Genomic DNA, 576,716 nt, shown 5'->3' with positions numbered 1-576,716 from the left:
AGACAAGCTTCAACAGTAGGATGAAGCATCAACTACTCCCAACTTCTGTCTGAGATATTCAAAAGTTTCCCTGGGCAGTGGTTTGGTGAGTATATCAGCAACTTGTTCCTTAGAAGGAACATACTCCAACTTGACTTTTTTCTCAAGCACTTGTTCCCGAAGAAAGTGATATTTGATAGGTATGTGCTTGGTCTTTGAATGCATGACAAGATTCTTTTAAATGCTTATTGCACTCGTATTATCACATAATATAGAGACAGGTGGAGTACAAGTGATTTGAAAATCCTACAAGGTTTGCATCATCCAAAGAAGTTGAGTGCAACAAGATGCAGCAACCACATATTCCGCTTCAGCTGTATATAAAGCAATCGAACTTTGTTTCTTGTTGAACCAAGATACTAATCTGGAACCCATAAAGAATGCACCACCACTTGTGCTCTTCCTGTCATCCACGCTTCCGGTCCAATCTGCATCTGTGTAAGCATGAAGTGTGAGATCTGTATCTCTAGGATACCATAAGCCATAGTTTTGAGTTCCTTGAAGGTACTTGAAGATTCTCTTGACTGCCTGAAGATGAGTTTCCTTTGGATTTGCCTGAAATCATCCAACTATTCCCACTACATGCATGATGTCTGGTCAGGTACCTGTCAAATAAAGTAGACTTCCAATCATAGATCTATAGGTTGGTTGATGTACTGCTGCTGATTCATCATTTGCACTGAGACTTCATCCTGTAACCATAGGGGTACATACTCGTTTTGAATCTTCCATGCCATATTTCTTCAGAATCTGCTTGAGGTACTTGGTTTGCAACAAGAAGATACGCCCTCATTGTTGGATTTGCAATCCAAGAAAGTATGTCAGTTCTCCAAGCAAAGACATTTCGAATTCTTTCTGCATCACTAAGGTAAAGCTTTGACTCATAGCTTCTTCGTTGCTGCCAAAGATAATATCATCTACATACACAACAAGTATTAGCAATTTGTCATTTTCAATTTTTACATAAAGATTGCTATCTGTTGATCCTTTTGAAAAACCTTGTTGATGAAGGTATTTGTCCAAGCGGTAGTACCAAGCCCTTGGAGCTTGTTTAAGCCCATAGAGAGCCTTTTTAAGTCTGCATACAAGATTTGGATCATTCCCAAGGATAAAGCCATCTGGTTGCTCTATCTACACTTCTTCTTCTAAGTCTCCATTCAGAAAGGCTTATTTTACGTCCATTTGAAATACTTTGAACTTCTGGAAGCTAGAGAGAGCAAGGAACATTCTGATGGCCTCAAGTCTAGCAACGGGAGAAAACGTTTCTTCAAAGTCTATTCCTTCCTGTTGAGCATACCCTTTACAAACAAGTCTGGCCTTGTTTCTAATCACTTCCCCATTTTCATTCAACTTATTTTTGAAGATCCATTTTGTTCCTATGACATTTTTGTCTTTTGGTCTAGGAACCAACTCCCAAGTGTTATTCTTTTCGATCTACTCAAGTTCTTCATCCATTTCCTTGACCCAACATTCATCTTTGCACGCCACTTTTACATTTTGTGGTTCAGTGGAGGAGAGTAATGCCAAATAGCTTGAGGCTTCTACAATTGTTCTTCTAGTTTGTACACCTGCTTCTTTCTGCCCCAAAATCTGAGATTCTGGATGATTCTTCTGAACGTACCTGGATGGAGTCTTCTCTTCTATCCTTATCTGTTCCTCTGGTGCCTCTTGGGGTTGTCTGATTTGGAGAGTAGTCTTCATCCTCATCGATATTTTCATGATTCACTTGCCTAGGGATGTACCCTTTTTCATCAACCACTACATCAATGCTGTCAACAATTCTTCCAAGTCTTTTATTGTAACACTTATATGCTTTGCTGTAGGGAGAATAACCAAGGAGAATGCCTTCATTTTCTCTAGGTTCAAGTTTGCCAAGTTGCTCATCAGTATTCTTAATATAGCATTTGCTCCCAAAAATTTTGAAATGCTTTATAGAAGGAGTCTCACCATACCAGAGCTCATGAGGAGTTTGAGTGTTGTTCACTCGGACATTTGTTTTGTTGAGAATAACAATCGCAGCATATGCAGATTCACCCAGAAGGTTGCGGGAGTTCCAGACTCATCAAGCATAGCACGAGCCATTTGTTGGACTGTTTTGTTCATCCTTTCCGCCACTCCATTTTGCTGAGGAGTCCTAGTTGTAGAGAATTACCTTCTTATTCCTTGTTCTTCACTAAAATCAAAAAATACTTTTGAGGTAAATTCCCCACCTCTGTCGGACCTGAGGCACTTAATTTTGTAATCTGATTCATTTTTAGCCAAGGCTTTGAAGGATTTGAATTTTTCGAATGCTTCGTCTTTGTGCTTCATAAGTCCTAACCAAAGAAACCTGGAGAAATCGTCAATGAATAATATAAGGTATTCTTCTCCTCGAGGTGACCTTGTCCTAAATGGACCACATACATCTGTATGGACTAGCTCAAGAGGCCTGCTAGCTGATCCTTCCTTCTCAGGAAAGTTAGTTCTGGTTTGCTTACCAAACTGACATGATTTGCATATGGTGTTGTCTGGAATTTTGATATCTGGAAGACCACGAACTGCCTGGTATTTCCATGCTTTCCTTATTTGATAAAAGCTTAGATGCCCCAACCTCCAGTGCCATAACTAGTGTTCATCATCCTTGCTTAAATAGCATTGTTGTTGTCCTTCTTCAAATATGTATAGATTATTTGGAGTTCTTCTGCCTTTGATCACTGTTTCTCCTGTATCAAGATCACGAACACTACATCCATTTGATCGAAATATTACCTCGGTTCCTTGATCGCACATCTGACTAACACTCAGTAGATTATGCTTCAAGCCATCAACATACAAAACATTTCCAACCTTGACCTTTTCTTTCAACTAAGGAGTGCCTTTTCCTTTTATGGCTGCAGGGGTATCGTTTCCAAAAGAAACCTTCTTTCCCTTTTCTAATTCAGTATATGATTCAAGTTTTTCTTTATCACCTGTCATATGCTTCGAACATCCGTTGTCGATATACCATAGATTTTCTTGTCCTTTTGCATAAAAGGCTATCCCACATCTTTCTGGTTGTGGTTCCTTCATTCTCCATGTTCTGGCACTTGAGGTTTGTTCCTTCTGAGTTGTTTTCCAAAACCTGCTCCTGCATTCAGAATATTCATGACCAAAGTTATTACAAATAGAACATTCAACTTCATTTTCAAGGGCTGAAAAGTTATTATAAGTCCTTTTCGTGATCCCAGTCATATTCCTTTGTTTTTGAGCTTCTCTAGTCATGATTGTCTTATAGGCAACACATTGGGCTGCTTTGTGACCAAAGTTATGGCAAGAGAAGCATTGGCCATTGAAGAGACTCCTGCGATTATTAAATCTATCATCCAACCGATTGTAGTTTCTACTGACATCCATTCTTGAGGCAAATTGGGAAGATTTACCTGAGGCTGATTGTAGCTTCTATTTGTCCTTAAGGTAGCTTGCGCCCGATTTTCTTGATAGTCTTTGTTCCCTCTTGAGGTAAATTGTCCCTCATATACCTGATGATTTCTATTAGGCCTTTGCTCGCTCCTCCTTTTGCATCAAGATAACTTTTGGAGGTGGATGCTTGAGATGTTTCTTCATTATATCCCAGACCTGTCTTAATTAGTGGAGAACGCTGCACATTGATAATCTCATCCAGAGTTTCAGATCCTTTAACAAATTTAAGATTAATAGCTTTTGTTTTCTCAATCTCCTTTCTAAGACCAACAATTTCACATTCCAAATTTTCAAGATGTTTTTCCCTTTCAGCCAGTTGACATTGCAAAGAATCAATAATCGCATTTTTCTCTTCTAAGAAAATTTTGAGATTAGATATCTCTTCATAATAACCTTCTACATCTATAGCATCCATGTAATCATCATCTTCAAAAGCCATCAAAAGTTTATACTTATTACCTTGTTCATCTTTGTCACTATTTGAAAGTTCATCACTATATTACCTTGTTCATCTTTGTCACTATTTGAAAGTCCATCACTATCTTCATGAGTGTAATAGATTTTCTTATTTGCATTCTGTTTCTTGTTCCATCTAACAGGTTCCTTCCCTTTGTCAATCTTATCCTTGTGAGGACATTTGGCAGCATAGTGACCGACTCTTCCACAAGCAAAGCATTTGAAAGGTAACTTACCTCGGAACCGCCCAGTACCCCGTTGAAGATTTCTGACAAAATGTGATTCTTCTTCTTCTTTTGACACGTGTCCTCACTCATAGTACTCGCCTTTGCCTGAAGCCTTGAAGGCAGCTTCTCTCTTGTTTGATGGACCTCCTTTCCTCATTTCATAAGCAGTTAGAATTCCGTGCAGCTGTGACATTTTAAGGCTTTGTAGATTCTCATTTTCTTCTATTGCAGAAACTTTAGATTCAAACCTAGGGGACAAAGATCTTAGAACTTTTTCAACCACAACAGCCTCTTTTATTTCTTCACCCAAAATTTTCATACAATTAACAATCTCATCTACACGAAGAAAATAGTTAGCCACACTTTCATCATTATACATCCTGAGATTTTCATATTGAATCCTGAGGGTTTGAAGTTTTGCTCGTTTTACCTGATCATCTCCTTCATAGATCAGAACAATCTTGTCCCATATCTCTTTTGCAAATTGAAATTGCATTACCTTGACAAATTCTGATTGAGATAGGCATCCTAATAGAGTATTGACCACCTTTGCATTTGTTTCATATTTCTTCTGTTCAGCCGAATCTGTAGGAGTTGCTGATGGAAAAGTATACCCTGTATCTATGATATCCCAGACTTCCATACCAAGATATTGAAGATAGGCAGTAACTCTTACCTTCCAATAAACAAAGTTTGTCCCATCAAAAATCGGTGGCCTGATTGATGCTTCGCTCTCGTAGTTGCTCATGATGAATGATCTTCGTTCAAGCGATCAAGCTTCTTCTGAAGGACCTGCTCTGATACCAATTGTTGGAAATAATACTGAGAGGGGGGGGGGTGAATCAATATTATTAAGTCAACAATTCCTTTTCAAAATCAAATGCTATACGCTACTTCAGTTAATTAAACCCGCGTATATACGCAACTATGCAGAAGAAAACCCGCGTATATAATGCAAACTTTTAATTTACTTTATCTTTCTGATGTTGATTGATAATCTGTGATTCAGAAGCAAATAACCAGTAACCAGAAACAGTAAAACAGACCGGAAAGACAATCGCACATAAGAACACAAGATATAAGGTGGAAACCAAATGTGGGTGAAAACCACCTGCTATAATTCGTCTCTATCTTTTCTTTAATTAGAAACTTCTTTTTACAAATGTACTGGTGTTGTCCTTTACCAGTATGCAGGCTGCAACTTGCAGAGAGCTACAACTCTCTCTCATTTTCCAGCTTCTCCTGGAAGGGAGCTACAACCCCCTTAGCTCTTGCACTAGCCAAGATACTAGTACGTAGGTGTTGGCCTGCAGAAGGCTACAACCCTCTCTTTCTTTCAGGGACCACGTTTCATAAATTTTCAGACTGGATCCACAAATAACATCAATCAACCATCAAGAATTTCTGCATCAACCAATCACCTTTTCACCAATCAAAACTGAATCAACATAAACACTTCTCTAACGACTGTACCCAGATCACAATACCACACACCAAAACTGAACCCAGAACACTGTAGCAATAAACAGAAGCAACAAAAACACAACTCAAAATGTATACGCTACTTTAATGGCCTGAAACCTGTGTGCATACGCTTTTGTGTATGGAACAACCTGCGTATACGTTGTTTTCCTTCACTTAACCTGTGTATATATGCGCCTTAGCTGAACTGAACCTGCGTACAGATCTACAAAAAAATAATTCACTCTTTCAAGTATTTAGGCACTGATTAACCCAGATTATCAGATTTATAGATCACGCATGCGCCAGATATAATAGATCAAAAGCATGTAAAGATATTATCATTCAAGCCAAGAGATTATGACCCATCAATAGAACTTATCCTTCTTTTCGCTAAGATTCCTCCTTCATTCAGATCCAGATCTGCTCCACAATGCTAATCACCAATATTTCAGATCTCGAACATTATCAGATATTCAATAATAATTCAGATGATTCCTTGTCACATGATCTCCTTCCTCTTTTATAGTTTTAGGCCTTCCACAATACCATGGTCCAAAACCATAATAAACCAATACCAAGGGCCCAAAACTGGGGTCAACACTTCTGACGAGATACCATGGTACAAAACCATAGGTTCAAATTCCAAGGACTAACAACCATGGACCAAAAATAAGTTTCCCACCATGTACGCACTTTTCTGTTCATAAGAGTGCGTGTATACGCATACGCGACTTCTGAATGTATAACCCGCGTGTATATGCGTCTTCGGCAAGGCGAACCTGCGTATACAAGATTTCCTTCATTCTGAGCCCCTGAACTAAGGTCTGACACCAAAGTGAGTTGCCATGAAGGACAACACCTGTACCATAGGGCCACACCTGTGCCAAAATGCCAACACCCTTAACAACAAAGGCATCCCCTTGAGGCCAAAACAACTCCGATACCAAATGTAGGTTTTAACCCCATACATAAATTACTTGCATACAATTCCAGAACATAGAAAATAAACAATACGGAGAATAACACATAAAACACATATACACAGATATTTTCTCCTGGATCCCAAAACTCGGACTACCAGCTTTATTTTTCATTATGTTCCTTTCAATGTTACAATACATATTTATACATGCCGAAGCATACAAAACCATGGACCGGAAACCATCACGTCCAAAACCATGTGCAAAAAATATGCACAAAACAATAGGTAGGTCCACCCAATCTAATATAGGTCCAAAAAACAAAATTTTCTGGGGCGCTACCCTGGACCCCATAGAGGGGGGTTACGTGCACCCCTCAAACCCCCTGTGACCCCCCTGCTATGCAATCCGTGCAATGAAGGGGGGGCTCTGCCTCCCTCTAACCCCCTGGTTAACTACGTGGGCTAGTCATGGAAATAATATAACACAACCCAACAAATGATAGAGATTTCAGGTTGTAGCCCGATGAATAGAAGGTGGTAGCTTAACCTCCCCTCCGGTGGTAAATTATTCTTCTTCTAGATTCAAGAATATTCAACATATGAGCAGGAACAATCGAGAGATAAGAAGGAATTAGTAAGAGATGTACATTGATGATCCGAGATGATGAGATACTTTAGATGGGATGTATCTCATGTTGATCAACGGTCAGATATTGGGAGATGGAATTCTACCTAGTTGAGATGGAGTGTTAAAATATGAAAATATGGTCAAATTCTACTTTGGAATACTCATTTGATGGATATGATGATGGAATCAGATTCATCCCTTCGAGAGGACCAAATCGACCTAACGATCACCTCATTTGGATAAGCATAAGTTGAGTTATGAATTATTTTATTTATACATATATTTTGGATTAGGTCGGCCTTATGCACATGTACCAATGGACAGGTCAAGTGGACCCTCATGGAAGTCTATAAATATAATAGACCTCAAGCTCATTTGGACACACATCAAGCTCTCTTCTCCTCTTCTATATTGTCTTGGTCCACACAGGTCTGACGGAGGAAACTCACTCAAGGGTCCGAAACTTCAGGATGAAACTTGCACTGAACTAGGGTTTCTTGATTCAAAGTTGTTGGCACAGAGTGGTCATGAGAACGATTTTTGGTCCTTGGTCAGTGGCACAGAGTGGTCATGAGAGCGACTTGGATCCTTTGGTCACTAGCATAAAGTCTTCATGAGAGAAACTGAGAGTCTGGGTTAGTTTAGTCCCCGGTCACTTGCAAAGAATGGTACGGGAGCAACCAAGCTGCCATACTCATTGTCATGCAGTTCACATAGAGTGACATTGTCCATTATAGTCTCTCACACAACTCCTCCTCCATGCGGCTGTGACTCCAAGATGAGATTTCAGTATTTTGAAGATTTCTCTTAGTGATAGAAGTGTTCGGAAGCAGGCTACAGGAAGTGACAATACTTTACAATTATCTGAATCAAAGTTTTGATGTTTAGATGCATTTCATGGATATTCTATTTGTTGTGAAGATATGGATCATTATACTCTCTTTTTCTGAATCATTTGATGACAATATATTAGAATAAGATTTGAAAGGGTTTTCCCCATAGTGGGTTTTTCCCTGGTCTCTAACCAATCCTGGTGTCTCTATGTGTCCATGCTTTTCTTCTATTGTTCCTTTATGTTCCGCTACATTAATGATGATGTTATTTTTCTTTATACAAAGTTGCATATGCTGATGAATAATCATGTAAATATGTACAATTTTATGATGTTATGGGGTGAACTTAATGTGTTAATGGAGAAATGCAACTATCAAAGAAAAGAACAATATAGCCCTATGAAAAATTAACCAAAACTACATATGGTGATGCAATGTGGTTTTCTAATTAAGATATTACGTTAATATAATTCAAGAAATATCATCCTATCAAAGAAAAAGTAATCTATCCTAGAAGATGGATCACACCTCAAATAATTCCTAAACTACATTTGAAAATTACCTTCAAAACAACGAAGCTCCTAGATGATCAGGGTTTTGAACAAGGCTGAGTGAAGGTATTGAGAGGCATGGTTTCTTCCCACAACCATCACTTATAGGGTGGTTTTACCTACAAAAATGGCTAGCATATATGGTTACCTTTGTCCACTATGGGTGAGAGAATATTACATTTTGGGTGTCAACTTTAGACTTGGATTCTCGACCAAGAGTTGGGAGCCTTAAGGGGAACTTCCAACATCCACAGTCTAAGCCTTACCCCCTTCATGATATTTTTCTATGCACAAGTTTTTTCTATTGGATGGTGAAGTATTTTAAGCTCCCTATTGGGTGTCCACTTTAGACTTGGATTCTCGACCAAGATTTGGGAGCCTCAAGGGGAACTGCCAACATTCGTAGTCTAAGGCTTACCCCCTTCATGAGTTTTTCTAAGCACCGATTTTTTCTACTAGATGGTGAAGGATTTTAAGCTCCCTATTAGACAACCAATTAAGTCTCAATGTATAATGATCAATGGGTGTTATTTTTATGCCCACTAATTCTAACCCAACTAATAGATTTTTTTTTATGCCCAAGTGGACTCAATGAATGTGTATCAAGTTAGGGTTGATTTTAGAAGCTCAGCTTGGGGTCTTGACCCAAGCATTTTTTAATCAGTGGTGTGTAGGTGTGTTCAATTGTATATGTGATATAAATTGAAGGTAAATGATTTTTCACTAAAATAGCAAGCAATAAATTACATATAACAATAAATATATTGCTGCAATAAAATAGAAATCACTGATTCACTGAAAACAATTTAGTACCCACTCATTTGGAGTATTTAGTACAAAGAGGGAGAGGCTAAAAAATGGGAAAAAAGGAGGCTTTAAAGGGATACAAACAAATCAAGGATAAAAGTGAAATATGATATGTTTTGTTACAACCAACCACATGTAGATTATAACAAAGGAATAGGGGTTTTAGGGCTACAAAAGATCATAAATAGAGGCACCAAAGATGGAGGTTTAAGAGAGCTAAATAATGGGAGAGAAATACTAGGAAACAATGGGTTTTCTTGAACTAAAGATCTAATAAGGAAACATGTTCTTAGATATGTAACAATAATGGTGACATAGGGGTTTTTTAGCTTATGAGAGTAAACTCCCAATTCATCCCCCTAGCCCAATTTGGTGGAGAATTACTAGAAACCCTCAAGGGGTTTATTTATTTCTCTTAGGGTTAAAAAGGTGAATAGATCAAGTTTTACTAAGTGGCTATAAACAAGATGGAACCTAGAACCATATAGTCAATAAAAAGACAAAAAAATAGGAAGCAATTGTAAATTTTGAATTTTTCCCAATGAAAAAATGTACTGGGCAGTGTGTTGTCCAATGTAGATCTTGGGGTATAGCTGTTGTGGGGAAAAGTATCCGACTCGGATGACCCTATCCCTACTCTAAAGGTGACAGTCTTTAGCAACAACTGAAAGTAAAGCTTTGATATTTTCCTTTATGAAAGTACAGAGAGAAGGAAGAAAAGATTAACCAACCTGGTGTCTTTCGCTTAGTCGATCCTTATCCCCTCTCTTTGTCTCTTGTTCCCAGCTCCTTGCTCTCTTTGCCGGTCCAGCTACACACAGATCCTGCACAGAACAAGAGAGGAAACTACAAGATACATGTACTCATAACTGATGCATGGATTAGAGTGAATCAAATATACAAGTAAATACAATACATCAATGCAATACAAGTATATAGGAGAACATGCAAAACTTTATTGATAGAAGTAACAGGGTTCTGAGAAGGTTACAACCATTGATGGCTCCAATCCAGCAGCACCTCCCCAGCAGCAAGAACTCTCCTCTTCACCTCTAGTAAAACAATCACCCAATAGCTCTAACTGTAAACCAATAGCACCTCCTTGCTTTACACAAACTTCCAGCCCCCTTAGACCTCATAGAAGAGCTCTATATATAGGAGAGAAGAAGAGAGGATGAGTCAGCTTGAGGCTGGCATAGAGCTGACTAGTGTCCTCTCCCTCTTCAGTTAATCTTCAGTTCTTGAGTCCACTTGGAGATCCTTGCTTACACATGGTGATCAAGTACCTCTTACTCATCACAGGGCGAATCTCATGAACCAAGTGTCAGTTTGGAAGCTTCCTGGGCAGTTGACACCTTGCAGAATGACTGTGCCACTTGGCCAATCTCGCCCAGCGCAGGTAGCCTTCATTAGATTTGACTTCCAGCGCAGGTACAAGGAGGAGCAGTTGCATTCCAGCGCAGATGCTCAGTGGAGCAGCTGACATGATCCAAAAATAGCCTGTTTTGAAGTGTTTTCAGGTGGAGAACTGATTGGAAGTGCTGTGGTTTGATGACCTTGTTCTTTTAGGGGTAAGAACAACATGTTTAGGGACTGAGGATCCCTGTATTTATTGACATTTCATGCTCCATGTTGCGAGGCACAAAAATGTCTATAACAGTTGCCCCCTAAAGTATGAGGCCGTTTATCGGGTGAAATGCTTTATCTAGAGGGTCTGAAGTTCATTCCAGTGCTGAGGAGGCGCCCTGTAATACAATACAATACAATACATTATTTTTCATTCTGTTTTCCTGATCTAGCTGAGGCGGGCATTCCCATGCTCAGCTTTTATAAATACATTTTGGTACATATGACAGACGATCGTCTGAAGGTAGACTGATAATTTTCTGCTGAAATTATCATCCTTTGAATAGGATGATCATCTGCTTCAATGATGTACATGGCAAATGCTTTTATATTTCCTGAATATATATCGCAGCCCGGATGGATGAAACTAGATCCGGGGTCTTCAAACTCGTTCGATCTTCACTCTAAGTACAAGTCGATCCATGTGAGAATTTCGCTGAAGTCGAACATGGAAAGACATCGCTTGATTACCGGTCAATAATGAAAACCGTTAACAAGCGCGAGAGGAATCACCAATAATGACGATGACCCTCAAGGTACTGCAGTACAATTCACGTGGCGTGAATAGAGGACTTGGCGTCGAACGCCACGCAAAATCTTCTGGTCGAAGGTCATTGATGTATACCTGTCGCCGGAAGTGAGAAGCTTGCCATTGAGGCATGCAAGTTTCAAAGTACTGATGGGGGTGTTCCTAGATCAACTTCTTGGATAATGAGCTGAAGTCGACAAGAAGCGATTCGTCAAAGGAGGGCCTTAATGAATCCCACATCAATGACACGGAACGGAGCTAATGATTTTAGTGGAGGTGAAAACAAACTGTGACATATGATTCAGGGTGGCGATCATGAATGGATGAAGGATAATGTATGGCAGTGGATAGGACACGGTTGACACTTTCAGAATGACCCCTCTTGAACATATAACGACACTGATGCGATGGATCGGTAGCATTACCCCAAGTGTGGATGGTTTGGCGAGGACCATGGCGATGAGACCGGTGAATGAAACAACCCAACCCGATGTGGTACGGAGGAAAAGTGTCATGTTCAAGAGTGACTTGTTACCATTAAACTTTGATGTTCTCCCAATTTTTCCCCAGTCATTTCTGACCAGTACCTCTTTATTTTTGTCAAGCTTGAGGAGGATAACATATGCTTGTTCTATAACCTGCCCTTCGGGCAAGCCCATTGCTATGATTTAACGAGCTTAGCGATAGGGAAACTCGTTCTCGTCTAAAGACAAGTTTGTCGCTATTTAATCATTTTAACGAGTCTAACGACAAGGAAAACTCGGTCCTTTTCATTTTTAGAGAGTCTGAAAAGGTACAGAAAGTTAACTCCAAAATTCCTTTTTCGTCATCTAATCCCTTAAGTCCGAAAAAGTATAAAACAATACAGAAGGGATGAGTGTTCAGTACTTTTAATGAGCCGAACAAGACAAGCGCTCGATCTTTTTGTGCAATAATCCCTCAGGTCCAAAAAAGATTAAAATCTAGAGGAGGGATAGCTCTTCTGGTCGTTTAACGAGCTGGAAGGCCAAAACTCGGCAAACTTTTCATATTTTACGAGTCAGATGAAAAGAGCTTAAAGAAGACTCGTCTTTTGAGGAACGAGTGATAAACAGGGATAGCAGCAGATTCCAGGTACAGGTTGGAATTCTCCAATCACGGCAGTGTCACAAGGATGGCTAGGTGAAATCACTCTTCGCAGCTGTTTCTCAAAAGAGGTAAACACACAAATGGAGGTGAATGATCGGCCAAATGAAAAGTGGAGGTGACGGTGCACAAACACGACCAAGGCTTTTATGGCTGATGGATTTACGATCTCAAAAGGTTATTTACCGGGATAGGTTCTTTTTTTAGATAAAAATGAGCTTAAACTCTGGAGGAACATTGCTCACTGCTTTTATTTATTTTTTAACGAGCATGAAGACCGCGTTAAAACTGCTCGGATCTTGCGTTTATTTTTTAACGAGCATGAACTATGTGCTAAAACTGCTCGATGATAAGTTTGCATGCCCCCAGCATAATAATGAAAATCGAGGTGCATGCCCCCCAAGCTTCATTGCATTCAACTCGGTGGTTGGAATGAAGGTTTACCTTTGAGATTTGGAAAGGGGATTTGTTTCATTTTTTAACGAGGTTGACATGAGATAGGAACTATCCTCGACTCCTTGTTTCATTTTTTAACGAGGTTGACACGAGATAAGAACCGTCCTCGGAGCCCACTGTATTTACAGTATTTCCATTAGGGCGATGATCCATGCTGACAAAATGTTTAGGAATCTTCCGAATCCATTAGATATAGAAGATTTCATATTGTAGGTTTCCACTGTGGCCACTTCCGCCAGATTTCTTGCAGGCGGTAGGGCAAAAGTACCCATTAAGGCAGGGTCTTTTAGGAGACCTACTCCAATATTTTGAAGCGAATGATCGCTTCCATGGATCATTGGAATGCTTCCCGTAACTTGTGAACTGTCGGGGAGGAAAGTTTGTTGGTCGATGACTGTAATCCCTCCTTGAAAGGGAAATGCAATCTTCCTGAAGTAGGTCGACACGACTGCTGCCATGGCATACATCCAGGGCCTTCCCAGTAGGATGTTGTAATCGAGGTTTCCATCAATTACTTCAACATCAATTCCTACTGTTTTGCCCCCTAGTTCAACTTGCAAGTTACTTAAAATCCCGTATGGAGTGTATGATCGTCCATCAAATGCTTTTAACGTTGTCGATGATTTCGACAAGGGTGGTGAACCTAAATTTTTCCAGCAACTCATCGACATAAGACATGTAGATGCCCCCTCATCAATAATTGTTCGATGAACAGTTTTGTTGAGGGCTTTCACTTGAATAAGGAAAGCTAGTTGAGCTGGTAACTTAGGGTCATATCCTTTATGATCAAAGGCCACAAGATTGGAATCCATTGGGCCAATCCCACCTATTGCTGATAATGAAGTTTTCTCTTGGGAGGGGGAATTTTGCGGTACCTCAAGTGTCGACATAGCGGACGGCGATTGGGCCAGGTCCTCTATTATATTATAATTCTGTGCTATTTTGGCACGAGGATTAAATGTCGATTTGTGTACTACTCCCTTTGGCAACTTTATCATTGGTTCAGGAATGATGGGTGGCACAACTTTGGTCAAAGCTGTCGTCGAACTACTAGGTTGTTCATTAGCCTTGTTATTCGACAGCCATGGATTCCCGTAATCTTTATTCTTTGTCAAAGCATTATTCTGCTGCTTTGAGGTAGACAACATAAGCACTTGGGATCGGGAAGCATTTTGATTAGCAACCAGATTTTGACCAGGATTAGGAAACGGATCAGTCAACACAGCTGAGGTTTTCGGAGTCTTAAAGAATCTTTTAAGCTCAGCTTTGCATGGACAATCTGTTGTCCAATGATCCTCATCGCATATATGACACCCCGAAGGGGGTTTCCCTTTTCTCCCTTTCTTTTTCTTCTTGTCTCCTGGTTGCTTCAGTTGTTTGCCCTTGTCGTCCGACACGGCACTTACTTCCGAGGCAAGAAGTTCTTCATTTGCATTTTGATTCGAAGTCTTACGGGTTTTCTTAGACGAATCCCGTGTTGACTTTGCGTTTGCAGTGCCAATCACACCATCGCCGGCATGAGAGTCACTATTTGATCCAGGGGGGGGAGGAATTGAAAATTCCGGTCTAGGGGCGTCAGGTATCTTGTCATAGAGCGTGCCAGACTGAGTATATACTAAGTCTAAATACTGGGCACGAGCAATAACTTGCTCCTCTGTTACGACGCCTCCCTTGGCCACATCTTCTGTTATAGCAGGAAGAAGCGACTTTATAAACCACTCAGCTAAAAGCTGATCTGGAACATAAGTCTTTACCATTCTGCGACGACGACGCCACTCATGTATATGATCTGATATATGTGTGGCCGTTGTCTGCTTGAAATAGGTTAAGATCTCTGTTCCAGTTTCGTACCTTATAGGTAACTGAAAGTGTGTTAAGAAAGTCGTGGCTAGGGAACTAAAATTGTCGAAAGAGGCTCTAGGTAATTCAATATACCATTTAGCCGCCGGACCAGTCAATGTCCTTTGGAAAAGGCGAAGCCTTATCGAATCATCATTCAAGGTATTCGACGAACACCACAGATGGAAAGTCATCACATGATTCGACGGGTCTTCGCCAGGATTTCCATTGAATTTAGGAATGTCCGAAGGAAGTTTGTGAGGAATCGCTGGCCACCAATGGGCATAGGCGATTGGATCATTCGTCAATCGATGTAAATCTGGTAATTCTAGAGTTGCCACGAATGGCAACTGCTGATTCAGGTTTGGCGAGGCGTACCCAGGATACGATGGAATCGCCTGAGCAGTAGGCCTTTGCATACCAGCATAATGCAACTGATGTTGATAGGACTGATATGGCTGGTGGGCTTGGCCACTGTAAAGTGGTTGATTTAACCCGTTCTGAATATAGGGTTGCCCACTATTTGCAAAGATCTGTTGCTCAGATCCCTGGTACACCTGTTGAAACTGAGGTTGTTGGTATTGCACCATCCATGGCTGCGAAGCCATGTTTTGCTGTGCGATACTAACCGACGGACCAAGATGCGGGGTTACGGTTCCCGTTTGTATCTGTGTCGTCCCGGCAGTTGGCGATTGTGGTTGTGTTGCAGGGTCAAGGGGCTGTTGCATTACAACTTGGGGTTGACATACAACAGGCATCGATTGAACTTGCGACACGGTTACAATTGCTGGCGTCGTCGGGACGCTAGACATAGGTACACATTGTTGCATGGAATATACAACTCTCGGTTGTTGGGGTAACATAGGTACCCAACCACTCGTCGTTACTTCAGTCAAACCTGAATGTTGTTGAAAACTGCCGTATGGGTATCCTCCTGGAGGGGGAAGTGAAAGGGCATATTGCCCCCCATACGGTAACAATTCGGAGCTCAAGGGTATAGATTGCCTTTGAGGACTGGATGGTCCAAACTGATTTCCAAAGGGATCAATTTGTCTAGTTTCAACATAAGAATTACCGGGTATTATACCGGAAGAACAAACTGGAACAGACCAAGTTGTCGTAATAGTCCCTGGGCGGACTCCTTCTAGCTGTTGAGAGCTAGTCGGGACAGCTGGTATGCCGGCAAACATCGTCGGAGTGACAGCAGGAGCTTCTGCTGTCGCTGTGTCATTTGGCACAGTCCTAGATGTCGACGGTTGCTCAGACATTTTAAGTCTATCCAATAAACTGCCTAACGATTCTACAGGAACTTCCACTGGCGATGGACAAACTTCTGATGCAGAAGGAAAAAGAGTGATGCCTACTCCAAAATGAGTTGGAGTATTTGCTTGCTGGTCCTCTACGATTTCCTCTATTGCAATCAGACCAGGAGGAAGAGGAAGACCGTCAGGTCCGTAAAAGATTTCTGGTGCCGAAGAAGGGGCTGCTTCGACAGCGACAGTTGTTTGAGCAACAAGACTCTGTGGACCGGTTTCAGATGGAACTGGTTCAGTTATGCAAGTACTTGTTCTCAGACTAGGATCAGTACAACTGTCCCTCTGTCGCTGTTGAACTTCTTCAATAGAGGCAGGGATTCCAGAAATATTAGGAGTGACCAGAATCTCAGATGTAGTTGGAACTGTTGTTCTAACTTTAATGGGAGATTTTGACCCGGTCAAGCGAGTTTGCTTCGTCCGTACTACTCTCGATTCCGGAGACAAAGATGGTTGACTCGCGAGTCTCCTCGAACGACGGAGTTCTAATTGACTTTCCTCCACGGTTGCGGATTACTCGATCAACTAAAATACAAAAAAAAGGGGAATTATGTTTCCGTATTGAATGAATTTTATTAGACGCTTTTAGACACAACTTTGCTTTTTCATGTTTTAAGAGTCGAGAAAAAGCTAAAGATGACTCTAGTCGCCTTCGATGTATTAACGAGCCCGAAGTGACAAATGCTCGGTTGGACTTTTTCAGTTATAGAGTTTGAAAAAGGCCAAAAGAAACTGCTCTGGAGATCTAGGCAGAGGGTGTGCCAAACCTTTCGCGAAACCACAGAATACGTTTTACGGTACGGGTGGTCGATCTTCGTGAATGCTGTGTTCACTGCATCGCGATCAGTAGGGCGGTCGACACGGCTTCCTAAGGATAAAGGATAAATGCCTATAGGGGTCTCCCAATATACGCGACGGTACGCGGGAGCACAAGTCCGTATTAGTGTTATCGTCCCTCAGGAGGAATCACCCACCTTCGTAGAGATCGACAGTCACTACGTTTAACGACGCCGGAACACGTCTCTACCTAGACCTCTATTGTGAGCGTTATGTTACAAAGCGTTTTTAGATTCATTCAATATATTTTAAGTTGATCTTGTTTAGCCGTTTGTCTTTCAGGATCACCACGAGATGTATTGGTACAAATTCCTAAATGCAGCTAAAATGATAAGCAAGCTTTACAATCTTTTTAGCTTTGAAAATCCTAACTACTGAGGGGAGAGAAAAACATTATCTTTCCACACAGAGCACAAAGCACAAACTAATGCACTTTCCCCTAGATCAATCACGCAAACTTATCAAAAAATGCAAATGTAAGATGCATGTATTTCTTTTCTTTTCCCTTAATGTTGATGTAGACAAAAGGAAACTGTCGTATAATTTTCGAATTCAATTTGAAGCGTAAACAAACAAGTTTTGTCTAAAATCAAAAGACGCCTTACAGGTACTTGTTTCGACACTAAAAATGTATGAATTCAAACCATAAAATGAAAAACAAACAAACTCAAACAGCCATGAACAGTAATAAAACTAGCTCTTAAGATCACGACGACACTTTTACAGTTCAGGATCTAAGAGGCCACAGCTATACTGGTTCGCTTTTCACAATGGGAAACTGTAACTGAAACAAGAAATACTGAAAGAACATTCACAGTTTCATCACACAACTGAGGCGGAATAATGTCAAGGAGAAGTGGTTTACAGCAAGTACAATGACCAGCAAGCAATCAGCAAAAATCAGTGAAAACAGGGCCAAGACACAATGGGAAAACTGAGCAAGACAATGGCTAACTGGACCAGCGCAGGCTCTGGTCTGTCAGTTTGACTCTCAGCGCAGTTCCCGAAGGGAGCACCTGCGCTGTAATGCAGACTGCCTGTGGACAGCCTGCTCTGGGACACGAGAGTTGCGTCTACAAAGTTTTCCGGGTCATAAAAAGCTCAAAAATGCACTGTTTTTGCTGAAATAAAAAGCTATAGGTCAAGTACAGGCTAAGGGATGATCAAGAGGATGAAGATCTATCACAAAGAGTAAAGAGTCTTTCATAGATAAGCTCTTCAAATCTTGAATTTGCTCAGCAAATGAGCAAGAGTAACAGTCCCTCTACTTCGCTTTTGATATAGTCAAAAGCTTTTCGATTTGGTACTCTTTTCTTCAAGAAATGAATAGCAAAATACTACAAACACCAACAAGATACTAGGCTCCCCAGTGGAGTCGCCAGTTTGTTGTGGGGAAAAGTATCCGACTCGGATGACCCTATCCCTACTCTAAAGGTGACAGTCTTTAGCAACAACTGAAAGTAAAGCTTTGATATTTTCCTTTATGAAAGTACAGAGAGAAGGAAGAAAAGATTAACCAACCTGGTGTCTTTCGCTTAGTCGATCCTTATCCCCTCTCTTTGTCTCTTGTTCCCAGCTCCTTGCTCTCTTTGCCGGTCCAGCTACACACAGATCCTGCACAGAACAAGAGAGGAAACTACAAGATACATGTACTCATAACTGATGCATGGATTAGAGTGAATCAAATATACAAGTAAATACAATACATCGATGCAATACAAGTATATAGGAGAACATGCAAAAATTTATTGATAGAAGTAACAGGGTTCTGAGAAGGTTACAACCATTGATGGCTCCAATCCAGCAGCACCTCCCCAGCAGCAAGAACTCTCCTCTTCACCTCTAGTAAAACAATCACCCAATAGCTCTAACTGTAAACCAACAGCACCTCCTTGCTTTACACAAAATTCCAGCCCCCTTAGACCTCATAGAAGAGCTCTATATATAGGAGAGAAGAAGAGAGGATGAGTCAGCTTGAGGCTGGCATAGAGCTGACTAGTGTCCTCTCCCTCTTCAGTTAATCTTCAGTTCTTGAGTCCACTTGGAGATCCTTGCTTACACATGGTGATCAAGTACCTCTTACTCATCACAGGGCGAATCTCATGAACCAAGTGTCAGTTTGGAAGCTTCCTGGGCAGTTGACACCTTGCAGAATGACTGTGCCACTTGGCCAATCTCGCCCAGCGCAGGTAGCCTTCATTAGATTTGACTTCCAGTGCAGGTACAAGGAGGAGCAGTTGCATTCCAGCGCAGATGCTCAGTGGAGCAGCTGACATGATCCAAAAATAGCCTGTTTTGAAGTGTTTTCAGGTGGAGAACTGATTGGAAGTGCTGTGGTTTGATGACCTTGTTCTTTTAGGGGTAAGAACAACATGTTTAGGGACTGAGGATCCCTGTATTTATTGACATTTCATGCTCCATGTTGCGAGGCACAAAAATGTCTATAACAATAGCGTGTTTCCCAACATAGTTACTAGAGTAAATAGTGCATTGAACAACTTAGGTTTGGGTCTAAAACTTGCATTGACTTCCTAGGGTTTATATTTTTGGGGTATGCTTATTTTTTTCCATCTTTTGCACCGCTGAGATTTGTGACTTGAAAAAAATAGAAATTGACACAAAAAATCATATATTTTTTTTTACCACAAATATAAATTTTCTAGATATATAAAGGGGAAGAAATAACTTACAGAAATCCACCGGGAATTGAAGTGGTCATCTCCCTAGTATGCTCACTATTTGTTAGAGTTTTTCTTTCTCAAGGGTTAGCAAAGAAAACTTTTCCTATGGTGGTTAATAGGCTAACAAAAATTATGGTGGTTAATAGGCTAACAAAAATTATGAGGGTTTGAAGCCCTAGAACTAGTATTCATTCATATGATGTAATCAGATTTGCATAAAAAGATAAAAGTAATAGAGACTAGGCATTAAATAGTAGATCTAAAATTTATAATGACTACAGGACTTCAGTGCCCAAAGAAAATAAAGATTTTTACTAAGCAATATTACTTGTGAATAAGCTCCTTGTAGAATGGATAAAGGGGCCTCCTCCTTGGGAGGGTTCTTTAGAATCCTTGGCCTACATCTATGATTTCTTCCTCTCTCCAGAAGTTTTTTTGGCAATCAATAGACACAAAAGAAAAAATAAAAAGATATAGTGAGGTTCTAATGGAGAAAACTCAAATGTCATAGGATCAGAAGTTACGCTGATAATGGTCATGTGTAATGAGGAGAGAAAACCTCTCTATTTATAATAAAATGCTAGGTTAGATTTGATGTAGTCAAATAATAAAATATTAGTTGCACCAAATCAAGATCTAACCATTTTGGGTATTTTTTTATTATTTGTATGAGGAAAAGGTCAAAGAAATGGTCCTTAACCTTTATTTAGATAACTAACTAAAAAATACGATTTATTGAATTAATCAATAAAAATGGATAAAATGATAAGAAATAATTAACAAAACAAATGGGTTTATTAAAATGTCTCTAGGTGAAATGGTAAAACAGGGTAGAAATAATTTATAAATAATTATTTAATAAATTATTCCTATGAAAATATTTAAAGGCTTAAGGGATAATCAATAAATAAATGATTTATTGAATTATTCCCATGAAATGGAAAATGTGAGGGAAACATTTTGAATTATTCTCACTTTAATGGATAAAAATGTGAGAATGACATAAAATCAATGAATCTATGGGTTATTATCATGTGGGTACATTAATTAATGGAAATGACGTGGGAAAAATGGTACCTTAGGCTATTTCTTGAGGTGAGAGTTATTTTTAATGTGTGAAAACCCATAGTAAATGGTGTATTTCAATCCATGTAATCAATTATGGCTACATGGTCACATTTTATGTGGTAAGAATCCCTAACCCCTATTCAATGTGTGGCCAAACCAGATCTCACATCCCATGGTTGGATGGTTTTTTTTGGATTGTATGTTGCCATTGATGACAACTGATGTTATTGATGTCAAAGGATGTACATAAGAAAACGTGTTTCGATTCTTTATGAAATTCAATAATCATAGGCCTAGTCACTTGAATGAAAAATTAGCAAGCCACGAAGGGCCATGCATTCAATTGATTTCCCAAGAATTTAATTTAGGTAAGTGGTTAATTGATCAAGGTCTTGGCATCCACCAATCATTGGTCAAATGTTGTTATGGTCATTTACTATGGATTTAGGTCAGCCCAACATGCATTATGAACTCTAAACAACTTAGGCTGATGAATATAAATGTGTGCATATGCCTTTTTAAATATTTGATGAGGATAGTGGAAATTACCACACCCCTGGATCAATAAATCCATTGGTTGACCATGCCCCTAGTAAATTGATTTACCATGTAAGCACCCCTGATAAAACCAATGGTCTTTGGGCCGGCTTCTATCAAATTTTAAACTATGAAGAACTATATGTATGTTATTTAATTGGGATCAAATGTGTGCAAGAAGCCATAGATTTCTAATCCAATTCTAAGGGCATAGAGATTTGGTGCACTAGTAATTTAGCATAAGGCATATATAGCAATGCATAGGTTCTAGCTGTTCGATTGTGAGTATATTCTCATAGATCGCAAGTAATGTGCGGAATAATTCATTCTCATGATGTAAGGCACATATTTCCTAATGATGACGAATCACTAAATCTATATGTAAGGCACATATTTTCTAATGATGACGAATCACTAAATCTATCGGTGTTGGTGAAGCCTTGAATTGGTGTAACAATAATAAGTATGATGGTCTTTGTATGAAATAAATGGTGATATAGTTTTCATATGCAATAATCATGGTATGTTCTATGATGGGCACAATGTACTAAATATAAAATGCTAAATAATACGATGGGCATAATGTATCTATCTGCGAATTTGAATGATTGCAGCAAGTCTGCAATGAATACTACAAATGAGCTATGCAATGGTTTGTAGAATGATGAGCCCATGATCTAAGTCAGTGTGATGATGAAGCTCTAGATATGATTGTGAATCGATGCAATAAACTAGATGTGAATCAGTGCAATATCCAATTGGTTCAAGGTGTAGATCAACTAATGGCTACTATGGAAAGAGCATAAGGTTGGATTGGAGTCAAGTCTTCCTTTTTTATTTGTTTGATATAATTTGATATATTGAATTAACCCATCGATAATCATTCATGCAACTACATTTTTTTTACATCTCTACAATTACTCACTTTCATATCCTCTTGACGTTTCCTATCGTGTTGTCTAGTGTGGTGTTATTAGTGTGATTGGATCGCTTCATATTTTTAGCTTTTTAATGTCTTATATGTATTGGGGTTACTATGTTTTGAATTCATGGGATGTGTAATGTTAAGTGTGATGGTATGTAATGGGTAGTATCTGTTTGATTGACGTGTAATAAAATTCATTCTTAAAGCACCATTGTACGATGGAGTAACCTCGAGCTCATTGTGGTAGGCCAAAATTTTAAAAGTCATAATTGTCATGTATAGTGCCAAAGTTTGATCAATGTGCAAACAAATTCCAAATTTAGTTAGCTCAATTCATATACACGTATATAGTGTGTTGAATGGAATTTTGAACAAAAACCTATGATAATGTAAAGAAATAACCAGCATTGAGATAATATCAATGCCTTTTCTTGATTTTTTTGAAGTTTCCTTGCAAGGACAAATCTCATTCAAGACTTAGCTATATCTTCATTACACAAGGTTGAGCAACATTTGTGTTCAAGGTCTAATTGATTACTATCCATGTTTTTATTTTAGAGCGCAACTTGCTTATTATGGCAGGGTTGAAGCTTATATCTTAAGAGGAGTAGTTCACTAAGAATTGTAGCCTATGAAGTTTAATTTTGTTTGAATGATGTCTTCTACCATGAACATGAAGTTTGCTGAGTTCTCCAAGACACTTCCCTATTTTCATTTCTAATACCAAATCTTGTGACAAGTTTGCAGTTGTTCTAACTATTGTATAACTAGTTTTCGTTTATGTGATACAAAGTGAAGGATATGCATAGTGACCTATTTTATGCTTTTATAAGTATGGTATTCATGGAGTGCTAAGTAATGAAATATGCCAAGTGTGTCATCCATAAAGTATTTGTTTCTATCATGAGTAATGAAGTTCTTGATGTTGAAGTACTAAGTATCATGGCTCTTATGTAGCCGTTTGAAATCAAGGATTAGAGTATTGATGTTGCAGGATGTGTTTTTGAAGACAATTGTTTTGAATGAAAGAGTTAGTGTTTTGCTTAGCAGAGAGGAAATTTCAAATAATGAAAAGGGTGAAATTTGTTTTGAAGTTTATATTGAATCTTGTAGATCCAGTTTGAAAATTATATGAAAGGGAGGTCCACGGTGATTTTTGGGGTTGATTCCTGTAAATCGATATTTGGGGTTGGTTCCTCCAATAGGTTAGAGGTTGCAAAATAATTTTAGGGATTGGTGCCTCCAGCATGTTGGAGCCCACAAACTATTTTTTGAGGTTTGTGCCTCTAGTAGATTTGAGCCTGCACACTAATATGGGGGTTGGTTCTGTTATGCTCCTATACTAATAGGTGTCATATTTCATGATTGACTTGATGGGCTATGTAATATATTCATACCTTGTTGCAAAGGTTTTCCATATTGTAAAAAAATCAAAAAATTTAAAAAATGTAAAGAGGGTATACCCTAAAAGAAAAATAAAAGGGTGAAAAGAATAAAATGGTCAAAAAAGTGAAAGAAAATGAACCCCACCAGAAGAAAGACCAAGAAAAGTGTGCAAGTCTAAATGCCACTACTTTTTACTCTTATGTAATAAACAAATTCTGTGCAACTTGTAACTTATGCCACAATTGATGAACGGTCAAACAAATTAAGCTTGACTAGTTCATATTTGAATTTCATGTTTTAGAGATAGAGAATAAAATCTGACCAAACTATTTAATCTTGGCAGATAAGTAGATAGGTAGAGTGAATAAAAGGAGCTCAAAAATTTAATCTAAGCCCCTGGATGTAATAAGGTTAGATTTAGATAGATTTCTACATGTAAAAGAAAAGAAAATGTGATCAGGGTTTGCCAGTCTAAGTGCACCCTAATAAAGAAGAAAAAGTGTTAGCTTAAAGTAGGTAGGGTAGGTAGATGATGTTGTAGAATTACATGTGATGGATAATCACTCTAAATGTGTTAATTTTCACTTTCATCCCAAGTGCAAGGAAGACATCACACTGGAGGCATTTCAAGCAAGGCAAGGTCAAATTATTAACTCCCCTTCTCACATTTCCCTAAAATTTTCACTAATTCCCCCTAAATACTAAGGCATTTGAAAATTAGAGGGTCTCAGAGCATTTCTTTGACTTCTGGAGGGACTGGACCCTCAGCCCAATAATTCAAAAGCTTAAGTACTTAAAATCATCCATAAAGTCATTCATTTACTTTCATAAGTCTTTTCCTAAGTAAAATCATATTTTACTTAGGTAAAATTGAAATAAATATTCATTAAAACCTTCATTTCTCACTTATCCTAAGTTTCAAATATATACATGAAATGTTTAAAATTAGCGCTTTTTCCATTCATTTGATCATATTAACTTTTAATTTTTATTATATAATTCCCAAATAAAAGAAAATTACCCTTTTCCCGTATTATTTAAATATATTAAAAAACCACAAATTATTATATATCCTACACTGATGGTTAATTATAACCATAGTACGTTTTAAACTGGGATTAATTAACTAACCCGTAGTTAATTAAGAACCCGACCCCGCCATTGTTTAATGAGGATTAATTAGTCACTAGGACTAATTAATAACTCTCCACGACCTATCATATTGCCCTCGATATAATTAACTAATACCTAATTATGTTGGGCTCGCCGCTGTTAAAACACGCCATATCGCACCTCCCATCAACCGTTCGATCATGCTCTTCAGATATGACGGCTTTAATCAATATCACGCACCCCTTAGTGACCGCGTGTTAGCGCGCGATCACTAAGTGGTTTTCTCTCCTACCTCCGCCACGTGTTAAGCGATCTATGGAATTGCTGGCTCCCGACTAAATATCGCCCGTCCCCAAAAGCGGTGCGATGAAACCACTTACCACTTTCCATATATGACAAAACGTCAATTCTTTCCTGGCACACATCATCTGCTCGAAAACCAAAAAAACCCCGCCAACCTTGACTTTGCTAATAAAACAAGTGAATGTCATTTTCATTGTTTTTTACTGTATACTACTATTCCCATGCAAAGAACGTTGAGGTCAATTGTAAAAGATTTCCAACTGCCACCTTGCCAAGAAATTTGCAGCTGAACCGGTCCAGAACCTGTCAGCTATTTCCTGTACCTGTTTATGAACTGTTCACTTCCCGAACACAGGTATTTATCTAATTTCCACCAAAACCCTACAAATTCATGTTTTACACTGTAATTCCACATAAAATACCAAAATTCACATCAAATTCAATATTTGTTTTACCATACAAGTTCCCAGACCTGTGAATTTGCCCATTTTTCACTGAAAACCCAAATTCCTTTCTGAATCCACAAGAACCAAAAATGGAAACCCCTGTGTCTTTGTCTGTTGCACCCATGAATGCCCCTCATAAAGATTTAGATTATCTGCCTCTTACGGATAAAGACTTTTAGATAAAAGACTTATCCACTGATAAAAACCACCTTAAAGTATTTTGCCAAAGTAGGGATAACTATTTGAATGGCTCTGACATCCTAATACTGTGGGAATCCAACCTTCCAATGTATTTTCTCCCCATCAGTCCATGTTTTTCCTGATATAATCCACCAATGCCAGGGCAATTATGACCCTGACCTCAGAGAAGTTATGTCCCCAAGCCAAACAATCCTCTTTCCAATAACTACTCAACCCATCAACGAAATGTTACAATTCCACTCTAGTCAAGCTCTCACCCCCATTTCCATGGGATATTTACTTGAGAAATCCACTCAGTTGTCTCAGTCAGAACTGAAACGCATCTGCCAAACTTTTATGTCACCAAAGCATCAGCCTGATGGCCCACCTCCTTACATGCATACTTTCTTCACAGATATGGGCCAACTCATAATTGATATGATATCTTTGATCACGGGATTCAACACTAGTGAGTATGTTGATGAGATAACCCTAGTGTTGTTGTTAATTTTCACTCCTGGACAACCCCCTGCTGTTAAGTATGACTATGCCTCCTATATTTCTAATAAAATTCATGACCAGTTTTTAAGACTGGACAATGAAGGAGTTTTCAAATACACCACTTTCATATATCATCTTATGCTATATTATCAGTCAAAGAGCTTCTCTTTCCTAGTCATGAAACTTGACACCAGAGGAAATCCAAGATCTGTAATCTTCTAGTCTGTAGTCTTCCATAGTTCCTTTGAACCCCTTACGCCTACAATGAATTCATTGACTTATTTGTTCACCTAGCAACCACCTTGTTGGCAGGAGTTTCCCCTCCTAGGATCAATGGTGATATGAAGAAGATCCTCCAGCTCTCCAAGCAGTACAAAATAAGTGATCGGTACCTATACAAGAACCATATAGAAATTAGAATATATGGGTGTGAGATCTTCCCTTTTAAGCTACCAAAGTATGTTCCAATGAGGCTCTTTCCCTTGGAATGTTTCAGGAAAATGATAAATTCAGACCTGGTCAATTTTTATAATGCCAAGAAGAAATCTCATCTTAGAATCAAGAATCAGTTAGGCCCTTTTGTCTGTAACACTAGGGATGCATGGAAAGAGAAAAAAGAATTTTAGAAGATCATCTTAAGTTGCAAAAGAGATTTGGGTGGGTACCATATGATCCTAACAGTTTTATATGTGATAGAAGAATGAAGAACAGATTGTCACCATACATTCATGATAAGATTCCAGAGAATGAACAATTTGCGAATATGGATGAATGGGTGGAAGGGGCCCTAATAGAAAAAGATAGTGAACAGGTCAATATTGAAAATGTTATGAGATATCTTGAAAAAACACTTGACGTGGATTCTTTTGGGCATGTACAAAGATCAGGGAATGGTCCCTCTACAACTGGAACCTCTCAGCAACATTCATAGGAAACCAGCACACCAGCCACAGGAACATCCAAAGGCAAGGAACCAGAAACCAATACATAGGCCACAGAGTAGTCTACAATGTCTAAGCAGCCTGAAACTTCCAAGGAGAAGGCCCAAATGCACACTCCTCCCCCTCAGGACAATGTGGGAGAACCTCCAATCCTGCAAACTCCTCTAAATGAGGAAAGAAATAAAAAGAGAGACAGAGGAACAGCCACCCCTGCCAGTAGACCTTCAGAACAACCTGGTACCAAAAGGAAATGACTAAATCCCCTCCCAGAAGAAGAATATGTTGAAGAGACTACTGATAGTTAGAGGAGAGAAGGAGGAGATAGCCAACAAACTTTCCCAATAGGTGTGACATCTACTAGCTCACAAAGAAAGGAGCTAGAGAGGCAAAAAAGTGCAAAGGTATCCTCTTTCAGGCCACCAGTGAAGGACACTTGGGATATTAAAAGACATTTATAGACATAAAAGCCAGAAATGATCCATTGAGACTTTAGGTCTACAATCAATATCTGAAAATGGCTCCTAGTAATCAAAACAGATTGATGTCAGCCTATGACATCAAGGAAGGAAAAATGATCATGAGCTATTTCAAGCCTAAAGTGCAGCAACCTCAAACAGCAGCGGACTACCTTAGGACCAATTTTGAAGTCATGGAAAAGGATATTCGTCTTTTGGATCAGATTGAGCTGCACAAACAAATTGGAGAAATGATTTATTCCACATTGACTAGTAAGGCTATGATGGCCCAAAGGCTAGAAAACTCTTTAGATAACACAGCTGCCCAACCACATTTGGAGAAAGCTTCCTCCTAGGCCAAAGATAACCGAATAAAGTCTTTAGAAGAAATAATTATTGGATTGGGCCATGATCCCAAAGATATTAAGGCTACAGAAGCCTTAATCAAGAAAAAAGATGAAGATATTGCTGCCCTGAGGAAGCAACTAAAGCTGCCACCTTCAAGGCATCCACAGATTGCTAAGATTATAAAGCAAAAAATGAAGAAGAGCTGATGGATTTGCTCTTAAAACTTAATGAATGACTGAATGATACTGAGTAAGAACTTGAAAAAGCATTGAAGGACAAGTAGGGAGAGTCGACCTCCCAGCCTCCCAATGTGATACCAGTAGTCTCAACTGCAGTCCCTTCAACTCTTAGAGCAGCTATGACACCAAACATTCTAGTAGCCATAGCAGAGGTGGTCATAGGTACAACAACAACAGGAGCAGCAGGAGTAGCACAAGATAGTACTGTCAAATTGAGCACAGAGGAACTAATAAAATCAATGGAGGACATGAAATTGCAAGTTTCAAAGCTTAAAAAGGTACAAGAACAGTATGCCAACTTAAACAGAGGTATGATCTCTCAAAGATAAATGTTTCAAAAAAGACAAGAGAGATAAAAGGATTAGAAAACCTCGTCAAATCATTAGAAAAGGATCTCACATTTGAGAAACCTTTGATAGAAGTTAAGAAAATTCTTTGGGCCAATATCACTCAATCAATAAATGATGTTTGGCCATCAATTCAAATAATTTTTGAGCAAATTGATTTAGTGAAACTAGCTCAAGAAGAAGTTCAAAAGGCAAGGAAAGAGTTAGGAAATATGCTTGAGGAAGCTAGCCGGCTCATACAGTTTTTGAATACCAAGAATAAGTACCAGCTTGAAGAGCTGGGCATTCAAGATAGAATAGGGACAATTTTGGAAGTCAAAAGGGTTTTTACTAAAAGAACTCTGATGCAAAACTTAGAAAGAAGGTGCCATGACATGCAGGAAGAGATCAATGCCTTCATGAAGAGATTTGATATTTTGTAGAGCAAAGGGTTGCCAAGTCCTTTAGTTATTCATGATAAACTAATGAGTCATAAAGACTATGTGGAGAAATTGAATCAGTATGCAAGAAACCAGGCAAGTCCATCAACAAATGTATCAACAACAAAATCATTGCCTACAGGCAGAGTTCTCTATGACAAGCTAGAGAACTTGTTTTATGTCGAGCATGAGATAAAGCACTTGTTTCCAATTCAGCCTACCTTTTTCAGGTACACATAAATTGATGAGACCCTGAGAAAGCTTCAAAGAACTAGAATACCAGAAGCACAATGGTGGGAAGAAATGTTAGAAATTTTGTAAAATTATCCTTGGGTAAATTTTGGTTATTTACTGCAGTAAGTAATGGTAAAGAGGATAAACAGAGATAAAACAGGTTGAAGTGTATCAAAACAGGTAAAGAGTATCAGTAAAAACAGGGAAGCTAGCACAGAGTTACCAAAGAAGACAGCAACAGGCCAAATCATAGGGCCTGCCTCCAGCACACTCACAAGAATAGGAACAACACAACCTTAGTTTATCTTTTCTCCTATCTACGAGACCGTTTGTCTCTATTTTTTTGTAACTTATTCATAGTCATCCTAGAATATATCTCACTCTGTTAGGAGATATTTTTTGTAAAATTTTTGTATAAATACTCCCTCAATTGGAGTATTGAGGGTGGATTCTTAGACATTGCTGTAAGACTGATCATTTTGGAATAAAGTGCTATTGGACAAAATTTTGTATGGCTAGCTAGATAAAGAATTGATGCAAAGGACTTTTCACAGATTTCTTGAGTCAGACACCAGATCAATAAGTCTTCTATATCTCATGTTTTAAAGTTTTCCTTGTTTATTATATCATTTGTGTTTCATATCTGAATGATAAACGAAAAAGAATAATTCGGAAAGTGCTTAAGTACAATCTGTTTTCAATCGTTGTTATTCTTAATGTTTTCCTCTGAATTAGGATAAATAGTGAATTCTTAATTGCTCCTGTTTCCCATATTTATTCACTTTGATTATTTAGTAAAGAATTCTTAACTGCTCTTTATTAGTAATCATTCAAGTTCCCTCTTTCGAATGTGTTGAAGGATTCTTAACTGCCCTTCACCCATTTTGAGTCCATTCCATCTATTTTAAGTCTTTATTTGTTCCCTGTTTGACTACCTTGCCCTGTGAAACCATCCCTTGTTAAGAAACCAAATCCAGTTAAGCCATCTTCTTTGACTCCATTAGCCCAATGGCCTAAACTACTCAGTCCTACCCCTCTGCTATTGAATTTCACCACCCAAACTCAACCAAAACTCCTAAACTTCATAACTAGCCTAATATCTTTCAAAACAAAGCTAAAACTTAAAGAGAGAGCCCTCTCTGGATACAAATTGGCTAGATTCTGTATCTAAAAGTTGGTTTGTGGTTACCTTAGACCCCTTTCCTCTTCCCAACAACTTCAAGGAAAATCTGAGTGATAACAAGTTCCTCTAGCAATTGGGTGCTTCGATCAGGTTGAAGCCTATAGTGAGTTGGTTCTTGCATATTTCAAGGGATCAAAATCTCCTACTAGTTGGTGCCAATTAAATATTTCAAACAAATATTGAAGATGAAGAAGATAAGATGAATTACAGTTTTCTCCCTTTATGGATCTCCATGTACATCTAGCATTCTTATGTGTTGATGTGATGATTTTCATATGCAGTGTTATGATTTCAAGTTGCAATGTAAGATTGGTTAAATTGGTCATTATACTAATTTACCCCCCTCTCAGTATAATCATAATTCCTAAAAATTGGCATCATATCAAGTTCCTTTGGGTTTAGTCTAATACCTGGAAGGTAGATCCAAGAAATTGTGGCCAATAAAAGGAACAATAAGAAGACGACAACTATACCATGTTGAGAAACCAAGTGTAATTATTTTAATCACTTAATTCCTCTTCTTCATAATTACTTGTGTGATCCAGGTGGATATTGGTGTCCACCCACCTATTCCACTTGGACCCCCACCGTTGTTTCTTTCAATTTCCTTAATTGTAGCAAAAATAACTATTTTTGTCAGTTTTTCGGGTCCTAAACTTCTGAAGTCATTTTGAGGGCCTAAATGACGTTTTTTTGGGAAAATAGAGAGACTAGAAAAGTGCAAGGGTAGTTCACTCATCTATTTTTGGTCTCCTCTTGGAGATATTCGAAATGAGGTATTATGATAGCCAAACGAAGATTGTATGCCAAAGTTACAAACTCGAGAAGTTGACTTTCCAACTAACCCCAATGGGGCCAACAAGCTTTTGGCGCTTTATCTCCTAGGGTTAGGTTTTTGGATGAGGGTTTCCCATCCTTTGTTAATGATAAAATAGCCTCCAAGCCTCATTGTAATATAGTTCAAAAGGCATGTAGCTGCCACATATCTTCTCAGAGATAAGCTATAATCGCTTGAGCTAGTTTATTTCCATTTTGCATGTAACAATTTTCATTACTTTTTTATTAATGAATTTAAGTTTTGTTTTCATTTCATCTCTATGTTTTTTTTCATACTATATTACATTTCATTCCTTCATAAATCTTAATCAGTGATATTAGATTAGTTTGCTCTTTCTCTATTTTTCTGTGCATTTCCCCCAACGAGGTCAGGGTAGAAGGAGTTAGTAGGGCTTGAACTGATTGAACTTTTGCAAGGATGACCTCCACAAACTCCCATGGTGAAAGAAAAGAAAGATAAGGGAGAAGGAGATCCTTTCAAAATATTGCTCAAAGAATCCCTCGAGTGATAGAGGAACACAATGATTTAAAAATTTTCCGAGATCCTTCGACGGATGCCCATTGGTGACATATCTTCATCTAGAAGTCACTTTGGAGGCGCTTCCCCCTTCAAGGTACAAGTAAACTTTGATATCTACATTAAAAGGTCAAATAGATGTAAATGTTGAAGATAAATGGTTGAATATCTTGGAAGGTTACTTTTTGGTTCATAGTTTCTCAAATAGGGAGAATATTACTTTTTCACTACTTAAAGATGATTCAAAGACTAGTGGGAAACATACTTTGAGGAAAGGACCTTGGAACCCTCTCTATTTAAAGTTGCCCCCTCTTGGAACTCTTTCTGAGATGATGTCAAGGAACAATATTACCCTGTGGTAAGATATGAGGATAAGTACACATAATGGAGCACACTACAACATCAAAGGGACCAAGATGTGCATGAGCTCACAAATATTTTTCATATTCTATGCACAAAGTTGGGTATCAAATACTCTAAGTGAGATTTGTTGCTCAAGTACCATGATTGTCTGCAAAAATACATTCAGGAAGAAATGGAGTTCTTGGACATCTCCTCACTTGGTGCAACACACTGATATGCTACCAAGATTGAACAAAACTTTAAACAAAATAAGTGCAAGTTTGGACATGCAAATCAAAAGTAGGTGAATAGTGTCCACAAACCACAGAACAAAGGACAAATCCAAGGTAGGATGACCGAGGACAACCCGTTGAAGGTGCAAGAAAAAAAACAAGACGAAGATAAGGAAGGACACGGGAAAGTGGTGCGAGTTCCATAAGAGCCCCAATCACAACACAAGTGAGTGTCAAGCCAAGTAGTCACTGGTGGACAAGATGAAGGCTTTAGAGTCAGATGCATATTTCAACTCTGAGTTAGAACCCGACAAGGGAAGTGACAAAGGAAAGAAAATTATTGATGTGGAACCCAACACCACCATTGCCACCCCCAAGATCTAAAATATTGAGCTCGATGATCCAGAGGAAAGGGAGCATCTCTTCCACTCGGTAGCGGGAGACAAAAGAACCTCATCTCAGCAAAGGCCATGAAGCAGTTGGGACTACCGGCCACACCACACTTGCATTTTTACACCATCTAGTGGCTTTTGTTAAATTATGCAACTACAATAAAATTAAACTTTGGACAACTTATTTGATAGAGATGATGATTACATTGAATTCCGCTTTTTGAGAGTACCAAAATTGACCTAAATATCATCAAAGTTTGACAAGGGAAAGTGTACTTATGAAGAAAAGCCCACATATGCACATTTGGAAAAGGTCAGCCCTAAATCAAATTGGTAATGATGGAAGCCTATAAATTTAAGTGACCTCAAGCTCATTTGTAAACCACCAAGCATATTCTTCTTCTCTTATTCATTGATTGGCTCAGACAGGTCTGAGATAGGGACGACAACATAAATTCACAAAGGTATGCAATTACAAGGTTCTAGGCTAACATTTGTTTCTGGGTTACAATCACTGGGAAAATTTGACCATGGTCAATGGCTTGCAAGAATCAAGGCTGTCACTAGAATCCTCCCGTCACTCGCACAAATCCTCTTGCATGCGACTAGGAAGTTTGACTCAGATTTTACCAAAGTTGACTGCATAAAGGAAAAGTTGTCTCCGATATATTTTGATATTTGAAACTTATTTCTGAATTTTGTTGGGTTGTTTTGCTGATGATATTTTATTGGGTTCATTGTACTCTCTACTGAACATTTTATGAAAATATAATAGAAGAGTAATTTCAAATGGTTTTCCTCTTATTGAGCTCATTGTATTCTCTACTGAACATTTTATGAAAATATAATAGAAGAAGAATTTCAAAGGGTTTTCCCCCTACTGGGGTTTTTCCCTAGTCTTTGGCCAAACAAGGTGTCTCATGTTGATGTGTTTATTGTCTACTTTGTCATTGCAATTTTTTTTCTATCTTCAATTATTGTTGATGAATGCAAAAACTGTTTGTAACTAGAAATATTTCTAATTGAAGTATGGAATTGGGCTAAAGTAATTGATACAACATAGAACAATATGAAAATTTAACATGATATAAAAGCTAAGGTGAAGGACAAGCTCAAGAGGAGACAAGAATTGAAGCAATAATAATTGGAAACTTGAAAGAGCCGATCTAGCCAAGTCAAGGTGACTTCCTTCATCAAAGAAAATGAGAAGTTTGGCGACTCATCCAATTTTGTTTCATGGAAAGTTAGTTTGGAGATCATAGATGATAATAATGATGTTTTAGACTATATTTAAGGAAACGTACCTTGGACTCCAGAGGATGCTTTCATTGTTGTAAAGAATAAGCAAAATAAAGATGAGTTAAAATCAAAGCAAATGATAGCTGATGGTTTACAAGATGATTTACTTGCATATGTCAAAAACTTAAGAAGCTCTAAGGACATGTATGATAAGGTAGCTGGAAAGTATCAAGTCAACAATTTGAGTGAAATCATCTCCTTGAAATATCAACTCAAAGACATAAAGAAGAACAAAGGATAGTTAGTGCAATCCTATATAATGAGGATATATTGTTTAATAGATCAATTAAAAAGAGTTGGGAAATCTATGCCTGACAAGGAATTGGTGATCGTGACTCTAAGAGGTCTCCCTCCTATTTTGGAAACCTTTATTATTACTATAAGCAACAAGAATGTCCTCCCATCATTTGATGAAATTGTTGGAAAACTCACTCAAGAAGAATTAGGGATGATATCAAGAGGAAGGATTCAAAATCATGAAGAAAGAGATCTCACTGCATTCATCACTCATGACAAGAAGAAGAAGAAAGGGAAAGGAGGTCCATAAAATTCTAGAAAGCCTCCCCCTCGAAATCCAAATAGAAGGAGGGAATTTAGGCACATCAAAGGTTATAATTGTCATAAGAAAGGATACTATGCTTGAGATTTCCCCAAGAAGAACAATGGACCACGCTACGATAATAGAAGAAACAACAATAGGTTCAATGATCAAATAAGGAGATGTTGAGAAATGGCAACAAGAAATTCCAATTTAATTTGTCCTTGAATTAAACTGTGAATTAAATTTGAATTCTATTCTCATAGCAACTTAAAATAGTTAAATTAAGTTTATTAAACTTACTTAAATTAGGAAATTCAAGTCGGAAGTCTTTTGGAAGTCATGTATATGTTCTCCCTACTTTGTAGGAGTCTAGTGTGAGTTAATTGTGAGTTGTAAAATAGAAGACTAAGTTTCATCAGACATTTCAGTTAAATTAGTTCTCAAATTGATTGAGAGAACTAATAGTGAGTTAGTAGCCAATGGTGACACTAATGAACTCCACCAGTACTACTCTAGTTAACTGAATATATACTCATCAAAAACTCATGCATGTTGATTCTAATAAAGACCTAGTTGAGACTAGAGTACAGGGACAATGTACTATTTGTTTTAGATTTTTCTGAGTTGCACTGATAGTGCATGCATTCAAGAACTGATCCTTGAGGATTGCGCTATTTTTAGAGTCTTTATTTCCCTTTAAATACAAGCTATCCTTCATAAGAATTACACATTGGAATAGAGACTTGGAGAGCTTGTGAAGAGGCTAATATTTGGCCTTGAGATTTCTTATGAGTTGGTGTTAAAATTGGCAACTAGGGCCAAACTTCATGTGGGCCATCTTATTCATGGCTGAAAATATTTTTATTAGATTCCTCTAATCGAGAGGTGTAAGATTGATCTAAATATCATCCGATTCCGATAAGTATTCATGGAGATATGAATTTATTTTTATTATGGAATTATTATCAAGTTGACCTACAACTTATGTAGGCTCAAGAAGCCCAAATGTCATGTCTATTCAACCTCTACGTTTTATTATAAATAGAAGAGGACTTCAAGTCATTTCTACACACACTTGGATTTCTTCCTCTCTCTACTTGTCTTTGGGTTTTAGTAGGAGAGATCCTAAGTTGATGCTGATGATTCCAGTGAAGTTAATGATGTCGGTGAAGTCGGTGACACCGGTGAAGCCGATGATGCCGATAATGCCAGTAAAGCTGATGATGCCGGTGAAGCCGATGATGTCGGTGATGCTGATGACGATGATGTCGGTAATGCCGATGATATTGTTGATGTCGGTGAAGCTGATGATGTCGGTGAAGCCGATGATGCCGGTGAAGCTGATGATTCTGGTGAAGCCGATGATGCCGGTGAAGTCGATGATGTTGGTGAAGCTGATGATGTTGGTGATGCCGATGATGATGATGCTGGTGAAGTCGATGATGTCGATGAAGCTGATGATGCCGATGATGTTGATGCTGGTGATGTTGGTGATGTCAATGATGCTGGTGATGCCAATGATGATGATGTCAGCTGATGTCGATGATACTGATGCCTTTGATGCCGATAATGCTGATGCCACTAATCTACGGTTTGCTGCTGCTGATGTAAATCAGATTTATGTACTATTTCTCTTTGTTGAATTATTGAAGATAAAAGAATATTTGATCAAAGGGTTTCCCCATATTGGGGTTTGTCCCTGGCTAGCAACCACATCTTGTGTCTCTTGTCTTGGCTTGTTTTCTATTGGTTGTTTAATGTTCTATCTGCGCTTTACTTATGTACATGTGATTTCTAATCTATGGATAATAATAAGAAAGATAAGTAAATTGCTCTAAGCATAGAACATACCATAAAATTAACATGGTATCGGAGCTGAGGTGAAGACAATGCCCAAGCAAGAGTGAAAGAGAAATCACCGACAATAGTTGGGACATGACAAAAGGATCAATGGGTTCAAATTCACTGAGGGTGAAGTGGAAGTAGAGAATATTATCAAAATGGTGCAACAAAAGTTTTTGATGGCCTACTTAAAGATCACTTCATTGGGAAGTTCAGATCTAAGGGTGTAGGGAATGTTACCCCTCAATTTAATGAAGATAACTCGATTAATTTATAAAATCTATTTTATGTACCTGATCGCAAGAAGAACCTGGTGTCCATTTCAGTAATGGAAGTCAAAGGTTACAAGGTGGCACTCATCGATGGAAAGGTAAATGTTTGAAAATATATTTTTTCAAAGATGTTTTTGAGTTCAGGGTTGTATCAAGTTGCAGGAAGTCCACTGGGGACCATGTCCATTGACACAACACCGGAGTTCTGTGAGTTAGATGGTGATAGGGATGCCTGAATTCAAAAAGAGCATGAAGGTACATGTCTGAGATGTACCGAAGGAAAATCTTACAGGGGGACCATTCCCCTCATGTAGCAGGTCCACAGGTTTGGAACAACCTGTGGAGTTTGAGATTCATGAACGAGAATATCATGTATATAGGTGGAAGAAAGCCCTCTATGGATTGAAGCAAATCACTCGAAGTGTAGTATGAGAGGATTGATAGCTGTTTGATGAAGCTGAGATTCAATATGAGTGAAACCGATCCAAACCATTACCCGAAGGTTGTGGATGATAGACCTCTCATACTGGCACCTCATAAGGATGACCTATTTCTGATAGGTGCAAACCCTCTCATTAAAGAAGTAAGAGGGAGTCGGATTCCGAATGTGGAATGATAAATTGCAAGCCTGTGACTACCTCAAGGATATTAACTTTCAGAAGTTATATGGTAGTGATGTTGGACCAAATTTGGGAAATGCCTCTGAGTTTCATAAACTCAATCATGTTGATGTTCTTAGTAAACTTATGTCCGGACATATGTTTTGCAGTTATCATGGTGAGCTTATATTTGGCTGAGCCTCACTGGATTGGTGCCAAGAATCCTCTGAGATAGCTTCGGGGCATAATCTCTCACAGATTGAGATACACTGCTAGAAATACGAAAACTGCATGATTATTTGAATGTTGACTGGGCAGGCATTATGGAGGATCACTAGAGCACTTCTTAGTGCTGGTTCTCTTTGGATTCTGCTTCGATATCATGGATGAGCAGGATGCATAAATCGGTTGTTATAAGTACTGCTGAGACTGGATACATAACTACGAGTGTGACCTTGTATGAAGTTGCCTGGTTGTGGAAACCCTTCAGTGAGTACACATGATGAATACCACCGTGATTCTCTGTGACAACCAGAGGTGGGATTTGATTATTGAGGAATCCCGTATTCAATGATTGCTCTAGCAGATAGACATTAGACACTGCCTTATTTGGGATATGGTAAGTCAATGAGCAAGGAGGCTCCCTCGCACTGAGATGATGTATAGGTCAAATCCCCGGGGAAAGATCAAATTTGTAATTTTCCCGAACGACTTGGAGTCATTGAGAGACCCTTGTAAAAGGGTCCTGCATGTTGCATACATTGAGCTCTGGGAGCTCTGGGGGCTTGCGGTTTTTACTAGAGCAACATACGACCACAGGGTGACTCACCCTCTCCTAGTGGTGCACACTGTGAACAAGATGATTCTCTCTCTTGTGGAACAAGATGATTCGCTCTCCTGTGTAGTAGGATGATTAGTTCTCTTGTGAGGTCTAGATGATGTGTTCTCCATGACTATTGTGTAGCAGGATGATTAGTTCTCCTGTGAGGTCTGGATGACGTGTTCTCCATGACAACTATGTAGCATGATGATTAGTTCTCCTATGAGATTCGGATGATGTGTTCTCCATGACGATTATGTAGCAAGATGATTAGCTCTCCTATGAGGCCTGGATGATGTGTTCTCCATGGTGATTGCGTAGCAGGATGATTAGTTCTCCTGTGAGGATAGGATTGATTAAGTTCTCCTGTCAAGGCATGTGACCCATGCAGTCTAGGACTCATGGGAAGTACCTCTCATCTGATCAATGCCTAGGGAAACGAGGATAGGGACCATAGTAGTACTGATGGATGCATCACTGTATCTATTATACTCCCTAGCTACGATCACCTTCATTGATCTAGGACCAGTGGTACATACTCTAAGACTGACCTCTGGTCAGTACAGTACTGGTCTGGGACCAGTGAGAGTGGTACATACTATGACACTGACTTCAAGTCGGTTGAGACTAGTCTGGGACCAGTGGTACACACTCTCAGACTATGATACTGGTTTGGGACCAGTGGTAGGAGTGTACCTACTATGACGCTGACTTCAGGTCGGTTGAGAATGGTCTGGGACTAGTGGTACATACTCTCAAACTCACCTTTGGTCAGTGCAGTACTGGTTTGGGACCAGTGAGAGTGGTACATACTATGACGCTGACTTCGGGTTGGTTGAGACTAGTCTGGGACTAGTGGTACACTCTCTGAGATTGAAATATTGGTCGGGGACCAATGGTAGGAGTTGTACCCACTATGACGCTGACTTCGGGTCGGTTGAGACTGGTTTGGGACTAGAGGCACATACTCTGACACTGACCTCTGTTCAGTGCAGTACTGGTCTAAGACCAATGAGAGTGGTACATACTATGACGCTGACTTCGGGTCTATTGAGACTGGTCTAGGACTAGTGGTACACTCTCTAAGACTGCGACACTGGTCTGGGACCAGTGGTAGGAGTGGTACCTACTATGACGCTAACTTCGGGTTGGTTGAGACTGGTCTGGGACTAGTGGTACACACTCTGAGACTGACTTTGAGTCAGTGGAGGATGATACTAGTCTGGGACCAGTGGTAGGAGTTGTACTCACTATGACGTTGACTTCGGGTTGGTTGAGACTGGTCTAGGACCAATGGTATGCACTCTGAGACTGTATTGAGTCAGTGTTGGATGATACTGGTCTAGGACCAGTGGTAGGAGTTGTACTCACTATGACGCTAACTTCGGGTTGGTTGAGACTAGTTTGGGACCAGTGGTACATACTTTGAGACTGAATTTTAGTTAGTATGATACATCCTCAATCATTTCTTCTTCTTCATAATTTGGACAAAAGCAGAGCAGAACAAAACAAAGTAGAGCAGAGAAGATCATAGCAGAGCAGTACAGATCAATACAGGGCAGAACAAGACAAAGTAGAACAGGTAGAATAGAGCAGAGTAGGGCAAGGGTTGGGCTGTACAGGGCAATGCATTTGATGGATGAATAGTAGCGATTGACAAACAGATTGCAGATGAAGTTCTCCCTAGTTGAGAGGGAGTGTTAAAATTGGCAACTAAGGCCAAACTTCATGTGGGTCATCTTATTCATCGCTGATAATATTTTTTATTAGATTCCTCTCATCGAGAGGTGTAGGATTGATTTAAAGATAATCCAATTCGATAAGTATTCATGGAGATATGAATTTATTTTGATTATGGAATTATTATCAAGCTGACTTACAACTTATGTAGGCTCAAGAAGCCCAAACATTATGTCTATTCAACCTCTACGTTTTAGTATAAATAGAAGAGGACTTCAAGTCATTTTTACACACACTTGGATCTCTTCCTCTCTCTACTTATCTTTGGGTTTTAGTAGGTGGAGAGATATTAAGTTGATGCTGATGATGTCGGTGAAGCCGATGATGTTAGTGAAGCCGATGATGCCAGTGAAGCCGATGATGCCGGTGATGTCAATGATGCTGGTGAAGCCGATGATGCTGGTGAAGCTGATGATGCTGGTGATGCCGATGATGCCAGTGAAGTCGATGATGCCGGTGAAGTTGATGATGCCAGTGAAGCCGATGATGTCGATGACGATGATGTCGGTGATGCCGGTGAAGCTGATGATGCCAGTGAAGCCGATGATGCTAGTGAAGCCAATGATGCTAGTGAAGCCGATGATGCTAGTGAAACTGATGATGCCAGTCATGCCAATGATGCTGGTGAAGTCGATGATGCTGGTGAAGCCAATGATGCCGGTGAAGCCAATGATGCAGGTGAAGTCAATGATGCTGGTGAAGCCGATGATGTCGGTGATGCCGATGATGATGATGCCGGTGAAGTCGATGATGCTGGCGAAGCCAATGATGATGGTGAAGTTGATGATGTCGGTGAAGGCAATGATGCCGATGATGCCGATGCCAATGATGACGGTGATGTCGATGATGCCGATGATGATGATGCCGGCTGATGCCGATGATACTGATGTCGCTGATGCCGATAATGCTGATGTCGCTGATCTAGGGTTTGTTGCTACTGATGTAAATCAAATTTATGTATTATTTCTTTCTGTTGAATTGTTGAAGATAAAAGAAGATTTGATCAAATGGTTTCCCAATTTTGGGGTTTGTCCCTGGCTAGCCGCCACATCTTGTGTCTCTTGTCTTGGCTTGTTTTCTGTTGATCGTTTAATGTTCTATCTACACGTTACTTATGTACATGTGATTGCTAATCTATGGATAATAATAAGAAAGATAAGTAAACTACTCTAAGCATAGAACATACCATAAAATTAACAGTTGGAGATTGAATTTGTTGAGTGATGGGATTGTTCTAGAGAGAACAAGCATTGTAATTTCATCTTGATTTTCTGAATTAATACAAAACAAATAGTGGGGTGTTGAGTTGTGGCTTTCCCCAGATATTTATTATGCTATGTGCCTTTGACTCTCTTCCTCTATTGATTATTGTTTGCTCAATGTTTATGAGCTTCCGCTGTAAAGAGTAGAAGTAGATTCTTGTCTCTCTCTTTAGCAAATTACATTATCTTGTGAATCTATAGGATTTTCTACATGGTATCAGAGCAAGATTGTTTTTTGGGTCGAGATTTTGTAGAGAAGATTTGAAAATTTATGTGCAAAATTTTCAGAAAAAATGACAAATATGGATTCCTTGGGAAAAGATACCCAAATTCAAAAAAAAAAATCAGGCGAATCTATGTTCGGATGAGGGAGATATTGTTGAGTTAAAATCAGCTCTCTAGAGGAGATTTCAAAGTTTTGAGTTTCTGGGTTACAGGTGAAAGTTGAATTTGCATACATACTTCAAGATCGAAAGATGGTGTTCCATGTGTTAAGGTTTGAGCATGTCTGGGAAGGAAGCTCGAATTTCATAGCCTAGAGGGACAAGATGGAGGCTGTGCTAGAGGACAATGGCTTGAAGGAATTTGTTGAACAAGCAATTCCTAAGCCAAAAACAACTGATGCATAGAACTTGGCTGGGTGGAAGAAGTGTGTGGCAAAGGCAAGCCGGATAATCCTTGAGGGAGTTTGAGATAATATTGTCTTGAGTCTCCTTGGAAAGGAAACCCCGCATGCTATGTGGAAACCATTGACGAAATTGTATCATAATAAAAATGATCAAAGGAAGTTGGCACCGAAGGATAAACTTCGTAAAATCAAGATGGAGAAAGGCGAGATGATTCCAAAGTACTTGACCAATTTCACTCAATGTTGAGATGAACTTGGAAGTGTTGGAATCACGGTTGCCGAGGAGGATATGGTGAGCCTTGCTCTTCTTGGACTCCCAAAGAGTTGGAATAGTTATCAGGACTCTGTCAATGGTTGGGAGAAGCTGCTAGATTGGGAATGACTATGGTTGGATTTGATGAAGGATGAGATTAGGAGGAACACCAGGGATGGCTCTTCATCGAAGACTGATGATGAAGAGAACTGTGCCTTATCGACTAAGGCGAGGAAGGGGAAAGGTAAAATTTCTCATTCGAAATCAGATTCTTATCATGGAGGTAAGAAGAAGGACATGACAAAAGTTAAATGATTTCGTTGTCACAAGATGGGTCACTTTGCTACAAATTGTCCATTGAAGAAGTCCAAGGAGAAGTCCTTAGGAGGAGTGAAGGGTGAGGCTTTGGCCTCCCAATTTGAATTGGACTTTTCCCTAATTGCATGCATGGTGTCTTCAATGATGGGAAGTGGCTGGTACTTAGACAATGGAGCTGCATTCCACATTACTGGCAACAAATAGTTATTCAATGAACTGGAGGAAAAATATCTCAAGATGCATATCGAGATGGGTGATCATGGTAAGTATAGTGTTACTGGTGTGGGCACTATTACTTTTTCAGAGGGAGCATGTGGCTACACTCACCTTGAAGAATGTTATGCATGCACCTGTACTGACGAAGAACTTTGTATCCATTTCCATGCTTGAGGATAGAGGCTATGATGTGATATTTTCAAAAGGAAAGGCATTCCTTCGACACATATCCACGGGTCAAGTAAAGAAGATAGGGATTTGAGTTCAGAATATCTATAAGATAGAGGTAGAGGATTGTGCTACTTTGAGTTCAAAAGCAGAAAATATGTTGAGCTGAGACGTTGGCGAGTTGTGGCACAGGTGATTGGGCCACTTTCATCATGGGGCTTTGAAGATATTGCAACAAATCCCTACCAGTATTCCCAAAGGTACGCTTGAGTAAGTTGATACATGTAAGGGTTGTACTTTGGGAAAATACACCAAGTCTTCCTTTGGAGACAGAGACAGTCAAGCAGAGTCTATTCTAGGGAGAGTTCATTCAGATGTGTGTGGACCATTCTCAACATAATCCATGACCAAACACAGGTATAATGTTATATTTGTTGATGACTATTCTCGTAAATGTTGGGTATTTTTTATGCAAAAAAAGGATCAAACTTTCACAAAGTTTGTGAGTTCAAAGCATTGGTAGAGAAAGAGTTTGGAAAGAACGTTAAAGCTCTACGAAGTGATAATGATGGTGAGTATGTCTCCAATGATTTTAAGAACTTCTGTGTTGTAGAAGGGATTAAACGAGAGTTGACGACACCCCATAACCCTCAACATAATGGGGTTGCCGAGAGGAAGAAGATGAGCATAGTAGGGGTAGCAAGGGTGATGTTGCATGATCAGGGCCTACCACTACACTTGTGGGTTGAGGCATGCAACATATGGTTTATGTTTAGAACCATAGGCCACATTAGATACCTGAGATGAAGACACCAAAGGAAGCTTATTCCAGTAAGAGGTGAGATGTTGGTCACTTCAGGATTTTTGGGTCATCAGTTTATTTCCATGTGAACAAAGATGCATGGAATAAGCTTAAGCTAAAAACATAGTTGGGGATCTTTGTGGGTACACTGGTACACCCCACAACTATTGGGTGTACATGCCAACCAGTCGGATGACATTGGTCGTAGGGATATTAGTTTCGATGAGGAGAAGGCCATGCAATTATCCCTTGAGAGGGAGCTTGAGCTACATATGGATAAGGAGATTTTAGCTCCTAAGGTTGAGGGGAATCAGATTGATGTGGAGAAGTCACATGCAAAGGTTCCATGAGTGGAGATATCCACTCAGGCAGAGTCTTCCAAAGAGGGAAGAAAGCACACTAGAGAGGTTGACAACTTGTTTGATGATGCACAAGAGAATGTGGGATCACCCTCTTCTCAGCATAAACAAAGGAGGTCACCAGAGAGGTACACTTGATACATGACACTTATGGGTGCATGTGTTGTGATAGAGCCATCTTCCTTTTAGGAAGTAGTGCAGTAGCCGGTTTGGGTTGATGCGATGGTGGAGGAGTATGACTCCATAGTTCAAAACAGTGTTTGGGATGTGGTCCTGAGACCAGAGGACAAGTCAGTTGTGAGCTCCTATTGGCTTTATAAGGTAAAGAAAGCTACAAATGGTAGTGTGGAGAAGCATAAGGCCAGATTTGTGGCTCGTGGCTTTTCACAGGTAGAGGGGATTGACTATGATGAGACCTTTGCTCCTGTTGCAAGGTACTCATCAATCAGATTTATTTTGGCACTATCAGCACATATGGGTTGGAAGATCCATCAAATGGATGTGAAGACTGCCTTCCTCAATGGCATGATTGAGGAAGAGGTGTACATAGAGCAACCTGAAGGTTTTGAAACCTTGGACCGTGAGTTGCATGTGTGCCAACTCAAGGGAGCATTGTATGGGCTGAAGCAAGCACCTTGTACTTAGTACACTAGGATAGATAGCTACTTCACTAGGTTGGACTTCATGAAGAGTGAAGCAGATGAAAACCTGTATCACATAGTGGTGGAAGGTAAGTTGTTTATCATTGTACTTTATGTAGATGATCTTATACTAACAGGTGATGAGAAGCTCATCAAATCTTGCAAGGAGGACCTTGCAAGAGAGTTTGAGATGAAGGACATGGGGCTCATGCATTAATTTCTTGGCATGGAGGTATGGCAGGGAGATGGGAATTTTTTTGTATCTCAGGGAAAGTATGCCAATGAGATACTCAGGAGATTTCGCATGGAGAACAATAAACCCATGGAGACTCCTCTAGCTGGTAACTGGAGGAAGGAGGATGCTACTTCAGGGGAAGTAGTGGAAGCTACTGTTTACAGGCAGCTTGTGGGTTCACTCATGTACTTGGTGAACACACGATTGAATATGTTCTATGCAGTTAACCAACTTATTCAAGTGATGGTTAGGCCTACCAAGCTCTATTGGAAGGAGACAAAACATGTATTGAGATACCTCAAAGGCACTACTCATTTTGGGTTATGGTACAGAGGGAGTGAAGCTTCAAGGCTTAACCGATGCAGATTGGGCAGGGAGTCCATCCGACAGGAAGGGAACATCACTAGGGATCTTTATTATTGGGTCATCGACAGTTTCTTGGTACAGTAGGAAACAAAGGTCGGTTGCACTTAGTCCAGAAGAGGCAGAGTACATGGCTGCAAGTCAGGAAACATGTGAGGCTATCTGTATGAGAAAGATCCTGGTTGGTTTTTTTGGTCAGCAGATGGATCCGAGAGTGATTTATTGTGATAATCATAATTATATCAAACTCTCTGAAAATCAAGTCTTTCATGATTGGTCCAAGAATATTGATATCCAGTATCATCATCTCAGAGATTGTGTATTAAGGTAGATCATGTTGTTATATTACGTTCCAACGGAGGAGCAAGATGCTGACATCTTGACAAAAGCATTGTCAATATGTAAATTCTAGTTTCACAGAGACAGGATCGGGGTAGTTGATAATACCTTTCTTGTTGAGAGGTAGTGTTGAGAAATGGCAACAAGAGAATCTAGTTTAATTTTTCCCTGAATTAAACTGTGAATTAAATTCGAATTCTATTCTCATAGCAACTTAAAATAGTTAAATTACGTTTATTAAACTTACTTAGCTTAGGAAATTCAAGTTGGAAGTCTTTTGGAAGCCATGTATATGTTCTCCCTACTTTGTAGGAGTCTGGTGTGAGTTAATTGCGAGTTGTAAAATAGAAGACTTAGTTTCATGTGTCAGTTCAGTTAAATTAATTCTGAAATTGACTGAGAGAACTAATAGTGAGTTAGCAGTTACTAGTGACACTAATGAACTCCACTAGTGCTACTCTAGTTAACTGAATATTTACTCATCAAAAACTCATGCATGTCAATTCTGAGAAAGACCTAGTTGAGACTAGAGTGTAGGGATAATGTACTATTTGTTTTAGATTTTTCTGAGTTGCACTGATAGTGCATGCATTATGGAACTGATCCTTGAGGGATTACACTATTTTTAGAGTCTTTATTTCCCTTTAAATACAGGCTTTCCTTCATAGGAATTACACATTGGAATAGAGACTTGGAGAGATTGTGAAGAGGATATGATTTGGACTTGAGCTTGCTTATGAGTTGGAGATTGAATTTTCCAAGTGTTGGGATTGTTCTAGAGAGAACAAGCATTTTAATTTCATCTTGATTTTCCGGATTAATACAAAATAGATAGTGGGGTTTTGAGCTATGGTTTTTCTCAAATATTTATTGTGCTATGTGTCTTTGATTATATTCCTCTATTTATTATTGTTTTCTCGAGGTTTATGGGCTTCCACTGTAAAGAGTAGAAGTAGATTCTTGTATCTTTCTTTAGAAAATTGCATTAGCTTGTGAATCTATAAGATTTTCTACAGGAGAGATGACCGAATCAATGATCACAATGGAAGAGATGAAAGAAGAAGAAGAGATGCTCCAAGTGATCATGAATAAGATCATAATCCTAGATTCATGGGATATTTGGTTGGTTAATAGTGGGGATACTCATCACTTCTATGGTTATTAGGAAGTTCTCTCTAATTTGGTAGAGAGGGAGTCAAATTTGAAAATCATTCTTGGAGACAACTCCACTCATCTCGTTAAAGGTTTTGGGTCCATCAAATTTCATTTAAATTTTGGGAAATTTATTTTTCTCCATGATGTGATGTATGTGTCAAGATTGAAGAAGAATTTGGTATCAATATGCACTTTGGAAGAAATAGGGATGAGGGTTTCCTTAATTAGGGGTAAGGTTCTTACTTGGACTGTTGGATCACCTATGAGAGATGCATTCACATTGGGATCAAGATATGAAGGAATCTACAGGGTTACTAAAATACCACTTCTAGAATTGTTCCATGATACTAATCATCTAAGTAAGCTATGGCACCAAAGACTGACCCATCTACATTATGATGCTCTTCAAAAATTGTAGAAATTGGTCTTAGGGATTCCTAAGGTTCATACCCATCATGAGGGAGTATGTCCAGGTTGTGCTAGTGGAAAGAAGACAAGGGGACCATTCCCCTCTAGTGAAAATAAGACAAATGACATCCTCCATCTCATCCATTCTGACATATGTGGTCTGATGCCCATGCATTCTATTGGTGGCCATCTATGCTATATTAACTTAATTTATGGCTTCTTAAGAAAGACATTGGTATATTAATTAAAGAATAAGGATGAAGCCTTTGAAATGTTCAAGGATTTCAAAGCTTTGATCGAAAATCAAATAGGGATGAAAATTAAAATATTCATGTCCAAAAATGGTGGAGAGTACACATCAAAAGAGTTCATTGATTTTTACAAGAAGGAAGGTATAAAGAAAGATACAATTGTGCCCTATACTCCTGAACAAAATGGAGTGGCTGAAAGAAATAATATTTCCATTATAGAAGTTTCTCGTGCCATGCTCCATGATAAAAAATTTCTAAAGTTCCTTGGGGATAAGAAACAAATGCCATCATATATGCTCAAAACAGGGTACCTCATTAAGCATTGGACAACAATATCCCCGAAGAAGTATTCATAGGCATCAATCCCAATGTTGGCCATATTCATATCTTTGGCTGCCCCATATACTTTCATGTGCCAAAGGACTAAAGGAACAAGTTGGAAGCCTTGGGAAGAAAAGGTATGTTTGTTGGATATTGTGAAAATTCTAAATCATTTATAATATATATTCTTGGTCAAAGGAAGGCTAAAATTAGTAGGAATGTTACTTTCGATGAAGATTCTGCCCTTGGAAAAGTAAGGGCCTTCCTCTACCTCCTCCTACGAAGAATGATGATATGGATATTTTAGATGGTGCTTTTGTTCCCTAATCTAAGACATATATTGTTGATGATCCCATGGAGCCCATGGATCCCTTAGATCCTCCTCCATTTGATCCTCTTGTCAGGAAGAGGCCACTTTAGCTTTGAGACACATTAGAAGATGTTGAGATAAGTGTTCCTGTTCGAAGATCATTTAGAGAAAGGAAAAAGCCATCCGGGTACAAGGGATTTGTTTCATCCATGAGCACTGTAATTCAAGCCAAACCTCCCACATTCGAAGAATCCATGAAGGAACAAGTTTGGAAAGATACTATGACAAAGGAATATGAATTGATTATGAAGAATGATGTATGGGATGTTGTGCCAAGACCAAAATGGAAATCTGTGGTGACTTCAAAGTGCCTATTCAAGATCAATCATGAAATTGATGGTAGCGTTGAGAAATACAAGGAAAGGTTCATGGCTCGAGGATTCTCCCAAAAAGAGGGAGAAGATTATGATGATATATTTGCACTTGTGGCTCGATTCATTCGATAACTTCCCTTGTCGCAAGTCAAGAATGGACCCTCCATTAGATGGACATGAAGATTGCATTCCTCCATGGCCTGTTATAAGAAGAAGTGTACGTTGAGAAACCATAGGGATTTGAATTAGAGTATTGAAAGACACATGTTTGTAGGTTGAAGAATACATTGTATGGTTTGAAGCAAGCCCTCAGAGCATGGTACGCCTACATAGATAATTATTTGGCGGAGTTGGGATTCACATGAAGAAATGTCGATCCCAACCTAAACTTCAAAGTAGTCCAAGTTATGTTATTGATTTTGGCTTTATATGTTGATGATTTATTCTTGACATGTGGTGAACCCCTGATGATCAAGTGTAAGAGGGAGCTAGCATCTAAATTTGAGATGAAGGAACTTGGACTCATGCACTACTTTCTAGGCCTTGAGGTGTGGAAAAGGCCCAGTGAGATTTTCCTTTCATAAGGAAAACATGTTGTGAAGTTGTTCGAAATATTTGGAATGTCAGAATACAAGCCTCTACCTACACTGATGGAAATGAACTTCAAGAAATTATGTGGAGAAGCTACAAGACCCGATTTGGCGAATCCATCCAAGTATAGATAGTTGATTGGGGCTCTGATTTTCCTAGTGAACACCCATCCAAACATATGACATGCAGTGAATACATTGAGTCAATTCATGACTGAGCCTCTCCATGCACACTGGATCGCTGCCATATACATTTTAAGATATTTGCATGGGACGATCACTCTTGGTTTGAGATATTCTTTCGGAGATGTTCGACTTCATGGATACACTGATGCTGACTGGGAAGGAAATATTGTCAATAATAAGAGTACGTCTAGATGTTGTTTTAGCCTTGGATCTACCATGATATATTGGATGAGTAGGAAGTAGAAGTCGGTAGCATTGAGTACCACTGATCAAAGAATATTTCCGCTAGCATAGATAACTATGAAGCAGTTTGGTAGACAAAGCTCTTTGGAGAGATATTTTATCAGGTCCTAGATACTACAGTGATATATTGCAAAAACAAGAGTGGGATACATTTGGAAGAGAATCCTATATTTCATGACAAGTATTTGGAGATCTATTTTAGTAGGTCCTAGATACTACAGTGATATATTGCAAAAACAAGAGTGGGATCCAATTGGCAGAGAATCCTATATTTCATGACAAGTCTAAGAAAAAAGAGATTCAATATCACTTCATTCGAGATGTGGTGCAGAGAGGAGCCATTAGACTCCATCACTTATCAACAGATGAGAAAATTGTAGATATTCTCACCAAGGATTTTTTGATAGTGAAGTTATTGATATTTAGAGAGTAGCTGGGATTGATGGATGTGACCCCTCCTGATAAGGGGCATCACTAATTGAGGACATTGAGCCAAATCTTCCCTCTTGTTTGAGATTCCAGGGTGTGGAATTGAGATAATGGGATCCTAGGGTTGAGGGATCTCTGGAAAATAGGGTATCACCCCTATCTATTACCCATAGGGTTATATATGTTTCTCCCCAATCTTGGTCTTTGCAGACTTACCCTAGTTAGCATTATACCCATAAGTCGGGCTTGTTGGGATTGTCCCTCTCCATCTCCCAACAGGTTGAGGAGGTTTAGGGGTGTGTGATCCTTAGCTTTTGGTAAGTCAGGTATCTTTCCCAAGATTGGATTATGATGTAGGTGTTCTACCACATGAATATTGAGGCTCATTGTTGGGAATATTGATAGTAAATAGGATGGTTTGAGATGTTATCCCCTATATCACATATTGCTTGATATGGGGTTAGAGATATTTAGCTTCACCATGAGATTCTGGGTTGAGATGTACTCCCCAACGAGGTTTCATATTGAGATATCCTCTCTGAAGATATAGAGGGTGGTAGCATTAGTTCCTCAATGATTCTTCTTCTTTAGATTCGACAATTTTTCAACAGATAGAGTTGAGAAGATTGATCGATAGTTAGGTATGGATAGGTGGAATTCTTGCTAGTTGAGAGGGAGTGTTAAATTATGAAAATACAGTCAAATTCAACTTTGGATAGCTTATTTTTTGGAGATGATGATCGCATTGAATTCCTATTTTTGAGAGGACCAAAATCAACCTAAATATCATCAAATTTGGATAAGGGAAAGTGTACTTATGAAGAAAATCCCACATATGCAGATTTGGACAAGGTGAACCCTAAAGCAAATTGGTCACCCATGGAAGCCTATAAATGCAAGTGACCTCAAGATAATTTGGACACCACCAAGAATATTCTTCCTTTATTCTTCATTGATTGGCTCGCAGAGGTCTGAGGCAGGGATGACAACATAAGTTCGCAAAGGTTCTAAATTACAAGGTTTGAGGCTTGCATTTGTTTTAGGATTTTTGGATTATAGTCGTAGGCCCGCAAAAGAAAAAATCAGCCATAGTCATTAGATAATAGGGATCAAGGGTGTGACTGGAAGCCTCCATTCTCTCGCATAGCTCCTCCTACATGTGACCGAGAAGTCTGAGTCAAATTTGACTGAAGACCAAAGTTGACCACAAAAAGGAAAAGTTGTCTTTGATATATTCTTATACTAGAAACTTATTTTTGAATGTTGTTGGGTTTTTTTTCTGATGATATTATATTGGACTCATTGTAATCTTCACTGAACATTTTATGACAATATAATAGAAGAAACAATTCAAAGGGTTTTCCCACTAGTAGGGTTTTTCTGTGGTCTTGGACCAAACATGGTGTCTCGTGTTGATGTGTTGATTGTCTACTTTGTCATTGCATTTATTTTTCTATATTCAATTACTATTTATGAATGGGAAGACTAATTGTAATTATCAATATTTCTAATTGAAGTATTGAATTGGGCTAAAGTAATTGATACAAAATAGAACAATCTGAAAATTTAACAACTTCACCAAGGACGAGATCTTCGCATCAACCAACAATGTTGCCTTCCCTACAACATCAAGCCATTCACAGATGAGGTACTGTGTGATGTTGATACTCTTGAAGTTTGTGATGTATTATTAGTGCAATCATACTTGTGGAAGAGTCATGTTGTGTATGAGTCGAGGCATCACACTGTTACTATTACTTTGGGTAGTAAGTTATACAAAATACCGGAGGTAGCCCACCTACTACCATATCTTTGATCTCTACTAATTAATGCAGTAAGATCATCTCCTAGACTAGGAAATTTGTTTTCTTTTTATTCATTCTCAAAGTAAGGGGAAGATCATGGCCACATCCATGGTTGTCACGAAAGGTTCCACCACGCAATAGAAGCAGGTGGATAAGGTTGTGGAAAAATACATGGACATCTTCTTCTCACCTAGAGGGGTACTGTTACACTGTCAGGTCAAGCATTCGATTGATATGACTCCCGTAGCACCTCTACCCAATGGGCCGATATACCACCACTCCATTTTTGAAAATGAAGATCTCAAGTGGAAGATCTAGGAGTTGCTACAAAAAGGGCACATCAGACTAAGTTCGTCACCTTTTGGGATCTCGATTGTACTTGTACAGAATAATGATGGGAGTTGGAGGCTCTACATTGATTACTGGGAACTAAACAAAATCATTGTCAGGAATAGGTATGCAATCCCACAGATTGATGACCTTCTAGACCAACTCAAGGGGACCAAGTATTTCAACAAGATCAATTTGAAGTTTGGATATCACCTTGATCCAATAGATCCTACAAATATATGGAAGATCACCTTCAATTCCAAGGAAGGCCTTTTTGAATGGTTGGTCATGCCTTTCGAGTTGAAAAATACCCTTGCTAATTTTATGAGGTTGAGGGATGACATGTTGCAACCCTTCACCAACTTGTTCGTGATTTCTTACCTGGACAACATCATCATATTCAACAAGAGTTAGGAAGAGCACTTGCAACATATACAGAAGATCCTTCAAACCCTACGAAAGCTAAAACTATGTGCCAGCTTGGAGAATGCACCTTTGGAAAGAGATAGGACCAATATATACGTTACATCATAGATGAGAAAAACGTGCATGTGGATCCAGCTAATATACAAGTCATTCAAGATTGGCCATCCCCAAACACTCTAACAAAGTTTCATATCTTTTTTGTTCTTGCCAATTTTTATCGGAGGTTCATGTTGGGATTCTCCCATATCACTTGGCCTTTGAGTCAGATTACCAAGGGTGGAGAAAAAGAAAAGTTTTCTAGGTCTGAGTCACAATAGAAGGAATTCGTTGTGCTAAACCACCGCCTCTGCTCTGCACCTATATTCACATTGCCATACCTAAAACAACCCTTTGAAATTGAGATAGACGCATTCGACTATGCTATTAGTGAAGTCCTCATCCAACATAGACATCTAGTGGCCTATCATAGTGAGACCCAGTAGTACCCCACATATGACAATGATATGTATTCTATCATGCAAGATTGTCGATAATGGAATCATTACATTCTGGGGAAGGAGATGGTCATCCACATAGATCAATAACCTCTTCAGTTTATAAAAACATAAGGGAAGTTGTAGAATGATCACCATCAAAAGTGGTCTACATATCTGCAACAATTTCACTTGAACATTAAATACAAAAAAAGCCACACCAATCGTGTTACAAATTGCCTCAGTCGACCCCCAGTTATAGCACTGACTATTGTTCTCAACTCTTGCGACCACGATACCTCTATATGGCCGCAACTATAAAAATATGATCCAGATTTATCAACCACATACTAGATGCTAGTGGATGGCAAGCAAGTTCCATATTTCCACCTCTAGGATGCATTATTATGCTACTTGGGCCACCTGTTTGTCCCTTCAAGCAAGCATGTTGAGATGATTTGGGAGGCGCACTACAGTCGGGTCACGTGACACTTTGGTGTGGAGAAAATTGTGATTGTACTACAAAAGTATTTTTATTGGCCAAAACTCTTATAGGATGTTGGAAAATATATCATATCTTACACTGCTTGTGCCATCACTAATCCAACCATCAAGAATCAAGGAATTTACACTCCTTTGCCTACTCCCAGCCATCCCTGGGAATCCATATCCATGGACTATATGTTTGACCTCCCTTCTACCAAGCATGGTAATAATGTGTATTTGTGGTTGTGGATAATTTTTCTACGATGGATATATTGGTAGCCTACAAGAAGAGTATCAAGTAGAGGACACTGTCCAAATCTTCTTTGAACGAGTATGGGTACAATTTAGGATTTGCAGACCATTATATTAGATTGGGGTAATAGGTTCCTGAGCACATTTTGGTCAAGCCTTTGGGCACTATTGGACACAAATCTCACCAAGCTGACTACATTCCATCCCGAGATTGATGGCCAGACAAAGGTCATCAACAGGATGATAGTGCACATACTTCACATCTAAAACTCCAAGCATCCACAAACCTGGGATGAGATCCTTCCCTATGTGAAACATAGCTATAACAAAGTAATCCATATCTCGACTGGTCATAGTCCCTTTCAAGTGGGCATGGGATTTGAACCATTCTGACTGATTTATGTTGCCATGCTTCATGCGACTACACAGAAAAAGTCCACACATTTATAGGTCAGGGCTGATAAAGAAACTAGATTTATTGAACACATCCAACACATTCGCCAGTAAGTTCATGACATCTTGGATAAGTCCAATTCCAAGTACAAGAAACGACATGATCAACATCGAGTGCCACATAAGTTTAAGGTGGGCGAAAAAGCTTGGTTGCATTTTCAGAAAGAACTCCTTGTCAGAGCCCATCGAAAGATCTGACCACTCTATTATGGACCTTACACCATCACCAAGGCTATGGCTGACAATGATTTTGACCTCAACATTCCCCCCATTCCTTGGCCTACACCTAGTGTTCAATGTGGACCACCTTCCGCCATACTTTCCACCATTGGTGGACACATCAGACATTGCAAAATAGATAACACCAACATATCTCAACCTAGACTACATGGATCAAGCCACAAATGATCGGATTATGGACACACAGATCAATACCACTTTCCAACAGAAGATCCAACTGTATCGGGCTATCAAATTTGGCCAACTCCTGCACCAAGGAAAGTGGCTCACCAGGGACCAAGTTCAACATAAGTTTCCCCGTCTCATGTAGGCACTCAATGCAATGGGGACCATTGTTTCCTAAGGGTGGAGTAGTTATCCGAGTGAATATTGGATGCCCCCTGCTTATTCCACTTGGAACCCCACTATTGTCTCTTTCGTTTTCCTTAATTGTAGCATAATTTACTATTTTTGGTAGTTTTTTGGGTCCTAAACTTCTAAAGTCGTTTTGAGGGCCTAAATGACATTTTTTTGGGAAAATAGAGAGACTGGAAAAGTTCAAGCCTAGTTCACCTATCTGTTTTTGGCCTCCTCTTGGAGATATTCAAAACATGGTATTATGATATCCAAATTGAGATCTATGTGAAAGTTACAACCTCGGGAAGTTGACGTTCCAACTAACCCCAACGAGGTCCACAAGCTTTTGGTGCTTCATCTCTTAGGGTTAGGTTTTTGGATGTTTAGGGTTTCCCATTCTTTCTTAGTGATAAAAAGGGCCTCCAAGCCTCATTCTAACACAATTTAGAAGGCATGTATTTGCCACATATCTTCTTAAAGATAAGCTACCATCGCTTGAGCTAGTTTATTTCCATTCTAAATGTAACAATTTTAAGTACTTTGTTATTAATGAATTGAAGCTTTTTTTTTCACTGTATCTCTGTGCTTATGTTCATATCTATATTTCATTTCATTCCTTCACAAATCTGGATCATTGTGAATATTATATGTCTTCGTATTACTTCTTATGTCTTCTTCATGAAGAAATTATACAATTGTTCAAATATCCAAGAAAAATGGAGATCACAATGAGACAAGAGACACCAAAAATTAGGCTAGTAGCCAGGGCAAAACCCATAAGGGGAAAACCAAAACATCCTTTCCATATAGAAATATATCAAAATGAGAGATATCCAAGCTAATACCAAGACCAAATTTCCACCAAGATACCAAGTCAAATCCTCCTTTAAGTCACCTACAAATTCAAAGTCAACGCTTGGTCAAATTGCTCCAAAACTGGTTAGAATTCAAAATATTCATTCAATGATGCTAGATTCTTCTTGTCTCTAACTTGTCTTTCTCCCTTTTTTGACTAAGATATCTTTCTCCTTCGTTAGGTGTAGAAGGTTCTTGATTTGATGAGTGAATTTGTTCTCCAAGAGGTTGAACTATCTCTTATATATAACTGTCCAAGAGGGTTGATAGGTGTCACTTTGGAGGGCTATACCAACTTGTTCATCTTGTGGTTTTATGACTAAAACTAAAACTAAAAATTTCTTTCTTTTAAATGTTCAAATGGGACATGACTCAAATAATTTATCTTTTGACTCAAAATGAATTTATTTTGAATCTAGCATGAAGAACATGTTTGAAAATATAAATATCTATCTATCTATATATATATATATATATATATATATATATATATATATATATATATATATATATATATATACATATAGATAAATTATGAATACTGAACCTAATTACATCTTGAACACTCCCAATTAACTAGGGAGGTATTTGTAATGACTCATCAAGACGATCTCAGGTTGAAATATTCATATAAGAAAGGATCCAGATTGATAAGCATCATTGATGATAACATCATCATAACCAACACTGTGAAAATACCAAGGCCTTGACAAGTAAACTATATCTCTCCACTAGATCAGAGCACAATGCTCAGAGGAATTCAATAAAAAACCCCATTGCCTCAAGGCACACACTCCACCCAGGTTCACCATAGTATATCCTCCACGAGACCATTTCCTACTTGTCACAAGGAAATTTTAGTCCACCAGACCATTCTTTAACCAAGTCCATGTACTTTACTTAGGGTGTTAAATCTATTCGACCACAATACATGACTCAATAATTTCTTCCCAAGATGTTTATCTAATACACCATTATCCATTTTTGTGCTCATGTACTTGACTTACGACTGCTAGTTCTAGTCATAGTAGGCACATGGAGAACTAGGCTTCCATCCTCACTCAATCTCAAACTGGGAGGAGTAATCCATCAGCCCAAGCTTGTCTCAAAAGTACTAATAATTCCTTTACATCATGTACCTGTTCATCTATGGAGAAGTTGTTGTAGCCTCTTGAGTCTCATCTGCATCACATCTTGAATAATAATGTACTTTTCAACCTTACATGAAAATCTAGGTTCTCTAATAATCGTCATATAGTAAAGTATCACAATCGAATTCAATATATCATAAAAAAGTCCATCAAATATTTTATGGAGCCAAACTATTTAATTGCAAAAAATTCCATACATTTTTCTGCCTCAGTTCAACAAGGTTTTGCTTCATTCTTTTCCAAGAAACCATAGTGAATCTCAAGAAGAAACAACCATTAGTAGTACATGTTTCTATTAAATTTTCTTAGGGATATATTTTTCTTTGTTGTTGATAATTTCATTTTAAACTTTTCATCATTTTCATATTGCATTCACCCTAGAACATCTTAAAATAATTAGCAATTGTGTAGAAAGAACAATAAAATCAACATTGCAGTGGAACATAAAGGAACAACAAAAGAAAAGCATGCACAAAAGGGACACCAATATTTTTTGGTTAGAGATCAGGGAAAAACCATATAAGGGGGAAAATCCATCCAAATTCTTCTTCTATTAGATACTCATCAACTGTTTAGCTGAGATACAAAGTACATCCACAAAGAGATACATCATTACATAAGGCCTCCTAGCGCCAATATACGTTAGTTCACAACTTCATTTATGAACTGAACAACATAGAGAGTTGTTGCCATATCATACATTAGAGATACAATGCCTGTCTCTAACATCCACAAGGTTTTTTCTGTTGAAAATGCACCAAGATGATGGAGCTTAGTGAAAAGAAGTCGCCTTCACTAAGTGGGCCCGCAAGCTATTTTTGGTGCAAAGTCTATTTTTAGACTATGTCTATTTTTAGACATATGGATCATGGTCTATGAGTTTCAGGATGCTATTTATGGTTGATTGGTCATGTTGGTAAAAATAGATGGACCTCTATTTTTAGACATATGGGCGGAGTCTATTTTTAGACTGCTAGTCAAAAAATAGAACAGTCGAATATTATTAGCTCTTAATAATATTTGGATTATAAACATTATATTATCCTCTTGCAGCACTTCAGTTCGAGCTACGGATGTGGCACGTGCAACTGCCAGAAGGAAATACACTTTTCCTATGGGTTAGTTGATTTATTGCATGATGGACTTCAGTTAGAACTCAAGTGATTGAGTTTGGTGGAGTTGATTGAGGAGTTGATGGAGTTGTGTTCAGTTTGACTTAGTTGAACTAGTTGTATTTATTCTAACTGCCAAATACACTAGTAATGAGTGATGTGAATTAATTATTAATTAATTCACTAATTATTAACTCATAAATCAACTAAAGAATACATCAGTTAACTCAGTGCATGGACAGTTCAGTGGAGACAAGTGTTAGAGGTGGGTGAAAGGGTGAGACTACTATCAGTTGTGACTATAGTTGTGCATGAGATTTGCACAATCATTGATTGAGATTTCCAATGAGGATTGCGCAGTACAAGCCAAGGGAATTCGAACTTGGATTTGATCTATTCTCAACTTGGATTGTGTAGAAGAGGCAGACAAACAGTGGAGGAGATTTGAGCCTGTGACTTGTTCAGATTTGAGCTAGTTTGTATGTAGCATGTGGAGATAGTACTGAGTACCTGTGAGGAGTATTGTACTATGTATTGTTACATGTTCTCTATCATTATAATTTACAGATAGTTGGGGGTTTTTAGCTGTATGCTTTCCCCATTACATACTGTGTTGATATGTGTGATTGATGTTTCAATGTGCGCATGCGATTGTTTTTTAATTCCGCAGATTGATGATAAATGGTAGAGGAGGTTATGTATTATGCACGCATTCCGCAAATAGTGTAAAATTAGGATAATCTTTGTGAATAAGCGTTATATTATTCAAATTCTACATGGTATCAAAGCGAAGTTGATCATCAGATCTATTATTTAGAAAGTGATTACATTTTATTTCTTTAGGCAGAGTTTGTAATCAGGCCAGGTAGCCTCTGGATTCATCCTTCTTTTGGAAGGTGAGATATTTGGTAAATTCCCATACAGTAAATCTTTGTATGAGAAATACTTTGTTCTCACGAATTTTAGATCAGAAGCGGTTGAGTTTTGAGCTGGTGGAATTCAAATTTGCAGCAATGTTTTCTTGGTGTCGAAGTTGAAATGTCTTTCAACGGATTGCGATTGGAGTATGCCCTTGAAGGCAGCTCGAATTATATTGCATGTAAAGACAGGATGGAGGTGGTGTTAGATGACAATGGGTTGAAGGAGTTCATAGATGCTGAGGTCCCAAAGCCTACTGATGCTGCTCAAGTTGAGGCTTGGAAAAAGAAGACAACAAAGTGTCGAAGGATTCTGTTGGAGGGCGTGAAGGATCACATTATATCCAGCCTGCATGGAAAGGCTTCTCCATACTTGATGTGGAAAGCGTTGATAGATTTATTCCAAAGCAAGAGCGACCAGAGGAAGTTGGCACTCAAGGATAAACTTAGAAACATTAAATGTGAGAAAGGAAATAGTATGCCCAAGTATCTCACGAAGTTCACCCAATGTCGGGATGAGCTGGGAAGTGTGGGGGTGACTGTTGATGATGAGGACTTGGTGAGCTTGGCTCTCCTTGGTCTTTTGAAGAGTTTGCATTCCTATCAGGACTCTGTCAATGGTCGAAAGAAATTGCCAGGATGGGAGATACTTTGGTCTAATCTTGTGCAAGAGGAGATCAGGCAGAATACCAGGGACGGATCTTCATCAAAGGCATCTGATGAAGAAAATTGCGCTTTGGCTGCCAAAGCAAAGAAGGGGAAGAACAAGAAAGCTTCTCATTCTGGTGCAAAAGGCAAGAAGCAGGACATGTCCAAGGTGAAGTGCTTTCACTGTCACCAACATGGACATTATGCCACAAATTGTCCGCAGAAGAAGAAAAATAAGAAAGCTGCTGGATCTGTAGCGGGAGAGGCCTTAGCCTCGCAGTTTGAGCTGGATTTTTTGCTGATCGCATGCGTGGTATCAAGTGTGATGGGATCGGTATGGTTCTTGGACAGTGGTGATTCTTTTCACATGACAGGAGATCGAGATTTTTTTTTCTGATTTGGATGAGAAAGATCTTGGAGTGCACATCGAGATGGGCGATGATGGTAGATACAGTGCGACCAGTATCGGTACCATTTCCTTTGAGAGGGATTCTAGTAAACCCTTCGTATTGAAGGAAGTGATGCATGTTCCAGGATTGAAGAAGAATCTTATCTCTGTGAAGATGTTAGAAGACAAGGGATATGATGTTGTCTTCAGCAAGGGAAAGGCTTTCCTGCACAGTAAGACAACTGGAGAAACCCGGAAGATAGGGGTTCAAGTCAAGAACCTTTATCAATTGCATGTAGATGGCTGTGTAGTAATGGCATGGAAGGTAGAAGGATTGGTGAGTCGGGATGATGGCGAGCTATGGCACCGGAGATTGGGCCACCTTCACCGTGGAGCCTTGAAGATACTGCAGCAGATTTCTACTGGGCTTCCTAAAGGCACTCTTGCGCAGTCAGAACAATGCAAGGGGTGTACTTTGGGAAAATTTGTGAAAGCCACCTTTCACAAGAAGGATAGTCGTGCCATGACGATCCTTGAGAGAATTCACACAGACATGTGTGGACCTTTCTCAGTAGCTTCAACAACAAAGAATAAGTACTATGTGATCTTTGTTGATGATTTCTCTCGAACGTGCTGGATCTTCTTCATGCAGAAGAAGAGCGAGACATACTCAAAGTTCTGTGAGTTCAAAGCACTGGTCGAGAAGGAATCGGGGAAGAAGGTGAAGGCTATTAGGAGTGATAATGTTGGTGAATTCATCTCTGGTGAGTTCAAGGACTTCTGCAACACAGAAGGGATTCGAAGAGAGCTCATAGCTTCCCATAACCCACAGCAGAACGGGGTTGCTGAGTTGAAGAACAGAATGATCGTGGGTGTTGCATGGGTGATGTTGCATGATTAGGGACTACCCCTTCACTTGTGGGCAGAGGCATGCAATACTGCAGTATATGTGCATAACCGTTGTCCTCACAAGATACTTGGCATGAGTACACCTGAGGAGGCTTATTCTGGTAAGAGGCCTGATATTTCCCATTTGAGGATTTTTGGTTCTCCTATTTACATGCATGTGATGAAGGATGCCAGGAAGAAGCTAGAGCCGACCGCAGAGGTTGGGATATTTGTGGGGTACACTGATACGCCCCACAACTATCGTGTGTATTTTCCAGACAGTTGCAAGATTGTTGTGCAACGGGATATCAAATTTCAGGAGGAGAAAGCCATGAAGTGTTTTCTTGAGAGGGAGCCACACTTGCATGCAGATGAGGAGTTATTAGTTCCTACGGATGAGCTTCAGGATGTGGATCAGCCACAAGATGAAGCTCATGGAGTGGAAGAGACCACTCATGCCGCGCCAACCATCAGAGGGCGAAAGCGCACTACAGAAGCTGAGCGACTGGCTCAAGATGCAGAGAAGGTTGTAGGACCACCTACAACACAACATAGATAGAGATAGTCACCTGATCAGTACACTGGATATATGGCTCTTGTGAGAAAATGTGTCATGACTGAGCCATCCTCTTTCGAGGAAGCTGTGGAGGATCCCGCATGGGTATATGCCATGGTGGAAGAGTATGATTCGATTGTCAGAAACAGTGCATGGGAGATTGTCCCAAGACCGGGGGGGAAATCAGTGGTGGGTTAGATATGGATCTACAAAGTGAAGCAGGCAGCTGACGGGAGTGTGGAGAAGTACAAGGCAAGATTTGTTTCCCGAGGCTTCTCACAGATAGAGGGGATCGATTATGAGGAGACCTTTGCACCTATCTGTTATAGACATTTTTGGGCACTGCAACCCCAAGCATAAAATGTCCATAAACCAAGGGCTCCTAAGTCCCTAAAAGTGTTGTTCCAACCCCTAAAATAACAAGGTCAACTGTTTACAGCTTCTCCCAGAAGTTCTCCATGAAAAACTACTCAGAACTTGTCAAAACTGGATCATTTCACCTGCTCCATAGGCAAAGTGCGTTGCATCTCACCTAAATACACACAGTGGGTGCGTTGCATTTCAAAAATACCTTCTATGGGGTGAAATGGGTGAGAAGGGACAAATGGCAGTGTCAATCCGTGAGGTGGAGAAGCATGGAATCTTCCAGAAACTTCTCCTATGACACTTGCCTCTCTGAATTCGACCAGGGATGAGTAAGAGATCATCAATCTCCAAGTGGAAGCAAGAACTATCAGAGGGAAGACACTAATCAAATCACAAACTGACTCATCTCCCTTACAGACATCTATATATGGATCCCTCATCCCAGAGATCCAGGAGGCTGGAATTTTGCATCTTGTAAGGAATTGTTGTTGGTTTCTTGAGGCAACGTCATAGTGTTGGGTGATCTAAGCTTTTCATGAGGTGAAGAAGGGCTTACTTGCTGAGAGGATGATGCTGGGTCAGAACAACTGGTTGTAACTCTCTTGGCTCTTTCTTGATTATCAATAAAGCTATTCAAGTTTTCCTCCATACTCTTGTGTAATTTATGTTTCATGCATTTGTATGGTCAATTTATATCTGATCCTAAATTGTTTATGATAATAGATCCATGTTCTTGTATAGTGTTATGTTGCTTTGATTCTGTTAGTGTCAGTCTTTCCAGCCTTCCTCCAGTGATCAAATATGCTCTTACAAAGTGGTCTCAGAGTGTCCAGGTCAAATTTTGTCATTTCAAAAAGTTTTCAAGCAAAATTTGGTCACTAGGCATTAGGTGTAGGGTTTTCTTTCACTCCTTCTAAAGTTGTCCAAATGTCGGTCCATGTCATAATTCTACTGAGTCTATCATCATTCATAGGGTTTTCATTATCATGTCAGTGTCTAATGAGTCATTTTACACCTTGTTCATGCTTCAGTTGCGCCTAGGTAAGGTCATTTCCCTCTCCTAGGGTTTTGAAGGCAATTTCTCTTGGACGGTCAAATCATCGGCAAAACTTGTATCCTGATGTTCATACACCTTCCCTTATCCTTAAAGTACCTTATCAAATGCTTCCCATCACTGAGATTCCCAAAATTCCTCATTTTTCCACAAACCCTAGTTTCTTGCTACAACCTGGCAATTTTCTAGGTTGGGCCTGTGTTTTGCCCTTTTGGACCCCTTCTCCTCACTCGATCTCCGCGATTCCACTTTCCCTTGCTTCCTAACATCCCTCCCTACTTGCAAAAATTTCCCCAAGAATTTAGAAGCCTCTTGTCCCCTTCATTTTGCTTCATTTCGACAAAATCCCTTATTCCACACAGCGGGATAAGTTTCACTCAAATGATGTTTCAGAGGAATAAAAGATGAATTTTGGAAAAATGAGAGACATTTTTGTCCACAACATGCCAAAGAAGAAAAACCTCCTTCACTTTTTACACAGGTGTCATGGTTTTAGAGAAATGTCAAAATACCATTGCCTTAAGAGAATCGAATGCACCTCTGAAGTGACCTTGGGAAAATCAAGTTTTCTCCTAGCTTGGTTGGCCAAATGACTTTTTTGATGCATCAGATGATAACTAGACACAAAGAGCTTTCCAATGAGCTATCATGAGCTCAATTTGGAGTTGCGAAAGGCATTCAAAAGTTGACTGCAATAGCACTCTGCCTTGAGGCAGCGTCATTTGGCACATTTTGACTAGTCTTGGGAGATTTGATTTTCGACAGAGCAAATGAACTCCAACATGAAAAATTCTAGTTGTGTTGGAAGTTAGACTCAAAGACCTTTCCAACGAGCTATACTGCACCCGATTTTGACACTAGGAAGGCCTCCAAAATCCTCCTTCAAAATGCACTACGCACCAGGGGCGCGCTACGCATCAGGCCACAATTTGCAGTGTTATTTTGCATGGGTGAGGCGCATCAGGAGCGCGCAGCGCGTTGGGTGAGGCGCGCTACACGTTGGATTTTATGCCCAGAAATTTGCCTAAAACACATTCAAATGCCTCCTCTCCTCACAAAATTGCAGGTAGGCTCACATCCACCACTTGTGCTTGGCTTTTGAAAGATAAATGTAATGGGTTCATGATATGTTCGCCTTACAAATCCAAGTGGAAAGCCCTCATTTATCAATGAAATGGCTGTAGGGTTTGAATGCAAAAAAAAAAGTGTTGTAGGGTTTCAAAAACAGAGTGTAACCAAGGTTGTCATTATTTCCCCATTTCCCTTTGTTTCCCATTCCCAAATTCACCCTTATTTTTCCCCATTAATTCCCTCCTTCATCCTACACTATAATCCCTCAAATCCTAGTCCCTCACCTCTATTACCAAAACACATTATCCTTACCTAACATCCCAAAACCCTAAAATCCATGATTTTCATTTCCCTTCTCTAAATCCCTTGTTTTTATTTCCAAATTCCCTAATTCCCTAATGTTTCCCCTTTCCTAATATTCCCTTGTGCATTTGTGTCCCCTTGGTCACAACATTGTTAGAGCAAAAAAGCAGTTCACATTCAATTGCACACCACAGTTTCATTCAAGGGAGTTTGTATATCAGCAGTCATTTCATCTGGTCACTCATCTGAATATGAGGCAGAGACCAAAAGTGATTCTCCCTTGAGAGAACAGGAATCCCGGAGGCCTCGGAAAAGTGGCAAACATGTCAGGGAAGAACCAATCAACCTTAGAGAATTGCATGCTTGTCCTCTTGCTATGCAGTGTTTTGAGCATCACGAGACCAGGCCTATTTTCATTACATATCAGAGAGGCACTAGACCTTTGTTCGCAGCAGCAAAGCGAGTATTATCTCCACATCATGTGGAAAGGGTCTCGCTTTCTTCTCCACCACAGGTACAGGATAAGGGCAAGAAGCCCAAGCATGAGGAGAGGTTTTCAGGTGAGCCATCGGGATTTGTTATCATTCATGATGATGAGACAACTTCATATATCAGGTATCTAGAGCAGCGCAATAAACAGTTAGAGGACGAGCACACACTTATAGAGCTACAACGAATCCGTGAAGACCGTAGGTTGGCCCGTAAAAGACCGGGTGACTTGACACCTGTGGCGCGGAAATTTGTGCTTGAGAAGGTCAACCAACACTTGGAGGGGTTGTTGGCGAAAGCCAATAGAGACAAAGACTTGCTTCGTCACATGAAGAATCATTACTGGGCCCGCATGCATGTTTGCAAAGCAAAAATTAAGATCCTTAAGAGGCGATTGAGCAAGGCACTAAAACGGCGGAAAAGGCCCGATCCACTCCAAATTTTGGCCGAAGCCTCTTTGACTGAGCATAGTACTTGATTGGGGACCCCCAGCCCAAATTTCAAGAAATTTGGGGAAAATTTTGTCAATTTTGAAATTTTTATGTAAAAAACAGGTTTTTGGGCTCAACGCGTAGCGCGCCGCGCGCTACCCTGAAGATTGGGAGGTCCAATTCACGAAAGGTTTGCATTTTTGGATTTTTCATGATGAAATACATCTGCTCAGCCACTACCAAGGCATTTCATCAAGGTTTGGGTCCCCAAAAGGTCAAAAAACATGCAAAAAATGACCTCACTGCCCCTTTTTGGACACACAGGTAGCAGCCTTGGGAGAATGCACTTTTGGAGGGGCAAATGGACATCAAATTGGAAAATTCCACTTGGGTTGGAAAGTAGACATCTAGGGCTTTCCAACAAACCAATATAAGCTCAATTTGGATGCCGGAAAGTTCCCCAAAAGTAGGTGGAAAGGCGCGCTACGCGTAGGGCTCAGGCGCGCTATGCATCAGGATTTTTTGCACATTTTTCACCTTCCAGCTCAGGAATTCGCCCAGTTTTGACCAGTTTTGACTTGTGATGGGATTTTTCACCCTCCTTGATGTAATTAATGTAATTTTATGTTGACTTGACACTTATTTACCTATTCTAGATGATTCATTCATAAAATAGCAAACATTTAATGTATGAATTGGTTTCCTAGCTTATAGAGGCAAGTTGTTTTGACTGCCTAGATTATAGTGCTTTGATTAGAATTAGTTGAAACAGCTCCTAGGATGATGAGCTCGACCCCTAGAGGCAAGGGAATGTGTTAGCTTGCCTATATTATGTATTTTCTTAGTCATTTTCAGGGTTGAACTCTTTGGGAAGAGGCTTTGAGACTTTATTGTACACTTTACTTCAGCATTTTGGCAAAGGGAAGACCAGGGATTTGCAGCACTATTTGGAATTCTTATGGCCTTATGTCTTGATGGTGTGCTTCTTTCAGTACTTGTAAGTTTTTTATGTGTATCATTTTCCCTCTCTCATTTTCTGCAATTGAACAAATGAAGTGTTAAGGTAGAATCCATAAATTTGCTATGCTCTGCCTTTAAATTTGTTTAATTTTCCATGTTTTCTTCAGTTTAAGGAGAACCCTTGCGCTTTCTTGCTCTCCTTAGCTCCTCACCTATCTGATCTATTCACCTCATCACTTTAAAAGCATTAAAACAATTGCCTACCTTGCTCCAAGCAGACCTCTGCAGAAACTGTGTCTCATCCCCGCACCCAAAATTTCTTTTTCCTTTGATTCAACAAAAATCCCAAAAAATCACCTTTAAATCTCTGCACTTAATATCTAGCCTAAGATCAGTATTCCTTATTGGTCATCTCAGCCCCTTTGAAAACCTTTTGCCGAGATAGACCCGGAGAGAGCCCTCTCCTGTCCTCGTAGGGCTAGCTACGAGGCTGAGCGTGGTATGATGTTGCCTCGAGTTTTGCCTTCCTCAGCCTGAGGCAAATTTGAGCGCTAACAGATTCTATAGGTACTCTGTGAAGCTGGGTATACGAGAAAGAAAGTAGCAAAGGACTATCAGAAGAGAGAGGAATCGAGGAAGGAACCAAGCGCAAGACAGAGGTTGGTCTCCTTTATTCTTCTCTCATCTATCTTTCATAAAGGAAAACAAAAGTAGTTTTACTTTGTTTGTTTCTAAGGTAGCTACCAGCCTTAGTGGGATTAGCAGTTCTGCATAGACACTTTTCCCTGTAACAAAATGGTGACTCCATGGGTAATTTTTCCCTACCGCCTCAAAGTAATCTGGCGGAAGTGACCACAGTGGAAACCTACAATATGAAATATTCTATATCTAATGGATTCGGAAGATTCCTAAACATTTTGTCAGCATGGATCATCGCCATTTTAGAAATATTGTAGCAATCAATTTTCTTGGCTTGGGGGGCAAACCCAAATCAATGCTCATCGAGTGTTTGGATAGATAGGTCTAAGGAATATGGCACCTCTTCAGATCCTTGGTCGCATGTACATTCTACAGACGAAGGAATCATTCAATCAATGATGATAGGAGAGGCACCATGGGAATATTACCACCATCGCTCCCATCTTCCGGATTACCATGAAGATTATTCCAGCAACCTTAATCATCCATCAGTTTTTGATTTTCTATCAAATACTATAAATACGGTGGATTTCGAGGATGGTTCTTATCTCGTGTCGACCTCGTTAAAAAATGAAACAAGGAGTCATGAGGATAGTTCTTTTACTGTGTCAACCTCATTAAAAAATGAAACAAATCCCCTTTCCAAATCTCAAAGGTAAACCTTCATTCCAACCACCGAGTTGAATGCAATGAAGCTTGGGGGGCATGCACCTCGATTTGCATTATTATTCTGGGGGCATGCAAAATTATCATGAGCAGTGTCACTGCAGGGTTAAAGCTCGTTAAAAATAAACCCGCCACGAGTAGTGTTACTACAGGGTTCAAGATCGTTAAAAAATAAACCTGCATCGAGCAGTTTTAACGCAGACTTCAAGCTCGTTAAAAAAAATAAACATAAGCAATGAGCAAGTGTTTCCATAAAAAATGAACTAATTTCCGGTAAATAACCATCGTGAATGTAGTACTTCAGCCTTTGAAGCCTTGGTCGTGTTCTCATCATCACCTCCACTCTGTATTGGCCGATCATTCACCTCCACTTGATTGTTTACCCCTTTTGAGGAACAGGTGCGAAGAGTGATCTTGTTAGCCATCCTTGTGACACTGCCATGATTGGAAAATTCCAAACCTTACCTGGAATCAACTGCTACCCAAATTTATCACTCGTTCCTCAAAAACGAGTCTCCTTTAAGCTCTTTTCAACTGACTCGTAAAATATGAAAATATTGCCGAGCTATTGGCCTCTCCAGCTCGTTAAAGTGACCAGAAGTGCTATCCCTCCTTTAGATTTTAATATTTTTGGACCTGAGGGATTATTACACAAAAAGATCAAGCGCTTGTCTTGTTCAGCTCGTTAAAAGTATCGAAAATTCATCCCTTCTGTATTGTTTTATACTTTTTCGGACTTAAGGGATTAGATGACGAAAAAGGATTTTTGGAGTTTCCTTTACGTCCCCTTTTTGGACTCCCTAAAATTGAAAAGGACCGAGTTATCTTTGTCGCTAAACTCGTTAAAACCTAATAGTGACAAACTTGTCCATAACAGACAAGAACGAGTTTCACTATCGCTAGGCTCGTTAAAACATAGCGATGGGTTTGCCCGAAGGGCAAATTATAGAACAAGCATATGTTATCCTCCTCAAGATTGACAAAAATAAAGAGGTACTAGTCAGCAATGATTGGGGAAAAATTGGGAAGAAAACTTGAAGAAACTTTGTTGGTAGCAAGTCGCTCTTGAACATGACACTTTCACTCCACATCCAAGTCGGGTTGGGTTGTTTCATTCACTGGTCACATCACCATGGTCACATCACACCATCCACATTTGGGGTTAATGCTACCAATCCATCATGTCAGTGTCACCGATATGTTCAAGAGAAGTCACTCAGAGAATTCACCTGTGTCTCACCTGCTGCAATACATTTACGCTCATTTTTTCATGACCGCCACCCTGAACCTTATATCACCAGACCGATTTCACCTCCATTAAAATCATTTGCTCCATTCAATGTCATTGATGTGGGATTCATTAAGGCCCTCCTATGATGGATCGCTTCTTGTCGACATTAGCTCATTATCCAAGAAGTCAATCTAGGAACACCCATTGCAGTACTTTGAAACTTGCGTGCCTCAATGGCAAGTTTCTCACTTTCGGCGACAGGTTTACATCAACGGCCTTCGACCGAAAGATTTTGCATGGTGTTCGACGCCAAGTCCCTTATTCACACCACGTGAATTGTACTGCAGTACCTTGAGGATCATTATCATTATCGGTGATTCCTCTCGCACCTGTTAACAGCTTACATCATTGGCTGGTAATCAGGCGATGTCTTTCCATGTTCGACTCTGGAACATCTCTCACATGGATCGACTTGTACTTTGAGTGAAGATCGAATGAGATTGAAGACCCCGGATCTAGTTTCATCCATCTGGGTTGCGATATATATTCAGGAAATAAAGACATCAAATGTACATTGTTGCTGCACAGATAATCATCCAATCTAAGGGATGATGGCTCTACTAAAATCATCAATCTACACTCAGACGATTGTCTGTCCTATGTACATGAAAATGAATTTATAAAGTTGAGCATGGGAATGCCCACCTCAGCTAGATCATGAAAATATTATGAAGATAATTTATTGTATTGTATCTTATTACAGGTCTCCTTCCAGCTTGAAAGAACTTTGGATCCTCATGATAAATCATTTCACCCGACATCAAAAAGATTAATGACCTCATGCTTTAGGGGGGCAACTGTTATAGACATTTTTGGGCACTACAACCCCAAGCATAAAATGTCCATAAACCAAGGGCTCCTAAGTCCCTAAAAGTGTTGTTCCAATCCCTAAAAGAACAAGGTCAATTGATTACAGCTTCTCCCAGAAGTTCTCCATGAAAAACTACTCAGAACTGGTCAAAACTGGATCATTTCACCTGCTCCATAGGCAAAGTGCGTTGCATCTCACCTAAATACACACAGTGGGTGCGTTGAATTTCAAAAGCCCTTCTATGGGGTGCGATGGGCGAGAAGGGACAAATGGCAGTGTCAATCCACGAGGTGGAGAAGGATGTAATCTTCCAGAAACTTCTCCTGTGACACTTGCCTCTCTGAATTCGACTAGGGATGAGTAAGAGATCATCAATCTCCAAGTGGAAGCAAGAAATATTAGAGGGAATACACTAATCAAATCACAAGCTGACTCATCTCCCTTACAGACATCTATATATGGATCCCTCATCCCAAAGATCCAGGAGGTTGGAATTTTTCATCTTGTAAGGAATTGCTGTTGGTTTCTTGAGGCAACATCATAGTGTTGGGTGATCTAAGCTTTTCATGAGGTGAAGAAGGGCTTACTTGCCGAGAGGATGATGTTGGGTCAGAACAATTGGTTGTAACTCTCTTGGCTCTTTCTTGATTATCAATAAAGCTATTCAAGTTTTCCTCCATACTCTTGTGTAATTTATGTTTCATGCATTTGTATGGTCAATTTACATCTGATCCTAGATTGTTTATGATAATAGATCCATGTTCTTGTATAGTGTTATGCTGCTTTGATTCTATAGGTACTCTGTGAAGCTGGGTATACGAGAAAGCAAGTAGCAAAGGACTATCAGAAGAGAGAGGAATCGATCAAGGAACCAAGTGCAAGACAGAGGTTGGTCTCCTTTATTCTTCTCTCATCTATCTTTCATAAAGGAAAACGAAAGTAGTCTTACTTTGTTTGTTTCTAAGGTAGCTACCAGCCTTAGTGGGATTAGCAGTTCTGCATAGACACTTTTCCCTGTAACACTATCGCAAGGTATTCTTCCATACAGATGATTCTTTCTCTCTCAGCGCAGATGGGGTGGCACATCCATCAGATGGATGTGAAGACTACGTTCCTCAATGGAGTCATTGAGGAGGTGTACATAGAGTAGCCCGAAGGTTTCGAGATCTTCAACAGCGAGTCGCATGTGTGCAAGCTCAAGAGAACGCTATATGGGTTGAAACAAGCACCTCATGCTTGGTACACGCGGATAGACAGTTATTTCACCGGACTTGGATTCTCCAAGAGTGAGGTGGATCCTAACCTATACCAGATTGTGGTGGAGGGTAAGTTGCTGATCATTGTACTTTATGTAGATGATTTGATTTTGACGGGAGATGAGCTGTTGATACTTTCATGCAAGGAGGATCTTGCTAGAGAGTTTGAGATGAAGGACTTGGGCCTCCTTCATTATTTCCTGGGATTGGAAATTTGTCAGCGTAGTGATGGACTATTTATTTCTCAGGGTGAGTATGCTCGGGAGATACTGGAGAAGTTCAACATGCATGGTTGCAAGCTTGTTGATACTCCTCTTCCTGGAGGTTGGAGGAAGGAGGATGCTACTTTAGCAGAGGTAGTGGATGCCACTATTTATCAACAGTTGGTGGGGTCGCTTATGTATCTGGTCAATACACGACCCGATATTTGCTATGCTATTAACCAGCTTTCACAAGCTATGGTTAAGTCAATCAAGCTCTTCTGGAAGGCAGGCAAGCATGTATTGCGTTATCTCAGAGGCACATCAGGATATGGATTGTGGTACAGACAGGAGGATGAGGTGAAGCTATGTGGCTTCATGGATGCAAATTGGGCAGGGAGCCCAATGGATAGAAAGATCACATCTGGAGGGATCTTCAGTATCATGTCGACATCAGTTTCTTGGTACAGCAGGAAGTAGAGATCCGTGGCACTCAGTTTAGTAGAGGCCGAGTATATGGCAGCAAGTTTGGCTGCATGCGAGGCTATATGGATGAGGAAGATCCTGGTCAGGTTGTTCGGGTCACACTTGGAGCCTACTGTGATTTATTGTGATAACCATAGTTGCATTAAACTCTTGACTAATCTAGTATTTCAAGATAGATCCAAGCACATCGACATCAGGTACCATCATATCAGAGATTGTGTGCAGTGGAGAATCATGTTACTTTCATACATTCCCACGGAGGATCAGGATGTTGATATCTTTACGAAGGCACTCACCAGGAGAAAATTTGAATACCACAGAGGCAGGATAGGGGTTGCCGATAATCAATATCTTGTTGAGAGGGAGTGTTGAAAATGCAACAAGATGATGGAGCTTAGTGAAAAGAAGTTGCCTTCACTAAGTGGGCTCGCAGGCTATTTTTGGCGCAAAGTCTATTTTTAGACTATGTCTATTTTTAGACATATGGATCATGGTCTATGAGTTGCAGGATGCCATTTATGGTTGATTGGTCATGTTGGTAAAAATAGATGGACCTCTATTTTTAGACATATGGGCGGATTCTATTTTTAAACTGCCAGTCAAAATATAGAACAGTCGAATATTATTAGCTCTTAATAATATTTGGACTATAAACATTATCTTATCCTCTTGTAGCACTTCAGTTCAAGCTACGGATGTGGCACATGCAACTTCCAGAAGGAAATACGCTTTTCCTATGGGTTAGTTGAGCTATTGCATGATGGACTTCATTTAGAACTCAAGTGATTGAGTTTGGTGGAGTTGATTGAGGAGTTGATGGAGTTGTGTTTAGTTTGGCTTAGTTGAACTAGTTGTATTTAATCTAACTTCCAAATGCACTAGTGATGAGTGATGTGAATTAATTATTAATTAATTCACTAATTATTAACTCATAAATCAACTAAATAATAAATCAGTTAACTCAGTGCATGGATAGTTCAGTGGAGACAAGTGTTAGAGGTGGGTGAAAGGGTGAGGCTACTATCAGTTGTGACTATAGCTGTGCAGGAGATTTGCACAATCATTGATTGAGATTTCCAATGAGGATTGCGTAGTACAAGCCAAGGGAATTTGAACTTGGATCTGATATATTCTCAACTTGGATTGCGCAAAAGAGGCAAGAAAATAGTGGAGGAGATTTGAACCTGTGACTTGTTCAGATTTGAGCTAGTTTGTATGTAGCATGTGGAGATAGTACTGAGTACTTGTGAGGAGTATTGTATTATATATTGTTACATGTTCTCTATCATTATAATATATATATAGTTGGGGGTTTTCAGCTGTATTCTTTCCCCATTACATACTGTGTTGATATGTGTGATTGATGTTTCAATGTGCGCATGCGATTGTTTTTTAATTCCACAAATTGATGATCAATGGTAGAGGAGGTTATGTATTATGCATGCATTCTGCAAATAGTGTATAATCAGAATAATCTCTGTGAATAAGAGTTATATTATTCAAATTTCTACATTTTCCATATCTTTGTCATATATAATATCACATACATAGTCACATTTGTCATCCATAAAAAATAACATTGTTACTTCCACTATTAGCCATGTCAAGATCAATCTTTTTTCAATCATCAACAATCACTATCATAATACAAGTGTTGGGTTACTATACAAGATCACTACCATGTCTTCATGAAGGATCCTGCCATACAAATAGGTCATTGCCAAAGACATAGATCACTATCCAATATCAATTTTCATATAAGTCACTGATGTACAAACTGCCATGCCATACAAAATGGTAATTTTCATAACAAATATAACAATGTCCCATAGATCCCTTCCATATCTTAGAAGCATTATCATGAAGATCAATGGCACTGCCATATATAGATGTCGCTGATATATATATATATATATATATATATATCCATACCAAAGATAATTGTTATACCAAAGTCAATCAAAGATAACTGTAAAGGTTACTATCATAACTAAAAACTCACTATTATATGAGAGTAGGGTCATTGCCTCAATATACTTCATCTAAATCTCTATTATGACATGGTCATTACCATATAAATCATTTTCCTATTAATAAAAATAACTATTCTATATACGAAATTACCATATATCCATGAGTCACGCAAATAATATCATTCTACTATAGAGCGAATAAAAAAATAATATCATGACATTGGATACATGTGATGTCATACTATTGCAATATATATGATGTTGTATGGTGATACCTATAGAGCGATACTATCCTATCATTAGGACAATAGGCATGATACTACTTACCATAAAAGGTAAGGATTACAACTATCTTATTGTCTACTAATCTTTCCAACTTGATCCTTAAGAGCCAGTAGTAGAACACTTGCATCCCCTCACTTGGGAAGGATACTACTTACCATAAATGGTAAGGATCACATCTATCCCAAGTCTCCTAAACCCATTTTCCAAATGGGGAGGAAAATCCAAACAAGCCCAACTTATGGGTAGGATTCCAATTGGGGTATACTATGTTGCTCCCAATGGTGATAATAGGAAGGATACTACCTATTATGAAAAGTAAGGATCACAACTATCCTATTGTCAAGAAATAGGTAGGATACTACTTACTGTTAGAGGTAAGGATCACAAATATCCTATTGTACAGAGATCCCTCAACACCAATATCTCTCCGACTCAATTCCTTTCCCTATGAGCTCAAACAGGTGGGGAAGAGCATAGCTCAGTGTCCTCAATCAGTTGAGACCCTTACCCAAGAGTGTCACATCCATCATTCTAAGCTATTATTTAAAGGGCAGGAACTTCCCTTTCGGCAAATCCTTGGTAAGAATGTCAGTAACATGCTCATCTACGGAAGCCTCATTACTTCGATTCCACAACAAATGAATTTCAAAGCCTCATTTCTCCCTTTGTTCCATACCCTAGATGAAACAATATTTGATTTCACAAAGATTGGATTGATCATAAAACACAAGATTCTCTGAAAATCAGATGTCACTCACATTATCGTAGTATATCATAGTCATTCCTAACACATTCTCAAAAAACTCTCTAAATATCCTTCTCAATCACATTGCCTCACATCTAGCTATGCTAGCAACAAATGTTCTACCTTAGTCGTGTTCAAATAAGCATACTTCTTGTTTTCAACTCATTCAAGAAATCATGGAATACCCCAAGTTACTACAACACCCAAATGTGTTATTGTTATAAAAAACATTCCCAATTTCAGTTTGCATCAGTGTATCCATCAATTTTTCAGCAATGTGTCGTAGTCCATGTGGATATCCCAACACATATTCAATAACATCCCAATATACGTGTCTAGGCTCTATCTGACTTAGAGTACATGATATGAAACAAGTATCCAACTGGCTATCAACTCATCATCTGAATTCATCAATCTAAATATGAAGATGAATCTATCTCAACTACTTCAGTGTAAATCATCATGCCAAAGTCTCTGATAAAATAATTCCCTTAACAATCACGTCCTCATAATCTCTCCACTACACTGCTAATCTCAAGATGTTGGTTATTAGAACTTAGGGGTCAACTCCCTTTGGGATTGAACAAGGAGAAGATCTGATCCTGTCATAAGTAAATCGTCAACATATAAACCAAATATCAGAGACATACCTACAACCTTGAAGAGAGGTTGGTGTACGCATTAAGTGACCATCAATCTAAGTTTCTAAGACCAAAGAGCTTGCTCGAGTCTATATGGTACTTTATTCTATATATAATCATGGATATCATCTCATGTGCCTCAAAGCATTGAGGTAGATCCAAGTATGCTTCTTCCTTACATATATCATGGAGGAGACCAACTTAACATACATTTGATTAGTGCATATAGCAACATGACCTGCAATCCTCTCCCTCTGAGCACATATTCCTTATCACCGATTAATACTTCGAAAGCATCTGACATTATTGTATCTAGTAATTTAGAATGATCCTTGCACGAAGGACATATTTTCATCATCATCTCATCAGACTGCTGTATTGACCCTATCATTCAACTTCCTCTAAAAAGGAAGCTTATCCAATCACAGTTATCAACCAAGGATACTACAATCCTTCCTTCGAGGACTTGAGCTCTTGTCCAAGTCATGGGATGGCTCTACAATCTTCTTAATATCGTCATAGAGGACTTGGTCCTCACATCCTTCTAAAGTACCCGTTGATCCTAGAACAACAACAAGAGAAATCATGGAAAAATAAACATAATGAAAATGTACCTGGTGATGATATAGGAGTAGATTTATTTTTCTAGATATAAGAGTGCCTTCTTCATTATACCACACTAACTTCCTTCTGAAGTTTACTCTTCCAGCACTAACTCCTTATTTGAGCTTACTCTTCTTGCAATACTCTACAACTTGATGATCCTCAAGAAGGATCTCATATACTCATGAAATAATTTAGAGAAACAATCATTCAAATATTTGAGGAGGAAGAATAAATAATAGTCCAAAAGTGATAAATCTAAACAAGAGCACTGTCATAAACAAAATGACATAATCCTTGGAAATACTTGTATTTAATGTATGTTAGAGGAGGTTCACAACTCCCTCTTGATAATGTCTCCCTCTTATCCTGGATACATCATGATCCATTGATCATATGTAAATATTGTCTTTAGAAGAGATTAATCCTCATTAGTACTACCTATATCCTTTATCTTCTTTCATCAACAACCAAGACCAAACATCAATGATGACAATTGAATCTCCAACATACCCTTCTCCTAGGGTTTCTTTTGAATCATTTATGGGTTTCCGACCAATCGTGTCATATTATTATATATTTGAATTTGTTAGGTACTAGAATAACTGAATGGAATAACACAATTCATCTCATATCATGATCAGGGTATTTTTTAAGGATTTAAAATTTTTCCTATATATAGTATAGAAGGTGACTATTTTGGTTTGAAAATTCATACATATAGAATGTAGGCAAATATTCAACAAAAAACATGTAATTTACTATTAAAAATAGTATTTTTTTTGGTGAAGATCATCCATTTAATCATATGTATGTAAAAAATAGAAAAATTTTAACCAAATTGGTGAATATTTTTTCAAAAAAATCCAAAAAATACCCATTTGCGAAATTCTACACCTAAAATTTTTGTTATCATGATAATTCTGAATCCTACCAAGATTTTTTCATATAAAATCTACTCTTAGGGTTTCTCCCAAACCCTAGGTTATACTTGTAAGAAAAAAAAGGTCTCCCTAGGGTTTCCTTCAAACCCTAGCATTCTTTTAGGTTTCAACCATTTTCATATGCTTCCATCATTAGTGTCTTCAAGGGGTGTTGTCAATGACTTTTCTTTAGATGAAATCTGATTCCATGTTAAATTTTCTTAGGGCTAGGTTTTTCTTTGTTGTTGATAATTACATTTTAAACTTTTCATCATTTTCATATCACATTCACGACATATCGTCTTAACATCATTAGAAATTATGTAGAAATAGCAATAACATCAACCTTGCAATGGAACATAAAGGAACAAAAGAAGAAAAACATGCACAAAAGGGACACCAAATTTTTTGGTCAAAGACCAAGGAAAAATCCCACAAGGGGTAAAACCCATCTAAACTATTCTTCTATTATATATTCATTAATTGTTCAACTGAGATACAAAGCACATCCACAGAGAGATACATCATTGCATCAGGCCTCCTAGGGCCAATCTACATCATTTCACAAATTTGTTTATGAACTAAACAACATAGGGAGTTGCTTCCATATCATACATCAGAGATACAATGTCTGTCTCTATCATCCACAAGGTTTCTGCCATATCTTTTTCATATACAATATCCCATACACAATCACATTTTTCATCCATCAACAAGAACATTGTTACAACCACTATCATCCATGTCAATATCACTACTTTTTCAATCATCAATGAACACTGTCATAATGCAAGAGCTAGCTTATTGTAAAATATCACTACCATGTCTTCATCGAGGGTCCTTCCATACAACTAGGTGTCTGTCAAACACATAGATCAATATCTAGCATCAATTGTCATGTAATTCATTGATGTACAAATTGTTATGCCATACAACATGGTAATTGTCATAAAACATATAACAGTACCCTATAGATCCCTGTCATATATCAAAAGCACTATAATGGAGATCAAGGGCACGACCATTATTGAAAGTGTAACTAGTTTTGGCCTTCATAATGACATGTGATTGTGACTTTTGTAAAATTATGTAAAGAAGAAAATAAAATTATTTTGTAATTCTTGCTTTGTGGGTTTCACGAGAAAGGGATTTTATTTAGATGGATCTCATTAAGAGCCTTAGGATTTGTCGTTAAAGCCAAAGAGTCAATGTCATGTATGAAGAACCCTTCTTGGGGATAAAATAATGTATTCTAGTCTATAGGATTATAAAATAGCCCTCCAAAGACAAGCACAATCCTCCTCTTCAAGTTAGACTCCAAATGAAGTAAATGGCACATGTCAGCTCACCAAATTAGAGACACATCCCTTCGTTGAGGACATGTCAGCTTATATATATTGGAAGACCACTATATAGGTGCAAAAGGTATCCACATTTCCACAGTTCAGAAGCTCAAATTCTCTGAGGTTTGGATCACAGAAGACAAGCTCAAAGATGGTATTGAAGGGGCATCGAAGGTATTTCATGATAAAGGGAATGGAAGAAATTTTCAAGGGACAACAAGGAGGTACTACAAAATTTACAAGTTCAAATATATCTTTGAAATTCGGGTAAATGACTAGTTAAGATAACCTTACAGTCAAGGAGCTTGGATATCATCATAGTCAAGGAGTTTGATGTCATTACAGTTAGTAATTAGGATAACATTATAGTCATAAAGTTCAGATTTCTGTGCTATAAGGAAGTCCCATATTAGTGTTATAATGAAGTCATAGAGATTTGGTGTTCACAGTTCGGTGACATGACAATGATGAGTTTACTTGCCGCTTCAAGTGTGTCTACAATTCAATAGGAGATGATCTCAATTCATGTTATGAAGAAGGCCGAAATGGAAGAGGAGTCAAGTAGAAGGGTGACTGTCAAGAGAATTTGTGTCTTGGTCTTGGCATGGCTAATAGGTCAAGGGTCTTGGTCTTGGTATTCGTCAATTGGAATCTCTATAAAAAGAATTTGTGCGGGTTTTCCTCTCAAAGAGTGAGAGGTTTTGGCCCTGACTGATAGCCTATATTCTGTGTTTCTTGTCTATTTTATGTTCATGCATTGGTTATTGTTTGATGAAGAAGAAAACTAATAATATAAGAAGAAAATATTCTAATATAAGAAGCAAACAACATTCACAAGAATCTACTAATTGGAAGAGAAATCCCCTAATGCTAATTCCCTAGATTTGTCAACATGGTATCAGAGCTAAGGTGTCAAAGTCAAGAAAAGGGCATGCAATCAAAGGGACACTCAAGGATTGAATTTCAAGAAAGGCATCAAAGCAAGTTGAATGATATCAAAGTGAAGTTGAGATCTAAATTTAAGAATAAAGTCGACTTCAAAAAGAAGTCTTGGGATCATCAATCAAATCAAGACAACTAGAAGTCTACACCAGCAAAAGTGTTGGATCCTCTAGTCACCATCAAAAGACCACCAAGACGCTCATCAAGTTGAAGATATTTATAAAGAATGGTAGTCCAAATTATATACATTCAAGAGAAGCACTCCAAGGAAAAATATCACATCATCTTGGAGAAAGTCGAAACTTTAGAAGCATTTTTGATCTGCACTCATTAATCACCAAGGAAGTCAAAGTATTTTGAAGGCTAGTTATCAAAAGGAGGTTAAAAATGCATTGCCATCATCTTCAAAAGGTTCCAAGGTAGTCTCCCCTAATTTAAGCAAGTATCTCCTCCTTAGCATTAAAGAAGGCCATTCGAGGAAGCATCAAGAGATCCTCATCAAATCAACATCATCAAAGGAGAGCTAGATCAAAGGCGTTGTCATCATAAAAAGGGGAAATCTCCTTTTATTGAAGAAATGAGTTCATTTGGAAGAACATCATTAAAAAAGGGCACTAATACATCTTCATAAACCACCATCAAAAGGATCAAGTTGAATATTTCACCTTCACTTGTCAAGTAAGTATCTTTTATTCTATAATCTAATTTGGTAAAATGAATTCGTTTTGCAAGGAGATCTATAATCTAGTTGGGTCATCAAACTTCCTTGCATGGAAAAGGAGGATAGACATAGTCCTTGAAGAAAGTTAACTCATTGAACATATCAATGGAAAGGTCTCCTCTGAATACATGGAAAGGGATAAAAGGGCTCAAGGGATTCTTATGAAATCAGTCAAAGGTCCCCTCATATAGAAGTATAAGAAAGCTATTTCATATCAATGAAGTATATGAACTATCTTCTGTGAGGATACGAAAGCTATTCCATTCAACAACTTGTGATTTCTATGCAAGATAGAAGAAGAAAGGTTGAAAAGTATGCAGACATTTTTTGAAAGGAAAGAAGAACATAACTAAGATTCAATCCTATGAGCATTACAAGAAAGTTTGTCCTAAGCTTAAGAAGGGAAATAACAAGGAAGATAGAGAAGAAGCCTGTTTCACCGAAGAAGTGGAGGAAGCTGAAAGAGGAAAAGAATTATAAGAAAGAGCTTGTGACATTACCATAGGGAAACATGAAGGACAATTGGAACAAAATCTATGGCAGTCAACTGTGAAGGTTATAACTCTTGGGAACCTCATTAGAAAGAAGTCATCCAGGACAAGGCTCATCATATAAAGGTAACATCTACTAGATAGGGATATATAAGATCCTCAAGGTTCTCTGATGTAATCCTCATCAGAGGGTTCACCAATCTAATGTGGAAGAAAGTGTTTTCATTAGGAACTCCAAATTCATGGGATGATGGTGTGATGACATAAGAGATGAAGAAGATCAAGGGGTTGAAGCTCTTTTCAATCAAGAAATCTACTGAAAGAAGCCTAGATGACCCAAAGGTAAATGAGGTATGTATGCTTGTATTCAATATTATAAATTCATGTTATATGGTTGCAGGTAACATATATCACTGAACTATCTTGAAGAAGCATGATCAAAGGAAAGGATCTCCTCCTATAAAAGGATTCTGGAAGGCATGAGTCACACTAGATGAAGAAAACATAATATGTCCTAATATGAAGTATGAATTGGTTGACTACAATTGAGGAACTCTGATTGGAAGCTCCTAGGAATGAAATGAAATGTATGAAGAAAGGAAGGAAGAGATCATCATATATGCAACCATAGTAACAAAAATCAACATCTGAAAGAACAAGAAGATTTGACTAGGAAATCTCCTAGAAAGATATGAAGACTTTGATGGAAGTCAGAGAAACATGGAGACCCTTGATAATGGATATCATCGGGAGATATGCAAACATTTATGCATGATGTTGATGAAAAATGGAAGATGTGATGATGAAAGACCATCACAAAGGTAATTTTTATTTAAGTGTTCATTTCTTATTTTTGAACAAATATCTAGATGGTTTTATGCATGTCTTCCAAGGGAAGAACTATGGATGTCTTCCAAGATGACCATATAGAAGGATGTAAGATACTTTTAGAAAACATGACATGAAGCAAGGCCAGATGAAGACTAATGGAAAACTTTTTGATGAAAGTAACAATGACATGACTAACCCATGGATGAAAGTTATGAACGATTTGTGCCCTATGAAGAAGCCACAAAAGATGAAGACTCTGTGACAAAGAAATTCATGACATCGAAGGAAGGAGATATTCAAGTAGCTAGTTGAGGAGATGTTGTAGGTCCCTAATTAAGAGGGAGTCTAGAAAACAAGTTTCTTACTTGGAAAAAAGTTGGAAATTCCTAAGTCAAGAGAGAGCGTAAGTAGATTCCTTCCATATGAATGAGTAGATTTCATTATTGGAATTGATATGTCCTCCCTAATTGAGAGGGAGAGATAGACACATCATTATAGTCTTCACTTGGGAAGACATAATGAAGGATTGGGTAAACATATGGCATCCGATGCACTTTGAGAATGAGATAGGGAATCCAAGATAACAGTACTCATAGATGACTAGTATTATTTGAGGATTGGCTACCCAAGATACGAGTAGTCCAAAGTAGGTCATACTCTATGAACACCTGAGTGGAGTATGTACCTTGATAGAAAATGATTATGGTGTATGTGAATCATTGGTCTCGCCAACATTGTGCTCTAATCATGTGGATATTTTAATCAAGGCCATTCTATGTGACAATGCTGGTTGATATGATGCTATACAAATGGGTTACCAATCTGATTCTTCTTATGAGAAATTCTTCAGATTGAGAACGACCAAGTACCATTATGAATACCTCCCTAGTTAAGAGGGAGAGTTGAAAAGTGTAACTAGGTTCATTCTTCATAATGACATGTAATTGTGAATGACTACAGTGACTAGTTCAGATAACCTTACAGTCAAGGAGCTTAGATATCATCACAGTCAAGGAGTTCAATATAATTATGGTCAACAATTTAGATATCATTACATTCATGAAGTTCATATTTATGTGCTATAATGAATCCACATATATGTGTTATAATGAATTCACAAAGATTCTATGTTCATAGTTCGGTGACATGATAGCGATGAGTTTCCATGCCACTTCAAGTGTGTCTATAATTTGATAGGAGATGATTTGAATTCATGTTAATAAGCGAAGAAGGTTGAAGTGGAAGAGGAGTCAAGAAGAAGGGTGACTGTCAAGAGAACCTGTGTCTTGGTCTTGGAGTGGCTAATAGGTCAAGGGTATTGGTCTTGGTATTCTTCAATTGGAATATCTATAAGAATAATTTGTGCAGGTTTTCCTCTCAAAGAGTGAGAGGTTTTGGCCCTGGTTGATACTACATTCTATGTCTCTTATGTATTTTATGTTCATGCATTGGTTACTGTTTGATGAAGAAGAAAACTAATAGGGTAAGAAGAAAAGATTCAAAAATAAGAAGCAAAAATCATTCATAAGCAGTTAGTAATTGGAAGGGAAATCACCTAATGCTAATGCCCTAGATTTCTCAAAAACCATATATCGAGGTCGTTGTTATCTATATATATATATATATATATATATATATATATCCATACCAAAGATAATTGTTATGCCAAAGTAAATCAAAGATAATTGTCAAGGTTACTACCACAACAAAAAAGTCACTATTATATGAGATTAGGGTCACTGTCTCAATATCCTTCATTGAGGTCTCTATTATGACATGGTCATTACCATATAAATCATTGTCCTATTAATATAGAACATTATATATATATATATATATATATATATATATATATATATATATATATATATATATATATATATATAGATATAGATATAGATATATCATAGCGATATAATTGTTGGATCATAGTTTCATTACCATATATCCATGAGTCATGCAAAGTATATCGTGCTACTGTAGAGAAAATAAATAACAAATAGTGTGACACTGCAATACATACGATGTCATACTTCTACAATACATACACTATTTTAGGGTGATATCTTTATAGTGATATAGCATACACACCACTATAGAGTAATGTCTATAGAGATTTATAATATGTCACCATTGTAGAGCAATGTAATGTTTGTTACCACTTGTAGAGTGATGTGATGTCTGTCACCAATGTAGAGTGATGCTACCTCTATCAATTTACAAAACCTTTGTTCTTTAATTGCCAAGCCCCTGTTAAGATATATATATATATATATATATATATATATATATATATATATATATATATAATGCATCAGATATATGGTATGCCTCTTGTACTTCAAGCGATGTATTTGTAGTGATGATACTACTATAGTGATTTCACTAAAATAAGTTGAGTGATTCCATTGATATATTAAACAAAATTGTGCGAGCTAAAATTACATAATAAAGTGATGCCTCAAAAGATAAAAATTGTTTCATAGAGATAGATGTTGAACTACAAAAATTTCGAGATCTCAGAAATAAGTCAACACATTAATATTAAAGAATGTGATCCATATAAACTAATGTGAGCCAACATGAAGCTAATGTGAATCATAAAGTATCACAAAATTTGAGCCATTTTAGAATAGTGTATAAGAGACAATAAGATCATGTCATAATGAATGATAATTCCATAAGGTATAGTTCGAATCATGTTCCCGTCATACAGACAACGATAACTTTGAAATATATGAACTACATATCCTCATAGACATGCGATTCATGTTCTCTATATCCAAGAAGTCACTAATATTCTCTTTTTATATAATTCAACGGAGAGTCATTTGATGTAACCCTTGATGAGGCCGACTTTTAATTTTGGAGGGAGAATTCAAATTTCGTTATTTAAATATATATTCTTTAATGAAAAATTGTCACAATAATAATAATAATAGAAGTGCCCAATATATTAATATTTATTTTTATTTGTTTTATTTCTTCTTGTGGGGAAAGGTGGGCTTCTAATGGGGCAATTGGGTTTACCTTTAGGAAATTCATCTTGAAGTTGCCTAAATTTTAACACTTCTATTATCATAACTGTCAGCCCAATCAAGTAATCGAAAAGACATCAGGACACCAATCAACTACAAGTACAATGATGGATCAACAATATGAGAACTTCCTAAATTTGTTAATAGAATTTCCCATAGGTCTATAATCGATCATTCTAAATTTCTTGAGGATCTTGATCATAAGATTTCTATTACCAAGGAAGGCCTCATCCATTTTCTATTAAGTCCCAAGTGGTAAATCAATTCAAGATTCTTCATGTCACATTCTACTACTATTTAGAAAGAAATACCTTGTTCCTTCAACTTTGTATGTCCATTTTGAATCATCCAAAGTATGAGGTATTCTATAATCATGAGATTCCTATATCCTTGTCAAATCTGGAATAACCCTTCCAACTTAGGAAAATGTGAGCTACTTGATTTGAACGAGAGAATCTTCTCAAGTATTTCTTTCATGATGTCATCATGCTAGATTATGACCTATTTAATGAAAGCATACTTTAAAATTCTTGTTTTTCTCTATTTAGGAATATCCTCTATATCCTTGAAGATATTTGATCTATTTTTAAAGTATAGGTAATAATTACCATTGTCTTTACCAAGTTTTCTCCCTCTTTAAATTGAAACGCTATGCTATAGTCAACGTTGATGTATTCTAATATGTTAAAATAGATGTCTCTTCAAAAATCATCTTCTTATGAATGGAAGAATCTTCAATATTTGTTTTTGAATTCCTATCTTGCTGCAAACTAGAACCATACTTAAAAACAAATAGACCATAAACTTATTAACACGTTCTTTTCTTTGTTCTTATTCTATATACCTGTAATCCTTACCTTTTTGAGAGAAATGTTAGATTATTTTGAATCTTCATGATGAGATTCTCTTCTTTCTTGAAGACAAAAGAGTTTATATCATGCAATTGCTTAATCAATCGATATTTATACTAGACTTTTTAATAAGTCTACTTCAAATTTCTTTCTATAGATGACCAATAACTCCCTCTTAATTATAATCCCCTTGAATACTTCTACTTGCGAATCCAAAATATACTATCTCTCATAGGTTACTTAGCTTATCTTTATCCTTAATGAGTTCTATTTAGACCATGATCTTCTAAACATAAAAATGAAAAGTAAACTTTTACTTCAACCTGGTGCAGGAGTGGATGTATGATTATTTCTATGTGTACCAACCATATTCTTCATTATCTTCAATAGTAGATATCCTTGTGATTTTCTTCCTTAGAATTATTTGGAGCTTCTTCATATTCAACTATTGATGCTTCATGTCTTTACTTCCTCTTATTTTTTTTAGGGTTCGTAGGACAATATTTCTTGTAGTTCCCATATTCATGACATCCATAACATTGGATTTTGGACATATCTTTATTTCCTTGAGATTTGTTATTGGAATTTTTGTTTTGAAATCTAATTTTTTTTATTGATCTAGTTGTAACAACTTGAGAGTCTTGATTATGAGGTTGAGTGTTCTTTTCAACATTTATTCTTGATTCCTCTAGAGTGAAAGATGCCCATAACTCTTCAAAAGTAGGAGTTTCCTTTCTAGCATGAATTCCTCCAACAAAACCATCCCAATTTTTAGGTAAACCATTGATTACAATGGAAATCATTTATGAATCAAATATAATTTCACCAACCACTTGAATTTGGTATCTAATATTTGATATATTCATAAAATATGAACCTACATTATCCTCCTTTGTCATCCTTGTTCTATAGAGTTGATTTCTTAAATATATATTATGACTTGTTGTGTTGATAGAGTACAAGTTTATCAAAGTATCATAGAATTCCTTTGATGTATATAATTCTAAAACAAAGGTGATGAAATGATCTTCGATGGATTCAAAGAGAATCCTTTAAGCTTTGAATTCTCCCTTAGTATACTTGGCCACTTCTTGAGCATTGTTTTTATCTGGTGCTGGAACTTTTCCTTCAATAAATTGCATGACTTCATTTTTGATAAGGACTAGATCAATCCTCTTCTTACAAAATTTGAAATTGGATGCACCTTGAAGCTTGTTGCTCTCTTTAGAGATAGATGTCGTTTTATCACAAGTATTATACATAGAGAATAGACAATTACTTATTTGAAAGTGAGATAGAGAGAGATGCTACAAGAAAGTCTTCAAGTGAGAGAGAGATGCTACTACAATGATGTCTTCAAGAGTGTGATATTCAATAATTCTTCCTTCACCTTAGCTTTGATACCATGTTGAGAAACAAGTGTAATTAGTTTAATAAATTAATTCCTCTTCTTGATAATTACATGTGAATATTAGATTCCTTCTTATTGCTTCTTATGTCTTCTTCATCTAGAAATTATACAATTTTTCAAACATCCAAGAAAAATGGAGATCACAATGAGACAAGAGACACTAGAAATTAGGCTAGTATCCAAGGCAAAACCCACAAGGCAGAAACCTAACAATACTTTCCTTATAGAATAAAATCAAAATGAGAGATATCGAAGCTAAGACCAAGACCAAAATGCCACCAAGATACCAAGTCAAACCCTCCTCCAAGTCACCTCCAAAGTAAAAGTCAACACTTGGTCAAAATACAAAACTACTCAAACTTCAAAATTTTGGACTTGAAACTAGGGCCAAATTTTGGTTTTTGTTGATCTCAGAAATTTGGACCTCTTTTCACATAATTTGTCCTTCACTTGTGCGAGCTAGAAAAAGTCAAAAGAATTGATCAACGATTCTAGATTCTCCTTGTCTTTCTCTCTCTTTTTGACTTGGATACCATTCTCCTTTGTTAGGTGCATAATATAATTGATTTGATGAGTGAATATGTTCTCCAAGAGGTCAAACTATCTCTTATATATAGTTGTCTAAGAGGGTTGAATAAGTGTTACTTTGGAGGGCAAAACCAACTTATCCAAGGAGGGTCGACTTGGTCACCTTGTTGTCTTATGAATAAAAAAAAAATAAAAAAATAATTCTTTTAAATGTCCAAATGGGACATGACTCAAATAAATTTTCTTTTGACTCTAGCATGAAGAGCATGAAATATATATATATATATATATATATATATATATATATATATATATATATATATATATATATGATATATATAGATATATATATATATATATATATATATCTTATGAATACTGAACCTAGTTACATATTCAACATACTAAGGGATGTGATTGTACAAGCAATGTCCTAGATGTAGTAGAAGTTATAGGTGATGCCAATGAAGACAATATATTCTTGATCATGGATGGAGAAGAACAATAAGATGTAGCACAATCCACTCTATAAATTAGATCTCAAGAAACCATGGATGACTAAGTCAGATACACATCAAGTGGAGCACCATTATTGAATGGATCAAGGTATGCAACCTAGAAGTCAAGAATATAATTTTATCTAATGAATTTAATCTTTGATTCATGGAAATATGTAGTGAATGGAGAAAGGATAATAGGTATAATAAAAAGGACGTGAATATAATCATGAGTACACTACCAAAATCAAAACTTGACAAAGTAATTTACCGTGAGACTGCAAAAGAGATGATATATAAGCTTCAACATATCTATGAAGAAGATCACAAAGAGACAAAGACAATTGAATATCATGACCTTGACAATGAAGGAAATTCTCTTATATTTGATCATCATCAGAACAATCCATACTCAAAAGATAGAGAAGTGCAATAAAGTCCAACCTATCCTAATCATGGCAGTGAATATCATTATAATTTTAGATGTCCATATCCAATTAATAGTGATGAAGATGATACTCCTTTTATGATTGGGTCTAATCACTTAGAAGAATAGGTTATAAGAGAATATGAGATTACTATCACTTTAGAAGAAATAAAGAAGCTTTTAGAATAAAATGAAAGGCTAAAGGAGCTATTAAATAAATAAAAAAATTAGGATGAACAACCAACATTTATGGGGGTCAAACTAAAAGAAGGAAGGATGATGGAAGAAGTGTGGAAGAGAAACACGAGGAAAAATTGAAGGTCATTGTGAGGCTTTAGAAGTTGAGATTATCTCTTTGCGATAAGGGATAGAAAAATCCAATATTTAGCTAATGAGTGAAAGGAAAGAACAACTCTTGGAAAATAGGGATGATGATGATGATGATATTATGAGAAAAAAAATATACGAATATAAAATAATTGAAGATGCTTTGGTAAATAAACTAAAATAAAGGATGCAGGAATGTGGAAAACTCAAAGAGAAATTTTTCCCTACAAAGAAGAAATTGGAGGAAGCAAATTTGAATTTGAAGCTTAACAAAGGAACTATGGTTTTGGATACAATTCTCAGCAAGAAAAGATATACCCTCATTAAAATAGGTATGGTTTATGTTGGCGAGTCATCAAATGGAGAAAAATCAAGAGCCTTGTTGAACCATTTAGAGAACGTAACAACAGAGTTACCATCAAGCAAAGGAACAACACAAGCATTTTCAATTCAACAACAGAAATACCACTCAAGATCAAATAATTGGAATAAGAAATCAGGATAAGTTTGAAGGAGCTACCACTCTCAAAGGATCTGCAAGCAATCTCTTGGCCCAAAAGTCACACAAAGGGGGGGGGGGTGAATTAGCATGAGATCAAATTTACAATTTCACAACATTTCTTAATCATACATTCATATAAAAATGAATCATGAACATATATCATCAACTATAAAAATGCATCATCATATCAATAACATATGAAATAGCTATTAACAATGCAAGAATCCATCACATCATAAGGAGACATAACTGTTTAGGTGGAAACCCATAGAGGAGAAAATCACCAATCTTCTTCTTCTTAATCTTCAATTCATTACATCAATTTGCAGGCTCCTACTTGTTGGAGGAAACTACCCCCAAGATATGAAAGTTTCTACTTGTGGTAGGATACAACTTGATTTAGGCAAAAAACTCAAAATATGCAAACAAATTCTCAATAAGGGATACAACTTGATTGAGGGTCCAACCTCAAGAATGAGTAGGCTCCAACCTGATTGAGGCTCCAACCTCAGTGGAGACACCCACCTCCTTATGAAACTTCCTTGTGGATCTCTATTTTGTCTCATTTTCAAATTTGATCCACTGTCATCATATATCATTGAGTCATAAGGAATATCATAATCTACAATATGTTTTCATCATCACAATTTGTACCATCATCTCAAATTGCATACACTTTCACTTCCAAAATTACTACCATTGCAAATAAAAATCATTTCAATCACTATTGTTGGCCTTCATATATCTATCCATACTCTACTTCAACCAATTATTTAGACTGGTCATTCAAAGCCTTTCTCAGAACTTGTTTACTTCATGTATCCAAAACACCTGTAACATGGTCTTTGACCTTCAAAATAAACATAAATGATTATAGCCATCAAATAAGAGCCAAAATAGCATTAAACACCTATGATTTCATTCATCTCTAAACTCTGATCGTCCAATTTCTTCCAGAACTCAATTTGGATAAAATAATGGATCCAAAAACTCAAAATAATCACATGAAATTATATAATTAATTAAATATTATACAAAAAGAAATTTTATAGGTGCCCTTCAATAGTATTTCCAGATTTCAACACTAACCACTAGATAGTACAAAGTATGCATCATAAAGGAAAAATATATATATAAAAAATAACCCGACCAATTCACCATTGAGGATTGAACCCGTGACCACCAATACATTGTATGCATGACTTACCAGATCTTCTCCCTAGAGTGACTTTCAATACTATGCAATACAAATTGATTTATAGTAATATCAATACATAAAATAATCCACATAAATCTACTATGGAAAACTAATCCTCCTTAGTTCACTTGTATTCGTGGTCGTCAAAGTAGATTCTACGGAATTCATTGTGGCTTGTCTACTTAGAAAAACGAGAAATATATGAAAAGGAATTTCCTATTGATCTCCATTGAAAAGGATATAACTAACATGGCCTCACTTTAACAAAATGAGACCAAGCCATAACCCACATGAACAAACTCCAATTAGACCTATAACCTAAACAAATAAACCATGATATCCTCATGCTTGTTTTCTAGTCTTATTTCTTCATCTGTTTTGTTATTGTGTTCAATTTTATGGCAACGATGTACAAGGCACATAAATAGGTTATAAGTGGACCAAGATATGGTTGATTTGACTAGGAGATTTGTTGAATTGGGCATATTACTTGGAGTTAATAGACCATGTGATATTTGTGATTTTTCCATATGACAAATCCTTTGATCTGACCCTTTTGCTTTTGATTTGGCCCTGAAACGACCATGTGACAACCCTATGTGACTTAGGGGTCATTGGTTCTCCACATGATGATGTCATCATGATGTCATTATGCTATGTGGCTACTATGATGGTGCCACATGTGCCAAATCACCTTGCCATTCAAAATTTCTTCCATTCCAAATGTGCCAAATCACCTTGCCATGTGGCAACTGCTAGTGGTGCCACGTCAACCTACTAACATCAGCTTAGTAAATAATGTGTCTTGTTGACTATGCTAATGAGCCACATGTCAATTGCCAATATCCATTTCATTATCCTATAGAAATCTTCTACATGTTGTCATCTAGTTGTTCTAAAATGGATGTTTAACATCATTCAATTTCCCCTTCATCTGATCGTTGACGTTTTGGAGGTGCCATTGATCAACCCAAAACATGCATGTCATCTAATTGTGTTAAATGGTTCACATATTTGTGCACCTAAGGCCATTGATCTACTATGTCAATTGTTATCACAAAATCAAGCACTGAAGGGCTGTTGATCAGGTAGACTCTGTGCAACTATTTCAAACCAGACTTTTGACTCAGGCTTAGCTTCCTTAGCCTGAGAGGGCTCTCTCAAAAGGTTATTGATTTTGACTATTGATGAGATGGCTAACTCTTGCAAAGTAAATTTAACAAATATGTTGGCTAGACAGACATTACAAAGACTTCCATTGGGCTTATGAAGTTAATCATCCTTCAGTAAACTATAACACTACTCATTCATAGAAGTCAGGGCATGTAATGTTTAAATACTCAAAACACATCTCATAGAAACCTCAGCTTACAAATACACACAGGAAATCAGAGCAGCAAAGTGAATTCTGAGTGATTGTGTATCTATACAACTGTAAAAACATAAAGGATAAAATAAAACCACATATCTTGAGCATTTGAAACACTGAAAGAATCCTGAGAAGAAAAGCAGTCACTTGTATTACTGAAAATGAGTTTGTACACAAGCCAAAATAACACTCTGTTTTCTCAAATATCCAACCCTCATTACATAAAAGTTTCATCTATATATAGAAACATAACTTTAACTACTTTGAGCTTCCTCCTCCAGCATGAGGGGAGCTCGATGACTGCCACTAATTACCCCTATCCACTATTGAACTAACTCATTAAATACAATAAGTGCTAAACTGGAATTTTAAAGAGTCCTAATTTAACAATAACTCTAATTCTATCCTCCTCGTAGAATGATTCTTTCTTGTTCTTTGACACCTGTCTCCTTCTAGTTTGGCCGAGATGGCTGAGAAAAGGATTCAATGTCCCATACTAGCTTTGGATTCTGAATGCTTTGATGGTTCAGTGATGTTAGGAGAAAACCCCTGTTTTTCCGGTTCCAGTCTTCCACCACTTATTCGAAAATGCAGCAGCATGTCTCCAGCTCTTTAATATCCCAAAAATGTAGAGCACCACCATGTTTCCAGATGTGTTGGAGGCTTCGTTGATGGACAGGTGTGCAAGCCAAGTCTCCTCGTATGCAACTCCTTCCAAACCCTAATGATCGGTAATAAAGTGCCTTTATAATCAAAACTTTAACTTGAGCCAAAACATTACACTTTTACAAAGGTACACCTGTCATCATTTGAATGGCTATGCTATCTTCATTTGGTCTCCTAAATGTCCCTCAGATGTTTCCTTTGAAAATTTCTGATCATCCTATCAAACTGTTGGTCTGCGTTGAAAAACAACACTTACAGCAGTTTCGTAGCGCGCTACAAAATTGCTGAATTTGCTAAAACAGTGTGTATTTGCTCTGAGGTATTTACTGCTTGGACCTTTAATTTTTTAAACCTCCTTTACATGTGGCAGAGATCTATATGTCCTCAAAATAATGAAACTAAGCAAAATTTTACAAAACTTAGAACAACACCTTTCTCAACATCAGTTAGCAGCTATTTGACCTAGCTGTGCCTTTAAGTCTGCAACCTCCTTCCTCAAGGCTTTGTTTTCAGCTCTTAAATGCATGTTTATTTTTCTAATGGATTTGGCCTATTTGAGAGCTGGAACAGTCCATGTGTAAACATCAGCTACTGAATCCACCTGGCTTACTAGGTTTTTACTTCCTCTCAAAACAGCTTTTCGATAATTTGCATACCTGACTGCAGACTCCCTAGTGGCACTCTTCACCTTGGCAATTACATTTTTTGCTGCCTCCAACTGGTTCTTTATAGCTATAATGTTACCTCCTTGGGAAATAATGATTGTTCTATTCTTGTCTTTTTGCTTAATTTTCTCTGCCTCCTCTGTTCTGGATAATTCCTCTACTACCTCTGTTCTGGGCAATTTTTCAACTTCCTCTGTTCTATGCAGTTTCTCAGCTTCCCTTACTTGTTTTCTTGTAACAGGTCTTCTTGGTTTGAAGATAAATTCATCACCTGGTTCATCAAACCTCAGTCTTTTTGAAGCTTTAGATTTCTTAGTGCTTTCTGGTGATGATTGAGTCAAATCAATGTGCATTGGTTCAATATGCACCGGTTCAACCTGCTCAAACTCAATGGCCTCAAGCAAATCACTCAAGCTGGCCTTAGATATCGGGCTTTCCTCAACAGTTAATGCTTTGCCTTTTTCTTTGCTTATTTGACTCCTTGTCCTAACTCTTGACACTGTTTCAGATCCACTTGGTCCAGGTACAACTTTCTTATGCTTAGCTTCTTCTTTTGATGATGGCTGAGGTTGCTCTTTAATGATCAGTGGCTTCACTGATTTTCTCAACTGTGACTTGGCCTTCTTTTTATCTTTTGCCTCCTTTCGAAGCTCAGCTATCGTGGGTTCTTCAACTGATTTTTCTTTTTCTCTAACCGGCTGTGGAGTAAGACCTGTTTTACTCTGGAAACCAGCCATGAAGATGAAGGAGTTCCAATCCCTACCTATTTTCTGAAGACCATCCAAAACCAACAATTTAACCAAACCATGGTGAAATAACGATGTTTCACAGTCATCCTTCCTTAATTGCACTTTGTCACACATTTTGCTTAGACTGCGAAACAAGTAAAAGGGAATATCTATGGATGCTTTACCAGTAAAATGTAACAGCAACTTGAAGTGATAGGAATAGACCTTATTGTATCTTCCCTCACAGGTTAAGTACTTCTAAATACAGGTGAGAAGAATGGCATAGTGCTCCTTAACATAGTTTCTAGGCACTGCTTTTGTTAGGTCTTCATTCACATAGGCCTCTTTTAAAAACTCTTTGCAGGGGTTCATATCAAATTTAAAGTTCTTAAACCATTCTTGCCCCCCTCTTGGAATCTCAGTTACAGCAGCAATTGCCTCCGGAGACACTTGAACTTCTAACATAGCTATTTTAGAATTCAAACCCGTGAAGTTTAAAGCAAAATCCTTTGTTACCTGAGCATGTCCACCCTGCAGCTTCTTACAGAAATTCCAACAGCCGGCATCCTTGAAGGCTTTCTTCACGCCTTCATCTCTTAATGCAAGGTCCAAACCTTTTGGCTCTATTCTCTGACATTTTCCAGACCTATGCTCTTTCCTCTCCATTTCGCTTTTGAAATTTTCACACAGAGAATGGCCAATAGCTTCAACTCAAATGGTAATTCAATTCTTTTTAACGCGGGCTCGCTTGTAATCAGGCTCACTTGAAAAACTCGGGCTCGCTTGCAAACTCAAATATCTCATCACACAGGTTGGTCATTTATGCATCATCTACAATCATCATAAAAAATCCTTGCACGGTAAAACCCATTTGAATAATATTTATGTGCATGCCTACAAATCTATTGGTGGAGTGATGGTTAATGAGTGTTTGGGAGGTACGCCCACTGACATGAACGGACGGAAGTGGTGACTCATCAACAGACTTGACCCTTTGAGGAATATACGCTGCAAAACGCACGAATCTGCGATTTCGTAGCGCAGTTAGTTATGAATTGGCATAATGCGCTGCGAAACGGCTTGATGCTGACGCGCTGCGAAATGGCTAAACAATGATTACGCTGCAAAACTAGCCAATGAGACTGCGCTGCGAAATTACGGAAAGGATCGGTGACATGGATAAGACAAGACATGGCTTTAGCGATCATGATGGAGGATGACCAATAGGATTAGAGAACGATTTACATCAAACACCTTTAAAACTTCAACCCTAAGTAAGAAACATAGGACAAAAACCATTTGACACCAACTTTTGACATTTAACTTGGACAAAGGATTATATACATATGTTTATAGTTCTAAGTGATAACATTAATGGTGGATTTTCTCCAAACTTGTGCATTGGTTAGCATATTAAGGTTTTTGAGTTCATGCCCTATATTGTTGAACCCTTAATTAATATTTAATCTTCAAACAACCATAACTTCTCATCCTAGAGGAGTTTCTCTAAGAACGATATACCATTGGAAAGGTATTGACGATCTCTACACAACCATGCTATTTATAGTATATTTTTAGCATCATAGCTTCATCAAAATATCAAATAAATTCAAGCACCACATCTTCATGTGATGACCCAAGAAGTAGCAAGACTCTTTATGAAGTGATGTGACAAATTAATCTATTGTATGACACATCCCTTCTGAAATCAATGACATATGGTTTTCATCAATGACAACGCTATGTGCAACAATATTACCCTTTTCCATTGATGGAAACACCCCTATACATTGATGTTCATTTGATGTCAAACAAATTGAGAACTCATCTTGTGTAAGTGTAATGTATACAATATCTCCTAGTTCAAATGGCTTCATCGATCAATGGTAATGTACACATCAATGTCTACAATCTCTCCCCCTTTGACACCAATGTAAAATGGTCACATATATCTATGGAAAAAGTACCATGTTGATGATCTTGTATGAGTATCTGTTCCTGGATGATCATGTGAACTAGACTAAAATAAGCTTGCTTCTTGTCGATATACTATCTCCTCTTGAGACCATGCCACTAATGTTGTTGTAATTCCCCTGAGATCATGCTCTTCATCCACTCTTATTGAAATTTGGGAGTAGGTATTGGATGAATTTCTCAAAGAGAAACCATCTTGCCCTAAATAGAATTTAAGTTTTGTTAAGGAAATTATTATTTGGCTCTCCTCTAATTATTATTTAATGGCACAAATTTATTTGGGTGATTAATCACTAAGGAATTTGTTAGATATATTTAAATATTATTTGAATTGGACTTTTCTCTCCAAAGTTACTAGTTGGCCTACCCCAATGGATGTGTCCCTTCGCAACAAAAATCAACTATAAATAGGAATATATCGTCCATTCGGCACATGGAACTCACTCATCTAAGGTATATCTTCTGAGGTACCATAGGGCTAAAGTCGTCAAGTTAAAGAAGACAAAAGGACAAGTTTTCTTGTCTTATTTCTTGATTTGGATCAGGTCAAAGATTAGGAGTTACCTTGGACAAGGTTTTGGGCATGTAAATGATGTTATATCTTTGTGACAAGATGTAGTATAATTCTGGGCATAAAGGCATGTTGAAACCCTCTTTTCTATGTACAGTATTAGATGGTAAGGCTAACATAAGGTACTGGAATGAGGTTTGAGTTCCTCTACTATATGCTTAGGAAGTTTGAGATCTCAAAGGGAAGAAAATCACAGGATTCTTGCTAGTCTAACATGGCCAAGTTAGGGAATCTCTGATGAAGTCACAAAATCCCTAAAAGAGGGAAACATTTTTTAGTTGGTTAAGTGTAGAATGTCAATATTTCTAGGACTTTATGGAGAGTCTTGTAAGGGTTGTGACTGGGTATGATTACAAACATGGTTTCCTGGTAGATGAGTGTTCTACATGGAAGTTTGTACAAAAAGTATGCAATCCCTAAGATCTATGAATAAAATAATTTCCACTCAAGGTATGTTGTTTACTTTCTTTATATGATGTTTTGTAAGGTGGAATAGGGTCTGGTTGGTCATATTATATGGTAGCATGCATTCAATGGGGATTGGGCTATTAGAGAAACACCTAATTTTGTGGATAGATAAGAAAGATGATATTGTGTGTGGGAAGCCTTTGAAGGAGCCAATAGGAAGTTATATTTAGTGACACTTGTGCATGTAATGGTAATAACATTCATATTTATGTAAGTTTAGTTATTCTAATGCTCATGGTGATAATGTGTCAGTGACCTAATGACAATGACATGACAATCATGTATTCCTGTAATGTGACATTGGTTTATGGAAACAACATAAATTACAATGACATATCACATATCCTTATGAAAAATATATGTGATTGTATGATAGTGATTTATGTCTCATATGACTTTGATATATGGAAAATATTCTTGTCCCTACATTGCATGAAACTTGTTCCTAATGACAATATTGTTTGAGCAAATATTTAGTGCTAGCGACAATGATGTTTGGGAAGCGATTCTAGTTGACATTAATGTATGACAGTCATAATGGTAGTATGATGTTGATGTATGGCAGTGTCCTTATGACAATGTTGACAATTTTACTTGAGATAGTGATCTATGCTTGCTACAGTGATTTGGGGGCAACCCTATTAAAAGTCTTGAGATTGCCTCTTTGAGGACCATGTATGATCCTAGGTTGGCCATATGAGCCCTAATGTGATTGATAATGAAAGACATATGTATCATTCTTATTGTACTTTGTATCTCAATTGAACATTTGATGAATATCTAATAGAAGAAAAAGAATTGATTATGGGTTTTCCCCCTCATGGGGTTTTCCCCTCGTCTTTGACCAAAATCTCGGTATCTCTATTGTGTATGCTTTTCTTTTGTTGTTACTTACTATTTAGGTGTTTTTTTTATTCATTGGTCTCTCTATATGGTTGATATGGGGGGAACGTAATGTGAAAATTGCTGAAAAAGTCTATAAAATCAATTATCTACAACAAAAAACAATCTAGCCCTAAAATTTAACATGGTATCAAAGTTAGGTTGAAGAAAATTCATTGAGATCACCCCGATGTAGACATATATGATGTATTTCATGATGAACATGTTGGATACCTAAAATAACGTTAGGGTTTGGAGGAAACCCTAGGGAGCCCTTGTTCTTACAATAGTTGTTGGGAATTGAGAGAAATCCTATGAGTGGCCTTGATATGGAAAGTACATGGGTTCAATAGATTTAGAACCCTAGTATGATTCATAATTTCTTTATGATATGATATGATCAGTGAGAATCCATTCATTTAGTTAAGTACCTATGACATATTCAACGTAACCGTAGATGGGACGCTGTCCCAATAGGAGATGGTATGATGTAGATCATGTGGTCATCTTGTACATTGATTTCTAGGCTTGGAAGGATCCAAAATGAGAATACAAGTGGTGCTCAAGAGGATGCATTTCTTATGAGTAAGACATTATCATATGATTGATGAAAAATAGTGACTCATGGAGGTATAATAAAGAGGGAGCTGATAGCTTCCTACAATTCTCATTAAATATAAGTACTTTCATGACCTATGTTATTTCTTTGTGACACTTTTCTTGTTAATTTATCCTTTTATATTATTGTTTATTCTTCCTGCATGAGTAATTAGCTAACTAAATTATTCTTTCCCTAACTTCTTGAAAGAGAGTGTGATCAAGGAAAGAATATCCATCTTGAGTGCCATCAAGATGTGGAGTAATATAGGAATATTTAGCTCCAAGAGGGAGTTGGACCGGGAAAATGAAAGAGCCACTCTCATATCTAGAAAAGAAAGGTAGTTCTGCCTCATCATAAAGTACATGAGATGGATGTAAGGACCTATTCCTCAATATCGAGAATGTGGAGGATATAGAGCCATCCTATGATTAATGGAAATAGACAAGAGCCAATACCTTGGAGGAAGGATTGCATCTTCCCAGATTAATAACTATGATTAATAGAGGCTTCCAATTCAGAGTGAGTAGAATTTCATGTAACAATTAGATGAGATGTTCTAAGGTAAGGAAATTTTGAGAGATATATGTCCTTCATGATAGGAGCATTCTAGATGACAAATATATAGCAATGACGAAGAATTCAACAATGATATGCTCTCTAAGAGAGAGTACTATGTTGAGATCCTAGTGTTAAATTTTAGGGCTAGATTGTTCTCTAATGTACATAACTGCATTTATGAACTTTTCATTAATTTCATATTAAATTTTTCCATATAAAACTCGCCCCATATAAATTCATCATTAGAAATTATGTAGAGAAAACAATAAACATCATCAATGCAACAAAACAATAAACAAACAACATAAGAAAATCATGCACAGTAGAGACTAAGATTTTCAGGTTAGAGATTAAGAAAAAACCCCACAAGGGGGAAATCCCATCCAAATTATTATTCTATTATATATTCATCAAATGTTCAACTGATATACAAAGTTCAATGAGAATGATATACAACAATCATATCATGCATCTTAGGGCGAATCCAAGTTAGTTCACAACTTTGTTTGTGAATTGATTTCTAATAAAAATAATGGTAATTAAAGTTTGGGCCTCTATGGAAATTTGAATTAATTTGTTGGGTGTGTGTTATATTCTTTCCACGACTACCCCACGTGACCCCTTATACATTACATCAGGTGCAGAAGGGGGGATGGCATCCCCCCTTATCGGGGGGTTTGTAGAGGGTTGTTAGCCCCCCTGCACAGGGTCTGGGGTAGCGCCCAGGAGATGTTTCTTTTGGACCCTATATTAGGTGGGCAAACCTACCTATGGTTTTGTTCATGGATTTCACACATAGTTTTGGTCATGATGGTTTTTTTCCATGGTATTTTGTAAATCCACTCAAGGGAACTACGATTATGTTCTAATCCGGGGTTAATGGATTAGGGTTTATGGATGCTTCGACATGTATATATATGTATTGTAACATTGAAAGGAATATAATGAAAATTCAATCTGGTAGTCCAGGTTTTGAGATCTAGGGGAAAATATCTATGTATATATGTTTTATGTTTTATGTTCTTGTCATTGTTTATTTTATGTTTTTTTTTAGAATTCGTATGCAGGTAATTTTTGTATGGGGTTAAAACCTACATAACTTACCTAAGAAAAGAACATGTTAAGCCAAAATTAACATGGTATCAGAGCTAAGGTGATGGCAAGCCTAAGCAAGGAAGAAAGTAATCACAAGAAATTTTTTGACAATTCTGACCTCCTTCGTCTTCAAATATCAGTCACCATGAAGCACTGAAACTCATACTGTAAAATGCTAGGCTGTAGATCCCATAAATGAAATGAGATCAGGGCCTGGTCAATCAAGCACCTCTAGGACATATCTCTTTGTCAAATTTCTGGTCAAATGAACTATATCTAAGGCCTTATGTCATGACTACGGCGAGGAAGGTTTTGTTACTTTAGGGTCAAATCTTCTATTATGAAATCACCCTTGAATTGAATTTGTTTTGGATATGGTGTATCACTCAGAATGTTTTCTCTGTTGCAGGTTTATATGAAGTCATATATGAAGCTATAAATTTCCTAGCATCTAATTTGATATCTATAATATTATCCTTGAGCTCATTGACATTTCTTTGTCCTTGTATTAGGGCTTTGTATGTCTCAAAGAGAAGTATAAAAGACTACAAAAGTGAAGTCTCATAGGCCCTTGTGGCATCAATAAAGAGGGTTTGAAAAGGAGTAGTGATTAGGGTTTTTCCATTGGACGAATTCTTATTGAAGGTAAAGGATCAACCTATGTGCATCTATACGATTATGGTATCAAAGGAAAGGGGGTTCATGACAAATAAAGATCATTCTTGGAATCTTAGACACAACATTCTAAAATCTCAGGAGTGATTAAGGGAACATCAACAATTACAACAGATTTGTTGCACTTTGTAATGCTTGAAGAGATAGGATGGATAAAAAAAGACAAACAAGTACATATGGATCCTTCCGACCCCCATCAACATTACAAGTAGAATATTAAGGTGATTATTTGATGCATCAAGCTATATCTGGTTGAAATTATCTGAGACAAGCGAAATTTTCTGGTTCTTCTTTCAAAACAACAAAATCTGATAGGCAATTATTCTAGCCTCAAATCGTTTGTAGTAAGTCCAAGTCTTGAATTAATACTACCATGTAGATGTATCATATCTACAACCTGCAAATATCATAAAAAATTTGGCCCTATATCTTGGTTCATACATTTGTATGGCAATATATGGTATGTACTCAATTCACAGTATGCTCGTTAGTCATCATATGTAACTCAAGTATGGATGAATTTAAAGAATTGGTATAGCAGTAAGGCAAATTTACATTGGCACAAAATCATAGTATGACACCATTTGTATTTTGCAAAATGTTGCTAATGAATTAAAAAATAGTAATAGGTACAAGATTGCATAGGATTGCTAAAACTTTCATGGTATTTTGGATATATGGCACATGAATCTATATACCATGACGCCAATATCCTGTAGCATTTTTTGAGATATATGCTGAAATCTCATCTCCAGTGAAATCCTAATGGCTGTAAGACATCTTATGCTTGACAAAAGTATTGAAAGCATTGATAATAAAGATAACATCTGCCTTAGTTGTTTCATTCAGTTCACAAATATAATTTTGAACTAACTTATATTTAGTATTTACTCAAGGAGGCCTATTGGTATATCTCATTCTACATTCTATCCTAGAAAATTAAGGTAGGGTTTGTTCAAACTTGAGGTATAGAAGATATAAGGGCAGTCTCCAAGATTGATTTGGCAATTAGTTTCACAAGCTTTTTGATAAAATCAAATCTTCTATAGTAAAGGGTTCTGTTGAAGAAAACTCTCAACAATCAAAGGATTAATTCATGTAGAAGTCATGTTCAACAATAAGAAGATTGTGCTTTATCTAGCAATAATTCCATTACGTTCATAATTTCTCCAATGTTGCAGTGTTATGGTGGAAGGATGACTTGATTCAATTTTGGTAATAAAGGTTATCTTTGATATGATTGGAGATGTTTGGAACAATACTAATAAAGGCTAGTCACCTTGGTTTAATCAGAATTGGAGCAAATCATTCCAAAGAAATCTCAAATCAAGCCTCCTGGAATCTCCATGCAGTCAGAGTACCTATAATATTGAGGTACTATCAATACAACATATTAATATCTCATACTAAAGAAGAGGAGAAAATTTTAATGTCCAACTTAGGTAAGACCTTAGAGGGAGCTATAAAATCCTTGTCAGAATGGACAACTTTGTCACTTGGTACAATTGAATACAAACTTGATATCTATGCTTCAAGTAAGATCATTTGTCTCGAGACTTAGTGGGAGCCATACTCTAAGATTCAGAAGATGATCCTCTCCAGAGGGAGTTTTTTTTTTTTTTTTTTTTTTTAAGGATCATGAAAAACACATCTGATGAAATGAAGAAGTTGTTATCCAAATATAAACAACTTGAGAAGATCCTGGAAGACTCCCCGATTTCCCACATCAAAAGGATAGGACCATGAAAGCATCCTCTCTTGCATTATTGACTTATGATTATTATAAATATCCTTGGAAGCTCCCTTAGGAATTTGAAGAAAATGAATAAGCCACCAATGATTACATATTGAGTCTCAAAGATCCCGTTGACCCTTCCCACCAAAGGACATTCTCGTATATGGAAGAAAAATGCCTAAATTATGACATGTTTGATTGCATCAAATAATTATCTACAAAATGGATGGATCTCATGATGAATGGGCTTCCAAATAGACACTTTGCACTCTGAAAATACAAGCTTAGACTTGTGGTCTCCCTAAGAAAGAGGGAGTAAGAATGTAAAAATACATTCCTCAACAAGATATGTAAAAAGCAAAGGATTACTAAGTTCTACCAAGATCTCTACTGCCATAATAGTTATAAGTTAGTATGTTAGTAGAATATGTGTGCACATCTATATGCTACTGGGTGGAGCTATGAGGATCCCATTAACGAACCATCAATATCATCTTCAAGAACTAGTCTTGAATTTCATAAAGCAGTTTGACATTATTACCTATATAAAGGGATCTTGGGGACTTTGGGTATTTCTTGAGATATGAGCAACCATAGGGTGAGTGGTTCACCTTCCCCCATGGATGCAGAGTGTACAGGGTGGGTGGTTCACCTTCCCCTATGATGGCTGACATGTGTGTAGGGTGAGTGGTTCAGCTTCCCTTATGATTGATGACACATGTGTGTAGCATGAGTGGTTCACCTTCACCTACGATTGATGAGATATGCATAGGATGAGTGGTTCACCTTCTCCTATGGCATACAATAAAGATGAGTGGTTCGCATTCTCCTACAGATACCCTAGTGAGAGATGCATATAGGCATCTTCTTTTTCATGGACATGTCAATGTGACATGGTTCATCCTTTCCCCACGTGTAGGGTGTTCATTCCCTATGATCTGTGGTTGACATGTCAGTGGGACATGGTTAATCCTTTCCCCACTTGTAGGATTTGTCCTATGATTGATAGTCGTGACTTGTGTTTGTAGGATGTGGTTTATCCTTTCCATACATGTTATTATGACTTGTGTTTCTAGGATGTGGTTTATCCTTTCCCTACATGTGATTATGACTTGTGTTTGTAGGATGTGGTTTATCCTTTCCCTACATGTGATTATGACTTGTGTTTGTAGGGTGTGGTTCGTACTTTCCCTACTCTCGGTGATTTTCATACCTGTAAGATGTGGTTCATCCTTTCCCTATGTGTGGTTGTGAGTTGGATGTGATATATTCTTTCCCTGCTATTGATTCTGTATCATCCTAACCATGTAGTATCGGACACATGGGAAGTACCGCTCATCTAGATAATGGGTTTTGAGAAGTGGATAGGGACCATAGCACTATCGATGAACACACCGTGCATTGTTGTACTCCCTATGTCTAGGATGTATGATGTTTCTAAAACTTGATCACTTGGGAACAATTCTGATTGGAGTTCACCGCATTGGTTATGTGGACTGACTTTTGTCAGTGGAGAGTGGAAAAGTCTTATGAATCACTCTTGACTTATTCTTATTTATTATTCATATAAGTGTTCAACAGAGCAGAGTAGACATGAGATACAAATGTGGCTTATGACGACAAGATGACATGATGATTGATGATGGATGGATTGGTAGGTGGAATTATCCCTAGTTGAGAGGGAGTGTTAAAGTTGGAAACTAGAGAAAAAAATCCACTTTGGAAAGTTCCATTGGGGAAGATAATAATGGCATTAAATTCCTCTTTTCTAGAGGACCAAAATCTCTATAACGATCATCTCATTTGGACAAGCGGAAGTGTGATTTTGAATTTTTTTTTTCTCACATGAAATTGTTAAGGTGAACCTCTCCTACATTTCAGCTCATCAAGCCCAATGGTCACATCCGTTGACCCCATTGAATAGTATATATAGAGGTGCTCTCTCATATCTCACACACATATTTTTCTATTTGAAATAACCATGGAAGGGAATTGTCTCTAGAGAAGAAGGGTAGGATTGTTTATTGTCATGGAAAGGTTGTTTGGTGGGCTGAGTCCCTTAGATAGGAGGCCGAGTCTCTTAGGAGGAATTTTGGTATTTCTTGTGAAGTGTTCTGGGCCTATTTCGCTTTTACTGTAGGTCCAAGTTCTTTTTTAGGTCAGCCGGAGGCATAATGAGTATTGGGGTGTGAAACTTTGGTATGGAAACTCTCTTCCTGGTGAGTCGAATTTCTAGGATACCCTTTCTTAGGTAGGTTACAGGCATTTTCTTTCTAAAAAAAGGACCATGAGGGTTATAGACTTGTTTTAATGAAGGTAGATTGGTATGGAGGAATTTTTTAAGCCCCGTCTTGTAAACAGATAGAGGGTTGAATACTTGGAGAAGAGCTGCAGTTGTAGAAGGAAGCTTGAGAAAATGTATAAGGGCTAAAGTAGTGTGCTACATGCCGTAACCAGAGCACATAGACAACAATATTTTTCAACCTTCGTGATCATAAGATATGATGTATTTCTATAGTCGTGAATGTCAGTTGGATGGTTAACTTGATTATAGTAGCTCCTAGATAAACTGAAAGTTTCTCTAACCTGTCCAAGCTTCTTCTGTGTATCTCATAATCTTAAGAATATAATTCTTGTCCGCTTTCGAATTACATTTATGATTAAGGACTGTGATTGTGGATATGCTCATTGGCATGCCAATATTTGTATTATTGTACTCTCTACTGAACATTTTATATTAATAATAAGAAGATTTGATCAAGGGTTTTCCCCATCTTGGGGTTTTTCCCTGACTTGAGCCAATTCCCGAGTTCTCTTATCTTGGCTTGTCTTCTACAAATTCCATTTATGTTCTTTCTTTAGTTATTGTCAATGTGGCAATGGTTTCTGTGATTGCTAATAAAAATAATGGTAATTAAAAATTGGGCGTCTATGGAACGTTGAAGTAATTGACATAAGAAAAGAACATGTTAATCCAAAATTAATAATACTTAAGGAAGAAGCATACTTGGAGCTACCTCAAAGCTTTTGAGGCACATGAGAAAGAGAATCATGATTACAAAATGAAGAAAGTCCCCTACAAACTCAAACAAGTCCCTTGGACTTTGCATGCTTGTATTGATGGACTTTTGATGTGGACTCCAACCTCTCTTGAAGGTTGAAGTGGTCAGTGCCAAAGGGATTTGACCTGTGAGCCGAAGGTGATCTGTGTATTAAGACTAGAAGAGTAATAGAGAGATAATGAGGAATTTATTGTCAAGGGGAGTATACTGATCGAGAATTAGAATAATGGATTTCAATGAAGCAGTTGAGATAGACTCCTATTTATATTTAGTTTTGATGGATCACATGATGAGCAGGAAACAATAAGGATCCTCACTTTGCAATGTGTTCCCTGAGTTAGATAAAGCTTGGAGCTAAATACAGCCTGAACATGTATATTGGAAGATGCAAAATTTTCATTGACATTGATTGTGATAATATTGTGACAAAAGAAATATGTTATGCCAAGTGAACTAGGATTGTTGTGAACAAGAAGAAAAAATTGAGGTGTTGCTTCAGTATGGGTCTTACTCCGATTTCTTGGATAAGCAAGTAGCAAAATTCCATTGCACTCAGTCCAATAGCGGCCAATCATATTGTGATAAATATGGCTTCAAAATTTATCCATAGGATTGTCATGTTGCCACCGAGGGGATGATGAGGCTCCAACTCAGAGGGAGAAGTGATGCTCAGGCAGTGAATTGTTGTTGAATTGTAGTGAGGCTTCAATAGATGAAAAATTGTAGACATTCCCTCCAAGCCATTCATATTCTTCAGAGAGAATATTGGATTGGTGGATGTGATCCTTTCAATAAGGGATCATGACTAATTGAGAAAAATGAGTTACGATCTTTCTCCTTGTCTTTTAACTTCCATTAATCTTTTTTGGGGGGGGGGGGGTGGGGGGAGATGGAGCGAAGAAGCTCCTGGAATTGAGGATGCTCCTTGTAAGCCATGGAAACTAGGATGTGTCTGATCCTTACAAGGAATGGAAAGTATGTGTATCCTCTATTCACGACATAGAGATGTGTATGATCCTTACCACTTTTGGTAAGTGTGTTCTCCCCCTACTGTCAAGTCCGATACTTGACCAAGTATACCCTAGTATGCATCCTATCCACATGTTGGGCTTGTTGGGATTTCCACCAATCTAACTAATGGGTGAGGAGACACAGAACATTTTTTATCCTTACCACTTGTGGTAAGTGTGTATCTTCCCCAAGTGATTGGATGTAGGTTTTCTAGATCTTGATTCTCGAGGATCCAAAGGGGAATATCAACAAACAATATGATGTGTTTGATCCTTACCAATCATGGTAAGTGTGTATCTCCCCTATTTTCATTATAGGGAATGTCTAATCCTTTCTAGTTGTGGAAAGTCTATATCTTTCCTTGCTATCAAGTCTAAGACTTGACCAAGTGGATCATTCTTCTTCTTTAGATCAAGACATTGATGAGACAAGATGATACAAGATATCCCTAAGTCTAGGATGCATGGTGTGACATGGGGTTTGGAGAATATTTACCCTAGTGGTAGATTGATCTCCCCTATTTTTGTGTGGACCATTCTTCTTCTTCTATGGATCAAGTCATCATTGTCAACTAAGATGAGGTCATGGAGCTTGACTTGGAGAGTCTACCATGGACTTGGTTGTGGAAAATTGACATCCCCTATCCATGGCTATGGATTATTCTTCTTATATGAGATGAGATGAGATAAGATGAGATTCTCTTATGACGAGTCATGTGAATTCGAGATGATAAACATGGTGCAACCAAAAACGCCTCCCTAGCTGAGAGGGAATGTTGAAATTTGGGGTAGCTATGGGATAAATTTCCCAAATAGAAACCATCTTGACCCAAATATAATTTAATTTGGGTTAAGGAAATTATTATTTAGCTCTCCTCTTATTATTATTATTCGATGGCACAAATTTATTTGGATGAGCAATCACTAAGACGTTTGTTAAATATATTTAAATATTATTCGAATTTGAATTTTCCCTCTAAAGTTACTAGTTAACCTCACCAATTGTCAATTCGTCTTTCCCCAATGGATGTGTCCCTTCATATGAATGATCAACTATAACTAGAAATCTATTCTCCTCCATTTGGCATACAGAACTCACTCATCTAAGCTCTATCTTCTGAGGTACCATAGGACTAAAGGAAACGACCTAAAGAAGATAAAAGGATGAGTTTGTTTGTCTTATTTCTTGATCTGGAGTAGGTTTAATATTAGGAGCTACTTTGGACAAGGTTCTGGACATGTAAATGATGTTATGTATTTGTGATAAGACACAATATAATTACGGGCATAAATATAGGACACAAACCTATTTTCTATGCACAAGATTAGGTTGTAAGGCTAACATAAGGTATTGGAAAGAGGGTCAAGTTCCTCTAGTGTATGCATAGGAGGTTTGAGATCACAAAGGAAAGAAAATTGTAGGATTCTTGGTGGTATGACATGGCTGAGTTACGCAATATCTGAAGCACCCATGGAAGCCCTAAAAGAGGGCCAAAAACTTTAGTGGGTTAAGTGCACAAGGCCGAAATTTCCTGGACTGTATGGAGAGTCTTGTAAGGGTTGTGATTGGGTATGATTGTAGGGATGGTTGCCTAGTAGATAATTGTTCTAAGTGGAAGCTTGTACAACAAGTATACAAGTACTGATATTTGTGGATAAAAGTCATGTCACTCAAGGTATGTTGTTTACTTTATTTGTTTGATTTTTGTAAGGGTATGTCCTTCTTGGTTATATTGTATGGTAGCATGATGGAAACATGTATTTAATGGTTATTGGGCTATTAGAGAAAAACCTAATTCCATGGACATATAAGAAAGATGATATTGTGTGTAGGAATCCTTTGAAGGAGTTAATATGTGACTATTGTTAGTGGCGGATGTGCATATAAAGGCAGTAACAATTGTATTTATGAAAATGTAGAAGAACAATAATTCTAGTGCTCATGACGATAATGTGAAAATGACCTAATGGAAATGATATGACAATCATGTCGTTCAGTGATGTGACATTTATCTATGACAACCCATATGATAGTGATTCATGGCATTATTGGCATTATGACTAAGATTTGACACAGGTGTTGTCCTTGATGGCAACTCACTCAAATGACGGATCACAGTTCAGCAGGTTAACATCTCAGAGTTACAGATCAGACTTCACAGAATGAAGAAAGAGAAGTATACGCAGGTTCACCTTGAAAAAGTAGCGTATACACATGGGTTAACAGACCAAAGTTGCATATACTGTACACACACAGTTTCACAGAAGGAAAGGTGCATACATGTTGGAAATCTAAGTTTTGGTCTGTGGTATTTGGTCCATGGTATTTTGATCCATGGTATTGTTCCTAAGTATGTGGTCCGAAGTATTGATCCCAGGCATTTGGTCCAAGGTATTGGTCTTAAGTGATTTTGGACCATGGTATTGAGAAACGCCTAACACTATATAAGGAGAAGAAGATCATTAGGTCAAGGGCACTCAAGTAATTGAATATCTGATGATGAGCAAGATCTAGTGTACAGGTTATTGGGTTATGGTGCATAGTTGGATCTGAACCAAGGGTGAACCTTAGCGCTTGATGAAGGATAAGATCTAATGATGGGTCAAGACCTTAAGGCTTGAAGTGAAGTATCTTTATGTGGTTTAATCATTTCTCTAAATAACGGGCGCATGTTGTGGTCTATAAAATTGATGATCTGGGTATAACTGAAGTCTGGAATTATTGTAATGTTTTAAATCATCATTTACAGATCTGTACGCAGGTTCACTTTACAAAAGGCATGTATACACGCTGGTTCTACATATCAAAATAGTGTGTACATCTAAAAATTTTATTTGCAGATCTGTACGCAGGTTAGCCCTGAGAAAAGTGCGTATATGCGCAGGTTCGACACAGGGAAGTAGCGTATACCTTGTAAAATATGTTTTAGCTACTTGTGTTTTCTGTTGCAGTATTCTAGGTTCTGGCTTGGGTTCTGTTTACTGTATTCTAGTTACAACATTCTGTAAGATCGGATTGAAGGATAGTCAAAGTGGTTATTGGTTCAATTGTGAAAAGGAGATTGGTTGATGCAGATATATTTGATGATTGAGTGATGGATCCATTTTGAAAATTTATGAAACGTGGTCCCTAGAAGAAAAGAGAAGGTTGTAGCCTTCTGTAGGCTGGCACCTACATACTGGTAAACATATCAGCGAGTACAAGAGATAAGGGGGTTGTATCTCCCTTCCAGGAGAAGGTGGAGAACGAGAGAAGGTTGTAGCCTTCTACAGGTAGAAGCCTACATACTAGTATAAGTCTGCACCAATACAAAAATTGTAAAAAGAAGTTTCTTATTATTAAAAAGAATATAGAGACGATTGCAGTAGGTGGTTTTCACCCACATTAGGTTTCCACCTTATATCTTGTGTACATGTGTGTGATTGTCTATTCTGTTTTACTGCACTTGGTTACTGTTTATATGGTTCTGATGCAATGATTAAAGATCAACATATGATGAATTAACTGAATCTTAAGTTTGCAGTATATACACTAGTTGGTTTAATCATAGTTGCATATACAAGTGTGTTCCACTAACTGAAGTAGCGTATATAAATCTGATTATGGAAATGAAAAATTATTGACTTGATAATATTGATTCATCCTCGCTCTCAGTATTATTTCCAACAATTGGTATCAGAGCAGGTCCTTCAGAAGAAGCTTGATCGATTGAAGGAAGATCAATCATCATGAGTAATCAAGAAAGAGAGGGATCCATCAGACCTCGAATATTTGATGGAAGTAACTTCGTTTATTGGAAGGTAAGAAACACAGCCTATCTTCAATCTCTTGGAACAGATGTTTGGGAAATTGTGGAAGGAGGATATACATTTCCATCAACAATTCCTACAGATACGGCAGGTAAAAAGCAATATGAAACCAATGCCAAGGTTGTCAATACATTATTGGGAAGTCTATCACAATTAGAATTTGTCAAAGTTATGCAACTCAAATCTTCCAAAGAAATATGGGAAAAAATCGTTCTAAGCTATGAAGGAGACACTTAGGTAAAATGTGCAAAACTGCAAACTCTCAGAATCCAATATGAAACTCTCAAAATGCACAATGATGAAAGTATAGCTAGTTACTTCTTAAGTATAGATGAGATTGTTAATTGCATGAAGAATTTGGGTGAAGAGATAAAAGAAGTTACTTTAGTTGAAAAGGTTTTAAGATCCTTGTCTACTAAGTTTGAATCAAAAGTATCTTCCATAGAAGAAAAGCAGGATCTTCAAACTATCACTATGACACAACTACATAGGATCTTAACTGATTTTGAGATGAGACAATGAGGTCCATCAAATATGAGAGAAGTCGCATTTAAAGCTTCAGGAAAAGAAGAACTTAATCAATCAGGACATATTTCAGAAGGAGAAGAAGAAGCAAACTTTGTCAAGAACCTGCAATGGGGTTCCGGAAGATTCATAGGTAAACTACCCTTCAAATGTTTTGCTTGTGGAAGAGTCGGTCATTATGCTACCAAATGTCCTCATAAAGATAATATTGATAAAGGTAAGGAATTTGCAAAATGGAACAGAAAACAAAATGTAAGTAAGAAGAGCTACTATACTCATGAAGATAGTGATGGTTTACCAAATAGTGATGAAAATGAAAATGGCAATGATTATAGACTTCTGATGGCTTACAAAGATGATGATTTTTTAGATGCTTTAGATGAAGATGAACTTTATGAAGAAATATCTAAACTCAAAACCTGTTTAGAAGAAAAGAGTATGATTATAGATACCTTGACATTCCAACTTGCTGAAAGAGAAAAATACAATGAAAAGCTAGAATGTGAAATTGTGGGTCTAAGAAAGGATCTTGAGAAGACAAAATCTCTTAATCTTAGATTTGCTAAAGGATCAGATACCTTAAATGAAATTATCAAAGTAAAATGCTCTCCTCTGATAAAGATAGGTCTTGGATACTCTAAAGAAACATCTCAATCACAGAAGCCGTCAACCTCCACTAAAAGTTATCATGATGCAGCAAAGAGTACCGAACAGTTCGACAATCATCAACAAAGGCATAAAGCAGATCACCAGGTGAATTAGGCTCAATTTAATTCAAGAATGAATAGAGGCCACTGTTATCACCCCAAGAAACTCTCCTAGGTTGTATCTTAGAGATGGTCGGGAACATTACAAACTCAACAAAAATGTTGGAAAATGGTGGATGAATGAAAGAAATGCTGTATATTCAAGCCAGATAACCACTTCTACTGTGCTTAACCCCAAACATGGGTGAACACCCCCTGACTACAAGGCTTTAGACCACCAATTACTCACAGTTTAAGGAAAATGTGATGATGGAGAATACTGATCACACCAGCAGATGCATAGGACCCTTTGATGGCCAGCTGCAACCAATTAAAAGGTCTGCAAATATGTTTCGTAATACATAGACAGGATGACAACTCTCTGGCATTAAAACAATAGAAACCTACATACACATTAAATAATACTAACTAGATTCTAACACAGAGGTGGGATGACAACCCCTTTAATGCTAAACATCAAGAGCAAATGAAAAGTGCATAACAGGCATAGCCTGGAACAAAGAAGAAGTGGAAAGTGAGCAATTAACATCAAAAGAAGCTTGCATTAGCTGAAAATGAAGACCAGACGCTATAGGTATCATAGTAGTTACAGTCTCTAGAAGTTGAACCTTACATCAAAATAACATTCATCATCCATCAACCCCTATTACATTCTGTCTTCTGGATATATATAGAAGTTGATTACAAAAACACTCTACTGTGTTATACGAGGAAGGATAATAATGGGCCAACAACCATATTAACTCTTTGGAATGGTCCTCTGCCATGATCTGTTGCTTTAATGGACAAATCAACCTTTCCTTGGTGTTCTGCAGTCCTTCTCTGAGCGGGTGGAGTGAACAATGGATGAAATTCGATGCCTGATAAATGCTCGTCACTGCTCGAGGTCGTCCTTTTTCTTCTTGGCCACACTTCTGGTTAATTGTAATTGTTGAAGCTTTATTGTGCAGGGTACAGGCAGCTAGCCTCCTTCCTCCCTCGGGTGCACTGAACAGGCTAAGGACATAGGCAACATGGCAGAGGCTTGACGGGGAAAGATCAATCGTTGATATACGTGAATCAACGGAAGAGAGTGTTTGATATAGAGTATCGGGAGGTACGAAATGATAGGAGCATCATGGGCCGTTGGATCACAGTCGCACAAATCCGACGGCTATCGGACGATAGAGAAGAGCGCATGATAACGAGTGGGGGAAGGCAATTTCGCGGGCGGACGGTATTCCCCGCACCGCCTTTGGGCCTAAGGCAATTTTCGTATATGGCCGCACGATCCAGTTAATGCGCAACACGTGGCTGAAGTGATGGGGGCGAAACCGCCGCGATCACGCGTTAACATGTGAGCACTTAACAAAAGTGGGAGGCACGATCACCATTAGATCAACCGGTTAAAGTAATCAATGACAGGGATACGAACTGGGTTTAACATGCGATAGAAGTAACAGAGACTATCGGATCGTAATGCAATTGACGGTGGGGGTCAGGCTGTTACACTAAAAAATGTCACCATGACTACTTACAGTTAGTATGGCTCAAATCAACAGTCATGCTACCCTCTTAGGCAAGTCTTATGCCTCTGCTATCCATCTCAAACTCAAAGAAGAGAGAAAGTCTTGTAAAAAATGTGTTTATCTCTGGGGTCGCAGGTTCTCTCTAGCCTTACCTGCGGGGACGCTCACAATGTTCACAAAAGTTGCGTCCATGGACGCTCTGTATGTTAAGGGACAGGTGCGTCCTTCTGTAAAAGGCAAAATGCGCGAGTTTCATCTTAAAAAAGTTACTTGTGGTTACTTCTAGAACTTTCTAGAGGTCGGTTTGATGAAATGGATGCGCCTCCAGTTGGTTAATGTATCCCTATTAAGGAGGAACTTATCCCATCAATAAGGGAGCTATCCCACCCAAAGAGGGGGATTATCCCATTGATGGTGGACCTGAATAACCTCTTTACAGCACTATAAATAAAGACATTGAGCCAGAGGGAGGAGAGGTTGGAGCTATACATTTTCTTTGGGTAAATGCTGCAGGAATTAGGACTCCCATTTAGAACCTTGTGAGGAGAGATTGTCTTTGCTTGATTCTACTTGGAAGTGGGTGAGCTTTGTCAAAGTAGAGGAAAACCCTTGATGGACCCTGGGAGGAACTTGCACAACACCAAGGCCAGGTTGTAAGAGTTTCTTTGTTTCGTTATTAATACAAACTGGTTTATTTTTCTCAATAGCTTGTGTTAATGAGTTATTTCATGTGTTCCTTGGTCTGCATGTTGAATATATGTTTTATTATATGAAATGCAAGTGCTTGGTAATTGTTTGATTGTTTGTGGTTGCAGGAATTGACGTGAAGGAGGAGCTCATCCGGATCGGCAAGGACGGACTACAACAACAGCGTTTTGGAATAAGGTAAGCCTAAACACTTGTAGTTTTCATGTTTTAAAAGGTATATTTAGAGAAAGATCACTCCATTTTGTCTTGTTTGTCGCTAGAGAGTTTAGACTCCTAGGGAGGTCAGTTGTGTCCGCACAAACGACTTTTTCCGCCACGACAAATTGGCGACTCCACTAGGGAATCCATTAATGAGAAAGTCTTTTCCTTTGTGTGAACTTTGCTCTGAGAAAATCATTTTTATTTTCTGGTTTTTGACTGTGAGAATTAGTATTTGGGTGGCTTAGCTTTAGATTTAGTTAGATTTGGTTTTTCTTAACTTTTCCAGAAGGACGCACCCTCTGAGTACTGCACAGTGCGTCTTTGGACGCGCTGTTGCCGTTTGCACAGAGCGGGCCCACACCTGTTATAACGGGTTGCCTGCGTCTTCCTGTAAAATTTAGGAAAATTCCATTTTTTGCTTTAATTGCTTTTAGATTTTGATTTTTCTTAGTGTTTTCTGCCCAGATCCTTTAGTACCCTGTCAAAAATTTTCACCTGAACTTGTTTTGTGAGCTTTGAGTGTTTTAGTGGATTTCAACGAAGTTTAGGCCTAGGGTTTGATTTTTGGATAGGTCCTGTAGTGACTTTGACGGTAGAAAGTTGTCCAGCCTTAGATCTCTCTGGTTAGTCAGCCTTCTTAGAAGTCGGGCCTGTCGTAAAGTCTCCTTGTGTGAGCAGCTTGCCATTTAAGTTGTTTTGGGTCAAATTTCGAATTACTTGTTTATAAAGTGTTGATTTCCATTTTACAAAAGAACAAAAAGATTAAAGTTTTGTTTTGGCTAGTTTTTGGTTCTGCAATAAGCTAGTCCTTGATTTGATTGTGATCAAGTAAAACACCTTAGAATAATCATTGTTGGTTTTGGCCTCGTTAAGATTGCTTAGAGTAAATTTACCTTTTAGTTTGCTTATGAGTGAATTTTCGTAGATTTTAATAAGTTGTTAAGATTGATTTTTGGTTATATTAGATTTATTTGCTTTATTAAAAGAAAAATACAAAAACATCTTCTTTAAAAGTCTTGTTTCAAGTAGCTTTTTGTTTTTGAAAGAGGAAAAGAGTTTTTTCGTGCATGTAAAGAGCGGTCATGTTTTTATGCTTGGAAAAGACAAACGAATTGTTTCTTTGATTGTCTTCAATTAAGAAGTTGCTTTTATAAAGATTGCATTCTCTCAACTTTTTAGTTAAGCAATTCATCGAAAAAGTAAAGTAGTGGGTAAATCATCCTAGGTGCATTTTGTAGTGGTTTCGAGTCGAGTCAACACACCACTGGTTTCACTTCCATCACCTTTTGACTTAAGAAACAACCTTAAAAGTAACGCTTAAATTAAAATCAATCTAGTAATTTTTATTTTTCTAGGGCTCTGAAACACCAACATAGCTTAGGCTAGGGTCTTGGAGTAGGTGAGTACTTAACTCTCCAAGACTACAAAACCAAACAGATAGTTTATCTTGAGTAGATTAAATCCAATTGTTTCAGTTACACTCTGGGAAAGCTCCTCTTAAAGGAGAAGCACGAGCTCGTGTCCAAACCAGTGAGGGGATCATTCCCCCCTCGTTGGGAACGACGCCAGACAGTACGTATTACAAACGGTAAACCTCGGATTAACCATTGTCGAGGAGCCAGGGGTCACTTATCGGTAAACCTTGGATTATTGTCAAGGAGCCGGTAAGGGGATTGAGCTTGTTACTCTGCCCTTGCGTGCTGTCGGAGTTTAGACTGTTCCCCCAGGTGTAATTGTTGTGATTGGTAACTTTAGTGACCATAATCTTTAGGGTTCTACCGAGGTGACGGTGGAGGGAAGGTCCCACTGTACCTGGAGCAGACGTCGGTTATACTCACTTGGATTTTCCGGGGGGTTCACTTCACTTCGAGACGGTTAAAGTGGAGGAACTTGTGCCGGTCTATTCATTAAGCAGGTTGCCGGGGTAACTGTTCCACCCGCCATTTCTGTACTGAATCCTGCGAGGTTGGGCCTAATCACCAACTAGCGCTTTTGGTCCGGAAGACTACTGTTTGTGTTTGGTTTGACGCTCTAGATTCTTTAGGCGTGTGCTTCAAATTTGTTTGCTTCTTTAGAAGACTTTAGGTGGTTTGATTTGAAATTTTTACTTTGTTTTCGTGTGTTGTAGTTAAAAATCTTTAATTGTGGCGGAATTACCGAGACAGTCCCGTCAACTTCGGGGCAAGTCTCCTGAGATTGTTACCGGAATAGATTTGTTAAGAAAACTCCGTAAATCGCGGGGTGAATCTCCTGAAGACATTCCGGGTCAGTACGAAGGGTTAAAGGTCCTTGTAACTCCTCCTAGTGACAGTAGAGTAGGTTCACCTGAAGAAGGAGAATCTTCCTTGGTAGTCCATCCAGATTACCAAAGTTTAGAAACAGGTTACAATCCCGAAACTGTTACAGTTTCCGAGCTTGCTGGTAGTTTTTCATCTGCCAGTGAAACAGGCGAAGAACCTGAAATTTCCGAACCTGTTACTCCAACTTCTAGTGTCCCTGATTCACCGAGAATAGAAAGAATTATCACCGAAAATCTACCTTCTGGTTTGATTGCTATAGAAGAACTTGCTCCAGAAGAAGATATAGGTGTCTCTCACCTTGAAGGTCAACTTACTATTGATCTAAGGGAGCGTGAATCCATCTTTTACAGTCCTCCTAGAAGTACTTCTTGGTACCTTGCGTTAACCAATTTTTAGACAACTCAGTAGGTTTTTCTACACCTCGTACTCCTTTTCCACCTGGAGGTGTTTATACTCCTGTAAATATGTCTGGTCAGTCGTCCGTGTTTACTCAAAGTCCTGAATCTTTTTTACACGGCGGTCCTTCTGTTCCCACTGGGTATCAGTCACTTTCTGGTACCTTTGCGGGGGCATCTCCTCAACCCGTTGATCATGGGTTATTTGCTGGAAACAGTGGTAATGTACCATTGGGTGTAGGAGACATTTACATGATGTCAGGTTCAGTTCCCGTTTCCCAACCTCAAGGTGGCCAATTACCGCCTGGGGGGCAACCGCAGTTAACGCCTGGGGGGCAACCTCAAGGTACACAAATCGTGTCTGGGGGGCAACCTCAAAGTCAGTATGTACCTATGGTGCAATACGTGCCTCAAGGTCAACCTCAGCCTCAATATGTACCCCAAGGTCAACCTCAGTATCAATATCAACCTCAAGGATGGCAACCCAAAGGATGGCAACCTCAAGGGTATCAACCCCAAGGTTATCAACCTCAAGGGTACCAACCTCAAGGTCAAGGTCAACCCCAGTATCAGTATTTACCTCAAGGTTATCAACCTCAAGGTCAATACTCAAGTCAAGGTTATCAACCGCCTCAAGGTCAGTCATATGTTCCAAGTATGGGAACTGCACCTTACAATTATCAATCCTACCCTCAATCTGGTTATGGATCTCAGTATCCTCAACCTGTTACGGGTCAGTACCCTGGAATGTTAGTGTGGGATCCATCACAGGGTCAACAGGTGTTGCAGCCAAGTGTACAGATGATTCCTCAAGCTGGACAACCCGTAGTTTCTGGTCCAACCCAGCAACCGCAACCTGTCCAGCCAAATGTTCAAACTTCTGTAGCTTCGGTAGTTACTCAGCCGTCAATTGCACCTAGTACTCCATCTCAAACGGCTGCTGCAACTACCGCTACATCTACCATACTTACTTCTGGAGTATCGACGGCTCCAGTTTCTACTGTCCCTGTTACCACACCTCAGACATCTTTACCGTATCTACGATTCAAACCACGGTCCAGATGCCTGTAGGTCAGCCTGGTATAAGTACGGTTGTCACTACTCAACCTCAATTTGTTCAACCTCCGTACCAGGGACAGTACCAACCTGGGCAAGCTGTCCAACAACCGTTTACCAGTATCAACCGTATCCTGGGTACACTTATCAACAACCTCAACAACCCCAGTACGGTCCGGTTAATCCTGGTTTTCCAGGAGGATATAATATCCCAAATGCGACTCCTGTTCCTAGTTATCCTGGATATCCTCCTCCTGGGGCTGGTATTGTGACCCAGAGTTTTAGAGATCCTAACCGGCAGTTACCGTTTATTGCAACTTTGGATTTACCCGACTTGACGCGCCTAACGAACGATCCAATTCAATATCTTCAGTTCTGGCCGCCAATGCCAAATAAGTTGCCCAGCGATATACCCAAGTTCGAAGGTAAGTCTGGAGAGGATCCGTCCAATCATGTGATGACTTACCACCTCTGGTGTGCTTCGAATTCTATCTCAGATGATTCCATCCGCTTACGTCTTTTCCAGCGTACACTCATTGGTCTCGCGGCCAAGTGGTACATTGAGTTACCACGGGCCTCTTTTTACAACTTTAGCCAGTTAGCTACCTCGTTCTTAACTCACTTTCAGTTGCCGGTCAGATACGATAACGGCACGGAGTTATTAACTTCACTAAAACAATCGACGTCCACGTATATTTCTGATCACATTCATGAGTGGAGACGTCGAAGGAGATTAGTGAAAGTTTTTATCCCGGACCAAATCTTAGCTGAATGGTTTGTCAAATCATTATTACCGAAGATTACTGAAGATGTAGCTAAGGCCGGAGTAGTTACTGAGGAGCAAGTCATTGCTCAGGCACAATACCTTGACTTAGTTTACACTCAGTCGGGTACGTTACACGAGAAGATTCCGGATCTTCCAAAGTCGAATCAAATCGCTGCTGCTCCTTCGGGATCTCATGCCGCTGATGGTATGATTGGTATCGTGACTACGAAGAGCAAGAAGAAGTCTTCCAAGGCTTCAACTACTCCAATTATCACTTTGCCTGATTCTCCGACAGGAGAGTCTTCTCCTGAACTCACCGCCGACATTCACGCTGTAGAGTCATCTACGGCCAAACCAAAAAACGGTGGAAAGAAGAAAGGAAAGAAGAAGGCTAAAGCAGACAAGGCTCCAAAGGAGAAAACTGAAAAGTCGGAAACCAATGACGAAAAACGCAAACCTCGATATCCTTGTCTTATTTGTGAAGAGGATCATTTTACGAGAGATTGCCCTCATCGGGCCGAGGTTGTAAAAATAGTCAAAGGTTCTCCCACTCCTGCTGTGTTAAAGAATCCATTTCCAGAGCAGGAGAATAAGATGATAGGTTCTTCTTCGAATGCCAGTGAAGAACCCATTTTGATGATGTCTCATGTGAGGATTGCGACTCGATCGCAAGATTATGGTAGTAAGGCTCCTGTTGATGGCAAGGAAGCAGAATCTTCTCACTCTAACCCATCAACCTCAGCTCCTGGTTCCGATCCACTACAGATCGAAAAACCTAACCCAGACTTAGTGATTAAGCCGCCCGCCAAGGGTGTACTTCGAAGGTCTGCTTTCAATCCACATGCGAGAGCAGCCCAGAATTACAACATTGTTGAGGACTTAGCTGTTTCACCTTCAGCAATGTCGGCACTCGAAGTGCTGCAATCATGCCCAGCACAACGGAAATTGCTTTTGTCGGCTATCGGAGCTGTCGATGTTCAGGACCCGAACCTAATGATCTTTGATCTAGAAAATAGTACGCCACGTCTCCCCCATCAAATGGCTTTCCAAATTCCAGTGATAGTCAAAAACAGGCCTATTCATCGGACTGTGATTGATGAGGGAGCTTCTACGTGTATTATGTCGATTCAATGTTGGAGATCGCTTGGTTCTCCTTCGTTGAACCAATCCCCCACCATCCTTAAGGCCTTTGATGGCCGTGGGTTCCGTCCGTTTGGTATTCTACAAGAATTGCCTATAGGGGTTGAAGGTAAAACCGTTAGTCTGGATGTGGAAGTGGTTGATGCCCCTCTAGACTACAACCTTCTTTTGGGTCGAAGTTGGTCATATGCTATGACAGCGGTCGTTTCATCGGTCTTCAGAGTAATTAAGTTTCCACATAACGGTAAGATCGTGACTATTGATCAGCTGACATACTTTTCATCCGACCCAGCCTCTTCAGAGAGTATCCAGCATGTTGGTAAGACGACAATCCCTTATAGGGACGTTGGTGTAGGTTTAGTTAAGGATTCCGGTTTACTGGGAACTTTTCCTCTCCCTCCACTCAGCGCAGATCCTTCGTTTGCAACCATTCATATGATTACATCAGAAAACATTATTTATGATGATCCTTGGTTCGTCCCATCTGACTCTGAGATAGACTCACTCGGTAATGCTATGCCTTTGAGTCCATATGAAATTGCTTATGAAGCTCTCATGTCTTTTACCGACTTTCATTCAACCGAAGTCGACCAAATGAATGTGGTCAGTGAAGAGTCACTTTTCACCTCACCCTTAGAACGGATAACGTTTCCCGAAGTCGTGTCATCTGACGAACAACTTCGCGAAATCCTAAGTGTAGATGATCTACCATGGGAGGATCTCCATCACAGATCTTCGTTTTTACCTAAGGATGATGCATTTGAAAATGATTTTTCATCTATCTTTACCGCTGAATATGTCAAAGACGCTCAGGATCCAACGAAACATTCTGATTCAGAGTTGAATTTAGGGAATATTTCTCGTACTATTCCCATTGATATTTCAGTGAAGCCCGGAATCGAGGAAAACATTCATATAGGTGCCGCATGTACTGAAGAAGAAATCCAAACTTACAAGGCCCTATTCCAAGAATTCCGCGACGTGTTTGCCTGGTCTTACGAGGAAATGCCGGGAATTGATCCTGCCATTGTTGTTCATGAAATAAAGACCTACCCGGATGCTAAACCCGTCCGGCAACGGTTGCGTCAAATTCACCCTCGAAAAGCGGCTGCGATTAAAGCAGAAGTCGAAAAGCTGTTGAAAGCAGGTTTCATTTATCCGATCCCGTTAACGGATTGGGTATCGAATATTGTTCCAGTCAATAAGAAACAAGGAACAATAAGAATCTGTATCGACTATAGGGATATAAATCGAGCTTGTCCAAAAGACAACTATCCTACGCCTTATATCGATCAAATTATTGATGATTGTGCCGGAAGTGAAATGTTTTCCTTCATGGATGGTTTCTCGGGCTATAATCAAATCAATATTCTACCTGCCGACCAACCAAAAACGGCATTCATTTGTCCATGGGGGACATTTGCTTATTGCAAATTACCTTTTGGGCTTAAGAATGCCGGCGCTACTTTTCAACGGGCGATGTCTTATGCATTTCATGACATCAAGCACATTGTGCAACCCTATCTCGATGATTTGCTTGCTCATTCTTTACATCGAGCTGATCACCTTGTCCACCTACGAGCAATCTTTATGAGGTGTAGGCATTATCGAATTCGGTTGAATCCCCACAAGTGTGTTTTCTGTATAGAAACAGGTCGATTGCTGGGATTTGTTGTTTCAAAAGCCGGCATTCGCGTCGATCCCTCGAAAGTCGAGGCTATCATCAAATTGCCTCCTCCTTCGAGTTTGCGCCAACTCCAAAGTTTGCAAGGGAAAGCGAACTTTTTACGCCGATTCATCCCAAACTACGCCGAGGTCACTAAAGGTTTTACACGGTTGTTGAAACAGAATGCACAATTCTTTTGGGACGAGATTGCCCAACAATCTTTTGATGCACTTAAACACGCGTTGACCCATGCACCGTTGTTGCATCCTCCCAACTACAACCAGGACTACTTCTTATACCTCGCAGCTTCGCATTCCACCATAGGAATGGTGTTAGTTCAAGAAGATGAATTCGGAGCGGAGCATGTGATATATTATCTTAGTAGGACCTTGAATCCCACTGAGCTAAAATATTCGCATGTGGAGAAATTGGCCCTGGCAGCCGTTCAAGCTGTCCAGCGTTTCCGTCACTACATTCTTCTCCGCAAAACTACAGTTATTTCGGATTGCAACCCTATGATTTATATTTTGACAAAACAACTGCTAGGGGGCAAGTACTCTAAATGGATTGTCATCCTGCAAGAGTTCGACTTGGAGTTCGAGAAGTCCAAGTCTAAGAAATCCTTAGTTTTTGCGGAATTGATGTGTGATTTCCCGAGTGCTGACACAGAGACTGTGGCAGAGGAGTCCATTGCGGACGAATCTTTGTTTCTTATCAGTACTGTAGATCCGTGGTACGGGGATATAATCATTTATCTCCAAACCCAAACCTTTCGGCCTGAAGCTTCCAAAGCGGAACGTCGAAAAATTCGGTTTCAATCCCAGCCATACAAAATTATTGGAGATACACTTTATCGCCGGGGGGCAGACTTAGTTTTTCGACGTTGTTTAACTCACGAAGAGGCTGAGAGGGTTTTGAATGATTGTCACTCTGGAGCATGTGGCGGTCATATGTCTGGGTATGCCACAGCTCAGAAGGTGTTGCGCGCTGGCTATTTCTGGCCGTCTATGTTTAAGGATTGTATCATTGCAGTCAGGAAGTGCCACAACTGTCAAGTGTTTGATCGCAAGATGCGCGCTCCACCTGCTCCTCTCCACCCTATAATTGCCGTTGGTCCATTCGCCAAATGGGGTATCGACTTTATTACTTGTAACCCTCACTCGGCCGGGGGGCATGCGTATATCATCCTTGCGGTTGATTATTTTACTAAGTGGGCCGAGGCGATGCCTACATTCGACGCAAGCGGCAAAACAGCTGCAGTTTTCGTATTCAATCATATCATAACTAGGTTTGGTGTCCCACAAGCAATCATTACTGACCATGGGAGCCATTTTCGAAACGTCATGATGACTGAGCTTACAAGCCAGCTTGGTTTGCGCCACGATAGCTCTACTCCTTATTATCCGCAAGCCAACGGTTTGGTTGAGTCTATCAACAAAGTTCTAGTTATCATGATCCGACGAACCATTGGTGTTCATCGGTCGAATTGGCACAACATGTTATTTTCAGCGCTATGGGCATACCGAACCTCAGTGAAAAATTCAACAGGGTTCACTCCTTTCCAGCTAGTTTATGGCTTAGAAGCTGTGTTACCCATTGAATGCGAAATCCCATCACTTCAAATGGCTGTCGAATTACTTCCAGCTACTTCCGAAGAGGAGAAACGTTTATTGTACTTGGCTAAATTAGATGAGACTCGACGTGACGCTACATTGGCAATCGAGACTCACGCGAAACGAATGAAAGCTCAGTATGATAAAAATGTAACCCCTCGAAGTTTTTCGGAAGGAGACCTAGTACTATTATATGATCAAGCTAACGATAAGCTAGGTGCTGGAAAATTCGTTCCCATGTGGCATGGGCCCTACATTGTAAAGCGAAAGCTAGCAAAAGGGGCTTATGAGCTAGTTGACTTTGATGGGGACTCTTTGGGTAAACCCAGAAATGGACTTTACCTAAAGAGGTATTATGCTTAAATGATGGGTATGGAGAAATTTTTAGATAGGTTAGATTTTCTTTCTAGCTAGCAAGTGTGTTAGTTTAGTCAGTGTGCTTAGCTTAGAGAGTGTGGTTTTTCGTCGTTATTCTGGCTTATCTTGGTTTTACTCTTGATATTGCAGATGTCGACGCCTCTCCAAACATACATTGGATTTGCTGATGGTGCTTGTCGTAGTACACGGAACATCTCTTCCGCAGCTTGGGTTATCTATTCGCCCTCTGACGAGTTAGTTTCTATGCATGGGGTAAGCCTCGGTCAAACAACGAACAACATTGCAGAATACAGTGCAGTGATTGAATTATTATCCGAATCTATTTCATTTGGAATTCGACGTTTGATAGTGAGGTTAGATTCTGAACTTGTTGTATTACAGCTTAATAGAGTTTATGCCATTAGGAATCCTGTGTTATTAAGGTTGTTTTTGAGAGTGCGTCTCTTGGAACGTGAATTTGATTACATTGAATATCAACATATTCCAAGGTCTTTGAATACATTAGCAGATGCAATTGCTTCTCGAATGTTGGACAGACATTTACGATAATCATGCAAGTAAATTTAAAAAACATTTCATCACATATGTTAAACAAGATAAGCCGGTAATAGTGATATATATAGATAGAAGTGTGTCAAAAAATATATACATCGTCTTCGATCATAGGTTGAAAACACCTTATGATCGGCAAAATGATAGTACAAAAAGTCAAAATGTCACATGTGACTACAAAAGTGACTAGTCAATCACTGGTGGTGCTCTCTGTATGACACCACTGCGCGGGCTACCTTACGCAAAAATCTCCTAAACGGTCCAGGGACCGCGACTACGAAGCGCTGAAGCCGGGTAGGAATGTCATCCATAGTAGTCTCAGGTATATCTGCCGTGAGACGCTCTAGATCATGCTCCAACTCAGCTAGTACTTCTGCAGCCGCGTCCTGTGGGGCCGGTACCGGTGCAGCTGGATGTAGTCTATCAAAAGGCCGGAGGTTGGCTGGACGCTGTGGACCAACATCTGCATTTTGAAAATTTTACTGTTAGTTTTGAGACGATATATATGAAAAATAAAAAAAAATACATAATTAGAGAACTTGTGAAAATAAAAGTACCTCTGTCATCCCATTGTTCTCCCGTGGAAGAACCATGTCCGGATCACCTCTAAAATCCACTCCGGCATACGGAAAGTCCTGTATCGAAAAAACCTGGTCCTCTAACCAGTGAAAGTAACTATCTGAGAATCGAACCACTGTCGCACCCTCGTCAGGATGCCGGGCCATCACCGCAACCCATCGTATCAGCTTTGGCTCCCGAGGACCCAAGATATCAACAGTGAGTTGCTGAGGGATCAGCATTGGAACTCTCTCCAAGGCAAAGCTCACGACTAGAGGCCCATATCCAAAAGTCTTTAGTCGTCCGTTCTTTGCCTTGGTCAGTTGGCTCTTCATATGAGCCGACACAGCTTCACACCAGTTGAAAATGGTGCCTTGGTAACAGTCAATTGCCATCCGCATTTGGGATCCGGAAGCAATGTGTAAAGCGGCCGCGCCGCAAATTCTGGTAACCGTGAACGCTATGACTTTGAGTTCAGGCAGAGTGATGTGTTTTATCTCTATGCCTTTTGAATGGTGAGCCCCAGGTGTGCACCACTCGTCGCGGAGACTATCAAGGGATTGGCCACCCGGCCTAGTCCCCGCAAGACTGAGTTGCTCACCTCTGTTCGGCAAGCCAGTGAGAAAGTATACATCCGAGGGCTCTATCTTGAGCTGGTGCCCTCCTATGTAAAAGCATTGTTCTTGAACGTTCCATCGCTCAACCAGCCATTCCAAGAATCTTACCTGGCCCCTCATGCCCGGTATGGTCCAATATTTGTATAATCCGCATGCTCTTAGGGCATCCAGGGAAGGTTGATGATTTATTGCAGCTTCATCATCCTCTACATGCTCTCTTTCTCTCCAATCTAACATGGTTAATGCCCTGCACATCAGAAATAGTCATTAGAAATTGATTTGGGAATTTTTAGATAGTTTTTTGAGGGGGTTGGGGTTTTGAAATGCGCGTTTCACGGAAGACGCACCCCGACTTTAAAACACAGGGCGCCCGGACGCGGATGCCCTGAAGGCGGGCTGCGTCTTCCGACCGTTTTCCTGTATAGGAAAAAGTCGGGGGACGCGGGTCACCCGAAGGGCACCCGCGTCCGCCGAGAGGCGCATTCCAAAACCAAAACCCCCCAAAAAATGAAACTAAGACCTAAAAATTAATTCTAAATGGATAGAAATGCAGAGTAGGATGTGTAAAATACCTGGATAAGACGGCGTTCGATTCCGACGGTCGGATTTTCCGCAGCGACCACGGGAAGTTTCTTGTCAAAAGCTCCTTTTTCAACCTCAACAGTCAAACGGTAAAAATGACATGGTAAAAGGTCTTTTTATAGGTTTTTTGGATGAATTAGTTCATTTTTTACCATGAAAAGATATTTTTCGATGTATTTTTGCCTATTTTAAACAGGTATGAGTAATGTGTTGCTTTTGTGCAGGACAAAGGGATTTCGAGGGAAATTGTCATTTTTCACAAATAAAAATATCAGAGTCATCTTTTAAGCCCTTTTCTGACTCCTAAAACATGAAAAGATCGCCGAGCGTTTCTTTTACACTCGTTAAAATGGAATTAAAAGACGGTCCCCTTTTAGCTCTTTTCTGACCGCAAAATCAGGAAAAGATTGCCGGGTTTTTGTCGTTTCAAACTCGATAAGGAAATAAAACGACGTGTCCTTGATCGCTTTTTACTTTTCAGGTCAACGACGCTATTATGAAAGTACTCCTTGGTCGTAAGATCAAGCGGTTCCCCCAGGTATTATTTTATACTTTTTCGGGCTTGAGGGACACAAATATACGAAAAAGTTCAACGTGGAGTCTCCTTTTGTTTTTTCAGACTCTCTAAAAATGAAAAACGCCGAGTTTCTCCTATACTGGGCTCGTTAAACTTTTACAGTAAGGGACCTGTTCAATTACAAACAAGAACGAACCACTCCTTCCTAGGGTTCGAATTTAAACTAGGTTGGACTCGTCCGAAGGATGAGCTTATAATCAAGCATATGTTATCCTCCTCAAGCTTGTTAAAAATAAAGAGGTACTTGCCAGAAATGGTGGGGGAAAAGAGAGAAGAATGAACCTGTTTGTTACCTTTTGTCTCAAAAGAAACTTTATTACCACTCTTGAACACGACACTTTTCATTCACCTGGGTTGGGAAATCTTTTACCTCACAGTTGACCAAACCACTTTGAAAGTCTTTAACCGGGTTCCGGGGATTAACTTTGAGTTATTCGTCACCAAGCCATCTGTCGTGTCGTTATGTGTTCAAGAGGTCTGCAAGCAAAACTTTCATCTGCAAAATACTTGTCATCCATTTGACCATCCCTGAGTCAGTCCTTACAGCAACATTTCTTCAACTTGAACAATGATTTCGTGTTGCAGGCTTGCCTGCAACGGGTCGCTTTCTATCGACATCGACACATTATCTAGAAAGATGACTTAGGAATCGACAGTACCTTGAAGTCTGCATGCATCAATGGCAGGTTTCTCGCCTTTGACGTCAGTTTACATCATTGACTTTCGATCAAAGGATTCCGTGAAGTGTTCGACATCAAAACATCTATTCACATTTCACGGGTTGTGCTTGGTACTTTGAGAACCATTGACATTACTGGTGGTCTCTCTCACGCTTGTTAACAGTTTACATCATCGACTGGTAATCAAGTGGTTTCTAACATGTTCGACATCAAATCATTTAATCACATGGCTAGAATCGTACCAATTCGGGAAGTAGAAGTGAAGACCCTGGATCTAGTTTCTACCATCCAGGCTGCGAGGAGTTTTGTATTCATTATCTATGTAGACTAATCATAAACAGATGGCTGCGTCCATACTGTGTCTACAAAAGTCTATAAAAAATGATGTACTGCAAGATCATTCCTGTATCAGAATAGTTAGTCCATTAGTTAAAGTTTTGAATCTGAGTATGGGAATGCCTACCTCAGTGATGATATAATCTTATACATGTATTTTGTGTTGAAAATTGCAGGTTCCAACCAGGTCATCCACAAGACAATCCTTGAAATGATAAAGCGCTTCACCCTTCCTAGAATTACAAAACCCTAATCTATTCCAGGCTTCGCACTTTAGGGGGCAATCTGTTACACTAAAAAATGTCACCATGACTACTTACAGTTAGTATGGCTCAAATCAACAGTCATGCTACCCTCTTAGGCAAGTCTTATGCCTCTGCTATCCATCTCAAACTCAAAGAAGAGAGAAAGTCTTGTAAAAAATGTGTTTATCTCTGGGGTCGCAGGTTCTCTCTAGCCTTACCTGCGGGGACGCTCACAATGTTCACAAAAGTTGCGTCCATGGACGCTCTGTATGTTAAGGGACAGGTGCGTCCTTCTGTAAAAGGCAAAATGCGCGAGTTTCATCTTAAAAAAGTTACTTGTGGTTACTTCTAGAACTTTCTAGAGGTCGGTTTGATGAAATGGATGCGCCTCCAGTTGGTTCATGTATCCCTATTAAGGAGGAACTTATCCCATCAATAAGGGAGCTATCCCACCCAAAGAGGGGGATTATCCCATTGATGGTGGACCTGAATAACCTCTTTACAGCACTATAAATAAAGACATTGAGCTAGAGGGAGGAGAGGTTGGAGCTATACATTTTCTTTGGGTAAATGCTGCAGGAATTAGGACTCCCATTTAGAACCTTGTGAGGAGAGATTGTCTTTGCTTGATTCTACTTGGAAGTGGGTGAGCTTTGTCAAAGTAGAGGAAAACCCTTGATGGACCCTGGGAGGAACTTGCACAACACCAAGGCCAGGTTGTAAGAGTTTCTTTGTTTCGTTATTAATACAAACTTGTTTATTTTTCTCAATAGCTTGTGTTAATGAGTTATTTCATGTGTTCCTTGGTCTGCATGTTGAATATATGTTTTATTATATGAAATGCAAGTGCTTGGTAATTGTTTGATTGTTTGTGGTTGCAGGAATTGACGTGAAGGAGGAGCTCATCCGGATCGGCAAGGACGGACTACAACAACAGCGTTTTGGAATAAGGTAAGCCTAAACACTTGTAGTTTTCATGTTTTAAAAGGTATATTTAGAGAAAGATCACTCCATTTTGTCTTGTTTGTCGCTAGAGAGTTTAGACTCCTAGGGAGGTCAGTTGTGTCCGCACAAACGACTTTTTCTGCCACGACACAGGCAGAGGATTAAATGAGAGCGCTGAGTCATATGGTCAGGTCACATGGCGATTTAGAATTAGTGCTCAGGGCCTAAAGCACATAGGCTTATGTAGCGAAGCAAAGGTGGAATATAGTGTTTGATCAGGGAAGAAAGAGTTTCCGAGGAAAGAGAAACATAGAAGGCAGGGCTATGTGGTATGAAGAAACCTGAAGGAGAAGGAGGAGAATGACTGCTGCAAGCACCCTTTAAGCATACATGGAAAAGCTGTCTTTGACCCTCAACTGTTCAAATTTGTAGCAGAGCTAACACTGGCTCCTTCTGGGGATGAGATCCTCCCTGTGAGGTCTCAAGAACCTGCAGACCAATGGCTCCATACAAAACCAGCTAGAAAAAAAACAGTGCCTAGTATCCATTGCACATGGAGTCAAACCAAGTCTACACTAAAACTTGGAAAAAACACTGTTTACAATCATTAAGGCTTGAGAACATAAATCTTTCAAAAATTGACCAAATAATGGGCCATCAAAATTGTCTCTCCTGCTCCCGACCCCTTCATCATAGAGCTGCAAAATAGGATTTATTTGATCCTCTACCTCAAATAGTTTAGGACATTTGAGCTTAATAGGTAGAAATGGATCAACCTTCATCTCCCTTCTGTGTATTTTCCTCCTTGGACTTTCTTCATGGGAGCCTTTGTACACCTGCTGAATAATCATGGCTGATGTGTACTTATCTTTGTCACCTGTGGCCTGCACAACTAATATGAATGATGAACCAATATGTTCATTTGTAGGGGACACAGAAACATAATATGCTCCTGAATATTTCTTGGAACGATCCTCATCCAAGGAGGAGTCCCACAACTGTACACCCTCTTCCTCTGTCATTTGAAAAGCTGCCCTTTCAATCTGTGTGGAGGCCACCTGAGCAGATTTTAGAATATCAAGACTGAGATGATCAGTTTCAGCCTTGATCATTGAATTTTGTTCTGCCTCAGTGTTTAAGGGGCAACTTTGAGGGATTGTTTTTTGAGCAGACAGAGGGACAAAAGATGATGGGGAGCTTTCTTCTCCCTTACTGATCACTGGACAGGGGACAAAAGCAGGCTGGTGATTTTGCAAATCTTCATAGCCATGTGAAAATGAGTTGGCTTTAGGCACAAATTCTTGGAGGCTAGTAGGACCTGCTGCTGACTGTTGTTGCTGATAAGCTTGGTGTTCTGTAGGTACAACAAACTCACGAGCAGTGCCTTTGGATAATGCTTCTTCATAAGCAGCCCTGGTTAGGAAAGGGGCACCTTCCAAACCATGGACCTCCTCCTCTTCATCAGGATGCTCTTCTTTCATGACTATATTCTGTAAAAGGGTCTTCACCCCTTTATCTTCATTTGTAACTTTATTTCTTTGCAAAATCTGTAAATGCTCATTTGCTCCTCTATGTGGATTTGGAGTTGGAAGAGGAAAGGAACAATGAGCTCCTGCTTCTTCAGAATGCTGCTCAGCCTTTAGCTTGGAAACTTCAGAGGCCAAAAACTCAATCATCTTAGCTAATTCATCTATTTCAAGATCATAGGATGATTATGATTCACCTCCCTGACTTATCCTCTCGGCATCACCTTCAAGTCTCTCTGCAGCAATGATGTTCGATTCTACTTCAAAGGCTGCAGTTTGCATATCAGCCAAAGAAGTGCATCTTCTTTCTATTAACAACAGGCAGAACTGAGAATCGAAGGCATTAGCATAAGTAAGCATGGCAGAAGCAGGGTGGGCCTTACTTTAGCTGGCATTCTGTTGTACATCTGATTGAACCTGATGTTGAAATCAGACAGAAGCTCACCATATTCTCTCTGCAAGTTCCCAAATTCAGTATGATAAAAGAGCAGATCTTTATTATTCCCCCAGTGCATAAAAATACATCATCTAAGGCCTCAATGTCTGCGATAGACCTAGGGGGTAATTCTCCAAACCATTTTCTAGCTTCCCCATCTAGGCTTTGGACAAAAACCCTCATCCATACATCCTCTTCATTTATATCCAGGTTATCAGCATAGTTGTAAAAGGACTCTAAATGCTCTTCAGCTATTACTCCTTCTGCACCAGTAAACTTAGGCATAAATTCTTGATAATCTCCTGTAGGCATGGCATTCAAAGGGACAGGCAAGGCCAGGGGTCCATACCTAGCAGCAACTATTTTTTCTATCTTTATGAGAGCTTGCTGGCTTGCCATGACTGAGGTAAGTGAAGGATACTGGCAGACTGAGTGGAATGGATCAATGAAAAGAATGACAGAAACAGAGGAATATGATGGACAACATGGATGCTTCTTTGCACTGAGGTCCAAAAGGGAAATGAATGACTAAGGAGCTAAATGAATCTCTGAAGGTGACATTCACTAACAAAGATACATGGAACTTTTAAGGCTTACCTGATCTTGGTTCTCCTTACTGCAATATTTTCTTCTGTTGACTGATCTTCTCAGGATCAGGCACTGGTTTAGCTGATGATTTCTGAAGATATCTCTGAACATGCCTCACCAATTGTGCCAGAACTTCAATGTGGAGTCGCCAAATGATGGTCTTCCTCTAGTGGAGTCGCGAGATAGATGATTACAACCAAATTATGTGCCCAGACCTTGTCTATCATCAAAATCTGGAACTATGTCATTCTCCCAGGGAAGCTAAGCTTCGATTCTCCTCTCCTCGGTAATGGCGTGAATTAATTTTATCACCCCAAGAAACTCTCCTAGGTTGTATCTCAGAGATGCTCGAGAACATTACAAACTCAACAAAAATGTTGGAAAATGGTGGATGAATGAAAGAAATGTTGTATATTCAAGCCAGATAACCACTTCTACTATGCTTAACCCCAAACATGGGTGAACACCCCTAGACTACAAGGCTTTATACCACCAATTACTCACAGTTTAAGGAAAATGTGATGATGGAGAATACTGATCACACCAACAGATGCACAGGACCCTGTGATGGCTAGCTGCAACCAGTTAAAAGGTCTGCAAATCTGTTTCCCAATACACAGACAGGATGACAGCTCTCTGGCATTAAAACAACAAAAACCTGCATACACATTCAGTAATACTAACTAGATTCTAACACATAGGTGGGATGACAGCCCCTCTAATGCTAAACATCAAGAGAAAATGAAAAGTGTATAACAGGCACAACCTGGAACAAAGAAGAAGTGGAAAGTGAGAAATTAACAGTAAAAGAAGCTTGCATTAGCTGAAAATGAAGACCATACGTTGTAGGTATCACAGTAGTTACAGTCTCTAGAAGTTGAACCTTACATCAAAATAACATTCATCAACCATCAACCCCTATTACATTTTGTCTTCTAGATATATATAGAAGTTGATTACAAAAACACTCTAATGTGTTATACGAGGAAGGATAATAATGGGCCAACAACCATATTAACTCTTTGGAATGGTCCTCTGCCATGCCATGCTGCTTTAATGGACAAATTGACCTTTATTTGGTGTTCTGCAGTCCTTCTCTGAGCGGGTGGAGTGAAAAATGGATGAAATTCCATGCCTGATAAATGCTCGTCACTGCTTGAGGTCGTCCTTTTTCTTCTTGGCCACGCTACTGGTTAATTGCATTTGTTGAAGCTTTATTGCACAGGGTACTGGTAGCTGGCCTCCTTCCTCCCTCGGGTGCGTTGAACAGGCTAAGGACATAGGCAACATGGTAGAGGCTTGACGGGGAAAGATCAATCGTTGATATGCGTGAACCAACGGTGGAGAGCATTTGCTACAAAGTATCGAGAGGTACGAAATGATCGGAGCATCATGGGCTGTCGGATCATAGTCGTGTAGATTCGACGGTTATCGGACGACAGAGAAGAGTGCATGATAATGAATGGGGGAAGGCAGTTTTGCGAGCGGACGGTGTTCCCCGCACCACCTTTGGGTCCAAGGCGGTTTCCGTATATGGTCGCACGATCCAGTTAATGCGTGACACGTGGCTGAAGTGACGGGTACGAAACCGCCACGATCATGCGTTAACGCATGAGTACTTAACAAAAGCAGGAGGCGTGATCACCGTTAAATCAAGCGGTGATGTAATCAACAGCAAGGATACGAACAGGATTTAACATGTGATAGAAGTAACAGAGACCGTCGGATCGTAATGCGATCAACGCTAGGGGTCAGGTGGAGGATTAAATGAGAGCACTGAGTCATATGTTCGGTTCACATGGCGACTTAGAATTAGCGCTCAGGGTCTAAAGCACATAGTCTTATGCAGTGAAGCAAAGGTAGAATATAGTGTTTGATCAGGGAAGAAAGAGGTTTTGGGGAAAGAGAAACAAAGAAGGCAGGGCTAGGTGGTATGAAGAAACCTGAAGGAGAAGGAAGAGAACGATTGCTGCAAGCACCTTTTAAGCATACTGCAACATGGAAAGCTGTCTTTGACCCTCAACTGTTCAAATTTGTAGCAGAGCTAATAGCCACAATCAACCTCAGGTAAACCAAACTCAATTTGCTTCAAGGAATAATAATCAACAGGTCAGTAGAAGGAACTTCAACTACAATCATCAGGTCAGTAGATTCAAAAATAGCAGGAACTTCTTTAATGGTCAATGTTTCTCATGTCATAATTTTGGACACAAAGTTGCTCATTGTGTTGCTTACAAAAATATCATGACTAGGGAAGCACGAAATCAAAGAAATGTGACAGGGATCAAAAAAAGTTCCTATAATATCTTTTCTCTTCTTGAAAATGAAATGGAATGCTCAATCTGTAACAACTTTGGCCATGAAGAATCTGAATGCAGGAGTAAATTTCGGCAAATATCTCAAAAGGAGCAAACTCCGTTAAATCCCAAAATATGGAGAAAGAAAGAATCACAAACAGAAAGATGTGGTATAGACCTATATGCAGAAGGACAAGAAAACTAGTGGTACATCGACAGTGGATGATTAAAACACATAACAGGTGACAAAGAAAATCTACACTCATATAATGCCTTAGAAAAAGAAAAGAGTGTCTCATTTGGAAACGACACTCCCACTGTCATAAAAGGTAAAGGCTTTGTTTTCTTGAAATAAAAAGTTAAAGTTGGGAATGTTATGTATGTTTATGGCTTAAAGCACAATCTATTGAGTGTGAGTCAAATGTGTGATCAAGGAAATGAAGTATTATTTCGATCAAATGGATGTATTGTTCATGAGCTTGATACAAGAGAAACCGTGATTAAAGGTACACGAACTCCAAACAACCTATACATACTCAAGGGAGGACAAAAACAATGCTATCTAATAAAAAATGATGAACACTAGCTATGGCACTGAAGATTAGGGCATCTAAGCTTCTCTCAAATAAGAAAAGCATGCAAATTCCAGGTTGTTCGTGATCTTCTTGATATTAGCATTCCAGAAAATACAACATGCAAATCATGTCAATTTGGTAAGAAAACCAGATCACATTTCCCTGAAAAGGAAGGATCAGCTAGTAAGCCTATTAAACTTGTTCATACTAATTTATGTGGACCATCAAGGAGAAAGTCACCTCGTGGAGAAGAATACTTTATATTGTTCATTGACGATTTTTCCAGAATGTGTTGGATAGGACTTCTACAGCATAAAGATGAAGCATTTGAGAAATTTAAAGCCTTCAAAGCTTTGTTTGAAAATGAATCAGATCGCAAAATCAAATTCCTCAGATTTTATTGAGGAGGGGAATTTACCTCGGTTGAATTCTTCAACTTTTGTGAAGAACATGGAATAGAAAGGCAATTCTCCACTGCAAGGACTCCTCAGCAAAATGGAGTGGTAGAAAGGATGAACAGAACTATTCAACAAATGGCTCGTGCTATGCTGGATGAGTTTGGGACTCCTGCAACCTTCTGAGGTGAAGCTGCATTCGCTGCTGTCACTATTCTCAACAAAGAAAATGTTCGAGTAAACAACACTCAAAGTGCACATGAACCCTGTTATGGTAAGACTCCTACTGTAAACCAGTTCAAAGTTTTTGGAATCAATTGTTATCAAAAGAACTGATGAAAAACTTGGTAAGTTTGAACCTAGAGAAGATGAAGGTATTCTCCTTGGTTACTCTTCCCAAAGTAAAGGATATAAATGTTATAATAAAAGACTTGGGAAAATCATTGAAAGTATTTATGTTGTGGTTGTTGAAGCATGCAAAAATCCAAAACAAATAAAAACCAAAGATTATGAAGAAGATGAGGATTATCCTCCCACATCAAATCATACTAATTATGAAGAAGAAACCAATGAAGCACCAGAAGAAGAAATAACGATAGAAGAAAAGAATATGTCAAGGTATGTTCAGAAAAATCATCCAGAAGCTCAAATCTTGGGAGAAAAGGCAGCATGTGTGCAGACTAGAAGAACCATTACAGAAGCTTCAAGCTATCTAGCATTACTATCTTCCATTGAACCTCAAAATGTAAATGAAGCATGCAGAGATGAATGTTGGGTCAAGGCGATGAATGAAGGACTTGAGCAAATTGAAAAGAACAATACTTGGGAATTAGTTCCTAGACCTCATGATAAGAATATCATAGGAACTAAATGGAAATTCAAAAACAAGCTGAACGAAAATGGAGAAGTTATTAGAAACAATACCAGACTTGTTTGTAAAGGATATGCTCAACAAGAAGGTATAGACTTTGAAGAAACTTTTTCACCTGTTGCTAGACTTGAAGCCATCAGAATGTTCCTTGCTCTTTCTAGTGTTCAGAAATTCAAAGTATACCAAATGGATGTAAAATCTGCCTTACTTAATGGAGACTTAGAAGAAGAAGTCTATATTGAGCAACCAGATGGATTTATTCTTGGAAATGATGCAAAACTTGTATGCAGACTCAGAAAGGCTCTCTATGGTCTAAAACAAGCTCCAAGGTCCTGGTATTACCATCTTGACAAATATCTCCATCAACATGTTTTTTCAAAGGGATCAACTGATAGTAATTTATACACAAAGATTGACAATAATAAATTGCTAATACTTGTTGTGTATGTTGATGATATCATTTTTGGTAGCAATGAAGAAACCATGAGTCGAAATTTTGCTTCAGTAATGCAACAAGAATTTGAAATGTCCCTACTTGGTGAGCTTACATATTTTCTTGGTCTAAAAGTTCAACAACACAAAGATGGTATTTTTCTGTCACAAACCAAATATCTCAAATAGATTTTGAAAAAGTACGACATGGAAGATTCTAAACTAGTATGTACTCCAATGGTAACAGGAAGCAGTCTCAGCTCAAATGATGAATCAGCAGCGATGCATCAACCAAATTACAGATCCATGATTGGCAGCTTGCTTTATTTAATAGGTGCCCGACCAGACATCATGCATGTTGTGGGAATAGTTGGAAGATTCCAAGAAAATCCAAAGGAATCACATCTTCAGGCAGTCAAAAGGATATTCAAATATCTTCAAGGAACACAGAATTTTGGTTTATGGTATCCTAGAGATACAGATCTTACACTTCATGCATATACAGATGCATATTGGGCAGGAAGTGTTGATGACAAAAAAAGCACTAGTGGTGGTGCATTCTATATGGGTTCTAGATTAGTGTCTTGGTTCAGCAAGAAACAAAGCTCAATTGCATTATCTACAGCTGAAGCAGAATATGTAGTTGCTACATCTTGCTACACACAACTCCTTTAGATGATGCAAATATTGCAAGACATTCAGATCACATGTACTCCACCCATCTCCATTCTTTGTGATAATACAAGTGCCATCAGTATTTCAAAGAATCCAGTCATTCATTCCAATACCAATCACATACCCATCAAATATCATTTTCTACGTGAACAAGTGCTTGAACAAAAGGTAAAATTGGAGTATGTTCCCTCCAAAGAACAGGTTGCTGATATATTCACTAAACCACTACCCAGAGAGACATTTGAGTATCTCAGACAGAAGTTGGGAGTAGTTGATGCATAATCCTACTGTTAAATCCTATCTGTGTTAGAGAAAGGAGGTTATACACGAGTTTCATGAAGCGTAATTGTGTACATACGCTGGTTTCTATGGATATAATCGCGTATATGTTGGTTTGAAGAAAAGAAATGGGTAGACTTAGGAAGGAAGGGGTATGATATGGTTCAGTTTAGGGGGAGCATATGCTTCTAATAATGCATTGTTGGCATTATCTTAGAAGATCTTGGTACTGATTCACACAATTTTTTATTTTAGGTGGAACAGTTTCAGGGGGAGAACATGGTTCCTGGTTGACAGATGCTGTTGATGACTATCATGGTCCTTCTTAAAGATATTTTATCTTTGTTACATATATGTCATGTATATCTTTTAATGTAAAGGTCATGAAATGACCTAAGTTGTTACCCCACTATGCATGGAATGGATGATGTAATGTTTTCTTGTTTTGACTTGTATAAACAATTAGTATATCCCCACTTGGTTGGGAGATGGATGTATGTATGAGTCTTTGGTGATAGGAAGGTCATTTGTGATGTGTGTATAGAGTCATGTTATCTTTTTGCAGACCTTGCTTATGCTTAAGGGGAGCATGGACTCGATCATAGGAGCTCAATCAACACACTTCAACATATCAGAGAATTCAGCATGTACTCAGGGGGAGCATGACCCTTTGCCCTTGATGACAAAGGGGGAGAGTGATTTGGGGTTGCCATCAAGTCCAAAGGGGGAGATTATTGGCATTATGACTCAGATTTGACATAGGTGTTGTCCTTGATGGCAACTCACTCAGATGACAGATCACAGTTCAACAGGTTAACAACTCAGAGTTACAGATTAGACTTCATAGAATGAGGAAAGAGAAGTATACGCAGGTTCACCTTGACAAAGTAGAGTATACACACAGGTTAACAGACCAAAAGGTGTGTATAACATACACACGCAGTTTCATAGAAGGAAAGGTGCGTACATGTTGGAAATCTAAGTTTTGGTCTGTGGTATTTAGTCCATGGTATTTTGATCCATGGTATTGTTCCTAAGTATCTAGTCTGAAGTATTGATCCCAGGTATTTTGTCCAAGGTATTGGTATTAAATGGTTTTGGACCATGGTATTGAGAAAGGCCTAACACTATATAAGGAGAAGAAGATCATTAGGCCAAGGGCACTCAAGTAATTGAATATCTAATGATGAGCAAGATTTAGTGTACAGGTTATTGGGTTATGGTGCATAGCTGGATCTAAACCAAGGATGAACCTTAGCACTTGATGAAGGATAAGATCTAATGATGGGTCAAGACCTTAAGGCTTGAAGTGAAGTATCTTTAGGTGGTTTGATCATTTATCTGAATAACTGGCACATGTTGTAGTCTGTAAAATTGATGATCTGGGTATAACTAAAGTCTGGAATTATTGTAATGTTTTAAATCATCATTTACTAATTTGTATGCAAGTTCACTTTAGAAAAGGTGCATATACACGCTGGTTTTGCATATCAAAATAGTGTATACATCTTAAATTTGATTTTCAAATCTGTACACAGGTTAGCCTTGAGAAAAGTGCATATGTACGCAGGTTCGACACAGGGAAGTAGTGTATACCTTGTAACATATGTTTTAGCTGCTTTTATTTGCTGTTGTAGTATTCTAGATTCTAGCTTGGGTTCTGGTTACTGTATTCTGGTTACAACATTCTGTAAGATCAGATTGAAGGGTAGTCAAAGTGGTTGATTGGTTCAGTTGTGAAAAGGAGATTGGTTGATGAAGATATATTTGATGATTGAATGATGGATCCAGTTTGAAAATTTATGAAACGTAGTCCCTGGAAGAAAGGAGAAGGTTGTAGTCTTCTGTAGGTCAGCACCTATGTACTAGTAAACATATTAGTTAGTACAAGAGCTAAGGGGGTTGTAGCTCCCTTCTAGGAGAAGCTGGAGAACGAGAGAAGGTTGTATCCTTCTGCAGGTAGAAGCCTGCATACTGGTATAAGTCTACACCAGTACAAAAATTGTAGAAAGAAGTTTCTTATTATTAAAAAGAATATAAAGATGATTGTAGCAGGTGGTTTTCACCCACATTGGGTTTCCACCTTATATCTTGTGTACATGTGTGTGATTGTTTGTTTTGTTTTACTGAACCTCGTTACTATTTATATGGTTTTGATGCATGATTAAAGATCAACATATGATGAATTAATTGAATCTTAAGTTTTTAGTATATACGCTAGTTGCTTTAATCACAGTTGCACATACACATGTGTTCCACTAATTGAAGTAGCATATATAAATCTGATTATGGAAATCAAAAATTATTGAGTTAATAATATCAATTCACCCCCCCTCTCAGTATTATTTCCAATAGGAATATCATTGTGACAAAGATGTGTGATTGTATGACAGTGATGCATGTCTCATATGACTATGATATATGGTAGATATTCTTGTCCCTACATGGCATGAAACTTGTTCCTAATGAAAAATTGTTTGGGAAAATCTTCAGTGCTAGTGATAGTGATGTTTGGGTAGAAATTCTAATCAACATTAATGTATGATAGTCCTAATGACAATATAAAGTTCATATATTCCAATGGCCTTATGATAGTGTTGATAGTGTTACTTGAGACAATGATTTATGCTTCCTACAGTTATTTGTAGGGAGCCTTATGAGAACTATTGAGAATTCCTCTTTGAGGATCACGTATCATCCTAGGTTAGCCTTATGAGGCCTAATGTGATTAATGATGAAAGACATGTATCATTCTTATTGTACTTTGTATCTCATTTGAAAATTTGATGAATATCTAATAGAATAAGAATAATTGATTATGGTATTCCCCCTTTTGGGGTTTCTCCTTCGTCTTCGACCAAAAGCATGGTGTCTCTATTGTGTATGCTTTTCTTTTGTTGTTCCTTAATGTACAACTACATTGTTGATGTTACTATTGTCTCTATATAGTTGCTAATGTTGATATGGGGTACATGTAATGTGAAATTTGTTGAGAATGTTTATAAAATCAATGATCTATGGTAGAGAACAATATAGCCCTAAACTTTAACTACTCTTACATCTGAGATATCATCATCCAAATACTTCCCTAATACATGTAGTTTCTTCTTCAAGTTTTAATTTGATAAAATGTGATCTTGAAGAATATTTCTCAAAAGGATTATATCTAAATGATCATACCTAATAAAGGTCTTCTTTGACCTCTTACCCATATACCAATATTGATAAGAAGTCTTTCTCTATTGTGCCATCCAAAGTTGAGTCTGTAATCGCATGCTTTATGGCCTTCATTGTGACATATGTGGAATTTAATATCAGGCTTCAACATTTGTGGAAATGGATGAGGCATTATTTTGATCTAATTCACATGTATCCATCTAGGTACCTAATCATATCCTCTATATTTGACCATAAAAAGGATCCATCAATCTTGCATTTTGTGTCCAAAATTTGTACATGAGAAACAATAACCAAATAATTTATTTTGATACCAATATATAGAAGGATATATTGATCTTATAAAGTTTCTTTTTGGAGGAGCCATGTATCATTGTTGTTCAACCCTTGCATGAGTTGTACTCATCTATTGATTTTCAACACCTACTCCATTATTGCTTGTGGATGCTTTATGATGAGCCATATTCATCAACTGCCTTACATTATTCCTAATTTTGAACCCTTTTCCTTTATTATGGTTTATTATATTATGCTCCTTCCTAAAATTGTCTTGAGATTCATTGAAGAATATTTTTCAAAGGGTTTTCCCCCTAGTGGGGTTTTTCCTTGGTCTTTGACCAAATCTGGTGTCTCTTGTTGATGTTTTGATTGCCTCCTTTGTCATTGCATTTCTGGTTCTATCTTCAATTACTGTTGATGAATGGAAAGACTAATTGTATTTCAAAATCTAGCTAAGAGCTCCATTGAATTAGGCATATTTCTTGGAGTTAATGGACCATATGACCTTTGCAAATGTTCCATATGACCAATCCTTTAAGCCAACCCTTTTGATTTTGATTTGGTTCTCAAACTGCCATGGTGACCACCCTATGTGACTTGGGGATCATTGGTCCTGTGCATAATGATTTCAATATGATGTCGCTATGCCACTTGGCCACTCAAGAGGGTGCCTCATGCCACTTCTTTTCGAATTTTCTACCAATCCAAATGTGCTAATCACCTTGCCGCATGGTAACCCTTAGTGGCCCCACAACAACCTGCTAATGTACGTTTATTGATGTGTCATTTTGACTATGTTAATGAGCCATGTGCCAATCACCAATAGGACCAAATCATTACCCAATAAACTCTACCAGGTGTTGTCATCTGGTTGGTCCAATAGCGATGTTTAAAAATTGTGAAATCTCACCTTCATTTAACTGTTGACCTATTTGAGGTGCCATTGATCAACCCAAAATGTGCATGTCATTTAAAAATGTTAGATGGTGTGCATATTTTCATTCTCAAGGCCATTTTTCTTCTCTTTCAATGGTGAATCCACTCCAAAATTTTGCACTGGTTAACATATTAAAGTTTGTGGGTTCATGCCTTATAATGTTAAACCATCAATTAATATTGAATCTTTAAACAACCATAAATTCTCATCTAGGAAGAGTTTTCCTAAGCAAGATATAATATTGGAATGGTGTCATTGAGATATATGCAACCATGTTTTTTGTAGGATCTCTTGAGCATCATAACTTCATTAAAAATTCAAATAACGTCAAGCACCCATATATTCATGTGATAAGACCTTGTGAAAGATTCAAATGTCATATCACTTTATAAAGAGTCTTGTTGCTTCTTGGGTCATCAAAGATGATACTTCTACTCCTATCTCATGCTTCTGCTTTGACATCAATGACATATTGTTGTCATTAATGACAACACTATGTGCAATAATCTCCCTCTCTTCCATCGATGGTGATGCAGGGGCATAGGCCGAGCACAAGATATGAAGAGTCTAGACAAGAGCTTTCCAATATGATTGGATGGTCCCATGGTAATGCTAGGAAAATAATTTAAATGTTTTTTTAAGAAATTGTAAATATTTAATTTAGGGTTGAGCTTTTATTTTTTAGGAATAAGTTGGAGATATTATTTTCTGTTGTAAATATAGTTTTCAATTTCCCTTATTTTATGGAGAAGGGGAAACGATTCACATTTCGTAACTCATGGTTGTCATAATCAATTTTCATTTTTTTGGGAATAAAGGGAAAAGCATTGGGAAGTTACTAAAGAGAGAGGAGAAGAGACAAACTTATTTTTTCTCCGCGTACTACAGTTCTAATGTCTTAAAACTCTCTTGTACCTTTAATCTGTGTGAACTAGAAGGTATTTTTGTGTGAATGGCGTAAATGTATAACAAATGGGAGTGTAAGTTTGTATGGTTTGAGATTGAATATAAATCCTATGGTTAAGAAAAATCAATTTAAGCTTATGAGCTATTAATAATTTCAATTTTATTTTGAGTATCTTGAATATTCAAATTATTAACATGCATTTGATCATTTGAGATCCTGTAACTTTTTGAATCAATTTACATTAAGAATCTAAACATTGTAGCTTCAGTCAATGTGTGATTTGTGAATTTATCTTTTGTATTCTTGTTGTAATGGTTTCAAATCCCATGAAGGAGGGTTCATTGTATTTTGGTAGAGGAATGTGTGATATTTATAGTGATTCGAATGTTGTTATAGAAAGATTGAGTACCCTAATTTTAATACAATCAAAACCCCTTTTATATTGGTTTTCGATTATAAAATTTGCAATAGAGTTGCAAACCCCAAAGAATAAAGGAAAGTAAAATTGTTTCATGTGTTGAAGAGTAAGACAGGGACATTAAGAGGTGATTTTGAAAGAGAGTTGATTCAATTCATCTTCCCTGAAATCACTATACAAAAATTTGATAGGGAACTGCCAAATTATCTTGTAGTGAATGATGCTACTAAATCATTTTGTATCAACTAAATAGTTATTTAGAGAACGAACTCTACCAAATAGTTTCGTAGCGACTAACAAATTTGTTTGGAGGACTACATTTTGGTTTGAAATCTCCTTTTGGCCTACCCACTAAACCAATTTGTGGTATTAGAGCAAACCTTTGCATAAGATAAGATGGCTATGCAATCAAGAAGAGCACGAGGTCAAGAAGGTAGACCCGTGGGTAAAGAAAAACTCATAGAAGAGATAAGGAGACTGCAAGCTCTATTAGATGCCATGGAGGTGGAAAAACAATGAGATCCTAAGGCTGGAGATATCAGTGAACCTAAAGAAGAAGATGAGGAAGAAGGGGAAAAAACTGTTGAGGAACCTCTAGAAGGGATCACATGCTAACCTGAAGGGAGTGTCTGTTAGGATATTCCGACACATAGGAAATAGTTAAGTACAAATTGGTCTAGTTTAGAGTTAGGTATAGAGTTAGGTAAAGTGTGTTTCTTTACCGTTGTACATATTGTAACTTACAATCCGACGGTCACGATATGTAGTGATCCGACGGTTCATTCTCTCCTCAGTATTATCGACACTTGATCCGTGGCTTGACACCCGATTGGTCCATGAGTTCTATTTAAAGCGCATGGAGGGTCATTGTTCGGGCAATCCGTGCATGAGAGAAGCTTATGTAAATTTTCATTCTTTGATTAATAAATTGCCTATAGTACCCACGTTGGGACAGGCCGTGGACTATTTCCCTCTTTGAGGGTTTTAACCACGTCAAAAATACTAGTGTATTGATCTGTGATCTGGTTGTGAGCGGTGTCCTTTTGGTATTCTTTCTGAGGAACTTACCCTGTAAATTCCTACATGGTATCAGAGCTATTTGAGGGCCGCATCCGTTGGTGATCCAAATCTGAAGCCGGTAGAACTGCATGCGGCTGCCGTTTCCTAGATCTGCTGTTTCTGACTGCTTTCGGGCCGAGAGGACTACTCTGTTGCGTTCGGAGCATCTGTTCTAGTGAGGAACCCCTTTCGTTTCACGCGAAAAGGTTTCCGGTAGCCCTAGCTGCGTCATTTTTCAGATCGGGAGGTATACAGTGTTTTTTTGCAGTTTACTGTTATTTTCTCTCTGTTTATTTCGGTTTCGGTTTATTTAGCCTTTTTTTTAACCGGATCTATACCTTTCATTTCTGCGTATGCTCTTTGCCCTGCGACTCTATGCGATATGGGAAAATCAGAAACAGAAAGGAAGGATTTTTCTCATGCGTATGCTCTTTTCCCTGCACCTTAGTGTGATCTCGGAAAATCAGAAACATTGAGAAAAATATTTAGTTTTTCGGCTAAAGCTAACTTTGAGATTTTTTTTAAAAATATCTAGTTTCTTGGCTAAAGCTAACTTCGAGCCGCAAGGTTCATTTTTCTTTGCATATTCGTGTTGGGTTTTGTGTTTTGTGTTTTGTAGGGAAAAAAGAGCTTTCTCAAGGCAAGCACGCAAACCGAGCCCCCCCCCCCCTCTCTCTCTCTCTCTCTCTCTCTCTCTCTCAAATTTTTTGTATAGATCAATTGGTTCAAAGCTATTTTAAGAGAGTAGAGGTCTTGGGTTCAAGTCTCCATTTTGTGGGGGCGGATTTTTTTTTTCATTCCCGCACATTCGCGCACCTTGCCGGCAACTTCAACAAATTTTCTTTTCAAAAAGCCATAACTTCTTCATCCGGAAGCCTTTTTCAGAGCCGTTTTTTTTTAAACAGCCTAATTTTTCGAGATCTATCCATTGGAACACTTACTTTCAGCATCTTCAGCTTCAGTTTTAAAAAAAAAATGGAAAGTCCATGCCAAGTCATTCTTGACAGCACTAACTACTTCCAATGGATAGCCTACATGGAAGATTTACTTAGAAGTAAAGGTCTCTACAGAATAGCCACAGACCAAGAGAAGAAACCAAAAGATGAAGACAAGGTTGCAAAATGGGAAAATAGACAAGATCAAGCACGTGGTTTGATAGGGATGTCTATTTCTCCTGATCTTAGATTCCATATTACAGAACTTGAGACTCCTCATGAAGCATTGGAGAAAATCGCTAAAGTTTTTGGGATTAAAAATGAAATTAGAGCCCATCAACTTGAAAATGAGTTGCTTACTTTGGATCCTAATAATTTTTCTTGCATTGAAGATTTCTTGTCCAAATTCAAGACCCTTAGATATCTCTTGGAAGGTGTTAAGGTTAAGAAAGAAGATGGTAACCTTATTTATTCCATCCTTACTAAGTTGGGACCAGCCTAATCTGTATTTGTTTCCACTTTCCATTCTACAAGGGAAGCTTTCATTTGTCAAGGAAAATACTACAAGGCCCCTTCCTTTGACTCCTTTTGTGATTCCTTAATAAGAGAACAAGAAAAACTCTTACACCTTGGTCTTCTTAATCTTGGAAACTCTTCCACGAAAGCGTTAGCTGCCCAGCAGCAACCAAATTCAAAGAATCCTAAGAAGTCATATCCTCAAAAGAATGGTCCTAAACCAACTCAGCCTCAAAATGAAAGATCATTTCAGAAAAATGATAAGACCAATAAAAACAAATGGAAGAAGACTGATAGACATTGTAACTTTTGTAATCGAGATGGCCACTTAGAATCTAAATGCTTTAAGAAGATGGAAGCCTTGGAAGCCGCAATGAAGAAACATAACATCCATGTGGAGCCTACTTCAACTTCAACTTTCGGAATGGCACTTTCTGCATGTCGTTGTCAATCATCTCAGTCTGGTTATGCATTAAATGTATCTTCTTCCTCTCCTTCTCATGAGTGGCTCATTGATTCTGGAGCCTCTTATCACATGGCCAAAAACCAAGCCATGTTTTCTTCTTTAAATGATTGTAACACCAAAAATATATATGTTGGTGATGATAGATCTTTTAATGTTGTCGGGACTGGAACTGTTCATCTAGACAATGGTCAGTTTAATGATGTATTATGTGTTCCAACCTTATCCTGCAACCTTCTATCTGTATATCAGATAACTCATTCAGGTGAAGGTAAAATTGTTGAATTTTCACCTCATGATGTTGTAATCAAGGATCTAAGAAATCCTAAACAGATTCTAGCTACTGGTATTGCTGATGATTCCACAAGGTTGTATAAGTTTCACAACTTTGGGTCATCAAATCTTCCCTCAGTATTTGTTGCTCATAATGATGAAGTGAGCAAACTTTGGCATGAGCGATTTGGTCACTTAAACTATCGCTCCCTTCAGCATCTATGTAAAGAAAATATGGTGACAGGTCTTCCTATGGTATCTTGCAGAGATGGTGTTTGTTCCGGATGTGTACTCGGAAAACATCATCGGGACAGTTTTGACAAACGTGCCTCTTGGCACGCCTCAGCCCCTTTACAGCTTGTGCACAGTGATTTATGTGGTCCTCTTCCTGTTGCTTCATTCTCTGGCTGCAAGTATTTCTTAACTTTCATTGATGATTTCTCCAGACGCACTTGGGTATACTTCTTAAAACTCAAGAGCGAAGTATTTAACACATTTTTGGCCTTCAAAGCCTTTGTTGAAAAACAATCTGGACATCAAATTCTTAAGCTAAGAACTGATGATGGTGGAGAATATGTTAAAAACACATTCATCAACTTTTGCACCGAAAATGGAATTCAAATGCAACATACTGTTCCATACACTCCACAACAAAATGGTGTAGCTGACAGAAAAAATCGCACCTTAAAGGAAATGGCTAATTGTATGCTGCAATCTAAAGGACTCAGTCTTAGTTTTTGGGCCGAAGCAATTAATTGTGCAAATTATATAATCAATAGCACTCCTACTAAGTTTCTAGAGAATATCACTCCAGAAGAAGCTTGGAGTTCCATTAAACCAGATGTAAGTCACTTTCGTGTTTTTGGAAGTGAAGCATGGGCCCATATTCCAGATGAAAAGCATAAAGCTTTAGAACCTAAGAGTGAGAAATGTACTTTTGTTGGATATTCTGAAGATGTAAAAGGTTATAGACTTATTCCATTTAAGTCCAAAAATGTTATCATTAGAAGAGATGTAAAATTTGATGAAAATAAATCGGCCTGCGAGCCTAGTCCGGCGGATGTGCCACCTCTTCCTATCTCTTCTACTTTTGAAAACATTTCTTCTTCAGATGATGAAAGTGAGGATGATAATCCTCCCCCATCTTCTCAGGATCCTCAACTTCCAAGATGGGTCCGTGCTACTCGGGATGCAGTAGGTGATCTTGCCGGTGATCCTACAGATCAGCGACGTACACGTTCTCAGTTTGAAAGAGCCTCTTCTTTACTGGCTCAAGCTCCAGTAAATCATGATCCTAACACTTTTGCAGAAGCTTCAGGCCATCCACATTGGGAAGCAGCTATGAATGAAGAATATCATTCATTGTTGGCAAATCATACATGGGATCTTGTTCCTCTACCAAAGGGACGCAAACTTGTTAGATGTAAATGGGTTTACAGAACAAGTATGGACCAGATGGGAAAGTTGATAAACATAAAGCTCGTCTTGTTGCTAAGGGCTTTTCACAGGTTGAAGGCATTGACTACACTGAAACCTTCTCCCCTGTTGCCAAAATGAACTCTATCCGCCTTGTTCTTTCCCTTGCTGCCTCTTTAAAATGGGAAGTCCATCAGATGGATGTTAAATCTGCCTTCTTGCATGGGGACTTGCAGGAAGAAATCTATATGGAACAACCCATTGGCTTCATACAAACAGACTCCAGCCTTGTTTGTCGACTTAAGAAATCCCTTTATGGTCTCAAGCAAGCTCCTCGGGCTTGGTATGCCAAAATGGATAGCTTTCTTTTAGAATCTGGCTTTTCTAGGTGTTATTCTGACAATACTGTCTACACCAAGAAAGTGGGCAACTCTCTTATCATCCTTGTTCTTTATGTTGATGATCTTATTCTTACTGGTAGTGATCCCAACCTTATAAACCATGTGAAGTCCAGCCTTAAAAAGAAATTTGAAATGACAGACTTAGGACACTTACACTATTTTCTCGGTCTTCAAGTCTTGCAATCCAAGGAGGGTATTTTCCTTTCCCAGTCCAAGTATGCTTGTGATATTCTTCGTCATTTTCACATGGAAGACTGTAAGCCAGCCCCTTCTCCCTTTCAGTCTGGAGTCAAACTTTCAGTCTCTTGTACTTCTCCTGAAGTTGATGCTACTTTATACCGTCAACTTGTAGGAAAACTCTTGTATTTAACCCATACTCGTCCTGACCTTTCCTTTGCTGTTGGACTTGTTGCTCGTTTTATGAAAAACCCCCGTGAAAGTCATTGGAAAGCAGCTAAAAGAATACTTCGTTATGTTCGAGGTACAGTACAGTTTGGGATTCATTACAGTGCCAAAGTAGCTCCTCTATTAGTCGGTTTCACTGATTCTGATTGGGCTGGTGACCCTGATGATCGAAAGTCTACTGCCGGTTATGTCTTCACTCTTGGTTCAGGACCTATTACATGGGCTTGTAAGAAACAGGCTGCCATTTCTCTTTCGTCAGCAGAAGTAGAGTATCGTGGTGCCGTGGAAGCTAGTAAGGAAGCCTTGTGGCTTCGTCAGATCCTATCAGAGTTTGGCTTTGAGCAGCAGCATCCAACCACACTTTGGTGTGATAATCAAAGTGCCATTCAGCTATGCAAAGATCCAGTCCAGCATCAGCGCAGAAAACACATTGAACTACACATTCACTTCATCAGAAAGCTCATTCATGACCATGTTCTTGAAGTGCAATATTGTTCAACAGATGATCAGGTTGCAGACATCTTCACAAAGGCTCTCACAGAGGCGAAGTTCACTAAACTTCGATATATGCTTGGAGTTCAGGAAGTTGTCACTAAGGGGGGATAGGCTCTAGTGCCTCCTTCCTTCTCCTATTGTGTCATATTTGTAAATCCTTCAATCCTATCCCAAGTTGTTCTTAAGGGGGGATGTTAGGATATTCCGACACATAGGAAATAGTTAAGTACAACTTGGTCTAGTTTAGAGTTAGGTATAGAGTTAGGTAAAGTGTGTTTCTTTACCGTTGTACATATTGTAACTTACAATCCGACGGTCACGATATGTAGTGATCCGACGGTTCATTCTCTCCTCGGTATTATCGACACTTGATCCGTGGCTTGACACCCGATTGGTCCATGAGTTCTATTTAAAGCGCATGGAGGGTCATTGTTCGGGCAATCCGTGCATGAGAGAAGCTTATGTAAATTTTCATTCTTTGATTAATAAATTTCCTATAGTACCCACGTTGGGACAGGCCGTGGACTGTTTCCCTCTTTGAGGGTTTTAACCACGTCAAAAATACTGGTGTATTGATCTGTGATCTGGTTGTGAGCGGTGTCCTTTTGGTATTCTTTCTGAGGAACTTACCCTGTAAATTCCTACAGTGTCCAGGGGTTTGAATAGATTTTACCATCATCCAAAGTTTTCTTAATCTATTTAAAGTCTAAATCAAGTTGTCTCTGATATATTCTGCCATTGTAAACTGGTTTATGAAGTTGTTGGTTTGTATTACTGATCATATTGTATTGGGCTCATTGTAGTCCTTGCTGAACATTTTATGACAATCTAATAAAATAATAATTTCAAAGTCTTTTCCCCCTAGTGGGGTTTTCCCCTGGTCTTCGAACAAATTTGGTGTCTCTTATTGATATGTTGATTGTATTCTTTTTCATTGGATATATTATTTTATCTTTAATTAATGTTGATGAATGGAAAGACTAATTATAATTGGAAATATTGCTGATTAAAGTTTGGAATAAGGCTAAAGTAATTGATACAACATATAACAATCTAAAAAATTTAACATGGTATTAGAGGTAAGGTGAAGGACAAACCCAAAATGAGACAAGCCTTGAAGCACTCATTTTTGAAAAGTTGAAAGAACAAATCTAGTCAAATTCAAGATGACTTCCTACTTCAAGAGTGATGAGAAGCTGGGTGACTCATTTAATTTTGCTACATGGAAAGTTAGGTTGGAGATCAAGCTGATAACAATGATGTTTAGGACTACATTCAAGGAAAGGTACCTGAGCCTTTGGAGAATGCATCTTCTACTGCCAGGAACAAGCACAAGAAAGGTGAGATGAAAGAAAAATAAATTACAGCTAATGGATTACAATATAATATACTTTCATATGTTGGAAACTTGAGAAGGTCTAAAGACATGTATGATAAGGTAGCCGACATGTATAAGGTCAACAATTTGAATGAAATCCTCAACTTGAAAGATCAACTCAAAGACACCAATATGAACAAAGGGGAGTCCATACAATCCTAAATAATGAGGATCTCTCGTATTAGATATCAATTGCAAAGAGTTGGAGAAGTTGTGCTTGAGAGGAAACTGGTGGTCGTGACTCTAAGAGGTCTCCCTCCTATTTGGGAAAAATTCATCACTACTATAAGAAACACAAATGTCCTCCCTTCATTTGATGAAATTGTTGGAAATCTCACTCAGGAAGAGTCAACGATGATAGAAAGAGGAAGAATTAAAAAGCATGAAGAAGGAGAACCTACTTCATACATCGCTCATAACAAGAAGAAAAATAAAGGGAAAGGAGGTCCATCAAATTAAAGAAAGCCTCCTCCTCGAAATTCTGTTGGAAGAAAGGAGTATGTGAACACTTAATGCTACAATTGTCATAAGAAAGGGAACTATGCTCGAGATTTCCCCAAGAAGAACAATGGACCATGTTATAATACTAGAAGTAACAACAACAAGTTCAATGATCAAAGAAAGAGAGATGACCAAAGGAATGACCATAATGGAAGAAATGATAGAAGAAGAAAATATGCTCTAAGTGACCATGAAGAAGATCGTCATCCACAAAAGAAGTCAAAATTATCTAGGTATGAAAGTAATGTTGTGAATCAATATGAATATATTCTTATTTCCACTCTTACTAGTTCATCTCCTCTGGATTCATGGGATAATTGGTTGGTTGATAGTGGGGCCACTCATCACTTCTCTGGTTACAAGGAATCTCTCTCTAATTTTGTAGAGAGGGAGTCAAATTTGAAAATAATTCTTGGAGACAACTCCACTCATCCTATTAAAGGTTTTGGATCCGTCAAATTTCATTTGAATTCTTGGGAATCTATTGTTCTATAGGATGTAATGTATGTGCCTGTTTTAGAGAAGAATTTGGTCTCAATATCTGCTTTGGAAGACAAAGGGATGAGGGTTGCTTTCATCAAAGGAAATGTTCTTAGTTGGCCTATTAGATCACTTATGAGGGATTCATTCACTTTGGGAAAAATATATGAAGGACTCTACAGGGTCACTGGAAGACTATTACTAGCATTGGTTCATAATAAAAATGATTTAAGCGAATTATGGCATCAAAGGTTGGCTCATTATCATTATGATTCTCTTTTGAAATTGGAGAACTTGGTCTCAGGGATTCCGAAGGTTCAAGCTCAACATGATGGACAATGTCCAGGATTGCTAGTGGAAAAATGACAAGGGGACCATTCCCCTCTAGTGAAAGAAAGACCATTGACATCCTCCATATCATTCATTCCAACATATGTGGACCGATGTTTGTGCACTCTATTATTGGATATCTCTACTACATCACATTCATTGATGGATTTTCAAGGAAGACATGGATATACTATTTGAAGCATAAGGATGAAGCATTAAAAACATTTAAGGAATTCAAATCATTGGTTTAAAATCAAATAGGGAAGAAGATCAAAATATTCAGGTCCGAGAATGGTGGAGAATACATGTCAAATGAATTAATTGACTTTTGCAAAAAGGAAGGTGTCAAGAAGGAAACAATTGTGCGATATTCTCCTGAACAAAATGTTCTAGTTGAAAGGAAGAACAGGTCTATAGTAGAATCCAGTTGAGTGATGCTCCATGATGAAAATTTTCCTAAATTTCTTTAGGCCAAAGCTTCACATGGTTTCGTATATGTTCAAAATAGGGTGCCTCATCAAGTTTTGGAAAAGAAAACTCCCAAAGAAGTATTTATTTGTGTGAATCCCAACATTAGTCATCTCTGTATATTTATATGTCCCATATATTTCCATGTTCCAAAGGAAAAAAGGAACAAATTGGAATATACATGAAGAAAAGGTACATTTGTTGGGTATTATGAAAATTATAAAACATTTCGAATATATATTCATGGTCAAAGGAAGGTATAAATTAGTAGGGATGTTACATTCAATGAAGATGTCACTCTTGGAAAAGCAAGAGGCCTTCCTCTACCTCCTCCTCCTGAGAAGAATGGTGGTATGGATATCTTGGATGGCCTGTCCCTGCCTGAATCTGAGACTGATATTATTGATGATCCCATGGAGCCCATGGATCCTTTAGATTCTACTCCTAGTAATCCTCCTACTAGGAGGATACCACTTTGGCACCTTGACACTCTTCAGGATGCTAATAGTCATGTGACCATCCAAAGATCATTTATAGAAAGGAAGAAGCCATGCAGGTACCCGGGATATGTTGCAACCAGGAGCACTATGATTCAAGCTGAACCTTCCACATTGGAAGAATCCGTAAAAGAACAAGTTTGGAAAGATGCTATGGTCGAGTAATATGAATCTATTATGAAGAATGATGTATGGGGTGTTGTGCCAATATCGAAGGGGAAATCCATGGTAAGTTTGAAGTGGATATTCAAAATTAAGCATGGAATTAATGGAAGTATTGAAAAATAATACAAGGAGAGGTTCGTGGCTCAAGGATTCTCCCAAAAGGAGGGAGAAGATTATGATGATATATTTGCACTTGTGGCTCGATACACAAAAAATTGTTTGATATTTTACCCTTCATCAGATGGATGTAAAGACCATATTCCTCCATGGAATGTTACAAGAAGAAGTATACGTTGAGCAACCATAAGGATTTGAAGTAGAGGATCAAAAGACACATGTTTGTAGATTAAAGAAGGCATTGTATGGTTTGAAGCAAGCTCCAGGAGCATGGTATGCTCGCATAGATAGTTATTTGGTGAATCTAGGATTCAAAAGAACAAATGTCGATCCCAACCTCTACTTTAAAGTAGTCCAAGGTATGCCATTGATTTTGGTTTTATATGTTGACGATCTATTTTTGACAAGTAGTGAGCCTCTGATGATCGAGTGTAAGAGGGAGCTATCCTATGAATTTGAAATAAAGGACCTTGGAATCATGCACTATTTTCTAGGCCTTGAGGTGTGGTAAAGGCCACATGAGATTTTCCTTTCATAAGGAAAATATATTGTGAAGTTGTTGGAAATATTTGGAATGATAGAATGCAAGTCCCTACCCACACAAATGGAAATGAACCTCAATAATTTATGTGGAGAAGTTGTAGGAAACGATTTGGAGATTCAATCGAAGTATAGATAGGTGATTGGGGCTCTGATGTTCCTTGTGAACACCTATCCAGACATATGCTATGCAGTGAACATGTTGAGTCAATTCATGACCGAGCCTCTCCATTGGACCACTGCCAAACACATTTTGAGATATTTTCAAGGAACAATTACACTTGGTTTGAGATACTCTATCAGAGATGTTCAACTTCATGGATGCAACGCTTGGGCGAGAAATGTTATTGACAGGAAGAGTAGCTCAGGATGTTGTTTTAGTCTTGGATCTACCATGATATCTTGGATGAGCAGGAAGTAGAAGTCTGTAGCATTGAGTACCACCGAGGAAAAATATATTACTGCTAGCATGGCTAGTTGGGAAGTAGTTTAGTTGAGGAAGCTCTTTGGAGAACTATTTGAGAAGGTCCTAGACACTACAATGATATATTATGACAAAAGGAGTGGGATCCAACTTGCAAAGAATTTCATGTTCATGACAAGTCCAAGCACATAGATATATGATATCACTTTATTCGAGACATGGTGCAAAGATGAGTTGTTCGATTCCATCATATATTGACAAATGAGCAGATTGCAGATATTCTCAACAAGGCTTTGGTGAAAGGGAATTTATTGGTCTTCAGAGAGAAGCTTAAATGGTTGGATGTGACCCCTCTTGATAAGGGTCACCACTGATCGTGGAAACTGAGCCATACTCTTCGCTTGTTTGAGCTCCCAGGGTGAGTAATTGAGATAGAGGGCTCTTAGGGTTGAGGGAACTCTGGACAATAGGTTATCACCCCTACCCATAGGGTTGGAGTAGTAACTCACCCTATCTTGGTATTTGCATAGTATATCCTAGTTGGAATCATACCCACAAGTTGTTGTGGGTATGATGCCAACTGAGATATACTATGCAAATACTTGGGCTCATTGTACTCTCTGCGAAAATTTTATGACAATCTAATAAAATAATAATTTCAAAGGGTTTTCCCCTAGTGGGTTTTTTCCCTGGTCTTCAATCAAATTTGGTGTCTCTTATTGATGTGTTTATTGTCTTCTTTGTCATTGCATATATTGTTCTATCTTCAATTATTGTTGATGAATGGAAAGACTAATTGTAATTGGAAATATTACTAATTGAAGTTTGGAATTGGGCTAAAATAATTGATACAACATAAAACAATCTGAAAAATTTAACATAACACTCTCATAATGATCAAGGTTATCTCCTACAAGTGGGACTAAACTCGTTGTAGTTGTAAGCTGAGTGGAAAAAAAAAATAGTCCAGGTGGTCAATGGTGAATTTCTTGCCTTTGTGGGGAAATAAAAGAAGGAAAAATATGAAGGACGCAACCATAGTCATTGCATAAAATTTTGTATGGCCAAGGAGTAGGTTACAATCCAAAGGATCTTCAACAACTTCAACATCAACATATGCAATTCCTCCCATAGGTCAATGGAAAACTTGGGAAGAACCCCCTTAGGTATGAAATGGTTCCCATCAAATTCTTGTAAAGTAGTGTACATGGTGAGTGTTGTAGAGCTGAGAGCTTTCTGGTATGATGATGACATGACACAAGTAGAAGAGCCTTCATCCACTAAAGTGTGATGAATATCCCTATGAAAAATGTGCACAATAATTTGAAAGGAGATATGGTGGGAGATTCAAAAGAAGGCTTGCCAACATTGAACATGATAAGATATGATTTTGAAGGATCCACCACGCTGATTGTAGATAAAAAGGCTTTGTGTTACTGAGGACAACTCTACAAAACCTCAAAAGAAGAAACGAAACATGGATTTTGGACTAAGTCCTCAACAATACTATAGTGTTGGGCAACTCATGTAGATGGGTTGTGTGATGTCTTGTAAATGACACTCTTAGGTGGGAAATAGACTCTCTCCACAGGATCATCTAGCGTGAGAGGTCTAGTGGAAGTAGTTAGGGTGGTTGAGTTCTTAGAGGAAGAACTCGACTGAGGAGTATCATTAGGCTTGGCTCATGTAGTCACATTGACTTTCTCTTTGCACATAATGTTGGACAGATGACTGGAAAAATAAAAATAGGGCCCCTCATTGCCCCTTATGGAGGTGGAGGAGCATGGGAAACCATTTTTTGCGATTGTGCATGAAACATATGAATTAAAACAATAGACTATTGGGTAGAAAGTGGTGGTGTAAGAAGCCTATGAACTTCATCCATTTGAGGTCACTCATGGGTTAAATGTTCACCTTGAAAAATATTGCAAGGGAATTTAATATTACGACGTCATTTAGATGTATCCCCTCCATAATTAGACAGGTTTTATTAAGTCTCCTAAGTAGTTTGGTTCTTTTATTTATTCCTTTTATTCTTCTTCCTACTAGGTTATAGATTATTCTTAGGTGCTGTAGACTTCATTGTGAGAACGTCAGTGGGTTACACATAAGAGGGTGATTTTGTAGAGCTAAACACACTTGTTCGGGCTTGTGATGTTATGATAAATTTCCCAAGTTGGGTAGCAAGATGGCTCACAAAATCAGAAATGGAACCAATAACACCATTAATGTGTGGTCCCAAGGTAGGTTTAGGTGGGTCTATTGAAGGGCAAGGAGCATTTAGAAGTACTTCATAAAGTGTGCCCGACTGAGAATAAATCAAATCCAGTTGTTGGGTAGCCAAGATGGCTTGTTCCTCAGAAAAAACCCTAGACATGGATACATCCTTGGCTATCTGAAGCTGTAACAATCAAATGAACCATTTACATAAGATATCATTAGGGAGTTTGGTTTAGACTAACCTCTTATGACGCCAGTACTCATGGATGTGATCAAAAATTAGGTTGGTAGCATCTTTTTTAACATTAGACAAGAGGTCAGAATTGATGTCATACATCATCGGTAACTGAAAATGAGTTAAAATGGTTTGGGCCAAAGATGAAAAATCACTAAAAGATAGTCTGTCCAATTGATGTACCATTTGGTAGCATCTCCAATCAGGGTACGTTGGAACATACGCAGTATAATCAAATCATCTAGCAATGATTTGAATGAACACAACAAATGATAAGTGATGATGTGAGTTGATAGATTCCCTCTGGGCTTCCCTTCAAATTTTGGAATATCTGAAGGAAACTTTGTAGGCATGGGTGGCCACTAAGGATCATGTCGAATGGGGTCATTTGTCATCTTAGCTAAATCTGGTAAATAAATAGAGGATAAAAAGGGATTATGAAGATGACTAAATGTTTCATAGGCAGGAGATCCTCCTGACTAACGTGAGGTCCCCCCAAATAGTGGTTTTGAGGAATAGTTTGTTAGCCATGGTTAACATTTGTACCAACATGTAAAGGATGTGGGCCAACATGACTGGTGTATGGAGCTTTCCCCCTAGGGTAAGTGCCCCCAGAAAGCAAAGGAACCCCAAAATCATGGTTGCTAACGAGGATGTACCTAATAGGAAAACATGGACCACCTTGTGTGACAACACCGATATAAGAAGGAAGACTCATAGGTGTGACAGTGCTAATAGTAGGGTTGCCCCCAGGTAAACTAGCCGCTCTAGGAAAATTATTAGAGGGTGGCATCCCTCCAAGAAATGAACTATACTAGGCTTGAGAGATATTAGAAGAAAGTTTGCCCCCAGAATGACTAGGTGCAATTGATGATCCTCCCCACACATTTATTTAGGTTACCAAGCCCATCTGAGGAACAAGAGCGTTAGGGTGAGCAAATCTATGAGTAAAAATCCATGATCCTATAGGTTGACAAGTGTTAATATATTTAGCCATCATAGATGAAGGAATAGGCATAGGACCACTAGGGAAATTTGTACAATCCATAGAGGAGACTTGTGGAATGCCCCAAGAGGATGTGAGAGGTGTGTAAGGAGGTGTAGGTTTGATCACATTCAATGGTGGCAATGATGACATGATAACTGAGACTAGAGATGAAAACGATAAAGAGGAACTAACCTCCTCCATAGGTAATTCTAGAAAAGTAATGTATGTGTAGGTAGGTGTAGAACTGTCAGGGTTTAGCCGTAGTAACTTTGGTCCAAAAGGATTGGTCAAAGGTGAATCAGTAGGAGAAGTTGAGTCATCTGCCAAAGTTTCGATGGAAACCTAGTCACTACCTAAAGGACCAGGTATAGAATCCACAATTACGAGTTAGTCTAATTATTGAGCACCGATAGGCACTCTCTAAGAAAGAGTAACAAGTCCAACTTGTTTAGGAGGAAAAAAGTGAATTCGATGTGACTGACGATGACTAGGTTCAACCAGGGTGAATAAATGTATATAAACAAAAACAAGTTAGTATAAACACTTCTAAGGCCAAACTACTGACTCATACCAAAGAGCACACGCTAGAAATGTCGTAATAAGGTAGTTACATGCAAACCAAATACAAAGAAGCTAGCAGTGGGATGATTGTACTACCGACCTGCTTCCCAACCCTTTTAGCTTTGAACTTGGTTCAAGTTTCCTTATTAGCTATGGTACACCCCTTGAGAGGATTAAGATAGTATGACTAATATTTTTCCAAGGTACGAAGAAGATAAGCCTGACCCTACACCTATGAATGATCCCTAAAAGAATGGTCACTAAGGTCACCACTAACAATTACATGTCCTGGTGGGACAGTCATCAGCCAAATTCACAAGCAAGGGCAAGATAGAAAAGTACAAAACCCCCTTTAGAGTTTCCTCCCAAGTGGCTCCCATGTGCTACAACAAAATTCTAATAACACCATTTGTAATATGTGCAATTTTCACAATCCACGCCACTCGAAACTAAGCGAAATGGGGTATGTCGCTTCGCCCAACCCAAGTGTGACCTCGTGATTGAGCCTTGTGTTAGAATGGATTCCCAGAAAACACTACTGCAAGTGGATTTAACTCCCTACCATAGGCTGCTAAGTTGGTTTTATGGTTTTGGAGCAGTTTACTCACACACATCTCCAAAACCCTAGTCTAAGCTAATGTTGGTGTACTACCAGTGAAAAGAAAAGACGAGTCTAGTGAATTTTATTAAGGCGTTTATTTTACTGGTTGTTATTTACGTAGTTGGGTAGTGGCATGAAACTTATATGGTGTGATAAAATCTTTTTAGTAACACCCTAATGCAACTATATGCAAAATTATCTTTCAATTTGATGAATGCTAACTACCGAAGGGTGAGAGTCTTTTCCAAACACACAAATACTTACTAAATGCACCTCTCACTAGTTGCTAAATTGAAACCCAAAATTTTTAAGAATTGAGACCCAAAAGAGAAACCAAGAAATGGGGTACCAAAAAGAGGCCAAAAACGTCCCCAAGCTAGAATGCAAAGCTCTCAATAAGCATAAGAGCTAGGAATCCAAAGGAAAACAAACACTCTCAAGAAGTCAAACAAGAAAGCCAAAAAGTGACAAAATGAGAAGGCAATGTCAACAAGTTAGGGTTGTAGCATAATGTATCAAAGAGGAAATGTTCTACAATGGTCAAAACCAAATCGTAGAGGTAGGAAGGCCTATAAAAGATTTAGAGGGAGTGATAATAAATAGATGGAACACACCCAAATAAAATTTTTAGATGACAACTACAAAACCAAAACAAAACACTGCCAAAGACAAAAACTAAACAAAGGAAAAAAAGGGTTGAAAATTTGAAATAAAAAGTAGATCTTTGTTGTTACTTGATCAACTATATAAATATGAAAAATTGGATCCAAACATGAGGACAATATCCCCAACCAAAGCACTGAAGGAAGGATCCAACACAAACCAACAAGAGTACACTCAGTTTTGATATGTTTCATAACTAAAATAAACAATAGAAAATAGATCCAACAAATAATATCAAGTATTGAAGAAAAACACCTAAAAAATCAAGAAAATAACCTAAAAGAAAACCCTAAAATTGGAGAAAACAGAAAAAAATAGGTTGATTTTTTAATCAATCATATCTTCCTTATACAAACTCTATTTTAGGTGGGTTTTTTTTGGGTAAAATTTCAAGAGGAATCTAGATTGTGGTTATTTTTATTGAATTTTGTACAAGAAATAACAAAAATAACAACCACACACAAGGATGGAGGAAAGAAAAACTAGACGATCTTCAATTGGCCATAACATCCTCATCAAAAGTCTATTTTGAGTAATTTTTTATTTTGTTTTTGGATGAAATTTCGAGAGGAATCTAGATTTGTGGAAAATTCAATCAAATGTTGTACAGAAAATTATATAATTTGTTTTTAAATGCACAATCTATTATTCTCTCGTATAAAAAACAAAAACAAAAATTTAGATCAAGATCGACTCAGATATGAAGAGAATCAAACTATTGGAGATTCAAATGAATCCATACAACCATAGAGAACTTAATGGGATACCACGAAAACTAGATCCAAAAAAAAAGAGAAGAGATCTCAAAACAAAGAGGGTAAAAGAGAAAATCTCTCATTGAAAGAACTAGTTTCGTTGTGGAAAAATTCACACACAAGGAGATATTTCTCCATAACGTTATGGCCCTAGCAAGCTTACTAGACAACAAAATAGATGACCAATTCAATTATTGATATATATCCTGATCTAAATTCCCAAGTAGTCAATCATGCATGTATCCCCTACACTAAGGGTTTGAGCTCACACCTGTAGCCCTCACAGACAGGTGAAGGGTATTGGGTTCGTTGTAGAAATTCTTTGCTCCAACCAAAAGATCTCATCTCCTGTAATAGATCTACTACGTACACACATGCATCACCAAGTAGATACCATAAAAAGCATTCCGCAGAAGAGTGTTAGCTCAAATAAACATTAACATGTATAATCAACCATAAGCATATATTTACAGGAAAGGGAACATGTAATTTCATTAATCATAAACAAAATGGTACAATTATAGCTTCAACAAATGATATCTTTCTCCTCAAGCTTATAGTGTGGTCTCCTTCTCCTAATATAGCATAGCTCTACCACTATAGTTTGGATACTAGATCCAACCCCTTTTCCTCTTAGTGTGATTATATAGGTTCATTTTATCCTCTAGGAGGGGCTTGGGAAGCTAGGAAGCTTATATAATAATGGACACCTAAAAAACTCATACACCAGTGGGTCAAGTTGATCTCCTTGGGATTGATAAAATCTAGAAACCTTTTTCGCAATTATGAGATTTTTCTCCATTATCTCAATTATGAAATAATAATTATCTCATAATTATAATATTTTGCCAAAATAATTATGAGAAATTGCTCAATTATGTAATTTCACCCTTTTATCATGGTATAAATGTCACATAAGTAAAAGAAAAGGTGAAAGGGGATGCATCCTAGCCAACAACTGATGTAAGTTGAAGTTGGATCTCTCTCACTATGATAGAGTGGCAAATAGGGTTATAACAAGGAGTTCCAAGAGCACATCAATAATATATTTTCCTTTAACCAAATTTAATTCTTCCTTGGGGAAATATGAGATTCATTTGGGGTCATTGTGTCCCTATGTGGAAATTCATCCCATAACTGCCCCAATTTTTAACACTCCCTCTCAACTAGGGAGGAATTTCCATATTCATCATAAGTCTCATCTCAGATGTAAATGTCTTATCGTTGCTACATCATATCTCATCTCATCTCATCTTAGCTCATCTCAGCTAAATAATGATGTCTCAGACTAAAAAGAAGAACTATCATAGGGGAGATTAAATTACCACTAGGTTAAATATCCTTTAAACCCTATATCTAATGACAATAGGGGAGATTGATTTACCACTCCAAATCCATGGCAGTCTCTCTAGGTCAAGCTCCATGACCTCATCTCATCTGAATAATGATGTCGCAATCCATAGAAGAAGAGTGATCCACTCGATCAAGTCCCAACCTTGATAGTAGGGGGAGATATACACTTGCCACAAGTGGAAAGGGTCAAACATTTCCTACACTTATGAGAATAGGTGAGAAACCACTTACCATTCCTAGTAAGGATCAAACACATCCTATTGTCTGTTGATCTTCCCACCTTGATCCTTAAGAATCAAGTGGTATAACACCTACATCCAATAAATTAGGGGAGATACCACTTACCACAATTGGTAAGAATTAGAAACGTCCCAAGTATCCTCACCCATTGGCCAAATGGGTGGAAATCCCAATAAGCCTGACTTGTGGGTAGGATGCATACTAGGGTACACTCAATAGTAGGAGAGTTACCACTTACCATTCGTGGTAAGGATGAGACACATCCTACTTTAACATTTAGGTAGATACCACTTACCATTCTTGGTAAGGATCAGACATAACTTATTGTCCATGACGCATAAATAGCACCCTCAACCCTAGGCTCTCCATGACTCCATCCCCCTCCCCCAAATTAATGGAAGTTAAAAGACAAGGAGGAAGAGCATAGCTCAATGTTATCAATCAACTGTGATCCCTTCTCAAAAGGGCAACATCCGCTAGTCCAAGATGCTCTATGAAGAACTTTAATGGCTTGGAGAGAATTCTAGCAACCTACTCAGCAGTTGAAGCTTCACTACTTCAATTCCATAAAAAATCATTATCATAGCCTCACGACTCCCTCTGTGCTAGAGCCTCATTTCTCCCTCTATGTCACCATGACAATCTTATGGATATATTTTGAAGCCACAATTATCACAATATGATCGGCCACTGCTAGACAGAGTGTAATGGAAGTCTGCTACATGCTCATTAGAGCAAGACCCATACAGAAGAAACACCTTAATGTGTTCTTCTTATTCACGACACTCCCAGTTCACTTGGAATCAATATATTTCTTCTGTCAATATACTGTATCATTCCATGTCAATACTAGTTGTGCAACTTCCAATATACATGTTCAGGATCTATCTTTCTTAGGGAACACACTGTAAAGCAAGGATCCATTTGGTTTCCTGCTCATCATGGGATCCATCAAAACTGAATTTGAAGAGGAATCTCTCTCAATTTCTCCAGTGTAACCCATACTACCAAGTCTATGTCTGTATACTTCCCTTGATAAGAAATTCAATGTCATCACTCTATTACACTTCTAGTCTCAATACATGGATCACAGACGGCTTGGAGGTGAACTCCCTTTGGAACTAAACACTAAGATGACGTGATCATGTCGAAAGTGAATTGCTAGCATATATGAAGCTAACTATGGAAGACATACAAAGAGGTTGGGGTCCACATTAGATGTTCATCAATCCAAGAAAGCCAAGTTCAGGGGACTTACTTGAGTCCATATGACCTTTTCAATTTGAAATCATGTGTCTCTTTCTTATGTCCCTGTTGTAGTGGCTACAACCACCATCCAAAATTTTTCCTTAGCTTCATTTTGGATCCTCCCTACCAACCTTTCAAAAAAACATGTCTTTTCTTATCAAGTACACAAGCTTTAGCATTTTTCGTATAGAATGACAGCCTGCCCGTCAAAGCTTGCTACATCCCCCTCACAAATTGTTTCACCGGACTTGGTCCAGCTACAAGCTAAGTAGCTCCCACAAGAAATTGCATAATTCTAGAGGGAAACTATCCTTCCCTCTAGAAATTGTGCAATTCTCTCTGGCAGCTTGCTGGGCTCCAGAATTGTGCAAATATACCTATCACTATTCACCAGAAAAATTGCGCAAGTCCTCCCAGCAGGACTGCTCAGCCCAAAAATTGTGCAATCCCAGGAAAAAAATAGAACTCTACCCAAAAATTGCAGAATCCCTCTAGGCAGCCAACCCAGCTCCCTCCCAAAAATGCACATTTTTTTCTCATAGCTGAGTAGACTATTGCATGTGCAGTTGATTTGAACGGTTCTCTCCAGGACTGAGAAAAATTGTTTTGCATGCATGGAATGCTCCTCCCAAGGTAGCATGCGAAGGCATCCCTTGTCTTAGGGATCTATTTTTAGCAGTTGGAGGTTACATGCAAAGATCATTTTGGAAACATCCCACCAAGTGTCGCTTTCCCTAGATTTGTGGAATGCACGTCGCAACCTCAATTTTATCAAAACTCATCAACCGAACACTACGGAGCTCATTCCTCACATCGATTTTGTAGCTCTGACATCCCACATTGCATCTAGCAGTCATCGGCACATTTAACTCAACTGTCTTGGGGTAAGCCCACTTTTCATGTCTTGTGTTGCATTTCTGTCACTTTTTCTGTATCACTTCATGTGAGTTTTGTTTGCTTGATTTCAATGAGTGCTTACTATTGTTTGCATGTATGTTAGCTTGTATAAGCACCATTTCAGTTTTCGTTCACATCTCACTGTTGTCGCATGAATGACATTGTTTTGCATGGACAGTTGGCGTTGTGCTGACTTGTTTCACAAACATGAATGCTTTCCCCATTTTCGGAATCCTGCACTTGTTGCTTGCATGAATGATCATTCACTCTTATTTGTACTCATCTCATCATGAATTCACACTTCTCATGTTTTCAGTCACCTGTCGGCCGAGCTAGGCTACCTCAGCCCAGACTGTGCCTTACCCGGCTAGCACTCCACATTTCTAGAAGTGAAGGCTCTGCCTTCCCTCTATAAATTGTGCAAGTCTAGCCAAGCACTGACCTCTGGGCTTGCATTACACAATTCTTGGAGGTAGTGTCCTGTTGGCCCCAGAAACTGCGCAATGTAGTTTGCTGGTTGCATGTCATTGTTGATTGAAATTGCGCATTGCATAGTTTTAGTCCTCAGAAGGCCAAGATGGATTGTACATTGCGTAGTTCCAGCAGTCAGTGAGCCTTTTGATGACTCGGACCATGCCTTGCACAGTTTTGGCATTCAATCTTCTAACCTCCTAGTGGAAATTGCACAACCTTCATGATCAGTCACACATGTATGTCGCAAATTAGTTCTCAAGTTCGTTTTTGTTTTCAACTGACAGATTACTTTCCATGAGTGTTTCCATGTCTCCAAGTATCATAGGTGTTCATTTGCCTCTCAGTAGCACAGGTACAATGGTTTCCAGGAGAGTAGAGTCGAAGACACGTTTTAGAACACACTTGGGGATGCAGTCGATCATGGGTTTATGAAATTTTCTACCCGTGAAGATATCAAGTTGTTCATAGACAAGGACATCAAGATATGATGGCACCAACATCATAGCAAGTAGCACCATGAACAATAGCTAAAGGAAGCACACCGAATGCAACGAATGCAAGAGGAAGGTTGTTGACAACACAGAGGTGGAACAAAGTTGCAAGCTCACACAGATCCACTTGTGATGAGAGAAACTTTGGAGACTCAGGCTATGAGGTGATGACGCGACATGAAGATCGCACGAAGATAGAGAACGAAATAGAGAAGGAGTTGCATGAGCTAAAGCAACAACTCAAGGAAGAACAAGAGCTGCATAGACGAGAGAATAATTTGCAGTAGGAACAAGTACAATAGCGGGCGCAACATGCACTCATGGATGAAACTATGCTTGTACAAGTTATAGATCCATCCCAGCAGCTGGCATGAAGTAGACATGGTTAGCAGTGATGTTGATCACATGCAAGGGAATTCATCGACACGCATGTCATTGTGCGCACGCATGTGATCACACCCATTCAACACACTCACCAAGGCAAAGACAAGAAGCAAGTCTGAGTGGAGGTAAAAATGCAGTTGATAGTTGATGCACATGACCACCAGCACAAACTAAAATATCAGCATGGACACTATGCATTAGTGTGTTGCCGGTTCGGCCACACCAAATAAGACCATGCACATGCTAGTAGACGAGTTGGATGGAGGAGCCACAACAATGCACCCAGATGCAACGGAGGCAAGAGTTCGCTTCAGCAAGATGTCACCATGGAGCACATGCATACCATCACAGACGACCAATCTTGGCATCAACTCACCACCTTCACCATCAAAAGCATGTCAAAGAGTTGGTCTCACCACAATGGACCAAGTGTTAGTGATGTCTTGCATGGCTTGCTCAAGCCATTTTGTCTCACATGGGCACATGTGCATTGTAATGTAACATCTTGTCAAGTGGAGGTTCAAGGGTAGATGAATTGTCACAAAGGGTAATGTCAAAGGTCACCCCACCCTTTGCTATAAATAGAACCTCATAACTCATTATAAAGGCTTTTTAGTCAGCCAAGCTTCTGATAGGACTATCTTAGAGAGAGATTGGATAGTATTGTAATGAGCCTTGGCTTCTCCACTGCATAGAGCTAGTATATATCTTTGGAGGAGAAGGCGGTTGTGGCTGTAACATTCCACTATTAGAACTAGTGGTTAGACATGGATGTATTGTATGACCAGAACTTACACTTATTAATATAACACAGCCAACACATTTCATGCATATGTTGTATTGTATTTTATGTTATATGGTTTACTCTAAATGATATATGTATTTGTTTTCTTATGCATGTATGTATGGAATTTTCTATGTATGTATGTATGAATCTTTCTACAGCATGTTGTTGGTTTAACCATGACTTTGGATTACTAGCTAACTTGCCTTCCATGTTGTGATGCATCTTTGCTCGTGTGTTCCCTTCTTAACTCCATGCTATCATACATTTCCAAGGGGTGCACTCATCTCAACCCCCATGTGTTTGAACCTCTCATGCACCTTCCTTGGCTTGCTACTGCTGTCACACCCTTGCTACCAACATAGACATCTTACTTTCCTCTGTACGAAATCGTAGACAAGGCATTACCGTATGACCCACTGCTGGGTCTCCTACACCAAACGGTCGGAGGTCTAATTGAGACTTCTTACCAGGGATATCCCCTTACATGTTGGTGGGTCCAACACTGTCAACATTTTGGCACTAGAAGGAGGGCCAGATGACAAGCTAAGTCCTCACATCTATTTGGAATCTCTACATATCTATCATGACTAACTACCGAGTTCCTCTTCCAGAGTGTATGTCATATGGAAATGACTTCATTATCTCAGAAAATCTCTCGGATAACTTGTGAAAATAAAACATATGATGGTGGAGGCCACGTAGCCTTGGTTAGGCACATGGTCAACTTTGTAGGCTCATGCGAAAGACATGGAATCTTTGAAGAACACATGAGCTACACGATGTTCATGTGCATGCTTCGAGGGAACCCAATACACTGGTGTGCCACACTGCCTGAAAATCTATTCATTCTCTTGTTCATATGGTCATAGAGATATATTGTGCTTTCAATCACTTTAACCACAAAGCACTCGATCAAGAAATTATGAAATTATGAGAAGCCCCTAATGAATCCATTGATTAGTTTTACACATGCTTTTTTAATCTTGCATATCGATTTCTCGAAGATGAAATTGATTGGGAATTTCTTTATGAAAGATTTGAGTATCTTCTTCACATATCTGAACCTTTCCCAACACACTTCGGTGATGGAGCTACAAAATCACAGACATGCATAGTTGCTGTCACAAGTGACTACCTGCCTTCACCTCCTCAAATAGCTCCACCACCGTGGAGTGCGGTGGGAGATCATGCACACACATCTGTTGAACTATCACATCCTCCCACCCCACCTGCTCTTGATATCTGTGTAGATTTGGCTTGTAAGCCTGTTGGTTGTCACATGGATTCATTGCCTCAGCCTCCATCCCCGCGTTTTTTTGATCCTCTGGATTGTACTACCTTGTGTTTTCCCATTACGGAGTCCTCACCTATTGTGAACGAGGATCAAGTTGTCGATGGAGTTGGTGTTATGCAACCAACCTACGTCATCATTCATGATGAGTGTGTGCAGGAATCTAAAGAAGAACCCGTGGTGAAGGATGACTCCCTTCCAGCCGCACCTCATCCACTTTATCTTGACAACCCTTGTGATTATGTCACTGTTGATTTCCCCTGTGAAAAACCATTTCCAGATGTTTCTACTTCTGATCATTCACATAACACGTTGAATGTCAATCTTTCATCATAGTGCGGAGAGGACACATATTCCTTCGAAAATCCATCAAATCTATCATCTGTTATTTCTGAAAACATAGAGGGTGAACAACTTTACTTCTCATCTACTCCTTTGCCCGATTCATCAAATCATGAGGATGCCGATAAACATCCTGAATTTTATGATCTTGGTTGTCGCGATCTCTCTATTTCTTCATCTGATCACGATGTTGATTCAAACATTGTTAATTTGTCTAAGACACTGGTATATGATGATCTATTTGTCAATGAAGTCAAAACCCCGCAAACTGTCGAGGCACTTTAGCCCGAGATGATGGTTATGTCAGGCCCTCACTGTCCTGAGGTTGGTTCACTTCTGGTTAGGAAATTGTTGAAACACTCGAGGCTCCTCATCACTCTCTACTTTGCATTGAAGATCAACCAAACACCTATATTTTGCTTCCTCCACTCGAACTACACGATCCCACCACTCATGCATTGGAGGAATATTACACAACAAGCACACATGCACAACATAAGTGGTGTACCTTTCTCACGTTTTCTTGCATGTCCAAGTTAAGAGAATGCATACATTCAACATTTGCACGTAGTGTAGCATAGCACCATGGCAAGTCCACAGAGTGCATGTCATGTGCTTTCTCTCATCTTTTTTCTGTGGTCGCTTGTAATCTCGGATTGTGTCTGTCTTTGTCGTTATATATTTCATGCTTGCTAGTTTTCTCAACTGCTATTTTCGCAAATTGTGCCTTCACCAACATGGGTCAACCAATGTGTTGGTGGCTACATTGGAAGTATCACTTCACGTGAGATGACCCATGCACTATTAGCTTAGGAGTAGGAGTAGCGTTTGATTTTGAGTTGTTTGCTTGTATGGATGTTTGCTTCTTTCTTTGTGTGTTTGTTTTCTTGCTTGTTTGTTTGCTTACTCGCTTTGCTTCTGCATTTTCTTATGCTTCTTGCTTTGCTTTTTGGTTTGTTCACTTTTTATTGTCTATAGGTTAGTTTCACATGGACTGTGTGTGACTCTTGAAACAAGCTAGGTAAAGTACAAGAGGCCTTGTGCAGCTATCACTACTTGGTTATTTGTCATCCTGCCTTTGTATGAAGAACTTGTTACTTTTAGTCTATGATACGTCCATGGAAAATACATACTGTTCGAAGTGAACCTTGGTGAAAACACAATGCTTGCACGCTAACTAGTTGTTGGCATTATGATTCAGGTGTTGTCCTTGATGGCAAACCCATTCAGGTGATAAATCAAGAAGGACGCAGGAAATATGTTCAGAAAGTGCGTCCCCGCAGGTATACCATACAGAACCCGCGTCCAGAGACGCAGGCCAGCCGTTCAGGAGGTGCGTCCACCCAGTGCACACATTTCAAGGCAGAGAAAAGCACGTGGGGGTTTCTTGTGTGGTATCTAGCCGACGGTTTTGTGTTTCTATGGTGTCGGCTCGTGGTTTTGTTCCATGTTTTGGGGAGAAGCTTGCCTATATAAAGCAAAGGAGTTCATTTGGATTATGCATCATCTTGGTTGAACATCTTTTGGTGAGATCTAGTCCAGATCTATGAAGGCGAATCTTCTAATGGACTGTGATCTCTATGGCGCATGATCAGATCTGTGGATCTGAGTGTTTGGGTTGGTTCTGAAGTCCTCATATCTTTTATATCTGAAGGGACGCAGGTTCAGTGAAGGGAAAGTGCGCCGGGACGCAGTACAGTAAAGGCTCAGGTGCGTCTCTGAGGCAAAGGACGCGGCGCGACTGTGTTATTGGGTGCGTCTCTGAAGCAAAAGACGCAGCGCGATAGTGTTTCTGAGTGCGCCGGTCGCAGCAAAGCATAAAGGAACAGTGCGTCGGCACGCAGAACAGTGGAAGGTAGACTGCGTCCAGTCGCAGGTCACAGAAAGAAAATATGCGTCCCTGTCTTAAGATGATCTGTTGACTGTATATTTCTGTTCATAAGGTGTTCTGGGTTATTTCTGTAATTACTGATCTGATATCTGTAGTGGACTGTATCTGTTGTATACTTGTTGATCATTTGATTCTTCATGAAAAGAAGTAGGGGGTTGTAGCTCCCTTCCAGGAGAGACTGGAAAACGAGAGAGAGTTGTAGCTCTCTGCAGGTTGCAGCCTGCGTGCTGGTAAAGGACTGCACCAGTACAAAATCATTGTAAAAAGAATTTCTTGAAAGAAGATAGAGACATATTGCAGCAGGTGGTTTTCTCCCGCATTGGGTTTCCACCTTACATCTTGTGTTCTTTGGTGTGACTGTCTATTTTCTTTATTCATGCTCATTATTTTATGATACTGATATGCAAGAATAATTCAAAAGATCAAATAAGGAAGATTTGGTAAATTGCTAGATAATACTGATTCACCCCCCCTCTCAGTATTATTTCCAACAATTGGTATCGGAGCAGGTCCTTCAGAAAAGCTTGATCGCTTGAAGGTAGATCGTTCATCATGAGCAACTACGAGAGAGAAGCATCAATCAGGCCACCCGTCTTCGATGGGACAAACTTCAATTATTGGAAGGTAAGAGTTACTGCATATCTTCAATCTCTTGGTACAGAAGTTTGGAACATTGTAGAATCAGGCTATGCCTTTCCTTCAGCTACTCCTACAGATCCAGCTGAGAAAAAGCAGTATGAAACAAATGCAAAAGCAGTCAGTACTCTATTAGGAAGTATATCTCAAACAGAGTTCATGAAGGTCATGCACTTCAAATCAGCAAAAGAGATATGGGACAAAATGATCACTAGCTATGAAGGAGATGAACAGGTAAAAGAAGCTAAACTTCAAACTCTCAGGATTCAATATGAGACTCTCAAGATGTATAATGATGAAAGTGTGGCTAATTATTTTCTTCGGGTAGATGAGATTGTTAATTGTATGAAAAATTTGGGTGAAGAAATAAAAGAGACTATAGTAGTTCAAAAGATTCTAAGATCTTTATCCCCCAAGTTTGAATCTAAAGTATCTGCAGTAGAAGAAAAGGAAAATCTCCGTGTTCTCACTATGTCTCAGCTGCATGGAATTCTAACTGCTTATGAAATGAGAAAGGGAGGTCCATCAGACAGAAGGGAAGCTGCTTTTAAAGCATCAGGCAAAGAAGATCACTATGAAGCAAGTCATGTTCCAGAAGAAGAGGAAGAAGAATCAAATTTTGTCAGAAATCTTCAAAGAGGTTCTGGAAGGTTCAGAGGTAAGCTACCTTTCAAATGCTTTGCTTGTGGAAGAGTAGGTCATTATGCTGTAAAATGCTCTTATAAGGATAAAGGAAAGGAACCAGTTAGATGGAACAAGAAACAAAGTGCAAATAAGAAAAGCTACTACACCCATGAAGATAGTGATGGCTTATCAAACAGTGATGAAGATGAACAAGGTAACAAATATAGATTGTTAATGGCATTTGAAGATGATGATTATGAGGATGCTGTAGATGTGGATAACCTTTATGATGAAATTACTAGACTCAAGAGATGTATAGAAGAAAAGAACATGATTATTGATACTCTACAATTTCAGATTGATGAAAAGGAAAAACATCTTGAAAAATTAGAAGGTGAAATTGTTGGTCTTAGAAAAGAAATTGAGAAAACAAAAACTATTAATCTCAAGTTTGTCAAAGGATCTGAAACGTTGAATGAGATTATCAGTGTGCAGCGGTCTCCTCTAAATAAGACAGGTCTGGGCTATAATGGAGAAACTTCTCAAGCATCCACTTCAAAAAGTTATCTTGATGCAGCAAGAAGAAATGAGCAAGAGCACAAGGAAGATCATCAGGTAAAGCAGGGACAAACGTCAAACAGAAACTATCAGGGGCAATCCAGCTTAAGGGTGAACAAAAGCCACAACCAGCCACAGGTAAAATCTTCCCAATTTGGTTCAAGAATAGATGAAAATAGAAATTACAATCAGTTGGCTGGTAGATTCAATAATCGCAGAAACTTCTTCAATGGACAATGCTTTTCTTGCCATAACTTTGGTCACAAAGCAGCTCAATGTGTTGCGTATAAAACAATCATGACTAGGGAAGCTCAAAAACAAAGAAGTATGACAGGGATTACAAAAAGGACCTATAACAATTTTTCAGCTCTTGAAAATGAAGTTGAATGCTCTATTTGCAATAATTTTGGACATGAAGATTTTGAATGCAGAAGCAGGTTTCCGGAAAGAAAGGTACAAGAACAAAAAAGGGAACAAACCTCAGGCACCAAAACATGGAAAATAAAGGAACCTCAAACAGAAAGATGTGGGATAGCATTCTATGCAGAAGGACAAGAAAATCTATGGTACATTGACAGTGGATGTTCAAAGCATATGACAGGTGATAAAGAAAAACTTGAATCTTATTCTAATTTAGAAAAGGGAAAGAAAGTCTCTTTTGGAAATGATACTCCTGCAACTATAAAAGGAAAAGGTATTGCTCCGTTAAAAGAAGATGTTAAGGCTGGAAATGTTTTGTTTGTTGATGGACTAAAGCATAATCTTCTAAGTGTAAGCCAGATGTGTGATCAAAGAACCGAGGTTATATTCAGATCAAATGGGTGTCTTGTTCGTGATCTTGATACAGGTAAAACAGTTCTCAAAGGTAAAAGAACTCCAAATAATCTATACATATTTGATGAAGGACAACAACAATGCTATCTAAGCAAGGATGAAGAGCACTGGTTATGGCATCGAAGGTTGGGACATCTAAGCTTCTCACAAATAAGGAAAGCTTGCAAATATCAGGCAGTTCGCGATCTTCCAGATATCAAAATTCCTGACAACACCATATGCAGATCATGTCAGTTTGGAAAACAGACCAGAACTAACTTTCCAGAGAAAGAAGGATCAGCCAGCATGCCTCTTGAGCTAGTACATACAGATGTATGTGGACCATTCAGAAAAAGAACACCTAGAGGAGAGGAATACTTGATATTATTTATTGACGATTTCTCCAGGTTTGTTTGGTTAGGTCTTATGAAGCACAAAGATGAAGCATTCGAAAAATTCAAAACCTTCAAAGCCTTGGCTGAAAATGAATCAGGTCACAAAATTAAGTGCCTCAGATCTGACAGAGGTGGGGAATTTACTTCAAATGAATTTTTCGATTTCTGTGATGAACATGGGATAAGGAGAGAATTCTCTACAGCTAGAATGCCTCAGCAAAATGGAGTTGTTGAAAGAATGAACAGAACAATCCAACAAATGGCTCGTGCTATGCTTGATGAATCAGGAACCCCCGCAACCTTCTGGGGTGAGGCTGCACATACTGCGGTTATTATTCTCAACAAGACAAATGTCCGGGTGAACAGCACTCAAACCCCTCATGAGCTCTGGAGTGGAAAAACTCCTTCAGTAAAGCACTTCAAAATATTTGGGAGCAAATGCTATATCAAGAATACTGAGGAGCAGCTTGGCAAACTTGATCCTAGAGCAGATGAAGGCATTCTTCTTGGCTATTCTCCACATAGCAAAGCATACAAATGCTACAATAAAAGACTTGGCAGAATTGTTGACAGCATTGATGTAGTGGTTGATGAAAAGGGATATATTCCCAGGCAAATACATCGTGAAGACATCGAAGAAGATGAGAGCTACCCTCAAAGACAGAATGATGAAGAAGAAGAACCTCAAGAAGAATCTCAAGAAGAACCTCACGAAGAAGCAGAAGAACGGACAAGAATAGAAGAAAAGACTCCATCCAGATATGTTCAGAAGAACCATCCAGAATCTCAGATCATGGGACAAAAAGAAGCAGGTATACAAACTAGAAGAACAGTTGCAGAAGCTTCAAGCTATTTGGCATTACTTTCCTCCACCGAACCACAAAATGTGAAAGAGGCATGCAAAGATGAATGTTGGGTGAAAGCAATGGATGAAGAACTTGAGCAAATCGAAAAGAACAACACTTGGGAGCTGGTTCCTAGACCAAAAGATAAGAATGTTATTGGAACAAAATGGGTCTTCAAAAATAAATTGAATGAAAATGGAGAAGTAATTAGAAACAAAGCCAGACTCGTCTGTAAAGGGTATGCGCAGCAAGAAGGAATAGACTTTGAAGAAACTTTTGCTCCTGTTGCAAGACTTGAGGCCATCCGAATGTTCCTTGCTCTCTCAAGTTTTCAGAACTTCAAAGTATTTCAAATGGATGTGAAATCAGCCTTTTTGAATGGAGACTTGGAAGAAGAAGTGTACATTGAACAGCCAGATGGGTTCATTCTTGGAAATGATCCAAATCTTGTATACCGATTGAAAAAGGCTCTCTATGGTCTCAAACAAGCTCCAAGGGCTTGGTACTACCGGTTGGACAAATATCTTCATCAACAAGGTTTCTTAAAAGGTTCAGCAGATAGTAATCTGTATATAAAAGTTGAAAATGACAAATTACTAATACTTGTTGTGTATGTAGATGACATTATTTTTGGCAGCAATGAAGAAGCTATGAGTCAAAGCTTTGCCTCAGTCATGCAGAAAGAATTTGAAATGTCCTTGCTAGGAGAACTGACATATTTCCTTGGTTTGCAAATCCAACAGAAGGAAGGAGGAATCTTTTTATCTCAAACCAAGTATCTCAAGCAGATTTTGAAGAAATATGGCATGGAAGATGCAAAACCAGTATGTACACCCATGGTCACAGGATGTAGTCTCAGTGCAAATGATGAATCTGCAGCAGTACATCAACCAACCTACAGATCTATGATTGGAAGTTTACTATATTTGACAGGTACCCGACCAGACATCATGCATGCAGTTGGAATAGTTGGAAGATTTCAGGCAAATCCGAAGGAGACTCATCTTCAAGCAGTGAAGAGAATTTTCAAATATCTTCAAGGGACTCAAAATTATGGCTTATGGTATCCTAGAAATACAGATCTTACTCTTCATGCCTATACAGATGCAGATTGGGCCGGAAGCGTGGATGACAGGAAAAGCACAAGTGGTGGTGCGTTCTTTATGGGTCCCAGACTGGTCTCTTGGTTCAGCAAGAAACAGAGTTCAATTGCCCTGTCTACAGCTGAAGCAGAATATGTTGCTGCTGCATCTTGTTGCACCCAACTCCTTTGGATGATGCAGAATTTGCAGGATTATCAAATCACTTGTACTCCTCCAATCCCTATCTTATGTGACAACACAAGTGCAATCAGCATCTCAAAGAATCCGGTTATGCATTCAAAAACCAAGCACATACCAATCAAGTACCATTTTCTCCGGGAACAAGTACTTGAACAGAAGGTCAAGTTGGAGTATGTTCCTTCTAAGGAACAAGTTGCTGATATTTTCACCAAACCGTTGCCCAGGGACACTTTTGAATACCTCAGGCAAAAGCTGGGGGTTGTTGATGCATCATCTTACTGTTGATCATCTTCCTATTGGTAGTATAGGCTCAGGGGGAGCACATAATGCATTGTTGGCATTATGGAGAAGGAGATCTTGGAAATAGCTGCAATATGTCTCTATCTCCTTCATGATGGATTTCTGGTTACAGATCTGGAGATGCTTGAGCATAGGGGGAGCATACCCTTTGCCCTTGATGTCAAAGGGGGAGAATGAAGCTGAAGATTTTGTGGTTGCCATCAAGTCCAAAGGGGGAGATTGTTGGCATTATGATTCAGGTGTTGTCCTTGATGGCAAACCCATTCAGGTGATAAATCAAGAAGGACGCAGGAAATATGTTCAGAAAGTGCGTCCCCGCAGGTATACCATACAGAACCCGCGTCCAGAGACGCAGGCCAGCCGTTCAGGAGGTGCGTCCGCCCAGTGCACACATTTCAAGGCAGAGAAAAGCACGTGGGGGTTTCTTGTGTGGTATCTAGCCGACGGTTTTGTGTTTCTATGGTGTCGGCTCGTGGTTTTGTTCCATGTTTTGGGGAGAAGCTTGCCTATATAAAGCAAAGGAGTTCATTTGGATTATGCATCATCTTGGTTGAACATCTTTTGGTGAGATCTAGTCCAGATCTATGAAGGCGAATCTTCTAATGGACTGTGATCTCTATGGCGCATGATCAGATCTGTGGATCTGAGTGTTTGGGTTGGTTCTGAAGTCCTCATATCTTTTATATCTAAAGGGACGCAGGTTCAGTGAAGGGAAAGTGCGCCGGGACGCAGTACAGTAAAGGCTCAGGTGCGTCTCTGAGGCAAAGGACGCGGCGCGACTGTGTTATTGGGTGCGTCTCTGAAGCAAAAGACGCGGCGCGATAGTGTTTCTGAGTGCGCCGGTCGCAGCAAAGCATAAAGGAACAGTGCGTCGGCACGCAGAACAGTGGAAGGTAGACTGCGTCCAGTCGCAGGTCACAGAAAGAAAATATGCGTCCCTGTCTTAAGATGATCTGTTGACTGTATATTTCTGTTCATAAGGTGTTCTGGGTTATTTCTGTAATTACTGATCTGATATCTGTAGTGGACTGTATCTGTTGTATACTTGTTGATCATTTGATTCTTCATGAAAAGAAGTAGGGGGTTGTAGCTCCCTTCCAGGAGAGACTGGAAAACGAGAGAGAGTTGTAGCTCTCTGCAGGTTGCAGCCTGCGTGCTGGTAAAGGACTGCACCAGTACAAAATCATTGTAAAAAGAATTTCTTGAAAGAAGATAGAGACATATTGCAGCAGGTGGTTTTCTCCCGCATTGGGTTTCCACCTTACATCTTGTGTTCTTTGGTGTGACTGTCTATTTTCTTTATTCATGCTCATTATTTTATGATACTGATATGCAAGAATAATTCAAAAGATCAAATAAGGAAGATTTGGTAAATTGCTAGATAATACTGATTCACCCCCCCTCTCAGTATTATTTCCAACACTAGTATCACCTACTCTAGTTAGTTGTTTTTGGATTAACCCTTTTCAGCTTAGTAAAGTAGAGTAAGGTGAGGGGGAAAACATTAATAAGCAAGTCAAAGGTATACATAAACTACTTCTCTGAAGGAAAATACTCTTATGAGTCGGGATCTCTCTTTTGCCTCTGAAATGAATAATTGATATGCACAGTTATGAAGATGAAAAATGAAAAAATGAAAAGGTGAAAAAAAGTTTGAGAAAATGAAAAATGAATAAGGTGAAAGAAGAGAAAGGATTCCTGCGCAAAGAGGTGATGCAAGTAACTCCGTTGGGGTACTGACTAGGCCCGCTGGAAGTGGAGTCATACTTGTGTTCCTGCATGACTCCGCTAGGGTACTGTCCAGGCCTGCTGGTAGTGGAGCAACACCAGAGATGAAGTGAAGACTCTAACGACTATATTGCTTGTGCATCATATACTCCTCAACCCCAATCAAAAAAACTATGTTGGTTTGGCTTGGAATGTGTGTCAACTGACCAAGGGCTTAGTAGATGCTACATCTTATAATCAAACAGTGTGGAAACCAAGACAAACTGAGAATTGAATAATACTTCCAGAGGTGTTAGACTTGCATTTAATGAACAAGGTCCATTTAGAGAGCTGGAGTTTTACCAGTGTGTCGCCAAGTGTTGTAGCGGCTACAACCACCCTCCAAATTTTTTCCTTAGCTTTGTTTTAGAGCCTCCCTACCAACCTTTCACAACAACATGTCTTGTCTTGTTAAGTAGATAAGCTTTAGTGTTTTTCTTATAAAATCATAGCCTATCCATCATAGCTTGTTGCATCCCCCTCACAGGCTGTTTCATTGGACTTGGTCCAGCCGCAGGCTGAGAAGCTCCCTCAATAAATTGTGCAATTCTGGAGGGAAACCAGTCTTCCCTCTATAAATTGTGCAATTCTGTCTGGCAACTTACTGGGCTCCAGAATTGTTTAAATCTGCCTGTCACTGTTCACTGGAAAGATTGCGCAATTCCGCCTAGGAGGATTTCTCAGCCCAAAAATTGCACAATCTTGGGCAGCAGACAGCTTCTCTGTCAAGAAATTTCACAATCCCTTTGGGAAGCCATCCCAACTCCCTCCTAAAAATGTGCATTTTTTCCTCCCAGTTGAGCAGACTGTTGCATGTGCAGTTGAGTTGACTAGTTCTCTCCATGTTCGAGAAAAATTGTTTTGCATGCATGGGATGCTCCTCCAAAGGCAGCATGCGAAGGAATCCCTTGTTTCAAGGATCTATTTTTAGTAGATGAAGATTACATGCAAAGATCATTTTGGAAACATCCCACCAAGTGTTGCTTTCCCTAGATTTATGGCATGTGCGTTGCAACCTCGATTTTATCAAAACACATCTACCGAATGTTGTAGAGATCATTCCTCACATTGATTTTGTAGCTCTAACATCCCACATTACATCTAGGAGTTGCCAACACATTTAACTCAGTTGTCTTGGGGTAAGCCTGATTTTCATGTCTTGCGTTGCGTTTCTGTCACTTTTTGTGTATCACTTCGTGTGGTGTTCTCTACTTGATTTCAATGAGTGCTTGCTATTATTTGCATGTATGTTAGCTTGTATAAGCACTGTTCAGTTTTTGTTTGCATCTCACTGTTGTCGAATGCATGACACTATTTTTCACGGATGGTCATCATTGCGGAAACTCGCTTCACACACATGCATGCTTTCCTTGTTTTTGGAATCCTACACTTGTTGCTTGCATGAATGATAATTCAATCTTTTTTTCATCAATCTCATCATGCATTCACACTTCTCATGTTTTCAGTTGCCTGTCGACCGGACTGGGCTGCCTTGGCCTAGATCGTGCCTTGCCCGGATAGCACTGTGCATTTCTAGAAGCGAAGGATCTGCCTTCCCTCCAGAAATTGACCAAGTCTAGCCAGGCACTAATCTCCATGCTTGCATTACGCAATTATTGGAGGCAGTGTCTTGGTGGCCCCAAAAACTGTGCAACAGAGTTTACTGGTTGCATGTCATTGCTGACTGAAATTGTGCATTGTGTAGTTTCAGTCCTCAGTAGGCTAGGCTGGACTGTGCATTGCATATTTCCAGCAGTCAGTCAACCTCCTGACAGCCTGGACTATGCCTTGCATAGATTTGGTAGTCAGTCTCCCGACCTCCTGGCAGAAATTGCACGACCTTCATGATCAGTCACACAGGTATGTTTCAAGTTAGTTCTCTAGTTTGTTTTGGTGTTCGATTGACAGATTTCTTGCCATGAGTGTTGTCATGTCACAAAGTATCGCATGTGTTCATCTGCATCTCAACAACACAGGTATAACGGTTTCGAGGAGAGCAGAGTCAAAGACACCGCTTAGAGCACACTTGGGGATGCAGTTGATTAAGTGTCTATGAACTTGCCTACTCGCGAAGACATCAATTTGTTCGTAGACAAGGACATCAAGATATGATCGAAGAAATATCATAGCAAATAGCACCATGAACAATAGCTGAAGGCAGCACATTGGGTGCAACGAACGTAAGAGGAAGGTTGTTGACAACATAAAGGCAGAACAAAGTTTCAAGCTTAAGTAGATCCACTTGCGATGAAAGCAATTTTGGAGACTCAGGTTATGACATGATGGCACAACATGAAGATCATGTGAAGACAGAGAACAGAACAAAGAAGGAGTTGCATGAGCAGAAACAACAACTTAAGGAAGAACAAGAGCTGCATAGACAAGAGAATGAGTTGCAACAGGAACTGGGACTATAGCGAGCAGAACATGCACTCATGGATGAAACTATGCCCGTACAGGTTATAGATCCATCCTAGTATCTGGCATGAAGTAGACATGGTGAGTAGTGTTGTTGATCGCATGCAAGGGAATTCAACAGCATGCATGTCATTGTGCACACGCATGCGATCCCACCCATTCAACACACTCACTGAGGCAAAGATAAGAAGCAAGTCTGATTGGAGGTAAACATGCAGTTGACAGTTGATGCGCATGACCACCGACACATAATGGAAGATCAACACAGACACTATGCATCCGTGTGTTTCTGGTTTGGCCACACCCAGGAAGACCATGCACATGCTAGAAGATGAGTTGGATGGAGGAGCTACACCAATGCACCTGGATGCAACGGAGGTAAGAATTCACTTCAGCAAGATGTCACCATGGAGCGCATGCACACCATCATGGATGACGAAGCTTGGCATTAGCTCACCACCTTCACCATCATAAGCATGTTAAAGAGTTGGTCTCACCACAATAGACCAAGTTTCAGTGATGTCTTGCATGGCTTTCTCAAGCCATTTTGTCTCACATGGGAACATGTGCATTGTAATGTAACATCATGTCAAGTGGAGGTTAAAGTGTTGATAGTTGGATGTGATAGTCATAGAGTAGATGAAGAGTCATGAGGGTAGATGAACTGTCACAAAGGGGAATGTCAAGGGTCACCCCACTCCTTCTTATAAATAGAGCCTCATAACTCATTGTAAAGGCTTTTTGGTCAACCAAGCTTCCTATAGGACTATCTTAGAGAGAGCTTGGACAATATTTTAATGAGCCTTGGCTTCTCCATTACACAGAGCTAGTATATCTCTTTGGAGGAGCAAGCGGTTTTGGATGTAATGTTCCACTGTCGGAACTAGTGGTTAGACATGGATGTATTGTATGACTAGAACTTACACTTATTAATATAATAGAGTCAGCGCATTTCATTCATATGTCGTATTGTATTTTATGCTATCTAGTTTACTCTAAATGATATATGTATTTTTTTTCTTACGCATGCATGTATGGACTTTTCTGTGTATGTAATATGAATATCTCTGAAACGTATTGTTGGTTTAATGATCACTTTGGATGATAGCTAAGTTTCCTTCCATGTTGTGATGCATCTTTGTTCATGTGTTCCCTTCTTAACTCTGTGCTATCATAGTTTTCCAAGTGGCGCACTCATCTCAACCCCAATGTGTTTGAACCTCTCATGCACCTTCCTTGGCTTGCTGTAGTTGTCACACCCTTGCTACCAAAAGAGACATCTTACTTGCCTCTGTGTGAAATCGCAGTCAAGGCATTACCGTACGACCCACTGCTGGGACTCCTACACCAAACAGTCTGAGGTCTAATTGGGACTTCTTATTGGGGAGATCCCCTTACATGTTGGCAGGTCCAGTATCGTTAACAATAAATCAAGGCTCTAAGATACCTCCATGTATGCTTCTTCCTTAAGTACATCATGGAGAAATCCACCTTCACATACATCTGATAATAGTGCATCTAAAAACTAGAGCTAGGATCTCAACATAGTACACTTTCTCAGAGAGAATATCATTCTAGAATTCAATGACACTGCTACATGTTTGTCATCTGGAACGGTCCTTGCATGAAGGACATATTTCTTCTAGCATCTCATTTCATACTTGCATTTAATTTTATAGTCTACTCCCTCTGAATAAGAAGCCTATTTTAATCACCTGGGAGATGGGGATCCTTCCTTCAAGGTATGATCTCTTGTCCATTTTAAAGAACCACTCCAATCATGGGATGCCTCTGAATCCTTACATCGACCTAATGCACCTGTTGATACCAAAATAAGAGCAAGAAGAATAATAGTAAATTAGATAAACATAATGAAGGTTTACTTGATGATGAGGGAGGAATGTATTTCTTCTCAAGATATGAGAGTGGTTACTTCATTTCCCTACTTTAGCTCCCTCTTGGATATAGCTCTCCCTACATTACTTCACATCTTGATCTAATTTCCTTAATCATATTCTTATCCAAGAAGACAAGGAAAGAAGACTTTGGTTAGCCAATAACTCATGCAGGAAGAATAAAGAAAACAATGGAAACAATAATAATATCATAAAGAAATAACATAAGTATTTATCTTTAATGAGGATTGTACGAAGCTATCAACTCCCTCTTAATCCTTCCTACATAAGTCACTAATGTTCATCAACCATATGTTAATGTCTTCTGAGATTTACCTGAATTCTCATTCCAAATCCTTCTAGGCCTAGCTATCAAAGTACAAGATGACCGCTAGATTTGCATCATACCATCTCTTATTGGGAGACTAGACCATCTAGCATTACTATGAATAGGTACATAACTAACCTAATGGATTCTCACTCATCATATCATATAATAAAGAAATTCTGAATCATACTAGGGTTTTGTTGTAGCGGTTACAACACCCTCCAAAATTTTGGCCTACACTTAAATTTCAGAGCCTACTGTGGATCTTGTGATCGATCGTTCCTTAATCACTTATTAGTAAGATGATGATCTTAAGCTCCCCTCTTAGATCTTAAGAGTCGTTCACACTTTTATATTTATATAGTATGTGTCATCTTTGGGCATGGGGATTATCAATTATCATACAAAGGGAAGTTTGTTTTGCTTCAAGGGGAAATATTTGTGAGAATGGGTTCTTCTCATCACATAGACATGTTTCACACTCATTTCACACACTCATTCAAACGCGTCGCCTTTATCCTCTCAAAGTCTATCATCAGAGCTGCTCTTGTCATAAGTTTCCACAAAGGTTGTTGCATTAAGCGAAGTATGTTTTATATGTTTTGGATGGTCTATTTTGTATCACTAAGTGTTCAAGTGTGTGATTGTAGTTTAGTTCTATGACTATTCACATTGTTTTCACCGATCCCATATTTAACCAAATTGTGGAGTTTCCCTAGCAACCTAGCCTCATCCAATTTCTTGAACTACGCACTTCGCATCTGCAACCCTCAAGATTTTTCCCTTTCTTACTAGAACTGTGCAATGCGTAGAAAGCCTAGTCTCCCTTGGAATCCAAAACTACACAGTGGTTTCCTCCAATGTCCTTCTCTCAGCCGAAACCCACTGTCTCCAGAAATTGAACAATTTTGTCCCTCGGCCATCTCAGCTATCCACTATACCTTGCATCCTAAAACTGCACAGATGTGTCCTCCTAGGACCTCATCTAGCAACAATTATTGGCCACTGAAACTGTGCAAATGTGTCCTCCCAGGGCCTCAACTCACAATAGTCACTGCCCACTTAAAATGAAAAATTACATCTCTTAGTGTCCACAAATAACAATGACTACTAGATGACTCTTAAGGAGCTAAGGAAAAAGATAAGTAGACCAAGGAACCCAAGTTATGATAGAAGATCGGGATCGCATGAAGACACCATCTAATGCATAACCCTTTGGAGGTTAGGTATGGAAAACAAAACACATATTTTGAAATATGCCTCTTAGTGTAGATTGAAGGACAAATTATCATTGTCATAACATTATGTCTTCAATGACATGCATGGTTGCAAGCAATGACAATCATTCCATGTGTTTCCTCTAAGTGTCTTTCTCCCTTTCGCTTGTTGGATCAATTGTTTTCTTTTAGAATGTTTGGTTTTTATGTCATGTTTGTGAGCCTTTCTGGTGTCCTCAAAGGTTGGTCTTTGTGTATACAAGTTGTCCTAGCCATGCAAACATTTGTCTCATTCATACACAAAGTTTTAAAAATTATCGCACAAGTGTCACCACGGTTGTCCTAAGGTCTATCTCAAGTGTCACACTTGTCACTTTTAGTTTTAGACAGTCTCACATATGGTAATTCTTTGTCTTATTGTCCCAGTGGTCTATGTTGTCATGTCATCGAAGTATGATAAGTGTGTGATTACAATGTCAGGTTCCTCAAGAGTTCACTTACCTCTTACACTTAGCCATTTTCCTGAAAATCCTTCTGACCGGACAACTCTCTCTCACCAAACCTTGACTAAGTTGTACACTACACAGTCTTAGCCTTCAGTGATGCTGTTTTGCTACCTAGAATTGCACAGTGCACAGAGACTGTCTCTAGGGCAGTGGCACTGCACAATCCCAGAGTTGAGTAGCCTCCCTTACTTCCCAAAATTGTGCAGAAGCTACTTTAATCCTGACTTGAACTGCACATTTCGCAAGATCAGTCATCAAGAATCCTCCCTAACTGCCAGAACCCCACAATGTGTAGAGACCTAAGCCTGCTTTTCCTCCTAGAACTTTGCAGAAGTGTCCCCCTAATGTCCTCCCTTAGCCAGGACCCACTGATCCCAAAGAATATGTAGATATGTTCTATCTAGTCCCTCTGTTGTCTAGCTCTCCCTTCCCTCAGAAAACTATGCAAACCTACCTCCCAGGGTCTCATCGTGTAGCTACCACTGATGATCTCAACTGCCCAATCCTGCCTCTCAGTGGCCTCTATGCAATTTTTCCTGGTAGTGAAGATTGTTCTCAGGAGTTCCTCATCTAAGCTTGAGGTGTGCACTGCATAGTCTCAGTGACCAGTCTCCCTCCTTGTCACCTGGAACTAAGCAATGCACAGTTACTAGGCCCTCTTTCTAGCCTGTCATCCGTCCCGAGCCTAGTCCATGGATAACAATCCATTATCTTAGACTAGGAGGTTTTGGATTTGATGTCATCCCATCATGAGTGAACTGCAAGAACAATTATATTGTTAGGACATGGTGAGGCAATGAAGAAGCAGAGGGAGGGATGAACATGTTAGAAGACTCACTTACAGCTGGATGAAAAAATAAGCTCATCATGTACAAGCAAAGGGAACACATGCATGCAACGACCTCCCAAGACAAAAGATCATTGAAGACCTTGCATCATCAAGCTATGCGGAGGAGAAGATAAAGTGCATCCAAGAACACATCTATAATTCAACAACAAAAACAGCTTGACATTGCCACCTCAGCAAGCTAGTCATGTGAATAGTGTCATGTCAAGTTGTGTCATGAGTTATCAAAGGCCACATCACTATTATGGGCCATGTCCATTGTAAATCAAATGTAATGTAAAGTGGAAGTCCAACGGACACACATGAATATGAAGAGTCATGTCAGTTGAAAATTCATAGGAAGTTGAATAGTCATGAGGGTAGTCAAAGAGTCACAAGGGTCAAGAATCACCCTTGGTTATATCTACCTCCTCATTGTATGAGAAAAGGAATTTTCACCCTCGATCCTCCCATGAAGCATTGCGAGTTTTCAGTCAGTTCTTTGAGGAGTGAGGAGTGGCTCCAATTTCCCACTACTGGGGCCAGTGATGTATGGTGTACATATTTGTCTTGGAAATTTTTCTTAATACATAAACCTATTAATGCCAACACATTTTCATTCATGTTTTGTAGATGTTTGTAAGACTATTATTTCGACATTTGTAATTCATATTTGATTCACATGTACTAATATAGTTGAACTATTTCGGTTGTTTTAGCACTTACCTTGTCGGGAATGTGCTTTATTGGTTATCATTGTTGTCTCATCCTCGTGGACTACTCTACATGATACTAGATAGACCTTCCTTGTTTACTGGTTATAATGATCGTCACATCCATTATGGACTACTTTGTTGGATGGTGGATGTGCCTTCCCTTGTACTTCAGTTTTAATGACTATCACATCTACTGTGGACTATTCCGCTGGATGTTGGACATACTATTTTGGTTCGCATGTGTCTCTGCCTGGGTGGTACTATTACATATCACTTAAAGGCTCACTTTACTCTCCCCCTTTTGTAGTAAGAGGACCTAGACGCAGTTAAATTACGCACTCACCAGGCACACTCACCTTGTTTTTTTTAAGATACCAGTGTAGCACTCTCATGTGTTGAACGACAAGAGATAAGGAAAATCTCTAAGTAAAGGACAACTAGGCCATCATACCGGATCAAACTCCTATACCAAATGATGTGAGGTCTAGTTGGGACTTCATATCCAGGAGATCCCCTTGGTTGATGGATTTCCAGCATCGTCAATGAAATGGTGCTAGAATGAGGGCAGGATGATAGGCTGTGCCCATAAATTCTGGTTTGAATCTCTTATTTAAAATGGATATTCCCGAAATCATAATCTCAAGATGTTTTTATAAAGATCTTAATTGTACCATCCCTACAGAAGTTGTGCATGACCTGTCCAAGTTGAAGTTCAATGGTGAAGGTGAATCATCTTTTCATGTACATCTACATCAAGTTATGACTTTTTTCCAATGTTACCAGATAGGGTCTGAAGATGTTTGGGCTATATTACTCGCCCTCACATTCAAAGGTTGTGTTAAAAAATGGTGTCATACATTACCTATTGCTTCTATTGATTCATTCAATCAGCTTTCCAAGATGATGGTTAAGGCTTTCGATAAGTATAGCTACCAAGATGCCTATGAAAGAATCTTCCATTTAAGAATGGAGTTTGACAAATCATTTGAGGAATTTGTTGATCGGTTCCTTCACCTCTGTTGTGAAATTCCTGAAAAACTTTTGAACCCATATTTCTTGAGATAAGAGTTTAAATGCTAGGTTCATGTTTCTCAATACGGTGAACCTCTTGTTTTCTCTTTCTCCCAAACTCTTGCAGATCATGAAGCACCTCAGATTATAGAGGAGGAGCCCACTATCCTATTTGTTCCTTGTCCTCCTCTTTTTATGGTCCTAGTGTGGGTGCCTCCTTGTGGTGATCATGAAATTGGGAAATCTACGAATCAAATCTCTAGCCCATCTTCTCATCCATATCTGTTTCAATGGAGGAAATTCTAGAATGGCTCAGGAAGCCTACAATAAAGACTCACTTCATTCCTCAAGAGGATGTCACCGTCCACAACTCTAATCTTGAGATTGATCCAGATTTTTATTATCCTCTATCTTCTTCACATCACGACTCCTTGTACCATGACCCACTTGATCAATCTACTTCACTAGCCATTTTTTCGAATTCTATTGATTCTCAAAGTGTTGGCTCAAATTGCGATCAGGTACAAAGAAGTCACATCATGCAGGGAAAGGAGAAAAATGGTGAGGACACTTTCATTTTTTCTTCTCTGTTTCAAAATTGTCTGCATAAAAATTGAGTTTCCATTCTTTTTTTTTTTGTGTAAGCGAGCTTTGATATTAACAGAAGTAACATATAGTACAAAAAATCTGCCGAAGCAGATGACTGGCCGCTATGAAGCAGGCCTTACCAACAAAAACTGTTTGAGACAAAAGACTGAGAGAGTGCTGCCAAGAGGTACACCACGCAAAACACATAAACTGAGAAGAGACCGAGTGCTGCCAAAAAAAAGTACACCACGCAGGGTGACTCGAGCCAAAAGACTGGCCAACCCATAAACTAAGCAGAAGAGGACAGAAAACAAACAAGACCGAGCCGACAGAGGCAGACAGAGGGACGAGGAAGAAAAAACAGAGGATTCTTAGTCGGGCGCTGAGTGCCTCTCTTAGCAGTGGTGAGCATTCTCCTGCTAGGCCTTCGACGGGCCACCCTATTGCGGCTGTTATCACAAAATCAGTACTAAGGGCTGCAACCAAGCAAGATTTCATGTAACTCTTTCAACCAGACTTTAGACTAAGGATTAGCCTCCTTAGTCAGAGAGGGCTCTCTCACAAACTTTTGATAAAAATCATTCACAACAACAGATGGCTAACTCTTCACACATTCATGAAAACAAAGCTGGTTGGACACATATCAAATTGGTCTTCATTGGGCTATGGAGTCTCACACATTTAGTAAACAAAATCACAGTCATTTCATGGAAGTCAAGGCTCTTTGCATCAGATGTTCAAACATATTTCACATAAACCACAGCTTGCCAAACATACAGGAAGTCAGAGCATTAAAAATGAATTCTGAGTGATTATGCTATAACAAGGCTGTAAAAGAACATTAAGAGAATAAACCACCATCATATTTGAACAATATAATCCATTGAGAATCTTGAGAAGAAACAACCACTGCTTTACTATTACTGTAATAAGTCTTTACATTGGCCCAAATAAACTCTGTTTTTGTATCAAATCTCCAACCCCTATTACATCCTAGTTTTCCACATATATAGGAAAACCCAAAACTATCACTATCTTGAGTCTCCTCAACAAGCATGAAGGGAGAACTCAATGATCTACCATTAATTACCCTTATTTATTTCTAGACCAACTAATTAAATACATGAAGTGTTGGGCTGTAAATACATAGAATCCCAATTATATTTCAAATCCAACTCCATCTCCTCGTATGCATGATTCTCCTTGGATCCTTGACAGCTGTCCTCCTTCAGTTAGGCTGAGATGGCTGAGCTACAGATGCAAGGAACGCTGACTTTGGATACCTGTTAGCACTGATGGATCATTTATCATCAGGATTAAAACACCTATTTTTAAGGCCCCTGTCTCCTACCATCCTTCGAAAGTTCAGCAACATGTCCCAGCTCTTTTAATAACCCCAGGTATGGAATGTTGCCATGTTTCTGATGTGCTGTAGGTGATATTGATAGACAGATGTCTCTCTCCCACAAATCTCGCTCACAGTATCACAATAGCTGCTCTGCGTTTAAAATCACCACCTACATCAGTTTCGTAGCGTGCTACGAAACTGCTGTTAACAACCTCTATTTGTTCCGTAGCAAATGAATCTGTAGTTGGTAAATGATTTGCTTGAGAATCTTGAGAATTCCTGTGTGCTCTTAGCAAGAAGTCTGAATGGAGTCCACCTCTGCAACCAGCTAAATGGTGGGCATTTAAGCAACCCAAGTCCTTGTATACCCCTCCATACTACTGGAAATTTTGCTTCAGAAGTCCTTCGTACCACCTCTAAAGCTGCAACTTTCAATAGAAAGAAAACAAATTGACCTGTAGTTTCTCTTGTTACTTGTTCAATATCAATGCTACTATGAAGAACATGGACCTTGAAACACATCCTAGAATGTGGCTTGAGGAAGGTAACACTCTGATTTTCTTATCTTGATCTACTTCCCCAGGCCTACAAAACCAGGGCTCGCTCCACTTCACAGTCTTCATTACTGAACCTCCTCTTTACAACATTACTATATTCTGCATAACACTGGGGCTGGTACAGGTTCTTGCAAAACATAACTTTCACTTAATTTCATTGCAGTTGTAGTATGGGTGTTGTAATGATGTCATGTACTGCCGCATTCTCATTGATCCATCATCATCATCATTTTAAAGAAGATCGAACATCATAAAATCATAGCTCTGCTTATGAATATGATTGGTATCCTGTAGTTGTAATTGATGACTGTATTCATGTCAGTGTCCTCCAAACAGCTACTAATGAAAACCCAACATGAATTCTAACGACAAGCAACAAACAGAACCAATAGAAGGACCTATACAGTGATCCGTTCAACCTTTGGTGATGCAACTTTATTCATATGTCATTCTATTGGTTCAAACAGTCACTGCTGCTCCAGGGACCGATATGTTGGTAAGAAAACCAATAATGTTATTCTTTAGGTCTTTGCTCCTGTTCATGCATATGCATCACCAGATCTCGAATCAGGTAGTGCACTTCATCATTTATATTAACTTCATCACAGCCTTCTTTCTCCCAGCAAATGTCAAGATAGCGCAATGCCTTTCTGTATTTTCTTAAAGCCATCTTATAATCCCCTTTCTTGTAATTTTAATTCCCAAAACATTTCGCAGAATCTACTGCATTCATCCATCATAAAATTTCTGCAGATTTCTCATCAAGATCAGCTGGCCAGTCTGGATACAAATCTCCATCTTTGAAGAAAATAGCTATTCCATCATCTGATCCTTCTGGGATCTCCCCACAATCTGAAATTACCACATCTAGAGAAGGGCGGTCACTACTTTCTGTGGGAGTATGCTCATTGCCACGCACAACTCCCATGCCTTTAATTACCTTCCCAAAGACAACACGCTTTCCATCCAGATGGGAAGTCCTTGTTGTTGTGATGAAAAATTGAGAGACATTTGTATTAGGTCCAGAGTTTGCCATTGACAACATTCCTCTGCGCTCATGTTTCAGTTGAACGTTTTCATCATCAAACTTTAATCCATATATTGATTCACCCCCTGTACCATTTTGAACTGAAATGTCTCCACCTTGTATTATAAAACCTTTGATAACTCTATGGAAAGGAAGCACTTTGTAATGCAGGGGGGCTCCGGTATGAGGGCTAATGCACAAAGTCCTGAAATTTGGTCATATCCTCGACAAGTTCCTCGAGACTCTGCTGAACTATGACATGCCCCTTCTCCCGCTTCTCCATCCAAAGTCCCGAAGACCATCAAACTAGCATCAGATGGATGATACTCAAATTGTCTGGGCCGAAACTTCCTGTTTGTCCTTAAGCATGTTGTACAAAACAATAAAAAAGTCGTCCTCCAATGTTGTCGACGCGCACAACCACAGCATAAAACTTGTATATAAGCAAACCATTTCCCTTTCCACTCATATGATGCTTGTAATCTAACTCCAGATTGTCGATGAAAGTATCAGAAAACAAATCGGTGCTATAAAGGATGGAGTCCAGCTTTGAGCTCTCGTTGCTCCAGCACGTTTCAGGCTTTCCTTCTTTTGTTTTTATTTAATGCGCACTCATCTTTTAACGACACCAGTTAACATAATTCCAGCCTTTGTGCCACATCTCTATCCCGGTGTCACTAATAATGGCGGCCTTGTGGCAATCAAATCCTTATAAAAACCACTTGACACTTGGCATTTAATCACTGCATTCCATCAGAGAAAATTCTAATGCTGATATTGTCAAACAGTTTATGCGCATTCTCCATGCTACTGCACATTAAAATCAAGAGTAATTTTAATTTTTTGACCAAGTTCAACATTACATAGGCATGGATCTACACTTGCAATTTCCTTTATATCATTTCCACTAAGAATGATATAATCATAAACTTTGTCACTAATGCCCTCATAACGTATTTCGCTCTTTGATGTCAAGCTGATGAGACTGCCAATATATGAATCTGCTGTCGTGCCAGTGGCAGAACCACCATTACCACTCCCACTACCGCTACTGCTGCTCGGCCTCACGTTTCACCTTTTGCTATGCTGGGATTCAGAATCACTTCTAGAATTTTGGCTCTCTCTGTACAGCTAGGCATCCCAACTTCAAATACCTTAGGAAGATGTCGTAGTATTGCTTCATCTAACTCTTCAGACAAACAGTACACTGACAGAAGGCCCATATGCTTCAAGCATGCCAGCTGAGAACATAGTACTCTCTATGATTTGTGGAATTCAATAGGATCCAAAACAAAGACTCTTGCAAGTCTTCCCACATTAGTATGGACATCCTTCACAATCACCCATGAACCAGAATTCAGAGATAACTCCCTTAATGTACTTGATGCCAATCCCACAATAGCTGCATCATCATAAGGTGCTTCCTTGAAAACACTGTCACTGCTTTCATCTGCATTCCTGGAGGGAAACAAAACTCTGTACAATAGGCATGCTAGGATTTGGGCCTCCACTGAAAACTCGAACAAATCCCCAATTTCGTAGCACGCTACGAAACCAGCTAAACAGGTAGCGCTGCGAAACTGCTAAAAATAATTCATGCGCTGCGAAAACACCCTGTCTTTAAGCTAGGCTAAAAATTTTTTAGCAACAGAATTTTCAGTGATAACAGTGGCTCCACTTGGGATAGTGTGCCCTTGTGGTGCACTAAGAACCTGCAGTTCCAGTGCCTTATAAAACTTATTTGACAAACAGAAATTTGCTTGACCAGCATGACCGTAGGAGAAAGAAAGCTACATCTACTGAAAAAAAAAATGCTCAGTTAACCTTGAGCTTATTTGCATTTACCTATACGTACCTACCCTAACAATTTCAATTTCTTTCTACTCAATCAATATGAAATTTCCAATGTAACCAATCCTCTGTTTTATCTGATATTTGACTTCTTTGACTGCATCGGAGTTCAGAGCCAATATGATAGTGTGATGACCGCTGCCACTGAAATTGTCTCTGATCTTCTTTGAAAAACTGAAATACTGGAGAATAAAACTCTTCCATGTAATCAGCTACAGGATCCCAGAATACATGATCAACTTGTTTTTCCTTGTAACTTTCCAGCTGTGCAAACTGATCTTCAACCACAGTGTTCAGTTCCTCCATCGTGAAGGAGAAAGGAACCAGCATAGTCTCCTTCCATTCTGCCATAGAAAACTTCTGAGAATAATGATCATGATCATGAAAACTGTATGCCTGAATTTGTCCTTCTAAACCTTCAATTTCTTTTTCAAGGTCCTCAGCAAATTCATCCAAAAATCTCATCCTATCCTCTGCCTTGCAGTCAAAAGATTTTAAATATGAGGATAATGACAAAGAAAAAGATTCATTTGTTTCTTCTTTACTATGATCATCATTCCATTGTTTGAAACCTTCAACTGAGGGGAAGTCTGTCACCAACTCTGACCTATCTATCCATTCCTCCAAAAACATGAGCCAAAGGTCTTGAAATGACTTAATGGATTTGGCAGGAAAGCATTCAACCCACTGTTTGCACTTCCCTTGAAGTGAATCATAGAATAACCTTATACAAACATCCTCATGTTTAACTCTCAGAAGCTCTAAAAATTCACAAAAATCTGATATATGATTCAAGGTTAAACTCAAATCTTCTCCGTTGTATTTGGGACCATTCCTTAGAAAATATGCATCCTTGGGAAAATGATTTGGGAAACCATGAATTCCTGAGAAATCTATGCATGCATACCTTGAACAAAGAATGGCAGCTTCTGGGTCCTTCATAACTCCAGTGGAATCACCATGAATGTATAAACCTTGAATTCTTCAACAATGGAGTCGCCAAGGTAGTTTTGCAGCCTCGAAAATCATTTTGAACTCCTGCTACCTTCAGAAATCCAATCTTCAAATTTCGGGAGAGAGTAAGCTTCAGGCTCCCGGCAGACGCACCAAAATGTTATCACAAAATCAGTACTAAGGGCTGCAACCAAGCAAGATTTCATGTAACTCTTTCAACCAGACTTTAGACTAAGGATTAGCCTCCTTAGTCAGAGAGGGCTCTCTCACAAACTTTTGATAAAAATCATTCACAACAACAGATGGCTAACTCTTCACACATTCATGAAAACAAAGCTGGTTGGACACATATCAAATTGGTCTTCATTGGGCTATGGAGTCTCACACATTTAGTAAACAAAATCACAGTCATTTCATGGAAGTCAAGGCTCTTTGCATCAGATGTTCAAACATATTTCACATAAACCACAGCTTGCCAAACATACAGGAAGTCAGAGCATTAAAAATGAATTCTGAGTGATTATGCTATAACAAGGCTGCAAAATAACATTAAGAGAATAAACCACCATCATATTTGAACAATATAATCCATTGAGAATCATGAGAAGAAACAACCATTGCTTTACTATTACTGTAATAAGTCTTTACATTGGCCCAAATAAACTCTGTTTTTGTATCAAATCTCCAACCCCTATTACATCCTAGTTTTCCACATATATAGGAAAACCCAAAACTATCACTATCTTGAGTCTCCTCAACAAGCATGAAGGGAGAACTCGATGATCTACCATTAATTACCCTTATCTATTTCTAGACCAACTAATTAAATACATGAAGTGTTGGGCTGTAAATACATAGAATCCCAATTATATTTCAAATCCAACTCCATCTCCTCGTATGCATGATTCTCCTTGGATCCTTGACAGCTGTCCTCCTTCAGTTAGGCTGAGATGGCTGAGCTACAGATGCAAGGAACGCTGACTTTGGATACCTGTTAGCACTGATGGATCATTTATCATCAGGATTAAAACACCTATTTTTAAGGCCCCTGTCTCCTACCATCCTTCGAAAGTTCAGCAACATGTCCCAGCTCTTTTAATAACCCCAGGTATGGAATGCTGCCATGTTTCTGATGTGCTGTAGGTGATATTGATAGACAGATGTCTCTCTCCCACAAATATCGCTCACAGTATCACAATAGCTGCTCTGCGTTTAAAATCACCACCTACAGCAGTTTCGTAGCGCGCTACGAAACTGCTGTTAACAACCTCTATTTGTTCCGTAGCAAATGAATCTGTAGTTGGTAAATGATTTGCTTGAGAATCTTGAGAATTCCTGTGTGCTCTTAGCAAGAAGTCTGAATGGAGTCCACCTCTGCAACCAGCTAAAAGGTGGGCATTTAAGCAACCCAAGTCCTTGTATACCCCTCCATACTACTGGAAATTTTGCTTCAGAAGTCCTTCGTACCACCTCTAAAGCTGCAACTTTCAATAGAAAGAAAACAAATTGACCTGTAGTTTCTCTTGTTACTTGTTCAATATCAATGCTACTATGAAGAACGTGGACCTTGAAACACATCCTAGAATGTGGCTTGAGGAAGGTAACACTCTGATTTTCTTATCTTGATCTACTTCCCCAGGCCTACAAAACCAGGGCTCGCTCCACTTCACAGTCTTCATTACTGAACCTCCTCTTTACAACATTACTATATTCTGCATAACACTGGGGCTGGTACAGGTTCTTGCAAAACATAACTTTCACTTAATTTCATTGCAGTTGTAGTATGGGTGTTGTAATGATGTCATGTACTGCCGCATTCTCATTGATCCATCATCATCATCATTTTAAAGAAGATCGAACATCATAAAATCATAGCTCTGCTTATGAATATGATTGGTATCCTGTAGTTGTAATTGATGACTGTATTCATGTCAGTGTCCTCCAAACAGCTACTAATGAAAAACCAACATGAATTCTAACGACAAGCAACAAACAGAACCAATAGAAGGACCTATACAGTGATCCGTTCAACCTTTGGTGATGCAACTTTATTCATATGTCATTCTATTGGTTCAAACAGTCACTGCTGCTCCAGGGACCGATATGTTGGTAAGAAAACCAATAATGTTATTCTTTAGGTCTTTGCTCCTGTTCATGCATATGCATCACCAGATCTCGAATCAGGTAGTGCACTTCATCATTTATATTAACTTCATCACGGCCTTCTTTCTCCCAGCAAATGTCAAGATAGCGCAATGCCTTTCTGTATTTTCTTAAAGCCATCTTATAATCCCCTTTCTTGTAATTTTAATTCCCAAAACATTTCGCAGAATCTACTGCATTCATCCATCATGAAATTTCTGCAGATTTCTCATCAAGATCAGCTGGCCAGTCTGGATACAAATCTCCATCTTTGAAGCAATTAGCTATTCCATCATCTGATCCTTCTGGGATCTCCCCACAATCTGAAATTACCACATCTAGAGAAGGGCGGTCACTACTTTTTGTGGGAGTATGCTCATTGCCACGCACAACTCCCATGCCTTTAATTACCTTCCCAAAGACAACACGCTTTCCATCCAGATGGGAAGTCCTTGTTGTTGTGATGAAAAATTGAGAGACATTTGTATTAGGTCCAGAGTTTGCCATTGACAACATTCCTCTGCGCTCATGTTTCAGTTGAACGTTTTCATCATCAAACTTTAATCCATATATTGATTCACCCCCTGTACCATTTTGAACTGAAATGTCTCCACCTTGTATTATAAAACCTTTGATAACTCTATGGAAAGGAAGCACTTTGTAATGCAGGGGGGCGCCGGTATGAGGGCTAATGCAAAAAGTCCTGAAATTTGGTCATATCCTCGACAAGTTCCTCGAGACTCTGCTGAACTATGACATGCCCCTTCTCCCGCTTCTCCATCCAAAGTCCCGAAGACCATCAAACTAGCATCAAATGGATGATACTCAAATTGTCTGGGCCGAAACTTCCTGTTTTTCCTTAAGCATGTTGTACAAAACAATAAAAAAGTCGTCCTCCAATGTTGTCGACGCGCACAACCACAGCATAAAACTTGTATATAAGCAAACCATTTCCCTTTCCACTCATATGATGCTTGTAATCTAACTCCAGATTGTCGACGAAAGTATCAGAAAACAAATCGGTGCTATAAAGGATGGAGTCCAGCTTTGAGCTCTCGTTGCTCCAGCACGTTTCAGGCTTTCCTTCTTTTGTTTTTATTTAATGCGCACTCATCTTTTAACGACACCAGTTAACATAATTCCAGCCTTTGTGCCACATCTCTATCCCGGTGTCACTAATAATGGCGGCCTTGTGGCAATCAAATCCTTATAAAAACCACTTGACACTTGGCATTTAATCACTGCATTCCATCAGAGAAAATTCTAATGCTGATATTGTCAAACAGTTTATGCGCATTCTCCATGCTACTGCACATAAAAATCAAGAGTAATTTTAATGTTTTGACCAAGTTCAACATTACATAGGCATGGATCTACACTTGCAATTTCCTTTATATCATTTCCACTAAGAATGATATAATCATAAACTTTGTCACTAATGCCCTCATAACGTATTTCGCTCTTTGATGTCAAGCTGATGAGACTGCCAATATATGAATCTGCTGTCGTGCCAGTGGCAGAACCACCATTACCACTCCCACTACCGCTACTGCTGCTCGGCCTCACGTTTCACCTTTTGCTATGCTGGGATTCAGAATCACTTCTAGAATTTTGGCTCTCTCTGTACAGCTAGGCATCCCAACTTCAAATACCTTAGGAAGATGTCGTAGTATTGCTTCATCTAACTCTTCAGACAAACAGTACACTGACAGAAGGCCCATATGCTTCAAGCATGCCAGCTGAGAACATAGTACTCTCTATGATTTGTGGAATTCAATAGGATCCAAAACAAAGACTCTTGCAAGTCTTCCCACATTAGTATGGACATCCTTCACAATCACCCATGAACCAGAATTCAGAGATAACTCCCTTAATGTACTTGATGCCAATCCCACAATAGCTGCATCATCATAAGGTGCTTCCTTGAAAACATTGTCACTGCTTTCATCTGCATTCTTGGAGGGAAACAAAACTCTGTACAATAGGCATGCTAGGATTTGGGCCTCCACTGAACACTCGAACAAATCCCCAATTTCGTAGCACGCTACGAAACCAGCTAAACAGGTAGCGCTGCGAAACTGCTAAAAATAATTCATGCGCTGCGAAAACACCCTGTCTTTAAGCTAGGCTAAAAATTTTTTAGCAACAGAATTTTCAGTGATAACAGCGGCTCTGGAGGCTTACTGTTCGACGAAAGAATTTTCTTGAGTAGCTTAATCAATTCTGTGAGCTTGGTGCTGACCGAACCCAGCTCCTGGTGAATAGCGGAGAGCTTAAATTCGCTGCTCTCAACCACGGCCATATGATCATGGGTCATGGTGGCAGCAAAACGTTGAAGAGTTCGCAGCTGCTCCGCTTGTTCCTCTTGAACATCCATGGCCTTAGCCAGGATGGTTTTCATGCGCCAAGCTTCGGCCTGGGTGCGGATGAACTGGGTCGCCCGAGTGCTGACCGTCCCTGGATCCTGCAGCCAGTCAACTTCCTGGCCAAGCTGCTGGTCTGAAAGCTTGCCTTCTTCCTCTTTTGCAGAGGTTTCCAAATCGATGATCTTACGTTTGTTTCGCGCAGAGGTTCGGCGCTCATACATTTCTCTTGCAAGCTGCAGCTCTCTGTTTGCAGCGTTGTTTCGGCAACCGTCCCCCGCCATGGGAGCACTCGCCTGGATGTTGTTGGCCTGAGAAATAATGCAATTCAAAGGTTGCAGAGTGAAGGGCATCAAAGCAGTGATGCTCCAATGAAGATCGGGTGAGGATATATAGATGGTAGCGGGAGGATTTCGGGCGGTGGATCGGATCACGACATGCAAATTGCCTGTCCGATCGACATAAATGCTGTAATTCAGGGTCGTGGGAGGCAAATGCGATGAATGAGAATGTTTTCGGTGGCCTTCGCCTGCACGGTTCTGAATGCGCCAAGTGTCCCGCTGTCCTGTGGTTCGGCGGTAGCTTATGTCACCCCGGATCCCAATTCTGTACAAATTTGTGTGACCTGCAGTGGGCATTATTTCCCTCAACCACAAGGTCCTTTGATGCTTGCTATGTAATGAAAGCTCGCGTCCCGTCGTCCTATCCATGTTCTTGAGGAAGAGAAATGGGCGGCCTGTCATTCTGCCGTGTCAGCTGCCACCAAGTCCATTCGTGCGAGGTGAGAGCACCTTTCCTTGAGTTGATTATTCTCGACCTGATGCCAACAGCTGTCCACCATTCCGTTTGGGCTATCAATCCCATGGTTTGCCAAGTGGTCTGCTACCGAGTTTGCCTGCCTTCTTACCGGCTGGAAGACGAGGCCCTTCATTTTCCCGAGCAAATTCCCTATGCTCTCTGTGACCATGGCCAGGCGCCAGTGTTTGGTTACTTTGCTGATCGGCGTGCCTCCATAGATTTTCCTTGCCACCAAGATTGCAATTTCAGAGTCGCCCTCAATTACTGCGTTGTCTGCCTGTTTTCTTTGCAAGATTATTAGACCTTTCTCCATTGCTGCGAATTCCATTTCATTGTTGGTGCCTTCGCCCAACGCTTGACTGAAAATGTGGAGTATTTCCCCTCTCTGGTTGCGGATGAGGCCTCCGATGCCCGCTGGTCCCGGGTTGCCACGTGAGGCCCCATCGAAGTTCAGTTTCAGGAAGCCATCAGGAGGACGAGTCCATCGATTTGGAGTGTTTCTGATGTTCGGCTGTTTAGCTGGGGGCTTTTGGCTTTGCTCGTAGCGAATGTTGAAAGCATTCAGAATTCTCTGGTCTTCCGCAGAGATTTTGGTGGACGGGTCTATTTGACTTTTTACCAGAATCAATTGACGAATGTTCTCAATTAAGGTAATTTTCAAATGCTCTATATCCCTGTGTTCATTTTGAAAAATTCTCCTATTCCTTTCTTTCCAGATTGTCCAAGTGATGAAGCCAGGCAGGATTTTCCAAATGCTATTGATTTGGGGGTTTTCTGAGTAATTGCTTGGCCAATTGGTGATGGTATTTTGTATGGATTCTAAATCTCTGTTATACTGCTGCATGATGGCCTCTAACCCTTGCCAAATATGATTAGCCCATTCACATGTATTGAATAAATGATTCATTGTTTCTTCTGCTTGATTACACATTGGACAGAAGGAGGGGCCTTCGAATCCTTTTTTTCTCAGGTTCTCCCAGGTGAGCGTCTTACGCCTCATGAGGAGCCAAAGAAAGGTTTGAATTTTTGGCCAGAATAGGGGATCCCAGACCTTGTTGAGCCACGGGGCTGGCTCCCCCTGCTCTGTGAGTTCGAGCTGTTCTCTGGCTTCTTTTAGAGTGAAATTTCCATTACCCTTCATACCCCATCTCAGCTTGTCTGCCTCCGAGGTTATCCTGATTTTTCTTTTTAGCAGGACTTGGAGAAGGTCATGTATTCTATTGTGTTCCTCGTTGGGATTGCCGGTGTCTGGAAGAGTCCATTCACGCCAAGCCTGGTCGTTTCCATTGGGGATCCAGTACTGATGGACTGTGAAATTTCCCCTGTTTTGACAGTTTATTTTGTAGTTTTCGAGGTCTGGGTTTTCAAGCTTTGGGTGCTGTTGCCAGGCATCTTCCCAGAAGAGGGCTGATTCCCCATTACGGATCTCCCAGAAACTGTGGTCTTGAATAATGTTTCGGTTTCTTTTAGCTAGGTTCCAGATTGGAGAACCTTCCGGCAAATCCTGGAGTCTGATGAGATCCTGGTCTCTGCAGTTGGGGGTGTATTTCTCCTTCCAGTGACGGGCCCAGGGGAGGTTGGTCTCTTTGAGCCAACGCCACCACAGCTTGGCACCTCCTGTTTTGTTGCTGATATCAGGATCTATTAGGTTTAAACCTCCAGCCCTTTTCGATTTACAGATCTTATCCCAGGCCACGAGAGCCCATTTCCTTTTTTCTGCACTGCCACTCCATAGAAAGGATCTTTGGATGGATCGTATTTGCTGCAGGATGGCTTTGGGTGCCGGGAGGATAGAGAGCATGTACTGAGGGATAGCCTGAAGGATGGCTTTAGTTAAAACTAGGCGTCCCGCAAAGTTAAGGGCCCTGTGGGTCCAATGTTTGCATCTTTTTTCCAGGTTTGCTATGAGCCTTTCCCAATGGATCCTTTGCCACGGCTTGGTGGTGAGCGGAGCTCCCAGATACTTCGAGGGAAGAGAGCCTTTTCGAAAGCCTAGGATGCCCGTGAGATGGTTCTGAATTGAAACATGAGTGTTAAAGAAAAAAATAGTCGATTTAGAATGGTTGACTTCCATACCTGATGCCCTGCTGAAAAGAGAAAGGATAGATTTGAAAGCCGTGGCCTCTTTGACAGTGGGGGAGCCATGTAGCATAGTATCATCGGCAAACTGCTGGTGAGTAGTTGCAGGGGTGGAAGGGAAAGGGCGCAATCCTTTAATTCTTCCTTCTACTTTGGCTTTGTGAATATATCTGCTAAGCCCTTCCATGAGGATCACAAAGAGGAAGGGGGATAAGGGGTCGCCTTGTCTTATGCCTCGAGAAGGCGAGAAAGTGGCCGAGGGGGATCCATTAACCAGAATAGAGAAATTTGTTGACTTGATGAGAGCGAGAATCCAGTTGGTCCACCTATTGTCAAAACCAAAAGCCCTTAAAGTGGCCTCCAGATATTTCCAATTAACTTTGTCGAAGGCTTTTGAAAGGTCTAACTGAATCATCATTCCAGGGATTTTTTTGGACTGTAAGGTGTGAATCATCTCCTGTGCCAGGAGGATGTTGTCCAGAATTTGTCTACCTTCCACGAAGCCTGACTGTTCCTCCGAGATGATGTCAGGGAGGATAGGTTTAAGTCTGTTGGCGATGACCTTAGAGATGATTTTATAGATCACGTTGCACAGGGCTATAGGACGGAACTTTTCTGGAGTTCGGGCTTCCTCCTCTTTGGGGATTAGGGCTAGAAAGGTGGAGTTTAGGCCTTTGAGAATTGAGCCAGAGCGCCTTGAGTCTTCAACTACTTGCCAGACCTCTGTTTTGACTGTTTGCCAACAAGCTTTGTAGAAGTTTATAGTAAAACCATCTGGGCCAGGAGCTTTATCGTTTGGCATGTCTTTAACTGCTTCCTCCACCTCTTCCATTGAAATCTTTCTTAACAGAGAGGCATTTTGTGCTGGAGTGATGATTTGGGGAATGGCCTGGGTGATTTCCTCACGGGCTTCCACACGTTCTTCTTGAGATTCCTGGGCAATTTGCTTGAAGTGGGTGGTAAGCAAAGTTGAAATCTCATTATGATTCTGAATGACTTCTCCAGCAGCATTGGTGAGCTTGAGGATTTTGTTGGCTCCCCTGTAATCCATTGTCGATCTATGGAAGAATTTTGTGTTTCGCTCTCCCTCCTTCAACCATTGGATGCGGGATTTTTGCTTCCAAAGGATTTCTTCCTGTTGGCATCGGAGATGCCATTTCTGCATTAGAATCTTTTCCTGTTCATTGGAGTTTTCCCTGTTGATCCCTGAGGCCCATTCTTTGTGAATTTGGCTTAGTCGGTCTTCTATATTGTGTTTATCTTGGAAAATGTTACCAAATTCGGTTGAATTCCATTCCTTGATTTTGAGTTTGATGAACTTCAGTTTGGACTGGAGTTTAAACATTTTGGTCCCTCTGATGTTCCTGGGCTCTTCCCACCATTTTTTTACCAGTTCCTGAAAATTTGGGTGAGTTAGCCAGAATTTCTCAAACCTAAAGGGTCTGTTTTTAGGGGTCTCTAGAAACGCAGCTTCCAGGGCGATGGGCCAGTGGTCCGATCCCCCACTGGGGAGGATATCAGAGGCTACTGTTGTTCCTTCCAGTAAGATGTTTTCTGAGATCAAAAAACGGTCAAGGCGAGAAGCTATCCTGTTTTCTCCTCCTCTTCGGTTATTCCAAGTGTAGAGCCCATTTTTAGGGGGGATGTCAACAAGCTTTGCAGAATCCATGAAGTCGACGAAGAGCTCTGAGTCTTTATTGAGGCGCCTGAGACCTCCTTTTTTTTCCAGTAGGGTGGTAATCATGTTGAAATCCCCTCCCATTATTATCTTGGAATGCTGGTGTCTTTGCATTAATTTTGTTAACATGCTCAGGAAAGATATTTTATCTTCTAAACGCTGAGGCCCATATACATTAATACAGAGGTAGGTTTCAGAATTACCTGTTAGTTGAAATTCTGTGGCGATGTATGATCTGGTAGCTTCCATAGAGATGATTTCGATGGCTTTGGAATCCCAAAGAGTTGCAATACCTCCTTCCCATCCTTGGCTTGCAACGTCTATGTATTTGATAGAGTTTCCTAGCTTTCTGGTGATGATCTCCAGCTGAGCAGTGGCGCATTTTGTTTCTTGAATGAGCATGATGTCTGGCTTTTCCTGTTGTAACTTCCTCTTGAGAAGTCGTTGCTTGGTGAGGCTGTTTAGCCCTCTTGTATTCCAGGAGATGATTTTCATTAGTAACGAGGAGGTTATTGGGAGGACAGGAAGGCATGCAAATCCTTCATTTTACCTGAATTGATCAAGAAAATACCTAAATCATGGAGAACCTCTCCATTTGTCCTTCTGCCTCTTCTTTTATTCTGCTTTCGTCCTAGAGAGTGGAGAAACAGGTTTTTAGGATGGTTACCTGTGCCTTTCATGATTCCTAACCTTTTCTTTTGTTTGTCTAGCGCTGCTTGTTGTTTTGCGATGAAGAGGTCTCGGATCTTCCTTATTTCTTCCTCTGGGATATTTTCCAGCCCTTGAGCTCTCCATTGCTTTTCCATATCTGGTAGGTTGACCCCTTCTTTTTCTAAGACTTCGTTGAGTTCCAGGTCTTCACTCCCCCCGTCGCTTGTTAGCATGTCTATGTCTTCGTCTCTTTCGTCTGCTGCTTCCTGCGTTTGAATTTCTATGTCTTCAGTGAAACCTTCTGCATCTGTAGCTCTATGTTCTGTCTTATTCTTTTGGGGATCTTATGGTAATGCTGTCTCATTGTGGTTTCCTTCCGAGTCAGCTTCTGAGTCCAGAATGTTGAACGGATTAAGGGTTCTGCTGGGATCTATTACTGCTTTGCTTATTTTTTTCCTGTAGGCCCTTTGTCGTGGTTTTGGTTTTTTGAAAACCTCCTGGTCCTTTGCTGGCTGCTCAAATTTGGCCTCTTCTATTGGTTTGTTTAATGGGCATTCCCTGATAAGGTGGCCGTGTTCATGGCATTTCCTACATCGGAAGGGGATCTGTTCGTAGTCGATGGCTTGGAAGTAATCTTCATCTCTGAACTCTAACCACAGTCCGTCATGCAAGGCGCCTGAAACATCCATTTCGACGCAGATCCTGGCACAGGAAGTGTACTTCCTTTGCATTGTTGCCTCTGAGGCTTTAATGAAGGTGCCGAGATGGTCCCCGATGCTCTTAAGGGTTGCTAGACCCCAGTAGTCGATAGGGAGAGAGAAGAGGCGGATCCAAACGGGGACTCGGGTGAAGGTTTCTTTTTCAGGTGTGAAGTTCGCTTTCCACGGCCTCATGTAGAGGCCTGCTGAGGAGAGGAAATAAGGCCCTCCATCAAAAATCCTATCCTTATCTTCTAGGTTAGAAAAAACAACAGTGAAAAAACCTTTAGCTCCAAGATGGAGTTTGACATCACCTTTTGGTCTCCAGTGTTGCTTGATCCATTGGCAGAGGGCTCGTTCTGTTGGCCACAGTCCCATAAACTTGCATATGATTGCATGCTCCATCATGTGGTCTCTGTAGACCTGGATATGTGGATCTGAGAAGACCACTCTAAGGGCTTCCTTCTTTTTAGGTTTACAGACTCCTTGCAGGTTATTTTTGGGGCTGAGGTTGGAGGTTTCCGTTTTATCCTCATTTTCTGCAGTGCGTTTTCCTTCTCTGTGGTCCTTTTCTTCGTCTGTCAGTTCGATTACTGGAACCGAGCTGCTCTTGCCTGTGTCCGATTTGTTCACGTGCCTCTCCTTTCTGTTGCTGTCCTTTCCTGGCGTCTCTGATCCGAGATTTGGATCTTTCTGCCCCTGGACTGTCATTCCGTTGCTTGTCTCAGAACTGTCTTTTCGGGCTTCATACCCTGGGATATTGAAGCCTTCATGGGCTTTGTTTTTCTGCATGACTGCTTTCCTGTATGATGGGGTCCCAGTGGACCCCCCTTCTGTCATTTGTCGGGCCAGAACACGGCCTCTGTGGATAAGAACCCCTAATCGATGTTGGTGCGCTGCCAGAGCTGGTAGAAGGACCGAATAGTGCAGAGGAGAAACCCTAGGAGCAGGGTTTTCGCATGGCCATTAGAGCTCGTCGTCTCGACGCTACGGGAACAAAGTTTATCCGAGTTTCCATTCTTGAATGACTCTCAATATGCTAATATTGGTGGAACATCATGTACAATCAATTCTTTCAATCAACCCCCAGCCTTGGGTGGTAGTCATCCCAATGATGATAAATTTATTTCTGTATGTCATGATGAGTGCCCAAGCACATCATGTGATCTTCTGGTTTCTCATGAAGATTTTAATCTAGATCTATAATTTTCTTTGGTTAAAGAAGATGTTCCTATTGAAACTCCCCCTTCAACTCACAGTCCCTTGTGTCCTACCATTCACAATGAATCTACATGTGGCAGAGATACTCCATGTTCTCTTGTTTCTTCATCCGATGAGATATCTCATCGATTGACACAAGACAATGAGGTTGTCCATGATTAAGTTGAAAACAATCAAATCATAGAGAACTCTTCCCACCCCTCATAATCTCTACTTCTACATGAATACAACTCCTCAAATCAGTGTGCTCATGATATCTCACCAATTCATTTATCTTTTAATGCACTATCAGAAGAGCCTCCTCAATTGAGCAATCTAATTTTTGTTGAACCTGAAAAATATGGTGAAACCTGTGACAAAGATGGCTACCATTCGGAGAGCGGTTTTGAAATTAGCAACAATAGCCACCCTTAAGCCATGCATGATCTGGTTCAGGATTTAAAATGTGATTCTACAATTTTGGAAATTTCTAGGACGTTCCAGGGAGTCGAAGCACTTCAACTTCCATTGATGGTTATGTCAGGTTCTTGCAACTCTGGTAAACCCCCTAAACTAAATTAAATATGGTTTCTCTCACATAATTCGTCTATCTGCATGGTTTCATTCGATGCGAATTCCCGTGTAATAAATGTTTGGTATTTCAGGTGTGATCTCCCAAATTTTCAAAATTTCACTTATGAACGAACTCAAGAATCTGTTATAGTTCATTTGTCTTGGTGCAAATCTCTCATATCAAACTCAGGTTCAGAATGTACATCTCTCACAAAGTCATGGAATTTTGAAGCTGATAATCTTAAAAACTATCTTTTCCCACAAGAATCATACCTATCAAATTTCTCCCTTAATGGTTAGCTCCTCGATATTCTTGTGAATATTGTATTGCAAATCTGTCCTCTCATTGCACCGGGAATCTCCCTATGTGACAATGGATGCACAAGTTGTCACATGAATCAAGTTCTTCTCCATCCACCATGCCTCAATGAGTTTCATGTCTTCATGATACTAACATCCTTTTTAAACTCTTTTGATGACTATGATGCTTGTACAATTGGTCACCATTTGCAAGAAGGTGGTCTATCATGTTTGGCTTGCAAGGAACTTTGTTCGATTGTTCAGAGCATTCACAAGATTGTTCAAATTGGTTTTTCTTTGTTTAGTGCAAACTAGGAATCTAATGTTTCAATCAAATCATCTGACCAATTCTCTATCTTGGGTGACTATCATTCAGCTTATCATTTTCCCATCAACACATCCAATGAAATTTGTTTCACACTCTTTGATCTTCATCGTTCAACATCTCTCTATTCTGATTTTTGTCAAGCAGGTGAGGCACTTCAACCTTCACTGATGTTTATGGTAGGTCCTCACTATCTTGGGATGACTGTTGAGAATGATCAGATCTATTTATCCTTACAAGATTCCCATCATGATCTCGCTTCTCGAATCGAAAATTCATCCTTTGAAAGATGACGAGGCTTTCCAGATGACCATCATGAATTTTATGATCCAATCAATGAATGACTAGAACAATATTAATTGGAAAGCTCTGTTGTAGGTAATGAGTTTCAATCCCACCTCATGCTTGCTAAGAAGCTTAGTGCAGATGATGACACATTCGCAAGAGGCTCCCAAGGTTGGTTGAAAAATGGTTTTCATCAAGAAGGTAAGCATGTTAATTAGATGAAAGTAGTGGTTTTGACCCATCTTTCTGCCTACAGGAAAGACCTTCCTTTCCTTGTGCAAGTTTTTCAAGTCTTCATACATCATGTTTCACATCACTTTTTATCTATTTCAATCGTTCATATCTTTCTGGATGTGGGTCGAGGACCATCACGGTGGCTTCACTAGAAATTTCATTTTACGTGACCTCGACCTTCTATCTATTAGGGTAGGAGTAGGATTAGATGCATCTTAGTTTTCCCTTCCTTGCACTCATCTTGTAGTCGTTCCTTGTAGTTCATCCTGGTTTTTTTATTCTGGTTTTACATCATGTTTTCTTATTCATTTTGTTCTCTTGTCTTTTGATTTGTTGTTTGGTTCTATGTATTCTTTATTTTTTCTTTGTTTTCTTCCTTGTTGAGTTTTCCTTTCATTTCCATTACGCGAATGTGTGTTTTTCCTGGACTTGTTTGGCTTCCAAGTGTGTATGTGGCTGAAGTTCAAAGAGTCTTGTGACACTTCAACATTTGGCCAGTCCTGTGTCTGACTTCCTTATAATTGGTTGTATCTTTTGGCCGATGAAGTTCTGACAGAAAATACGATCCATCCGTAAGGAGAGATTTGGTCCAACAATGAACCTGTGTCCAGTCTGGGAGCCTCATGCATATACTCAACTTTTCGTTCTAGAATTTTCAAGCTTATCCCACCAGTAGAAACAGAGAAGGGGAAATCTAAATGAGCAAACCTAAATCAGAGGTCTTTATATGCTTCTCTGAAGGAAAAACCTCTCATTCTCTCACTAAGTTGGGATCCCTCTTCTGCCACAAAATAAATAAGTGTTGATGCACAATTCTCTTTTAAAAAGATAATAAAGGCAAAAGAAGAGAAAGGCTTTCTGCGTAGAGAGGTGAAGTAGGCAACTCCACCAGGGTAATGTCTAGGCTCATTTGCAATGTAGCAATGCTTGTTTTATTACGTGACTCCGTCGGGATACTATCTAGTATTGTTAGTAGTGGAGCAACATTAGAGATGAAAAAATATACTCTGAAAATGTTAAGCTTGCGAGCTAAACTACCATTCCCAATTTGAAACATTTTGATTTGGCTAAATATTGTGTCGTGTTCAACTGAGAAGGAATAGAGGGGACCATGTCTGCCCATGGGGTAAGTGGGTGAGTCAAAGTAATCTACATGATGAATCAATACTCCTTGAAGGACCAAGGCCTTGAACTAAAATGAACCAAGACAGAGAAGCTGGTATTCAAATAGTGTGTCACCAAGTGTTGTAGCAGCCGCAACACCCTCCAAAATTTTGTCCTACATTTAGATTTCTGAGCCTATTGTGGATCATGTGATCAATCATTCCTTAGTCACTTATTGGTAAGTTGATGATCTCAAGCTCCCCTCTTCGATATTAAGGGTCGTTCACACTTTTATATTTATATAGTATGTGTCATATTTGGGCATGGGGATTATTACTTGTTATGCGAAGGGACATTTTTTTTCTTCAAGGGGAAATCTTTAAGAGAATGTGTTCTTCTCATCACATAGACATGTTTCACACTCATTTAATGCACTCTTGTACAAGTGTCACCTTTATCCTCTCAAAGTCTATCATCGAAGACACACTTGTCGTAAGTTGCCATAGAGGTTGTTTCATTAAGCGAAGTATGCTTTATATGTTCTGGATGATCTATGTTGTATCACTAAGTGTTCAAGTGTGTGATCATAGTCAGGTTCTATCACTGTTAACATTAGTTCCACCGATCCCACACTTGACCAAATTCCAGAGTTTCCTTAGTAACCTAGCCTCATCCAGCTTTCTTGAACTGCGCACTTCACATCTGCAACCCTCAAGCTTTTTCCCTTTCCTGTTGGAATTGAAAAATGCATAGAAAGCCTAACCTCCCTTGGAATCCAAAACTGTGTAGTGGCTTCCTCTGGTGTCCTTCCCTTAGTCGGAACCCACTGTCTCCAGAAACTACGTAGTTTTGTCCCTTAGGCATCTCAGCTTTAAGTGTACCTTGCATCCTAAAACTACAGAGATGTGTCCTCCCATGGCCTCATCCCGCAGTAGTCATTGCCCACTGAAACTGCACAGATGTGTCCTCCTAGGGCATCATCCCATAGCAAGTCACTACCTGCTTAAATTGCGCAATTGCATCTCTCAGTGGACATGAAGAAGTATGACATGCTAAATTAATCTCAAGGAGCTGAGGAGAAAGATAAGCAGACAAAGGAACCCAAGTTATGATATATGATCAAGATCACATGAAGACTCCATCTAATGCATAACCCTTTGGAGGGTAGGTATGGAAAACAAATCTCATCTTTTGAAATATGCCTCTTAGTGTATCTTGAAGGACTTTCTATCATTGCCATCATTATGTTTTGAATGACATGCATGGTTTCAAGCACTAACAGTCATTCCATGTGTTTCCTCTAAGTGTCTTACTCCCTTTCACTTGTTGGATCAATTTTCGTCTTTTGTCATCTTTGGTCATTATGTCATGTTTCCTAGCCTTTTTGGTGATCTTGAATGTTGGCCTTTGTGTATACAAGTTTTCCTAGCCATGTAAACATATGTTACATTCATACACAAAGTTTTAAGCAATATTTCGCAAGTGTCATCACAGTCATCCTAAGGTCCATCTCAAGTGTCACACTTGTTGCTTTTAGTTTTAGATAGTCTCACAGAGGGCAATGCTTTGCTTTTTTTCCTGGTGGTCTATGTTGTCATGTCATCGAAGTATGGTAAGTGTGTGAGCATAATGTCAAGTTCGTCATGAGTTCACTTACCTCCCACACAACCAGTTTCTTGAAAATCCTTTCTATCAGACAACTCTCTTTCACCAGACCCCAACTGAGCTACACATTGCGCAGTCTCAACCTTCAGTGATGTTGCTTCGCTGTCTAGAACCGTGCATTGTATAGAGGCTGTCCCCAGGGTAGTTGTACTATGCAATCCCAGAGTTGAGAAACCTACCTTCCTTCCCAGAATTGCGTAGAAGCTGCTTCAAACCCGACCTAAACTGCACATTTCATAAGATCATTCATCAACCCTCCTCCTTGCATACTAGAACCCAACAATATGCAGCGATCTAAGCCTACTTTGCCTCCCATAACTGTGCAAAGGTATCCCCCTAGTGTCCTCCATTAGCCGGGACTCACTGATCCCAAAAAATACGCAGATCTGTCCTCTCTGGTCCCTCTGTTGCCCAATCCTGCCTTCCCTTAGAAAATTGCGCAGACCTGCCTCCTAGGGTCTCATCTTGTAGCTACCACTGATGATCTAAACTACACAATCCTACCTCCCATTGGTCTCTGTGCAATTTTTCCTAGCAGTGAAGACTCTGCTTAGGATTTCCTCAACCAAGTCTAACCTACTCTGCGCAGTCTTAGTTGTTGATTAGTGGTTGTCATTGATGTCAACCCAAGAATCACCAAGGGCCACCCCAATATTGCAAGGGAATTTTGACACGAAAACTCATATTATTTTGCATCAAAGTTCATATTTATGGATTCTACTCATCGATACGTTTATGTTGATATATGGTATGCCTCCTAGTTCTTCATGGTTTGAGAGTTATTTGTGCTTGACGTTAGTAAGCCCAGTTAGTGGGCTAAAACCTTATGGGGTTGTGGCATGGAACTCATAATTCGTAGTGGTAATTGAATAGTCAATAATTAATAATGAAAAAATTGCTCCTAAACTCCCTCCAACGTTCACTTGTTGAGGACCCTCTCAACTCAAGACATTCATATAAATAATGACCCTCATATCCTCCTCTAGTAGGGATTTTGTGGCTTCAAACAGGTCATCGTGGCATTTTCGCTATAATGTTTTTCTGTGAAGCTTCAGAAGCTAAAATTAAAACCCATTTGAATAGAAATTTGTATGAACCGTCTGACACAATTTAAAATCTTGGTTCACTATATTTGCAGACATATGATGTGAGGAAGTTAGGGTTTGTGTAGGCTCCCGAATTCCATGTCAAATAGGTGATGCTGGGAAAATCGTCATAACTATCTCTCTAAGGTTTGGATTCAAATTTCATAAATACTAATACAAAGAAGATGAGCTATAGTTTGTTGAGTATCGTTTTTAGGGCCGAAGGTTGCAAAAGGGACATGTGGCACTTCGTACAAGTTTTCTCTACGAAACCAATCTATAATAAGGTCATCGTGGGAGATTGGGCATAACTCTTCCTTGAAGAATACAATCTTGATCAGACCTTTGGGGATGGAAAGATGAATCAGAGAGCTACCACAAGACAAAATTTCCGACCCTGGAGATTTGAAATTACATAGATACAACAGATTCAATGTCGAGCTCCTAGAAGGAAATAAAAGGCATGCATCACTGCAGTATGGACCAACACATCAACAGTCAAGGGTAAGTCTCCTACAACAAAGTATGTATGATTATTTTTTACATTTGAAATATGAGTATCATCTCTGACATATGTTTTTGTAGGACAACATAAGTACATACAGGGTCTCGGTTATATCTCTATGTCTCTATATGTCACAATTAGTTTTGATACCATATTTCAGATCTCATATTCTTGATACTACACATTTGGTGCTACATATTCTTGATGCTACGCCAAGTCTAGTAAATCTATATGATGTTTTAAGTTCATGTTACTTGTCTTGTCATAGTTGATAGAAAAGTCTCTGTTGTTGTACTTAGAACTTGGTCCATCACAAGTCTAGAGTTTGTCATCAATTTTTATTGTATATATCTTTAGGTCAATTTTGGATATAGTCTTGCATAAAGTCTAGGCCTATATCAAGATTGGGAGTCTTTTTCTACTGCTGCTACAAGTCAACAACAAAAGTGACAAGCACACTTCAAGTACACATTGTAATTTTAATTTGTATCTATTCATTATTATGCACTTACATGTGTTTTGTAGGAAGAAGTAAGTTGAAGGGTATTTTGTTTTGTTTTGGGATTGGTTTCGTTGGGAAAATTTTGCATGTAGGTAGAAGAAGATTCAAGTACAACTTCAAGCAAGAATTCAAGAGTAGAAGTATCAAATCAAAGGTAGCATTGCAGTGGGACATCCTTTGAAGATATGACAACTATCCTTATTTTGTGAAGAATTGTCAAGGTCAAGAGTCATCATTTAAAGTTGTAAAAGTGTCATCATTGGAAGAGTCATTATTGTAAAAGAGTCAATCTGCATAGAGTCGAAAAGGAATTATTGGGAGGTATAGGAGTCTATGTTGGGATGATGCCATGGTTGGGTTGTAGGTCATAGTGTGATTGGGTGTTCGGTCAAAATCATTGTAAATCATATTGTATCATGGATCGTTGTCCCTGGCACGAGAATCCACACTCTTATCTCATTTTAGTCATTATAGGGTGGTAGGGAGGTGCTAGGTTTGTGTATGAAGTCGCCTGCAGTTTGGAGCTTGTGAAACTTCACGGTGGTAGGTTGGACTAGGATGTTGGGGCATCCATTCAGTTGACTACCGAAGAAACCAGGGCATTGGGGCATCCTTCTAGTGGGAGCTGGAGAAGAATTCTTTTCTAGAATTCTAGGAAGTTGGTGCTTTCATTTCAGTTGGGGCTAAAGATTAAATAAGTTATTAGAAAAGCATTTGATGGTTTTTGACTTGGAGGGAGTTTTCCACCTAAAATTCTTGTGTCTACTATGTTCTTTTATTTACTGTTATTACTGCATAAACATTAATAATAATTGAAGATTAACTAATGCTAACATAATTACTAACCAAATGAGAACTATTACCGCAAAACGGGTACTCTAGCCCAAACCCCCCCCAAAAAAGTGAAAAAACAACCAAAAAATGAAAATTGTGTATTCCAGAACGATGTTTTTTTTAGGGTAAATTTCAACATTTTTTTAAATGGAAGTAAAAACCAACGTTTTTTTTTTTTGCAAAATGTATGGAAAAACACCCTTAAAAAAAGTGTTGATTCTGGAATAACAAAAAAAAATTGGGTTACAATTTTGACATTTTTTAGCAATGGAATTAAAGATAAAATATCTGAACTTTGAAAAACTATAAAATTCCAACAATTCTCGGACATGATGTTAAAGATAGAATATCACATATCAAATTCTAATAATTCCAACAATTTCCATCCATGTCGTTAAAGATAAAATATCATGACTCTAAAAAACCCTGAAATTGTATTTGTTTTCAACCATAACATAAAATATCATGACTTAGAAAAACATTAAAATCTTGACAATTTTTCAACCATGCAATTAAAACCAAAGATTATGACTACAAAAAATCTCAAGTTTTCAAAATATTTCAAGTATGACATTATGAAATTTTTTTATGACAAAAAAATTTAAAAATGAACACCCAAGAGTACTTTATTTTTTAAATGCTAAATATATAGTGATTTTAAAATCTTAGCCTAAGACAACTCGATACATTGCAACAAAATTTTAAAAATCAACCATCAAATTGACACGCAGTGTATGTGAACTCGACCCGTTGTAATGAAAACATAAAGACCAACCATTAAATTGATAAATTGTGGAGGCAAACTCGATTCATTGTAATGAAAATTTTAAAATCAACTATCAAATTTCCCATAATAGGATCAGGTCGTTAGACGGGCATCAACACGGACCCTGTAGAAAACAAATAAAAATAAAAACCAAAATAAAAAATAAATGTATAAAGAAATAAAAATGAAAAATACAAAAGAAAACAAAAATTCAAATATTGAAAAAAAAAATACACAAAAAAATAATACAAAAGTATTTTTTTTTAATATTGATAAAAATAAAATACAATGAAAAAAACACAAAAATATAATAAAAAGAAAAAAAAAATTTAAATATTGAAAAAAAATAAAAACAATAAAAAAAACACAAAAAATAATAAAAAAGAAAACAAAAATTCAAATATTGAAAAAAACAATAAAAAGACAAAAAATAATATAGAAGAAAATAAAATTAAATATTATAAAAAATTAAAAATAGTAAAAAAGCACAAAAAATAACGCAAAAATACCAAAAATTCAAATGTAGAAAAAAAAAAAAAAACATATATATAGTTTTAAAATAATAATAGGAAATAAAGCATAAAAAACACTTAAAAACATGACAAAAAAATCAACTATAAAAAGGACAAAAAAACCTAAAAAAATGTAAAAAATAACATAACATTAACTTATAAATATAAAAAATTAGATAAAAATTAAAATTAAAAATAAAAAATATCATAAAATAAGTAAAAAACAAAAAAAACATAATTTAACAAAATAAAAATAAAAAACATTTTTTTTAAAACCAGCTGTTACACTAAAATTTGTCACCATGACTATTTGCAGTTAGTATGGCTCTATCAACTGTCATACTATCCTCCTTGGCAAGTCTTATACCTCTGCTCTTCATGTCAAACTCCAAGAAAGAGAGAAAGTCCTTAAAAAGTCAAATAACTCTGGGTACGCAGTTTCTCTTAGCCTTACCTGTGTGTACGCACCTCAAGTTCACAATACCTGCGTACTTGTACGCTCTGTCTGTAAAGTGGTGGGTGCGTACTCCTGTAAAGGTCAAAAGGCGCAAGTTTCACTTCAAAAAAGTTACTTGTGGTCATTTCTAGAGCATTCTAGAAGTTTGTTTGACGTGTATTGAGCGCCTCCAGATGATTCATGTATCCCTATGAAAGAGGAACTTATCCCATCAAGAGGGGAGCTATCCTATTCAAAGAGGGGCTTATCCCATTGATGGTGGACCTGATTAACTTCCTCTAAAGCACTATAAATACAGGCATTGGGCCAAAGGGAGGGGAGGTTGAAAGCTGAACATTCCTAAGGGTAGATGCTGCTGGAATTAGGACTCCCTTATAGAGCATGAGAGGAGAGATTCCCATCCTTTCCTAGCCTTATTTGGAAGCGGGTGAGCTGATCAAAGTAAAGGAGAACTCTTGCTGGACCCTAGGAGGGACCTGCACAACACCAAGGCTCAGGTTGTAATGGTTTCTTTTGTTTCCACTTAATACAATTAAGCTCACTTTTCTCAACAGATTGTTATACATGATTTGTTTCATATACTCCTTGGTCTATATGATGAATATGTTTTATTTTATAAGTTTTTCAGGTGCTATGTAATCTTTTGTTTGTTAGTGAATGCAGGTTTCGAAGAGAAGGAGGAGCTCATCTGGATCGGCGAGGCTGGACCACTACAAAGCGTTGGACTAAAGGTATGTTATAAACACATGATTACTTGTATTCTAAATGCATATTTAGAGAAAGGTAGTGTTTAATTGTCTTGTTTGTCACTAGAAAGCCTTAGCTTCTAGGGAGGTCGGTTTTGTCCGCAAAATTGACTCTTTCCGCATGACAAAATGGCGACCATACTGGGGAACTCCATTGATGTGAATGATTTTTCCTTTGTGTGAAACTTTGATTTGAGAAAAGTCGTTTGTTTTCTGGTTTTTGGCTGTTTGACTGTGTATTTGGGTGGGATAGCTTAGGGTTAAATTAGATTTTAGTTTTTCTTGGTTTTGCTAGAAGTACGCAGCCTCTGCGTTGAGCACAGTGCGTACTTGTACGCACTGCAGCTTTGTACACATAGCGTACACACACCTGTGCAAACAGGTTGCCTGCGTACCCTGTCAAAATTGAGAAAATTTCAATTTTCTCCTTTTTGCCTCTTAGATTTTGCTTATAAGTTGTTTTTACTGCCCAGATCCACTGGTTACCTGCCATAAATCTTCATCTAAACTTGTTTCATCAGTGTCAAGAGTTTTAGTGAAATTCATAGAGGTTCTGGCCCTAGGGTTTGATTGTTGAATCGGTCCTGTAGTGACTTTGGCTTTAGAAGTTGTAAAACCTTGGATATCCCTGGTCTTTTCAGTCTTCTTAGGAGTCGGACTTTTCATAGAATCCAACCTTGTGAGAAACCTACCTTTGTGTTGTCTCTTTGCCAAATCTCGAAAAAGTTTGTTGATTAAACTTTGAATTTTATTCTTAAGAAAAAGAACAAAATATTTTGATTTTTGTTTTTGACTAGTTTTTTATTCTGCATTAACTAGTCCTTGGTTAAATCATGACTGAGTAAAACATCCTGGAATCATACTTAGTAGGTTTTGGCCTCATTAGATTTACTTTTAGGTGAATTTCTCTTAGATTTGCTTTTGGGTGAAATTGAGTTGATTTGATTGCCATAGATTTTTTAACTTTGATTTCTGTTAAAATAGTTTTACATGCTTTGTTAATATAGGGAAAAATACAAAAAATCTCTTTTGAAGAAAAGTTTGCTTTAGTAGCATTTGAGTCTTTGAAAAGAAAAGGAATTTTCGTGAAATAATTAGTGGTCATGTGTTCTATGCTTTGGAAAAGATAAAGAGATTGTTTCTTTGATTTTCATTGCCAAGAAAGTTGTCTTTATATCTATTTTGCATTCTCCAACTCTCTTAGCTAGGGAATTCATTGAAAAAGAAAATTAGTATAAATCATCCTAAGTGCATATTTTTAGTGGATTTGTGTCGAGTCTACACACCATCAGTTTCATCTCCGCTACCTTTTGTCCTAAAGAAAAGCCATAAAAATTAACGCTTAAAGTAAAATCAACTTAGTAACTTTTTATCTACTAGGGCTCTGAAACACCAATATAGATCAGGCTAGTGTCTTGGAGTAGGAGAGTAATTAACTATCCAAGACAGTAAAACCAAACAAGTAGCTCATCTTGTGGTAGGATAAATCCAATTGTTTCATTTGTACTTTGGGAAAGCTCCTCTTAAAGGAGAAGCACGAGACCGTGTCCGAACCAGTGAGGGGATCAATCCTCCTTCATTGGGAAAGACGCCAGATACACACGTACTACAAACGGTAAACCTCAGATTATTGTCAAGGAGCCTGGGGTCACTTGTCGGTAAACCTTGGATTATTGTCAAGGAGCCGGCAAGGGGATTGAGCTTGTTACTCTGCCCTTGCGTGCTATCGGGTCGTAGACTGTTCCCCCAGGTATATTTGTTGCTGTTGGTAACCTTAGTGACCATTATCTTTAGGATTCTACCCGAGGTGACGGTGGAGGGAAGATCCCACTGTACCTGGAGCAGACGCCGGCTAGACTCACTTGGATTTTCTGGGGGGTTCACTTCACTCGAGACGGTTAAAGTGGAGGAACTTGTGCCGGTCTATTCATTAAGCAGGTTGTCGGGGTAACTGTTCCACCCACCAATTCTGTACTAAATTCGGCGATGTTGGGTTTCATCACCAACTAGTGTTTTCGGTCCAGAAGGCTACTGTTTGTGTATGGTTTGACGCCCTAGATTCTTTAGGCGTGTGATTCGAATTTGTTTGGTTCTTTAGAGACTTTAGGCGGTTTGCTTTGAGATTTTACTTTGTTTGCATGTGCAGTAGTTAAAAGTTTTTAACTGTGGCTAAACTACCGAGACAGTCCCGTAGACTTCGGGGCCAGTCTCCTGAGATTGTTACCGTGGCCGATTTGTTGAGGAAGTCCCGTAGACTTCGGGGCGAACCTCCTGAAGACGTCCCGGGTCATTACGAAGGTTTGAAAGTCCTTGTAACTCCTAGTGGCAGTAAAGTAGGTTCACCTGAAGAAGGAGAGTCGTCATTGGTAGTCCATCCAGATTACCAAGGTCTAGAAACAGGATATAATCCCAAAGCTGTTGCAGTTTCCGAGCTTGCTGGTAGTTTTTCATCTACTAGTGATATAGGTGAAGAACCTGAAATCTCTGAACCTGTTACTCCAACTTCTAGTGCTCCTGATTCACCTAGGGTAGAAAGAGTCATCACCGAAAATCTTCCTTCTGGTTTGATAGCTATTGAAGAACTTGCTCCAGAAGAAGAAATAGGTGTCTCTATCCTTGAAGATCAACCTACTATTGATCTAAGGGAGCGTGAATCCATTTTTTACAGTCCACCTAGAAGTACTACTTGGTATCTTTCGTTAACCAATTATTTGGACAACTCAGGGTCAAGTTTTTCTCCACCTCGTACTCCTTATCCACCCAGAGGTATTTATACTCCTATAAATATGTCTGGTTAGTCGTCTGTGTTCACTCAATCTCCTGAATCATTCTTGTACGGCGGTCCTTCTGTTCCCTCTGGGTATCAGTCACTTTCTGGTACTTTTGTGGGAGCATCTCCTCAACCCATTGAACATGGGTTATTAACTAGAAACAATGGTAATAAACCATTGGGTGTAGGAGACATTTACATGATGTCAGGTTCAGTTCCCGGTTCTCAACCTCAAGGTGGCCAGTTACCGCCTGGGGGGCAACCTCAAGGTACACAAATTGCGTCTGGGGTGCAACCTCAAGGACAGTATGTACCCATAGTACAATACATTCCTCAAGGTCAACCCCAGCCTCAATATGTACCCCAAGGTCAACCTCAGTATCAATTTATACCTCAAGGTCAACCCCAGTATCAGTACTTACCTCAAGGGTATCTACCTCAAGGTCAGTACTCGAGTCAAGGTTATCAACCACCCCAAGGTCAATCGTATATTCAAGGTACGGGAAATGTACCTTTCAATTATCAATCCTACCCTCAATCCGGTTATGGATCTCAATATCCTCAACCTGTCATGGGTCAAGACCCCGGAATGAACATAGTGTGGGATCCATCGCAAGTTCAACAGGTATTGCAGCCAAGTGTACAGTTGTCATCTCAAGCTGGACAACCCTTAGTTTCTGGTTCACCCCAGCAACCAGTCCAGTCTAATGTTCAAACTTCTGTACCTTTGGTAGTTACTCAGTCGCCCATTGCACCTAGTACTCCATCTCAAACGACTGCTGCAACTACCGCAACATCTGTTCCATCCACCACACTTACTTCTGGAGTATCGACAGCTCCGGTTTCTACTGTCTCTGCCACTACTCCTCAGACATCTTTACCATTGTTTGGATCCACGATTCAAACTACGGTTCAGATGCCTGTAGGACAGCCTGGTTTAAGTACGGTTGTCACTAGTCAACCACAATTCGCTTATCAACCGTACCAGGGACAGTACCAATATGGGCCTGCTGTCCAACAGCCAGTTTACCAGTATCAACCGTATCCTGGGTACACTTATCAACAACCCCAATACGGTCCGGTTAATCCTGGTTTTCCGGGAGGATACAATATCCCGAATGCGATTCCTATTCCAAGTTATCCTGGATATCCTCCTCCTGGGACTGGTCATGTGACCCAAAGTTTTAGGGATCCTAATCGGAAATTACCGTTTATCACAACTTTGGATTTACCAGACTTGACGTGCCTAACGAACGATCCGATCAATTATCTTCCGTTTTGGCTGCCAATGCCGAGTAAGTTGCCCAGTGACATTCCCAAGTTCGAGGGTAAGTCTAGAGAGGATTCGTCAAATCATGTGATGACTTACCACCTCTGGTGTGCCTCAAATTCCATCTCGGATGATTCGATCCGCTTACGTCTTTTCCAGCATACGCTCATTGGTCTCGCGGCCAATTGGTACATTGAGTTACCATGGGCCTCTTTTTATAATTTTAGTCAGTTAGCTACCTCGTTCTTAACTCATTTTCATTTGCCGGTCAGATATGATAATGGCACGGAGTTACTAACTTCATTAAAACAGTTGACGTCCACTTATATTTCCGATCATATACATGAATGGAGACGTCGAAGGCGATTAGTGAAAGTTTTTATCCCGGACCAAATCTTAGCTGAATGGTTTGTTAAATCATTATTACCGAAGATTACTGAAGACATAGCTAAGGCCGGCGTAGTTACTGAGGATCAAGTGATTGCTCAAGCGCAGTACCTTGACTTAGTTTACACTCAGTCAGGTACGTTACACGAAAAGATCCCAGATCTTCCAAAGTCAAATCAAATCGCTGCTGCTCCTTCGGGATCTCATGCTGCTGATGGCATGATTGGTACGGTGAATACTAAAAGCAAGAAGAAATCCTCAAAGAATTATTCTCCTATTATAACCCTACCAGACTCCCCGACAGGAGAATCTTCTGCTGAAGTTTCCGCTGATATTCACGCTGTAGAGTCATCTATGGCTAAATCAAAAAACGGTGGGAAGAAGAAAGGCAAGAAGAAGAATAAAGCAGAAAAAAATCCAAAGGAGAAAACAGAAAAGTCGGAAACCAATGGCGAAAAGCGCAAACCTCGATATCCTTGTCTTATTTGTGAAGAGGATCATTTTACAAGAGATTGCCCTCATCGGGCCGAGGTTGTGAAAATCGTCAAGGGTTCCCCAACTCCTGCTGTTTTGAAAGATCCATTTCCAAAGCAGGAGAGTAAGATGATAGGTTCTTCCTCGAGTGCCAGTGAAGAACCCATATTGATGATGTCTCATGTAAGGATTGCGACTCGATCGCAAGATTATGGTAGTAAAATTCCTGTTGATGGATCGAAAGAAGCAGAATCTTCTCATTCAAATCCATCAACCTCAGCTCCCGGTTCCGATCCACTACAGATCGAGAAACCTAACCCTGACTTAGTAATCAAACCGCCCGCCAAGGGTGTACTTCGAAGGTCTGCTTTCAATCCGCATGCGAGAGCGGCCCAGAATTACAACATTGTTGAGGATTTAGCTGTTTCACCCTCAGCAATGTCGGCTTTAGAAGTGCTGCAATCATGCCAAGCACAACGAAAATTACTTTTGTCGGCTATAGGAGCTGTTGATGTTCAGGACCCGAACCTAATAATCTTTGATCTAGAAAATAGTACACCGCATTTGCCTCATCAGATGGCTTTCCAGATCCCAGTGATAGTCAAAAACAGGCCTATTCATCGGACTGTAATTGATGAGGGAGCTTCCACGTGTATTATGTCGATACAGTGCTGGAGATCGCTTGGTTCTCCTTCACTAAATCAATCCCCGACAATTATTAAGGCCTTTGATGGCCGTGGGTTTCATCCGTTTGGCATTCTACAGGATTTGCCTATAGGGGTTGAGGGAAAACCGTTAGTCTGGATGTGGAGGTGGTTGATGCCCCTCTAGACTACAACCTTCTTTTGGGTCGAAGTTGGTCTTACGCTATGACAACGGTCGTTTCATCGGTCTTCAGAGTAATAAAGTTTCCACATAATGGCAAGATCGTAACCATAGATCAGCTGGCTTACTTTTCATCTGACCCAGCCTCTTCAGAAAGTATCCAGCATGTCGGTAAAACGACTATCCCTTACAAGGATGTTGGCGTAGGATTAGTTAAAGATGCCGGTTTATTGGGAACTTTTCCTTTTCCTCCAATCAACGCCGTGTCTTCATTTGCATCAATTCATATGATTACTTCAGACACCATTGTTTATGACGATCCTTGGATCGTTCCTTCTGAATCTGAGATAGACTTATTTGGTGATGCAATGCCTTTGAGTCCATATGAAATTTCCTATGAAGCCGTGTAGTCTTTTACCAACCCGAGTTCAACAAAAATCGACCAAATGAATGTGGTCTGTGAGGAATCACTTTTCACCTCAACCTCAGAGTTAATAATGTTTCCCGAAGTTGTGTCATCTGACGAACAACTTTGTGAAGTCATGTGCGTAGACGATTTACCATGGGAAGATCTCCATCATAGATCTTCATTTTTACCTGAGGATGATCGTTTTGAAAACGATTTCTCATCAATCTTTACAGCTGAATATGTCAAAGAAGCTCAAAGTCCAATGAAACATCCTGATTCAGAGTTGAATTTGGGAAACATTTCTCGCACTATTCCCATTGACATTTCAGTCAAGCCCGGAATTGTTGAGCACATTCATATAGGTGCCTCATGTTCAGATGACGAAATTCAGACATAAAAGGCCCTATTTCAAGAATTCCGCGACATGTTTTCCTGGTCCTATGAGGAAATGCCAGGAATTGATCCCGCAATTGTTGTCCATGAGATCAAGACTTACCCAGATGCTAAACCCGTCCGGCAACGTTTGCGTCAGATTCACCCACGAAAAGCAGCTGCAATTAAAGCAGAAGTTGAGAAGCTGTTGAAAGCAGGTTTCATTTATCCGATCCCGTTAACAAATTGGGTATCGAATATTGTTCCGGTTAACAAAAAAAAGGGAACAATAAGAATATGCATCGAATATAGGGATATCAATCGTTCTTGTCCCAAGGACAACTACCCAACACCCTATATCGATCAAATAATTGATGATTGTGCTGGCAGTGAAATATTTTCCTTTATGGACGGTTTTTCCGGTTACAACCAAATCAATATTCTACCTGCCGATCAACCAAAAACGGCTTTCATTTGTCCATGGGGGACATTTGCTTATTGCAAATTACCTTTTGGGCTGAAGAATGCTGGAGCCACTTTTCAAAGGGCGATGTCTTATGCATTTCATGACATCAAACACATTGTGCAACCGTATCTCGATGATTTGCCCGCTCACTCATTGCATCGAGCTGATCACCTTGTCCATTTACGAGCAATTTTCATGAGGTGTAGGCATTATCGTATACGGTTGAACCCACACAAATGTGTCTTCTGTATAGAAGTGGGACAATTACTGGGATTTGTAGTTTCAAAAGCCGGCATTCGCGTCGATCCCTCGAAGGTAGAAGCTATCATCAAATTGCCTCCTCCTTCGAGTCTTCGCCAACTCCAAAGTTTGCAAGGGAAAGCAAACTTTTTACGCCGATTCATTCCTAACTACGCCGAGATTACAAAGGGTTTTACCCGGTTGTTGAAACAGAACGCTCAATTCTCTTGGGATGAGATAGCTCAAAAATCTTTTGATGCACTCAAGCACGCGTTAACCCATGCACCGTTGCTACATCCTCCCAACTACAACCAGGATTACTTTTTGTACCTCGCCGCCGCTCATTCCACCATTGGAATGGTCTTAGTACAGGAAGACGAATTGGGAACGGAACATGTGATATATTACCTTAGTCGGACCTTAAATACAACTGAGCTCAAGTATTCACATGTGGAGAAATTGGCATTGGTAGCCGTTCAAGTTGTCCAACGTTTTCGTCACTACATTCTACTCCGTAAAACTACAGTGATTTCGGATTGCAACCCTATGATCTACATTTTGACTAAACAATTGCTAGGGGGCAAGTACTCTAAATGGATCGTTATCCTGCAGGAGTTCGACTTGGAATTTGAAAAATCTAAGTCTAAGAAATCTTTAGTTTTTGCAGAGTTGATGTGTGATTTCCCGCATGCTGAAACAGAAACTGTGGCAAAGGAACCCATTGCGGATGAATCTTTGTTTCTCATCAGCACTTTAGATCTGTGGTATGGGGATATAATCGTCTATCTCCAAACCCAATCCTTTCGGCCTGAAGTTTCAAAGTCGGAACGTCAGAAAATTCGATTCCAGTCCCAACAGTACAAAATTATTGGAGATACTCTTTATCGCCATGGGGCGAACTTGGTTTTTCGCCGTTGCTTAACTCACGAGGAAGCTGAAAGGGTTCTAAATGACTGTCACTCTGGAGCGTGTGGCGGTCATATGTCTGGGTATGCCACAGCCCAAAAGATATTGCGCACTGGCTACTTCTGGCCGTCCTTATTTAAAGACTGTATTATTGCGGTCCGGAAATGCCACAACTGTCAAGTGTTTGATCGCAAGATGCGCGCACCACCTGCTCCTCTCCACCCTATAATTGTCGTTGGTCCTTTTGCCAAATGGGGTATCGATTTTATTACATGTAACCCTCACTCGGCCGGGGGGCATGCGTATATCATCCTTGCGGTTGACTATTTTACTAAGTGGGCCGAGGCGATGCCTACATTCGAGGCAGACGGCAAGACAACTGCAATTTTCATATTCAATCACATTATTGCTAGGTTTGGTGTCCCACAAGCGATAATCACTGACCATGGGCGCCATTTTCGAAACGTTATGATGACAGAACTTACAGGCCAGCTTGGTTTGCATCACGATAGCTCAACTCCTTATTATCCACAAGCGAACGGTCTGGTTGAGTCCATCAACAAAGTTTTAGTTATCATGATCCGACGAATCATTGGTATTCATCGGTCGAATTGGCACAACATGTTATTTTCCGCGCTTTGGGCATATCGAACCTCAGTGGAAACATCAACAGGGTTCACTCCTTTCCAACTAGTTTATGGTTTGGAAGCTGTGCTGCCCATTGAATGTGAAATCCCGTCACTTCAAATGGCTGTCAAATTACTTCCAGCTACTTCCAAAGAGGAGAAGCGTTTATTATACTTAGCTCAATTAGATGAGACTCGACGTGATGCTGCATTAGCAATCGAGACTCACGCAAAACGTATGAAAGCTCAGTATGGTCAAAATGTGACCCCTCGAAATTTTTCGGAAGGAGACCTAGTGCTATTATATGATCAAGGTAACGATAAATTAGGTGCTGGAAAATTCGTTCCTATGTGGCATGGGCCCTACATTGTCAAGCGAAAGCTAGCAAAAGGGGCCTATGAGCTGGTAAATTTTGACGGGGACTCTTTCGGTAAACCCAGAAATGGACTTTACCTAAAGAGGTATTATGCTTAAATGATGGGTATGGAGATTTTAGTTAGGTTAGGTTTTTCTTTCTAGCTGGTGTGTTAGTTAGTTTAGATAGTGTGCTTAGCTCAGAAAGTGTGTTTTTCGTCGTTATTCTGGCTTATCTTGGTTTTACTCTTGATATTGCAGATGTCGACGCCTCTCCAAACGTACATTGGATTCACTGATGGTGCTTGTCATAGTACACGGAATATCTCCTCCGCAGCCTGGGTTATCTATTCGCCCTCTGACGAGTTAGTTTCTATGCATGGGGTGAGCCTCGGTTAAACAACAAACAACATTGCAGAATATAGTGCAGTGATTGAGTTATTGTCTGAATCTATTTCGTTTGGGATTCGGAGTTTGATAGTGAGGTTAGATTCTGAACTCGTTGTATTACAGCTTAATAGAGTATATGCCATTAGAAATCCAGTGTTATTAAGGTTATTTTTGAGAGTGCGTCTCTTGGAACGTGAATTTGATTACATTGAATATCAGCATATTCCAAGGTCTTTAAATACATTAGCAGATGCAATTGCTTCTCGAATGTTAGACAGACATTTGCGATAATCATACATGTAAATTTAAAAACATTTCATCACACATGTTTAACAAGATAAGCCGGTAATAATGATATATATAGATAGGAGTGTTACATCGTCTTTGATCATAGGTTGAAAAACATCTTATGATCGGCAAAAATGATAAGTACAAAAAACCAAAATGTCACATGTGTCCACAAAAGCGACCATCCAATCACTGGTGATGCTCTCTATACGACACCACTGCACGGGCTACCCTACACAAGAACCTCCTAAAAGGTCCTGGGACTGTGACGACATAGCGCTGAAGCCTGATAGGAATATCATTTATAGTAGTCTCTGGTATGTCTGCCGTAAGACACTCTAGGTCTTGTTCCAACTCAGCTAAGGTCTCTGCGGCAGCGTCCTGTGGGGACGGTGCCGGTGCAACTGGTACTCTCCTCTTGAAAGGCCGGAGATTGGCTGGACGTCGTGGGCCTACATCTGCATTTTGAAAATTGTCACTGTCAGCTTTGAGACGATATAAAAACAAAAAAAATAGATAATTTTAAAACTTGTGAAAAATGAAGTACCTGTGTCATCCCACTGTTCTCCCGGTGGAAGAATCATGTCCGGATCTCCACAAAAATCAACTCCAGCATAAGGAAAATCCTGTATCGAGAAGATCTGGTTCTCCAACCAGTGAAAATACTCCGGTCTAAATCGGACAACCTCCGTGCCCTCGTCAGGATGACGGGCCATCACCGCAACCCATCGCGTCAACTTAGGCTCTCGAGGAAGCCCAACCTCAACAATGAGCTGCTGTGGGATCAACATTGGAACCCTCTCTAGGGCAAAACTCACAACTAAAGGCCCATAACCAAAAGTCTTCAGCTATCCGTTTTTGGTCCTAATCAGTTGGCCCTTTAAGTTGGCCAACACAGCATCGCACTAGTTGAAAATGGTGCCCCGATAGCAGTCAATCGCCATCCGCATCTGGAATCCAGTGGCAATGTGCAAAGCGGCAGCTCCGCAAAGTCTGGTAACTGTAAAGGAAATTACCATAAGTTCAGGTCGGAATATCTTTTTAATCTCTATCCCCTTATCCTGGTTTTGATTATTACACCACTCTAGACGGAGACTAGCGATGGACTGGCCACCCGGCCTAGTCCCGGACAGAGTCAATTGTTCGCCCCTCTTGGGCAAACCAGTGAGAAAGTAAATATCTGAGGGCTCTATCTCGAGCTGGTGCCCTCCAATGTAAAAGCACTGATCCTGAATGTTCCACCTTTCAACCAGCCAATCTCGAAAGCGCACCTGGGCCCTCATGCCAGGTATGGCCCAGTATTTGTAAAGAACGCATGCCTTAAAAGCATCAATGGAAGGGTTGTGATTAATGGCGGCCAAATCAACATCTTCGTGTTCTCTCTCGCGCCAATCAAGCATGGTGGGCAATCTACACACCATAAAACATCTGTTAGAGTCCATAAAATTAAAATTTTTTGGTTCATTTTGGAGAAATGGGGGTTTGAAAATCCTCTCCGTGGTGTACGCAGCCCGCCTTTAGAGACAGAGCGTGTGTACGCAGGTTCTCTTAAGGCAAGCTGCATACGCCTGGCATTTTCCCAACTGAGAAAATGTCGGGGTACGCAGGTCACCAATGGAGCACCTGCGTACCCCGAAAAGCGGACCTTGAAACCCCAAGGCCTCCAAAAAATGAAACTAAAGCTTAAAAAAAAATTCTAAATGGATGGAAATGCAAGGGAGGATGTTGTAGAATACCTGATGAGACGGTGTTCGGTTTCGACGGTCGGATTCTCCGCAATGTCCACGGGAAGTTTCTTGCCAAAAGCCCTTTTTCTCTCCTCAACAGTAAAATGGTAAAAATGAAATGGTAAAAGCCCTTTTTATAGGTTTTTTGAGTAAATAAATGTTAAATTTGTTTATTTTCCACCGTGAAAAGGTATTTTTCAAAGTATTTTTATCTATCTTTAAACAGGTATGAGTAATGTGTTGGTTTTTGTGCAGGATAAAAGGATTTTCAGGGAAAATTGTCTTTTTTCACAAACAAAAACATCAGAGTCATCTTTTAAGCCCTTTTCTGACTCCTAAAAAAATTAAAAGATTGCCGAGCATTTCTTTTACACTCGTTAAAACAGAATTAAAATACGGTCCCCTTATAGCCCTTTTCTGACCGTAAAAACAAGAAAAGATTGCCGAGTTTTTGTCGTTTCAAACTCGATATTGGAAATAAAACGACGTGTCCTTGATCGCTTTTTACTTTTCAGGTCAAAGACACTAATCATGAAAGTACTCCTTGGTCGCAAGATCAAGCGGTTCTCTCAAGTATTATTTTATACTTTTTCGGGCTTGGGAGACACAAATTTACGAAAAATTTCAACCCTGGAGTCTTCTTAAGTTTTTCAGACTCTCTAAAATTGAAAAACATCGAGTTTCTCCTATACTGGACTCGTTAAAATTTCACAGTAAAGGACCTGTTCAATTACAAACAGGAATGGACCACTCCTTCTTAGGGTTCGAATCAAAACTAAGTTGGACTCATCCGAAGGATGAGCTTATAATCAAGCATATGTTATCCTCCTCAAGCTTGTAAAAAATAAAGAGGTACTTGCCAGAAATGGTGGGGGAAAAGAGAGGAAAATGAGCCTATTTGTTATCCTTTGTCTCAGAAGAAGCCTTATCACCACTCTTGAACACGACACTTTTCATTCACCTGGGTTGGGAAATACTTTGCCTAACAGTTGATCAAACCACATTGAAATCTTCAACCGGTTCCAAGTATTAACTTTGGGTCAATTGTCACCAAGCCATTTGTCGTGTCGTTATGTGTTCAAGAGGTCACTGCAAATAAACCATTCATCTGCAAAATACCCGTCATCCATCTCGATCATCCCTGAGTCAGTCCTTACAGCTACATTTCTTCAACTTGATCTATGATTTCATGTTGCGGGCTTGCCTGCAACGGGTCGCTTTCTATCGACATCAGCACATTATCTAGAAAGATGACCTAGAAATTGTTAGTACCTTGAAATCTGCATGCATCAATGGCAGGTTTCTCGCCTTTGACGACAGTTTACATCATTGACTTTCGATTGAAGGATTCCGGGAAATGTTCGACATCAACTCATTCATTCACATCTCATGGATTGTACTGGGTACTTTGAGAACCATTGACATCACTGGTGGTCTCTCTCACACTTGTTAACAGTTTACATCATCGACTGGTAATCAAGTGGTTTCTACCATGTTCGACATCAACTCATTTATTCGCATGGATAGAATCGTACCATTTCGGGAAGTAGAAATGAAGACCCTGGATCTAGTTTCCACGATCCAGGCTGTGAGGAGTTTTGTATTCATTGTATAGTAGACCAACTATAAATAGATGGCTACGTCCATACTGTGTCTACACAATTCTATGATTATGATGTACTGCGAAATCATTCCTGTATCAGAGCAGTAGTTAGTTTGTTAGTTAAATTTTTTGATCTGAGTATGGGAATGCCTACCTCAGCGATGATATGATCTCATACATGTATTTTGTGTTGAATATTTGCAGGTTCCGACTGGGCTCTCCACAAGATAATCCTTGAAATGATAAAGTTCTTCACCCTTCCTAGATGATATAAAACCCTAATCTACTACAGGCTTCGCACTTTAAGGGGCAATCTGTTACACTAAAATTTGTCACCATGACTATTTGCAGTTAGTATGGCTCTATCAACTATCATACTATCCTCCTTGGCAAGTCTTATACCTCTGCTCTTCATGTCAAACTCCAAGAAAGAGAGAAAGTCCTTAAAAAGTCAAATAACTCTGGGTACGCAATTTCTCTTAGCCTTACCTGTGTGTACGCACCTCAAGTTCACAATACCTGCGTACTTGTACGCTCTGTCTGTAAAGTGGTGGGTGTGTACTCCTGTAAAGGTCAAAAGGTGCAAGTTTCACTTCAAAAAAGTTACTTGTGGTCATTTCTAGAGCATTCTAGAAGTTTGTTTGACGTGTATTGAGTGCCTCCAGATGGTTCATGTATCCCTATGAAAGAGAAACTTATCCCATCAAGAGGGGAGCTATCCCATTCAAAGAGGGGCTTATCCCATTGATGGTGGACCTGATTAACTTCCTCTAAAGCACTATAAATACAGGCATTGGGCCAAAGGGAGGGGAGGTTGAAAGCTGAACATTCCTAAGGGTAGGTGCTGCTGGAATTAGGACTCCCTTATAGAGCTTGAGAGGAGAGATTCCCATCCTTTCCTAGCCTTATTTGGAAGTGGGTGAGCTGATCAAAGTAAAGGAGAACTCTTGCTGAACCCTAGGAGGGACCTGCACAACACCAAGGCTCAGTTTGTAATGGTTTCTTTTGTTTCCACTTAATACAATTAAGCTCACTTTTCTCAACAGATTGCTATACATGATTTGTTTCATATACTCCTTGGTCTGTATGATGAATATTTTTTATTTTATAAGTTTTTCAGGTGCTATGTAATCTTTTGTTTGTTAGTGAATGCAGGTTTTGAAGAGAAGGAGGAGCTCATCCGAATCGGTGAGGCTAGACTACTACAAAGCGTTGGACTAAAGGTATGTTATAAACACATGATTACTTGTATTCTAAATGCATATTTAGAGAAAGGTAGTGTTTAATTGTCTTGTTTGTCACTAGAAAGCCTTAGCTTCTAGGGAGGTCGGTTTTGTCCGCAAAATTGACTCTTTCCGCATGACACCAGCCTAGATCCATCTTAACACCGGATCTATCAAGCGCCGAAAGGGATCAAATCTCTAGAGATGCGAACCTATTTTTTGAGTGCAAACTTGAGGAAAGGTTTGCACCTTGAGAGATTTGATCCCTCTCAGCGCTTGATAGATCTGGTGTTAAGATGGATCTAGGCTAGTTTCAGTCATGTGCAATCATACAAAATTTGCTGAATATCTAATTATTTTGATCATTTTAAATATGCTAAATATGTCTAAGGTTAATTTGGTCAAGTTAATTTAAAATTCACTTAGTTACCTCAATTTATTGAGATGAGAGAGACTGTTAGTAACTTGAATGATAAAAAGTGATGAAATACAAATTTTGAGTGAAAAGTGTCACTGTAACAATTTTGATAGATAGAAAATGTGAATACTAAGAATATAGTCAATTACAAACAATCTTCATTGCAATCAATCTGAAATTATTTTATTCTACTTTTCCTATTGTCACGCCTATTAGTTTTTCCATTTTATCATATCGATCATATGAAAAGAATAGTTGGAATCATAGACCATTCAAATATTTAACTCGAGCTACTGTAGTAAACAACATACCATGTCTCTGTTGCTCTCCAATATTAATAATAGTTTTCTCGAAACTCATCATTGTGACTTATGGAGTGTTAAACCCCAAATAATTTTCAATGGTAGTCATTTTCTATTACCATGTTTGAATGCAAAGTAGTTAACAATGTTGAATGATGGAAAATGGGAATAATAAGAATGTACCCAATTATAAATAATTTATAGTTTCAAGAAGCAAACATTTTGGGTAAGAAAACATTTTATTTAGGATGAAAATTCAAGTATTGTATTTATGGTTGAATAATTTTATGTTTTGGGGGCTGGGAAGGAGAGACAAGGGGAGATAGAGATATAGATGGGGGGGAAAGAGGGAAGAAGAGAGAGGCAAAGACATGGAGGGAGGAAGAGATATAGATATGGAGAGAGAAATGTTAGAGAGAGAGAGAGAAGGGGAAGAGACAGAGAGAGGGAGGGGAAAGGAGGGAGGAAGAGAGAGATAGATAGGTATGAAGAGAGTGTGTATGTTTAGGGGCTAAGATAGAGAGATAAAGAAGGAGAGAAAATGGGAGATAGAGATATAGATGAAACAAGTAGAGATGTGCTTACATTGAAATCAATGCACAATATTAGTCTAATTACTTTGAAATTAATGTACATCATACATCTTGTTGCATCAAATCAGAAATCAACATCTACACTAAAATCAATGCATCTAGTGCAAATAATCAAATAGGATTAGAAATCAAAATCTATACTGAAATCAATGCATCTAGTGCAAGCAGCCAAATAGGATTAGAAATCAATATCTAAACTGAAACCAATGCATCTAATGCAAGCAATCAAATGAGTAGAAATCAATAGCTACATTGAAATAAATGCATCTAGTGTAAGGTATTAAATATGATTAGAAATCGACATCTAAATTGAAATCAATGCATCTAGTGCAAGCGATCAAATAGGATTAGAAATAAATATCTACACTAAAACCAATACATCCTATGCAAGCAATCAAATAGGAGTAGAAATCAACATCGACATTGAAATCAATGCATCTAGTGTAAGCTATTAAATAGAATTATAAATCGACATCTACACTAAAATCAATGCGTATAGTGCATGTGAACAAATAGGATTAGAAATCAACAATCACATTGAAAATCTAAAATATTCATGAATTTCAAGGTCTAACTTCTATGTCTATATTTGTCTCTGTTAGACTCTTTCTTCCTCCCTCTGTGTCCACCTTCTATTCTGTGTCTATGTCCCCCCCCTCTCATTCTCTCTCTTCCCCTCCCTCTCTCCCCCATCTCACTCTATCTGCGTCTCCATAACTTTCTCTATCTGTATCCTCTTTCCTCTCTCCCCATGGTATCTATATTTATACCTCCCTCAATCTATCCTTATTTGTCTCTATGTCAACCCCCTAAACATATGTCACGCTTCCTCTCTCTCTCCCCATATCTATCTATCTATCTATATATATCTCCCTCTTCCTTTCCCTCTCTATCTCCCCATGTCTCTCCTTCTCACCACCAATACACACACTCTCTCCACATCTATCTCTCTCTCTCTCTCTCTCTCTCTCTCTCCACCTTTTTCTCTCTATGTATTTCTTCCCCTTCCAACTCCATTTCTCTCTCCCTCTCTCTCTCCTCTCTCTCAAGTCCTCTCTCTTTCTCCTTCCTCTCTCTCCCCTTCTCTCCCACCTCCCTCCGTCTCTCCCCCAATTATACACACACTCTCTCTCCACCCTCCAACTCTGTCACTATCTCCCTCCCTCTCTCCTTCTCTCTCTCCTCCTCTATCCCCCCCTTCATATCTATGTCTCCATGTCTCTCTCTTCCCCTTATTTCCCTATATTTAACCTCTCCTTTTCTCTCTCTCCCCTCATCTCCTCTCTCCCTCATTCCATCTTCATCTCTCCCTTGTCACTCCCTCTCTTTCCCCCTCCAAATCCATCTCTCTCCCTCCCTCTCTCCCCCTCCTCTCTCTCTTCCTTTCTCTCTCTCATTGTGTCTCTCACCTCTATGTCTTTCTCCCACACTCTATTCCCCCTTCCATCTCACTCTCTTTCTTAAATATGATCCCATTGTATTCTATTTAAGAAAGTATCTAAATTAATAAAAAACATAATTGGTTGTAAAATATTAAACCTATATTTTGGATCAATCATGTTAAAGAAAATACAATAATAAAAAAATTAAAATAATCACGCACTATCTTTCCTCTATCATTGTTAATCACTTTTCTTTCTCATCACTTGGATCCTTGGTTAAGATGCATATATCCTAGTTCTTTATAATATTATTTATATTATATAAATTTCACATATGTATATATAAAAGTATTCTCATTTTTTAATTTATTAAAACCTCCATTTAATCTCTATGAAAATATTGTTAGTAGTCGTGAGGATGGAGGGTTTAGATATACCTCAAAAGTAATTATAACCTTTTTTCTTTTAGATTTAATTAAAAAATGTTATAAAATTAAATTAAATTAAAATATTTGTAAAATATTTTTATTTTGAAATAAGTTATTGTTTTTGGGCATGTGGTATTGATAAGCCATGGTATTGGCCCATTGTATGTTAGAGAGAGAGAGAAGGGGAAGAGAGAGAGAGGGAGGGGAAAGGGAAGGAGGAAGAGAGAGATAGATAGATATGGAGAGAGTGTGTATGTTTAGGGGTTGGGATAGAGAGATAAAGAAGGAGAGATAATGAGAGATAGAGATATAGATGGAGGAGGTAGAGATATAATTACACTGAAATCAATGCACACTATTAATCTAATTACTTTGAAATTAATGTACATCATACATCTTGTTGCATCAAATCATAAACCAACATCTACACTAAAATCAATGCATCTAGTGCAAACAATCAAATAGGATTAGAAATCAACATCTATACTGAAATCAATGCATCTAGTGTAAGCAATGAAATAGGATTAGAAATCAATATCTATGCTGAAACCAATGCATCTAATGCAAGCAATCAAATGAGTAGAAATCAACATCTATGCTGAAATCAATGTGTCTAGTGTAAGGTATTAATTATGACTAGAAATCGAAGTCTAAACTGAAATCAATGAATCTAGTGCAAGCGATCAAATATGATTAGAAATAAATATCAACACTAAAACCAATATATATTATGCAAGCAATCAAATAGGAGTAGAAATCAACATCGACACTGAAATCGATGCATCTAGTGTAAGGTATTAAATAGAATTATAAATCGACATCTACACTGAAATCAATGCATGTAGTGCATGTGGTCAAATAGGATTAGAAATAAAAAATCACATTGAAAATCTGAAACATTCATGACTTTCTAGGTCTAACTTCTATGTTTGTATTTTTCTATGCTAGACTCTTTCTTCTTCCCTTTCTCTCCACCTTCCATTTTGTGTCTATGTCCCTCCCCCTCTCCTTCTCTCTCTTCCCCTCCCTCTCTCCCCCATCTCACTCTATCTGTGTCTCCCTAACTTTCTCTATCTTTATCTTCTTTCCTCTCTCCCCATGCTATATATATTTATACCTCCCTCCATCTCTCCTTATTTGTATCTCTATCTCAACCCCCTAAACATATGTCACACTTCCTCTCTCTCCCCCCATATCTATAAATATATATATCTATCTCTCCCTCTTCCTTTCCCTCTCTAATTCTCCCCATTCTCTATCTATCTGTCTCTCTCTCTACCCCCTCCATATATATCTCTATCTCCCATCTATCCCTATTTCTCCCTCCCTTTCTTTTCCTCTCTCTTCTACCCCCTCCCTCGCCCCATCTATATCTCTATCTACCCTTGTCTCTCCTTCTCACCACCAATACACACTCTCTTTCCATCTCTCTCTCTCTCTCTTGTCATGCTCTCTCCACCTTTTTCTCTCTATGTCTTTCTTCCCCTTCCAACTCCATCTCTCTCTCCTCTCTCTCAAGTCCTCTCTCTTTCTCCTTCCTCTCTCTCCCCTTCTCTTCCACCTCCCTCTATCTCTCCCCCCATTATACAAACACTCTCTCTCCACCCTCCAACTCTGTCACTATCTCCCTCCCTCTCTCCTTGTCTCTCTCCTCCTCTCCCCTTCCTCCATATCTATGTCTCCCTGTCTCTCTCTTCCCCTTCTTTCCCTATTTTTAACCTCTCCTTTTCTCTGTCTCCCCTCGTATCCTCTCTCCCTTGTCACTCCCTCTCTTTCCCCCTCCAAATCCATCTCTCTCCCTCCCTCTCTACCCCTCCTCTCTCTCTCTTCCTTTCTCTCTCTCTCACTGTGTCTCTCACCTCTATGTCTCTCTCCCACACTCTATTCCCCCTTCCATCTCACTCTCTTTCTTAAATATGACCCCATTGTATTGTATTTAAGAAAGTATCTAAATTAATAAAAAACATAATTGGTTGTATAATATTAAACCTATGTTTTGGATCAATCATGTTAAAGAAAATACAATAATAAAAAAATTAAAATAATCACGCACTATCTTTCCTCCATCATTGTTAATCACTTTGCTTTCTCATCGCTTGGATCCTTGGTTAAGATGCATCTATCCTAGTTCTTTATAATATTATTTATATTATATAAAGTTCACATATGTATATATAAAAGTATTTTCATTTTTTTAATTTATTAAAACCTCCAGTTATTCTCTATGAAAATATTGGTAGTAGTCGTGAGGATGGAGGGTTCAGATATACCTCAAAAGTAATTATAACTTTTTTTTCTTTTAGATTTAATTAAAAAATGTTATAAGATTAAATTAAAATAAAATATTTGTAAAATATTTTTATTTTGAAATAAGTTATTGTTTTTGGGCATGTGGTATTGATAAGCCATGGTATTGGCCCATGGTATTGTAACAATTAAAAGCCTAGATCCATAACATAATAATCCAAAGTCTAGATGGCCCATGGTATTGATAAACTATGGTAGTAGCCCATGGTATTATAATTTTCTTCCCTCATCTCCCTCTCTATCTTTCTCTTGTGGGTATTGGTCCATGGTATTGTAAAAAAACCTACTTTGAAGTTAATAATATCCATGGTAAATATTCATAATTAAAAAGCTTGTATATAATATAATAGACTCTTTATGAAATATACTTAACTCGTAACTATTTATTATATTATATATTATTATAACATATCATATAATAAACGTTTTATGAAATATACTTAACTCTTAAATCTATTTTCAACCTGTTAACTCTTAAATTAAAGTAATCGGAGTTTATAATTTTTAAAACTTAAATTCTTTTTCATTAATGTGTTGGAATAATTTATAATTCATTCACTTCTAACAAAACAAAACAAAACTAAACTAAACTAAAGAAAGCACATAATAAATTAAAGTAATCAGAGTTTATAATTTTTCACACTTAAATTCTTTTCATTAATGGGTTGGAATAATTTATAATTCGTTCACTTCTAACAAAACAAAACAAAATAAAGCTAAAGAAAGCACAGAAAAATACCATTTTTAAATAATATTTATAATTGCATAATTGATGACAAACAAAAACCTGAACGTGAAATATAAATTTACCTGATTATTATTATTACAGAAATCACAACCTAAAACCTGATTTCTCTTTTTAAATTGTATATATATCATTTTCAAAATAGAGTTTGTTAATATTATTTGACACATTTTTTTTATTTTAATTAATTTCTAATGTAACATTACGTTACGTGACAACATATCCCTCATATATTGCTCCTCATATTTTTCACACTTAAATTCTTTTTCATTAATGCGTTGGAATAATTTATAATTCATTCACTTCTAACTAAACTAAACAAAACTAAACTAAAGAAAGCACATAGTAATTAAAGTAATCAGAGTTTATAATTTTTCACACTTAAATTCTTTTCATTAATGGGTTGGAATAATTTATAATTCGTTCACTTCTAACAAAACAAAACAAAATAAAAATAAAGAAAGCACAGAAAAATACCCTTTTTAAATAATATTTATAATTGCATAACTGATGACAAACAAAAACCTGAACGTGAAATATAAATTTACCTGATTATTATTATTACAGAAATCACAACCTAAAACCTGATTTCTCTTTTTAAATTGTATATATATCATTTTCAAAATTGAGTTTGTTAATATTAGTTGACACATTTTTTTATTTTAATTAATTTTTAATGTAACATTACGTTACGTGACAACATCTCCCTCATATTTTTTTTAATATTTTGTGACAACATCTCCCTCATATATTGCCCCTCATATTTTTTTTAATATATTATTTTAATGTAACTTTATGTTACATGACATCTCCCTCATATGTTTTTAATATTTTTTAATGTAACATGACAACATCTCCCTCATATTACATCTCCCTCATATGTTTTAATACTTTTTTAATGTAATGTGACAACATCTCCCTCATCTCCCTCATATTTTTTTAATATTTTGTTACAACATCTCCCCCATATACTGTCCCTCATATTTTTTAATGCAACTTTATGTCACGTGACATCTCCCTCATATGTTTTTCATATTTTTTTTAATGTAACGTTATGTTACGTGACAACATCTCCCTCATGTTTCTTTAATATTTTGTGACAACATCTCTCTCATATACTGAGTTGTAGAGCGCCTCTCAGCGCAATAAAAAACATTTTTTTTTAAATAAAAGAAAAATGCATAACTAAAAAATTAAATTAAAAAATCAAAATAGTACAATTAAAAAAAGCAATTTAAAAAAAAAATTAATAAATAAATAAATAAAGAAAGGAATAAAAAATTAATAAAATAAATTAAAAATATTTTTTTTTCCGGCCACCCATCGGCGGGGTTGGCTGTGGGCGTGGGTGGGGAAGTGGGCTACACACATCAACACTTTTTAAAATCCAGATGAAAATCACTAACATTTAAAAAAGGTGTTTATACTTGATGCATAAAAAAATTTTAAAGTGTCAAAAATAAACTCTTTAAAAAATGTGATGATGCTGCATCAACACTTTTCAAAATCAAGATGAAAATCACTAACGTTTTAAAAAAATGTTCATACTTGATGCATAAGAAAATTTAAGGTGCCACAAATATGCTAAAAAAAAATGTATTTTGGCATCACCACTTTTTAAAATCGGGTGATTTTTTGCTACCTCAAAAAAATGGGTACCAGTTCATTTTCTTGTTTGATCGGTAACTATGTTTGCTCTAAACGATTTAAAAGTGATAATTGCTAAGAAACATTGATTCACCCCCCTCTCAGTGTTTCCAACAATTGGTTTCAGAGCTTGGTTCCTTCAATAGCAGTCTAACAACTGGAAGGATATCATGGAGTATACTAAGAATAAAGTTCCTTTATTCAATGGAAATAACCATGCACTTTGGAGTGGAAGAATGCAAGTTCATTTGCTAGTGCAAGGATACGAAGTATGGGAAATTGTTGACAAAGACTTCACACCAACCCAGGATGAACAAGGTAAGAAAAATATGGTATCTGATGTAAAGGGTAAAGATCTTATTATCAATGAGCTTGTTGAATATGTTTATCTTAAGGGATTGAGTTGCAAAATCACTAGAGAGGTATGGGGAAAGCTTGAAAATATATATGCAGGTGACTCAAAGGTGAAAGAAGAAAAACTTCAAATTTTTAGGGAAAAATTTGAGAAACTCAAAATGAAGGAAGATGAAGATATTGCTGCATACTTTCAACGTGTTGATGAAATAAAAAATACATTGGAAGATTTGGGAGAACCTGTTGAAATGAAAATTGTTGTTCGAAAGATCCTCAGAACCTTACCAACAAGATTTAACCCTAAGGTATCTGTCTTGGAAGATAGATCGAATCTGACCAATCTCAACATAGATGAATTGCATGGAATTATTACGGCATATGAAATGAGGATTGAAGAAGAGGATCACACATCTCACTTAGAAACAACATTTGCCACATCCAAGAAGAACAATAAGGACAAGCGGACTCCAAAAGCAAAAAATTGCAATTGTAAGGATGAGGAAAAGGAAGAAGATGAAGAAGAATTCTTAGATAAAGAGTTTTCCTACTTCACGCGGAAAAAGGGAACAGGTATGGGAAATTTCAAAGGTAAACTTCCATTAATATGTTTTGATTGTGGCGAGGTTGGGCATTTTTCAGCCAAATGTCCTCTCAAAAATGTGGTTGTTGCGAAAGGAAAGAAAAGTCCTATGAAGTTAAACACATAAGGTAAGAAGAAATGGTTTAAGAAAAGTTTCCTCTCCAAAGAAGATAGCTCCTCATTTGAAGAAGGTAGTGATAACAAAGAAGAATTCAATAGAAGAAATAAGAAAGAAGCACCTGAAAAAGAAGGAGACGAAGAAGACGAAATGACCGGGGTTGAATTTCTAAATGAAGTAATCAGAGTTATCAAAGAGATCAAGGCTGAAAATAATCACGTCAACACTCTTGAAGATGAATTAAAGATATAAAGGGAACAAGTCCTAAATCTTTAAATCAAGGTTTAAGAATTAAAACGAATTGAAGAATCGCTCAAGAAAGAATTAAAGGAAAGCAAGAAGGAAAGAGAAGCATTGGAAGCTGAAATCGTTTCTTTACGAAAGGAAGTGAAAAATGGAAAAGTTCTTCAAAACTATGCCAACAGCTCAAAGATTTTGGATGAAATCATCAGCAACCAACGATCATGCAGTGACAAGACTAGTCTTGGTTACAAAGAAAAATTCGAAGAGGAGTCAAGTCCTTCTATGAAAAGTAAAGAAGACGGATATGAAAAATCTACCAAGAAGGTAGATCTCCCAGCTAGATCAAGAGATTAAGATTCACAGGAAGAACCTTGGAAGAAAATTCCTCTAAGAAGATTTCCCCCTGGTATCAACCTATCTTTTATGGTCATTGTTATTCATGTGGAAAGTTTGGACATAGAGTTGCAGAATGTCGCATGTGTGTTTGGAATGAATATCATTCCAGAAGATCTCTCAGAAATGGATATTCTAGAACTCAACATAATATCAATTGATATGATCATTTGAGAGATGATGTCAAATTTTACAAATGTAACAATTTTGGACACCTGGCCAAAGATTGCAGACTTGGAAGCTCTTCAAAGGAATTCTTGCAAAATCAGAATGAACAAGTATGGAAAAGGAAAACTGAAAGGTGTGCTTTCGCTCTCATGGCTCAAAGAAATAGAAACATATGGTATGTTGATAGTGGTTTCTCAATGCATATGACTGGAGATAGAAGTAATTTCATATGCTTGAAAGAAAAGAAGGATAGAACAATGTATTTTGGAAATGACGGGTCTTGAAACATCATAGGAGCAGGTACAATCACTCTTGGAAGCAAGGATGCATTAGAAAAGGATGTGTTGCTAGTTGAAAATATGAATTAAAATTTGCTTAGTGTTGGACATATGTGCGATCAAGGACACACGATGCTATTCAAATCGAGGAAATGTGTAATAATGAAAGGCAAGTTTGGTAAAATTGTGGCTACAACAAGCAGAGCTCCAAACAACATATATATTTTGGATGAGACACCTAAAGGGTGTTTCTTGGCAAAAGAAGATGATAGATTTTTATGGAAAAAATGAATGGGACATATAAATTTCGACAATTTGGTCGATATCAACAAAAAGGATGCAGTTAGAGAAATGCCGAAAATCTCAAAAACTACCAATACGATATGTGAATCTTGCCGGCATGGCAAACAGACAAATGTTGAGTTCAAGATAAAGGAACATTTTGCATCATGTCCATTGGAATTAATACATATTGATCTATGTGGTCCTATGAGAACAAAAGGTTTAGACGTTGAATTATACTTTATGTTAATGATAGGTGATTACACCAGAATGACAGCTGTCAGTTTCCTAAAGAAAATGTCTGAGGCATTCTAATGTTTCAAAATCTACAAGGAATTGGTCGAAAATGAAACTGATTTGAAGATCAAATGTCTAAGATCAGATAATGGCAGATAATTCATGTCCAAAGCATTTCATAAATACTATGATGAACATGGAATTAAAAGGAAATTCTCAACAGCGAGAACACTACAACGTAATGGAGTAGCTGAAAGAAAAAAAGAACTGTATAGGAAATGGCTAGAACCATGTTAAAAGACTCAAACTTAGACGATAAATTCTGGGTTCAAGCAATTGATACTATCATATTCATTATAAACAAAGGCCTACTCAAGAATAATTGTAACATGAATCCATACGAACTATGGAAAGGAATACCAACTAACGTCAAATACTTCAAAATATTTGGAAGTAAATGCTACATCAAAAGAGAAGACCAAAAAATTGGGCAAGTTCGATTCTTGTGTTGATGAAGGTATTTTCATTGGTTCATCGCGCAAAAGAAAGGCTTATGGATGCTACAATCTGAGGCAAAATCAAACAGTTGAAAGTATAGATGTTACTTTTCACAAAGATTGTGAGATCGTCTCTTCAAGAAAATATGAGGGGCTTGAGGTAGAGCCTGTGAAGGATGAAGAAGAAGCTCCAGAACAAGACCAATCAAATAAAGAAACACCAGTCAACCAAGAATAAATAAGAAATGATCAGCAAGATGTACAATAAGTTTCTCCAAAATTTTCAAAATAATGGTATCAAAAGAATCATCCATCAAATCAGATCATTGACAACATAAATGAAGGAATTGGAACAAGAAGAAGTTGACAACTTCGTTCATCACAGCAAGCCCATCTTGCCCTTTTAGCGACTTTTGAGCCTAGCAATTTTGAGGAAGTTAGTCAAAATGAACACTGGGTAGCAGCCATGAATGAAGAACTGGATCAAATTGAGAAGAACAACAATTGGGAATTGGTTCCACTATCAAAGGATAAAAATGTTATTGGAACTAAATGGGTCTTCAGAAATAAATTGAATGAGGATGGACAAGTTACCAGGAATAAAGCAAGATTAGTCTGCAAAGGATATGCACAAGTTGAAGAAATCGATTTTGAAGAAACATTTGCTCCCGTTGCTAGAATGGAAGCTATCAGGATATTTGTCGCATATGCATGCTCAAGAAAAACCAAGGTCTACCAAATTGATGTTAAGTTAGCCTTTCTAAATGGTGAATTGGAAGAAGAATTTTACATTGAACAACTTGAAGGTTTTCTACTCACTAACAAAGAAAACTACGTTTGCAGATTAAAGAAGGCACTATATGCTCTCAAGAAAGCTCCTAGGGCTTGGTATGCTCATCTTGATAGGTATCTACATCAACAAAGATTCAAAAAAGGAAGCGCTGACAACAATCTCTATGTGAAAGTGGATCAAGATAACCTAATGATTATTGAGGTATATGTGGATGATATAATATTTGGAAGAAATAATGACATATTAAGTAAAGACTTTGCCACAAAAATGAAAAGTGAGTTTGAAATGTCTATGCTTGGTGAGCTAACATACTTTTTGGGGCTTCAAATTTCTCAGTAGGATAAAGTAATATTCATATATAAAACCATGTACATAGAGGAAATGTTCAAAAATTCTTGATGGAAGATTGCAAGCTAGTCCTTACCTCCATGATAATAGGTTGCAAGTTAATCTTAGAAGATTCGCCAAAGGATGTGGACCAAAAGTTGTATAGATCCATGATTAGTAGTCTCCTATATGTGACAGCCTCTCAGCCTGATGTGATGCAAATAGTTGGACAAGTAGCAAGATTCCAAGCAGCACCAAAAGAATCTCATTTTATTGCCGTGAAAATAATTCTTCGATATCTTAAGGGCACAATAGAATATGGTCTATGGTATCCCAAAAGGAAATGATCTGGTTATCCAAGCTTATACAAATGCAGATTGGGTAGGAAGATCATAAGAGTACTAGTGGAGGAGTATTCTATCTAGGTGGTTGTCCTGTTTCATGGTTAAGTAAAAATCAGTCTTCAATCTTGTTATCCACAGCAGAAGAAAAATATATCATAGCAGCAACTTGTTGTACACAAGTTCTCTGGATGAAGCAAACTTTGCAAGATCTTCAAGTCAAGTTTGATGAGCCGATTCCTATCTTTTGCGATAACACCAGTGCCATGAGTATCTCCAAGAATCCTATGATGCATTCCAAAATGAAGCACATTTTTATTGAATATCATCCCATTAGATAGCAGCTCACCAAAACAAATATCAAGCTTGAATATGTTGGCACAAAGGAACAAATTGCTGACATATTTACCAAGCCATTACCTCATGAGTCATTTGAGTATCTTTGCCAAAAGCTTGGGATTCTCCCAAGTTTTCATTAAAATCTTTCTCTTATCTACTCGAGTAGAAAGGGGGAGTGGAGGTGTGTACAGGTTTGTAGGATCACTGCTTGTCAGCGGAGTTACCCGTTTTCATTGATTACAAATGGGGAGAGAAGGTAGTAGGAATAGCTGTCAGGATCATAGGGGGAGTACTTGTGTTGCCATCAATGCCAAAGGGGGAGATTGTTGAGCAGTGGTTGTCATTGATGTCAACCCAAGCAGCACCACGGGCTACCCCGATATTGCAAGGGAATTTTTACTTGACAACTCATATTATTTTTCATAAAATATATTCTTGATGGATTCTACTCGTCAAGATGTTTCAGTTGATATATGGTGCACTTCCCAGTTCTTCACAATTTGAGAGTTATTTGTGTTCGAAGTTAGTAACCCCAGTTAGTGGGCTAAACTCCTATGGGGTTGTGGCATGGCACTCATAATTGGTTGTGGTCATTGAATAGTCAATAATTAATAAAAAAAAATCTCCTAAAATCTCTCCAACGTTCACTTGTTGAGGACCCTTTCAACTGAAGAAATTCATATAAATAATGACCCTCATATCCTCCTCTAGTAGGGATTTTGTGCATTCAAACAGGTCCTCATGGAATTGTCGTGATAATATTTTTTCTGTGAATCTTAAGACACCAAAATTAAAAACCATTTGAGCCGAAATCTGTATGATCCTCGTGACCGAATTTTAGATCTTGGTTCTCTATATTTTCGGAGATATGATCTGAGGAAGTTAGGGTTTTTGCAGGCTCCCGAATTCCATTTCAAACAAGTGATGTTGGGAAAATGGTCATAACTTTCTCTCTCAGAATTGGATTAAAATTTCGTATATATTCACAGAAAGAGGATGGATTATAGTTTTTTGAGTAGCATTTTCAGGGCTGAAGGTTGCAACAGTGACACATGGAACTTCGTACAAGTTCACTCTATTGAACCAGCCTATAATTCGGCCATTGTGGGAGATTGAGCATAACTCTTTCTTGAAGAATCCAATCTTGATCTACCCTGTGGGGTTGAAAAGCGGACTGATAGGGATACGACAGGAGGAAATTTCAGACTCTGGAGATCCGAAATTACATAGATACAACAGATTAAATGTCGAGCTCCTAGAAGGAAAGAAAAAGCATGCATTCAAGGATCACTGTAGTAAGGATCAACATATCATTAGTCAAGGGTAAGTCTCTTACAACAAGGTATGTATGATTAGTGTTTACATTTGAAGAATGAGTATCATCTCTGACATATGCTTTTGTAGGACAATTTTAAATACATACATGGTCTCGGTTATACCTGTATGTCTCTATATGCAACATTTACTTTTGATACCACGTTTTGGATGGCCTATTCTTGATACTACACATTTGATGCCACATATTATTGATGCTACACCAAGTCTACTAAATCTATATGATGTTGTAAGTTCATGTTACTTGTCTTGTCATATTTGATATAATGGTCTCTATTGTTGTACTTAGAACTTGTTCCATCTCAAGTCTAGGGTCCGTCATCAGTTTTTATTGTATATGTCTTTAGGTTAGTTTTGGATATAGTCATTCATAGAGTATAGGCCTATATCAAGAGTGGGAGTCTTTGTCTACTGCTGCAACAAGTCAAAAACAAAAGTGACAAGCACACTTCAGGTAGGCATTGTAATTTTAATTTGTATTTATTCATTATTATGCAATTACATGTGTTTTGCAGGCAAAGGTAAGTTGACGGGTATTTTGTTTTGTTTTGGGATTGGTTTCACTAGGAAAATATTACATGCAGGTAGAATAAGATTCAAGTACAACATCAAGCAAGAATTCAAGAGTAGAAGTTTCAGATCAAAGGAAGCATTGTAGTGGGACATCCTTTGAAGACATGACAACCATCCGTATATTGTGAAGAAGTGTCAAGGCCAAGAGTCATCATTGTAAAGTTGTAAAAGATTCATTTGTAAAAGTGTCATCATTGTAAGAGTCATTATTGTAAAAGATTCAATCTTCTTAGAGTTAAAAAGACATTATTGGGAGGTATAAGAGTCTTTGTTGGGATGATGTCATGGTTAGGTTTGTCACGTGGAAAGAGTCGTTAGTGCGGACACAATCGACCTTCCTAGAAAGCCTAAGACTCTCTAATGACAAACAAGACAAATAAGAGCAATCCTTCCCTAAATATGCTTTTACAATATGAGAAATCAAGTGTTTAGATCCTACCTGTAATCCAACGCTGTTGTAGTAGTCCAGCTTCGTTGATCCGGATGAGCTCCTCCTTCACTTCGAAACCTGCATTCACCAACAATCAAATGATTAAATAGCACCTGAATATCACATAAAATAAAACATATTTAACATGTAGACCAAGGAGTACATGAAACAACTCATTAATAACAAATTGTTGAGAAGAATGGACTAATTTGTATTAAAAGGTAACAAAAGGAACCATTACAACCTGAGCCTTGGTGTTGTGCAAGCTCCTCCCAGGGTCCACAAGAGTTCTCCCTTACTTTGGTCAGCTCACCCACCTCCCAATGGAAACAAGTAAAGATGGTAATCTCTCCTTACAAGCTTCTACAAGGAAGTCCTAATTCCAGCAACATCTACCCTTAGGAATGTTCAGCTTTCAACCTCTCCTCCCTTTGGCCCAATGCCTGTATTTATAGTGCCCTAGAGGAAGTTATTCAGGTCCATCATCAATGGGATAAGCCCCTCTTTGGATGGGATAGCTCCCCTATTGATGGGATAAGTTCCTCTTTGGTAGGGATACATGAACCATCTGGAGGCGCTTCATACACGTCAAACATACTTCTAGAAGCCTCTAGAAATGACCACAAGTAACTTTTTTGGAGTGAAACTTGCGCCTTTTGACCTTTACAGGAGTACGCACCCATCCCTTTACATACAGAGGATACAAGTACGCAGGTTTTGTGAACTTGGGTTGCGTACCCGTAGGTGAGGCTAAGAGAAACTGCGTACCAGAGATAATTGACTTTAAATGACTTTTCTCTCTTTCTTGAAGTTTGACATGGAGAGCAGAGGCATGAGACTTGCCAAGGAGGATAGTATGATAGTGGATGGAGCCATACTAACTGCAAATAGCCATGGTGACATTTTTTAGTGTAACAGATTGCCCCCTAAAGTGTGAAGCCTGTAGTAGATTAGGGTTTTTATGATCTAGGAAGGGTGAAGTACTTTATCATTTCAAGGAGTATCTTGCGGAGGACCTGGTCAGAACCTGCAAATATTCAACACAAAATACATATATAAGATGATATCATCGCTGAGGTAGGCATTCCCATACTCAGATTGAAAACTTTAACTAACAATCTAACTACTGCTCTGATACAAGAATGATTTTGTAGTACATCACAATCATAGACTTTTGTAGACACAGTATGGACGCAGCCATCTGTTTATGATTAGTCTACTGTATAATGAATACAAAACTCCTCGCAGCCTGGATGGTGGAAACTAGATCTAGGGTCTTCATTTCTACTTCCTGAATTGGTACGATTCTATCCGTGCGAATAAATGAGTTGATGTCGAGCATGGTAGAAACCACTTGATTACCAGTCAATGATGTAAACTGTTAACAAGTGTGAGACAGACCACCAGTGATGTCAATGGTTCTCAAATTACCCAGTACAATCCATGAAATGTGAATGAATGAGTTGATGTCGAACACGTCACGTAATCCTTCGATCGAAAGTCAATGGTGTAAACTGTCGTCAAAGGCGAGAAACCTACCATTGATGCATGCAGACTTCAAGGTACTGTCGATTTCTAAGTCATCTTTCTAGATAATGTGCTGATGTCGATAGAAAGCGACCCGTTGCAGGCAAGCCCACAACACGAAATCATTGTTTAAGTTGAAGAAATGTTGCTGTAAGGACTGACTCAGGGATGGTCAAATGGATGAAAAGTATTTTGCATATGAATGGTTTATTTGCAGAGACCTCTTGAACACATAACGACACGACAGATGGTTTGGTGACGATTGACCCAAATTTAATACCCGGAAATGGTTGAAGACTTTCAAAGTGGTTTGATCAACTTTTTAAGGCAAAGGATTTCCCAACCCAGGTGAATGAAAAGTGTCGTGTTCAAGAGCGGTGATAAGGTTCTTCTGTAACAAAGGATGACAAATTGGTTCATTCTTCTCTCTTTTCCCCCACCATTTCTGGCAAGTACCTCTTTATTTTTTACAAGCTTGAGGAGGATAACATATGCTTGATTATAAGCTCATCCTTCGGATGAGTCCAACTTAGTTTAGATTCGGACCCTAAGAAGGAGTGGTCCGTTCCTGTTTGTAATCGAATAGGTCCTTTACTGTGAAATTTTAACGAGTCTAGTATAAGAGAAACTCGGCGTTTTTCATTTTTAGAGAGTCTGAAAAAACTAAAGAAGACTCCAAGGTGAACTTTTTCGTAAATTTGTGTCTCCCAAGCCTGAAAAAGTATAAAATAATACCTGAGAGAACCGCTTGATCTTGCGACCAAGGAGTACTTTCATGATTAGTGCCTTTGACCTGAAAAGTAAAAAGCGATCAAGGGCACGTCATTTTATTTCCAATATCGAGTTTGAAATGACAAAAACCCGGCAATCTTTTCGTGTTTTTACGGTTAGAAAAGGGCTATAAGAGGACCATCTTTTAATTCTACTTTAATGAGTGTAAAAGAAACGCTCGACAATATTTTCATGTTTTAGGAGTCAGAAAAGGGCTTAAAGATGACTCTGAGGTGTCACTTTTTCGTAAGTTTTAACGAGTTCGAAAAAATGTTAAAAATGTACTCATATGGCCGACTTTCAATTTAATTTACGAGCAGGAAAAGACGGAAAGAACTCGGCATTTTCATTTGTTTTACGAGAATGAAATATAGCAAAATAATCTCGGGATTTTCATGAGTTTAACGAGTCTTGAAAATAACTGAAATTGACTCGAGATAGGTTTCATTTTTACAAAAGCTTGAAACAGAGAAAAACTATGCTTCAAAGTAGTTTCATTTTTACACAAGCTTGAAACAGAGAGAAAACTGTGCTTGATGCCCCCTAAGCATAACTGCTAGAGTGCATGCCCCCTAGCTTCATTTCATTCAACCAGTTGGATGAAATGAAGGTTCAGTTACGAGATCATTGAAAGACTCGACCTAAAACTGTAAGAAAAGATGCAAAAACTAAAATAACGAACCTAAATATACAACTTAACATTTATGAGATCTTGTCAAACTCTTGACTCAATTAGAGGAGGATTTGTTTCATTTTTTAACAAGCTTGACACAGGAAAAGAACTATGCTCGGATTCGGTTTCATGTTTACGCAAGCTTGAAACGAAAAACTATTCTTGTTATAAGTTCACATGCCCCCAGCATAATGACGCAAAACGAGGTACATGCCCCCCAAGCTTCATTGCATTCAATGAGGTGGATGGAATGAAGCTTTACTTTCAAGATCTTGGAAAGACTTGTGGGAGTTGTTTCATTTTTAGTGAGGTTGACACATGAAAAGAACTATCCTCAAAACCCTTATTTCATTTTTTAAACGAGCTTGACACAAGATAAGGAACTATGCTCATAACTACTCTCTATAATCTACCTAACAAAAAACTCTACTCTAAAAACCTTGATTCATTTTTTAACGAGCTTGACACAAGACAAGGAACTATGCTCTAAAACCCTTGATTCATTTTTTAACGAGCTTGACACAAGACAAGGAACTTTGCTCGTAAAAGTTCGCATGCCCCCAGTATAATGATGCAAAGCGAGGTACATGCCCCCCAGGCTTCATTTCATTCAACCAGATGGATGGAATGAAGGTTTACTTTCAATATTTAACTTGAAAAGGGAGTTGTTTCATTTTTAAGGAGGTTGACACAAGAAAAGAACTATCCTCATACCTGATTCATTTTTTAACGAGGTTGACTCAGTAACAGGGACTATCCTCAAAACCCTACTTTCTACAATCTACCTACTTAACCGAAAATCTACCTAATTCATTTTTTTATGAGGTTGACTCAGTAAAAGAACTATCCTCATACTAGCTTGTTTCATTTTTTAACGAGGTTGATACAGGAAAAACTATCCTCGTTCCTTGTTTCATTTTTTAACGAGGTTGATACAAGAAAAAACTATCCTCGCCACATTGATCATGGCTTCCAACTGGAAGAAAGACATGTCAATGGACACACCTTGATCATGGCTTCCAAAAGGTCTTCATCAGAAGGAAGAATACTTCTGGAAGGAACACATGTCAAGGGACTCAAAAGGGATAAGAACATCATGTTCAAGTAATCCCATAGAGTTTTCCATGTCAATTACCGGATCTAAATCAACAGTGAGAGGCTCACTTACATCGGTAACTGAAAACATGGGACCGGTTGCCACATAATTAACCCGTGGCAGGGTAGATACCACTTTAGAATCAGGAACATTTAGGGGTGTCATATTATTGGTAGTTGAAACAAGACTAGGGAATGAAAGCTGGTCTACAGTCACAATACTTCCATTGTGAGGGAAAGACATCATGCGAAAGAGTGTCGATACGACAGCTTTCATTGCATAAACATAGTCTCGCCCAAGGAGTAAATTGAAATCCAAGGGACCTCGAACTACCATAAGATCAACACAGACAGTTTTACCTTCCAAAGTGATAGAAAACTTAGGAAGGATCCCTAAAGGTTCACTAATGGTCATGTTAAAAGCTTTCAGATTCTGCGTAATAGGCGCAAGCTGAGGGGAACCCAAAGCTTTCCAAACAGTTGAGGATAAAATACTAACAGAAGCACCTTCATCTACCTATGTACGATGTATGTCCCTACCACTAGCCTTGACAATGATTTGGAAAGGGATGGAGGAAGGAAGACGAGGTTCTGTCAATCTACTCCAATCAAAGGAAAAGACCTCAGTACTTGGAGGGGGTTCTGTAGAAACAGGTGAAATGCCCCCCAGCATAGAAGAATCCGATGTAACAAGAAGAACATCAGCGGTATGAAATTTACTCTCGAAAGGGAGAGTGTGATCGACCGAATGTGAAATTGAATCGACCACTTGATCAATTAATTGATCATCAACCTGAGTGACATGAGTTTCACTCTCCAATGGAAGAGTGTGATCGACTGTACTTGAAATTAGATCAATCACTCTGTCAGTTGACGGTAGGTTGGGAGAAAGTTTACGGTAACCAGTTGGAAATTCTTGCTGTGGAACAGTAAGGTTTTCCAACAATTTTGAGGCTTCATCCATGTGAGGGCAAATGTGAGTTTGATGACTCCCTTTGCATAACTTACAAGGAAACCTAACTTTACCCTTTTTCCCAGTAACCTGACTATCACTGGTTGATGGTTCAATGGAAAGTTGATGAGATTTTTCTGACCATACTTCCAAGACCTTTGGAATACCAGGACAATTGACAAGGAAGTGGTCACCCTTACAAAGCCTGCAAGGGTATTTGGGTTTACGATGCATGTTGGAGTTTTCCTCAACACAACTAACACTTACAGTCGTGGTTGGTTGGTTGACTTCTTTCTTATCTTGCTTCTTCTTCTTCTTCTTCTTCTTCCCTTTCTTTTTCTTCTTAGCCTCCTGGTTACTAGCATCAAGGCTTTTACCAGGCGAAGAGGAAGAAGGTAAAGGGTCAACAGAAGGTTGGTGATGTTGAGATGGTGAACTCTGTTGAGGTGAAGCATTCGGTTGAGGTGGAACAATTGGAGTATTTTGGGCCAATGAAGTCGAAAATAACCATATCGGTAAACCTATTGTAAATCCAGGCAATGACAAAGTAGCCATGTAAGGAGGACCAACATTTCCAAAGTAAGGAAAAGTACTAGGATTCTCGTTAGGAGGGGTTCCTAGGTTGATAAATTCCAGAACATTTGCCATTATATTCAACTCCAGTGAATTTTATTAACAATTTAAAACTAAAATTAACAATTCACAATTTGCACCTAATAATTAAAATTCACAATTCACACCTATGGTCTCTAAAAGTAAAAACAAACAAATTAACACGCGCTATCAAATCTAGGAGTCAAACCACACACAAACAGTAACCTTCCAGACCGAAAACACTAGTTGGTGATGAAGCCCAACATCGCAGAATTCAGTACAGAAGTGGCGGGTGGAACAGTTACCCTGGCAACCTGCTTAATGAATAGACTGGACCGAGTTCCTCCACTTTAACCGTCTCGAGTGAAGTGAACCCCCCAGAAAATCCAAGTGAGTCTAGCCGACGTCTGCTCCAGGTACAGTGGGATCTTCCCTCCACCGTCACCTCGGGTAGAATCCTAAAGATAATGGTCACTAAGGTTACCAACAACAACAAATATACCTGGGGGAACAGTCTACGACCCGATAGAACGCAAGGGCAGAGTAACAAGCTCAATCCCCTTGCCGGTTCCTTGACAATAATCCAAGGTTTACCGACAAGTGACCCCAGGCTCCTCGACAATAATCCGAGGTTTACCGTTTTTAGTACGTGCGTATCTGGCGTCTTTCCCAATGAAGGAGGATTGATCCCCTCACTGGTTCGGACACGGTCTCATGCTTCTCCTTTAAGAGGAGCTTTCCCAGAGCATAAATGTAACAGTTGGATTTATCCTACCACAAGATGAGCTACTTGTTTGGTTTTGCTGTCTTGGAGAGTTAATTACTCTCCTACTCCAAGACACTAGCCTAAGCTATGTTGGTGTATCAGAGCCCTAGAAATGTAAAAATTACTAGATGAATTTTAATTAAGCGTTGTGTTATTAAGGTTGTTATTATTCAAATGGGTAAATGGATACGAAACCAATGGTGTTAGGACCCGACTCAACTGAATGAAATCGAATATGATAATGTAATCTTTTCAATTCGATGAATCCTAACTAAAGTAAGGAGAGAGTTTCCATTCACTTCCAACAATGCAAAAAATTGATCACCAAGAGAAAATCTAACAAATTCTCTAATGCACTAATTTTATCAAGAAGAACTAATGCAAATCAATTCCAAACCATTTTTTTATTTTTTAAATTCAAATCAAAGAAAACTGATCTAAATCTACGATTGATTTTCCAGAATGTAAACTATGCAATTGTAATCTATGCACAATTCACTCGAAAAGTATGCAAATGTAATCTATGCACATTTTTCATTCATATTCTGAAAATGAGAATTCTAATTATGCAAATGTGATCTATGCAAGAGAATTCTCAAACACAAGATGATTCTAATGTAATCTAAGAACCAATCAAGTGCAAGTCGAGAAAATTGGGTGAGAGTTCCAAAGATCAAAAAATAAAAACACTCAAAGGCGATTAACCCTCATACACAATGAGGGGGAAATTTTTTTTGCAAAAACAAGAGAAAAAAGATGCAAAATTGTGAAAAGACTGAGACAAACCTCCAAGTAATGACCAAAGGAAATCAAATTAAGAATTTCTCAAACAAGAGACTCAAAACACCCAATTGATGAAAGCTTAGAGAAGGAATGCGAATGAAACAAGCTTAGGTGAAGATTTATGGCAGAAAACTAGTGGATCTGGGCAGAAAAAACAAATTAAAAACAAAATCTAAAGAGCAAAAAAGAAAAAATTGAAATTTTCTCAAAATTGACAGGGGTACGCAGGTCATCTGTTCACACAGGCGCGGGTACGCACTGTGCACAAAGACGCAGTGCGTACAAGTACGCACTGTGTCAAACCCAGAGACTGCGTATTGCTGGCAAGGCTAAGAAAAATAAAAAACTAAATTGACTCTAAGCTAACCCACCCAAATACACAGCTAGACAACCAAAAATCAAAAAACAAGCAATTTTTCTCAGACCAAAATATCAAATCAAAAAGAACTCAAACACATTAATGGAGTCCCCAGTGGAGTCGCCATTTTGTCACGTGGAAAGAGTCGTTAGTGCGGACACAACCGACCTTCCTAGAAAGCCTAAGACTCTCTAATGACAAACAAGACAAATAAGAGCAATCCTTCCCTAAATATGATTTTACAATATGAGAAATCAAGTGTTTAGATCCTACCTGTAATCCAACGCTGTTGTAGTAGTCCAGCTTCGTTGATCCGGATGAGCTCCTCCTTCACTTCGAAACCTGCATTCACCAACAATCAAATGATTAAATAGCACCTGAATATCACATAAAATAAAACATATTTAACATGTAGACCAAGGAGTACATGAAACAACTCATTAATAACAAATTGTTGAGAAGAATGGACTAATTTGTATTAAAAGGTAACAAAAGGAACCATTACAACCTGAGCCTTGGTGTTGTGCAAGCTCCTCCCAGGGTCCACAAGAGTTCTCCCTTACTCTGATCAGCTCACCCACCTCCCAATGGAAACAAGTAAAGATGGTAATCTCTCCTTACAAGCTTCTACAAGGAAGTCCTAATTCCAGCAGCATCTACCCTTAGGAATGTTCAGCTTTCAACCTCTCTTCCCTTTGGCCCAATGCCTGTATTTATAGTGCCCTAGAGGAAGTTATTCAGGTCCATAATCAATGGGATAAGCCCCTCTTTAGATGGGATAGCTCCCCTATTGATGGGATAAGTTCCTCTTTGGTAGGGATACATGAACCATCTGGAGGCGCTTCATACACGCCAAACATACTTCTAGAAGCCTCTAGAAATTACCACAAGTAACTTTTTTGGAGTGAAACTTGCGCCTTTTGACCTTTACAGGAGTACGCACCCTCCCTTTACATACAGAGCGTACAAGTACGTAGGTTTTGTGAACTTGGGTTGCGTACCCGTAGGTGAGGCTAAGAGAAACTGCGTACCAGAGATAATTGACTTTAAATGACTTTTCTCTCTTTCTTGAAGTTTGACATGGAGAGCAGAGGCATGAGACTTGCCAAGGAGGATAGTATGACAGTGGATGGAGCCATACTAACTGCAAATAGCCATGGTGACATTTTTTAGTGTAACAAGGTTGCAGGCCATAGTGTGATTTGGTGTTCAGTCAAAATCATTTTAAATCATATTGTATCATCATGGATCATTGTCCCTGGTACATGAATCCACACTCTTGTCTCATTTCAGTCATTATAGGGTGGCAGGGAGCTGCTAGGCTGGTGCATGAAGTCGCCTACATGTTGGAGCCTGTGAACAGTTAAGGGTGGTAGGTTGGTCTAGGATGTTGGGTCATCCATTAAATTGACTACTGAAGAAACCAGGGCATTGGGGTGCCCTTCCAATGGGAGATGGGGAAGAATGTTTTTCTAGAATTATAGAAAGTTGTTGCTTTCATTTTAGTTGGGGCTAAAGATTAAAGAAATTATTAGAAAATGGTTTGGTAGTTTTTTACCCGGAGGGGTTCTTCACCTAAAATTCTTGTGTCTACTGTGTTATTTTATTTACTATTATTATTGCATAAACATTAATAATAATTGAATATTAACTAATGCTCTGAAAATATTTAAAAGTGCTAATTGCTAAGAAACACTGATTCACCCCCTTCTCAGTATTTCCAACATTAGTGACCAATATCCCTCCTTATCACCTAGAACTATGCTATGCGCAATTGCTAGGACCTCTTCCCAACCTGTCATCCATCCCAAGCCCAGTCCATGGATAAAAATGCATAATCTTAGATTAGGAGGTTTTGGATTTGATGTTGTCCCATCATGAGTGAATTGTAGGAATAGGTATACTATTACGACATGGCGAGAAGATGAAGAGGAAGGAGGGGTGAACATTTTAGAAGACTCACTTACAGCTGGACAAACAACAAAGCTTATAAAGTACAAGAAAAGGGAACACATGCATGCAAACACCTCCCAAGACCAAAGATCATTAAAGACCCTACATCATCAAGCTATGTGGAGGAGAAGAGAAAGCGCATCCAAGAACACATCTATCATTCAGCAGCAACAACGACTTGACATCAGCACCTCGACAAGATAGTCATGTCAATAGTGTCATGTCATGTCGTGTCATGAGTTGTCAAAGGACACATCACTATTATGGGCCATTTACATTGTAAATAAAATGTAATGTAAAGTGGAATTCCAATAGACACACATGAATATGAAGAGTCATGTCAGTTGAAAAGTCATAGGAAGTTGAATAGTCATGAGTGTAGTCGAAGAATCACAAGGGTCAAGCATCACCCTTAGTTATATATACCCCCTCATTATATGAGAAAAGGACTTTTCACCTTGGCTCTTTCCATGAAGCATTGAGAGTTTTTAGTCGGTTCTTTGAGGAGCGAGGAGTGGCCCCAAGGTCCCACTATTAGGGCTAGTGATGTATGGTGTACATATTTGTCTTGAAACTTTTTATTAATATAGAATCTTGTTAAGGCCAACACGTTTTTATGCATTTTTTTGTAGATGTTTGTAAGACTATTCTTTCAGAATTTGTAATTCATTGTTGTTTCACATGTATTTAGATAGTTGAATTATTTCGGTTGTTTTAGTACTTATCTTGTTGGGAATGTGTTGTATTGGTTGTCCCTGTTGTCTCATCCTTGTGGACTACTCCACAGGATGCTAGACATACCTTCCTTGTTTACTGGTTACAACAATCGTCACATCCATTGTGGACTACTCTGCTGGATGGTGGATGTGTCTTCCCTTGTACTTCGTTTTTAATGACTACCGCATCTTTTGAGGACTATTCTGCTGGATGCTGGAAAAAAATTTCTGGTTCACATGTGTCTCTTCCTGGGTGGTACTATTACCTCTCACTTAGAGGCTCACTTTACTCTCCCCCTTTTACAGTAAGAAGACCTAGACACAGTTACATTACACACTCAATAGGCACACCCACCTCGCTTTTTTTTAAGATACCAGTGTAACACTCTCATGTGTTGAACAACAAGAGATAAGGTAAATCTTTAAGTAAATAGAAACCAAGCCATCATATTGGATGGGAATCCTGCACCAAACGGTGTGAGGTATAGTTGGAACTTCATATTGGGGAGATCCCCTTGGTTGACAAATTTCCATCACTGTCAATATGTTACAAAGCTATTGAACCCATGCATTTTCCATATGAAGGTTGCACATATGGTTTCTCTCAAACCCTAACCTTTACATGTAAGAATAAGGACTCCCTAGGGTTTCCTTCAAAGCCTAGCATTCTCTTAGGTCTCTAATATATTCATACCTTTCACTTTGCTTGATCAAGAAATCCACCATAGATGGCTTCATAGGTTTGATATCATTAAATTTTATTCATCCCATCTCTGATACCATGTTAATTTTATATCTAGATCATTCTTTGTTATAGATAATTGCAATTTTTAAAAAATTTCAACATTTTCACATTACATTCACCCCATAACATCATATCATCATGTTATGGTTATTTATTTATAGAGAAAGATAACATTATGTAGAGAGAAAAATAACGTCAACAATGCATAGGAACAATAAGGAACAATAGAAGAAAAGAATCCATAATAAGACACCAGGATTTAGGTCAGAGACCATGGGAAAACCTCACAAGGGGGAAAACCCAACCAAATTATTCTTCTTATATATTCATCAAATGTTCAACTGAGATACAGTGTAAAATAAGAATGAGACACAACAATCATATTAGGCCACCTAGGGCTAACCTGAGATCATACATGATCCTAATAATTCAATCAAAGAGGCATTCTCAAAACCTCTAAGAGGGATTATTCAAAATAATTATAGATAACATAGATATTTGTCTCAAGTAGCACTTGTCAACTTGTCATAAAGACATTGTCATACCATCAAATTTGTTACTACCATATCACTACCTTTCATCACTACCATACCACTACAATATTATTGTCATATCATGACCATACAACACTGTCATATCAAGTCATAAATGACTTGTTGGATGTGGAGCCTGATTATCTTCTTGATTGTTCAGAGGTTTTTAGTTTCAGCCATGCTGGATCTCTATTCCTAATAGGGTGGAAATGCTACCCATTTAATCACCACCACAGGGGTCTAGGGGGAGTGATGACAACTTTTATGAGCCCCCCGCAATGAGGGTTTAGGGGCAGGGCCTCCAAAGCTAAAACATAGATGAGAATTTTCCCTGTAAAATATTGTAATTTTGTAGTAAATCTCAGCCATCCATTAGGAAAATGATATGATAGTAGAAATTATGTTAATTTAAGGTTTTTTTTCCATAGAAGGCAACCCTCAGTTTATATGAGGGATTTTTATTATGGCTATGTATTATTATTCTTAGTAAGAAAGAGAGAGGATATTGTGTGAGAGAAAAGAGGAAATTATAGTGGATCTGTTGTAGGTTGCATCTCTTCATTTTGTTGGATAATATAAAAGGAAGGACTGACTGTTTCTCTATGGACATAGTCCAAATTGGGTGAACCACATATATCTGTGTTTCTCTTGTTTTATGAATTTTTGTATCTGTGTTTTCACAATATTTTGTGCATTTCATTTCTCCATTAATTAATTTCTAATAGCCACCATCAGAGCTGAAGGTTTATTTAGCTAATAAACTTGCAGGAGATAAGGGTTCCTGGTTCGAGTGAGAGCAATGCTGAAAGATGATAGGTTTAGGGTCGAGAAATTTAACGACCAAAACTACTAGCCATGTAATATGCAGATGGAAGACTATATGTATAATAAGGATCTGTAACTACCATTGAGTAGAATATCAAAGAAGCTAACGAGTATGACAAACACATAATGAGAAATTCTTGACAGAAAGGCATAATGAACAATATGGCTAGGTCTCACAATGTGAGTGGCATTCAAAATTTCAAAGGAAATAAAAACATAAGGTTTAATGACGACATTGAAAAAACTATATGAAAAAACCTTGGCCTCAAAGAAGGTATTTCTTATGAAGCGTTTATTTAATATGAATGTTTCAAAAGGTGGATCTGTTGCTGATCATTTAAATGAATTTAACATGGTTACCAATAAGTTAAGTTTTGTAGGGGTAAATTTTGATGATGAAGTTAGGGCTATATTATTTTTGTGCTCATTTCTAGAAAGTTGGAATGGATTAGTTGTGGCTATTAGTAACTTTGTCTGTGGATCTAGTACTTTAAAGTTTGATGACGTTGTTGGTGCCATTTTTAGTGAGGAAATGCGATGGAAAAGCTCTAGTGAGACATCAGGAAATGTTTTGACGACAAAGACTAGGGGAAGAAATATGGAAAGAGGAATGAGCCCAAGAAATTACAAGTCAGTTAAGGAAAGAAAGATCCAAATCCATATCAAGGATAGTGTGCTGGAAATGTGGAAATAAAGGACTCCTGAAGAAATATTGTGAATCTTAGAAGGGAAAAGAAGGAGATGGACAACAAGAGAGCAATCATGAAGTGAATGTGACGGGTGATGTGTTGCAATATGCTTTGATTCTTTCATTAGTGAATATTATTGATGCTTGCGTGGTAGATTCAGGGGCCTCATTCCACACCACACCTGATAGGAAACATTTTCATGACTATGTTCAAGGAGGTTTTGGACAAGTTCATCTGTTTGATGATAAACCCTATAAAATCATTAGAATGGGTAAGGTTTTTGTAAAGTAACAAAATAGAAACCAATGGCTATTGAATGAGGTAAGGCATGTTCCATATTTGAAGAAAAATCTAATTTCAATAGGGTAGTTCCAAGGTGAAGGTTGTGTAACTAATTTTACAGACAAAACTTGGAAGGTCACTAAAGGAACCTTGGTAATAGCAAAAAGGAGAAAATGTTGCTATATTGTATTTATGCAATAGTGTTTCTAATTTTGTTAATGCTTTAACCTCCACAAGAGAAGATATGACACTCTAGCATCATAGGCTAGGGCACATGAGTGATAAGGGGATGCAAATTCTCCACTCAAGAAATTTGTTGGCATGTTTGAAGCATGTTGATTTGGATCTTTATGAAAAGTGTGTTTATGGAAAACATAATATAGTCGTATTTATCAGAGTTGGGAAGGAAAAAAAGAGCGAAAAGTTAGAGTTTGTGCATACAAATGTATGGGAACCTACTCAAGTATAATCTCTCAGCGGTTCTCGATATTATGTCACTTTTATTGATCATGCAACTAGGAAAACCTAGATTTATTGTATTCGAAATAAATTTGATGTATTTGATACTTTCAAGAAATGGAAAGATTTGGTTGAGAATGAGATAGGAAATAATTTTAAGGGTCTCAGATCAGACAATGGAGGTGAATATTACAACAAAGAGTTTGATAACTATTCTTCAGAGCATGGAATTCACAGAAAGAAGACAGTTATAGGAACACCACAATAAAATGGTGTGTCAAAAAGGATGAACATGAAAATAATGGAGCATGCAAGGTGCATGAGATTGCATGCAGGATTTCCCTTACAATTTTCGGTAGATGTTGTAGATACTATTGTCTATCTAATAAACAAAGGGCCTTTGAGTTCCTTGGATGGTGGTATTCTAGAGGAGGCATGGATAGGTAAAAGGTAAACTACTTATTTTAAAATACTTTTGGTTGTGAATCCTTTGTCCACATCAATAAATAAAATAGAACAAAGCTCGAGGAAAAATCAAAGAAATGTACCTTATTTGATATGGTGTAAGTGATTTTGTTTATCACTTATATGATTACAAAAATCACAAAATCATTAGGAGCAGAGATGTCATATTCAATGAAAAGGTCTTGTATAAGGATCAGTTGCAAGGAAAGAAACAAGAAAAATAAAACAAAGAATATGCAGTGCTTGATGAGACCACAAAAAAAGTAAAGGTTCCTAAAAATCATAATGATCAACAACCACAACAAAGACAAAAACCACAATAATAAAAATAACCTCAAACACCTTAAAGTGGTGTTAAAAGATCCAATGAATAAGTAGACCCCTTGAACGATACTCTCCTTCATTATATTATGTATTGTTGACTGATTCTCATGAAGCAGAAAGATATAAAGAAACAATGCAGGTAGAAACCAAGAAGGAGTGGGAGAAAGACATGGAAGAAGAGATGGACTCCTTGATGCATAACAAGACTTGGGACTTAGTCAAGTTTTCTATAGGTAAAACAACACTGTAGAATAAATGGGTTTACAGGTTGAAGGAAGAAGACAAAGGTAAACATAGGTATAAGGCTAGACTTGTGGTGAAGGGGTTTTCACAAAATAAAGGTATAAACTTAGATGAAATTTTTTCTCCTATTGTTAAAATGACTTCAATCAGAACTATTTTAAGTCTAGCGGTAGTAGAAGATTTGTATCATGAGCAGTTATATGTAAAGAAAACCTTTCTCCATGGGGACTTGGAGGAAGAAATATATATGCAGAACCACAAGTATATGAGGTCAAAATGAAACAGAAGTTTGTGTGAAAATTGAAGAAGAGCGTGTATGGCTAAAAACAGGCTCTAAAGCAGTGGTATCTATAATTTGATAGGTTTATGTATGAACAAGGCTATACTATATGTCACTCTTACCATTGTGTTTATCTTAAAAGTAAAAATGATGGAAACAATATTATAATATTATTGTATGTAGATGACATGCTTGTTGCAAGGTCTAGCATGCAAGAAATAAATGTGCTCAATGAAAAATTGGCAAATTCACTTGCAATGAAGGATTTGGGTGCTACAAAAAAAATTCCTTGGTATGAGAATAACTAGAGATAAGAAAAATCACAAATTAACATTGTCTAAGAGTGAGTACATAGAAAAGGTGTTGGAAAGATTTAATATGCAGAATGAAAAACCAACTAGTACACCTTTGGCTATCCATTTCAAACTAAGTAAGGATATGTGTCCCAAGACTTTGGAAGAGATGGATTATATGTGTAAATTTCCATATGCATTAGCATTTGGAAGCTTAATGTATACAATGGTTTGCACAAGGCCTGATATTGCACATGAAATGGGAGTTGTAAGCAGGTATATGAACAATCTAGGAAAAGAGCATTGGATGGAAGTGAAGTGGATTCTCAAGTATTTGAGAGGTACCAGAAATCAAGAATTATGCTTTGGTGGTTCAAACATTGCTCTACATGGATATGTTGATGCAGATATGGTAGGTGATAGAGATAACAGGAGGAGCACCATAAGGTATGTGTTTATTGTAGGTGGAACAACTGTCAGTTGGGTTTCAAAATTGCAAAACATTGTTGCACTTTCAACAATGAAAGTAGAGTATGTTGCTTCTATAGAGGCTAGTAAAGAAATGATTTGGTTACAAAGGTTTATGGATGAATTGGGCAAGAAGAAGGAGATGGGTAGGTTATACAGTGATAGCCAGAGTGTCATTCATCTTGCAAAGAACTCAACATTTCATTCCAAGACTAAACATATACAACTGAAGTACCATTTCATACGGGTAGTGTTGGAGAATGGACAACGGAAGTTGGAAAAGATACACACTAGCCAAAAGCTTGCAGATATGTTAACAAAATATGTAACGAGGGTGAAACTAAGATTCTACTTAGTTTCAATTGGTCTTTAAGTATGATGGTGAAGATGAGAAACAATCAAGTCCAAGTGGAGTCATTATCCAACAAGTGAAGCAATGATGGAGTTTATATGATCAGTCTCAAAGTGGGAGATTGTTGGGTGTGGAGCCTAATTATCTTCTTGATTTTTCATATTTTTTTCGTTTCAACTACATTGGATCCCTATTCCTAGTGGGGAGGAAAATATGCTTGTTTAATCATTGTGTCGGTGAATTTTATGAGCCCCCCACCCAGCGAAGGTTCGGGGGAAGTGCCCCCAAAGCTAAAAATTAAATGAAAATTTGCCTCGTAAAATATTGTAATTTCATAGTCAATCTGGGTAATTCATTAGGCAGATGATTGTTGGCATTATGATTCTGGTATGGCTTTATGATACATATGTTGTACTTGATGGCAACCCACTCATCTTAGATGATAAATTATAGTGCAGAAAAGTTCACGCACTTATATGTAGAGAAAAGCTTATTCTATGTAGAGAAAAGTTCACGAACTTATATGCAGAGAAAAGTTTATTTCATGTAGAGAAAAGTTCACGCACTTTTATGAAAAGAAAAGTTTATTTCATGTAGAGAAAAGTTTATTTCATGTAGAGAAAAAGTTCACGCACTTTCATGTTGGAGAACTTACCTTTGGTCCATGGTAGTTAGTCCTTGGTATTTGAACCTATGGTTTTGGACCATGGTACCTCGTCAAAAGTGTGTATATGTTGGAGAACTTACCTTTGGTCCATGGTGGTTAGTCCTTGGTATTATTGAGCCCCATGTTTTTGGGCCCCTTGTATTGGTTATCTATGGTATTGATCCATGATTTTAGGAAGAAGCTTGCCTATATAAAGCAAAGGAGATCACTTGGCTAATTCATTCTTGCAAATCGAATATCTTAAGATCTGAAATATTGGGTTATTGTTTTAAAAGTTTGATCTATGAAAGGGAAGTTGAAAGCGAATCTGTGAAGGGTGATCTCTCGAGCGCTGCAGCTGCGGAAGTGCGGAGGCGCCACAGAAGGCGCAGTGCAGAGGCGCCACAGAAGGCACAGTGTGGAGGCACCACAGAAGGTGCAGTGCGGAGGCGCCACAGAAGGCGCAGGTGCAGTGGTCGCGACACCACAGAAGGCGCAGGTGTGGAGGTAGTACGGATATCCGCAGATCTATACCAGTGAAGTTGCGATCCCTGCTTAAAATTTGTTTTAACTGCCTTTGACTATTCTGCAGGGTTTTGGGTGCATAACTGATGTTTGGTTACTGGTATTGAGTTTAGATAACAGCATGATTAATGACTTATCTTTATGTACTAGATCTGGTTGATAACTCTCATAATATCATTGTATATGTATGGATCTAGTGATTGGGTGATTCAGAAGGTTGTTTGATTATGAGCTTCAATTTTGTTGTTGGATCCAGTTTGAAAATTTATGAAAAGTGGTCCTTCAAAGAAAAGAAGTAGGGGGTTGTAGCTCCCTTCTAGGAGAGACTGGAAAACGAGAGAGAGTTGTAGCTCTCTGCAGGTTGCAGCCTGCGTACTGGTAAAGGACTGCACCAGTACAAAATCATTGTAACAGGAGTTTCTAATTTGAAAGAAGATAGAGACATATTATAGCAGGTGGTTTTCCCCACATTGGGTTTCCACCTTATATCTGGTGTTCTTTGGTGTGACTATCTGTTTTTCTTGTTCATGCTCATTATTTTATGGTACTGATATGCAAAAATAATTCAAAGTGTAAATAAGGAAGATTTGTTAAAAGAACTTGATAATACTGATTCACCCGCCCCTCTCAGTATTATTTTCAACAATTGGTATCAGAGCAAGTCCTTCAGAGAAGCTTGATCGCTTGAAGGTAGATCATTCATCATGAGCAACTACGAGAGAGAAGCATCAATCAGGCCACCAATTTTTGATGGGACGAACTTCAATTATTGGAAGATAAGAGTTACTGCCTATCTTCAATCTCTTGGTACAGAAGTTTGGGATATCATAGAGACAGGCTACACTTTTCCTTCAGCTACTCCTACATATTCAGTCGAGAAGAAGAAATATGAAATAAATGCGAAAGCAGTCAATACTCTATTGGGATGCTTATCCCAATCGGAATTTGTGAAGGTAATGCACTATAAATCCGCAAAAGAAATATGGGACAAAATTGTCACGAGCTATGAAGGAGACGAACAGGTAAAGCGTGCTAAACTTCAAACTTTCAGGATTCAGTATGAGAATCTCAGAATGTATAATGATGAAAGTGTGGCTAACTATTTCCTTAGGGTAGATGAAATTGTTAACTGCATGAAAAACTTGGGTGAAGAAATAAAAGAGGTTATTATGGTTGAAAAAGTCCTAAGATCCTTGGCCCCCAAGTTTGAATCTAAAGTGTCCGCTATAGAGGAAAAAGCAAATCTACAAACTCTCACCATGTCTCAACTACATGGAATTCTAACTGCTTATGAAATGAGAAAGGGAGGTCCATCAGATAGAAGAGAAGCGGCTTTCAAGACTTCAGGCAAAGGAGATTACTATGAAGCAAGTCACGTGCCAGAAGAAGAATCAAATTTTGTCAGAAATCTTCAAAGGGGTTCTGGAAGGTTCAGAGGTAAGTTACCTTTTAAATGTTTTGCTTGTGGAAGAGTAGGTCATTATGCTGCAAAATGTCCTTATAAGGATAAAGGAAAGGAACCTGCTAGATGGAACAAGAAACAAAGTGCAAACAACAAAAGTTACTACACTCATGAAGATAGTGATGGTCTATCGATTAGTGATGAAGATGAACAAGGTAATGACTATAAACTGTTAATGGCATTTGAAGATGATGATTCTATGGATGCTATAGATGTGGATAGCCTTTTTGAAGAAATTACTAGACTCGAGAGATGTATAGAAGAAAAGAATATGATCATTGATACTCTACAATTTCAAATTGATGAAAAGGAAAAACACCTTGAAAAATTAGAAGGTGAAATTGTTGGTCTTAGAAAAGAGATTGAGAAAACAAAAGCTATTAATCTTAAGTTTGTCAAAGGATCTGAAACTTTGGATGAGATTATCAATGTACAGCGTTCTCCACTAAACAAGACAGGTCTGGGCTATAATGGAGAAACTTCTCAAGCAACCACTTCAAAAAGTTATCTTGATGCAGCAAGAAGGAATGAGCAAAAGCACAATGAAGACCATCAGGCAAGGCAGGGACGAATTGCAAACAGAGACTATCAAGGGCAATCTGTCTTAAGGGTGAACAAAAGCTACAACCAGCCACAGGTAAAATCTTCTCAATTTAGTTCAAGAATGGATGACAATAGAAATTACAATCATTTGGCCGGTAGATTTGATAACCGCAGAAATTTCTTCAATGGACAATGTTTCTCTTGCCATAACTTTGGTCACAAAGCAGCTCAATGTGTTGCATATAAAACAATCATGACTAGAGAAGCTCAAAAACAAAGAAGTATGATCGGGATTACAAAAAGGACCTATAACAACTTTTCGGCTCTTGAAAATGAAGTTGAATGTTCTATTTGCAATAAATTTGGTCATGAAGATTCTGAATGCAGGAGCAGGTTTCAGCAGACAAAGGAACAAGCCTCAAACACCAAAACATGGAGAATAAAGGAACCACAAACAGAAAGATGTGGGATAGCATTCTATGCAGAGGGACAGGAAAATCTATGGTACATTGACAGTGGATGTTCGAAGCATATGACAGGTGATAAAGAAAAACTTGAGTCATATTCTGCTCTAGAAAAGGGAAAGAAAGTTTCTTTTGGAAATGATACTCCTGCAACTATAAAAGGAAAAGGCACTGCTCAGTTAAAAGAAAAGGTCAAGGCTGGAAATGTTTTGTATGTTGATGGATTGAAACATAATCTTCTAAGTGTCAGCCAGATGTTTGATCAAGGAACCGAGGTGATATTTAGAACAAATGGATGTCTTGTTCGTGATCTTGATACAGGTAAAACGGTGATCAAAGGTAAAAGAACTCCAAATAATCTATATGTATTTGAAGAAGGACAACAACAATGCTATCTAAGCAAGGATGATGAACACTGGCTATGGCATCGGAGGTTGGGGCATCTAAGCTTTTCACAAATAAGGAAAGCATGCAAATATCAGGCAGTTCGCGATCTTCCAGATATCAAAATTCCAGACAACACCATATGCAAATCATGTCAGTTTGGAAAGCAAACCAGAACTAATTTTCCAGAGAAGGAAGGATCAGCTAGCATGCCTCTTGAGCTAGTACATATAGATACATGTGGTCCATTCAGAAAAAGAACACCCCGAGGAGAAGAATACTTGATATTATTCATTGACGATTTCTCCAGGTTTGTCTGGTTAGGACTAATGAAGCACAAAGATGAAGCATTCGAAAAATTCAAATCCTTCAAAGCCTTGGTTGAAAATGAATCAGGATACAAAATTAAGTGCCTCAGATCTGACAGAGGTGGGGAGTTTACCTCGAATGAATTTTTCGATTTCTGTGAAGAACATGCGATAAGAAGAGAATTCTCTATAGCTAGAACTCCTCAGCAAAATGGAGTTGTGGAAATAATGAACAGAACAGTCCAACAAATGGCTCGTGCTATGCTTGATGAGTCGGGTACTCCTACAACTTTCTGGGGTGAAGATGCACATGCTGCGGTTGTTATTCTCAAAAAAACAAATGTCCGTGTTAACAGCCCTCAAACCCCTCATGAGCTCTGGTGTGGTGAGACTCCTTCGGTGAAGCACTTCAAAATCTTTGGGAGCAAATGTTATATTAAGAATACTGATGAGCAACTTGGAAAGCTTGAACCTAGAGCAGATGAAGGCATTCTTCTTGGTTATTCTCCACATAGCAAAGCATACAAGTGCTACAATAAAAGACTTGGCAGAATTGTTGACAGCATTGATGTAGTGGTTGATGAGAAGGGATACATTCCTAGGCAAGTACATCATGAAGACATCGAATAAGATGAAGGCTACCCTCGAAGACAGAATGATGAAGAAGAAGAACCTCAAGAAGAACTAGAGGAGCAGACAAGAATAGAAGAGAAGACTCCATCCAGATATGTTCAGAAGAATCATCTAGAATCTCAGATTGTGGGGCAGAAAGAATCAGGTGTACAAACAAGAAGAACAATTGCAGAAGCTTCAAGCTATTTGGCATTACTCTCTTCCACTGAACCACAAAATGTGAAAGAGGCATGCAAAGATGAATGTTGGGTCAAAGCAATGGATGAAGAACTTGAGCAGATCGAAAAGAACAACACTTGGGAGTTGGTTCCTAGACTAAAAGATAAGAATGTTATAGGAACAAAATGGGTCTTCAAAAATAAATTGAATGAAAATGGAGAAGTAATTAGAAACAAGGCCAGACTTGTTTGTAAAGGGTATGCGCAGCAAGAAGGAATAGATTTTGAAGAAACCTTTGCTCCTGTTGCAAGACTTGAGGCCATCCGAATGTTCCTTGCTCTCTCAAGCTTTCAAAACTTCAAAGTATTTCAAATGGACGTGAAATCAGCCTTTCTGAATGGAGACTTAGAAGAAGAAGTATATATTGAGCAGCCAGATGGTTTCATTCTTGGAAATGATCCAAATCTTGTATGCAGATTGAAAAAGGCTCTCTATGGTCTCAAACAAGCTCCAAGGGCTTGGTACTATCATTTGGACAAATATCTTCATCAACAAGGTTTTTCAAAAGGATCAGCAGATAGCAATCTTTATATAAAAGTTGAAAATGAAAAATTACTAATACTTGTTGTGTATGTAGATGACATTATCTTTGGCAGCAATTAAGAAGCTATGAGTCAAAGCTTTGCCTTGGTCATGCAAAAAGAATTTGAAATGTCCTTGCTGGGAGAACTGACATATTTCCTTGGTTTGCAAATCCAACAAAAGGAAGGAGGAATCTTTTTGTCTCAAACCAAGTATCTCAAACAGATTTTGAAGAAATATGGCATGGAAGATGCAAAACCAGTATGTACACCCATGGTCATAGGATGTAGCCTCAGTGCAAATGATGAATCTGCAGTAGTACATCAACCAACCTATAGATCTATGATTGGAAGTCTACTTTATCTGACAGGTACCCGACCGGACATCATGCATGCAGTTGGAATAGTTGGAAGATTTCAAGAAAATCCGAAGGAGACTCATCTTCAGGCAGTGAAGAGAATTTTCAAATATCTTCAAGGGACTCAAAATTATGGTTTATGGTATCCTAGAGATACAAATCTCACACTTCATGCTTATACAGATGCCGATTGGGCCGAAAGCGTGGATGACATGAAGAGCACAAGTGGTGGCGCATTCTTTATGGGTTCCAGACTAGTATCTTGGTTCAGTAAGAAACAGAGTTCGATTGCCTTATCTACAGCTGAAGCAGAATATGTTGTTGCTGCATCTTGCTGCACTCAACTCCTTTGGATGATGCAGACCTTGCAGGATTTTCAAATCACTTGTAGACCACCTATCTCCATCTTATGTGATAACACAAGTGCAATCAGCATCTCAAAGAACCTAGTCATGCATTCAAAAACCAAGCACATACTAATCAAGTATCATTTTCTTCGAGAACAAGTGCTTGAACAGAAGGTCAAGTTGGAGTATGTTCCTTCTAAGGAACAAGTTGCTGATATACTCACCAAACCATTGCCCAGGGAGACTTTTGAATACCTCAGGCAAAATATGGGGGTTGTTGATGCATCATCTTGTTGTTGAATCTCTTCTGATTGTTGGTTGTACGGGAATATGCGTACATGTGCTGGGTTGCGGATTGGTTGAAGATCAAATATCACTGGTTCAGGGGGAGCTTATAATGCATTGTTGGCATTATGGAGGATGTACAAAAGGCGATCATGGATGCTGATCTGAATATTACTGCAATATGTCTCTATCTCTTTCATGGTCATTTATGGTGTTTGGTGGATTATGTTTCTTCTTTACAGATCTGGTTCATATTCAGGGGGAGCATGCTCTTAGGGGGAGCATAACCCTTTGCCCTTGATGTCAAAGGGGGAGAATGAGCTGAAGGTTTTGAGGTTGCCATCAAGTCCAAAGGGGGAGATTGTTGGCATTATGATTTTGGTATGGCTTTATGATACATATGTTGTACTTGATGGCAACCCACTCATCTCAGATGATAAATTATAGTGCAGAAAAGTTCACGCACTTATATGCAGAGAAAAGCTTATTCTATGTAGAGAAAAGTTCACGCACTTATATGCAGAGAAAAGTTTATTTCATGTAGAGAAAAGTTCACGCACTTTTATGCAGAGAAAAGTTTATTTCATGTAGAGAAGAAGTTCACGCACTTTCATGTTGGAGAACTTACCTTTGGTCCATGGTAGTTAGTCCTTGGTATTTGAACCTATGGTTTTGGACCATGGTACCTCATCAAAACTGTGTATATGTTGGAGAACTTACCTTTGGTCCATGGTGGTTAGTCCTTGGTATTATTGAGCCCCATGTTTTTGGGCCCCTTGTGTTGGTTATCTATGGTATTGATCCATGATTTTAGGAAGAAGCTTGCCTATATAAAGCAAAGGAGATCACTTGGCTAATTCATTCTTGCAAATCGAATATCTTAAGATCTGAAATATTGGGTTATTGTTTTAAAAGTTTGATCTATGAAAGGGAAGTTGAAAGCGAATCAGTGAAGGGTGATCTCTCGAGCGCTGCAGCTGCGGAAGTGCAGAGGCGCCACAGAAGGCGCAGTGCAGAGGCGCCACAGAAGGCGCAGTGCAGAAGGCGCAGTGCGGAGGCGCCACAGAAGACGCAGTGTGGAGGCGCCACAGAAGGCGCAGGTGCAGTGGTCGCGGTGCCACAGAAGGCGCAGGTGCAGAGGTAGTACAGATATCCGCAGATCTATACCAGTGAAGTTGCGATCCCTGCTTAAAATTTGTTTTAACTGCCTTTGACTATTCTGCAGGGTTTTGGGTGCATAACTGATGTTTAGTTACTGGTATTGAGTTCAGATAACAGCATGATTAATGACTTATCTTTATGTACTAGATCTGGTTGATAACTCTCATAATATCATTGTATATGTATGGATCTGGTGATTGGGTGATTTAGAAGGTTGTTTGATTATGAGCTTCAATGTTGTTGTTGGATCCAGTTTGAAAATTTATGAAAAGTGGTCCTTCAAAGAAAAGAAGTAGGGGGTTGTAGCTCCCTTCCAGGAGAGACTGGAAAACGAGAGAGAGTGGTAGCTCTCTGCAGGTTGCAGCCTGCGTACTGGTAAAGGACTACACTAGTACAAAATCATTGTAACAGGAGTTTCTAATTTGAAAGAAGATAGAGACATATTGCAGCAGGTGGTTTTCACCCACATTGGGTTTCCACCTTATATCTGGTGTTCTTTGGTGTGACTATCTATTTTTCTTGTTCATGTTCATTATTTTATGGTACTGATATGCAAAAATAATTCAAAGTGTAAATAAGGAAGATTTGTTAAAAGAACTTGATAATACTGATTCACCCGCCCCTCTCAGTATTATTTTCAACAATGATATGACAGTAGAAGTTATATTAATTTAAGGTTTTCTTTCCCTAGAAGAAAACCATCAGTTATATGAGGGAATTGTATTATGGTTGTGTATTATTATTATGAGTGAGAAAGAGAGAGGAGTCTATGTGAGAACAAAGAGGAAATTACAACGGATCTGTTGTAGGTTGTATCTCTTCAGTTTGTTGGATAATATAAAAGGAAGGACTCACTGTTTCTATGTGGACGTAGCCCAAATTGGGTAAATCACGTATATCTACGTCTCTCTTGTTTTATACATTCCTATATTCGTTTTTCTACAATATTTTGTATATTTCACTACTCCATTAATTAATTTCTAACATCACTATCATTTCAAGTCATACAACACTCTCATGTCAAGCCATACATCATTGTCATGTCAAGTCATACAACACTTCCATGTAAATTCATACATCACTGTCATGTCAAGTCACAAAACATTGTCATGTATCAAGATTAAGGTTGTTATCATATAGATCACTGTCATATATCATAGATATCCTTGCCATATATCATATCAAACATCACTATTATAAATCAATGGAAGAATAACTTCCATTCATCATTTTCCTTCACAAAGGATTGTAATAAGGAGCTATTCAAAAACCCTTCATAATTAACACTTGTTGCTCCTTATTATATTAAATCTAAACCTAATAAAAACATCAATATGAAGAATACCACACTTAGCTCCTATGAAAACTTTTGTCCTTAAAACTCCACAGTTTGAGAATAACCTATACTAACATTTCACCCTAGATTATAAACCTCTACAACTAAGGTCTTCATGGTGACGTAGAATAACTAAAAACCAAACTTCTCCCACTAAAACCTTAGTGTATACGTTGAGGATACTCACTCTCATTCCAGCTACAATACAACCTTTTCTACCATCCAAAATTTTCCTTTTGACCCTCCCAAACAGATGTTATAGGGGCTTTGGCCTATCACCAAAAGGCACAAGAAAAACTCGCCCTATTATACAAATATTTTCACCTACAAGTCATGAATAGGATGGCCTTCAAGAAAACTTAGCAAAAAATCCCGACTTGTTTTTTTAATGATAAATGTCCCATAAATAAGGTCACACATATGACTAAGGTAGGCTACAATTAGATGCCAAAATAGGCCTAAAATGGAAGCCACTCTAGGTCACGGATATAATCCATTTAAGGTTGCAGAAGAGACTACCAATAAGTTGTAGAAGAGACAAGGAGTAGGTCACAAATATTACAAGGAGTAGGCCACAGATATTACTTCGTATGTCAACAATGCAAGCTTCCTCAGACCTATCCATAGACCATCTAAAATCTACCACAAAAGAAGACTAAATTCAATGTATCAAAATGGAGAAGGTTAGATGCCTATTTATAATTGATCCTCCATGTGAAGGGTCATGTCCTTTGGTGCGTGCCGACATGAAAATTATGGGGCTAACATGAATTTGGAGGGAAACATGAATTCAAATTTTCTTCTTAATAATATTAAATGTATTTCACCACACGCCTTAAATATTGCTTGCCCAAGTAAAGTTTTCACATTAAAGAGGAGTGCCAAGAAGACATCAATAATAATATTTTCCTTTCACTAAATTGAATTATTTGTTGGGGTAAGATGGACTTATTTTGGGGTATTTGGGTTCCTATGGAGAAATTCATCCCATAGTTGCCCCAATTTTCAACATTCATTACATTAATTTATAGGATTTGACCTGCTGGAGGGAACTACCCCCAAGATATGCAAATTACTACTTGTAGTAGGCTACAACCTAATTTAGGAACCAACCTTGAAAGATGAAAAAAAATTCTCACTATAGAAAATAACTTGATTAAGGCTCTTACCAGAAGAATGAGTAGTCTCCAACCTGCTCTAGGCTCCAACCTAATTGAGGCTCCAACCTTAATTGAGGCACCCACCTCCTTCTTCAAATCCCTTGTGGACCTATATTTAATCTCATTTTCAAATTTGACCCACTGTTATCATATATCATTGGGTCATAAGGAATACCATAATATGCAATCTATTGTCATCATCACAATTTGTACCACCATCTCAACATGCATATAATGTCACTACCACAATCACTGTCACTACTATCAAGCTAGGCATTGGTAAATCCACGAATGATGCATTCTATTAGGAAAATTAGTAATATATACAAGGAGAGGAAGAATATTGGAATTTGTATTCCAATGCCTCTTCAAGTTCTCATTTCTTTTATTTACAATATTTATAATATTTTCCTAATCACTAAAGATTAAGTGTCAAAATTCCCCCATTTAATCTAAAGGGATGTTGGCGAGTCTAAGAATCATTTTGAAGGTTTCAAATTTTTCTCTTCCAAGCGCTTTGGCAAAGATCTCTGTTATATGATCAATTGTGGAACAATGGCGTTGGTGAATAGTCATGGCCCCATCATGATGTTGAATCAATTGATACTTTGTATTGATACGTTTGGTTTGATCATGGAAATTTGTCTTCTTGGCAAATTTTATTGTAGAAGTATTGTCAATCAAAAGAAGAGAATAATGCACTTGTTTCTCTTGCATATCTCTAAGAATTTTCCCAAGCCACAAAAATTCCTTTGTTACTTCTGTAGTTGCCACATATTCTGCCTCTATCGTGGAATCTATTGGAACCGACTATTTGTGTGACCTCTAGGAGACAACTCATGCTACAAGACTCATAACATAACCTGAAGTATATACTATATTTTAATTATCTCCATCAAAATATTAATCAGAGTATCTAATCAAGTTGAAGTCATTCACCTATGTATGCTTGTGTCCAAAGTATTGGTTTCCCTTCAAATACCTTAGAACTCTTTTTGCAACAGACCAATGACCCTCACAATGATTTTTCATAAACCTAGAGATGATTCCAATAGAAAATGAAATGTATGGTCTAGTAGTAGTAAGGTAGTTAAGACTTCCTACGAGATGTGTGTACTTTGTTTCATCCTCAAATTTATTTCCTTTTATGGATGCGAGCTTTAATTTTTTTTTACATTGGAGTCATCAAAGGATTTCACTCAGTTATGCCAAATTTGTTCAAAAAATCTCCAATGTAATTATTTTGAGAGAGGAATATAACCTCAGATCCTCAGATTTTGGGTTACTTCAATACCCAAATAATAGTTAGCATATCCCAAATCTATCATCTCAAAACATTTCCTCAATTATTTATTTATGGATGCATTGTAATTTTCATTGATTCCCGTCATATGTAGATCATCTACATACACCACAAGATATACAACTATTTTTCCAACTTTCTTGACAAACAAATTTGCATCATCAAGATCATAGTGTTTGAAATTTAGTTTCAGAAGATGCTCAGTTAATTTCTAGTAGTAGGCTCACGGTGCTTGTTTGAGGCCATACAAGGATTTAACAAGCTTGCATACTTTGTGCTCCTATCCCTTCATAACGAATCCTTATGGTTGATACATAAAAATATTCTATTTCATATATCCATTTAAGAAATTAGTTTTTACATCCATTTGATGGACTTTCCAATTGCTCTAAGTTGTGAAGTCAAAGAGAGTTCGGATGGTAGCCCATTTTATTGTTTGGGGGGGGGGGGGGGAGTCTCCTCATAATCAACCTTTTCCTTATGTGAAAAACATTTTTCCTTGAGCTTGGCTTTATGCTTGTCAAGTGAAGCATTTGATTTATACTTGTTCTTGAAGCTGACTCACATCCAATCAGTTCGGTTCCCAATGGAGGGTCTACCAACTTCAAAGTTCCATTCTTTATCAAAGCATCATACTCTTTCTACATCACTTATTTCCATTCATCATGAGAAGCAACTCCTTTGAAGGAAATTGGTTCGAAATCTATAGAGAAATTTAATTTACAATCATAAGAAATGTCCATCAACAGTTGAATCATAATTATCTATATCACCTCCATTATGTCTAATAGAACTTCTCATTCCTGTGTTTCCAACCTCATTGGGATGAACACTTTCAAGCGTCTTAGTGAGCCATTTTAGAGGACCTTTTTGAGATGGCCTAGGTTGTTCAGTTGATTGAGATGGGTTTGACTCAAGATTCAACCTTCCAATTCTCTCAATCACATCACTCAAAGTGTCTTGTTGATTAGTGGTTGGAGCTTCATGAGGGGGAGAGAGTGTTTTCAAAGAAGATTCCATAGATTGATCCAAGATAGGGATCTCCCCTTCAGATGTGAAATCTCATTATCAAATTCCTATGAAAATTTTGCATGCCTGAATCTGTCTAAGAAATCAAGTTGTCAATCAACAACATTTCCATCCTTGGAAGATTCAAGAAAAATTACATCTCTAGATAGTATAAAATTCTTATTTACTTAATCATAGAGGCAATATGCTTTGGATGTGTCTGAGTACCCCAAGAAGATACAATTTCAACTCCTTACACCAAGTTTGTTTATTTGTTCCTTAGGTATAAAGGCATAACACGTGGAATAAAAAACCCTAAGATGCATCATAGAAGGAATGTGGCCATACCACATTTCGTAGAGTCTTTTTCTTGAGAGCATGTGATGGAAACCTATTCTTAATATGCAATGCACATAAAATTGCATTGCCCCAAAACATCAATTTTACATTTAAAAAAAAATCATTGAATATACCATATTTAAGATTATCATGTCATTTCTTTTGGTTACTTCGTTCTATTGAGGATTATAAGGAATTGTTGTTTGACGTTGGATCCCATGATGGAGAAGATAGTTTTCATTTTCATTTAAAGTAAATTCTTTTCCATTATCAATATGAATAAATACAATATGAGATTGTGTATTAGTTTCAATCCATGCATGAAAGTTTTTAAAAGTTTCAAAAGCTTCAAATTTGTTCTTGAACAGATATACCCAACACATTTTGGTGTAGTCATCAATAAAAGTCATCATGTAATTATTTCCATTTGTAGAAGGAACATGCATAAGGCCACGTAAGTCACAATGAATCAGCTCAATTTTTCCCTATGCTCTAGAATGAGAATCATTAAATGATTGTTTGTTGTGTTTTCCTAAGATACAAGCATCACATTGCTTAAGTTTCCTTAGAATGGTCGACAAACTAGTAACACCATTTCTATTCAATATAAAAATATTGTCATGGTTCAAATGTCCAAATTTAGCATGCCATAAGGGACTGGATGGTAGTATACCTTGATCACACTGAGAACTATATGCAAAGTTTTGTGCATGAGAAAAGGTTCCTTGCAGCTTTAAGATTCTTTCTTCTTCTATCATAGTCATGGCAAGTGAGTTGTCTAATGCTTTTCTCACCTCAACCTTGCCATCTAACATGTGAATGAAGTGTCTTTGCTAGCATATGTGAACCAAGGATAGCAAGTTTTTCCAAACTCTAAGAATTAGAGAACATCATGTAGAAGAAAGTCAGGGAGACCAAGCAGTTTGAGCCTAATGGTGCCAAGTCAAGATGGCTTGAGTTTTGACTTGTCTGCAAACTAGACTAATCCATCTACATTTTCACTAAATTCTTCAAAGAAATCTATTTTAAAGGTCATGTGGTAGGTTTCTCCTTAATCATGCAACCATGCATCTTTCCACAAAGCTAGTGAAGCATTAAACAAGTCTTTGGTTACTCCAATATTTCAATGTACCACAATATAATGAGAGGATTCAAGTTCTTTTCCTTTCCTTGGACATGGTGATTTTCCTTTCTCTTCATTCCTTTCTTGTATGGTTCTATCCCCATAGATATTTCATGTGGAAGCATCATGTTCATTTCTATTACAATGAATATTATGTCTTCCTCGATAACATTTACCCCCATGCTTTTTTTCTTCCTTCCACGTCCTCTTCTACCATCTCTTCCTCTAGAAGAATCTTATGCATGATTCTTCTCTTTCTGTGCAAGGCACACAACTTCTTCAGAAGACTAAGAAACTATCTTCTTCTTCCCAAAATATTTATCTCTTTTTACAAACTTCTCCACAAGGGAGTTAAATGAAATATCCTTAAGTTTTCCACTAGCTTGTAATGATTCAAGATAATGAGAATAAGTGAGATATAGTGCCTTGATGAAAAATATGAGAGGAACATCTATTTTAACTCCACTAGCTTCTATATCATGCATAATTACTCCTATTTAAGAGGCTAAATTAAGGGGATAGACATCTTTTAATTATATATTGAATAGTTTAATAATTAACTAGACTACTTCAAGCTCAGAGTGTGACTCATATAAGTCATTCAACTTCTTTCAGGCTTCAAAGGCATTTCTAAATGGCGCAATGTGATGAATCACCTCTTCATTGACTGATGTTGCAATCAAGGCATAGGCCTTGTTGTTCTTATTCTCCCATATGGCGAGCTCTTTGCCAGATGTGGGATTCTCAAGTGGATTCCCAACTTCTCCTTCAAATACCCCTTTTCACAATTCATTGAAAATGAGGGTATGCTTTATCTTTTTGGACTATTCATGGTAGTTCTCTTTTCTAGTGAGAACTATTCCAACTATGGAAATGAGTCAATACATTTATGTAAAAATTTTGGGATAGGCCTTGAATAAACAAAATCCTTGCACCAATAGTCTTTGATAAAGAAATATCTTAACAAAGACCCATCATATATGTATGTCTTCAAACAATTAATCAAAAACAATGTTGGATGTTGATTTCAAACCTTCACTAACACTAAGGACTCCAATATATATATATGTTCTCTTTTCTAGTGAGAACTATTCCAACTATGGAAATGAGTCAATACATTTATGTAAAAATTTTGGGATAGGCCTTGAATAAACAAAATCCTTGCACCAATAGTCTTTGATAAAGAAATATCTTAACAAAGACCCATCATATATGTATGTCTTCAAACAATTAATCAAAAACAATGTTGGATGTTGATTTCAAACCTTCACTAACACTAAGGACTCCAATATATATATAGATAGATAGATAGATATAAGCAATGGAAACTTGTCATATAAATATATAATGCATTCAATGTACTCATGCATTTTTTATTTGAAATTAAACCAATATAACACATATATAAAACTTCAACGCACATGTAAATGCTTCATCAAAACTAGTGTATGCCATGAACTAGTGTTCAAAAACAATAAATATGACTTAAAAATTAGTGTTTGATGCACATACTGGGGTCTGCAACTTCACAACACAAAGAACCACACTGAATCAATGCATAGAGAATGCGAATAGATAAGTCAGTGTACACACCAATAGAGAATTAACCCTCCAATTTTGTAGAGGTCAAAGAAGGGAATCAAGACATATTTTCTGTCAAGGGAGATGGGAGTTACTAAGTAGAAAAATGGGACTTGTAGCTCTGATACCATGTTAGGCCAGGCATTGCTAACTCCACGAATGATTAATTCTACTAGGAAAATTAGTAATATATACAAGGAGACAGAGATTATTGTAATTCATATTCCAATGTCTCTTCATCTTCTCATTTTTTGTATTTACAATATTTTCCTAATCCCTAAAGATTAGGTGTCAAAAACTACAAATAAAATTAATTTCAATCACTATTGATAGTTTTCATATTGATGTCCATACTCTTCTTCAACCAATCCTTCAGTTTGGTCATTCAAACTCCTTCTTGGAACCTATTTACTTCATGCATCCAAAACACCTACAACATGCTAATTGATGTTCAAAAAAAACATAATAGATTATGGCTGTTAAATAAGAGTCAAAATAGCATTAAACCACTTTGGTTGCATTCATCTTTGAAGCTTGATCGTCCAACTTCTTCCAGAACTCAATTTGAACAAATAATGACTCTAGAAACTCAAAATAACTACTTGCTATTATTAATTTAATTAAATAGTCTAAAAAAAACTTTTTTGGGTTCCCTTCAATAGTCTTACTGGATTTTGGCATCAGCCACTAGATATTGCAAATTATAAGATAAAATGGATATAGCAGATTTCAGCGTTGGCCATCGGATATTGCAAATTATGTGACAAAATGGTTATCTCTCTCTCTCTCTCTCTCTCTCTCTCTCTCTCTCTCTCTCTCTCTCTCTCTCTCTCTTGCTCTCTCTCTCTGTCTCTGTCTCTCTCTCTCTATATATATAACCATTTTGTCACATAATTTTCAATATCCGATCGCCGACACTGAAATTCGGCAAGACTATTGAAGGGAACCCGAAAAAGTTATTTTGTAGAATATTTAATTAAATATATAATTCATGCAGTTAATTTTAGTTTTTACAAACTGTTCACCTTCGAGAGTCAAACCCATGACCACCAATTCACTTTACACACAACTTACCAACTCTACTCCCTAATGTGACTTGCAATATAGTGCGACACAAATTAATTTATAGAAATATCACTACATCAAAAAATGCATGTCAATCTATCATGGAAAACCAATCCTTCATGGATCAGTTGTATTCATCTCATCGTATCAGAGTCTATGGAATTCGTATAATATAGTGAATGAAAATTACCTGAAACTTACCTCAAGACTTTGATCTTCTAAATCATATTTTGGCTTCCATTATTTTTGCAATTTTCTTTTAAGGGAAGGTCTAGCAATTCCTCCATGTATATTTTGGGTGCATGTCCATTTTCTTACTTCTCTTGTAGGTTGCAAGTTAGCACTTATTCATTCATTCATATATATATATGGAGTGAAGATGTCCTGGGCTTTGACGTGGCTGCAGGCAGGTAGGTGGGGTGCGCGCATCCCTACACCTACACAAAGACAGAACATAAATTAATCTCAATAATTCGGCATCCACGATAGTTGTTACCCTACCATAATGAGTTGTTGACATCCGTTTACTGTGCGCATGGTCAACTAGCTTCCTGGTGGTTTTGGTGGAGGTTTTCGTTAATGGAGGCGATGGATATCGAAGAGGAGGCCCTTGATTATTCCCAGGATCCATTCAAGGGACAAACCATATTTGGCAGTCGAAGCCCTAACCCTAACATTGACAGATCTGCTTCTCCTCACTCGGACACTTCACCAATTGTTGTCCTTCCGGGATCCTTAGCCTCGCTACTGTGCTTTGGATCTCTCTCTCTAGAAACCTCGAGTCTTGATTACCCCTCGCTCTCCCCTGGCACACTCAATCTCCTCACTGCCATATCACCTCCCTATCCAACATTTGATCCGCTCCCTCTCCATAACCTAGTGCCCCCCCAGAGCTTGCCCCCTATGGTTTTCGCAAACCCTAATACCCTCCCTTCGGGCTGTTTCAATTCTTTGGTCATAAAATCAAAAGCAACGACTCCCATGAAGGATGTGGACTCAGATCCATTGACGGAACACCCATCGATGTCGAGAACAGGGAAGAGAAAGGTCAAGTGCATGAAGACGTCCGCAAAGGACCTTACCATCACATGGGTGAAGACATACCAATGGGCGAGGTGGTGGACAAGGCCAACAAAGTACTTTTTGGACATGTGAGAGGAAGGGCTTACTCAACAACTAGGCTCGCAAATTGGGTAAAAGAGATCTGGGGTGCCATTCTTCAGGAACTCCCAAAGGTACAAAGCTTGGCTCAGGGTTGGTTTTCTCTACACTTTTCAAAGGCAGACTATACTGATTTGATTCTTGCCAAATACGGGCACATATAGATGGTACCAGTCCTCCTCAAGCACTGGTCACCCTATTCGATCTGGAACGGGAGCAAATTGGAGCAGGGCCTATCTGGGTGTGATTACCAGGTCTTCCTCTACAATTCTAGTCTGAAGAAATGTTTATTAGGATTGGAAATGCCCTTGGGACATATCTAGAATATGATAAGACCTATGTTCAGACAAAAAACTGTGCAGTGGCAAGAATCCTGGTTCACTTGGACACAAGGGAGGGTGTGGAAGAGAAGATCACCCTGAAATGGAGGCATTACACCAGAATACAGATCTTGGATAACGAGGGTGTTCCATTCCACTGTAGAAGGTGTCATAAGGTAGGGCACATATTCAAGGAATTTCCTCTACTCGCGAAACCATCTGATTCCCTCGGCTCTCCACCACCACTAAAAGGAAAAGCACCTGTGTCAGCATCTCAAGCTCCTATGTTAGCATCGTGAATCAGCTCCCCGGTTCCAAAACTGTACAACTTAGGTGAATCCTCAAAGGATGTGGAAGAAGCCTACAAGACGTCCTCACCCCTATGACTCAGGCAAGAGTTGTCGCTGCTGCGAAGATGGTGCAGAAAATGGGTACTTCTCCTTTCTCTCCTCTATCCTCTCACTCATCTTCATTATCACTTTTTGTTGTTTCTCCATTGGATGTAAATGCACCTCTGGCTCCTGCTATTACTTGCATGATTTCCATCCCTTCTCCCATCATAGCTTCCTCTTTCCTTATTGTCCATCCGACTCCATCCTCATCTGGGGCTTTGGCCTCTTCCCACCCGGTAATGCCTCACTCCTACAACCTTCGCTCTAGGCTCATATCAGGTCCTCACTCGCAATCTAGGTTGGGGTTGACCTACTCTGGACCCCCTGCACAATCTTCCCAAGTACGTAAATCTTACCTAACAAAGGCCATTCAGAAATCTAGCGCTAAGGTTGCATCTGGAAAACAATCTACCATGGAAGGGATTCATAGAGCATTGCAAACCCCAAAGGGGGTTCCACCATGAAATGCCTCTCCTTTAATTGCAGAGGTCTGGCTAGTACCTCCAAAAAACTAGCCATGTGGAGGTTGATTGAGAATGAACCGACTGATATCATTATTCTACAAGAGACTTTAGGCAATGAGAATTCTATTGAGCAAACCCTAATTACCATCCGATCCAGATGGCACTTCCATGCACTAGATGCCACAGGTAGAGCTGGGGGCATTGCCATCAGATACAATCCTCGGACCATAAATGTATCTACCACTTGGGGAGGTGTGGGCTTTATAGGCATGGATTTCTTCTCGACTGAGCTAGGGGAGACCTTGAGGATAATCAATGTATATGGCCCATGCTAGAGGAGTGAGGAATTATGGCAGTACTTTTTTGGATTAAACTCAACTTCTATGGATCAAGTTATCATAAGCGGCGATCTTAATTTCTCCATGGGATATGGGGAATCCTGGGGATCACAAGCCCAAGTTGGCCCCTTGTCTGATTTCTTTAAGGACATTCTAGACCAGCACCATCTTGCAGACATCCCCATGAACAAGCCTATGCCTACCTGGAGGAACCAGAGAGTAGGGGATGCATCCCTGGCTAAAAGACTTGATAGATTCCTTATTAAAATCCCCCTGCTTTAGAGATTGACCAGATACAGACAATGGGTGGGGTCAGGGGGAAAATTAGATCATTCTCCTATTTACCTGGAGGTTCTTGGACCAAATGCCAAGCCAAAGGCACCCTTCAAATTCAATAATGTCTGGCTACAAGATGAGGGATATACAAGTCTAGTCAAGGACTTTTGGGTCAACCACCCTATATCAAATCATTGAACAACGGCGGAGGGATTTTTCCACAGCCTTTCTCACCTAAAACAACTAACCATGGCCTGGGCAAAGGAGAAGAATGCTAAGGATGATTAGAAGATTTTGGCCATTGAAGCTGAGTTGGAATTATTGCTAGATGAAAAATAATCTTGGTTTTACCTCAGCAGTAGAGAAGAACAAGCTGATTGAGCTTGAGAAGCAAAAAGACAAGATACTCAAGGAAAGGGAAGAATCATGGAGACTGAAGAGCAGGGCCATTTGGTTAAAGGAGGGAGACGAAAACTCCAAAGTTTACCAAAATTTTTCCAAGGGAAGGAAGACTACAAACACGATTTGGAAAATGCCCCTTCCTGATGGAGAGCAAGATGACAATTTCTAAAAACTCTCCAGACTGGGCACCTCCCACTTTTGGAATCTATTTAGATCTCCCCATGAGGCCAATCTAGTAGATATCATACAAGTGGCTGGACTCTTCCCTTGTTTTGTAGGGGAGGAAGAAGAAAATGAATTGAATTCACCTGTCACTCTGGAGGAACTTGAGGGGGTATTAAAGTGGTTCAGAAAGGATAAAAGCCCAGGACCTGATGGGTGGACAATATAATTCTATTTGGATTTTTACGATCTATTGGCCTTGGATCTGCTACAGGTTGTGGAGGAATGCCGATCATCTAGTAGATTGTACAATACTATCAACTCTACCTTCATAGCCCTCATCCATAAAACTGATTCCCCTGCCTCCTTTGATGATTTCCAGCCCATTTTCCTCTGCAACTGCCTTTATAAGATTATCTCCAAAATCATTGCTAATCGTATTAGGCCTATCCTTTCTCGGCATATCCTCCCTGAACAATTTTCTTTCCTTGAAGACCGCAAAATTCATGAAGCTATTGGCACTACTCAAGAAGCCATTCATTCCATCCGGGCCCGCAGAGTAAAAGGTATCATCGTCAAAGTTGACCTGGCCAAGGCTTTTGATAGAGTGAACTGGATTTATATCAAAATGCTTCTTATCCACTCGGGCTCCCCCCTCTCATTCACCAATTGGATAATGGCTTGCATATCAACCCCCTCCTATAGTCTACCCATTAATGGCTCTGCCTCTCCTTTTTTCCATGCTGAAAGGGGACTCAGGCAAGGCTGCCCACTCTCACTGCTCCTCTTCCTGCTTGTTATGGAGTGCTTGAGTAGACTCATCTATCATGAAAAGCAGAATGGCAGATTGTTAGGTTTAAAGATTATTGATTAGTGTTACCTGATGCATCTCCTGTTTGTGGATGATGTCCTCATCTTCTTGGACAGAAGTATTCGATATTTGATCACTCTTGATAAGATCCTTGCTGCCTTTTATAGATCCACTGGTATGTTGGCAAACCACACAAAATCTACTATTTCCCAGGGATACACTTCTGCACAAGAGTCTAATCTTGCCTCGCATTGATTCTTGTATAACCCTCGAGCTCTGGATCAGGGCTTCAAATATTTGGGTTACTGGATCAAGCCTTTGGGACACAAGATAGCGGATTGGACTTGACTGATCTCCAAATTTGAGAAGAGGATTTGTCATTGGAGCCATCACTTTCGATCCAAAGTAGGAAGGTTGGTTATCATTAAACTAGTCCTGGAGGCCACACCTATATTGTGGATGGATTTAGCCTGGATACCTAGAGTTATTCTAACTCGTCTAAAAGCAAATTTGTTGCAGATACCTCCGGAATGGGGGACAGGAAAAGCGAGTTTTTGCATGGATTAGATGGGATAATATTGCCATGCCTAAAAAGTGGGGAGGATGGGGTCTTAAAGATATATCATCCTTTGCACATGCTCTGGCTGCAAAAATGGGATGGACATTACTTACCAAGAAAAATCTCTGGACATCTATCTCATACCACAAATACATCTGGCCCCTACAAGTCATGGATTGGATCTGACTACTTGGTTGGAACACAACAGGCATCTCATCGGTTTGGAAAGCTCTATTATGCTCACTCCCCCTCATTCGTAGCCATCTTACTTGGAGAATCAATTATGGAACCAAGGCTCGCATTAGAATGGATCCATGGACTGGTGGAGGAGGGAGATGTTACCTCCCTCGTGAGCTTATTCGTTTACTCGATCAACAGAAAATTAAAGTAATAACTCATATTGCGAACCATGATAATTCATCCATTTACACACAAGCATGGAAATTGGCAGCACAGTTAAATGTTCCTCCTATCTGGTGCCACAATTGGGAGGATTACATAAGCGTTTTGAGTGAATCCTACATCCGCATCAAGGAAGGCCTAGATGAACTCATGTGGAACAAGGTCGAATATGGATACTACTCCCCCAAGGAAGGTTACCTGTGTCTGATTAATAACAAACAATCAGAAATCGCTCAGAGTTGGTGGAAGCTCATTTGGAAATTAAAGACTCCACCCCGGACCAGACTCTTTTTCTGGTACATTCTCTGAAATAAGTTCCCTACATGGGACTCTCTTATTCACAGATCCGTGTATGGTCCCACCTGGTGCATACTCTGCAAACAACAATCGAATCGAGTGTACATATTTTCCTTACCTGCAATACCACAACACAAATATGGAATGATGTGGCTAAGGAAATCAGGTTCATGGGAGCATGGGATGGTGATAACATCATAGCAGCATGGGATGCCTGGAACCGAGCACGTGCTGGAACTAATTTCCCATGTCTTCCTCTAATCATTTGCTGGGCAATTTGGCTGGAAAGGAACAAATTGATCTTTGAAAATGGCTCGATATGCTGGCAATCCATTATTGCCAAAATCATAGCATCATATCACGAATTGCCTGAATATACTCCTCCTTGTTCTCGCAGACTAGCTGCCCCTGACCCCATAGACCACTCCTCACCATGGGCATTTTTCGATGGAGCTGCTCGACAACATGGATGTGGGGGGGGGGGGGGGGGGGTGGGGTGGGCTTCATTCTATATCTATCAAAACATCATTATTACAAAGTCAAAATGGGCCTAGGCGTAGGAATGAACAATTTTGTAGAACTCATAACTCTTCGTCATCTTATGCATTTTGCTTTAAATCATGAATGTAGAGAGTTATAGATATATGGGGACTCAAATATTATCATAAATTGGATCAATGAGAAAACTAGATGTCACGCTCACACACTCTTAAATATTCTAGACGAAGCTTTGCATCTCAAATCTCAATTTAATACCATTCTTCTTCGTCATATCTATAGGGAGCATAACCACAGTACCGACGGATTATCCAAGGAAGCCATGCACTTGCCAGGAGGACAGTGGATGATCCAAGAATAGAGGGGTACCTCTCAGTACCAGTACTACTACAGGCCTTATATAGATCAAATCTACCATGAGGTGGATGGTCATTGAATTTTTGAAGAACTATCGAACGTATATGATGATGTAGATAATTTAGTTTTATTTATGACCAACACCCTGCGAGGTGTAAATATGTTTTTATATAGAATACCATTACAGCATCATCCTGCGTGATGATTTTTTTGATTTTTTCACCATATAATGAAAGATTACGATTTTTCCAATGGAAATATATATATATATATATTCATATATATATACATATATATACATACATATATACATATATATACATATATATACATATATGTATATATATATATATATATATATATATATATATATATATATATATATATATATATATATATATATATATATATATATATAGCATTAGCCATTCAAGGATTTTTCCAAACACTTTGAAAATATACCCTGAAACCCTTTTTAAAAATGCATCTAATTACGTATTTCAATTAAACTGACACAAAAACATAATTTATGAATCTCTTACCCAAACTATTTGGAAATTATTTATTCTAATTACTTTTAGCAGTATTTTTCTTTTCTTCCTCAATTTTCTATAATACCAAGGTTAGTACAATAAACTACACTAATAATATTTCCAACTTGAGATCTAAACATCCATACATAGTATTGATTTTCATCTTAGCCCATAAGTTTCCAGATAACATAAGCTTAAACCGAAATCACATGCTTACAAGAAGTTAAATTTCTAAAATTCTTTATGTTAATAATATACTAAAATTTCAAGATAATTAAACTTATACCTGATGCAATATTCAACTCCAACAACTGAAATCATGCTCCATCTTTGATTCCTTAACCAACTTATTTGAACTATCCAGTTTACCACCCAACCATATCCAGAGAGAACTTCTCCCCTTGGAACCCCTGCGCTGTAAGAGCTCACAAGCAGTACTAAGATACAACAATAGAGAGATACTTTTGGTAAGGAAGACAAATTCTAAATACCACTCATGTATAAATCAACTAGGTAAGGCTACTTGATAACTTAGTTCATGAAATTATAGACATTTTAGCACCATCTGGTTACTCTCCAGGTCTACCCCCAAAAAACGATGGGGGTTCTTCTCTATTTATAACCTCTAATTGGGGTTCCACATCATCTCTCTAACGCAAACTCAATTTCTTTTAATTTGCAAAAATTTCCTATTATTTAGCACCCTCCCCCGAGGTGGCAATCTCTTAATTTTTCTTAATTATTTAATTACTTTAATTATCTAATATTCATCACCCCATGTGTCATTTATAGATAATTTGTATTATTGATTTTTCCTATATAAATAATTTATTGTTTTATTAAGATAATAATTAACGTAAGAGTCCATTGAAAGTGGGTAAATTTGGAGATTAATTCAAGGATAATGTAAATTGGCTTACCTGGTTGATTTATGCCTATGAGTGGTATTTTTCTACTGGAGGACATGGGTTTCACACCCCTATTGCATTCATATCCACATTTATTAGGATTGCATGCCATTTTTCTTGCACTTAAGACTCCATTCCATAGTATATTCTGGACTTTTCACCCTGATATATTTAATAGATCTAAGATTATGCACCTTGATCTTTCAAAATTCAGGACTCCACGCCCTACTCTTTTTCATAGATCCAAGACTCCATGTCTTGATCTTCTATGGACTTAGGGCTCCAAACTCCATGGCTTCTCATTTATTTTTCTTGAATCTCCATGCTTCACCTCAAGGTACCAGTTATGAGCTCATACCCGTCTAATGGTTCATTGGCAAGGTCTCATCCCAAGGCCTACATAAATAATAATTTTTATAGATTAAAAGAATCTAATGAATTTCATAATGAAATTGTTAATTTTAGGAAACAATGTTATGTTCTATGCTTTAGAGCAATTTTACTTCAATTTCTTTATTAGCCCGGTATCAATATTCAGATTAGCAATCACATCAACATGATAGTAAAATGCAGATAGAACATAAACATAAACAGTAGAAGACAAGCCAAGATAAGAGGACACAAGATGTGGCACTAGCCAGGGACAAACCCTAATGCAGGGAACCCTTGATCTAATTTATAACAGTAGTAAAAGAGCCCTAACCAGAAAATTCAACGCTATTCAACAGGGTAGATTTGACCCTCAGCAAATTGGTCAACTTCAGTCAACTTCAGCCTCCAAATAACAAGATAAAACAACCCTCAAAACAGTCAAATTCATCCTAGTCAAAGTCTGGTCAAATAGCCCACCAGCGGTCAGCCCTAGCTGCAATCAATGTTGGCCAACAGTCAATTTTTAGCCTCAATTTCTATGCCCAGAAATGTGGTCTACCCAAACATAGATAGCCCTAAAAAAATGAAGTCAAAGGAGGTCAATGCATGTTGGTCAATTCTTGGTCAAACTATCTAGAAATTCAGTCTCCTGAAATTTCGGCCTCCTAGAATTTCGCTCTCTTGAAATTTCGTCTCCCTGAAATTTCACTCTCTTGAAATTTTAGATGTGTGGAGAGAGAGAGGCCCAAAAATCAGTACCAAATCAATGAGGAGAGAGAGAGAGATAAGTTTTAATATGAGTGTGTCCAAATGAGGCTAATTCACCTTCGATTTATATGCAACGTTTAGGATGAATAGATGTAACTGTTGGGCTTTTGAGCTTACATAAGTTTGTTGGCCGACCTTGACAATTTGACCATAATCAAAATAAATTCATAACTTCATTTGTACGTGTTAGAATCATATGATATTTAGATCAATCATACAACTCTTGGAGTTTGGCCCTATTTTCAAATTTTAACGCTCCCTCTCAATTAGGTAGAACTCCATCTGCTAATGCATTTTCCAATCTGTAGTATCTCTGCCATCAATGCACCGCTCTGCACTACTCTATTGTACTCTGTTGAACTATGAAGAATAAGAAGTTATCGAGAATGTATCATACTATTATCTACTGACCCGAAGTTAGTCCCAATCAAAGGAGAGTGTGTCATACCACTATTACTAACCTAAAGTCAGTTCCAATCAAAAGAGAGTGTCTCATACCACTCCAACTTACCCGAAGTCAGTTCCCATTGATCCCAAATAAATATTGTTCATCCTATCATACAGAGTACGGTAGTACACGATGCATCCATCGATAGTACTATGGTCCCTATCCTTATTTCCCTACTCATTAGCCAGATGAAAGGTACTTCCCATGAGTCCCAGACTCCATAGGTAGGATGTCTCAGTAGGAGAAGGAGGAGCCACTCATCCTGCCTACATGTCGTTAAGGGGTATCGCAAGGGAAGGCTGAACCACTCACCCTGTACGTAGAAAACCACTAGGGAAAGACTGAACCACTCACCCTATGGTTTCTCATCGCTCCAAGAAGTACCCCAAGCCCCCCAGAGTGCCCAAAGCTCAATGTTCATCTCATATAAGAGGGTCTCTCCATGACTCCAAGTCGTTCTCAGAAGGCCAAGAACTTGACCTTCCCCAAGGGCTTTGTCAGAATATCAGTGACCTACTCATCAGTCCCAATGTGATGGAGCCTTATTGCTCCTTGTTGTATCATAACCCGGATAAAGTAGTACTTGATATCTATATGCTTGGAGCAATCATGAAACACATGATTCTATGATAATCATATCCCACTCTAGTTGTCCCAAAGGATCACGATGATATCCAACATATGTCCAAACAACGCACTGAAGAGCTTCCTCAACTAGACAGCTTCACAGGAGGCCATAATAGCAGTTATGTATTTGACCTCGGCAGTGCTCAAGGCAACTGATTTCTAATTCTTGCTCATCTAGAATATTGTAGGTTTCAACCCCATACAGAAATTACTTGCATACAAATTATAAAACACAGGAAATAAACAATGCGAGAGCATAACACATGAAACACATATACACAAAGATTTTCCCCTGGATCCCAAAATCGGGACTACCAGCTTGATTTTTCATTATGTTCCTTTCAATGTTACAATACACATGTATACATGTCGAAGCATCCAATACCATGGACGGAAAACCATTGCATCCAAAACCATGGACCAAAAACCATCGCGTCCAAAATCATGTACGAAAAACATGCAAAAAACCATAGGTAGGTCCGGTGAACCTAATATAGGGTCCAAAACCAAAATTTTATGGGGCACTGCCCTAGACCCCATAGAGTGGGGTTACCTACACCCCTCAAACCCCTTGTGACTCCCCCCACTACGCAATCGGTGCAATGAAGGGGGGGCTCCACCCCCCTTCTAATCCCCCAGTTAACTATGTTGGCTAGCCATGGAAAGAATATAATGCAACCCAACGTTCTCCCACTTGTTTTTTTCTTTCCACAGGGGGACACAAGAGAGCTTAGTCATTTATCCAGCCCTGCAATGCCCATTGTTTCTCTATACCAAGAGAACTTCTCAGAGCTCACATATTTTGTCAATGCATTTGCAGTATTCTTCAAAGTGTCCACCTTTACTAGTAACACCTTTTTGTCTTCTATCATATCCCTCACAAAGTGATACTGAACATCAATGTGCTTTGTCTTTGAATGATATGCAAGGTTCTTTGCCAATAATATTGCACTTTGGCTATCATAGTCTATCCTTATAGCTCCCTGTACTAACCCCATAGTTGAACACAATCTTTGCAACCAAACAACTTCCTTCCTTGCATGAGTGGTTGCCATGTATTCTGCCTTTGTAGTTGATAGTGCCACTACAGATTGTTTCTTACTCATCCAACTGATTGCACCTCCAAATATGTCAAACAAATACCCACTTGTAGATCTTCTCTGATCTAGATCTCCAGCCCAGTCTACATCAACAAAACCATGAATATCCAACACTCTGTCCAATCCTAGTCTTCCTTGGTAGCACAAACCATAATCACTAGTGCCACGCAAATACCCAAAAACCCGCTTCACTATTGGCCAATGCTCCTTCCTTGGTTTTGACATAAACCTGCTCAATACTCCCATTCTATGTGCAATGTATGGTCTAGTACAGACCATCGCATAAATCAAGCTACCAACGACACTTGCATATGGAACATGGGACATGCCCTCTTGTTCATTTTGTGTCTTGGGATACTATTCAACAGACAACTTTACACCTACAGGAATAGGAACCTTCACTGGTTTACTATCCTACATATTAAACCTCTACAATATTGTCTCGACATACTTCCTTTGGTTTAACCAGAGCTTCCTCTTTGTCCAATCTCTTTTAATTTCCATGCCCAAAATATAGTTTGTAGCACCAAGATATTTCATGTTGAATTTGGAGGACAAATGGGTCTTCAAATCCTGGATAATTTCTTTGTCATTTCCAACCAGCAACATATCATCCACATACAAGACCAGATAAATAGCACGGTCACCAATTAATTTAAAATACACACAGTGATTTGCTTTGCTTGTGGTGAAGCCAAGTCCCCATATAAATGTATCAAATTTCTGATACCACATTGTTGGTGATTGTTTTAACCCATACAAAGACTTCTTTAACTTGCATACTAGTTCTTTCTTACCCTTCTCCACAAAGCCTTCAGGTTGCTTCATGTAGATCTCCTCTTCCAGATCCTCGTGAAGAAATGATGTCTTCACATCCATCTGTTCTACCTCAAAATCAAAAGCAGCAACAACAGATAAAAGTAATCTAATAGAAGTTACTTTGGCAACAGGAGGAAAAATATCACCAAAATCAATTCCTGACACCTGGGAATAACGTTTTGCTACCAACTGAGCTTTGTATTTCTCCACCTTTCCTTTTGCATTTGTCTTCTTCTTGAACACCCATTTTCTTTCAATGGGTTTCCTTCTAGCCAGTAACTCCACTAGATACCAAGCCTCATTTTTGTGTAAAGATGCCACTTCATCAACCATGGCCTCTTTCCAGAGTTTTCCATCCTTTGAATCTACTACTTCCTTCACAATTCTGGGATCATCACCAGTAATAGATAAAGCAAAATTTGAATAGAAAGCAGATGGACTATACCTTTCTGGCTACCTTCTTTCTTGAACTGATCTTCTCACACCCGGAGTTTGTGGCTCTTCATCTTCTGATTCCTCCTCTGCTGTAGAGTATGATTCTTCCTCCTTTAGCTCAAACTCTATCTTCCCAGGTTCCTTTGGTTGGACTTCATGTTTAATAACATCTTTCACCTCTATGAACACCACATCTTGGCTATACACATCCTTCCTTGTTACGGGGTTCCAAAGCTTATAACCCTTTAAACCATCCTTATACCCAATAAAGATGCACTTTCAGATTTACTATTCAACTTGGTTCATTCTCCTTTGGAACATGTACATATGCATCACATCCAAATACCCTCAGATGTGAAAGAGAGGGTTTCTTATCAGTCCATACCTCTTGTGGAGTCTTATCCTCCAATGTTGATTAAGGTGATCTATTGACCAGGTAACATGCTATCTCCACCTCCTTTGCCCAGAATTCCTGTCCGAACCTGACACCATTGAGCATGATTCTTGCCCTTTCCATCAATGTCTTTTTCATTATTTCTACAAGTCCATTTTGTTGAGGTGTATATGGAGTAGTCTTATGTCGTTTTATACCATACTTATTACATAATTCTTCAAATTCCTTACTGCAAAACTCTCCACCGTTATCTATCCTCAACATCTTTATCTTATTCTCTGTCTGGTTTTCCACCAGAGCCTTAAATTCTTTAAACCCATCAAAGACCTCAGATTTCTTCTTAAGGAAATATATCCATGTATTCCTTGAGAAGTCATCTATAAATGATACATAGTACACAGAATTACCCAGTGATGGAAACTTCACAGGTCCAAACACATCACTGTGCACAAGCTCTAATATCTATTTTTCCCTCTTACCACTAGAGGGGAAACTCACCCGATTCTGCTTCCCATACACACAATTTTCACAGAAATCAAAATCTAGAGAGCTATTACTCATTCCTTCTACCATACCTTTCCCATGAAGTATTCGAAGGCCCTTATCTCTAATATGTCCAAGCCTTTGATGCCAGATCATGGTCTTCTCTCCAAAGACCACTAGATTTTCTGCTCCACTTTTAGGAACCACAGAACTCTTGCACCCATCAAAAACAGTGCTACCTTTCATCTTGTACAGAGTTCCAATCCAAACTCCTTGGATCAATACCAATGCTCCCTGAACCATCTTGTAGGTATCCTTCTCAAACACTGTTTTTACACCTGCATCATCTAGATTGCTTACAGAAATCAGATTTCTGGCCAATGCAGGAATATGAAGAACACCCATAAGTGTTCTAGCCCTTCCACCTTGCAACTTCAACTTTACTTTTACGTAACCAATGATTCTAGCCTTTCTATCATCCCCTAAGAAGACATCACCACCATCGTATTTCTCATACTTGTAGAACCACTCTCTATGGGGAGTGAAGTGAAGGATACACCTGAGTCAATCAACCATACCTCGTGATCTACATGTGTACTTGAAGAAGCCAAGTACACATCCCCACCTTCATTTGAGGTGGTCGCCTCTGCAGAAGGAGCATCATCAGATCCCTTTCCTTTGTTAGGAGCTTTAGATTTACAATCCCTTTTGTAGTGTCCTTCCTTTCCAAATTTCTAGCACACCACCTTTACAGGTTTTCCTGGAGATTTAGATCTCCCACTCGATGAATTATTTTTGTTTCTGTTCTGGGACCGTCCTCGTACAGACAAGGCATCACCATTCTGGCTCTCCATATTTTTTCATGTCATCTCCTTCATCAGCAAGGATGAGACTATTTCATCAAACTGCAAGTCAGTTTCATTGCTACCTATTGCAATAACTAGACTATCCCACGAATCTCGTAGAGAACACAACAAACTAATGCACTTATCTTCATATGAAATTTTGATATCAATAGGCGATAACTAACTTACCATAGTATTAAAGGCATTCAGATGCTTTGTCACCGAGTCTCCAGCTTTCATCCTTAGGTTATACAGTTTTTTCCATAGGAATAATTTATTCACCAGAGACTTAGATTGGTACAAAGTCCCTAACTTGTCCCATAAAGCATTAGCCGTAGCTTTCCCTGATACATTCAGCAATACTAAATCTGAGACACATAATCGTATTGTGCTCTTTGTCTTCCGATCTAACTTCTTCCATTTTTCATCGGGCACTCCCATTGGTTTAGTACCTGGATCTACCGTGATCCACTGAACTTTATCCACAAACAGATCCTCCATCTTGAGTTTCCACAACTCAAAACTCTGACCATTAAATTTCTCGATCTTTATCTTTCTATTCCTCGCCATATTCTTTCACCACCAGAATCAATCCCATGGATCTCCCACTAAACGGGGTCTACCACAGGCCTGAGTGAAACACCTCAGCAATAAAGGCATCCCCTTGAAGCCAAAATAGATCTGATACCAAATGTAGGTTTTAACCCCATATAGAAATTACTTGCATACGAATTATAAAACACAGAAAATAAACAATGTGAGAGCATAACACATAAAACACATATACATAGAGATTTTCCCCTAGATCCAAAAACCGGGACTACTAGCTTGATTTTTCATTATGTTCCTTTCAATGTTACAATACATATTTATACATGCCGAAGCATCCAATACCATGGATCGAAAACCATCACGTCCAAAACCATGGACCGAAAACCATCGCATCCAAAACCATGTGCGAAAAACATGCAAAAAACCATAGGTAGGTCCGCTCAACATAGTATAGGGTCTAAAACCAAAATTTTCCAGGGCATTGCCCTGGACCCCATAGAGTGGGTTTACTTTCACCTCTCAAACACCCTGTGACTCCCCCTGCTACGCAATTGGTGCAACGAAGAGGGGCTCCTCCCCCCTTCTAACCCCCTCAGTTAACTACGTGGGCTAGTCGTGGAAAGAATATAACACAACCCAACAGATATCGAAGAAGAACCCAAAGAAAAAAAATCTAGAAGTGCTCTTGCGATCCACCACACTACTAGCCCAATCAACATCAGAACAACCATGAAACCTCACATATCCTACAGTGTAGCTTAGTCCATGAGTGATTGTGCCCCGAAGATATCTAAGAAGATTCTTGGAACCAATCCAATGTGTATGATGAGTCTCAACCATATATTGGCTCAATGTGTTAACTGCAAAACATATGTCTGGATGGGAGTTCCCCAAGAAAATTAGTGGTCCTATGAGTTGACAATACTCAAAAGCATATCCCAATTCAGGTCCAACAACACTACCACATAGCTTCTTAAAGTTAATTTCCATCGGAGTAGTCATAGGCTTGCAGTCCACCATCCCAAATCTTTCCAATATCTTCACAAAATATTTTCCTTGAGAGAGGAAAATTTCACCTGGCTTTTGCCAAACCTCCAACCCTAGGAATAGTGCATCGGTCCTATATCCTTCATCTTAAATTCAACATCCAACTCCCTCTTACATTTGTGACTGAGAGGGTTTGCACTTCCATCAGCTCCATGCTTGATTTTGTAGAGCCACTTAGAGGTGACAATCGAATTGTCCTGGGGTCTAGGGACCACATCCTAGACATCATTCTTCATAATTGACTCATATTCTTCATTGATAGCATCCTTCCATACTTGTTTCTTCACGGCTTCTTCAAATGATGTAGGCTGATTTTGAATGATAGTGCTCATGATGGTCAAGTATCCTTGATACCTGTTCGACTTCGTTCTTTCACGAAAAGCCCCCCTTGCTACATTATGTCTCTCAACATCTTTGAGAGTCTCCCTAAGCCATAAGGGTATCCTTTTGGAGGAGGATGGCTCATGAGTAGGAGGATCAATAGGATCCATAGGTTCATCAACATTAGGCAGCGTTTCGTCTTCTTTGCACCCTGATTTCTGGTGTCAGCTTCTTTGTCCTTCCTTAGGATAGGAAGGTTTTTGATATTCCTAAGGGTCATATCTTCGTTGAAGGTGAAATCATTACTTATCTTAACTTCCTTTTTACTAGCCACATAAATTCTATATCCCTTAGAATTTTCACTATAGCCCACAAAGATTCCTTTCTTCCAAGATACCCCAAATTTGCTTCTTTTCTCTTTTGGCACATGAAAATATATGAGACTTCCACAAATTATAAAATGAGAGACATCAGGTTTCTTACCAGTGAACATTTATTCGGGATTCTTGAAGTCAAATTCTTGATGAGGGCATTGGTTTTTAACATACATGGCGGTATTTGCAGCTTCAACCCATAGGAACTTCGAAAGGTCTTGATCATGAAGCATGGCATGAACTACTTCTACAATAGAGTGATTCTTCCTTTCATCCACACCATTATGCTCAGGTGTGTATGGCATTGTAGTCTCCCTCTTAATGCCAGCTTCTCTGCAATAATCTTGGAATTCATTAGATTCATACTCAGTGCCATTATTAGTCCTCAATATCTTGATTTTCTTCTCGGATTGTTTTTCGATCAAGGCTTTGAAGTGTCAAAACCAGGTGAACACTTCATCATTCTTCTTTAAGAAGTAGATCTAGGTCTTGTGAGAAAAATCATCTGTAAAGGTGAGATAATATAAGTGTCCTCCAAAAGAGTTTACAGGCATCATACCAAATATGTTATAGTGGATCAATTGCAATATATCTATGATCTTGGGATTACTTGAGGGGAATGGTCCTCTTATAAGTTTTCCTTTGGTATATCCCAGACATACACCTTCATTCTCTACTTTGAACTCGGGAATTCCTGTCACCATCTGTCTCACATAGGGTAGGGCCTTATAATGAATATGGGAAAACCACCGGTGCCATAGTTCATATTGTAGAGATGTGTTGCAAGACATGGCTCCTAATGGATTTCCTCCAACTGGATACAAAGTGTCAACCCTAAACCCAAGAGTAAAATCATCTTTAAAATTTCCTTTCCAAACACATACCTTTCCATCGATGAATTCCACCTTGAATCCTTTGTCCTTCATGGCTTAAATGGGCACCAGGTTCTTCTTGAGATCAGGTACATATGGTACTTCTTGCAAATGAATAGTGTTACCTTGATTCAATAGAAGGGTAACATTCCCTATTCCTTTCACAGGACTGGTGGCATCGTCTCCAAGGATGATCTCCAATTTTATCTCATTTTATGTCAGATTAGAGAGGGCTTCCTTGTATCCGGTGAAGTTCCTTGAAGCACCTTTGGAGTTCCTTGATTTCTTGGAGGGTTGGACATTTCCTTGATGTATCACATTCATTTTTCCCTTGCCATTGGACCTACCATTCCTTTGATCATTGTTGTTGAATTTGCCCCTAGAATGATTGTGATCATCATCATGCGATGTGTCCCTTCTATTTGGACACTCCCTTGCATAGTGGCCAAAATTATTGCAAACAAAGCACCTGCCCTTCCTTCCTCCCATAGATCCAGGCTTTCCATGGAAATGACCTTTAGACACTGCATTACTTCTCCTTTTAGCATGAGTGAGAATGAAGTGGGGTTACTTCTATTAAAAGGAATTTCTTGCTCCATCATTCTTGTTTCTTCTTGAATGCATCTCGACATCAATTCTTCAAACCCTAGAATTTGATCATTATTGAGGATGGTTGCTATAAATACATACCACTTAGGTGGGAGTCCTCCAAGGGTGGTGAGAGTAAGTTCCTTGTCATGAATGACTTCTCCAATCTAGAGTAGATCATTCTTGATCTTAATAATCCTTAAGAAATAGGATTTAATATCCTTGTCCTTTCCCTTCTTAATATCCTTCAACTTATTCTTGAGAAATAGAATTTTATTAACATTACTAACCTTGGACATGGTGACCAACCTGTCGTGGATCTCCTTGGATGTCTTCAATTCAGAGATGTAGGCCACTAGATGCTTGTCAATGGAAACCTTGACAATCTTCTTGACTTCAACCCTATTGTACTTGGTCTTCACAGCAACCGGTGCATTTGAAGGAGGTTCAGGGATTTTACCCTATTTTTGGCACAGAAATGTCATTAGGGAAAGACACCAGGTTCAGGCACAAGGGACCAACAAGGGTTCACTGTGTCTAGGACAATGCCAACATTTTCACCCTACCCTAATGCATAAGGAGTGTCACTCGAGGCATGTCGTGACTAAAACTAAGAAGGGTTTAGAAGGATATCAAGGATGACCCAACCATTACTCTATGTACATCTTAAAGCATACATTCATCATAACATTATATCACTATAGAAGCCATATTCATATGAGGAAAGACCCTCAACATTAAAAACTTTTTAACAGGTCCATAAATCACAACAATACACATAGATAATACTATGCAACTAGTCCATGTGCTCATTCATATTAACCCAATGGAGGACTGATTACAACATACATTCGGCATAAAGCCATGAGAAAATACATAAAATAAAGTGACCACATAATTCTCTAGATCTCACAGCAAACCTAGCTCTAGTCTTCTCACGATTGCTCCAGTCCTCGGATCAGGTTCTTCTCTACCCCCAGACTCCCTCAGATACCAACCCCTTCTTCATGCTATTCTCTCATTTTATCTACTCCTCCACTGCTCGAACTTCCAGTTTTGTTCGATTGTCTATCTCCTCGGATGCTTCTCATCCTCTTCCTTGTTTGCTTGGTTGTTTCTTCTTGTTCCTGACACCTTACCACAACTTCCCCAAGGATGCATGGTCTTACTTCCTTTCCCAAATGTCTTCTGCGCAACTTGATCATTTCTCCCACCACTTGTTTCTCCCTCTTCATACCTTCAAAACTTTCAAAATTCAAAACAAAGGCCCCAATAGGCCCCAACCACAGTTCTTTGACTCAACCCCGAGTTAATCTATCTCCAGTGTTGTGGGTCGCATTGTTGTTTCTGTGAGTTTTTTTTCTTGTGGCTGCTCCTTTTTAGTGCCTAAATCTAACTCAGGCTGAGAAAGGTAGGATCCAGGGCCAACATCAAACCATGCTTAACCTAGTAGCTAGCCCTACCAAGTCGGGAGAGGGCTCTCTCTGGGTCAATCTCAGAAAAATATGATCAATAAGGGCTTGAGATGACTAATATGCTAACTGATTTTAGGCTAGGTATGTGTGTAAAGAGTTTGATTGAATAAAATGATGTTTTTGTTGGCTCAGATGGAAAGATAGCATTTGGGTGCGGGGAATGAGGCTCAGTCTGGCAGAGATCTCAATGGGTCAAGGTAGGCAACTAATTTGGCACTTCAAATCAAATGAGATGGAGAGATTAGATAGGTGAGCAGTTGAAGAGGACAGGAAAATCAATGGATCCTCTTCAAACAGCTGAAAACATCAAAAGCTAAAGCAAACCCTAGGTAGAGCACTGTAATTTCAATGGATTCTACCTTTTCCCTTGTCTGTTTTAGTTAAGAAGAAAGCAAGATGGATAATGACATACATAATACATAAGTAAATTCAAAATTACAGAAGAAAGCACTGTACCAAAGAAAAATTCCACATGGATCCCAAAGAGTGCTGCAAACCCTGGTCTCTATTCCTTAGCCAAAACTGCTGATATGAATATACAATGAAGCTCCAAGCTTTCTCTAGAGTCCAACCATGCTAATGACTGAAAAATCACAAAATATAGACAAACCATAGCTCATCCTAGCCTCTAGGGGTCGATCCCACAAGTTTAGGAGCTGTTCCAACTAATTCTAAACTGAGAACTAGAAACTAGGCAGTGGAACAACATGCCTCTAGAAACTAGGGACTGATTCACTCAGTTTCAAACAACTTTTTGTTAGATGAATCTACCTCTTTAAGTAAAAATTTGAAATATTTACATTATGATCCATCCATTTACATGAAATTACATCACAATTTTTACATTGAGAAGGAGAAGTCAAACTGTCAAAAGCTAGGCAAAAAACAGAGTATTCTTGGTCAAACTGAGCAAAATTTACCCAATGCGCCGTGCTGATTTCCCTATGCGTAGCACCAGTTTGGATCCACTTTTGGAGGCCTTCCCAATTTCCAAATTTTCTCCAAGTGTACTTATTGGAAAGGTCTTCCTGTCTACTTTCCAACCCAAGTATAATTTTTGAATTTGGCCTCCATTTTGTCCTCCAAAATTTAGTTCTCCCAACACTTCTTCCTGTGTGTCAAAATAGGGGTAGTAAGGTCATTTTTTGAGTGTTTTTGACCTTTTTGAGGGCTCAAAACCTGTCAAAATTTCTTGGCCATTGGTAGGCAAGCATATTTTTCCATGCCAAATCCAAAAATTCTAAGTTTTTTTCATTTGGAGGCTCCCATCAAAAGCGAGCGCCAGGTGGCGTGGCGCATAGGGAAAAAAACTCTATTTTTTGTGCCAAAAATTCCAAAAATGAAAAAAGTGTCCCAATTTTTTGAAATTTGGGCTGAGTCTTCTCCATCAAGTGCTGTGATGGGCCAAGGAAGCCTCAGCCAATATCTAAAGTCTATCATTCTCCTTTCACCTCCTTGATGGCCTCTTTAGCTTTGCCTTTAAGCTCATGATTCTCACCTTGCAAACTTTGTTTCTCGCCATGTAATGATAAGCCATATGCCTCAACAATGTCTTCTCCCTGTTGGCCTTCTCTAGCATCCTTTCCCAAGTGCAAGTTTGTTCTCTCAAGCCAAGATTCCCAGTCATGTTCAATCTCTTTCTTATACCCATGATCGCTATGTCTCTCCATTGTTTTCCTTTGGTTTTGAAAAATGTGGTTGTATATGAATGGTTTTGTAGATGACAGTATGAAAATATGGTGGAGGAATGAAATGGGTAGACTGTATGGAAGGGAGTGTAAAAATGTATGTGTGAACATAGTTTAGGGATAGGGGTAAGAGTTTTAGGGATGGGTTTAGGGATATGGATAGGGTTTGGGGAGTGTAGCATTTGGTAAATTATATGTGGAGAATGGGATTAAGGGGATAGGGTATACAACCATTAGTGCAATGAAGAAAACTAGGGTTTCACCCTAGAAGCTAAGGTTTAGGATAATGGGAATTGGGGATAGGGGTGAATGAATTTAGGGATATGGGGGCTAGTGAAATGGGTTAAAGAAACTAGAAAATAAGTGAGGGAATAAAAGGTGAGGGAGTGATGGCAACAAAAACAAATTTACAAACCATAAGCAATCATCTTTTGAACAAAAATTGCAAGGAGGTAGGGCTTTGAATTTTTTTCACTAAATCATCATAAACATCTTAAGACACACTTTAATTGGAATTTGGAGAGTTGTTGAATTACTTTGGACTGGAGGAAACCAAAAAAATTGAGAATATGGATGAATTTGTTGTGAAAATGGCTTGCAGCTCTATGCCCCGCACCACAAACCCAATGCGTCACGCCCCAAACCCAATGCGTCGTGCCACCAAACCCAATGCATAGTTCTTTTTGCAAGAGAATTTTGGAGGCCTTACCGGTGTCCAAATTGAGCATGAGATAGCTCGTTGGAAATATAATTGAGTTTAATTTCTAACCCAACTAGAATTTTTCAATTTGGAGTTCATTTTCCCTGTAAAAAGTCAAATCTCCCAAGACTGGTTAGAATGTGCCAAATGAGGCTGCCTCAAGGTACAGTGCTGTTGGAGTCAACGTTTTAAGGTCTTCCTCAACTCCAAATTGAGATCATGATAGCTAATTGGAAAGATCATTGTGTCTAGTTATCATTTAACTCATAAAGCAAGTCATTTGGCCAACCAAGCTAGGAGAAAACTTGATTTTCCCAAGGTCACTTTAGAGGTACATCAATTCTCTTGAGGCAACTGTATTTTTGATATTTCTCTAAAACCATGACACTTGTGTAAAAAGTGAAGGAGGTTTTTCTTCCTTTTAGTATTCTAGACAAAAAACTCTCTCAAGTTTCCCAAATTCATATTTTCTTTCTCATAAACATCATTGAAGTAAAAGGTATCCCGATGTGTGGAACAAGGGATTAGTCGAAATGAAGTGAAATGAAGGGGATAAGGGGCTTCTAAATTCTTGAGAAAATTTTGGGAAGTAGGGAGGGATGTTAGGAAGTATGGGAAAGTGGAATTTCAAATATTGAGTGAGGGGAAGGGGTCCAAAAGGGAAAAACATAGGCCTAGCCTAGAAAATTGTCAAGTTGTAGCAAGAAACTAGGGTTTGTGTGAAAATGAGGAATTTGTGGGATCTCGGTGAAGGGAAGTGTTTAATAAGGTACATTAAGGATAGGGGAAGGTGTATGAACATCAGGATACAAGTTTTGCTGATGATTTGACCATCCAAGAGAGATTGCCTTCAAAACCTTAGGAGAGGAAAATGAACCTTACCTAGACACAACTGAAGCATGAACAAGGTGTAAAATGACCCATTGGAACTTGACATGATGATGAAAACCCTCTGAATGATGGTACACTCCGCTGAATGGTGACATGGACCGAAATTTGGACAACTTTGACAAGAGTAAAAGCAAACCCTAGACCTAATACCTAGTGACCAAATTTTGCTTGAAGACTCATTGAAATGACAAAATTTGACTTCAACACCTTAAAATCACTTTGTAAGAGCATGTTTGATCACTGCAGGAAGGCTGCAAAGACTAACACTAACATTGGCTCCAATGGGGATGGTAGCTCCTTGGAGGTGCCAAGAACTACAGAACTTTGGAAAGCAAACAGTGCCTCCATCCATTGGGCAATGGAGTCAAAAACTCAAGCTGAAATGCATGACTGAAAACTGATGACTTGATGACACAAGATGAATCTCACTCAACTAAAAACTGACTCGATACTTAAACAAAACCGAAAAACTAGAAATGATGTTCAAAGTAGAGCTTATTCATCAAAACATACTCTAACAGTTTCATTCATCACCTGATCAAGTGAAATGAAACAACCAATGCAACCAAGTATTCCAGCTGTCATTTGAATTCTCCACAAGTGCTTTCTTATGAACAACAAGAGAGAACTACTGAAAGGTAACTCCCACAAAAACTTGTGAACAGATCCGTTGAATACTATAGATTCTCTATCCGCCTCCAAAAACACTTCATAAGGATCTCAGAATTCATGCACACTGGGACTTATCTCATCCAATGGATTACTTCTCTTCTCCTCATACCATGAATAAAAACTTTGTTTTGAGCTTTGTGATGAGACTCCTACTAAAAATGACAAAGAAACCACCTTCCAGATCAAATTTATATCAGCACACATTTCAAGCTCACTTGTAGTTAATGGAGAAGGACTTGGACTACAAACATCATCCAACACATCAACTATTGGATCATGAAAAACTCGAAAAGACTGCTCCAACCCATTTTCTATTGGTTCTGATGGGATTCCATGATTTCCTATAGGATTCTCATTTGAAGATATACTATGCAATTTACCCTTCAAAAACTGAAATGATTCAAAACAAAATGGTACGGAATCATCTTGCATCATCTGATCATATGTGCCAGCTTCCAAGTCTTCATCTGCAACTTGACAATCAATGGCATTCGGGGGTTGCAAATCTGGATATGAGAAGTCTTGAACAAGGTTTTCATTGCTATCAAGGTGGTCTAGATCAAGACTTGTCGACAATTGATATTTGAGTGCATGAATGTTGTCTCTGATGAACTGAAACGATGCAAAACAAAAAGGCAAAGATCCTTCACTTACGTCAAAATTTGCTACACTTTCCTCGTCACTGTCATAGCTGATATGCATTGGTTGATCACTGTATTCGAGCTGCTATAAGTGAACTTCCTCCTCCCACAAACTAGCTGTTGATTTGTCTGCAAGATTAGCTTCTGTTTGGAGAACATAATCATCATCATACTGATCAAACTGAGGCAAATCGTCAGTATAAAACACATCATCAAGCATACATGTCATATCAACAGATATCTCTTCTCCAAGATGATCTATAAAACAATCATTATCAGATCTATGACAACTGGGATAAGAAATAAAATGTTTTGGAGCAGCCATTTGTTCTTCTTCAATCAGCGAGCGATGGGCTTGAACACTATACTCATTCCTTGTAGTGATCCTTTGCATCATCTCTTCCACTGCACTTGCCAAAATGTCAAGATTTACCTCTAAAGATGTCAATTCCTCTGGATCTATGTTTTTCGTCTCTTCTTCCTTCAACTTTGCCCTTCGGATTAGCAAATGAGCCTCTACATCTACTGCACTATTCTGCATCTCTTCAAGTGTTGCAAGATTCCTTTCTCTCAGCTGAAACTCCATTTCCGGATCAAAGGCACCTGGGTAGCGCAAGAGAGCAGATCTAGGAGGAGGTCTTATATTAACTGGCATCGAATAATAAACTTGGTTAAATCTGGCAGAAAATTGTAGTACTATCTCCCTTGACAATCCTTTCAGCTGGTTATACTCTTCTATAATCAATAAAGGGTTTTGTCTTACCACCCACTTGTCGAGGAAAACTTTGACGAACTGCTGGAAATCTGAGATGCTCGCATCAAGCAAGGTTTTGAACCAACTCTTGACCTTGCCTTTCAAAGAAAGAGCAAAAAGCCTAATACTGACATCTTCTTCATCGACTTCAAAAATATCAAGAAAAGACTCAAAATTCAATACATGTCTCTCAGCAGTGATATTGTCACATTCACCATCAAATCTTGGTAGATATAGGTCATGATTTTTATGGAAAGCATGGGATATAGGAGGTAAAAGTAGAGGCTTGTATTGATCTGGAATTTTACAAGGTATAGGGGTATGTATAGAAGGTGTAGAATCAATCTTGGTCTCTTGAGGCTCATCAGTTTGAAGATGATCATCACAAGATTTAGAAAAAGGGTCTTGATCAAGCTCAAAGGCATGCAAATCTTTGGTATTCACAATCTTCAAAGGGAAGGAATCAAATGCAGGCCGAGGATCTTTTCTCAAGTACAATATACTTTGCAAAGCCTTCTTGAAATTATCTATAAAAGAGAAGAAATAATTTATGACAAAGAACAAAATGTCTTTGATGAAATTCCAACTTGAATACCTGATCTTTCCATATTGTCCTGTCATGTTTCTGCTAGCCGGGTTCATCCTCCAGCGGAGTCCTTTGATCTGATCTCAAAAATGATTTCAAATTTCCAGGTGAATGATTTCAACCTTTCCGGTGTTTGATCGTTGTCCACCATCAACAATCATATCTGAACTTAATACATGTTACTGGGGCAATTTGCAAGTCAGATGTTCAACTTATAAGACTAGACCGAAGATTGATTGAAGTAGCTTTTATCTACTTATGCACTTGCAAAGCAATGTGTAGTTCAAAGGCTTCCTGGCATAACTTCAAGCTCCGTCTGTAGTTTATAAAGAAAGAAAACTAACAAAAAAATAAGCCTTTCTTTCCCATTATGGTCGCCACTATGTTAGTGCCTAAATCTACCTCAGGCTGAGAAAGGTAGGATCCAGGGCCAACATCAAACCACACTTAACCTAGTAGCTAGCCCTACCAGATCGGGAGAGGGCTCTCTCTAGGTCAATCTCAGCAAAATATGATCAATAAGGGCTTGATATGACTAATATGCTAACTAATTTTAGGCTAGGTATGTGTGTAAAGAGTTTGATTGAATAAAATGATGTTTTTGTTGGCTCAGATGGAAAGGCAGCGTTTGGGTGTGGGGAATGAGGCTCAGTCTGGCAGAGATCTCAATGGGGCAAGGTAGGCAACTGATTTGGCACTTCAAATCAAATGAGATGGAGAGATTAGATAGGTGAGGAGTTGAAGAGGGCAAGAAAAGCCATGGATCCTCTTCAAACAACTGAAAACATCAAAAGCTAAAGCAAACCCTAGGTAGAGCACTGCAATTTCAATGGATTCTACCTTTTCCCTTGTTTGTTTTAGTGAAGAAGAAAGAAAGATGGATGATGATATACATAACACATAAGTAAATTCACAGTTACAGAATAAATCACCGTAGCAAAGAAAAATTCCACATGGATCCCAAAGAATGTTGCAAACCCTGGTCTCTATTCCTTAGCCAAAACTACTAATATGAATATACAATGAAGCTCCAAGCTTTCTCTAGAGTCCAACCATGCTAATGATTGAAAAATCACAAAATACAGACAAACCATAGCTCATCCTAGCCTCTAGGGGTCGAGCTCACAAATTTAGGAGTTGTTCCAACTAATTCTAAACTAAGAACTAGAAACTAGGCAATGGAACAACATGCCTCTAGAAACTAGGGAACTGATTCATTCAGTTTCAAACAACTTTTTGATAGATGAATCTACCTCTTTAAGTAAAAATTTGACATATTTACATCATGATCCATCCATTTACATGAAATTACATCACAAGTTTGAGATTGAGAATGAGAAGAAGTCAAACTGTCAAAAGCTAGGCGAAAAACAGAGTATTCTTGGTCAAACTGAGCAAAATTTACCCAATGCGTTGCATTGATTTCCCTATGTGTAGCGCATGTTTGGAGCCACTTTTGGAGGCCTTCCCGATGTCCAAATTTGCTGCAAGTGTACTTGTTGGAAATTTCTACCTGTCTAATTTCCAATCCAAGTGGAATTTTTGAATTTAACCTCCATTTGACCCTCCAAAATTCAGTTATTCCAACACTGCTTCATGTGTGTCAAAATAGGGGCAGTAAGGTCATTTTTTGTGAGTTTTTGACCTTTTTGAGGGCTCAAAACCTGTCAACATTTCTTGGCCATTGGTAGGCAAGCATATTTTTCCATGCCAAATCCAAAAGTGCTGAGTTTTTGTCATTTGGAGGCTCCCATCAAAAGCGAGTGCTAGGTGGCGCGACGCATAGGGCATAAAACTCTGTTTTTTGTGCCAAAAATTCCAAAAATGCAAAAAGTGTCCAAATTTTTTTGAAATTTGGACTGAGTCTTCTCCATCAAGTGCTGTGATGGGCCAAGGAAGCCTCAACCAATATCTGAAGTCTATCATGTTCCTTTCACCTCCTTGATTCCCTCTTCAGCTTTGCCTTTAAGCTCTTGATTCTCGCCTTGCAAGCTTTGTTTCTCGCCATGTAATGATAAGCCATATGCCTCAACAATGTCTTCTCCCTGTTGGCCTTCTCTAGCATCTTTTCCCAAGTGAAAGTTTGTTCTCTCAAGCCAAGATTCCCAGTCATGTTCAATCTCTTGCTTATACTGATGATCACTATGTATTTCCATTGTTTTCCTTTGGTTTTGAAAAATGTGGTTGTATATGGATGGTTTTGTGGATAACAGTGTGAAAATATGGTGGAGGAATGAAATGGGTAGAGTGTATGGAAGAGAGTGTAAAAACGTATGTGTGAATAGAGTTTAGGGATGGGAGTAAGAGTTTTAGGGATGTGAGTATGGTTTAGGGATATGGATAGGGTTTGGGGAGTGTAGAATTTTGGAAATTATATGTGGAGAATTGGATTAAGGGGATAGGGTATACAACCATTAGTGCAATGAAGAAAACTAGGGTTTCACCCTAGAAGCTAGGGTTTAGGATAATGGGGATTGGGGATAGGGGTGAATGAATTTAGGGATATGGGGGATAGTTAAATGGGTTAAAGAAACTATAAAAGAAGTGAGGGAATAAAAGGTGAGGGAGTGATGGCAGCAAAAACAAATTTACAAACCCTAAGAAATCATGTTTTGAACAAAAATTGCAAGGAGGTAGGGTTTTGAAATTTTTTCACTAAATCATCATAAACATCTTAAGACACACTTTCATTGGCATTTGGAGAGTTTTTGACTTACTTTGGACCAGAGGAAACCAAGAAACTTGATAATATGGATGAATTTGTGGTGAAAATGTCTTGTAGCTCTATGCGCCGTGCCACAAACCCAATGTGCTGCGCCCCAAACCCAATGCGCCATGCCACCAAACCCAATGCATAGCACTTTTTGCAAAAGACCTTTGGAAGCCTTCCCGGTGTCAAAATAGGGTGTGGGATAACTCGTTGGAAAGATTATTGAGTCTAATTTCCAACCCAACTAGAATTTGTCAATTTTGAGTTCATTGCCCCTATCAAAAATCAAATCTCCCAAGACTGGTCAAAATGTGCCAAAATGAGGCTGCCTCAAGGCAGAGTGCTGTTGTAGTCAACTTTTGAAGGTCTTCCTCAACTCCAAATTGAGACCATGATAGTTCATTGGAAAGATAGTTATGGCTAGTTATCATTGGACTCATCAAGAAATTCATTTGGCCAACCAAGCTAGGAGAAAAATTTATTTTCCCAAGGTCACTTCAAAGGTACATCAATTCTCTTGAGGCAACTGTATTTTTGACACTTCTCTAAAACCATGACACCTGTGTAAAAGGTGAAGGAGTTTTTTCTTCCTTAGCATATTGTGGACAAAAAAGTCTCTCCGTTTTCCCAAATTCATCTTTTCTTTCTCAGGAACATCATTGAAGTAAAACCTATCCCGATGTGTGGAACAGGGGATTTGTCGAAATGAAGTGAAATGAAGGGGATAAGGGGCTTCTAAATTCTTGAGAAAATTTTGGGAAGTAGGGAGGGATTTTAAGAAGTAGGGGAAAGTGGAATTTCAAAGATTGAGTGAGGGGAAGGGGTCGAAAAGGGCAAAACACAGGCCTAGCCTAGAAAATTGTCAAGTTGTAGCAAGAAACTAGGGTTTGTGCGAAAATGAGGAATTTGGGGGATCTCAGTGACAGGAAGTGTTTAATAAGGTACATTAAGGATAGGGGAAGGTGTATGAACATCAGGATACAAGTTTTACTGATGATTTGACCATCCAAGAGAAATTGCCTTCAAAACCCTAGGAGAGGAAAATGAACCTTACCTAGGCACAACTGAAGCATGAACAAGGCGTAAAATGACCCATTGGAACCTGAAATGATGATGAAAACCCTCTGAATGATGGTGCAATCTTCTGAATGATGACATGGACTGACATTTGGACAAATTTGATAGGAGTAAAAGAAAACCCTAGACCTAATACCTAGTGACCAAATTTTGCTTGAAGACTCACTGAAATGACAAAATTTGACCTCGACACCTTAAAATCACTTTGTAAGAGAATGTTTTATCACTGGAGGAAGGCTGCAAAGACTGACACTAACACTCCTGTTCTTCCCTTTAAGGGGCTGCTAATTCTGCTACTTCTTCTACCATCTGCTGAGGGGCTACTACTTCAACTGCTTCTTCTACAGTCTGCTAGCCTCCTTTTCCAAATGAAGGCCCCAATTCAGGAATAAATGTTGTCATTTCTTGCCTGAAATTGTTGTATTCGTTGAATGTTGCTTTCCATGAAATCACTATGGAGTCATCTTGTTTGATGAATTCCTCTGCAGTGCTGGATGTTAGCTAGCTTGACTTGTTTCTTTGTAGTTTGTTCCACTTTTCTTCACTATTGTTGCAAACTTCCTTTAGGGAAAGGACATGTAGATGGACTAGAGGTCTCAAGTCTCTGCTTTTCTCCTTAGGTGTTGAAGGTTCCTCCTCAATCTATTCGACTTGGGCCTAAATGGTGGTGATTTCTTCATCATTTTTTTGCAGTCAAATGGAGTCTATGCATCTCTTGTTGTCAGCAATTAAAACTTAAAGGTGTTCTCACAGAGGATAGATAGGCTGATTATTTATGGAAAGGCCATTTGACAATTCATGCACTTTATCCATTAGGGAAAACCCTGTTGGAAATAATACTGAGAGGGGGGGTGAATCAGTATTATCAGATCAATCAAACTTTTTCAATTTCATGCTCAGAAACATATACGCTACTTCAATTAAGTGAACCCGCGTGTACACGCTACTGTGTCTAATGAAACTCGCGTATATCCAGAGATCTTATAATTCAGTTAGCTTAATCTTCAGTAAATGCATCAGATCATTATTAAGCATATTAACAGTAGAACAGAACATCACACAAGAGCCACACACATGAACACCATGATATAAGGTGGAAACCCAATGTGGGTGAAAACCACCTGCTGCAATTCGTCTCTTTCTTCTTTAATAAGAAACTTCTTTTACAATGCACTGGTGCAGTCATTTACCAGCACGCAGGCTGCAACCTGCAGAGGGCTACAACCCTCATAGCTCTTGTACTAGCCGATCCATTTACTAGTACGTAGGTACCAACCCTACAGAAGGCTACAACCTTCATAGCTCTTGTACTAGCCGATCCATTTACTAGTACGTAGGTGCCAACCCTACAGAAGGCTACAACCTTCACTCGTTTTCCAGCTGCTCCTGGAAGGGAGCTACAACCCCCTTGTCTCTTGTACTGGCTGATATGTTTACCAATACGTAGGTGCCGGCCTACGATCTTCCCAGGACCACGTTTCATACATTTTCATACTGGATCCATGAAACAATCATCATTGTAGAACAACCTGCATCATCAATCACTGAAACACCCAATTCTGAATCACTGTAACCCTGTCAACAACAACCAGACAACATAACAACAACTAGATCCAACTTCATCTTCAAATATCATACTTCACATTGTATACGCTACTTGGATGAACCCAACCTGCGTGTATACGCTCTTTTACCAAAGCCAACCCGCGTATAGATCTGCAAATTCTAACTTATAACTCTGCAGCTATATCAGACATCAAAACATACCCAGATCATAATAATAAACATGCGTCAGTAGATCTGATCTATCCACAGGAAAACCATATGAAGATAATCATTCCAAGCCTTGAGATCTCGTTCCATCATTCATCATCCTCCACATGAGTGAAACCTTGATTCAGATCACCAACCCATAACCAGCACTTGGATCTCACACTTCCTCAGATCTTCATCACTCACACACTCTTGCACCTTGCTTCCCTTCATTTGCCTAATGATCTTCTCCTTATATAGCCTTAGGCCCTTTACAATACCACGGTCCAAAACCATAGTAACACAATACCATCAACTTCAAAACTAGGGATCGACACGTCCGTCGAGACACCATGGTCCAAAACCATAGGCACAACTTCCAAGGACTAACTGCCACTGACCAAAGGTACGTTTTCACATGTACGCGCTTTTACTGAAGCCAACCTGCGTGTACACGCTGATTCTCCTTGCTGAACATGCGTATATCTCTTTCTTGTCCTGCTGTACTGAGATCTGTCCACTAGTTAAGTTGCCATCACCTGTACCAGTCTCTGAGCACCTGTACCAACCTCTGAGTGAGTTGCCATCAAGGACAACACTTGAATCATAATGCCAACAATCTCCCCCTTTGGACTTGATGGCAACCACCACACCAAGTCACTCTCCCCCTTTGACATCAAGGGCAAAGGGTGGACCAAGATATTCTCTTCTTTGGTATACCCTCTCCTGTCCATACTGCTGTCCATACTCCCCCTGAGTACATGCTGAAATCTCCAAATGTGCTCCCCCTTTGTGTATGCCAAAGTGTACCAATCTATCCATCCTGCTCTTGCTGAATTGTGCTGTTCATGCTCCCCTTGACTGTAGGCAAGATCTGCAAAAGATGTTCTTCAAGAAGAACAAAGACTTATATATCATAGAAGACCTTCCTATCACCAAAAGACTCAACATACATTCATCACCCAACCTAGTGGGGATACACCAATATTGACTCATCCACCTAACCATGTGAAGATACATGATAATACATGAACATTTCATCATTCATCCCAGGCATAGTGGGGAAACCAACATAGGCCGTTACATGACCTTGACATCATAAAAGAGATACATGACATAGTGATGAAATATCTAGACCAAGACTTATGAAAGCCACCAACAGCATCATGATCTGTACCATAATCATCAGCCTGCAATACCATTCCTAAACAGTAAGATGTATCATTTAGCTTCATAGACTTTATCAACACCTTCTAACCATAATGCCAACAATGCATTATTTGAAGAATATTCTCCCCCTGAGTGTAAGCCAACCATGTCTGAACCATTTCCTGAGTCTGTTCTGCTCCCCCTGAGCCTGAGCCAACCATGACTGAACCTGGGTCTGTTCTGCTGCCCTTTCTCCATATACGCGACTTTGCAGCCTGTAACTCGTGTATATACGCGGCTTTCCTTCATGAAACTTGCGTATGAGAATTAGAACACTGAAGTTTTACACCTTCAGCTCCCCCTGAGTTTGTTATGTCTGTGCTGTGCTGAGTACCCTGTGCTGTGCCATATTTTTCTGACTGAACTTCCTTTTTCTTCCATATCTTCAAGCATGTTGATGATTTCTTCTTATCATGAGCTTTGTTCCTGCAATCTCTTGCTTTATGTCCAAACTTGTTACATGCATAACATCTTACATGTTTCATATTCCTCCTGTAGCAATCAGCAGCTTTGTGGCCAAGCATATTGCAAGAAAAACAATATCCATTAAAGTACCTCGAATGTGATGATCTTTCTGCATGATGGTCTTGAAACCTTCTTCTTCTACATATGGCTGCAACATGTCCAAGATTATGACATACATAACATTCAACATTATTCAGTGAAGGAAATAATCGTCTATCACGTCCATAGTTAGGAGTAAAGAATCTTCCTTGAGGAATTTCTTTCCTTGGTTGTTCCTTGTTGGGCATTTCAGATTTCTCATTAGAGTTTCTTGCCTCACCTTGTGAACTAGATTCACCTTCAACATATCCACGAAAACCAAGACCAGTCTTGATAGCAAGAGATCTTTGACTATGAAGAATATCATCCAAGACTTTAGTACTATCTTGAAATCGTAAAAGCTTATCCTTTTCTTCTATTTTACCTTTCAGGATATTTACCTCAACTTGATGTTGTTCTTCCTTTTCAAGACATTGCTTCTCCAAGGTCTCTTCAGCTTTCCTTCCTTCATCCAACTGATGCCTTAGTTTGAGGATCTCGTTTTCTTGCTCTTTATTCAGTGCTAGCAGCATTTCTCGAATTCTGGAGGCACATTCTAACTGATCTTCTAATCTGATGATTTCTTCCTTGAGGGCATTCTCCCTTTTGCTAGGTAGATCTTGTTGATCTATGATTTGATCTGATGCTTCATTTGCTTGTCCATCTTCAATCTGAGATGCTTCAGGATCTGAACACTTGCTTCCACTCAACGGCAGGTTGTCATTTTTCCTTTGAGCTGTCTTCTTCTTCTGACGTGCTTTCTTCCCCATTGTTCTACGAATCTCCTTCAAGCGATCAAGCTTCTCTGAAGGACCTGCTCTGATACCAATTGTTGGAAATAATACTGAGAGGGGGGGTGAATCAGTATTATCAGATCAATCAAACTTTTTCAATTTCATGCTCAGAAACATATACGCTACTTCAATTAAGTGAACCCGCGTGTACACGCTACTGTGTCTAATGAAACTCGCGTATATCCAGAGATCTTATAATTCAGTTAGCTTAATCTTCAGTAAATGCATCAGATCATTATTAAGCATATTAACAGTAGAACAGAACATCACACAAGAGCCACACACATGAACACCATGATATAAGGTGGAAACCCAATGTGGGTGAAAACCACCTGCTGCAATTCGTCTCTTTCTTCTTTAATAAGAAACTTCTTTTACAATGCACTGGTGCAGTCATTTACCAGCACGCAGGCTGCAACCTGCAGAGGGCTACAACCCTCATAGCTCTTGTACTAGCCGATCCATTTACTAGTACGTAGGTACCAACCCTACAGAAGGCTACAACCTTCATAGCTCTTGTACTAGCCGATCCATTTACTAGTACGTAGGTGCCAACCCTACAGAAGGCTACAACCTTTACTCCTTTTCCATCTGCTCCTGGAAGGGAGCTACAACCCCCTTGGCTCTTGTACTGGCTGATATGTTTACCAGTACGTAGGTACCGGCCTACGATCTTCCCGGGACCACGTTTCATACATTTTCATACTGGATCCATGAAACAATCATCATTGTAGAACAACCTGCATCATCAATCACTGAAACACCCAATTCTGAATCACTGTAACCCTGTCAACAACAACCAGACAACATAACAACAACCAGATCCAACTTCATCTTCAAATATCATACTTCACATTGTATACGCTACTTGGATGAACTCAACCTGCGTGTATACGCTCTTTTACCAAAGCCAACCCGCGTACAGATCTGCAAATTCTAACTTATAACTCTGCAGCTATATCAGACATCAAAACATACCCAGATCATAATAATAAACATGCATCAGTAGATCTGATCTATCCACAGGCAAACCATATGAAGATAATCATTCCAAGCCTTGAGATCTCGTTCCATCATTCATCATCCTCCACATGAGTGAAACCTTGATTCAGATCACCAACCCATAACCAGCACTTGGATCTCACACTTCCTCAGATCTTCATCACTCACACACTCTTGCACCTTGCTTCCCTTCATTTGCCTAATGATCTTCTCCTTATATAGCCTTAGGCCCTTTACAATACCACGGTCCAAAACCATAGTAACACAATACCATCAACTTCAAAACTAGGGATCGACACGTCCGTCGAGACACCATGGTCCAAAACCATAGGCACAACTTCCAAGGACTAACTGCCACTGACCAAAGGTATGTTTTCACATGTACGCGCTTTTACTGAAGCCAACCTGCGTGTACACGCTGATTCTCCTTGCTGAACCTGCGTATATCTCTTTCTTGTCCTGCTGTACTGAGATCTGTCCACTAGTTAAGTTGCCATCACCTGTACCAGTCTCTGAGCACCTGTACCAACCTCTGAGTGAGTTGCCATCAAGGACAACACTTGAATCATAATGCCAACAAACCCATCAGCCAATGCTTCAGCAAGTGATTCTTTTGCAGCGATGACGGTGTTGATCTTGTCGTCTATTGTCTGGACGTATATCTCAATCGGATCAGGCAACGCCGATATGACTGTCTCCGACTTTTTCTTCATGTTTTCATTCATGGCTACCAGAATCAAGCATGCTGCCTATATGTGGTCGCAAAAATTGACCAACCTACAGGATGTAATATCCTCGGGAACTTCTATGTTAACATCTGATATGGTTGGTCAAAGTGCCTAAAATTTATCTGTAACCTGGTCTACGTGAGCTTGTAGATCAAGGTTTTCTTGTTTCAGATAATCTCTTTCTTCCGTGACCTCCTACAACTATCTTTTTTTCTTTTCATGTTCATGGACGATGTCATCACGTAATCTCTTCACTCTCTATGCAACTTGCTGAATGAATTCAAACAATTGCATCGATGACCAATGCTGTAGGGTTTCTACCTGCATTGAATTTGGATCCAAAAAATTGCTTTGAATGGGTAGGCCACTGACAATGGACTTATCTGAGTGGGATAGGGCAGAGTTTGCTTGCTGCGAAGATGAGGTGAACTGAGGTGTAGGTGGAATGATAATAAGGTTTTGGATTAACGAGAAATTTATAGGGAATGTAGTTTGGTACTGCCCAATTCCCATTGACTGTGGAGTGGAAACCATTGGTTCATCACCTCATAGTGGGCCCGACCCTAGAAGTAGGGATATCAACGAGGATGTGTGAGTGCTATTGACTTGGAGAGGCTCACAATACTGCTAGGTAGAATCCACTTCCATCTCTTCTGTGGCTAGGCATGTACCAGGGGGGTGGTTTCAGATAGGGTCACGGAGGTAGAGGCTGTATGCGGGGATGGATCCCATGACCCTGGTGAGAATGTAGACGAGGTTTGAGTATTTTATTCAATGATTGGGGATGCATATACTGACTAACCAGAATTGCTAGTGAGGTCAACAATTGGGACTGTATCGGTTGTCTTGTGTTTCTTCATGACTGACTTTTTAATTCCCCTTTTCTATTTTGACTTTTGGATGTTTGGCCTTGATTGTGCATGGGGGCCAACATTGGGAATTGCTATAGCTAGAGGAGTGGTTATTATAAGATTGAATAGAGTAGAACCTTAAAAAGCTATGGATTGTGTTGCCTCACCTAATGGTTCAAGGAAGTTCGTGATTGTTTCCTTGAGGGACAACATTCATTGCTCCATCTGAAGAACCATCGGCTCCAGATCATCCTCTGGTTGTCGCTTCCTACTTCTCCCTGCTACTTCTCCTATTAGCGGTTGCAACCTCATTCCTTCAAAAAGGTATCTATATTTTCCTTTCGTTATCTTGCACGCAACCCCCGCCCATAAACCAACCTTGCTATGGAATGCTGCTACTGATAAAGCAAATCTCTGCTACCTCATTTGAAATGTTTCTAGGTGGGCACATCTCAACCTGATTTATGCATGCCTATGGGTAACCCCAAACCAGATATGTTGTGAAAACTTGTCTAGAAACTGTTTGGGTATTATTTCTGCCATCTTGATTGTGATCAGCATCAACCCATACCATTTGGTAAACGATGCCTCATTGATTTATTTGTTGTTGGGATCCCCCGAAGGTCTCCATGGCTCATATCTTACTGCTATAGGTGGGTCATCTCTAATTTTCATCATGTCCCTTCCTCTCGGTAGTCGCCATTTCCACGTTACTAGAGTCATTAGTATGTAGCCAAATATGAAATTAGTGCTTCTTTTGTAATTTTCCTCACATGCTTCAAGGAGTTCATTCAGTACAAAGGTTGACCAGTTAAGCACCTCCCCTTGGCAGCAATGTTCTAAAAATGATATTGTGTCCAGGGTACATTCATTCTTGGCAAAATGCCTCATTGTTTTCCTTTCTATTATGTAGCAGGCAAATCTTATTTCATCCTTGGTGATAACATCAATCTTTGTGCCTTTCCCCCGCGCTTGGTCTTTTATTTCTTGTAATAATCCTTGTGACCTTTTTTCTTTGCTCGCTTTGTTCCTCCTTGGAGCATTGTAGCCACTGCATTTTCTCCTACAGAGATTCTTTTCAGTCGATGGATATCATCAACATGAATTGGGTATTCTTTGTCGAGCCATAGTGATCCCCCATACATCCTGCTAGCTAGGAGCTTTGTCCATTCATTATTGTCAATTGCATGCTAAAAATAGGTAGGTTCCTAAGATTAATCAGTGTCAATCATTGGAGGCCTCTAAAATCCTCTTTAACCTTTGTTGTCATTATGCGATCTCCTTTTGGGACATCTTCTATGTATACTTCCCACTTCAACAATGGAAATTGGAAACAATTTGAGCGATCATTATCCACTAATGTTTCTTTGTCATACTTTCCATACAGATTTTCTAACATTGTAATTCGCTCATCCAGTCAGTCGTCTGGGATTGTGATAATTGCTTTTGTCATCTTTCTGCGCCTATGGTAGACAACTGTTATCAGATTTTTAGAGTCTTTGCATCTCTATTGTTGCTGGTTCTTAGAGAAAATTTGAATTTCTTCTGTCACCTGTGTTTGAAATTTTGTAACTCCCTGCATCGCCATGCAAATTAATTAGACAAAACTTGACACGATGTTTTTGATTGGACTTGATAACTAATTACTACGAAAAATTTCCCTATGCTTCTTAATTGTGTTATGTTGTCGTCTCCTGACCTGGATCTAACTGGTATGAAGTTGCACATGAAAGGACAGAGTGGGCCACATGGTTAATAAAGTTTCCATAATTGTGGGTAATTATTAGCTGATTTATTCCCCAACAGGAAAAGATTTTATGGAACTATGTTTGACAAGTGTATTATTCCTTATTATGGAAAATACTTGTAGTGTGACATAAAAGACTTGTGGAACATGTGACTATGCCCCCCGACCATAAGTGGGTTGTGGTGACATGGTATGATTGCCGAAACTAGATTTACATGTGCTATTTATCTTTGGAAAAATGAGAAAGACATGGACTGTAAAGGAATATGTTACTGACTCATGCGGCTCACTATGCATTTATTATAGACTGACTATGTATTATTGGCTAAAACCTACTTGTGGGCTTGTTTCTGAGACCCCTTCAATTTGATGGCGTGATAGTGGACTTTTAGAAAGGCTTCAGGCATGTGTCGTTCACTCATCTTGAGAAAATTATCCCATCCAGTTGCGCTAACTTCATCATCCTAGAATCTTGAATCTCTACAACTATGATTGGTCCCAACCAATGCATTTATAGTTTTCCCAGAAACTTTTGAAACTTACTATCATATAGTAGAGCATGATCCACTATCTTGAAGGCTTTATTTTTTATGTGTCTGTCATGCCAAGACTTCTATCTCCTTTGTTCAACTGATTGGTGGAACTCTGCTAAATACCTCGATTCATCCAACTCCATCAGTTGTTCCATCCTCTCTTTCAAAGCTGCATCATCTGTCATTTTGGTGGCATGAGAGATAAAAATGCTTAGGACAATGAATTTTACTGGTACTACTGCTTCTCTACCAAATACCAGTTGGAACGATGTTTTCTTGTGTGTCATTTTTACTTTCATTCTGTAGTCCCATAATGTTGTTGGCATCCATTCATCCCAGTCATCTCTATTTGCTGACACAATTTTTGTCAGACCTCTCTTGAGTATTTTATTAAAGGCTTCAATTTTCCATTGGCTCGTGGGTGGTATGGGTTGCTTTTGTGATGCTGGACCATGAAGTTATTTAGGAGAGAAGCAACAATTTCATTAATGAAATGCATGCCTTGATCATTGGTTAGGCTTTTTGGACATATAAATTTGGATATAATGTACTGAAAGATGAATCTTGTTGTAATATCAGATGTATAATCCTTGACTGGTGCTATCTTTTCCCACCAAGTAAGGTACTTTGTATTGGTTACGATGTATTTGGCATGGGAATGTTGTGCTCATGGCATCATAGGGCCGATGAAATCTACTGCCCATTTCTCACAGATTTGTATCGTGTGAACTAGATTTAAGGGCAGTTCCTACTGATGTGATGGCTTCCCAACTCTCTAACAAACATTGCAACTCTTTGTGTACTCTTTAGCATCCTTGTGGATGGTGGACCACCATAACCTAGCCTGCAATACTTTTCTTGTGGTAGCTTTTCTCCCTACATGGCCTACTGCAACTCCAACATGGCACTCCCATAACACTTCCTACCTTTCATGTTGAAGGAGACATCATCACAAAACTTGATCGAGCCCCAGCTTGTATAGGTGTCCTACAATTAATTGATAATATGCCACTCACTATTAGGTAGCATTTCTATGTCGATGTGTATCCCTCTGGGCAGTATCTTGTTGTTAGTAGCACAAAAATATCCTCTAGTATTCTGGAATGGCTTCTATTCGGAATAAGTCAACATCTAGCAGTTGGTCATCTAATGGTCCTTCATTTTCTCCTGAATCTAACCTTGATAGATGGTCTAACCCCACATTTAACCTTCCCAGTTTTATGACCACTTCGAATGTGAACTCTTGGAACAGTAGTAACCATCGACATATTCTTCCCTCCAACACTGGCTTGTTCACCAGATATTTTAAATTTGAGTGGTCTGAGAAGAACTTGTAGGATGCTCCTAGCAGCTAATGTCTGAATTTTTGTAGGGAGTAAACCATTGCTAGTGCTTACCTCTCTATTGTTATGTAGTTCTTCTAGGCTGTTGAGAGTTTCCTACTGGGAAAATAAATTGGGTGATCCATGTTTCTTTCTCTAGGTTGCACCAACACTGCTCCTAATGGTATTCCTCATGCATCAATGTGTACGTGAAACTACTTATTCCAATCTGGGTATACACGAATAGGAGCACTTACCAATTTTTATTTTAATTTGTTCAGTGCCGCTTGGCAAGTCTTCATCCACCTGAAAGCTTCTGTCTTCTTCAATAATTTCTCCATAGGAGCCGTAATTGAGGCATAATTTTGAATAAATCAACGGTAATATCTTGTATGGCCTAATGTTGATCGTAGTTGCTTTACATTATTTGGTGGCTCCATATTTATAATTACACAACTTTTGTGGGATCTACACACACCCCATCTTTGCAAACAATATGGCCTAGTAATGTTCTGAATGGAACTGCAAAGATGCCTTTCTTGAGATTTAAGGACATTTGTAACTGCCTGCACCTTTCAAACATGACTTGCCGTAGACTAGTGTGTTTCTTTAGCAAAATGTACACCATCCAATCATCCATGTATACTTGTAAGAACTTGTGAATATAATCTCTAAAGGCAACGATGACAATCCGTGAGAAAACATCTGGCGCGTGCTTCAGATCGAATGGAATTATATGATAGGAATAGGACCCCCATTCTTTTGTGAATGTTGTTTTCTTCTTACCTTCTTCTGCTATACGGACTTGATGATAACCTAAAAATCCATCGGTGAAGGAATATGCTTTATTTCCTGCAACATTATCTTGAAATTTATCACTAAAAGATGTTGGGAACGGCTCATGTACACATGCATTATTTAAGGCCTTGTAATCTACAAAGACTTTAATTTTTGTGGCATATTTCTTTATCTATATTACAATTGAGCTAATGCATTCCACTTCATCCACTGAGAATATGAGTCTAACTTCTAACATTTTTTCAATCTCTTTCTTGACCTTCTCTTTCACTCTTGGGTTTAGCCTATATGGTCTGTACTTCACTGGATGTGCATCTGGTTTCAACATCATCTTCATCTCTCCAATGTCCCATTTTATTCCTTTTAATTCAGCCACAGAAGTTGGAAATAAGTCTTTGTATTCACACATCAGATAAAAAATTTCCTTAGTTGTCTGCTCATCCGAATAATCTCTAATGGATTCCATCTTAGGTTTATTCTCCGAGCCAATGTTATGCTTTCGTAATTTCATTGGGATCAAGTGTGCAACATTCCCTGAAGGGCTTTCTTGAATATCTTGTTCACCTTCCATTTCTTGAAATGTCAGGTGTCTAAGTCCTTCTAGATCATCCTCCTTTGGATCTGTGTCTACTTTGCTACAAGAAATATATTATGGATTCCCTGCTTCATAGAAATACTATAGGAATTTCTCCTCAATGCAACCTTCTCATAGCTATCCTGGAGTAAATAGGATCCTTTTAATGGCATACAAGGTTTTAGTCATGCGTCGATCACTATCTTTGAACGAGAAACTGGTGCTGAATTGGTTAGCCATGATATCCCAACCTACTATCTGTCTATGAATTTATTCCTATATATACCATGCTTGTGGAATTGTACCTAAGGTATGTATGAATAAATGCACCCAAAGTTCCTTCAGTAATTTCTCTTTTTCCCATTTCTCTATGCAGTCCTCTAAATGTTTTATAGGATCTGAGTTTCCTCTATACTTCACCTTGTCATGCGGCCAGTCTCCTTGTTGTCTAAACCTCTCCCTCATGGCTCACTTGATATTTTTCCATTCACGTAAAGTTTTGTGATGTGCTTTCCACCACCATACCGGGGTGGCTTATAACACAATATCTAATAGCGGGACTTTATGATCTTCCCTTATGGTTCTATCCACTTTATTCAGAAAAGTGTCTACTGATTCAATGCCGTGGAAGGTAGGATAATTGCTTACCTCTGCCCCAATCTAGTTTATTATGCATATCTTGGTGCAACATCTGGTATCAATCTCGTATCCTCCTTGTTTCCATGCATCCCAAATGAATTTTGAACTAGCTTCTGAACTTTGTATGCTCCTTCAACTGGCCAATCTTCCCATTGTGGGATCTATGTAGTCCTCTCTTTTTCCTACCATTATTCTATATGACTGACCTAGCATTCCTGACTTGTATCGATCATCGATAGGTTTGGTGAACATTGGTCCTTGATATGGATCTAGTAGTTGTATTACCTGCATCCCTTCTACTTCAAAGATCATCAACTCTTTCTTCAATTTGATGATAGTATAGTTCTCGTATGCCCAGTCGATACCAAGAAGTGTTGGGTACTGGTCCTTATCACGTATTATATCTATTACTTCAAATTCAGTATGAGTTTTTACCCTTGCTACATCCACTTCTACATCTTCCAACCTTCCAATGGGCAAGATGCAATATTGATTCACCATCCACAGTTTTATTGGTGAATATTTAAGTTGTAGCTTCCCCAGCACTTCCCATGTCTTTCTGGGTAGAATATCTACATCTGACCCCAAATCTAACATTGTATCCTTAATATGGAATCCTGCGAATTGAGAATCAATCCAAAATTATCTATCGGTTCTCTTCTTGTTCTGTCGTACACTTCTCAAATGTCTTTTTGGTAGGTTGGCCAATATTGTTTCCCCCTTATCTTCATTCTCTAGCAATACTACTTTCAAACTCCTACGCAACTCCTTTAGCATCTATTCTTTATCAAAAATCTACAAAAATAGCCTAAACCATTCTTCGATTAGTCGAGTGTTAGTAGCTATGTGTGAGTCCTATTTCTTGTCTCCTTTTATCTTTGTTAACCCATCAAATAATTTGGTCACTTCCTGATAATACTTTTTTTGTTGTGTGGGGTTGTATGACCACTTTGGTGATGCTACGCGATCAACTGAAGGCTCATCTACCATACCCTGATCATCCCATGTCTTCTTACCCCCTTTGGTAACTATATTTATATTAGTTACTGGAAGCATCTCAATGGTTCATGGTTCTGCATTGATCAAATTAGTCCCCCTCTGTCTGGTTCTTTCTTTCCATTTTTCAATCAACTCAGGACAATCCTCTGTGGCATGTGCATTGACCCTACATTGTGAGCACCAAGGCCTTCTTGGGAGTAAACAGTCTCTGGCAACATGTCTCTCCTGATCACAATTTTGACACCTTACAGGTCCTCTACCCCTTGTTCTTCCACCTCTCATACCTCCTCCTTGTCCCCCATGACCAAATTCATTGATTTTGAAGGTGGACCTATCTAGCCGCTCTGCTAAGGTGTCTAATGCTTGACATTGGTTAGTGTGGTGCATTGTGGATGCACATAATTCATAGTAACTATTGTTAGGTACGTTGGAATACTTTTTTAGTATTGGATATACCTATGGAAAATGTCCATAGTTCCTACAAACTTCACAGTAGTCTTGCGTGTTTTGGCCTGAGAAAGCTCCTTATGATCCCATTACCACAATTACTATTGTTGGTGGGACCCTTGATGATCTTGAAATTCCCCTTAAACTATTTGTGCCTCTTAGCCTTGGGCATTGAGTCACCACATGACCTTCCACCAGGCAGTGAGTACACCATACACTGGGTCTTACTGGTCGAATTTCCTGTAGGTCTTTTAATTTCTCTGTTAGACTGGTGATTTGATTTTGGAGGCCCATGATCGATGGGTCTTGTAATCCCATCGCTCCTCGATACTCATGTGGGTATCATGCCATGGATTCTATGCACGATGCTTGTTCTAAGGCATCTTGGAGAGTTCTAATCTTTTGTTGTGTCATTGTTGTTCTTGTAAGGGGTAGGAGTGCTTTAATGAACTAATCCCTCTGATGATTGGGATCTATGGTATATCTTAGCTTTCCAATAGCATCTTTAAACCTCTGCATCAATTCCCAAGTAGTCTCTCCTTCTTTTTTCTTGATCTCCCATAGTTCGGACAGTCCCTGCTGATCTGTTTGCACCACCTTGAATTCTTGAATGAAGCCGCTCTTAATATCATCCACTGAAGGATTATAGCTCTGTTATGCCCATTTGATAAACCATCTTAAAGCTATTTCTCTTAATGTGGTCCAGAACTCAAACGACCTTACATTATCTAGTGTTTGGCTTGCTCACCATATAGCTTCACACAGATACCAATGTTTTTCTACTTCTTCATTCCCTCTACAAGAAAACTCAGGATATCTGGTAAAAGGACCCTACCATGTTGATTTGGGTGTGTGCTAAGAGCACAAAGCCTTGGTTTTCAGGTTGCTGAGATCCTTCTAACCCCATATTACTAACATTGCTATTATATGTATTAAAACTTGCTTTATATTTTTCATGTACCCTATGTACTCGTGTTACTTTAATCAACTTAGCAACAATTTTTTCAGGGTTTTTGTAAAGCACTAGGGGAAGGTCGAGGTGAATACTACTTGAACTTTGGGGATTCTTCTGCTGAACTCTAGTTGACGTATCATCCTCGACAAGCAATCTTCTCATCACATTGCACATCTTACCTTCCGTCTCCTCTTCATAGTTGCCATGAGTGCTTCCTTCTGGCGTCTTACCCCAACTTGTAAGGGAGAGTCCTTGTCATTCTCCAGGCTCCTATCTATCTAGTAGACATCCCTTTCTTGTTCTACGTCTTTCTCCATATTCTTTCCTTATTTTGGGCTCCCTGACACCACTCCTACTTGGTGGGATCCCATACGTCTTTTCTTCAGCACTTGTATCACTCTTTTCTACCACTTTTTTTCTACTTTGCGCCCTAATATCTCTAGCTCTCTGGAATCCTTTTATGTCCATTCATTTAGCAACATCTACATTTCCCCAAACGATAGCATTCTCCCTTTAAGCCCTTCCCCCAATATTAGGGGTTTTATGCTACCATAGTTGCTCTGGGTAAAGGTACCAATCCTCACCATCAACATCTTAATCCACAAAGGCACTTCATTCACCATTTTCCCTCTTAACCTCAATTTGAACACTACGTCCACCTTTGAAAAGGACTGACAATTTTATGCTATAAATTTGACTACGTCCCTTCTATGGTAGTCTGTACCCAAAAATCCACTGCCCTCATCAACTCATTATCCAAGTGTCGAAGCGTTGCAAGGTCTACAAGAACCCAGTCGTGATGAGATGACATAGCTCCTTCTAGCTAACTCTTTACTTTTAGCCTCCTCAACCAGTTATACAAGTCTTTCGAAAACTTACACCAGAAGATCTCGTACTAATCACTCACACCCTCTGAGTACAAAATCTCTCCACTCACTTTAGCGATAGGTTGGCTTTGACAAGTAGCCTACTCTGATACGAACTGATCTACTAAGTTATCCCACCAATCCCTAATATCCTTCTTAAATGCCCTTGACACCATATTTCAAACTAGTTCTTGTGAATTCAGGTCTCAACAATAGAACCATTTGTTGGCACAAAAATATCATTAGGGAAAGACCCTAGGTTTAGGAATAAAGGGCCAACAAGGGTCCGTTGTATTCTAGGACATTGCCAACATTTTCACCCTACCCCAAGGGATAAGGAGTGTCACCCGAGGCATTTTGTGACCGAAACTAAGAAGGGTTTAGAAGGATATCAAGGATTACCTAACCATTACTCTATGTACAGCTTAAAGCATACATTCATCATAACTGTTAGCACCCAGGTTGTTCCCTTCGACTCCCAAGGGAATACGGTCGGGGTAACCACTAACCAAGCTTTGGATTACAGATCCTAGCCAAACTGTAATCAGAGAGGGCTCTCTCTTTAAGATTTATCTCTGTTTTGTGAGGATTTTAGGCTAGTTATGAGTTCGGTTTTAGTTTGAGGTTTGGTTGTGAACTGTTGATTGAGAAGGGCATGAAATGTTTGAGGGATTTCTAGTCCATTGGGCATATGGGGTTGGAAATTGGGTAGGTCCTGATGTCTGTGATGGAGAAGGATTTACTGTAGAGCTAGACAGCTATTCATGATACAAATTTTGGTTTATAAATGAAACAGAGTGAAATGGAAACTTATATATAGTGTGACTGTAAGTTGAGAAAGGGCAGAATTTGTTCAGTAGCATCTAAGAATTACTGCACATAAACTGTCAAAGATTTATAGTAATTTGGAGCATTTAAGAATTCCAATTTAACAGATAAACCTGAAGAAAACATTTATAACAATGAAAGATTGAATTCAAGGTGTCTCCATGGACAAATCCTGAGTTATTCTTCTTCTTTCTTGTTGAGATTAGACCACATATGTGAGAAATGAAATACACAAAAATACAACACAGACAGAGATAGAGAAACTTATTGTATCAAGCTATAGCACTAGAATTCTGCAGCATTCAATGGTTCCAACACAGCATACATCAAAGACCATCTCTGAACTATTGAAACTTCTTTGTATTATCTCTCCAAAAATACAGCCGAGTTCTCTTTTTGAACAAGTAACAACAACCCCTGCAAGCTTATGCGAGGGGGAAAATATACAATCGGTTCTACAAATATCTGAACCGCTGAGTCATTTTGATGATTAAATACGCTCACCAACTTTACAAAATAGTAGATAAAGAAGTTATTACTGCTCTTAAATACAAAATGAATGCTCTTTAATTCTGTCAGAAGTCCTCTTTGACCTTTTGAGGCCACTGAGTCGGTTGAGCGTTCTACATAAATGCTGAATGATGTGTCTTTATGGCTTTGTCATGCTGTAACTTTCTCGGCCCTGTCATCTGTAACTGTCAGTGCTGCTTTAGTGGCCGAATCTTTCTGCTGAGTTGGATCAGTCCATCTTTCTTCAGTCATACTGAATGCATCAAATTTTCCTGTACATGATGACTTATGTTTTTTGATGAAAAAATTTGATGAAAGGCTTTTGATTACAGTATCAACTGTATCATTTTGGTCCACCATTCTTGTGTGGGCAATTGATGTCTCAAAATTGCATCCAAGGTCTCATCTGCCTCTGTATATTTGTAGAAGTTTGGAGGCACTTCAAACAAATGCTTGATCTCATTCATAATAAAAAATAAATTCTCTACTCTATCATAGAGATTTTGCCTAGATGCTGGCCCTGTTTCTTCTGAAGTACTTGGTCTTACAGTGATATGATTTGTAGCAAATGTGTTGACCCTCTTTGCATAGTTCTCATGTGAAAGTAGCCTACCTGCGCTGTTCAGTAATCCAGGAAGACCTCTGCCTTGTAGTGCTGCAAACTTGTCCATGAACCTGTTTACTTTTGTCTGCATGTCCTGGCTTCTTATTTCCAGTGTTTGTACCAGGCTTCTTAATGTAAGGACCCTCTTTATCAGCAAAATGGTTTCAGTTCTGTTGGGAATTCCCATTGTTGCCAGCTGAGGACCTGTACGGTTATTGAGCACATTAATCATTCTATTGGCTACCTAAGGCATGTTGCCTAGAGATGCCCTTACTCTCTGGACTTCTCTGTGTGCTTTTCCTATGAGCTCCATTTGCTCATGAATAGTCTCAATGTACTGCCACTGATCTGTGACTGATTGGCCAATGTTGGCCCATAAAACTGTCTTAAGCTCAGCCACCACTTTGTCAAGGGTGAGCTCCTTCTCCAGCTCCTTTATCTTCTCCTTAAGGGCCTTTATTTCCCTCCCTTTTTCTGCCACATTTTTCTTTGACTTGTCATATTTTTCATTGATCTTAGCCAAATTCTCCCTGGCTTCATTTAACTCTGCCATTTGGGCTTCTAGGGCCTGAATTTCATTCTTCAGCTTCTGCATATCAAGGCTTGGAGCCTGCTCTGTTGTTGGTGCTGGTGCTGATGTAGATGGTGCTGCCTGAGCTGTCTGTTCTGTAGGAGGAGCACTAGTTTGAGGGGGTTCCTTAAGGTTGATTATTTGTGGAGGGGGTTGTGATGTTTGGCCTACTTCCCTCTGTTGTAGGGCTGCCTGCAGTGCTGCCTCTAATTCTCCCAATTTCTCCTGTGTTTGGATCAGCTGTTTGTATAATGATACCAGCATAGCTGCTGCATCTTGGTCATGTCTCAGCTGAGCAACCTCTTACGTTTGTGGGTGAATAGTTGCTGGGATCTTAACCATTTTTCTTAGTGCTGCCATATCTGCATCTCTTAGCTTCAGCAGCGCTTGTACAGCCTTGATGTCCTTGGGATCATGCCCAAGTTCTATGATTATATCCTCTAAAGATTTGATTCGGTTGTCCTTTGCTTGAGAGGATGCTTTCTCCAACTCAAGTTGGGCAGCTGTATTGTTTAGGCTATTTTCCAGCCTAAGATTTATCAATGTTTTGTCTGCAAGAGTGGCATACACCATCTCACCTGTTTGCTTATGCAATTCAATCTGATCCATAGGGTGGATGTCTTTTGCAAGGACCTCAAGGTTGGTCCTTATGTAGTCTGTAGTTGACTGTGGCTGCAGCATGGTTGGCATGAAATGACTCATTACCATTTTTCCCTCATGTACATCGTATGCAGACATCAACCTCTGTTGGTTTGTAGGGGCCATTTTCAACAAGTGATTATAGAGCTGTATCTTGAGTTGCTTATTCCTCTTTTTGATATCAATAAATTGTTGTTTGATGCCTGCTTCAGCTCCCCTTTGGTGGCTTGAGGAGCTGACTTCTCCTCCAACTGTCCTTTCATGTTCCTGCTGAAAGGAACTTGCAGATGCTTCCATGCTTGGTGGGTCCATGCCCAAAGATTGCCCAATAGGCATTTCTTCCTCAGAGAGGGGATTCATTCTGTGCCTTTTCTCCCCTTGACTTATAGATGTGGTGAGGGGAGTCTCCTGCTCTCTATCCCTCTTCTTTCCCTTTTCTTCTTTTTGTGGAGTCTATAGTACTGAGGCCTCTACTGTCTTTTCTTGCCTAGGGGGCACATTCTCTTGAGCCTGTTGCTTAGTGGATATTGGGGCTTCAGGTGTTTGTTCTTGCTGCTGTACTTGCTGCCCCTCTTTTCGCCCTCCTTCTTGCTATTCTACTTGTTTTTCTGCTTGATTTTCTGCCATAGGAGGTGGTTGTTCTTGCTGATGTGCTGTTGAAGATGATGTAGCTGCTCCAAGCTTCCTTTGGTATGAAGAGGAAACCTGCCCACAAGTTTCCAAGTCAGCCTCTTTCTCAATATTTTTTTCTTCTCTTTGTAGTATTTGCTCTCTAGTCATTGGCTCTTCTAGGGTGCCCTCTTCCCAACTTAGTAGATTGGCATATTTCTCAATATGAGGCAATTTAATGTGAGCATAGCCACCCAATTTATGTTTTATCCTCCTGAGAGAAATGAAATGATTAGGGTCATAAGGTACCCATTTGAAACTAGTTTCTAGTTGGAGGCCCTCTAGGATCATATCTTCTTCCTTCCATCCCTCCTCCCTTATGTTGTAAAGGAAAGGGCCTAGCTGGTTCCTGACTTTTAGCTGCACTTTTTTGTTTTTACTATGGAAATGGATTTGGTCTGCATTTCCAAACTGTCTGAAATATTCCAAGGCAAATAGTCTCATAGGGACATATCTTGGCAGCCTATAAGGGTTCATCTCACAGCCATATACTCTGATCACTGTATGGTGTTGGTAAAAATACCAATCACCAATGCTGTAGGACTTAGAGAGATGGAGAATTCTTTTCATTTCCTCGGTTAATATCGGAGGAGGAACACCATATAACGAAGTCATTGCTGGATGAATGAAAAGGTCTATGAATTCACAGTATGTGTATGGTGAACGGGAGGTGCAATGAAAAACTGAGGTCCAAAATACTACAGACCTTGGATTCCCCTGGGCATCAAGTTTCTTGAGGGGAATGGGGAAACTGTCTGGTTGATAAAATAGGAACAGATGATAGATGTATGAGGTGTATCTGAACACCTTTTCCCTTTCTAGATTCATCAGTTTCTCATGAATCTTGTTTGCAATATATTCAGCATAGTCATAGTGCACAGCAGGAGGCTTCCCAGGAGAAAATATGGACAGCATGGCCATTATGGTATCATCAACATCTTCAACTCCCTTGTAGCCCAGGACATAGCTAATCAAATCCACTAGCATCCTCCCCAAGTCATTGAGATATGGATGTCCAATAGGAGGTGTTCTCAGAGCTTTAGAGCTTGGCTGAATAAATAACTGATTAATTTTGATGATTTGGGCACTGGACAGGTTCCCCCCCTTCTTTAGTAAATCTAACATGGAGAGAGGAGTCAATGGTCTTGCAGAATGAAAGTTGAGCATTTGATTTATGGCCTCAGGGGTGATATGGAACAAGACTGCACCTAAGGGATTGAGAACAACTCTCTGACATGGATCATAGCATTCACAGCATCTATGGATCAAGTCTGGAAAGGCATTGACTTGAGGGAGGTTCTAAATGGGCAAGTTGGAGTCCCAAATCCCTAAAATATCAGCTCCACTGAGGTGTTGAGCTTTCAATTCATTTAGCATATGAATATTATACTTAGAATTTATTGGGAACCAGTCTAACATCTGATAATCAATATCTCCTAGGGCCTTCCATTCTAACTCTCTTTGTGGGGCATTCAGAGGTTGAATATTCAGGGCTACTGGTGTTTCCATGGTTAAGTAGTGCTATGACTTGTATTAGAACTGGTGTTACTAAACAGAGCAACACAGAGGAGTATTTCTGGAATAGAGAGGTGAATTGCAAAGGAACAGAGGGAAAATGGCAGTGACAGCAATTGAAATACTGCACAGAGGACTGATAGAGCAAATGGCAGGCCTGAAAAAACTCTCTTCATGGTGAATTAGAGCAGCTCGGGTCTTTAGTTCACGAATGCGCGAACCAGCTGTAAATTAAGGTAAATTTCGCTAAATGCAGGTTCTGCAACGGAATTGTGACCCAACAGTTGAAAATAGGTACTGATTGCTGGAGTTTGCTAGTAGGTACAGTGTTCTTCACTCGTTTTAAGCTATATTTGGAGAATTATGGACAAAACCAGGCTCAAAGGGAATGATTTGGATAAATACCTTGCATTTTGCCCGCAATGGTTACAAATGTAGGTGTAATGGACGCGCCCACGGTCTCTGTAGCGATTTCTGCAGGTTGGCGCTTGTTTGGTCATAAAATGCATGCAGGGGAGCAATAGTTGTTTTTGCAAAAAGTGAGAAAAACACGGTTTTTTTTGGCGAAAATATGGATTTTTGGAACATTGGCGCTTTTTTTGGATGACGTCAGCATGACGTCATCAAGTGGGGTCAGGCTCGGGTGACGTCATTATGACGTCATCGGGTGAGGTGGCAAGTTGTGAGTGGTCCACGGGGATGCGTAGCTGGCGGACATGTCGGAGTGCTGGCGGGCGGGGGCACTGATGCGGCGGTGAGGTGGCCTGACGTGGGCATGACGTAGCAATGGCGTAGGCGCGGCGGGACCAGCGGTAAACCAGAAATAGTAAATGGTATTTATCGGACCGCTATTGATATGGTCGTGGATTTGTCAGAGGGCGACCCAAGAGAATTTTGGGGTGACGCGTGGCGGAGGCCTGACGTCACCCTCTGACAGTTTCTCGGGCGATAAAGGCAGTACATCGGGACTGACCCGATATGGATAAGGGCCGTCGGATGAAGATTCCCGGATCTGACGGTTGACGGGTCATCAATTTGTCAGGGCGATACGACAGCGGGCGGGAGAATAAAATAATATTTTTTGTGAAATGCGCGCCCGGCGGAAACTTTAGAAAAGTGGGTTTTCAAACTGTGTTACGGGCAAAATGATTTATGCGCGGATTTATTAACAAAGCCGGATTAAGGTTATTAATCCAAGCTGATCTTGGATTAATCCCTGGATTAATTTTTGGCGCTCTTTGGGTCGCGTTCTAATGTTTTAACGCTTAAACCCTTTAAAACCAAACTTAGAGCTATAATGCTCGGGGAAGGGGATACATAGGTATTTTTGGAGTTTTTTGCATAATTCACATAGTAATAAGGGGAATAAGGGGTATAGGGAGTTACATAGTAAAAGTTAGGGGTTAATATGAGTGGAAGAGGTGGATTGAGAAGTGGAAACTCTAAGTTCTATATGGAATCAACTTAGTTTAGGAAGTAGATCAAAATGAAAAGAATTTTAGACAAGAAATGTGGCTCTTAAAGAAACAAAAACCAACACAAGACCTTGGTTACTTTCATGAACATGGCTGGCAATGGGATGTTAGCAATGAATGTGAGGGGGGGGATTAGGAAGTTAGACATGCTCCATTGTGTTGCTGCAAATGATAGGGAAGAGGTGCTTCTCTTATCCATTGATGCTTCCTTTATGTTAGACCAGCAAAATTCAGTTGAAAGGAATGACATTTCTGCAACCCCATCTACCTACCCATCTACTTGCCTAGCATTTTTTGTTTCTTCATGGAGGGTGCACTTAGACTTGCAGACCCTCATGTGCCTTTTCTTTTCCTTTGGCTTTTTCTTTTGATTTTCTATCTAGAACTACCCTTATTGCTTCCAAGGCCCCAGATTAAGCAGTTGGGAACCTTAATTCTCTACCTAACTAGTGGTCTGCCAAGATTAGACAGTTTGGACAGACTTCTTTCTCTATTCTATAACAGAAAATTGAAGCATGGCATGATCCAGATTAGGCTGTTGGACCATCCATCAAAATTGAGTCAACATCAAGCTTATGTACACACATTATCTTCTCTTGGAAATATGGGATCTTTGCATCACCAAAGCAGAGCATATTTGGAACTTTTATTTGCCCATCATGAAATATGAAACCTATTGGTATAGGTATCTAACAATAACATTATATCATTATAGAGATCACATTCATATGAGGAAAGACCCTCAACATTAAAAACCTTTTAAATCACAACAATACACATAGATAATACTATGAAACTGGTCCACGTACTCATTCATATTAACCCAAAAGAAGATTCATTACAACATACATTCGGCATAAAGCCGTGAGAAAATACATAAAATACCATGACCACAAAATTCTCTAGATCTAAGACCAAGCCCAACTCTATTCTTCTCGCCACTACTCTAGTCCTTGGATCAGATTCTTCTGTGCCCCCGAACTCCCTCCGATACCAACCTTTTCTTCATGTTGTTCTCTCCTCTTATCTACTCTTTTGTTGCTCGAAATTCCAGTTTTTTTCTGTTGTCTATCCCCTCGGCTGCTTCCCATCCTCCTCCTTGTTTGCTCCACTATTTTTGCTTGTTCCTGATAGCTTGCCGCAACTGCCCCACGATTGCATGGTCTTGCTTCCTTTCCCATATTTCTTCTCTGCAACTTGATTGTTGCTCCCGCCACTTATTTTTCCCTCTTCATACCCTCAAAACTTTCAAAATTCAAAATGAAAACCCCAACACCTGCACATAGTCCATCACTTATTTTTCTTCCAAGATCGAATCAAGAGCCATCTTCCATCTATGATAGTCAGATTTATCATGGAGCTTGTCTTCAGCCAGGAAGTAGGATGAGGAACCCATTGAGCCTTTTGTCCTTGTCCAACTATCTTTGGTGATTTCTCTTTCACTCTTGCTTAGGCTTTTACTTCACCTCAACTCCGATACCATGTTAGTTTTATGCAACAATGGTATGTTCTATGCTTTAGAGCAATTTTACTTCAACTTATTTATTAGCCCAGTATCAATATTCATGTTAGCAATAACATCAACATGATAGTAAAAGGCAGATAGAGAATAAACATAAACAGTAGAAGACAAGCCAAGACAAGAGGACACAAGATGTGGCACCAGCCAGGGACAAACCCCAATGTGGGGAAACCCTTGCTCTAATTTATAACAGTAGTAAAAGAGCCCTAACCAAAAAATTTCGCGTTGGTCATTAAGACAGATTTGACTTCAACAAATTGGTCAAATTTAGTCAACTTCAGCCTCCAAACATAAAGATAAAAAAACCCTCAAAACAATCAAATTTAGCCCAGTCAAAGTCTGGTTAAACATCCCAATTGCGGTCAACCCTAGCTACAGTCAACAACCAATATTTAGCCTCGGTTTCTATGCCCAGAAATGCAGTGTTTCCAAACAGAGATAGATCTCACAAAAATGTAGTCAAATGAAGTCAATGCATGCTCATCAACGCTTGGTAAAATTGTCTAGAAATTTGGTCTCTTGAAATTTTGGCCTCTTGAAATTTCGCTCTCTTGAAATTTCGGCCTCCTGAAATTTCTCTCCTGAAATTTTGAACGTGCGGAGAGAGAGAGGCCTAGAAATCCATACCCAATCAATGAGGAGAGAGAGAGAGAAGTGTGAAGATGAGTGTGTCCAAATGAGGCTAAGTCACCTTCTATTTATATGCAACGTTGAGGATGAATAGACGTGACTGTTGGGCTTCTGAGCCTACATAATTTTGTTGGCCGACCTTGACAATTTGACCATAATCAAAATAAATTCATAACTTCATTTTTACATGTCTGAATCAGATGATCTTGAGATCAATCCTACACCTCTCTCTGAGAGGAATCCAAGAAAAGTATCAGCTACCATAAATAATATGACCCATGTGGAGTTTGGCCCTACTTTACAATTTTAACAAAATTAATGTATTCACATTTTACTCAATGGTGTACATGACTTACACAAACATTTTGATTTGAATAAATGACTTTCGTAGTCATCTTTGATTTGAGAATCCCTGTTGGCAAGTGACCTAGTTCCCTACCACATCCTTCTCATTAGAATGGTAAGCATACATAGTTATAAAAACTATGTGCCATCAATAGAAGTATAATAAACCATGTGTTCTACATAACGATGATAATCCATAGATCTATTTTTCACAATCATAGATCATTATTCATGTCATGCACCATGGTCAAAACTAGGATACCAAAAGAGTAACATCAAAAATATACACTTAACCAAAATCAACCTTATGCACACAACCATAGATATTATCATAAGAATGCAACAACCATGTGGCCCAAACTGGGTCTATAGCATACAAGCATATACGTAAGTCTGATATGCACAATATTTATATCACTCCATAAAAGTCACCCTCTCTAGGTGTCACCAAAGCTAACTAACCAAGAACGGACATTGCATACTCCCCCTCTTAGGCTAAACTTGGCCCAAAGTTCTCCTACAATCATAAGATACTTGGTTATTTTTTATTCTCCTATCAATAAGGTGTTAATCTTATGTATATGTACTTGATATATTTCTCTTCATGCCAATTCATGTTGAGAAATCCAAAAGATGGAAGTTAAATGATTTCTCTTATTATGACATTATCTTGTGATGGTTTATTATTATTATTATTTGTTCATTCAAATTATATTTTCATTATCATCAATACTAATGCAAATCAATAAATAGAAGAGGACACAAGACATAGGTACACGGCCAAGGAAAAACCCAACTTTAGGGGAAAACCCATTCAAAATTATTCCTTCAATAGATTCGAGATGACCAAGACCCTTACAGCTTAGACTCAAGACTACCTCCATCCATTAATTCAACTTCATCTTTATTATTGCACCAAATCCTTATCATTGTGTTCACACCAAAACTTCATAATTATGTTGTCATCGAGCACTGAACTTCTTTGTTACGAAATCACTGAGTTTCTTCACTGTGACAATACTGAATCTCCTCACTATGATATATGAGAGTTTTGTGGTCACTGTATTATGATTTCATCTCTTCACTACAATTCACATAACTGTAATACCTTCTCTGAGTTTTTGGTCTGAACCTCCTTATTGCAATAGCACCAGAACTTCCTTTTTGATATGGCACAGAAATGTATCCATTGTGATAGCCCCAAGACTCTGATAGCATCAAAGTTTGTTTTTTGTTAAAGTAGTGAAGTTTATCTATTCATCATCTCAACAACCAATATGAGCTCTTTTCAATGTAATAACATCGAAACAATTCGAGCTCCTTCACTGTAATAACATCGAAATACTTACCTCTAAAATTCTTATCAAAAATTTTTGTGGTGAGAGTAATGTGAAGACCTTATGCATGTATATATAGTTATTTTCCAATATAAATAACCCAACATGAGTATTATAACAATTGTGTCTTCATATAGGTTGATATGGGTTCACTTTATGGAAGCTGACTTTGATGGAGATTATTTCAACAACTAGGAGACTTAGATGGATGGAGGAGTCTTCACAATTTGAATTTTACAATAACATAAATCCTACAATGGAGACTTGGCCTATACATTTGACCCAAGCATGAAACCCATGTTTTAATGAGTCAATTCAATAATAATAAAAAATCTTTTCTCTTTTCTTTTGACAAATATATTAGATTTTAACTTCAAGTACAATTATGAAGACTGAACCTAGTTACATTCTTCAACACTCCCTCTTAACTAGGGAGGAATTCATATTTACATATAATCAAAGAGGTACATGGAAGATCTCAAAACACGTCACCTACGAAGAAGTTTAGGCACCACAATTCCATGGACTAGATTCCTGACTAGGGAAATCTATTCATTGGTTTCTCAACAATTTAGGCACTGCAATACCACAGAATAGATTCCTGACCAAGGAAATATATCTGGGTGGAACTAATATGGATTCAATCTTTCAGCCTCTATAGATACCATCATGATTAGTTGCTAACCATCAACCCAGGAATCCAAGTGTGTATCTGAAATCAAATCTCTATAACCAACACCACCTTTCCAACTTCGAGACCTAGACATAAAAAAAGGTGTCGACCATATGTCCTCCTAGGAAATGCTTCACTCACAAAGCCTCAAGACTCCTTGATCCAACAAATCAAGGACAAAAAATCTCTCCTGATCAAACTGATCACTAACCAACATGCTATCAAAAACATTCAAGAGATTTACATGTACGAACACAACCCCAATCAATAATATACTTTCACATGTACATAATCAAATACAAACCTTTGGGGTCTTTTAGATAACTAATGTTGCTTCTCAACACGATAGAACTATCAACCAAATATTTGATAGAATATTCCTCAATCATACACTTTCCTTTCCTAATTCACACGCATGAACATATTCTTCAAAATGCATTCTCGAATAAAAACTATGATATGCCCTCCCTCTCATCCAACAATATATATAGGCTCCCTCTTAATATCTGGCATATCTATTCTATCCAAGCTCCCTCTTAACTGAGGGATATTTGCTCCTTCTTATTGGAGAATCTCTCATGGCTTCCACCCTTCTTATTAGAGTCATTCATATATCATTATTATCACGTCAACTTTTCTTACGATCATATTCTCCATCTTGAATATGATGTACCTACACAACTTAGATAGAAATTATAACCAAAACTATAGAAGCGTGAAGTTTGCCATATCAAAATATTATAATAACGGAAGCATTAGAATTTACAAACATAATCAACAAGAGACTATAATTCGATACTTCAAATTATTTCCTAGGTTTTGTTACAAACCCTAAATCACATCCACAACTCATCAAGACATCAAACTCATTATATCTAGGGTTTCAATATTCTTTCAATGACATAACAAGTTCATATATCAAACCCTAGAAGCAAATCAAATTAATGAATCTAACAACTTTCAGAATTCATATGTTAGATTCCTCGCTAAGATTTCATACATATCCTAGATTTTATGCATGAGCTTCAACAATCAAAACCAACCACAACTTAATAAACATCATGACTAGTATCTATTAGTGTTTGATATAAACCCTAGATTTCCATATACAAATTCTCAGCAATATATAGATTTATAGATTCCATATTTTCATATCACACATACTAGAGAAATTAACTACTACTAGGGTTTAGCTATAGAACCCTAGATTTACCAATCATCATCCTAGAATATGAAATTCAGACTAGGGCTTAGATTAAACTCTAAGACTTATGACCATCAATAGTTAGGTCAACACACATATCTAGGAATTCATCATCAGTCATAGACATAACATATGTTGGGAAATGTTAACACATTAGACATATACCAACCTAGATCAAGCTAGGGTTTCAACCAATGGGCACAAACATACCTAGGGCTTCATTCCTAGGATCATACTTTAAATACATAACAAGTTTTTTCTCAAAGGCCCAACCAAACCCTAAGGGTCTAGGGTTTCAGTTCATAACATAGCAAACCCTACTTTTACCAGAATTTCAAAAGTTAAGGATTTCAAACAACACCAATTCAACCCTAACAAGTTAGGGTTTTTGTGATTATACCAAAACCCCAAACATGAAATCATTAGTATATAAAACATAATAACAATTTATTTGTACATTATTAATAAACCTAAGTAGATTAGGGTTTCATCCATTTTATACATACCCTAATGTTAGGGTTTTCTAGAGAACCAGACTAGGGTTCTATAAGAAAAATCAAGGATGTAGGTAGGGTATATTTATCAAGTGATGAATCAACCAAAACAAGAATCATTATGATTCAAGACAACTAGACATAACGATGTTAGTAATGTGATACAAATTACAAAAATAAGATCAATGTACTTTTAAGAGAATTTTGTAAGGTGTATGGTCTAAGACATACCCGGAGATGTTTCTTAACAGACCTTAGAAGGATTCCTTGAAGTGTCTTATTTGCACCAAGCCATTATCTGTTATACCTGTAATACATACTTGCAAGAAAAACATTTGATGCCAAAAACGTGATTTAATTTCTCAAGTTAGAATTCCTACATAGCCATGGAGGATGGAATTCTATGAATAGTTATTTCTTCATTTAATCAAGGACTTTCGCTTGGAATCCTAGATTACTTTTAAATCCTAGAGGGAGAGGACATAGGCTATAATATAGGGAGAGGATATAGGTTATGTTATGTAGAGAGCACACTCTTAATCCTAGACTAGTTATAAACAAGGATTATATGAACCATTAGAGATAATAGAAATTTAAAAGATTATAAATATCCATACCTTGTGTTTGCGTACCTTTGATTTGATAGCTCGATGGAAGAGCATCTTGAGAATACTTGATTTTTTTATATATATAGGCCAGACTTTAGATAGTTTTTAAATAAATTCTTTTTGCTTTAGAAAATCCTCCTTTAGTTGCCTTCATTTTCATATATGCATGACTAATGTTATTTGGTTAGGGCTTATATAATCTTAGAGTATGTTGAATAGGATTTTAGACTTGTGATAACTAAACCATTATTTCTTCAACGAGTGTAAGAATGTATTGTTTTGACCTTGCACATATTAGTGGCCATAGAAATGCTTCCTTATATCAGTGCATCAACCAAATATCACTGAGCCCAAATTTTCCTTTATGACATGACTATGACTAACACCGAACTTCATGTTGAACTTGCTACACAAATTTATCACTGAAGTTGATCTGATTTTTTCTCCTTGTAGTATGCCAAAACCCTATTATTGTGCTAGTTTAATCACTATTTAATTGAATGAATGACAACCATTTAATTATCAACCGGGGTAGGCATGTTTATCTCAAATGTTTCTACACTATCTGTGCCGATACATAACAACCAAGAATAGAAATAAAGAACGGAAAGAAATGTCGCTGAACCAATTGAAGAAATTAAACACTCATGCATGAATAAAAAATAATTCTACAGGAATGAAATCACACTTCATGTTTTACCAAGAAATGGGCATGCCACATAGAATATCAATGACTGAACTAACTGATCAAATATTACAGCTTAAATTAATCACGTGTAACAACATATCACAAATATGAAAAACTGAAGTAAATCTACTTTATGAATTATATAGTGACAAAAATAACTTCACACTCACCAAAAAGAAATAATTAATCTAATGCTACAACCACTATTTCAATCCCTGCTAAAGAGGAGGGCCCTACGTTCCTAACAGGGTGCAAGGATGAATTAAGAACTAGTTAGGAATTCAACACAAAATCTGTAAAAGCATCACCAATGATGTTCTTGTATTAAAACAACTATGAATTACATAATCAAAATGACGGTACTATCTCGTGTTTCCTATTCTCTTCCATGGAACTGAATCCTTTTATAAAGTTTACATGACTAAAATAGGGAACATATATGTCATGAGAATCTTGCGATTCTCATGCTGATCGATATTAAAAGAAAATAGGAATTTTTACAAATGGTTTCTAAATACAAGGCCTATTCAAGTTACACCATTTTCTAAAGTCATAACCACCTAGATTCTTTTACCACCCACAGATAATTCATGCTTCTCAACAACTGTCTCGTGGAATAGTACCCACGATCTTTGACAATTGTGGTGTAACAACAATGGTCTGTAACAATAAATCCTTAAAACATATTTTTGAATTAACAACACAACTGTCCATCCTTTGGCCTTGAATTCATTGGCAACACCTGAAAGAAAAATAGCCAGAGAACTTCTTCCACACTTACCCTGCTTAGCCATAAAAAAGATATCACTTCATTCATATTTATCAAAAATGGAAAAATAATATGTCGAAACAAGAGTTGCTTCTTATAGCTAGGAAAAGTGATAATTAGGATGTAAAGCTCACGGGTTCAAAGGTAAAATGGTCAAAAATTGGGGAAAGAGGTATCTAAAATATGCCCAAAAGCTGCACCCAACATATCCCCCCAACTGAAGAAATTTCATGTCCTCATGAAAAATTCTCAGATACTACTGCTATAGATCTGTCAAGTTGTAAGCACCGATAGTATCCTCATCAATGGACCTGTAGTCCTGAGTGGCCATAAACTTATGTGGCCAAGATTCATCTGCATAGTCACACAATTGCTAATGGGGCTGATACTCCTCCACTGGTAGCCAAATCAAAGGATATTCAAAATTGAGCCCTATCTAGAAGGCTCCCAATGATCTCACAATCCGAGCGTACTCTGGGACCCGTGTAGCAACAACCATGAAGTTTGGAAACCCAAAAGGTTCACCCTCTTGTAGACCTGCATTACCAACCTCAATGCATTTAAGGCACCCTGTTAGTGCTCAGCTCTTCAGCTGTACAAAGAGGTTGAGGCAGAATCCCACAATTCTCCTTCTGTAGATAATTGATTTCTCTTTGACGTTCGGAGTATTAAAAAATATCTTAAAATCACACCTCAACTATGTAGCCATTACTAGTTCTGCCCTTATCCATAATGTTTCCTTTTCTTCGTTGGTGTCCACTAACTTCATGGCTAGGTGCCATTCTATCTGATTTCTCATGAAAGAAATAAAAGCATGCAACTATAGGTCCCCCATGTAGGAGAAAATGTGCACAACCATGTGCAAACTAGCATGCTCACAGATTATATTATGAAGAAACAACTCACATAGTAAGCTTTGGTCATTAAAATCACAATAATAGAAAACTTCCAAAAGAGATCAGGTAGAATTACCCAAATACGATCAATTTTCATAGACAACCTTCAACTGAAACAAATAAAATCTTTCCCACAGAAAGACTAGGTAGAGGGCCTTCTACACCCTAACATATTTAGGGATAGTTCGTGCATCTTGTGTTTATCATTTGTTAAATCCTACACTTGCTACTATAACAACTACATTTGCTTCTCCTTCTCCTTCCTAGCTTCCTTCTTTTCCCATCATTCCCATTCTTATGCCAATTTCTTCTTAGCATATTGTTCCTTGAGTGAAGCTACAACTTTCCGATGTTCTTCCAGTGAGATCACTCCCTTTTGTAAGGAGAGTGCCTGTTGTTTCCATTTCTACAATTCTCATATCAATATTGTTTTCTTTAAACACCATCCTGCTTTAGGACCCTATGTTCCTTCATGTGCAATATCACCTGGGGGTGTAACAACAATGCGAGGATTGAGTTGTTCTGCTTTGGCTGCCAGTTTCTATGTAACAACTTCTTTGTCAGCAGGTTCTTGTGGTTCAACTCTTTCTTTTTCTTCTTGAGTATCCTTTGCATCTACTGCTAGTTCTTCTGTAACAATAGTGTCGTTTGCGGTTCTTGTGTATTAGCTTCCAGGTCGATTACCATTAGGTGCTTTGTTTCGGCTAATGGTTCTTGTGTAATAGTAGTGTTGTTAACAGGTTCTTGTGTAACAGCTTCCTAAGGTTTGATTTGAGTATCTTTTGAAATGGTGTTTGCAGCACAAAATTTGTATCTGGCTATTCTTAGATCCCTAGCACATGTTGCACATACAAAACCCAGTGTCACCTCTACACTCATTTTTTCTACAACGTCTGCCAAGGTATTCGGGCCCAGGACTCATGCTTCTACTTTACTCTCCTCTAATTGCTACCTTAATCTTTCATTTCCTTTTTCTAAATTTCAATTTTATGCAGCAAAAGTTGGGTCTCATCCTTACCTGATGGAGGGACCTCTTCCAGATGGGCCTATTCCCCTTCTTTCTATTTCCCTGTGTCCTTATGCTTTCTTGGATCTTTTCTGGATGGAGGTGAAGGTTCTGGCAGTGATATGACTTTCACCCTCTTCTTCAATATCTTACCGCCTATCAACTTCTCTAATGATCTTTTCTCAATCCTACCTTCCAAGGATTTCCCTTGTTCTACAGTCTCCCTAGCTTCCCTTGGAGCATCATCTGGGATTTTAGCTTACCTTTTGCAAGAAGTCCTCGTCTTTCTACTCATAAACTCCTCCTAGCTCATTCCTTGGTGTTCTGATGCATCCAACACAATTAACTTGATGAGGTTGTGGTTGGTAATGCAACTATCTGGGTGTACAACAATCTTCATGGCAAAAAACATGTGCCTTATATTTTCTAACAGGAAATATGGAATATTGACTAGCTTCCTGTGTTGAAGGTGGTTTAACAACGGAAAATGGTAATTGAACATGATCATTTCCCTTCCTTCACAAGTAATGTACTTGATGATGTACAAGGTGACTTCTCCCCATGGCTAAGGGAGTGATAACCTATCAATTCCCCTACCTTTTTTCTCAAATTTATCTTATCCTTGCAAGAATTCCACCTTAAGGGAGGGGTCATTAATCTTTCGGTTAAACCACCTTTTTCCCTTCGCCTGCAATGCTATTACTTGGGAAATTATTTCTTCCATAACTTCTAGCTTTAGCCCCTTAACCTTTGTTTGGTTTTTGTCCAGGTTTTTAGCGAATTCCATGGCAACCGACTCCTCTGATCCCTTAAGTTTCTCAAATAACTCAAACCATCATGCTTCCTTAAAAATCTGGAATGCCTCAGGGAAATTTTCCAATGTTTCAGTTGAATTGGGCTCATATAGGACTGTTGCTCCTCCCATTTCTATTTCAATTATTGCATTCTATGTTTTATCTGCTCTTTCTTTGAGAATTTTGAAGTGAGGGTGCAATGCTTCACTGAGGTTGATATCAGCGTATGAGGTAGGCAATAAAAGCAAGAATTTTGTTAAAATTGGCAACTAGGTGTTATTGGGAAAACTAGTGTCCATTCAGAGCTTCTAGTCCCACTAAGACGGGTAGCTATGTTAGAAACAAACAGATTAAAGTTACTTGTATTTTCCTTTATGAGAGATAGATGAGAGAGAAGCAGAGAGTACCAACCTCAGTCTTTCACTAGTCTCCTTGCTTGTTTCCTCTCTCCTTTGATAGAGCTTTTGCCACTCCTTTCTCACTTGTCCTGCTTCAAAGAACACCTGTAGAGTCAAAGCAACAAAAATACCATCAAAGCATAGAGATCTATAACAATAAACAATGTAGGATCAGATGTACATTAACCATATAAATGCATATACAAATACAAGATTCAGAGATATACAAACATATAGAGGAAAACTCAAATATATTTATTGATAGAAGTAGTAGAAGAGAGGATTACAACCAAGTTGTCCGATCCAGCATCATCCTCCTAGCATGAAATCCCTCTTCACCTCATAGAAAGCAAGATCACCCAACAATGTCTTCAAAGAGAAACCAACAACACTTCCTTGCAAATTACAAAATTCCAGCCTTTGGATCTCTTGGATGAGGGATCCATATATAGATGTTTACAGGACAGTGAGTCAGCTTCTAGGATTTTTATTAATGTCATTTCACTGATAGTTCTTGGTTCCACTTGGATATTTCTGATCTCTTACATATCCCTAGGCGAATTCAAAGAGGCAAGTGTCGTATGAGAAGTTTCTAGAAGATTCTCTGGGTTTCCACCTATCAAACTGCTTCTGCCATTTGTCTGCTCTCGCTCATTACACCCTACAGAAGGGCTTTCCAGTATGCATCGCAACTCCCATGTGTAATAGGTGAGATGCATCGCACCCTATGCATGGAGCAGTCTGTATGGTCCATTTTTGACCAGTTCTAAGTAGTTTTTCATGGAGAGCTTTTGGGAGATGATGTAATCAGTTGACCTTGTTCCTTTAGGGTATGAAACAACAATTTTAGGGGTTTAGAATCCCTTGGTTTATGGACATATATGACTGGGGTTGCAGTGCCCAAATATGTCTATAATAGTTGCCCCCTAAAGCATGAGGTCATAAATCTTTTGATGTCGGGTGAAATGCTTTATAATGAGGATCCAAGGTTTTTCAAACTGTAAGGTGACCTGTAATAAGATAGAACGTAATACATTATCTTCATAATATTTTCATGATCTAGCTGAGGTGGGAATTCCCATGCTCAGCTTTATAAATTCATATTCATGTACATAAGAGAGACAATCGTCTGTGTGGCAGACTGATGATTCTGGTAGAGCCATCATCCTTTAGTTTGGATGATTTTCTATGCAGCTGTGATGTACATTTAATGTCTTTATCTTCCTGAATATATCACAGCCCAGATGGATGAAACTAGATCTAGGGTCTTCAAACTTGTTCAATCTTCGCCCGAAGTACAATTCGATCCATGTGAAAAGATTTTTTGATGTCGAACATGGAAAGACATTGCCTGATTACCAGCCAATAATGTAAGCTGTTAATAGGCACGAGAGGAATCACTGATAATGATGATGACCCTCAAGGTACTGCAGTACAATTCACGTGGTGTGAATACATGAGTTGATGTCGAACACCACGTAAAATATTTCGATTGAAGGCCATTGACGTAAACCTGTCGTCGGAAGTGAGAAACTTGCCATTGAGGCATGAAAGCTTCAAAGTATAGAAACGGTTGTTCCTAAGTCAACTTCTTGGATAATTAGCTGATGTCGACAAGAAGTGACCCCTCGTAGGAGGGCCTTAATGAATCCCAAATTTATGACATGGAATGGAGCAAATGATTTTGTGGAGGTGAAAACGATTTGATGATATAAGGTTCAGGGTGGTGGTCATGAAAAGTGGAGAGTGAAGGTATTGTAGTGGATGAGATGTTAGCTAGGTTGGTGAATTCTCTGAGCGACTTCTCTTGAACATATCGGTGACACTGAAATGGATTGGTAGCATTAACCCCAAGGTGGATGGTACGGTGGACCAATGGTGATATGACCAGTGAACAGAATAACCCAACCCGACTCAATCATGGTGACGGAGTGAAAGTGTCATGTTCAAGAGTGACCTGCTACCAATGAAGCTATTCAAGTTTTCTTCCCTTTTTCCCTAGTCATTGCTGACTAGTACCTCTTTATTTTTGTCAAGCTTGAGGAGGATAACATATGCTTGTTCTATAATTTTCCCTTCAGGAAAACATGTCGCTATGTTTTAATGAGCCTAGCGACAGTGAAACTCACTCTTATCTGCATGGACAAGTTTGTCGCTATTGTTTTAATGAGTTTAACGATAAAGATAACTCGGTCCTTTTCAATTTTAGAAAGTCTAAAAAGGGACGTAAAGGCAACTCCAGTGGTCCTTTTTCATAATGTAATCCATTAAGTCTGAAAAAGTGTAAAATAATATGAAAGGGATGACTTTTCAATAGTTTTAATGTGCCGAACAAGACAAGCGCTCAATCTTTTTGTGTAATAATCCCTCACGTCCAAAAAGATTAAAATCTAGAGGAGGGATGGCACTTTTGGTCACTTTAATGAGCTGGAGAGGCCAACTGCTCAGCAATCTTTTCACATTTTATGAGTCACATGAAAAGAGCTTAAAGGAGACTCGTTTTTTGAGGAACGAGTGATGTTTTTGGATAGCTACTAGTTCCAGGTAAGGTTTGGAACTTTTTCAATCATGGCAGTGTAAAGAAGGCGGCTAATAGAATCACTCGTTGTAGTTGTTCCTCAAAAGGGTAAACAATCAAATGGAGGAGTATGATTGGCTAAAAAAGAGTGGTGGTGACGGTAAAACATGACCAAGGTTCAAAAGCTGATAGTCATACGATCAAAATGGTTATTTACCGGAGGTGGGGTTCATTTTTTAATGAGCTTAAACTCTATGGGAACACTTGCTCATTGCTAGGTTTATTTTTTGACGAGCTTGAACTTCGCATAAAACTGCTCATGGCTAGGTTTAGTTTTAACAAGCTTGAACTTTGCGTAAAACTGCTCGTGCCAGTTATATAATAAGGATGTCTCATCAGTAGGTTCATTTTTTAGGGAGCTTGCCCTATCCGCAACTTTGCTCTGGAGCCTTTTGTATGCAAGCTAGGAATGACCAACTACTATCCTAGGGGTTAAAGAACTACTAAGGTTAGGTAGGATAGCTTCTCAGTGGGAAACATCTCCTTTACTTTGCCATTTTTGTTGGTCCCGGTAAAGGTGAATGGTTGATCAGACCAATCACCTAACTTAAGCAGTTGAAGTTAGTAAAAACTATGGGGTTAGAGTTACGCTGGTCGCTTTTCACTTGCGTACAAAAGGGTTTGCATGCCCCCAGGTATAAAGTAGAGTTTCCAGGTCACCATATGGAAGTTCTTACATTAGCAAGATTGTTCCATCCACGTCGTAGACAAAACACTTCCTTGGCGATGTCCATCGAAATAGACAAAGGTGACTGTTGTCAGTCCCAATCACATAACCTTTGACGAGGGAATCTTTTCCAGTCCAAATCCATTTTCCTAAATAGACAGGGGTATCAGACTAGTCATATTCCTACGCGGAAGCCTACCTTATATCTGGGTTTTTTTTGTCGAAGCAGAGCAGGGCACATGCCTCCTGGGTTTCAGTCACCATCACTGAATCGCTCGCGATCATCAGGTGGATGGACTGGAGATTGATGAGACATTCCTTGTGTGAAAAGACTAGTTAGGGATGGGATTTGACTAATAGCTGTGTTTGAACCAGGGAATGAAAGCTGGTCTACAAGCTAGACCATTCTGCCTTCATGTGGAAAACACATCAATCGAAAGAGTGAGGAAACAATAGCTCCCATGCTATAAATGTAGTCATGTCCAAGGAGTAGATTGTAATCTAGTGGCCCTTGGACTACCATCACATTCAGATAAACGATTTTCCTTCTCAAAGTTATAGGAAAATTTGGAAGGATCCATAACGGTCAACTGGTTCTTTTGTTGAAGCCTGTCAAATTTCGAATCTCAGGCACAAGCGATGGCAAACCAAGCACTTTCCAAGTAGTTGAGGAAAGGATACTCACAGAAGCCCCTTCATCTATAATAGTACCAACCATGATCATTCTTTAATCTTGTACTATGATTCAGAATGGTACATTAGATGGTAGGTAGGGTCTGCCTAGTAGATTCCAATCGAAGGAAATGACTAGATTGCTTGGAGGTGGGACCGAATAAACGGCCAGATAAATCTCTAACGAACTTCCTTCCTGCGGTAAAGGAATGGGTAGATTTCCCCCATGCTCATCGGAGTCTATGTTTACAAAGAGAATTTGAACGGTGTTGTTCTGATTCTCTTTGGTGATAGTATCGTCTAAAGGTGGACCCTTTGAAGGCAATATTGGGTCGACTGCTGTCTTGACCTATTGAATTTGGTCCGATGTGGACTCAGAGGATTTATCTTCAATGATAGGTGCTTCGACTGACCAAAAGGGTGTGTCTATTGGATTTTCAACTAGCGATGGACTCAGTAAGAGTTTCTTGTATCCAAGAGGAAGCCGTAGCGGTGAAGCAGGACGGTTATCCAAGACTCTTTTAGCTTCATCCAGGAAGGGGCAATGGTGGAGGGCATGATCACCTTCACACATTCTACAAGGAAATTTAGATCTTCCATTTTGTCCGATGACTTTGTTTTCACTAGTTGATGGTGTACTTTCAACATGAAGCAGAGAGCACACACTAGATGCACTTTTCCTAAATCAACTTCAACATGTAGTCTTAATGCAAATGCACATGCATGTATTGTTTTTTAGTTTCCTTAATGTGAGAATGACAAAAAGAAAACAAAGTATAGATCTGAACTATCTTCTTTCAAAGCAACAGTACTAACAATTTTCTTTTCGAGAAAAGAAAGTAAAGCCAAGATGACACTTTGCGATTTCGAATTTAAAATTGCTTTCGACAGTTGAAATACTAATTATTCAAATCAAATACAATGGCAAAAGTGTAATCGACTATCTGAAAGAGGAATGCTTTGTGACACTCGTTTCCTTGACTAAAAACGACACTTGTGACACTTTCAAATCAAAAGACGACAGTTTGATTAAGCTACCTTTTGCAAAGGAGAACTGTAAATGATGAAAAATACCTAAAAACAATTCACAATTCCTTCTAATGGAGGCTTGATAATGCAAAGGAATATGGTTTCAACAGAGATATACTGATCATCGACAGCAAAACTACTGAATAAAGTTGAAGACAATGAATAAAAAACCAAAATTTGGAGGCAGAAACAATCTCATTCAATCATCGCACTTGTAACACAGGGAAACAGGGATGCATCTCACCTGCAACACATGGGAGGTGTGATGCATCCAGAGTTCCTAGAAGAGACAGTGCGATGGTCTAGGGACGAGACTGTGCTTGGTTTTCACTCACAGTTTGCAGCTAAGTTCAGGGATTTAGGCTAAGCTAATGATAGTAAGTAAACACAAAGTATAGGGGCTGATCTAATGAGGTTATTTGAGCTACCACCAGGGCACTTAGGATTTTTGCAAGCTAGATGTTCAGTTCATAAACCAACCCAGAGATTGATTGAAGTAGTGTTGATCTACTTTACAGTTACATAGCAAAAGCAGTTCGAAGGCTATCTGGCTTAACTTCAGGCTCCATCTGTGGTTTATAAAGAAAACAACAGTAACAAAACAAACAAACTATTCGCTCCCCAATGGAGTCACCATTTTGTTATCGGGAAAACTAGTGTCCATTCAGAGCTGCTAATCTCACTAAGACAGGTAGCTATCATAGAAACAAACAGATTAAAGTTACTTGTATTTTCCTTTATGAGAGATAGATGAGAGAGAAGCAGAGAGTACCAACCTCAGTATTTCGCTAGTCTCCTTGATTGTTTCCTCTCTCCTTTAATATAGCTTTCGCCACTCCTTTCTCACTTGTCCCACTTCAAGGAACACCTGTAGAGTCAAAGCAGCAAAAATACCATCAAAGCATAGAGATCTATAACCATAAACAATGTAGGATTAGATGTACATTAACCATATGAATGCATATAAAAATACAAGATTTCAAGATATACAAACATATGGAGGAAAAATAAAATATCTTTATTGATAGAAGTAGTAGAAGAGAGAATTACAACCAAGCTATCTAATCCAGCATCATCCTCCCAGCATGAAAGCCCTCTTCGCCTCATACAAAGCAAGATCACCCAACAATGTCTTCAAAGAGAAACCAACAACACTTCCTTGCGAATTACAAAATTCCAGCCTTTGGCTCTCTTGGATGAGGGATCCATATATAGATGTTTACAGGAGACTGAGCCAGCTTCTGGGATTTTGATTAGTTTCATTTCATTGATAGTTCTTGGTTCCACTTGGAGATTTCAGATTTCTTACTCATCCCTGGGCAAATTCAAAGAGGCAAGTGCCATATGAGTAGTTTCTAGAAGATTCTCTGGGTTTCCACCTAGAAAACTTCTTTTGCCATTTGTCTACTTTCGCTTATCGCACCCTACAGAAGGGCTTTCCAATATGCATCACACCCCCCATGTGTAATAGGTGAGATGCATCACACCCTATGCATGGAGTAGTCTATATGGTACAGTTTTGACCAGTTTTGAGTAGTTTTTCATGGAGAACTTCTGGAAGATGATGTAATCAGCTAACCTTGTTCCTTTAGGGTATGAAACAACAATTTTAGGGGTTAAGAAGACCTTGGTTTATGGACATATATGATTGGGGTTGCAGTGCCCAAATATGTTTATAACACTAGGGCCAAACTCCATGTGGGTCTTCTTATTCATGGAAGCTGATATTTTTCTTGGATTCCTCGCATCAAGAGGTGTAGGATTGATCTAAATATCATCCAATTCCAATAAGTATTCATGGAGATATGAATTTATTTGTGTCAAGGTCGGCAAACAACCAAATTTCCCCCATCTATCCTCAATGTTTTATTATAAAAGGAGGTGGCTTGCAAGTCATTTGTAACTCATCTCTCATGTGATCTTTTCCTCTCCACTCCTTTGGGTTTTGGTGAAAGGAAAAGTCACTAAGAGTATACACTACCCTAATGGATGCCCTAGACCGTAACGTTACCATGGAGGAGGCTTTAATGAAGCTACAATAACGCGACAAGGAGAGATCTAATAGCAGGTCTAGGAGAGACCCTATTCGCTGTCCTAAAAATCTTCCTAATGTTGTCCTAAAGGAAGGGATCCTAGCCGCAATAAGGAAGAGTCCTAAAAATAGAGATCTGGCCATTTCCCTAACCCTAAACACAATCTCCTAGTCACAACACTTAAGGTTTCCCTAGGCCGCAATACACGTAGCAAGAAGGGACAATTATACTCTGTGAAGGGAAGGCCTTAAACTGTAGTTTGAGGAGGCTTTCATCTATCCTATTCATAATAAAGGAGGTCCACTTTCTACTAAAGATACACAGCCCTAGCTCCACTAACCACAGGCCTGATCTGTAGCTATTGTACAACCCTCACTCTCAGTCCAAACAAGGTGATTACAACACTGTCATATTTAGCCCATTCGCTGTAAGGAGCATCACCTAACCTCATCAAGTGAAAGGTCACTTGGACACAGTAAAAGAGGTTTTGACGTTGAAGTGACTTGATGCCTCAAGATGTTGTTAAGGGGTTCTAAATTCACAATAGATGACAACATTGTACCAAGGTAATGAATAAGGTTGTTCCAAGATTTATCTAGGCTTGTTGAAAGAATTTACAAGTTACAACTTGCTTCTTTTCCAGGCTGCAAACCATAGCAAGTAGCTAATGATGTCCAGAGGTCACAATGTAGCATGTATTATATAATGGTGTAGCATGGTGCACAGGGTTGGGTAAAATGAATGGTGCAGCATAGTGCACAGTGATGGGTAAAACAGTGAATGGTGCATAATAGTGCATAGTGACAGTGGTGCAACACAGTGATGATGTAAATGGTATGATGGTGCAACATGGTGCAACAGAGTGATAGGTACAACAAGGTGATGGAATCACATTTGTTTAGATCAACAACCTCATGTGACATCTTCTTACAGAAGATCTATGCTCTTATTTTGACAAGTCAAAATGCTGACTTTTGATGTATATGTACTATCTCTCTCTCTGCTGAACTATTGAAGAACATAAGAAGAATTTATCAAGGGTTTCCCCACATTGGGGTTTGTCCCTGGCTGGCACCACATCTTGTGTCCTCTTGTCTTGGCTTGTCTTCTGCAATTTAATTTTATGTTCTATATGCATTTTACTATCATCATAAATGTGATTGGTAATCTGGAATTGATATTGAGATAATATGGAAAACTGAAGTAAATTTTCCATCAGCATAGGACATACCTTAAATTAACATGATATCAGAGCTGAGGTGAAGACAAAGCCCAATCAAGAGTGAAAGAGAAATCACCAAAGACAGTTGGACAAGGTCAAAGGCTCAATGGATTCCTCATCCCTCTTCCCAGCTGAAGTCAAGCTCCATGAAAAGTCTATCAGTGATGGAAGATGTCTCTGAATCTGAAATTGGAAAAGCAAGAAGTGTTGGATTATGTGAAGGGTAAAATCCTGGAGCCTTCAGAAAATGCACCAAATATAAAGAACAAGTACTCTAAGGGTGGAAGGAAAGGCAGATGCCTTGCTTACAATAATTTTGGCCATTATATTATCCGATTAGAAGGGACACATTACCTAATAATGATAACAATCATTCCAGGGGAATCTTCAATGATTGAAGGAATGGCAGGTATAATGGCAAAGGGAAAAGGAGTGCAGGTCATCTAGGAAATGGCCGAATCTTCAAGAAAGAGAGGATCTCTAGGAATGAAGAATCAAATTTTGTTTCAAATAAGCAAGAGTTCAGCCCTCTTCACTACCTCTCCTGTGAACACTTTGGAAAAGTGGTATTGCTTGGTCAATTTAGTGTCATAAATTTCTCTACATAAATTATCAATCCGGCATCATAAACTGATGAAGTGTAGTGCACTGTTTGTGCTAGATGACCCTTCTTACTTCATCGTTTTTATGTTTTATGTTGTTTTGGGGGTTTTTGGTCTTTTAATCCCTAATGATTTACAATGGAACTAATCTTAAATCTAACTTCTTGTAAAGACTGCTAAGAACCTAAAGAGCTTAAGTAGGATTTAGAAGTAAAGTTTAATCAAAAAATGAAAATAGAGTTTCTATTTCTGCTCTTATCATTATTTCCAAATCATGAACTAAAAAATAAAAAGTAAAATTGCAACTGCTGTCTAATCAATTACAGAAACAAAACTAAATGAAATACTAAAACTAAAATTGCAACTAATGTCTAATCTACAAAACCAAATGAAATACTAAAATTGAAATTGAAATTGCAATTAATGTCTATAAACTAAATGAAGTGCTTAGTTGCTCTGCTTCTCAATTTTGGGAGAAAAACCTCCTTGTGATGACATTTTGAGGAATTGTGTACTTCATTATTCTAAGAGAAGATAAATACAAAAATGAAGAAAAGACTCATTGCATGAATGAAGTATTCAACCACTTAGTTTAAGATGAGTTACCAACTAGAAGAGCTTTCAGAAACATTCATCTACACCATGAGTCAATAAACTATAATAAAATGGCAAGAACAATAATGGCACTGGTCAGTCTAATTGAAAACTTAGAGACTAGTGAAACAATAAATAAAACAAACTACATTACACTACTACATTTCAACTTCTAACTACTGATAAAAACTAGAAAGAAATTAAGCAAAAAGGAGCTATTTTGTACTGAAAGAATCTATTCTGCATTAGTAAGAAAATGATAAGGATTGCATTATAAACAAGGTTAGTATGAAAAATGGTTATGAACACTATGGAAGAAATGATGAATTTACAGTTAACTAGAAAAGATAAAACAAAATGAAATAAAACCTCAGTCAGTGCAGGGGCCCTCTACAACTAATTAGGTTATGCATATTTAATCAAACTCCAAGAAACTGCTTCACATATCCATAAAACTTGTGGTCTTCATATTAAAAAAAACACAGGAAATGAGTTTTTCAAAATTACAGAGCAATGCTCTAAGCTTAATACATGAGGAAATTCGAACTCCTTCTGAGTTCTTTACACAAGTATTTATAAGAAAAATATGAAACTATTTGTGGAGAAAAATAAGCTACAGCCAAAAACACATAGAAGACAGGCACACGAAATTTCCTCCTCGGCTGCTGGAGACATAAATCCAAGATGATGGCTGCTATATTTAGTTGCACAGATGGTTGTTGGAGTCCATGGGTTCAGGAAGTTGTTTCGGATAATGCTTCCCATCACTGTGAAATGTGTTGATTATCCACAAAACAGAGTCCTGTTGCCTTCGGTATCTACATTTGACTTCTTCATTGACCGGAGTCTTGTACCATCTTCCTTGTTGACTTGGCTAGGTGAATAGGACACGGTCCATGTCACGATGCTTTCCAAGCTTCCCATGTAGTTAATTTCTCCTCCTGACACCTGGAACCTGTTAAAGCATGGAAGTAGTTGTGGAATAACCGATTAGCTGCAGAATAGGCTACGTTCCATAGCTAAAAGACAAAAACTTATTCAAATAGCAAAACATAAAATCATAACATGTAAATCACTAAATTTCCTCCTTAAGGCAATATATACTAGTCATTGATGATAGGAATGCATTTCTTCATGGAAAAACAAAGAAAAATGGATGAGAAGATTTTCTAGGGAAAGAGCAGTTTTGAGGCTCAACATACCCCCACTGCAAAACCATTGCATGTCCCCATGAAATCAAAATTGTGAACTTCTTCCTCCTAGTGCATTTGTTCTGACACTTTTGCCAACACATCCAACTTCCTCTTCTTGCTTTTCTTTGGACTGATTGCCATCCTTGGCTTCCTCATAAGAAATCTGTATTTGAGGTTAATGAGTGTTCTTCTCAGCTTCTTATTTTTCCTTTTCAACTTCCTTTAATTCTTGTGCCATAATCCCAAGTGTAGCATTGTGTTGTCATGAATAGCTCTATCCAACTTATTCTATTCCCTCAAGGTTTCATTTTCTTTTCGGACGTGCATGTTCAGAATTTCTAGCTCAAAAATTTCTTGTTTGAGAGAGCCAATTAAAGTTTCTTGTGGGGTGGCAGGCAGCTCTGGATTAGCTAAAGTTCCTGGATCTGTTGAGGTATTATTTTTCTCTAATGACTCTATGTAGTCATAGATTTGTTGTTGTATTGGATCTATGCCGGGAGAAGCTCTACTTGGGATGCCTTCAAAATTCCATGGAGGAGAGTTCTGTGGACTTTGTTCAAATGGAATACTGTTAGGGGACTGAACTGGGGTTTCTTCCTCTAAGTTAATAAACTGGGCCTCCTTTGATTTCACCCTATTCAGCTTACCTTAGAGTCTAGAGCTCCTCCTCAAGTTTTGGAAGCTTATGGTTTCTTCTTTTATGTCCTTTTTCCTCTTTCCTTTCTCCTTATTTTTCTTGATTTGCTCCTTGATCTTGGTTAGTCTTTTAGAGAGCAACCGTTCATCTTCTTGAGGTGATGAAGGTTCAAGAATGTCCTTATTGATTTCTTCATCCCTTTCTTTCATTTTTCTCTTTTGTTTGGTCTGCTCCCTAACCTCTGGTTTAAGAGTTATCTCTGCATCATCTTTTTGTGAGGAGCCTTTGATGCTGATATTTATTCTTCTACGTCTTTTAATAGGACTTCCCTCAAATAAATATGGAGCATCTTGGAAGAAATTCCTTACCAAGAAGTCTTCCCATGTATCCCCTACACTTCTCAAATGAAATTCAACTAAAATCTTCTCTAATCCATGATGATATAGAGTTGTTTCTATTGATTCAACTTTCTTTTGGACATTGGTTGCCATTCTTCTCAGACTATTCAGAAGGAAAATGGGAATATTGAGGGTTCCATTCTCTAGAAATTAACAAATGTATATGATAAACATACATAGGTCCAAACCTTCCTTCGCATGTAACGAATTTTTGCATTATTAACAACATGCTACTCCATTTTTTTTTAGATCTGAAATTGGAATCCCTTTTCTAAAGGCTGTAACATCCATACCTGGGATTTTAAGAATCACCTTCCAAGATTCGTCATGAAACACTTTGTTTTTAAACCATATTTCTCCTCGCCTTGGGAGTTCTGTTGCTTTTGCTATGAAGGATTCAGTGACTGCAAATCTGATATCCCCTATTTCCACTTTTGTGCCATCAAATGACCTTGCAAAGGATTTAGTGATTTCCTTGTGGTAGCCATCAAATTTTTCAATAAAACACAACCAACTTGCCTTCTATAACATTCCCTTCAGCTGTGGATACCCCTCCATGTATTTTACCCCTACGGGCTCAGTTCTAACAATAAGCCCCATATCCTCTGTTCTCGGTTACCCTTCAAAATTACTCTCACTGTCTAAGAAATGGAATGACTGCGTATATGGAAATAAGAAGACTGTGTATGCAAAAATAGGGAGACTGTGTATACAAAAATAGGAAGACTGTGTATATGGAATGACTGCGTATATGGAAATAAAGTGACTGGGTGTATGAAAACAGAGTGACTGTGGATATGGAAACAGAATGACTGTATACACAAAATGGCTACGTAAATATGAGAGAAAATCTTAAGAGTTGGCATGTAATAAATAAACAATCAGGGTTTTAAGAGTCATAGATAAGTAGGTCATGTCGTTAATCTGATCGCTAATAGGTGTAGCTGCAAAGGACCAATTAAGTACAAGTTATGGAGTTTGAAATGGAGATTAGTTATGAAGGAATCATTGGACTGTTTGTCATTGAGGGAGGAAGATATGGTGGAGCAATCGTGGCGATCAAATCACATTATGATTAATTAAGGAGACATGTGATCATACTTGTTATACAAGCTTATGTTTCAACCTGCTTTTTGAAATAAATTTTTGTATTTACCTTTGTAATCTTTACCTTCCACTTGCTAATATTTGATGTTTTGATCCATAGGTACTTTAGGCATGATTGGTCTTCAAAGTTGATTTTTCTTCAATTACCTGCATACATGATTTTATTATGAACTGGTTGGATTGATAAACAAATTATTGCTGCAAAATCAGATTAGTTGCAGAACAGGATCACCTGTGGAATGGAATCAACTGCAGAACGTGAAAACAATTGAAAAACATGAAACAGAGAGTGAAATATGGCTTATGAAGGAATGAAATGGAAATGGTTGTGTAAGTGAAAATAAGACAAGATGATAAATGAAAATGGAGATGGAAGAAATACTGGAAAGGAAAAATTTATTGGTGAAATATGGAAATGGAATGAAGGGAAACTGTAAAAGTAAAACAGAGTGAAGTGAGATGAGATAATGAATTTTATAGAATGCAGAGTGATTGTGGCTTTTTGTCACCACTTATTACAGAAAGGAACTGAAAAATTTAGGGTGTCAGAAACTTCTGATTTTCACCCTGTATTATCTGTATAAGCATGCCAATCAATATATATATATATATATATATATATATATATATATATATATATATATTATATAGGAAAAATAAAGACTAAGTTGGTGGAGAATAAGGATTCTTCTTCATTAACTTCATTTCAGAATTGTTTTGGAAGATGTTGATGAACTCCTCCTTTGAAATTGGTTTTTGATAAATTTTCAATCTATGACCATTCACAAGAAGAGGAGTTTGACTTTCATCTATTGTTCTGATCCTCAATGCTCCATTACTAAAGACTTTTTCAATCTCATATGGGCGAAGCCAATGAGTTTGAAACTTCCCTTGAAAATCCTTAAACATTGAATCAAATAACAATGCCCAATCTCCTTCTTGAAATCTCTTATCCTTGATTTATTTATTATGCCATTTAGCCCTCTATTGTTGGACTATACCAATCCTTTGAACTATCTCTTGCGTGATTTCATCAAGTTCATTTAATTGCTCCAGTCCATTTTTTGATCCTCTGATAATTCCATCCCTAACTGGACTACCATCTTGAAAGTTCTGATTTGGTACTCTATAGGGAATATGACTTGTTTCCCATAAACAAGTTCATAGGGTGTATGTCCTGTTTTGTTCTTCCATGTAGTTCTATAGGTCTATAAGGCTTCAGGAAGCCTTTCCGCCCGATCTCTTCTATGTAGATGCACGATATTGGTGAGGATTCCTTCAATCACTTTATTTGTAGACTCCACTTGACCATTTTCTTGTGGATGATAGGGAGTAGATTTCTTATGCTTGATTTTGTACTCCTCCACAAGCCTTTCCACCATATTGGATGTGAATTGAGATCCCTGATCTGTCACAACTTCTCTTGGGACACCAAAACGAGTGAAGATATCCTCAAAAAGAAAATTAACTACAGAATTTTCATTAGCAAAAGGTAATGCTTTGGTTTCTACCCATTTGGTGACATAATCAATGCATACCAATATATCCTTTTTCTGCTTAGATGGAGGATTAATTGGTCCACTAAAGTCTGAAGCCCATTTTTCAAAGGGTTCAATAAGTACCTAAGTTTGTAATGGCATTTCATTTGAGGGAGCAGGTTTCCCTATCCTTTCACATCTGTCACACCTTCTAAAATATTCTTTAGCATCTTTGAAGATGGATGGCTAATAATATCCTAAAGAAAGGATTTTATAGGTTGTCCTCTTGTCAGCAAAGTGTCCACCACACAGCTCATTATGACATGCTTCGAGAATATTAGGCATTTCATCTTCCTTGACACACCTTCTGATCATAAGATCTGGCCCTATTTTATACAATTCGTTAGTGATCCATGAATATCTTTCACTTTCTTGAATAATATTTCTTTTCTCTCTAGGAAACAAATTTGAAGGTAACTTCCCTGTAACCAAGTAATTAGCAACATCTGCAAACCAAGGTGTTTGAGTAGTTACCGCAAAAAGATATTCATCAGGAAACTTATCTTCAATCGGAGAATCTTCTTTGATATTCTGAATCCTGGACAAGAAATCAGCTACTGTGTTTTGTTTTCCAGGTCTATCTAGCACAATAATGTTGAATTCTTGCAAAATTAAAAGCCGTCTTGTAACTCTGCCATTACTAATAGGTTTATTCATAAAATATCTAATTGTAGAGTGATCTGTATGAAAAAAGGTTTCATAGCCTGTTATATAGTGTCTGAACTTATTAATTGCATGAACAACAACTAAAAATTCCTTTTCAGTCACAGTATAATTCAACTCAGTGGGAGTCAAACTCTTACTTGTATAGTAAATGGCATAAGGAATCAAATCTTTTTGTCTCGATATAGCTCCCAGAGTTGTATTTGAATAATTTGTGGAAATATGGAAAGGAAGTTTCCAATTTGGACCTCTTAAAATAGGTGCTTCAATTTTTTTTTCTTTCAAGGTTCCAAGTGCTAGTTGGCAATCATGATTCCAACTGAATTCACAATATTTTGTAAGCAATTTGAAGAGTGGAGATGCTATTTTAGTGAAAGTTTCTATAAACCTTCTATAGTATCCTGTAAATCCTATAAAAATTCTAACATCCTTTTGGAAATTTGGAATTGATACCTTAGAGATGATTTCAACTTTAGATTTGTCAACTTTAATCCCATATCCCGAAATGTGATGTCCTAAAACAATACCTTCTGTAAACATCATAAAACATTTTCATGGCTTAGTGAAATGTTTGTTTCTTTACATCTTTTAAGAACTTTTTCCAAATTTTCCAAAGCTTCTTCAAATGTGTTTCCATAGACTGTAAAATCATTCATATATACCTCTACACAATCATGTATTAGATTAGAAAACATTCCTAGTACTACTCTTTGGAATGTTGTAGGAGCATTACACAACCCAAAGGGGAGTACTCAGTAGGCAAAAGTTCCCCATGGACAAGTAAATGTGGTTTTATCCTAATCCTCAGGTGCTACCTAAATTTTATTATAACCACTAAAACCATCAAAGAATGAGAAATACTTCTTACCTACTAATGTATCTAACACTTATGTAGATCATTCATTGTCGGAGTATATTCAGAGAGGAGTTCTGCGGCAAGATCTGCGCAACAAAGGAGATGGCCTCGACTATTTGCGCCTGCTTTTCCTTGGGCTCTTTAGCGGGATTAGAGCAGGGAGGATCCAGATCCATAGTCGATCGTCCGCCCCTACGACCCCTGGCTCAAACGAACCCGGATCAAAGCGAACCCCCTGCCCGCCAAGATCTGGCAGATACGGTTAACACCCTGAAGAAGCAGATCGCCGACAATCTCTGGGTTGAATCAAGCGGTTCGAACGGCCACTCAGGAGATCACCAGGACGCAGCTGACGAGAGCAAGATCGGCGGAGAAGCGGCCTTCTGCAAAAATGGAAATAGCAGGATGAAAATCGTAGTTTTTATTCAAGGTATGGAAGTAAAACCCCTTTCATTGATTTTCAGAACGCTGCTCTGTCCTTTATTGGCGCAGATCTGGGTTCCCTCCTACCATGGAGCTCGAATTTGGAGCTCTTCCCTCCGATCCGTGGCATCCTGTACAGAGTATGCCCTAAACTAACAGATCTAGACCCTATAATGGCATATCGACCCCATTTTGACCTGATCCAGGGGAATAAGCGCAGATCGAGACCTGGGAGCGTCAAACCAGATATCAACTCGGCAGATCGGACCCATCAGACTCAAACCATATCAGATCTGGTCGCCCACCCTTTGATATGGGACATGAAAAAACCACAGAACAAAATCTCTGCACCAGATCCATCAAATACAAGAGATGGAACTCCGGCAAGAGGATTCCAAGTATTTATTAAACTACCAGAAGGAAAATCGAAATTTATCTGGGTACAAAAAACGGATACTGTAAAGCAAGTGCAGGAAATGATCAGGAAACAATTAGGATTCCCCATCAGATCACAAAATCTGATATATGAGGGCAGAGCCCTTCAAGATACTAAATATCTCTGGGAATATCAGATTGAACCCCTGTCAACAATCATACTTAATCTGAGATTGAGAGGGGGAGCATCTGTTAATGGCAGAAATAATAATAGAGCTGAAGGGAGTGGCACAGGTGCAGGGAAAAAACCAAGTAACACCTCCTTCAAAGACATCCTGCAAGGGAAAAACAAAGAAGGATCAACGCCAAATCAATCAGGGATGGTCGCCAGGCCATATATTGTGGAACAGCTGGATCATACCCCAGTATATAACATAGACACACCAGAAACAGAGGAGTACTGTAATATATATGAAAGGCAAGCAGTTATATGCAGATTTAACAGCTTTTGGCCCAAACCAGTTGATTTATTCCACTGGATCTTCACGAACTGGACCATGCAATGCGAAATACACCTCTGCTCCAAAGGATTCTTTATAGTAAACTTCTTATCAGCAGCTGACAGGGACATAGTTCTGCAGGAAGGACCATGGTTCTGGGGATCCACAGGACTTTTCATCACACCCTGGTTTCCAGAATTTGATGCAAACACAATGGTTGTTACAAAAATGCCAGTTTGGGTGCGTTTACACAACCTCCCAATACATCTCTGGACTGATCAAGTACTAGCTGGAATTGGAAATACCATCGGACGCTACATCAAATGGGACACACAGCGATTGGAGGAAAGAATTTACACATATGCTCGGATATGTGTAGACGTAGATCTCAGCAAAGGCCTGCCAGACCAGATACAGCTGAAGCATGGGCAGCAGAGCTGGACTCAAGGTCTAGACTTTGAAAATACTGCCTTCAGATGTCGAATATGCAGACAAACAGGACACCTACAAAACACATGTCCATCAGCCAAAAAAGACAATCGAAGAAAGAAGAAAACAGAAAAACAAGTGAAGGGATGGCAATTCTCCTCACCTGATTCAGATGACGAGGAGGAAGAAGAGATGGAGAACACAAATCCAAAACAGCCCAGCCAGACAAACGAAGTACCAACAGCGGAAGACAAAAGACCACAGGAAAAATCAGAAATAACACAGGCAAATACAATAGATACTATGGACATGAGCAGAAACAAGCGACATCACATATCAGATTCTTCAGACTCTGATAAAGAAAATCCACAACCTGTGGCTGAAACTGCACTGGCATTGATAAGTCCAACAGAACCACAGGGGGTTTGGAAAAAAGTTGAGAAGAAAAAGGGGCGAAAACTATGATTTTCCCCCACATGTACATAATCATATATGCATAACATGATATTTTCTTGCACTTGTACACCCTGCGCGGTGTTGACAGATCACTGCTTTCTTTTAAAAAAGCACCATTTTTGACGGAACACTGCTTTCAGCATATGCCGATGGCATCTACAACATGTAATTTTTCAACATTAATGAAAGATTACGATTTTTCCAGTGGAAAAAAAAAAATAATGTATCTAACACTTGATCCATAAAGGGCAAAGGAAAGTGATCTTTAAGGGTTTCTTTATTCAATTCTTGGTAATTAATGCACACCCTCCATTTACCATTCTTTTTAGGCACAATTACCAAAGGAGAAACCCATTGGCTATCTGAAATTGGGTAAATGAAGTTTACATTCAGTAATTTTGGGAGCTCTTCTTTTACAATTTCCCTAAGATTTGGATTCATTCTTCTCTAAGGTTGTCTAATCAGTCTACTATTTTCCTCAATATAGATATGATGGATGCAAGTCTTAGGATCAATGCCTATCATGTCGGTGTATTCCCATGCAAATGCAGCAGAATGTTTTTGTAATGTTTTGGTTAGCTCTTCTTGTTGTAGTTTCTCCAAGTTTTTGTTTATGTTCAATGTCCTACCTGGAAAAATTTCAATTGTAGGGCTACCAAAATCTTCCATAGAATAGGGAGACATCTGCCTAGATGACAAGTATTCAACATTATATTTTTCTTGAATTTGTGCATGATCATATTCTGAAGATGTTTCAAATTTTTCCAATGTATTCAAAATTTGACTATCTTCACTAATTTTTGATATAGTAAAGAGGTTGAATATCAACTTCATCATCAATCCATTCCTTGTCATCTATTTCTATGATTGCTTTTGCTGGAGGATACAGAGTAAATTTCTTTGTTGAATTACCATCATTACGTCTGCTATTTTTCCTACTTGGTGAATTCTTTTTGTTTCTTTTGCTTTTCTTCCCGGTCTTTTGATGCTCAACTCCTTTATTGTTTTGGGTAGAATTGGAATTTATCTAATGGCTTGTAGCAAAGGAATTTTGATACAAAGATTCTTCAATTCATCTAGAAAATCATAGTTGGGAAACAAGATCTGCTTTTCTACTTTATCAATTTGTAGTCTCTCAAAAAAAGGAGGTGTAGAAGTAAATGTTGGTTGCTCAATGATAGGAGTCGTGTTCACTGGTTCTTTTTGTTTTTCTTTTTCAATGTTTTGTTTTTGGAGAGATGTTTCCTCAGAACTCTTATTGACTTTTAGAGAATCTTCCTCAGAAGTGTCTTTTTCTTGAATAACTACAGAAGTTATTTACTTTTCTAATATCCTACCAGATCTTAGTTGAACATCATTAAGATCTATAGGAGTAATCATGTAAGTTGGAAATTGTTGTCCTTCTACCACGTAAGTATTCTAAGGGTTTTTATTATTGGGGTTTGGTAATGGTTGGGCTGGTAGCTGATTTGATTTCTGCTGAAATGGTAGCGAGAGTTGAGGATTTTGACTTTGTTGTGGGGGTTGTTGTAGAAATGGCAATGAAAGTTGAGGGTTTTGATTTTGAAGTTGTGGTTGTTGATTTTGTTACTAATTTTGTGGGGGAGGATAATTCAGATAGGATGGAGGATATTGATAATATTGAGCAAATATCCCATAAGGATTTTGTACCCCTTGTGCCCACGATTGAGATTGATACTGAGATTGAGGTTGAGGCCAAGGTTGTTGCCAAGAATTCCAGTTTGGTGGGGGTTGAAGATACATTTGATTGTTAAATTCCTGATTTTGTGGCCCCAATCAAGGTCTTCTTACAACAAAACAAAGATATTATGCAGAATTTGGGACTGTTTCCTCTTGAAAGACAACCCTTGGTTTCATGGCTTTCTGAACAGATCATACAAGCTTCTACAATTTTTGCATCTAAAGGGAATTCCCTTAGAGAATGTTTCTTTCTGCATTTTGGACAAAAAATGGCTAAAGCATCAGCCTCTGCTTTCTGCTTGTTTTGAATTTTAAGGGTGTCTAGTTGCTCACTAAGTCTCCCTAGAATGTCAGTTTTAAACTCATCAAGCATATTGCCAATTTTTGCCCTGCTTATAGAACCAGTTGAAGATTTGTTTACTCTAACAAGAGAAGGATCTCTCGGCCCTTTCCCTATTTTATATTTCCCTCTTGAGAGATGAACATGCAATTCTCCTATATCACTCAATGGAAGTTGAGAGATATCTCCCTTCCCCATCATGTTAAGGATATATATACACTCATCTCTAATGGCTTTTAATAAAATAGCTTTCAAATTTTCCTCATCTAAATTGTTCATCTTTGCTCTTTTCAAATTATTGTTGAATCTCTCAATTAAATCTTCTAAGTTTTCATCCTCTCTTTCCATCATTTTGAACACCTAATCTTTATGATTGGTAGGCATGCAGTAATCCAAGTACCTATTGAAAAATGCCTTTTTCATGTCATTCCATGATCTAATCGATTGAGTGACTAACCCCATGAACCATTTCAAAGAAGCCCCTTTCAATGTTGAAGGAAACAATTTAATTTTTTGAGAGTCTTCTAGATAGTCATAAGTTCTGCACAAGACTTCAAACTCAAACAAAAATGTTTCAGGGTCCTCATTGCTCAACCCATAGAAGTTTGGGAGGATAGATGGTGAGATATTTTCCATTGTGGTATGTGTTTCCTCATCCACTATAGGGAATCCAAAAGAGTTATCTACTTCCCTATTTCCTCTGCCTCCTCCATTATTACCTATACCTCCTCCATTATCCCCTCTACCTATCCCCCTACCCCGTCCTCCAGACAGTGAGAATTCTCCATATTTTTCCTCTTCTCCCATTATAGTTTGTTCAGAGTCAGTATAGGGTTCAACCTACAAGGTTATTACCTCCTCTTCTAGTTCTTCTATTAATGGACTATGGGAGAGAGTTTCTACTTCGCCTTCTCCACTAGGTACTCCTAATTCTTCAACTATAATGGGCTCTCCTGTGGAGGTAAGAAAAACTATTCCTACTATTGGGGATTCAAAACTTTTCTCCCCTAGGATAGTCTTGGTAGAAGAAGTAGGAGATTCTTCTAATTGGACTTCTGCCCTTGGAATTTCAAGAGTCCTATGGCTAGGAGTATGAGTTTGGGATGGAGGTGTGTCTTTTCTTGCTCTTGATGGAGTAGGTGGTGTTGTAGGAATCGAACTTCTGCCCCTAGCTATAAATCTACCCCCTAGTCTCTTTCTCTATATATGTAACTGTTTTTTTGTTTTTCTTTTTTTTTTTCGAATGTAAGAGATAAGGCTACCTAGTTACACTTCCCCAGTAACGGCACCAAAATGTTTGGTCAATTTAATGTCCTAAATTGCTCTACATAAATTATCAATCCAGGTATCATAAACTAATGAAGTGTAGTGTACTGTTTGTGCTAGATGACCCTTCTTACTTCATGTTTTTATGTTTTATGTTGTTTTGGGGGTTTTAGTATTTTAATCCCTAATGATTTACAATGGGACTAATCTTAAATCTAACTTCTTGTAAAGACTGCTAAGAACCTAAAGAGCTTAAGTAGGATTTGGAAGCAAAGTTTAATCAAGAAATGAAAACAGAGTTTATATTTCTGCTCTTATCATTATTTCCAAATCATGAACTAAAGAATAAAAAGTAAAATTGCAACTACTATCTAATCAATTACAGAAACAAAACGAAATGAAATACTAAAACTAAAATTGCAACTAATGTCTAATCTAAAAAACCAAATGAAATACTAAAACTGAAAGTGAAATTGCAATTAATGTCTAAAAACTAAATTAAGTGCTTAGTTACTCTGCCTCTCAATTTTGGGAGAAAAACCTCCTTGTGATGACATTTTGAGGAATTTTGTACTTCATTATTCTAAGAGAAGATAAATACAAAAATGCAGAAAAGACTCATTGCATGAATGAAGTATTCAACCACTTAGTTTAAGATGAGTTATCAACTAGAAGGGCTTTTCAGAAACATTCATCTACACCATGAGTCAATAAACTAGTAATAAAATTGCAAGAATAGTAATGGCACTGATCAGTTTAATTGAAAACTTAAAGACTAGTTAAATAGTAAATAAAACAAACTACATTACACTACTGCATTTCAACTTCTAACTACTGATAAACACTAGAAAGAAATTAAGCAAAAAGGAGCTATTCTGTACTGAAAGAAGCTATTCTACATTAGTAAGAAAATGATAAGGATTGCATTATAAACAAGGTTAGTATGAAAAATGGTTATGAACACTATGAAAGAAATGATGCATTTACAGTTAACTAGAAAAGATAAAACAAATTGAAATAAAACCTCAGCCAGCATAGGGGCCCTCTGCAACTGATCAAGTTATGCATATTTAATCAAACTCCAAGAAACTCCTTCACATATCCATAAAATTTGCAGTCTTCATATTAAAAAACACACATGAAATGAGTTTTTCAAAATTACAAAGTAGTACATTGAGCTTAATACATGAGGAAATTTGAACTCCTTCTGAGTTCTTTACACAAGTATTTATAAGAAAAATATGCAAGTGTTTGTGGAGAAAAATAAGCTACAGCCAAAAACACATAGAAGACTGGCACACGAAATTTCCTCCTCGGCTGCTGGAGACATAAATCCAAGATGATGGCTATTGGATTCAGTTCCACAGATGGCTGTTGGAGTCCGTGGGTTCAGGAAGTTGTTTCGGATAACGCTTCACATCACTGTGAAACATGTTGATTATCCACAAAACAGAGTCTTGTTGCCTTCGGTCTCTATGTTTGACTTCTCCATTGGCTGGAGTCTTGTACCATCTTCCTTATCAACCTAGGCTAGGTGAATAGGACACGGTCCATGTCACGATGATTTCCAAGCTACCCATGTAGTTAGTTTCTCCTCCTGACACCTGGAACCTGTTAAAGCATGGAGGTAGCTGTGGAACAGTTGATTAGCTGTAGAATAGGCTATGTCCCGTAGCTAAAAGAAAAAAACTTATTCAAATAGAAAAACATAAAAGCATAACATGTAAATCACTAAATGTCCTCCTTAAGGAAATATATACTGGTCATTGATGATAGGAATGCATTTCTTCATGGAAAAACAAAGAAAAAGGGATGAGAAGAGTTGTTAGGGAAAGAGCAGTTTTGAGGCTGAACAGGTATATTGATAATGGTGCTTCAAGGCACTTCACAGGACACAGGGAAGTTATCTCTAATCTGAGAGAGAAGGAAACAACTTGGAGATTATTCTTGGACATGATGCCACCTATCTCATAAAGGGTGTAGGGAATGTTACTCTTCAATTGGATCAGGGTATATGTACCTGATCTCAAGAAGAACCTGGTGTCCATTTTGGCAATGGAAAGGTTTCAAGGTGGCATTCATCAATGGAAAGGTACGTGTTTGAAAAAGTAATTTTAAAGATGCTTTTGAGTTCAGGGTTGGCAATTTGTATCAAGTTGCAGGAAGTCCATTAGGGACCATGTCAGTTGACACATCTCTTCTATTGCACCGGAGGTCTGCTCATTATGGGGCCCTACCCGATGTGAGACAGATGGTGAAAGGGATGCCTGAATTCAAGAAGAGCATGGAGGTACATGTCCGAGATGTACCAAAGGAAAACTTACAAGGGGACTATTCCCCTCATGTAGCAAGTCCATAGATTTGGAACAACCCGAGGGGTTTGAGATTCAAGATCAGGAATCTCATGTATGTAGGTGGAAGAAAGCCCTCTATGGCTTGAAGCTAGCACCCCGGGATTGATATGAGAGGATTGATAGCTATCTGATGAAGCTGAGATTCACTAGGAGTGAAGCCGATCCAACCCTTTTATTTAAGGTTGTGGATGATATACTTCTCATACTGGCACCTTATGAGGAAAACCTCTTTCTGAAAGGTGAAGACCCTATCATTTGAAAAAGTAGGAGGGAGTTGGATTCCAGAGTTGGAATGATGAATTGCAAGCCCGTGACTACCTCGATGAATCCTAAATTTAAGAAGTTATGTCGTAGTGATGTCGGACCTGATTTGGGAAATGCCTTTAGTTTCATAAATTCATACTAGCATTGATGTTCTTGGTGAACTCCCATCTAGATATATGTTTTTCAATTAGCATGTTGAGCTCATATATGGTTGAGCCTCACTGGATTGGTTCTAAGAATCATTTGAGATATCTTCAGGGCACAATCTCTCATGGATTGAGATATACTGTTGGAAATGTGAAGTTGCATGATTATTCTGATGTTGATTGGGTAGTCAGTATGGAGGATCGCAAGAGTACTTCTAGGTTCTAGTTCTCTTTGGGTTCTGATTCGATATCCTAGATGAGCAGGAAGCATAAGTCAGTTTCTTTGAGCACCGATGAGGCTAGATACATAGCAATGAGTATGGCCTCCTGTGAAGTTGTCTGGTTGTGGAAGCTCTTCAGTAAGTTGTTTGGACACGTGTTGAATAATGTCTTGATCTTCTATGACAACCAAAGGGGGATTCGATTATTGAGGAATCTCGTGTTCTATGATCTCTCCAAGCATATAGACATCAAGTACCACTTTATCTAGGATATAGTACATCGAGGAGTAAGAAGGCTCCATCGCATTGGGACTAATGTGCAGGTCGACGATATTTTGTTGAAGCCCCTGGGAAAGGTCAACTCCTTGACTTTCTGAGAATGAATAGGATTCGTGGAGAGAATCTCTCCTAAGGGTCCTGTATGATATGTACATTGAGCTCTGGGAGCTCCAGGGGGCTTGGGGGTACATCGTGGAGCAATGAGAAACCATAGGGTGAGTGGTTCAACCTTCTAGAGATTTTTTGTGTACAGGGTGAGTGGTTCAACCTTCCCTTGGGATACCCCTGGCAACATGTAGGTAGGATGAGTGGCTTATCCTTCTCCTGCTGAGACATCCTACCCATGCAGTCTGGGACTCATGGGAAGTACCTATCATCTGGCCAATAAGTAGGGAAATGAGGATAGGGATCATAGTAGTACCGATGGACACATCATGTTACTACCATACTCCCTATCATAGGAAGATATTGATCTGGGACCAATTGGAATTGAATTTAGGTCAGTAAGAGTGATATAAGTCACTCTCTTTTGGAACCAATTTTAGATCAGTAAGAGTGGTATAATACACTCTCTTTATTGGAACTGATTTCAGATTAGTAAGAGTGGTATGATGCATTCTCTTTATTTGGAACTGATTTCAGATCAATAAGACTGGTATGATACACTCTCTTTATTTGGAACTGAATTCATATTAGTAAGAGTGGTATAAGAGACTCTCTTTTATATGCGATTGAATTCGGATGAATAGAGGATGATATTATACATTCTCAATCACTTCTTCTTCTTCATAGTTCAGTAGTGTAGAGGAGAGAAATGTAGGCCACTGATGGCATAAATAGTATAGTCTAACAGATGGATTTCTCGCTAGTTGAGAGGGAGAGTTAAAATTGGAAACTAGGGCCAAACTCCATGTGGGTCTTCTTATTCATGGTATATTATATTTTTCTTGGATTCCTCTCATCGAGAGGTGTAGGATTGATCTAAATATCATCCGATTATGATAAGTATTCATGGAGATATGAATTTATTTTTGTTATGGGGCAATTCGTCAAGGTTGACCAACAACCAAAGTGCTCCCATCTATCCTCAACGTTTTAATATAAGAGGAGGTGGATTGAAAGTCATTTGTAACTCATCTCTCATGTGATCTTTTCCTCTCCACTCATTTGGGCTTTGGTGGAAAGAAAAGTCACTAAGAGTATACAGTTCCCTAATGGATGACCTACACCTTAACACTATCATGGAGGAGGATTTAATGAAGCTACAATAATGCAACAAGGAGAGACCATATTCACTAGCTTAAAAAGCTTCCTAATGTTGTCCTAAAGGAAGGAATCCTGGCCACAAAAATTAAGGTTTCCCTAAGCTACAGTACATGCAACAATAAGGAACACTTATACTCTGTGAAGGGAAGGCCTTAAATCGCAATTTGAAGAGGTTTTCCTTTAGCCCCATCCGCAATAAAGGCGGACCATTCTCAATTGAAGATACGTATCCCTAGCTACACTAACCACATGCCTAATCTGTAGCTATTGTACAACCCTCCCTGTCAGTCTAAACAAGGTGACTACAACGTTGTCATATTTGGCCCATTCGCTATAAGGAACATCACCTAACTTGATCAAGTGTAAGGTGATTTGGCCACAGTAAAAGAGGTTTCAACGTTGAAGTGAACTGAGGACTCAAGATGTTGTTAAGGGGTTCTAAATTCATAATAGATGACAACGTTGTACTAAGGTAATGAATAAGCTTGTTCCAAGATTTATCTAGGTCTCTTGAAAGAATTTACAAGTTATAAGTTGCTACTTTGCTAGGATGCAAGCCATAGCAAGTAGATAAGGCTGTCCTGAGGTCACAATGCAACATGTATTATATAATGGTGCAACATGGTGCACAGTGATGGGTACAATGAATGGTGCAACATAGTGCATAATGATGGGTACAACAACGAATTTTGCAACATAGTGCACAATGATGGGTACAATAATGAATGGTGCAGCATAGTGCAGAGTGATGGGTATAACAGTGAATGGTACAACATAGTGCACAGTGACAATGCTGCAGTAGAATGATGCATAGTGCAGCATGATTAATAGTGCAACATGATGATGAAGAGTAGCATGTTGGGTACAACATGATGAGGTACAAATCAGTGATGGTGCAACATGGTGCAACACAATGATGATGAACATGGTATGATGGTGCAACATCGTTCATCACAGTGATAGGTACAAAAAGGTGATGGAATGCTATGGGGTAAAATGCATGGTGTATGAAGAATGAAAACTACCCTCAAAGGCCTTCCCGCGACCTTTGACAGACTGTAAGATTATCTGCAGAAGCTACCAAGTTATACACATGTTCATCTATCAAATATAAGTTAACCAAGTATGGAAAGAGTGTTTACCTCAAATCTCCTTCTAGATTTTTTTGGAGATCTCAATGCAGCCAAGAAGAACTCCTCCAAAGCCAACTCCAAGACAATTCCTGCACAAAGGAAAGGCAAACACCATCACAACATACAATCTAGAAAACTAATATAAGAATTCACAATGAACATATATATGTATCCAACTTAAACTACTCAACTCGATAAGTATCAAAACGAACAACTCAATAAACAATGGTACCGACACTACGGAGTAGGGAACACAACTACAGTTCTGTATTTATAATGGAAGAGTGATTACAATCATCTGTTGTATCAACCTTCCCTTGCCCCTTCTTCCTCTCTCTCTCTCACTCTTTCATCTCACTTCTTCAAGTATATGAAAATTCACAACAACTTAATGGGGAATCCTTTCAAATGCTCTGACCCCTTTCACAATGGCCCTATCGCTACTCATGTAGCAATTGAATTAGGGTTTCCAAGCTCCTCCTAGAGTTCAATAGGGAAAAATCCATGAACCTACACTGTTTTCAAGCTTTTTTCCATTTGCCTTCATTCTCAGATTGGAATTTCCCCAAATAATTCGATTTTTGGATTTTCCTTTATTTTCTTGAGCAAATTTAGGGATAAATATCTAGATATTTGTGAGCAGATTCATTGGCTTGACCCATTGAACATCTCTTAGTTTCACTAAAGCTCCCCGTGGTCTAACAACTTGAGTTAGTAGGGTGACTAATGCTCCTCTATGCTTGGTAACAAGCTTTATAAAGTAGGTTAGCAGTGTGTAGGGAGTGTTAGTGTGGAATCAAGGACTGCAATTGTGGTCTTTGCTTCAGTCATGATGTCTTTCACCTCTGAGTTGATGAGGAGGTCATTTTTTCCTATAACAGATGCCCCCAAAAGTGTGAGATCGGAGGCAGAGACAATGGACGAAATAATTTACTAAAACTGTAATTTTCTGTCAAAATTTTGTAGAGAGAGAAGTTTTAGGCAGCAAGGAAAACCTGATACAACACATATACATATATATAAACTGCTAAAATCATGTCCTGAGTCGGGCATTCCCATGCTCAGTAGCTATGTCAGAGTAATTTTCTCTTCTGAGATATAACAATGCTAGCCGCCGATAAGCACAGAGTGGATCTAGTGTCATAATAGATCATCCTGAAATAGTTTGTCTCCAAAGAACAATATTCGCAGCCTGGGAGAGGAAACAAGGCTGAATGATGCAAGCCTCTACCCAAGGTATTTTTTTCGGCTTCATCAAACATCATAGATCGGTACATGTGATAAGATGTCTTGACGTCAAACATGCATGAAATCATCTGATTACCAGTCAATAATGGAGACTGTTAACAGATGTGAGGAAGGCCACCGATAATGGTGATGGTCTCCAAGATGCACAATACAGACTGGCGAGTGTGAAGGATTTCTTTGTTGTTGAACACTCATAGAATCGCTTAACCAGGAGCCAATAATGAAAACCCCTGATCAAACACAAGGTAACTTGCTACTAATGTTTGCAAGTACCAAGGCACTGAATGTGTTTCTGGGTTATCTTCCTAGATAGAGTGTTGAAGTCGATAGGAAGAAACCTATTGAAAGGTAGACAATGACATGTCCTACATCAATCGACACGAAACCAGACAAGAATGATTTTGTTTTTTGAGGAATATTTTGAGCATTTGGGTCTAAACACTGGAGGGCATGATGAAAGGATATGTATGATCGGTTGATAGAGGAAACAAATGGGAACCCTTGAACAATATAAGGCACAACAACGGTTTTAACCAGACAACACTAGACTCATGAACACTACATAGTGTTAGGATACGGATATGCAATTACATCAGGGTATATAGGCTAAAAAATCATAGGTTGGTAGGGTTCATATTAAGAGGCCATAAAAATGAAGGTTTATCTGAGGGAGTGCCATGTTCAAGGGAACGATTGCTTCCAAACCACACTTTCAAATACGGAATATAGTTGTATTGCCCACTTTCCCATCTGATTAATTTAATGAGTCCAGATGGATAAACTCATCGATCTTTTCATGTTTAAAGAGTCTACAAAGGATCTCAAAAACAACGACTCTTTTCCCTATCTGATTAGTTTAATGAGTCCAGACATGAAAACTTGTCGATTTTTTCATGTTTTAAGAGTCTGAAAACTATCGTAAAAAGAACGACTATATATCTTGTCTGTGTAATTTAAAGAGTCTAAACTAGACAACTCTGTGGTCTTTTCATATTTAGAGAGTTTGAAAAGATCGTAAAGAGAGACTCCATGGTGGTCCCTTTTTCACAGTTGTTAACCGGGTGTGACAAAAGGTTAATAGTATACCTGGATCAGTTAATTTTCCTTCTTTTAATCTATTTAACCCGGATAAAGAGAAACCTTTTTCCAATAGATGTCGACCTCATTTTTTTATGAGTACGAGGTGATGGACTAAACTCATTTTTCATCGTGAATTTTTAATGAGTCACCCAACGACAAACTCAATACCTTGATCAAAATTTTTAATGAGTCAAATGAAGAAAACTCAGGGTATCTTTTTCAGTTTAATGAGCGAGAAAAAAAGGGAAAAGAATGGCTCATCCCTTCTTCATAGTTTTACGAGCTTGAAGGAGGGGAAAACTCAGGGATTTTCCAATTTAAGAGTGAGAAACTATCCCAAAAAAGAAAGTGCTCTTGCTGCTGCCATCTATTTTTAACGAGCCCTGTAACAAAAACTCAGGGTTTTTCAGTTTAATGAGCGAGAAAAGTACCTAAAAGAATGCTCGGGTCATCTTTAGAAAGTTTAATGAGCAACAAGACATAGCTTGGGTCATCTTTATCAAGTTTAACAAGCAGCAATACATAGCTTGAGATTTTTCAGTTTAAAGAGCGAGAAAAAAGCACCTAAAAAGAATGTTCCTTTGGTATTTTTCAGTTTATGAGATGGAAAAATATCAAAAAAGAGTTTCTTAGAGCATCGTTGCATGTATTTAATGAGTGTAATGATGAAAACTCGGAGATGTTTATATTTTTTAAAGAGTAATAAAATATCAAAAAAAGTGCTCTATCCATCTTCGTAAAGATTTAATGAGCGCAACGATGAAAACTTGGAGATGTTTATATTTTTTAAAGAGCAATAAAATATCCCTAAAAGTGCTCTAACCATCGTCATACAGATTTAATGAGCGCAACGATGAAAACTCAGAGATGTTTATATTTTTTAAAGAGCAATAAAATATCCCTAAAAGTGCTCTATTCATCTTTGTAGTAGTTTAACGAGCCCAAAGAAGGAGACTCGAGGTTTTTCGGAGTAACGAACAAGAAAAATACCATAAGAAGAATGCTCAATCTTTCTCGATCTCATGCTTGACATTAGAAGGGTCTATGCCATGCATTTCCTCATAAGACCAAGAAACCCATCGTGGAAGTCCCTAAAAAGGTAGGTGAAGTTCACAATTTCCTCATGATTGTGATTGGCTCCACTCTGTATGTTTTCCACGATGCCTTTCATGAAAGAAATATCGGGGAGTAATGTTTGTGAAATATTGCCCCTGTTTCCTTCCGAGTCCAAAATTTGGATAGTCGTATATGGTGAGGAAACGATTTCATGTGCATCAGGTGACAAGATTTGAAGAGGCATCATGTCTGAATTAGATATCAAAACATGATAGTGCGAATCCTCCCAAGGTCGCTCTTCTAACCTCGTGATCTCTCTAATAGCTTCATCCATAAGTAGGACTTGATTGAGTGGATAGAAAGAAAGAGCGGTTATGGGAGGGGCAGTGGTACCATTGGCCAAAACCAAAGTGGCCGGAGATTCAGATGCAAATTGAATGGCTTGGTAGGCCGATTCAGTTGGTGATAGTGACATTTTCTCTTCGTATGTGTCAATGTCTAAAGGAGCCGGTAGGATCCATGGATCAATCTTTTCATGAGGATAGATGAAAGCATATTGGTCATTTGTGAAACCTGTAGTGGTTGAAGAGGGAAACAACCCATCAGGGAAGAATTCTTCAGTAGACCGATACCTACACTAACGTAATTGTCAGTTCCACCTCCTACTAGGGGTACGGAGCCACTTGGTAATGGTGAATAATCAGGGGTGTAGAAAGACAACTGATCTATTGTAACTACCTTTCCATCCAATGGAAATTGGATTATGCAAAAGACAGAAGATATGATGGCCATCATGGCATATGTTCAACTGCGACCCAGCAAGAGATTATAGTCGAGTTTTCTATCCATGACTTATATGTCCACCATTACGGTTTTCCCACTCAAAGTGATGGGGAAACTGACTAAGTATCCTTTTGGTATAAAGGTGTGGCTTTCAAAAGCTTTCAGGGAGTTCGACGACAGGGATAGGGTTGGAGAACCCAAGGCAAGCCAACATGAAGCCAACATGACGTAGGTCGAAGCATCTTCGCTGATGACAGTTCTGTGTATACCTTTACCTTTCATGGTGATATGCACCTGGAATGCAAGCTAGTGAGAAAGGGTAGGTTTACACTTGTTCTTGTCAATAGGAGGTTGACACATTAAAAGAACTATCCTCAGGACCCTTGTTTCATTTTTCTAATGAGCTTGACACAAGACAAAGAACTATGCTCGAACTCATTGATTCATTTTTTAATGAGCTTGACACAAGACAAGGAACTATGCTTACATACTTTGTTTCATTTTTTAATGAGGTTGAAACAAGACTAGGAACTATCCTCATGACCCTTTGTTTCATTTTTTAATGAGGCTTACACAAGACCAGGAACTATCCTCACGATGTCTATTCATGACCCATAAGAGAACATGGCTCCCAAGAGTTCTTCACTAGACGGAAAAACTCTTCGTATATGGTGAGGAAACGATTTCATGTGCATCAGGTGACAAGATTTGAAGAGGCATCATGTCTGAATTAGATATCAAAACATGATAGTGCGAATCCTCCCAAGGTCGCTCTTCTAACCTCGTGATCTCTCTAATAGCTTCATCCATAAGTAGGACTTGATTGAGTGGATAGAAAGAAAGAGCGGTTATGGGAGGGGCAGTGGTACCATTGGCCAAAACCAAAGTGGCCGGAGATTCAGATGCAAATTGAATGGCTTGGTAGGCCGATTCAGTTGGTGATAGTGACATTTTCTCTTCGTATGTGTCAATGTCTAAAGGAGCCGGTAGGATCCATGGATCAATCTTTTCATGAGGATAGATGAAAGCATATTGGTCATTTGTGAAACCTGTAGTGGTTGAAGAGGGAAACAACCCATCAGGGAAGAATTCTTCAGTAGACCGATACCTACACTAACGTAATTGTCAGTTCCACCTCCTACTAGGGGTACGGAGCCACTTGGTAATGGTGAATAATCAGGGGTGTAGAAAGACAACTGATCTATTGTAACTACCTTTCCATCCAATGGAAATTGGATTATGCAAAAGACAGTAGATATGATGGCCATCATGGCATATGTTCAACTGCGACCCAGCAAGAGATTATAGTCGAGTTTTCTATCCATGACTTATATGTCCACCATTACGGTTTTCCCACTCAAAGTGATGGGGAAACTGACTAAGTATCCTTTTGGTATAAAGGTGTGGCTTTCAAAAGCTTTCAGGGAGTTCGACGACAGGGATAGGGTTGGAGAACCCAAGGCAAGCCAACATGAAGCCAACATGACGTAGGTCGAAGCATCTTCGCTGATGACAGTTCTGTGTATACCTTTACCTTTCATGGTGATATGCACCTGGAATGCAAGCTAGTGAGAAAGGGGAGGTTTACACTTGTTCTTGTCAAAAAAAACAACCATGGAATCCTCTAGGTCGATACCACCAATAGCCGAAAGCAAATATTTCCGTTTTGTTGGGCATGTTCGTAATACTTCGAGCGCCGACATAGCCGACGATGCTTGCACCAAATCCTCTACATTGTTGTAGTGTTGGGAGGCACGTGTAGATGTATTTTGCATTGTGCGTTGAAGTACCCCTTTGAGGGGTCAAATTACAAGGTCTGCAATCGGCCCATCGATATGCAAATCATTGGGCGGTGGTGGGCTTTGACTTGAGGAAGGTTCTGTTGCATGAGTGACAGGAGCTCCATAAGGTTTGGCTCTTGTGGCGAGATCTATCGTTCCAAATGTATAAACAACAGAAGATCCTTCTTCAACTGAAGGATGTTACGAACCATCATTTCCCCTTAGCGTGGGTTTCTGTTGGTTGGCAATAAGAGTTTGTTGCTGCTGAGTGGGAAAAGGATTCCTAAGGACAGCGGGGGACTTACCAATATCCCTTTTGGAAAAGTAATTTGTGCATTCCTGAAGCCACGGACAATGCCAGGTTTCGTGGTATTCAACGCAGAGTTTGAAAGGAAATCTGGCAGGTGTATCCTTTTCATCAGCAGTAGGCACAATGGCCTTCTATTTTGGGTTGGGCTACTTGGGTAATTTCTCTTCAGAAGGAGTAGTCTTTTTCTTATTCTTCTTTTTCTTACCACAAGGATTTTGTGTAGGTTGCACAGAGTATATCACAGTGGTAGGAGGAGCAGTCGTTTTGACAGTAGAGGAAGCATTGGGGTTGCCAGAGGCATTGGGGATTATGTCGTAAAGAGTGCCAGACTATGAATATATCAAATCTAAGTGTTGGGCAAGACGTATGGATTGGTCTTTTGTGACCGCACCACCTAGAGCGACATCTCTAGCGATTTGCGGAAGTAACAACCTACATAACCAATCTGTTAAGAGAAAGTCTAGGAGGGGAGCTTTGACTAACCTCTGCCTACGTATCCATTCATGAATATGATTGGAGATGTGGGTGTCAGTATCTTGACGAAATGAAGTGAGGAGCTCTATCCCAATCTCACAGCAGATAGGTAGCTAGAAGTGCATTAGGAATTCCATCACTAATTTATCGAAGGTATTTACTGACGCGCGTGGTAACTCAATATACCACTTTGCTGCATTGCCAGTAAGGGTGTGGGGAAAAAGATGTAACTAGACACTATCATCCATCATGGAGTTAGAAACACTCCAAAGATTATAGGTGGTGATATGGGTGCCCGGATCCTCCCCTTGCTTGCCATCGAACTTGGGAATGTCCATTGGTATTTTATGCAGGATGGACAGCCATTGTAAGTTGTGATAGATGGGGTCGTTTGTCAACTTGTATAAGTCGGGCATATCCAACGTTGCCAAGAAAGGAAGAGAGTTAGGTGCCCCTGACTCAGACCATGGTGATGACAGATGACGTAAGGAGCTCTATGCTCCTCCCATCAGTTGGTTCCCCATAGTGTACATGGGTTGCGTGGGGTAGCAGTTTCTTTACGGTATGGTGTTGTAGAGTGGATTTCCATGAGGATTTTGATACTGGGGTATGAAATTTCTCCTAGTATGAGAGGTGCCCCCTTGACTCATTTGAGTCTATGAGTAGGGTGCCCCCATGGATTGGTTGGGAAGCCCTTGTGGATTCCCAACCAACACAGAACTAGCCATTTGGCTTTGATTGACAGAGGGAACACTCATGTCAACCAACGATTGTCCATGCATGCCTGAGAACGGAGGGGGAACTGTGACATTCCCTACCGGCATGTGCATATTTGGAACCCCCCCAAATATCTGAATATGGGGGTTGGAACTGTACATTGGCGGTCGACCATGTTGTTGGTAAATGGGAACCGTGCCCATAGTGCCGCATTAAGTGTTATATGGAGCACTATATGTGGAACTTGTCAAAGGTATGCACTGTGGCACCATAGGAGTGGAACCTAGCATCTGCTGGGTTCCACTTATAGAGGGTGTTATGTGAGTTTTCATACCTGGGACAAACAGGATAGCAAGATTCCACATTACCGGTGTTGTGATGACCATCGACTGGGGAAGTGGTAGAGGACCAACATTGTCTCTAAAATTCCACAACCCGTGAGTTGTTGACTGGATAGATGGGAAAGTTTCACCTACTGAAGAAGGAAGTACAAGTACCACAGGAACCACGATAGGTTTCAACGGATTTGTTAGCAGAGTGTTAAAGTGAGGAAGAAATCCTTCTGTGAAGAAATCCTCCGGCAAACTGGAATCGTCGATCATCCACATAGATCCCGTGTGAGATTTAGGAGACTGATTCCTCAAAGATGAGGAATCCGAGTCAGTGGAACTCAACGGATCTTCCACAATGGGTGGAGGAAGTCCTAACAATAATCTAGAGTGATGATGAGGGTTGGATGTAGCCATGGTGACTGTTAAATTTTATCAAATAAATTTTAATGTGATATTATTTAAAGTATAAAAAATGATAGCACTCAGTTACCTAAAAAAATAAAAAATACATTAGCTATATCAATCAGCAAATAGAGGGAAAATACCTCATCTGATAAGCACCGATCACTGGAGATGAAACCAATTATCTCAATGAATAATAGAGAAGGATGGCAAAATGTATGGTTACGGTTACTCTAGAGCTTTGCCCTAACCTCAGATTGAGGGGCCAAGTACTCTTGTGAAGACGAGAACCCTCCCAAAAACTGAAGACATAGTAGATACATCCGTGTTAGGTACCAGGACAGCCCATCCCAGTCATCTTGTGTAAGTACCTAGAAGTTTTGGCCACAAGAGATACCTCAAATCACAGACATTACCAGAGGGGACATAGTCGTAGATAACATGCTGTGTGGACAGGAAATCTGAGTCCCCGACTCAGTTCCAAAATCCCCGAAGGGACCCCCAATACACAGAATGCCCAAAGGATTTGTAAGAGAAGGTAGGCTACCTTCAATTATAGTCTGATATTGTCTCATATTTCACTCCACTGTTAGTGGACTGGTCTTGGTTATATGAGTGCAGAAGGATTTTTCACTCGTTAATGACACTAATTTTGGTTTTCAACCTTGGGCAATTCACTCACATGCTTATCCCAAGATTCTAGCCTAGCTAATGTTGGTTTTCTCAAAAGAGTAACTGATTGATTTTAATGTAAATTTTAAGTGTACTTGATTATTTTTCTTCAGTAGGGGTGTTGATGTATAAATATGGTGAGACTCTTGACTCAATAAATCATGCAAAACAATTCTCTGAAATTTTTTTCAATTTCTTATTCAAACAAGTCTTATTCTACATATTCATCTTTTCACATATTCATAGATTCATCTATGCATCTAAAGCCATTCAACACTTGCATAACGAAAATATTCCTTTTCCAATATTTCCTAACAACTACTGAAAACCAAAATGAATTAGCTTACAACTATTTTGATAGAAGGATGAATACAATTTATTAGTATTTCTTTAAAAAAATGTATTTTAAGAGAGAAATACTAAAATTTTTTCCTAAAAATAATTTTTCAGGACACCAAATTTGTTAACATAATATAGTTGCAGATCTTACTTCAGCCCATGAGAAAATTCCCCCCACCCCCACCCCACCCTTTTGGTCCACAAACTCTTTTGGAAATCATGGAAATGGGAGACTAACGCTCTGTTTCAGTGTAAACAGGGAGTTATTTGGTCCACTCGCACTCCCTGTACAAAGGCACAGTGCTTTATAAAGCTCTGTTTCGCCTAGTAACCTACGTTAATGAGAAAAATTGCTCAAACAGAGGGCCTTTAGGATCAGTTTCTGAGGAGAATGAAAACTAGTAGGATGTAATAAGATAGTTGGTGGGTCAGAAAACGATTTGAAGAAGTAGGGAGCTCTTAGAAGAAAGAGAAGAACTGAGAGGAGTCCGGGTAAACTAGGAACTAGATGTATAGTCCCCAACGGAGTCGCCAATTATGCTATGGGGTAAAATGCATGGTGTATGAAGAATGAAAACTACCCTCAAAGGCCTTCTCGGGACCTTTGACAAACTGTAAGATTATTTGCAAAAGCTACCAAGTTATACACATGTTCATCTATCAAATATAAGCTAACCAAGTATGGAAATAGTGTTTACCTTAAATCTCCTTCTAGATATGTTTGGAGATCTCAATGTAGCCAATAAGAACTCCTCCAAAGCCAGCTCCAAGACAATTCCTGCACAAAGGAAAGGCAAACAAAATCACAACTTACAATCTAGAAAACTAATATAAGAATGCACAATGAGCATATATATGTATACAACTTAAACTACTCAACTCGACAAGTATCGAAATGAACAACTAAATGAACAATGTTACCGACAATATGGAGTAGGGAACACAACTGCAGTTTTGTATTTATAATGGAAGAGTGATTACAACCATCCATTGTATTAGCCTTCCCTTTCCCCTTCTTCCTCTCTCTCTCTCTCCCTCTTTCAACTCACTTCTTCAAGTATATGACAATTCACAACAACTTAATGGGCTATCCTTTCAAGTGCTCTGAACCCTTTCACAATGGCCCTCTCGCTGCTTATGTAACAATCGAATTAGGGATGCCAAGCTCCTCCTAGAGTTCATTAGGGAAAAAGCCATGAACCTAGCCTATTTTCAAGTTTTTTCCCATTTGCCTTCGTTCTCAGATTGGAATTTCCCCAAATAATTCAATTTTTGGAGTTTCCTTGCTTTTCTTGAGCGAATTTAGGGATAAATATCTAGATATTTGTGAGTAGATTCATTGGATTGACCCATTGAACATCTCTTAGTTTCACTAACACTCCCCCTATTCTAACAAATTGAGTTAGCAGGGTGACTAACGCTCCTCTATGCTTGGTAACAAGCTTTATAAAGCAGGTTAGCAGTGTGCAGGGAGCGTAAGTGTGGAATCGAGGCCTGCAATTGTGGTCTTTGCTTCAGTCATGTTGTCTTTCACCTCTGAGTTGATGAGGAGGTCATTTTGTCCTATAACATGGAATCACCTGTGTGCGGATTAGCTACCTCATGTGACATCTTCTTAGAGAAAATTTGTGCTCTTATTTTGACAAGTCAAAGTTTTGAATTCTGATGTATATGTACTATCTCTCTCTCTCTGTTGAACTATTGATGAACATAAGAAGAATTTATTAAGGGGTTCCCCACATTGGGGTTTGTCTGTAGCTGGTGCCACATCTTGTGTCCTCTTGTCTTGGCTTGTCTTCTGCAATTTATGTTTATGTTCTATCTACATTTTACTATCATGCTAAATGTGATTTCTAATTTGGAATTGATATTGAGCTAATATGGAAAATTGAAGTAAATCTTCTATGAGCATAGAACATACCTAAATTAACAAATGTCGAATCAAGGGTGATTGGAATCTGGATTAGGGGCAAAAATTCGCTCAAAAATAAAAGTCCTTAGAATCTCTCAAAACCTAAATGATCATGTCCATCTTAGTGATACGATCCCAATGCAAATCGTTTCACTCAAAACGAAGTTCATATGAGAAAGTTAGAGCCTCCTGTCCATTTTGTCAAACAAGCTAATTTTTGTGACTGGGATGCTGACTAGGCATCTGTATAACCCAATCAACAAAAATAATATTTCATGGGATATTCCTAGAATATTCCCATAGGTGGCTTAACCGGATTTTGACAAGTGGCGGCATGTAATTGTTCAAAGCACATTTGGTGGACCAATGAGACGCTGACACGTGGCAAGCCCAGAGGTTGCTACGTTCCCTCTCAAAGGTCATGCAAAAATTTATTGGAAGGCCGGGGACTCAAACCCATTACCTCACCCACACAAGCGCCATGCCTTACCACCATACCACAACCTTATGTCTTAACATATGATGGGTGCAATTACTATTTGAATTTTAACTTTGGCGGATTGGGAGGTAAGGCTAACATTAAACCTCTACCATGTGAACACTAACCTTTAACCGCTAACATTTAGTGTTAACTGCACAGATTAATGCGCTAAGTGGAGGTTAAATTCTAATTAAACAATGATCATCCATTAACTAAGTGCAGATTAGGTTGGTAGATATTTTGGCGGGTCCAACAAATTTGGCCTTACTCCAATTTTGGCAGAGTTAACTGGAGTTTTCCTAGGGAAAACTGAAGAGGCCATAACTTTGGCATATTTTGACCAATTTTGGCTCAAGAAGATTCATTCCTATATGATTTGGATGCTATGAATACAATGGAATAGTTTATAGAGGTAGAAATACACCTTTGTATGTGATTTTTCTACATTGAAGTTTAAGGAAGCGTAGGGCCACTAGGAGAGGAGGTCAAGCCTAAATCAGTTGAATTCCAATTGCAGAGCTTGGAAAGTCATTTTTGGGGTGTTTGGTCTTTTGAATACAATGGAGTAGGTTTCAAGGCCATTGGAGCATTATATGTGCCTGTAATCAGATAATTTACCTTTAATCCAAAGAGGGCATAGCCATTGAAATAGTTTCAAGGACATGTAGCCCAGGAAGGGTGAACTCCTTTATCAACTTTTTGTTATGAGTTTGTTGTGTTTTACTTCTCTGCGATTTACTTGTTGTATATGTGTTTTAAACAACTAATTAATCTCATAAATTTCTCATAAAATACAATCAATACTTGGCACATAATCCTTCACATTTTGGTTAATTTGAGATGATACTAAACACATTTTTTTTATACTGATGAGGGAACTTGCATAGAATTAACAAGTTTGCCGAACATTTCATATCAAGTTGGTATCAGAGCCAGGTTTAGCTCATTTTAACCCTGAGATGGTTTGCCAAGGTTAGTTAGAAAATTAGCTATTGGTTTTGTATTTGTGCAAGGAAAATTTAGCTGTGTGCAAGTTTATGTGTGTAAGCTGAAGAAGGGAGATGATTCTTTGTTGAGAAAGTTTTTGAAGCTTTGTGAAGCTTTTTTATGCATTACAAGTGTGATGGTAGCTTCAACAAGTGATGTTTCTAATTCATCTTCCTTAGCAAGACTCTTTGATGAATGAAGATTGGAAGGAGAACACTATACTTCAAGAGGATTTCATGGCCATGAAGGAGGAGAAGAAGGATTTTCTTAAAATGCATGAGATGGCGATTCAACTCCATGATGCCAAGGAAAACCTAGCCAAGTATGTGCATGAAATGAGGTATGCAATTCAATTTTATCTTCAATTTCATCTCAAAATGAATGTTTTGGTGCTTTTGAAAGACACACTAGAGGAATAGGGTCCAAATTATTGATGAAGATGGGTTATGAAGGTAAAGAGTTAGGAAAACATGCACAAGGCATTGTTGAGTCAATTGTTGTTGAGGAAAGGCCTAGGTATTTTGGTCTTGGTTATGGACAACATGATGGAGAATGCTATAAAGCCAAGGAGGCACATGAAGGTGTTCCAAGAAGGAATTTGATTACATGTTCATTACCTAAACCTTGTGAAGTTTGTGTTCATGAGGAATGCAAACGTTTTATACCCACTTTGCAAGAAGATGCTCATAAGCATGCAACTAGTGGAAATCACAAACAAGAGGATGTTGAAAGCTCTAGGGTCATTGAAACAATTGTTGGTATTGAAAGAGAGACACTACCTCATCAAATTCACCTCTTCAAGAAGGAGACAAAGGTGAATGTGTAAGGTATAAATATGCCTTTAATTAAGTTTCTTTTGATTATGATAAACATGGTAAATCCTCACATAATATTTTGAGAAACTTTACATGTTCCTTTTGTTGTTTGAATAACCATACTATTTCGAGGTGTTGGAAGAGGATAGCCATACACAAGAAACTTTCAAAACAAAAGAGACATAAAGCCAAAGGCCCATTGAATAATGGAAACCATGTTGAAAAAACGATGCAATTATTTTTCACTCATTGCCATAAGCAGGGTCATCTTGTAGACAAGTGTTGGAATTTGCATCCAACAAGTCATCCACGACATTTGAAGAAGGTGGAGAGAGATTTTGGCAAGAAAGGAAAAGAGGATTCCATAATTGATGTGGGTCAGGATGATACGCATGATGAAGTGCAGCTGAAAGAAGCACCATTGAAATGGTTTGGAAAGAGATGGTTATATTTCTTAACCAATTAGTGCCTTGCATTTATTTTGATAATTGATGCAAATCTTGCATTATTGATGCATTTCCTTGTTAGTTGGATGCATTTTTTTCTCCTGAAAGTATGTTGCATATTGCATGAAGCAAGATGTTGGAAAACTAGAGCTATGTTGACTCACTTAGATGCAGCAAAGATGGCAATTTGCAACTACAAATTTGCATGCATGTTGCATTATTGAACTTGCATGTTTACACCAGGAAGGTGTTTGAAAGTGGAGTATGTTGACTCACTTTATTGCAACAAATTTTGTCATTTCATCTCTTTAAGTACTCGTACATACCAATGGTATTCTTGTACTTGTGATTTTACTTGTGAGAGAGTTGAGAATTGTTATACATGCATGAGAGTTTGTGTGTGTTAATAGTGGAATTTTTTATAGTTTCATTGTGTTTGAACATACATGAGTGATTGACTTGTGTTGGTTGATTGATTTGTTAACATGTATGTTGTTAACTTGAGAGTGTTGATCATTTGCACATGCATGAGTGTCGGCTTGTGTGGTCGATTGATTGTTACATGTATGTTATATCTACTTGGAAGAGTTGATTTTGTCTCTAAAGATGAAAGGGAGATGTGATGAACTGTTTCATGAGAATGTGAAATTCTTGTTGTAAATCATCAAGTTGTTGTACATGATTTTGCTTGACTTGAAAGTCAGTTGTTTAAAGAAGCATGTTTTGTCGTCTTGTGATTAGTCGATGGTTTATACACCAAGATGTAAGAGTACATGGCGATGTTCACATGATATGACATTTGTTGCTTTGAAGAAGAAAAAGGAATAGGTCGTCAAATTATATTCTTGCATGAGTATTTTTCAAGGTTAATGGTGTTTCTTGTGACAAGATGTTGCAGGATTTTGGAAAGTACACACTTTAGAAAGAGGCTCATGATTAGCCTTCATTCTCAAACCATGACATGACCAGCATGTTAATACTAGGGGATGATGGAATCAAGAAGTGAAAGTGGACAAAAATGCCAAAAAAAATTGCAACCCTTATAAAACATCAAATGGTCTACAATGCGATTTGATGTGTTGACGCCAAGAAGTGAAAGAGATGGTGAATGCATTCTTCCAGATGTGGAATTTGGAACCATGGAGGTAAAATAATGGTCATTTCGTTTCTTGTTATTATTGATATTGGAACTCATTACTATAGTTCACTCATATAGGCTTAACTTGGAAAAGTGGTTTCCAAGGAAAAGCTTGCATCGAATGCATGTGTTGCGAAGGAGGAAAATGATTCTCAGTGGGAATTCCATCAGTCAACTTTCCAAGCACTAAGGGATCTCTTTGTTACAACAGGGTGTTTAATCAACAAGCAACCAACAAGTGTTGGATTGGGTCAGTAGTAAAAGGATAACATTGTTTGAAGTGCCAAGCCATTTGCAAGGCAAGGCATATCGTGAACCAAAGTGGTTGTCATGGAGATTTTTACAAGTAGAATCAATTGATAGAACTTGGGAAGGAGAAAAGTATTTAGCGCTCATCATATAACCAGCTTTTGTGGGTCCAAAAGCTTATCAGTGGGAAGGAGTGATCAGAATCTAGATTAGGGGCAAAAATTAGCTCAAAAATCTAAGTGCTCAGAATCACTCAAAACCTAAACTATTGCCTATGTATCAGCAATACGATCCCAATGCAACTCATGTCACTCAAAATGGAGTTCGTATAAGAAATTTAGAGCCTGTTGTCCGTTTTGTCAAACATGAAAAATTTTGTGACTAGGATGTTGACTAGGCATTAATACACCCCAGCGATAAAAAGAATATTCCAAGGAATATTCCCATAGGTGGCTTATCCAGATTTTGACAAGTGGCGGCACATAATTGGTCAAAATGCATTTGGTGGACCAATGAGAGGCTAACATGTGGCAAGCTTGGAGGTCACCACATGCCCTCTCAAAGGTCATGCAAAAGTTTATTGGCAGGCTGGGGAGTCGAACCCGTGACCTCGCGCACACAAGTGCCATGCCTTACCGCCATACCACAACCTTATGTCTTAATATATTTTGGGCACAATTACTATTTGAAGTTTGACTTCGGCGGATTGGGAGGGAAGGCTAACATTAAACCTCTGCATGTGAATGCTAACCTTTAATCACTAACATTTAGTGTTAACCGCACAGATTAATGTGCTAAGTGGAGGTTAAATGCTAATTAAACCATGTTAATTAAGTGCGTATTAGGTTGGCGGATATTTTGGCAGCTCCAAAAAATTCGACCTTACTCAAATTTTGATGGAGTTAACTAGAATTTGTCCAATTTTTGTGGAGTTTTCCTAGAGAAAAGTAAATAGGCCATAACTTTGGCATATTTTGACCAATTTTGGCTTAGAAAGAGTCATTCCTAGATGATTTGGATGCTCTCAACACAATGGAACAATTTATAGAGGCATAAAGGCACTTCGGTACGTGATTTCTCTACGTTGAAGTTTAAGGAAATCTAGGGCCACCAGGAGAGGAGGTCAAGCCTAGATCAGGTGAAGTCCAATTGCAGAACTTGGAATTTCATTTTTTGGGTTTTTGAGTCTTTTGAATCTAATGGAGCAGGTTGCAAATCCATTGGAGCATTATATGTGCATGTAATCAGAGAATTGACCAGTAATCCAAATAGGGCTTAGCCATTGAGGTAGGTCCAAGGAGATGTAGCCCAGGAAGAGTGAACTCCTTTTTCAGATTTGTGTTATGAGTTTTCTATGTTTTACTTCTCTGCAATGTACTTTTTGTATGTGTGTTTTAAACAACTAATTAATCTCATAAATTTCTCATAAGAGACACTCAATGCTTGACACATAATCCTTCACACTTTGGTCAATATGAGACAATCCTAAACACAATTTTTTTATACTGATGAGGGAGCTTGTATAGCATTAACAAGTTTGTCCATCATTTCAGATCAAGGGGGATCATACTGCACACATTATGGTATCATTATTGATTCTAGATTGTGGAGGTCTAGCATAAATGTGATTTACTCCTCAACATGATTGGAATAAAGAGATAACAATAATTGTAGGGTTTAATAATGATTACAAGGTTGTCGCTTTTAATTTTAGTTTTAAATTGAAGATTGAGAAATGATTCACCCCACGCCCCCCCGGCAAGTTTAATGAAATGGTCATCCTCGGATGTCAAAGAAAGTGCCATAATAATTTCCATAAGTGTTAAACAAAGGAAAAAGTGATATACCTTTTGTGTGACGTACCTGAGGTGATGTGGAGAAAAGGGACTGGCGAAAAGGTACCAACGACATAATTAATTCCGATAATGATGTGTTGGCTGTGTCATTTGCTCCTATAACAAGATGCTGATGAACGTTATTTATTGTGGCAAGCGATTTTGCCTCAGTCAATGCTGCAGGTTGTCAGTTGTTAAACATGTAACAATAAATACAATTGCAAGCACTATTTCTACAATAGATTCTTATTTACACTACCCTTACATATACTTACAAAAATTTGAAAAGGACAAGAAAATACTTAAACTTGTAACAACATATTGTAATATGTGCATGAGATAAATGATGTTGTTACAGAAAGAAAAGAATGTGCAATAGCCACCACATGGTGGTTTTCAACTGTCACAATTTGTCTGCCTGTGCCCCTATAAGAGGTTTTTAAAGTCAGATTCGTATTTACATTTTTTATTACATTTTTTTTAACTAGGTGTAAAAACTACCAACAAAAGTTGGTTTTCAGTTGTTACACTTATTAGAAAATAAAAAATTTGGCAGCATAGGAGAATTTTCCCCTGCCCCTATAATCTGAAGGTTAGAATCCATGACAATGTTGACGAATGAATCCTTTGAAGCGGGTTTGTGATATAGCTAAAGAAAATGCCCATTAACAAGTAATGGTCTCCTAGCACTGTAAATGGTAACTAAATTCATAGTCTCATTGTCAAAGACTATGTCAACTTCATAAGGACCTAGCCACCTAGTGCAGAGCTTCCCTTGAAATACTTGAATGTCAAATCATATAATAGAGCTCAATCTCCTTTTTGAAACTTCTTCTTTTTAATGAATCTATCATGCCACTTAGCCCTTTGTTGTTGAATGATGTATGTTTGTTGAATAACAACTAGCCTTTTCTCATCTAAATTATTGAGTTGATTCAACCATTGCTTCTATGTTGTTTCCAGATCTAACTTCACCTATAGCACTATTCTTAATGTCTTGATTTCGAATGCTATGGGAAATAAAGGATTTTTACCATACACTAATTTGTATGGTGAGAATCATGTAGTATTCCTCTGTGTAATCTTGTATGCCCACAATGTCTCTGGAAGTTTATCAGCCCAATTCCTCTAATGGCTGGCCATAATCTTGGTAAGAATTCCCTCAATAACCTTGTTGGTGCTCTCCACTTGGCCATTCGCTTATGGATGGTAAGGTGAAGTAATATTATGATAGATTTTGTATTTTTCAACTAGCTTCTGAATCAAATGAGATGTGAATCGGGGCCCTCCATCTGTCACTATTTCTCTAGGTATCCCAAGGTGAAAAAAATTGTCTTCAAACAAAAAGTTTGAAACAACCTACTCTATGTCTCTGGTCAATTCCTTCACCTTGACCCATTTTGTGGCATAATTTGTACAGACCAGGATATAGGAATTTTGCTCGGACAATGGGTTAATTGTTCCTACAAAATCGGGGTCCATTTCTCAAATGGCTCTAAAACTATTTGAGGTCGTAATGGAATCTCATCTGACTGGAGCAGTTAACCCATTCTCTGGCAGTTCCCACATACCTTCACAAATTTCTTAGTGTTGTGGGGAAAAATGCCTATTTAGGACGATCCTATCCACCTAAGGTGTGACAGCGCCTTAGCAACAAACGAATACAGCTATCATGATTTCTTCCTTTATGAAATATGAAAGAGAGGAGATCGGCAGACTTACCGTTGTCTTCCGGTTGTCCCTCGAACTAGATCCTCTTCTCTTTGTGTGTCCACAGCTACTTTCCTCCTCGCTTGATCAAGAGAACAACTACTTGAATCCCACGAGATCACAAGAGAACAGCTACCTGTGACAAGAGAACAGCTACTTGCGACAAGAGAAGAACACAATACAAAGGTAAATATACATATTCATAAATGATTCAGGATTAGAAGTAAATCAAATATACTAATGCAATCATACAAAATACACCAGCATATAGGAAAGAATCAAGATAGCTTTATTGAAAGTAACAGGATTCAGGAAGAGATACAACCCATAGGGCTCCAACCCAGCATCTCCTTCCCAACAGAATGGAATTCCTTCTTCAGCTCCTTTCAAAGCATAACACACCCAATGTTTCTAGCCACAAACCAACAGCAATTCTTTGCAAATACCAAATCCCAGCCTCCCTTGACCTCATGGATAGAGATCTATATATAGGAGTTTTGGAGAGAGGATGAGTCAGCTTGAGACTGGTCTGAGACTGACTAGTGTCCTCTCCCACTTCAGTTCTTGAGTCCACTTGGAGGTTCTTGCTTCCACTTGGAGATTTGGAACCTCTTATTCATCACCACTCGAATTCCCTGATCCAAGTGTCATTTTGGAAGCTTCCTGGGCATTGACACCTTGAGGAATGACTCTGCCACTTGTCCAAACTCGCTCAGCACAGGTAGCCTTCTTTGCAGTTGACATTCAACGCAGGTAGACAGTGGAGCAGTTGACATTCAGCACAGATGCTCAATGGAGCAGTTGACATGATCTAGAATTACCTTGTTTTGAGTGTTTTCAGGTGGAGAACTTTTGTGAATTGCTGTGGTTACTTGGCCTTGTTCCTCTAGGGGTAGGAACAACATGTTTAGGGACTTAGGATCCCTTGATTATTGACATTTCATGCTCAGTGATGTAAGGCACAAAAATGTCTATAACAGTTGCCCCCTAAAGTATGAGGTCGTTTATCGGGTGAAATGCTTTATCCAGGAGGGTCCGAAGTTCATCCATCTGCTGGGAGGAGACCTGTAATAAAATACAATACAATACATTATGATTCATACTGCTTTCATGATCTAGCTGAGGCGGGCATTCCCATGCTCAGCTCTATAAATTCATTTTTGTACATAGAACAGACGATCGTCTGATGGTAGACTGATAATTTTGGTGAAAATTATCATCCTTTGAGTAGGATGATCATCTGCTGCAATGATGTACATGTCAAATGTCTTTATTTTTCCTGAATATATATCGCAGCCCGGATGGATGAAACTAGATCCGGGGTCTGCAAACTCGTTCGATCTTCACTCTAAGTACAAGTCGATCCATGTGAGAATTGCGCTGAAGTCGAACATGGAAAGACATCGCTTGATTACCGGTCAATGATGTAAACCGTTAACAAGCGCGAGAGGAATCACCGATAATGATAATGACCCTCAAGGTACTGCAGTACAATTCACGTGGTGTGAATAAAGGACTTGGCGTCGAACACCACGCAAAATCTTCTGGTCGAAGGTCATTGATGTAAACCTGTCGCCGGAAGTGAGAAACTTGCCATTGAGGCATGCAAGCTTCAAAGTACTGAAGGGGTTGTTCCTAGATCAACTCCTTGGATAATGAGCTGATGTCGACAAGGAGCGATCCGTCAAAGGAGGGCCTTAATGAATCCCACATCAGTGACACGGAACGGAGCTAATGATTTTAATGGAGGTGAAAACAATTTGTGACATATGATTCAGGGTGGCGGTCATGAATGGATGAAGGATAATGTATGGCAGTGGATGGGACCCAGTTGACTCTTTCTGAATGACTTCTCTTGAACATATGGCGACACTGATGCGATGGATTGGTAGCATTACCCAAAATATGGATGGTATGGCAAGACCATGTTGATGTGACCGGTGAATGAAACAACCCAACCCAATTGTGGTACGGAGGAAAAGTGTCATGTTCAAGAGCGACCTGCTACCATCAAAGCTTTCTTGATTTTTCCCAATTTTTCCCCAGTCATTGCTGACCAGTACCTCTTTATTTTTGTCAAGCTTGAGGAGGATAACATATGCTTGTTCTATAACCTGCCCTTCGGGCAAGCCCATCGCTATGTTTTAACGAGCCTAGCGATAGGGAAACTCGTTCTCGTCTAAAGACAATTTTGTCGCTATTTAATAATTTTAACGAGTCTAACGACAAGGATAACTCGGTCCTTTTCATTTTTAGAGAGTCTGAAAAGGTACATAAAGTTAACTCCAAAATTCCTTTTTCGTCATCTAATCCCTTAAGTCCGAAAAAGTATAAAACAATACAAAAGGGATGAGTTTTCGATAACTTTAACGAGCCGAATAAAACAAGCGCTCGACCTTTTTGTGCAATAATCCCTCAGGTCCAAAAAGATTAAAATCTAGAGGAGGGATAGCTTTTCCTATCCTTTAACGAGCTGGAAGGCCAAAACTCGGCAATCTTTTCATATTTTACGAGTTAGTTGAAAAGAGCTTAAAGAAGACTCATCTTTTGAGGAATGAGTGATAAACAGGGATAGCAATTGATTCCAGGTATAGGTTGGAATTTTCCAATCACGGCAGTGTCACAAGGATGGCTAGGTGAAATCACTCTTCGCAGCTGTTCCTCAAAATGGGTAAACAATCATATGGAGGTGAACGATCGGCCAAACGACAAGTGGAGGTGGCAGGTGCAAACACGACCAAGGCTTTTATGGCTGATAAATTTACGATCACAACGGTTATTTACCGGGGTAGGTTCATTTTTTAGATAAAAATGAGCTTAAACTCTGGAGGAAACATTGCTCACTGCTTATATTTATTTTTTAACGAGCATGAAGACCGCGTTAAAACTGCTCGGATCTTGCGTTTATTTTTTAATGAGCATGAACTTTATGCTAAAACTGCTCGATTTACCCAGTCTTTTGATAAGAGTGTCTCATCAAGATTCTATTTTTTATGGAGCTTCATCTCACTAAGCTTTGCTCCCCATCCTTTCTTTATACAAGTTAGGAAACGGCTAACCCAAAAAATAGATAAATAACCGCTCTTTGCTTGCACTCCAAAAGGTTTGCATGCCCCCAGGTATAAAACAGAGTTTCAAGGTTACCTCTACTTACCCTCCGCCAAAAAATTTGTTTTAATCGAGAGAGGCTTACCTCTTTCAGGCTACCCAAAGATTGTCTCGTTACTCTTTCAAACAAAACACTTCCTCGGCAATGTCTACCGAAGCAGACAAGGGTGAATGATTGGTGCCAAACACATAACTTTGACAAAAGAATCCTATTCTAGAACAACCCCTCTTCCATCCACGGACGGGGTACGGACTAGTCATATTCTCCCGCGGAAACCTATTCTATACCCAAAGTTTCCTTGCCGAAGCAGGCCAGGATGCATGCCCCCTGGGTTCCAGTCATATTCTCCTGGATTACTCGCGCTCATTAGGAGGACGGACCGTGGGTTGAGACACTTCTTGCATGAATAGACCATTTAGGGATGGCACATGACTATTTGCGATGTGTGATCCAGGGAACGAAAGTTGGTCCACGAGCTTGACCATTCTTCCTTCATGCGGAAAACACATTACTCTAAAGAGTGAGGAGACTACAGCTCCCATGCAATATATATAGTCTCGTCCAAGGGGTAGGTTATAATCCAAGGGTCCTTGAACGACCATCACATTCATATGAACGGTCTTCCCTTTCAATTTTATGGGCACATTGGGGAGGATGCCTAAAGGTCGACTGGTTCCTTTATGAAAACCTGATAGACTTCTCATCTCAGGTAAAAGCGCTGGCGAACCAAGCGCTTTCCAAGCAATAGAGGAAAGGATACTCACAGATGCCCCCTCATCAATGATAGTGCCAATCATTACCATTCTGTATATTTGACAAATAATTCTGAATGGTACATTGGCTGGCAACCGGGGTCTGCCTAGTTGGTTCCAATCAAAGGATACAACTAGGTTGCTTGGTGGTGGGACCGAATATACGGCCGGATAGCGCTTTGATGAACTTCCTTCCTGCGACAAAGGAATGGTGGCATTGCCCCCTTGATCATCAGAGTCAGTGCTGATGAAGAGAACCTGGACGGTGTCGTCTGTATTGTCCTCTGTGATGGTGTCATTCGAAGATGGAGCCTCTGAAGGTAAAACCGGGTCAACTGCCGTATCAACCTTTTGACTTTCATCAGGCATGGATCCAGATGGTTCTTCTTTAATGACAGGTGCTTCGGCTGACCATCTAAGTGGCTCAGCCGGATTCTTAACTAGTGAGGGACTTGGCAGGAGTCTTTGATATCCAGGAGGAAGATTCGCTCGTAAAATCGGGCGCTCTTCCAGAACTCTTTTTGCCTCGTCTAAGAAGGGACAACGGTGGATGGCGTGATCGCCTTCACACAGTCTGCAGGGAAATTTAACTCTCCCATTCTGTCCTGGAGCTTCACTCCCACTAGTTGACGGTGAGCAGTCGACATGGCTATCAGAGGTCGATGCTCCCGAATTGTGCAAGCTGGGGGACCAGTCTCTTAGTATCCGTGGGATATAGGGACAATCTCTATGGAAATGGTCTCCCCTGCATATGACGCATGGCGATTTAGGCCTTACGAGTGCGGTGTGTGGATTTTTGTTAGATGACACTTGTTTGCCCCCAGTCGCCTTAGGCTCCTTCTTCTTCTCCTTCTTCTCCTTAGGAACCCGATTTTTTGATCGACCAGTTCCGTCAAGCGAAGAGGAAGGAGGGGAGGAAGATGAAGTGGAACGCTGGGAGGCAACTCTTGTCTGATCTAACTGTTGACTCAACTGTTCAGGAGTGGTGGTATTCTGAATGACATTGGTCGAAAAGAGCTAAACTGGTAGGCCAATTGTCAGTCCTAGAAGCGATAATGTGGCCATGTGGGGCGCACCAACATCTCCCCAAGAGGAGAAGGGACTAGGATTTCCACCCAAGGGAACTCCTTGGTTGGTGTGCTCCATCTTTTCAACCTAAAGATCAACGCAGGATTAAAGGGTGATTGTTCCGTTTAAAATAAATTGTTAACGACGCTTTTTAGACACAACTTGCTTTTTCAGTTTTAAAGAGTCGAGAAAAAGCTAAAGATGACTCTAGTCTCCTTCGATGTTTTAACGAGCCCGAAGTGACAAATGCTCGGATGGACTTTTTCTGTTATAGAGTCTGAAAAAAGCCAAAAGAAACTGCTCTGGAGATCTAGGCAGAGGGTGTGCCAAACTTTTTGCAAAACCATAGAATACGTTTTACGGTACGGGTGGTCGATCTCCGTGAATGCTGTGTTCACTGCATTGCGATCAGTAGGACGACCGACACGGTTTACTAAGGATAAAAGATATATGCCTATAGGGGTCTCCGAATATATACGCGACGGTACGTGGGAGCACAAATCCGTACTAGCACTACCGTCTCTCAGGAGGAATCACCCACCTTCTTAGAGATCGACAGTCACTAGGCTTAACGACGCTGGAACACGTCTCTAGCCTAGACCTCTATGTTGTGCGTTATGTTACAAAGCGTTGTTAGGTTCATTCAGTTTATTTTAGTTTGATCTTTTTAAAGTTTGCCTTTCAAGGTTCACCACGAGATGTATGATACAAATTCCTAAATGCAGTCTAAGATGATAAGCAAGCTTTACAATCTTTCAACTTTGAAAATCCTAGCTACTAAGGGAAAAGAGAGCGACTATCTTTTCTCAAAGAGCAATCAGCACACTCTAATGCACTTTCCCTAAATCCAACATGCAAACTATCAAATGCAAAATGCACAATGCAGGTGTTTGTTTTCACTTTCTTAGTACAAATGCCTACAAAGAAAGCTTTTTGCACAACTTTGAATTTGCTTTTACAATGATCAAAATAAACAAGTTCACTTTCTTCGAAATCAACAAGGGTAGAATAGATTACAATCACTTTGCGATTTTTGAAATAAAGACTTGCTTTGATACTTTGAAAGAGACAAATTCAAACCAATAAGAAAAAGTAAAACTATAATCAATCTGAACAAACAGCCAATGAACTCTCTTCTAAGATCACTCTCAATCAGATCTGAATCAAAGGCTACAGAAAGACAACTTTACTCATGCAAAGGAAGACTATAAATGACGCCACAAACACATAAAAACATTCACAATCTCTTTGTACAAAAATGGGGCAGAATTCAGGCAAAGAAAAGGGTTATCAGGCTAGTACCTATGCCGGTTAAAGGCTGCAAAAAACAGAGATCAAAACAGGGCAAGAAAGGACAAAGAACCCCAGCTGCTCAAGGCCACACTGGTACAGCGCAGGTCTAACACTGTCAGTTTGACATTCAGCGCAGGTAGCCCCTTCGGGACCTGCGTTGAAATGCAGACTGCCTTCACAGTGCCTGCGCTGAAGAGAGAAACTCTCGTTTCTCTTGGTTTCTGGGTCACAAAATGCTCAAAAATCAACTGTTTCAGGCCAAATCAGAAACACAAGCAAGGTATAAACAGAGGGATGCTTTGATAGGGTACTAAAGGCTATCACAAGGATCAATCAAATCATTTGTGGATCTAGTTTAGATCATAGACAAGTCCAACATACTGGATCAAAGCAGCAACTTTTACTTTGCATCGGGAAAGATGCAGTTCAAGAATTGCTGTCAAGTCTATGAAGTAAACAAATGACGGAAACACAAATGAAATGAATAAACAAGTTCTTCCCCAGTGGAGTCACCAATTTGTTGTGGGGAAAAATGCCTATTTAGGACGATCCTATCCACCTAAGGTGTGACAGCGCCTTAGCAACAAACGAATACAGCTATCATGATTTCTTCCTTTATGAAATATGAAAGAGAGGAGATCGGCAGACTTACCGTTGTCTTCCGGTTGTCCCTCGAACTAGATCCTCTTCTCTTTGTGTGTCCACAGCTACTTGCCTCCTCGCTTGATCAAGAGAACAACTACTTGAATCCCACGAGATCACAAGAGAACAGCTACCTGTGACAAGAGAACAGCTACTTGCGACAAGAGTAGAACACAATACAAAGGTAAATATACATATTCATAAATGATTCAGGATTAGAAGTAAATCAAATATGCTAATGCAATCATACAAAATACACCAACATATAGGAAAGAATCAAGATAGCTTTATTGAAAGTAACAGGATTCAGGAAGAGATACAACCCATAGGGCTCCAACCCAGCATCTCCTTCCCAGCAGAATGGAATTCCTTCTTCAGCTCCTTTCAAAGCATAACACACCCAATGTTTCTAGCCACAAACCAACAGCAATTCTTTGCAAATACCAAATCCCAACCTCCCTTGACCTCATGGAGAGAGATCTATATATAGGAGTTTTGGAGAGAGGATGAGTCAGCTTGAGACTGGTCTGAGACTGACTAGTGTCCTCTCCCACTTCAGTTCTTGAGTCCACTTGGAGGTTCTTGCTTCCACTTGGAGATTTGGAACCTCTTACTCATCACCACTCGAATTCCCTGATCCAAGTGTCATTTTGGAAGCTTCCTGGGCATTGACACCTTGAGGAATGACTCTGCCACTTGTCCAAACTCGCTCAGCGCAGGTAGCCTTCTTTGCAGTTGACATTCAACGCAGGTAGACAGTGGAGCAGTTGACATTCAGCGCAGATGCTCAGTGGAGCAGTTGACATGATCCAGAATTGCCTTGTTTTGAGTGTTTTTAGGTGGAGAACTTTTGTGAATTGCTGTGGTTACTTGGCCTTATTCCTCTAGGGGTAGGAACAACATGTTTAGGGACTTAGGATCCCTTGATTATTGACATTTCATGCTCAGTGATGTAAGGCACAAAAATGTCTATAACACTTAGCATCCTGAAATATTGTGGGCCAATAGTCTCCTGTTGAGAGCACCTTGTATCTTTTCCTCTTATCTACAAAGTGTCCTCCACAAGGTTCCTCGTGACAAGCTCTAAGGATATCAAATATTTCATCCTCCCTCACACAACGGCCGATTTGATGGTTTTGTCCAGTGTGATAGAGATTTCCCTCAATCCAAGAATATCTAGCACTTTTCTAGACAATTCTTTTCTTTTCTCTGGAGGATAAGTATTGTGGAAATTTTCCTATAGCAAGATAATTAGCTCTGCTTACATACCACGGTGAGTGAGTTGAAATAGAAAAAATGTATTTATCAAGAAAATAATCTTCAATAAGGAAGACAATTATATATCTCCAAGAATCCAATATGATCACTACGTCTTCTAACACTCCCTCAGGTTTGACACGAGACCTGTATGCTAATTCCAACATCATAGGTGTGTGTCTTAGTTTGTGTAACCCCAAGGTGGCGAAGAGCTCCTTAGTCATTACATTAATGATTGCCCATAAATCAATCAATGTATTGGTAATGGGCCTATCATCGATGTAAACAGTGACCGTGGGATTTCCTGGGTCACTATATTTGGTTAAGAGAGACTGATCAGCCATCAATTAAGACAAATTTCCCATCATATGAATAGTAGCATGGAACTTAGGCTTCCTCCAATGATTTTTAATGCACAGATCTCTTACTATTTTTGCATAAATAGGTACATATTTAATAGCCTACAGTAGATGAATTTGTATGTGTAAATTTTTTAACTCCTTAAGGAAATCATATTCTGGTTGTGAAGTCATCCAAGCTTTGGCTAATCTTTGGGGATATAGAGGATCCTTAGTTATCATAGTAAATTCAATTGTTACAAGTGTATCATCTTTACTCAAATTGGTTGTTACAGGTGCAATAGTCCTTTCCGAGTTAGCTGTTACAGGTGTGAAAACATCTTCGAGATTTGCGGTATCTTCTCTGGGCGACTCACACTCTTCTTCAATGATAACAGGAGTTTGTTTTGGGTTAATTAATTTCCTTGATCGAAGATGAATTTCGTACAGTTTACAGGAGTGATGTAATAAGTTTGGAAGGTAGTCAGGGCCTTAATGTTCTGGGTTTCCTTATTGTTTGGGTGAGGGTTAGGTTGCATAGGTAATTGGGGTCGTATAGGAGGTGTAACAACATGTGTTTGAAGAGGTGGCAGCTGTAATTGTTGTTGCATTGGCATTACAGGAGGGGATGGACCTAGGGAATTTTCTCTCCAATTCTGAGTCCAAGGATATGGCTGAGATGGAGGGTATTGGAAAGGTGGAGAGGGAGACCACTGGTTCCAAGGTGAAGGAATATGTGTTGGAGGAGGAGCATAATATTGCCAAGGGAATGTTTTAGCATTATATATATTATTCCATGGATTAAAAGAAGAAAAGTCTTGAGACATACCCAAGGGTCATGGTTTCCATGGTTTCCTAGATCCAATGAAATAGGAAGACTGAACTTCCTCGCTTGATTCTTTGAGAACTACTTTTAATTTTGGAAGCTTTGGGAAATAGTCTGTAGAAAGATCTAGATCACAAATGTTGCACAAGTTGATGTTGTTCTCTGAATTCCTTTAGGGAATTCTTCTCCCTGCATTTCGAGCAGAACACAACTAAAGTTGTATTAGCTTCATCCTTTGCTTTCTTCACTTGTGCCATCGTTATTTGAGAAGATAAGGTATTGAGGAGATTGATTTTAAGGTTTTCAAATAGATTTCTCATCTCAACTTTGGTCACACCTCCATTTGCAGATTTTTGTATTTTGATAGAGGTGTCTCGTACCATGATTCTTCCTCTCGATGACCCTCTCTAGCATCTTAGGTAGAGATTTATTATCTCATCAAATGATTTGTGAGATATGTATCCATTTCCTAGTAGATTTAGGGTATCAAGGAAGTCATCTCTCATTCCCCTTATGAATATGGTTTTGAAGATTTCTAGATCTAAATCACTATGTTTAGATCTTTGCAAGTTATATGGAATTATTCCACATAATCCTCCAAGCTTTCTTCCTCCTTTTGTGTCATCCTGAATATTTCTTCCCATAGGCCCCTGGTCCAAAAATAGTCCTGATACTTGGATAGGAATGTAGCTTTCATGTCACCCCATGTTCAAATAGTAGCAGAGCCTAGTCCCATAAACCATCTCAGTGCTACTCCTTTTAGAGTAGCAGGAAATAATTTCATCTTCTAAGCATCTGAAGTATAATCATATCTCCCACACAAGACATCAAATTCAAACAAGAAGGTGTCAAGGTATTCTACAATGATTCCTTGAAAATATGAAAGATCTGACAAAGGAATGTTTTTCATGGGAGCTTCGCCCCTTATATCATCTATTGGGAACTCAAAGGTGGTAATGGTGGGATTCATTTTGTTGTTGTTATTGTTTTCCCCCATTGTTGATCCTCCTTACTATTGTTGTGATGAGTCTCCTTCTTTAGATGTTCTAGGTGACTGTCTAGTGGGTGAAGATTTGTGAGATGATAGCTCAAGCTACTCTGGGGATGGCTACTTCACCACACTGCCTAAATCTTGATATTGATAAGTAAATGAATTCTCTTTTGAATTGTGGTGAAGTAAAATTATAAGTGCGGACACGAATGCATTCCTCTAGCCCAGTAATGGGTCTAGCCATAACAGATACATTCTATGGAATATTTCCTTATGTTAGAATTAATCAAGAGCGCCTACCTCTTGGTCACTTATCTTGATTGATGATGTCCTTGCTTGCTTGCTCCAAAAATATCTCGCTTCCTTCTTCAAGCTCCTGAAACAAGTAAACAACAACAACACACAAACATAATAATATACAATTTGCAATTCAACCTACTTAACAAGTCAAGAAACATTAATCCATGAATATGTAATATTAAAAAACATGTAGGAAATCAATCAATAGTTTCATATATTTATATCAAAGAGAGATTACAACCATTCGTCTTGACGTTGCAGTGTTCCTCTGACAAGACCCGGTTCCCACACACTTCTGCACGCACTCAATGATGGCTTCAAGCAACAATAGTTTAAAGGCTCTTCCATTTAGGCTTTACTCCAAACCAAACACACTCTTACCTCACACAACTAGATGGCTACAAATAGTAATAGCTTGATTGTCTAATCAAAATAGCATACTCACACTCAACCAACACTCTAACTATAACACTCAAACTAGTTTGTGCTTGGGAAGAAGGGTGGTTTATATAGGAAATATGGATGGGAGATGGATCCTCTTCTCATGGGAGAAGGACTTATCCCTTGAGGTATTTCCATCATTTTAGGGGAAAGGAGCCCAAATTGTCATCCTCGACCCCATTCAGCAAAACCATTTACCGAACTTTCGCTACGGAGCTTCTAGAGTTGGAAGCCTTGGCTCTAATTTAAAAAACTTTCCATAACAAGACTGGTGCAACTAGAACACAGCTCAGTCGCACCTGTCGACGTGGGGAATAGTGCTAATCTTTGTACATCGGCATGGGGGAGACAAAGTTAATTAGTGTTAGCCTTATAAACTGGGAAAAACAAAAGTTTCAAGGGAAATGGTGTAAAAGGGAAATGATCTTCTCATGAAGAGGGATGTAATGGGAGTTTCTCCATGAAGGAAAAGCATGCGAGGTTCACTGTAGAGGTCCTCTAGGATGAAGGAATGGGTAGTATAGGGATAGTGACAAAACGTTGTGTAACAAATGCCCCCTAAAGTGTGAAGGTTGAGCTGGAGTGAGGGATGAAATGCTTTATAAATCAGTTCGGGGAACTGGTCTACCATCAGAAAACCTGCAAGCAAGTACAGATACATATACATAAATTGAGATCTCTATCAAATAATACATGAATAGTGGCATGGACACATCCATCCAGAGAATGATCATGTAAATGGATCGACGTATGGGCACATCCATCCATTAAAGAGGATCATAATGAAACCAAGGTATGGTCGCAACTATCCAATAATGAGAAGGATCACATATGATGACTCATGGTCTGGTCATAGTTAACCATATGAAAGAGACATGCATATCATCATAAACCATTTCACACCACTTCACAACTTGGACTTGTGTGATCTGAGTCTAGGGTCTTGTGCTCCAACATAACCCAATCAAAGTACAGATTCTAGCATGCAAATAGAAGTGTTGACATCAAACATGCTAGAAAGTTTCTTGATTACCACTCAATGATGCAAACTATTAACAAACACAAGAGAAACCACCAATAATGAAAATGGCCCTCAAGATACTATCAACACTATTCATGGAATGTGAATAGAGGAACTAAAGTCGAGCACCTATGAAATCACTCAATCGAAAGCCAATGATGTGAGCTTGTCGTCGAGTGCGAAGAACTTGCCATTAATGCATGCAAGCTCTAAGGTACTGGAAGGGAGTCTCTCAATCAAATTCCTGGGTAATGAGTTTATGTCAATGGAAAGTGACCATGTCAAAGGAGGGCCATAATGAATCCCACATCATTGACCTGAGATGAGAGGATGCAAAATTATTTTGGATGATACAGAGAAACAGAGGTAAGTGTAACTGTAGAAGGACAACTCTTGAACATATCAACGACATAACTCGAATTTTAGCAGCTTTTGGATCCATGGGATCTGTGGTCATCATGAAGTGGAAGAGATCAAATGGAAGGAAAAAATGATCGGCCCAAACCCAATAAGGTCAATGATACAAAGGAGGATGTCCCAACATGACACGAAGCAAATAGTGTCATGTTCAAGAGTAAGCTGCCGACACGACTCGATGGATTTCCAAATTTCCCCCCACCATTTTTGGTGAGAACCCCAATTATTTTTTAATCTCAAGCTTGAAGGGGATAGCATATGCTTGCATTGTAAGTTCATCCTTCGGACGAATCTGACCTAGTAAGTTTAACAAGCCCTAGGAAGGAGAAGCTCACATTCATCATGGTGATGAATCCGATGTCGTTTAATAGTTTAATGAGTCCGACAAAGGTGTAACTCGATATCTTTTTCATGTTTAAAGAGTTTGAAAAAGACACGTAAAAAAAAATTCCACATGGTACCTTTTCGTATGTTTGTGTCTCTCGAGCCCAAAAAGGTAGAGAATAATACTTGAGAGAAACACTTGACGATTTCAGTCAAGGAGTACCTTTTTCGTAAATAGTGCCTCCCAGCCGAAAAAAGGGGTAAACTTATACTGGGTACATGATGTTTCACATCCATTAATGAGTTCAAAATGACAAGGGCTTGGCCATATTTTCATTTTTTTAAAGGGTTAGAAAAGAGCTGAAAATGGACCCCCCATTTTATTTTCTTTTACAAGTCAAAAGGGAAAAATACTTGGTAATCTTTTCATATGAGTTTTACGAGCTGAGAAAAGAGCTGAAATGTGACTCATCCTAGAGGAACGAGTGGTATGAAAGGTAGCAACTAGTTCTGAGAATGGTGGAACTTCTCAAAACATGTAATGGTCAAGAGGCTAGCTAATAAAACCACTCATCGCTGCAGTCCCTCAGGAAAGGAATAACAACCAAGTGAAATCATATGATTGGACAAAGAGATGGTGGCGATGGAATGAAATAAACAAGGCTCATATAGCATAAATTAGCTAACAAATATGGTAATCACGAGATGTAAATCAGGCGTGGGTTCATTTTTACACAAGCTTGAACCATGGAGAACTCTGCTTAGATTCAGTTTCATGTTTACACAAGCTTGAAACGAAAAACTGTGCTTGCTATAAGTTCACATGCCCCCAGCATAATGACTAAAATCGAGGTACATGCCCCCCAAGCTTCATTTCAATAAGTTAAGTGGATGGAATGAAGGTTCACTTTCAAAATCTAGGAAAGACTCGATTACGATTTTATGAGATCTTAATCAAAGACTCGATTTAGAAATAGGAGTTGTTTCATTTTTTAACGAGGTTGACACATTAAAAGAACTATCCTCAGGACCCTTGTTTCATTTTTCTAATGAGCTTGACACAAGACAAAGAACTATGCTCGAACTCATTGATTCATTTTTTAATGAGCTTGACACAAGACAAGGAACTATGCTTACATACTTTGTTTCATTTTTTAATGAGGTTGAAACAAGACTAGGAACTATCCTCATGACCCTTTGTTTCATTTTTTAATGAGGCTTACACAAGACCAGGAACTATCCTCACGATGTCTATTCATGACCCATAAGAGAACATGGCTCCCAAGAGTTCTTCACTAGACGGAAAAACCACACTGTGGAAGGAATACATGTCATTTGGGACCAAAGACAGATCGAGTTCCAATGCCCCCAGTACATAACATACAGTAGCATCTGTGTGATCATTAGTAGATGCAAAGATGAAATGGGTAGCCACATAATTGACCTATGGTGGGGAAGGTACTGCTTGCAAAAAAGGACCAATAGGGGAAGATGGTTGCATAGGAGGCACCTGGTGCCCAATGAACGATAATCGATCAATAGTCACTATTCTCCCTTCGTGTGGAAAACAAACCACATGGAAAAGCAAAGAAAAAGGGCTCCCATGACATAGACATAGTCGCGTCTAAGGAGAATATTGAAATCTAAGGGACCTTGGACTACCATCACATCTATATAGATGGTCTTTCCTCCCAAAGTAATAGGGAACTTTGGAAGGATCTCTAAAGGTTGATTGGTTCCTCCGTTGAAAGCCAACAGATTCTGGGAAATGGCCCTGGTGGCCCTGAAAGCTTCCCTGAAGCTAAACAGTGAAAAGAATGCCTCAAAAGGAAAAACAAGCTGCAGAAATGGATTCAGAAGGCTGGAAAACTTTAGGAATGACCTTCGTTCCACATTCACTGGTTGCACAATTCCCAATGCAGCTCCCAAACTGATTTGGCCTTGGTGGCTCCCGGAACTTTCACGGCTCCAAAACCTCTTGCAAGACATGATGCTAACAAATGGGCCTTAATCTAATATAGTTCCATGTACTACCATATTATAGGCTTGTACTGGGATCTAGAAAGGTACATAAGATGGGAGATGGAAAGCAGTCAATGGACCCAATTGAAAGAGACATCAGAACAACTTGGTGGGGGTATCATATGATTGCCCCCATGTTATACAAGAATAGAGGAAAGACTGTCCTGAACAACTAGGATGGGAGGGTCACGCTTTTATTCATGATAATCCATGGAGATGGGAAGAACATGAACAGTATTATCACCACTCTCTTCTGGAACATAGTGAGGCACTGGTGGCGAAACCAAGTCGACACTCTTTTCAAACAATGCTTGGTTGGGAACAAACAAGAGGTTCTCACTCAGGAAGAGTAGGACGAGCAAGAGATGAATCCAAGTCAATCTCTTTACCAACTAGGAGACTGTTAGAAGAAAGCCTCTAATAATCAACAGGAAGTTGGGGTTGAGGAGCTGTAAGGTTTTCCAAAGCTTTGGAAGCTTTATCCATAAGAGTACAAAGGTGAAGAAGATGCTCTCCTTCACATAAGCTATAGGGAAATTTAATCTTTCCCTTCTTCTTACCATCATGAGCTGAAGGCGTAACATCGACATGATCTCCAGAGGTCGACGGGGATGGTTGGTTCAGGTTTTGATACCATACCTCTAAGACTTTGGGAATGCCAGGACAGTCTCGAAGGAGATGGTCTCCCTTACATAAGTTGTGAGGGAATTTGACCTTCTGTGTAGGATTAGAAGGTTTATCGATGGGAGGTGCATTTGGAGTAATCGCTGCATGGTTGGCCTCTTGCTTATTTGAATTCTTCTTCTTCGTCTTCTTCTTCTTCTTCATAGCCTCTTAGTTACTGGATTCCAAACTTTCACCAAGCGAAGTAGAAGAGGAGGATGAAGAAATGGGGGAAGAAGGTGAGGGTTCAACCTGAGAATCATCGTGATGTGACTCAAATGAAGGAGACATTTTGACAGGAATCGGGACGCTCGGGACCACTGAGGTTGAAAATAACCAGATAGGTAGACCAATGGTTAACCTAGTAAGGGACAACGTCACCATATAAGGAACACCAGTGTTTCCAAAAGAAGGAAAAGAACCGGGATTCCCATCCGAGGGGAACCCTTGACCTATAGAATCTAGGAATGTTGCCATTGGAATTGAATTTTAAAGAAACACTAAGGAAGATAACTTTAACTAGGAATCTTTAGTGGGCAATTAATGTTAAGACATTAAAACAAAACTTTGCCTTTTCATATTTTAAGAGTAAAGAAAATGACGAAAGGTGACTCTAGTCGCTTTCAGAATTAACAAGCTCAAAAGGACAAGTGCTTGAATGCTCTTTTAAGTTTAATGAGTCATAAAGATCAAATGACTACTCTGGATGATCTAGGTAAAAAGGATTACCAGGCAACCGTGAACTGCAGAATACCTCCCGGCGAATTGAGAAGTACGAGTAGGCAATCTCTTCAAATGTTATGTTCGGTGTATCATGTTTGCAAGGTAGCCAACTTGGATTCCTATGGATAAAGGATTGTAGCCTAGAGGGGTCTCCCATTATATACTCGAATGGTACGAGGAGCACAAATCTGTACCAACATTGTCTAGTGCCGAAGCGAACGACAACTGCTTGGTTTAAAGACGCCGAAACACATCTCTATCCTATACCACTAAATGTGAGCGTTAAGTTTCAATGCTTCCTTAGATTAATTCAATAAATTTTAATAGTTGATCTTGAATTAGGTTTCAGTTACAAGGCCCTACTGTTGTCATTTGAAAACTCCTATATGCAGTTATATGAGAAAAGAGATCTTTGTCCTTGATGAAGGTTATCACTAATTGAGAGATAGAGAACACAAAATCAATGCAAGAACCAAAGAATGAAATATTTCTCTAATAAATCTCCTAAATGAACTCAATATTCCTATAACAACATAAGAAGTTTCATTACATTTCCAATGCTTATGATGATGCAATTCTAGCTTCTCAATAATGTTACTAATGCAATATTTTCTCTTAAGTAAACTAGAATGATGTTCTCCTTTTCATAAAATGAAAAATGAATCTTTCACATAAAGCACTTTAAATGAAATTTTTCACAATTCCAAGAAAACAAGCATCGATCGAATCCAAAGCATGACAAATGAAACTAAAAGAAACTTCTTCCCTGAATCAAACAAACCAAACACATAAATGCTTCAATCGAGAAACCAAGCAATGTAATCTATGCTTGGAAAGAGAAAAGAGACACTCGAAATAAGAGAAGAAACAAGACTCTTTCACTCATTCTATTTAAGATGAAGCAAGCAAAGCATCTGTCACTTCTAGGAGGAAGAAGAGAGTCTGAGGGTCAAGACACATTGGCACTGGAATGGGAGAAATTTTGATTTTTTCTTACCCCTGAGATTGATGTGACTAAACAATACTACAACTAGCGCCGATCGGCACGACCAGCAAGACTGACCAATATTACAACTAGTGCTGATGGCTTGATCGACGCGACTGCCTAACTGACAACTAGTACTAATCGAGGGATTTAAAGAAAAAATAAAAAAAGAACTTCACAAAGGGCTAGACTTAACACATCAGAGGGTGGGCTAAGCCAAGCAAGCACAACTTTCTAATCAGGGAGAAAATTGTTGGGTGTGGAGCATGATTATTTAGAGGTCTTTGTTTCAGCCAGATGTATACCCCATGAAGTTTGTACACCCCTCGACACAGGGGGGTGCGGGGGGGACTTGTCCCCCCCGCGGGGGTTTGGGGGGGCCGATCCCCCCCGGCTGGGGGGTCCAGGGGCCAACAGTCCCCTGGAGGGTTTTTTGGGGGCAGTGCCCCGAAGCTAAAAATAGATGTAAAATTGCCTTGTAAAACTACAGTAATTTCTAGTCAATCTAGGCTGTTCATTAGGCGGATGATCTGATGGTAGAACTTATGTTTCATTTAGGGTTTTTTACCCGAGAAGGCAACCCCTCTCTTTGTATGAGGCCATTGTATTGAGGTTGTGTAATAGATGTGTATTCTCCGAGTGAGAAATATAGAGGTGAGACTGTGAGAGAAAACATAGGATATTACAGTGGATATTCTATAGGTTGTGTCTCTTCATTTTGATGGATAATAGAAAGGAAGGACTGGCTGTTCGGAGGTGGACGTAGCCCAAACTGGGTGAACCACGTATATCAGTGTCTCTCTAGTTTTTTGAGTTTTCTGTGTTTATATTTATGCAATGTTCTATGTGTTCCATTGCTTTATAATATATAATTTTCTAACAATTGGAATCAGAGCCAAAGGTCTATTTGGCTAATAAACTCACAGGAAAGAAAGGTTCCTCATTTGAGTGGGAGCAATGGCGGAAGATGGTAATTTTAGGGTCGAGAAATTTAATGGCCAAAACTTCTTGATGTGGAAGATGCAAATGGAATATTATTTGTATCAGAAAGATCTGTACCTACCATTGCGTGGAAAAACAAAGATTTCGATGGGTATGACAGATGAAAAATGGAACCTTCTCGATAGAAAGGCACTCAAAACAGTACGGTTGTGCCTCGCAGCATTGGTCGCCTTCAACATTTCGAAGGAAACAATGACAGAGGGTTTGATTAAGTGTTGTTGGGAAAAGTATCCAATACGGAATGACCCTATCCCACTCTAAGGGTGATAGTTCCTTAGCAACAATCAAAGCAAAGCTATCTGAGATTACTTCTTTATGAGATGTAAAAGAGGGGAGAAAGAGATCCACTAACCGATGTCTTTCGCTAATGGTTGATCCAATCTTCTCTCCTTGCTGCTTGCCCCCAGCTCCTTGCTCTTTTACTGGCCCAGCTACACCAAGATCCTGCAAAATGGCAAGAGAGGGAAACTACAAGAAGCATACATCCATAATTGATTCAAGGATTAGAATAAATCAAATACACAAGTATAACAATACACCATTGAGACACATGCATATAGAAGAACCTCAAATGCTTTATTAATGGAAGAAGTAAGGTTCAGGAAGTGATACAACCATAAGAGGCCCAATCCAGCATCACCTTCCCAGCAGAAAGAAATCTCCTCTTCACCTCCTTCAGAGCAAATCACCCAATAGTTCTAAACTCAAACCAACAACAATTCTTTACATTCACAAGATTCCAGCCCCTGGATCTCATGGGAGAGAGATCCATATATAGGAGTTTGGAGAGAGGATGAGTCAGCCTGAGATGTGACTAGTGTCCTCTCCCACTCCAGTTCTTCTTCAGTTCTTGAGTCCACTTGGAGGTTCTTGCTTCCACTTGGAGATCTAGAACCTCTTACTCATCACCAGTCGAATTCCTTGATCCAAGTGTCATTTTGGAAGCTTCCTGGGCATTGACTCATTGAGGAATGAGACTTCCACATGTCAAAACTCGCTCAGCGCAGGTAGCCTTTGTTTGAGTTGACATTCAACGCAAGTGGTCCATGGAGCAGTTGACATTCAGCGCAGATGCTCAGTGGAGCAGTTGACATGATCCAGAATTGGCTTGTTTTTCAGTAATTTTCAGTGGAGAACTTATTTGGATTGCTGTGGTTTGCTGACCTTGTTCCCCTAGGGGTAGGAACAACATGTTTAGGGACTTTGGATCCCTTAGATTATGGACATTTCATGCTTCATGCTGTAAGGCACAAAAATGTCTATAACAGTTGCCCCCTAAAGTATGAGGTCGTTTATCGGGTGAAATGCTTTATCAGGAGGATCCGAAGTTCATTCAATCGCTGAGAGGTGACCTGTAACAAGATACAATACAATACATTATTTTTCATACTGCTTTCATGATCTAGCTGAGGCGGGCATTCCCATGCTCAGCTTTATAAATACATTTTTCTGTACATAGAACAGACAATCGTCTGATGGTACACTGATAATTCTCTGTTGAAATTATCATCCTTTGAGTAGGATGATCATCTGCTGCACATGTCAATCTCTTTATTTCCTGAATATATATCGCAGCCCGGATGGATGAAACTAGATCCGGGGTCTTCAAACTCATCCGATCTTCACTCTAAGTACAAGTCGATCCATGTGAGAATTTCTCGGAGTCGAACATGGAAAGACATCGCTTGATTACCAGTCAATGATGTAAACTGTTAACAAGCGCGAGAGGAATCACCGATAATGATGATGACCCTCAAGGTACGGCAGTACAATTCACGTGGTGTGAATAAAGGACTTGGCATCGAACACCACGCAAAATCTTTCGGTCGAAGGTCATTGATGTATACCTGTCGCCGGAAGTGAGAAACTTGCCATTGAGGCATGCAAGTTTCAAAGTACTGAGGGGGTTGTTCCTAGATCAACTTCTTGGATAATGAGCTGAAGTCGATAAGAAGCGATCCGTCAAAGGAGGGCCTTAATGAATCCCACATCGGTGACACGGAACGGAGCTAATGATTGTGATGAAGGTGAAAACGATCTGTGAAATATGATTCAGGGTGGCGGTCATGAAAGGATGAAAGATGATGTATGGTAGTGGATGGGACACGGTTGACTCTTTCTGAACAACATCTCTTGAACATATAACGACATTGATGCGATGGATCGGTAGCATTACCCCAAATGTGGATGGTTTGGCGAGACCATGGTGATGAGACCGGTGAATGAAACAACCCAACCCGATGTGGTACGGAGGAAAAGTGTCATGTTCAAGAGCGACTTGCTACCATTAAAGCTTTGAGGTTCTCCCAATTTTTCCCCAGTCATTTCTGACCAGTACCTCTTTATTTTTGTCAAGCTTGAGGAGGATAACATATGCTTGTTCTATAACCTGCCCTTCGGGCAAGCCCATCGCTATGTTTTAACGAGCCTAGCGATAGGGAAACTCGTTCTCGTCTAAAGACAAGTTTGTCGCTATTTAATGGATTTTAACGAGTCTAGCGACAAAGACAACTCGGTCCTTTTCATTTTTAGAGAGTCTGAAAAGGTACGTAAAGTTAACTCCAAAGGTCCTTTTTCATCATCTAATCCCTTAAGTCCGAAAAAGTATAAAACAGTACAGAAGGGATGAATGTTCGATAGTTTTATCGAGCCGAACCAGACAAGCGCTCGATCTTTTTGTGCAATAATCCCTCAGGTCCAAAAAGATTAAAATCTAGAGGAGGGATAGCTCTTTCGGTCATTTTAACGAGCTGGAAGGCCAAACCTCGGCAAACTTTTCATATTTTATGAGTCAGAAGAAAAGAGCTCAAAGAAGACTCGTATTTTGAGGAACAAGTGATAAACAGGGATAGCAGCAGATTCCAGGTACAGGTTGGAATTTTCCAATCACGGCAGTGTCACAAGGATGGCTAGGTGAAATCACTCTTCGCAGCTGTTCCTCAAAATGGGTAAACAATCATATGGGGGTGAACGATCAGCCAAATGAAAGATGGAGGTGGCAGGTGCAAACACGACCAAGGTTTTTATGGCTGATAAATTTACGATCACAGTGGTTATTTACCTGGATAGGTTCATTTTTTAGATAAAAATGAGCTTAAACTCTGGAGGAAACATTGCTCACTGCTTATATTTATTTTTTAACGAGCATGAAGACCGCGTTAAAACTGCTCGGATCTTGCGTTTATTTTTTAGCGAGCATGAAATTTATGCTAAAACTGCTCGATATAGGTTTGCATGCCCCCAACATAATAACGCAAATCGAGGTGCATGCCCCCCAAGCTTCATTGCATTCAACTTGGTGGTTGGAATGAAGGTTTACCTTTGAGATTTGGAAAGGGGATTGTTTTCATTTTTTAATGAGGTTGACACAATAAAAGAACTATCCTCATGACTCCTTGTTTCATTTTTTAACGAGGTTGATACGAGATAAGAACTGTCCTCGGCATCCAAATCCATTAGATGTAGAATGTTTCATATTCCACTGTGGCCACTTCCGCCAGATTACTCGGAGGCGGTAGGGTGAAAGTACCCATTAAGGCAGGGTCTTTTAGGAGACCTACTCCGATATTTTGGAGCGAATGATTCCTTCCATGGATCATTGGAATGCTTCCCGGGCATTGACTCATTGAGGAATGAGACTTCCACATGTCAAAACGCGCTCAGCGCAGGTAGCCTTTGTTGGAGTTGACATTCAACACAGGTGGTCCATGGAGCAGTTGACATTCAGCGCAGATGCTCAGTGGAGCAGTTGACATGATCCAGAATTGCCTTGTTTTTCAGTAATTTTCAGTGGAGAACTTATTTGGATTGCTGTGGTTTGCTGACCTTGTTCCCCTAGGGGTAGGAACAACATGTTTAGGGACTTTGGATCCCTTAGATTATGGACATTTCATGCTTCATGCTGTAAGGCACAAAAATGTCTATAACATTAAGGCGTTGGCGAAACTATATGAAAATCCCTCAGCCTCAAACAAGGTATTTCTTATGAAACAGTTATTTAATATGAAGATATTGGAAGGTGGATCTGTTACAGACCATTTAAATGATTTTAATACTATTACAAGTTAGTTAAGTTCTATAGGGGTAAACTTTGATGATGAAGTTAGAGCTCTGTTATTCTTGTGCTCATTGCCAGAAAGTTGGAATGGTTTAGTAATGGCCATTAGTAACTCTATTTCTGGATCTAGTACTTTAAAGTTTGATGATGTTTTTGGTGCTATCCTTAGCGAGGAAATGCAACAGAAAAGCTCCGGTGAGACATCGGGTAATGCTTTAAGTGCAGAGTCTAGGGGAAGAAAAATGGAAAGAGGAAAGAGCTCATGATATTGCAGTAAATCAAGGAAAGGCAGATCCAAGTCCAGATCAAGGATAGTGTGCTGGAAATGCGGAAAGAAAGGACACCTAATGAAGACTGTAGATCTTGGAAGGGAAAAGAAGGAGATGCACAACAAGAAAACAATCATGAAGCAAATGTGACAGGTGAGGTGTTACAATATGCTTTGATTCTTTCTTTAGAAAATATTATTGATTCCTGGGTGGTAGATTCAGGGGCCTCATTCCATGCCACACCTGATAAGAAATATTTTCATGACTATGTTCAAGGAGATTTTGGACAAGTCCGTTTGGGTGATGATAAACCCTGTAAAATTGTTGGAATGGTTAAGGTTCTTGTAAACAACAGAATGGAAACCAATGGATACTAAAGGAGGTAAGGCATGTTCTAGATCTGAAGAAAAATATGATTTCAACAGGGCAGTTAGGCGGTGAAGGTTGTGTGACAACTTTCACAAATAAAGCTTGGAAGGTCACCAAAGGAGCCCTGGTAATAGAAAAAGGTGAAAAGGTTGGTACATTGTATTTATGCAATGGTATTTATAACTTTGTTAATGCTTTAACTTCCAAGGGAGAAAATGCAGCATTACGGCATCATAGGCTCGGACACATGAGTGAGAAGGGGATGAATATTCTCCACTCAAGTAATTTGTTGCTGGGTTTGAAGAATGTTGATTTGGACTTCTATGAGAATTTCATTTATGGAAAACAGAAGAGAGTCAGATTTCTCAGAGTTGGGAAAGAAAAGAAGAGTGAAAAATTAGAGCTTGTGCATACAGATGTATGGGGACCTGCTCAGGTATCATCTCTCGATGGATCTTTTTATTATGTTACTTTTATTAATGATGCAACTAGAAAAACTTGGATTTATTGTATTAAGAATAAATCTAATGTATTTGATACTTTCAAGAAATGGAAAGCTTTGGTTGAGATTGAGACAGGAAAGAAATTGAAGTGTCTCAGATCAGACAATGCAGGTGAATATTGCAACAAAGAGTTTGATAGGTATTGTTCAGAGCATGGAATTCGCAGAGAGAAGATAGTTCCAAGAACACCACAAGAAAATGGTGTGTTAGAAAGGATGAATAGAATAATCATGGAGCATGCAAGGTGCATGAGATTGCATGCAAGATTGCCTTTACAATTTTGGGTAGATGCTATAGATACTGTTGTTTATCTAATAAATAGAGGGCCTTCAAGTTCCTTGGATGGTGGTGTTCCAGAGGAAGCATGGACAGGTAAAAAGGTAAACTACTCTTTTTTAAAGCCTTTTGGTTGTGAGGCCTTTGTCCATATTAATAAAGAAGAACAAAGCTTGAGGCAAAATCAAAGAAATGTACCTTTATTGGATATGGTGTTAATGATTTTGGTTATCGCTTATATGATTATAAAAATCACAAAATCATTAGGAGCGGAGATGTAATATTCAATGAAAAGGTATTGTATAAGAATCAGTTACTGGAAAAGAAACAGGGAAAAGAAAACAAGGAATACACAGTTCTTGATGAGATCACTAAAAAAGTAAAGGTGCCTGAAAATAATAATAATGAACAACCACAACAACAGCAACAGGCACTCGAAACACCTAAAAGTGGTGTTAGAAGATCTACTAGGATAAGTATACCCCTTGAACGATACTCTCCTTCATTATATTATTTATTGTTGACTGATTCTGGTGAACTCGAATGTTATGAAGAAGCAATGCAGGTTGAAAGCAGGAAGAAGTGGGAGGTAGCCATGGAAGAAGAGATGTACTCCTTAATGCATAACCAGACTTGGTACTTAGTCAAGTTGCATGTAGGAAAAACTACTTTAAAGAATAAATGGGTTTATAGGCTGAAGGAAGAATATGGAGGAAAACAAAGGTACAAATCTAGACTTGTGGTGAAGGGGTTTGCACAGAAGAAAGGTATTGATTTTGATGAAATATTTTTTCCTGTTGTTAAAATGACTTCAATCAAAACTATCTTAAGTCTAGTAGCAATTGAAGATTTTCATCTTGAGCAGTTAGATGTAAAGAAAGCCTTTCTCCATGGGGATTTGGAGGAAGAGATATATGCAACAACCACAAGGATATGAGGTAAAAGGGAAGGAGAAACTAGTGTGCAGGTTGAAGAAGAGCTTGTATGGATTAAAACAGGCTCCAAGACAGTGGTATCTAAAATTTGACAAGTTTATGTTTGAATAAGGTTATACTAGATGTCACTCTGATCATTGTGTTTATCTGAAAAATCAAAATGATGGCAGCTATATTGTATTGTTATTGTATGTAGATGACATGATTTTTGTAGGGTATAACATGCAGGAAATAAATGTGCTCAAAAGAAAATTGGGAAATTCATTTGCAATGAAGGATTTGGGAGCTGCAAAACAAATCCTCAATATGAGAATAACTAGAGACAAGAAAAATTGCAAATTAACATTGTCTCAGAATGAGTACATACAAAAGGTGTTGAAAAGATTTAATATGCACAATGCAAAACCCGTTAGTACACCTTTTTCTAGCCATTTCAAACTTAGTAAGGAAATGTGCCCAAAGACCCAATAAGAAATGGATTATATGTCTAAAGTTACATATGCATCAGCAGTTGGAAGCTTAATGTATGCAATGGTCTGCAGAAGGCCTGATATTGCACATGCAGTGGGAGTTGTATGTAGGTACATGAACAATCCAGGAAAGGAACATTGGATGGCAGTGAAATGGATTCTCATATATTTGAAAGGTACCACAAATCAAGCATTATGCTTTGGTGGTTCAAACATTTCTCTACAGGGATATGTTGATGCAGATATGGTAGGTGACAGAGATAACAGGAGGAGCACTACGGGATATGTATTTACTGTAGGTGGAACAACTGTCAGTTGGGTTTCAAAAATCCAAAGTGTTGTTGCACTTTCAACAACAGAAGCAGAGTGTGTTGCTTCTACAGAGGCTAGTAAAGAAATGATTTGGTTACAAATGTTTATGGGTGAATTAGGCAAGGTGCATGATATGGGAACGTTATACACTGATAGCCAAAGTGCCATTCATCTTGCAAAGAACTCAATCATTCCAGGACTAAACACATACAGCTCATGTACCATTTCATATGATTAGTGTTGGAAGATGGAGAGTTGAAGCTGGAAAAGATACACACTAGCTAGAATCCTGCAGATATGCTAACAAAAGTTGTAACTAGGGAGAAACTGAGAAAATGCTCAGTTTCAATTGGTCTTCAAGGATGACGATGAAAATGAGAAATAACCAGGTCCAAAGAGGAGTCATTTTCTAGCAAATGACGCAGTGGTGGAGTTGCTACAATCATTCTCCAAGTGGGAGATTGTTGGGTGTGGAGCATGATTATTTAGAGCTCTTTGTTTCAGCTAGATGTATACCCCAGGAAGTTTGTACACCCCTTCATGTGGGGGAGTGCGGTAGGGACTTGTCCCCCCCACGGGTGTTCGGGGAGGGGGGGGGCGATAACCCCCGGCTGGGGGGTCTAGGGGCCAGCGATCTCCTAGAGGGGGTTTCGGGGGCAGTGCCCCCGAAGTTAAAAATAGATGTAAAATTGCCTTGTAAAAGTATAGTAATTTCTAGTCAATCTTGATCGTTGAATAGGCGGATGATCTGATGGTAGAACTTATGTTTAGTTTAGGGTTTTTTGCCCTCGAAGGAAACCCCTCTCTTTTTATGAGGGCATTGTATTAAGGCTGTGTAATAGATGTGTATTCTCCTAGTGAGAAATAGAGAGGTGAGATTGTGAGAGAAAATAGAGGATATTACAGCGGATCTGTTGTAGGTTGTGTCTCTTCATTTTGATGGATAATAGAAAGGAATGACTGGCTATTTGGGGTGGACATAGCCCAAACTCGATGAACCACGTACATCTATGTCTCTCTGGTTTTATGTATTTTCTATGTTTATATTTATGCAATATTCTATGTGTTCCATTGCTCTATAATCTATAATTTTCTAAAAACTAGTATGAGAGCCGAAGGTCTATTTGGCTGATAAACTCACAAGAAAGACGGGTTCCTCATTTGAGTGGGAGAAATGGCGGAAGATGGTATGTTTAGGGTCGAGAAATTTAACAACCAAAACTTCTTGCTATGGAAGATGCAGATGGAAGCTTATCTATATCAGAAAGATTTGTACCTATCATTGGGTGGAAAAACAAAGATGCCGACGGGTATGACAGATGAAGAATGGAACCTTCTCGATAGAAAGGCACTTGGAATAGTATGGTTGTGCCTCGCAGCATCGGTCACCTTCAACATTTCAAAGGAAACAACGATAGAGGGTTTGATTAAGGCATTGGTGAAACTATATGAAAAACCCTCGGCCTCAAAAAAGGTATTTCTTATGAAACAGTTATTTAATATGAAGATGTTGGAAGGTGGATCTGTTGCAGACCATTTAAATGATTTTAATATTGTTACATGTCAGTTAAGTTTTGTAGGGGTAAACTTTGATGATGAAGTTAGAGCTCTGTTATTCTTGTGCTCATTGCCAGAAAGTTGGAATGGTTTAGTAATGGCCATTAGTAACTCTGTTTCTGGATCTAGTACTTTAAAGTTTGATGATGTTGTTGGTGCTATCCTTAGTGAGGAAATGCGACGGAAAAGCTCTGGTGAGACATCGGGTAATGCTTTAAGTGTAGAGTCTAGGGGAAGAAAAATGGAAAGAGGAAAGAGCTCACGATATCACAGTAAATCAAGGAAAGGCATATCCAAGTCCAGATTGAGGATAGTGTGCTGGAAATGCGGAAAGAAAGGACACCTAAAGAAAGACTGTAGATCTTAGAAGGGAAAAGAAGGAGATGCACAACAAGAAAACAATCATGAAGTAAATGTGACAGGTGAGGTGTTACAAGATGCTTTGATTCTTTCTTTAGAAAATATTACTGATTCCTGGGTGGTAGATTCAGGGGCCTCATTCCATGCCACACCTGATAAGAAATATTTTCATGACTATGTTCAAGGAGATTTTGGACAAGTCCATTTGGGTGATGATAAACCCTATAAAATTGTTGGAATGGGTACGGTTCTTGTAAAACAACAAAATCGAAACCAATGGCTACTAAAGGAGGTAAGGAATGTTCCATATCTGAAGAAAAATCTGATTTCAACAAGGCAGTTAGGCGATGAAGTTTGTGTGACAACTTTCACATATAAATCTTGGAAGGTCACCAAAGGAGCCCTGGTAATAGAAAAAGGAAAAAAGGTTGGTACATTGTATTTATGCAATGGTATTTCTAACTATGTTAATGCTTTAACTTCCAAAGGATCAGATGGAGCATTATGGCATCATAGGCTCGGATGCATGAGTGAGAAGGGGATGAATATTCTTCACTCAAGGAATTTTTTGCTGGGTTTGAAGAATGTGGATTTGGACTTCTTTGAGAATTGCATTTGTGGAAAACAAGAGAGAGTTAGATTTCTCAGAGTTGGGAAAGAAAATAAAAGCGAAAAGTTATAGCTTGTGCATACAGATGTATGGGGACTTGCTCAGGTATCATCTCTCGATGGCTCTCATTATTATGTTACTTTTATTGATGATGCAACTAGAAAAACTTGGATTTATTGTATTGAGAGTAAATTTGATGTATTTGATACTTTCAAGAAATGGAAAGCTTTGGTTGAGATTGAGACAGGAAAGAAATTGAAGTGTCTCATATCAGACAATGCAGGTGAATATTGCAACAAATAGTTTGATAGGTACTGTTCAGAGCATGGAATTCACAGAGAGAAGACAGTTCCAAGAACACCACAAGAAAATGGTGTGTTAGAAAGGATGAACAGAACAATCATGAAGCATGCAAGGTTCATGAGATTGCATGCAAGATTGCCTTTACAATTTTGGGCAGATGTTGTAGATATTGCTGTTTATCTAATAAACAGAGGGCCTTCAAGTTCCTTGGATGGTGGTGTTCCAGAGGAAGCACGGACAGATAAAAAGGTAAAATACTCTTTTTTAAAGCCTCTTAGTTGTGAGGCCTTTGCCCATATTAATAAAGAAAATAGAACAAAGCTTGAGGCAAAATCAAAGCAATGTACCTTTATTGGATATGGTGTTAATGATTTTGGTTATCGCTTATATGATTATGAAAATCAAAAAATCATTAGGAGCAGAGATTTAATATTCAATGAAAAGGTCTTGTATAAGAATCAGTTGCAGGAAAAGAAACAGGAAAAAGAAAACAAGGAATACACAGTTCTTGATGAGATCACTAAAAAAGTAAAGGTGCGTGAAAATAATAATAATGAACAACCACAACAACAACAACCACCACAACAACAACAGGCACTTGAAACACTAGAAAGTGGTGTTAGAAGATCTACTAGGATAAGTATACCCCCTGAACAATAATCTCATTCATTATATTATTTATTGTTGACTGATTTTGGTGAACCCGAATGTTATGAAGAAGCAATGCAGGTTGAAAGCAGGAAGAAGTGGGAGGTAGACATGGAAGAAGAGATGGACTCCTTAATGCATAACCATACTTGGGACCTAGTGAGGTTGCCTGCAAGAAAAACTACATTGAAGAATAAATGGGCTTACAGGTTGAAGGACGAAGATGGAGGAAAAGAAAGGTACAAAGCTAGACTTGTAGTGAAGGGGTTTGCACAGAAGAAAGGTATTGATTTTGATGAAATATTTTATCCTGTTGTTAAAATGACTTCAATGAGAACTATTTTAAGTCTAGTAGCAGTTGAAGATTTGCATATTGAGCAGTTAGATGTAAAGAAAGCCTTTCTCCATGGGGATTTGGAGGAAGAGATATATATGCAGCAACCACAAGGATATGAGGTAATAGGGAAGGAGAAACTAGTGTGCAGGTTGAAGAAGAGCTTGTATGGCTTAAAACAGGCTCCAAGGTAGTGGTATCTAAAACTTGACAAGTTTATGTCTGAACAAGGTTATACTAGATGTCACTCTGATCATTGTGTTTATCTGAAAAAGCAAAATGATGGCAGCTATAATATATTGTTATTGTATGTAGATGACATGATTGTTGTAGGGTCTAACATGCAGGAAATAAGTGTGCTCAAAAGAAAATTGGGAAATTCATTTGCAATGAAGGATTTGGGAGCTGCAAAACAAATCCTTGGTATGAGAATAACTAGAGATAGGAAAAATCGCAAATTAACATTGTCTCAAAATGAGTACATACAAAAGGTGTTGAAAAGATTTAATATGCACAATGCAAAACCAGTTAGTACACCTTTTTCTAGCCATTTCAAACTTAGTAAGGAAATGTGCCCAAAGACCCAAGAAGACATGGATTATATGTCTAAAGTTCCATATGCATCAGCAGTTGGAAGCTTAATGTATGCAATGGTCTGCACAAGGCCTGATATTGCACATGCATTGGGAGTTGTAAGTAGGTACATGAACAATCCAGGAAAGGAACATTGGATGGGAGTGAAATGGATTCTCAGATATTTGAAAGGTACCACAAATCAAGCATTATGCTTTGGTGGTTAAAACATTTCTCTACAGGGATATGTTGGTGCAGATATGGCAGGTGACAGAGATAATAGGAAGAGCACTACATGATATGTATTTACTGTAGGTGGAACAACTGTCAGTTGGGTTTCAAAAATCCAAATTGTTGTTGCACTTTCAACAATAGAAGCAGAGTATGTTGCTGCTACAGAGGCTAGTAAAGAAATGATTTGGTTACAAAGGTTTATGGGTGAATTGGGTAAGGAGCATGATATGGGCAAATTATAAAGTGATAGCCAATGTGCCCTTCATCTTGCAAAGAACTCAGCATTTCATTCCAGGACTAAACACATACAGCTCAAGAACCATTTCATACGATCAATGTTGGAAGATGGAGAGTTGAAGCTAGAAAAGATACACACTAGCCAGAATCCTGCGGATATGCTAACAAAAGTTGTAACCAGGGAGAAACTGCGAATATGCTCAGTTCCAATTGGTCTTCAAGGATGATGATGAAGATGAGAAATAGCCAAGTCCAAAGAGGAGTCATTTCCTAGCAAATGAATTAGCGGTGGAGTTGATATAATCATTATCCAAGTGGGAGATTGTTGGGTGTGGAGCATGATTATTTAGAGCTCTTTGTTTCAGCTGGATGTATAGCCCAGAAAGTTTGTACACCCCTCCATGTGGGGGGTGTGGGGGGGATTTTTCCCCCCCACAGGGTTTCGGGGGGGCCGATCCCCTCCAACTGGGGGGTCTAGGGGCCAGCTGTCCCCCGGCGGGGATTTTGGGGGCAGTGCCCCTGAAGCTAAAAACAGATGTAAAATTGCCTTGTAAAAGTATAGAAATTTCTAGTTAATCTGGGTCGTTCATTATGTGGATGATCTGATGGTAGAACTTATGTTTAGTTTAGGGTTTTTTTCCCTAGAAGGAAACCCCTCTCTTTGTATGAGGGCATTGTGTTGAGGCTGTGTAACAGATGTGTATTCTCTGAGAGAGAAACGGAGAGGTGAGATCGTGAGAGAAAACAAACGATATTACATCGGATTTTTTGTAGGTTGTGTCTCTTCATTTTGCTGGATAATATAAAGGAAGGACTGGCTATTCAAGGTGGACATAGCCCAAAATGGGTGAACCACGTATATCTATGTCTCTCTGGTTTTATGTGTTTTATGTGTTTATATTTATGCAATATTCTATGTGTTCGATTGCTCTGTAATATATAATTTTCTAACAAAAACCATCAAAAAATATCACGGGGTAAAAAGCACAAGAGTAGAACACACTGGCCAAGATTAGGGTCAAGTCGTAATCTTCACTTACAGGCATCGGCACAACTGCTTAACTGAAAACAAGCACCAGAGGTTGGTCGGCGCGACTGTTCCTTAGCAATTCACATTGGTCAGCGCAACTATCAGTGGATTAAATGCGTTGGTTGAGGTAACTAAGAAGAAATAAAAATAATTCAAAACAGGGAACAAATCTGCTACTATGAATTTTAGACTTAGGCCAGTAAGCAGGAGAAAAGAAACAGAACCAAAGGGAAAACATGAAACTAGAAAAGTTCTCATGAAATCATAAAATCCAAAACAAACAAAAATATGGGAGCTCCCCAGCGAAGTCACCAATTTGTGGTGAAGTAAAATTATAACCGCAGACACGAACGAATTCCTCTAGCCCGATAATGGGTCTAGCCAAAATAGATACATTCTATGGAAGATTTCCTTAGGTTAGAATCAATAAAGAGGTGTTATAGCTCCAAATCTCACTCTTATGGTTTGTGATGTTGCACTCATGGCCTAGGGCAACCCCTCCTTCCAGACCTGGTCCTAAAATTTAAAAAACAGTGTTTTATCCCTTATACATGACATTGCCCTGAGTTAAACGTGTGTATACGCGGGTCTGTGTATACCCAACCCACGTATATGTATTAAAACACTTAAAAAAATATAACACTCCTTATTTTCGGGCGGAGATCGCGGGTTTTACTTGCTGATCACCTATTAGTGCTCGTGGCCCAACTGTTCCCAACCAACTCCCAACTAAAAAACTACTTTGGGAGAGGTATAAAAAGACCTCAAAGGGAAGGCCTAAGGGAGGAGAGAAGAGAGAGAAATGTTATTATGCTGAGATTTTTCCCCTGACCAGGTCTGAAGTCCCTTGTACCTTCTTCACTTCCCCCATTTGTACAGGAAACCCTTGTTTCCTTGTGTGTTGATGTTCATCCACCATTTATGACATCATGGAGTGAGTCATGGAAGGAGTTTGTTAGAGGCTTGAGGCTGGAACGAATCTGGAAGGAAGCTTTGCTTGGAGCTTTTTGAAGGTGACTCGGGTGAAATTATTCATTTTTATGTACTTTATTTGTCTATAACAAAAGAAACACATGTCTTGGTTCCCGATATAAATCTTCTTTATGTTTATGGTATTCATGTTTAGATATGTAAATGGTTGTTTAGATTTCATAACTAACTACCTTTATTTAAAACATGAAGATGGTTTCTTTATAAGGTTTTGTCCATATACTGCTGTGTTCTTTGGAATTGGTTGTTTTGCAGGACAAAAGAGAAGAAGGGAACTCCAAGAAGGGTTTGGACCCTAAGGGCCTTCTCAAACATAGGACCTAAGGTACGTCCTCTTTACAATAGAATTTGCTCATAATAGAATAATGGTTGTGTGGATGTATGTTTCTTTGAATAGATAACTTTCAGTCTGCTAGGGTTTCAACCCAAAAAGCCCTAGGGGAGCATTTCCCTCCAACAGAATTGGCGACTCCACTGGGACAACATACTTGTTGTTCCTAGTTTTGGGTGTTTTCAAGCCAATCAGGGCTCAACTACCTTGTCTGCTTACTGTTACTGTCTGGTCTATTCTTGAATTTGAAGTTTTGCCAGTTTCTTCAGTTTGTTTTCTATTTTTCGTGAAACCTTTTATATACGTTGTTTTTCTTAGTTACAGAAGCATATGTACGCATGTTTCTTTAAGTGAACCCGCGTATACGCAGGTTTCCTTAGTTACAGTAGCATATACACGCAATCTGTACATAAGTATAGTCACGTATATCTCGCAATTTTCAAGATTGGTAAATCTTTTTGCCTCTGAAGGTCTGTCTGGTAGTTTGAGTCAGTCTGAAATAGTCACTTTCCTGTATCAGTTTTTGTTTTTACAACGAGCATCTTGTTCTGAATTCTCTCTGATTATAAGGAGTATTGGTCTTGTTTTTGTTATTGCAAGCGTCATCTTTTCTTGTTCAAACACGCAAGATTTCTTGATTGGAATCTTGGCTGCTCTGAATCATCAAGGTAGAGAGATTGTTCTCAATCTTCGTGTCAAATCTTGCTTTTGGTGACTTTTTGTTTGCTTGGCAAAACCGCTTTTGTGACCATCCGCTTCTTTGTTTCATGAAAGTTGTTGATTGACACTTTCTTGAAATTTGTCTTTTTGATCTTTTCAGTTATTTTTGCTAAAGCTTTCATTGCTGCTTTTGATTGTTAAGAGCATCCTTAAACACATCTCCTTTTGTTGAGTTTTCATCCATTGTGTGGTGTCAATTTGCAAAAGTGTTTGTAGCCTATTATTCAATCACAAGTTTCAGTGTTGTTGAGAGCATTTTTGAAAAGACTTTTTTGTTGTTGCGTTTGAAGAAAATCTTTTTGAAAAACTTAGTTTTGCTTTCTTGAACTTGGTTTTCTTTTGGTTTCCTTTTAGTGAATGAAATTGCTTTATGTTTGTCTTGGAACTTGTTTTTAGTGTTTAGACGAAATGAATGGTAACATCTCATATTCCATCTAGACATTTTAAGTGGCAAGATAAAGATTAATAAGCAAGCGACTTTCATTTTTTGTTTTTAGAGTAGTTTTGAATCTTGCATCGGCATATATTTGTTGCATTCAGATAGTTTTGCATACCTTTTTAGGCATACATAGCTTTGTTAACTTTTGTGAGTGTGAAGCGTGAATTAATGAAAAGAAAAGAAAATTTTGTTTTATTAGAAGGTCCTCTGAACCCTATAGAAATTGCTCTTCATCGAAAAATGAAAAAAGTGCATGTCCATGTAGTTAAGTTTTTATTAATTTCTTTTGCGTCAAAAAACACCACTGTTTTCACTTCTGTTACCTTGTGACTTAAAGAACAACCTATTTTAAAATCAAGCGCTAACTAATATTCACTAAAACATTTTGTTTAAAGTCAGTTACACCAACAAGTTTAGGATTTTAGGGCCTTGGATTAGGCGAGTGGAGAGTTAACTCTCCAAGGCCATATAAATGTCAAACGTAGGAGTCTGAATAACGAGAGAAAATCCAATAGCGTTAGGAAGACCAGGAAAGCTCCACATCTGGGAGTTAAGCACGAGGGTCTATGAAGACAGGGAAGAGAGATACCCCCTCTCCTACTTGTCCGAACTTACCTCACGACTGTTCCGCCTGGCTTCTGTGATGAGTTAGTATCCATAGTTGCTACTCCTAGGGATCTACACAGGTGGTTGTGGAGGGGAATCCCGTGGCACTTGAGGTCGACATTGCATCACTCTCGACAACACTACTGGAGGGTACCCTTGCGAAGCTTGGGAGCTTGCATCGGCGTAGGCTGTTGTTAGGAGGTCAGCGTAACTTCCTCTGATACCTTTGCTGATAGGACTGGGCCCTCATCATCCCAGACTATCTTCGGAAGGCCCCTTAATTCACTTTCTTATATTTTGGTGTCTGGTCTTAATCACCCGGAGCGGAAATACTTGGAAGTTGTTTGACTGGTTGTTATCTTTAGGGACTTTATATTGTGTGCTCTGTGCTCTTAGTTGGCCTAGCTTTCAATTTTTTGAGTCTTTAGTTAGATCATAACAAAAATTCAAAGTGGCTGACCGATCTCCCAGACGCTCTCGAAGACTTCGTGGTCTTTCACCACCAAGTTTAGAGCCTTCTCCTAGAAGTCGCAGAGGTAATACTACTGGTGGGTTTCGTCCCACGATAGTTGACGCATCGGGGATTGATCCTCCTCTCGGGGGCATTAGTGTTCAAGCAAGGCCTGGCACTTCCGAACAAGAGAGGGACACTCCAGTCCTTTCTCGAGTTCTCTTTCAAGCAGAGAATAACATAGAGGTAGAAGAACTCTCAGAGTCGTTAGCGGCTCCGAATTCTCCACTACCATCTAGTCATCCAGACATATTACAACACGTTGGGACTTCGACTCATAGACCGTCAAGTCCAGGTTATGCTACGTGCTTACCATCGATGACCACTACTGGAAGCATGGCTTCTACAAGTGCTATGACTATGAAAACTCCAACATCGGTGCAAGGGGGGGGGAACGATTTCCATCTCCTCTGCTTGCTTGTTTGGATCTTTTGCTAGCACATCTTTAGTTGGGTCTACTAGATTCTTCCCATTTGGCACCCACTCACAAGGTATTCCATCGGTTCCGTTTAGTGTCGCTACATCCATGATGGGCGGATCGGCTTCATTCCAGGGTTTTCCTTTCGAAAGTGGTCATATACCACATTCCAACCCGACGATAGGATCCATGCCTTTTTCTTCTGTAGGACAAAGCAGTAATCCTTTCCAAGGTTGGACTAACCCTGGGGTTAGTGGCATGGGAACTGGGAATCCGTTTATCGGCCAACAAGGGAATAGGTCGTACTCCACAGTTAGTTCATTTCAAAGTATTCATCCCTTAGCTTAGGCTTGGAATCCGTATCAGGGGTTATCAACTCCGTATAATCCTTTAGGAGGAAGCTTTGCTAGTTATGGAGGCTTTGCGGCCAGAGTTGGTCAAACTCTAAATTTTGCTGGATCACAAGGCTTGCCTTTTGGTTCAGTCGGTTCTACTGGTTACTTAGGGCATCCTGGTGCCTTCCAAAACCCAGGACAATCTTTTCAGAACTTTGGGAACTCCACCCAGTCTGGGTGGAATCCCCAAGGTCCTCCTAGGCTTCCGTTTCTGGAAACGTTGAACTTGCCAGATCTCACTAAGTTAACAAACGATCCAATAAAATAAAATCCGGCCTGGCCTCCAGTCCCAACCAAACTCCCTTCGACATTCCAAAATTCGAAGGAAAGAGTGGTGAGGACCCAGGCGACCATGTAACCACATTCCATTTGTGGTGCTCATCTAACTCCCTTATCGATGACTCGATCAGGTTGAGACTTTTTCAACGCACCTTGACTGGTAATGCAGCCAAATGGTATATAGAGTTGCCAGGGGGCAGCTTTACATCTTTCGCTGACTTAGCCAATATTTTCTTAAATCATTTTCAGTTGCCTATCCGTTATGATGCCGGAACTGAACTTCTGGCCACTTTTCGTCAGGATAAGGCAACTCACATTTCTGACCATATTAGGAATGGAGACAGAGAAAGAGGCTCATTAAAGCCCAAATCCCTCTGGAGTACCGTCTCGAATGGTTTTTGAAATCCTTACAACCCGAGATCTCCAAGGATGTCTTCATGTCTGGAGTCTATTCTGAGGAGCAATCCATTTTTAGGGCCAGCAATTAGAACTGATCTACTCTCAGTCTGGGATCCTTCAAAAATACTTGCCAGATGCTCCTGGGTCTAAGGTTGACATAGATAAGTCGAAGCCAGGTCCCCACGCGGATGGTATCATTGGGTCGGTAGACACAACTACCGTGAACTTGTTGAACCAATTGCAGCAGTTGTCCTTACAAAATGCTTCTAACAACCAAGTCACATCGTCTAATCCCCCGGCTTCCCAAAATTCTTCAATTAATGTCATCCAATCCGATAACCCCAAAGGAAATCAAAATTCCAATGGGAAAAAGAAAGGACGAGGTAAGAAAAAGAACCAGGATGCGAATCCTGATGCAAATAAGTCTGGCAACAACGTTGGTGGTGGTAGAAATGAGTCTAGAAAGAAAGTCAAGTTTCCATGCAAGTTTTGCAGTGGAGATCATTTAACTCGTATCTGCCCTAAGATTGAAGATGCTCAACACTTGTTAGGACAGCAAGGGACTTCTAGTTCTCAGGCTGTGTTAACAAACCCTTTTCCCCAAGGGCAGCAACTTCTTGCTGGCGCGAATTCAAATCCTGGTACCTCCGCAGGGGGCAACCAGGAAGGGGAAAAATCATCGAATGTTTTCATGATGGGTTCTAACATCCATGTGACTACTCGGTCACGTGATTATGGTGAAGCCAAAACTTCCAAGGACAAGACTGTTCCCGGAAATACCGACCTTCATATTGAGTGACCCCCTGTTGAGACTATACCACAGATACCGAAAGGTTCCACTAAACGCGCAACTATTAATCCTAATGCCAGGGCCGCCCAGAATTACTCCATTGAGGAGGATCTAGTTCAGAGTCCATGTGCCATGTCCGCTTTAGAGGTTCTCCAGTCGTGTCCGGCTCAGCGAGGTGCTTTACTTTCCACAATTGGAGCAGTCGATCCAACTAATTCTTTAGTGCTCACTTTTGACATGTTAAATGTCAAAAAGCGACTCCCTCATCATATGGCTTTCCAAATAAAGTCTACATACCGGGAAATCAAAATTTTTTGTAACGTTATAGATGAAGGAGCTTCCACGTGCATCATGTCGATGTCATGCTGGAAGGCTATTGGATCGCCTTCAGATGTTCCTTCACCCACCGTCTTGATTGCATTTGATGGTCATTCTCATAAGCCGCATGGGATTATCCCGGCCTTTCCTATATGTGTTGGGGGGAAGGTCGTCAATATTGAAGTAGAAGTCATAGATGCTAACCTAGACTATAATCTCCTATTAGGAAGGAACTGGGTATACGAAATGGATGTCATTGTTTCGACTTTGTTTCGTCTCATTTGCTTTCCTCATGAGGGGAAAATCGTTAAGGTTGATCAAATGGATTATTGTCCAGTCGATCCTCAAGCAAGCTCTAACTCTACTGTTCCTTTAGTGGATAACCCTCGCCCGCCTACTGAGAATTTAGGAGTGGGAATGCATTCCTCATTGATGGGTACCTTTGATCTTCCTCTCCTTTCGCTAAAATCAATGTCGTTTCATCATCTAAGGAGTCTCCTCGAGAAGAGTTCTTCTGAACTCATTATTTTTCAGACCCTTGGACCTTGCCTTCACCTACGACCACATTAGTTGAAGGAAAAGTAAATGGAATGGCATTCCCTATATCTGCAGCTAAGCTTAGATATCAGTCTATCGTAGACAATGCAGACAACCACTCTGCTCCTTTTCCGAAGAGGAGTTAGATAGTGATGTGGCCCCGGCTTGGAGCCTTGATTCTACCTCTGTTTTGGACTGCTTAGATTCAGTTTTACCTTCTGAAGAAGCAATCCTCGAAGTAATGATGGGTATAGATCGACCTTGGGAAGACTTACACCATCGTTCATACTTTCTTCCTCCATTGCAGGAAGTAGAATCTAGATTCTCCGAGCTCTTCACTAGTGATGTTTGTACGATGTCAAACCCTCTAGCTCGAGCACACATTCGTGCCGAGGGTAATATGTCAGTGATTTCAAAAACGATACCTATAAACATCTCTAGAGACCCTAACGTAATCGAGAATCTCTTCATCGGAATTGAATGTTCCCCTGAAGAAATTCAAATTTACACCGACCTATTTAAGGAATTTCGAGATGTATTTGCTTGGTCTTATGAGGAAATTCCTGGCATTGATCCTTCTATAGTTCAACATGAGATCAAGACGTATGAGAACACCAAATTCTTCGTCAAAGGCTTCGACTGGTTAACCCTAGGAAAGCAACAACTATCAAGGCTGAAGTTGAGAAGCTGCTAAAGGGGGGTTTCATATACCTTGTTCCTCTTACTGATTAGGTTTCTAATCCAGTCCTTGTGGATAAAAAGCAAGGAACAATCCAAGTATGCATCGATTTTAGGGACTTAAACAAGGCTTGTCCAAAAGATAATTACCCCACACCATTCATTGATCAGATTATCGACGAGTGTGCAGGTAATGAGATCTTTTTCTTCATGGATGGTTTTTCGGGTTATAATCAAATTTCTATCCGTCCTGAAGATCAACATAAGATAGCCCTTATATGTCCCTGGGGTACCTTTGCATATAGAAAGATGCCTTTTGGTCTTAAAAATGTTGGAGCCACTTTTCAGCGGGCCATGTCATATGCTTTCCACGACATCAAACATGTCATCGAGGCATACTTGGATGGTCTCGCTGCTCGTTCTCGAAAGAGAAATGATCACCCTAGTCATCTTCGATTGGTTTTCGAGCGATGTCGTTTTTATAAAATCCGGTTGAATCCCAACAAATGCGTTTTCGCGGTTATGTCTGGTCGGTTGTTAGGGTTCATCGTGTCCAATGAAGGGATTCGGGTTGATCCCTTCAAGGTTGAGGCAATAGTTCATTTGCCTCCCCCGTCCTTGATTCGACAACTTCAAAGTATTCAAGGGAAGGCTAATTTCTTAAGACGGTTTATAGCAAACTATGTCGAGATCACTAAAGGGTTCATGCGTTTGCTACAGAAAGGAGTTTCATTTGTATGGGACGACTTTGCGCAGCGATCGTTTGATGCTTTGAAAAAGGCATTAGTCTCTGCCCCGCTTTTGAGTCCACCGGATTATGGTAGAGACTTCCTTTTATATCTCGCTGCAACAGAATCAACCATTGGTATGCTTCTCGTTCAGGAAGACGATGCTCTCACCGAGCATGTGATTTATTATTTGAGCCAAGGCTTAATAGGTCCTGAACTTCGCTATTCTCCGGTTGAGAAGTTGGCCTTGGCAGCTGTCCATGTTGTCCAGCGACTCCGTCATTATATTCTGCTACGCAAAACTTTTGTCTTAGTGACAGTCAATCCATTTCAATTTGTCCTCAGTAGGCGAGTGATTGGGGGCAAATATAATCGATGGATAGTCATTTTTCAAGAATTCGATCTCGAGTTCTTGTCTGCAAAGTCTAAGAAATCCATGTTTTTCGCGGAGCTAATTTCTGAGCTACCTTGTGGAGAGGATACTATTTATGAGGAAAGTTTTCCCGATGAACATTTATTCCTCATCTCTTCACTCGACCCTTGGTATGGAGATATCATTGTCTATCTCCAGACTTCGAATTTTCCCTCTACTTTCTCCAAGGATGAACGTCACAAATTACGTCACCTGGCTAAAAACTATGTTATCATTGGTGACACATTATACCGTCGAGGGGTTGATTCAATCCTTCAACGATGTTTAACCTTAGAGGAAGTGAAGTTTGTGATCAATGACTGCCACAATGGAGCTTGTGGTGGTCATCTATCAGGGCTTGCTACAGCCCAACGCATCTTACGTGTCAGCTATTTTTGGCCTTCACTCTTTAAAGACTGTGTGGAAGCGGTCAAACGCTGTCACCCTTGTCAAATTTTTACTCGGAAGATGCGTGCGCATCTAGTTCCTCTTTTTCTCGTTGTCACCATCGAACCCTTTACTGAGTGGGGTATTGATTTTACGACTTGTAATCCGCCTTCAGCGGCGAATCACAGGTACATTATCGTGGCTGTAGACTACTTTACGAAGTGGGCTGAGGCCATGCCTACTTATAAGAACGATAGTGACATGGCAACATTGTTTCTTTTCAATCAGGTTATCTCAAGATTCGATATCCCGAGAGAGATTGTCACTGATCATGGCAGTCATTTCTAGAATCAACTGATGTCTGAATTGGCTCTCAAATTAGGTTTTCGGCAGGAGCATTCGTCTCCTTATTATCCTCAGGCCAATGGACAGGTCGAGGCAGTCAATAAAACTCTTAAGACGATCCTCCAATCGACAATCGACAAAAATCGATCCAATTGGCACGTTATGTTGTATTCAGATCTTTGGGCATACCGAACCTCCGTGAAAACAACTACTGGTTTTACACCTTTTCAGTTGGTTTATGCGATGGAATCTATCTTTCCGGTTGAATGTGAAATTCCATCTCCTAAATTAGCTATTGAGCTCCTTCCAGAGACTTCGAGTCTCGAAGAGTGCCTACTTCACTTGGAACATCTCGACGAGCAGCGTCGAGATGCCGCCACAGTGAATGAGGCTCATAAGAAAAGGGTTAAAACGCAGTATGATAAATCTGTTCGTCCTCGAGTCTTTTCTGAAGGTGACCTTGTCCTAGTCTATGACCAAGATAAAGACACCTTGGGGTTAGGCAAGTTTAAGCCTATGTGGTACAGTCCTTTCATTATTAAACGAATTTTAGAAAAAGGGTCGTATGAGTTAATCGATTTTGAGGGAAACAAGCTGGCGGAGCTCCGAAACGGGCTCTACTTAAAGAAGTACTTTGCTTCGTTTTGGCCAGGCAATGGCTTCTTTGTACTTTATGTATATTTGTACATATATCATCGAGAGTTTTTGATATCAGCACTTTTTTGATCTGCTGTGGCAGGTGTTGATGGATGACTTGGTCTATTTTGGGTTCGCCGATGGTGCTAGTCGGCACACTCGGAATCTCGCTTCCGCAGCTTGGGTACTTTATTATCCAACTGGTCAATTGATGGTATCAAGAGGTGTATGCATCAGTCCTGCTTCAAACAATATGGCTGAGTATACTGCCGTTATTAATTTATTATCCAAGGCAATCCCTCATGGGATCGACTCGTTGGTAGTGTATCTTGATTCTCAATTGATAGTGTCTCAATTAAATGACATTTATCGGGTAAGGGATCCATTTTTATATCGCCAGTATTTAAGGGTGAGGTTGTTGCAAAGATCATTTACTTATATTAATTATTTGCACATTCCAAGATCTCATAATTGGTTAGCTGATTCTATCGCTAATCAGGAATTAGACTGGCACATCAATCATTCATCACAATAAAACTAAGCATCAAAAAGTCAAACTGTATATATATATATATATATATATATATATATATATATATATATATATATATATATATATATATATATATATCACAAAGTGTCTAGAGTGTACATATGTGTGTCCAAAAATATACAAAATTGGGACTCAAATGGCCATAATCATGTCTGGCATATCTAATGCCCCGGCTCAGGATGAGCGTCTAAGTATGCAACTATCGCATTGGCCACACGCCGAAAAGTGAAAACCCAGTCACGTGGCATGCCAACCACATGACGCTTCATATCCTCAGGAAGGTCCTCTATGGCAGCCATCGGTACTCGGCAGCTCAGTCTCGCCAAGTGTCACTGGACGTTGTTTAGAGTCTGTTCTGTATCAGCAGCCGCCTCTTCGGCTCCTCGGCCGTGCCGTCCATGCCACAAGAACCCATCTGGTGGTACCGGCCCAATGTCTGGAACATGATCATCATATCAGTCATTTGAATCTCATCAAAAATATTTTTCAAAATTCATCATTATATTTGAAAAATCCAAAAAAATCATAAAATCAAAAAATTCTTACCAATCTCACCCCATGCTGTGTTCGGTGGTAACGCTAGATCAGGATCTCCTCGGAAATCTAGCCCAGCATAGGGGTAGTCATCCACGGCGATGATCTGTTGATCCCACCAGGTGAAGAAGTCATCGTCGAAGGCAGTCCTTGGGACCTCCCCACCCCCTAGACGTTTCATCAGATTAGCCCACCGGCCCATGCGTGGATTGCATGGGGTGCTGATGGAAACTGCTACCCTGGGGCAAAGTATGAGAACCTTCTCGAAAAAGAAAGTGCAGAGGATAGTCCCATATCCAAAGTTTTTGGTCTTTCCCCTCCTAATAGAAGTGAGCTAGCTCTTCATGTTGGCCAGAAGAGGAGTACACCAGTCGAACACAGTAGTGAGACAGTCAACTGCCACGCTCATGGTCAGCCGTGAAGCCTGATGCAGAGAGGACGATCCATTCACTCGAGCTATGGTGAACAAGATTATCCTCAGCGATAAACTCACCACATGTGTGATGGAAATCTGGCTCCCAACCTTCTTGGGATGTCCCGGGAAATATATCTGTACATAGTCCTCTATCGTGAGACTACTCTGTGTCCTGCCCTGGGAATGTACTACCTCTCCCCTTCGGGAAAGGCCCGTGATGAAATAGATATCCTCCACTTCTACCCTGAGTGGCATCTGATCGATCATAAAGGCTTCCTCCTCGACGTCCCAATAATCAATGAGCATCTCAAGCAGACGTGTGTTTGCTTTCATATTCGGCAACTTGAAGAATTTAAGCAAACTGCATCCCCGTAGGGCATCTAAAGCTTCTGGACTGTTCATAACTTCATTATCCACTGCTACGTGCTCTCTTTCACGCCACGTGACAAACATCCTGAGGAAAAAATGATTTCTAACCGTTAGTTTTTGTTTAAGAATTGTTCGCGACGTATACGCGGGTCCCTGTGCACACAGTCGCGTATAGGGCCCACGTGTATGCGAGTTTCATATTACCAACCCGCGTATACGCCGCGGAGAAATTTTGGGCAAAAAATTCAACGGTGAAACATTAATCAAAAATCTTAAAACCAGTCACAATCAATTGCAAGCTAAGTATAAGAGTTACCTGGAGGTTTTTGGCGAATTTAAACGGTTGAATCTGGCTATGGGAAGTTTGCTCCTTTTGCTCCAAATCATTTGCTCTCAAACTCAAATTGTAAAAATGGTGAGTCCAAAATCTCTTTTATAAGTTTTGAAAGTGCAAAATTTTTTCAAAATTTTATTTTGTTTGGCCTCATGTGACTTTTAACTTGGGAGCTTGGAATGTTGAGATTGGTTTGTTTTTAAGGACATTTTGGATGTTTTTCAGTTTCAAGACGGTTCCATGACTGCTGACCCGTCATGGCAGGTATCGTTTTCTCACTGGCATATAGGTTAGGGACACCATTTTTCCGTTGCATTATGCATACTAGCCTCCATTTGCCGATACATCTGGCATAGGGTCGACCCCATCGTGTTATGGTTCGTAAGCCATCTTCACTCGCTGATTCTTTAAATCATGACATGATGGTAGAGCCATCCTTTACATGGGCATCCTAGTTAGCACCTCACTGACATTTGTTGCCCATGCTGCTCTAATTTGAGTAGGCTCAGGAGTCCTTTGTAGTCCCGCCATGACTTATGTGTTGAAGACTCATTCCTCTTTGCTTCTTCGCTTCGTTCTGGCCTTACACCCTAGAGGCTCCTTTGTGTTGAGTTGTACTACTGCATTGCATGTTGACCACTTGCAGCTTTTGGCCTAGAGCCGAATTCACTTGGACTCGTGTTTAAGCCAACTTTTGACCATGACGACTGCAAAATCAACCTTGCATACCTTTGACTTTTGCAACTTGACACACCTTAACCCGTGGAAGGAACACACCTTTGAGTGTCATTGACCAGTTTTCACCTCCCTGCATTGAGCATAGGAACATTCCATTCTCAGGAACTAGATCATCTGTTTCACCGACACTCGTTATTTCCACTATACCATAGCATTCTTTTATTCTTTTTCAAGCTTAACAGAAAAAGACAAAAAAAAAATTAAATATTCCAAAAAGAGCGGGAACGGGACATTATTTCCATTTATTGTTGGCAGCTAGAGTCAGTCGTGTCGCCCTTGAACAAATCACTCAAAACAAAGTCTCCTCCATTTGGGCAGGATTTAGTTGGACTTAGGTATGCCTTAACCTTGTTATTGAGTCAGTTCTCCCCCAATTGGTTATCTCTTCCAATCATATGGAGGGTTTGTTCGTGCCTCCTACATGACGAACTTATACAGAGTCATCATATGCTGCCACATAGTCACATTGAGTAGTGCTTTTGTTCAAGGGAAGTTAGCCTAAGTCGGCCTTTCTGCGGTGTCCCTTGACTCATTTTTCAGTCGGCCATCCCTGGTTTTCAGTATCATTTCTATCATCACATTAGCTATATTGGTCCTTTACTCGTGCCGGTTTGAGAAGGTCTCCATTGACTTCTTGCTGGCGGGTCTTGTCCTTATCGACGATGACACCTTGCTCTAAGGACAGCCCTAGAGCTGCACCCTGACCCTATTTTCATTATTGATAGGTCACCTTGTGCTCAACATCGATCAGTATCATGGGTCTTTGACTGAGTGGTTTCCCTTGTGTTCGACATCAGCTTACATTATCACACATTGGGATTCGTGCAGTACCTTGGTTTCCATTTGACCCTATTGGTGGATACCTCGCCTCTGTGTCAGCTTTCATTATTGGTTGGTTCAGAGGGTTTTTGTCGTGCGCTAGCTACATCTTGTGTACACCGAAAACGTACTTAAGTTCAGTTACTACATCTCTTTCGCCCGATTCCTTCCACATTATTGGCCCACGGGTTACACTCGCGCTAGATTGATGAAGGATGCCTTAATGCCTTCCTTCTAGTGGATCTTTCCCTATTGACTCCGACTCATTGCTCTGGGGCAAAGATCTAGAGTCCATTTGGCAGTACCTTGGGGTTTGCAGTCATTAGTGGCGTATTGTTGTGGGGAAAAATGCCTATGCAGGACGATCCTATCCACCTAAGGTGTGACAGTGCCTTAGCAACAAACAGAGACAGCTATTCTAGTATTCTTCCTTTATGAATTAAGAATGAAGAGAGATGGATGGACTAACCGGTATCTTCTGTTTGTCCCTCGATCGGGTTTCTCTTCTCTTTGGGAGTTCCCATCTACTTGCCTTCTCGCTCGCCCAGCTTCAAGAGGTTTCTGCAAGATCACAAGAAGAGAACACTACACAAAGACATAGATTCATATTCATAACTAGTTCAGGATTAGAAATAAATTAAACATACTAATGCAATCATACATCAAAGACACATAAGTATATAGGAGAAACCAAGATAGCTTTATTGATGAATAACAAGGTTCAGGAAGAGATACAACCCAGAGGGCTCCAATCCAGCATCTCCTTCCCAGCAAATGGAATTCCTATCTTCACCCCCTTCAAAGCATTAAGCACCCAATGATTCCAATCTCAAACCAACAGCAATTCTTTGCAATAACAAAATTCCAGCCTCTAGATCTCATGGAGGAGAGATCCATATATAGATGTTTGGAGAGAGGATGAGTCAGCTTGAGATCTGACTAGTGTCCTCTCCCTCTATCAGTTCTTGATTCCACTTGGAGGTTCTTGCTTCCACTTGGAGATTGGGAACCTCTTACTCATCACCAGTCGAATTCACTGAGGCAAGTGTCATTGAGGAAGATTCTGGAAGCTTCCTGGGTCTGGAAACCTCTTGGAATGAACTTGCCATTTGTCAACTCTCGCTCAGTGCACCCTGGTAGTGCTTCTACCTACGTTGCAGTGCAGGTAGCCAGTGTTGACTTTGACATTCAGCGCAGACAGCTAGTGGAGCCACTAAATTGATCCTGAATTGACTTGTTTTTGAGCAGTTTCTGGTGGAGAACTTCTGTGAATTGCTGTGGTTTGTTAGCCTTGTTCCTCTAGGGGTAGGAACAACATGTTTAGGGACTTTGGATCCCTTAGATTATGGACATTTCATGCTCAATGCTGTAAGGCACAAAAATGTCTATAACACAGATCCTTCGCTATCGACAGTGGGAAACCATCATTGTCTCTTGATCGATAGATTCTTATAGGTGTTCGACTCCAGCTCATCTATTCACACTTGTGAGATTGTACTAGGTACCTTGACGCTCATTGTCATTATTGGTGAGTAGTCTCGCGTTTATTAACGGTATAGATCAATGACCAGTAATCAAACGATTTCTCACATGGTCGACTTCAGATCATTTATTCCCATGGTGTAGAAATGTACCACGGTGGTCGGTGAAGACCTCAGGTTGTATCAACATTCATTGGTTCACTTGACAGTTGCTTCTGTTGCTGCTAGTTGATACCACTCCACCTTATATGTTGCAGTCAGTCATGGTGACATTCTATATGCTGGCACCTAAGTTTGCAGTGTAGTACCATCCTATTCCATCATGTTCAGTTGGTACCTTTTGGGATCAGTCTTTGATATCAGTGGTCCGTTGCATCTTTCAGCATCATTGACAGTCTTATATGTGATATTCAGACATGTACTTCTTCATCATGATCAGATGATCCATTATGTATGTTCTAGTCATTTATAATGTATACTTAGTGGATCCACTTGTACTTGATATGTAGACATGCTTTACTTTTTCTGAGCATGGGTATGCCTACCTCAGACAGTGTTTCTTTCTGATCTCCTTTGGTGTCTTGGCAGGCTGAATTCTGGTGAAGTCCTCCTCGGTTTTTGACAGACTTCCTTTCCATGCACTTGCATAATACATTTCGGCCATCATGTACCCCTTCTTACCTCATATATTAGGGGGCATCTGTTATAGCTCCAAATATCACTCTTATGGTTTGTGATGCTGCACTCATGGCCTAGGGAAACCCCTCCTTCCAGACCTGGTCCTAAAATTTAAAAAATAGTGTTTTATCCCTTATACGCGACATTGCCTTGAGTTAAACATGTTTATACACGGGTCTGTGTATACCCAACCCACGTATATGTATTAAAGCACTTAAAAAAATATAACACTCCTTATTTTCGGGTGGAGATCGCAGGTTTTACCTGCTGATCACCTGTTAGTGCCCGTGGCCCAACTATTCCCAACCAACTCCCAACTAAAAAACTACTTTGGGAGAGGTATAAAAAGACGTCAAAGGGAAGGCCTAAGGGAGGAGAGAAGAGAGAGAAAGGTTATTATGCTGAAATTTTTCCCCTGACCAAGTCTGAAGTCCTTTGTGCCTTCTGCACTTCCCCCATTTGTACAGGAAACCCTTGTTTCGTTGTGTGTTGATGTTCATCCAGCATTTATGACATCATGGAGTGAGTCATGGAAAGAGTTTGTTAGGGGCTTGAGGCTGGAACGGATCCAGAAGGAAGCTTTGCTTGGAGCTTGCTGAAGGTGACTCAGGTGAAATTATTCCTTTTTATGTACTTTATTTGTCTATAATAAAAGAAACACATGTCTTGGTTCCCGATATAAATCTTCTTTATGTTTATGGTATTCATGTTTAGAATTCATATGTAAATGGTTGTTTGGATTTCATAACTAACTACCTTTATTTATAACATGAAGATGGTTTCTTTATAAGGTTTTGTCCATATACTGTTGTGTTCTTTGGAATTGGTTGTTTTGCAGGACAAAAGAGAAGAAGGGAACTCCAAGAAGGGTTTGGACCCTAAGGGCCTTCTCAAATGTAGGACCTAAGGTACGTCCTCTTTACAATAGAATTTGCTCATAATAGCATAATGGTTGTGCGAATGTATGTTTCTTTGAATAGATAACTCTTAGTCTGCTAGGGTTTCAACCCAAAAAGCGCTAGGGGAGCATTTCCCTCCAACAAGAGGGCCTACCTCTTAGTCACTTATCCTGCTTGACGTTGTCCTCGCTTGCTTGCTCCAACAATCTCTTGCTTCCTTCTTCAAGCTCCTGAAACAAGTAAACAAAAACAACACACAAACATAATAATAGACAAATTGCAATTGAACCTACTTAACAAGTCAAGAAACATCAAGTCATGAATATGTAATATTACAAAACATGTAGGAAATCAATCGATAGTTGCATATATTAATATCAAAGAGATATTACAACCATTCACCTTGACATTTTAGTCTTCCTCTGACAAGACCGGGTTCCCACACACTTCTGCTAGCACTCCATGATGGCTTCAAATAGCAATAGTTTAAAGGATCTTCCCTTTATTCTTCACTCCAAACCAAACACATTTCTCCCTCACACATTGCTTGTCTAATCAAAATAGTATACTCACACTCAGCGAACACTCTAACTATAACACTCACACTAGTTTGTGCTTGGGAAGAAGGGAGGTTTATATAGGAAATATGGATGGGAGATGGATCCTCTTCACATGGGAGAAGGAGTTATCCCTTGAGGCAGTTCCATCATTATAGAGGAAAGGAGCCCAAACTATCATCCTCGACCCCATCAGACCAAACCATTTATTGGAGTTTTGTTACGGAGCTTCTAGAGCTCGAAGCTTCAGCTCTAATTTAAAAAAATTTCCATAACAGGACCAACGCGACTGGAACACAGCTTAGTCACACCGGTCGTTGTGGGGAATAGTGATAATCTCTGCACATCGACGTGGGGGAGACAAAGGTCATTAGCCATGACCTTGTAAACTGGGCAAAACAAAAGTTTTAGGGGAAATGGTACAAAAGGGAAGTGATATGCTCATGAAGATGGACATCATGGGAGTTTCTCCATGAAGGCAAAGCATGCGAGGTTCACTGTAGAGGTCCTCCAAGATCAAGGAACAGGGAGTACAGGGACAATGACAAAATGTTGTGTAACATGGGCTGGTCATTTCACCGCACTGCCTGAATCTAGATATTGATAAGTAAATGAATGCTCTTCTGATTTAGGCCCTTAGTGTTCCCCACTGGTCTCCCCTTGGCCCTCAAAATAAGGTTATGACCTCTAATTTCCCATTGTTGTTCTTGAATTAAGTCTACAATTTTGGGAATCGGTGTTGGAGGGAAATGCTCCCCTAGGGCTTTTTGGGTTGAAACCCTAGTAGACTAAAAGTTATCTGTTCAAAGAAACATACATTCACATAAGCATTACGCTATTATGAGCAAATTATATTGTAAAGAGGACGTACCTTAGGTCCTACATTTGAGAAGGCCCTTAGGGTCCAAACCCTTCTTGGAGTTCCCTTCTTCTCTTTTGTCCTGCAAAACAACCAATTCCAAAGAACACAACAGTATATGGAAAAAACCTTATAAAGAAACCATCTTCATGTTATAAATAAAGGTAGTTAGTTATGAAATCCAAACAACCATTTACATATGAATTCTAAACATGAATACCATAAACATAAATAAGATTTATATCGGGAACCAAGACATGTGTTTCTTTTATTATAGACAAATAAAGTACATAAAAAGGAATAATTTCACCTGAGTCACCTTCAACAGGCTCCAAGCAAAGCTTCCTTCCGGATCCGTTCCAGCCTCAAGCCTCTAACAAACTCCTTCCATGACTCTCTCCATGGTGTCATAAATGGTGGATGAACATCAACACACAAGGAAACAAAGGTTTCCTGTACAAAATGGGGGAAGTGCAGAAGGCACAAGGGACTTCAAACCTGGTCAGGGGAAAAATCTCAGCATAATAACCTTTCTCTCTCTTCTCTCCTCCCTTAGGCCTTCCCTTTGAGGTCTTTTTATACCTCTCCCAAAGTAGTTTTTTAGTTGGGAGTTGGTTGGGAACAGTTGGGCCACGGGCACTAACAGGTGATCAGCAGGTAAAACCCGCGATCTCCACCCGAAAATAAGGAGTGTTATATTTTTTTAAGTGTTTTAATACATATACGCGGGTTGGGTATACACAGACCCGCGTATACACGTGTTTAACTCATGGAAATGTCGCGTATAAGGGATAAAACACTGTTTTTTAAATTTTAGGACCAGGTCTAGAAGGAGGGGTTGCCCTAGGCCATGAGTACAGCATCACAAACCATAAGAGTGAGATTTGGAGCTATAACAGTTGGTACACTAGTTTGAGGATGATGAGGTCTAGAGGAAGAGGAACCAGATGATTTTGGCCTTACTATGCGGGTAAAAGGTTTTTGTGGCCCTGGTTTTCTCATATCCCTCTATGAGTTTGATTGTTCTTTCTCTGCTTTTGAGATTAGCTCCTAAATAAATGTTTTTCTCCCCGAATCTCCACTCTTCTTGTTCCTTTTATGACCTGTTTTTCCTGTGATTTATTAGATTGGTTGTCTTTTGGTATCTCTATTACTCCTACACCTTACACATGCACCCTATGTGTGTTTATTTCACACCATAAGTGTCTCAACTTCTACAGTGGTGAGCCCACTCAAATATATTAGAGTGATGCACAGGTTCTTACCTCTTGTTTTACTGCCCAACGCCTATAAATCTGAAAACACATCTAAAGAAAATCCAAAAATTTCACACACCCTAAGTGTCCTAATGATCATAGTGGTGAGCCCACTCAGGTATGTTAGAGTGATGCGCAGGTTCTTACCTCTTGTCTAAACGCCCAACACTTGTGCACTAGAAACATTATATTAACAAGATACACTTGGCTTACTGGACTGTCAATTGCCTTCCCTGATAACAACACCAAAATGTTGCGTCGGTTTAATCATTGTTTAATTGACTAAAACAAAACCATTTAATTGTCAACTAGGGTAGGTCTGTTTATCTCAAAGGTTTCTGCACTATCTGTGCCAATACATAACAACCAAGGATAGAAATAAATAATGGAAATAAATGTCATTGAAGCAATTGCAGAAATTAAACAATCATGAAAAAATAAAAAATAATTCTACAGGAATGAAATCACACTTCATGTTTTACCAAGAAATGGGTGTGCCACACACAATATCAATGAATGAACTAGATGATCAAATATTACAGCTTAAATTAATCTTGTGTAACAAAATATCATAAAGCTAAAAAATAGAAGTAAATATGCTCTATGAATTATACAACAACAATAATAACTTCATTCTCGTGAAAAATAAATAATTAATATATTGCTACAACAACTACTACAATCCCTGATAAAGAGGAGGGCCCTTCCTCCCTTGTAGGGCGCAGGGTTGAATTAAGAACTAGTTAGGAATTCAACATAGAATTTGTAAAAGCATCACCAACAGTGTTCTTGTATGAAAATAGATGTGAATTACAAAATCAAAATGATAGTACTATCTCATGTTGCCTGTTCCCTTCCATGGAACCAAATCCTTTTATAAAGTTTACATGCCCGAAATAGGGAATAGATCCATCATGAGAATGTTATGATTCTCATGTTGATCGATATTAAAAGAAAATAGGAATTGTTACAACTGGTTTCTAAATACAAGGCCTATTCAAGTTGCATCATTTTCTAAAATCATTACCACCTAGATTCTTTGACCTCCCACAGATAATTCATGCTTCTCGACAGCTGTCTCGAGGAATAATACCCACGGTCTTTGATAGTTGTGGTGTAACAGCATCTCGCGGTGTAACAACAAATCCTCAAAACATATTTGTGAATTAACAACACATTTTTCCATCCTTTGGCCTTGAATTCATGGGCAACACTTAAAAGAAAAAGAGCCAGAGAACTTCTTCCGCACCTACCTTGGTTAGCCATAAAAAAGATATCAATTCATTCATATTTAATAAAAATGGAAAAATAATATGTTGCAACAAGAGTTGCTTCTTATAACCAGGAAAATCTATAATTAGGACGTAAATCTCGCGGGTTCCAAGGTAAATTAGTCAAAAAGGGGGGAAAGAGGTATTTAAAATATTCCCAAAAGCTACACCCAACACCTATCATATGACTTCACCGAAACCTTCTATGTATTTTGAGTGAAGTTACATTTTTTTAAACTGATATGAAATCCTCTATATTGAACTGTGATTTCATCAATCCTCATACTACTACAAAATGATCCGAACTTGTCTCCTTTAGGAATACTAGAATCCTCCTTCTTTAAGGTGTCTTTAATATGGTGAATTAACTAGCTCACTGTAATTTGCTATCCATCCTTTCAAGATACCTCAGAATATTATCCCAGAAATTTCCTTGGGATCTTGGTCTTGATCTTCAATGAAAAAATATCCTTTCACTGAGAATACTTCAAAGACGTATAAGTGATCTTAAACATTCCTTTAACCTTGAACATAGCTCATAAACCATGTTGAGAAATCCAAAATAAGGTAGTTGAATGATCTCTTATTATGACATTATCTTGTGATGGTTTTTTCTATTACTTGTTCTTTCAATTTATCTTTTCATTATCATAAAGAATAATTTCAAGCAATGAATATAAGAAGGCACAAGATGTAGGCATGCTTCCAAGAAAAAGCCCCACTCTATGGGAAAACCCAATCAAAATTATTCCTTTAGTAGATTCGAGATGAGACGACCATGAACCTTACAACTTAGACTCAATAATACCTCCATCCATCAAGTCGACTTCATCTCTATGCTTGCACCGAATCCTTATCATTGTGTTTGGACCAAGACTTAATCACTGTGTTGTCACCGAGCACTGAACTTCTTTATTGTGATAGAACTGAACTTATTTGTTGTGACATCACTGAGTTTCTTCACTGTGACAATACTAAATCTCCTCAGTGTGATGTATCACAAAATCTCCTCAATTTGAAATATGCGAGTTCTCTAGTCACTGTAATGTGAGTTCATCTCTTCACTATAATTCGCATACCTGTAATACCTTCTATGAGTTTTGGTTCGAACATCTTTACTGCAACAACACTGAAACGTCCTTTCTGAGATGGCACCAAAATTTATTCACTGGGATAGTCCCAAGACTGTGATATCACCACATTTTGTTTTTTGTGATAGCAAAATTTTTATCTATTGATCATCTCAACAACTAACTTGAGCTTCTTTGATTTTAATAACAATGAAACAATATGAGCTTCTTCACTGTAATAACATTGAAATACTTATCTCTAAAATTTTTATCCGAACTTTCTGTGGTGAGAGTAATGCGAAAACCTTATGCATGTATATATAGTTGTTGTCCAATATAAATAAGCCGACATGAGTATTTGAACGGTTTTGTCTTCATATAGGCCTACATGAGTTCACTTTATGGAAGTCTACTTTGATGGAGATTCTTTCAACAATAAGGAGACTTAGATGGATGGAGGAGTCTTCACAAATTGACTTTGACAATAACCTAAAGCCTAGAATGGAGGCTTGACCTATACATTTTATCCAATCATGAAACCCATGCTTTAATAAGTCAATTAAATAATAATAATAAAAAAAATTGCTTTTCTTTTGACAAATATATTACATTTTGACTTCAAGTTCATTTATGAACACCGAACCTAGTTACATTCTTCAACAATGCATAGCTTAATGTTTTGCTAAATCGAAAGCATCTCCTAAAAACCAAAACATACCATTCTTAATCAAGTAGAAAATATATCCATGTGATAGTAAACATGTTTTGATATAAAATGCCAAATATTTCTATATCAAAACCATCCATATAATTTATAATACCATATTAAGATACTATTATTTTATGTTATTTGATATGACATCTATGTAAGTTATCTATAATAATTTGACATTCCACATGTTTTTCTTTCTCATAGTTTGCATTAATCTTACATGTTTCATCTTTTTTTTTTCTATAATATATTGAGCTTTCCAAGCTATAAATAGCACAGACATTCGTTGTATAATAATATTGATGGTCCATTCCATCATATAATCAAACTTGAATGACAAGAGGTAGCAAATCATACACATACAATTGCATGTCCACTTGTACATTCCACATGACTTTTGTTTTCTCACTCTAACTTTACTCTTTTCATTACACAAGCCATAACTGCAATCATAACCCTTAGGAACCAATTACTATTTTTAACAAAAATTTAATCCTAATAATAAAAACAATTTGAAGATCAAAGAACAATTATTTTAACTTATCTGGGTAAATTGACAATCACTTATAGTGTACCATTGAATTTTCCTTGAATTCCATAAGCATTGATGTTATTCACTTCCGTTACATGAGAACTAATTTGATCTTGCTTTAGAATAATTTGATTCCAACATATCAATTTGCGATCTTTCAATCCAAGACATCTCACAAAAAATGTTATCTATTACATTATGTCAATACCCATTTCCCAATTACTCATGATTTATATTCAATAACTAGGTAATTCATTTGGTTTAAGGTTTAATTCCTTACTATTAATACATACACAAAATAAAGCTATGAAAACCATACATTTCTCACACTATGAAGAATCTTGTTGATTTTACATAAGGTTTAGGCTATCACAAGGGTGTTTCTAGGCTAAAGCTAAGCTTTTTTTTTAAGGAGAAGTTGTAGCCTCTCAAAAGATTATAACCTTTTTCAGGACTACTAACAATTCACACAATTATACATCCAAGCAAAAATTCCTAAATCAAATAATCTCTTCCATTTTGTATACAATACAATCATTGTAGGTTTCTAAATCATGCAACAATTTTGATTCATACAAAATGTGATCTTTACTCTTCTTCCATTTCTCCCTCAAAAAACATCTCAGCACATATTCTTGCAAAAAAGGAACTCAAATAATTTTTCTGTTAATCTCATACCTTATCCTTTAAGCTCAAATTAAAAAATTCTCGAACCACATAAAAGTTTTCCTCTAAACACGATATTCTCTTAACAATTACAAGTCAATCAAATTTCAAGAAAGTAATTCATCAAGTTCATAAAAAATATGAATTTTAACTCTATCGCCTAACTAAAAAAAGTTTACAGCAGTTCATGAGTTCAATCCTCATAATTTCTTTAAATAATTTAGCTAAATACAATTCAACCAATGTTTAATGGTCATTCTTGTAATCGATAAAATCATTAAGGAGACTATTATGGCTTCCTAGACACAACAATATGAAATCTTATTTAAATATGCTAGATTTAATTTTTCTTAAGCCAATAGAAAAGATATTTCATCAAATTATCATAATAATATTTTTCTACATTTTCAAGCATTTGAAATTCAATTTAATTCTACCTCAATCAAGCACATACAAAAATAATTAGAATAGAAGAGTATAAATATCTAGTTCACACTTGACTACATATATCAAGATCATTTATTCCAAACATCCTAAACCACCTAATGGTGTAGACTATACCAATATTAGTTTCTTCATTTGTAATCAAAATAAAATAATGCATTTAAATCTCAACCATATTCATATTATGAATCTTTATTCCACTAAATTCAAAGTATGGACAATAAATCCTTCTTAATCATGTCTATGAAATTTCATCAAAATCAATACTTCATTACATACACAAAGAATTACTTACTTGATTTTCACTCCTCCAACTTTACCTAACATCACTTGTTGGAATTGTTCTTTTCCTGCAAAATTTCCTTATGTGAAATTTCATTTATTTTCAACTTTATTCTGAGCTTGGAAGAATATTCTATATTATTTCTTCTTCATCGGCTCTTTTATATCATAGTTGTTCTAATTCTCTAAATAACAAATCTTCTCTTAGATTTTTGAATCTTCAATCTCCAATTTCCACTTAAGTTAGCCAAGCCACCTTTTTTCTCAATTAGATAAATTTCAAACATGCTCTAATTTCTTCCTCTAAGGGTAACTTATTATAATAGAAATTATTCTCAAAGAGAGTAACTGTACTCCCCTATGATTTCTTACTCTCATATATTATCATTCTTATGATCTCCTACCAAAAATAATAACTCCTTTTCCTTATGTTGTCTCAATTTTCTAACTTTAGACTATCAAAATTGTTCCTTCCCTCAACAATAAGCAGGGTTCTTGTTGTGGGGGAAAGTATCCAACTCGGAATGACCCTAACCCACTCTAAGGGTGACAGTTCCTTAGCAACAGCTGAAAGCAAAGCTATCTAAAGTTTCTTCTTTATGACATGCAAGAGATAAAAGGAAGAGATCCACTTACCGGTGTCTTGCGCAAATGGTCGATCCAATCTCCTTTGATTGCCGCTTGCTCCCAGCTCCAAGTCTTTTCACGGGCCCAGCTACACGAGATCCTGTAAACAAGACAAAGAAAGGAAACTACAAGAAGTATGCATTCATAATCGATTCAAGGATTAGCATAAATCAAAGACGCAAGTAAGACAATACACCGTTGAAACACATGCGAATAGAAGAACCTCAAAAGCTTTATTAATATATGGAAGTAAGGTTCAGGCGGTGATACAACCACGAGAGGTCCAATCCAGCATCACCTTCCCGACGGAGAGAAATCTCTTCTTCACCTCCTTCAAGAAATCACCCAATGCTCACAACTGTAAACCAACAACAATTCTTTGCACTAAATTCCGGCCTTCAGATCCCATGGGATGAGATCCTTATATAGAGTTTTGGAGTGAAGATAAGTCAGCTTGATGTGTGACTTTTTGTCCTCTTCAACTCCAGTTGTTCTTCAGTTCTTCACTCGGAGTTTCTGTCTTCCACTTGGAGTTTTAGAAGCTCTTAACTCATCATTAGGCGAATCTTATCATCAAGTGTCTTTTTAGAAGCTTCCTGGGCACTGGCACTTTGAGAAAAAGATTCCTCCACATGTCCAAGTACGCCCAACGCAGGTAGCCTTTGTTCTACTTGCTATGCAACGCAGGTAGCCTTTGTTGTACCTGCTATGCAGCACAGATGCCTAGTGGAGCAGCTGCAATGATCCAAAACTGACCTGTTTTTGAGTGTTTTTCAGTGGAGAACTGACTTGCAGTGCTGTGGTTTGCTGACCTTGTTCCTCTAAGGGTAAGAACAACTTGTTTAGGGACTTTGGATCCCTTAGATTATTGACATTTCATGCTCTATGCTGTAAGGCACAAAAATGTCTATAATAGTTGCCCCCTAAAGTATGAGGTCGTTTATCGGGTGAAATGCTTTATTAGGAGGATCCGAAGTTCATTCAATCGCCGGGAGGTGACCTGTAAGAAAATACAATACAATACATTATATTTTCATACTTTCTTTTCATGATCTAGCTGATGCGGGCATTTCCCATGCTCAGCTTTATAAATACATTCGCTGTACATAAACAGACGATCGTCTGATAGTAGACTGATAATTCTCTGCTTTTAATTATCATCCTTTTAGTAGGATGATCATCTGCTGCACATGTCTATGTTTTTATCTCCTGAATATATATCGCAGCCCGGATGGATGAAACTAGATCCGGGGTCTTCAAACTTCCGATCTTCACACTAAGTACAAGTCGATCCATGTGAGAATTTCTTGGAGTCGAACATGGAAAGACATCGCTTGATTGCCAGTCAATAATGTAAACTTTTAACAAGCGCAAGAGGAATCACCGATAATGATGATGACCCTCAAGGTACTGCAGCACAATTCACGTGGCGTGAATATAGGATCTGACGTCGAACACCACGCAAAGTCTCCCGGTCGAAGGTCATTAATGTATACCTATCGGCGGAAGTGAGAAACTTGCCATTGAGGCATGCAAGCTTCAAAGTACTGAGGGGGTGTTCCTAGATCAACTTCTTGGATAGTGAGCTGATGTCGACAAGAAGTGATCCGTCAAAGGAGGGCCTTAATGAATCCCACATCAGTGACACAGAACGGAACTAGTGATGATGGTGAAAACGATCTGTGAAATATGATCCAGGGTGGCGGTCATGGAAGGATGAAAGATGATGTATGGTAGTGGATGGGACCCGGTTGACACTTTCTGAATGACATCTCTTGAACATATCTCGACACTGATGTGATGGATCGGTAGCATTACCCCATTTGGATGGTATGGCGAGACCATGGTGAAGGGACCGGTGAATGATAATAACCCAACCCGATATTTACGGAGGCAAAAGTGTCATGTTCAAGAGCAACTTGCTACCATTAAGCTTTGAGGTTCTTCCCAATTTTTCCCCCGTCATTTCTGACCAGTACCTCTTTATTTTTGTCAAGCTTGAGGAGGATAACATATGCTTGTTCTATAACCTGCCCTTCGGGCAAGCCCATCGCTATGTTTTAACGAGCCTAACGATGGGGAAACTCGTTCTCGTCTAAAGACAAGTTTGTCGCTATCTAACATTTTTAACGAGCCCAGCGACAAAGACAACTCGGTCCTTTTCATTTTTAGAGAGTCTGAAAAGGGTACATAAAGTAGACTCCAGGGGTCCTTTTTCGTCATCTAATCCCTTAAGTCCGAAAAAGTATAAAACAATACAGAAGGGATGAATGTTCGATATCTTTATCGAGCCGAACCAGACAAACACTCGATCTTTTTGTGCAATAATCCCTCAGGTCCAAAAAGATTAAAATCTAGAGGAGGGATAGCTCTTCCGGTCCTTTTAACGAGCTGGAAGGCCAAAACTCGGCAAACTTTTCATATTTTACGAGTCAGTGAAAAGAGCTCAAAGAAGACTCGTCTTTTGAGGAACGAGTGATAAACAGGGATAGCAGCAGATTCCAGGTACAGGTTGGAATTTTCCAATCACGGCAGTATTACAAGGATGGCTAGGTGAAATCACTCTTCGCAGCTGTTCCTCAAAATAGGTAAACAATCAAGTGGATGTGAATGATCGGCCAACTGCAGAGTGGAGGTGATGGTGCACAAACACGACCAAGGCTTTTATGGCTGATGATTTTAAGGTCTCAAATGGTTATTTACCGGTTCATTTTTCTTAATGAGCTTGAACTCTGGGGGAAGCTTGCTCACATGCTTAATATTTATTGTTTAACGAGCATGAATTTCCGCATTAAAACTGCTCGGATCTTGCGTTTATTTTTTAACGAGCATGAACTTTGCCAAAACTGCTCGTTTGATAAGATCAAATTCATATTTTACCATGACTAGCTTCTTCTCTTTCAGAGATAGTACTGTATCATCAATTGCTGCAACAAACTTTGTTAGAAACGGATAACATGAAGTAAAAATACTAATATTCCACTTTGAATTACGTAAAAAGAAATTTAAAAGATGTTTTTACCTCTCATTTTACCACTTCGTGTGCATTTGGTTTGTTGGAGCTTTGGAGGTGCCTCTTCCTCTTGATTTTTCACCAGCTGATTTTTAACTGGTGTGATGCAGTACTGGTTCAGATGAAAAACCAGTTGACCTTATCACTGTTTACTGTTTTTATTTATAATGTCCTTGTGCTTTACTCTATCAAGACTCTAATCAAACTCATGTGTGCATGCAGATGTGGGCCTTGTCCATCCAGCAGTTCGTCCGAGAGCTCCGGCCGCTGCCCCCGCAGGGGAGGCTCCTGGGAGAGCTATTCTCCATGACCTTGACTTGGCCGAGACTCTTACAGCTGTGCAGGAACATGTCGAGGGTCTTACCCTTGGGATTCCGGATGTACGGATCGACGAGTTGCCTCTACGATTGCAGCGACATACTGTTGGTGTTCCCAGACGATGGTCTCGTCTTCTGTGCATGATTGCACAGGCCGTGGCATGTTATCATGAGCATCACTAGGCTAGGGTGCCCCCCAACCACTTTTGAGTTTTGGGGTCATATGACCGATTTTGTCTTGGTTACAGAACATTACATGTAAACCGTAAACAATTATGTATATTTTTGATTTTCGGGGTTTATTCCAGTTTTTATGTGATCCATGTATGAAACATCGATGATGCTTCTCTTTTTATCAATTTTGCAGATGTCTATCTAACACATAGTTTGCTAATGAGTCGGTTAATGTGTTTAAGTTTCTGGAAATGTGTTGATATTGGATAAAATCAAACCGTCTTTCCAAGATTTTAACTCTTAGGAACTTGCGATAAATAGCTGGATTTCGGACAGAGTAGGTACCATTGAGCTGTAGTACCACGAGCTGTGAGTCTAGCCTGACGACTAGCCGGTGTATGCCATGGGTGATGGCATCAGAGAGGAGTTCTATCAACGTGCTATACTCAGCGATATTATTTGTTGATTGACCAATACATACCCCCCTGAAACTCACTAACTCGCCGCTTGGGTCAAAAATGGCCCATGCTGCAGAGGATAGGTTCCTCGAACTACGACTTGCTCCGTCAGCATATCCAACCCATGGTTCCAATGGATTTGACATCTGCAATAAGTGTAAAAGCGGATTACTTAAACTGGAACAAACGCTTTAGCGAAAACAAAAATGTAACAAAAGCATACAGGTTACTATTAGGCATAGTAACGCTTAAGGTACAACCCGTTGCAGGGTTGCGCCAGTGGAATTCCGTCATAATCTACTAACTCGTAGGCACCTTTTGCTAACACACTTTTAACAATATAAGGGCCCATCCATAAGGACTTGAATTTCCCAGCTCCCAATTTATCGGATTCTTGGTCATAAAGCAAGACCAAATCACCTTTCGAGAAGACACGAGGTTTGACATTTTTGTCAAACTGCGCTTTGACTCGTTTCTTATGGGCTTCGTTGGCCAAGGCGGCATCACGACGAGTTTCATCCAACTGGATTAACTCCAAGAAACGAGCTTCTTCTTCTGAGGTTCCGGGGAGGAGATCAATTGCGAGTTTAAGGGACGAAATTTCACACTGGATTGGTAGGATCACCTCCAGGCCATACACCAGTTGAAACGGTGTGAACCCAGTGGCATTCCTTACCGATGTTCGGTAGGCCCACAAAGCCGAGTACAGGATCAAATGCCATCTTCTTTTGTGAACCCCCACCATCCTTTGCAGCATGCGCTTCAGGACCTTGTTGATCGCTTCAACTTGTCCGTTAGCTTGCGGATAGTATGGAGTAGAGCTGTCGTGAGACAATCCTAGTTTGGCAGTTAATTCAACCATCATGTGATTGCGAAAATGCGATCCATGATCTGTTACTATGGCCCGTGGTACGCCGAATCTGGCGACTACATGATTAAAAAAAGAATAGGGCTGCTGTTTCACCAGTGTTATCCAATGTAGGCATCGCCTCGGCCCATTTGGTAAAATAGTCAACTGCGACTATAATATACCCATGCCCCCCGGTCGAGGTGGGGTTACATTGCATGAAATCGATGCCCCACTTGGCGAAAGGCCCCACAGCTATTATTGGCTGTAGAGGAGCGGGGGGTCTTCTGGTTTTGCTATCAAAAATCTGACATGCATGGAAACTTCTAACTGCGGTTATGCAATCTTTGAACATGGTTGGCCAGAAGTATCCTGCTCGTAAGATTCTTTGTGCTGTAGCATATCCAGATTGATGCCCCCCACAGGTGCCTGAATGACATTCATTTAGGGCTTTTTCGGCTTCCTCATGGGTTAGACACCTTCTCAGGACCGTATCGACACCACGACGGTAAAGCGTATCACCGATGATCATGTAGTCTTTTGCTTGGTATCGAATGCGTTTTTGTTCTGAGTGAGAGGTGTTTGGCCGAAACTTTTGGGTTTGGAGATAAACTATTATATCTCCATACCACTCATCACTTGCTGATATCAGAAACAAACTTTCGTCCACGATCGATTCTTTGGACGTTTCATCGTTGTACGATGACGGGAGATCGCATAATAATTCTGCGAAAACTAAAGCTTTCTTTGATTTGGATTTCACAAATTCCAGATCAAACTCTTGAAGGATAGCTATCCACTTTGAGTATTTGCCCCCAAGCAACTGTCGCGACAGTATATAAGTCATGGGGTTGCAATCTGACAATACAGTGGTCTTCCTAAAGAGGACATAATGTCGAAATCTTTGAATCGCTTGAACAGCTGCTAATGCCAACTTTTCAACATGAGAATATCTACTTTCCGTATCATTTAAGTTTTTGCTTAAATAATATATAGGGTGTTCAATTCCATCGACTTCTTGAACCAAAGCCATTGCAATGGTCGTATCTCCTGCAGCCAGATACAGGTTAAAATCCCTTAGATAGTCTGGGGCGTACATTAATGATGCTTTGACTAGCGCTTCTTTCAAAGCATCAAAGGAAGCTTGTGCAACCTGGTCCCAGACGAAAGGTACATCCTTTTTCAGGAGACGGGTATAACCTTTAGCAAGTTCTGCGTAATTTGGAATGAACCTCCTCAGAAAGTTTGCTTTCCCTTGGAGTTTCTGAATCTGAAGCAAGTTCGAAGGTGGAGGCAAATTAATGATTGCCTGCACCTTGCAAGGGTCGAGACGAATCCCATCCTCGGAGACTATACAGCCAAGTAAACGACCAGAACCGACGCAAAACACACATTTGTGTGGATTGAGTCTTATCTTGTAGTGTCGGCAACGTAGAAATATTTCTCTTAAATGATGCGGATGATCAGTCCGCTTTTGCGAATGAGCCGGAAGATCGTCGAGATAAGGTTGAACGATGTTCTTGATGTCATGGAAAGCATAATTCATTGCTGTCTGAAATGTCGCCCCTGCGTTCTTTAAACCAAAGGGTAATTTTCGATAAGCGAATGTGCCCCACGGACAAATAAATGCAGTCTTTGACTGGTCCTGTGGGCGGATATTAATTTGATTATACCCGGAAAATCCGTCCATAAATGAAAAGATTTCACATCCGGCGCATTCATCAATTATCTGGTCGATGAAGGGTGTAGGGTAGTTGTCCTTTGGACAAGCTTGATTTACATCCCTATAATCGACGCACACTCGTATTGTTCCTTGTTTTTTCATAACAGGGACAATATTCGATACCCAATCGGTTAGAGGAACCGGGTAGATGAAACCAGCATGGAGGAGCTTTTCAACTTCCGCCTTGATGGCAGCGGCTTTCTTGGGGTGCACCTGCCGAAGCCGTTGTCTTACTGGTTTGACATCAGGATACATCTTAATTTCATGTTCAACTATACTCGAGTCGATGCCTGGCATTTCATCATAGGACCAAGCAAAGACATCTCTAAATTCGCGGAAAAGAGCTTCATATATTTCTTGTTCTGAAGGAGAACAACCTTTTCCGACATAAATATTCTCTACAATGTCTGTTTTGGTCGAGATATTTATGGCTATAGTCTCTTCTATATTGGATAGGTTTCTCTCGGAATCCACCGTATTTACAGTATTTGTTAGGAATTCAAATACTGAGGGGTGATACAGGTCGCCTTGAGTATCTTCCTGAGGAAGGGAACGATGGTGGTTATCATCCCATGGTGCCCCCTCAATCAACATTGACTGCGGGATTCCTTCGTCACTTGCATGCACTTGTGACCAAGGATCCAAAGGGGTACCACATTCTCCTGACCTATCTACCCAAACGCTTGACGAGCATTGATTTGGGCTCGCCTCCCATGCCTGAAACATTGATTGCTACAATATTTCGATTGGGCTCGGGTGTAACACCATTGCCCGATCCATGACGACTTTGTCTTTTGCGACCTTCGTGGAAGATATCATGTTGCAGGTGGCCACCAATGGTACATTTCCTATGTACATATGATTTGGTAGCGAGAAAGTCCCCATCATCATGGGGTCTTTCAGCAGGCCTACTCCTATATCTTGAATTGAATGGTCGCTTTCATGGATCATGGGAATGCTTCCCGTAACTTGTGAAACATTAAGGAGGAAGTTCTGTTGGTCGACGACCGTAATCCCTCCTTCAAACGGGAAAGCGATCTTCCTAAAATAAGTCGACACGACAGCTGCCATGGCATAAATCCATGGTCTTCCCAGTAGGATGTTGTAATCTAGATTTCCATCTATGACTTCAACATCAATCTCTACTGTTTTTCCACCTAGTTCAACTTTCAAGTTACTTAGGATACCGTAAGGGGTATATGTCCTACCGTCGAAAGCCTTTAGTGTTGTCGAAGATCTCGACAAGGTTGGTGACCCTAGCGTTTTCCAGCAGCTCATCGACATAATACATGTCGATGCCCCCTCGTCAATAATTGTTCTGTGAACAGTTTTGTTGAGGGCTTTTACCTGAATAAGGAAAGCTAGTTGGGCTGGTAACTGAGGGTCATACCCTTTGTGATCAAAGGACACAAGATTGGAATCCTTAGGATCAACCCCCCCTATTGCCGATAACAATGCCTGCCTTTGGGATGGACAATTTTGTAGTACTTCTAGAGTCGACATAGCGGATGGCGATTGAGCCAAATCTTCTACTATGTTATAATGTTGTGCCGCTCTGGCACGAGGATTAAACGTCGACTTGTGTACTACACCCTTAGGTGGTTTTATCGTTAATTCTGGCATTATGGGCGGGACAACTTCTGTCAAAGTTGTTGTCGAACTACTAGGTTGATCTTTACCCTTTTCGTTTGACAGTTGCGGATTCCCATAATCTTTGCTCCTTGTCGAAATCAAAGCATCATTTTGCTGCTTAGAGATTGACAACATCAGCACTTGCGACGGGGAAGCATTTCCACTATCAACCATATTTTGACCTAGATTGGGAAATGGATCTGTCAACACAGCTGGGTTCTTTGGACTTTTAAAGAATCTCTTGAGCTCAGCTTTGTATGGACAATCTGTTGTCTTGTGATCTTCGTCACATATCATACAGGGCCATTTCTTTTTCCCTTTCTCAGGAGAGTTAGAAGAAGTTTTTTCAGGTGACGGACCATCCTGTTGCTTCTTCTTCCCTTTGTTTTGTTTCTTCTTGCTTCCTGGTTGATTGGTTTCTTTGCCTTTATCTGCTGATATGGCATTTACTTCCGAAGCAAGAATCTCTTCATGGGCATTTCGATCTGAAGTCTTACGGGCTTTCTGAGGTGAAGCCTTTTTCGACTTCGCGCTTGCAGTGCCAATCACGCCATCTCTGGCATGAGAGTCAATATTCGATTTAGGAGGAGGAGGAATTGAAAATTCAGGTCTGGGGGCATCAGGTATTTTGTCGTAGAGCGTGCCAGACTGAGTATATACTAAGTCTAAATATTGAGCACGAGCAGTGACTTGCTCCTCGGTTACGACTCCCCCCTTGGCCACATCTTCCGTTATAGCTGGAAGTAATGACTTTATAAACCATTCGGCTAATAGCTGATCAGGAACGTATGTTTTCACCATCCTACGTCGACGACGCCACTCATGTATATGATCAGATATGTGAGTAGCTGTCGTCTGTTTGAAGTTGGTCAGTATTTCGGTTCCTGTTTCATACCTGATTGGTAATTGAAAATGGGTTAAGAAAGTCGTGGCTAAGGAGATGAAATTGTCGAAAGAGGCTCTCGGCAATTCTATATACCATTTAGCCGCCGGACCTGTCAATGTCCTCTGGAAGAGGCGAAGTCTTATCGAATCATCGTTCAGGGTGTTCGATGAACACCACAGATGAAAGGTCATGACGTGATTCGACGGGTCTTCACCTGGATTTCCATTGAATTTAGGAATGTCCGATGGAAGTTTGTGAGGAATCATGGGCCACCAAGGGGCGTAGGCGATAGGATCGTTTGTCAACCGATGTAGATCGGGTAACTCCAGAGTTGCCACGAATGGCAGCTGATGACTCAAGTTAGGTGAAGCGTACCCAGGGTACGACGGAATTGCCTGAGCAGTTGGCCTTTGCATACCAGCATAATGTAATTGATGCTGATATGATTGATACGGTTGATGGACTACTCCACTATATAGTGGTTGGTTTTGACCGTACTGTAAGTATGGTTGTCCATTGTTCGCAAAAATCTGCTGCTCGGTACCTTGGTACACTTGCTGGAACTGCGGTTGTTGATACTGCACCAACCATGGTTGTGACGCCATTGGTTGTTGTGCTATGCTTACCACTGGGCCAAGATTAGGGGTAAGGGTACCCGCTTGTGCTTGTGTTGCCCCGCCAGTTGGCGATTGTGGTTGAGTTGCAGGGTCAAAGGGTTGTTGCATTACAACCTGAGAAAACTGAGGTTGACATGCAACAGGTATTGTTTGAACTTGCGACACAGTCACAATAGCTGGTGTCGTCGGGATGTTCGTCACAGGCATCTGTTGTTACATAGAATACACAACTCTTGGTTGCTGGGATGGCATAGGTATCCAACCACTTGTAGTTATTCCAGTATAACCTGAGTATGGTTGTGAACTCCCGTATGGGTAACCTCCCGGAGGGGGTAATGAGAAAGCATATTGCCCCCCATACGGTGGTGGTCCGGAACCGAGAGGATTTATTACACCTCGAGGACCGATTTCCCCAACGGATTTCCAAAAGGATCAATCTGTTGAGTTCCAACATAGGAGTTACCGGGTATTATCCCGGGAGAACAAACAGGAACAGACCATACTGTCGTCATGGCCCCCGAAGGGACCCCCGCAAGCTGTTGAGAGTTAGGGACAGATGGTGTGCCGGCGAACATTGTCGGAATGATCGCAGGGAGTTCTGCGGTCGCTGTGTCATTTGGCACAGTCCTGGATGTCGACGGTTGTTCAGACATTTTTAGTCTATCCAGTAGATTGCCTAGTGATTCTTCAGGAACTTCTCTGGGTGATAGGCTAGCTTCTGATGCAGTAGGAAGTAGAGTGATCCCTGCTCCGAAATGTGTTGGAGTAGTTGCTTGCGGATCTTCTACAATCTCTTCTATTGCGATCAGACCGGGTGGAAGAGGAAGACCGTCAGGTCCGTAAAATATTTCTGGTGCCGAAGAAGGGGTTGTTTCGACAGCGACAGTTGTTTGAGGAGCAAGACTCTCTGAACCGATCACTGATGGACCTGATTCAGTAACACAAGTATTTGCTTTCAGACTAGGATCAGTGTTATTGTCCTTCTGGGGCTGTTGAACTTCTTCAATAGGGGCAGGGTCTCCAGAAATGTTTGGAGTAACTGGAACCTCAGATGTCGTTGGAACACTTGTTCTAACTTTGACAGGAGATTTGGAACCAGTTGAACGAGGTCGCTTTGCCCGGGTTGTTTTCGATTCCGGGGACAAAGACGTTTGTCTCGTGTTCCTCCGCGAATGACGGTTCATCGATTGACTTTCTTCCACGATTGCGGATTACTTGATCAACCAACAATGCACAGGGTAAAATTTGTTTTCGAATTGAATTAATTTTAGATGCTTTTAAGACACAACTTGCTTTTTCATGTTTTAAGAGTCGAGAAAAAGCTAAAGATGACTCTAGTCTCCTTCGATGTATTAACGAGCCCGAAGTGACAAATGCTCGGATGGACTTTTTCAGTTATAGAGTTTGAAAAAGGCCAAAAGAAACTACTCTGGAGTTCTAGGCAAGGGTGTGCCAAACCTTTCGCGAAACCACAGAATACGTTTTACGGTACGAGTGGTCGATCTTCGTGAATGCTGTGTTCACTGCATCGCGATCAGTAGGGCGGCCGACACGGCTTCCTATGGATAAAGGCTTTGTTCCTATAGGGGTCCCCCAATATACGCGACGGTACGCGGGGGCACAAGTCCGTATTAGTGCTATCGTCCCTCAAGAGGAATCACCCACCTTCGTAGAGATCAACAGTCACTATGTTTAACGACGTCGGTTCACGTCTCTACCTAGACCTCTACTGTGTTTCGTTATGTTTCAAAGCGTTGTTAGATAAATTCAGTTCTTTTTAGGTTGATCTTGCTTAGCAGTTTGCCTTTATGGATCACCACGTGATGTATGAGACAACTCCTAAATGCAGTCTAAGAATGATAAGCAAGCTTTTTTTTCAATTCTTTCAACTTATGAAAACCTTAACTACTGAAGGAAAAGAAAGACATCATCTTTTCAAACAGATCATAGAGCACACACTGATGCACTTTTCCTAAATCGACATGCAAACTGTCAAAATGCACATGCACAATGCAAGTATTTCTTTTCTTCTTCCTTAATGTTGATGTATTACAAAAAGAAAGCTGTTGTATAATTTCGAATTCAATTTCAAGTGAAAGAAAACAAGTTTTTGTCCAATAATCAAAAGAACACCTTAAGATTCACTCGTTTCAACACAAGAAATACTGAAATTCGAACCATATAACGAAAGCAAATGCTCAAGCAGCTATGAACAGCAATAAACTAACTCTTAGAATCACAACGACACTTTCTCACAGGTCTAGATTCAAGAGGTCATAGCAAGACTAGTTCACTTTCGCTATGGGAAACTGTGAATGACAGCAAGAAATACAATAAGAACAATCACGGTTTCTTCATACAACTGAGGCGGAATGAAGGCAAAGAGAAGTGGTTTCAGCTGGGTATACAGGTTGACAACTGGCTGCAAAACAATACTGAAAACTGGGCAATAGACAGTGGAGAATCCAAGTTGCACAAGGCAAAACTGGATCAGCGCAGGTGCTGCACTGTCAATCTGAGATGCAGCGTAGGTAGCCCCTTCGGGACCTGCGTTGCAGTGCAGGTAGCCTTTGTTGTAGCTGCACTGATGAGACAACTCTCGTCTCTCTCAGATTTCGGGTCACAGTTTGCTCAAAAATGAGCGGTTTTTGGCCAAATCAGAGGCTGTCAGTCAAGTATACACTAGAGGATGATTAAAGGAAGATGAACACTATCACAAAGAGCTAAAAAGAGTCCTTGTGGATCAGCTCTTCAAATCATAAACATGCCCAGCACTGGGCTAGAGTAGCTGCCCTCTACTTTGCATTCGAAGGACTCGAATGCAGTTCGATTCAGTACTCCCTTTGTTTAAGAAATGAATAGAAATAAACACAAGCTACCAACAAGACACGATCCCCAGTGGAGTCGCTAGTCTGTTGTGGGGGAAAGTATCCAACTCGGAATGACCCTAACCCACTCTAAGGGTGACAGTTCCTTAGCAACAGCTGAAAGCAAAGCTATCTAAAGTTTCTTCTTTATGACATGCAAGAGATAAAAGGAAGAGATCCACTTACCAGTGTCTTGCGCAAATGGTCGATCCAATCTCCTTTGATTGCCGCTTGCTCCCAGCTCCAAGTCTTTTCACGGGCCCAGCTACACGAGATCCTGCAAACAAGACAAAGAAAGGAAACTACAAGAAGCATGCATTCATAATCGATTCAAGGATTAGCATAAATCAAAGACGCAAGTAAGACAATACACCGTTGAAACACATGCGAATAGAAGAACCTCAAAAGCTTTATTAATATATGGAAGTAAGGTTCAGGCGGTGATACAACCACGAGAGGTCCAATCCAGCATCACCTTCCCGACGGAGAGAAATCTCTTCTTCACCTCCTTCAAGCAATCACCCAATGCTCACAACTGTAAACCAACAGCAATTCTTTGCACTAAATTCCGGCCTTCAGATCCCATGGGATGAGATCCTTATATAGAGTTTTGGAGTGAAGATAAGTCAGCTTGATGTGTGACTTGTTGTCCTCTTCAACTCCAGTTGTTCTTCAGTTCTTCACTCGGAGTTTCTGTCTTCCACTTGGAGTTTTAGAAGCTCTTAACTCATCATTAGGCGAATCTTATCATCAAGTGTCTTTTTAGAAGCTTCCTGGGCACTGGCACTTTGAGAAAAAGATTCCTCCACATGTCCAAGTACGCCCAACGCAGGTAGCCTTTGTTCTACTTGCTATGCAACGCAGGTAGCCTTTGTTGTACCTGCTATGCAGCGCAGATGCCTAGTGGAGCAGCTGCAATGATCCAAAACTGACCTGTTTTTGAGTGTTTTTCAGTGGAGAACTGACTTGCAGTGCTGTGGTTTGCTGACCTTGTTCCTCTAAGGGTAAGAACAACTTGTTTAGGGACTTTGGATCCCTTAGATTATTGACATTTCATGCTCTATGCTGTAAGGCACAAAAATGTCTATAACAGTTCTCCTCCAATGATACCAATCGATGTCAATTAGTGCTCTTTTCTCTAATTGATTTTTCCTAAAAGATAAAAATATCAACTCTATAGCCCAATCCACACATGTTAGCAACAAAATGGAATAATCTATGGCTCTATATACTTCAACTTCCCATCAAAATACATCCCTGTAATTACCAAGACAAAAACATAGCCACCAAATATGACCAACAATCACAACAACATAGACAAATGACTAGCTAAATAATTTACATAAGGACCAGCATTAAAAAAACATGTCCAAAGCCTTAAAAACAATTATCAACACCTAGGAAAAATTAATAACTAAATCCTTTAGTATAGAACACATCAATTACATATTTCCCTACTAAACAAGCTTCCTCAAAACCATGATAAAAATCTAGTTTCACTCACCTTTTGTCCATAAAAAGGGTTCAATTGGAAGGAGGAAGAACAATATAGGTATGTCCACAATACAATTCATTTCCTATGCATTGTATTGCGCATGTCCAAATCACCATGAATTTTAAATCCATTTGGACTTTCTCATTTTCCATATGAATACATGAAATTCCTTCTACATAAAATAGGATTCATGTCTTTCAATATTTTGATCAATCACTTCATTGCATTCCTCATCTAAAAGATGACACATTGTGGTAGGCTTTCCATACACCAACTACCTGACCTAAGCTTCACAAGATCTACACTTTACACCATTAGAGAAATTTTGAGGTCTAAAATGGGCCTAGAAACAAAAATGTACAACCAAAATCAACTTTACAAGAACCAATAGGATTCAAGATGATGATGTCAACCATGAGGGATGACTTACCAATTTTGGAGTAAAAATGTAGAAAGATTAAACAATAAAAAATAAAAAAATAAATACTTTTTCAACTCATCTCCCTATGGTTTCACTCAAATTTTGAGAGAGAGCACTTGATGGATGCATAATTTAATTCCTCATCCAAGGAGTACCCATGTTGCATATTTTCGATGGACCATGCTAGATAAAAAAGGGTAAATACATGAAAAACTTGATTGCAATCATGTTTTTTAAATCGTTTCTCATTTTTCATGTAGTAAGGTCCATTGAAAGTATGCAACATGGGTACTCCTTGGATGAGTAATTAAATTATGTATCCAACGAGTGCTCTTGCTTGAAATTTGAGTAAAACCACACAGAGATAAGTTGAAAAAATAGTTTTTTCTTTATTCCCTCTAAACTTTGATGATGCAATCTAATCTTCTTTTATTATTTCCACTATTACTTATTATATTCCTTAGGAGGCCTATTTTAGACCTCAAAATTTCTCTAATGCAAGGCTTCTATGTTACACAGGTCAATAGAGGCTTCACACATAAATTTCAGTAATGCATATGAGCCATGAGTTCGATTTCTTTGTGTTACTTGTTAGTCTTCAAACAATTACAATTCTGAACTGCTCAAATGCTTCATGAAAGCATCAAATATAATCATCCTTGCATATCTATGGCCTTGGTACCCTTTCTTTTATGTCCAATTGGACTATGACTGATTAATGTAGCAAGCGAATCTACTATCAATTGCTTACATCCATATATAAAACAATAAGCATTCAAACACTACTGGCTATGTCAAGTAAATGTAACGAGACCACCTACAATCTGAGATATATATCTTTCTATTTACTATGACATTGAATAAATTTGATATGGTTTTTTTCTTCCACAATAATTAATTTCACACCCAAAATTTGACATTACCTTGTGCCTCCATGGTAATTAGTTTCATAACATAACAATTCAATAAATCACCAATCAATTTGTGCCTTCAACACACTCAATCTATGACCAACACAATTAACTATCATTTTTAAGTAAAATCCACACATTTAGTCACATATGGATTCAAATCATCATACAAATAACACATAAAACCACTTTGTCGTATGCCTTTAGTGTTGAACTAAAATAGAGTATGGATTATTTCTATACATGAAACACAATCTACAGGATCAATTCCACAATGATCTCCTTCAAGAAATTGTTGTTAAGACACTATATCAATTCAAAGTCTTCTACCATGATTTAAGAGTCCCAAAATGCTCATTCGTTGAATATAAACACATTAAATCAAAACATAGAAATCATATAAGTGCATATTGGAGGACATCTTACACAATATTTATCCACACAAATTTATACATATCGGCCTGATTTACATTGTTTGGCCAATTCATTTTGGCTCTAAAATGAAGCCTCGTACATCTTACACAATACCAGTTCATACATGCTAAGTCTTCATTCCATACTATGCCATGGCTTTTCTTGGCATGTGTGACTTCATCTAGAAAAGATGGTTGTTTAAACCATATTATGTCATCAACATCATATTAAGAAAATAATACACACATACACATGAAATACTCATACATCCAATGCACATTCAAACCATTCATAAATGTGTGTTTAATCCCAACTATTTAACCACAATATTTATTAACACCTCTTAAATGATTTTAACAAATTTCCACAACTTTCTGAAGAAAAAAAAAGGCCAAGAATATAAGGACTTATTCTCTCTTTCTCTCTCTTAATAGTTCCTAAATGGGTTAATATAATTAATAACAACAATTAAATCACATGCAAACAACATGCATCCAATTGAACATACATACCAATTCAACATGGATCCAAATTCAACACTCATATGTTAATCTACTAGCCAGTATGTATGCCTATTAGGTGCTAGTGTTGTAGCTTGCTTTGATACCATATGTAAGGTACCACCTTATCAACCATCAATATTATAGAGAAATAAAGGTCCCATTGAATGGTAAGACTCAAAATATGATTTTTTTTATACAAGACATAAACATTAATGCAGAGGAATATTTTCTCATTGATATCCTTTACACTACACACTAAATTCTACTAACTAACCCATGTTAATTTTAATCTTCTCATCAAGCTACAAAGATAATGGCTTCATCAAGAACCAAATTTACAACCATAATACTTGCTTCTTAAGCTCAGAAATCATAATTAAAAAAAAAAAAATTAGTGGGATGAATAAATATCAAACTTTACAAACCATAATTTCCAACAAGTTATTTGTTAATTCAATTGCAGTTAAATGTGTTCAAGAGTGACCAATTTGATTATATTCTAATAAACCAAATAACATGCTTATGAATTATTTGCTTGAAAGGAAAATTTAACTTCTATAGGAGAGTGGTATCCAATAATTAGGAATTCATATGTAATCTAACGTCACAACAATTCACTTACCCAAATTTCACTTCATGAGCATGCATTTTAACTCAATACATAAATACAATTACCATGCATATTGATTGAAAAATTTCTAGAAACACCTTGGTTACAAATCCTAATTTCACTTGGGCATTTTTACAAAAAAATCATAAATATAATTAGCTACAACCATTGAGACATTTTGATAAATAGTTTGCAAGCATGCAATCTACATCCATTGAGGCATTTTAAAAATAGTTTGCAAGCATGTAATCTACAACCACTAAGTCATTTTGTCAAACACTTGGCAACCATAAGCCCTTAAGGAAATTTCACAACAATTAGCTAACATGAATATAAGATTCATCCTAAACATATTTAAATTATAAGATTCAGAAATTGAAACATCAATTATTGGCATATTAAAACAGGTGTTAAATCATCTTAATATTTGCCCCAAAACTCGATAGTAGGTAGACATAGATGGCATCAAAAATGTGCGAAATCATCCATATTTACGATTTAGGTTCTGCAAAGTTATTTTTTGGAATCAAATAAGGGATTCCAAGTCCAAATGGCATGGATACTCCTTGACATTATCTTGAATCATTATGAAACAACCCATGGATGAAAATATTTAAAATAACAAAGACCCTGACCCAAAATCTCATTTTCATATTTTATCAAACATATGGCATGCAAACTTAAATCTAAAACCATGCATAAAGAATAGCAACAGAGAATTATTATGTATTATATTAATTCTTTCTAAACCATTTCATCGAATCCAAGTGAATTAAAGGAATTTTAGATTCTTCAAGCATTATTTTCACTCAATCATTCCTACAAACACATGACAAGCATCCTAAGATATTGTCATATATATGGAGAAACACTCCAAAATAAAATTTAACCAATGATGATTCTTGTAATGCATTATGTATCCTTACTCATTATCCACATTTGCAAGGATTGCAAGCATATAATGACTGAAAATTACCTCAAACTTACCTCAAGCCTTTGATCTTCCAGATCATATTTTGGCTGCCATTAGTTTTACATTTTTATTTTAAGGGTTGATCCAGTAATTCCTCCAAGTCTATTATGGGCACCTTTCCATTTTCTTGCTTCTCATACAAGTAGGGACTTGTCCATTATATATATATATGTGTGTGTGTGTGTGTGTGTGTGTGTGTGTGTGTGTGTGTGTGTGTGTGTGTGTGTGTGTGTGTGTGTGTGTGTGTGTCTATACACACACACACACACACATATATCTATATAGCATTATCCATTCAGGTATTTTTCCAAACACTCTGCAAACATACCCTGAAACTGTTGATAGGTGGTTTTCATTGATGTCAACTCAAGCAACACCAAGAGATGCCCCACTTTTTTTTGTCTAATATGACATGTAAGATCATTTTTTCTCGCATCCATACCAGTCTAGATGAATTCTCATCACCAAGATGCTTCTACTGGTATGTGGCACACCACGTAGTTCTTCACAGTTTGAGAGATATTCACATTTGAAGTTGGATACCCTAGATAGTGGGATAAAACCCCAAGGGGTAGTGACATGGCACACATTCATTTGTGGTTAATCATTTAAACATCAAACATAAAGGTATTTATCATGTTTCTTGGAGAAACTATCCTAAGGAACGGGATCACGAGTATTGTGCACCCATGAAAGGTATCCTATGTCCATTCAAGGCTACAATTCCTCATCATTAAGTCTAACAAAATTATTGCTTAGGACTTAAGAGAATAATTTTAAAGGTGTTTTCATCCTCCATCTTAGGACTTGTTGCACTCTTGACGCCCCTCCTAAACCTCCAATCGTTCACCTTATAAGCCCTCATGTTGTCTATAAAAAGAGGTCCCTCATGTTGTCTATAAAAAGAGGTCTATACATCTTCTCTTAGGTATGCACTTGAATGAATAACTTTGTGAAAGGACAACATTGAAATTTTCAGCCAACCCCGAGGAAATAACTGAGGAATCAATTGTTAATTTTTCTTAGGGATATATTTTTCTTTGCTTTAGATCATTTCATTTCATCATTTTCACATTTAATTCACCCCACAACATTATAACATCATTAAATCATATGAAATTAGGTAGAAACAAAAATATCATCAACAAAACAACAAAACGTAAAGGAAAAATAGAATAAAAGAATTCAGACATAAAGACATCAGGATTGGTTGAAGACCATGGAAAAACCCCATAAAGTGGAAAACCCTTTCAAATTCTTCTTCTTATTAGATTGTCATAAAATGTTCAAAAAAGAGAGAGTACAATAATCCATTTCTTCATTCACAAGACTATCCAGAAAAACCAACCAAAGCATATCATAGAGATAAGCTCAACAATAATACTAATCAAAACCATAATTCATAAGCCTGTAGTCAACTATCAACATCTGCAGTCAATTGACGAAATGAAACCTTAAGTCCCACCCGCACAGAGGAAGATTCTTGTGTGTAGTTGAATATTTCTTGCCACACATATAGGCTTGTATGCGTCTAGTTATGTGTAAGATCCCTCGACCACCAACTAGGTATGTAACTCAAGTTACCCAAAAAAGTGTGTTTTTTTTAATATAAAACTCATCCATGTTTCATAGAAACATTGAAAATAGATCCATATTATTTCTATATGTTAACAATATGTTACATAGAATTTGTATCATGCTTTTGGACTTTTGTAGTACATGAAAAAAAAACACATTAATCGTCACATAAATTATAAGTATTCCAAAAATAAAGAGGAAATCATCATATCCTAAGCATTCATTCCATGTAACATAAAGTTTAGAAGTTAACATTTGATCCATTCATTTGCAGAATATTTCTTTGCAACAATACCCTATATTTTAAACATAAAATTCTGCCATTTTAGAAATATTTGATAGTATTATGAAATCATTAAATGATCATAGCATGAGGATTTATTTCCATTTTATCTTCTTTGCAACTTATTTACTGACATCAGAGGTTCTTAATTGTGGTGGAAAGCAATCTGCCTTTTCTTTTGGCTCATATTGTTGACCCCACTAGAATACGTTCTTTTAAAATATCTAAAACTATAACTTGAATAATCTTGCTAATTTAAAATCCATTTATCTTACTTCCAAATTAGTTATCTTATTTACCCCAAACAACTAAAATTAATCTCTTTATGTACTCTGAGAATCTTTCATCAATACCATAGCTTTACGTGCAAAATATTCCAAGGGAATTTATATATATCCTAAAAGGAAAAATCCAACATAATTCTTATTTCAGTTTTTAAAACATACAATACAATTTTCAGTACTTAATAGATTACATACAAAATATGATAATATTTATATTACTTTAAAAGCATGAAAAAGAAGGTGATGCCATTGAATCTCAAACTTAGTAAAATAAATTCAATTTAATATTCAAATAACATCCTTGTCAAGGAAGGATACCAAAGTATGGTGTCCATAAGTGATTGGCCATAATTACCAAAATCCATACTATTTGAACTAAATATTTTTATTGTTACCATTGCATATTGCATGAAACAAAATCAAAGTATATATTTCCAACCTATAGGTCCAAACAAACAAAACAAAGTGTTAACAAACAAAACAAAGTGTTCTTTCACATTGTCTAAACAAAATTACTCCCCATGGAAGCTCACAAGCAAACAGAGTGTTCTTTCACACTATCCAAACAAAATCACTCCTTCTGGAAGCTCATGTACTAAGATTTGGTGTTATGTAGAGTGCAACATTAAAATAATAATAAATTATTTAAACTCATTCAAAAATCAACTATTGGTAAAATGACCAAAGATCCTAGTTTATAAAACATTTAATAGTATCTTCCTTAAAAAAATATTGTAGACTAATATTTTTACAAAAATAAAAACTTTAAAGTACATAATGTAAAAGGATAAATCATAGAAGAATGCATATAAAGAGTACCAAGGTTCTAAAATATTACCAACGTTATAAAATATTACCAAGGTTAACCTCTTTTAGAAACTATTCGAGACCAATACTTTTGGAAGTAATGAAAACTTTGAACTACATATTGAAAATGGACCAATTGAAATTGATAAAAATCTCAATTTCTCCTTAGTTACAACTTTTGTTAACATATATGCAAGATTATGGCTAGTGTGTATCTCTTCTAGCTTCAATTGTCCATCTTCCAACACTAACCATATGAAATGGTACTTGAGTTGTATATGTTTAGTCCTTTAATGAAATGCTAAGTTCTTTTCAAGATGAATGGCACTCTAGTTGTCACTCTATAACCTTCCTATCTCTTCCTTCTTGCCCAATTCATCCATAAATCTTTGTAACCAAATCATTTCTTTACTAGCATTTATAGCATCAAGATACTTTGCTTTTGTTGTTGAAAGTGCAACAATGTTTTGCAATTTTGAAACCCAGCTGATAGTTGTTCCACCTATAGTAAACAAATACCCTGTGGTGCTCCTCCTATTATATCTATCACATACCATATCTACATCAACATATCCATATAGAGAAATGTTTGAACCACCAAAGCATAATGCTTTATTTGTGGTACCTATCAAATACTTGAGAATACACTTTACCTCCATCCAATTCTATTTTCCTAGATTGTTCATATACCTTCTTACAACTCCCACTACATGTGCAATATCAAGCCTTTTGCAGATCATTACATACATTAAGTTTCCAACTGCTTATGCATATGGAACTTTACACATATAATCCATCTCTTCTTGAGTCTTGAGACACATCTCCTTATTTAGTTTGAAATGGGTAGCCATAGGTGTATAAACTAGTTTTGCATTATGCATATTAAATCTTTCCAACACCTTTTCTATGTACTCACTTTGAAACAATGTTAATTTGTGATTTTTCCTATCTCTAGTTATTCTCATACTAGGGATTCTTTTTAAGCACCTAAATCCTTCATTGCAAATGGATTTGCCAATTTTCCTTTGAGCATATTTATTTCCTACATGGTAGACCACGCAACAAGAATGTCATCTACATACAATAACAATATAATATAACTACCATCACTTTTCTTTTTAAGATAAACACAATGGTTAGAGTGACATCTAGTATAACCTTGTTCAGAGATAAAGCTGTCAAGTTTTAAATACTATTTCCTTGAAGCATGTTTTAAGCCATACAATCTCGTCTTCAATTTTCACAGTAATTTCTCCTTTCCTTTGACCTCATACCCTTATGGATGTTGCATATATATTAATTCCTCCAATTCCCCATGGAGAAAGGTTGTATTTACATCTAATTGCTCAAGATTCAAACCTGATGCTACCACTCGACTTAAATAGTTTTGATTGAAGTCATTTTAACAATAGGAGAAAACATTTCATCAAAGTATACACCTTCCTTTTGTGAAAAACCCTTCACCATAAGTCTAGCCTTATACCTTTGTTTTCCTCCATCTTCTTCCTTTAACCTATAAAGCCATTTATTCTACAATGTTGTTTTCCCTGCACGAAACTTGACTAAGTCCCAAGTCTAGTTATGCATCATGGAGTCTATATCTTCTTCCATAGCTTAATCCCACTTCTTCTTGGTTTCTATCTGCATTACTTCTGCATATGTTTCTAGTTCACCAAAATCAGTCAACAATACATAATATAATGAAGGAGAGTATTGTTCAAGGGGTCTACTTGGTAGATATTCTGACATCACTTTCAAGTGTTTTAGGTGCATGTTGTTGTTGTGGTTGTGGTTGTTGATCATTAATATTTTTAGGCACGTTTTCTTTTTCTATGATCTCATCAAGCACTGCATATTCTTTATTTTCCTTTTCCTGTTTCTTTTCCTGCATCTGATCCTTATAAAAGACTTTTTCATTGAATATGACATCTTTTCTCCTAATGATTTTATGATGTTCATAATCATATATGCAATAACCAAAATCATTAACACCATATCAAATAAAGGTACATTTCTTTGATTTTAGTTCAAGATTTGTTCTATTTTCCTTATTAATATCGGCAAATGCTTCACAATCAAAAGTCTTTAAAAATGAGTAGTTTACCTTTTTACCAGTCCATGCCTCCTCTAGAATATAATCACCATCTAGGGAACTTGAAGGCCTTGTGTTTATTAGATAAACAACAATATCTATAGAATTTGCCCAAACTTTGTTATGGAAATCCTACATGAAATCTCATGCACCTTGTACGCTCCATGATTGTCAAGTTCATCCTTTCTAACACACAATTATCTTGTGACATTCTTGAACTATCTTCTCTCTGTGAATTCCATGTTTTTAATAGTAGTTATCAAAATATTTACTGCAATATTCACCTCCATTGTCTAATCTGAGACAATTCAACTTCTTTCCTGTCTCATTCTCAACCAAATCTTTCCATTTCTTGAAAGTATCAAATACATCAGATTTATTTTGAATACAATAAATCGAAGTTTTTATAGTTGCATCATCAACAAAAGTAACATAATAGCGAGAGATATCAAGTGATGATACCTGAGCAGGTCCCCATACATATGTATGAAAAATCTCTAATTTTTCACTCTTTTTTTCCTTCCTAACTCTGATAAATCTGACTCTCTCCTATTTTTTGTAAACACAATTCTCACAGAAATCCAAAGCAACATGCTTCAAACCTGGGAACAAATTTCTTGAGTGAAGAAGCTGCATCCCTTTCTCACTCATGTGCCCGAGCCTATGATGCCACAATGTCGTATATTCTCTTGTGGAGGTTAAATAATTAACAAAATTAGAAATATTATTGCATAAATGCAACATACCAACTTTTTCTCCTTTTTCTATTACCAGGGCTCCTTTAGTGACCTTCCAGGTTTTGTCTGTGAATGTAGTTACACAACCTTCACCACCTAACTATCCTATTGAAATTATATTTTTCTTTAGATATGGAAAATTTATTTCCTCCTTAAATAGCCATTGGTTTCAAATTTTTTTCTTTATAAAACCCTTACCCATTCCAATGATTTTACATGGTTTATCATCACCCAGATGAACCTATCCAATATCTCCTTGAACATAGTCATGAAAATGTTTTGTATTAGGTGTGGCATGGAATGAGGTCCCTGAATCTACCACCTAAGAATCAATAATATTCTCTAATGAAGGAATCAAAACATGTTTCAACACATCACCTGTCACATTCGATTCATGATTGTTCTCTTGTTGTCCATCTCCTTCTCTTCTTCTAATATTTATAATCTTTCTTTAGGTGTCCTTTATTCCCCATTTCCAGCACGCTATCCCTGATCTGGATTTGGATCTACCTTTTCTTTACTTATTGCAATTACCTAAGCTCCTCCATCTTTCCATTTTTTCCCCTAGTCTCTACAATCAAAGCATTACCTGATGTCTCACTGAAGCTTTTCCATCACATTTCCTCACTAACTATGGCACCAACAACATCATCAAAATTTAAAGTACTAGATCTAGAGACAAAGTCATTGATATACATAACTAAGCCATTTCAACTTTCTATTAATGAGCATAGAAACAACATAGCCCTAACTTTATCATCAAAATTTACCCCTACGAAACTTAAGTGACTGGTAATTATGTTAAATTAATTTAAATTATCAACAATAATTCCACCTTCTGACATCTTCATGTTAAATAAACGCTTCATAAGAAATACCTTATTTCATGCTGAGGTTTTTTCATATAATTTTTCTAATTCCATCATTAAACCTTTTATTGTTCCTTCCTTTGAAATGTTGAATGCCATCGATGCTGCCAAACAAAATTGTATTCTTCCTAGTGCCTTTCTGTCGAGAATATTTCATCCTGCATTTGTCATACTCACCAGCTTCTTTGCTTTCCCACTCAATGGTAGGTACAAATATTTTTGATACAGATGATACTCCATCTACATCTTCCATAGATGGTAGTTTTTTTCATTAAATTTCTCGACCATAAACCTACCATCTTCTGCCATTGCACCCACTCAATCTAGGAATCCTTCTCTCCTGCGAGTTTATTAGCCAAATAGACCTTTGGCTCTAATACCAATTGTTATAAATTAATTAACGGAATAATTGAATACATAAAATATTGCTAAAACAAAAATACAAAAATGCATAAAACAAGAGAGCCACAGATATACGTGGTTCACCCAATTTGGGCTATGTCCATGGAGAAACAACCAATCCTTTATTTTATATTATCTACAAAAATGAAGAGATACAACCTATAATAGGTCCGCTAATTTCCTCTTCACTCTCACACAACCTCTTCTCTCTTTCTTCCTCAGAATAATAATACACAACTGAAATATAGTTCCCTCATATAAACAGAGAGTTTCCTTCTAAGGAAAAAAAAACATAAATTAACATAGCTTCTATCATTAGATCATTCGTCTAATGAATGGCCTAGATTGACTACAAAATTACAATATTTTACAAGGAAATTTTTCATCTATTTTTAGCTTTGGTTGCGTTGCCCTTGAACCCCTATCGGGGGGCTCATAAAAGTCGTCTTTTCCCTCCCTGGACCACCCTAATGACGATTAAATGGGCAATGCTTCCACCCCATTAGGAATAGGGATCCAACATGGCTGAAACAAAAAATCTCTGAATAATCAAGAAGATAGACGGGCTCCACACCCAAGAGCCCTAATGCTTAGTATCCTAGTTGGTCTAAAATTAATAGGTGAAGATAATCCTAGAGCCTTGCTAATAGAAAAAGAAAAGATTCTCCGACTAATTTATCAGTAAATAGAGATAATGCACTAGACATTAAACTCCCCTAAATAGGGAATTTTTCCAGGATTCTATGAAAGAATTGATATCTATGATCATTTTTATCCTAAGCTATGATGACCATAATTATGTTGGTGCTATTATTTTAGGATTCATACACAAATTATTAAATTTTACAAATTTTGATTATGCCTCCTACTTAGTTGAAAGGGTTCATGAACAATTAATTCAGTTAAATGATGAAATACTATTAAGGTATTCGTCATATGTAGTTTACCTCTTTTTGGCTCAATATCCTTCACATTTTAAATCTCTAAGGTTGTAGAGAAAAAAATAGTTAGGAGAGTTTTTGGTCCTAGATATGTTATTGTATTGTCTATCGAAACCTTTCATTTACAACCCATATTCTTATCCTTACAACATATTCTGTAACTATTATATTACAAATTTTCATTAAATGATTTCATTTTACCTTGTGGCTAATGATTAATGATTTCTTATATTTTAATGATTAAATGAGTTTTTAATATGGTTTTATCAATGATGCTTTAATAATGTAGTTATGTGGCCAAGGAGCATGTTCCACTATGAAAATTTCTATCTCTGCAGTAGTTCAGCAGTTCGATACTTAATTCTGCACTTGCACGAATGGAGGGAAAAAATTCAAAATTATAAAATATGTTCAAGTCTTTTTTCTACCATGGTAAATTAGGTTCCACATGGGCCTAATATGATGGTACAAGCCTTGGAATATACCCAACTCAAACGCATGGGATCATAGCACATTATTTAAATTACAACCAAAATTATGTAATAGTTTTGAAACTACCATGTTCTACCTCAATTTTTGTTCATATGATGGCGAATCTTAAGAATCTGGAAAATGAGTTTTTACAAAACGTAAAAATTTCCTTGGATATCAATCTGTTTCAAAAAATTCGATACGGTTTGAAAGTTACAACTGGTTCTTTGAAGCAGTTTTGTACAAAATTTCTACAAAACCTAATTTGGAAAAAGTATCTAAACAATCAACTTCATGCACAATTTTTGAGGCGATGGAATTGAATCAAGAAATTCAAATAGAGGATTTTGTTGAAAATATAACAAGTTAGGCTCCATAGAATCATATCCCCATAATACATCATGGTCGAGAATTATGGTTGGTTATTTAGCACTAATTTGTATAAAATTACACAAAAATCAGAGTTCTAATATTTTCCTCTAAAGTTGTAAATTCATTTTTTGAGTTTAGGGGATTGGATATTATCTTTTCTCAATGGATTTTATGTATAAATAAAGCCTCAAAGCGTAGAGGAAAAGAGGTTTTTTATTATTGTAATAGAAGAGGTCAATGCTTAGTTTTAGGAAATATATAGAGAGTTGATTTGTAAAAGAATTATTAATGTGAATAAAGAATCAATGGTTGCTGAATTGTGGTACATCTTCTTATATTGATTCGATATTTTCTTAGCATCACTAACTTCCTGGGAAGGGCCCCTCAGTGTGGGTAAGTGTTTCTATGCCTCGTGTTTTTTAGATTAGTCTTACATTTAGCAATTTAGTTTTTATTTGCAATGGATTTATGTTAGATAAAACTCAAATTTATTCACTCTCATGCTTTCAATTTAGTTTGTAATACTTCTCTTTAGGTTTAAGAAATGAATTCCATTCCATTGATTCTTCTTTGTGCAAGATTAAGATCTTATTTTCAACATTTGATTGCATATTTTATTTGATGTTTCTTTTCAATTTTTCATTAGATTTGTATTTCACATATTATTAGATTTATTCTCTATTTTCAGATCTGTTAACTAGAATGCATTATGATCAAATTCAAATTGATTTTTATTAGGCTTCAGAGTTAAACAAATTTAAATTGGATATCATCAACTTTAACATTCACGTATTTATGATAGTTCTGACTAATTTTCATGATTTAATAGTTCACTTAGCAATTGCATCCTTTCTAGTGAAATTCGGCATCAATCATCACTATCTCTACTTGAATGGTTCATGAGGCACAATACTTGCTAAGGTTTTGCACTAAGTTTGATTGTCTGTTAAGCTTTTCTGGGATACCTCCTGGGAAGTTGGTTACCGTGCAAGCTGATGAATGCTATGTGATTCGTTCTCCACATTTCACTAGTTTCAATGTGAGCATTGCAATGAGTGCTAAGTTATTCAGAGTTAGTCAGTTACGACTAATGGAAATGGTCATACGTGAATGATCTTACTTAACGCAGTTGAATCTGATATCTAATATAATGCAAAAGGTTTCTTAACACATTTTAATATTCATAATTTTAATTTACAAAATTTCCGTTCTTAATTCGGTACTTATTCAGAATTTCAAATTTCAGCCTTTCTGTACTTAATTTGGTACTAAGTTTTGTACTAGAATAGGGTATTATAAATATGTAATTTGCAGTTTAGGTTTCTTTAATTGATTGAAGCTTTGCAACTACTTTATAAAAGATTCCTACAACGAATAAGAACCTACAATATATCTCTAAGCTTACTACCATTTCTTTTTTATAGTTTGTTAATGCATTCCTTGTATTTTATTGCCTTGTTTTCTTTACTTGCCTCACACACTTTTTCTTATAGTTGTCGGCATTGAATTTTCTGCAATTTACTTTTTTGCACTATAGTTAATGGGTTTTCATCACTATAAGGTTAAAACCAATGAAGTCTCAAGACATAATAAGCTACATATATAAAACCACATGAACATTATCAACGAAAGATTGTGGTTCAAAATCGGATAAGCATTAGAGTCCCACGGTACAGTGACAAGTGATAATCCTTAATGGTTAACTCTTTTTAGTGTTAGTTGTTAGCATATGATAGAATAGGTTCTAATCCTACATTTCCTATGCTTTCAACTCTAAGTCTTATGATCCGAGATTCTATAATTAAATGTTGGTACTAGAATACATATAATTCCAACAACATTTTTGGCATTATTGTGAGGGAGGTGTAAAGGGATTAGAGCATAGTTTCTTTCACAAGTTTTTTTTGTGATCTTAGTTGAGGGAAAAGAAAGACAGTAAGACATGAGTGAAGAGCCACACATCCACTTTGGTTTGGGGTTGCTCTAAAGTTTGGTTGTCTCTAATTGATTTTATAGTTTCTTTTTCATATGCGTAGAATTAAAGGTAGGATTCAAATATCCCCCTTTTTCATTGATGGAAACACATACTCCCCCTGCAATCACTGCTCCCCCTAAATCCATGACTTTGATCTTCTTTTCCTGATTCTCTCCCCCTTTGAAATCAATGGAAAATGGTTACTCCCCTTGATCAAATGGCTTCTTTTCATTCCTGTTATGATAAAATACCCTTCTCCCCCTAACATGTTATGCTTTACATGAGTTCCAACAGTTGATTTAACCCGCGTCCTTCTGAAATTTTGTCAATGAATTTTCTTTTCAACCTGCTACTCCAGAAAGCTAACTAATATGCCCACCATGTTGATCACTACTCTGATGACTTATTCACACCTTCTATTTTTGAACCTGTCAAAGGATATATCTTCAAAAAGTGTGTCCACTACTAAAAATCCACATTTTCAACATTCACGAGACAGGGAGTCATCACGTTGGATTCTTCAGAGCAATGTATGAGCCAAATTTGCAATCAGATCATCCTGGACCTTGACATATTCCTATATACTTATTGATTCATCATAGTCTTATGCATTTACAAATCATGAAAGAATGACTACTAAGAATTGTTCACTCACCCAAATTTGCCTGGTTTTCTTTTCTTCTCCAAATATTCTTGTAACTAACATCAATACCTTTCTTCATATGTCTACAAACAGAAGATATGTGTCCATAGTTATTGCATTTGAAGCATTCTATATGGTACATTTGTTTCCTAAGGAAAAATTACAGTTTTATTCAAAAGAACAAAATTACATTTTGTAGATGTTAAAAATCATTCGATCATACCAATGAATGACTAGTACCCAAGAAAATAATACTTAAAAAGAGAAACACACGAAAATGAAAAACACATTTGGGAGATAAGTGTGAAAACACTTGGCTACCCTTTTCTACCATTATTTTTCTCCACTTTTTTCCAACTATCATAGTTGATAGTGGAAGTTACAATAGCCATTTGATTCTCTTCCATGTTCATAGGGACTTCCTTATCAGAGTCTGAACTCTCTGGTGCATGTATTATTTTAGTACCTCCTACCTCTTTTTTATGGGAAATCTTATCATTCTAGTGTTTTTTAACTGTAGTTACTATTTCTTTATTCGACCTTGGAAGCATAGTTCTAGCCTTATAAACCCCACCTTGCACTAATATTTCATGTGGATTATTCCCACCAATACTTGTAGAATTATGTCTATTTTCTTCCTCCTCTACTTCAGAGAAGTGCTCATTTGAGAATTGCCAACCCTTTGGATTTTGGGGCTATTTCTTTTTTCTTTTGGGCTCTTTCTTTTCTTGAGGACATGTATTTTGCAAGTGTCCTATTTCAAGAGAAATGCAACATCTAAATGTTTTATTTGCAAAATCTATAGGCTGGTACCATTGGATGTTGGTATGAAGCAAGATTATATGATTGGGTAAACCTTTAATAAGGTCTACCTCTACACAAATGCTGGAAAAAAGAAAAAATTTCTTTTATGGCTCTATCCATATCCAAATCTATAAACTTCCCCAAAGTATTCCCACTTTCTTCTAAAACTTTATGATGTTGAAAATGGAGAGGGAGGTTATGTACTCTAAGCCAAACTAACATTTTTCATCCCACCATGGTATTAGCATCAAAACTTAGAAACCATGGGGTCATAAAAAAGCCTACTCTACCCCAAAACCATGTACCCTCTTTTAAGGCATAATCCATATCCTTCAATATATCAAATTTTACAAAAAAAACCCTTGGAACATAAATGAATATCATAATTTTCAGTCCAAGTGGAGAAAACCCACTGATAAAGATCCCACGACTTGGGCCAAAAACCATTAATATACATATAACTACTTGAGTATGGAAATTAGAGTAAAGATAATTAATGTCATGAAGGTTTATTGTCATATCTAGTACCTGATTCATTTGTTCCATAATATAGGGACTAGGAATATTGGGAATTTGATCAATTTTATTTTGTGTTTCAGTCTTCCTTTTTACTGCAACCTTGAGTGAAATTTGTCCCTTGGTGTTATTAAATCTATGCAATCTACCTCGCAACCTCAAGTTTAAGATGATGGATGAATCACATTCAATACCATATTCTTACAGTAGGGGAACATCTTACATTGATTTCCCTACAAAAATCAAACTTTCAAGATTTGATGGAATACCCAACATTTCTTGAACCTTCTCCCTAAGATTTTGTACTAGGTCCCCAGTATGAACCCTTATAATTGTCGATTTCCCATCAAGGGTTTTTACAAAAAATTGAAAATATGCCTTCTTTGCCAAATCTGATTTACTACTATCGAATTACATCAAATTTTAGATATATCTCTGAACTTCAAAAATTGGAAGGGGACTATAGAAAAAATTGATTTTCCTATCAGATCCAGCAAAAAAAATTTCATATCCTCATCATAGGGAAATTAGGATTGGGTTTACCACCAAGAATCCAAAAAGGACAAGCCCCACACTGTGCATTTGTGGTTGCACAATGAGCTAGAATTACAATACAAAATGACACTCTTTGTTTATAGATTCGACCAAATAAATCTCATCTGAGGAAGATGTGGATCTTCCGTTGATAGACAACCTCGATCCATAGTCCTTCACACCCATTCTGGCCATGACTAAAGTGAAACAAAAACACAAGCCTTCACACCCATGCTAGCCAATACTAGAGAAAAATGGTGTCATAAAACCCTAAGGAAATTTGTTGAATAATATATGTCGAGACTCAACTCCAGATCTTCAAAGAATACACTCTCAACAGAGACCATAAACAATCACCCTCGATGCAAAGATCATGATGGAGTAAATTCCCTCCATGATCACCAGAGACAAACCAACACTAAGTGGTGACGACCCAACAAGTCTTGAAAATAGAGAAACAAACCCTAACACTCCTCATTGTGTCCCCCAAAGTAAAATGTTCTTTAAAAAGATCACCCTTCATTTTGTATGGTAGCTTAATGGTAAACCAACTAACATATAAGTTATGCTCATAAAGATCTTTTGAAACCTATCTTGAGATCGTATAAACTTGCTTCAGAGTTTTGATAATGTCTTTGATAATCATCCCTGTCATACATTCTATAGTCCCCAGCCATATACCCGAAGTTAGAAAATGAGAAATAATAGCCATCAAACACACTAGGGTACTTGGATGAGATGTCTTATTTTTATGTTCTCCTGAACACATTATTTATTGGAGGGGGTTCAACATTTTGTTGAGCCTTTATTACTTGAGCATTACTTCTAGGATCACTTTCAATCTTCTTTTGTCCTTCATTTTGAATTTCCCTTTGATGGATCTTGCTATCATGCTTCTTGCTCTATAGAGGTTTAGAGCTTGTGTATCCCTTGGATGAAGGTTCACCTTTATAACCAACATCTATTTTGATGCATGGAGACCTTTGGAAATTTTGAATATCGTCCAAGGTATGTGTAATCTTCAACACTTTATTCAACTTATCAAATTCAACCCTTAATGATACAATTTATTCTCCTTGTTTCATGCAATATTCTTCTTTCTTCTGAATTTGAAATATTTATTCTTCTTCAATTATTTTGGCTTCTTCAACCTAGGTCTTCAGATAGATGTTCTCTTCTTCTAGTTTTCTCACATGATGATTGATGTCTTTTTTCAATGATATGATCCTTCTTTTTCCATTCCTTGAGCTCATTGATTTCAGTTAGTGCTGCATCAAGTTCATTTTTCATTTGACCGACTTCACCCTTGTACTTTCAAATAGATTATTCTAATTCAATCTCCAGGTTTTTATCTTTGTTTTCTACATCTTTCACTTGAGGTATTAAGAGAGAAACTTCTTCTTTGAGTGTGTGATTTTCCTTATTTTTGTTCTTCAATTATTTGAAGGAACTAATTAATAATTTGTCCATGTCCAATTATACATCTTCTTCTTCCTCATTCTTAGATTTTTTGACCTAACAATTAACTTTGGATTTTACAGGGTCTGGCAGAGAAATGAAAATGAAATTCAAGGACTTTGTATCACACCTTCTAGATTTGTTGCTAGATGTTTCTCCAATAAGAATAGAGTGTCATACATCACATCCCTGAGCTTTCAAATAGAATTCCATTTTGGATCCCCAAATTTCATATTTGGCTTCGTCGAATTTAGGAGATGTGGGATCAACTTGATTTGTTACATAATTTGCAACACTGGAAACGTGCTTTGGTTCTTTGGAACATTTATCGGCTTGCTTGTTTGAATTTCCCATTTTTAATATCCTACGATCTTCCTTCTAGCTGTTAAGCTGCAACTAAAGGAACTTACTCTCGTCTCAATGTTTGGAAATACTAAGGGGTGGGTGAATCATTATTACCTTTCAATTAGTTAATTTTTAATATTTATAGCATTAAATCCACATTAACATTAAATTAACATCACATCACATGAATAGTAAAAATCACCATTCAACAATGCACAAACATTAAGAGAGTAGAAAATAGATTTTTCGATGGAAACCCTTTTGGGAGAAAAACCACCGAACACTTCTTAATATTTGTATTTAATGATTTACATAAATAGGAAGCTCCAACTTACAAATATCTTAGCTCCAACTGAAAGGATTCTCCAACACTTTGTTTACCAACTCCAACTAAAAGGATGCTCCAATGCCCTAGTTTATAGACTCCAACTTGAAGGATGATCCAACACCCTGTTTAGTAGCTCCAACGTGAAGGATGCTCCAATGCCCTGGATTTATTAGCTCCCACTAAAAGGATTCTCCAACACCCTACACAGGATCCAACCTATCCTAGTACCACCCTACCACCTTGAAGTGTTCTCAGGATCTAACCTAAAGGAGACTCCACTCTCCTTCCTTACACTTCCCTGCCACCCTGCTCAGCAAGTTGGTACCTCCCCTAAAGGCCCCAAACTTTATCTCACCATGGAAGAACACGTTTCATATATTTTTAGACTAGATCCACCTATCAAATCAATAAATATTTTCTCAATCTACACCAAATATTCATCCATACAAATTCTAGCATCACCCTAGTTCAACTAGTATGATAGAAGCACTATAAACCCTGACATTCATCAGTTTCCCACACAATTTCTAGAAAACCATAACAACAAAAGAAATTACTTTCAACAATGTATTCTTTGAATAGTAGCTCAACAAACCATAATTCAACCTTTAGAATTTTTATCATAATAAAACTCTGAATGCTAATATAGTCAACCCTTTGCATGTTCTCTGCAATGTAAACATCTTCTTACAAATCAACATATACATGCAAGTTCCAAACCCTAGCAACATAAGAAACATTATTTTCTTAACATAATGTTTATCTCTCTACATAACATTAGACCAAACACAAGCCTCTACAACTCAACAACAATATTTTCTCATTAATAGCATTAGACATTACACTTGAGACCAATATAATGAAACCTTTCTGTCATCAAAACAATATCAACTTCAGGCTAATTGTCAATCATATGCTTCTCTACACCCTAGTAGCATATTTCTTAGCTTATTATTGATCCATTTGTAGGTGATATATGTGCCCTTGAATTTCTTCATATGTGCAAACATAAGCCATACTTCTACCAACACTACAGTATTGTCCCTTGTATACTGTCAACTTCACAATCAAGACTCTAGAATATTATCTCATACCTTGATGTAGGATGTGTCACATGACTTTTCCAATTATCTTGTTCCAAAGATGCCCTAGAGAAATCTTGTTACTAATCCTTCTATCACAGGGGTGTCTCTAAACTCTTTGTTTGAAAGTATTGCAAGTACCCATAACTTTTATTTCAATTCAATAGGTTCTACAACCTTAACCCTTTTGCAAACATAAATAAGCCTTATGAGAAATTTTTCGGCATTCATCATATGAGAAATTTTTCGGCATTCATCACATGATATTTCATTTTTCGACACATTTCGAACCCACTAGTGTGGTTCATCATCAGGACAAGTTGAAGAATCAGATCTAGCTTAGCATATTAATAGTTAGAGTAGAACATCCAATGGCTATATTTCTTGACCAGGTAATGGCTATATTGTCTAATGGCTAAATTTGACTGGGAAACGGTTAGATGGACTAGATTAGGGGCAAAACCTATGTTTAAATAAATAAGTTAATTCAGTTAGTTATATTCTAATTAAAACAAAAGTAAAGGACCATTTTATAAACTTATCGTTATAAATATATATTAAAATAAATAAATTAATAGCTAATTATAAAAGTTATTACATATATAAAAATTAGATTAATTAATAGTTAGTTATAAAAGTTCTTAAATATATAAATATTAGAGTAATATAGTTAGCTATATTCTTACTAAAATACAAGTTAAAAGGATTATTTTATAAACTTATATTTATAAATATATTTAAATAATAATAATAATAATAATAATAATAATAATAATTTAATAGTTATTTATAAAAGTTATTAAATATGTAAGTATTAGAGTAACTTAAGGGTCAGAAAAAAATATTTTAATATTTAAAATTAATTAATAGTTTATTTAAGGGTTAAAAATAGCATCTTATCATAGATTAATTTCAAGATTATTTTTATTGTTAATTAAAATGATTAGAATAAACCTAATAGCATAAATTAAGTGCTACTAAAATACCTCAAATTATAACAACCACACCTTAAAGAACAAAGGCCACAGGATACGAGAAACAAGGGGAATTTACTTAAAAGACAACAAGATCAAGCTAAACCTAGGGAGGGGAAGAATGGAAGAAAACGACTAGGAAGAGAGGGCTGGGACCCAACAACTACTGATCGGCCTTTTTCAATCTCAAGGGCTTCCTTAAATTTCTAGTGATGGAATTACAAAACTTTAGCAATAACACTAGCCTCCTCGATACAAACATGATGATTGTTTTTCTCCACATGCTCTACTAAAGCAAAAGACTTGGTTCTCCTATGCTTAAGGTCAGCTCCATGCTCACTAATCCTTTGATTAATGGAGTGATTGTCTCACCAATATAGGGGGTCCCACAGGAACAAGGAATAATATATACCCCTTTCATGTCCTTAGGGTCTATAGGATCCTTCACAGATCTGAGGGACTTATGAATGGTGTTAATGGGTCTAAAGGATGAGGAGACATTATGTTTCCTAAGAATCCTCACAATTCTATCAGTGGTCCCCTAAACAAATGGAAGATGCACATCTGGAATCCATTCCTGTAGTTCTTTTCTAGTTAACGAATTCTTGGCCACTTTGAGGAAAGCCTTCTGTCCCAAGTATCTACTATAACCATTCTCAACAAATACATTAAGGAGATGGGATTTCTCCTCCTTGAAGCTCTTTTCATCAGAGATCCTTAAGGCACGAGTAGCAAGGGTGTTGAGAACCCCCAATTTTTGAGCCAGGAAATGGTGGTAACTAGCATGAAGATATTGTTCCATGTCAGTTTTCTTATGAAACACTCAGTGGGAGAGGGAACCATCACTATTCTTAGAAATAAGAATATCAAGGAAAGGGAGGCAACCATCGACTTCTTGTTCCTTGGTGAACTTAATTTCTGAGGATTGACTATTGAGATGATCGAAGAAGAGATCTAACTCCTCTTAGCCATGAGACCAGACGACATTAGTGTCATCTACATATCTCTTCCAAAGCTTAGGTAGGAGGTGGGCTGAGTTAAGAGCCTTGGTTTCAAAATCCTCCAAATGGAAACCATTCACAGTTTATAATAAGAGCCTACCAACAAATGTTCCATATAGTATAGTATGTATTCCATAAGGGAAACCTCCCAACCATACTTTTAGCAAGGTCATAGATAGCAATGTATGGAAACTAAGAGTCAATAAATGGAAAATCTAGCATATCAAGTCCACTAATAGACTTTAAACTAACTACGATAATTTCACTCATCATATACAATATACTTAGAAACCTTATGAGCTTTTCCTAGTCATATTATCACAGTTGGGGGTCATTATGCATCTATGCTAAGTGAAAGTTACAATGTGGGTCGAAATTGATGAAAGAAATGGCTACTACAGGTTTTCTATAGGTGATTGCTAATGGAGGCATGTAATGTTACATGGAGGCCTGTAATGCTATAGGAGGGCATTTGAGTGGTTTTTAAGGGCGAAAGCATTGGCTTGAGGGTATGAAGAGATCGATAGTAGTTGAAGAAAATGAAAGGAGGTTGGTTTGAGCCCCTACCCAAGCCCAAGACCTCTCAAAGGCCCATCTTACACTAGGATGAGTGCTCTTGGTGACCTAGATAGAATAACTTATAAAACAAGGTTTTTGGGACAGATTTTGGAGGTGGAAGGAGAAGATGAAATACCTTAGGATGGAAGTGGTTAAAGTGCCCTTCCCTATAGATCAATCAACCTTGCAATCAGTCACATGCATGCATCCATTTATCATTTACAAAATGAAATAACTTCTGGTGGAAAAGACGAGTTGAATTTAAATGGGATCTAACTCATGCAAATCATTGATCTACTAAACTACAGAAAGAAAATGTAAAACATGACAACTAACACTAATGTATTTCCAAGAAATCATAAACCCAATATTTTTGGGATGTGGTTGTGAATCCTTCCACTCATTCTCCCATAAGAGAGGTGACGTAGAGGTTGCAACCACATGATTTTATAGGTTAACTTCTACTAGAATTAAAGAAACTATGAACTACTCGAAATAAAAAAGAAACACAAGCACAATAAGAGGGACCAAATCCTATGGGTCGGGCCCAACCCAAGGGTCTCATCCATCTAAAACTAACTTAGGTTCAACTTAAAATCCAAATTCTCATTATCAAAAAGTGCAGGTCTATTACATCACATGAAAGTTGAAAATAACAATGTCAAGCTTGAACCTCAATAGCTACACCTAGCTGAACAAAAACTTTGAATCCTAGTGAACTCTTCCTCTAGTTTATTTATACAAAATGGAAGTTAAAGCATCTCCCTTGACAGTAGGAATGGTTCCCTCCTTGATTTCAAAATGGTGGATCTTTTCCTTCTTGATCTTCACTTGGACTAGGAGTCACATGGTTTCCAATGAGCTCGAACCTATGAGATAGGATATGGTGATCCCAAGCTAAGCTTAAGGAGTTAATGAGGTGGCCAAAACCCCTAGAACCTCTCCTAGTTGTCTCCATTGAGCCCCTACATAGTAATAGCCTAAAAAATACCTCATTTTCGTGTGATTAAACCACATTATGCCACATACTATGACAAACACCTTTCACTCCCCTTACTAAGCATAATGTAAGGAAACATCTAAATTAATGCAAGAGAAGGATAGTTTTAAGGCTGGAGGATGGCATATTAATCTTCAAAAGTTACCTATTTATGGGACTCGTCATCACCCCTTATTGAAGGTGTTTCTCATCCTCTAAACAACTCAGTAATCCATGTGCAGCTCTTTCATGGCCCTAGTGGCCTCCCTGACATCCCAAGGCCCCTTAGGTGGTTTTCCCTCTTGGGTGTAAAAACTTGCATTCTTCTCTATTTTTGTCCATTCCTTCTATTTTCACGCTTCATCTCTTCCTTCTTATAAGCCTACAAACAAGGGTGGATTGAGCTTGAGTCCTATCCACCTGAATTTCATCCTCTACATGATCCTCTTATATAATGGTGTTCTCTCCAAGGCATTCCTTATCCTTCTAGAAGAGTGATATTCTATGATCTGTAGTCTATGGGTTAAGGCAAGACATCTCTTTTGGTAAGCTTGCAAAATTTGTATTCCCAACAACCTGAATGTGTCTTCAATATGTAGAATGGCTTGCTCCTATGTGGCAAGCTATTTAGGTTCTAAAGAAGCATCATTGGATATGAGGCCATGATTGATAATGACATCTCTTCGGCTCACTATCTATACCCTAATATACAATGGTTCATTGTATTCCCTTTTCATTACCCTTTTTAAGTCCTCAGATCTTATCTCCTCATGAGTCATCCAGGATGCTAAAGCCATCAGTTGCATATCTCCTGATCTTTCATTGGGATCACAAAAATTCATATTTCTCAAAGTGTTCTTGTGCATGTAAAACTCAGCCAATTTTGTGTTTTCTTCCATGTTAGCTTGGTTGCAAAATTCAATGAACTGTTTGTAATCCTAAAAGGTCATAGATCCATTTTGTGCCAAGGTTTTTATTTGGAATTGAAACCATTGTTATTTGAGAAAGAGGGCATAGGACTTTGATGGATGTTTGCATTGCAATTCTTCCATGGAGAGACTTGCCATGGTGGCAAGTTGTGTTTCTTTCTCCTGCAACCTCTCTCTCAACCTCATGTTTTCTACATGTAGCTTCTCCTTCATTATAGACTCTCTCATTCTCATCTCACTTAATTCTTTGCTCATTTCAATGACCCTTTCTTCCATGATGCCTACATCCTCTACCTTCTTAGATTTAGCAATTTGCATCCACTTGTGGGTTCTACCTCTTTCTATCTCTAGCTCATAAAGGAGTGGGACTACAACGTTTTCATGGATAACCCTCCCCCCTTCAATGAATTTGTAGTAGGAACTCAAGCTAGGTTGTGGGATAGGTTCTTAGAGCCTTTGTAGGTATTTTCCAAAATTTTTTCAGGTGGTAGATACCTCTTGTGAATCTTTCTTGGGCTCGTGTAGCTTTCCTTGTTCTTCCTGTAGCACATTCTACCCATCCTGTAGTAAACCCTGGCTCTCTTGTAGCTTTTATTTTTCCTCTTTCTCGAAGGCCGATTGTGTCTTTGGCTTCTTGAAGGTGACAAACCTAGTGGTAGGCCTACTCACAGGTGTTATGGGTGACTTGTTTTTGGTTCTAGGAGGAGTGACCTCCTCAATTTTTCCTTCATTGGGTCCTATTTCTTCCTTTTTTCTTGGTGACTCATCAATAATTATAGGAAACCTTGTAGGATTTTATGGATTTCCTTGTCTAATTCTAGTGCTCTTCCTAGTTATGAAGTACATTTGACTTGGTCTTGATTACTTCCTCTTGGCCCTTAAAGGAGTGCCCAATGTAGCTAAGGTTGTAGCTACTTCTTGTTCAATGTCCTATGTTCCTTGGGGTGGAGAATAATTCTCAGGGTTTTTTCTTTCTTCTCATTTATTCTCCTCCTCTTCTCCTTTCTTCTCTGCTTATCTTTCCTTTATCTTTGCTACCACTTTATCTTCTTCTTTTGTTTTCTCTTCTTCTATTCTTGTTGCCCCTTCCTCGTCTGTCTTTCTTTCTTCTTCTTCTAACCTTGCTTCCTCTTCCTATTTTGTCTTTTCCCCTTCTTCTTCCTTTTTCCCCCTCTCTTCCTCCAACAACAGAGGTTGGGGTTTCTCTTGGTGTGATGGATTGTGTTTCTATGAAAGTATCCCTATCCATGTCTACAAATTTGTTCGATATGACAGGGAATCTCAAATGGATCAGATCATCGACCACTATTAATTTGATGAGGCCATGGTGAGCTAAATGTTGATGTTTTCCTTCTCTTACCTTCTGACTCATATCCATGATTGACTATAAAAGAAAATGAGGGACATTAAGTCTTTGAGAAATGGGTAAGTCTACATTGAATCTAAGATCTTGGAGAAAATTGAAGCGGTAGGCATAAAATACACTTAATATCCCTTCACAACATATGTATTTAAGGATATGGTAGGCTATGTCATCCCAAGGGTAAGGTATACTTTTTCTCCTCACACCATTCTTGCCTTCTACAGGCTTCTCTTTTGAAATGATTTTTTTTTTTCGTAGTTGCAACACTTGCTTGTCTTCCTTGTTCCATCTCATTCCTATAGGAAAGGAGGTCACTCTACTGATAGTTTCTTGAATGAGATAAATGGCCAACCCTCTAAAAACAATTGTGCCATTGTCTTCCACTTGAGAGTGCAATGTTGTGTAGAATTTATGGGATATATCATCATCATACCCCTTTAGTAGCTGAAAGAAACCCAAGCACTGGTGGTTTATGAAGATGTCAACTACATGAGGGTGTTGGTGAATTCCCCTGGTGTCTGAGGGTTCCCTTCTATTAAATCCTCCCCACATTCTTCTACATTTCTCCTTCATTCTATGTAGGTGTGGAATTTCAAAAATTCAAGGAGTCTTAGTGGTGAAACAGTGGCATAAATAATGGTAAAACAATGGCACAATTCTTGGAGATAGTGAGGAAGAAGGGTTCTCAAATTTATATTCACCAAGTTACTTCTTTTATCTTAACCATAAAAACTTCAAAAAGGATCCCCTACTAATCAATTGACTGTTATATGCTCTTAATTTCAAAAATATTGTCCATGAAATTAGGTGTAGAAATAAAGAAGGAGGGTATCACTTACATCCTATCAGAGAAATGTTGGTGTGAATGAAGTTTCTGAGACAATATCGAGCCACTGTGACTCCTTTTTCTCCTCTCAATTCCTCATGTAGCTCCTCTCAACCCTCATGTAGAAATTGCAGGCCTTCCTGTAGCTTTCTCCTATAGCATTATGTAGGTAGGGTTTTGTTATGCCCCTATACCGATAGGTGTCATATATCATGATTGACTTGATCAGCTATGTAATAAGTTCATACCTTTACTTGTTGAAAAAGTTTTTCCATACTTGTAAAAACTAAAAAAAAAATTAAAAATGTAAAGAGGGTATACCCTAAAAGAAAAATCAAAGGGTGAAAAGAATAAAAAGATGGTCAAAAAATGAAAGAAAATGAACCCCAACAAAAAGAAAGACTAAGGAAAGTGTGCAAGTCTAAATGCCACTACTTTTTCACTTTGTATAATAAACAATTGTGCGCAACTTGTTATCTATGCCACAATTCATGAATAGTCAAATAGTTTAAGCTTGGCTAGTTCATATTTCAATTTCATGTTTTAGATATAGAGAATAAAGATCTGACCAAACAGTTTAATCTTGGCAGATAAGTAGATAGGTAGAGTGAATAAAAGGAGCTCAAAAATTTAATTTGAGCCCTTGGATGTAATAAGTGTAGACTTAGATAATCATTACCATGTAAAAGAAAAGAAAGTTTGATAAGGGTTCACCAGTCTAAGTGCACCCAAATAAAGAAGTGAAAATGCTAGGTTAAAGTAGGTAGGGTAAGTAGATGATGGTTGTAGAATGATATGTGGTGAATGATAAGTTGAAATGTGTTAATCTTTTACTTTCATCACAAGGAAAAGGCATGTATTACATTGAAGGAATCTCAAGCAAAGCAAAGTCAAATAATTAACTTCCCTAATCATTTCCCCTAAAGTTTCACTAATTTCCCCTAAGTACCAAAGTATTTATCAAATTAGAGGGGCTTAGAGCATTTCTCTGACTTTTGGAGGGACCAGACCCTCGGCCCAATAATTTATAATGCCTAAGTACTTAAGCTCATTCATTAATCATCTCATCCCACCATAAATCATTCATTCCCTTCATAAAGTTTTCCCTAAGTAAAATCCTATTTTACTTAGGGAAATTAAAATATTTTCCATTAAAACCCTCATTTTTCACTTAACATAAGTTTAAATACACGCACCAAATGTTTTATACTTAGCACTTTTCCATTTCAAAGTCATATTAGCCATTAACTTATTAATATATAAACCCCTTATATAAAATCTACCCATTCCCATATTACTATAACCACATGAAAACCCCAAAATATTATATATCCTGCCCCTTTGGTTAGTTATAACCATAATACGGTTTAAATAGGGATTAATTAGTTAATCAGTAACTAATTAACAGCCCTGACCCCCGCCACATTAAGAAGGGATTAATTAACCCTCATGGTTAATTAACAACCTCCCCGACCAATCACTTTGCTCCCGATATAATTAAAACAAAATTAATTACATCAGGCCCGCCTTTATTAAACTCCCATCACCTTTCATCCCCGATAGTCATCCGATCACACTGCCCAGATCCAACAGCTGTTGTGCATATCGTACGACCCTTTGCGATCACACATTAGCACGCGATCACAAAGCGGTTTTATGTACAGTGCCTTTGCCATGCATCAATCTTTCTATGGAATCGATGGCTCAAGCCCATATACGCCTCCCGTCCATAAGCGGTGTGATATAAAGAACTTACTGCCTCCCACTAAATGACAACACATCATGTTATTTGCCTGCTAATGTCACTTGTCCAATCCCGAAACCCGCCAATTCTTGACTTTGTATATAAAACAAAATAAATCATTTTCGCAGTTTATTCTGCGAACCTGTACATCCATGGAAACATAAACAATAAAATCAACAAGCTTGTACTTCCAGCTGCCAACCAGCTTCAACCTCTGCAGTTGACATCACCCAGAGCCATCCAGTCACACCCAATACCTGCATTCCATCACCTACCCCCAATAACAGGTATTTATAAATTTCTCGACAAGAAAACCCTACAAATACTTGTTTTCCACTGAAAATTGATTAAAACAGCCAAAATTCACCATAATTCTGTTACTACTTCTATAATTCTAGTCCCCAGGCCCTTGGTTTCACCAATTTTAAAAAGAAAACCTCAGTTTCCTTTCTGAATCCACAAGAACTAGAATGGAAACCCCGGTAGCCCTAAACGTTGCTCCCATTACCACCCCTCATCATGATTTAGACTATCTGCCTCTAGCAGACAAGGATTTTCAAATAAAAGACCTAACCAATGATAAATACCACCTCAAAGTATTTTTTCAATGCCGAGATAACCATTTGAATGGCTACAATGCCATGGGACTGTGGGAATCCAATCTCAAAATATATTTTCTCCCCTGTGTGCATGTTTTCCCTAACATAATCCATCAGTGCCATCCAAATTATGATCCCATCCGCAAAGCAGTCATGTCTCCCAACCAAACATTCCTATTCACAATAACTGTTAAATCAATCAATGAAATGTTGCAATTTCATCCTAGTCAGGCCTTCACCCCCATTTCCACTAGAAATTTGCTTGAGAAATCAACTCAATTATCCCAAGCTAAGCTCAATCACCTCTATCAGACTTTCATATTACAAAAGTATCAAACTAAAGATCCCCCTCCTTATATGTCAGTTTCCTTCACATATACAAGAAAAATCATAGTTGATATGATATCAGCAGTCATGGGATTCAACACTAGTGAATATGTAGATGAATTGACCCTAGTGATGATGTCTATCTTTACCCCAGGACAACCTCCTGCTGTCAAATATGATTATGCCTCTTATATTGCTGAGAAAATTCATGACCAGTTCATGAGACTGGAGAATGAGAAGGTTTTTAAGTACTCCACCTTCATATATCACCTCATCCTCTACCACCAATCAGACAAATTCCCATTTTCTGTCAAGAAACTTGATACTAAGGGTAATCCAAGGTCTGTCATCTTTTGGACTTCCATCTTCCATAGATCTTTTGCTTTCCCTTATTCCTATAATGAGTTCATTGATCAGTTTGTCCACCCAGTGACCACCTTGCTGACAGGGAATTCCCCTCCTAGGATTAATGATGACATCAAAAGGATCCTTCAGCTCTCTAAATAGTACAGAGTGGGTGATTGGTATTTATACCAAAATCACACAGAAATCAGGGTATATGGGTGTGAGCTTTCCCCATTCAAGCTACCTAAATATGTTCCAATGAGATTATTTGCATTGGAATATTATAGATAGATGATACACTCAGATTTGACACATTTTACTAAGGCCAAGAAGAAAGCACAACTCAGAATCAAGGATCACTTAGGCCCATTTGTCTGCAACACTAGGGAAGCATGGAAAGCAGTAGAACAAATTCTAGAAGATGATCTGAAATTAAACAAAAGTTTTAGTTGGACTCCATATGACCCTCATAGTTTTATCTGTGATAGAAGGATGAAAAATAGACTATCACCATACTTGCATCACAGAATTCTAGAGATTGAGCAATTTGCTAATATGGATGAATGGAGGGAAGGAACCCTAGTAGAAATAGATAGTGAGTAGGTCAACATAGAAAATGTAATGAAAGATCTTGAAAAAACACTTGACCTAGATTCTTTTGGATAGGTACATTTTGAGACTTCTCAAAAGTCAGCATCAGGGATTAGTGCTTCAACAGCTGACACCTCTCAAAAGCACTCACAAGAGACCAGTTCACCACTTGCAGAGACATCACAGGGAAAAGAAAAAGAGACCAACACTCAGGCAACAGAACAATCAACCATGTCAAAGCAGCCTGAAACTTCTCAGAAGCAAGCCCAAACACAAGCTCACCCAACTCAAGTCAACATTGGAGAGCCCCCAATTTTACAGACTCCTCTGAATGAGGAAAGGAACAAAAAGAGAGACAGGGAAGTAGCTACCCCTGCCAGTGGTCCATCAGAACAGCCTGGTGCTAAGAGGCACAGGCTAAATCCTCATTCAGAAGAGGAATTTTTTGAAGAAACTACAGAAAGTCAAAGAAAAGAAGGTGCAAATAGCCAACATACTTTCCCAGCAGGTGGGACACCTTCTAGCTCATAGAGACAGGAACTGGAAAGGAAAAAAGGTATTGAAGTGTCATCCTTCAGGCCTCCAGTAAATGAGAACCTTGATATTAAAAAGAAATTCAAAGAAATAAAGGCTAAAAAATGAACCATTAAGGGATCAAATCTATGATCAGTATTTGGAAATGGCCCCCACAAATCAAACTAGGTTGATTTCAGCCTATGACATCAAAGAAGGAAAGATGAAGATGAGCTTCTTCAAGCCCAAAGTACAGTAGCCTCAGTCAATAGCAGACTACCTCAAAACTGATTTTGAGTTCATGACCAAGGACATTCACCCCTTAGATCAGATTGAACTGCACAAATAGATAAGGGAAATGGTATATTCAACATTGACTGGTAAAGCTATGATGGCTCAAAGATTAGAAAATTCTTGAATAATACAACTTCTTAATTACAAATGGAAGGATCCTCCTCACAGGCCAAAGATAATAGAATTAAATCTTTGGAAGAATTGGTTATTAGACTAGGTCATAACCCAAAGGATGTAAAGGCAGCAGAGGCCTTAATAAAGAAGAAAGATGAAGACATAGCTGCCTTGAGAAAGCAGTTAAAATTGCCACCATCAAGACATCCTAAAACTACAGAAGTTGTTCAGAAGAAGTTTGAAGACGAGCTTATGGACTTAGTCCTTAAGCTAAATGAACAGTTAAAGGAAACTGAACAGGAATTGGAAAAATCATTGAAAAGCAGGTAGGGAGAGTTGACCTCTCAGCGTCAAAATGTGATACCAGTGGTCTCCACAGTAGTCCCTTCAACACTTGGAATAGCTCTGGAACCTAATGTCCCCTTCGTCACATCAGAAACAAATACAGAAAAAGGCACAGGAATAGCACAGGCAGGAACTTCAGGTCTAAGTACAGAAGAGTTAATCAAATCAATGGAGGAAATGAAACTACAAGTTTCTGAACTCCAGAAGGTAAAGGAAAAATTTGTCACTTTAGAGCAGAAATATGATGTTACAAAAATCAATTTTGCTGAAGAAATGAGGAAGAATAAAGGCTTAGCATAGTAGGTGAAAGCACTAGAGAAGGACCTCACCTTTGAAAAGCCCTTAACAGACATTAGGAAAATTCTTTGGACCAACATCACTCAGTCAATAAATGATGCTTGGCCATCCATACAAATAATTTTTGAACAGATTGACTTGGTAAAAGTAGCTCTTGAAGAAATCCAAAGAACTAAAGAAGAATTAGGAAGGAAGCTCAAGGAAGCTATCAAGCTAATAAAATTTTCGAACAACAAAAATAGGTACCAACTAGAAGAGCTGAATAATGAAGACAGAATAGCAACTATCCTAGAAATCAAAAAGGTATTGACTAAAAGAGGTCTAATGCAGAACCTAGAAAGGAAATGCCAAAACATGCAAGAAGAAATTAATGATTTTATGGAGAAGTTTGGTATCTTGCAGAGCAAAGGACTTCCTAGTCCTTTAGTAATTAATGATAAATTGATGAGGCATGAAGACTATGTGGAAAAATTGGCTCAGTATGCAAACAATCAAGCTAGTTCATCAGCTGGTGCATCTGCACCAAAGGCACTACCTACAGGCAGAGTTCTCTATGATAGTCTAGAGAACTTGTTCTATGTTGAGCATGAAATAAAACATCTGTTTCCAGTTCAGCCTAATTTTGTCAAATACACTAAGGTTGATGAAATCTTCATGTAACTTCAAAGGACTAGAATACTAAAGGAAGATTGGTGGACAGATATGATAGAAATTTTGTAATTTTCCTTGGTAAAAAGTAAAATTTTCAGTATTTACCATAGTCAATTTTGGAAAAGAAGGTGAATGAGGATAAAGCAGGTAAAGTGTATCAGAATAGGTTAAAGAGTATCAGTTGAAAGTCAAAAGCAGGTAGCCAGCATAGAATTACAAGCTTGACAACAAGATGCTCAATCATAGGGCCTGCCTCTAGCTCATTCACAAAAACGGGGACAACAAGGCAACAGCTCACTTTTATCTTCTCTATTCGAGACCATCTATCTCTACTTTTATGCAACATACAGTTAGGCTTCCTAGATTATATCTCTCTTTGTTAAGAGATATTTTATTTTAAATTTTTGTATAAATACTCCCTCATTCGTAGTATTGAGGGTGGATTCTTTGACATTTCTATAGACTCATTATTTTGGAAAAGAAAAGCCATTGAACAACTTTGTATGGCTGGCTGGATGAAGAAATAAAGCAAGGGACTTTTTACAGGATTCATGTGTCAAACATTGGACAAATAAGTATTCTATATCTCATGTGTTATCGTTTTCTGGTTTAATATTTCATTTGTGTTCATGTCTGAATATTAAAACGAAAAAGTATATTTCAGAAAGTGCTTAATTGCAATCTGTCTTCAAAATCGTTTTTATTCTAAATGTTTTCCTCTAAACTATCATAGGCAAGGAATTCTTAACTGCTCTTTGCTTCTTAGTTTAATCATTTTGATCATTTAGTAAGAAATCCTTAATTGCTTTTTATTAGTGATCATTCATTTTCTTTCCTTTTGAAACTTGTTGAAGGATTCTTAACTGCCCTTCATCCCTTTCAAAGCCATTCCATTCTTTCAAGTTACCATTTGTTCCTTGTTTAACTATCTTGCCCTGTGAAGCCCTCCTTTGCTGAATCATCCAAATCCAGTTTAGCCATCTGTAGTTGACTCCATAGCCCAATGGCCTGATCTACTCTGTTCTATCCATCTGTTCTTGAGATACACCACCAAACACAATCAAAACCCCCAACCTTTCATAACTAGCCTAATATCTTATAAAACCAAGCTATATCTTAAAGAGAGAGCCCTCTTTGGATATAGATTGGCTAGATTCTGTACCTAAAAGTTGGTTTGTGGTTACCTCGGACCCCTTTCCCACTTCTTACAACTTCAGGGAAAATCTGAGTGATAACATAGCGGTGACTCCACTGGGGAAACCAATCCCTTAGTCAAATAAATATTTAAGAAAGTTTAAACCATAAATCTAAATCCTCTTAAAGAAATCATCGAATTTGTTTGTTGATATCAAAGAAAAACCTAAAAACCTAGCTTCAGAAAAGGACTCATTCCACTAGAGTTAATCCTAATCCCAATCCACCACAATTGTTTGAGAACCCCAATCTAATCCCCAGAATTCTTAGGATACAAGAAAATCAAGAAATTTCTACCATTTCTCGGTCCACCTAAAGATTAAGATCTTGTCCTGTTAGGTGGATTTATCTTGAAGACCAACCCTTTGATGAATACTTTGAGACCTCATTATTTAGGACTTCATCCAATTCTAAATTAATTGACTTAGTCCCAGACCCAATGTTCATTGAAGACTTACAACTTGAAGCTATCAATTTGTCAATTGATAGACATTTGCAGAACTCACTACAATCTAATCTTACCACTAAAGGAACACCCAATCCCTCTGTAATCACTACTGCCTCTGCAATCTCATCACCATTTCCTCATACATCTCAACCTCAAACCAATCCACATCAGACCACCCCTTCCACCCCTCCATCCACAACTCAAACACCCATTGTTATTCCAACCCCAGCTATTGTTTCATCATTACCTACAGCAATGGCAAATAGATATCCCCCCCTGGTACTACCAGCAAACCTAGGTGCAATGCCCCGGGATTACCAAAGTAAAATCGCTCAATTTTATGGTACCTATACATCCCAACAACACACCAAGAAGATGACTGACTATTTTGAAATTTATGAAATAGATGTTGATGATGTGTGAATGAGAATATTTGTTCAGAGTTTAACTGGGGAAGTCAGAACTTGGTTCAAAGCTTTAATAGCAAACAATATTGACAGCCTAGAAACTCTCTATAGACAATTCTTGAACCAATGGGAGAAAAAGAAAGATCCCGTTCAGCTTCTATCTGAGTATGAAAACCCAAAGAGAGGAACACAAGAAAATTTGCAGGATTACTACACTAGATTCAACAATATCTATAATGCCATTCCTCAAAACCTTAGACCTCCACCTGATTTAGCCCTAATCAAATTCCGTTATGGATTTGATTCTGACATGGCCTTCTGGTTAAGAGAATGAGCTCCTCACACTTTGGAAGATATGCAAAGCATAGTTGTCAATGTTGAAGCCAACTTGATGTCTAAAAGAGCCAAGGTTAGGAGTGAAAGGAGAATACCATTGAAAGAAGAATCCTCACCCTTTGAACAGAAACTAGATGCCATAATTAAAGGGATGGATAGGCTAGGGGATAGAGTGGAAACAATTGAAAGGAAAGCTCCCTGGGATGGTCAACCAACCAACATAGGGAGAAATCCCAATTTCAGAAAAAATCAAAACCAGAACACTGGAAAGACTGGTCCAGACCAAAACATTAGACCCCCTTTCCAAGAGAATTATGTAGAAGGCTCAAACTCTGAAGAACCTGAAGAGGACACTCAAATAAATCTGATGGGACTCAGTAATGAAAAATAAGTTTTCTTGACCCAAGAGGATCAAGAAGCCCACATCCTTAAACAGTTTCAAACTCAGTCAGGTGAATCATTCGACTTTAGGGAAGGATATGACATAGCCATCTATGAGGTGCATAAGCAATACAACCTAAGGAGTAGGAGAATTGATGTTCCTGAAGCAAACAAGCAAAAGGCTCCAAAACAGCCTATAAAAGGTAAGACAGTCACTACACCTGTACATATTCTTTCTAGATTAGACCCTAATCCTTCTAATCCAATAATTAAAGATGTCTCTGATAATCAACCAAACAATAAATAGCCCTCCACTGCTCTTCCTTCCAAGGGAAATGTGGAAGAACCACCAGAAGTTGATTCAGGAGAAATTGCTAATTTTAACTCCACTCTTGAGAAGGAGAAAAACACAGAAAACCCAGAAAATAGAGAGAATACTACTGTTAGAAACCCAAAGGTCCAAATTGAAAAACCCTTTAATCTAGAAACTGAGGTAGGTAAGCTAAAAATTGTTGTTCCGTTGTCTGAATTAGCTAAACATGATGCCTACCAAAGTCAAATCAACAGATCACTAAAAATAACTGGAACTGAAGATTCATTTAATGTTTTTGATGACCAGCCTAAACTAATCTTTGGCCCAGAAGTGAATGGAAAACCATTAGAAGGAGGAATCCCTCCCTTCTATGTGAGCCTAAATATACATGATAAAATCCTTCATAATGCCATGTTTGATTCTAGGGCATCTCATAACCTTATGCCCAAGTCTGTAATGGAAAAACTAGACCTAGACATCACTAGCCCATACAAAGATCTCTTTTCTTTGATTCTAGTCAGGTGATATGTTTAGGATTGAAAAAAGACTTGTGCGTCTCATTAGTTCAATACCCTGCAAAAACAATCTTAATGGATATAGTGGTAGCAGATATACCACCAAAATATGGTATGATATTGTATAAATCTTGGGGTGCTAAGCTTCAGGAATCTCTTCAATTGGACATGTCCTATGCTACTATCTCGGTTTTCAGCGAACCTAAGAAGCTATACAGAGAAACTTTGATGAAATACATAGTAAGCAATTAGGAAAAACCACAAAATTTCCCCATCTACTCAGTACACTCTGATATGGACTCATTCATTCTTTACAATGCAGAAACCAATCCTTCCAATGCTGTAGAAGTTTTAGTAGTAGAACTAAAAGAAATTAAAAAAGAAAAATCAAATGTTCAACTCCGAGAAATATTAGATATCCAAGAAAAACCAGATGAAAATGAAAAACTAGATCCCACTGTTAAACAAATTCCTACCACCCCAGACACCAATTATGAGCATGAAATTCTTTGGAATTTAGAATTTGATGGCTCAGTCAATAAATTAGGGGTAGGAGCAGGAGTTTGGGTGTACAACTTAGAAAATAATCATGCTGAAGGCTAGGCTTATAGATTAAATTTTAAATGCACCAACAATATGGTAGAGTATGAGGCTCCCTTGCTAGGTCTAAGACTTGTTAAAAGATTAGGGGCAATTAGAGTATTTTTCATAGGAGATTCTGAATTAATCATGAAACAGATCAAAGGGAAATATTTAACTAGGGATCCTAGATTAGGATATTATAGAGGAATAGTGATAGAAATTCTTAATACTTTTCTGGAAACTTAGCTTGCCACAATCCCTAGAAAACATAACTTGCAAGCCCACAGCCTGGAAATGTTTGCCAGCACTTGCAAATTACCTTTCGAACCTAATCATCAATTTACTGTTGAGATTAGACATAGACCAGCCATACCTGATAATCTAAAGAACTGGTAGGTGTTTGATAGTGATGAGCAGATTAATAACTTTTTGACTTTAGATGAAGAGTTTTCTAACAGTTACATAGATGTCGATATAGTAGCTAATTCGAATCAAATAGATGAGGTAGAAACAAACATTTTGGAAGAAAGTTCAGTAAATATGCTTCATCCCACAAAATTCACACAAGAAGAAATGCAAGACCTTAAACAAATGGACCTTGATGATATAATTGAAGAAGAAACAGAGGCTATTGACTTAAAATACAATCATCTGCCTAAAGGATTAACCCCTATGGAAGACCTCTTTGATTCTAATGACATTCCCAAGAAACCTAAAATGGAACCACTAAAAGCAGATATTGAAGAATACAATTTAGGAATAGAGGGAAACCCAAAATTGATAAAACTATCAAAGTCCTTACCTCCTGATCAGAAATTAAAATATGTTGAATTAATGAGAGAATTCTAGGATGTCTTTTCCTAGAGTTATGAAGATTTGAAATCATATGACACCTCTATTATTCAACATACCATACCTCTGAAAGAAAATCAAAAGCCCTTCAAACAAAAACTCAGAAGAATCAACCCTGTATTATTACCATTGATTGAAAAATAAATTAAATGTATGTATGAAGCAGGGATTATTGCCCCTATCATATTTTCATAGTGGGTGTCTAAATTAGTACCTACTAGGAAGAAAACTGGGGAAATAAGGTTATGTGTTGATCTGAGGAATGTGAATAAGGTTTCTTTAAAAGATAGCTACCCTTTACCCAAGATGGATCATATTTTACAAAGGGTAGTGGGGTCTTCCATAATTTCACTTTTAGATGGGTTTTCAGGATATAATCACATCCTGGTTCATCCTGATGACCAATAAAAATCTATTTTTATAACACCATGGGGCACTTTTATGTATATCAAAATGCCATTTGGACTTAAAAATGTAGAAGAAACTTTCCAAAGGGCAAGGGACATTGCATTTTCCAAAGAAATCCATGATTTTCTTGTTATATATCTAGATGATCTAATTGTTTTTTCTAAATCAAATTAGCAGCACTTGGACCATCTTAGACAAGTATTTCTAAAATGCAGAAAATATGGTATTTCTTTGAATCCAAAGAAGTCCTTGTTTGGTCTTGAGGAAGGTAAACTTTTGGGTCACATCATTTCCAAAGATGGCATTCGAATTGACCCTGCTAGAATAGAAGCTATTCTACAGATACCTCATCCAAGAAGTATCAAAGAACTTCAAGCTTTCCTAGGGAAGATAATTTTTTGAGAAGATTCATTTCTAACTTAGCAGAACTTATTAGATTACTAAATAACATGCTTAAAAAGGATTCAAGTATAAAATGGATAGTAGAGGCCAAGCAATCATTTGAAGAAATTAAAATGGCCTTAACCAGAACACCGGTCCTCACCAGTCCTCAATTTGATAGAGACTTCATCATTTTTTCTTTTGCATCAGAACACACCATAGCAACTATTTTATTACAAAAGGATGATTAGGGATGTGAAAAACCCATAGCCTTTTTTAGTAAAGCACTTAGAGATGCATCACTAAAATACAAAATAATGGAGACACAAGCTTTTTCACTGGTAAAATCCATTAAAGACTTCAGAGTCTATATATTATACCCTCATGTGATAGCTTATGTACTTAATGCAGTTGTCAAAGACATCTTGAGTCAGGATGGAACTGAGGGCAAAAGAGGTAAATGGATTGCTACCATCTTAGAGTATGATATAGAGATAAAACCTACAAAATTGATAAAAGGACATGGATTGGCCAAACTTATGGCAGAAACTAATTGTCAAGCCCTGGATATAAATGAACTGGATGACGAACAGGAGATGGCGACTCCACAAATCGACCAGGCCTTTTCAAATTCACCTTGGTATGCTGATGTAATTTATGTTTTACAAAACCTGCAAGCTCCTCTAGGGTTATCCAGAACAAAAAATAGGTTTTTAAAAATGAAAGCTTCAAATTTTTTTATCTTAGATAATACTTTTTTTTGGAAAAATCATGAAGGAATTTTATTGAAATGTTTATTAAAAGATGAAGCTGACAAGGCTCTGCAAGAATTTCATGTAGGAGACTGTGGTGGACACCTCTATTGGAAGTCAATTGCAGATAAGATCCTAAGGGCTAGATTCTACTGACTGACCTTGTTTGCAGATGTGAAGAAATTTGCAACTTCTTGCCATAAATGTCAAATCTTTGAGGGCAAGAGAAAGTTGTTACCCTTACCCCTGAAACCCATTTCCACCGAGAGACCTTTCCAACAATGGGGTCTTGACTTCATTGGATAAATCTAGCCACCCTCTTTAGGCCAAAACAAATGGATACTCACTTCCACTGACTATTTCACCAAATGGATAGAGGCCATCCCCTCTAGACAAGCCAATGACACAGTGATCATAGGTTTCATAGAGACAAATATATTGTCCAGGTTTGGTTGCCCTACTAAGATCATTACTGATAATGTTGCAGCTTTCAAGTCAAAGAAGATGATCAGTTTCTATAATAAATATCATATCACAGTGGGCCATTCCACAGCCTATTACCCTCAAGGGAATGGACTGGCTGAATCTTCCAAAAAGAGTCTGATTAATATCATCAAAAAATTGTTGGAAGAAAATAAGAAGACTTGGCATAATAAACTGACAAATGCATTATGGGTAGATAGACTTACAACCAAAAAATCCATTGGAACCAACCCTTATGAGTTAGTATATGGCATGGAGGCTATTTTTCCCTCATCATTAGGAGTTCCTATTATGAAAATCCTACAAGAAGCTCAAGTGGAACCTAATGATATTCAAAGAAGGATTAACCAGACCATTAATCTATAGCATACCAGAGAGGAGGTGTACCAAAGATCCCAAGTGTTGCAGGAGAAACTGAAGAAGATATTTGATGAAAGGACCAAGGAAAAATATTTCTACCTTGGAGATAAAGTGTTAAGATGGGATTCCAGAAGAGAGGATAAGGGGAAACATGGGAAGTTTGACTTCCTATGGAAGGGACCATACATCATCTATGGTTTCCAAGGAAACAATGAATATTTTCTCAAAAACTTAGATGGTACAGAAGTTGAAGAAGGACCAGTCAATGGTCGGATGTTAAAGAATTACTTTGATCCTACTTACTATTGATATAAGATTCTTAACATGTACATACTATATCCTTTGTAATGTCACAGTTTTGATTGGACAGTAACTTGTTGGAGTTGAAGCCCGAAGAGAAGGCCCTAAGCTTCAGAGGTATCACTGTCATACATACAATAAAACAACAAGCATAAGAAGATTGCAGAGCACAGTCATAGTCATTCAGAAGGCCCATGATCTATTGTTCTTGAATTTCCACCAGGAAAAGCCATCCCCAAGTGGAGCCATTGTTATGCCCCTATACCAATAAGTGTCATATATCATGATTGACTTGATGAGCTATGTAATATGTTCACACCTTTACTTGTTGCAAAAGGTTTTCCATATTTATAAAAAATTTAAAAAAAATTAAAAAATGTAAAGAGGGTATACCTTAAAAGAAAAATCAAAGGGTGAAAAGAATAAAAAGATGGTCAAAAAATGGAAGAAAATGAACCCCAACAAAAGGAAAGACCAAGGAAAGTGTGCAAGTCTAAATGCCACTCCTTTTTCACTTTGTATAATAAATAGTTGTGTGCAACTTGTCATCTATGCCACAATTCATGAATAGTAAAATAGTTTAAGCTTGGCTAGTTCATATTTCAATTTCATGTTTTAGATATAAGAATAAAGATCTGACCAAACAGTTTAATCTTGGCAAGTAAGTAGATAGGTAGAGTGAATAAAAGGAGCTCAACATTTTAATCTAAGCCCTTGGATGTAATAAGTGTAGACTTAGATAAGCATTACCATGTAAAATAAAAGAAAGTTTGATAAGGGTTTTCCAGTCTAAGTGCAACCAAATAAAGAAGTGAAAATGCTAGGTTAAAGTAGGTAGGGTAAGTAGATGATGGTTACAAAATGATATGTGGTGAATGATAAGTTGAAATGCATTAATCTTTTACATTCATCACAAGGCAAAGGCATGTATTACATTGAAGGCATCTCAAGCAAATCAAAGTCAAATAATTAACTTCCCTACTCGTTTCCCCTAAAGTTTCACTAATTTCCCCTAAGTACCAAAGTATTTATCAAATTAGAGGGGCTCAAAGCATTTCTCTAACTTTTGGAGGGACCGGACCCTCGGCCCAATAATTTATAATGCCTAAGTACTTAAGCTCATTCATTAATCATCTCATCCCACCATAAATCATTCATTCCCTTCATAAATTTTTCCTTAAGGAAAATCCTATTTTACTTAGGGAAATTAAAATTATTTTCCATTAAAACCCTCATTTTTCACTTAGCCTAAGTTTAAATACACGCAGCAAATGTTTTATACTAAGCACTTTTCCATTTCAAAGTCATATTAACCATTAACTTATTAATATATAAACCCCTTATATAAAATCTACCCATTCTCATATTACTATAACCAGATGAAAACCACGAAATATTATATATCTCACCCCTTTGGTTAGTTATAACCATAATATGGTTTAAATAGGGATTAATTAGTTAATCAGTAACTAATTAATAGCCCCGACCCCCGCCACATTAAGAAGGGATTAATTAACCCTCACGGTTAATTAATAACCTCCCCGACCAATCACTTTGCTCTTGATATAATTAAAAATTCTTTAATTACATTGGGCCCGCCTTTATTAAACTCCCATCACCTTTCATCTTCGATAGCCTCCGATCACACTGCCCAGATCCAATGGCTATCGTGCATATCGCACGACCCTTTGCAACCACATGTTAGCGCACGATCACAAAGTGGTTTTATGTACAGTGCCTCCACCACGCGTCAATCATTCTATGGAATCGTTGGCTCAAGCCCATATACTACCTCCCCTCCATAAGCAAGGCGATATAAATTACTTATGCCTCCCACTAAATGACAAAACATCATGTTGTTTTCCCACTAACGTCACTTGTCCAATCCTGAAACCCGCCAATTATTGACTTTGTATATAAAACAAAATAAATCATTTTTGTCTTTTATTTTGCGAACCTATACATCCATGCAAACTTAAATGACGAAGTTAACTAGCTTGTACTTCCAACCGCCAACCAGCTTCAACCTCTGTAGCTGACATCACCCAGAGCCATCCAGTCACACCTAGTACCTACATTCCGTCACTTGCCCCAAATAACAGGTATTTATAAATTTCACGACAAGAAAACCCTGCAAATACTTGTTTTCCACTACAAATTGATTAAAAAAGCCAAAATTCACCATAATTCTGTTACTACTTCTATAATTCCAGTTCCCCAGGCCCTTGGTTTCACCAATTTTACAAAGAAAACCTCAGTTTCCTTTCTGAATCCACAAGAACCAGAATGGAAACCCCAGTAGCCCTAAACATTGCTCCCATTACCACCCCTCATCGTGATTTAGACTATCTACCTCTGGCAGACAAAGATTTTCAAATAAAAGACCTAACCACTGATAAAGACCACCTCAAAGTCTTTTGTCAATGCCGAGATAACCATTTGAATGGCTACGATGCCATGGGACTATGGGAATCCAATCTCCCAATATATTTTCTCCCGTGTGTGCATGTTTTCCCTGACATAATCCATCAGTGCCATGCAAATTATGATCCCATCCACAGAGCAGTCATGTCTCCCAACCAAACAGTCCTATTCACAATAACTACTGAATCAATCAATGAAATGTTGCAATTTCATCCTAATCAGGCCCTCACCCCCATTTCCATTGGAAATTTGCTTGAGAAATCAACTCAATTATCCCAAGTTGAGCTCAATCGCCTTTGTTAGACTTTCATATTACAAAAGTATCAAACTAAAGATCCCCCTCCTTATATGTCAATTTCCTTCACAGATACAGGCAAAATCATAGTTGATATGATATCAGCAGTCATGGGATTCAACACTAGTGAATATGTAGATGAATTGACCCTAGTGATGATGTCTATCTTTACCCTAGGACAACCTCCTGCTGTCAAATATGATTATGCCTCTTATATTGTTGAGAAAATTCATGACCAGTTCATGAGACTGGAGAATGAGAAGGTTTTTAAGTACTCCACGTTCATATATCACCTCATCCTCTACCACCAATCAAAAAAATTCCCATTTTCTGTCAAGAAGCTTGATACTAAGGGTAATCCAAGGTTTGTCATATTTTGGACTTCCATCTTCCATAGATCTTTTTCTTGCCCTTATTCCTATAATGAGTTCATTGATCAATTAGTCCACTCAATGACCACCTTGCTGACAGGGAATTCCCCTCCCAGGGTTAATGATGGCATCAAAAGGATCCTTCAACTCTCCAAATTGTACAAAGTGGGTGATTGGTATTTATACCAAAATCACACAGAAATCGGGGTATATGGGTGTGAGCTTTCCCCATTCAAGCTACCTGAATAAGTTCCAATGAGACTGTTTGCATTGGAATATTATAGACAAATGATACACTCAAATTTGACACATTTTAGTAAGGCCAAGAAGAAATCACAACTCAGAATCAAGGATCACTTAGGCCCATTTGTCTACAATATTAGGGAAGCATGGAAAGCAATAGAACAAATTCTAAAAGACGATCTGAAATTAAACAAAAGTTTTAGTTGGACTCCATATGACCCTCATAGTTTTATCTATGATAGAAGGATGAAAAATAGACTATCACCATACTTGCATCACAGAATTCCAAAGATTGAGCAATTTTCTAATATGGATGAATGGAGGGAAGGAACCCTAGTAGAAACAGATAGTGAGCAGGTCAACATAGAAAATGTAATGAAAGATCTTGAAAAAACACTTGACCTATATTCTTTTGGACACGCACATTTTGAGACTTCTCAAAAGTCAACATCAGGAATTAGTGCTTCAACAGCTGACACCTCTCAAAAGCACTCACAAGAGACCAGTTCACCACTTGCAAAGACATCACAAGGAAAAGAAAATGAGACCAACACTCAGGAAACAAAACAATCAACCATGTCAAAGCAGCCTAAAACTTATTAGAAGCAGGCCCAAACATAGGCTCACCCAACTGAAGTCAACATTGGAGAGCCCCTAATTTTATAGACTCCTTTGAATGAGGAAAGGAACAAAAGGAGAGACAGGGAAGTAGCTACCCCTGCCAGTGGTTCATTAGAAAAGCCTGGTGCTAAGAGGCACAGGCTAAATCCTTATTCAGAAGAGGAATTTTTTGAAGAAACTATAGAAAGTCAAAGAAAATAAGGTGCAAACAGCCAACATACTTTCCCAGTAGGTGGGACACCTTCTAGCTCATAGAGACAGGAACTGGAAAGGCAACAAAGTGCTAAAGTTTCATCCTTCAGGCCTCCGGTAAATGAGAACCTAGATATTAAAAAGAAATTCAAAGAAATAAAGGCTAAAAATGAACCATTAAGGGCTCAAGTCTATGATCAGTATTTGAAAATGGCCCCCACAAATCAAACTAGGTTGATGCCATCCTATGACATCAAAGAAGGCAAGATGCAAATGAGCTTCTTGAAGCCCAAAGTACAACAACCTCAGTCAATAGCAGACTACCTCAAAACTGATTTTGAGGTCATGGACAAGGACATTCACCCCTTAGATCAGATTGAACTGCACAAATAGATAAGGGAAATGGTATATTCAACATTAACTGGTAAAGCTATGATGGCTCAAAGATTAGAAAATTCTTGAATAATACAACTTCTTAATTACAAATGGAAGGATCCTCCTCACAGGCCAAAGATAATAGAATTAAATCTTTGGAAGAATTGGTTATTAGACTAGGTCATAACCCAAAGGATGTAAAGGCAGCAGAGGCCTTAATAAAGAAGAAAGATGAAGACATAGCTGCCTTGAGAAAGCAGTTAAAATTGCCACCATCAAGACATCCTCAAACTACAGAAGTTGTTCAGAAGAAGTCTGAAGAAGAGCTTATGGACTTAGTCCTTAAGCTAAATGAACAGTTAAAGGAAACTGAACAGGAATTGGAAAAATCATTGAAAAGCAGGTAGGGAGAGTCGACCTCTCAGCCTCAAAATGTGATACCAGTGGTCTCCACAGTAGTCCCTTCAACACTTGGAATAGCTCTGGAACCTAATGTCCCCTTCGTCACATCAGAAACAAATACAGAAAAAGGCACAGGAATAGCACAGGCAGGAACTTCAGGTCTAAGTACAGAAGAGTTAATCAAATCAATGGAGGAAATGAAACTACAAGTTTTTGAACTCCAGAAGGTAAAGGAAAAATTTGTCACTTTAGAGCAGAAATATGATGTTACGAAAATCAATTTTGCTGAAGAAATGAGGAAGAATAAAGGCTTAGCACAGCAAGTGAAAGCACTAGAGAAGGACCTCACCTTTGAAAATCCCTTAACAGACATTAGGAAAATTCTTTGGACCAACATCACTCAGTCAATAAATGATGCTTGGCCATCCATACAAATAATTTTTGAACAGATTGACTTGGTAAAAGTAGCTCTTGAAGAAATCCAAAGAACTAAAGAAGAATTAGGAAGGAAGCCTGAGGAAGCCATCAGGCTAATAAATTTTTTGAACAGCAAAAATAGGTACCAACTAGAAGAGCTGAATATTGAAGACAGAACAGCAACTATCCTAGAAATCAAAAAGGTATTGACTAAAAGAGGTCTAATGCAGAACCTAGAAAGGAAATGCCAGAACATGCAAGAAGAAATTAATGATTTTATGGAGAAGTTTGGTATCTTGCAGAGCAAAGGACTTCCCAGTCCTTTAGTAATTAATGATAAATTAATGAGGCATGAAGACTATGTGGACAAATTGGCTCAGTATGCAAACAATCAAGCTAGTTCATCAGCTGGTGCATCTGCACCAAAGGCACTACCTATAGGCAGAGTTCTCTATGATAGTCTAGAGAACCTGTTCTATGTTGAGCATGAAATAAAACATCTGTTTCCAGTTCAGCCTAATTTTGTCAAATACACTGAGGCTGATGAAATCTTCAGGAAACTTCAAAGGACCAGAATACCAAAGGAATATTGGTGGACGAATATGATAGAAATTTTGTAATTTTCCTTGGTAAAAAGTAAAATTTTCAGTATTTACCATAGTCAATTTTGGAAAAGAAGGTGAATGAGGATAAAGCAGGTAAAGTGTATCAGAATAGGTTAAATAGTATCAGTTGAAATTCAAAAGCAGGTAGCTATCACAGAATTACAAGCTTGATAGCAAGATGCTCAATCGTAGGGCCTACCTCTAGTTCATTCACAAAAATAGGGACAACAAGGCAGCAGCTCACTTTTATCTTCTATATTCGAGACCATCTGTCTCTACTTTTATGTAACATATAGTTAGGCTTCCTAGATTATATCTCTCTTTGTTAGGAGATATTTTGTTGTAAATTCTTGTATAAATACTGCCTCATTCGGAGTATTGAGGGTGGATTCTTTGACATTTCTATAGACTCGATATTTTGGAAAAGAAAAGCTATTGAACAACTTTGTATGGCTAGCTGGATGAAGAAATAAAGCAAGGGACTTTTTACAGTATTCATGTGTCAAACATTGGACAAATAAGTATTCTATATATCACGTGTTATCATTTTCTGGTTTAATATTTCATTTGTGTTCATGTCTGAATATTAAAGTGAAAAATATATTTCAGAAAGTTCTTAATTACGATCTGTCTTCAAAATCGTTTTTATTCTAAATTTTTTCCTCTAAACTATCATAGGGAATGAATTCTTAACTGCTCTTTGCTTCTTAGTTTAATCAATTTGATCATTTAGTAAGAAATCCTTAAATTCTTTTTATTAGTGATCATTTATTTTCTTTCCTTTTGAAACTTGTTGAAGGATTCTTAATTGCCCTTCATCCCTTTCAAAGCCATTCCATTCTTTCAAGTTACCATTTGTTCCTTGTTTAGCTATCTTGCCCTATGAAGCCCTCCTTTACTGAATCATCCAAATCTAGTTTAGCCATCTGCAGTTGACTCCATAGCCCAATGCCCTGATCTACTCTGTTCTATCCATCTATTCTTGAGACACACCACCAAACACAATCAAAACCCCCAACCTTTCATAACTAGCCTAATATTATAAAACCAAGCTAAATCTTAAAGAGAGAGCCCTCTCTGGGTACAGATTGGCTAGATTCAATACCTAAAAGTTGGTTTGTGGTTACCTCGAACCCTTTTCCCTCTTCTTACAACTTTAGTGAAAATCTGAATGATAACAGGTTCAAAAATCCTCGGTGGAACTCTAGTTTCTCAATGCACTATCTCTTCCTTCCTCCACTAGTTTTTGGAATGAGTGATGGTGTAAATGGAGTTGATCCAACACATAATATCCTTTTTTAGTTAAAATCTTGGAGTGTTGTGGTGACTTGGCATTAACACGAGTTTCTTCTTTTGGACCATTTTTCCCACTAACTATGATCATCTCTCCATCCTCGTGATTATCACCCCACTCTTCGAGGACAACAATTTGTTTCGAGTTGACCTTTACACGTTGCATGGTTGAATTTACTAGCACTTGATTTGACTAGTTGAGGGTGACCAAGTTCACTAGCCACCTCTAGCCTATTAAAACAACTTTTCTCGCTTAAAATACATTTTTGTCATTTTTATGCAAAGGGAGGAGGGTAGGGTTTCCATACTTGAGCCTACCTGTGGATCAATCTGCTACAGAGGCTTTCATGCTGAAGCTAGACCATACATCATTATGAACAAGGGAGTTGACCTCCTTGACTTATTTCCTATTCATGTTTTCATTTTTGAGGTTGCCTTGATTGTTGTTGTTGTTGAGTGTTTGTAGGTGCTTCTTCTAATATCCAAGTTGTTGATGTTATTGGAAAGCCTCCTTGAGAATGAGGTGTCTCTTCATGGCTACAAACTGAGCTTCATCATCCCTTCTGGTGGTGGAAAAAAACATAATATCAGTGTTTATTGTGTGGTTTTACAGGCTACTACAGGAGGTGTTTCTTCCTGTAGTAGTCTCTTGTTCTCCCCTTTAAGTATTTAGTTGGCATGAGGGAGATGATGATGAGTGATGAGGATATGGGAGGAGTATTGTAGGCATTGTAGAGATAGAAAATGATAGCTTATGTGTTTTTTTTTAAAGGTAGGAGAGAGTGGAGAAGTTTGAGAAAAATTTTGGTGAAATGAGTGGATGGATGATGGATGGGTGATGGAAATTTCATAAGAGGACCCTCTTTACCATTTCTTAGAGTTAGGATGGTATTTTGGATCATTTTCCTCCTCATATCTCTCTCCTGTAGCTCCACAGGTTCCTCCTGTAGTATTACATGACCTTCCTATAGTAACACAGGTCCTTCTTGTAGCATCATAGAGAGGAGGTGAATTTCATATTTCATGATGATGGGATGGTGGAGAGAGATAGAAATGTGAATGGAGAGGATGGGTATGGAGTGTATTGATAGAGGATTGAATGGAAACCTATAGGTCTTGGCCTATAACCATGAAATTTGCCACTATGTACAACTTTGCAAAACAAAACAAAGGTTAGAAAATAGGATATAAGCTTCTACCTTTTTTTCTTTTCTCTATTTACTTTCTTAAGATGCAATGCTACCTCAGAGGAGGATTTCAACCTGCATGCCTGCCCTAGGTGCCTCAAGGAAAGTATTCACCTAGGGATCTTAATTATTTTTTCCTTTTTTTAGCTCTTGGGCTTCCTCATAGAGGTTTTCATCCAGGCCTCTCTTTTTTTTCTAAGAGCGTTGTGGACTAGAAGCTATGAAACTCCCAATAACATTCAATTCCTTGTTGAATCAACTAATAAATTCCTCCTTGTATATAAGTCTTCTATAACTTCAACCTATAACCATTTACAAGAAAGGGGATTCCTTCCTCATCAATGGTTCTGATCTGGACAGATCCATTTTCATGACACCTTTCCACTAGGTATGGGACCAACCATCTTGTCATTATCTTCCCTTTAAAATATTTGAACCTAGAATCATATAATATGGCTCGATCCCCTTATTGAAAAGGCTTTTCCTTTATATGCTTGTCATGCTAGAACATTCGTTGCATCTGATTGACTATAGTGTGTAAGAGAGTTTGCATCTTAAACTCATCTAATCCATTTAGTTGGAGCATCCTTTCTTGATATGTTGTGGTGACATCTAAGTCCAACTAAGCTGCCATTTTCAAGGTGTTATATTGAAATTCAATATAAAGCAGATCTTTCTTCCCATAAACCAAATCATACGGAGTGAATCCACTAATGGTTTTCCAACTAGTATTGTAGGCCCAAGTGGCCTCTACTAGCCTCTCTACCCAATGTTTTCTTCCATTGATAATAAATTTGGTGAGAATACTCTCCAGTTCTCTGTTTGTGACCTCTACTTGACCATTTTCTTGAGGATGATAGGCAGTGGTTGTCTTGCGTTTGATATGGTGCTACCTCATGCGATCCTCAATCAAATTGGATGTGAATTGTGATCCTTGATCAATGACTACCTCCCTTGGATACCCAAACTTATAGAGGATGTTCTCTCTTAAAAATTATGCCACTTTATCATCAATTGTTTCTTTGTCTGTCTTTGTCTCGGCCCACTTAGTTAAGTAATCAGTGCACACAATGATGTTTTTTTTCTACCCTGATGGTGGATCAGTTGTCCCAATGAAATCCATACCCTACTTGTCAAATTTCTCTAAGGTCACTTGAGTTTCTAAGGGAATTTCATCCCTAGGTGTGAGTTTTCCCATTCTTTGGTACTGATCACATCTAGTGGTATATCTCCTTGCATCTTGATGTAAGGTGAGTTCATAGTAATTAGCTTGTAAAAATTAAAAGTTTGTCCTTTTTGAAGCAAAATAACATCCACATGGACCATCATGACATGCTGAGAGGATGTCAAAGACTCCCTCCTCTCTTACGAATCTCCTCAAGATTTGATTTGGTTCCAATCTAAAAATATTTCACCCAATCCAATTGAAAGGGGAGCTTTTCCTTACAATCTTGCTTTTCTTCATGGGTGATAGATTAGGAGGGAACCTCCTAGAAAAAGTAGTTTGTTATGTCAGCAAAACAGGGAGAAAGCACTAAGATGGAAAATGGGTGTTCATCTAGAAGTTGATCATCCACCATCTCTTCATTACCTGCATGCAAGGTTAATCAGGACAAAAAATCTACAACCACATTTTCTTTTCCTAGTTTGTCAATGATACTCAAATCAAACTGTTGTAGCAATAAGAACCACCTAACTATCCTAGTATTAACATTAGTATTTTTCAACAAATATTTAATGGCTACATGATTAGTATGAATAAAAGTTTGGTACCCAATGATGTAGTGCCTAAATTTATTTAAATAATGTACTACAACTAAGAGCTCTTTTTCAGTGACATTGTTATTCAACTCAACTTTAGACAAATTCTTACTAATGAAGTAAATGGAATAAGGAAAATTATCCTCTACTTGTCCCAAGGCTCCCCCCATAAATTTATCTGATGCATCAGTCTGGATATGGAAAGTCAATGCCTAGTTGAGACCTCTTAGGATGGGTGCAGTAATCAACTTTTATTTCAACACTTCAAGGGCCTCTTGACAACTGCTGGTCCAATAGAAATTTTCATCCTTGTTTATTAAACCAAACAAAGGTGAAGCCACTTTACTAAATTCTTGGTTGAATCTCCTATAATAACCTACTAGTCCCACGAAGCTCCTTACATCCCTTTTCTTTTGAGAGGTAGGGACCCTTTTTATGATACCAATTTTGTTTGGGTCTACCTGTATCCCCTCTTTCGAGATGGAATGGCCAAGGACAGTCCCCTAATTCATCAAGAACTAAAATTTATCAGGGCTTAGAGAGAGATTCATTTCAATGCATTTTTTCAAAACCTTTCACAGAATGGAGAGAGTTTCATGGAAGTCACATCCATAAGGAGTGAAATCAGCCATGTAGATTTCCACAAAATCAAGAACCAATTCAGCAAAATACTCAAAACTACCCTCTAGAAAGTAGAAGGGGCATTGCACAAAACAAATGGAAGGAATATATAAGCAAAGGTACCCCAAGGACATGTGAATGTGGTCTTGTCTTGGTCTTCATGGCTAATATAGATTTGATTGTATGCACTAAATCTATCCATGAAGGAGAAGAATTCCTTCCCTGCAAAGCCATCTAGGACTTGGTCAATGAAGGGAAAGGGAAATTGTCCTTCTTCGTGGCCTTGTTGATCTCACTATAATACATACAGATTCTCCACTTGCCATTCTTCCTGGAAACTAACACAAGAGGTGACACCCACTCACTATATGAAATAGGGTATATGAACCCTCCATCCAGTAGTTTTGCAGTTCTTCCTTCACAATATCCTTAAGAGATGGGTTCATCCTCCTCTAGGGTTGGCACATATGCTTGCATCCCTCCTTGTTGTAAATATGGTGAGTACATACCGAGGGATGCACACCTTTCATTTCCTTATAGTCCCAAGCAAAACCATATAGGTGTTGTCTCAACACTTGGCACAATTGTTCTTCCTATTTGGTCAAGAGAGAAGGGTTTAACTTTAAGGTCCTAGATGGGCCAAACTCTACGGTCTTGACATGGTATAGATTTGATTCGATAGGGCATAAGTCAACCCAAGGATTATTCTCAGGTCCTTTCATCAACTCATCAATGGTTATGGGAGTGGGAGGTTGATTCTGAAGGATATGGTCAATGACATCATCTTCATTAGGTTTCTCCCCTCTTGTAATGATGTCCAAAGTTCATATTGGGTGGAGGGTGGTATGATACAATTCATCTTCTTCCTCCTCTTCTTGCCACAAGGGTAAATCATTCTCAATAGAAGGCTGAGCAGGATGATATAATACCAATTTTTTAGACAAATATCAATTCTTAATGGTAATGTTACCAACCCTACAACTAATGTAAGCATCAGCAGTGGCTAATCATGGCCTTCCCAAGATGAGAGGATATCCATTTAACTTGGTTTTAGGTTGGAGAACCAAGAAATTAGTAGAATACTCCCAAGAGTCAATGAAGACCATAACATCTTCATAAACTCAAGAGCTATTATGGACATGTCTGAAAGTTGCAACACTATATTAGTATTTCTTAAAGATCCTTTGAGGTTTAGCTTTAGCATGGTTTCCTTATTCATCACATTGATTGCAGCCCCAAGATCAATCAGGGTGTTAAAGACTATAAGGTCATCAATATGCACATCTACGACATGGCTTCCAGGGTCTAGATATTTCGGGAAGACCACCCTCCCAATCATCAAATTAGATAATTGTCGAACAACATTTATGGAGGGGATGTCTCTTTTTCTTCTCCCAAGATGTTTGAAGCATTTCTCCTTGATGATATTATTATAGATGGGAACATATTTAATAGCCTGGAGAAGGTGTATTTTAACACACAAATTCTTCAATTCTCCCAAAATTTCAACCTCTTCTGGGGTGTGCTGGCTAGGGTGGATCAACCTCTCAGGAAATGGAGGTGGATTGAATTCAAGAACACTTGCTTCCTCTTCTCTTTAAAAGTATTCAGGTGGAGAATGCGTATGGTTATCTAGAAGCACTCTCAAAGACCAAAGGTTGATCTCATGGGTTTCGACAACATAACTAGGGTAAGTTGTCTCTCCAATGTAGACTTATTGGACTTGCTTGTTGTTTGGGTTCAAATTTGGTTGAGCGGGAATTTTAGGTTGCTTGGGTGGAGTAGGATGAGTGATTTGTGGCTGAGTTTGGGGTGAAGGTAGTAAAGTAGGAGATTGGTTAACTTGGGGCCTCCACCCTTGTGATGGTTTCACCATTAAGAAGATTAGGGTGGATATGGATGAAAAAGAAGGTTGATAATGTTAGCACTCCTTAGTGTCCTAAGGCTGAGAAATAAGACCGACGGAGGTAACCTCAAACCAAATTTGGATCTGGAAACTAGCCCGACCAAATTAGAGAGGGCTCTCTCTATGATCTCACAGCCAATGTGTGACTGGAGAGGAAGATAGATCTTAGGCTAGATATTCAAAGCTCTGTAGGGTTTGATATTAGAATTTGCTAGAGCAGGGTCAATAGGTCTAGGAAACTAGGTCATGGTTTCAAAAGATCAACTACAGAGATATAATAGGGAAAGGTAGGTATGTGCAGTGACATTTTTGAGTTTTCATGGTGGTGTAAGGTTGAAAAAGTGAAGTAACAAAATAAGCATATCAATTATGAATTCATTCATCAGAAGAAATGGAACACAAACATGAAGATCTCATCAAAACAGAGCATAAAACTTATGAATTTTGCTTAAACACTAATTAGATGATCACATGAAAACATACATATGGTTTCAAGGGATAATAAACATTCAAATTGATGATAAAACTAAGAAGAAACACTATCAATAAGCATACCACACGAATCCCAACACTATAGTTGCAATTGTCTTTAATATCACTATAAAATGGTGTACACTATCTCCAAACTATGACTACCAAGTATCAAACCCTTCATTTGACTTAGATTAGGCTACATATAAACCAAAAACCACATTACCCCTCTCAAGGGTTGAATCCAACATCATAGGAACTGATTACATCAATCTCTCTATCTAAACCTAAAACTAGAGAAGTTAGAAACTAATTCCATGTTTAGAATTAGTTGATTCACTTTGACGTTAAAATAATTAATGAGCATGAATATACATCAATTTGAAATTAATCATCACTATTACATTCAATTACATCATAAAAACACCTTGGAGGTCAAATTACATCATCAAAAATTGATTTTGACTAAAAAAACTTGAAATTTTGCCTCTTCCACAGAAGCACAATGTACTTGTTGTGAAGCCATTTTGGATCATTTTTATGCATCTTCAAGCTGATATGAGGATTGGTGTAGATAGACCTAGATGTCTAGTAGACCTTAGAACCTTTAAACCAACAAAAATTCACCTCCAAGCCATCTTAAACTTCATTCTCCCAAAAGTACTCCCAGAAGCATATCGAACAGTAGGGGTCAAAGATGAATTGATATCTCTTTGACAATAGCACCATTACAAAATGGAAAGAGATTGTTATATATAAGGTTTTTTTGAAAATAACCTCTCTCAATTTTTTGAAATGCATTTTAATTTTCTCGGAATCCGTGGCACAAAATCATGGTTGAAACATGAAAAAAAGAATGTTTTATTTTCTGGAAAACATAGGCTCTACGATGATTGAATATATCCCAAACGATAAAGTATATTAAAAAAATGAGAGAGGTTTTTGTTTTTAGGCATCTTAAGAGAACAAACTTCCTCCAGGTTTAAAAAATAATTTTCCATTTGTTTAGAATCCAAGTTTGAAGTTGGTCACTAAAAGCGCAGCAAAAAATTGCAGAAGCGCAATGTGCTCTTAGCAAAAGCACAACATGGTATTTGAGAGGGTGTTTGGAGGCCTTCCCAGAGTATTTTTGAGCTAAAAGTGGTATGGTTGGAAATATTATGATGTACAATACATAATAGAATCATAAAGGACTGCAAACACCTTCTCTAAGACACCTAAAAATTCAATCTCCCAAGACTACTCCAGAAGCGCAACGAGGGGTCCAAAAAGGTGGCAGAAACATGTTTTTTAGGTAGTTTTTTAGATTTTTCTTGCAAAATGTGAAGTGACATGAGAGACCAAGTGGATTTATGAGATTTACAGGTCAAGAGACATATATAAATACTTTCCATTCATCATTTTATGCCTTCGAGAAAAAGTGCAGTGTGGCCATGTTGTGTTTCTGTAGGGTCAAATTTCTAGGTTTTCTGTAAAGATGATCTGAAATCACTCTTGAATGATCTTAGTTAACTAATGAAGGTATTACACACCCATGTGCTGGGGTGTGCCTATTTTATTTTAAGCAATGGATCAATAATATTGTGAAATACATAGGCACTTGGAACAGTAAGAGAAACACAGTATGAAAATACAAAACACAACAAATTTAATACGAAGTTCAACCAATCCTCCTGGGCTATGTCTCCTGGTCCAACCTTCAGTGGTGACCTTTTCTATTGTGTCTTAAAGCAAATCTTTTACAATAAGGAGATCAATTTGTGTCTCACTTAACAGAGAATGATCAATAGGATTGTATTTGGATCCCCCAAGTCTCTAGAGTACACAGACTCCCCTCACTGAATCTCGACCTCGACTGGTCTCAATGATATGAGTCCAATTTGGTACTAAATACCTGATAGGTCTACACAGAAGAGTTTCTTGAACCTCTCAAGCTTTCTCTAGAGTTCACATACTCTCAGACTCTCTCTGTTCTGTCTGCTCAATGTTGCCTTTGCTCTGCAGGTCAGCTCAGCTTCTCTATTCTCTGCAATTCACTTCTTTCTCTCTATTTCTTTTCCCCTTGCTCTTTGTCTATTCATGGATTAAAGCCAATCTACTCCCCGACTATTCATTTCTGCTTCCTGGCTCTCTAGATCACCTACCTCTGTCTGTTGGAATTCCCCTGCTCTACGTCATCATTGCCGTGTAACGCTTCACAAAGAGGTGGCCACCAATTTCCTCACGAACTGAGTGTCAGTTTTCTTTGAATGGTCGTTATTTATGTTTCTCCAAGATTGCCTGTGAAACCATTCCTTTTCCAACTCATCGGTCATGTCAGATCTCAAATCTCAGGTACCTCAGTCTATTTCCCCATCAAATCCGATCTTCCATCGGGTTGATTCTCCGCTGTTGATCTAGAGCCTCCAGATCCTACGATCTCCGTCTATATTGCGCGAGTAAGTTACTCAACTGTTACTCATGTGATGTAAGCAGTTTTCTCTCACATCCACTGGACGCATGTCACTCGATGTTTGGAATCGTGCTGAACTTAGCCAAACTACTAACCGCTCAAAGTGCACACAATATCTTGCCAGTTTTGGGCACTGGACCCGCCTTCTGACAGTTTCCACACGGTTTCCTGTTTTCCTCATGACCGAGTGCTTAAGGCTTTTCTTCACTGAGAGTTTTTCCTGCAATATGCGATTAGTGTGTATCAAAAACTACCTCTGCTTTCAGATTTGGGCTTCCGATTGCCAATTTGTGTCCATGCGCAGTCTCCATGGGCCAATAGTCGGCACGCTTTGATCGAGGGTCCTTGTTGTTCCGTGTTGGCCACAAATTTCCATTGTCCAGAGGTCATCTCTGATAAGCTTTTCATTCATAAGATTTTGAAGCTTGACATAATTTGAAACAGCCATGGAAATGTTTAAGGATCCAATTCAGATCACGGCCTTCCCACTGAAAAAGCTTTTGGACCACCAAAAGTTGGTTTTCAAGCATCGACTAAGTGAGGGTATAGTTGTCCCACTTGTCCAATCTCTATCCATTTTGCACTACTTGGCTTTGAACCCTTGAGTCCAATCCTGAAGTACTCAACATATCCGCTGCGTGTCATCCTCACCTTCCTGTCCAGAACTGTGTCATCCTCCAATTCATTGAAATATTCAGGTAAAAATCATCAATAGAAGGAAATTGACTCTGTTCTTTGGGATATACAATTAATGAAGGTTCAAATAGTCTCAAGTTGTCTGCATTAACGACTGAGTAGATGTGCATGTAAGCTGGTAAATCAAGGCGAAAAGCATTCTCACCAATTTTCTCAAGTATCCTGAAAGGTCCATACCTTATTGGCTTTAGCTTTTTACCTTCACCTTGCATTCTGTCTTTGCTGATATACAGCCAGACTTGATCACCAACTTGGAAACTATGCTCCATCTGATGCTTGTCATGCCTTGCCTTGTATTTGGCTTGGCTCTTTCCAGTTGTTCCTATACTGCAAAGTGAATCTCTTGGATTTTTTTAATGAACTTGGTTGCCTTGTCCACATCACTGTGTCCATCAAATGCTATGTCTTTACCAAAGACAAAATCCAAGGGAGACCTTGGTGTGAAACCAAAATAGGTCTCAAAAGGAGATCTCTGTGTAGAAGAATGTTTTTCTCGGTTGTAAGCATGCCGCACATAACACAAATGTTCATCCCAAAGTACGGGATGCTTGTTGCAATAGCCTCTGAGCAACTGGATCACTGTCATATTGACTATTTCTATCTAGCCATCTATCTGTGGATGAAAGGATGTGCTTTTCTTCAGTTCGGTGTCCATCAGTTCCCACAGACTCGACCAAAACTTCCCAACAAATTGGGTGTCTCGATCAGATACAATGGAAGTGGGTAATCCAAAATGAACCCATACATGCTGAAAGAACAAATTTTCTGATTGTTCAGTTGTAATCTGTTTATTACAAGATATCAAAATACACATTTTGTTGAACCTATCCACAACAACATATAAATAGTCATGACCTTTCCTAGATTTAGGCATTCCTCCAGCAAATTCCATGGAAATACTTTCCCAAGGATGAGAAGGAACTAGTAGTGGAGTGTACAAGCCTAGTTTTCTATTGCTAGGCTTGCTTTTAGCACACATGGTACACCCTCTTACATATCTAGAAACTGTCTCATTCATTTTTAGCCAATAACAAAATCTTTGCAGCTATGCAACCATTTTACTTACCCTAAAGTGACCTGATATTAGAGAAGTGTGTGCTTCTCGAATTATCTTTACTCTTTCAGTTTGTGGAATGCATAGCTTCCCACAATGATACAAGAGTTGGTCCTTAACATGATAATCCAATTCTTTTACTCATTTGCCTTGACTTAAAGTTGCATATACATCTTTAAAATCTATATCTTGAGCATATTGTTCAATGTAGCTCTCATGCAGTACTAAATTATGCTTAAGTATAATGGATGCATTCATAATTGGTCTCGATAACATATCGCAACTTTATTGTGTATGCCCTTTTATATTTGATGACTAAATGAAACTGTTGTAGAAAACCCATCCATCTATAGTGTCTTTGCTGCAACTTAGTTTGGGAGTGTAGATATTGAAGTGCTGATGATCAATATATATAACTGTCTCTTTGCCCATTAAGTAATGTTTCCACTTTTTCACACTGTACTAATGCATACAATTCTTTATCATATGTGGGATAGTTAACTACTGCAGAATTAAATGTCTCAGAATGATAACATATGGGTTTACTGTGTTGTATCAACACTACTCCCATGGCATAGTCACTAGCATCCGTTTGGATCTCAAATGGTCTTTGAAGATTAGGCAGTGGGAGTACTTGTGTTGTACTAATCTTTTCTTTCAAGGTGTCGAAGGCTTTCTGTTGTTTTCCTCCCCACTGAAACACCTTGTTCAATCCTGTTAAAGCATGTAAGGGATTTGCAATTAAGGAAAAGTTAGAATGAACTTTCTCCAATATTGTGCTGCTCCTAAGAAGCTTCTGACTTCTATAGCAGATTTGGGTTTAGGCCAGTTTACAATGACTGCAACTTTAGAGGGATCTATCTTCAATTCACTACCCCCTACTATATGACCCAAATAATTCAAAGATGTTTTGCCAAATTCACATTTTGAGAGTTTAACATAAATTTTTTCTCTTTTCAAAACATCTAACATCTACTTAACATGCTTTAAATGTTCTTCCCATGTCTTTCTAAATATAAGAATGTCATCTAGATATACAATAACAAAATCATCAAGAAAAGGTATGAGTACATGATTCATTATTCTCATGAAAGTAGCAGGAGCATTAGTTTAGCCAAAAGGCATAACCAGCCACTCATACAATCCCCGCTTTGTTTTGAAAGCAGTCTTCCATGCATCTTGTTCTGTAACTCTAACCTGATGATATCCACTATGCAAGTCTAACTTGGAAAAATAAACAGCTTCTTTCAATTGATCTATAGATCATCTATGCGAGGAAGGGGATAACAATTTTTTATTATTATCTTATTTAGTGCTCGGTAATCAATGCACATTCTCCACGAGCCATCTTTCTTTCTTACCAAAATGATTAGAGACCCACATGGTGATGTGCTAGGTCTGATGAACCCCTTCTCGAGCAACTCCTGTACCTGCTTCTTGTTTTCTTCATTCTCTAAAGCGGACAACCTATACATTCCAATGTTAGGTAATGGAGCATCTTGCTGCAAAATAATATCATGCAATATTTCCTTTTTGGGTGGTAGACCTTTAGGTTCTTGAAACAAGCTATCATATTCTGAAACAACTTTTTCTAAATCAACTTGTTGTTTAGCATCACAGCCCTCAAATACATTGGTTTTATCAAGTTTCTTTTCCTTTACAACCATCAGTAAAAATTGTTTGCATGAATTTAGAATTCATTTCATCTACTCTGAGTTTATGAGAGTATAATTATTATTGAGCTTATGAGCTCTTACAAAGTATTCGATTCCATATTTAACGAGTAGATACCTGTTCTCAACTCTATAGAAAATAACTTTTCTATCATAAAAGTAAGGACTTCCTAAAACAATTCCTCATATATCCAAAGGAACTATATCTAACTCAACCTCATCTACAAATGCTGACCCAAAAGAAAACTTAAGTTTACATTGTCTAGTAACTTGTATTTGTGCTTTATCACTTAACCAACCTAATGGGTATGGTTTATTATGAGGTGTAGTCAGTAATCCTAACTTCTTCACAATTGCTTCACAAATTAAATTTACTCGTGAGACACTATCAAACAAAGTATCAATCTTTTGATTCTTGGAAATAACTCGAATATGGAAAAGCTCATGTCTTTTTCTCTCATTTTATTCATCATTAATAGATTGTACAGAATTACTAGTAGATGCTTTAGAATCTTTACCTTTTATACCTGTGGCTGCAATGGTTGTTTGATCTCCTAAGTCCGACCCCAAATCTTTCTAAATAGCTGCAACAACCTTCTTCTTCTTGCCCTCGAACTTCTTAGGTCTCAACTTCGGATGCAGAATCCAACAGTGCTAATCATCATGCCCATCCTTCTTACAGTGAGTGCATGAAGACTAGCTTTTCTATGCAATGTTGACCTTTCCATTTCTGTTTTCTTTTCTCCTTATTCTTGCTTGCAATGGGCTTGGATGATCCTCCAACTTCTGGGTTCCCATTCTTCCCTCTAGCTTCTAGATGTGTAGCTTGAACATATACCTCATCTATACTAGTGGGATTAAACATGAGGATAGTGTGCCTCATGTAGCTGTGTAGACCACCTATCTACTTCAACAGAGTCTCAAGTGAGTCTAATGAAATTCCTAGAATCAAAGCTCTTTTCCTAAATTCTTGGGTGTAAACTTGTACACTTTTCCCTTTCAATTGGCAAAGATTTTGCCAGCTCATCATGGCTTGCTGAATGTAAGCTAGTGGATAGAACTACCTTTTTGATTGTAGAAACAAATTCACTCCAGATAGAAAGAATCTTACCATGTTTCTTCATGTCATCTTGTGTCCTGCCTTCCCACCATACCAAGGCAGTGCCTCTGAGGCGTAGACTGACCAACTAAATCTTACTCTTGTCTGAGTCGATACTCTGCACTCTGCAATAAACATCAATTTGTCTAATCCAATTATCCATCTTCTCTACAATCAACTCTCCATCATATATTGGTAAATCAAATTTAACATCTAATTTAATCAAAGATGTCTTCGTTTTATGTTCAGGGCTATTAGGAGGTGTGAGAAAGTTTTCTTCTTTCCCTTTGCCTTTTGAGTGGTCATGGAGGAGAGATTCTTCTTCTCCTTTTTCTATGGAGTGTGATGAGTCTTCATCTTTACCTTTCTTAAACTCCCTGTACATTTCCTCTACCATGGACCTCATGGCTAGGAAACTATCTATCAATTGGGGGTCTAGTCCCAAGGGACTTTCTTTTGACATTTTCTTCTTAGGACAAACTCTTCAAATTTCTGGGTTAGTTTCAACCAACTTTCCTTCTCCTAATTTAAGCTTTGATCTATTTAGCATTCAACAACAAAATCCAGCACAAGCTTGTCTAACCTTAAGCAACCTAGAGCTCTGATACCACTTGATCTAAAATCACTTGTGAATGATCTCAGTTAATTAACGAAGGTATTACAGACCCATGTGCTGGGGTGTGCCTATGTTATTTTAAGCAATGGATCGATAATATTGTGAAATACATAGGCATTTGGAACAGTAAGAGAAACATAGTAAGAAAATACAAAACATAACAAATTTAATAAGGAGTTCACCAAATCCTCCTGGGCTACGTCTCTGGGTCTAGCCTTCAGTGGTGGCCTTTTCTGTTGTGTCTTAAAGCAGAGATTTTACAATAAGGAACTCAATTTGAGTCTCACTTAATAGAGAATGATTAGTAGGATTGTACCTGGATCCCCCAAGTCTCTAGAGTACACAGACTCCCCTTACTGAATCTCGACCTCAACTAGTCTCAGTGGTATGAGTCCAATTTGGTATTCAATACCTGACAAGTCTACACAAAGGAGTTGCTTGAACCTCTCAAACCTTCTCTGGAGTTCACAGACTCTCTGACTCCCTCTGTTCTATCTGCTCGATGTTTCCTTTGCTCTGTAAGTCAACTCGGCTTCTCTGTTCTATGCAATTCACTTCTTTCTCTCTACTTCTATTCCCCCTGCTCTTTTTCTGTTTGTGGCTTAAAGCCAATCTACTCCCTGACTGTTCATTTCTGCTTCTCAGCTCTCTGGATGCCTGCCTCTGTCTACTGGAATTCCCCTGCTTTGCGTCATCATCGCTGTGTAACACTTCATAGAGAGGTGGCCACCCGTTTCCTCACATACTGAGTGTTAGTTCTCTTTGAATGGTTGTTATTTTCATTGCTCCAAGATTGCCTATGAAATTGTTCCTCTGCCAACTCATCGGTCATGTCAGACCTCAAATCTCATGTATTTCAGTCTATTTCCTCGTCAAATCTGATCTTCCATCAGGTTGGTTCTCCACCGTTGATCTGGAGCCTCCAGATCCTACGGTCTCCATCTATATCGCATGGGTAATCTGCTCAACCGTTACTCATGCGATGTAAGCAGCTTTCTCTCACATCCGCTGGACGTGTGTCACCCGTTGTGTGGCATCGAATTGAACTCGGCCAAACCCACTTATTGCTCAAAGTACATGCGATATCTTGTTGGTTTTGGGCACGGGACCTGTCTTTTGACGGTTTCCACACGGTTTCCAGTTTTCCTTGTGACCGAGCACTCGGGGCTTTCCTTCACTGAGAGTTTTTCCCTGTGATACGTGATTAGTGCATATCAGAAACTGCCTCTGTTTTTGGATATGGGCTTCCGATTGCCAATTTGCGTCCATTCATGGTCTCCATGGGCCAACGGTCGGCATGCTTTAACCGCTCGTTGTTCCGTGATGGCCACAAATTGCCATTGTCCAAAGGTCATCTCTGATAAGCTCATCATTCATAAGATTTTAAAGCCTGACATAATTTGAAACAGTCATGGAAATGTTTAAGGATCCAATTCGGATCAAAAGATAGGGCTCAAAGATGGAACAATATCTCTCTGAGTTGAAGAAAAAACTAATGAAAATTAAAAGCGCAATGAAACCCTAGGAGAGGGATTATATTCAGTTTTTGTGATAAATGACATGATGAGGTGATTGTACTGCAACATAATTTCTTCACAAGGAAATGGTACCTTGATTCTTTTTGTCCCTAAGTTGCTAACTCCCATGATGATGACCCCACTGATGAACATGACTCTCTTTTTTCTTTTGATGACTGATATAATGATGAAAATAAAAGGTGAATCCTATACCATGACCTATATGATGATACATTAACTCTTTTGATGACCTAGGACACCTAAATGATGACATGAACATGATGAGTGATGATGACCTTGAGCAAGTGGAGGGAGTAGCAATGATCTAGAAAGTAACCAGTGACCATTTGACAACCAAGAGGTATCAAATTTTATTTGAATTTATAACAATTTGACCTAATGACCCTATCAACCACGTGGAAAGAGTACATTTGATCACTCGTGACTCATAGACACTAACATACAACATGAGGAGGATATGGAGGAGCATAAGGCCAAGAAGGGGGTGTGGACTATGATGGGCGAGTGGAAGAGTACCAAGGTTGAAACGATGTATTATAATTTCGATTACAATAAGATTAGTTTGCACCTTGCATGCCTTGTCGATATGGACTAGGTCCTTGATGTCTTCTTTGATTGATGAAACAAAGTTGCTATGACCCCCCTTCTTCTCCTTGATATACAACTTTTAGTCCTGGAAAAGAAGATTACTTTTATGTTTCATGATTTTATTCATAGACAAGACATACCTCTATGACATTTAAGGGGCACTATCCATTTTTAGTGAAACTATATGTAGCATTTCACTCTTGAAATCCTCCAACATGTTTCATATCTCATTCTTAATGTATTTTGTGGGGGGAGAGGAAATTACCAAGCCTTGACTAGCCCTAGCCTTCTTTCTAGCAGCCCTAGAGTGATTCTTGAACAAAATTTTATGTCATCATAGGATAATTGATAGATATATCCCCCATACAACATGTTGAGGGTCTCCAACATGTCTTCCCTAATCCCTCAAAGAAGAACTAGTTTGAGTGATTCAGGATCAAGGGCGCAACTGACCTTCCTGTAACTGAGTTGAAATGTCTCCTCATAGTCTTCTAGGGATTCATCAAGCCAAGAGTCATCCTAAATATTTCTTCCTTGGTCTCCTTGGACCTATAGGAGTCCCTATACTTGTTATTGAAGACGTGTTTCATTTGGGCCTAGGCAGTGATGCTACCCCTAGGCAGACCCATAAACCAGTGCAAGGCTGCATATTTTAGGGTAGAGGGGAATAACTTTAGCTTCTGCTCATAAGAGGCATAGTCATAGGTCCTTCAGACAACAACAAATTCAAACATAAAGGTATTAGGATCCTCAATGGTTAATCTACGGAATTTTGGAAGGGAAGTAGGGCTTATATTCTTCATTCTAGCCTCTCCATTAGTCTCTGTGATAGGGAAAAATTCATTGCCCATGTTTTCAGCCATATTTTGGGTACGTGAAGTGGGTTATTCTTCTTCCGCAATAGGTTCTTCAAAAATTTCAGGTTTTTCACCTATAGGGTCTTCTAACTCCCTTGTAGTCAGAGAGGGAAACTGATAGTCAATGAACAAGAGTGAAGGTTGATTGTTTGAGGGTGTGGGCATTTTTGGTAAGAATTTTCCTTGATTATCCCTACTCCTACGAGGCATGAAAGAAATTTTTCTCTCTATTTTTTTATGTTACTTTTTCAAAAACTATCAATGCTTAAGAAGAAACAACATCTACCTATACACCTCCCCGTAAACGGCACCAAAAAGTGGTGAGCCCTAGTATTGCACGAAGAATGTTACAACTCCTAGGGGATCCTCAACTCGAATTATCAACCTGGGGTGCATACAAACTTTAAGGTGACATTTCTATATGCATATCAGATAGGATTCACTTGTGCCACCCTCAATTCTGACATTATATCAAAAATTTCTCAAAGATGATTCCTTCTACTGAATTACAATAAAATATTGATAAAATGACAAATTGGAAATTTCTTCTAGTTATGAAAATATAAATTCCATTGACTCAACTTGTAAAACCCTAACTACTCAATTCATGAAAAGACACAGCCTAACCTACTTGTAGAAATAAAGTTATGTTATCTGTAGAATTCATCAAATTACCTCATCTACTTATAGAAAGGAAACTAATTTATCTTGCATAATTCATCAAAATACCAATCAGAATTGCAGGTAACATTTACCTAGTTCATACTTTCTCATAAACCAATAGCCTACTTGCATGATAAAGAAACTAACTCTACTATGTTTTTGCAGTGAATATAAGGAAGGTTTGGAGTGGCCTAGGAGCTTTTCCTGGTCATATTATCATAGCTAGGGGTAATTATGCATCTATTCTAAGTCAAAGTTGTAGTTTGGGTAAACAATTATGAAGAAAAAGGCTGCTACAGGCAATTGCTATAGGAGGCTTGTAATGCTATAGATAGGCGTGTAATGCTACAAGAGGGAATCTGAGTGGTTTTTGTGGGTGAAAACTTTGGATTGAGGGTAGGGAGAGGTGGATAGTAGTTGAAGAAAATGAAAGGAGGTTGGTTTGAGCCCCTAACCAAGACTAGGACCCCTCGGAGGTATATATTTCACTAGGTTGAGTGCTCTTAGTGACCTAGATAGAATAGCTTATAAAACAGGGCTTTTGGGACAAAGTTTGGAGGTGGAAGGAGAATATGAAAGAGATCAGGATGGAAATGGTGAAGTTTCCCTTCCCTATGCATCAATAAGCCTTGCAATCAATCACATGCATGCATCCATTTATCATTTACAAAATGAAATAAATTATGAGGGAAAAGATGAGTTGAATTTAAATAACATCTAATTCATGCAAACCACTTATCTAACCATTGAACTAAGTTCTAAACTAAAGAAATCAAATTTAAAATAGGACGACTAACACTAATATATTTCCAAGAAATTATAAACACAATATTTATGGGCCATGGTTGTGAATCCTTCCACTCATTCTCCCACAAGAGAGGTGATGTAGAGGCTGCAACCACATGATTTTATAGGTTAACTTCTACTGAAATGCAAGAAACTAGAACTACTTGGAAACAAAATTAAACATAAGTACAAGAATAGGAACCAAATCCTATGGGTTGGGTCCAAGCACAAGGGACTCAACCATCTAAAACTAACTCAGATGCAAATTAAAATCCAACTTATCATTATCAAAAAGTGTAGGTATAGTACATCACATAAAAGTTGAAAATAACAATGTCAAGCTTGGAGCTCAATATCTACAACTAATTGAACAAAAACTTCAAATCCTAATGATCTCTTCCTCTAGTTTATTTATACAAAAGGGAAGCTAAAGCAACTCCCTTGAAAGTAGGAATGGCTCCCTCCTTGATCTTGAAAATGGTGGATCTTGTCCTTTTTTATCTTCACTTTGACTAGGAGTCACTTGGTTGTGAATGAACTCGAACTCGTGAGAGAGGGTATGCTGATCCCAAGATGAGTTTAGGGACTAAAGGAGGTGGGAAAATGCCCTATATTCTCTCCTAGTTGTCTCCATTGATCCCTTGCATAGTAGTAGCCTAAAAAATGCCTCATTTTCTTGAAATTAAACCACATTAGGCTACATACTATGAAAAACACCTTTCACTCCCCTTACTAATCATAATATAACAAAAAATGTGAATTATTGCAAGAGAATGATAGTTTTAAGGCTAGAGGATGGCATATTAATATTCAAAATGTACCTATTGATGGGACTCATCAATGGGTTCCATTTTATGGAGTTTTAATGGGTCACATTTGAGGGAGATGACTTGAATGAATTATAGTGGAAAGCTGAAATTCAAATTTTTATTTTTACACTTTTGGGGGAGTTTTTAAATTTTAAAAATTATTGGAGAAAAAAACCCCACAATCACTTTAGGCGAACATAAATTTTGGAGAGAACCATTTCAATTTCAATTTTGAACCCCACAACATATTTAATTTAACCCTTTAATGAAGGTCATTCTTAACCTCATGATTTGAGGAATATTCTAGTCAATGAGAAGTTTCCACATCATCTAATGATAGGTACTTTGACCACAAGAAAGGGACTTCAACTTTGATTGGGTATTTCTCTAAAACTATGAGGAGCCTCATGATGTGCCACATACCATTGGAATAAACATGATGAGGAGAATCAAATGATGATGGTTATGGGAGAAAATTCATTATTTTTCATCCTCAAATTCTTCAAAAAGAGAAAAGTGATATGATCAAGCATTTGGGCTTCATGACATCTTGATTATTGGATTCTCCACTGATGCAAACTATATGAATATTAAGAGCATTGAAGGATCAACATTGGCATCATTTACCAAACCATTCAACATAGTAACCCTATCTCAAATCAAGCTTCAAGAATATTTTTTTCCTTATCCAAATTGTCAAAGTAATCTACGACTAGTGGATGGGGGTACATGCTCTTCACTATTTACTTGTTCAATGCTTGGTAGTCAAGACATATCCTTAGCTCATTAGAGTCCTTCTTCTTCTAAAAGCGTAATATAGAACCATAAGGAGAATATGAAGGACTAATGAACCCTAAATCAATCATTTCTATCAACTAATGCCTCAGCTCATCAAACTCAAGACTTGAAAACATGCAAGAATCTCATGCTAGTGTTGGAGCACTAAGATCAATTTCAATGTGATGATCAACTGCTCACCTAGGTTATCTACATATGTCCCCAGCAAATCAGAAGGCTTCAATCAACTAGGTGTCCACATCCCATCATATCCTACTTCCTTGATCAATGTTGCATATAATTGAGCATATGGTCTACATGCTACTATATTCATACTTAGTGTAGAAATAATATACAAACCTCCCTTCTACTTTTGTATATGTTTGTGTGTCTTTCCATCACCTAATATAATAGTTCAATCCATCTATGGTATTAGAACCGCCCCAATTCCCTCTCAATAAATCTCATCCCAATATCACCTCAAAATCATCCTTTGGAATCATAGTGAAATCCAATAATCACCTCCATCCATCGATTTGAATTCACAAACCCATTGCCAATCCTATCACTATTCTATGCTTGGAGTTTACTGTGTTCATTGCAACCCTACTTGCAACTACGCACAAACCAAGATGCTTTGCTAAAATTTCCTTTATGTTGTGTGATGCACCTGTATCAACAAGTGCTAGTATTTCCCTTTTGTTTATTTCTATATTCACAAAGCATAACTTGTTCCTTTTCTTGTCCTGCTCCTTCTGCAAGACACCAATTTTCTCATACAAGAATCATCATGAAAACAAAAAACAAAAAAATAGTATATACCTATTTGCTTGCATGTCTCCATATGGCTTCGCTTCTGATCTACTTTGATACCACCTATCATGACCCTAGGGGCATCACATAGTTACAAGGCACTTTTGACACACGGATCCCCTTGAGTGTGTAGTGTTTATATGTTTTACAATTACCTTGTTTAGAAAAATGTTATTCCACCTAGACGACACCTCACAATATCTTACTGCTTATATTATGTTATATATCATTTATTTAGTGGAATTATCATAAATCCATCAATATAGAAAAAGTAAGCATATTTTCATAACTTCCATGCAACACTTTAGTTGTAAATGCAATATAGACAATAGTGCACAAATTATCTGCATCCAAACATATGACACAAGAATGGAATGGAATGGATCTATGACCTTGTTGTAGCTTCTAGAGACAACCCTCGAGTTGAGGAGAGGTCAGTGCCTAGGACATCTTACTCTCTCTTGAAGATAATTCCTTGCAACTCAAGAGATGAATGTAAAATGATTTAGATGTTGGTTTAATTTAATTTCTTAGAAGAAGATTCAGTATACACATGAACAAGGTATCATTCCCAAGAATAAATGTTTCAGGTCTAGTGGTAATCACACACATAATGCAGCTTAAATTTTGTCATTACAATAAGGGTGGAGATGAGAGATATAAGAGAGGATCCAGGTACATAGGGCTAGATAAACACAAAAGCCTATACAACAAATCCCAGTAGAATCTTGAAAAGATAGAAAGGAATGAAGTGCAGAAATTATAGAGTGCCTTTTAAGGCTTTCATTTCAATGTCTCATAGGTACTATTTACTATCACACAAGACAGGTAAATTTGTAATCTCGCAGGTGCCATCTACTATAACATAACATTAATAAATCCATGATTTCACAAATACAATTCACTATCACATAACATAGGTCAATTTGTAATGTCATAGGTATCGTCTACTATAACATAACATAAGTAAATATGGGATTGAAGAGTGAATATGGCAGCTACAATTACATAATCTCTAAAGAAGAAAAACACATAGGAAGCAAAATACAGAGGAAAAACACGTACTACATATCGCAAATGCTTTGAATCACCAAAACTTCTTCATTGATCTTTGAGAATGAAATACATGTCACATGGCCCAAACTTGTGAAATATGAAAAATAGTTAAAGCCATAGGGACAAGACAACAGAACCTTCAGAACTGGAAAATCCAAAACCCTTCTAATGATTTTTTCCTCCCCCTTTATAGGGAGAGAGTCCAAACAGTAGTTACAAAATATCTTCAAAGTGCTACAACTTTCTGAACTACCATTTGTCTAAGCATGCAGATGTTCTAGTTTTCCTAATGATTACATAACAGATCTAATTATTTTCCTAAAAATGAAAAAAATTAACAAAATATGAGAAACATGAGGTGTTATGATCGACACAGAAAAATATATCCACGTCGATTCCTCTAATTTCATTAGGTGGACTCAGGCTCTAGTATATGGATTACCGGTGGTATAATGATTTGTCCATGCCTCTATTGTGATATTCATCCCACGGTTTCCTGCCACTTCTCCTGTTTCTTTCTTCCTCTAACTGCTTGGCTTATTCCTTTTGGAACTGGCTGTGATTTTGTGAGGTGGTGTTTGGAATTATCTCCACTAACTGGTGACTGAACAAAATTGATAGCTACCAAACCATTCATCCCTTATTATCTGTTTTTTGCAGTACTAGACCTTAATGTATCATAACTCTTATTAAAATAATGTTATGAAATCACAATATTTTGATGCCTTTAGCCCTTTTTCTCTTAGCCCCTTTATCATTTTTCGAACATAGGACCACTTCCTATGACCACCAATTTAGCGCTTAGCGGCTACACTATCAGAGCCTTCATGCATCATAACTTTATTTAAAATAATGTTACAAAATTATAACCTTTTGATCTTCTTAGCCCTCTTATCATAATTCTACCATAGAACCTGCTGTTGTGACTAGTGGCTTGGTGCTTGGGTGCTAAATCCTTAGGGATCCTATCAAGGCATATTTCCCTTTATAATCATGCTTTGTCATTGGTTCTTTTAAATGATTGCGACCAAGTGCCTCTCCTTGTTGGATTGCCTCTCATTGAAAGTTATTCAATTTGGAGTTAAATAATGTTTTGATGCCTCTTTCCTCTTATATTGTTTATATAACTTAGGTGCTCAACCTACTCTATGCACTTCATTCTCTGATTCCTCATAACCAAACATCAACAACACATTGGAATCCCCTCTCATCAAAACTTTTTGAAAAATAAATTACACAGGAGTTCCTATATTCACATCCCAATATGGTTCATAACACTTAACTTCTAAATCTTCTCTCTGATCTTGGTTCTTTGGATCTCTCATGACCATGTTCCAGTCCACATCAGAATCCCTCCTAATCTGAACCTTTTCTAAAATGCAATTTCAAAGGAGTTCTGAAAACTCTAACCTCCAATATTATACATAGAATCTAAGTGCTTAGCCCTCTCTATGTCCTTGGTCCTCTGAGTCCTCATGAAAAAATGCCACTTAACATCAGAGCCCCTCCATCGGATCAGAACTTTTTATAAAAAAAAATATACAGGGGTTATACAATCTCTTTCCTCCAAAATTATGACCTCTGAGATGATGTCACACTGAGGTCATCATCTCCACATGGTGTCTCTTGAGTGGTGACATGTATCACCCAGATTTGCTCCATTAAGCCCATGAAAATGTCAGAACTGACTACCACGTATCCACTGTACGACAATGTCATACTGATATCATCAACCATGTTTACTTCTTAGTGCCAATCACCAGCTACCATGTGTCTTCTTAACAGGAGAGAGTAAGGAGCCGTTGGGTCCTTAGGTTTTCAACAATTTCCTTTGTATTTCTATTCTCCTCACCCTTTTTCGCTTATAACCGAATTCCAATTTTTAAAGAGTTACGAGTTTCCAATCCCCGGAGCTTTGAAATGTTCAACCCTCCAATATTGGATCCTGAGGGTTAGACTTCCTTTCTCATTTTGGCCTCCGAATTTCGTCACTTCCTCTTGGCTTTCAACTTTTGAATTTTGTCTTTGGGATTTTGGATTTTACTTTTGAATTTTGGCTCCTAATTTTTTTCTCTCGTTTAGATCAACCAAGAATTCACCTATCCTTCTCTACACATGGGATGAAAAATAGGACCATTTCACACAAATATAAGATGGTATGATAGGTGACAACATCGGATCCAATTGGGGACAGTTCCTTGCTGGCAAGGTGTTGAGAACTTGTAGACTAGTATCCTTAACCATTAGGAATGGATTCAAAAATATGTTAAACCTATAAAACTATAAAATCTTTGTGAAGCTTTATTTTTTGGGAGTCCTCTCCTCATAATACTTGAAATTCAAAACTACAACTTCTAAAATATGGAAATTAAACACTTACATAGTGAGCTTACTTATGTACAACTCCTACTTATGTCCAAGGCTCAATTCAATCAAGCGAAGGCAACCTTCCAATGATACCAACTCAATAGCTAAGTACTATACTTTATTCCTTTGTGTTACTAGGATTCAAGAATCAAAATAGGCATGCACCATTTCAAAATTTTCAAGTAAAAATTTAATACATACCCCATAATTGAGGTATGTTTCTGACCAAAAAAAGATGACATATAGTCAGCTTCTAGATCATATAACTAATGAAAAAAATTCGCAACCGCCTTCCTTTCTTGAATAGTTTCCAGGAAGGAATCTTTCTGCAAAATGTAGCCACAGAAATTTCTTGGATCTTCATCTTTTAGCTCTTCTTGAAAAATTTGTTGTTGGTAATATTCTCCCCACTTGCTGGTAAGAAAATCACTTTGAAAATATGAAACAATCTCATCCTCCTATAATTCATATCAGTCATAAATTGGATATTTTTCATCAACTTTATTCCTAGCTTCTTGAACTTCAAGGAAAGAGGTAGGTATAAACATGGGCTAGTAAAACTAATTGACAACCGTTGATATATACTCAGAAGAAGAGGAAGTCTTTATTTGCTAGGAATCATTTTCTTCTTGCGATTATCTTAGGCATATTTTAATACCCTGTTCTCCATCCTAATGATGTAAATCATAAATTGGAGCCTCTTTGTTATCCATATTGTCAACTTCCTATTTTTGTGCAACTTCCCTTGACTAGGATTGTTGTGGTTTTGCAACACCCAACTCCCCATCTAAGTCATAAAAATCATATAAAGGTGAACCATCAAGTTCAATAAAATACGATCTCTGAGGGTTTACTTGCAGCTTAACCTCCTTCTTCCTTTTCTTGATTATTAGATAGTGCTTCTTGATGCAAGTATATGTTTTCTTGGAGTTGAACTCCAAAAATATCTTCAACAACATTATTGGAGCTGGTGGACATAATCTTTTGTAAAAATCATTATATTCTATGTGAAATATTTTCAGAGAAGATATGTTGCCATGACATAGTGTTCAACACCAAACCCTACCATCCATATCCAAGGAATACGTGAAAATTTTCATTTTCACATATTCATGAACAATACCCTTTTGCTCCATGCATTCATGAAAGTCCTTAAGGTGCTAGTTTGGGATTCTATTTGTGCTTCCATTGAATCTAGGAAAATAGGTAGACCATTCTTGAAATGGAGGAACATGATGGGGGTAACCAACGATGGAAGAAAAATCTAATGGGGAAAATTTGTTGGCCAAGAATGCAGGAAGAGTCATTTTGAAAACCCCTTTAGGTGAGAGATCTTAGGGTCAAATTCAGGGGGATTTTTATGTCAAGAAGTGTCAGAGCGAGTATGAGGCCTTTTGAAAGCTAGGATGATCAAATGAAGATTTAAATAGTGGATTCACAAAGGTGAGAGATCTTCAAACCACAAACCCTCTTTCTCACCTAACCAAGGGGTGTACAAGTGTCATACCCAGGGCAAATATTATGATTCATTCCCCGACAACAATGCCAGAAGATGTTGTCGCTGCTAGACACAACCCTTGGTTTGAGGAGAAGTTAGTGCCTAGGAAATCTTAGTCTCTCTTGAAGATAATTGGGTATAGCTAAAGAGATGAATGTAAAATTATTTAGATGTTCGTTTAAATTAATTTCTTAGAGGTAGATTCAGTATACACATGAACAAGGTATCATTACCAATAATAAATGTTTCAGTTCTGGTGGGTGACACACAAATAATGCAACATAAATTTTTTCATTGCAGTAAGGGTGGAGAGGAGAGATATAAGAGAGGAACCTGGTACAAAGGGATAGATAAACACATAATACTATGTAACAAATCCCAATAGAATCATGAAAATATAAAAAGGAATGAAGTGTAGAAATTTTAGAGTGCATTTTAAGGCTTTCATCTCTATGTCTCTGTTGGGTCCCTATAATACTAGTGATTACCCCATTACTATTGTAGTTATACCCCTTATTTATATTGTTGTGCCCCTATTACCCCCATATTGTAATTTCTGTGCCCCATAGAATCCCTCTATTGTTATTTTTGTGGCTTTATATTATTATTGTTAGGTCGGCTGGATTATATTGTGACTCCTTAGACTCCTATATATAGAAAGGAGGTTTTGTCATTTGTATCATCCAAGAATTGTTCATTTATGTAATGTAAAGGAGGTTGCCCCCTCGAAGAGGCTGAATTCTAAGGCGTTGATCTTTCTTTTCTATATTTTCTTGAGCTGGTTTCATAACATTTGGTATCAGAGCTTTGGATTCTAGGGTTTCGCTGCTCCAAACAGTTCATCGTGGAATTTTCACTATAACATTTTTTCTGTGACGTTTCAGAAGTCGCAAAAAAAAACCCATTTGAGAAGAAATCGCGCTGAACCTTGGGTCCGAATTTCAGAGCTTTTTGCACGATATTTGCGGAGATATGATCTGAGGAAGTTGGTCTTTTTGCAGACTTCTGAATTACACTCAAAACAGGTGACCTGGGGAAAATCGTCATAACTTTCTTTCTGAGCATCGGATTGAAATTTTGTAAGAAGGTACAGAAAGAGGACGGACCGTAGTTTTCTTTTATATATTTTTTAGAGTCGAAGGTTGAAGCAGTGACACGTGGCACTTCATACAAGTTCGCTCTACTGAAATAGTCTATAATCAGGTCACTGCGGGAGATTGTGCATAACTTTGTCTTGGAGAATCCAATTTGGATCAGAATAGTGGCATTGGAAAGAGGACATAGAAGGCTACTACAGGTCACAATTTCAGAACTGGATGATTCGAAATTACAGAGATACATCAGATTCAATATCAGGCTTCTACAAAGTAAAAAAAGGTGTGTAGTTTTATTTTTTATTTTTGCATAAGCTTGGTTTGAAGGAATTCAAAGGGCATAGTAAAGCATTATTATCGGTAACAGATGCCCTGAGGAAAGAAAATGCAAACACCTAGTAAGGAACCTGAAAGCTCTAGCATGACTCATGAAGAAGAGGAAGAAATGCTACATGATATATCAAAATTACAAGAACAAGTGCAACAAATGTCACGCTCACAAAAGCTAACAGATGCTAAGATAAATTGCGTGGAATCTAAGATAAATGGCATGGAAGCTAAGATGGATGATTTGAAGATAGATTTGAGGACAGATTTGAAGACAGACATGGCATATTTGAAGACAGATTTGACAAATTTTCTACAAGAAATACTTACTAATGGTGAAAAGGTTGTAAAGGAAACTCATGATGTGAACAAAAGAAATGTTAATCATGATTCCATAGACTCTAATGTTGGATCGAAGACCCACCATATTCCAAAAATCGATATGAGGAAGTTTGATGGCAAGGATCGCGCCACATGGATATTACAGATGGAGCAGTTCTTCGATCTCAATAATGTGCAAAACACACAAAAGGTACGTATGGCAACTTTATATTTGGAACCAAATCAGTTTGTATGGTATCAATGGCTTTGCTCTCATAAAAAATTTATCACTTGGGCAATTTTTATGGAAGAATTGATAGCACATTATGAGGATACAAAAAGAAACACTTTTTTTAGCCAATTGATAAGTCTCAAACAAAAGGGTTCAATAATGGAGCACATTGAGGAGTTCCAAAAATTGAACATAAGGGTAAAAGATATTCCAGAGGAGCATAGGATTGATGTGTTCATAGGGTCTTTAAAGGATAATATCCAACATGATCTTCGCCTTTGGGAACCTGATTCATTAGAGAAGGCATTCAGGTTAGCAAGAAAAATGGAAAGCAAAATTATGGCAACTAGGAAGCATACCATTCACAACTATAAAGACGGAAGTGTTGTTGCCCATAGTCTTCCACAACCTACAAGGTTGAAACCACAACAATTGGAAGAAAAAAGAGCAAAAGGGCTTTGTTACAATTGTGATAGCAAATACACAAAAGGTCATAAGTGTGCTGAGAAGAAATTATTCTACATAGATTGTGAAGAGGAAGAAGAAAAGGAGCAAGAAAGGTCAAAGGAAGAGGATATATTCCAGGAACAAAGCCTAGATGAAGAACAAATAAATCCGACCATATCTTGTAATGCATTGGCGGGAATTACCACTCCTCAAACCATCAAGATAGAAGGACAAATCAAGAAGAAAAAGGTAATAGTGTTGATTGATTCAGGAAGCACCCACAATTTTATTCATTGTAGGGTAGCAAAAGAATTGAATTGCTTCCTATATCCAGCACCAGAGTGTCAAGTGATGATTGCAAATGGAGGAACAATAAATTGTTCTAGAAAGTGCCATAATATCAAGCTATCCATGGGAGAATATGTATTGACTAGCCCAATGCTTTCCATTCCAATGGGAGGTGCTGATGTTGTACTAGGAGTCCAATGGCTACAATCCTTGGGTACAATAGCTTTTAATTTTCAAGAACTTTTCATTAAATTCTCTGTGGAAGGAAAGGAAGTTGAATTAAGGGGTATTGCAGGGAAACCAGGAAAGATAATCAACTCTAATGGCATGACAAAGCTTCTAAAAAAGGAGCAAAGAGGTGTAATTGCACAATTATGTTCGCTAGATGTTTCCACATTGGAATCATCTATTTCTCCAGATCTCCAAAAAGTCCTGGACAATCATTCCAAGGTATTTGAGACTCCCAAAGGTCTCCCACCTATGCATGATCATGATCATGCTATTCATCTGATTCCAGGAAGTGTTCCTCCAAACATCAGGCCGTACAGATATCCATATGTCCAAAAAAGTGAAATTGAACGTATGGTTGCAGAAATGCTAGAGGCTGGTATAATTCAACCGAGTCAAAGTTCTTTCTCAGCTCCAGTAGTATTGGTGCACAAGAAGGATGGATCATGGCGCATGTGTTTAGATTATAGGGAGCTCAACAAGCTCACTATTAAAGATAAGTTCCCCATTCCTGTCATTGATGAATTACTAGATGAATTGCATGGATCAATTTACTTCACCAAGTTGGATCTTCGTTCGGGATATCATCAAATCAGAATGAAGATTGAAGACATTCCGAAAACGGCATTTAGAACTCATGAGGGTCATTATGAATTTTTGGTCATGCCTTTTGGCCTTACCAATGCACCTTCAATATTTCAAGGTTTGATGAATTCAATTTTCAAACCATTCCTTAGAAAATTTGTGTTGGTATTTTTTGATGATATACTAATCTACAGCAAGTCTTGGAAGGATCATGTTGAACATGTTGACAAGGTGCTACAACTATTGGAGGAGAAACAATTATATGCAAAAAGATCCAAATGTTTCTTTGGAGTCCAGGAGGTGGAATATTTGGGTCATATTGTATCTCATGAAGGAGTTAAGGTAGACCCTAGCAAAATTAAAGCCATTAAGGAATGGAAAAGCCCCACATCCATAAAGCATCTGCGAGGATTTCTTGGGTTGACAGGGTATTATCGCAAGTTCGTTAAGAATTATGGGAGAATAGTAGCACCTCTAACAACATTATTGAAGAAAGATTCATTTTCATGGACTCCGGAAGCAACAAAGGCCTTTAAACATCTTAAAGAGGCAATTGCCAAGCACCGGTCTTAGCTACACCGGACTTCACAAAAACCTTTATTGTGGAATGTGATGCTTCAGGAAATGGAATTGGTGTTGTTCTAATGCAAGATGAAAGACCCATTGCTTTTGAAAGTCGTCCAATCAAGGGAAAGTTTTTAAGCAAAGCTATTTATGAGAAGGAAATGTTGGCAATACTCCATGCACTTAAGAAATGGCGACCCTACCTAATGGGAAGACACTTCAAGGTAAAAACGGATCATGATAGCCTTAAATACTTTTTAGAACAAAGATTATCCTCTGAAGAGCAACAAAAGTGGGTCACAAAGATGTTGGGTTATGACTTTGAAATCATCTACAAAAAAGGGAAGCAAAATGTGGTGGTAGATGCACTCTCAAGAAAGGATGAGGATATGGAAGCATTGTTGTGTGCCATTTCTATTATCCAACCAGATTGGATAAACAAAGCAAAGGAGGAATGGAATAATGACGAAGAAGTGTGGGCACTTATTCGAAAGCTACAACAAGATTCCAGTACTTCTGATACATTTAGCTGGAAAAATGATTCGTTATGGTACAAAGATCGCTTATACCTCTGTAAGAATTCCCAGCTAAAACAAAAGATTCTTATGGAATTGCACACTTCTCCCTTAGGAGGGCACTCAGGATTTTTAAAAACTTACCACAGGGTTAAGAAGGAATTTTTTTGGGATGGCCTTAAATCTGATATTCAAAATTTTGTGCTGGAATGTTTGGTTTGCCAACAAAATAAAGTTGAAACAATTAAGACACCGGGTCTATTACAACCTTTATCCATTCCAAGCCAACGTTGGGAGGAGGTTTCAATGGATTTTATCACAGGTTTACCCAAGTCTGAGGGAAAGAGTGTCATCATGGTGGTAGTTGACAGACTTACCAAGTATGCACACTTTTGTGCATTATCACATCCATTTAAAGCCAGTACAGTTTCTACTGCATTTATGGAAAGAATTCAAAAGCTACATGGAAACCCAAAGATTATTGTAAGTGATAGAGATCCCATTTTCACTGGAAATTTTTAGACAGAATTATTTTCTTGTCTTGGTACTCAGTTAGCTCATAGCTCATCTTATCATCCTCAATCTGATGGGCAAACTGAGATAGTAAACAAATTTTTGGAAGGATATCTTCGTTGCTTTGTATCTGATAAACAGACACAATGGGTCAAATGGTTGCCTCTGGCTGAATGGTGGTATAACACTTCCTTCCATACAACAACAAAAATGACCCCATTTATGGCACTTTATGGGTACCAACCACCATCAATCACATCATATTTAAGAGAAAATTCTAAGGTTCAGGCAGTGGAACATCACATCAAACATCAACAACAAGTCCTCCAACTCTTAAAAGATAACCTCGTGTTGGCACAAAATAGAATGAAACAACAGGCAGATCAACATCGCAGTGAAAGAAGTTTTGATGTAGGTGATTTGGTATTCCTACGGTTACAACCATATAAGAAAATGTCCCTAAAGCAAGCTAAGAAGGATAATAAATTATCACCAAAGTATTATGGTCCATACAAGGTGTTGGAAAAGATTGGTACTATGGCATACAAATTGGAGCTTCCTGCAGCTTCTCGATTGCACCCAGTTTTTCATGTTTCATGTTTAAAGAAGGTTATAGGCGACAAGCTCCCAGTTCAAACAATATTGCCAGAACTTGACGAGGAAGGAAAAATTATATTGGAACCGGAAGCAGTCACAGAAACAAGAACTCGACAATTACGAAATCGATCAATTTCAGAGTATCTTATCAAGTGGAAGAACTTATCCGCTGAAGATTCCACATGGGAGGATGAGAATTTTATGCAGAAGTATCCAGAACTGCTCAAGCGTTGAGGACAACACTTTTTTGAAGGAGAGGGACATGTTGGGTCCCTATAATACTAGTGATTACCCCATTACTATTGTAGTTATACCCCTTATTTATATTGTTGTGCCCCTATTACCCCCATATTGTAATTTCTGTGCCCCATAGAATCCCTCTATTGTTATTTTTGTGGCTTTATATTATTATTGTTAGGTCGGATGGATTATATTGTGACTCCTTAGACTCCTATATATAGAAAGGAGGTTTTGTCATTTGTATCATCCAAGAATTGTTCATTTATGTAATGTAAAGGAGGTTGCCCCCTCGAAGAGGTTGAATTCTAAGGCGTTGATCTTTCTTTTCTATCTTTTCTTGAGCTGGTTTCATAACAGTCTCATAGGTACTATCTACTATCACACAACATAGGTAAATTTCCAATCTCACAGGTACCATCAGCTATCACATAACATTAATAAATATGTGATTTCACAGGTATTGTTCACCATCACATAACATAGGTAATTATGAAATTTCATAGGTACCATCTGCTACAACATAACATAAGTAAATCTGGGATTTAAGAGTGAATTTGGCAGCTACAATTACATAATTTCTAAAGAAGAAAAACACACAGGAAGTGAAATGAAAAGGAATAACACATAATGCATATCCCAAAATATTGGAATCACCAAAACTTCTTCATTGATATTTGAGAATGAAATGCATGTCACATGGCCCAAAGTTGCGAAATATGAAAAGCAGTGACAACCATAGGGATAGGAAGATATAACCCTCGGAATCGAAAAATCGGGAACCCTTATAATGAGTTTTTCCTCCCTCTTTATAGAGAGAGATTTCAACCAATAGTTACAAAACATATTTGAAGTGCTACAGTTGTTTGAAATATCAACTGTCTAAGCATGCAAATGTTATAGCTATCCTAATGATTACATAATAGATCCAATTGTTTTCTTAAAAATGAAAAAATTAACAAAATTTGAGAAACACGAGGTGTCATGATTGACATAGAAAAATATCTCCACACCGATTCCTCTGATTTCGTTAGGTGGACTCATGCTCTAGTATGGATTAGTGGTGGTATGATGATATGGACATGCCTCTATTGTGTTATTCCTCCCACAATTTCCTTCCACTTCTCCTATCACTTTCTTCCTCTAATCGCTTGGATTATTCTCTTTTGGCATTGGGTGATTTTGTGAGGTGGCATTGGGAATGCTCTATACTAACCGGTGATTGAAATAAATTGATATCTTCCCACCCATTCTTTCTTTATTATCTCTTTGTTGTAGTATCGGTCATTAATGTATCATAACTCTTATTAAAAGAATGTTACGAAATCACAACATTTTGATGCCTTCATCCCCTTTTCTCTTAGCCCCTTTATCATTTATCGACCATAGGACCACTGCCTAGACCACTAGTTTAATTCTTAGGCACTGCAGTATCAGAGCCTTCATCGATTGTAAATAAATTTAAAATAGCATTACAAAATTGTAACCTTCCGATGCTCTTAGCCCCTTTTCTCTTAGCCCTCTTATCGCAATTCCGCTACAGAATGGGGTGTCGTGACCAACGACTTGGCACTTGGATCCTAAAACCTTTGGGATTCTATCGAGGGCCTATTTCCATTTTTAATCGTGCTCTCCCTTCATTCTTTTGAATGCTTATGACCAAGTACCTGTCCCTGTTGGAGCTCCTATCAGTAGAAGTTATTTAATTTGGAATTAAAACCATAGTTCAAATACCTCTTTCCTTCGATATTATGTATAGCACCTAGGTACTCATCCCACTCTACACCCTTTGTTCTCTGAGTCCTCGTAACAAAATGCTAACAACACATCGAAATCCCCTCTCATCAGAAATTTTTCAAAGATAAATTACATAAGAGTTACGATATTTACATCCTGATATGGTTCATATCACTTAGGTGTTAAATCTTCTCTCCACTCTAGGTTCTTTGGATCTCTCATGACCATGTGTCATTTTGCATCAGAATCCATCCTCTTCAAAATCTTTTCTAAAATGAAATTTCAAAATGGTTACGTAAACTCTAACCTTCGATATTCTCCATAGCACCTAGGTGCTCTACCCTCTCTATGTACTTGGACCTCTAAGACATCATGACCAAATTCCACTTAACATCAGAGCCCCTCCATAGAATCAGAAGCTTTTATAAAACAATTTAAATGGGGCTTATCAAATATTTTTCATTTGAAATTTCGACCTCCGAGATGATGCCATGTTGAGGTCATCATCTCCATGTGGCACCTCTTGAGTGGTGACACAAGTCCCCCAGATTTTCCCCATTAGGCCAATGAAAATATCGAAACTGATTGCCACATGTACATTGTATGGCCATGTCATACTGACATCATCATCCATTTCTTCTTCTCAGGGAAAATCACCAGTTTCCATGCTTTTTCGAAAGAGGAGAGAGAAAGGGTCCCTTCAATCCTTCAGTTTTCAATGATTTCCTTTGTATTTATGTCTCCTTGTACTTCGACACTTATAACATAATTCCAATTTTTAAAGAGTTATGAGGTTACATGCCCAAATCTCTGAAATTATCAACCCTCTGAGATTTGGGTTCTTATGTGTCCTCTACTCCGATGTTTCAATATCGAGTCCCAATTTTTGGCATTCCTTTCTCATTTTGGTCTCCAAATTTTGGCACTCCCTCTTGGCTTTCGACCTCCAAATTTTGGCTTTGGGATTTCACTTGTCCCTTTTGAATTTTTGCTCTTGATTTCCAACTCTCCCTTTAGATCAACCAAGAATGCACCTATCCTTCTCTGCACTAGGGATGAAAAGTAGGACCATTTGACACAAATATAAGATGGTATGATAGGTGATAATAGACCTTAAATCTTATTATAGGAGAGAAATTTACATAAGATATGCAGTCTCATCCCACCAGTTTGGTTCCTTCCTTTAAACCATGCAAAATCACCAAATTTACATTACCAAGTCCTGTCACCAAATTTTAGCTCACCTACGCTAGTTCTTGTTCTAACCTTGTCTCAGTTTACCAACTCATGAAAAATTCGCTTGGCTCATTCAATGGTCTACCCTATTGTAGACAAACCTAAATATTCATCTCTTCACAACTCTTTGTTCCTGTTTCTCGTCTTACAATTTGCATATTGCCTCTTTCTCTCAATCATTTCACAATCTCTTTCATATATATCTTGTGATAGGGGTAGGTGAACCATCATATTAGTTCCCTTCCATGCCCTCATACAAAAGCTTGTTTCATTTTGTGAGTTAGATCACTTTATGGTTTCACCATCACTTTGTAAGTCATCTCATTTTGTTATCGCATAGTGTTACCTAGTTTAGGCCAACACCCCATTCATGCCACTCAGACCCACCATCATTCCATCTTCATGAGACTCGATTAGGCCAAATTTCCATCCTTGTTCCACTCAAGCTAATGTCCACATTCCATCCTTTCAAGATGTCATGATGCTCAATTGGGCTAGCACCATTCGTCGGAAATAATGTCAAGGGAGTGAATCAATATTTCTTAGCAATTAGTAACTTATTAATATTTTCACAACATTAGTTAATCTTTAGCATTAATTCAAAGCATAAATAAGTAATAGATAGTAGACACCAAAATTTTTAGGTGGAAACCCCTCAGGGACAAAAACCATTGATCGCTTTTCTAATATTTTTGTGAGTACATCAAATGATTCATCTCCAACTAAAAAAGGGATGCCCCAACTCCCTACTACTCTAGAAAATCATTCAATTCTCCATATCTAACTAGAAGGACATTGCAATGCCTTAGTTTTATCAGTAGCAGTTAAAAGGATGCTCCAGCACCTTTACAAGCTCAATCTTTCCCTAGAACCACCCTACCACCCTAAAGTGTTTTTCAGGCTCCAACCTAAAGGTGACTTCAATCACCTGCCTAGCACCACCCAACAACCCTAAAAATGAAAAAGAATTTCACAATTACTGTGGGCTCCCATACTAGGAAAAATGACCCACTTACAATGAATATGCTACTGCAAATTATTATGGGCTCCCATGCCAGGGACAAAGGCCCACATACAGTGAATGCTAATATGACAATAAAACTTCAATGTTGGAAACCCTTACGAAACCCTTTACTCTAGAAACCCTTCTACAATATAACAAAAATGCTAAATTAAATGCTCACCAAAGATACTTATGCTTTAACCCTTACTTTTGCAAAGAGGTGATGAGACAACAAGTCTTTATCAATAATTATGAAGGTTAAACTGTAAAACCACCCTTACTAACAATTGTTGCATAGATTCCTACTATAGTCTACCAGAATAATGATAATGGAATGTTGGAGAGAATTTTGAACCAATACCTTTTATGTCATTCAATACAGTAGTTGCAGTCTTCTTCCTTGCTAAAAGGAGTGTCTCTATACTTTTATCTTGCAGGTAATTATTATAAAGCAAGTGCCAATGAGACAGATACAGATTCAAATTTTTGCAAATTAAATACTCTTACTACCATCTAAACTTCACATCATTTTCAAACCTTGATGTAATTGTTGCTATTATATAATTTATTATTAGAACCTCCTTTTGCAAATGAGGAAAGCCTTGCTCAAGATCACAACTTAATTTGTCTAGAAGAGTAAACACTTCACAACAAATCATTCTTAACATAAACTCTAGCTTATTGATTAGTTGCTTTTACATACCTCCATAAATTACCATCATGAGTTGATTCCAAGATCCATTGTAGCTACTTCAATAGAATTTAGTCTCTAATACTTGCACAATTCAACTTGTCCTCCTTTTGGTAGGCTCATGAACAACAAGGCTTTCAAAACAAGATACTATTTATATAGGTCGAAATATTCAATCCCACATTCACAAAGATCGAACTTGATTACACTACTAATACTTCTTCGCTGAAAAATCTAATCAACTTCACTTTCAGACTTAATAAGAGATGCAATTTCATATTACTTCAAATTAAACCTAACACATTAATGCTTCTTCTTGTTGGTTCAGGGAGCCTCTTAACCAAAATCTTTAATTTTATGTGTATGGGATGAGGCCCTAGAGATAGTTGAGAATAGACACCTACAATTTCTTCCTTAGACAAAATTTCATGAAAATAATTTGAGATTCTAGGAAGGTTAAGGCATAATTTTCATAACTGCATATCTTTAAGGAGATTAACACCTTTAAAATCTACTTAGAATGGAAGACCAAACATATTAGGCCTCATATGTAACTTCAGGAAATTGAGCTACAATCCAAACATGTCCTTCAAAAAAAAAAATTGATCATATAGTTGTTGGTATTCTTCAAAAGGCAGGTTGAATGGTCTTGTGTAAAATCTGGGTTCTTTTCAAAATATGGAAATCATGTAGTGTATCAAGAAATACCTCCACCAAATAGTCATATCGATAACCCTTTATTCATATTTGATGTCTCAGTGGGATCTGAAACCTACAAGACTTCATCAAACATCCAAGTGCCAAATGTAAGCCAAAAGAAAACACAAATCTTTCACCAATCCTCTACCTCTCATATGATCTTACATGTCACCACAACGTTGAAGATATTTTAGGGATAGATTAGTCAAAAGATCATCATTGAGTGCTTGCCTTAGAAGGGAGATCTTAGAGCCTTTTTATAGTTTTTGGAGGGATTGTAAGAAGGAAACGGAATCCGTTTTGGAGGGATAATTTTGAATTTTAAATTAAATTGTAGAAGAAAAACTCCTTTGGGGTTTTTGAATTTTGAAATTTATATTCCTTTAAGACCATGCTTTTCTTTTTCTTTTTTATATTTTAAAACCCTTCAAAACAATATTTTTTCCATAGATAATATTATTTTAATATTTGGAGAATATCCTTGATGCATGTGCATGTGTCTTGACCAAAGAGATGTTGCCACCTCAACACCCTTTGGGGTTTTTTCCCACAAATTGGGTCCTTCTTCTTCAAACAAGAATAACACTCAAACCGTGGGGGATCTCAGGGTGTGCCACATACCAACGAAATAAAATCGATGAGGAGAATCCATCAGACATGATTTAGACACAAAAAATAATTATTTACCATGTAATATTGATCGATAAAAGGTGAGGCATATTTTGGTGTTGCTTGGGTTGACATCAATGACAACCACATATCAACAACCTCGCCCTTTGGCATTGATGGTAACACCCGTAATCTCGCCGAAATCACTACTCCCCCTGACTCCATGCCTCTAATCTTCCTTTCTTGTCTACTCTCCCCCTTTAACATCAATGGCAAAGGGTGACTCCCCCTGACACTCTACCTATTTTTGTCTACCTATAACCTGCCTATGTTCCCCTTGTCTGCTTGAATGGATAAAAATCATTTCAATGTAAACTTGAGAGAATCTCAAGTTTTTGTCGAAGATACTTAAATGTCTCATGTGGTATAGGTTTGGTGAATATGTTAGTTATTTGATCCTTTGTCCCAATATATTCCACCTTTATGTTTTTCTCTGCAACCTCCTCATGAATAAAATGATATTTTATAGGAATGTGTTTCATTTTTGAATGCATAACGAGATTCTTGGAGATGTTAATAGCATTGGTTTTATCATAGAACATTAGAATGGGATCATCAAACTTCACATGAATATCCTACAATGTTTGTTTCATCTAGAGGACTTGTGTATGACAAGCTACTACTATTATGTATTATGCTTCTATTGTGGATAAAGAGACTGAAGACTACTTTTTGCTCAACCATGATACAAGACAAGCACCTAGGTAGAAAGCTACTCCACCAGTGCTTTTACGATCATTAATGTTGTCTGCCCAATATGGATATGTATAAGACATCATAGTTAATTAATTCTCTTTTGGATACCATAGGCAAAAATATGTTGTTCCCTTGAGATATCTAAAGATTCTATTCAATACAACAACATGGGATTATTTTGGCGCTTCTTGGAAACATGCTACATGTGCAACTACATTCATCACATATTGAATATTGTCACACACAATAAACTACCAATCATAGATCTATATATCCTTTGGTCTACATCTTTCGATATATCATTTGTGCTCAACTTGCAACCAATCACCATTGGGGTGTTGACCAGTTTGCAATCCTCCATCTAAAATATCTTAAACATTTCTTTGATATACTTTTTTTCATAGATGAATATTCCCTTGTCTTCCTAAGATATTTTATGTCCCAAGAAGAAAGCCAATTCACTAAGAAATGACATCTCAAACTCACTCTACATATCTGAAGAAAACTTTATGCTTAACCTGTCATCATCACTACCAAAAATAATGTCATCCACATATACTTCAATGATGGTCAAATTGTCATGTTCAACCTTTAGATAAAGGTTTATATCAACATTTCCTCTTTTAGACACTTTTTTATGCAAGTACCTGTCAAGATGGCCATACCAAGTTCTAGGAGCTTGTTTGAGACCATATAATGTTTTCTTCAACCTACAAACACAATCCTTCATGTCTGTGATAAAAAATCTATCAAGTTGTTCTATATAGCGTTATTCTTTCAATTATCCATTCATAAAGGTTGATTTTACATCCATCTAATACACCTTGATCTTCCTCGAATAGGCATGGGCCAAGAACATCCTCATGGCTTCAATTCTAGTGATGGGTGAAAATGTCTCTTTGAAGTGTATTCCCTCAACCTATGCATAAAGTTTACATATCAATCTTGTCTTGTTCCTGGTAACATGTCCATCCTCGTTTAGCTTGTTCTTGAAAACCCATTTTGTGCCAATAAGGTTTTTATCCTTTGGTCATGGAACCAATTCCCAAGTATCATTTTTTCAATATAATCCAATTTTTCATTCATAGCTACTACCCAATGTTCATCGTGGCTAGCCTCTTCAAATTTTCTAGGCTCATATGTGGCTAAGAGTGCAAGATGGGTTTGTTTTCACATGCGTAGCTATCAATTTCTCTTGGTACATGATGCCTTCCTTGATGTCCCCAATGAACTGTTCTGAAAAATTATTCTTTTGATAAAATTTCTTGGGAGTCTTAGAAGATGAATTGTATTCATTTCTCATCTCTTCCTGGTTGGTAGTTGTTTCCTCATTTGATTTCACTTGCTCCAAAGCTTCCTCTTTGAATTTTTCTAGTTCTTTCTCCCATGTCTCTGATCCACCTGAATATGAGATTCTGTGTTCAATCTTTGGTCCATGAGCTTCATCAATTGTTACATGGATGCTTTCAATTATCAGATTGAGTCTTTTATTATAACATCTATATGCTTTACTTTTGTGTTAGTATCCAATAAAGATGCCTTCATCTACCCAAGAGTCAAATTTTCCTACATTTTGTTCTTCCCTTTTAATGTAGCATTTACTTCCAAAGACTCGAAAATGTTTGACATTATTTGGTATTACCTTCCATAGTTCATACAAAGTCTTATCACAATTTATTCTAAGAAAACTTGTCTTTAAATTGTATACTATTGTATAAACTTCCTGAACCCAAAATTTTGTTGTCTAATTTTGAATCATTTAACATTATTTTGGCCATTTCTTTTACTATTCTATTGTTCCTTTCAACAACTCCATTTTGTTGTGGAACCATAGTTGCTGAGAATTGTATTTTTATTCCATGTTCCTCATAGAAGTATTTTAATGATTTAGATGTGAATTCTCCACCATTATCCGATCTCAAACATTTGATCTTCAAATCAATTTCATTTTCAACCATTTCCTTGTAGATTCTGAAACATTCAAACACTTCATAATTTTTCTTCAAAAATCTCACTATTTTCAATCTGGTATAATTTTCAATCATTAGCATGAATTAATATTCACCATTTATTCCTTTAGTGTTCATCAGTCTAGATAGATTAGTGTTCACCAATTCCAATGGCTTTGACATGGAATGTTCCTTGGTCTTGAATTCAACTCTTGTTTGTTTTTCTGCCTGCAATGTTTACATGTAGTGCTAGTTGGTTTCAAGATCTGTGACATTTCCCTCACAAGCTCCTTTTTATTGATTCTGGTAGGTTTTTTCAAAATTTATATCTCCCATTTGTATGTTCCAGATCCAAATTTCATCTTATTTTTCCAAGAAGCAACCTTTGTTAATAGTCTCATCAAAAGTGTATATGTCATTCAGCGTCCTAGTTGTAGTTGCCACTAACTTTCACATTTCTCTCTCATTTCACATTTCTTTGAGTCAAAGAGTAGTTTGTGTCCTTGATCACACATTTGAATTACTTTGAACAAACTATGATTCATATTTTCAATGAGAAGCACATCCTTTGTTGTATCATCCTTACCTCCAATCTTGATTGTGCCTATTCCTATAACATTTCTAGATCCATCATTTCCGAAATATATTGTTCCATCCTTTCCTTCTTTTGGAGGTATGAATTTATTCCTGTCTATGGTCATATGCATTGAGTAGGCACTATCAACATACCACACATTCTTCTTACTTTCATATTTTATGGAAAATGTGCATCTCTTATTTGTCTTCCTCCATATATGAGCATTTTTATTCTGCTATTATTCCTTTCACTTGACTCATTAAACATAAATAGTGTAGGACTCGTCAATCATGATGAGCCCGAACCAATCCTTCCTAGGGTTTGTTAAAAATACTCTAAAGGACTCATTCAAAGGATGATATTATAGGACAAGCATATTTTATCCTCCTCAATATCGCTCAAAAATAAAAAGGTAATTTCTAGTAATGGTGGAGGTGAATTCGAAAGAAACATTTGTTTTTTGTATTACAAAAGGTAGTATGTCACTCTTGGACATGAAACTTCATCACCTTTGTGTTTGGATTTGTAATTATGTTTTTCTCACAACTAATCATACGTCATTGAAAGTCTTTAGTTTGGTTTTGGGTATTATTTTTTGAGTCAAATCCTTCCAAGTAAAAAACAATTGTGTCACCGATATGTTCAAGAGAAGTTCAACCTCAGTTAAAACTACCTTGTAATTAATAGTATTCAATCACATTGGCCACCCCTGATTCAGTCCTAAATCACTTCAATTTTGTTCTTTAAAGATTGACATGAGTTTTGTGTTGTAGGCCCTCCTGCGACGGATCACTTCCTATTGACTTTAGCTCATTATCTAGGAAGTTGATCTAGAAAGCTTCTTTAGTACCTTGGAGCCTACATTCCGTAATGGAAAGTTTCTCACTTTCGATGAAAAATTATCATCATTAACCTTTGATCGAATGATTTTATGAGTGTTCGACTTCAAGACATTTAGTAACACTTCATGAATTGTACAGGGGTACCTTGAGAACCATTTTCATTGTTGGTGGTTTCTCTTGCACCTATTAATGATTCACATCATTGACCCATAATCAGGCAGTTTATACCATGTTTGACTTTGAAACATTCATTTGCATGGTTATATTCATACTATGGATCGATAGATATGAAGACCAAGACCTTGGATCTAGTTTCATCCATCCATGGTGCGTGGAGTTTTAAATGTTCATGATTGTAAAGATGGATCCCAAAGACAACGAGAATTATGAATTACATGGTCCAAAAACCCACTTTTTATCACTTGCATGGTTCCCTAGCTAGATTCTGCACAAACACGGATCTCACCATTATGGGCAACGCAAATTTGCACTCTATCTTCCACTATGAAGTCTGTAAATCACTTAACGTAAGTAAAAATAAAAATCTATTTCTAGAATCTTTATGGGAGGAATATTTCCCAACTGAAAGCTTCAAGCTTATACATTCTTGGGCCTCATCCCTTTGTTCATGGCACAAACTCCCTCTCTTTGTGGAACCCTAATCGCTCCTTTTGAGGATCTCATCCCTTTAGAAGAGGATCTCAAACCTCCTCCTCTTGGCTTATAAATTCAACATATACCAGAGGGCTAAGTAGGACTTCTGAATTTAAACTTATGTTGTTGGAATATGTTTGGAAAGCTTGTCACCTAAGGGGAGGATTGGAGACTTTTAAGAGGAGGCTTATTATCATCAAGGAAACGGTTGTATTGTTTCTTCTTACTCAAGATTAATATAGAAGAGTGTTTCTTTTCCATTTTATTGTTAAATGGAGTTGATATATTATGGATTTATTTCCATTTCTCCATTGGTAATGATATTTGGTACTAGTTTCTTTGATCACTAGTATGGGGTTTATTGAATCATTTATCTATCATATGCCTTTGATCCTTTTCTGTTACCCTGCTTGTAGGTGTGGATTATGAGTATTGAGGAGCTTCATCAAACCATAACAAGGATATTCATTAGGCATTTCATTTAAAAGGTATGGATTTCATACTCCAACATTTTTGCTTATGATTCAATAGGAATGAACTTAGGGAAAGATTTACTAGTTTGTTTATTTGTTACTATATTCAACCATTGAATCTAGGTAGATCAATATTGTCTGCAAGAGCGATTTTTCTGCCATAACAAATTGGTGACCATACTGAGGAACGATATTTTCTTCATTATTTTCTCCTGTGACCATTGATTTCTTTTTGTAACCTGATCTGACTGTATTTTGGCCACTGAAAGCTTAAAGTTATACTTTTTTTACTTTTATTTGTATTTTTCTTAATTTTCCTCAGCTTGCACACTTTTTATTTAACAATAGAGAACATATTTGCGCACTTTTACTTTATCAATAGTGTGATTGTGCATTGACCTGATCTAGTTACCTCCGCAAGTTTCATAAATTTTTAAAAAATTATGGTTTTCATTTGTTGGGTCTAGAATGTTTTGATTGTTGTACTTTCTTGGATTTGTTTACATTGTAGAAAATTCTTTTCTATTTTGATTTGATGTTTTGAGTTGATTTCTTGAGAAATTATGTATCTTTGCAAACTTGGTTTCAAGGTTTGATCTAGTGAATTGTTGATTAATCAAAAGAAAGATTGGTCGTTGCTGTCATGGCTTGAATCTATCCTTATTCTGTCAAAATACCAAATTAGGTACTTTGTTTTCGTGATTTAAAAGGATCACTAGTATTAGTAAAAAGTTAGGGTTTTTCAAGGTAAGCACTTGTGAGTTGGAGCTTGGTGATTTTGTCAAAGTGAATAGTGGTTATTTTTTTCTATAGAACAACACAATATTCTACTTACAGTGATTTTTAATTAATTACATCAAGTTGAAAATATGGCTTGTGTATCTTAAAGGAGGAATTAATTGTTTGAGTTTGGGTATACGAGAAGTTTTTGAGATTAAAATTTTCTAGCTTGATTTTAAGGAAATTAGGTTGCATTTTTCAAAAAAAAAATCCCCCTCATGGTGGGAGGTGGGGGGGGGGGGGGGGCACGCAGGAATGATTTATTTTGAATTTTCTTTTTTTAACATTTTGAAAATGATTCATTGATTCTTGCATTGTTGAAAAGTAAATGAAACTTCTTTCCTTACTTTAGTTACAATTCATTGAAGTGAAAATATTACATTATCATGCTCGATTGCATTTAACTTTGAGTTAGGTTATAACACCATTGGTTTCACATCCATCAACCTATTGAGTAAACAACAACTTAAAAATAATGCTAATAAAATAAATTAGAATTTCTGTATTTCTAGGGTTCATGACACCTACATTAGATTAGATAGTAAAGCTTTGGAATAGGGAAGTGAGTTGACATTCCAAAGCTTAAAACAAACAATAGAATCTTGTGATAGGGAGTAAATCCATTTATTATAGTTTGACTCTAGGAAGCTCCTCTTACAAGAGAGTTAAGCATGAGATCATATCAGACCTAGTGAAGTGATCGACCCCACTTCATTGGTTATGGTAGAATGATTTTCACGCATTACAAATGGTGTCGAAAGGTGCTTTGGAGTCACTTGAAGGATAAACCTCAAATTGACCATGTTGATGAACCTTCAAGGGGATTGATCTTTGTCACTTTGCCCTTGCGTGTACATCCAATCTGCGACTTCGCCCCCAAGTGAAATTGTTGTATGTGGTAATCTTAGAGACGATTATCTTAGGTATTTTACCCAAGGTGACGATGGGGGGAGAGTCCCTATTGTACCTAGAGCAGACGTTGACTAGACTCACTTGGACCTTTTTGGAGGGTATTCTTCACTTGAGATGGCATAAGTGAAGTTACTTGCACCATATCGTGGCCATTAAATAGGTTTTTAGTGTAACTGACTCCACCTACTCTATCTCTATTCACTTTTTCACGTTGATCTCTAAGACATTGGGTTTCATCACCAACTAGTGATTTTGTTGTGAAAAGGTTGTTTGTGTGATATGATTCCTTAGATTTATTAGTGCATGTTATTTTCTTATTTTTACTTTTTGCATAATTTAGGTGTGGATTGTGAATTTGAAATGTTAATACTATTTAAATTCTTAATAAATTTTTAAGTTGAATCAAATGGAAACAATTCTGGAATTTACCGATTAAGGAATCCATTTCAATGGGAATCCTAGTCCTTTCCTTGTCCTTGGAAATGTTGGTCCTCCTTATATGGTGATGTTGTCACTTCCTGGATTCACTATAGGTTTATCGGTGTGGTTTTTTTCAACTTCTTTAGTCCTAAATACCCATATTGTTCCACCTCAACCAAGTTCTTCACCTCAACCAAGCTCTTCATTTCAACATCACCAACCATTTGTTGACCCTTTACCTTCTTCACCCAGAATATCTCCTTCCGTTTCTTCTTCTTTGATTGGTAAAAGCCTTGATGCTAGTAACCAAGTGACTAAGAAGAAGAATAAAGGGAATAAGAAGAAGAGAAAGCAAGGTAAGAAAGAATTCAACCAACCAATTATTCCTTTGAGTATAAAAAATGTTGAGGAATCATCCAAAAGATGTCACAAGCCCAAATTCCCTTGCAATATTTGTAAGGATGACCACCTTTTTATTGATCTTTTTGGTATTCCAAAGGTATTTGAGGTGTTGTCTAAAAATTCTCATCAAATCATTTTTGATCCATCGACTAGTGATTGTCCAATTCCATGGAAAAAGGGTAAAGTTAGGTATTCTTGTAGGTTGTGCGAAGGGAGTCATTAAACTTATTTTTTCCCTCACATGGATGAAGCCTCAAACTTATTGGAAAACCTTATTGTTTCTCAATAGCTACTTACAACTAGTTACTATATGATTTCTCCCAACCTACCATCAGTTGATGGGGTGATTGATCTAATTCCAAGAATAGTCAATCCCACTCTTCCATTAGAGATTGAAACACATATCACTAAGGTTGATGAACTATTAGTTGATCGAGTGGTTGAATCAATTTCACATCTAGTCGATCCCACTCTCTTTCTAGAGAGTGACATTTATACCGCTCAATTTCTTCTTGTTACTTCAGATTCTCTTACACAAGGGGGAATTTTACCTATTTCTATTGAACCCCCTCTAAGTACTGAGGTTATTTCCTTTGATTGGAGTAGACTAACAGAACCTTGTCTTCCTTTTTATACTCCATTCCAAATCATTGTGAAGGCTCATGGTAAGAATGTGTGTCACACAAATGTAGATGAAGGTACTTATGTTAGTATTTTATCCTCAACTGCTTGGTAAGATTTTGGTTCCCCTCATCTTGTGTCTGTTACACAAAACCTTTTGGATTTTAACAGAACCATCAACAAACCTTTAGGGATCCTTCCTAAGTTACCTATTACCTTGGAAGGTAAAATTGTCTTTATTGATCTTATGGTAGTCTAAGGTTCCTTGGATTTTAACTTACTCCTTGTGAGAGACTATGTCTATGCCATGAAATTTGTCATGTCCACACTCTTTCGAATGATGTCTTTCCCTCACAATGGAAACATTGTGACTATTGATCAGATTTCCTTTGTTGGTCCTAATTCGACTACCAGCTATCTGACACCCCTAAATGTTCCTTATATACAAGTGGCATTTGCCCCACCACGGGTTAATTATGTGGAATCTTGTCCCATGCATTTAGTTACCGATGTAGGTGATCCTCTCACTGCTTGCTTGACCTCTTTTGAATCATGTCTGGTAATTAACATGGTAAATCCTAGGGGGGAATTTGAACTTGATTTCTTTGCCCCTATTGATTCCCTTCACATGTGTTCTTTCTAGAGAACTACTCTTCCATCTAAGGAACAACTCTTGGAAGCCATGATCGAGGTGTATCCCTTAACACGTGTTTCTTTCAGTTGGAAGCCATGATTAAGATTATTGTGAGGATAGTTCTTTTTTTGTGTCAACCTCATTAAATATCTATATCTATATATATGAAACAGATCCTTGACAATGGTTCCTTATTATGGAAACCTCGCTAAAAAATGAAACAAACTTCGAGCATGGTTATTTTCATTTCAAGCTCACATAATATGAAAAAAATTCCCCTCTAATTAAGTCGAGTTTTTCATCTGATCTCATAAATAAACCTTCATTTAATTTGCCTATTAGTAACGAGTAGTCTACTTAGGTAGATCAAACAAAGCTCGGGGGGCATGTACCTATGCATGGGTACATTGTAAATTGATATTTTACATGTGTGGAAATTTTACTTATTTTTGTAAACTCCTTTCTACTTCTTTTTCTTATCTTGTGTTACACTTGGTTTGCAGTTGTCGACGCTCTCTCAAACTTACATTTGCTACACTAATGGCGCTAGTTGTAGTACTCATAATTTGTCTTCTATAGCATAGGCTATTTATTCACCTACTAATGAGTTAGTAAGCATGCATGGAATATTCCTAGGTCGAAAAATAAATGGATTTAGTTGTTTAATTGTTAGAATGGATTATCAACTCATAGTATTACATTTAAATAATTTTTATTCAGTAAGAATTTCTACAATGTTAAGGATGTTTTTCACGTCTGTCTTTTGGAAAGAGAATTTGAGTACATTGAATATCGACATCTTCCACAACATTTAAATGCATTAACAGAAGCATTGGAAAATTATGTATTAAATCAACATTTGTAACATTTGTAAAAATAAAATAGTAATCATTCATAAATTGTACAAAATAAGCTGAGAAAATAGAAGTAACCTCCATTAATCATAATGTCTATAAAAAGTTTGAGTTTACAAAAATTGCATCCAAAACATATGAGGCCCCATGGCCTTTATTATCCGAACATGCCAATAGATTAGAAGAAAAAAATCTATCCCTATGACTAGGAACTAAGCATGATGATCATGCTAGCAAGTTATAACATGAGCCACTCCTCATAATAGATGACTAATCGGCCTAGGTACTCCCACTGTATGCCTCTAGTAGCGGAAAGGAAAATCATCAATCTCGATGTCTGGAATGTCTAGAGTCAACCTCTTAAGGTTATGATCTAACTTAGATAAAGCTTCAGAGTTTTGTGCCATGAGATTTTTTGGTTGTTCACCACGTCTGTCAAATCAACGCATCACTACCAGTCTGACTGGGACCACATATGCATGATTATTTTAGATAATCAGTTTTGGATGTAAAAAATAAAATAAAAAATAAGCAAAAAACCAAAATGAGAATTTCTTACCTATTTCACCCCATTTCATTCCTACAGGGAGTGAAATATATGGATCTTCGATGTAGTCCATATTCGCATATGGGTAATCCTGAATCATAAAAATATGGCAATCCAGTCATCTGAAAAATGCACGGGTATATCTAACAATTGGACCATCACCACCTCCATGAAAATCCGTCAATGTAACCCACTGTAACATGCGAGGATATCGTGGTCCTCCCATATCCATGGATACCTGTGGATATAGAAGAGGAATCCCCTCTAGAGAAAATGAAACAATTAGGGCATCATATCCAAAGTTTTTCAGCTTGCCACCTTTTCCTCTAGTGAGTTTCCCTTTGATGTTGACAACTCCTTCAAACCAATTGAAAATTGTAGGTTGCATGCACTCTAGTGAAATTTTCATTTGGGATTTATTTACTATGCGAATTGTAGTACCTCCACATATCTCGGCAATAGAAAATGCGATGGTCCTCAATGGAAGTCTCTCAATGGTTTTAATATTAATTCTTCCATTACTGAGTTTGGAGCTGTTAGCTCTACTATAAGACTAAGATTTTGATGGGTAAAAAATAGGTTTGGCAGTGTCGGTTGTGCTTTCAAGAGGTTCACAGCAGTTGGTTTCATCTTCCCCTTCATTCTCCTTATTCTCCTTTAAACCCCTTCATCTCTGTTTTTCTCCCAAAACCCCGCGTAAGTCCCTTTTTGGTCAAGCCCTTCAGCGTTAAGTTTCAAAGCCCATACGACTATATTCATGTAACCGTGCACTTTTACAAAGTCAAATAACCCGTGGCTTTCCCTGTCACATCAGTCCCATTAACCCTTTATCTCTTTCCACTGTCCGATCGTACCTCTCGCACGATCCAACGTTGTTCGCACCTTCCGCCGCCAAGACATGCATGCTCGTTAGCCAGCGGGGAAAGTGGTTTCTCCCTAGTCACATCCACCACGTGTCGTGTGTTTAACATGATCACGACCCCTCTATACGAATACCATTGTTCCCCGATAACAGTGCGGGGAATACCGCTTACCGCCTACTCGTACGTTCCCCGCACGTTATCTCCCACACAGCTTCTGCCCCCAATCACTGTCGGATCTGCCTGACCACGATCTGACGGCCCTCGTTTATTCTGATCCCACATCTCCTGATTCCTCTTACAAAATAGATCTTTGTCATTCATTTGTTTGATCTACTGGCTAATGTTTATTCTCCTCCTGCCATGCAATCTTCATGTCCATAGTCATTCTATACACTCAAAGGATGAAGGCGATCATCTACCAGCTCCACGTAGTTAAGCTTCAACTATTGCATTCAACACATTGTGTACCCAAGAGAAGAAAATGATAGCCTCGAGTAGTTAAAGCATTTACCAGTCATGGAGTCTCTTTTGTACAATAGTCCACCTGCTCAGGAAGGACAACAAAGTATCAGAAAAGATCAGATTTGTCCATTAAAGCCAGCAGATTGTATCAGAGACTCATATCAGAAGAGTTAAGGTGTTTGATGGTCCATTATGACCCCTCCACGCATAGGATAGCAGATATTTTTGTAATCAACCTCTATATATACCCAGAAATAAGATGTAATGGAGGTTGATGGCTGTTGTTTTGATGTAAGATTCAACTTCTGGAGATTGTAACTACTGTGATACCTGCAGTGTCTGGTCTTCATTTTTAGCTAATACAAGCTTCTTTTGTTGTTAATTTCTCACTTTCCACTTCTATTATGTTCCAGGCTGTGCCTATTATGCATTTGTTCATGTGCTCTTGATGTTTAGCATTAGAGGGGCTATCATCTCACCTCTGTGTTAGAATCTAGTATGTATCGTTGAATATGTATGCAGGTTTCTGTTATTTTAATGCCAGAGCTGTCATCCTGTCTGTGAATTAGGAAATAGATTTACAGACCTTTTAACTAGTTGCAACCGGCCATCGCAGGGTCCTGTGCATCTTCTGGTGTGGTCAGTAATCTCTGTCTTCACCTATTCCTTAAACTGTGAGTGATTGGTGGTCTAAAGCCTTGTTGTCTGGTGGTGTTCACCCATGTTTGGGGTTAAGCATAGTAGAAGTGGTTATCTCCCTTAGATATGCAACATTCCTTCCACTCATCCATTTATTTCCAACATTTTTGTTGAGTTTTTAATGTTCCTGAGCATCTCTGAGATACAACCTAGGAGAGTTTCTTGGGGTGATAACATTAATTGGCGTCATTTCCGGGGAGAGGAGACTGAAGTTCAGCTTCCCTGGGAGAACGACACAGTTCCAAGCTTTGATAATAGACAAGGTTTGGACACATATTCTGGTTGTAATCATCTATCTGGTGACTCCATTGGAGGAAGACCAACTTTTGGCGATTCCACGTTGAAGTTCTAGCTCAGTTTGTGAGGCATACTCGAAGAAATCCCCAGAAGTCACCAGCTGAACCAGTGTCTGACCTTGAGAAGATCGTTAAGCCAAAGAAAATATCACAGAAAGGGACATCATGATCAGGTAAGCTGAAGAAAGCTTATGCATCTCTGAAAGATAAGGTTATTGCTGAAGATATATAGTTTGAATATTTAGAGCCCAACACTGTTAGTAAGGAATTTTCTTCAGAGATTATTACAACCCCTTGTTCAGTTAGTTCCCCTTTGAATCTCAGTCCAAAGAGAACTTCCCATATAGTCCATAACATCCCTTTGTCTCTGTCATCCATTTCATTGTTTCATACTACTCAATCTGCCAGTGTCCTTCCACATACCCCAGTTATGGCAGGTCAGCAAGTACCTACGAAGATAGAAAGAATCGTAGTTGCGAGGTATGGACCTCTGGTCTTGCATGTTCCTTTGAATCCCATGCCTGTGGGAGAATATCAGAAGTATATGTCCAAGTTCACTAGCACATAGTGAGTAACAGTAGAAGAACACCTTGAGGCTTTCTATAGTTATGTTGATAACTTAGATATAAGTGAAAATGATGTATGGATGAGAGTTTTTGTCCAGAGCCTTGACGGAGAGGCCAAAAAGTGGTTCAGAGAATTTCCCCTTAGATCTATTGCTAACATTGAAGCTTTAGATGAAGCATTTTTGAAGCACTCGAGAGATAAAAAGGACTTTCTATATTACCATACTGAGTTTGATAACTTGAAGAGGGAAAATGGGGAGTCATTGCCTGATTTTAATAAAAGATTCAATCATATGTATAGTAAGATACTAGGTGAGGTAAAGCCTACCCCCACCTCTGCCAAACTCACTTATGACAATGCTTTTGGCTCTGATTTCTGCCTATTGTTGAGAGAAAGGAGATGTGCCACTCTAGGTGATATGCAGGATGCAGCACTAGAGGTGGAATCCAATATTATGGTTGTAGAAAAGCTCAAGAGTCATGCTGATAGAAGGAGGCAGAGAGGTGAGGTTTCTTCTTCCTCTGCTTCATATTCAGAGCCTAAATTAGATAAAATGACTAAGATGATAGAGTGATTGGCTGCTGAAATATCTAAGCTGAAGGTTGAGCAGAATTCAGGAAAGAAAACGCAGTAGAACACATTTGCTCCAAGAAATCCAAATCCATTCAGAAGAGAAAATGAACAGTTACAAATAATTCAGAGGGGTAAAGAAACAAATGAAGAACAAAAGGTTAAAGCTCCCATCCAAAATGTAGTCATGGAGGAGGAAGAGTTTGAAGTTGAGGATGAAATTCATTGCATGGAAGATAAAGGTAGTGCTGCCTTTTTGACATTGGCCACATATGAAGAATCACTGTTGCAGGACCAAATAAGTGAAGAATGGGACAGAGAGGCAGTTCTGCAAACTGGTGAACAGCAAAGATACAATCTGAGGTCAAATGAAAAAAATGTCAAGGAGAATACTGCCCAAAGAGCTACTGTCCAAACAGAGTCACAAAATATCAAGCAGAGAAGACCAGCAGCTGACCCAGTCATCCTTAAAGCTCCAGTTCAAGAGGTGAGAGGTTCTGATAAGTTACCTTCTTCTTTCAGCTTAGAGTCAGAAGTTCAGGAATTGAAAATATTTGTGCCTGTGGTAGAGATGGTAAAGAGTGGAGCATTTAGAAATCCTATCCTTGAAGCTCTTGAGCTGGAAACCACACAAACCTCCACTGACTCTGTCAATTTGCAAGATGACAAGCTTGCTATTGTGCTTAGCCCTATGGTTGAAACTGTTGATAATAATTATCCTTCTTTTTATGTCTCCTTGACCATTCATGACAAAATCCTCCACAATTGCCTGCTAGACACAGGGGCCAGCCACAATTTGATGCCTAAGGCTGTCATGGAAGAGTTAGGTCTTGATATCACTAGACCATATCATGATTTATTCTCTTTTGATTCAAGGAAGGTGAAATGCCTAGGATTAATTAAAGACCTAGCCATTACATTAACTCAGCTACCCATGAAGAGTATGATGATGGATATAGTGGTGGCAGATGTCCCTCCTAAGTTTGGCATGCTGTTGTCCAAAGGATGGATTAAAAGACTAGGTGGGACGTTACAGAATGATCTATCTTATGCCACTATCCTAGTTTTTGGAGGAGAAAGCAGGAGATTGTATAGAGAAGCACAACTGGCATACATAATTAGTGATGAGAAGAATCCTACTAATCACCCTGTTTATGCTGTGGACACTGATTTTGGAGCATGTATTCTCCAAATAGAAGAATCTCAAAAGGCCTTAATGCAGATCAGGAAACTAGTGAATCAGGCTGAGAAAGAGCAAGGAAGTCAGGTTTGGGAGATGTTCTTTGACGGATCATGTTCGAGGGAGATTGCAGGAGCAGGGGTGGTGCTGATATCTCCAGAGCAAGAAAGCATTCAGATATCTTTCAAGCTAGCTTTTCAAGTCACAAACAATATAGGAGAATATGAGGCTCTGCTATTGGACCTTAATGCAGCAAAAAATAGAGGAATCAGGAACATAAAGGTATTTGGAGATGCTGATTTGATCATTCAGCAAGTGAATAAAACATTTCAAGCAAAGCACCTAAGGCTCAAAGCATACAGAGATGAGGTATGGAGACTCAAAGATTCCTTTGATAATTTCTGTATTTCATATATCCCTAGAGCCAAAAATCAGCTTGCTAATTCCCTTGCTGTGTCTGCTAGTCTGTTTATCCCTCCCATGCCTCCCAAACTAGTGTATGAAGTTCAAATGAAATATAGGCCATCCATGCCTGATAATGTCCACCATTGGAAAGTTTTTGATGATGATGATGAGATAAATAGGTTTCTGCAAGTCATTGATGAATTCTCTAAAATGAAAATTGACCAAGAAAATGAAGCCATGCAAGAAAGCCCCCAACCCCAACTTAGAAACAAAATTGGTAAAGAGAGCATCGTCCAGCTTCCCAACAATCATATTCCTAAGGGTTTAATTCCTTTAGAAAGACTGTTTGACCAGAATGATGTGCCTTACAAGGCTGCCCAAAAAGAAGATCAATATGCAGTCTGTAAGCATGACATAGCGAGTCCAGGTCAGCCTAGATACATAAATCTGTCTTCCCATCTGTCTGTTGACCGATGTTCTGAATATTGCAATTTAATGAAGAAATGTGCTAATGTCTTTGCTTGGGAGTATAGTGACCTAAAAACCTATGATAAAAAGATTATTCAGCATAAAATCCCTCTGGAGAAAGACACCATACATTGCAAGTAGAAGATGAGACCAATAAATCCTATGCTTCTTCCTTTGATTGAAAAAGAAATTAAAAAGTTGTTGGCTTCCAAGATCATAGTTCCTCTCAGATATTCAAAATGGGTAGCCAATTTGGAGGTAGTGAGGAAGAAAGGTGGAGAAATCAGACTGTGTGTTGATTTCAGAAACTTAAACAAATGCTCTAAGAAATACAACTATCCTCTACCCAAGATGGAGCATTTTCTACAAAAGGTCTCAGGTGCCAAAGTAATGTCTTTCTTAGATGGATTTTCAGGGTTTAATCAGATTGCCATGCATCTAGATGACCAAGGGAAGATTGCATTCACCACTCCTTGGGGCACTTTTATGTATGCCAAGATGTCTTTTAGGTTGATGAATGTTGGAGCTACCTTTCAGAGAGCTATGGATATAGCATTTGTGGGAGAGAAGGATAAGTTTGTCCTTATCTACCTTGATGACATAACAGTTTACTCCAGCAGCCATCAAGATCATCTGCAACATCTGAAAAAAGTGTTCCTGAAGTGCAGAAGGTTTGGGATTTCAGTCAATCCTAAAAAATCACAATTTGCTTTGGAAGAAGGAAAGCTGTTAGGACGTGTTGTTTCTGTTGCAGGTGTCTGAATTCACCTAGAAAGAGTAAAGAAATACAGACTTTGTTTGTCCCGAGATTGAAGAAAGATATTCAGTCCTTTCTGGGCAAGATTAATTTTGTAAGGAGGTTTATACCAAATTTTGTAGAACTAGTAAAGCATGTTACCTCCATGTTGAAGAAGGGGTCAGAGATCAAATGGACTGAGATAGCAAGAAGATATTTTGAGTCCATTAAGAAGGCTATTATGGAGGCTCCCACTTTAATATGTCCATATTACAGCAAGGAGTTCCATGTATTCTCATTTTCCTCTTAAGACACCATTGCAGCAGTTTTATTGCAAGCAGATGAAGAAGGTTCAGAGCATCTAGTGCCATTTTTCAGCAAAAAATTAAGGGATGCTGAACTGAGGTATGACATTATTGAAAAACAGGCATATGCTCCTATCAAATCCTTGAAAGCTTTCAGAGTTTACATTCTGCATTCCAAGATAATTGCATATGTGCCCTCTACTGTAATAAAGGATGTATTAACACAATCTGATGCTGATGGAAGAAGGGCTAAATGGATTGCAAAGTTGATTGAATTTAATATAGAACTGAAGCCCACCAAACTTGTTAGAGGTCAGGGTCTTGCGAGGTTGTTAGCTGAAGAAAATTGCAAAACATTGGATATTGATTTCCTGTGCACAATTGCAGAAAATGGTCAAACAGAAGAAGAGGAAGCAGTTGAACCAGAAAAAAATTAGACACTAGCCGAAAATCTAGCTTTTTGTGATTGGTATTCTGTAATAGTTAAACTCTTGCTGAAGCTAGAAATTCCTCCAGGTTCAAGCACAAGTCAAGCCAGAACTATCAAGCTTAGAGCAACTAAATATTGCATTAGTGAAAATATGCTCTATTGGAAGGATCCTTCTGGAGTGATTTTGAGGTGTCTGGACAAAGAACAGTCAATAGAGGTCATGCAGCAGTTTCATTCCAGCATGTGTGGAGGGCACCATTATTGGAAGACTACAGCCCATAAAATCCTCAGAGCTAGATATTACTGGCCCTCCTTATTTTTTGATGTATTTTCATTTGTTAAATCTTGTGATAGGTGCCAAAGATTTGAAGGAAAGCAGTAGCTAAAGTCCCTGCCCTTAAAACCAATACATGCAAAAGGACCTTTTCAGCAGTGGGGCTTGGATTTCATTGGAGAAATCAATCCACATTCTAGTGGCCAGCACAGGTGGATATTAGTAGCCACTGATTATTTCACTAAGTGGATTGAAGCAATCCCAACCAGGAAGGTTGATCATAATGTGGTCATGAAGTTTTTAACAGAGAATATCTTTACGAGATTTGGTTGTCCACATAAATTAGTCACAGACAATGCAACAGCCTTTAGAGCAAAAGAATTGGTGGATATGTGCAATTCAATGGGTATTAAACTGATTCATTCCACCTCATATTATCCTCAAGGAAATGGTCTAGCAGAATCTTCAAATAAAAGCCTGATAAGGATAATTAAGAAGTTGTTAGAAGACAATAAAAAGAATTGGGATTCCAAACTCAAATATGCACTGTGGGCAGACAGAGTGACCATTAAGAAATCCACAGGGAATTCTCCATTCAAGCTAGTGTATGGTACTGAAGCTATATTCCCAATTCAGTTAACTCTCCCTGTGGAAAAATTCCTTTAAGCAAAATAGAATGAGCAAGAAGACATGGCAAAGAGGATCACTGTTTTGGTAGAGGTACATTAGATTAGGGAACAACTGGTTGAAAACAATGCAACACATCAGAAAAAGATCAAGCAGGCTTTTGACAAAAGGACAAAGTCAGATAATTTTCAGGTTGGAGATTTGGTTTTGAAGTGGGATGCACTAAAGGAAAAGAAAGGCAATCACGGGAAGTTTGATGCTTTCTGGATAGGACCTTTCATCATTTCTCAGATTCAAGGGAACAACACCTTCATACTGAAAATTATGGGGGGAGAAGCAGTTTTTGAGGGCCTAGTTAATGGGCGTTTTATACAAATTTATGTGATTTAGGGTCCTGTGGCCTTAAAGTTGTAAAGACTTTATTTTATCAGTCTTAGTGTAGGTTCAGTCAGACTCCATGCCCAATGGAACACTAGGAATTTTGCTAATTTGTTTTCATCAGGAAGGCATTGATCTGCAGGTTCTTGAGACCTCACAGGGAGGATCTCATCCCCAGAAGGAGCCAGTGTTAGCCTTGCTATAATACTAAGATTTTGATGGGTAAAAAACAGGTTTGGCAGTGTCGGTTGTGCTTTCAAGAGGTTCGCAGCAGTTGGTTTCATCTTCCCCTTCATTCTCCTTATTCTCCTTTAAACCCCTTCATCTCTATTTTTATCCCAAAACCCCATGTAAGGCCCTTTTTGGTCAAGCCCTTCAGTGTCAAGTTTCAAAGCCCATACGACTATATTCACGTAACAGTGTACTTTTACAAAGTCAAATAACCCATATCTTTCCCTGTCACATCAGTCCCATTAACCCTTTATCTCTTTCCACTGTCTGATCATACCTCCCACAAGATCCAACGTTGTTCACACCTTCCGCCGCCGAGACATGCATGCTCGTTAGCTAGTAGGGAAAGTGGTTTCTCCTCAGTCACATCCACCACGTGTCATGCATTTAACATGATCACGACCCCTCTGTATGAATACCACCATTCCCTGATAGCATTGTGGGGAATACCGCTTACCACCTACTTGTATGTTCCCCATGCACTATCTTTCGCGCAGCTTCCACCCTCGATTGCCATCGGATCTACCTGACTGTGATCCGACGGCCCTCGTTTATTCCGATCCCACATCTCCCGATTCCTCTTACAAAATAGATCTCCACCATTCGTTTGTTTGATCTAACGACTAATGTTTATTCTCCTCCCGCCATGCAATCTTCACGTCCATAGTCATTCTATACACTCGAAGGCTGAAGGCGATCATCTACCAGCTCTGCACAGTTAAGCTTCAACTACTGCATTCAACACATTGCGTACCCAAGAGAAGAAAAGGACAGCCTCGAGCAATTAAAGCATTTATTAGTCATGGAGTCTCTTCTATACAACAGTCCACCTACTCAGGAAGGACAACAAAGTATCAGAAAAGATCAGATTTGTCCATTAAAGCCAGCAAATTGTATCAGAGACTCATATAAGAAGAGTTAAGGTGGTTGGTGATCCATTATGACCCCTCCACGCATAGGATAGCAGATATTTTTGTAATCAACTTCTATATATACCCAGAAATAAGATTTAATGGAGGTTGATGGTTGTTGTTTTGATGTAAGATTCAACTTCTGGAGATTGTAACTACTGTGATACCTGCAGTGTTTGGTCTTCACTTTCAGCTAATACAAGCTTCTTTTGCTATTAATTGCTCACTTTCCACTTCTATTCTGTTCCAGGATGTGCCTGTTATGCATTTGTTCATGTTCTCTTGATGTTTAGCATTAGAGGGGATGTCATCCCACCTCTGTGTTAGAATCTAGTACGTATCGTTGAATATGTATCCAAGTTTATGTTATTTTAATGCTATAGAGCTGTCATCCTATCTGTGCATTAGGAAATATATTTACAGACCTTTTAACTGGTTGTAGCCGGCCATCACAGGGTCCTGTGCATCTGCTGGTGTGGTCAGTATTCTCCATCTTCACCTATTCCTTAAAATGTGAGTAATTGGTGGTCTAAAGCCTTGTAGTCTGGGGGTGTTCACCCATGTCTGGGGTTAAGCATAGTAGAAGTGGTTATCTGGCTTGAATATGCATCATTCCTTCCACTCATCCACTTATTCCCAACTTTTTTGTTGAGTTTGTAATGTTCCCGAGCATCTCTGAGATACAACCTAGGAAAGTTTCTTGGGGTGTGTTAACACCCAGGTTGTTCCCTATGACTCCCAAGGGAATACGGCCGGGGTAACCACTAACCAATCTTTTGATCACTGTTTCTAGCCAAACTGTGATCAGAGAGGGCTCTCTCTTTATGATTTGTAACTGTTTATGATAGGGTTTTAGGCTAGCTATTATGCACTGGTTTTTGTTTATGTTTTGGTTGAGGAAACTCCTTTTAGATTCTAGTGAAGTAGTTTTCAGAGAGGTTGAGTACCATTGGGCAATGGAGTCTGTGGCTATATGTGTTTGAAACTTTGAGATGAGAGATGGAACTTACAGGGCCATTTGAGTGCTTAATAGAACAGATTTCTTGATTAAAAGACTGGAAACAGGTAATACAAACAGTGAAAGCATTTAAGAATTTTCACTTATTGTCTATATATTTCCAACAGACAACTTTAAGAGGAGAAAGACGGAGGTCTCAGGGGCAAAAATTGAATCCCTGAGAATGCCTGTCACAGTAAAAGACACAGTTTTGAAATGCAGCAATTAAGAATTACAATTCTGTCACTGTATCTGAGGAAAACATGTATAACAGCTCAGTTTGAGTCCAGGGTAAACATGGTTAAATCCTGGGACTATCCTTTCACCTTGCTATCAAGTGTAATGCATTTGAACAACAAAAGAGAACAAAAGACTCGAAAACATATAACAAAGAGATGTGAGAATACTTGCTGTTTTATGCAACACCCTGGAATCCTGTAACATTCATCTTTCACCACAATACATCAAAGAACACCAAGCCTTGGAAATTCCATTCTTCCTTTGTATTACTTCTCTGAAAATATTACAACGAGCAAGAGCTCTTCAAAAGAAAATTGCAACAACCCCGTTCAACTGCTGTGAAGGGTCAATATATACTTCCGGTGATTTACAAAATATCTGAGTTCTGAGTTATCTCAGATTTTACATTCTTACCAACTACTTAAGATATTATGATCAAAATTTAATGCAGCATTGATTACAGAGTACAGGCATTTTAATGCTCTGTCAGAAGATATTTTAGCCTTTGGAGACAGCTAAGTCGGTCGAGATATTCTGAATAAATGCTGGAAGATCTGTCTTTAAGGCTTTGTACGCTGTATCCTGGACTTGTCACCTGTGATTGTGACTGTTGCTTGTGGTGAGTCAATGGTCCTGCTGAGTTGGCTCAGCCTCTGTCTCTTCCCTGTAGATATCCTTTTCAAAACTGTGCCTGCGTATGTCTGCTTATTTGCCTGTAGAAATGGTGCTACTGATTCTGGCCTGACAAAACTGTCTGTGTTAAATTTCTCCAGGCATCCTGTGTGGGCAGCTGGTGTGCTAGGATTGCCCCCAGAGTTTCATCTGCTTCTGTGAATTTGAAAAAGTTAGGTGGTGTATCAAACAGATGGTCAACTTCATTCATGAGGAAAAACAGGTTCTCCACCCTGTCATACATACTCTGCCCGGTGGCTGGCCCTGGTTCTGCTGAAGTGCTGGGCGGTTGTGCAATCTCTGCTACTGCCTGGGCATCAATTCTCTTATTGTAATTGTCCAGGGTGAGCAGTCTTCCTACACTGCTTAAAATGCTGGGGAGGCCTCTGTTTTTTAGTGCCACGAACTTTTCCAGGAATCTGTTGATTTCAGTTTGCATATCCTGTGTCCTCCTCTCCAGTGTTCCAACCAGGTTCCTCAATGTTATGACTCTCTTGGCTACAGCAATTGTTTCTGTCCTGTTGGTGATTCCCATGACAGCTAATTGAGAGCTAGTCTTATAGTTCAGAGTATTGATTATCCTAGTAGCAGCTTCTGGCATGTGTCCAAGGCTTTCCCTGGCTCTCTGTATTTCTCTGTTTGCTTTAGTGATGAGCACCATTTGCTCATCCATGGTTTCAATATATTGCCACTGGTTGGCGATGGACCGCCCAATGTTGCTCCATAGCACTGCTTTCATTTCAGCTGTCACTTTTTCTAGTGCAAGCTCTTTCTCTAGTTCAGCAATTCTCCTCTTAAGAGCTTTTACCTCTCTGTCCTTGGCTGCCTCATTCTGTTTGCTCTTGTCAAACCTTTCATTTACCTTAGTCAAGGTTTTCTTAAGCTCATCCAGCTCTTTCATTTGAGATTCCATGGCTTGGATCTCAGCTTGCAGCTTTTGCATGTCTAAACTAGCAGCCTGTTCTGATGTTGTAGTTGTTGCTGCTGTGGATGGTGCTGTAGCTTCTGTTTGCTGAGGAGGAGGAGTAATCTTTGGAGGGGTTTCCTCAAGATTTATTATGACAGGAGGAGGCTGGGAGGGTTGGCCCTCTTCTCTTTGCTTCAGGGTTTCTTGCAGTGCTGCCTTTGCAGCTTCAGTTTGTCCTAGCTGGTCCTGAGTCCTAACCAGCTCTTTGTATAGGGATACTAGCAGATCTGTAGCATCCTTCTCTTGCCTTTGCTGGGCAACTTCATCTGTTTGTGGATGGATGGTGGCCGGGAGTTTGATTTTCTTTCTTAGGGCTGCCATGTCTGCATCCCTTATCTTCAGGAGCTCTTGGATGCCTTTGACATCTTTAGGATCATGCCCTATCTCTATAATTACCTCTTCCAAGGACTTGATCCTATTGTCCTTGGCTTGTGATGATGCTCTTTCTAACTCCAGCTGAGAAGCTGTGTTATCCAGGCTGCTCTTTAGTTTATAGTTTTCCAATGTCTCATCTGCCAGGGAGGCATACACCATTTCACCAGTCTGCTTATGTAGTTCAATCTTGTCCATGGGGTGTATGTCTTTGGCAAGAACCTCCATGTTGGTTCTTAGATAGTCTGAGGTGGACTGAGGCTGCAAAGTTGTAGGCATGAAGTGGCTCATTATCATTTTGCCTTCACTCACATCGAAAGCAGACATGAGTCTCTGCTGGTTGCTAGGAGCTAGGTTCAACAAGTGATCGTACAGCTGCACTTTTATTGGATCACTCCTCCTCTTGATGTCAATGAATTGCTGTTTTATACTTGACTGCCCTTTTCTAGTTTGACCGGAGGAGCTGACCTCTCCTCCCATAGTCATGTCATGTCCTCGCTGAGATGAGCTGGCCGAAAGTTCTCCACTGGGCGGGCCCATGCCCATGGCTTGCCTTACTGCTATGTCCTCCTCTTGGGAGTCATTCAGTCTTTGTCTCTTCTCTCCTCTGATGAAGGATGAGGTGTGGGGGGTCTCTCTTTCCCTTTTCCTTGTCACATCCTCCTTCTGTGGTGTTTGGAGGACTGATGTGTCTATATTGGTGTCTGTCCTGGGAGGCACCTTTGTTTGAGGCTGCTGCTCAGTGTTACCAGGTTGATCTGTCCCCTTTTCCTGCTGCAATGGCTGTTCACTGGACTGTGCTTTTTCTTGTTGCTGCCCCAGTTCTTGTTGTTCCATTTCTTCTTGCTGCTGTAGCAAGGTGTCAACTTGTTCCTCTGTCAATACAGGTGGCTGTTCCACCTGTTTACCTTTGTCTTTGCTTGCTGCCTGGGATGTCTTCTCAGTGGTTTGCTGCTGTGCTGCTGAAGATCTAGCAGCTGTTCCAATTTGCTTTCTGTAGGAGAGGGGCACCTGTCCACAAGTTTCCAAGTCAGTTTCTTTTTGCACATTCCTAGCTTCTTTCTCAAGTAGTTCTACCTCAGTGAGTTGTTCTACTAGTGTACCCTCTTCTCAATCTAGTGCATTGGCATACTGTTCAATTTCAGGTTGTCTTTTATGTGCATAGTTGCCCAATTTGTATCTAATTCTCCTGAGGGAGATAGAATGATTGGGGTCATAAGGAATCCACTCAAAACTGGTCTGCAATCTGAGGCCTTCCAGGATGCTGTGTGCCTCTTTCCACCCTTCCTCTTTCTTGTTATACAGGAAGGAACCTAGCTGACTTCTTACCTTCAATTGTGACTTCTTGTTTCTACTCTGAAAGTGAAGGTAATCTGAGTTCCCAAACTGCCTGAAATACTCTAAGGCAAAAAGCCTCATGGGGACATACCTTGGCAATCTAAATGGGTTCAATTCACAGCCATATATCCTAATGACTGTGTGGTTCTGGTAGAAGTACCAGTTGCCAATATTGTAAGATTTGTTCAAATGTAGAATCCTCTTCATTTCATCGGTTAATCTAGGAGGAGGAGTACCTTGCAGCGCTGTTAGGGCTGGATGAACAAATAAATCAATAAACTCACAGTATGTATAGGGTGATACTGAGGTAAAATGAAAAACAGAGGTCCAGAAAACAACTGATCTTGGGCTTCCTTGGGCATTGAGTGGCCTCAAAGGAACAGAGAAGGTAGCTGGCTGATAGAAAAGGAATAAATGATATATATAGGAGGAGTACCTGAACAGTCTCTCCCTTTTCAAATTCATGAACTGATCATGGATTTTCTCTGCTATGTAAGTTGCATAATCATACTGCACAGCTGGAGGCTTACCAGGGGCAAATATGGACAGCATTGCCATTATGCTTTCATCTACATCTTCCAGCCCCCTGAATCCTAGGACATAGCCAATTAGATCCACCAACATTCTGCCCAACTCATTCAGACAATGGTACCCAATAGGAGGGGTTCTGACTGTTTCAGAGCCTGGTGTGACAAACAGTTGGTTGATTTTGACAATCTGGTCACTGGACAGCTTGATCCCTGTGTTAATCAGATTCTGCATGGACAGAGGGGTCAATTTCTTGGCTGTATTGAAGCACAGCATCTGGTTTATGCTCTCTGGGGTGATCTGGAACAGGACTAGGCCTGTGGGGCTTCTGACTGCTCTTTGGCTGGGGTCATAGCATTCCTGGCAGCTATAAATAAGCTCTGGCATTGGATTGACTTGGGGAAGGTTGTATATGGGCAAATTTTACTCCCAAATCCCCAAGATATCTGCCCCACTGAGGTGCTGGGCTCTTAATTCATTCAACATTAGCACATTGTACTTGGTTCCCATGGGGAACCAATCCAGCATTTGGTAGTCCATGTCCCCCAGGGCTTTCCATGCTAATTCCTGGTGAGGGGCATTGATAGGCTTAATATTCAGTGCAATGGGGGTCTCCATAGCTCTTCAAGTTGCAATAATTGTAGGTAGACAGGTGGAATAGTAAAACACAGTCTGGAGGCAGTTTTCTGTGGAAACAGTTGAGGTTTTGAGTATTCAAGGGGAATTCTCTCAATAGCAATTGAAATACTACTGGAGTCTAGTGACAGAACCTCTCTGTGGTCTAACTGAACTCTCCAACTGGGTGAATTATGTCTATTAGGAATTCTGCTGGGAAAACGCAGAATTACAGAGGTTATATGCGAATTGCAGGTTTCTAAAGCTCTGCCGGTGTTTCTTGGCCCTCACAATGACAATGGTGGATGAATGGAGGGAAATGAACGGTGTAAATATCGTTTTTATGGTTCTATTATCCCTCTGAGCAAATCTGAGCTTAATGAAGGTCGTATGGAGGGCGAAATGGTCTAAATACTTGTAATTCGACGAGCAGAGGTTGAAACACAGGTGCACAGTTGCTTTTTGAGGAGGTCGCCCGGGCTAATCGACTGGTTGGCGAAAATTTGAGTTCAAACGGTCATGCAGAGCGTTCAGCAGAAATCACAGTAAAATGGTAAAAACACGGGTAAAATTGGTAAATATGGGTTATTTTACCAATTTGGCGCTTTTTCCTGCTGACGTCAGCATGACGTCATTGGTGGGTCATGGTGAGGTGACGTCAGCTGACGTCATCGGGCGACGTGGCAGTGGGTGATTGGTCAAGGGGGCGGCGAGGTGGCAGCCCAGTCAGCAGTGAGGTGGGCCAATAGGAGAGGCAGGTACGAGCAGGCAAGGACGTGGCGGCGAGTCAGCGGCGGGTAGGTGGCGGTTAAAGTGCAGCGGTCACGGTTAAAGCCTTAACCGCCGCGGTTTCTCGGGGCGGTTTAGGTACGGCGCAGGGGCTGTCAGAGCGGGCTCCGAGATGGTTCATTGCTCGACGCGTGGAGGAGGGGTGACAAGGCGCAACGTCACTTTCCCGGAAGTTAACGTGCAGCCACGGGAAGCGCTCCGATATTGCTGTGGGCCGTCGGATCTGATGGGCTTGATCCGACGGCTGGCGGAGGGGAAACATGCGCCTTTAATACTGCGGGCGGAAAAATCAAACTTTATGGGTTTTATGTGGGTTTTTTCAAATGTTTTGGCTCAACCACAATGCGGTAGGATTGGGAAACGTGCCAGAGGCGGGCATTAACCTTTGCAAAGGTTTTATGGGCAAAATAGGTTTGGAAAGGGGGTTTTAGCAATGCAGAGGTGATTTGATGGCAAATTAACTTGCAGCAAAGGGGAAAAAGGGTGGAATAGGTTCACCAAAGTGGCGAGATGCCATTTGGTCCCTTTTGAGAAATACACGGCTATTATGCCTAGGGGAGGGAATATATATAAGATTTGGGGTTTTATACACCTTAGTGTTAATACTATTAGGGGTGGGGTAAGATAAGGGAGGTTATATAGTAGAATTAGGAGTTAATATGAATGAAGGAGGGGAATTAGAAAGGGGGTGTTAGTGATGGACTAGAGAGGGAAAAGAAAAGAAGTTAGTGATCCTCTTTGCTGTAATTTCATGGAATTCACCGCTTTGTTTGCTGATAGCTTTATTGCCTTGGCAAGAGACCTATTGATGCCTGTGTAATGGTGATCATATTCTTTCTGCAACCACAACTGCCTACCCAACTATTTGCCTAGCATTTTTTGTTTCTTCTTGGAGGGGCACTTGGACTTGCAACCCTCAATTGCCTTTTCTTTTCTTTGGCTTTTTCCTTTTCTCTCTATCTACTTCTACCCTTATGTCTTCCAAGGTCCCAGATTAAACTTTTGGGAACCTTTGCTTCTCTACCTGAACTACTTGTCTGCCAAGATTAAGCTGTTTGGACAGACCTCTTTCTCTATTCTACAACACAAAATTGAAACATGGCATGATCCAGATTAAACTGTTGAATCATCCACAAAATTTGAAATAAGGTCCTCAATACTTGAAACACTTTACCCAGCTCTTGCTTTCTAGGAAATATGGGATCTTTGGGATACCAAAGCATAGCATATTTGGCTTTTCTCTTGCTAATCATGAAATATGAAACCTATTACTATAGGTATCCAACAGGGTGATAATAGCACCTAGGAAAAAAATTCTAGGCTAGATAAGAATTTATTGTTCCACCACCTGGTCTACTCCCAAACAATGAAATATTGATCCCACAATTTGAAATCCTAGTCATAAAATAAATATCATCGACATCTATGGTGAGCCTCTAATCTCAAATCAGGAAACATTATTCTTGGACATTCCAAGCTCTCACTAACCATGTCAATAAATCCACTTGAGATTTCATGCCTTGAATCATAAAATATTTGGACAAACAACAAGTTCTCAAAGATTGTAATGTTGTTGGGTCATTCAAAGTCTCTATAGCCTGAGCCTCATGTTCTCTCTCTTGCCATTCCATTTTTTCACTTCAAAAGCCTTAAAAAAACAACACAGGTTCATTATAAGAGAATGTGAAATGTTTTGCAAAAAAAATCAAGCATTGTTATTATTTTTTCAAAACCATCAGTGCCTTACATGGCCCCCTGTTAGGGATAGAGTGGATTTCCACGGTTCCCTTCAAGAAAACCATGCAAATCACATTTTCCAGCAATGCAAAAAGAGTTGGGTTATGTAGTCTCGATGAGGAGGAATTGTGCACATCAAGGGAGATATTTTAATTGCAAAAGACCCCTAAAAAACACTAAATTTCCATTGAAATGAAAAATCAAAGCTATCAAAATGAAGGAAAAAGAATGATCTCTTACCTAGAAAATGGTTTGTAAAATGGCTCACTAGTTTTATCACAATCCTCTTCGGAAGTTGCAGGTGAAAATGCATTCCTAAAATCTCCCAATGGTAAAACCACACATTATAAAAGAAATTTTTACTTTTTGAAATTTTATAAGCAAATTATGCCTATTAAAATAGTATTTTTTGCCTTTAGCTTCTAGAAATTCAAATTTTTAATGTTTTGAAAATTTTTGAAGTAGTTATGATGTTTTTTGAGTTTGAATGGACAATTCACAGGTTTAATTATGAAAATATATCATTTTGGCGATGAGTAGAATTTTAACACTTTTTTGGGCTCTTAAAAATTATGAAAAAGTGAAATATTGGAGTTACCTTTAAGCTCTTTTCTGACTCTCGAAACATGAAACTACTGCTGAGCATGCTTGTTTTCTTCAAACTTGTTAAATAAAATGAAAAAATTCTACTTGATATAAGTTTACCCCTTTTACGTAACATGTGGATTATTTAGGAAAAATGTATACTTTGATTAATATGTAGAAAATCTCGTAGATTCACAAGCTCATGCAATGTACTAAAGCACAAGAAAATAATCTACTTCTACTTTCAATTAGTGGATGCCAATAGATCGATGAAAACAATGTGAACAGGAAGAAGATAAATCAATGGCACATAACACAATAAATTTATCTGGGGAAATCCATTGCTCAAAACCCTACCTATTTGTATTGCATTAATCAGAAATATGAATGAATATACAAAGCTTGTTCTCACTAGAACAATTCTGCAAAAGTATGCTCAACTCTACTTCTCACAAGCCCGCTTTTAGCCAACACTTAGCCAATTTACACTCCCTACCAACCCCTATTTCCTTGTGCAGTTCCTATGGCTGAATAGCCCATATTAATGGGAATCCAGTGCGTCTAAAACTACTCAACCCAAACTAGGTCCTTCTCTAATTGCATGCATGATATTTACAGCTCAGTAAATCACACAACTGATAGTACGTTGTCCCTGTTATCACTTAGATTTTCCTTGAAGTTGTCAAAATAAGGAAATGGGTCCGAGGTAGCCACAAACCAAACTTTAAGTATAGAATCTAGTCAATTTATACTCAGAGAGGGCTCTCTCTTTAAGATTTAGCTTTGTTTGCTAAGGTATTAGGCTATTTATGAAAGCTTGAGGGTTTTGATTTGATTGGGTGGTGGAATTCAAAAGCAGATGGGTAAAACAAACTATTTTAGGCCATTGGGCTATGGAGTCAACTTAAGATGGATTAACTAGATTGGGTTCATTCAGCAAAGGAGGGCTTCAAAGGGAAATATAGCAAAACAAGAGACAAATGGTAACTTGAAAGGGTGAAATGGTCTCAAAAACGAGGAAGGGCAGTTAAGAATCCTTCAACAAATTTCAAGGGGAGGGAAAGTGGGTGATCACTAATAAAAAGCAGTTAAGAATTTCTTACTAAATGACCACAATCAAAAACTAAGAAACAAGGAGCAACTAAGAATTCCTTGTCTATAACAGTTTTGAAGAAAACATTTAAGAAAGATAAACCTTTTAAAACAGATTGCAATAAAGTACTTTCTGAGATATCATTAATTCGTTTATCATTTAGATTTCATGAAAGCACATATGAAAATTAATAAACAGAGTAAAAACAATAATAAACAAGTGATACAAAATACTTATTTGACCAATGTTTTGCACATGAATCCTATGAAAGTCCTTTGCTTTATTCAATGCTTCCAGCTGTGGAGCACCTGGAAGGTATGCTTTTGACAAGCAATCTAGTGGTTTTTCAATAATAATTGTAACCTTTTCTGCATGAGGAATTCGAAGAAGATAAAGGATTTTGATAAAATGTGCAAAAATAGACAAAGGAAGCTCAAGTGCTAATAATTGACGTTTTCTATGCAAGAAGACATGCGAGCAAGGAGTTCCCGCCCAAAAGCGAGAAGCAGACGAAAAATAACTGTTGTTCCTCCAATAGGGAACCGGATGCGGACACGATCAAGCAAAATCGGAATTGAATAGTCCAGGAAAAGAATGCGGGATACCGGCTCGGCGAACGCAAGAAAGATTGAACGATTAGCGAATCCCTCAGGATCGAAGATCCTGAGGGATCGCTGCTTTACTTATCTCTGATTATCTAGATATCTCCGTCATTTCTTTTATATAATGGCACAGCATCATTAAGCAAGAGGACGATTGTTTTTGTAATTTTACAATTCCAGAACAAACTTTAATCATTGAGTCTCACTGAGACCTGATTTTGTTATACTTTTGTGGATGCGATTAATATAAAAGACTTGGTGTTTATTCCGTCTCTGCGTCTGGAGTAATCTAAGGCAGTGTACCATTGGCAGCTAAGGGCCCGGCTCCGAAGGACACTTGCTTTTGTATCATTATACGGTGATTTGTGTGTGGTTTGTTTATCTTTATTACTTAGCAGTCTGATGAATTCTTTATATGATACGCTATGCTTTGTTATGTTTAATGAATGAATGATTTCTCTATGTAAAGACTCTGCACTATATAATTGGATTTACACAGGGTCAAATTGTATCTTTATTCAGACATTTCTGTAACAGAGTACTGGTGTGAATGTTATGGTCATTGGATTTATGTGAAATAATATTCGTGGGATTTGAGAGTAGCGTCACTCTGTTTAGAAATGTAGTTGTATCATTCAATACTCTCAGATTGCTATATTAATGTAGAACATGTACATACAGGTGATGGTTGTTGTTTCGTAAATCATTAAGGGTTGCTGTTCCATTTGATTATTGCTGTTCCATTTGATTATTGTTGTTCCATTTTACTGCTGTTCCATTTATTGCTGTCCCATTTCCATTCTGCTGTTCCATTTTACTTTCCGCTGATTTATTTACCTGCCTTTGTTGCTTTGGTGTGAGAGAAGGCCTAAGGCTGTAGTGAGCCTCAGCAAGACACTGCTTAGCTCCCAGACCTATAAGTCCATGCTCTAATTTCCCTTCTTTAATCAGTTTCTAGAGGGATGGGTTATTGTTTCCGTACCCTTGACTGATCAACTGTTTTGTGTGATTCCATCTTTTAGGTTAGTTTAGTTACAGCTTAGCATCTGTTTTCCTTTGATCTTCTCAACCCTGTACTACTAAGCATTACTCGGACAAATAGCCTCGGATTGAGCTACTTCTTGCAATAACAAAACGTTCCCGGATTGACTTATTAATGTGGAATAATTAGCGGTGTGAGAGACCCTAGTTACAGCTCTACATTTTGGCGCTGTTGCCAGGGAAGGAGTATAGCCATTTGCCCTTTACAGAGTAGTGCGCAAAGCTGCTAGGGGGGAGTTGGATTTTAAAAACGGAAGGTAAGAACCTGCGTACGGAGCATGTAAAAGCCCTGCTCCACCGTCCGCTCTCTTAGCAGAATTGCTGGTTGAATAGGATTTAGTAGTTTTTAGAGTGCATGACTAAGCAGAAAAAGCTAGAAAAGAATATCAAACCTCCAGTCAAACCTGAAAAATCCAAAGGACCGGTGACCCTTGGCCGAACAACCTTCATAGACAAAATCTATAAGAAAACCGAATCTCAGCCGTCAGTAGGCCCCAGAAAGACTCATTCTAAGTAGCCTACTAGTTCCCTTCAGGCTACATCATCACCATCTGGAGCCTACGCTGAGGTGCATAGTCGGACTGATGAACAGGACTTCCAAGAAATTGAAAATTCTGTGTCAGAACGGCTGCAAGAAGGGAATTTAAGTAATCTTTGTGAAGGAGAAGGGGAAACAGGGGAAATAGAGGAACCAAGGTCTCCTTCTAGGATAATCCAATTGTTAAACAGCCCAGACAGGGGGAGCGCGACCAAAGTTAACCTTGAAGGCACCCCATTCCCTCAGACAGAAATCCCAGATAAGGGAAGTGTCATTAAAACAGTTCCTGCCAAGGCCGTCCCTTCTCAACCTAGGAACACCCTCCTAGAAATTCTGGAAGGATATTGGCACATCTTTGATCCAATGGCGCAGAATCAGCCAAATACTCAAACTTCTACATTGCAATATCCTATAGTAGATTCTGCTGCAAATGTACCCATGAAAGAAATACCTCTTCAACACATCCCGACGTTTCATGGGCTTACATCAGAAGACCCCGATGCATTTTTATTTGAATTCGATGTGCTATGTAGAGGGTACGATTACACCACTGACCCCCAGAAATTAAAGTTGTTCCCCTCCACTTTAAAAGGAGCAGCTCTGAGATGGTTCATGGGTTTAGGTGGTGGAGTCATAAACAACTGGGAGCAAATGAAAGAATCCTTTCTTAAAAAATATCAGGATTATTGTAGGTCGAGAGAGCTAAAAGATGAAATTTTCCAAATGACGGCCAGACCAAATGAAACTTTGGAAGAATACGTAGAATGTTTCCAGTATAATTTACAGAGATCCCCCTATGCATCACTACCTTGCCCGATAATGTGTTGAAAACTACATTGATTAGAGGAATGAAAGAGTAGTGGATTGAAACATTGAATATCATGGGAAAAGGGGATATTTACCAAGAGAATTTTGCTGATATCATTAATTTATGCATCAGGAGTTCAAGAGGCAGCACAAGGATAAAATCAACAGAATATGATAGGTTTGTTAAAGACAACAAAATATCAACAGAAGGGGTAACACGTGTAGAACTAGGGAATTTATTAGAAAATTTTAAAACTGATATTCTGGGGACATTAACTACTCAGCTTGATATTGTGCAGGCTAAACAAAAGCAAATGGAGGCGGAACAAAATCTGGCAATTTTCTGCCCCCGATGCAGAAGAAAACACAGCCACAAGGAATGTCCGCTAGATACAGTTCAAACATGTGCTATCTGTACGAAAGACCACCTTACTGAGAGCTGCCTCTCACTTCCTGGACTGAAGGCTGTATACAAGGAAGCAGAAGAAGAATCAGAACCAGCATACTTTGTTAACCGACGTTGCCAATGGCAACCTAGGCAATCTGGTATGTTTTCGGACCCAACTTCTTCTTTCCAGCCTCTGCAGTATAATGCTCAGCAATATGGTATGTGGCAAAACCAATCTACACCCCCAGTCCCGAATTGGTCATCACAGCCGTTTCCTTCTCCGAATCCATGGATGAATCAGACAAGCCAATTCGGCTGGCCAAATTTTCCTTACACCCCACCATATTGGCAGAATAACTCATACCCTCCACAATGGATTCCCCCTACTTCACAAGGTTCACCCTGGCAGACGAATTGGCCAAGATCGACATATCAGTCAACAGGAACTATTCCACTCCCTCAACCGACTCTACCAGCCTTACAACAAAACCCCCAGTCTAATCTAAGGCCGCAACTCCCAGCCCAACCCAATCCCAATCCTAATAATAGACCAGTCCAATCCCTCCAAATTATAGAAACATCAGAAACTGGACTTGACCTAAGGGAGTGCAATGACCTTCAGTTACGATCTGGACGTATCATAGAAACAGAGGGAGACAAAACAGTTCACATTGAAGATCAGTTACCAATAGAACAACCACCACAACAAGAGGGTGTAAATAAGGAACAGACCCATCAACAAACAAATACATCCTCTCCTCCTTTCCCGGAACGATTAGTCATACCACGACCAGCACAACATCCAGACTTTGACATTCTGGGAGAGTTACAAAACCTGTACATAAAAATTCCATTCCTCCAAGCCATTCAAGATATTCCCATATACGCAAAAACTATAAAAGAACTGTGCATAAAAAAATCAAGGAGGAATACAACCACTAACCCAAGAGTCCAAGTAGTCGGCACCTTATCTGACTTATTATCGGGAAAAGAGACACCTATCAAATACGAAGATCCTGGAAATCCAATTGTGACTGTCCAAATCTATGGCCAAACCCTGACTAACGCTTTAGTTGATCTAGGAGCTGCAATCAATATTTTGACAACCTCTACCTGCCAAAAACTTGGCATCACATCAGTAGAACCTACTTCTACTTTGCTAGAATTGGCAGATCGATCTGTAGTTCGACCAGAAGGCACTTTATACGATGTCATGGTTTCTGTAGACTCCTGGGAATATCCAACTGATTTCCTGATAATTAATCCAAAAACCCAACTGGATGGACATCCGCTAATATTAGGAAGACCTTGGCTTGCTACTGCCGATGCCTACATTGGTTGCCGGCAGGGAAACATGACTATAACTAAAGGACCAGATGTTAAAAATCTAGTTCTATATCCTCCAGCACAGCCAAGCCTGCCAATGATCAAAACCAATTAGTATCCTGTGTCATACCTTACTAACAATATCAGATCCCCATTGACTGTACAGAAGGCATTAGATTTTAAAGATCAAATAGAAGATGATGCCATCAATAACTTCATTAGTCAAACTGAATCTAGATCTCACACACAGTGTTTTATGATAGAGGCAGCATTTCATAGTGAGCTAGAGGAAGACCCTTTGAAAGACGCACATGACCAAACAATACTAGTGACTGTTGTTGCCAATAGTAAAGTAGTGGAAATTGAACCTGGTAAGGCCCTAAATATCAACGCCAACCTTACACCAGACCAAGAAACAAAGCTTGTAAATCTGTTACGAAAATATCAAGGAGCATTTGCGTGGGATTACCCTGACATGAAAGGGATCGATCCCCAATTATGCACCCACCACATCTACATAGAAAAAGATGCAAAACTTGTTCGTCAGCCGCAAAGAAGACTTAACCCCCATCTAAAAGAGGTAGTAAAAGCCGAACTTCAGAAACTTCTAGATGTTAATTTTATTTATCCCATCTCCGACAGTAAGTGGGTCTCTCCCCTGGTGGTGGTACCCAAGAAAAATGGAAAATGGAGGATTTTCGTAGATTACAGGGAGTTAAATAAGGCCACGTAGAAGGATCACTTCCCTCTCCCATTTATAGATCAAGTATTGGACACTTTGGCAGGAAAGAAATTCTTTTCTTTCCTGGATGGCTTCAGCGGATATAATCAAATCCAAATCGCCCCTGAAGACCAGGATAAAACTACCTTTACTTGCCCTTGGTGAACGTTTGCCTATCGAGTCTTGCCCTTCGGCCTATGTAATGCCCCTGCTACATTCCAAAGGGCTGTCCTTAGTATTTTCGCAGATCTGATAAATGACAGACTTGAAGTGTATATGGATGACTTTACACCATATGGAGATGATTTTGACCCAGCTCTAGATACCCTGGAAAAAGTCCTACAACGTTGTATCGCTACCAGACTTTGTCTGAGTCACGAAAAGTGTTACATGATGATGACAGAAGGGCTCATTCTAGGGCACTATATCTCAGCAGCTGGCATCCAGGTAGACCCGGCTAAAATCCAGATTCTTTTGCTTATTCCTACCCCCACTACTCAAACGGAGGTACGCAGTTTTCTTGGCTTTTCTGGGTATTACAGACGATTTATAGAACATTACTCACGTATTGCTGCACCTCTATATGCTTTAACTGGCAATGTTGATTTCTTGTGGACAGAAAAATGCGACCAGGCTTTTAAGGAATTGAAGAAGCTTCTATCAATAGCCCCAGTCCTTCGAGGACCCAACTGGAATTTGCCATTTCAAATCTCATCTGATGCCTCGGACACAGCAATTGGTGCAGTCCTAGGGCAAGAAGAGGATAAGAGACCATACGCTATCTACTATATCAGCAAAAATTTATCCTCTGCCGAACTCAATTATACTGTTACTGAAAAGGAATTCCTGGCTGTAATACATGCTGTTAACAAATTTAGACATTATATCACAGGCTATCCCGTTGTGTTATGTACAGATCATTCTGCTATCAAATATTTGGCAAATAAACCTGTTACGAAAGCTAGAATAACGAGATGGTTGATCTTATTGCAGGAGTTCGACATCACAATCAAGGATCGACCTGGCAAGGAGAACCCTGTAGCTGATTTCCTCTCACGAATACCGAAAGCAATTGAAATAGCAACAGTGGAAGATCAATTTCCTGACGAGCACCTGTTTGTTGTTGTTGTTCGAACACCCTGGTATGCTGATGTCGCCAATTACTTTGCAGTCGGTAGGCTACCAAAACACTTAACCCCTCAGGAACGCAAGCAGATTGTTCAGAAGAGCACTCGGTTTTCGTGGATTGGAGGCCATTTGTTCCATACAGGGGCAGACATGCAAATCAGAAGGTGTATTCGAGAAGACGAAATCTTCGACATTCTAAAAGCTTGCCATGACGGGCCATGCGGGGGACATTTCGCTGAAAAAAGAACAGCACATAAAGTATTGCAGATGGGATACTATTGGCCTACAATTTTCAAGGATGCGAAAAAATTTGCACAAGCCTGTGATAGCTGCCAGCGAGCAGGAAAACCTGGCCAAGCCGATGAAATGCCTCTGAGACCACAATTGGTCATTGAGCCATTTGAACGATGGGCTCTGGACTTCGTTGGGCCCATTAATCCATCATCAAATCAGAGGACATACATTCTGGTGGCGACAGACTATGTTACTAAATGGGTCGAGGCCGAATCATTACCTAAGGCTACAGAAGACTCTGTGATACAATTCTTGTTCCATTTGTTTGTACGTTATGGACTTCCGAGAGAACTAATCACCGACGGTGGACCACAATTTGTTGGAAATAAATTAGCTGCAACACTTAACAATTATCATGTCCAACATAAGATCACTACCCCATACCATCCGCAGGCAAATGGGCAAGTAGAAAGTAGTAATAAGGTAATAGAATCAATTTTAACAAAGACCATTGCATCGCATAGGCGAGATTGGGCCACTCGACTACCTGAGGCACTGTGGGCCTACAGAACGACATGGAGAAGTACTACAGGCTATTCACCTTATCAATTAGTGTTTGGAAAGCAGCCAATTTTCCCCATCGAATTCGAAATCCGAATGCTACGAACGACACAGGAAGTCGACCTAGATCTGAGTGAGGCACAAATCAATCGATTACAGCAGATTAATGAATTGGACGAAATCAGGCTCTCTGCATTACAAAATACAGCATTAATTCAACAACAGCGAGCTAAATGGCATGACGCGCTGATCAAGAATAAAGTCTTTCATGAAGGAGACTGGGCTCTGTTATACGACTCTCGGTTTCAGGACTTCCCGGGGAAACTCCAGACTCGATGGTTAGGACCATACGAAATCCAGAAGGTACATGACAATGGGACCCTTACCCTGATCACAATTGACGGTTCTGGATATGCATTCAAAGTAAATGGCCACCGAGTTCGCCTTTATCGAAAGCCACTCACTCGGGAATCCTTCTGTCAGCAGCTGCGACAAGATACTGATATGGAAATCTTAGGAGAGGAAGCGAAATCTTCCTCACCTATAATTTAAGAAATTCATTTTTATAATTTGTACATAACATCTTGTATATATGTTTCCTTGATTTTTTTGTATTCCAAGTGTTTTTGCTGTTCCTCTGCAAAAGGAGCAGCACTTGTGTGTTTTTGCTGTTCCTTTGCGAAAAGGAACAGCACTTGTGAGATTTTGTTGTTCCTTTGCGAAAAGGAACAGCACTTGTGTGTTTCTGCTGTTCCTTTGCGAAAAGGAACAACACTTGTGTGTTTTTGTTGTTCCTTTGTGAAAAGGAACAGCACTTGTGCTTTTGCTGTTCCTTTGTGAAAAGGAACAACACTTGTGCTTTTTGTTGTTCCTTTGTGAAAAGGAACAGCACTTGTGCTTTTTGTTGTTCCTTTGCGAAAAGGAACAGCACTTGTGTGTTTCTGCTATTCCTTTGCGAAAAGGAACAGCACTTGTGTGTTTTTTCTGTTCCTTTTCAAAAGGAACAGCCTTTGCGAGTTTCTGCTGTTCCTTTGCGAAAAGGAACAACACTTGTGCTTTTTGCTGTTCCTTTGCGAAAAGGAACAGCACCTGTGCTTTTTGCTGTTTATTTGCGAAAAGGAACAACACCTGTGCTTTTTGCTGTTCCTTTGCGAAAAGGAACAACACTTGTGTGATTTCTGCTGTTCCTTTTGAAAAGGAACAGCACTTATGTGTTCCTGCTGTTCCTTTCCGAAAAGGAACAGCACTTGTGTGTTTCTGCTGTTCCTTTGCGAAAAGGAACAGCACTTGTGTGTTTTTGCTGTTCCTTTGCGAAAAGGAACAGCACTTGAGTGTGTCTGCTGTTCCTTTTCAAAAGAAACAACATTTGAGTGTCTTTGCTGTTCCTTTCTCAAAAGGAACAACATTTGCGATTTTCCGTTGTTCCTCTCAAAGAAATGGTATCCTACGAATGAATTCTTCTCTCAGGAATGCCATCGACATGTTTTTGCCCTTATGGAGGATGCTCTGCCCCCATGTTCTCCTCAATCTTGTAGATACAGCAATGAACTTATGTGGTGAACATAAACCATGATATACCGAAATCAGCACATCATAAATCGCTATCATTATGAAGCCAGTATGTATAAGAGGACAAGAGGAGGGACATGAACTTTTTATCTTCGTTGTCATTGTAATTTACCGGTACCCTGGTTGGTGATCTTTATCATGACGATTCCCCTAAAAATCTTTCTTGATCATTACTTAGGATTAAGAACGAACGATTTATATCTATCTGTTGGGATCGTAAGACTTCTTCCTCCATTCCTCGCTCTTAAGGAGTGCGCAACCACCCTTATGTGAAAATAAATAA

The 576,716-nt window shown here is 38.6% G+C and overlaps 1 protein-coding gene and 1 pseudogene across 1 annotated transcript; both read right to left on the bottom strand.

Moving 5' to 3' along the window:
• Window positions 1-186,562: 186,562 nt before the first annotated feature.
• On the bottom strand, window positions 186,563-188,298 carry LOC149191540 (peptidyl-prolyl cis-trans isomerase CYP40 pseudogene; annotated as a pseudogene).
• A 6,826-nt stretch (window positions 188,299-195,124) lies between these two features.
• On the bottom strand, window positions 195,125-199,435 carry LOC149191539 (uncharacterized). The gene is made up of 2 exons (XM_089406681.1): window positions 197,537-199,435; window positions 195,125-197,197 (listed from the first exon to the last, which is right to left on the bottom strand). The coding sequence occupies exons 1-2, from the start codon at window positions 199,433-199,435 to the stop codon at window positions 195,125-195,127; spliced, it is 3,972 nt and encodes a 1,323-aa protein (XP_089262807.1).
• Window positions 199,436-576,716: the final 377,281 nt, after the last annotated feature.

This window comes from Pinus tabuliformis, chromosome 2_2, assembly GCF_031772625.1.
Source record: "Pinus tabuliformis cultivar Carrire ecotype Pingquan chromosome 2_2, CPIR1, whole genome shotgun sequence".
Taxonomy (NCBI): domain Eukaryota; kingdom Viridiplantae; phylum Streptophyta; class Pinopsida; order Pinales; family Pinaceae; genus Pinus; species Pinus tabuliformis.
Note: the sequence above shows the minus strand (reverse complement) of the source record. Positions and strands in the feature narration are given on the sequence as shown.

Excerpts from the sequence above, each read along its gene's own strand:
- LOC149191539 (XM_089406681.1), bottom strand. The coding sequence starts at position 199,435 with ATGAAAATCATCTCCTGGAATACAAGAGGGCTAAACAGCCTCACCAAG. Across the intron at positions 197,198-197,536 it reads CAACAAATTTCTCTATTCTG|AACCATCTCACGGGCATCCT; the intron begins GTTAATGGATCC and ends GTTTCAATTCAG.